The sequence below is a fragment of the Manis javanica genome, chromosome 1 (assembly GCF_040802235.1).
Source record: "Manis javanica isolate MJ-LG chromosome 1, MJ_LKY, whole genome shotgun sequence".
In the NCBI taxonomy this organism is placed as follows: domain Eukaryota; kingdom Metazoa; phylum Chordata; class Mammalia; order Pholidota; family Manidae; genus Manis; species Manis javanica.
This window is the reverse complement of record NC_133156.1, coordinates 231,093,660-231,670,375: the sequence shown is the minus strand read 5'-3', so window position 1 is coordinate 231,670,375 and position 576,716 is coordinate 231,093,660. Positions and strand designations below refer to the sequence as shown.

At 41.6% G+C, this 576,716-nt stretch overlaps 2 protein-coding genes and 1 long non-coding RNA gene across 5 annotated transcripts; 1 reads left to right on the top strand and 2 right to left on the bottom strand.

The window, feature by feature from the left end:
• Positions 1–88,444: 88,444 nt before the first annotated feature.
• LOC140850403 (uncharacterized) lies at positions 88,445–92,598 on the bottom strand. Its single transcript, XR_012133204.1, has 3 exons — positions 92,263–92,598; positions 91,007–91,190; positions 88,445–89,855 (listed from the first exon to the last, which is right to left on the bottom strand). It is a non-coding gene; the product is annotated as an uncharacterized lncRNA (long non-coding RNA).
• A 30,004-nt stretch (positions 92,599–122,602) lies between these two features.
• Positions 122,603–453,648, bottom strand: NBAS (NBAS subunit of NRZ tethering complex). Of its 2 annotated transcripts, none has more exons than XM_037026472.2 (52): positions 453,445–453,646; positions 451,142–451,196; positions 449,642–449,678; positions 447,098–447,175; positions 446,749–446,796; positions 443,650–443,693; positions 429,902–430,035; positions 427,919–428,052; positions 426,400–426,498; positions 402,453–402,591; positions 396,363–396,431; positions 387,913–388,041; positions 372,169–372,232; positions 371,096–371,289; positions 369,716–369,973; positions 368,887–369,012; positions 365,559–365,710; positions 364,162–364,299; positions 363,833–363,911; positions 355,967–356,071; positions 355,475–355,611; positions 325,044–325,127; positions 319,540–319,693; positions 310,505–310,690; positions 308,889–309,062; positions 303,015–303,148; positions 300,705–300,767; positions 298,547–298,669; positions 293,624–293,726; positions 289,905–290,134; positions 287,391–287,503; positions 280,791–280,904; positions 274,076–274,189; positions 271,757–271,914; positions 270,927–271,016; positions 253,920–254,084; positions 251,035–251,148; positions 250,599–250,695; positions 229,312–229,388; positions 228,804–228,941; positions 216,806–217,035; positions 212,993–213,103; positions 204,637–204,887; positions 203,559–203,893; positions 181,890–182,108; positions 179,553–179,755; positions 177,459–177,548; positions 160,039–160,234; positions 143,587–143,726; positions 139,989–140,133; positions 134,525–134,653; positions 122,603–122,995 (listed from the first exon to the last, which is right to left on the bottom strand). In XM_037026472.2, the coding sequence occupies exons 1-52, from the start codon at positions 453,559–453,561 to the stop codon at positions 122,726–122,728; spliced, it is 7,086 nt and encodes a 2,361-aa protein (XP_036882367.2). In that variant the 5' UTR covers positions 453,562–453,646; the 3' UTR covers positions 122,603–122,725. The 2 variants fall into 2 exon arrangements, with proteins under 2 accessions (XP_036882367.2, XP_073072462.1); XM_073216361.1 differs by lacking the exon at positions 122,603–122,995 and adding an exon at positions 133,097–133,242 and having other exon boundaries at positions 453,445–453,648.
• Positions 453,649–470,987: 17,339 nt separating this feature from the next.
• Positions 470,988–508,259, top strand: DDX1 (DEAD-box helicase 1). Of its 2 annotated transcripts, XM_073216353.1 has the most exons (26): positions 470,988–471,141; positions 473,563–473,614; positions 473,895–473,958; positions 474,909–474,938; positions 475,520–475,616; positions 477,391–477,438; positions 479,098–479,181; positions 479,416–479,499; positions 479,864–479,940; positions 480,460–480,532; positions 482,166–482,242; positions 482,354–482,468; positions 483,185–483,323; positions 488,412–488,472; positions 492,272–492,370; positions 496,446–496,535; positions 497,225–497,413; positions 498,073–498,124; positions 499,801–499,947; positions 503,512–503,603; positions 504,843–504,915; positions 505,064–505,136; positions 505,219–505,261; positions 506,006–506,101; positions 506,399–506,519; positions 507,171–508,259. In XM_073216353.1, the coding sequence occupies exons 1-26, from the start codon at positions 471,126–471,128 to the stop codon at positions 507,299–507,301; spliced, it is 2,223 nt and encodes a 740-aa protein (XP_073072454.1). In that variant the 5' UTR covers positions 470,988–471,125; the 3' UTR covers positions 507,302–508,259. The 2 variants fall into 2 exon arrangements, with proteins under 2 accessions (XP_073072454.1, XP_073072451.1); XM_073216350.1 differs by lacking the exon at positions 473,895–473,958 and having other exon boundaries at positions 471,126–471,141.
• Positions 508,260–576,716: the final 68,457 nt, after the last annotated feature.

Below are 576,716 nucleotides of genomic sequence, written 5' to 3'. Positions count from 1 at the left end.
AGAAAATTGAAGTGATGGTCCCCAGGCCACCTAACTAGTTACTTAGAACTTACATCCATGCTGATGCACATTTGGCTCTTGGTTCCAAGTTCTCCCTAATGTACCAATAGCCGTGGGGATGTTAAACTACCATAAAGAATGACCTCTGGTTAGTGACAAGTGTCACAGATGCCGGCAAGTAAAAACTTTGGCCCTGGTTTCCCAAAAGCTTGTCAATATAGACAAGAAACTGTGCATAACTGCTCTCTTAAGCAGTATGCAGCCATGCAAAACACACTTGGCGATCTATCCCCAAAGAAATTCGACAGGGCAGACATCAAGGACTCACTTCCACACTCACAAGCAAGTGCGCCGTCAGCCTCATGTGTTCCCTTGGCGTAGTGAACACCCATTAGAAAAAGATTTCCCTGACTCTTCGTAAAGGCTACTAAAATATAGTCTCCAATATGCAGCCAAAGATTCCCAAACTTGAACTACTAAGGACAGGAATCATTCCATGGCCCTCCCTGGAAGTCTAGGTGGTTGTTATGCTGAGTAGGCTCAATAAATAATGCAGGACAGCATTGTTGAGGCCCAAGCAGTGAAGGGTTAAGATGTCTCCTCATGTGCATGAGGGCCAGATGTCCGTGCCCAGGCAGCAGTCTGCACCACAGGAGAAGAACCCCCAAATGGTGAAACTTGAACTTCTATAGGAACTACTGACACATCTTCCCATTTTCCCTTCCAGAGAGAGACTGAGAGAGAGAGAATTAAAGAGGAATCTTCTTTTACTCTGAAATGCAAATCAATTTCTATTGAATAGAAGACCTAAAATATTCAGGAGGACCAAGAAATCCAGGGAGGGTTGTGTTCCAACACTAATCAGCCTGGCAACGCATTGCAAACCCAGGAACTGTATTTTTGGACCAGGTGACATGAGATGATGGGCGCCTTTCTCCAGCCTAAAAAAAAGAATGAAAGACCCTTGATTTTGGAATCTTCTGACTTGGAGGAGTCCTCCTCCATGTGAGCTACTGGATCCAGCACACTCTGTGGCACCTCCATGAGAGAAAGTGGGGCAGCAGGAAACCTCCTCCCCTGACACCCTCTAGATCTCAGGGATACTGTCTGCCTGGCCCAATAACCGAAATGCAATAGACCAGTGTGAAAGCAAATTCAACCAAGTCCAACTAGGCAGCCAACTCTTCTCACACTGGAACCCGCCTTTACATGCTAACCTAGCTCACCCTTACTTCCCAGTGTTAACGCTAACCCTGTGTTCTATGGTGAACCACAATTGTACAAGGAACTTTCGCGTCCACCATCTTATCTGATATTCACAACAATTGTGTAAAGCTGGTAGAGCACGAGTTAGAACTATCCCTGTTTTATAGACAAAAAACAAAATGTATCTCCAAAAGAACAAATAATCAGCCAGATTGCACATAGTTAGTACATGGAAGAAACAGAATTGAAACCCATTTCCTGCATGCAGATTCTATGGTTCTTCACTAATACGACACTGCCTCCAACATATCTATGCTAGACCAATATAACCCTGAGATGTTAAAAATCTAATAAACAACTTTGGGTCCTTTTATGGGTCCTTCAAAACATTAACTGACAAAGATGATTATTTTCCAAAGTGTTGGCTTGTTTTATTATCATTGCTGTTGTTTTAAATATCTTTAAAAATACAATAGTTTTGGTATTATGATACTTGAACATCTTACCTTGACATAAGAATAAAAGGATTGGGTCACATTTTATCTTTCTTTCATAATCAAGGAATTCATCGGTTAATTAATAATGTCAGTTGCTATGCCAGAGTATTCCTAAACTTTGCTCCTAGGTATGCAAGATTGAAAGTTATTTCTATACATAATAATTTATACACACATGCAAAAATGACAACCTTAGTTTCTGAGAATCAGATACAAACTCTCTTCTTTTCCTGCAATAAGTAGCTGTTTTTCAATTGTTTTGCATGTTCTTTGTCCACGTTCTTTAAATGCACCTGACTTTTAGTCATTTTGCACAGGATTTTATGCATGTACAGGAAAGTATTTCATGCAAAAAGCTTCAGCCTTGGAATGCTCTAAGTTTGTCCATCAACTGTGATTATGCACATAAAAGAATGTACTTTCTGTATTCCAGTAATCTGCAGAATAGTCTGGTACAGTTTAATGAAATGGTAATGATTTTATTAATATACCAAGCAATGTCTAATTCCTTTCAAGGAACATAAGACAATTTACATTCACTCTGAATGCACAATAAGTAAATAGCCTAATTGGCAATAGATTAAATGTGTTCTCTATAATCAGAGTCCTGATATAGACATTGTTGCAATGTCATTAGAGATTATTGTAAAGGAACATGAATTGAAGTATAATGTTGAAATGGCAGAAAATTTGTTTTGTTCTTTTTTCTTGTTATAATTAAACACAAGCCAAATAAGCCAAAATTCATGGACTTACTCATCAAAAATTTTGTATTCACAGCTGCCTATATATGATCTTTGTTTAAAGGTCAAGTACTTCTTCATATCCCTTCATTCATTTTCTTTTAGGATATGTTTGGTAGACAGAGGAAAAGGGGCTACAGTCAGAGAGATAGAACCAGAATTATACAGAAACATGGAAATCAAGAGGGATTGTTAAGGCAGTGATAGGCTCTGAGGACTTCTGTGGCAAGCAAATCATAAATACATCATGTTATTTTAACCTCATACAGGCACAGAGACCAGTGAGAGACCAAGGTATAGTGAATCATCGCCCATGCTGAGTGCCTGGAAGAGGCCGCACAAAGGGGCTTGAACGCAGGAAATGGAGCAACATCACAGCCCCTCAGCCCTGCCACATGGCAGGGTCTGCACTGTTACGCAGTATTGACTGAATTAATTCTGCCTGACAGAAGCCTTTAGAGAGGAAAGGACACGTGGCTTAGGCCTTGCAGGATGCATAGCAGACATCCAGTCTGGCTGGGAGGGCGAGCTAATTTAAGCATTCCCCCTCTTTGGCCCTGACTGAAGGGACAGACTTCTTAGAATGAGCAGATCCAGGTCCACAGGCATAGGACACACAGTGGCTCAGCCCCTCAGTGCTGCTACCTGACATAAAGCTCTAGACAGCACACAGCAGGTCGCAAACACCAAATAGCAAAGAGCTGTAGGCTCGTCTTCCAACAGAGGTCATCTTAAAGCTCTCTCAGGTCATGGAGAAGAGAAGCTTCTAGTGAGGGGAACTGGATCAAGTCCCAAGTTAGTCACCCATCACCCGAGTAATCCTGAGGGTTCAGGCTTCCCAGGAGCAAACCGAAACGGAGAACCGTGAGCAGATGGTCTGTGGGGGCTGCTCCAGGGACTGTCACCCGAGCAGAGTGAGGAGAGAGGACAGGACAGAGGGGGACGGTGACCCAAGGCGCATGGGACTCAGCTGGGAGGCACCAGGAGCTGCCACAGGGGTGGGCGTCTCGGTCCAAAGGGGTGGTGAGGGCAATGCCTCCGACAGCCACCGCAGGCCTGCTACATAAGCGGGGGGCAGCCAGCGCTCAAGTCCATGTCCCCCCGCTTACTTGGCCTGTCCTATCACACTTACAATATGCATCTCACACTTTCAACCTACCCTCAAAGGGGAACTCGTTATTTCTTCTGCTACCAAACATTCCTCATGCAGTTTTCCTATCCATCAAATGACTACTTTACTCATCAATTTGCTAAAACAAAAAAAACTTAAAATTCATCCTTGAGTTCCATCTTCATCTTTCGATTCCCTCCATGTCCAATCCATCAGAAGATCTTACCAACTGGGATTCCCAAGACGCGCCCCAGGCCTCTGCCCTCCCCCAGTCTCTACCACTACTTCGGGTCCCAGCCAGTATCACCGCTCGCCTGGGCCACGTATAACTGCTCTCCCTGCTTCTTCTCATAAGACCTAGAGGGATATTTTTAATACTGTTAGAATGCCTTTGATTTTTGAAATCTTTTATTTAATTTTGTGTACACAAACATATATGCATATAATTTTATGTAAATGAGATTATCTATATACTTTTATAAATTAGCCTTTTTTTTGTTCTTTTTTTTGCACCATCTCCACCTCCATCAGCCTCCCTGGGATTCCCCAAACATCATAGCCCATGTTGACAAGCTGTGTTTATCTATGTCTGTGCCCACATTATTTTTCATGTTATTTCAATCCTGCAGAGATACATATGTACATATGCATACATTGGTACGCATGTGGAATTGATTTTTGTCAGTTTGATTTACAAAGTGGGACCCTCACTTGTATATTTCATGGCACTCTGCTTTTTTTCACCTAACAGTACTTAGTGGGAAGTCCATCAAGTCAACTGAGTAGCTAATTCACTCTTTTAAGGACTACATAACATACTGTTGCTATAGTATATACCATATATATCTTAACTGTGGACCACAATTTATTCAGTTATTCCCTGATTGGTGACTATTCAGCAATCTGTTTCCAGTTTCATTTTGTCTTGATTTTGGTTTTGCTTCCCCACTATGAATAATGCCACATAAATCGTCCTTATTTATGAGTCTTTACATATTGGGAATTTAATCTCTGTTAGAAAGGTCACCAGGAGTGGGTCAAAGGATATATGTATTTTAATAGATGGTGTCCACTGCTTTATAAGAACGCTTTAAACTCAAATCTCCAAGTTAAAATTGAAAGTACCATTTCCTCTTATATCACCAAATATTGGTTCTATATTTTGCTTTAATTTTGCCAGTCAGTGGATGTAAAATTATATCTCATTGTGAGTTTTAATTTCCATTTCTTTAACTGACAGTTAATTTAAACATCACTTAAATGTTTACCGGCCACTGGTATTTGCTTTTCTCTAAACTGACAATTTGTGCTTTTTGCTTGTTTTCTTAATGGTTGTTTGCCTCCTTGTCAAATTGTTAGAAGTCTTTGGATAATAAAATATTCATGCATTTTCATTATATGCAATAAGAATATTAGCAAAGTATATCTTTGGTAATTGACTTTATTTGTGGAGTTTTTTTAAATATACAAAACTTTAATTTACATATATTCTAATATGCCTTCCCATTCTTACAGCTTCTGGGTTTGCAGGTAATTAAGAGGGTATTTTATTCCCAACTCCTTACTTGTACATGTAGTTTTCTAGATTTGTCTGCATGTAGCTCTTTAATTTATCTGGAATGCATTTTTATATATGGCATAGGATAAAATATGGCTGACATTGGGTGTCTCATTTTATTTTCTTTCAGGTGAATAGCTGGTTGTGCCAGCACCAGTTATTACTTATTAAGTCTCACATGTGAAATGGACACATTTTCAATGGGCATATTCTCTATTCTGTGTCCCGTTAATGCACCGGCCTATTCGTAAGTGAGCCCCACACTGGCCTGTTTACAGTGGCTCTAAGGTACAGTGTCTCACATGGCAGATCCCCACTCCCCAGTCTTTCTCAGTCTTCTTTGGCATAGTCTCTCTCAGGCTCTTATTCTTACACAATAAGCCTTATGACCATCTCCTCATCCTCCTCAAATGGGCACTCTAACTGACATGGCATTCCCATTCAATACTCACTTAGAAATTCACAAGTTTGTGATGGGAAGTAATGTATACTTTTGCGATTAGGTTGACTTACACCTTAAATAAGATTACTATGGTTTTCTTCATTTAGATTTACTGCCTTTATTGTTTTTGCTCCCAATACTTTATATTTTTCAGTATTATAGATGAATTTTTATCCACATTGAATGAGAGAAATAGTATTAATTTTTGTAGACAGCTCCTATATTCAGCCACCTGACAGATATAATTATAGTCATTTTACTAGAGTCTCTTGAGTGTGCAAACATAAAATAAAATAAGCTCAACTATAAAAATTTATTTCTTCTTCCCAAATATTTGCAGGTGTTATTTTATTTTATTGTGTTTTTGTATTCACTAAAACCTCTCTGACTAGCAGGGACTAGAAGGCAAGCTATATAGTTCCTGAAATTTTTTTTGCATTTAGAAGAGTTTACTACCAATTTTACCACTAATATTACCACTGTTGAGTCTTTATCATATATAAATAGTTTACTTTGTTTCCATTTTTTGAGTTGCTATTAGGAATTGCTGCTAACTTTATCAAATGCCTTCTCAGCATTTATTATTATGACCACACCGATTTTCTCCTTCAGTTTGTTGATATAGTGGATAATGTTTACATATCACATTATTCTTTGATATGCTGCTGGTATCCACTGGCATTTATTTAGAATTTTTACATTTATACTCATGAGTGCAGTTGTTTTATAGTTCTTTGGAATAGATCAATTATCACAGAAGAAACCTGAAAGATGATTAAAGGACTACTCTTGAAAAGTTCATCAGGAATTTATGTGCTCATAGCTGTGTTTTTTCTAACATTTAAGTAATAGATAATTGCATTGTTTCTAACCTAGTGATTTTCAAACTTTGGTATGAATGAGAATCACCTCGGTAACATGGTGAAAAAAAAACCCAAGGCCCACATCTTGCCTTATTTCAACAAGTCTAGGTCCCTGTATTCTTTATCAGCTTTTCAGGGGATTCTGACACATACCAATATTTGAGAACTACTGTCCTAATTTGCTTAGAAGGGTCTCAATTCATTGTATGAAGCCAAAAATACTTTAATACCAAAATAAGATAGAGCTAGGGCATTTTTATCTTTTTAAAACATAAATCAGATTGTGCCAATTTCCTGCTTAAAACTTTGAACCATTTTCCATTGCCCTGGAAGAAAACCCAGATTCCATACCCTGGCCTGGACACCCTGCGTAACTTGGCATGCCATATTCCTTCGGCATCACCTTTGCTTTCCAGGTCACAGATTTTCTGTCCTCAAACGCAGAAAGTTTGGTCCACTCTAGGGCTTCCAAGGTCCCCTCCACCTGAATACTCTTCCTCCAGATGTTGACAGCCTCACTCTTTCTTGACAGTCTAAGATCAGCCTGAGGACAAGCACGTGTCTCCCGACCTACAGTCCTAAAAGTAGGTCCTTATCACTAGCTGATGTTTTCTTGTTTTAATTGATACACAGTCTAATGTTAGTTTCAAGCATACACCACAGTGGCTCAACAGTTAGTTACCCATATTATCAAATCCTTGATGTTCTCTTTTTTTTAATATATCTGTCCATTTGTTCATTTTTCTCTCTCTCTCTCCACTAGAATGTAACCTCCAGGGCAGCAAGGAGCTCATCTATCTCAGTTACCACTAAATTTCCAACTCCTGGAATAATTCCCGACACGTTGAATGAATTTATTCCACTATTGGTCTGCAGGCTTTAGGAAGATACAGGTTTGTGTCCGGTTCCTATCTGTAGCCCCAGAGCCTGGCACAACACATGTGCTCAGGACACATTTACCGAAAATGAGTGCTTGTTGATTCTTACTCAGCTCCAAAAGGATTCATAATAAAGTGTTGCTGATTTTCAAAGACTGCTTTTAAGGCTTGTCGAGAACTGAAAACCTCTCTAAGAAATAGGTAGTGAGACTGGCCGGAGGAGGAAGGCCCCACCAGAAGGGTCCAGCTACAAACTCCTATCAAAGTGCTTTCTCCCAAGGGTGTGACTACCTTTAGAACCATAATTGAATTATAAATCTTATACTGACATAAACTGAAAATGGTCGTCTGGTACAGGCTCTCTGCCTTCAGCCTGGTTCACCACCATTAGCCTTGCTTTATAGATGCAGCTTGTTAGTAACAAAAGAAAATAGAGACCTTGGGATTAGGAAGGGGGAAAATGAGGTAAAATACAGAAGTTGAATGAGAGTAATTTCAGGAACTCTTAGGAGAAATAATGGAATTTAAAGAAACTCTAACAGGGCCTTGGAAGCTCACTCCTATGTGTGTTGTGATGAGACGTACATCAAGAGGGCTCACAGCATCTGGTCAAAATATCTGGTGTGTGTGAGTGTTCTTGTGTGTCATCTGGGCACATGGCACAGAGTGGGGTGCGAGGTGGGAAAGCAGAGTCAGGGAGAAAGGAGGACGATGACTATAATGAATCGCACTGTACTAAATCCTGGTATTGGCCAAGACAGTGGACTTCAAGTGCTCTTATCACAATAAAAGGTAATTACATGAGGAAATGATATGTAATTAGCTTGACTGTAGTAATCATTTCGCTATGTATGTGTACACCTAATCAGCATGCTGTATATCTTGAATATATATCATTTTCTTTTTAATTAGTTAATTAATTAAAATAAAGAAAGATGGAGGGCGCAGGACTTGGCATTTACAAAGGCCACCCACAAATAAGTGTCACCCTGAGTAAAAGGAGGGATTTTCCATCTGCTTCTACTCTGAGTTTCAAAGGTATCAGATGAAGAAGATCAGAGAGGTCAGTGACTCCACTAAGACCAAACAGCCAAGGAGGGAGGGGGAGCAGGCAGAGCCCAGACCTGTCTCCCAGCCTGTCTCTGCCACTGACTGCCCGAGAGGCTCTGGCCAGCACCCTGCGCAATATTATCTGTCAAGTAAAGGTGAGGGAGCGATATGGGAAGGGCAAAGAGGGGGGCAGGAAGATAAGGGTGCAAGTGCTAGATGCTTCCAACTCAGGATCTCACGTCGAATATGTACGGTGTTCTCTCAAATGAGAGCTGAGAATTTAAGAAGGAGGTTGCTTAAAAGGATCCATTCTTCAAAAACTATTAGTAAGTTAGTCTTCTGCAAGGCAGTATTTCAGCATGAAAAAAAATTCAGGTTTGGACCTTCCACAGCTCACCAGGGAGGAAATTCTTCATCATGCCACTTCTGCTTTTAATTAATTTAAGCACCTGTCTGTTGTCTTTAGAAAATCATCTTCTGCGAAAGAGGGGAAGTTGATATTTATAAGTGCAATTTATTTTCCCCCAAAAAATCACATGGAAGGTCTCAACAGTGAGAAAGAGCAGGCCGTATTCTGGAAGAGCTGGTTCAGGGTGATGGATAGCCAGGGGACAGACAAAAGAAGGGAAAGCATGGAGGGGTCATATTCTGTGGTGTGCAGTGACACACAGGGTCAAAGCACGGGAGCCTTCTAAGCAGGGGGTGACCAGGAGAGCTCTGAGCAGGGTAACCCAACTAAGGAAGTATTTGAGGCCCACACTATAACATAGTCTAAATGCTGATGAATTGCCCAGGTGTGGGGGTTCCTCCACCCCACCCTGGCCTCGGTGATGGAGCCATTTCCAGCTGCCACTGCCAAGAAGGTGGAGCAGGCGTGAGAACCCCTCTCTCTGCCAGGGTGGGAGGGAGGGAAGGAGCCATGCTGCGTGTGGGGTCCGGACAGGACTTCAGAGCAGGCTGACCTTTTCCTCCTCTGCATCTCTGGTGCTCAGCGATTGATACGGCTCTCAGCATTCATGCTCTCAAAGGGCTTCTCAGCCAAAGCGCTACTGACATTGTGGGTCACATGACTCAGTTGTGGGGCTGCTCTGTGCATTCTAGGACGTTTAGCTGCACCCTTGGCCTCTACCTACTGGACGCCGACCACACCCTGACTCCTCCCAGCTAGGACGACCACAAATGTCTCCGGACACGGCCAGTGTCTCTCAGTCGAAAACGACTGCTAGAGATTGTCTGTGTCACACTGGCCTCTCCAGGTACCATATGCCTTGGGGACAGGGACCATGACATGTTCTCCTTTGTCTCCCACTGTCTCTAAAACCTAGTTTGGGTCTCAGATCTCCTGCTAAGCCTCCACTCCATTATTTGATTACAAATATAAAAAGAGAATGTATATTCTCAAAATTTTTCTAAATAATCTATAGATTCTACAATGATAGACCAGTCACTGGCAGTCAAAAAGTATAAAGAATCTCATGCTTAGAATTTATGATAATTGACATGAGATTGAACTCCAAGGGTTATTACAAACCAGTAGTCTCATATCCTTATATGCCAGCTAGTCACTAAATAAGTATGCAAGCTTGGGAAAATTGTTTAGCATCTCTGAGCCTCACTGTTTGCATTTTCAGGTGAATTAAGGAACATAATCTGGAAGGTTCCACAGTCTGTCAGCCAACTCACAGTCAAGCTACGCAACATTCTCAGTGGATATTATGTGGAACTCCTTCAATCTCAGTTTTGGCTGAGGCCCCAAGACAGTGAAAGCTAACCATGCCCACAGTGCCCACTGATGCAGAAGACGCTTGGCTAACCACCTACTTCCAGCCTACACCTGAGGCTGAATGAAAGATGCAGGAAAAGTGGAGGGAGGATTCTGGAGTGGCTGTCAGTGTTCCACAGTCCTATCTCCTTAACAAACCCCAAGCACATGAAAGGGTCTCTAAGACCATGAAGACAGCTTGCCCCACATCCCAGAAGGTGGTACACAACTCATGCCTGAGAAATCCAAAAGGCAAGGGCCTGTGGCTGACTCCTGCCTGGGGGGCTCCTTAACAGTAAGAGAGGCTGCTACCCTGAGCCAGCACGTGTGTGCAGAAATCCCTGTGGCAAAAGATGTATGACTAGATGGGGGCCTGCTGGCCAGGGAGTAGTCTAGATCCTGAGCAGGGAGATCTCTTAAATGCCTAAGACCTCAGCCCCAAGAATCTAGATGTGCGCCACTGGGCTGCACACAGGCTTCGAGTGACCAGTCAGAGAAGGGGGCCCAAGGACAGAGGTGGCTCCACAGTGCACGGTCTGACCCTGCTGTGGAGAAAAGGCGTTGGCTTCTTTCCTGACCACACCGCCCATGTCCCACGCGTGACACTGTGTACCCAGCCACTACTCTTTGCCTGGATTCCAGCCTGAATCACTAGCAAAGTGCCACTGCAATGTACATCCTCTGCATTCGTAACAGCTTCTACACTGTAGGCTACGTCCTGCTCATCTCAAATACTCTAAACTCATTAATGCCAATGAACTGTGCCCTGATCATTTTTTTCTGTTTGTTTTACATAAGTAATGCATGAATACATATACCTGTTAAAAATTCAGGGAAAGCTGATTGAGCGCAATACCGTAGGTCCCTGTACAACCAGCCGTTCCTCCTGGGAAAACACTATTCCCAGTTGGGTTGGTTCCATCCAGCTTTTCCATTTTCATAGACACATACAGAAACAGAAGTTTTGTTTTGTTTTTAGCATAAACGATACATTGTTCTATAATTTAGTTTTTCACTTCATATTATTACTGTAGGATCTTTCCATGTCAGCATGTATACTCTAAATCACTCTTTAAAATAAAAAATGATTTATAATATTCATTGTATGGTTGCACCACAGATTGCTTTCCTCTGCTGATGAATATTTAGGATTTTCCCCCCAGTTTTTCACTTTTATAAACAATGCTGCAGTGAAAACTCTTGTAAATGTTTCATAATTTACATATGTAAATGTTTCCTTAGGGTAAATAGTGAGAGATTGGATTGCTGGATTAAAAGTGCATGCATATTTTGAATTTAGGTAGAAATGAAATTTCTCTCCAAGAATTCAGTGTATACTCCCATGAACTATTAATGTGGAAAACTGCATTTTCTGTACCTTTTCTGACACTTGATAGTGCCAATATTCTAAATTTTTCCAATACACTGCCTTTTCCTAGTGAGATCTCATTTTTGTTTTTATTTGAATGTCCTTGATTACCAGTGACCTTGGGTCCTATTCATGTTTGCACCCCTACTGCCTTGCAGAGTCACTGGTATGAAATAAATGCTGGCAAATATTTGTATAAGTTTTCCAAATACAATAGCAAGAGCAAAAACCATTTACTAGGTAATGTGCTAGGAGGTGTATTGGGTACTTTACATGCATTTCCTTATTAATTCCCTCAAGTGTTCTCTGAAATAATTATTTTTCCTTCCCATTTTATAATGAAGAAAATGAAGTTCTGCAAAGTTTAGTAAATTCCTCAAGGTCACAGAGATAATAAGACAACACACATTCTAGCCCAGGTCTGACACCAGAAACTGAGTCACATTCTACGTCATTAACCCCCAAATCTTCACTGGGAGCCTACCCTGTGCAAGAAGCTGCAGGGGGCCTCAGATAACTGATGCTGCGCCCACTCCAAGCAGACTGGGAGGATTCGGCAGAAGTGCAGGGCGTCAGCACACGGTGCTCCTTACCACGCTACTCTGTGACTTTCTCTCCACTGCATAACCGGCACTCACTCCAGCTGTCTAGGAAGACAGGGTAGGGCTCACCTGAACACTAAACACCCCTGTCTTGCTGGTTCCTGACTGAGTCTCAGAGAGGTTGTTCGTTGCCCAAGAACAGACAGCTGGGAGTGGCAGGGGATGCCAAGGATCCGAGCAGGGGCCCAAGTAGGAAAAACAATTGGCGTGACTGAGGGAGGTCCCTGTAGACTGGCAAACAAGAAAGGTTCTGGAAGAACAGAACTTCACAGGGATGTAGAATACAAGAAAGGTGAGGGGGACACAAAGAATCAATTTGATGCCTCCAAGTATCAACACCAAAGGGACAGAAATACTAGTACTTCTCTGGAATTCAGATTCATAAAGACACTTTGTTCTCCTCTGTGGCAAGAACTGCAATCGCTCTCCTTCCTCCACTGCCTCGAACGTCTCTGGAACCCTGCAGAGACCTTGCACTCAGGAGCCCTCGTGCTAAAAGGCTAGCATTTGGGCTAGGTGGGCTGCCTGGGCTCTGGGCCTGCACAGCTGTTCCTCTCTGTGACGGAACCAACCACAGCCTCCTTAATGGCCAGCCCCACGTTGGCCTGTCATGCCATTTCAGACTTCCATGGGAGTAGGAAGCAAATCTGCTTCTTTCCCGCACCTCCCGTCCCACCCTGCCCTGTCTCCACCTACCAGGCCGGCTCTGCTCTACCAGCACACTCACAGCACTGCACAGTTTACAAACCTTCTCTCTCGCCGGAAGTGGGTGTTGCTCATCTAAGACCTGGAACTTCTGCAGTTCGAGGGGCCCTCTGCTAGAAAAATAAGAACAAATAAAGATAAGACTAGAATGAGTAATTATGTGAAATTGGATATGTTATTCCAAATTGCAAATTTTAAAGAGCAAACAATAAATATCACAGGATCTACAAAACAACATAGTCTTCTTATTTCCAGCATCTGACAGATACCCCTCTGTAATCTTTTTTTCTACATGTTGTGGCTGCATATTCTTTGATCCTCTTTTCATATGACAATGATTTGCCAGGCCAACTTATATAAAGACAACAGACACGATGGCAAACTGTGTGGCTGCTGCAGGTCTTTGTTCTACAAATACAGGTCTGATGAGAAATTGCACTTTACATGATTCCCAACAATACAGCAAAAGTATAGTAATTAATAATCATATATGTTATTGACTATATTCTCAACAGGAGAGAACTTCCATGTGACCACTGGGAGAGAATCAAACATCCCACTTAGTTTCACAATCTCATGATTAACCAGCTTCTGGCTCCATACGTTTCATACCTGGTTTCTCCTGCCCTCCACACCCAGGTCTGATGCCTGGTGCCATGGGACATGTTCATACTGCAATACCATCTCTGACCCTATGTCTTTGTGTCCTGATACCCACTGAGTCAGCACAGTGGCACTTGGAAGCCTACTGGAAGCCCTGTTCTCCCAGGACAAGCAGCAGGAATTTAGCCCTGAAAGGGACTAGGACATAGGAATATGTCTCACTGAGCCCAGGCAAATACATTCTCCAAATCAAGTCTTCCTTGGCCAGTCTCAGAAAGGTCCACGGCCACTTCACACTGCCCAACCCAAGCGGAAGTGTGTCAGAGCAGGAAGCACAATAAGATGAGACAATAGTCTTAACCAATTATAGATATAATGTCCTACTTCTGAAAATTTTACAAAAAGTTCTGATGGTGTGAACATATGGTGATGGCCCTGAGGTTCATCTTCACTGGGCTCCTGGTAAAATCCACATCTGCTCTGGCTCCTGGGCCCATAGGAGACACTGTGAGAGCCTTTGTAGCAGGGACTGACCTCTGCAGAAATAAAAATAGTGGACACAGAAGACCTAACTCTGAATACAGACGCTCACTCTGACTGGCCAGGTGTCTTTGGACTAGTGACTTATCTTTGCTGAAACTTAGTTTCCTAATCTGTAAAATGGAAACAAATAATAGCAGTCTCAGAAGGCCATGTTGAAGATTAAACAAGATAAAGTAATAAAAGCCCTTAGCACACAGTCAGCACATTATGAGTGTTGCAGTAGCTTACTGAACAAACACATTGAAAACTGGGACGAGTGGAAGGTGAGTCTCAGCCTGTTCTGCTAACAACCTCTTGGGTGCCTTCAGCTCAGATATATTTATGATTCAAAATTCCCATAGAAATAACCCAGGGAAGGATTTAAAGAAATAGTTACATATGATTTTCTACAGGCTAATCTGTGGTTCCGGGTGGGTCAAAGAAGATTAAGGGCTCCTGGAAATTCAAAAGCTGATTACTTCAAATTCCATCCTAGGAGTCAAGGGGGATAGAGACCAGCTCAATATTCCGAGCACAGCCAGAACTTTACAGATGAGCATCTCAGGGAAAGCTAATGTAAGGTGAAGGGTTTCCAGAAAGCTGCGATTTTAAAACAAGTCCACTGAAGCAGAGAGGAGCTGGGTGCACACCCAGTTGGCCCCCTCTCGGAGCCTGCAGCCAGGTCCCTGCCCCAGATCAGATGCCCCCATCACTGCTGGAAACCAAGCCCTCCCAGCAGCCTCTGGGAGCCAGCAGAACTTAGAAAGGGCTGCCCTGGAAGCTGATCATCTCCTGACTTCGTAACAGCCTCTCCTGCCCCTCCTCCTCTCTGCTCAAGGTGAGGAGGTGAGCATGTGTCTGCACTTAATGGGGAACAAATTAAATGACAGCCTAAATCTTGTATCAGGTCAGGTGGGTGGTGATGTGAGCGATGCCTCTTCAAGGTTTTCCATCTTCTCTGTCCCTGGAGAGAAGGCAGGCAGCTCTGCAGAGCGGTGAGCACGGAGTCGGGAAGGGATCAACCAGCTGGAGCACATCACGCCATGCTGCCCTGCAGGCTGACCCAGCCCAAGGCCTTTCCAAGGCTTTCTGGAGCTTGAAGCACCTGCAAGGAGCGGGATTCCAAAAGCCAGGGAGGCCCGGGCCATCACGGAGCACTTTCCCCACTCACCAGCACTCTCTGCCAGCGCAGACTGTGGGCCAGCTCCGTGTCACGCATATTCTTTATCTCATTTAATCCTCACCACGGCCCCAAAAGGTGTAATTACAGGTGGAAAAACTGAGGCTCAAAGACATTGCAGTGACTCGCCCCAGGTCCCACAGAGCCCAGATTCACAAGCAGGTAGGGATCGCTGATTAGTCCGAGGTTTCTGGTTAATTTGTTTGTTAAAGGAAATCACTGTGGAGTCTTGAACATGTGCTCCTGTGTGACCTTGAGCCCTAAAAATAAGAGGGTAAGACGGGCAGCCATTCCGGGCTCCAAGGAAGAAATCAGAACAAAAATAATCAGAAATCTGTTCAGAACCAGCAAAGACCAACTTCACGTGAACTTGTGAGGCCAAACTCAGCGAACAAATCTGCACTCCTGACAACCAGCCCATCCTGAACGCACACACACGCCTGGGGCTTGCTGAAACCCACCCCTCGCGCTTCCTTGACAGCCTCGGAGTTTTTGCCTTAGCGAGCCCACCCCCCACCCCTGGCCTTGGTTCTGGGGACTGTGCACAAGGGCTGCTCCCCTCGGACGTCCCTCTGTGCCCATCAGTCCCGCTGGCTGCCGTCCCTGGTTCTGCCTTGACAGCGAATGTAAAGGCCTCCATCCCCTGGTGCCTAATCCCTCTGATAGCAAGGCTGCCTCTGCTTTCTTTGCATGGAGGTAAATTCAGTTTAGCTCTCACAGGTCTCAAAAGTCACTGTCTCCCTTTCATCAGTTTATTTTCCTTGAGCTACTGCCGAATGAAGTTTTCCTCTACAGATTTACTCTCCTGCAACCGAACCTACACACGCCTGGCAGATAAAGTAAACCAAAGGTTAGCTTTGATCATGTCAGCACGTCCCCAAACCCTTCCACCGCAGCCTCCCTTGAATCAGGCAGAATCCTCATTCCTGTCTGAACAGCACCCCTCCCTCCAGCCAGGCTGAGCTGCCTCAAGTTCCTTGAGCAGAGAGCGTATCTTGCATTGTTGGGAGGCTGGTCCATACCTATCTGTTCACCTTGACGATGCTCCAGTCCTGGCGAGAACAGAGAGGCCTTTCTGGAGGAAGGTAGAGCTGAGTCTCCAGGGCCGAGTTTCAGGGACTTTCCCAGGAATCAGAGAAGTGGGCAGGTATCCACGTGGACAGCTGGCCTGTCTCCGGAGGGCATCAGGAGTCTCAGACAGGGCAAATGACAGTGCAAACCCTGGATGCAGGCACACGCTTGCCCTTCCCCCCCTGCTCCCTCCACCTGTGCCTTCCTCCATCAAAGCCTCTACAACAAAAGCAGCCATAGGGCGGGAGGGCCACAGGGATGCTGTGACAGTACTCCTCAGGAGGCAGAGGAATCCCCAGAGAGGGAGTGGCTGCTGAAAGGGGAATAAGCCAGGCTGAATCCCAGGGTGGCCTGGAAGGAAGGTGGGTCTGGGACAGAAGAGTAACCTAGGGGCTAAGACGTGGGAGGGGCACCCAGTTCTGGCAAGCAGCTCAGGAACAGCCAAGGGAAGTGGTCTTTGAACAACAGACGAAGGAACAAATGAATGCTGAACAAATGCAAAAAGCCTCTGTGGCCCACAGCAGCCGTAGTTCCGCAGAAGTGAGCACCCGCATCTGGGTTCCATGCCATCTGTACAGGGAGAAGCACAGAGTACCCTGCTCTGCCAACAACGATGTTCCAATTTTTTTCTTTCTTTTTTTTTTTTCCTCTTCGATACTAAATGGAAATAAGGCATAGGAAGGGGGCACCATTTTCAGGGTTGAGAGCACGCATTCCAAAGTAGGCTCTGGAACAGACGTTATTTTAGGGAGTGGAAGTGAAGTGAGAAATGAAGGTGATTTGTGTTTGTGCTTCACGTGTTTCTCTATTTGCTTTAAACATAGAAATATTTAATAGCACATGCAGCTTCTAAATCCTCCTGGTATTTCTGCAGCTGCGAATTGCTGGAGGCCTCCCATAAAAACTTAGTCCAAACTGGTTTCTTTTGTAAGAAAGGGAGAAACAAAGAGGGAGGCAAACCTGGGAGACTGGTGGCCTTGTCCTTAGTTCCTGTCTCTCTATAAACGTGTAATTGGCATCCTATGAGCCAGAGAAGGCAAAGGGGTGTCAAGAATAGTTTGAACCAAAGAAGTGACAATGTCCCCAGCTGGCTGGAGCCAGTAGTGCAGCAATAATGACCATAATTTAGTTTTTTTTCTACTTATACTACACAGGTTGTTAATTGGAATAGAAGAAAGAAAATGACTGAGGGAAGGAAGTGGAGAAACCAAATTACTCCAGGAAATCAGGAAGTAAGTGAAATGAACAATCATCAGGCTAAAATAACAGCCACGGAGCACACGTTTTCTGCGGAGATTTACAGGAAGCCCAGTGGCACTGGTCTCATTTGCCTCTTCTGAGGGGTGATCCAGGATGAGACCCACGAACTGACACTAGTGAAAGCCCAGACCTGCCTGTTTTCCTCAAGACAGGAGCTCGGCAGGGCTGTGCACTCGCCATACCCACACCTCCCTACAAGAAATCATCCCAAACCAGGTCCAAGGAAGCCTGGCCTCCTGCCCCATAGCGGTCAAATCAATACATGGAAAAGATTCTAGAATCTTCCCATGTCAATTAGTATTTAAATTTGCAAAACCATAACCCTTGACTTAAACCAGAAGCCAGCAAAGATTTTCAGTAAGGGGCCAGGTGGGAAACATCTTAGGGCCGCACAATGCCTCACACTCAGCTCTGCCACTGTTCTGTGAAAGCTGCCAAGACAACACATGACAAATGGATGCGTCTGTGTTCCAACAAAACTTTATATATATACAGAAACAGGCAGCAAGAAAGATTCTGTCCCCAGGCCATAGTTTGTCAACCCCTGAATTCACTGCTTTACAAACTGATGGCATTCTTGCTCACGTCGTCACTGGCTCATCTCAGTACCTGTGAGGTGGCAGAGTTGGGATACATAGGCTCATCGAACAGACGAGGAGCTGGCATCACAGAAACAAACATGCCGCGTGAGGTCACAGTCTGCAGGCAGCAAACCTGGGACGTCACCTCCCAGTGTGCTGCGGGCCCCTGCACCTCTGATTGGGCTCCCATTCTGGGGCATCTGACTCCGTGGGCCTCTGGCTGAGCTGTGTGTCTGCAGAAGCGCCAGTGTGCTGCCCAGCTGGCCAGCTTTGTCATGTGAAGCACCATCTCCCTCTCTCTCGAATTTCTTTGCTAGGATAGCCATGATGAGATAGAAGCTTTGCAAATTCCCCAAGACTTAGAAACCCTGGGTTCTGAGCCTAGTTCCGCTGGGGACACTCTACTGACAGGCGAGCCCACCCTCCAGGGCTCAGTTCCATGTAACCTCCTGAGGACGCCCCTGACCCCACCCTGAGCCTGGCTGCCTGGGCTCCTGTTCATACTCTGTGATTATAAAAAAAACCTACAGCATAAAATCTTCCTCTGTCCATTGTCTGAAAACCTGGGCAGGTGGACAGAGATCCTCTTGTTAACCTTTCTCTTCCTAGCATACTGGGAATATTCCAGGCTAAGTACCTGGCACAGAGCAGATGAGCAGCAAAAGATGTTGGAGTGGATGAGTGAGTGAGTGACTCAGTGAATGAAGTTCACCGATGAGGACACAGATTCTCCCACAGACTTTTTCTAATAAAAGGTTAAGACTGAATAGAACGAAAAAGTGAAAACTTTCCTTTGCTGCTACATAAAATCTAGACAATTTCCCAGTTGTTTCCTGTTGGCATTCCAAATAACGAAACTAGCATTCTGTAAGATTCCCCGCTAATATGCTGATGCTGCATAATTTGCAGGTAAGAGGGGAAAAAGGTGTTTGCATGGTTGAGTTCTCCACATTGATGAAGAATCAGTGACAACCGACTTAACAATACATTTCTGGCTCAGAACCCCCACCGTCCAATTATTTCAGCTACAGCCAAGCCTATTGTCAGTGCGCAGACAGAAGAATGAACAGCAAAACTATATTAATGAGGTTTCTCATAAGAGAAAAATAAATGCAATCTGCGGCCAAACATCCTAACAAGGGGCTCAGCAGAGTATAGAATTAAGATTTCACAAAATAAGTAGAGAGGCAAGGTTCATTTCTAGTGTGGCCATGGAGAATCTGGAGAAAAAAGTTAACCTCTGAGCTGGAACACCAGGCCTTTTGTCCTGACTCAGCTCACCAGCCAATGACTCTACTTAAGACTCAGTTTCTTCATCTGCACAGGGGAGGTGATGATCTATACCCTACCTTCCTCACCGAGGTGAGAATAACCTCATTTTCTAAATGGTAAGTAACTATAAAGAGTCAAGGAGTTCCCTACCATCCATGCTTTCACTCAATCTAGTGATTCTTTTCACTAAGATGCTCCCCATCTAAGATAAAGTGGACTCAGGTTTGTTGTCAACATTCAGCCTTCTCTTTGACATGAGACCTAAATGCATCTGCAAGCACCAAAACATTACTGGGGACAGGCTAGCACGTGACAGTGAAATGCCACATGCAAACAGCAGCTCTCTAAAGGATGGTGTACCAGAATCAGATTTCAAAGGGAAGAGTCCATTCTACCCAGTCAGCAAAGACTGCTCAATTTTTAAATATGATCTTCTCCCAAAATAAACATCAAAATCTCAATCATGTATTTTCCAACTTTCCCAAAGCATTCCAATTATACATATGGATCCCAGGAAATACTAACTGACCAGAGCATTGGGTCAGGGCCTGTGCAGGGAGCTGAAAACCCAGTATGACCCAATCCTGAGCCCACAGGCTAACAGTGAACAGTCAGGGAAATAAGTATTCCAGGACAGTGAGAGAGCAGCTAATGGTGAGTCTGAACAAAATGCTGAGGAAGCACAGAGAGGGAACCCATTCTGCGGGCCATCTGTGGCCCATCATTTTCTAACCAGAACCACAAGGACATGGCTGTCCACTGGAGTGGATCCCACTGCTTGTCATCTTGTTATCTGAGAGCATGGATAAGTGCTTCCCACTCAAAAACACCTTCCCAACGTCAGATGCAAAAGCCTGCAATCCATTACAGGGTTCCAGTTAAAGGCACCGCTATTTCTAGATTTTTCAAATTCCTGCTTGACCTCAGTGCTAGGGAAGAAGGGTGACAGTTTCACTGGGCCCTATACCCTCTGTGCCGGGCACGGCCCTACACCATTCCTAGGGCATTATCTCAGTTAATCCTCATTGCACCACAATGAGACAGTTATAGTAAACCAGTTACAGTTATTTGCTGATGTTCAGAAAGGGTGAGGAGCGTTTCCAGGGTGGCAGAGCCAGCAAACCCCGGGTCCTGCAAGGCAAGCCTGAGTCGGTCCAAGCTGCGTGCCAGCTCAAGCATCCAGCCCTTCTCAGCACGGCATGAAGAGTCTGGAATGGCCTCTGTGTCATGTCCGTGTTGGGTTCTGACGATGGCTCTGCTTCTTGAGAGTGTGTTGCTTTTTCTTGCCTTTCATACACCTTTTTGTTGAAAGCAAGACATGGTGTGCAGGACAGGAGAGACGGAGGCAAATGGTTTCTATGTCTAGACACGCACATACCTTTCCTTTGGCAAGGCCTCTCGTGTGAGCGTTTGCATTCAATCTAGTCAGATGCTGGGCTGGGTTGGAGATTTATTGCTGCTATAGTTACCCTCCATATACCACCATCCTCAAACCTACAGAGGTAGCTTGTGTCGGGGCTCATCCGTGTGAAGCTGAATTTGGTTCTTCCCTTTGTGCTGTGGTCGGAAAGGGTCTCTTCCATGTTCTTATTCCTCTCCTGTCCCTCTCCCAACGGAACTGTACTCTTTGTTACTGAAATCTCCTTAGGTTGGTGTTGGGCACGAGGGTGAGCAGGTACCATCTCTGTGATTCTCATTAGGGCTGACCCCAGGCCTGGCCGCGATCCCTGGGTTCCTGGAGTGTGGCTTTGCAGGGGCCCCTGCCGCCACCTCCCTTCTGCAGCTGGGGACTCAGCACTTTAGCACTTTCCTTCTCCCAGGAGAGTGGTCCTCCCACACCCTGCTCCAGCTGCTGCCCTGAGCATTCACCAGGCCCATGGACAGCAGAGCGGCCCTGCCCAAGGCCCAGGTCAGGGCTATAGGCCAGTAGTGAAGATGGAGGGAAGGGCAGGGCAGAGTTTCCCGTCCCTCCCACATGGCTGCTGTTTCCTCACTAGGATCATCTATGAGTCCCTCACAGAATGGATGGAGTTCATAGGGTACACGGGAGGAGGAGTCTTCATGTGGGTACAGGCCCCCGACTCCAGCAGCCCCGTGACTTCCCTCGGCCCCATTAGTCTGCACCCAGGCTTCACCAGTTTGTCAGCTCCTGTCAGGTTGTGCCTGCCCCAGCTGAGCACGTGCTCACAGCTTCTCACGTCTTCTCAGGCACTGTCATTCGCTCCTTAGATTTTCCATGATTGTTACCTCTGTGACCTCAGCTCTCTGATGGTTTCAATAACAGACGTGAATTTGAAATAAGTCCAGCTCATTTTCATTGCAAGGGTGGTAGCGATATTCTTTCTGGCTCTTGATATCTCAGGGTGGAAGCCAGATTCAGTATCTTTTTACAGCTAATTTTTATTTTGATTCTTAAGGCTTACTTTGAATGAGCTAGAAACTTATTTCAAGTGGAATGCCTTATTCTAATTCACAGAAATCTTAAAACTTTTTAGAAAACTTTAAAAACTATCATCATAAAGCATAACTCAGAGAAATCTCTTTTAACCAGAACGCACATAATTACAGAATTTGGAAGGATTGTCACTTAGACCCAACAAACACATACTCAGAACATACCGGTATCCTTAAGGCTCCTGAAGCAATTAAATCGAGAATAATTTGAAGGCAGACAGAAAGAGAGCTTCCTTTCTGGAATAACAAAAAGCTGCTGCTACTGCATAGAAATGGAGAAATCATTCTATTTTATTTTTAATTTATTTTGTTTTTTGCCACTTTAATACTGATGGTGATTTTATTTTTAGTTCACTTTTTAATTACTCATGCAGAAGAGGAGAGACAGAGTCAGTCCAAGGCAGGGAAGGAGAGTCAGTCTAGCCGACTCTAGGCTAATCATGATCTGGGAAGTGCTGAGCAGTGGTGGACTTACTCCATGCTAGGGTGCTAGCTAAGGGTCACCGAAGAGGTCACCGGGCCTTGAAAGGCCAAGTTTGGAGAGGTGATATGAGGAAGGAAGGGCTAAGGCGCAGAGTAACTGTGTCAAGGGGTCCCAGAGAGGCCGGCTGAGTGTCAGTAGGTGTGGGCAGGGGAGCAGCAAGAGAAAGTGGGGCTGCTGGTGGGGGCGCTGAGTGCTGGGCTCCCTGTTTCCGAGCCCAGCAACTCAGCCCTGCCCTGTACGCATCTCTTCATTCCACATATATCCCGAGTCTTGTACTGAGTCTGCCCACTACACTCGCTCTTCCTCAACAAGCTCTGTCCAGGGCAATTGCAGGTGATGAGAAGGTGCTGCGATCAATGCACAGGGGAGAGAAGGGAGCGCTGGGGGCCATGGAGGAGAGGCTCCCCACCCAGCCGGGGGACCGGTGGGGCCAAGAAGCCATCTTGAAAGAGATAATAGCTGAGCTGAATCTCTAAGAAAGAGCAGCAATTGGCCAGGTAAAGGGCTTTACAGGCAGAGAAGGAAGCTTTAAGTGAGGAGAAGATGCCATCTTTAAGGGATTGTAAACTGCTCAGCACAGCTGAGCATTTCTCCAAACCTGGGGTGCTGCCTGGTACACGGTCCATCCAGGACTCAACACCTGCAGCTACAGCCCTGCCACCCGCACCTGTGGCTCCCAGATGCCAGGCCCCTGCCTGCCAGCCGAGATCTCTGGTGTCCCCTGCTCTCAGCAGTACCAGGCTAGAGTCACCTGCAGGGCCATGCCCACCCCCCCTACCAGGCTTCCCTCATGCCTCCTCCTACTTGGGCTGCCTCCTCTCATCTCATTTGCCCTTGTCCTCTCTGGAGCCTTATCTTTGGGGAGCATCCCAGCTGCAGTTAGTGCTCAGCTCTGTGAACCAAACCAAAATGCAGTGGAGTCTCTCCACTCTGCAGCTGGTCCACTGGTGTGGCCCCTCTGGGTCTCGACCAGGAAGGAGGAGTCTGCTGGCCATGGGGACCTCCTCGGGGCCTAGAAGCAACCCTCCTCCCCACATGTCAGCACCATGGGCTTATGGGTCTTCAGAAGTGCTGACCCACCCCGTCCCCAACACACCCCAAAGAGGAAACAGTCCCTTCCTGATCCCCACTACATTTTATATATACTTCTTTAAAAACAAAAAAACCTCTTTCTTTCTTTTTTTAACTAGACTTAATCTCTGCTTTAGGTCCACAATTTTTTATCCAAAACCTTTAGGGCTTCAAAATTCAAAGTTTTCCAGATTTTAGAACAGAGTGCACATAATGTCTATCATGTAACCTGAAAGGTGTTAGCCAGCCCCCCACCATCAGACATTAACGATTCTGCAGCAAAGCACACAAATATGAAGGCACACAGGACACGGAATAAAGATGACTCAGCACAGACCAGAAACAAAATCAGGACTGCAGCGAAGGGTGGAAGCTGCAGCAGCTGTGTGGGTCTCAGCAGCCCGGGATGGGGCACCCAGCCCCCTGGGGCCCTGGAATGGGCTACAAGCCAGTGTGAAAGGGAAGGGTTTGTGCGATCACAGCTGGCAGGGTGGCTACTGGGCAGACCCTAGCCTGGGGTCTGGAACCCAGGTTGCACCAGGACTCCGTCTTCCATGCCTACTCCGGCAAGTTCTGTAACCTGACCCTCGGTGCTGTGTCTGTAAACAGAGATGATGATACTGACCCCGGGCTCACAGGGTGAATGAGACAAAGGATGGCTGAAGGAGGTGCGGAGGGCTAGAAATCTAAGGAACATGTGTGCTGAGGGGGCTGGACCTGCCCAGCTCTGGTTTTCCACCACTCGGTCATGTTAGTAAGAGTCTACTTGTCTGAATTCTCCCCTACCTGGTAAGCCCAAGGCATGCTGAGATTTTTTCTTTATGTATCCAGTACCTAGAGACAGTCTTGCAAATAATGGGGTTTCAATAAATGTCTGTTGAATGAATCCAGGGTCTCAGTAAGTGTCTGTTGAATGAACGCATGATAGAATGAAATGCTGAGAATGCACACAATGATTATTTGGAGGCTGATCAATGAACATATCCCCTGTCCTCCTGTCCCTGGGACAGTGGCCTCTGTTCAGTTGTCCTCCAAGCAGCCCCCGTTGGCCAGTCACAGCCACTGTGACAGCAGCTGCAGAACCAGCCCAGCATCGATTAGCAGTGTGAACAGGACCAAGTGGGGAAAAGTGTGCTGAATGCAGAGCCACCCTGGGATTCCACAGAGGTGCGAGGGAAGAGGCCAGTTGTAGGCTGCTGGCAGGCGCTCAGGATTCTGGGCTGGGCACTCCTGGTTGTAAAATTCCAGGTCTGCCACTTGCCAGCTGCAGTCCTGGGGCAAGAGACCTAACCCTGCAAGGGCCTCAATTTCCTCTTTTGAATGAAAATTATAATAAAACCTGCCTCCCGAGTTGTACATATGAAAAGCACAAAGTAAGCAGCAAGAAAGAAGCTATTATTATTTGCCACTGCAGACAATTGCTCTGCAGAGTGACATGCCGTCCTATCCCACCACCACGGTTAGGTTAATTGCTTTAATATGCGCTGCGATTAAAACACTTATATTTGTCTCGGGTGTTTCCTCATATATCACTTGATACCATCCTGAATGTCACTATGGGGCTTTGCTCACATCAGTGATTGACAGACGGTAGGCACCAGTTAAGGAGCTACCAGCCACTTTTATTTTGTCCTGCTTGCCTCCTTCTAGAAACACTCCTATCCTACCTTCTCAGCATGTTCAAGCCCACTTTTTCAGAAGCCAATTAAAATGGGATCTTTCCTATGAAAACTTTGTCCCCCAGATGTCGATGCCCTCTCGTCCTCTTGTGCCTCCTCTAAGGTCCTGACCCCTGTGTTAGGGTGACAACAGGCTTCTCTCATCTGCCTTCCTGACTTGCAGCAAAGGTCAGGTTTTACGCACCTGGCTCCCCGCAACTAAGTGATGCCGTTAGATTAAGTCACGAGGAAAAAGAGAAGTGCCTGTAATGAGCTGGGAAAAGCAAGCTGTGAATCCAGCACCGCCTCTTCCGTGGGTCACTTGGTACCAAGACCACAGCCATGTGCTTGCCTGCGGCCAGGGTTTTCCAGCTGAGGCGTGATGGCTCAGATGGTACCAGAGACTTTCCACAAACTCCAAGACATGGAGAATGTTGACGCACTCAGATCCCCAATCCTGTACTTCTAAATACCCTTTCCTCAGCTCTGCCCGAGAACACACGGCGGCAGAGGCTGGCATCACAGGGCTCTCCTCTTCCCTCCCATTTCATGGCCATCCTTCCTCACCAGTACAAAAGAAGGGGGTGCCTCTCACCCCGTGAAATCTTCCCCTGCTGTGCTGTTTGAAAGCACAGAACAAGGAGACGTGGCTGCTGGCGGCGTCCAGGGTCACCTGGAAGCTGCACCAGAAGCCACCTGATCAATTTCACACAGACTAACTTCCAATAACATTTACTTCTTACATCTAGTTCATAAATATAAAGATGTGCAATATATATTGTACCTCCAGGGGGAAAATCCTGGGGCAAAAAACCTCTAAAACTGAAATCAGTCAAAGGGAGAAACAGAGTTAAGAAACCCTTTAATTTGTTACAAGCTGTTGTCCCTGTCTCTCTCTTGACCCGGCTGCAGCAGAGGAGAGCTCCGTCCAACCTTTCCAGTCCAGATACACCCTTACACGCCCTTGTAATTACCTATTGATATGTAGATACTACCTCCACCCCTTGGAAACACCTATTGATATTGATATGCAGATGCACTAAAGCCAGGCGAGAGATTCTGGAATTATTGTAATTTTACCCACATATATATATATATATATTAAAAATAATTGCAATAGTAATCCAATACAGAACAAAATAACAAACATTCAAGGACCTTAATTATGGGAATTTAAGAACTGCATTTCAAATTATGTACATATTTTTGTTGCAGGGATGTATGATAGTGTGGTTAATAAAAGATTTTTGGGTATAAAAATATACTATATATATATTCATTTAAAGCTCTGAAAGAGAAGGGAATGGAAATACAGTGTCAAGGAGGAAAAGGAACAATGTAAATCTACAGTTCTTAAAATACAATTTACTCATGTGTTGTATATTTTTTTAATGGATAATGGTGAGTATAAAATCACTACAGTTTTTATATTCCAAAAAAAGACATGAAGAGAAGGGAGGGAACACTTTTATTATGAAACATCAATAGTTTACAGTAAACCAGAAAGTATGTCACTTGCAGCTCTTTCTTAAGTATGATATTGAGATATGTACATTGATTTTAAGATTATTTTGGAGTATGCCATGCTTGTCTCATCTAGACTCCTACATTTTAATAAATACAATCTGTTGGAATCTGAGAAAGAAAAGGTGAAATAAGGAAATACGAACTGCCATAGAATTGGAGGTGTGCTCTCCCCAAATCGGTATGTTGAAGCCTAGCCGGCAATGTGCTGGTGCTGGGGGACAGGTCTTTGGTGGGTGACTGGGTCATGGGGGTGGAGCCCTCATAAAGGGGATCAGTGTCCTCCGGAAGGAGCGGGTCCCTGGTCCCTCCCACCAGGTGAGGACACAGCAGGGAGAAGACAGCTGCCTATGAATCAGGACACAGTTCCTCACCAGGCACTGAATCTGCCAGTGCCTTCATCCTGGACTTCCAGCCTCCAGAACGGCGAGAAATAAATATTTGTTACTTAGGCCACCCAGTCTATGGTATTCTGTCATAGGAGCCCAAACAGACTGAGACCTGAAGCATGAAATAGAAAGTCAAAGAAATTAATACGGCGTCTGTGGGGACAGGGCGGGAGGGAACTCAGGCCCAGACACTCACCCTAGCTCTGCCTCCAAGTCACCATGTCTCCTTGAAGTCTCTTCCCTACTCTGAGCCTTGCCTCCCCCACCCCCACCCCCACAGAATGGGACAGGTGGACAAGAAGTTCCCTAAGGCTCTTTACAGGTTTAAAATCTTCATCACCTGATTTCCGAGAAAGCACTGCAGCTCAGAGAGGGAACCCACAACTGACTTAGTCTGAGCCAAACTCCTTGGGAAAAATGCCCTTTGCCGCGCGTGCCCTGGGGCAATCGGGAGGAAGGGGCCTCCGCCTGCCTCAAGCCTCCACCTGCTGCACTCGTTCGCCTCCAGACCAGTTACAGGAGAGAAGGAACAGAAAGCGTAGGCGTCTCATCTTCTGAGTCCAGCTTCAGATCGGAAGCAGCAGCTGAGGCAGCTTTACTTCTCTCCTCAATTAAAAAAAAAAAGCTAGCTGCCAGATTGTGGGGGCACTCTGATGGGGAGGAGGCATGGTGTCCCCAAACCAGCCAAGATAACGGTGTCCTGGAGGTCAATCCCCCAACAGTGGGCTCCTTAATTCAGTGCTTGCACTTTTTAGAAGTGGTCTGAGTGGTTGGACTGAGTTACATACGAGGGAGCCTCTACACTGAGTTCTCTCCACACCTTCTCTGCCTGTCACGTCAGCGATCTGTGAGATAGGTACTGTGAGCCATTTCATAGGTAAGGAAACTTTTGCCCAGAGGGCATAGGTCAGATGCCTGAGGGTATCAGCTAAAGTTACTGGGCAGGGCTGGGGCCTCATCTGGTGGTTCCTGAGACTTGAGTTTCAGTGCAATTGCACCGCAGTCCACCCACATGGCTTAGGGAAGCCACAGACACTCCCAGAGCCCTGGTTTCCCCCAGAAACCAGGAAAGGAAGCTGCAACTGTCCACGCTATTCTTACTCTGGAGTGAGAGGATAGCATAAATGGGAGCTTTTGTTCTCACAGCCACCCTTTGGAGTAGGACTATTCTCATGCCCACTTACCAGGTGAGGAAACTGAGGCTCAGGGCACAGAAACAGCTTGCATGTACAGAGTAAAACAGCATAACCTGAACCCAAGTCTGCAAAGCTGTTATATCGGTTAAGGGAATCATCAGCATCTCATGTCTTTCAGACTGACATAGACACAGGCTTGTGAGCCCTCTTCCAAGACACCTCCAGATTGATCCAGCTGAGTGTGACACGCCATGCTCCCAAACAGGTCTTCCAGAGCACCCTTTAAACAACACTTTGAAGCAGCCCTTTCCACATTGTGTGTTGTGTTGAATACTAGTGTTTTTAGAAAATGTTAATAGAGAATCCAAATGCAAAAGTAAAGAAAATGTTTTAGAGGTCATATAAATCTAGGACTGGGACCCTTGAAGATTCAGAATGTCCATTAAGATGTTAAAAGGCTTCTAAAGCCCTGCAGCAATGGGATTTGCTTAACTGTTCAGCTAAGCTTCTGGCTTGGCTGCGTCATTCATTACGTCATCACTGGGTAAAGGACATTCATCCACTGCAGGGTGGATGTGATCTGGGCACTGCTTGAAACAAAAATGGTGTAGGATGAGAAAAAAAGGAAGCCCAGTATAAGTCATGGAAATCTGTCCCAATACCTTAGGGGTGAGCAGAGGAAAGACCAGCCAAAACCCGCAGCAGAACCCAGCGGATACGATGGAAGGAAATCCAACAGGTAGTGGAGGTTTGGAAGCCAAGGAGGAGTGAGTTCTAAGAAAGAAGACGTGACCCGCAGGGCCACCTGCCGGGGAAAGACAGGGAGAGTCAGCCTGACGCCAGAGAGAGAGGGGCTGGACGCCATTCTTCCTCCTTCCATCATCCCGCTCCTCTGCCCTTCCTGAACAATGCAGCCCTGATGGCGCTGGGTGGGGTGAGGCGGAGGCGGGGTGGTGGAAGAGCTCCAGGGCCCCGGTGAGGGGAGCGGGAGCCAGAGAAGGGGGGCGACAGGGAAGGTGAGGGACGGTGACCAAGGGCGGCAAGTCAGGGTCTAAGCCTGGGCAGCAGCGCCTCCCCGTGGGTGCTGGAGCTCCCGGGGGGAGGGGAGGGGTGAAAGGCCCTGGGGGTAGTGGGGGGATAGCAAGGGAGGTAGGGTGGTTACATTCAGGGGGAGATGAAACAAGAAAATGCTTTTCCACCATGGGAGTCAGATCTCTCACTTTTAGAGAAGGGGAGTTACAAATATGGAAAGGAAGAAAAGGAGAATGAACTTTTTTCTGTTAAACTGGAATTATACCTATTCGGTGAATTTATGGTTTTCAATATCCAGAATGTCCAAAAACGTAGATGCAGTTTTAAGCTTTAATATCTTAAGAATATAAATGTTGCAAACTTACAAAAACAAACCATTTGAAAAAATAATTATTTACTTTTCTTTTGCAGGAATTTTCTTTGTGAATTTTGAATGATAAAGTTCTTTTCTCGGTCCTTCTGAAATGGAAAACACCGAGCAAAACTTTAAAAACTTATTGTAATTGGGGGGAAAATATCTTCCCAGCCCAGGGCAAAATACCTTTGAAAGCAAAATCAGTCAGAGAGAAATAAAGTGGGAGAAACCCGTTTATTGCTTACAAGCAGTCGGCCACTACTGGGTGCCTGCGTCTCTTCAGACAGGCTACAAAAAGACACCCACGCAACCTCTCTGGTCCAGATATGCCCTCCGTCCCCTGTGTAATTACCTATTGATGTGGAAATGCACTACTTCTCTCCACCCCTTGAAAACACCTATTGATATGGAGATGTACTAAAGCCAGGCAAAATATTACAATTTTACCCACACTTATTCTAATTTTCAAAACCAAGGAAATATAAAAGAGATTTAAAATTGAACTTTCCATCAATAACTTTTTTAAGCTTATGGTATGCACGCTTCTGATGTTACTAAAGCTTAAAATGGTGCTGACATTATGGCACACCATATATATATGCCTGATTTTGGGGTAGCACTCTTCCTAAATCCCCTCAGTGACACCTAGGGAGTGGGCATGTGTGTGTGTGTATATATACAAATACATATACTACACACATTTATAACTATATTTGTTATCAAGATATAAATGTCCTACCCAGCAGCAATGAACACCTACATCTTGGTTTATAAATGCCATTTTCCCCCGAAAGGAACACTGCATACAGAGATGTTGGGAGAAGTTGCCCTTGGAAGAATGAGCATCCTTCTGTCGTATTCCTGCCAAAGAGGCACAACCTGAATCCAATCGTGAAGAAACATTAGACAAGCCTGAACTGAGAGACAGTCAACAAAATAACTGGCCTGAAATCTTCAAAAGTGTCAAGAAAACCTGAGGAACTGTTCCAGACTGCAGGACACCAAGGAGGCCTGACAAGCAGGTCCATCAGGCAGCTCAAAGTGAATGCACTTGCTCTAAAGATATCGTCGGGGCAGCTGGTACAACTTAAATGGGATGGAGGGCTGAGGATAGGAAGCATTGGTGTTCATGTCATGTGTGTATACGTGGTCATGCAGAAGGTTGTTCTTGGCTGTAGGAGACACACCCTAAAGCAACTGGGTGTGATGGGCACCAGGTCAGCAACCCGCTGTCACACGGTTCAGGAAGATGGCGGTGTTTTGCACTTCACTTACAACTTTTCTGTAAGTTTAAGACTGATTTAAAGGTTTTTTTTTTTCCCATTACAATTAAAAGGAAATATTGATTCTTAAGAGACTCCATTTCTCCACCTGGCAAATGGAAGTGCCAGGACTTGGTGAGGCTTACTGAGAGAACAATAATGTGCACGCATTTTCCCTTGTTACCCAGGAAAACACTTGGCAGACCTAAGACACTAACTATGGAACAGCTGCAGGGGACCGGGGAGCGTAGCTAAGCCCTGGGAGGGGGCTGGGTGAGCCCAAGGCAAGAAGGAAGACCAGCAAACCAGTTCGGGAACAGGGTAGACCTCATGGTATTTGAAAGCAACGGACTAAAGACCCTGCTCTCATCTGCCCTTTGGCTGACTTGGCAAGCCCAGCCTGGCAGGACGGCCTCAGGCCCACGCAGCAGGCCCCCCAGGGGCCTAACCTGAAGGCCTGTCTGTTCTGCTTTGCTCCTTCCCTTCAGCTTTCCACACGCAGGGCCCTTCTCAGCAAGGACCAGTGGCTTCCTATGAAAACCTCACACACCAAGTTAAAAAAAATCACTGATGGGTTGCTCAGCGTTTGGGCAAAACTGAAGAGAGACTGTTGGTATACCCTTTGGTATAGTTAAATTGAGATCATGTGAGCAGGTTCATGCTTCTCAGCGGAGGGGGTGGGGACAGTCTTGCCCCCTACAGAACATGGCACTATCTGGATTCATTTTGAATGTTACACTGAGGAGCAGGGCATGGGGGACAGAGTATGGTGGGTGGAGGCCCGGGGTGCTGCCAAATACCCTGTAATGTGTGGGACAGCCCTGCACCCCCCAAAGAATGACCCTATCAATAGTGTGAAGTTTGAGAAACCCTAGAATCTATTATTTAACAAGAAACATACAAGTTAAAAAAAAAACTTTGCTGCTTTGAATAAAAAAAAAAATGCCCCACAGATCATTGACTGGGCAGCTGTGGATGTTTTCACAAGCAAAGCCATACATGGGACAGAGGGTTTAAATTCCTAATTCTCAAAACCCACATGACAACACAGAGCCCTTAGTGCACACGCAGCTTATTCTAATCTAGGTCATCGTGGCTGGGAGGAAAGGTTAAGTTCCTGAGGTAGAAAAGGCAAAGCAGTAATAGAGGTGGCAACGCTAGGGGTCCGAGGCCAGAATTTAAGTTTGGTTCTAGTGATGACTACTTTCCCAACTGGCCAGGAACCTCTGCCCTTTCCTCACGTCTAAAAAGTGACTGATATCCTCACGTTGTCATCCAGGACACCCCTGATTCTGTTGATCCACATGCTGCACGCAGGGGACACGTAAAAACAGACCTGAAAGGCCAGTATCCATCCCAAGCGGCGCTGGGATTCCTTAGAATTCCTCTGGACTCCTTCACTCTTGCTCTTTAAAATTCCTGTTCCCAAGTCCTTGTTTCAAACATCACTGCAAATGTCTGCTTCCTGCCCATGTGTGTGAGCAATGTTCTGTCTCCCACTGGCCTCTGAGCTCCCATGTCTCATATGCTTTCCGTTTGGTCCATTTTGCAGCTTCCCCCTAATTTTCCGATCCCTGACTCTTGCAAAATCTCTCCCCACAGTGGGGGCAATGCTGGTTTCATTATGATATCTTGCTGAGGGACATGTGTCACTGTGAGATGATGAATATGGAAAGAATGTGTAAACTTGAATGTGCTCCATGGATAGAGGGAAATTGTTCCAACTCTCACATCCTTAGAGCCTGACACCAAACCCTGCCCACCACTGGTGATCAGTAAATGCTCCGTTGTCGCGCGCCCCGTCCTCGCCGGCAAGAACAGCACGCAACAACAGCAGGATTCTTCTGCAGAAAGCTTTATTCTTCAGCTCTTTGTGAAACAAATGAGTTGGGCAGGACCCAGAGGGGAAGGAGAGGCTTGCTTATATAGTTCTCATGCTCTGACCCGGTTGGTGCGGCTCCATACGCCTTATTAGCATAACAATTTGGTGGGTCTCATTGGTCCTTATGCCAAGGCGCAATTAGCATGTGGTTTAGTGGTGTGGGATGTTTTGTCACTAGGAAGTTCGGGGCCTTCCGGCTGCCCTGCATTGGGCGCTATTTTCTGAGCACGGCTGCCAACATCTCCCCCTTTTTTGTCTAACAGAAGCTCAAGGCGGAACTTGCCAGCAGAGGCAGAGACAGAGGCCTGACCTCCATCATACTTCCTGATGCCCCCTTTTTGGAGAGGGGTTCTGGGCATCTACCCCTATGCAGTCAGGCATGCCTCTCAGAGGGGTCCAAGACCTCTTGCAGTGCTTTGCCTCGCATCCTCTGGCTGGCGTTGGGACCGCTTGGTACAAAGGGTTTTTGGACCTTTTTTCTCAACCCTCTTGCACCATGAGCTTCTTAGAGAAAGCTGTGATTAAGCAATGAGGTACTCGGGCCTGGTGCAGTGCCACATGGGCTCAGGGTGCAAGAGCTACCTCAAGCTAAAGCCTAGCTTCTTTCTTAAGCATGTTGAGCCACACTTGGGGAGAGGCGCCAACGTCTATCGCCATTAGGGCTTGAGCAAGGATCACCTTGTCCTGCTTATGTTGGTTACAGAGTCTGCATAACAACCAGAGTAGGAGCATGAGACCTCCAAGCATGAACACGCCCATCCCAGCCATGCCCGCCCACTCCTTGACGTGGGAGAGAGCTCTGAGGAACCAGGAAGAGAGTCCTTCTGCTATGGAGATATCTAGATGGGTGGAGTTGATGTGGATTATTTCTCGCCGCAGTTCTTCTAGTGCCCCATCGAAGTCTTGGGACCTGTTTCCTGAAAGATACTGGGACAGGTCTCGTGACAGATTAGCTGCCCGTGTAAAATTTTCATATTGAATGCTAGTAATGCAGAGAGCACGATATTTCCGCTCGCATCCCAATTGGGCCATTTGCCAGAGCACTTCCATTCTATGTACTGCCCCATACTAGAAAAGCACGCCTTAGTTACATATTGCCAGTCTGCGGGTGTCATTGCTGTCTCTGTTAGTCTTTCAATCTGTGCTATGGTGTAGTTAGCACTGACTCCATAAGCCCGAACGGATTCCGCTAACTCCTTAACTTGTTTATGGCTCAGGGGCTAGTGAGAGCGTACGCCATTATCCTCAAATACAGGAAACATTTGTCTAATTGCCTGAAGAGTATCTGGGTGGCAAAAAGAGAGTGCGCCGCTCACGTAAGGTGGCAGGGCAACGGGCGTCGGGGGACACCCTGCTTTCATTTTTCCCTTGGTCCGCTTTTCGACTTTGCTGGTTCCCTTACTTCTGCACTCTGCGGTTTTATTTTCTTCCCCTTCCTCTGCGGACGTTAATTCCTCCTCAGATTCCCTACTGGAGAGTTGGAGGTCCCTCAACTCTTTCCAGGGGTATTTACTATTTTCTCCGAGGCGATCGTCACTCACTTCTCGGGGCTCTTTCACTTTTGCCCTAGGCGGGCTTTCTCCCTCACTCTGGGGTTTCTTTACTTTCGTTTTTGTGGCCTTTTTTCGGCCGCGAGCTCGCTCTGTCTCCCGTTCCGTTTCTGACATGCTCTCCTAAAAAGCGCGTCTCTCGGAACTTACCCCTCCGGGTTTTCTTCTGTCCTGCAGTTCTGAATCCTCTCCAGATGTCTGAAGGGTCCTCCCTGTGCCGGTGATGTTCTGGTTCCCGGGTTTCGGCACCACTTGTCGCGCGCCCTGTCCTCGCCGGCAAGAACAGCACGCAACAACAGCAGGATTCTTCTGCAGAAAGCTTTATTCTTCAGCTCTTTGTGAAACAAATGAGTTGGGCAGGACCCAGAGGGGAAGGAGAGGCTTGCTTATATAGTTCTCATGCTCTGACCCGGTTGGTGCGGCTCCATACGCCTTATTAGCATAACAATTTGGTGGGTCTCATTGGTCCTTATGCCAAGGCGCAATTAGCATGTGGTTTAGTGGTGTGGGATGTTTTGTCACTAGGAAGTTCGGGGCCTTCCGGCTGCCCTGCATTGGGCGCTATTTTCTGAGCGCGGCTGCCAACACTCCGTGTTGTTGATGAAGCTCCCGGGTGTGGGATGAAGGGGTAGGGAGAAGTATGAAATGCAATGCCTATCCTCACAAAGCTTTCCCACAGTAAGGAAGAAAGACAGAAGCCTCCAGAACCAGCAGAGATTCCTATCAGGAAATGGCCCCGTGTGGGAGGGACCCACCCAGAGGGACCCACCCCCTCACCTCAAGCACCAGGCGTCCTGACACACCCAGCAGAATCCTCCCTGGGCACTGACCTGGTTAGATCTGACTTGGGGTATTGAGTTTCCATTTCTCACAATAATATATGCATCTAGAAGTCATTCAGAGGAAGCCATCAGGACTGAGACACATCTAGACCTTTTCCTGTAAGAACAGTCTAAGGAAATCAGAGATGGTGGTCCTAGAGAAGAAAGGAGTTGGGCTGAAAACTTATTCTGTGTTGCTCTGGGGGCCTGAAATAGGAGATGGAAGGGGAGATTTCAGCTCAACATACAGAAGACCTTTCCAGTAATTAGCCCAAAACAAGAAGGCTGAGCCACAGGAAAGTGTGTGCTTTCAAGCGTGAACTGTGATGATGGGAAGGAAGGCAGAGTGGCTGGACAGCAGCTCCGTGCAGAAGGCTGGTCATCTCACACGTCAAACAAATGCCTAACCAAGAGTAAGTCCCCAGGGTCCCACACCTGCTGAAGCCTTATTGGGCCCCTGTTCCATCATCTATAAGAAGATAATCATACCTGAAAGCACCCAAGTGAAACAAAACGTTCCAGCTTGCTTCGAAAATGCATGCTGCACCAAAAGGGGTGTAGCTTTGGGTTGCAAACCTCCCACCCTCTTTGTCATGTTCTTGGGAGCACAGCTCTTCCCCACCAGTGTCCCCACACAGTTCAAGTCTCAGTGTCACCATCTGTGCATAAATGCGATGGCCCTCCAGTGAGAGCGGCACAGAGAGAGCTGTGAGTTTAATGAACTCGACAGACTACATTGGGCTCTCTGTGTGAGGATCACATGTTATTAGAAAACGGGGAGACAGGCAGGGCCTGCGGAGCCCCTGTATGCTCCTCTGATTCCAGCATTCACAGGGCAGGCCGAGTCCTTCCTGGGCCAGGGGGCTGCGGGCATCCCAGGCTCTGGGGCCGGCTGATGGGCGAGGGAGCACACATCCAGCTGGGGCAGTGGGACTAGGGATGGAACTTCAAACTGAGGAATCCCAGGTCTGCCCCTTTTTCAGTGGGCTTTTGAGACCATTATCAAAACTTCTCAGAGCCTCACTGTTTTCAGCTGTAAAATGGGGGAGACTATCATAATCCGTATCTCGGAGGATTGAATGAGATAATGCTGGGTGCAGGCTCAGTGACAGATGGGGGACACACACCCGCTCTCCTGATTTTTGCAGAAAACAAAAATGGTGTAACTGTCCAACATGATGCGGGCATCTAAAAATATAAGAAATCAGCTACATAATTTATGATGTAAACTAGGCTCAATTATTCTGTAACAAGTATTAAAAAATCGCAATGTTTAGGTCTAAACAGAAAATAAAAGAGAGGCTTCTGAGAGAGGTGGAAAAGGATGATCCAGGGCTTGGGAAGAGAGGGTAAAACTGTTCCCGGAGGATTTGGGACAGAAACACAGAACTCACTCCCCTGGTGTAAAACGCCACCCTCACGCACATACTTGCACATGCATTCATACCCATTTGAGCTCCACCAGGTCTAAGACATTTACGGAGAAGCAGCCTAGTCTGGGGAGAAGGGCCAAAGGTTTCAATCCAAACCGCATCCTGGGCTTGGGATTTTCTTACTACATTTATGTCCTTGGGAATACTTCTAGTTTTCCAATCCTTATTGTTGGCAGCCGCGCCCATAAGATGGCGCTGGCCGGAAGGCCCAACACTGCCTAGTTTCAAAACACCTCACCCACTAAACCACATGCTAATTGCGCCTTGGCATAAGGACCAATGAGAATCACCAAGCTGTCATGCTAATAAGGCATGTGAAGCTACACCAACCAGATCAGAGCATGGGAGCTATATAAGCAGGCCTCTCCTTCCTCTCGGGGTCCGGCCCGACATTCTATGTCACAAAAGAGCTGAAGAATAAAGCTTTCTGCAGAAGAATCCTGCTGTTGTTGCGTGCTGTTCTTGCCGGCGAGAACGGGGCGCGCGACAAGTGGTGCCGAAACCCGGGAACCAGAACATCACCGGCACAGGGAGGACCCTTCAGACATCTGGAGAGGATTCAGAACTGCAGGTCAGAAGAAAGTCCGGAGAGGTAAGTTCCGAGAGGCCCCTGCTTTTTCGGGTGGTGGCTAATGGTTCTCTGTAGATAAAGAGGCACCATGGGGAATGCACCGTCATTAGTCACGGCACTGCAGACAGCTCTCAAGGAGCGAAACTTGAAGGTCTCCAGCAAGGTCTTAGGATCTTTTGTTAAGGAGATAGATCGTGTGGCTCCCTGGTTCATTTGTTCAGGGTCCCTCTCAATCCCGAGCTGGGACAAACTGGGGAAAGCTCTTGATAGGGAGGAGGAGGAAGGTAGCCTGAGGGGAGGCACCAGGCCCCTCTGGAAACTGATTAGAGCTTGTCTGCAAGATGAGAGATGTGAAAAGGTAATAAAAGAAGGTCAGAGAGCATTGACAGATATCCAAGAGAGCATGTCAGAAACGGAACGAGAAACAGAGAGCGCGCGCGGCCGAAAAAAGGCCACAAAAACAAAGGTAAAGAGACCTCAGAGTGAGGGAGAAAGCCCGCCTAGGGCAAAAGCGAAAGAGCCCCGAGAAGCGAGTGACGATCGCCTCGGAGAAAATAGTAAATACCCCTGGAAAGAGTTGAGGGACCTCCAACTCTCCAATAGGGAATCTGAGGAGGAATTAACGTCTGCAGAGGAAGGGGAAGAAGATAAAACCACAGAGTGTAGAAATAAGGGAACCAGCAAAGTAGGAAAGCGGACCAAAGAAAAAGCGAAAGTATGGTGTCCCCCGACACCTATAGCCCCGCCGCCTTACGGGAACGGCGCACTTTCGTTCTGTCACCCAGATACTCTCCAGGCAATCAGACAAATGTTTCCTGTCTTTGAAGATGATGGCGTACGTTCCCATCAACCCTTGAGTCATAAACAAGTTAAGGACCTGGCGGAGTCTGTCCGAGCTTACGGGGTTAGTGCTAACTACACCATAGCACAAGTAGAGAGATTAACCGAAACAGCCATGACACCCGCAGACTGGCAATACGTAACGAAAGCGTGCCTAGCCAGTATGGGACAATATATAGAAAGGAAGGCGTTGTGGCATGACATCAGTATGTCCCAAGCACGCGCAAATGCAGCCGAGGGACCTCCCGCGGCTCATTGGACTTACGATATGTTGACAGGCCAGGGGCAGTGGGCGGCGAATCAGACAGCTTTCCCTCCGCAGCTTTACGCGCAAATAAACACATGCGCCGCCAAGGCGTGGAAAGCCCTTACAAATAAAGGAGAAGTATCGGGGAATTTAACAAAGATCATCCAGGGGCCGACTGAACCATTTTCTGACTTTGTTGCTCGTATGATGGAGGCCGCAAGCAGGATATTTGGGGATCAGGAACAGGCCATGCCCCTAGTAGAACAGTTGGTGTTTGAGCAATGCACCAAGGAATGTAGGCAGGCTATTACACCATGGAAACAGAAGGGGTTGAGTGCCTGGCTGAAAGCCTGTCGAGAGATAGGAGGGCCGCTTACAAACGCGGGCCTGGCCGCAGCCATATTACAGAGCCACAAACAAGCCAGGAGCACTAATAAAAATATCAAATGCTTTCAATGCGGGAAATTAGGACGTATAAAGAGAGAGTGTAGGAGCCCAGCTGCAGAACAAACAACCCAGAAGACCCCCGGATTGTGCCCTAAGTGTAAGAAAGGCAGGCATTGAACCAATGAGTGCCGGTCTATTAAAGACATAGATGGGAAACCCTTAGAGTTGCCAAAAAATGCCCAGAGGGGCCCCCGTCACCAGGGCCCGCAAATATATGGGGCAGCCAGCACGCAAGTGTCCTTCGGGAGCAACCAGGCCCCCCGAAGAGAGCCACTCCGGGTTCCGCAGGATTGGACATCCGTGCCACCACCAGAATAGTGTTAACTCCACAGATGGGGGTCCAACCCATCCCCTCAGACTTTAAGGGACCCCTACCACCCAACACTGTTGGGTTACTTCTGGGGCGCTCCTCTACCGCATTGAAAGGCCTGGTAGTTCATCCCGGAGTCATAGATCAAGATTATGAAGGACAGGTGAAAATCATGTGTTCAGCCCCCAGAGGAATCTATCCCATATCCCCGGGAGACCGTATTGCCCAACTGTTAGTATTACCTAGTTTGCATGCTCTATACCCCGCTGCTGGTGGGGAGAGAGGGGAGAAGGGCTTTAGTTCATCCAATTAGAACTCAGCATTTATAGTATTGGATTTAGCAGACAGACCAAAATTAACCCTTCAAATAGAGGGAAAGAGCTTTGAGGGAATCCTAGACACTGGAGCAGACAAAAGTATTATCTCTGCAACCTGGTGGCCCTCCAAGTGGCCTGTGACCCAATCCTCTCACTCATTACAAGGTTTAGGATATGAGTCAAGTCCTTCAATTAGTGCCAGACCATTGAAATGGCGAGCCCCTGAAGGACAAGAGGGTACAGTCACCCCTTATGTACTCCCTCTACCGGTCAATTTATGGGGGAGGGATGTCATGAGAGACTTAGGCCTCAAACTCATTAATGAATACTCCACCCCCGCCCAAGGCATGATGATGGACATGGGATACATCCCTGGCAAGGGGCTGGGGAAACACCAACAGGGACACATAGAGCCCATCCTGCCCAAAGTAAAGAATGACCGTCACGGCCTGGGTTTTTCATAGGGGCCATTGAAGATGCCATGCCCATACCTTGGCTCACAGAGGAGGCCCTATGGGTTCCTCAGTGGCCCCTATCCTCTGAAAAATTAGAAGCAGCTCATTGCTTAGTGCAAGAGCAGCTCCAAGTGGGACACCTAGAACCCTCTGTGTCCCCATGGAACACACCCATATTTGTAATCAGGAAAAAGTCAGGATCATGGAGGTTGCTTCATGATCTGAGAGCAGTAAATGCTCAAATGAGAATGCTTGGACCCGTACAACGGGGACTGCCACTCCTCTCTGCCTTACCCAAAGAATGGAAAGTGCTCATAATAGATATTAAAGATTGTTTCTTTTCTATACCTCTAAGCTCCAAGGACAGGGAAAGATTTGCTTTTACTTTGCCAGCTATTAACCATGAACAACCCGATGCCAGATTTCAGTGGAAGGTCCTCCCTCAAGGAATGGCAAATAGCCCCACCATATGTCAACTGTACGTTCAGCGAGCGCTAGACCCAATTCGTAAGACCTATCCCACGCTAAAGATCATCCATTACATGGATGACATCCTTCTTTGCTCCCCACAACCAGCAGAAATAGAAGAAGCATATATAGATCTCACTAGATCCCTAGAAAATTGGAGACTGAATATAGCAAGCGAGAAGGTCCAAAAATCTAGTGTTAGCAAATTCCTAGGAGCAACCATTTACACAGATGTAATTTGCCCCCAAAAGCTTGAGATAAGACATAATCAATTGCGAAATTTGAATGACTTCCAAAAACTCCTAGGGGATATTAATTGGTTGCGCCCATACTTAAAGATACCCACCACTGAATTGACTCCACTATTTAAAACCCTAGAAGGAAACCCACAACTAACGTCACCGCGCTCCCTCACACCTGAGGCATTACAAGCCATTCACAAAGTAGAACAGGCTTTGATGACAGCACAATTAAATAGAGTGCAATCGAATGAACCCTTTGAGTTGTGTGTGCTTCCCACCCCGGAGCTGCCAACAGCAGTCTTATGGCAGCACGGCCCACTGATCTGGATCCATCCCCAAGCCTCTCAGGCTAGGACAATAGAGTACTATCCAGCAGCCGTGGCCAAACTTGCTTTGAGAGGAGTAAAAACCTCCATGACACATTTCGGAGAGGCTCCAGCTAAAATTATAACCCCTTACAGCGTAGAACAGATACAAGTATTATGTGCTATGAACGATGATTGGGCCATACTTGCTTACAGTTTCTCAGGAACCTTTGATAATCATTTCCCTAAACATCCCCTCATCAACTTCGCCAAAAATCATCTCCTAGTATTCCCTCGGGTCACTAGCCTAACCCCGCTGCCTCATGGAAAAACAGTTTACACGGACGGGTCTAAGACAGGCACAGGTGCCTATGTCCATGATGGCAAAGTTGTGACAAAAGGCTACACGCCTGACACTCCACAAATAGTGGAATGTCGCATAGTCTTAGAGGTCCTACAAATCTTTCCTGAACCTTTAAATATTGTGTCTGACTCCTGTTATGTAGTTAATGCAGTCAAATCTCTAGAAGTGGCCGGGCTAATTAAAGCGTCCAGCCCAGTAGCCACCTTATTCAAACAGATACAATCAGCACTACTTCATAGGCAATCTCCTTTGTATATAACTCATATCAGAGCACATTCAGGCCTTCCCGGGCCTATGACCCAAGGCAACCACCTGGCAGACCTCACAACCAGAAATATAGCTTTTCCCCTGCTAGACCCTATCACCGCAGCTTCAAAATTCCATGCACAATTTCATGTCACTGCCGAAACACTGCGCAAGCGATTTAGCATAACCAGGGCCGAAGCTAGGAACATTGTCCTTAGCTGCCAACACTGCTGCAGCTTCCTTCCCACACCTCATGTTGGGATCAACCCCAGAGGTATTAGGCCTTTACAAGTTTGGCAAATGGATGTGACGCATATTTCGTCTTTTGGGAAACTGAAATATGTACATGTATCCGTGGATACTTGTTCAGGAGTCATCTTTGCCTCCCCATTGTCAGGAGAGAAAGCTTCCCATGTCATCCAGCACTGCCTTGAGGCTTGGAGCGCATGGGGGTTACCACAGATTCTGAAAACAGACAATGGCCCAGCCTATACCTCTACAAAATTTGCTCAATTTTGTCATCACATGGGGATAAAACATATCACTGGCCTTCCCTACAACCCACAGGGTCAAGGGATTGTGGAACGCACGAACCTCACGCTCAAATCCTATTTACTTAAACAAAAAGGGGGAATTGAAGATATACCCCCCACACCAAAAACTGCCATAGCCCTAGCACTTTTCACTATAAATTTTTTGAATCTGGATGCTCAGGGCCACACAGCAGCGGATCGCCATAATCAGTGGCCAAAAGACCCACAAGAACTAGTAAAATGGAAGGATGTGTTATCTAACCAATGGAAGGGCCCGGATCCAATCATAATCAGATCCAGGGGAGCTGTGTGTGTTTTCCCCCAGGGTGAAGAAAACCCCTTCTGGATCCCGGAGCGCCTAACGAGGAAAGTCCTCAGCAAAGGAGATGACTTCGCTGTACCTCCTGACCCTGCTCCTGACACTGGAGGCCCCGACTCAGGGAGTATTGAGATGGGGAATCCTGTCTGCCTTTCCTAAACCTATGCCTGTCCGCTTCAATGCGGCTGTTTTTCCGCGCTTTTTCACTACCAATTCTAGTATGAATCTACCCTATTTAGCTAAAGACACCCTAGTAGCCCCCCTGGGAGAAAACCGATCTTTCACGACCAATGGATCTATATGTTTCACTGTCCCACTAAACACGACTGAGGAGACCGGCAGGAAGAATACGTGCATCACATTAAGAAGAAAAACATACGGGTGGTTCTTTACAGATACCCGTAAAGTCCTTTGGATTAATGGCACTTTTCCTACGAAATGTAATGGCACGTACAGTCCGCCTCCCCAGCCCAGGTATGCCCCTCATTGTGTAGGTGAATACAAGGGAGAAAAGTGGCCCTGGACCGACTGTCAATCTGCTGTAACAGCGTGGGCCACAGAGAGACAGGAGTTCACCATTTCCCCAGATATGGAGGGACGGCCAGCCCGGGAAAGCTGGTGGGAGAGCGAAATACTCACAGGCCCGTTCCACCAGCAACCAAACAGGAATCCGTTCCACAAGTGGATGCTGTGCGGAATCAATGGCTCGTGCACTGATATCTCCCCTTTTTCTGCCCTCCTGGGCGGGGAGGTTGGAGCTTCCAACTATTCCTACTGTGGCAATATCAGCCACCCAACTACCCCTGCACCGGGAGGATCTCCTTCGACATCGGCTCCTAAGGTGACGTTGGAATGCGGACTGTCTTTCCAAAATTATGGCAGAGGCATAGTGAACCTCACCCAGAGTCAGACCCATAAGTCCCCATTTCCACCTTCTCCTGTATGTGTATATCCCCCTTTTTTGTTCATCCTATCCAATAGTAGCTTTGACTCCTGCTCCAATGAAACCTGCTTTCTGTCTCAGTGTTGGGATGCGCATAACTTTACCAATGCTTTAGTAGTCCGCATCCCCCGTTGGGTCCCTGTTCCTGTAGACGCCCCTAATACCATGACTCTGTTTCGAGAAAAGCGCGATTTCGGCGTTACAGCCGCCATAGTGCTCCTGATTTCCGCGACCGCGGTCGCAGCCACCGCCACTGGTATAGCTTTAGACACCTCCATCAAATCGGCTACAGAGCTCAATAACCTTGCAGCCTCAGTAGCTTCTGCCCTGGACCAACAGTCCACACTTGATGGCAAACTGAAAGGAGGAATAATGATCCTCAATCAACGCATAGATCTCGTGGAGGAACAAATAGAGGTGCTCTGGCAAATGGCCCAATTGGGATGTGAGCGGAAATATCGTGCCCTCTGCATCACTAGCATTCAATATAAAAATTTTACACGGGCAGCTAATCTGTCACGAGACCTGTCCCAGTATCTTTCAGGAAACTGGTCCCAAGACTTCGATGGGGCACTAGAAGAACTGCGGCGAGAAATTATCCACATCAACTCCACCCGTCTAGATATCTCCGTGGCGGAAGGACTCTCTTCCTGGTTCCTCAGAGCTCTCTCCCACGTCAAGGAGTGGGCGGAAATGGCTGGGATGGGCGTGTTCCTGCTTGGGGGTCTCATGCTCCTGCTCTGGTTGTTGTGTAGACTCCGCAATCAACACAAAAGGGACAAGGTGATCCTTGCTCAAGCCCTAATGGCAGTGGACGATGGCGCCTCTCCCCAAGTGTGGCTCAACATGCTCAAAAAGGAAGCTCAGCTTTAGCTTGAGGTAGCTCCTGCACCCTGAGCCCATGTGGCACTGCACCAGGCCCGAGTACCTCATTGCTTAATCACAGCTTTCTCTAAGAAGCTCATGGTGCAAGAGGGTTGAGAAAAAAGGTCCAAACCCTTTGTACCAAGCGGTCCCAACGCCAGCCAGAGGATGCGAGGCAAAGCACTGCAAGAGGTCTTGGACCCCTCTGAGAGGCATGCCTGACTGCATAGGGGCAGATGCCCAGAACCCCTCTCCAAAAAGGGGGCATCAAGAAGTATGATAGAGGTCAGGCCTCTGTCTCCGCCTCTGCTGGCAAGTTCCGCTTTAAGCTTCTATAAAACAAAAAAGGGGGAGATGTTGGCAGCCGCGCCCATAAGATGGCGCTGGCCGGAAGGCCCAACACTGCCTAGTTTCAAAACACCTCACCCACTAAACCACATGCTAATTGCGCCTTGGCATAAGGACCAATGAGAATCACCAAGCTGTCATGCTAATAAGGCATGTGAAGCTACACCAACCAGATCAGAGCATGGGAGCTATATAAGCAGGCCTCTCCTTCCTCTCGGGGTCCGGCCCGACATTCTATGTCACAAAAGAGCTGAAGAATAAAGCTTTCTGCAGAAGAATCCTGCTGTTGTTGCGTGCTGTTCTTGCCGGCGAGAACGGGGCGCGCGACACTTATAATAACTAATTTTGAAAGTTGTGAAGATTAAATTAAATCATATATGGAAATTGGCTAACCTAGTGTTAGGTACATAGTGAATATTTGATAAATGGTAGTTTTAAGTGGTAGCCCATATCTGTATTAATGTATATGATTGGAATAAAATGTGTATTGGCAGAGATGAGGCCCACTTGGGCTGCCATCCCAGTGCCATGTGGGGCATGGTGGCTGGGATAAGACCCCACAGGTCCTGCTCTTAGTCCTGTGCTCCATCCACCTGCTTGGTGGTGAGGGCAGCCCCAAGAGAAATCCACCAAGTGGGAGAAGCCAGCTCCAGCCGGGAGCCCGGAGTGCTGGGGAGGCTGCCTGCCAACTCCCCCCAGGTATGTGGATGGTGACAACACAGGAGGGAATGATTTCAATGTTTGTTTATGGAAACCATTTGTTCACAAAATTCCTTTTTGTGTATATCGCTGAAACCCTCAGTTAGTAATTCCCCATCTGTGGTTTCACAGGGGAAGATAAGCAAACCTTAAAGAACAGTGTCACATGATTAAGCCTGCAGAAATACAGGTTAAGTCGGGAGGGCCTGGCAGAAAGAGAGGAAAGCCTGGGGCCCAGCAGGAAGGGAGACAGTGACCATCAGCCCCTGTGAGATGAACAGCTGAGAGCCCAGAAAGCACCCTCCAGACCCTGAAAAGGAGAGTGTAAGGTTCACGGGCTCAAATTTAGATGGACCACACACAGCTGTGTTAACACTGCTGCCACCCATACTGACAGACTAGGTCCTGGGATTCTCTGCAGAAGAGTAAAGCTACATGACAGTGGCTGGCATCTTCGAGCATTTCCCCAAGACCCAGGCTTTGCATTCTCACCTGCCACAGCTTTGGCCCAGAATGGATGTCTTAGCCATTGAGCTTGAAGGGTACCTCTCAGAGAATCATCTATTATCCTGAGTTATCTCTACACAGAAAATGGACTCAGTCAAACCGCACCAAGTGATGAGAACCCTGGGCTGCCAACTGGGCTATTTATACTGGATGACAGATATTTGGAAACCCATCTCAGAATCTAACCCAGCATGATCTTTTTATGTGCAATTATCCCCCAGTCTGGCATGAAATTCAAATAGATGTTTAGAAATGCTCGAACCTCCGGATGAAGGCTGTAATTAATGTATCAATGATTTTCTTCTAAAGGGCATGCAATCAAAAAGAGCAGCCAGCATATTAGAGCAATTAATGGAAACCATACAGAGGAGTGAGGACAATGGGTTTGCCTTCTGGTTTCAAACATTTTCAAGATTTGGACATTGCTGGGTCAAAATTTGTTGCGACTGGAACCCAAACTCTTATAAACACGAATGGCTTACAAAGGGCATCACGCTTGTAGAGTGAACTTTGCAGAAAGTACAATACAAAAGACAAGGTCCTGCCACATGGAACTTAAAATGTGAATAATATTTAAACTAAACAGCAGGTGGAAGCTAAGTGGTCAATCAAAACAATAGACGGGAAGGGACACTAAGCATAAACACAGAGAGCTGCTGAAGGGATCTTCCTGAAAATGGGGCCAAGGTTTCCTGTAAACAGCACCCGATACCCAACACCGGGGCCCTGAACCACGCCTCTTCACTGTGCCCCACAAACCAACTTCAGGTGGCTCGGCTGTGCTGCAAACTTCCCTGTCTAGCATATAATGGATCCCACATTACTCCAAAATCACCCTTCTGCAGTGTGGAAAACTCCATGACAAATCCTTGTCTGTGTACTGTCATCCCTCAGCTTCATGACTGGCAGAGTGGATGCCTAGGCAATGCTTGAGGAATTTCCTTAGCTTGAGAGCTACTTCTCACATCTACCTAATTTTTAGGTAGGATCTCCTCTTCGGGTTTCTAGAAATCTGAGTGCCCCTTTCAAGGCTCGCTATATGTTGCCTCCTCCCAGAAGCCTTCCTTAACCACTACAGCCCATGGTAGCCCAACCCTCCTCTGAGCTCCCAAATTGCTCACCAGCCCTATATATTTTTTTTCTTTATTAGGGTTTCACATGGAAAACATTGTGGTTACTACATTCACCCATATGATCAAGTCCCCCCCACACCCCATTGTAGTAACTACCCATCAGCATAGTAAGATACCACACAGTCACTATTTGTCTTCCCTGTGCTACACTGTCTTCCCTGTGACCCACACACACACCATGTGTGCCAATCATAATACCTCTCAATCCCCTGCTCTCTCCCTCACCACCCACCCTCCCCCATCCCTCCCCCTTGGTAACCTCTAGTCCCTTCTTGGAGTCTGTGAGTCTGCTGCTGTTTTATTCCTTCAGTTTTGCTTCTATGTTATACTCCACAAATGAGGGAAATCATTTGGTACTTGTCTTTCTCCACCTGGCTTAGTTCACTGAGCATAATACCCTCTAACTCCATCCATGTTGTTGCAAATGACAGGATTTGTTTTCTTCTTATGGATGAATAATATTCCATTGTGTATATGTACCACCTCTTCTTTATACAGTCATCTACTGATTAACACTTAGGTTGCTTCCATGTCTTGGCTATTGTAAATAGTGCTACAAAAAACATAGGGTGCATGTGTCTTTTTGAATCTGAGATCTTGTTTTGTGTGTTTCTTTGGGTAAATTATTAGGAGTGGAATTCCATGGTTTACATGGTATTTCTATTTTTAGTTTTTTGAGGAACCTCCATATTGCTTTCCACAATAGCTAAACGAATTTACATTCCCACCAGCAGTGTAGGAGGGTTCCCCTTTCTCTGCATCCTCACCAGCATTTGTTCCATGTCTTTTGGATGTTGGCCATTCTAACTGGTGTTAGGTGATATTTCATTGTGGTTTTAATTTGATTTCCTGATGATTAGCTATGTGGAGCATCTTTTCATGTGCCTGTTGGTCATCTCAATTTCTTCTTTAGAGAAGTGTCTCTTTAGATCCTCTACCCATTTTTTAATTGGGTTATTTGCTTTTTGGGTGTTGAGGCATGTGAGTTTTTTATATATTTTGGATGTTAAGCCCTTCTCGGATACATCATTTACAAGTATAGTCTCCCATACTGTAGGATGACTTTTTGTTCTACTGATGGTATCCTTTGCTGTACAGAGCTTTTTAGTTTGATGTAGTCCCATTTGTTTATTTTTGATTTTATTTCCCTTGCCCAAGGAGATGCATTCAGGAAAAAGTTGCTCATGTTTATATACAAGAAATTTTTGCCTATGTTTTCTTCTAAGAGATTCATGGTTTCATGACTTACATTCAGGTCTTTGATCCATTTTGAGTTTACTTTCGTGTATGGAGCTAGACAATAATCCAGTTTCATTATCTTACATGTAGCTGTTAATATCTTTGCACCTGTCTCTGTACAATAATTTGCTAGTGTTAGTCAAAATTTCAACAGGATATTTTTAGAACAAGATATGTGATTTTATAGTTCATTGGAAAGAAAACACTTAAAAAAGTCCAGGAAAATTCAAAAAATCTCTGCTTGAGAATGAGAAGACTAACACTAGATACTAAAATATTTTATAAAGCTATAACAATCAAAATGATTTGGTTTTGGTTCAGGAATAGGCAGAGCAACAGAACAGCTCAACATTTGTTGAAGAGGCTGTCATTTCCCCATTGTATATCCCCGGCTCCTTTATTGCATATTAATTGACCATATATGCTTGGGTTTATATCTGGGCTCTCTATTCTGTTCCATTGATCTATGGGTCTGTTCTTGTGCCAGTACCAAATTGTCTTGATTACTGTGGTTTTGTAGGAGAGCTTGAAGTTGGGGAGTATAATCCCCTAAGCTTTATTCTTCCTTCTCAGGATTGCTTTGGCTATCTGGGATCTTTTGAGGTTCCATATGAACTTTAGAACTATTTGTTCTAGTTCATTTAAGAATGCTGTTGGTATTTTGATAGGGATTGCATTGAATCTATAGATTGCTTTAGGCAGGATGGCCATTTTGACAATATTAATTCTTCTTATCCATGAGCATGGCATGTACTTCCATTTATTGGTGTCTTCTTTAATTTCTCTCATGAGTGTCTTTGGAGGATATTCAGAAATGTCTGGGGACTTTTTTTGCTTGTCATGACTGCTTATCATCCACTGGTATTTAATGGGTGGGGACCAGGGGGGATATATATCCTTCAGTGGCCAAGACAGCCCCCTATGACAAAGCATACCCAGTCCAAAACATCAGCAGCGCTGAGGCTGAGAAACCCTGCTTCAAACCATAGCAGATTATGGGTGTGCTCCTCAAAAACAGTCAGACAGAACAGGATGCCATGTGCCTTCCAGTAACACTAGACGGACGACATGAATTTCTCCTGGGTATTTAAGGAGACTCATTTCTTTCCAAGTGAGCAATGAGCATCTATTATCCTTGGGCTGCTGAAGGAAGGAAGATACTCCACACTTACACAGTGTTTAGTCAGCGGCAGTAAGGGGAAGAGCAGCAGGAAAGCAATGAAAACATTACCAAGGGGAAAGGGAAGTGTATCCATTAAATCTTTGCCATCCAAGAGTTTGTGAAGTAAATAAACATGCAAATGAGGATGATAACCACACAAATGAATGATCTGAATTTTTCTGCATTCTTTCTCCTGATAGATCTCTAGGAGGGATTATGTTTCAAAGAGTTATTTGTTTTAAGGCTCTGGAGATAGCTCTCATTACTTTCTGGAAGTTTTACCAGATGAAACTCCCACTAGCAGTGTACTCGACTTCCTGCCTCAGGGCTCTTGACAACACTTGTTATCATATCTTTAATCTTTGTTTATTTTAACAGGTTAAACAAATACCTTGTTGCTTTAATTCTCTTCAGTAAAGCTAAGCTTGCTTGATTTGTTTACTGGCCATTTGTATTTGTTCTTCAGTAAATTTCCTGCTCAGGTCTTTGCTCATTATGCTCATTAGAATTCTAGCGTTTTCTTATTGATTAGTGTGAATTTTTTATCTTTTAACTGTATGAGTCCTTTGCCATATTACTGAAAATATTTTTTAATTTCTCACGCATCTTAATTTTTTATGAAGTTTTGCTAGAATTTAGGATTCTTAAAAATTTTTATTGAGTCAAATCCAGTTGATTCTTTTTAATTTTCTCTATAGGGATGGAGTACCTCTCTATATAATCAGGTCAATATTTTCCTATTTCAAACCTAATTTTGTATTTATAGTTTTATAAACATATAATTACACAAATATTTAAGCAGTCTCAATATGACATGGAAAGGAAAATGATAAATATAATGCCTAATGAGGAGTCGCAGAGAATTGAAAATACTGTGAGACTGACTGTCCTTATCTGAAAGTGAGTATATCCCTCCCATTTATTCATGACTTATTTTATGTATTTAGTAGAACTTTTTAATTAAAAAAGAAGTATCAACATCAAAGACATACAAAAAAGTATAAAGAATAATATAACAAACTCTCCTGTATCTTAGCTTTAGGAAATAAAACAGTATCAATAGAGGTGAAGGCACCTGAGTCTACCCCTTGGCTGTATCCTCTCCTTTCCCCACTGTAAGATAATCACATCTTGAATTTGTATTTACCATTTCCATGTATTTCTTTTCACTTTTATACTTAAATGTGTATTACTAAGCAAAATATGCATTTTCATGTTAAATACACACACACACACAGATACATGCATATATTGTATAACATTGTTTTCTTCTGTGACTCACTCTTTTTTACTTAATAAATGCTTGGGAGAGTCATCAATATTGATGCAGATAACACTAGCTCATTCTTTTCCCTGATGCATTTTATGTGTTTTAATATATCAACTTATTAACAGACATTCAGGCTTCCACTTTTTCCCCCTTTACACACTGTGCTGCTGTTAATATCTTTGCACCTGTCTCTGTACAATAATTTGCTAGTGTTAGTCAAAATTTCAACAGGATATTTTTAGAACAAGATATGTGACTTTATAGTTCATTAGAAAGAAAACACTTAAAAAAGTCCAGGAAAATCCAAAAAATCTCTGCTTGAGAATGAGAAGACTAATACTAGATACTAAAATATTTTATAAAGCTATAACAATCAAAATGATTTGGTTTTGGTTCAGGAATAGGCAAAGCAACAGAATAGCTTAAATAACTCAAAAATAAATCTGAAACCATATGACAACTTGAGCAGTGTTAAAGAAGGTATTTCAAACCAATGATTAAACAGAAAGATGATTAATCAGCAGTTGTAGGACAATTGGCCAGACATTTGATAAAACTAGACTAGATTCCTTTCTTACTCCTGTTTAAAATTAATTCCAAATGGATTAAAGATATTCACACAAAAAGGAAGGAAGGAAGGAAAAAACATACAGGAAAGAAAATGTGTTTTTACAACCTCAGAATGAAGAAAATCTTGTTAAGCAAACTATGATAAAAAGAAGTCATACATAAAAATATTAACAAATTAGATTTGGTAAAAATAAAGAACTTTAAAGTAGCCATGGGAGGGGGGAATCTGTAAGGTCAAAAGACAATCTGTGTGGGGTAAGGACTGCAGTTCATACAACAGATACAAGATGAATTTTCTTAATAGGTGAAGAGCTCTTACAAACTGCTTTGGAAACCTTAAGCCCACAACAAAAATTCAAGTAACAGATTTCAAGCAGTGCGTTCCACACACACACACATACACTAAAGTGAAAATATAAAGACGATCAATGGAACCACAGTGAAAGAAATCCAATATGCTCTTTTTTACCTATGAGAATGGAAAGGATTTAAAGGATGCACAATACCCAGTGTTGGTGAGGGTGTAGCAAAAAGCTGATGGTGGAACCTAAGTTTGGGTAATTTGATAGAATCTATATACATTTAAAAAACACATTCTTCCAACCAGTGATTCTACCTTTAAACAAATTTTGTTGATAAACTGATGCAACTACACAGAACTATTTATCTACAATAGTATTTATTGCACCATTGTTGGTAATGGCAAAATACCTAATCTATACCGAAATGGTTTTTGGTAGGTAGCTACGTAACTATTCATAGCAAACCTCTGCAGTTAAGTATTATGGAGTTATTTTTTAAATGACAATATTTCCATGATACATTGTTAAATTTTAAAAAAAGGCAAGTTGCAGAACAGCATGTGTGCTGGACAGAGCGCCACTCTCTGCTCTCCTGCACCCTGCCCTGCATCTGCCGCGGGGATGCCCCAGAGGGTACAGAGGCCAAGGGGTTTTCTCCTGGCTTCCTCACAGCAGGCTGCCTCAGGCTGGCTGTGGGTCCCCTCCCCCCACCAAGAGCGGCTTTCTGTGCCAGCACCTTCCTTCTCCTCATTCCTGTCCCTGCTCCCTCCCGCTGCTCCCTCGGCCTCAGGGACAGCCACAGCTGTGCTGCTCCAGCCCCTTTCCTGCTCTATCCTTTTGTGGTTCCCCACAGAACCAACCACCTCTTTGTAACTAATCCCTTTGCAACTGCTGAACTCTCTTCAAATTATCCTAATTTGAGTGCCATTTGTTTCCTATTGGGACCCTGATAGGCTATGTATACTATGATGCCATTTATGTTCCCAAAACTGTCATACACACACACATGTACAGAAAATGTAGAAGAATGCACTGAAAACCAATGCTAACAATTACCTCTGCAGAGTGGAGCTGATCGGTAAAAATCAGGAACAATTGTACTTTGTATAATTTGTGCTAATTGAGTTTTTTCAAATAAAACAGGCACCTATTAAACAAACACACAATATATAGAGATTCAAAGCAGGAGAATTACAAATCTGCCACTCTTTCCTCAGCCTAAGTTCTCTGATGTGGGGTGACTCTGAACAGCAGACGGGCCTCATCACACAAAGCCCGTGTGTTCTAATAACCACCTCACCAGACACGTGGGCCCGTGGTGCTGAAAGCCACCTACAGTCTCTCCCTTCCATTCCACGCCAACAGCAAAAGTTGAAAAATAAGCGTGTTTGCTTAATTTTTTGAGGTTCGGTTTGGAATACCCAGGAGTCTCATCATGGTATATTTAAAACATCAAAAAAAGAAATCTGTTGGGCAAAATAGGTTATAGAATTTCTCAGAATCAAGGGAGAACAATGCAGGCCAATGCGCCTTCTCTCTCCTGACGATGTGCCATCTCAGCCAAGCTAGTGTGGAGGGGACGGACACTTAGAAAATACAAGGAAGATGAGTTGATACAAAATTTTTGTGAAAATGTTTCTCCTGGTGTTCAATTTGGAAAGACTGAGACTTTACGTGAAATGTGCGATGAGGAAGAGAGGGGCTGGGGCCTGGTGGCAGAGACACCAGCTGCTTTCCAATAACAGAGACTGATTCTAGGTTGTCCAGTAAGCCAGCATCCCGTCTGAAGTCACCTCCATGCCTGAGGCCATTTCCATTTCACCGTGGGACCAGGATCCCAGGTACCATCATCACTGTTGGCCAAGTTCACAACTGACTTACCCCAGTGGTGTTCCTTCAAAGTGTCCCTCACCATAAAGCAGGCTAGCAGGACATTCCTGGCTGCCCATCTGAACTGAGTCAGAAGGCCAATGATTGTGTCCACAGTTGTGCATTTGGGTGTCTCCGCTGGGATAGTCGCTATTCATCAAGGAGCTGAGTGATATTTCACAAATGCTTGGAGCTTTCAACAGGCACTACCGGATTATTGCATCATAATTCAAGCAAGCAAGAATGAAACTAAACAACCTTATTTATGCTACACAGTCAAATTATAAATTACACAGAGAAATTTCTAAATTTTTCAGTCACGATATTTTTTTCAGTGGCAATGTTTCTCTTTTCTATACATTGTTTCAAAGTTTTCCCCACTAGGATCCTAATGTTCCTCCTGGATGCAGTCCAGCCATTCAGTTCATAAACTTCTTTGGTTTGTGTCAGTCATTTGCCAGCCCCTGGGATTTGGTGACAGACCAGCACTACCCCTCTCCGAGCAGGGCTCACCGCTCAGTTGGGAACACAGAAAACCAGGTAAACCAATGCAGCCTGCTGTGTTTCATGTGATTGTGGGGCTGCTGATAGAGTACTGAAGTGTGTGGAGTGCATTCAAAAGGAGAAGAGAGAAGGGAGAGCTTCATGGAGGAATACCTGGATAGTGGTTTTGAAGGTTGCATAGGAATTTTCAAGATGTACAAGAGAAAAGGCATTTTGGACACAGGGCCAAGCATATGCAAAGGCCCTGAGATACAGATGGCCTTGCTGAGGCTTCGTACTCAGAGTCAAGTGGTATTCCTTAACACAGAACTGAATTTTATCCTGCAGATAATAGGGAGCCCTGAAAGGGTTCAAAAAGGGGTATAACAAGGTCAGGTGGGCAATTTTCTCCAGGGCCTGGGATGGGAACTGGCCTAGCAGGTGTACTACAAAATACTATTCTAAGCAATAAGCAAAAGCTGCCATAACACATTCTCCATAAGAGCGCCTTCTTTCACTGCTTGCAATAAATAACACTTTGTGTCATATCATTCTCTCTTCTAGAGAGTTCTAAGAAACTTGTTGACTTGGCCTCTTTAATCTTTTCCGACATCCCTGAGAGACAGAGCCGGGAAAATAACACTTCCATTTAGCACCCATAAAGACTTTTCAAGCCTTGTGTGAATTATGCTCAAGGCGGGCTTTGATCTCTCAATTTCACTCACTCTCTTCTAGGGAAGGGGACCCAATCCCTGCACCTTCTGAGTAGAGACAGGATTTGAAGACCCTAGCTCTGAGCTGCAGACTGCCAGGCTATATGGAAACTTTTCCAAAGAATGGGCTTTTCCTTGTAAAAAATATGGACCACACAGAAAAAAAAACATGCACACAGACAGGAACACGAGTAGGTATTCCATCCAGAGATGATGATTTTGACATTTGGGTGTATTTCCTTCTGGCCTTCCTGGCCACATAACAGAATCAGGATCAAAGAGAATACACAATTTTGTATACTGGTAAGTTTCAGTCCATGGAGGGTGGAGTGAAACATGAGAAAATGTGCATCACATAAGGAGCAAAAAGAGGAAAATGTACTGTAACGTGTTAGGAAGCCCCAGCTCTGCCCACAAGGGAAGGTCATTTCCAGTTATTTTTTTCAATCTCCTCTCAAACAGGAAAAGGACAACAAAATGTGAAGTTATAGTTGGACTGATAAGGTGACCTTGGAATCCCCTCCAAATCCTGGATAATCAGACTATGAAACTGTAACACGATGAAGCACTAGATTAATCTCAGAGGCATCAGAGGAAATGTGAGATTTAGAACCAGATCACGATGAAATCAGAAACCTAGTTTAGCCACTAACTAGTCGTGCAGCCTTAATCAAAACATGTAATCTCTCTAAGCCTCAGTTTCCTCATCTGTAAAACAGGAATGGTATTTCCTCCCTCACGACATTGGGAATTTAAGAGAGATGATTCTTAAGCATGCAGCAGGTGCCTATAAAGATGCTCATCGTCACCAGCATCACTGTCACTTTCAGGTCCCTAAGAAGTGAAGCAGAAGCCACCAATCCTTTCTGAGGCCACTGATGGAGCCATCAGGATCTAGCACCTTCATTGCCCCTCTCCACACACATCCCCAAGGCCAAAGGACCCCTGTGAGCCCACTCGAACCCAGACCTCTCACCACCACTCCTGCAATGACCTGGAAGGGGCAGAACCTGAATTATGGCATGCTCGATTTCTGAAGTGCTTTGTCATTCAGAAAGGGCTCTAATTCCTGTCGTATCTGATGTGTCCAATCTACTCTTAGGGAGCTCTCGGCAGATGCCCCCATTCTCCTGGGCCTGGTCCCCCCTGTGCTGCAGCTCCCCTCTTGTTCGGCCAACCCTCTCACAGGGAGCTCTTAGAGGGCAGAGCTGTGTCTCGGTCATCTCTGTAGCGCTATTCCCAGTTCCAAGGGCCAGGCACAAAGTCATAGCCAATAAATACTTATGGAAAGGGTGATGTTTACAATAATTCAAACTTTATGGCATGATTCCTTAGAGCTGTTGTATTAGCAAAGCAGCTCTGTTCTTTCTGCTGCTTGACTTTGATATGGAATAAAGAACAGAGGACCCCAGTCCCCCACTAGAGGCCCATGGAAGATGATGGGCCAAGGGGAACAAGCCAGACCCTCACCCCAGGAGACAGGCCCTTAGCTCCAGGAGTCAGTCCCACCACGTGTGGACCCTGCAGCAATGCCCCGGCCAAGCAGGCAAATGGGTCTCCTTCAGCACTGGAGATGAGGCGGGCTCTTAGCTGGAGGAAGATGGCCCTTTCTTCTCCAGAAGACCTGGCCCATCATGATCTTAAGCCCAAATGGTTCATGTGCACCTTAAGATAACTTACTAGATCTGAGCTGAATGAGAATAAGAATCACCACAGTGATTCAACCACAGAGCAGTGACAAGGCACTCGTGTGCCTATCACACCCCCTGCTCCTCTCCAGAAACAATGACATTCTCACAACTGATACAAAGCTCTTCCCAATTTGGGCACCAAAAAATGTGAAAGATGGTCTGGTTACCTCTTACTGCAGAGCAAATTACTCCAAACTCAGTGGGTTATGAACAAAGGCAGCCATTTTATTACGTCTCACGATTTTATGGGTCAAGAATTTGGGCAAAGCTCAGAACTGGGTAAGTCTCCTGCTCCATATGGCATCAGCTGAAGCCACTCTGTGGAATTCAGCTGGTGGATGGGCTGGACTGGAGGACCAGATGGCTTCCCTCCCATGCCTGGCACCCTGGTGGGGATGGCTGGGGGGCTGGACACAGCTGGACTGAGAGTCATCATGTGGCCTTTCCAGCACGATGGCCTCAGAGCAGTCAGCCTTCTTGCATGGTGGCTCAGAGCTCTCGGAAAGAGTACAAAGGGTGAGGAAGAATAAGCTTCCAATTTCTCAAGACAGTTCACAGCATTACTTCCATCCTGTTCTATTGTCATGAGGTCCACTCAGATTCGAAGGGTTGATATAAATCCCACCTCTTGGTGGGAAAGCCAGCGAATAAGCAGGGACACCTTTATCCCTTCATATAGAAAAGGACTGTCACACAAGATGAGGACTGAGGGGGTCCAGAGCAACCTAGATAGAGAGGCCCTCACATGCCATACTTATTTACTAACTTCTTACAGTATTGTAAGAACCGTCCAGCACACCCAGACCCAACTCAAGCCATCCGCAACCCACTGGATTTCCTGACACCCACGCCCTCTTCAGACCCATGACCTCCTCACCTTAAGGCACCACCTTGAGTCCCATTCTGGAGAGAGCTGCCATGCCCCCACCAGGCTTCCTCCCTGGGGAGGTGTGCTAGGGGCCCAGAGACCACTCCTTCCTCCCCATCCTGTGTAGCTATAGTCAGGGGCCTTCCCCTCATGAACCAGAGCCCAAACCATCCCACTTGGCCTGCTAGGTGACTGCCCTCGGCTCCCTGCATCAACACGGGCATGGCTGTGGCCTAGGTGTCAGGGAGCCCAAACTATCTGGGACCTTGGCTGTAACCTGGAAGGCTGGCCGCGTCGGTCCACTTGGGGAGGTCACCTTTGACAGGCAGCATAATGCTGCGGTTAAGGGCATAGTGTGGGATCAGACATATCTGGGCTTGAATCACAATGTCCCCTCACCAGATGTGCAACCCTCAGAGAGGATTTTTAACCCCTTAGCCTCTATGTCCCATCTGAGATGAAGATAATGATATCTCACAGGGGGATTGCAATAATTAAATAAAACAAGACCATTTAACATAGAGTCTGGTCCCCCCTCAAAGCGGTAGCTATGAATAAAATGACGGGAGTAGTGGTGGTGGTGGTGATATTATCAGACCAACTTACATGGTTCGGACCCAGCATCACCCACGACGCTGACCCCCCAAGTCTTCACGGCCAGTTCTGTTTGCCCTCCCAGTGGTCTGTATGCTGGCCTTTACCTCCTCTGCCATTCGACCACCAACACATTCATCAACAAATGCTGTTGGGGGCGGGGCACTGTGCAGGGGGCTGGGGGACCGTGGCGATGTGGCTGCTGCCCTGATAGATCTTCCAGCATCACTAGCTCGTTCCATGTTGTGAATCAGGTGAGCACTGACTGCTCGAGCCACAAATACCACAGCCAGAAGGTCATGCCAACTCCCTCTGGGCCTTTAATGCAGCTCCACTCTGCTCTGTCCCCAGCTCCTGACCCACTTTGGCTCCGGGCACCCCTCCTGGGTTATGCTCTTACATTGCACTCCCTCCGCTACCAGCAACCCTGAGTGGGGACCCCGCAGAACAAAGCCCAGGCCCCTGGGAACCAGGTTTGTGTCAGCCCCCCACCAGGCAGCACACTGGACCCAACAGCCACGTCCCTGAGTCAGAGAGAGCTATAAAAACCACCACTGCAGCGGCAATTTCTTCACCAGCCCAAAGCGCCCTGCCTATGCTTCCCGTTGCCTGTCCGCACAGATGCACCTGCCAGAAGCCTTCGCCACGACGGAGGACTGGCGTGGGGGACTGGGATGCAGAGCCCCGGCAAGGACTCCCCAGGTCAGTTAGTAAGCAGCGCAGGCAGGATTCACACCCAGGGCTGTGTAAGAACCACAGACAAGAGCCCCAACATGACGGAGGCTACGCAGAAAGTCACTGGGCGGCACGGCCCCCACTGCTGAGGAGCCACCTGCCCATCAAAACGTCTTCACTCACAGGCACCGCCGATGGTGGGCATGCAGCTATTTAACAGGAAAGCCGCCGGGTGAAGACTGGAGCAGCGTGTGGAGTGGAACAGAGGGAGACTACGGACACCACCAGGGAGGGGGGACCAGAACTTCCCCAGGTGCCACCCCCACCCCCACCCCTGCCCGTGGGACCTGTGAACGCTGCCTCCCTCCCTAGACCTGTGGGCCCTGTGCAGGTGAGTGGGCCTCTGTTTCCAGCCCTCCGGAGGCCCATTGCCCAGGGCAGGGCCAGCATTCTTCCCTGCCGACCTCCCGGGTGTGCAGCCCTGTGCAGGCACAGCGTGGGCGCCCAGAAGTGATGGCTGAGTACACAGCAACAGCCTTTTAACACTTTTAAAATAAAAGCTGGGTTTTGTTCTTTTTTTCCCCCCAGGTTTGTTTGGAAGGAACAAAATGTCCTAGTCGATTCCACATGGAATATGTACCTCCTTCAGCACCATTTGCAAAAGTACTCTAAAATTGAAAATTGTCGTGGGCTAAAATCGACTGCCCTCGCCCACATTTTTTTATTCTGTCTCAGAATAATGCTGTGATGAGGAACAGATGAGAGAGACAGGTAGAGCCTGCTGATACCACCGTAACATACAGACTCACTGAACCATTTCATCCATCACAACAAAACCACAGTTCTTCCCAGTGGATGTGGATCTATCTGGGGAGAGGGGGGACTTCCTGAGCCCCAGAGGAGACTGCTCAGCCTGTGTATGAACCATGGGGGTAGGAGAGCCGGGCTTTGGGGCTATAACGCTCAGCAGGGCAGTGTCAGCACTGCACTAACCTGCTGTGCAACTTGGAACAAGTGGCTTATATCTCCGAGCCTGTTTTAACCTCTGTGAATGGGAACAAAAATGCAGACAGTAGGTTTGTTGGTCAGACTGAACAAGAAAACGTATATAAAATACCTAGAATAGTAAATAGTATATGGTAAGCACTCAACAATTGCTGTTATTTTTATCATAGAAGCAATGCTCAATAAATTATATCTACCACTCATCAATTAATTAATCCATCATTCAAGTGGTTTATTCTCAGAAAAGCCAGGATTAGAATTAGCCCAGAGGGTCTGAGATGACCTCTATCTTACTAGCTCTAAATTATCTACTGGAAGTCCCCACGCTTCCTCAGTTCTGGTTCCTTAAGGCAAAACACAGATTCCAACGCTCATTAAATCGTGCAATCTTCCAATTCTGGTCTCAGGGAAAGCTGAATCACATTCTCCCACACAACAAGGGAAGGATTTCTTAAGGAGGAGTGTGTGCTCACCACTCATCTTTCCCTCCCGTTCTCTCTTCCTGTTCCAAGGTCTGAGATGTCGGTTCATTCAAGGTGAAGATGAAACTGTAGAACATTTAGACAACGTAAAACAGAGCAAATGATCTTCAAGTACTATAAATTATTTTAACATTGTTCACTATGTAAAAATCTCTTGTTTTGCTTACTGTCAAGGTTAATTTGATGTGTCAACTTGACTGGGCTACAGGATACCTATAGATATTTCGTCAAAAATTATTCTGGTTCTGAGAGAGAGTTTTTGGATGAGATTAGCATTTAAATCCAAAGATTGAGTAAAGCAGATTGCTCTCCCCTGTGTGGGTGGGTCTCACCCAATCAGTTGAAGGCTGGAATAGAACAAAAGGGCTGAGTAAGAGGAAACTCCTGCCTGATGAGTTTTGAATGGGGATATCATTTTCTTCCTGCCTTCAGCCTCAAACTGAAATGAAAACTCTGCTCATCCTAGGTCTCAAGCCTGCCAGCCTTTAAACTGGAATTAAACCATCAGCTCTCCTATTGTTCCTGTTTCTCTAGAAAATTCTAATACAGTCACTAGATACTTTTCTTGTCTGTTCATTAGAAGAGGTATTTTAGTAACATCTAGGCAATATTGGTGGCATAGTAGGAAGTAGAGAAGATGCACTGCAGGTTTTTGAATGTGATATATGTGATGGGGCTCCCTTCTTCTCTAGTCTGCCCTTCACCCCTTCTTAGTCAGACTAAGGAGGTTTGGCTGCAGACATTACAGATAAGGAAGACAAGTGACCAGCCTAGCTCGTCCCTACAGCAGTACTGCCTAGGGAACAGTACTGCCTAGAGGAAGGAAAACAGTCAAGGCCCTCAAAGAATGCATCAGCTGGTCATTTCTGAGGCATCAAAAAAGACAACCTTGACAGTCAGATGCCTCTCAGCCTGGGGAGGATGCTGGCATGCCCTGGGTTAAGGACTGCTCACCAGCCAGCAGCGAGATGAAGGGAATGCCAGCTGGAGCGACACCAAGGACACCTAGGACAGAAGCTGTGCTGTGCAGAGCTGGTATGCACTGGTGTGTGCGATGCTTGTGCCCTTGGCTTCCCTTTCACTCAGTCACACATTCATTCCCTCCTTTTTTTAGTTATACAACAAGTATTTACTGAGCCCCACTGGTCCTGAGCTCTTGCAGCAAGGGTTCAAAATACCAACTCTGTGGTTAATTAGGTTGCACCAGAGTCAGAAACAAAGCACACAGAGAGGGGAATCCTTAAGAACAGGCAGCACATGCCCAGAAACAGTGAGCAAGTCAAGCACAGAGAGGTGAGAGGAGAAAGGACAAACGCTGGGAAGACGTCAGTGGGGCAGCGCTGTGCCTACGTGGGCACCCAGAGGAGGAGAGGTGGCGTGGGTCAGTGGCGCAGGACAGGGAAAGCCTGCTTGGGGAGGATGCGGGTGGAGAGTCAGTTTCCTTCAAAGGTGAGCAGCAGAAGGCTGTCATGCTGCTTGTTTGGAGCCAAAAGGGAAAGAGCCAAAGAATCTGAACGTGATATCAGACTTCACAGGGACAAAGAATTTCTGAGCATGTCAGAGGGGCTGTGTTTTAGAAAAATCCATCTGAAGGGACAAATTTGAACCCAATTCCTATTTTTCTGGACTTTTCTTTATAAGTTATTTCTGTTTCTCTGCTAAGGCCCCGATACTGAACATGAAATACCTTTAAGAGTAGAGAAAAAGGAGACAAAAGACAATTATTTACTCTCCCATGGCAGAGTCTCGAGTATGTTTTATCTTTCTGACTAGATGGAAAGTTTCTTGAGACCCGCGGCCAGGGCTCCCTGAGGAGCTCCTGCTGGTCTGTGTCCTGCAGGCCTTCCCTTGGCATTTCTGCCAAACTGTTGGGATGGGAGACGAGATAACCAGATTCAAGTCAATAGGTAGACCTATCGACAGGTCCATACAGAACTGCGCTGGATTCACACAGCCAGCGCCAGACATGCACAGCGCCAAGGTGTCTGTCTGTCCACAGCCCCATCCCCGCAGCCTCCTGGCTGGTCTGAAAGGTGGAGACTAGCTCCACAGAAACACTGCCCCTCCGTTCTCTCCACAATATTCCAAGCTCCTGGAGGGGCTGGTCCCACTATGTCAAATTACAGATGGCTTTGGAGTGCTTCATGAATTTTAGAATTCATCAAGATCAAAGAAATGTAAATGCTTTTTAATATATACCCAAAATTACTATTTTTAAATTCCTAATTATCCAAAAATCACAAAATATGAGAGCTGAGAGGGACTCTGGACCCTCTCTATCCAATTTCTCTTTTAACACATGGGAAAATTGAGCCCTGGCAAAGACTAAAGACTCAAGACTTGCCCAGAATGGAGTTTCAGCGCTGCGGCAGAGCCTGGGGCATGGCTCAGATGCCCACTTGATGGCAGGCCCAGAGTTAGAGGAGGTGGGGTACAGGAAAGGGTTGCACCAGAATGAGAAGGGCTGCAGGGGTGCCCTGGGAGTAGCCTGACACCGACGCATTTACACCGACGTTTATACTGCTGACATCCCCACTGCTTATTTGGAAAAGCCACAGGAAGCAAGAAGGTTCTCACCTGGAAGCTCTGTGACCCTAGACAAAGGCATTTCAGTTTTCACACTCTAGCCTCATGTAGTCTGCACCGTGAGATTCTGCGGGCGTGTCCTCATTGGCCGTCTCATCCTGCACAGAATCCTCTAGATGCCATAGCATCCAGCTAAGTCCTTTGGAGGCCCTGAGCTCCAAAAAGATCATACTATTCGGCTCCCCATCCTTACCCACATCTGTAATTCAAAACACACTCCAACCCTAACACAAACAAAACTTAAGCCAAGATAAAGTCAGAATAGTCTTTTCCTAGATTTCTATGGTTGGAACATTCTAGCTAAGCCCATGGAATCAGAACTATTTGTACCTTTTTGGTGCTCTGCTGTTTGTTTTATAGTGTCCCAAGGTGTCAGTTGGGCAATTAGAGCAATAGCCTTGCAGAAATAGGGACTCGGAGAGGAAAATAGGCCTGGGCCACCTTGTGACATGGACACACACCACGAGAGCTCCCTTACAGGCCATTTAGCTCAATAATAGTCACCTTCTTTAAGATGGGGAAACCGAGGCACTGGTCACAGGAGCAAGGTGTGAACTTGATCCCAGAAACTTCAGATACACCATGTTGCTTCTCTATTTTGATTGCTCATCAATAAAATGGCTACCCAACCTCTGATTTTAAAGATCACCGAGTAAAGAAAAGCACATTTTCTTTTCTGTGGTGCCTCCCACAGGAACTCCTGGAACATATCCTTGAATTGCACAGCTGGTAGTGAGTGGATGTGCACACATTTCAAAACACTTACCTAAGATGATTTCAGGAGCCCGGGATGATTAATTGTGCACCCTTGGCAAAGTAAGAAATGCACGTGTTCATTAATTAGGTATGCAAAACACAATGAGCATTGGGCTGGAAACAAAGGAAGAGACTTGGAGAATTCAGGGTAAAGATTCATAAATTAGCTCCCAAAGAAATGAATGAGCCCTTCTGTTTTGTATCCCTGCATTTCATTCTACAAACACATTACAAGTCTCTGTTTTCCTTCTGGCCTTTCAACCATGTCTTGAATTCTCTGTTTCTGCAGTGATGTCCTCCCCCACCTGGCTCAATGCTCCCTGTCTATGGACTCAGTCAGAACTTTCTCCAATGTGTCCAATTCATGGATAATCAGTCTGAACTAAAAACATAATTTGCTCAGGGTAATTGACTCTACATGAAGTTGGCTTTAAAAAAAAAATAAAAAAGGAAGAATGTCTACTTTGGGCTGCCCAGATTTGCATAGGACATGGCTATTTCTCAAGTCAAATTGAAATCATAGGAGGTCTAGTCCCCTTTAGATCTGGTGGGTCACCTCTGGTAATTCTAATTGTAGAGGAAGAAGCAAGACAAATCCCATAAGCATAGCACAGTATTTTTACCCAAAGTACAGAGTTTAAATTTAAAATTTATTCTAAAATGTTTCTGGGGGTTAAACTCACTCAAACATAGCCAAGTGTTTATTCCTGGTGCCAGAGACACTCAAGACCGTCCACGAGCTGGCCCAGCCACCTCCACTCTCTTAATTACTGCTAGGAATCCAAGAAATGAAACTGAAATAAGAAGGTTCTCTTGCATTTCTGCCCAGCAAATGTTGACAAACATGTTCAAGATATACTTTTATACATTCGTATGTGAAGTATAAATTGGTGCAAACTTTCTGGGAAGCTAGTTGGCCATAACACCTTGACCCAGTAAATTCTCTTCCAGAGTCGATGCTAGATTAATCAGCAATACTGATAAAGATTTTCTATAAGGTGATGCATCACAGTGTTATTTACACAAATAAAAAAGTTGAAAAAAATTAAATGTCCAACATTAGAGAATTGGTTAAATAAAATACGTTATAATCACAGGTTAAACATTATGAAGCCATTTAAAATGGGGGTGGGGGTGGGGGGATGTAGGAAGATGTGGTCAAAGGGTACAAAGTTTCAGATATGTAGGATGAATAAATCTATCTAAATAAATCTGGAGATCTAATGTACATCATGGGAAGATAATTAATACTACAGGATATACTTGAAATTGGCTAAAAGGATATTTGTTTTTAAACTGAAGTATAATTGACATACAATATTATAGTGGCTTTAGGTGTACATAAGAAGATAAACCTTGAATTAAATCTTAATACACACACACACGAATGGCAACTATGTGAGAGGATGGAAATATTAATATTTTGATTGTGGTACTCATTTCACAGCATATAGATATATCAGAATACCACATGGTAAACTTTAAATACATAGAATTTTTATTTGCCACTTATACTTCTATGGGGCTGGAAAAAATAAAAATAAAATGGTGTTTAAAACAATAATTAAAGACATGGGGGAAAAGCTCACCATATGAGCAGTCAAATCAGGCTTTTTTTCTTCTTTATAGGTTAAAGACTGTGATTTCTCAATTTATTACAATAAAAATGTATTGCTTCTATAATACACGATGTTTTTAAAAAGAAAAAAGGGATGATTTTCACAGAACTTTAGAAAAGTAAAGTTATTTAATTAGAATCCATTTTAAAAGTAAGCCTGCTTCTTGGTACTAAATTAAGAGATGTAGAAAGTGAGCTTTGTTAATATTTAATAACAGTTTCAGGAAGATATACAATCTGTGGGACCTTCATCTCTAGCCAAACTGAAAAATCAACTTCACATTTGATGGATCTCATTTTAAAACAAACAGAAGAAAGCTGCCATAAAGTAAGGCTCATAAAAAAGTCATTTGCCTAGACCCCCCCATTCATGTCCAGTCCGGCCCTTGATGGCCAGGAAGGTAACTGTTTGGAAAGAACATATTCCCCTCTCTGGTAATCAAAATGCATCTTCCCCTCCATCTGCCTCATAATGAGAAGTCATAATCTTCTTTTTATGACATCATCATAAAAGACATCAATAGAACAAAAAGAAATACACTGCTCCTGGTAATAATATTGTTGGTTATAGAAATTGTAAAATGTTGCCATATAGGTGTGATCCACTTTAATTAAGGCTTGTCAAAGAATACATTTTCAAAACATCTAAATCACAGATTGCAAAGCCCTTGAACTTGCTGTCTTAGAAAAAAAAAAATGCACCGCAGGGCTTAAGGCTGCAGCTGAATCAGTTTTCTTATTAAGAGGTTTCATGGCTCAGGACACTTAGAAGCTAAGCCAAGACTCTCACTTTAAGTTCAGCCTGGCATCAAGGACTAAGGGATTTTTTTGAGCTTGGAATTTGGGAACTGATGGGCCCAGGCTTCCCTCAGCGGGCTGAATGAACCCTTCCGTGCCCCCACTGGCCCCCTCTGCAGTGCCGCCCTCAGTCTGCCCCAGATGGACCCCAATCTAAGCAGAGATGGAGCATGAGAGCCAGTGGTCTGCCATCACATACTCCAGGTTCCAGGAAGTTTCCTAAAGGGGACTGAGGCGATCCAGCCAAATTCAAAGGAGGAAATCCCAATCTCCTTTTCATATTATCTCAGCCTTTTTATTTAAATTCTTTCTCAAAATTATAAAAGTTAACATGTGTGCCCCATAATTTAAAAATTTACTTAAAGCTACAGTAAAAAGCAGTCTTGCCCCCAGCCTGTGTGGCTCACCCCCGTAAGGCAGCCAATGGAGACAGTCTGGCTCGGACCCTTCCACACTTTCCTCCATGCTCATAAAACATAGTTAGGGGATGTCGTCGTTTGTTTTTATTAAAACGCAGGCATTTCAAACACAGTACTCTGTGACTTGTCTCACTTAGGCCTCCAGGTCAATAGCTGGAGATCCAGGAAGTGGCATTTTCCACCTGCCAGCGCGCATCTTCCGCGCACTTACCCTGTGCCGGGGGGTCACAGAGGTGAGCTGCACACGGGAAATCCACGGGGCCCCCACCATGAAGGAGTGCTCAGTCTGGTGGGGGACAAACAGACACACCACCCCAAGAAGCCCCAGAGGAGGATGTGAGCCAAAGATCCCACCATGTGTGCCCCAGGAGGTGGTGGGGAGGGGGGCTCCACAAAGTAGCCTTGGAGCTGGGACCAGAAGGATGAACGGGTCTCATCCTCAGGACGGGACAGGAGGGGCGCTCCAGCACCCAGCCACAGACAAGGCTCGGGGGCATTAAAGGAAACACTGAAATGTCTGGTGCGTGTAGAGTTGAGGGTTTTGACGGGGAGTGGGGGCAGCGACAGACAGCAATGGGTATCTAAGCTGGAGTTAGACTAGGAAGGGCCTTTCATGGCTGACCAAGGGGTGCCCTTTCTCCACTCTAAGTAATGGGGAGCCACTGAACTTTTGGACAAAGGGGCCATACTCTGATTTAGCCAATGAGAAATATTGGTAGCCAATGGAAGGCAGGAGGAGGGGGGACCTAGGTATCCCCTTCAATCTCTGCTTCCTGTGGCATCTCAGAATGGAACTGTGTCTCCTCCAAGGTCTCAATGCCTACCTGCCATTGCCTAGAACTGCTCCTGCCCCTGCCCTGCAGTCGCCACTTTTAGGCTCCGGTGACAGCCCGCACCCCCGGAACTGCTGATGATCTCTGGGGGGGCCCCCCGTCCTTGGCTTGGCCCTGGCTCCCTGGCTTTTCTTCACTGTGCAATCAAGTTCCTGCTAGAAATTCTGTTAAAATCCTAGGAGTGGTTTCTGTTTTGTGCTGGACCCTGACTGATACACAGTAGTTCTAGTTTACCAGGATATTACGAGACCATTAAGGTTTTTAGGGAAGTGAAGAAATGTATGTTATAATACAGAAAAAATAGCAAAACACCCAAGTCTACAATATTACTTCAACTATGTTTCCAAAATTAGGATTTTTTTTAAAGACCACAATGTAAAAATATTTATAGTAGTCACTGATTTAGAATGATTTTTTTTCTCCTTTTAACTTCTCCATATGTTCGTAACTTTCAACACTGAACATGTTTCAAAGTTTACCTTTTAAAGCTGTCACCTGCCAGCCTGAGTCTGACTAGGAACAGGGCATATCACCCCTGCCCACCTGCTTCGCCTACAGAGTGTGGACAGGCTGCAGGAGCCACGGATCTGTCCCTTAAACGTCTCCACCACCTCCCAGTGACCTGAAGGCGGGAGTGCAGGGCCTTCCCAGTGCCCCTAACAGCCCTCTCATTCCCCATGAATGTGGCCCCTGTCAGTCAGTCCCACACAGCTCACCTTGGTGTCCACAGCACAGTGTAAGTGCTCGGGAGATGCACGCAGCCGGGGGTAAATGCTCAGGGTCTGTCCCTGCGGTCTCTGTCCTGGTTCTGGGGAACAGTCCTTCATGGCACGGGCATATCGTCTTCTCCTGAGAGTGTGACATCTCCACGATGGGGTGGGGGGCTTCTTCCCATGTAACTGCTGTTCTCCATCCCTACGGACACCAGAAGACAGAGGGATCCTGCATCTGACAGGCCTGTGGGACACCGCAGGAGCCTGCTCACGCCTGCCCGGGAGGAGGAGCAGGGAAGGAGTGCCCAGGCTGCCCTGGCCCAGCACAAGCATGTGCCACTGGCAGCGCCCAGGGTCTGGGCTGGGGACATGGCGTCAGGCTGCCAAGCGGGCCACCAGACACAGAGCTATGGCCCGCACTTCGACATCCACCACTTCTGTCAGTTCAGCCATTCCTGAGAGCCTTTGTTTAAAAAACAAAAACCAAAAGAGCAGCTCAGCTGCAACACACAAGCCTGAACAGTTGTTCTTAACCAGATTTTCCAAGCCCTGTGTTCATTACTTTGTTTTTTCAACAAGATGCAGCTTTGCTCCCTCATTTGCCAGCTGATCAAATGCAGACAAAGGCAAATTAGGTCATTAACATCCCTCTTGCTGGGAGTCAAGGCCACGTCTGACATCCAGGCCCAGCCTCTTGGGATGCCAATGCCATATTAGTGGCCTCGCAATGAAGCCATTCTGTGGGCTGCAGAAAGGTTCTATGAAAGATAAGTAAGAAATGAGAAAACACAGCAAGATCTCTGATACTGGATGCTCAGAAACAGTCCTTCAGGACATAAACCCTTTCTCCGAAGGCCCTCACAGGGCTTCACAGACACCTGCCGAGTCTCCTTGTGGAATCTTATGGATCTGAGCCCCACAGACAAGAAGATGCCATGCCACCAGGCACCTGCAACTCTGGAGCAGTCATCAGCATGGGGAGGGAGCAGAGAAGAGGCTGTGTGTGCATGGGTGGGTCTGAGGCTTTGTCCCTGAGCTCTCTGTCCTGGTTCTAGTAAGTGGTCAGCCACTTTACCCACAATAAAAACGATGTTTATGACCTGCCTAGAATTTTATTCACTACCATCCCAACACAGAGGAAATCAATGAAGTTATCTTCACTGAGAATGAGGCATGGAAGAAGAGGTGGAAGGAAGGAAGGTGCAATGTTCTGAAGCAGAGCCTGAAGCAAGGATTTGGGTGAAATCTGAATTTTCAGCCACTATTCTAAAGATAGGCTATGTATCCTAACTCTACATGCCTTTGGCTTTAAAAGTACAAAGCATCCAGAATATTGAATTTAAGAAAATCCCTCATTCTTCCCGCCACAGCAACATGGCTGAAAGTACACACACATGCAATAACACAATATGGCAATAAATTCGATTCATTCTTTGTCTTAAATGCATTTGGAAGACACACAGATTATTTTGTGGGAAAATTAGAATACATTATATAGTATCAATGTTGCCAGGCAGCTGGGTTAAAATGCAGATGTTTCAAACAGGTCCCATTTTATGAGTTTGGGTTTGAAGTGACTTATTCCAGTGCCTTGTTGAGTTGTGCATTTTGTGCACTGCACACTCCAGAAGGCACCATGCACATTGTAGCCTATATGATATGCACCCCTGACATTGTGCAGTGCACATTCTGGGGGCCCTGATGCAGTGACATGTGGCATGTGAAGAACTACTTTATATGAGCCATGAAATGAAAGTTGTATTTGAGAACATACAGTCTCCACAATTTATTCTGTAATAGTAACTGTGTTTTATAGAAACCAGTAGAAACATAACCACTAGAACTAAAAAAAAGATCCTAGAGTGAGGTTACAGAGAGAGCACCACACATGGAATTCATTTAAAGCATCATTAATCAGGTTATCACAACAAAGAAATACAAGCTAGAGGTGCACACAGTGTCACAGAGTGCCATTGATGTGATTATATAGAAGGGAAAAAGGATGTTTGAATAGTCAAACTTCACAGACCTTCTTAATGATACAAGGTATGAACATGAACCTCTTTTGGAACACACAATGTACTTGCAATTGTTATTGAACTAGAAGATGGGCTATGCATTTATTTTCTTTACAAAGAGACAGGATACCAAATTTGGTGACCTTCTCAGTGATGATTAAGTGGCTCTCAGCAGTGTCGCAGGTAGATATTTTTTAAAAAAATAAACACATTTAATCTGACCCTTCAAGGCAAAGAGTGAGTGATGAAGGAGCTGCTTCCCTAAAGAAATTCGGGTGTAGAAGAACATTTTTGAAAACACTTCCATCACTATGTGATTTTCTTGCCAATATACCAGGTTATCAACTACCATAACATTCATGCGTGCACACTTCCACAGAAGTCCCCAGCCTGCTCACAGACTTCAAAACGAAGTTTCAATGGGTTTTGGACCCATTTGTTTAAAAAGGTAAAAATGAAGTATCTTCCAAGTAGTTTGCAAGAACAACTGCCTGATATCAGGATGGTGCAAATTTACTGGCCCAATTTCAACACAAACCTTTGCATAATTGGTGGATGGACCTGAAAAATGAGAGTCATGATTTAGTAAACACAGCCGGCAATGCCCCTCCTCCATCTGGGTCGACACCTCTTTGTGACGAATCCTTTTCAACTCTGACAGCAATGAAAACTGAATATTTTTTAAGAACTGAACTTAGAACTTGGATACCTTGCTCTATCATCTAGTGTTAACGTTTCAAAAATAATGAAGCATATCCAACCTTAATGCTTACTTTAAAATATTACTACAATTCCAGGGGAAGCCAACCAGAAAAAGGATTTGTAGTATAATTTGGAACATTATCAAATGTCGTATTTACCTCAAACCTTTAAGTGTTCTATTTTTATGTGTATTACATAAAATCATACATCTATAAATTAATTTTCTATTTACATTTATATAAATACACATATAAAATCATAGTATAGTAATATATACTTAATCATACATATGTGGTACAGTAATAGATACATATAAATTATAGGAAAATGTACACATACTAAAAAAGTGTTAGTATTCTCATCCCATCTGAATGTGGGGTAGGACAGGGACAGGTATGGGTTTTTTAAAGGGGTGACATTTGATCTGAGCCTTACAGCATGAAGGCCCTAAATCATGACCGCCACTAAATCATGGATGGAGAAACAAATTGGTAAATTAATATTTATCCAATCTTAATATTCATTCAGAATCAGATGCAGGTGGGCTTAGAGCAAAGAGAAGAATATTGTCCTTTTTACCACAGGTGGAATTCTTGCAGAAACCATTTTTCTGCAAGATGATAGAAGAGTGGAAATAGAGGTAGTCCAAGCGTGAACCTCAGCCATCAGGGCCTGACCCAAGGATGCTGAGTAGAAGAGCCGCCTCTGAGGGTGGGCAGCTGTCCTGCCTCACCATGTCTCATGCTCTGACAAGGCAACTTGCCTTCAAGACCCAGCATGAATGTCCCTCCACGATGCTTTCTCTGAGCCATGAGTTTCAGATGAGCCCCACGTCTCTTCAACCACCTCTGTCGGCAGCACAAGTAGGTCTTAAGTGCCGGTTAGGGCAGTTCTGAGGGAGGAGGGTCCTGGGTATCATAAGCACCGCCACTCAAGATGACATTCGGAATCATGAGAGAAGACAAGTTGAAACGGAGAAGGCGGTAATCAGCGTCAATGCAGGAGGAGACAGGAGGAGCCACGGTGAGGAAGGAGGTGATCCAGGCAGGCAGCCCAGGCCTGTGTTCCTGAGCAGAGGACACTCCCCTCCCACGCCGGAGCTCCCGTCCCCACCGCTCAGGGCTTTGGGGCTCAGGGATCAAGCTGCATGTTCACTTCACAGTATGTGAGAGAAGTCCGGTGCTGGGCCAGGCTGGGCACTCACCTCCTGACAGTGCAGTTCTTTCTGCTCTTATGTGAAGTTCCCCAGCCCAAGGTGAGCTTCTACGGGGCAGATGTCCAACTCACATCGGCAACTCCATGCTGTCTGGAATATAGGCTCTCGCAGGCTCAATGAAGAGAGAGTCCATTATGAAGCCAAGGGACTTGAAATGATCTTCCAAGCTAGATAATTGCTTGTAGCTACCCAAGGACGGCTCTCTGTCCTCCTCCCCCCAACCCCACCACGACTGATTTTTGTCTTCACAGCCGACTAATTTGGATTACATGTAAATAGCAAGGGAATAATGGAGTGATGCGCTCCGAAGTGTCGTCCTTGCATCTGCCTTTATCTGGTCCTCCACTCTAGCCAGATAATTCATGGGCCTTGCACCAAAGTTCGGCCAGGCTGTTTGGGGGAGGAGTCCTCTCTGTCAGGGTTTGCAGCTTTGGGAGGTCACATGAGGAACACTGAGGCGGGAGAGCGAGAGAGAGGAGGGGAGGAGGGAAACCGCTTGCCCGGCAGCCTGTCGACAGAAACACCCTGCTCACTGGTGAGGAAGCAAATAAGTTATTTGCAAATCAGCAAATGAGGCCGCTGCCAACACAGCCATGCCTATACGCCTCCTTCTGAATCTGCAGTCCTGCTGAGTCTGAAATGTCCTCTCTGTCCCCTCCCACATGTTGGGATGGTTAATTTTGTGTGTCCACTTGACTGCACCACAGGGTGCTCTTATTAAACATTATATCTGGGTGTTCCTGTGAGGGTGTTTCCAGATGAGATTAGCATTTGAATCAGTGCACTCTGTAAAGCAGGTGGTGTAGATTGCCCTCCGCACTGTGGTGGGCATTATGTAACCTGCTGGGGGACTAAGAGAACTAAAAGGCAGAGGACGGGAGGTCTCATTCCCTCCCTGCCCCTCTGCTTGAGCTGGGACTCCAGTCTCCTCCTACTCTTGGACTGGGATTTTACCACTGGAGCCCCCAGTTCTCAGGCCTTGGGCTAGAATTAACACCCCTGCTTTTCCTGGGTCACTAGATTGCTGACAGCAGATTGTGGAACTTCTCAGCCTCCATCAACTCATGAGCCAATTCCTCATACTAAATATATGTATATATATCCTATTGGCTGTTTCTCTGGAAGACCCTGATACATATGTCAAGCTTCCTTCTGAAGGGCCTTGCTGATGCCTCACCCAAAGTGAGGTTCTTGTTCAATAGCATCCTTATCACCTGAGGAACATACTACAAGCTGGATTCCCAAACCTACTGATTTTCTGGCAAATGATTCTTAGATACATTAAGGTTTGAGTTTCATTCTATTCATTCAAAAAGCACACATTAGGTACTTACTCTTTGCCCTGCACTGTCCTAGGTTTTTTCTAAATGTCTTCACTTTGTAAAACAGTCCATTTATCTTACCCACTATTATGCTCTAAGTTCCTTAGGAGGAAGGACAGTGTCTTACAGACCTTTAATATTTTGAGATACCTGGCACAGAGAAGCTGCTCAATAAATGTTTTTAGATTAAATGAATAATCAAACTAATGTTTTTATATTCCCAGAGAAGCTATATATTTTTTTCACCTGAGGTTTTTTTTTTTTTAAGAGTTTAATGCAGGGAGCCTGGTACAGGTCCCAGAACTGAAGGAGGAGAAGCAATATGGCCTGATCAGAGCAGGACTGTCACCTATATCGTTTGCATAACTTACTGTGTTACATGACCAAAAGGAAAGTTAGCCATTTTGAGGACCATATAAATCTATTATATCAAACTGATGAGCATCTCAAGATCCCAAATGCTGTTCTTTCATAAAGCAGCTGTCCTTCCCTGGCTCCTCCAGTGTACACTTGTAAGAAACTGACTTTTGGATGAAATGTAGGACTTGTACTTATGTCTTCATTCAAGAATCATTTATTGTCCATCTAACCTGTATTCAGGTTTCTTCTACTCTGCAGATACAGAAATAAAAGAGTCTTTGATTTCCAGGAGCAAATAATGTTTTGTATTAGATTGAAAAGTCTCAATGTGGGGTAAAATTGCAGTATTTCTAGATCCCCCACCTGGCCTTAGGCCATTTACACATCAGTAGGTGTTTCTTCCCACAGCCTCTGGGGACAAGGGGTGGAGAGAGGCTGTTCTCCCCTGATGCATAATTGGTCTGGTGCCTGTCCGTCACTGGGGATCTACCCATAGAGTTCCTCCTGGAACTGGCAGGCAGGGAAGCGGGCACACAATGGCCAGAGGAGTTGGGGCACCAAGCGGGCTCTTGCTAGCGGGGACAGGGATGGGGTGGGGAAGGAGAGAGCACAGCTCCAAGCCTCACTGTAAACAATAAATGGGTTTCTCCCAATCTAGCCTTTCCTTAGACTGATTTTGGTAACACGGATTTATTTACCCCAGTCCAGGAACATCACTTCCCCCACCTTCGCCCCCCACCCCCATCCCAGAGCTACACCCAACATAGCAAAAGCCTCTCCATACTGTACTGATTCAGTCGCCCAGTGTTTATGGCCCCTCCCAGCTCACTGCCATTAGAGAGTCAGGATGTCCTCTATGGCTACGTCAGAGACATTCTTTAAAAACTGTTGAATAGTTCAGGACCAAGGACAGAACTCTGGTGCTTGCAAACAAAAATTCATATTAAGGTTAATGCAAATGTTTAATAAGTCTCTACCTTGTATCAAAACCTTTGCAAGATACTAGGAATTCAGAGATTAATCAGGCACAACCGCAGTACTCTAAGACCTCCCCAGTCATGTGCACATGTGTACAGAGCAATGTGACAACAACCATTCGGCCATGTCCATATCATTTTTCTCCGTAGTCCTCCAAGATCTTTGGAGGTTTGTCTTTCATGTCTAAGTCATGCACACAGAAAAGGCTGAGACTTGTTTGGAATAGAAAACGGCAAAACATTTCAGAGTTTATGATTACCTTTTGCCTTGGGCTACATCCGTCCAAATTGAATTTACTTGAGCAACGGGATAGCTATTACAGAGGCACTCTTTCAGCACTGTAATCTAATGAGATGGCTTTGGATACTATTAAAAGTTAAATCAGTCGATAAATGAAATATTAAAATCACCAGAGAATTGGTCCAACATACAAAATATTAGCACTGCAAGCTCTAAATCAAGCATAGAACATGAATTTAGCCAAAGCCATTAAAACAAGATGGGTGTGAATTTTGGATCTCTTGCCTGAGGAGAGTTTTTCAAATGCTCAGTTCTTCCTCTTGGTGGAGCCTTGGTGTGAAGGAGCTCAGTACAGGACACCTGACACTAGAAACTCTCTGGGAAGCTAATGGGACAAGTGCTGTATCTACGGATCATCTTCCTCCCCGGCTAGACCAAGTGTCCTCGAGGTGGGGCCTGGGCCTCTCAGCTCTGCATGCCCAGCTCTTTGCACAGGGCCTGCCACAGCTCACATACTTGGCAAATGCTAATTTCCTTCTCTCTCTCTATTTATTTCTCAAGCTCTTTCCCTCCCTTTCTCTCTCCAGGTCCCAGAAGGTCCTAAACTTCCCTGTCAAAGTTGTATGCATTTCTGAAGGCCCAGCTCAAACCCCTTCTCTTCCAAGAACTTTCTCTGATCCCTTGTATATTTGTGAGAAACTGACTTCTGAGTGGAATGTAGGACTTGTACTTATGTCTTCATTCAAGAATCATTTATTGTCCAGCTAACCTGTACTTAACTCTCTTCTACTCTGGAGATACAGAAATAAAAGCCTTCATTTTCCAGGAACAAATAATGTCACAGGATCATTTACCTGCTACATTTTGTATTAGATTGAGAAGTCTCCATGTGGGGTAAAACTGCAATATTTCCAGAATCCCCTGCCTGGCCTTAGTCCATCTACATATCAATAGGTCAGAATCATTTGTCTCCTCCCCACTTAATCCCTTCTTCTATGACTTGATGTATCAACATGTGTTAGACCATTTTTTCCAGTCTGCCTTGAATTACAGTAACCTGTACAAATGTGTACCGCCGTCATTGTTTTAGGTATTCCCAGACTGAGACCCTGAGATAAAGCTTCAGGCTCAAATGGTTTATTTGGCAGGTAAAGGGAACATTAGAATGGGAGCAGGCTAGTGATACAGGACAGTGAGGTGGTCAATAAAAAGTGTGGTATTAAGCCATTTACCAGTAGGTGACTGATGTCTCATCCCAAGGGAAAACTGAGAAATGGTATAAAACACACACCTCAGAACTATCTACCTGGGGAGCAAGAGAGCTGAGGTATTTACACACCAGTTTTCAGAAGCACTTATTCGAGGGCTGCTCCCAAACACTGCTCCCAGCACATCCAACCTGCCACATGCAGGGAGAGCATTCTACTGTTATTCCAGGGGCACAATTCAGGCACAGGGTATGCTGTGTGCCCTGCCCACCAAAAGTCATATGCTAAAGCCCTGATCTCTACTGTGACTATATTTGGAGATAGAGCTTTTAGGAGATAACTAAGTTTAAAAAGAAGTTGTAAGGGTGGGGTCCAATAGGATCGGTGGCCTTAAAAGGAGAGAAATTGACAGATCTCTCTCCACGGTGCTTACCAAGGAAAGGTCTTATGAGGACACAGCATGAATGCGGCCATCTGCAAGCCAGGAAGCGAGCCCTCATTAGAAAATGAATTGGCAGGAACTTCAGTCTTGGACTTCCTAGACTCCAGAACTGTGAGAAAATTAAGTTCTGTTGTATAATCCACCCAGTCTACAGTATTCAGTTATAGCCCAGATGAACTGAGACAAAAGCAGTAACTGGAAGGTCAGAGGAACATGGGGGAGCCACTAAAAACATCTTTTCTGTCCCACTCACAAGACAGAGTCCAGGGGCAGAGACCACCCAATGCTGTCTTCCCTGAGCACCGACCAAAGAGACAGGAGAAGCCGAAGATTTCTTGTGCATGTATGACATGCCAGGCACTGTGCCACACATTTTTAAAAATCTACTTTCCTAAGGTGTCATTTACAATAAAATGCATGCATTCTAAGCACACAGCTTGGTGAATTTTTGGCAAATGTGTATGCCCATGTAATTATCCCCACAATCAAGATATGGAAACATTTCTATTGCCAAAGATTCCCTTGTGTCTCTCCCCAGCCAACCCCCATCCCTGCCCCTAGCCCCAGGTTATACCATTGGTCTTCTTTCTATCACTATTGATCAGCTTCATCTTTCCCAGAGTTTCATATAGAGTCATACTGTATGCAATCCTTTGTGTCTGGCTGCTTTTCTCTCAGCAAAATGTTTTTGAGGATCATTCATAATGATGCATGTATCAGGAGTTCATTTTTTTATTACTGAGTAGAATTTCATTGTATGAACAGACCATAATTTGTTTATTCATTTGCCCATTGATAGACTTTTGGGTTGTTTCCAGCTGAAACTTTTACTAACAAAACTCATCAATATTTGTATATATAAATCTTTGTGTAACACATGCTTTTAGTTCTCCTGAGTGATTTCTGAGAAGTTGAATTGCTGGGTCATATGGTAAGTGTATGTTTAGCTTTATATGAAATTGTATGCCAGGCATTTTCAATATATCTCACTTAATGTTTTGATCACTCAAAAATGAGGATGCAATCATTCTTACCTTTTGAGTACATTGGGGCTCAAGAAGTTAAGTAAATGATATATCTAAGCTCATACAGCTTGGAAGGAAGAATACAGTTTAGCCCAAAATCTTATGTCCTTTTCATGACACTATCTTGCTTTCCTATATTGATGCAAGAAGGACATGATGTTGAATCCAAAAAGTAGATAAAGAGGTACTGACATTCTTCCAATCTCTAAGTGTATCTGGTCCAGGAAAGGTTGAGTGACCACAGTGGAGTGCATTCCCAGGGAGTAGGAGGAAAGGTGGCTACAGAGGTAGGGGCCTGGCTATGCCTGCCCGAGGGCAAAGTGCAGAGGCGGTAATACTCATCACAAAAGCTACTGAAAGGAAACAACAAGCTTATAGCTACTATATGCTCACAGCTTTGAAATCCATACATGTCAGACTGAAAAGACTGAAAATACAACCAATAGATAATGAACATGAAGGAGCCAGTCATCTCTTTCCACTCAGTGTCTGAGAAAGGCTTCTTAAGTCAACATTTAGGCATCCAAGGAGGTTAGGATAGAACAGCGTATCAACCCGCACGCTGACCGGAGCAATCCAACCCATTAAAACCTAGTAAACACCCCTCCACCCAGGCTTCAGAACTCGCAAGCAGGAGAATCAATTTGCTGGAACAAGGAAATAAAAGAAACAGTTGAGGTTAAGTTCAAATCTTTAGAAGAACTCTTAAGGGAGGAATTGGCCTGCATGACAAATCTGTTACTGCTAAAGATGCAAACTTTGGCTAATGTCCAGAAATAGAGACTATTAAAAATACATTAGAAGAGTCATGTTTACATTTCTACAGTCAACTAAAAACCCCTACTCATATAAAATGGGGTCCCCACTGTATATTATAGTCTTTAGTACCTGTCAGTAAGTGATAATGTGTTTGAATTTCACAGAATTATAGTTCTTGGAAAAGTACAGACTATTCCTTGAGTTCATGGCTGGTATATGGGATTAAAACAAGAGTAGCAGCAACGATGACAACAGCTGGGAGTCGACGTCTTAGTTCTGAGCCAGACCCGCTGCCGGATGTCATCCCTCTAGGTCTCCGCCTTGCCGTGCATAACGGGGGCTAATAATCTCTCTGCTTTTCACCTTGGGTGATGCGCTAGTGAAGAACCATGCCTGAGAGTGCTTTGGAAATAACAGGTGCTATGTGAATATGAGGATTTTCTTTTTAAAACATTGAAGTAGTTTAAATGTTAAATGGTCTTCTGTTTATGTTAATTGTGAACATGTATTTATGGCTAATGGAACACACATGCTTAAATTTCTTTCCCTTTCAAAAGGCCATTAGAATGACAATAAAAAAAGTTTTAATGTGTGAATCTACAGAGACAAAGGGACTAGTGATGAATGACATTGGAAATAAGAGAGGTCAGTTAATTGCTGAACTGGAAGAGAGGCTAAGGCAAGCTGCACCCAAGAGCTGCAGAGATGAGTGTCTATAGGAAGCCACCTGGGAGCCCAGGCCAAGGGGCCACGAGATCCTCTGAAGGCAGATGAGAGCATGGAAGGAAGGCAGAAGTCTGTGTAGAGAGGGATGCTGCCACTGCCCCACTCTAAGAAGGCTTCCCGACCAGACATTAGACTCTGGACCAGATGCATAAACCCCAGTGGAGTGGTATTCCAGACAGCTCATTGGGGTATTGGAAGAAAATACCAGAACTTCTATTTATACTTTTTCCTTAAAAATGAATAAAAATAAGCGCTAGTAACATTTAATACACTGATCAGGAATACTACACGTAATCATACGTAAATGCACAAAGATGGACAGCGAGAACAAAGACAATATTGGTTCAAAAGAAATTGAACCAGAGAAGTGACAGCCTATTGGCCAGTGTAGGGGAGAAAGGCTGTGAGCAGGGGCACTGGTGAGCACTTACATACTGGAGAGTGGACCTCTGACCCTTTTCTTTCTGTTCCTAGACAGGAAATTCGAGGGTCCTTCTCTGGGGAATGTGATCAGCTGGAGAAAGCAGACGTAGTCATTCGCACAGCCAGGGCAGCCCCATGAAAGCCACGCTAGCAACGGTTCCACCCTTTCCCCAACACCAGCACACAGAGAAAACATCTCACTTTCAAATCCACTCTTAAATATGAACAGATCACATGAGATACATGGGAATTTGAGAAAAGCTGCTAGCATGAAAGACAGGGACCAACATAGAGAATTTGAAGGAAGAAATAGATTATGTTGGCAGCAGGAAAATCCATAAGAAACAAAAATACGATTCATTATCCCAGAATAGTTTTCAGGGGGAGAAAAAAAATATGTATGAGAGATACGAACATATTATTTGAATGCAGTCATAGTAATAAATACTGAGACTATAGTTTATTGGGAAATCACTATACTGGAAGAATGGAGGGGGGCAAAGCAAGTGGGTACTAGACTGTAAGAAGGCTAAGTTCCTATCGGCTGTAATTAGACGTCGATTGGTGATGTCTTAAAATGACAAACCATGAACTATCCATGAAATACAGTATGGATTCTGGGAAGATATCCATATCTGGTAGTGAGATCACTGTGTTTTTTAAATCCCTCCAAATCACTTCTCTAAAAACACAGAGTCCAAAAAAAAAACAAAAAACCCCATATAGGACCTCTACAACAAAACTAGGAGATAAGGCATCTGCATGAACCCCTAGTACTGAGGGGATGAAGACACACCTCCGGTACAAGACTTGCCTGCTGTCAGCATCTGTGCAAAGACAGCAGTGGGGACCTGAGAACTGTAAAAGGATCAACACGGCCATCAGAAAGCTCGCTGCAGCGGCTCAGACTGAGGGGGGCTTCCACCCTCCGCCAGGAAGTGAGAGCAGGGCCCCCCATGGTCTGCAGAGGATGAAGCAGTGGACCCTGGGAGTCTCACTGAGCTTTTGTTCCACAGAGAAGTGCCACCCTGGGGAAAACCACTGGCAACAGAACCCACATTGAGAAGGTCCTGGACAACAAAGAGAAAGGAAATAGAATAAGACCCAGATGGGAATGGGAGAGGAGACCAAAGCCAGAAATGCTTAGAAAGTAATAAGTGTACTTTCACAGAACAATTGAAGAGGGAATTCTCAAGCCATAAATTAGAGAAACTCTCCCAAACCAGGCCAACCTTCTAATAGTACAAGAAAATGAATTTCCCATAAAACATGATTGTTAGAAGGCATCAAGGTTAAATGCAATACAAAGTCATTAGGAAAAAAACAGAAATATAGAATGACATCCTAAGGATAACGAAAGCACACCAGAAAGGCATACATAAATATCTGAGTGATGAAACTATGAAAAAAAGGCAAAGAAATGATGGCCGTCCAGTGAGGGTGGCAAACAGTCTGGGCGAGACCACAGCAGTGTTTGGGCAGGGTGGGGGCATGGCCTCTGGGGGGCCTCAGCTTCCCCTGCTTGACAGGAAAGGTGGTTACAAGGGGCTCCTCTTCCAATCGTTTGATATGCTGCACATTGGTTTCACATAGTTTTCTGTATTTCTGTTACCCTTAAAAAACGTAAAGGAAAACAACCAGAAGTTAACCATGTTGGGATTCAGGAATGTGGTAACAAACACCAGGAGTAGCTCAAAGGGTTGGCAGTTGCTGTCTTTGGGAGGAATGGAGCCAGGAATCGCGTGCATATGCTTTCAAGGCCTATAATGTAAGTGTTGTAGTACTAATGGCTTTTTATTTATCCATTGTCTGCTGCTATGAAAAGGAAACATTCTTAAATTAGAAAGTATATATTCCCATTTGGGTCTGTCTTAGTGAACCGTATACTCCAATGCCCAGCCCCCTGCCAGAAACTCAGGACATATACCCACTAAGTAGACCTCTAGTGAATAAGCACTTGATTCCATTCCAGAGTCAGAGACACCCAGCATCTAAACCCACTTCTGCCACTGGGTATACCTTGGCAAAATGGTTTCAATCCCTGAAAGCACCTGTAACATGGGAACTTTATCCAAGAAGTTAGGGGCTAAAATACATACTAGCTGGGTCTAGAGCTTAGGTTTGATCATTTAGGCAAGTTTACTTCATAAATGGTATTGTGGGGGATGATTTGATTACATTTAATTAAGTGGAATAGGATACGTTAAAGTGCCCAGCACTTTGTAGATCTGAAAAAAAAATGTATATGGTCTCACTGAGTGATAAAAGTAGCCATTGAGGGGACCCTGCTGGCTGCCCTTGCGCTAAGTCACAATCCACATGCAGGTAGTTGAGGGCCAACGTCTAATCTCCACTCCTTCATGATGTTTAAAAAGCAGTTTAATAACATCTTCTTACACAGTAACACCATGCATCTAGAAAACAAACCACGTTTTCACAACCAAAGGCTGGGAGGGTAAAAGCCAGAGAGTTGCAGGATAGGGTGGTGTGTGGTCAGCTCAATTCTCCTTAAAAAGGGTCAGCTGCCTTTGGGTTTTTCTGAGGTCGCTGGAAGGGTCGTTCTGCTCTTCACTGCCAGGAGTGCCAATGCCAGGAAGGGCTCAAAGGGACTTTTCTTCTGAGAGGGTATAAGTCAGCTTGGGGGGCCACAGCGGAATACCATAGGAGGGGTGGCTTGAGGGATGGAAATCCACTGCTCACAGTTCCGGAGGCTGGGAAGTCCAAGGTCAGGGTGCTGACCAGCTCAGCTCCTGGTGCCAGCTCTCTTCCGGGCTGGCAGACAGCCGCCTTCTCTCTGCATCACCACAGGGCCCTTCCTCTGAGTGCGCAGAGGGAGAGAGACCTCTGGGGTTTTAACTCTTCTTATAAAGTTAGCAGCTCTTTGAGATCAGGGCCCCACCCTTACAATATCCTTTAACCTCCACACCTCCTCATAGGCCCTATCTCCAAACACAGTTACACTGGGGATTCGGTCTCTAATATGAATTTGGGGGTAGTACATTCAGTTCATGACAAAGGGCATCAGCAGTGACAATAGGTATTGATAACCTACATGTGTGCAGCACTTCACAGTTAACAAAATACTTCCACATCCCATTTCATTTGAACCTCTTAGTAGTCGATAAGCAGTAACAGGATTATTACACCACATCTGCAGATGAAAAAGGCTCAGGAGTCTTTAAAAGATGCAATTAAACCAGCTGCCTTTTACAACTTCTTAATACATATATAGGTTGGAATTTTTTACAAAAGAAAAAAATCACATTAAATATGTATCTCAGACTCATCTTACATTCTAGCAAAGAAGATCAGGACAAGCTGAGTGATTTGCTTTTTCTCTCATCACTTCTCTTTTGCTTTTATTTTTCTTTTCCCCATCTGATGCGAACGAGACTCAATCTTCACTGCAATGCTCTACAAATGCGACCCAGGACAGGAAGTCATGACCCTCTGCAGTATCTGTCAGCCATCACATGTTAAATGTGGCTGTCTGGAGCCAAACAGGGTTGGTTTATGCCCAGCCTGATGGAGCTGGGAGGTCTGGGGAGAGAAGCTGGGCATAAACGAGGGCAATGGAACCTGCTCAGAATGGCTCTGCACTCAGCACCAGGCCAGCCGCCCTGGCAGGCAGGAAGCCAAGCCCTGGGAACTCCAGGTCAATGTAAGAATGCGCCTCGGTTTGACTTCCCTCCTGTTGGGGGCCCAGCTCTTTCCTCTGCATCTGACGGCTGGGCTGGGCCTCCCTGGCTTCCCTAAGGAAGCCCTTGCAAAGTGTGCTCCTCAGAAGCCTGGGCTTGAAACTTTCCCTGGAGAAGAAAAGGAGGATCTCCTAAGAAGCCTGGAGTACTTGTCTGAGCCGAGCGAGCCTCACACACTCACTGCGGGCCTTGGTACGCGGATGCGTGGACATGCTATCAGAACAGCAGCAGAGTGGCTTCTCCTAAACTCATTGCTGGGGCTGCCTTTCATGGTAGGAGCACAGCTTCTGTCCCCCCTGGTGTCACCAGGAACACAGGATGGGAAACAGCCCTGGGGACACACACCGGGCACTGCCTCCTTGCTGCCTCTCCTCCAGGGGCCCGCCCTTGGCCTGGCCCCCACCTACCCCAGCCCACAAAGGGAGAGCCCTCGGCCACCAGGCCTTTCACTGCTGGCTGTGGGCATTCTGCTCTGCACCAGGAAGCCCTTCCAGCAGCCGGGACCGGGCTGCATGGGAGGAGGAGCAGGATGGCAGAGCTCTGCTCTCAGACTCCCCTCTGGGCTTAACAGAAACGGACTTTATTAACAGGAAAAGAGAAGCAGTTGGTTGCTGACTTGCCCTAGACATTGCTGCCACTGCTCTCACGCTCAGAAAGCCTGTCTCGCCTGCCAGCAGAGCAGGGCGGCCTTGCAGGGCCTGAACGAGGCAGAGACTATTGATCACCAAGTCTTCCATTACTGCTGGTTCTCTGGCCTGCGACAGTCATTCATCAGGAATTTTAGGGACAGTGGAGGCCAGCTCGAGTTTATCAATGAGGTTCACTGCGGAAACTGTTGAGAAAGTCTCCGTGTAGGTGAGACACAGGCCTGCAGGTTTATTCTCAACCATCATCATCACTGAGGGACACGGACAGGTGGTGGCTGGTCTCCAAAGACACCCCATGAGCCACTGCTCCCATATACAGTTCACAGCCTTGTTTGGCGCCCTCCCTGCCACACCATGTTGTGTCTGGGCTGGCAACTGTGATTCGGATTAACCCACAGAAGGTGGCAAGACAGATGCTCTGCCAGCTCCAGCCCCCTGAAGAACCTGACGGCTTTGCTCCTGTGATCTGGTTGGGGGTGGGGGTGCTGTAGTGCCATGCACGGAGGCTGGCTGCCCCGCTGGAGAGAATACCTGGAGTCTCTGCACGGGCGGCCATGGGGACCACACAGAGACACTGTGTCCAGGCCACCCCAGCTGTCCAGACTTCCCCAGCCCAGGCGCCAGCAATGAAGGAGCTGCCTGGGTTGCTCTGGTCCTGGCAGACATCACATAGGACAGAGTGAGCCATCCCCACCCTGCCCAACCCGGGGCCCCGACCCGCAGAATCCTGAGCAATAACAAACACGGTTGCTTTCAGGCTCTACATTCTGGGGTGGTTTGTTAAGCAGCAGTAACTAAAACTGAGAGGAACTAGGGGTACCCACGGTTTGTAGTCAGGGTTCCAAGAAAACATAGACAAAGTGTGAGGTATGCTAGCTGTGGGTCCCCTTTCTTTAAAATAACTAACATAGGCAGAGTGGCTTTGACCCCAGCTAAGCCCCGACCCACTGCTGAACCTTGAGCCAGTTAGCTGACCTCTCTGGGCCTTCATTTCCACCTTAGTCAACGGGGATGATAATAGTATTCACTTCAGACCGTGGTTTCAGGATTAACTGCGTTAATGTTTGTAGAATAGAGCAGTGCTGGGCACAGTATATGTTCTGTATTTGTTAAATAGGCAGCACCTGAGAGCTTCCTTGGCAACTGCTGTATTCTACTTGCCTCCAGGTATGCCCTCTTTTTGCAGGGCCACAGCACCTGCCCTCCAGCCTTGGAGCACTGGCTTTTTATTGGGATAAGGCGGGGACCCCTTTAAACAGTGTGAGGAGGATGTAGGGTCTAGTGAAGCTTCCCTAAAATTATCCCTTTCCTGGGAGTCTGCTGGGGTCCAGACTCAACCTGCAGAGTGGAGGGTGCCCAAATCCAGAGAAAGCGCAATTAGCCAAAAAGAGCTTTAATTGAGGGGAACCCTGCCCCATGAGGTTCCTCCTTGTCCTGCTTGTTTATGCTGAAGGTTAAGTGCAGGCTTCCACCAGCCACGGGGCACAGGTGTACAGCTGGGCCCTGGGGCATTCCGGTGGATGAAGTTTGAGAGCCCAGGACAAGGCTCCAGTACTACCCTCTGTGGAAGGTAGGCAAGCAAGAATGCATTTTCACCCCAAAGTAATGTCCTACACTATGGTTGGGTTCTTAGAAATCCACAAGAATATGATAAGTATGAGACAGCTGACAAGTATTAGGCACTTAGATGAGCGACTCAGCTTAAATACTCCACGGGCACTATCTCCATTCTTGCCCATGATAATCCTCTGGAAAAAGACTGTTTTACAGATGAGGAACCCAAAACCTAGGTTAAATAATTTGTCTCCAGGCTCAAAGCTAGTATCAGAGCTGTTACTCAAATTCACTTTAAAAGTCATTATCTTACCCACTATGCTACAGTATTATTGGTAATACAAATAATAGTAATATCAATAGTAAAAACTACTGGGATTTTAGGAATCCATTTCTATATGGTATCTGGTCACTCTGAAAATAAGTGCATTTGGCTGTGGTAAGGGCTGGGACGCAGGGAACAGAGGGGCCCTGCTCGCAAACACGGGCTGCCCTCACAGACGCCCTCCGCAGAACCCTCAGTAGCCGCCAAACTGAGCCCTTGCCGGGTCCTGGGTGCTTCATAACCTTCCACCATTCATCCACACCCCTCTGCAAACAGGAATCACTGCCCCTTTCGTAGATGAGAAAACTAACAGAAGATCACTGGCCAGGAAGTGTTGGAGCTGAGACAGGAAGGCAGGGCATCTGTGATTCCCAAGCCCACCAGTCTCCTCCTCTACCAGTCACCATGGGGAAGAGCATGGGGCACAGCTGCTTCCAGAGGTTCTGATGACCAAAAATGCTTAAAAACAAATGTGGGGAAACGTGGGAGGACAGAATTCCCCAAATGACCCCAACTCAGTGCCTCTTAAAATCTGAACACATCAGCTTTACACCAGGGAAATCACGGCAGCTGAGCAGAGGTTAACAACCAACATGTTTCTTCTTCCATTTTACTGATTGAGTGCCTGGTCCACGCCAGGGTGTTGGTGGGCACACACTCCTTCGCATTTAATCCCCACAACCCACCTGTAATGTGGATATTTTTACCCCCACTTTACAGCCAAAGAAACTGATGTTCAGAGAGAGAAATGTACTCGTGCCTGTGCCACTCCAGAGCCGTGTCCTTCCCGGGTGTATCGGAGGGACAAGAAAGGCTGATGCTCACACGACATTCGGAGCTGCGTTGTCACTGTTCAGCTAAGGGCAGTGAGGCCCATGAGGGGTGTGGCTCCTGGAGACTCTGCAGACTTGAGGTGGAGAACTAAGGGTTTGACAGCAAAGCGTTCCCTCTGCATCACCCTCCCCAAGGGCCGGCACCCTGACTCACTCCCCTGTGGCACTCTACCCTCCCTGCGCACTGCCCAGAAAAAGGCAGAAACCAGGGAAAGAGAAGGAAGCAGGGGTGCTGGGGGGGAAGGTGTGTAACCAAGTGGCCAAAAGTCGCCCGCAAGGGGCACGGGCTGCCCCAGCTTCCTTCCTCCCCTCAGGCTGCTAAGGTGAGGCTCTATCTCCACTCTGGCATCTCTGGGACTGAGCATTTTTTCTGCGTGTGACCTTTTCCCCAGGAGGATGCCTTTTGTCACTCTCCAATGGCCTCTTCACAGCTTCTCTCAACCTCTTTTATTCTTTTTTGGCTTTGAGGACATCTATGTTTCACTCATTCTTTTTTGGCTTTAGGACATGTATGTTTCAGCCAATGATTTTGCTCAATATCTAACTCATCTTCTGTCTTGAAAGAAAGCCAAAAGGGGATGAGATAAAATCATGGGTGGATTTCCAGTCAGCCCATATGTGAACCAGTGTGAGAGGAGTATCTTCCTGTGGGCACTCTCTGTTTTTAGTGGAATTGCATCTGGGACAGTGGCCTGGTGTGATGTCCTAAAGAACAGGCACAATATATCTCTCATCTCTCAGTGCATTTAAGCCAACATGCTTAGATCTTTTCTATAGCTGGCACCTGAGGCCCACTGCTATTTCCATGACCAAGAACAGCCCGGCTGTAAGCCCAGGTGATGGTAGTGGGGCCGGCCCTGTAATGCATGCAGATTGGCCACAGCTCCACTACAGAGGAGGGAGAGAGACGATATTCCCTCAGCACTGTCAGCAAAGGTGGGAAGGCAGCGGAAGGCTCGGCGTGCACTTCAAACTCCAGGACAAACATTTTTAACAAGGATCTGAGGATACAATGAAGGCATTCCAAGAACAGGAATGGGGGGAAATATCACATCTTCATTTTCATTCATCTCTCACAGAAATTTAGCATTTGTTTTCACGGTGAAGGCAACAGACCCCGCAGCATAAATGGTACTATAACTTTGTCACCAACATATCTGCAGATACTTTTATATGCTACAGTTGTTCCAGATACATCAAAATGTTATGCCCATTGCTACTTCAAACCTATGAAAGTCATTATATCTATACCAGATCATGTTAATAAAGGTAACAGAATGCATATAGTACCGAGTCACAAATTGGAGGCTTAAAAGTATATATATCAACATAATAAAACATTACGTATCTTTCACTTTTTTATAATCCTGTGTGTTTTATTTTTTGTTAAGAAACATTCCTTTGAGCAGGGGGTCCACAGGCCTCATCAGCCGGCCAAAGCAATGCTTAAGACCGTGGGGGGGTGGGGATGGGGGCTCCTCCGCCCAGGCCCCTGGAGGTGGGGAAAGAAAAAGGAGGAGAGAAAAGAGGAGCAGGACTGGAAATGGTACCTAAGGAAACCAGAGGACCAAGAAAGAAAAACAGAGCTTTCCAAAATGATCCTAAGAACACAGCAAACAATAAGCGAATAAGACTGAGTAAATGAAGCAGAGATTTAAAAGAATCTGAAGACAAATGTAAAACCCTCAAATATCTATAAACACTGAAATGCCTAAAGAATGGCTCCCCACCAAAGGTGCAGAGAGGCCCCGCTTCTGAGCCAGGGTCTCCAGAAGCCCCTTGGCCTGAGCCTGCTGAGGCCAAGGCCAGGATAAGGGAAGTTCTGGGCTCTCCAGTGGTTCCTACAGTGGAATGACGAGACCCAAGTGCCTTCTCTCTGGCTGAAAGCAGTTAAGAATGCCATCTGGGTGATGAGGCTCCTGCCGCCGGCTCCAGCTCAATACTTGTGTGGCAGAAGCGCTTCCCCAGGGACTTCCCTCAGGACCCGTGCAGAGCCAGCACCCCGCTGAGGCAGCCTGGGGGTCTGGCCCCGAGCATGGAGCCATCCTGACTGTTGGACTGCGTCTTCTCATTTTCCCCTTTGGTTATTATGTCAGATCAGATAGAAACCTTCTAACACTGATTCAGCTAGGGGGCCAATGGGACCACCACCCCTGTTTCCTGCTTTCTAGCATCTTCTCCATTGCTTTCACTAAGAAGGGCTCCTCCCAAAGCAGACCCTGACACTAGGTGAAGGACAGAGGAGTGGGGGAAGGTGGCCACATAGGGCTGTGTCATCCCGCCAGCTCTCTCTGAGGGGAGTAGTGCGTGATCTCTGGGGGAACTCTGGGAGCCCGAGAAAGACACAACTCAGAGCTACCCCACCGAAGGAGCCAGGGAGCTGAGGCACTGAAATGCATGGTTCATGCATGGTGACAAAGGGTGGTGGTGATAAATTCTCTGGCAGCAGCAAAAGGAAATCCTCCAGCCTAGAAAGGCATGTGCCAGTGGGAGTTAGCTGGTCAGTACTGAGAAAGGACAGCGATAGGATACGGCCGGGCACCGGTAGCCTTGCTGCAGACCTCAGATCTCCTGGGTTTCCACAGGCATGCCACAAACTCCACCATTACCCTATCACGTAGGACTGGTATCGCTAGCTCCGAGTTACAAAAGAGAAAATAGAGGCTCCTGCCTCTCTGCCAAGTTCAAACAAGCAGTAAAATGCAAAGCTGAGAATTGATCACAGACTTGCCTGGCTCAAAGACAGGGTTTTCCACTACACAATACTCCCTCTAACATCTCAGAAGGCACTGGGGCAGGGCTGGCTTCCCGGGCGTGAGACACATGCACTCACACAGGGCTGTGGGCTCAGAAAGGACCCTTGGTTTAGTACTCTGCAATTACACCATCTTGAAACGTACTAATTTTTGAAGTAGTGCATTTGACTAGAGATTTTCATTTTGCATTGGACCACAAACTACATAGCAGGTCCTGACTTCCTTAAGAAATGCATCTCAAACTCTTAGCCACTTGAAATCTGACCAACTCTACAGAACTAATTAAAATATCCCTGCCCCTTGGATAATTTTCCTCCTCAAAATTACCCCAAGAATTAACAGGTGATAATGGTTTAACAGCACACTCCCAGCAACAAAGATGGCCAAATTATTTCTCAAATTATTTCTCAACAGCTCCGGCTGCTGCTTTCATCCTCTCACTTCCTCCCTGTGTAGGAGCACAGCAGTTAATGACCTGCAATAAATCCAAGAAGCTGTGACTTGAAAGCTGCTGAGGCCCAGCTAGGAAACAGATCTATATTTTCTTTGAGAGGTGGTATCCAGGTTACCTGGGTCCAGCAAGGATTCCTGCATATTAAGGCTGTTTTTCTTTTAAGATGCCCATCGACATTGCTACCACCTCACCCAGGGACTTGTATTTCTTCCTTTAATCACCTGCACCTACCCTTTTATCTAACCTTTCCAGATGGCTTGCTCTTTAAAGTGCGATGGCTGGATTATCAGACAAAGGAGATGGGACACCGTAAATGTGGTGCTGAAGGGGAACTGCCCCAAAGTCGGAAGATGTGGTCCCCCTAAGACCATGTTGAGTCACGTGCTGGAGCTGCAGCCATGCAACAGCCTGTGGCATCGGGTCACCGCCCCTCCGCACCAATGTGCATACGCTAGCAAAGTTTGGTGATTACAGGATTCCTGAGGCCACTAAGGCTGCCCAGAAACCTCTACAGCTGCAGTTCCCCATTCGGCTAAACCCGCTATACTTAACAGACAGATCTATATGATACAAGCCAAGTTTGCATTACTCTCCCGTCTGCCTGGAAAAGTGCATAAACCAGCTTTTTCTCCCTTCCAGCAGCACCCCTGCAGAGCATCAAAGGGCATTCCTAAGGGAAAACAGGCCCACAATCCCTTAGCCTCAGTTCCAATATCAAAAAAGCTCAGAAAACAGAGTTTTTCTCAACTTATTTGTTCAAAACCCGTGCTGGACTTAACTGAAGCTAAGTATTATCTTTAATTGTACCAAAATATTGTTGTGTTTGGCTCCCCAGGACGTGCTGTGATGGTTGTATGGTAGGAAGTAGATGCCCTCCAACGCCCTTCTGAGCCCCGAGACAGGGCAAATCCCACAGCACATTTACTCCCGGGGCTGGGGCTGAGGGGCTGCGCTCTGTTCCTTCCCCGTACGCCGACCACAGGACACTCACGGTTCAGGACGTCTGAGCAGGCAGGCTCTCATCCAAGAGGCTGGGAAGCTGAGAAGAGATGAGACACACTGTGGGTTCCAAACCTGGGGAGTCCCCCGCTGAAACCCCAAACCAGCCCTGTGCGCAGAGGCGGGGAGAGATGGGAGAAAGCGGCAGCCACCCCAGGTGGGTGGGCGGCAGGTTTAATTAGCAGGGGAACTTATATAGAGGCTTGTCTGTAGCACACGCAAGACAAGGAGATTCTGAACAATTCAGAGGCCGTAACGGGGGGCAGACCTGTGTACCATCCACGTGGTCTCAACACACTCGCGCTCTCAAGTCTACGTACCCCAACCAGCTCCAGCTATGGGAAAGGTGGGCGAACAGAATCTCTGTTTCAGGGATGAGGTGGGGGGGGGGAGGGCAAGGAGCCTCCGATAGCCCAGAAGATCCAGCCAGAGGATTAACGGGGTGGGGGAATGGGGGTCACATCCTCTTGATGACCTCCCCCAACACATACACAGATAGTCATTGTATGAAGTAGAACACGATCAATTTTGGTTGAGGGAAATCTGGAGTGCCTCGTGGGGGAGATACAATGGAACTAGAAGATGGCCTGGAAGGGAGAAGTCGCCCCCTATGGGTAAGGAACCGGGCCCGGGAGCTGGAGGGGAAATGTGGAATCTGGGAGCTCAGTTTTATGAGAGTGGGAGGTCTAAGAGAGAGCGGGAAAAAAAGCCACAAACAAGCTACCGCAGAGAGAGCTTTGAGTCCACAGGGAGGCAAAGCTCAGAGATGCCACCTGGGCTGTTTTCGGGAAGTTAAATTCTAGCACGGCTGCTAAGAGCCCAGAGCAGGTGCCTGGGCAAGAGACCCAGCAGGAATCCAGTGCGCAGGTAGTGAAGAGGCCGACTGGGTGGGACTGTTGGAGTCAGCAGGAGCTCAGACTGAGAGAGGCCGCAGACAAGGGCCGGGGAAGGTGGGCAAGCCCAGTCCTCAGCACAGAGCCAGGCATTTGAGCAGGAGCTGGGTGGGTCCGGGGCCCCCAGGCATGGGCCTCTCACATGCACTGCCTTTCCCCCAGCCGCCTTCAGCCTCAGTACCATCAGCAGAGCTGTTCTTCATTTGTATTTCTCTTCTAACCTACCCAGGGAGGCTTAATTATTTAAATCTCAATTAATCCCTGTAAGGGTGCTTGCATGAGAAGTTTGTTTAATTACCTCCTTTAAACTCCCTGTTGCACAGGCCTTATCTGGCTTATTGATTACTCCGCCACCAAGCTTCTCCCTCAGAACCGACAGCTGGGGTAGCTCAGAGATGCTTTAGGAGAAGATTGCATGGGTCCCTGTGCTCCTCCTTTCGCTGTTCAGGCTGCATCACATGGAGGACGGGACCCAGGACGGCCTGTCGGGAAAGGAGGCGCCAGAGTCTCATCATCAAAGGCTTCCACCTCCTCTGCCCACCAGCATCCCTGCCCAGAGCCCATGCGAGGCACATCAAGTCCTCAGGCTGGCCAGATACCAGGTTTTCTCTGTTGCAGTGCTTAAGCAGCTTCCCACCCTCCCAGCCACACTGCCTACCCTGTGCCTGCTCAGATCCCTCCCCTCTTCCAGGGACCCATTCAAGCCCCACCTACTCTAAAACCCCTTTCCTGCCCAACATTCCCAGGTCAACATTCCCAGAGCCTTGCTCAGTGCCCAGTTTGTTGGGCAAATTTCACCAGGCAAAACTGACCCCTGTCTCCTTTGAGCTCTTGTTGTGAACTGAATGTTTGTGTCCCCCTGAAATTCATGTTTAAATTCTGATCCCCTATCTGATGGTATTAGGAGGTGGGGCCTTTGGGAGGTAATTAGGACACGAGGGTGGAGCCCTCCTGAAGGGGATTAGTGCCCTTATGCGAAGAGGCCGGAGTCAGCTCACTCCCTTTCTGTCATCTGAGGACACCGCAAGAAGAGGGCTGCCTGTAAACCAAGAAAAGGGCCCTCACCAAGCACCCAGCCATGCTGGCACCCTGATTGTGGACTTCCCACCCCCACAGCTGTGAGGAATAAATGTCTGTTGTTGAAGCCTTGCAGCTGATGGCCTTTGGCTCTAGCAATTTGAGCTAAAACAGCTCTCATGGGTTTTTCTATAAACTCACCCATTCTTTGAATGCATTTACTTTGGGCATTGACCATTCCATTCATCAGGTCTACACGTCCCTTAAGAGCAGGAGCATGTATGTCCTCACCTCACCACACACAGCAAGTGCCCAGACATTTCTGTGTGTGTGTATGGCTCACACATGTAACACAGCATAGCATACATGTAATAATGGGCACACACATCACATAAAGGCATTCTGCACATTCGTGTGTCATGCAACCATCACCATTATCTAGTTTCAGAACATTTTATCACCTCAAAAGGAAACCTCATAACCATTAAGGAGTCACACCCCATTCTCTCCTCTCCCCAAGGCCTGCCAACCACTGACCTGCTTTCCATCTCTGTGGATTTGCCTATTCTGGATGTTTCCTGTGAACACAGTCACACAGTATGTGGCCTCCTGAGAGTGTCTTCTTTCACTTGGCATCATGTTCTCAAGGTCCATCCACGTAGTAGCATCAGAATGTCATTCATTTTTATGGCTTGATAATATCCCATTGTATGGATGTACCAGCTTTCATTTATTCATTCATCAGTTGATGGACATTTGGGGTCAGACATGCCTTCTGCTTTTGAGCATTTGCTTCTGGTTGGGCTCACTAGCTTCAGGAACATTCCCCCTTTCCACAGTATGTGGCACAGATGGCCAGTGGGCAGGAACTGCATCTCTGAAAGTAAGAAGGCAGCCCCCGCAGAGCACCTTACAGTCAATAAAGCACCTGAACAGAGCCTGTTCATATCACTTTCCAACAACCCCTTGGGGCAGGTCCCGTGTCCTCGGTTATACAGATGAGAAAACAACACTTTAATGGGGGAGTGAATCGTGCAGGGCCACAACCCTCCTAAACTGGACAGGAGAGACTCCAACCCTTATCCTCTGCCTCTTAACTCTTTCCTCAATGCCATGCTGCCTTTCTGACCTGGAACAGTGAGCACACAGGGGTCATCTCTTCCTCACATCTTTCCTAACCCATTCCCCTCACCTCACAGGAGGACAAGAAGAAAATACTAGAACATTTATGTATATTTACCTTTTATCTTGTCCTTTTAAACTTACATTTTTATTATGTTTATTTTGTTTGATAGTGGACACAATACATTCTCAGTATACCACATACACAATTTATAATTAATAAAATACATATATTAGGAGTACACTGAAAACCTTTTTATACTAAAGGGTGTTCAAACAAGGACCCCACTGCACTAAAATATGAGCTGCTTCCATCCTGACTGTAATGAATCTCGGGATTCACAACATGTGTAGTGCCTGCCACAGAATCTCTGAGCAGTAGTCATTTCTTCAGGTGTTCAACACATATATTTTAAAAAATTCTTTTTTAATGAGTGTCTTCCAAAGCCCTTTCCAGTTTCCTCATATGCAGTTTTCTTAAATCAAGCTGAAATCTGACTTCTTATCTTTAAATTAGTACAGCAGATGGCATTGCCTTTCTCCTCCTGTGCCCTCCACTCCTGAGGAGCCACTCGATGAACCACTTCTTGCTGCCTTTGGAATCCAAAGAACTGGATTCAAGTCAAGTCTCTGTCTCACCCTATCTCTGGGACTCTGAGTATACTACTTTACTCTCTGAGCCTCAGTTTCCCCATGTTGTCCATTTCACAGTTTGCAATGAAGATCAAATAAGAAGATGCATATGAATGTTTTTGGAAAATCACAAACTATTGCATATGAAAAGCATGATTTATTTTCTTTAACTATGTAAAGTATGAGTTAAATAATGTTGACATCAAAAATCAGCTATTCCCCTTTGGTAGTTACCCAGAGGAGTTGAGAACATGTCCACATGAAATCTGCACATAGATGTTTATAGCAGCTTTATTCATAATTGTCAAAATTTGGAACCAATCAAGATGTCATCCAGCAGGTATATGCGTAAATAGTGGCACATCCAGGCAATGCGATATTATTCAGCACTACAAGTGAGCTGCTAAGCCATGAAAAGACATGGAGGACACTTAAATGTATATTATTAAGTAAAGATGCGAATCTGAAATAGCTACGTACTAAATGATTCCAACTATATGACATTCTGGAAAAGGCGAACTATAGAGATAATTAAAAGATGAGCGTTTGCCAGGGGTTGGAGGTAGGGATGGACAGAGAGCGCAGAGGATTTTTAGGGCACTGGAATAACTCCATACAATACTATAATGATGGAGCTGTGTCATCAGGCATTTGCCCAAACCCACAGAATGTACACCACCAGAGTGACCCTAATGAAAACTGTGGACTTGAGGCGATGATAGTGCAATAATGTAGGTTCGTCGATGGTAACAAATGCCCCCCTCTTGTGGGAGGCTGGTAATGTGCCAGGCAAGGGGTTTGTGGGAAATCTCTGTACTTTCTGCTCAGTTGTGCTGTGAACCTAAAACTGCTCTATAAAAATCAAGTCCATTACAAAAAGTCAGCAACGCCACACTTTTAATAAGAGTTCTTTTTTTGATGTAATTTTAAGAAAAAGAGAAGATAAAAGGTTATACACACTTAATAATTGGAAGGAAATTATCTAATTGTAACCATAGTTGCCCCTGGGTGGTGAAGCTCTGGATTTTTAAAAATTATCTTTTATAGTTTGTTACATTTTCTAAACCATTTTCCATAAGAAAACACATTATACTTTCACAAAAAGAAGTTACCCCAAAAGTCAACCACGTTTTTCTGAAGAAACATTATCCATCATGTGTTTTGAAATTGAAATATATTTCAATTCAAGTGTGCCTCCTCAATCAGCTCAAAAGATGTTAAGGCCTACTGTATGCACACTCCCTTATTCCGGTATTCACGGGTGTAAAAATAAGAACAAGAAACATATCCTGCCCTGGAGAAGTTCACAGCCTAGTGGAGAATTCAGACAAGGCAGAACCTTATAGGTCCATTGACACACATGGTGAGGCTTCCAAGGAGGAGGAAAGAAATCCACTTGGGATGACACAGTGGGGTGGGCAGTGAACTCAGGAAGGCTTCATGCAGGAGGTGGTATGCGGGATGGCCTTAAGAGATGGGAAACATCTGAATATTCAGAGTTGTGAGGAGTCTATCCAGATGGAAAGAACAGCATTAACCAAGGTGTCAAGCTGGGAAAACAGGCTGCATGTATAAACAAGTTGGCTGTCTAATAATTAGGCTGGACAACAGCATATATGGCCAGCAGCTTTGAGAGATAAGGTTAGAAAATTAGTCTGACTATAATGTGAAGGTGGTAAATGCTACAAGGAGCAGCTGTGGTTAGCTCCTAAGGCAATGGGGAGCTCCTAGAAGGTCTGAAGACATAGGACAAGCAGATTTACATGTAACAAGTTATAAAACAGTATGGCGGGGATAATCCCCTTTTCTGGCAGAAATAGTGTGTGTGTCTAAGTATTGGCTAAATTTTAAAAATCAGCACATATAACTTTCACAACTGAGAGTGAAACAATGAAGTTATTTCCATTTTCAGGGGGGAAATATTTCTGTTTGAATGGCCACTCTTTCAACATAGAGGGTGGATTGGAAGCTACAAGCCATCAGGCTTGTCAACAAACCTGGGTGTGATTTGAGCAATTCTTTCAGGGGATGGAGAGAAAAATCACCTGCACACACACCCCTTCTCTATCAGGCACATACCCACACATCAGTCTCATTCTCTCTGTTATCGACTAAACGTTTGTTTCCCCTGGAATTCATATGTTGAAATCCTAATCCCCAAAGGTGATAGTACTAGGAGGGGCTTTGGGGAGGTAGTTTAGGTCAGGTGGGTGGAACCCTTAGAAATGGGGTCAATGTCCTTATAAAAGGGACCCTAGAGAACAACTGGGTCCTCTTTTCCGCCATGTGAGGACATGGGAGACTTCTCCAGTCTGAAGCCCAGGAGAGGGCTCTCACTAGATCCTACCCAGGGCTGGCGCCCTGATCTCAGACTTCCAGCCTCCAGATCTGTGAGAAATGAATTTCTGTTATTTATAAGCCACCCATTTTATGGTATTTTGTTACAGCAGCTCAAACTGGCTGAGATTTGCTCACTGTCTCTCACATATACACACACATGTGCACACACAGACCTCTAAGTTCTAAGAAAAGAACTTCCTAGAAGGTCAATATTCAGGTGATCTCAGAAACAGGAGCACCAAGAATGGAAGCATCCTTGCTTCTCATGGGAACAGACACCTTTGCAAAGCAGACAGATGGAAATGGAAATGACATATTACCTGTTGGGCTCTACCCTAACATGGGGGCTCAGTACTGGGGGCTGTTCTGGTCTCCCTTCCAGTCCCCCATCCCAAATTCATATTCAGGCTACTTAGATCATTTGCTTCTTTATGGCCTTTATATCTACCCCTTTTTCTAACAGTCTATTTAAAGCTGGAAAATGAACCTCATTTTTTTTCCAAACGTAATTTGAGAAAATTTGCATGATCCACGCAGTAGCGAGTGGGTCCTGAATTATGTATGATCCCCTCTAATGGGCCAGAGCTTGTTTGGAAAGTGTGATCTTATAAACTACTGGGTTTGCTTTTTATGGCAAATTGAACACTATTCCCCCCCTTCTTGCTTTACATATTCTCCTAATTAGGGAAGATAAAATAGATTTTAGACCTGAAAAAAGTTATTTCTTTCCAAGAGCCCACATTTATATGGAAAATTAAGCTCATCTCACTCAGCTGCACCCTGTAATTTGGAGCTGTTGTCAGCATAATCATGAAAGATCTCCCCATCGGGAGCGCTTATGCAATCGAGAGCCTCAGGTGGCATTTTCAGGTTAAAGAGACAACACTGTGATTTGCGTCTTCAGGTGGGCTCAGAAAGTCCCAGACAGGACTTGGATTTCGCTCAGGGTGATTGAAAGGTGGTTGACATTTCGCTTATCTATTCCTCGGGAAGCAGACTGACTTGAAATTAATGGTCACTGTGACCCCTGTTAAAAGCAGGCAGCTAGTGGCTTCATGGTGAGGTCCTGGCCAGAAGGTGGCTCATGGGTGGCACCTGGTCATTCAGCAGTGACAGAGCCCCACACCAGGGGCCCAGGGCCAGGACTGCAGTGGCCTTTCCTGCCCTTCTTTATGGGTATGCAGAGGGGTGAGAAATCGGGGGTTAGGGTGGAGGGTGTGAAGAGGCATGAGCAGTGGGGAGGGGGGTGCAGGGTCTCCAGTCATCCAGCAAGTAGGAAGCATCCCATCCTGGAGAGAAGCCTCTGCTTTCTGCTCTCACTCCAGGCGGGAAGAAAACCCATCTTTCAAAGCGACTTTAATCCTGCCTCCCATCACTACAGGCTATGGAGACACCCCCCCACCTCCCCCCGCACCCCCCCACCTCCCCCCCGCACCCCCCCACCCCACCCCCCACCCCCCCCCACCCCCCCCCCACCCCCCCCCCCCCCCCCCCCCCCCCAAGGGAGACCACACACAGGCTATGCAGGTTCCTGAGAGAAAGCCCCAGAGCCAAAAGGCAGGGTCAAGGTGCAGTGTCAGCGACCCCACCCTTTCTGGGTCTGGAACAAGGGCCTGAATGGGAGAAGGACCCGCCCAAGGGCCCTGGGTCAGGGTGGCTCCTCCCTGGACCCCACACCCGCCTCCGCCTCATCTCCAGCTTGGGTGAGCCCTCTTGTCAGGGAAGCTGTTGGGGGGAGTGAAGGTCTCCTCCTTCAGGAGTGACCCCACAGCCACCCAGAGATGTGAACCCCAACAAGACAGTCACGTCAGAACAGAGTGGTATTGTTACGGAGAAAACTGGAAAACCTGGACTGGATTACTGACGGAAGAACCAAGCAGCACTCGGAGGCCTTGGAGTGTTGAGGTTTGTTTCACACTGGCGGGCTCAGAGGGGAGTCATCTCCCAAGGTCTGAGCCCTGAGCACAAGGAAGGCGAGCGCTTTATATTATTTTGACATGTGGCATTTTGGCATGTGCAGGGCAGAAGAGGAGCCCGGAGGAGGGGAGGAGGGAGCTGGGGGTGCTCTGCTGACTTTGCCAAATGAAGTGAGGAAAAAAGCATTTTTTTAGCTTTGTGGACCATAGGGTCTCTGCTGCAACTACTCCAGTGTACGGTTGGGGCATGGCAGCAGCCATAGACAACACGTAAGAGTCAGTGTGGCTCTGCTCCAATAAAATTTTACTTATAAAAAGCGGTGAGGCCATGGATATACAATGGGGAAATGACAGCCTCTTCAACCAATGGTGTTGGCAAAACTGGACAGCTACGTGTAAGAGAATGAAACTAGATTATTGTCTAACTCCATACACAAAAGCAAACTTGAAATGGATCAAAGACCTGAATGTAAGACATGAAACCATAAAACTCTTGGAAGAAAACACAGGCAAAACTCTCTTGAATATAAACATGAGCAACTTTTTCCTGAACACATCGCCTTGCACAAGGCAAACAAAAGCAAAAATGAACAATGGTCCTACATCAACTAAAAAGCTTCTGTACAGCAAAGACACCATTAGTAGAACAAAAAGACATCCTACAGTATGGGAGAATATACTCGTAAACAACATATCCAATAAGAGGTTAACATCTAAAATATATAAAGAGCTCACACACCTCAATACCCCCCCAAAAAAATAACCCAATTAGGGCAGAGGATCCGAACAGACACTTCTCCAAAGAAGAAATCCAGATAACCAAAAGGCACATGAAAAGATGCTTCATATCGCTAATCAGCACGGAAATGCAAATTAAAGCCACAATGAGGTATCACCTCACACCAGTTAGGATGGATTACCAACATCCAAAAGACAAGGAACAACAAATGCTGGAGAGGATGCAGAGAAAGGGGAAGCCTTCTACCCTGCTGGTGGGCATGTAAATTAGTTCAACCATTGTGGAAAGCAGTATGGAGGTTCTTCAAAAAACTAAAAATAGAAATATCATTTGACCCAGGAATTCACTCCTAGATATTTACCCAAAAGAAACAAGATCCCTGATTCAAAAGGATACATGCACCCCTATGTTTATTGCAGCACTGTTTACAATAGCCAATATATCGAAGCAACCTAAGTGTCCATCAGTAGAAGAATGGATAAAGAAGATGTGGTACATATACACAATGGAACATCATTCATCCATAAAAAGAAAAAAATCCTACCATTTGCAACAACATGGATGGCGCTAGAGGGTAACCCAGGCAGAGAAAGACAAGTACCAAATTATTTCAGTCACTTGTGGAGTGTAACAACAAAGCAAAACTGAAGGAACAAAACAGCAGCAGACTCACAGGCTCCAAGAAGGGACTAGTGGTAACCAAAGAGAAGGGGTGGGGGAGGAAGGGTTGGGAGCCAGGGAGGGAGAAGGGAATTAAGGGGCACTATAATTAGCACACACAATATAGGTGGGTCACAGGGAAGGCAGTACAGCACAGAGAGGACATATAATGGCTCTACAGCATCTTACTACGTTGATGGACAGTGACTGCAATGGGGTGGAGGGGGACTTGGTAATACAGGTGAATGTTGAAACCACAATATTGCTCATGTGAGACCTCCATAAGATTGTATATTAATACCTTAAAAAAAAAAGAGGCGACGGGCCAGATCTGGCCTACAAGTTATAATTTGCCAACCCCTGGTCTAGACATCCTGCATGTCTCAGTGTTAACTACCATGATATTGAGCATATTACTGATCTATTCAAGTTGCTTATGGCTGCTTCTCTAGTAAAGATGAGATAATATCTTCCTGTCTTTCTGTGAAAGTCTGCTAAAAACTACTGTGAGTAAGAACACCTCCCCCAGGCCAAGCAACTCTTGGCACCAAAGCCCATTCCTTCCTCATGCAGAGCCAAGACGCCTTGGGAGATGTGGGAAAAATGCAAAAATTTCTTAGAATGCAGCTCTGGCTCAGCAATTTACAATTCCAAGCAGAAGTTTTCTGAATAAAGCACCTGCATTCAGTTTACTGGCTCATTCAGTTTTCTCCCAGAGCAATGGGAGGAAGGTCTTAACTTCACATTTATGTAACTAACAAGCCTCTCAAGAGATTTCTGAACAAAAAGTATCATCTTTGCCCAGAGAAATTCGCTTCTATCCCTGTGAGGTAGAAATGTGTTTATAGCTACTCATCAGGATTCCAAAATAAGTCTTAGGACTCAGGGTCTGCCACCACCACCCAATAAATGGGAATCACAAAATCGTATGACCAGTGCATGTATAAGGGAAGGGCAGGGCCCCAGGGCAGAGCAGCGGCTAGAGACCTGGCCCAGATTCGGGTCTGGAAGAAGTCACACCTGAGCCAAGACGGGAGGGTGGGTAGCATTTATTCAGGCCTGGAATGAAAGAAGGGAAGAAAAGTTAAGGTGGGGGAACCAGCAGATGCTATTTCTCTCTTTGAGGAGAATAGGAGAAAAAGGGCCAGGACCTTCTAGAATCTGAAGGAGGTTCAGTGAGGCTTGTGGGAGAAGCCAGGAAGGGTTCTGGAAAGGTAAATAGGGTCCAGATGATGCAAGGTGGTGAAGGTCAAGTTAAAACGTCTGGAAAGAGGCCCTGAAGACTTCTAAACAGAAGGGTGATGTAATCAGATTTGCCTATGGGAAGACCAACATTTAGAATTAACGGAGCATTCCACTCTGCACCAGGACGTGTGCTCTGTGCTTTCCAAACACTGTCCCATTTCTCCGGGAACAGCCTGGCGTAATGACGAAGCACAGAAGCCAGAGCAGACTCCGAGGGTGCACACAACCTGAGTGAGCTCTCGGCTCCTGGTTGTCCTTGAAACTCAGAGCTCAGCCCACAGACCTCTGTGCCTTCTGAAAAACAATTAATAAATAAGTGGCGCAAAAAGCAAAAAAGACAATAACCAATATTCAGACAATGCTCATTTCATGGCTAATTTCTCCAGACTCAGAATGTATCACTTTTGAACTGTTGCTGAAATGGATTCAATCAAATAATAAGAGAATTTAGAAGCCATGATGAATAAAGTGCAGGATAATTAAGACACATTAGTTAGCTCAGTGTGAAACAAAGAAGCCACTCAAGGAATTCACCTTTCCCTTGGAGGAAAAGGAGAAAAAGAAGATTGTATTTTGTTTTCTCCTTCTTGCCTTTGAGATGTCAAACTTATTTTTCACATCTTAATTTTTCTGCTGATTTTTTTGTTTGTTCTTGGAGGGCAGGCAGTGGACAGTGTTTTTGCTCAAGTGCTCTTGCATGGATTTCGTGAAAGACACCAGAGTCAGCTGCGAGATGATGAAGGATGCTTTGCCTCTTTCGGGAGGCCTCAGCCACAGCATGACAGTGACCCCAGCGGTGCCACTCCAATTTACTTTTTTCCTCAGAAATGTCACAAACACAGGCCATTATCGTTGTTTTAAAAAGTAAGAAGCATTTTAAAACTACCAGAGAGCCAGTATACAGCTGACTAGCATGCTTGGACACACAGTCAAGAATGGAGAAGTGTGAGGGTGCTGAAAACACAAATTTCACTAATTTTCCTTGCCCCTCTGCCTTGATATCCCAGAAGCTCAGACCTTACCCCTGTGTTCAATCACTGTAAAAATGATTTTAAGATAGTAAACATGACTTTACTGTGAGTTGCTGTTTTTTTCTTTTCTGCCAATATCTGTGATTTTTGGTCTTCCGCGATGTGCATGTGCAGTATATGAAAAGCCACCTCACATCTTCCATGGAATTAGGAATAAGGTATTTTTGAGACAAGAAAATCAGGCTGTCTGCTGCAGTCACCATTTGTTGGCCTCATTCGGGAATCTGACACAGAAGAGAAACCACACACCCTGGCACACTGAGCAGAGAGCCCTTCGCCTCTCCAAACAGTCCACCCAAGGGCAGAAGGTGCGAGGAAGCGCCGAGGGGAGCACCTGCAGCTCTTCTCCCAGAGCAGCTCCCGGACACCACCAAGCCTGCTTCCTTCAGCACGGGTTGGACTAGCGTGCGGCAGCTTGTATTTTACAAAGACAGCCATGTTAGCATCTCCCATCCCACCTGCTCTTCTTATAATGTGCCTTTGACATTTTCCTACAGAGAGGTGGGCTCTATCCCCTCTCCCCGCCACGAATCTGGGCAGCTCTGTGTCTACCATGGAATTGACACTATGTGACTTCTGAGACTAGGTCATACAGGTGACAGGACTCCTGCCCAGGTCATTTGGCCACCCAGCCACCATGCTGGGAGGAAGCCCAAGCAGCCACACGGAGAGACCAAATGAAGTCCCTCACCAACAGTCCCCACTGAGTTCCTGCCAAAGCCCAACCTCAACCCTGAGAGAAGTGAGAGATGAGATTTTAGATAATTCTCCCTTCCAGCTGCCAGGTCACCCAGCCTTCCATCTGCCCAGCTGGGACCCCGGACAGCCTGGAACAGAGACAAACCTCCCTGAGATCATCTTTCTAAATTCCTCACCCCAGGGTCCATGAGCGTAATACAGAGATGGCTGTTTGCCAGCACTCTTTGGGTGCTGAGCGATCAACAGAGGAAGTGAGCACAGTGGGAGGGGAAGGGGACACCACATTTCCTAGGCTGATGGGGTGTCACCATTTAGTGACTTTAAACATGGTGTTTAACCTTTATGGGGCTTCAGCTCTTCACTTCCAAGTGGCAATAATAGCTACTTCACAGGGTCTCATTCAGACTTATATAAAATGTTGTCCAGAAAAGCATTTGTTTAATATAAAGAAACGCCATTCAAATAGGAAGAATTATTATTTTTAAATTTCAGAAATGTCTTCAGTGAGCCAATGGCGAATTCACCAGGAATCCTCCTTTATCCCAGGTGATAATGCTAAGTGGGCTCCGCAGGGCAGATGTTGCTGTCCCTTAACTTTTAACTGTGACTTAAAGGTAATCATGAGATTGTAGGAAAAAAAGTGAAAATGTATATGAAATGCATTTAGTTTATATTCCTACTAAATAGGTTGTTTTGAACATTAAATGGTATGATATACTCATATTAACGTTGAATAAAACATTTCTCAGGGAAGCCCTCTACTCTTCACTTATAGCCAGGCTTATACCACCCAGGAAGGAAACTGAGAAATTCTGCCCCAGAGGAAATGCACAGGGTCCAGCATTTAGTAAGTGTTCAATAAACGTGATCTATGAAATGGTCTTATTTCTGTGCCAAACATTTCTTTTAGAGGAAATCACTCTCCTGGGGTTTTTCTGGATGAATTGGCTTTCTCTCTTTCCCACTCCTTCCTTCTTCTCTCCTTTCTTTTTCTCCCTCTCCCTCTATAAAGTCTCTATAATTCTGTTTTGAGTTGGAACAAGTCCTTATTGTGAGCTTTTCTCTCTTCAAACCTAGCACCTGTTTGTGGAGGATCTTCTCTGAGCTCAGCACCTTCTCACTGGTTCACTTAATCCTAGCGACTAATGAGGTAGCAATTGTTGCTCCATTTTACAGATGAGAACAGTGAGGCTCAGAGAGACTGATAGTCTCATTCAGGATAGACCCTCAGAGTGGCGGAGCACGGAGGTGGCCCAGCTTCCTGACCCTTCTGCTCTGCCTGGGTTGAGGGCACTTTCCCTTAAATCTGTTTCTAACTACATATTCTAACAGCTTGAAATGATATCATTCTGTTTTAAGCAATTTCAATTAACCCACAAAATGAAGTGGGGGGAAAGTATTTGCAAGTTGGTTTTATGAAGGCTACACTCATTTTGATACAGAAGAAAGAGATTTTGTGTATAATGTTGACTACAGTTGATCAGCAAAACCTGTTTTTATATAATAGGGACCATTTGTATTATCATGCCTGGTGGAAAGGCAAGAACTCAAAACCAGTGCTGCCTTTACCCAACTGCACCCTTTCCCACCAAGAAAGGGGAAGTGGTGCCAGAGGAGTTCGTGTGCAATGTGACCAAGCTGGGCACCATAGAAACCCAGATGTTATTACATCTGCATGCATGGGTATTTTTTTTTCTCTCTCTCTTCTTGGAAAGAGAAATAATGAGCTCTTGAAATTCAAACTCCCATTGACTCTGAAGTCATGAACATATTTAGAAACAGTGTGAAGCTGTGACATTTACAGTCACTAAATTCATGTCAGAGAATAAATCCGGAATCACCTCCAATCACTGAATATGGAATACCCATTCATCTCCAACCACGTGGGGCACATACGCTTCAGTAATGATAATATTCAGAAAATGCCAGGAGGTGCATACGCTGGAGGTACCCACCCTTAGCAATCCAGTCTTTAGATGCTTGCAACTGTGCCCAAAAGCAGGCCCCAGACACACAGCAGCGGGAAGGGCAGACTAGAACAAGGAGAGCAACACAGCCCTGCTGTTTGTCAGCTTCCACCCGGCAGGCCCCTTCGGCGTTGCCTAGAGGTCCAGGTGTGTGGGCCAAGCTCTGCAAAAAGAAGGCCATATCTGGGCACAGGCAGGCACAGTGCTCAGGCAGAAATGCATCCCCATTAAAACCAAATATGGTTCCTGCAGATGACGTCAGGAGGGCTTAGATGCTACAGTCACAGAAGGACAATGTATTAAAGAGCTAAAAACGCTTGCTTCGGCAAGGCTGACAGGCAGACACTGGAGGGGCACTTCACTGGCCCTCCACCATTTGGAAGAGTGGCTGCCAGCTCTGCCGACTGGCACCCTTGGTGTGTTAATCACTCTGCTGGCTAAATGCGGCTTAACTCATGCTGCTCCGCCCCAATCTCTGGGGTGGCTAGTCTCAGGTTGCCGGCTGTAGAGGCTCCTGTCTTTTTCCTCTCAAGTTCCATCCCTCTCTGTCTGAAAAGGGTGATGGCCGAGGAGGTGAGGAGCATGCCATGGGTTGAAATACACAGCCGCTCTCCAGACAGCTGCCTGACATCTTTGTTTTACTTTTTGAACTTCCACCTGGCACACAGATGAGAACAAAGAAAATGTTAGAACGTTAAAAGAATCATTTCTTCATTTTCCTAGTAGGTTTTACATAGAGGTTGAGAAAAGGTACCCAGGGATTTATCCTGTCCCCCTCAGCAAGTCATTTTTGAGCACCAGTTCTCAGGAGGAAACAAGCTGTTCCATCAATTATTCACTATTTTTACTTCATCAGCATGTTGAAATGTGTACATGGTTTCCTGCTTTCCAAGTGTGTCTTGTCACCCTAAACAGGATGGAAGCTTCTGGAAGCCCACTGTTGTCACCCAGCCCTTTGTGCCTCCCACAGGGCTTGACCACGTGCTCAGCACCTTCTAGAATTCCTACCTCGTTTAGGCCACACCCGCTGTGTGGTCAGCTTCTACCCTCATCTCAGAGATGGGAACCCTGAGCCTCAGGGAGCCTGTGGTCACACAGCAAACGTGTGTCTGTGGTGTGGGGGGTGGGCTGGCCCTTGTCTAACTCTGAACCCCAACTGCTCGCTGCGTTCATACCGCAGGACAGGAGGTAAAGTTTCAACCCTGAGGCCCTCATAGTTTGATGGGAGAGTCAACTGAACGCCAGGAGGCAGATGAAAGTTGGGACGAGCCCCGACAAGCACACTAGGGAAACGCTAGGAGCTAAGGTCACTGGATGAACACGTCATCCCGGGGCCCGTCCTGCCCTGCAGGACCGTGTCTGCCCTCCTGCAGCCCTTCCCTGTTTGCAGTGGTGGTCACAACCCTCCGGCTGCCCGTGGTCACACGGTTGCCCCTTCCCGGGCTTGGCCCCAGGGCCCTCCCGTGGCCGCTGTCCTACACGCGTGCACATGCACATGGGTGACAAGGCAAGGAGCAGCCCACGAACCGTGCAGCATGGCGGCCTCCCAGGAGCAGCCCTCACCCCAGCTCTTCTCTGCCCCCGCATCGCTACCTTCACAAACATTCCTGAGCCACACACACCAAGGTGATTTCAAAAACACATCCCACAAAAGCCTGTCACAGACAAGTGTCAAAAATGTTGCATTCCCACACTCCTTAAAACCTCCTGACCTAATTAAAGAAAATTTTAAAAAATCTGTTTACTCAAGGAGTAACTTCTACATTTGACTTGTTTTTCCTACTACTAACAACAGTATGGTCCCATTTATGATGCCCACACCGGGTAACGGCTCCAGGTGAGGTGCTGTGCAGGGACCACGCCTGGCCCTCCAGAGCCCAGCGAAGGCGGGCACGTCCGCACGCCCCACTGGAAGCTGCTTTCACATGACACGTCACAGCAGCGCATGGCTGCCGGCTTGGCCTTGCGTATTCATCACCTAGAAAGGCTGCAGAGCAGGAGAATGTGTGGGACTTTGCAGGCAGCCAGCTCTGGGTCTGCATCTGGATTTTGCCACTCGGAACCAGTCCCCTCTTTTACATCCCAGGAGGTCACGTTGGTTCATGCAATTTTTTTTTCATCGTGTTAGAGTTTGAAGTGATGGGGGAAGCATGTCACAACTGGAGAGAAGGCCAGAGAAAGGCATGAAGGCCTTCAGCCAAAAGCTGACAATCTGCAGGGGTGCCTCTCTCTCTCTCTCTTGCAACAGGGCTGGCTCAGAGGCTTCTAGAACTGCTCAACTCTCCACCAAATTAAGCTACCTGCTGAAGCTGTGAGTGGAGATAATCCCTTTAGTAAAACAGCAAATTAATGAAGGAGGCTACACCTCAACCAGGTCTTTAATTTGGATAAAAAAAAGGTCTCCAGAACCTAATCTCAGTGGAGGATGTACACACCCCACGTTCAAGAAGGCTAAGAATGGACTGCTTGTGTTGCTGGGTGACGATACAAGGGATGTTGCAGCTATATACTCAGCTGGTGTTTGCATGACTCATTTTTATGGTTTGTCAGCTCTCCAGTCACTCGCTGTAGATTTTGAGTGGTCTGCATTTAACCCTAATTTCCTATAAGCCTGGCAACTTGTATTATGCAATTTTGAAGAACCCAAGGACTTTTAGAGCTACATATATGCTACCATAACAAAAATGCATAATGTGTATATGTGAGTGTGTGTCTCTGTGTGTGTGTGGTTCCGTGCCTAGTGTATAGTAAGTGATTTGTAAGTGCAAGCTTTTGTTAGGAATTCATCTTCACTCTGCGTGTGGCATTTCAGATGAGACTTGGTGCCGAAAGGACTCAGACCGGCTGAGGTTGGTGGTCATGCTGCTGAAACAGGCCCATCTGGTGCCAGCCACCTGCCGTGCAAACAGGAGTGGCTGCCTCCTGGGCCAGCCTCTGTCTGGGCTCTGGTAGACCAGAGAGGGCCCTGGGCCTGGCGCCTGCCTTCTTCCAACTCCTGTCAGCTGCCACTCCTGCCAGGAAAGCAGGATGGACTCAAGCCCTTGCCCCTCAACATGCAGCCCCCTACCAGGAGAATCAGCAGCATCCTGGCAACTTCTAGAAATGCAAACCCTCAGGGCTGACCTGTGGATCAGAAATTCTGGGGATAGAGCCCAGCCACCTGACTTTGCATGAGCCCTCCAGGGAATTCTGACACACGCTGACGTGTGTGTGTCTGATCTAAACACAAGGGGGCACTCTGGGACTCCCTAAGCTGGAGGAATCACTCATGCAACACATTTTTATTAACCATCTGTGATAAACTAGATACTAAGTACTGGAAAGAAATGAAACACACAAACCTCCCTGCCATCTTGGATTGGTAGAAGATAAGGGTGAAGATCTCAAACTCAGACACCAGACCGCCTGGTCTGACTCTCAGACATGCCACTCACTAGCTGTGTGACATGAGGCAAATTACTTAAACACTCTGTGCTTCCATTTCCCCACTGGTGCACTGAGACAATCAATGATGGTAGCCATTTCCTAGACTTGCAGTGAGGATTCAATGGGTGCTGGTGTTTAAAGCCCAGGGTAGAACTTATTACATGCTTACAATGTTAAACATAATATATATTCAAGTATGGCCACAGAGGTCATGTTGAGTCAAACTGATTTCCAAATAAAGCATGATGCCCATCTTTTGTGAGACTGGGGAGACCTTAGTGATGATATGTGGAGGAAGGCTGGCTCCTGAAAGAGGTGACTTAAAAAAGTAAGTAAATACAAGCCTGCTGGGTGGAAGCAGTCTATGTGCTGCTCCTGAGGAGGGCCTGAGAAGTGGCTGTGCGAGAGGGGGGTCCACAGGTGAGTGAGGGTCCTCATGCTTCCATTCTCCTCAGTGACGTGGGCTGGCTGGGAGAGCGCCTGGGCACCCCGCATGTGAGCCGCAGCTGTGGGGGACCCAGGGAATGGAGTAAGGGGAGCACAGCACAGAGCACAGAGCCAGCGGGCAGAGTGGTCCCCTCCCCATGCGCCAGGCCCTGCAGGCAGCCCACTGCAGTGTCGGGAGGGAGCCCGTGGGACTAGAAGGTGAGGGGTCGCAGACACAGCTGTGTGCTGTGGGCCCCCGCCAGAGGGTACGCGACTGTGTGGGGGAGCCTGCGTCCTCTGGGCTGCTGGCCGCCCTGCTCCCCTAGATGGGGAGGGCCTGCTGAGGCTGTCAGTACTGTCTGCTGGCATTGCACACGTTTAGGAGCTGCGAAGGCTCACAGGGAGGCTTGAGGATCTAAAGACCAGCCGTAGGAACACAAAGAAGCTGACTGTCCTGATCACCCGAGGAGCAGAGGAGACAGGCAGCAAGTCCCTGGGGGGCACCCAGGAAAGGGAACGTTTCTCTGAATGGAGGCTTTGCAGTCTGCTTCCTGCACAGATGTTCTCCGGGGCTGACCAAGCTGTTTTCCAGGAAACAAGCTCGGAGAGAAAAGGCTGGATGACAAAGGCCCCTCCAGCTCTGGCCTGTGGCGGAGCAGCTCCTCGGACCGCACACATCTAAGACAGTCGCCCCTTTCTGCTCAGCAAAGGCAGCTCCAAGGTCCGCCTGTGCTCATCACCCCTGTTTCTTTAGCCCACAGATCCAAGCGGTGCCTGGGACGTTGCAGAGACAGAATTAGCGCATCACTTCATGAGTGAATGGGGAACAAATCATTCATCTCCTGGGTCTCCCGTTGAGTTTAAATGTAAGACAGCAGGCTCAGATTAGGAGAAACCTGGCAGATTTGACTTGGAGTCTGGAGCTAAGTACTGATTTTTGAGAAAGAAGGAAAAATGGCAGAGGCGAAGGTGTGTGTTTCCAGACTCCTGGTGCCCAGTCTCCCCCGGGGGTGGGAGGGGTGCCAAGAACCCTCAAATGTGCTCTCTGCATCCCCTGGGAAGCAGACTGGGGAGACGAGGCTACGTGAGACAGCCAGAAAGCAGGATCATGGCCCCAGCCGTGAGTGCAGCCCGAGGCCCTTGCTGCGTGGCTGTTGCTCTTTACATGGTGCCATGTGCCCAAGGGGACCCAAAAGGCAGTCGGAGACAGGCCCTGCCCCTGGGGAGGCCCCCCAGTAGGGGACAGACAGTTGTCAGTGACTACAAGGTCCCTGCAGTGAAACTTAGGTTAGGAGGAGGTAAGGGGCTAGACTCTAAACCCCGTCTCAGGTGTTAAGACAAACTCCCAGGAGGAGGTGAAGCATGAACTGAATTCAGGATTAGAAAAACAGAGTCAAAAAAGTGAGGGGCGTTCTAGGCCCAGGCAGAGCCTTGTGAGTGTGGGCCTGGGGACTGCTCAGTGGGGTGGCTGCGGGGATCAGTGGGGGCTTAACAGATAGGGGGACTCACCCAAGCCTTGAAGGCTAGACAGGGTTGGTCCAGGGGGATGACGGCGGAGGGCCCCGAGCTGGCATCACGACTGGAAGGAAGCCTCTCCCAAGAGCTCCTGCTTGAATGCCAGGCCAGGGCCTGCGGCACCCTGGGGGTGCGGGTGGGGTCAGTGACTGAGGCCTCAGCCCGTACCCCCTCACACCGCACTGCAGCCGCGACTAGGTTGGAAGAAGTCTGAAATTCTGCCTCATTGTGGGTGAGAAATGAACAGAAAAGAAGGAATTAAAAATAATAGAACCTGTAGCTTAGAGAGGTGAGATTTATTTCTTAATCTAAATTCATAGCAAACAGATAAGATGACTAATGGAGAATCCATTGTTTATCCTCCCATTTTAGAACAGAGAAAACCACCTTTGACCCAAATCTTCATTGCCCATCAGTCCAGTTTCCTGGGCACGGAAGTAACTGGCACCAAACATCCTGGCCAGCAGCTGGGATGGCTGTTTGTCTGGGTGGAATCAGGTCAGCAAGGTTTGCCCCAAACCTCACGTGCTCCAGGAGGCCTCTAGGGCTCCCTCGTCAGTTAGAGTCACAAACTTCAACCCCTGGTTCCAAGACTCTTCATCAGGTATTGCCGGAGGGGGACCCGGGACCCAGGCCCTCTCAGAGCAAAGCCCTTCAAGTTCATTGCACACGGCCCAGGGCAGGACTCACGTCAATCATCTGTAAGATGAAGACGGAATTTACCTTCCTTCACCCAGCCAGCGGAGGGGGGCAGTGGGAGCCCGGAAGGCATGCACGTGGCACAGGGCAAAGGACAACAGAGCAGGAGTCAGGAAGGTTCAAGGTCCAGCTCCTCCAGCTCACAAAGTGCGGACCCTTGGGGAGTCGGGTGACCTCTCAGAGCCTCCGTTTCCTCCAAACTCTTACCAGAAGATAAAAGCTCTGTATTCAGTGAGATGAAAGAGTGTCAGAATCTGGAACTCTCCCAGGATTACAGAGCACAAGGAGATTCTTCCACAGATGTTAACTTCACGCAGACTAAAGACAGTGAGCTGGGCTCACGGAACAGAAGAGGGTCTCAACCAACAGGCGCCTCCACGGAGCCGCATCAGCACCCCGACACCCAAACCCCTTTAGGAGAAACTGTCTCCTGAACAGACCACAGCAGACCACCTGCTCCAGAGGCTCCTGGAGAGAATCTCGGAGAAGAGATGTGCAGTGTGAGTGAGCGTGTAGCTGAGCCGAAATAATCATGTATGAAATAAACACGCGTCAGAGAGAAGGTCCCCGAGTCCCGCCCTCCGGGCCTCCCATGGCCCCCAGGACCCGACCCTTTTCCAGCAGCCCTTTGCTGAAGCACATGGAGGCATGTCTGTGTCCCTTCCGCCTGGCCTAATACAGGGCCTGTGAGTTGTATTTGTAGCAAGAAGAGCATTGCCTCCCAAGCAGGGGGCCAGTGGGCACAGGGTGGAGAGGCCCCTCCCTTCCCCGCAGCATCTCCAGTGAGGACCATCTCTACAGACGCAAGGGTAGATGGGATGGAAGGCGGGGCTGAGGTCCAAGGCGAGACAGGGCACAAGAAACACGGGTAACTGGAGCCTAGGCTCATGTAGATTCTACATCAAAATGCTGAAGGAATTTCCGGGGGTTTTCAGAGCCACTTCATATAAAAAAAATGTAGAGAATGATTTCCCAAAGTGAGGGCAGGCAAAAATTCAGCTACTACAGCCCAGCGAGCAACATATCAGTTCTTGGCAGAAACCTATCAATGGGGATGAAATATATATATATTTCATTAAGGATGAACTGCATGGTGCAGTTTGAGGGGGCCATCCACGATGTGGAACTGTCCTTTTTGAAGGCTGTGCAGGAGACCAAACACGTTCTGGTTGCTCTTGCAGGAGAACCAAGTCCCATGAGGGGGTTTTATATGGAGTCAGATTTCACCTCGACTTTCAGTCAACACCGTCCAACTACACAATGATATTCTCTGACAGTGAGCTCCCCATCACCAGAAGTATTAACCAACATTCACATTAACATCCGCCAGCATTGCTCTGGAGGTGAACAGTATTGGGGTGTGGAGTGAGAAGGCTCAAAGTCAAGGATTTATGTGGCCAATCATCACCCAGATGACCTTGGGAAATTCTCTTCACCTTTTTACCTCATGGCCACCTTCTGTGTAAAATGAGGATAATTCTTTATAGAGAGGTTTTGAGTTACAGAAATTTTGTAAGTCATAAACCAAATGAGATAATGTCCATAAAAGCATTTTATAAACTAAAAAAATGCTGTACTAATGTATGTTATCATTAAGATTTTAGGAGCTTGGAAATAAAGGGCTCTTGAGGCTAGTAGCATTTTGTACAGATTGCAGTATTTGATGCTGGCACTCTGCAGCCTGGAAAGAAATAAAGTGCTGGGAAGCGTATCATGCCAGTTCTGGCATGCAGCACACAGATTATTACTCAAACTCATTTAGTTGTAATGATTATTTTAAAGCATCCAGGCCGGCTAGTGTATCAGCTTGCAAGTTGGCATATTTTTATTTTGGTTTATTTCAAGTTTGTAAAATGATATATTGGGTACTCTTCAGCTCCAGAGACAGTCAATGAAATTCCCCACCTAATTAAAGAAGTTGACACGTGGAAATGAGTTTCATGACATTGCATCTCACTCATCTCGGGCCCTAGAGCAAGACTGCTGGGCACCCACCGCCCTCTGTGGGGTGAGCTGGAGAGGGTTGCTGTCCTCTTTTTTCCTTGCTGGGGCTGCATAGACATGTGTTTTGGGGGCTGTTTCTCAGCGGTGACTTCCAGCAACCTGCCTTAGAGTTCTGCAGAGAGTTCTAGCTGGAAGAGGTTGTTCCTGGTCTATGGGGGCATGAATTCAACTAATTCTCATTTGCTGTGAACCTTCTACCTTCTTGTATGATTCAATTCAATGAGAATTTGTTGCGTAACTACTCCACTCAGCAAAGCCTTTGCTGGTCTTGTGAATAAGCCCGGAGCCCAACCCTGCCCAACACAGCACCCGCCAGCCTGAAAAGCCGCTGGAACCATGTCACCTGCAGGCCCTCCATTCATTCTGTCGGTTCCCTCGGTCTCCAGCACTTCACCCATGGATGCAATGAAGGTGTCAGACCTGGGATACAGCTGGATTTTCCAGTGACCCAGTCTATCCCATGATAGGGCCAAGGAGAGCTCTGAAGCAAAGGCTGTTGCTCAGCCACTGGGGACCTCCACACTAAAAGGGGTGTTCAATTGGGTGACTCCTAAGGGCATTTCCAGTGCTCTAAGATACCACAAATTTGCTGAAGGATAATTACATTTCTAAAATATTAGACTCTATATAACGTCTATATAACAAAAGCACCAGCCTTTGGACTCTGTCATTGAATGTCCCTGGGCAAGCATTTGCTTTGTCTGATACTCCACTTTCCACCTATAAATAAGGGTAAAAATATCTACTTCTCATATGAATTTCAGTTTCAGAGAAAAATGTTATGTTGAGCCCTTACAAGCTTGACTAGCACATAGTAGGGGCTCATTAAAGGTTTATTAGTTCACTTCCCCTATATCTCTGATAAGAGCTTTGAATTTTCTTCAGGAAAGTAGGGACTCATTTATCAGAAGGTCTGAAGGGTAATGTGATGGGAAAGAGGAGAGATGCAAGGACTGCAGTCCGGGGAGAGTTCCTGGTTTCCATCAAATCCACCTCCGTGGGGGTGCCCAACATAACCGCCCTGGCAGCTGAGGACGTTTCCCTCCCGACCTTCCATCTGATCTCCCCAGGGGACTGGGGCAGGTTCCTATGGCTTAGAGGTGAACTGGACGCCTCTCTTCTGAATCTGGGAGCACAGGTGTCCTACCAGGGCTTCAGAAAGCAGAGCCACTCACTGCCAAATTAAGCTGTGTTCCGGACACTGCCTTTTATGGCACAGTATTCGCCAGGCTCTGCATTTTCTAGAAGTAGTAAATCTTCCTTCTTCTTCCTTCAGAAGTAATTGCCATACATGTATAAAACTGACTGTTGAAAAAGTTTCAGCCCATTTCTCTGTTCCCTTTCCACTGAGTAAGCATTCCTACAGATCTCGGCTTGGTTGCCCAGATGGTCTATGAGAAGAAATCAGCAAGTCATCACTGGGCATTTCTTGGTGCCAAGACACACAGAAGGTTTCTGTTTCACAATGGAGAGGTAGGCATCTCGAACAAGGCAGAACCCAAGGTAATAAAAGCTCCTTTTATCTCATATTCTCTTTCACAGTGGTGGATTTTATTCTGAATCTCGCTAGATGCTTGACAAGAATAAAAAGCAACCATTTCCTGCCTTCTGAATTCTTTTTATTCCCTTGAACGGAGTCAGCCTAGGTAAGAGAAGGCTTTTCTCCAGGGGAGCAGACCAGAATAGAGCTGTGGGGCCCCAGACGCCCCCATTCCAGCACCTTGCTAAAGGCTGGTGGGGTGATGGGACCTCTGATGGGACCTCTCCGATAGGGCAGGCGGACAGGCCACCAGCCACAGGGTATGCGGTCGGTTTGACGAAGCTTGTTCCTGCTTTCTTCTGGTTGTCTGTCTGGGGGAGGGGAGGACAGAGGAACAGAACAGAAAGGGGCGCAGGGATCCCGGTGGAAAATGCTGAGGCCCTGCCGCACCTATGCTGCTAGTGAGCTGGGTGACCCTGGGCGTGTCACTGACGGTGTCTTCACCTCTATTTCCTCATCTGTACAACAAGGATATTTGTATTTACCTCACACAGCTTTTCTGAGACTCTGAGGTTGGGAACGTGCCTTGTCGAGTGTGGAAAGTGCAGGAAGGGGAGAATGGGATGACCCTGCTCTTGGCGCTCTGTGCATGGGGAGTGGGAGCAGCACCGCGGGAGTCCAGGACGCTGTCAGCACCTCGTCGCCTGCCCTCCAGGTCCTCCCTCCGCCGAGGGGCCTGAGCAACAGCACGGACTTCGGTGCCTCTGAGCCCTCGGGAGAGACCAGCTCCGGGCCTCTACTGGACCGAGACCTGACTTTGATGGCGATTAGCCTTTCCTCGCACACTCTCCGGCACACTCTCCGGGGTGCACAACCGCAGCAGACAGCAGGCGCTCAGCAGCCCCAGGGCAGAGAAGGGCTGCGGATCCTGTTGCCATGGCAACCCCTGCAGGTGTTCTGGAAAGGCCCCACCAGATCCTGCATTGGGGCTGCCTTTCTCTCCCTGTCGGCAAGTCTGAATGTGAGAAAGGCCACGGGTGGGTGAGAGGCCTCCTAATGCCAGCAGCAGCCACAAAGGCCTGGCCTGGCCATGCAGCCCACACAGGGCACCTGTCTCAGCATGGCACACGCTGGGCCTGAGGACGCTGTGTCTGCTCAGGGACCTCCTGCCTCCTGCCCTCCTTCAGGTCCCTGTGCCCCGGGGCTAACTATCTGCAGGGCTCTGCCGGGAGTCCCCAGCTCTTTCCTGTGTCTGCCTGGAACAGGACCGACCTGCCGGTGGGAGGGCACAGGAAAGGCTGTCCTTCCCCTTGGGTGGATGGTGAGCTCGGCCACGTGGAGGAGGCCCGTCGCAGGAACAGACAGTGAAACAGGCAGGCAGAGAACCTCTGTTTCTCAGTTGGGAAAGAATAAGAGAGGGACTCCTGTAGGTGTTTGAGCCCCTTGACCGAGCGTTCTGAGAGGCCCTCTGCCCCAGCCCTTCCTGTGGTTGGTATGAGAGTGAAGGACTGCCCTTCCTTCTGTTCTGAGCTGCTCTCTGTCCACACGGTCCACCTCCCTCCCACCTCCCACACCGAGGCCATGGGGAGCTGGGCCTGATGCGCTGGTGGTCACTGCACCCACCTCGGGGATCTCCAGGCTCCTGCTCCTGGGACCTGGCAGCCTCCAAGATACAGCATCAGGGACAAGGGACAAGGAGCGAGGAGATCCGGCCTGGGCCTGGGGGTGGGGAACGCCTTCCCGCATCGCCAAACACCCTGCAGGCAGCCACAAGCCACAGGGAATGCCAGGGCCATCACCACTGCTGGGGAAGCAGGAGTGAGACTGAGGTGTGCGGAGCGCTGGCACTCACAAGCCAGGGGACTCAACCTCTCTGTGCCTCAGTTTCCTCATCTCTGAGCTGGGTACTATTGTAAGAGGCTGGAAAATCTTGGCATCTCTGCCTTCATACTGCATCTGTCTCCTGTGCTGCCTTAACTGTCGGGTCAAAGGGCTGCTGCTCAGTTTATCTGTTTCTCAGTTGGGAAAGAATAAGAGATGGACTCCTGTAGGTGTTTGAGCCCCTTGACTGAGCGTCCTGTACTTGCGCTGGTTAAACATCAAAAGGAATTTTGCTCACAGCTTAAGACTGATGCAAACAGCCCCTTACCTGAACCCTGCCTCCCCCAGGAGATAAGGATTTGTGGGGACATCACAACCAGACACATGTCAGCAGGAGTCAGCCAGCCAAGGCGAAGGCCAGGGAGCTTCAGGTGAGGTCCAGGTGGCTGTGGTGACCTTCACCTCCTGACCTCAGTCTCCCCCTGCTTCCCCTTCCCTGATAGCAAAGAAGCTTGACATCACCCCTAGGTTAAGACGGTTCTTTCGGACAGTCATTAATTTAGTTCATCTCTTCAATTGGTCAGAAAAAGTCAACCCTATTACATACCATGTTGAAATACATTTGGTAAATTCAATATATAACCATTTCTGATTTAAAGAAAAAAAGCAACCACCTTTGATTTCTTAAAAGGGTTCTTCTAGGAGTAGGAGAGTACTTCCTTAATATGATGGGGGTAAAACCCAAATGGCCCCCAGCCAGCGGCGACTGTGTCCACTGGGGCCACAGGAGCAGGAAGGCCCTGAGCCCCCACTTGGCCCTCATGTGGCCGGCAGGCTGTCCCGTCAGCCTCATTGATCCCACCCTCTGCCCCTCTTCCTCAGACCGGCAGGTCAGGGACCACCCTTTCAATGGAGGCGTGAAGGCCCAGGTCTCCTGAGGAATCTGTCCAGCAAGCCGGAACTGCAGCGCTGGCGCCCCTAGGTGTGTACATCTACCCCCGTCCCCCGCCCCTCTGTTCTCCTTCCCTGGAGGGAACCCCTGTGCTTACGCCCTGCGTGGCTCACAGCTCAGCCCTCTTCCTTGGTTTTGATCCTGGCTTCACAAGGGCATATGCCATCCAGGGCCCAGAAAGCTTCCCTGTGCAGAGCTGGTCCTGGAACCACCCTACAGCTTGGCACAGATGAAGAGCGGGAACGAGATGTTACGATACGGAGCACGCCTCAACAAATCCCATTCATTGTAAGTGTTTACACACAATGGGACAGTACTCAGCACACACACACTCATGCTGCTTGGGAGTAGAAACAGAACAGCGGTTTGAGCCTCAGAAGCCACATGGTTCTGATCTCAGTTCTGCCACCTATTGGCTGTGGGATTTGGGGCTGTTTGACCTTTGCCCCTCACTGTGCACTGTAAAACGCACTAACAAGCAGTAACATCTAGCAATGAGGTTATCATGATTACCTTTAAATGATGTTGCTTATTACATAAGAAATGGCCACCAACCCAGACATGCCGTAAAAGGCTTTGGTCATCACGCTAAGGCCCTTATCTTGTAGACCACTGGAGGGCTCGAGGTTGGCAGATGACAAGGTCAGGTGTCTGTTTTAGAAAGATGCCTCTGGTGGCTGCAGGGAGGGACCCTGGAATAGAGACTGAAGGTCAGGAGGCCGGGTTTGAGGAGTAGTGTGGGATCTCGGTGAGGGTGGAGCCCCGTGCCCACCAGAGAGAGCAGCCAAGAGCGGCGGTCAGGGACTTGCCCCGACACACTGTAGATGAAGGTGGTGTGAGAGAGGGAGGCTCAGTGGTGCTCAAGTGAGCATCTTGGCAAGATCCCTGAACACCAGAAGTGCCCCATGTCTGAGGAACTGCCTCCTTGAGGCTGGGAGGGGACACGTCACACTCACAAAAGATGGAACTTCCACACAACTAAAGATGCCACTCTGGGGACAAGCTGCCTTGAGAGACGACCTTCAGGTAGAGTTTGGAGGACCTGCCCAAGGCCCTGGAGCAAAATGTCCCAATGGAAGGGGGTGGGCGGAGGCCAGAACAAGTGGCCTCCAAGGATCGCTCCAGATCTGCGTGGCTCTGACCTCCTGCTCCCCAATAAGGGACCAAACCCTTCCCATCTACTGTTCAGGGAGTGTTTGGAGGGAGAAACTGTGGCACACTGAGTGAGCTCTGACAGAAGTTTTTAAGTATGGGGAAAGCTGAGCTTTCTTCCAACTATGTGGGGTTACCTGGAATGGGAAGGTATTTTTTCCTAAATGGGACATCCCTCTTCTAGGTCAGGATGATAAAAGCTTCCACTTTAATAAGAAGTTAACACAAAACGTTAACTTCTCTTCTGCCTAACAGACCCTGGATACATTTTGGGCTCTCTCTTCTACACAAGGAAACAACTGGTTGCTGACCCTCTGGCTGTGGTCAACCTCCTTTACCAACGTGCACGGCCACGCACCGTAGGCACATAAAGCCAGAATTCCCAAGGAGTGTGAAGATGTGTATGGAATCAGACTGACCTGAGTTCAAATCCTGATCCTGCTCTTAGGAGACCTTAGGCAAGTCAGTGAACCCCTGTGAGTGTTTCTCATTCATAAATGGGGGACAGTATCTACTTTACCTGCTAGAGTGTTTCACGGCTACCTGTTAACGTGTATAAAAGACCTTGCAAATATGGAGATCCTCAACAAATTGTACCTCATTTGTATCGACAGTACCAGCAAAGGAGTTGTAAAGCAACTGGTTAAAGCAAAGGAGTTGTAAAGAATGGACTACAAGCAAATTCACCAAATCATGGGAGGATGCCTTTCCCCACAGCCTGGGAAGAAGCTGTAAACAGCAGGATTGGCTTGGATGCAGGGGACTGACAGAAGCAAGCATGGTGGGAGAGGCTGAGGTGCAGCCAGTAATGGAGAGAGCCTCAGGTATCCGGAAGAGAAAGTCAACCTTTCACCTAAGAGGGAAAGACCCAGAATGTGTGTGGTGCTCCTGTCCCAGAGACGAGGTAGCTTCCACTCCTAAGCCTGGGCCCTTGAGCCCTTGGCCCGCAGCTCAGTCACAGGATGAGGGGCGTGAAGTGGCAGGTCCACGCAGCTCGGTCGTGGCGACTCTCGTCAGGTGCTGGGATGCCCACTTAGTCTCCTGGTTTGAAAACTGAGTGGCTGCCTGCCTTCTCCCCAAAGGACAGCATCCCGGGCATCCAGATGGGCCCAGCTCAGTCAGACATAGAGGGGGGTCCTTGGCAATTCAAGTGCCAAAGAGTGCATGGAGGGGGTGGGCCAGGGGAGGAACCAGAGGCGTTAAAGGCGCCTCCCTGACCCCACCTGTGCAGCGGGTCAGCCCTCACGATCCAGCTGCTCCACAGCTCTCCTCTCCTCCAGCCCCCCTCCAAGGCCCCGGGGAGGCACGCCCCTGCTGAATTTGTGCCTTCCAAAATGCAGAGGTATAGACAGGAACAGTGCAGACACACAACATCTCACCCCCAATCATGTGATGCGCCCCCCCCCCCCCCGGGCTCATGGCCGTGAGCAGGATGCAATGCGACAGCTCTCCCGTTTGCAGTGCTGGCCTCCAGTCTGAGAGCTTGGGCTTTCCTGGGACAGGAACCACACCCTGCTTCTCACACCCCCGCTGCCGGAGAGGAAACAACCCAATGGGTGGTGCTCCCCCAAGAGGCTTCCTTTTCTTCAAGTCCTGGAACACCCATTAATCTATGGTTGTACTTTCCCATTTGATAAGCCATCTTCAGTTTAAAAAGAGTTAAGAATTAGTAAGAAGAGGTACGAAATCCCAGCTGTTGGAGCTCAGTACAGAGCTCCAGTTAACCAGAGAAAAAAGCAGCCTGTCTTTAAAGAACCGGGCAAAGCTGCATTTGAACGCTGTCCTGCTACATTTATCATGATGAGTTTTCTTTCCATGAAGATTTAAGATGCAGTTTTCAAGGTGAGGGGAGAAAGGAGCATACTGCGGGCGCTGCCTGCAGACCCGAGGGGCCCAGCGGGCTCGGAACCACCTCAGCTCCAGGCCCTACTTTAGCTGCAGGTTAAGTAAGTGCTGGGCCTTTTCATTCCCCCCTCCAGTTGCTCCCCTTTTTTTTGCAGGCAGCTCTGCGCACGCTCTCGAGGAGGCTGGGGGAGGAGAGCTGGCGTCGGCAGGTCACCCCCCGACCAGGGACTGCGCCCACCCGTCCAGAGCAGGATCGGCACGGAGGGAGGCCAGGCTCGGGGCCTGGCGCTTCCCTTGTTTGCTTCTGAATGAAAGGCAAGTGGACAGAGACACGGCCAACAAGAGATGAGAAGCCAAAGATATGAATGTGGTTCCCTGACTGGCTATGGTTTGGCATCCCTGGGGGCCTCACCCCTCAATATTCTGATTCAGCCGGTTCAGGTTAGGGTGGGGGACTTGGCGTCGGTATGTTTAAAGTTCTCCTCAGGTGGTTCTACTAGGCAGTCACGGTCCCAATGAGCTTCAAGATGGATGCTAACACTTCCCGGGTCCTCCTTTAATGAGCTGCCCTCATTTTCATGAGCTGGGTGATGTCATAGGAAGTGTCTATAGAAAATGTTAGTGATGGTCAAAACTACGTGCACCTTCTGGGAAATGTGGGGCGCCAGGGCAGGTTTGGAAGAAGGCACCTACGTGTTCTGTAAGAAAGGGGGGTTAGGACTTGTCAGCACTAGAGCCCTTAACCAGAGAAGGTGAAGTATGTCCTCCCCGCCCCCAGCTTCAGAAGGTGGGGACATCCAGTAGATGGTTGGAAAGAGTGAAAGGACATTTCTTAGCCCCCTTCTGTCATGATATTATCAGAGCTGTGGTGGGTCACGTCAATACAGCGTGTGGCCACGGCCCAGGCTCTCAGACATGGGAGACCACATCGCTGTCCCGTTATTCACTGACTTTGTGTCCTGGGGCAGATTACTATCCTCTCCGTACCTCCTCTCCTTGTGAGGTTACCATGAGGATTAAATGCGTTAATGCACTTAAAGCTTGGGGTGTTTTGGGGGGAGAATTTCTTCAGCTGAAACAGCCCAGCACCATCAACAGAGAGTCCCCTTGCAGCACGGGGACCCAGCAAGGCACAGGGCACCCTGGGTGGCATCGATGAGGCATTAATTTGGTGAACTGCAAATACCTAGAAGGCATTATTAGTCCTACTTACACATGAGAAAATGAGGTTCAGAGAGATGAAGCAGCTTATCTGAGGGTCTCAGTGTTCACACCCAGGCCATCTCTGTACTCTGCTCGCCCACAGATCCACTTTCCAGGCAAACAAAACTATCACATCTGAGTGTGAGTGAGGGCCAGGCAGCCCTTTTTCATCCTGCATTGTCCCCAGAGAGAAAGGTCTGGGATAACTGTCAGGAGCTTTTTACAATAAAACCACATACCTTCTTTATCTAAGATTTATGGTTAACATTCCAAATACCAATACAAAGATCACTTCAGTCTTCTGGAGTATTTATGCAACTGGCATTAATCTGGAATGAATTCCTTTATTTCTTGCTCTTTTTCTTTTCCCCATAGAAACTGTTCAAACCTAGCAAATTTGTTTTCTGGTAAGTGAGGTCAGGAGTCAGATCAGAGCAAGGCAGTTTATCTGAGGGAACCCCTTCCTCATCGTCTCTGCAGAGTAGATGGCTGGGGACATGAGACCCACAATTCACTGCTGTTCTTGAGTAAGTCACGTCAGCCCAGGGCCTGTTCATGAATCTACACAGTCAGGGTGTACTGATGTCTAAGGCCTGTCACTGTAATCTGAAGGAAAACATTTCTGGATGAATTCCAGTAAAATGGGCCATGTTGTCTCAGAATACTGCTCATTTTGTTTTCAATCACCTAAAATGATGGAAATTCGCTGTAAGGTTAGAGAAAAATCAAGTTCCCAGCAGACCTGCTTCCTGCTGCCTTAACGCCACCTGGTCCTGCCGGTGACCTCAGAGTCTGCAGAAGGCCTGTGTGGCCTCATGGGCCTCTCTAGACTGATGTTACCTAACCGCGGGGGGAAGTGCTGACCGCTTTCCTCAAGTATTTCAGAGGCTTGTGCAAGCCTTCCCTAGATTCCAGGTGCTGCTGAAGGTCTGGGCAAGGACTAGCCCCGGGAGGCCACTGGTCCGCAATCAGGGCAGTGAGCCATCACGCTGACAAAGCTTCCAGTGATGGTGAAACGTCTTCCTGCCTGAGGAGCTGTAGCTTCACCCACGGGAACAGAGGTGCAGTGAAGCCAGTGGTGGTGATGGTAGACTGTGAGGTGACATTATCCTCAGGGGCGTCCCAACCAGGTGTGACCCCACACCCAGAGAACAGGAGGGTGACTGTGGGGGCCAGGCTGCCCACTGTGCCCAGCATCAGAGCCACGATGAGCCACGGACTCCCCACCCACTGGCCTTGACAGCAATATGGAGACTGACCAGCGGTGGCCGTTTCAAATTATTTAAACTCATTAAAAATTATTCCTTATAAGAAAGGATTGCCCTCTGTGATACCATCTCATCTATCTAGACTAAACCTTCCTGCTCACCCTCTCTCTGCCCCTCCCTCTGTACATGCTGGCTCTGTTAGCCCACCTACCTGGTTAGACAGGTTTTACAGACATGCAAATCTGTCACCCTTAATAGCACTCCGGTAAATTCAGAAGCCCCTGATGGAGTGGGCAGCACTCACATGCTGGTATTGATCATCTGGCTGTGTCCTTGGAATCCCAACTCAAAACACTAGGGAGTGGGTGGGAGAGGTAACAACTGTTGGGCCCCCATATGCAGCTGACGGACCTCACACACGCCTCGCCTAACACTCAACAACCTGTGAGATGAACAGCACAGCCCTGATCTCATACCTGACAGACTAAGGTTCAGACAGGTGGAGTATATTGCCCAAAGTCTCAAAACTAACCCAAGACTTGAATTCAGGTCCTTTCATCCTTCGACATCTGCTCTGACCACCAAGTCTGCCACACACTCCCCCTTTCTAATGCAACCCTACCCACCACCCCATTCGGCTGTCTGAATTGTAGTTTCAGAGACTTTTAACTGTATTCTATCCAGAAAAGGCAGTCAAAAAAAACAGAGGAAGAGTCAAGTCTTAGTAAGAAAGTATGTTAACCAGTCACTCAAAGCAAGGGGAAAAAAAAAAGGCCAAACACGGCAGTCTGTCATCCTTTACAGATAGCTTTATTTGCAATTTGTTGGAACCACCGAGAACCGTCAACAGGTACACGCTGCCCCTGGGGCTGCACTGGGCTCCGGCTGGCCCTTCCCAGCAGCGCGGAGAGACGCCATCACAGCCAGGGCCGGCCCACACAGAGAGCGGCGCTGAAAGTTCTCAGGGCCCGATGCGTCCCCCTCGCGGCCAGAAGGAGCGAGCCGGCTTCGGCTCTGTGGCCAGCCTCCTGCAGGTGTCTGGCCAGCTCCTCCGCATCCCAGAGCTGGGGGCTGGCCAGGAGGTGCTCAATGAGGTGAGGGTAGAAGGGGGTGGAGACGCACTTCACCAACAGCCTGGCATCCAGGAGCAGAGAAAGGAGTTCTGGGTCACAATTTGAATCATTCACCTTCAAGAAATAAGACAGGCAAAACATGAGCGTGGCCTCGCTTCGTTCTCGCCAGCAGCCCACGCTCTGCCCTGGCATGCGCTCTCACCATAAACACTGCACCGGGTGAACAGGGCCTGCTCCGCAAAGCGTACACAGGGCGTGAGTGTCCGAGGTTGCACACACAGGGCGCCAGACGTGGTCTCCTTTTAACATAAGACACAAGCGTGTCCCAAAAACCCCTCGAATCACTGCCACAGCTACCACAGGCTGACGCCAGAAATTGCACAGAACGCTGTGCGCGTCTTCCTTCAAGTCCTCCCAATTCAATCCCATGACGTCAGGAGTCCTTTACCTCTTGATTTTACAGATTAGGAAACTGAGGTGTGAGAACTTTAACATTGTGCTAAGTCATGGAGCCAGAATCTGAATTCAGGTCAGGCTTGACTTCAAAGCCAGGGCTTTTGACAACCACATTTACCAGTCCAGTTGCGCTTCACAGAGGTTCGTTTTCTTTAACCCTGAACCTCTCTTGTATGTAGATTGACATGAAAAACTCTTCAAAACAAGAGAGCCTCCTTTCTACTTCACTCAGAGAATATATCTGTCAACCCCACTGATATACAGAGCATAACCAACAGGAGGTGTTGAAGCTGTTCTTGCAGAAGCCTCTAGAAAGCTTGGTACCAAGCTTACCTTTTTAAAACACATTTTTATACGGCTTTGGAGACCAACATTACATGGCCCGTGCTTTAAGGCTCTTACAGCTTGCATGTTTCCTCCGTGTTTTCCCTGTATGTATGTCTTCCCACAGTTTTGACATTTAGCTTATTTTTTTCTATTTTATTGTCCATATTTTTGTAAGGATCAATTCAACATTTTTTACACTTCAAAACCCAGAGCTTCTCATTTACATTGGGGTGTCACAAAACAGCTGCACAACGGGTTCTCTGTGCACTCTCAACTTTGGTTGTAGAAACCTCAATGTGGTATTTCAAAACCAATTAACTAATGTTTAGACCAGCTATACTATGTAAGTGTACACCATGTGCTCTTCCTGCGTGTTCTGTGACAAGGAGGAAAGGCTACTGAAGATGAGAAGGTCAGATGTGTCTACTCCTGCAAGAACTAAAACATAATTTCAGGGAATAAGTTATTTCCCACTATCAGCACCTATCTTTCCTATAACCTTGCGATCCTTCAAAACCAACATAAACGACAGCTCCAGTGTCATCTTCCTGGTGACATTTTCTCTAGATGTCTCATATATTACATGCCTCTTCAGGTTATAATTTGTACATCTGTCTCCCCTGCCAGGCTAGGAGCTTCTTAGGGGCACAGAGGTTTTATCATCCTTCTACTTGAGCATCAAGTTGAATCAGCATTTGTTACGTAGCTGAAGAGCCTACACTCCTGCACTTTTGAGAAACTGCACAAGGACATGACAAGGACATTATCTCTGCATCGATCTGACTGGAACTGGACGCTAGCACTCAGAAAGAGTCTCTGCAAGGCCTGGGCATCTTTTCCTTGGCCTCTTATTTCATCAACATTTGTACACACAGCTCAGTGCCCCTGGGCTCGGGAAGAAAGCAGGCTGACCTCAATTGAGCATTTTTGTTTCATGTTTGCGTTTGGAGGGTAGATGGTAAGGAAATTAACTGTCATGCAGGCCCAGCTTTTCTGCTGAGAGGAGCACGCCAGCTCTCAGTCTGCTGCGGGGTGTGTGCTGCGGGGGTCCACGTGCCTTCTTCCCTTCCGCCTTCCCTCCTCTTTGCTCCAGGGCTGGAAACGAGACTCCTGCCCTCACTGTAACAGTCCCCACCATTCACTGAGTACTCCCCCTGCAGCAGTGAGCACTTTAAGCAACTTCTTAAGCCTTAAAACATCAGTTTAAGACAGCGTGATCTCATTTGAAGAAACTGGGGTTCAGTGGGGTGAAAGTCATGTGTCAAGTGTCCTGGCTGTTAAATGGTGAGCCGGCCTAGGAACCCTCACCTCTGCCCGGTTCACCTGTTTACTGGCTGTCCCTCCAAAGCATGGGCTCCTCCAGAGCAGCGGCCTTGTCCTCTTTGTTCAGTCCTGCGTCCCCTGTGCCCAGAACAGTGCTGGCCAGGTGCTAGCTCAGCAAAACTGGTGGAACTAATACATGAATGAATAACTCCAAAGCGGGTATCCTTTCACTGCACACTGCTGCCTCCATGCGTGTGTACACACACACACACACACACACGGCACCTGAGTTACTGTGCGTGCTATTTCGGTTCAGCCTTAAATATATAGATCCCTTCCACCTGACCCTCCAGGAGGGAACGGAGTGTGTGCCAGGATGCCAGAGGCAAATGTTTGATAAAGCACACGGATAAAAAGGCTCAGAATCCACACGCTGCAGGGTAATACTTTCTTTGCTTCCTTGAGTAAGGCTTCAAGGCTAGAACACCTTTATTATTCTGTTTACTCACTAACCCTCCCTTTGCAGGCCCGAAGGACTCCCAGAAAGGCAGTGATGGATTTTTCCAGCCCAAGGAGGAGATGGCAGTTCTGTCACCGCGGACAGCTGCCGCCTCTCCCACCCCCGTCTCTCTCCAGGGCGCGACATCCTTAAAGTGGGTCTCCTGCCCGTGGGCCCAGCCTCTCAGACGGCTGCAAGACCTGACAGGGTGGGAACAGGGGACAGGCGGACAGTTACAGGGCAGGTGTCTACCCCCAAAAAGCCATCTCCCACGCTGGCTGGGAAAGCCTAGGGCAGGAGCCAGGGAGATGAACAGAGCATTTCCCCTCAGCCCTGGCTCACGCACAGGCCCCCCTGAAGAAAGGCTGAGCTGGGGACTGTGTGGCCAGGAGAGGTTTCGGGGGGATTTCTGGTTTGACATCTCATAGACAAATACTGAGAAAATGAAAATGCCTGACTTCATCTCCTTTCTCTGAATTTCCACCTGGTTCTGGCTCTTTGCAAGGGGTACAGAATGGCCAGAGTATAATTTATAATTGCCATGGCTGAGAAAAAATACCGCACAATTATTTTGTGCATATTTACGCTGAGACAGAGAACGAAAGAATACAGGAAGAAGCGGGCTCCGTGAGGACCTGTGCTCACAACTGCATCTTAAAGAAGAGGAGTCTTCCGGAAATAGATCGCGCAGGGTCATCAGGGGTCAGCCCGAGTCCCCCCCTCAGTGCGGCCAGAGCGCTGGGCGTCCCAAAGCCTCCCCAGGCTCTTGGGCACTACTGTCACGTTGCTGAGTTGCCACACTAATTTGTTGGGCATCAACTTTTCTTCATTTTTCTTGTTTCTGACTAAAATTCTAACTTAAGATACTAAACTTTGGTATGACCTGATACAGAAGCCTGGTATTGTCTTACCACCCATTACTCATTCTAACCTACTTTTTTTTTTTTGAAATAAGGAAAAACTTAGTGGAAATAGTTTGAAAAATGGAAGAAATCATCTATATCCGAATCACAAGAAAATTTTATCCTTTCTTCCTGCAGATACTTTCCAATCAATCATACTGCATTTGTATTTTACTTTTCTACGTTAAGAATTCTTAAAAATGTTTTTTTAGTTTTCATTTTTTATAAATTGTACTGGCTAAGAAATAATCTACTGAGTGGAGCTAACAGTTATTTAACTCCCACTATAAATATCTCAGGTATATTTGTTTGATATTCTTCAAACACTACAAATGAATGTTTTTATGCATATACTGAATTTGACTTATTTTCTCAGAATAAGTTACCAGAGAGGCATTACTAGGGTGTTATGGAATGAACTGTGTCCCCCACTCCCAAATTCAAATGTCAAAGTCCTAACCCCAGGACCTCAGAATGTGACAGTACTTGGAGACAGGGCCTTTGAAAAGGTAATAAAGTTTAATTATCAGTCCTATGGTGACCCCTACTCCAGTCTGCCTGGCTTATAAGAATCTGATCTTTGTAAGAGATGACGACATACACAAAAACCAAGGGCAGCCACGCAAGGACATGGGGAAGAGACGGCCGTCTGTAAGTCGAGGAGGGAGGCCTCAGAAGGAACCACACCTGCTGACACCGTGATCTTGGGCTTCCCACCTCCTGAGCTGAGAAAATAAACATAAAATAAACAGCCCCAGTCTGTGGTATATGTCAAGGCAGCCTGAGCAGGCTAATACAGAGAGAGAGTGTCTGAGACCTTTTTCAGTTGTAGAGGTGAATCCAAGTACAGCCACACAGTGATGTCAACTCCCCAGTTTGCACGGGAGGTATCAGTGGTGTGTGAGTTTCACTGCCAACCTCATGGCTTTGCGCAGTTACTATTTTGAAAAGAAAGCCACTTGCTAATTGAGGCGGTATGTAATGGTACCTTCATGGATGCTTTAATTTGAATGTACTCATTTGCAAGGATTTTTTTTCCATTTATTTCCTATCATTTTTATTTTTTCTTGTGAGAAGGATTAAATCCTTCACTCATTTACTAGAGTTGTAACTTTGTCCTTTCATATGTGAAGGAGTTACTCCTATAACTTAAATATTATCCCTGATTTTAGTTGCAACAAACATTCTGGTCTGCTGTTTGCAGTTCTGTTTTGGTTACTTGTTTTATAGAAATTTTACATTTTTATGTTGTCAGGAAACGATCTGTTCCTTTATGATTCTTTCTGTTGCTTTAAAGCTTAGAAATTATAATTCTTTAAAGGATCTGATCTTTACATAAATTTTATTTCCTTTTAAAAATATATGACTTTTTAATTGATCAAGAATTACTTTGGTATATGGTCTGTGGAAAATGACACTTCCCTGATGGCTTGACTGGTACTTTAAGAGCTTGAGGAAGAAAATACATCGCCATTGTTGGGCCCAGCTGGACGTTTGAAATAAATCTGAAGACAAGTCAGAATAGATGATTTAAATCCTCTCTTCAAATAATTTTTGAATCAGAGTGAGGCAATCTGGTCTTGTGAAAAGATGACAAACTTTTGGGTTGGAAACCTATTTCCAATCAGGGTTTCTTCATTAAACAACTATGTGACCTTGTTAAGGCCAATTTCCCTGGGCCCGTTTCCACATCTGACATACAGACTATCTGCAGAAGTTAAGGTGACCTATGCTTTGAAGTATGCAGCACAATGCCAGTGCAGAGTTCAAATTAAAAAAACGGCGGTTACTAGAGTCAAACCAGAAATAAAGCATTTTCTAGAAGGGGAAGGGCTTACATAGATCATAAAATGAGTAAAATGCTTGCCAACTCTGTCAATGTTGTTATTGTTTTTTTGGTCAATAATTAATTTTTGAGAATAAATGAAACTTTGCAGATCTTGGGAAAGAAATCCATTAAAGCACAAAGCACTATTGTTTTCCAAGCCATTAAAATGTTATCTGCTTAATTCCTGCTTCAACAACAGGTAATGAACCTTCTCTGAGTTAAGATCCTTGATTTTATGGATCTGTACGAAGCTAAGAGTAATTAAGAGCAATGAGGTAAGATGAAATTCCAGTAGTGTAATGTACACAGGATCTCATTTCAATTACTTTAAAGATTATTTACTGTTATTTCACTGTTTACTTCAGGAAAGGATATTTGTCTCATTTTTACATATGCCGTTACTGATAAAATTACTAAGGATACCAACTACAAGGGCAGAAAAATAAAAGGGAAAAACAAGTGTATACTTGGAATGAGAAAAATGCTCCAGGTGATTTTTTTATATTCCACGCTTATTGAGGGATGGGCAGACTCCACTCCTCAGCATGCCACCAGTCCTACTCCTGGCATGGGATTTAATAGTATAGCTCTTCTGACACCAAAGTTAAGATAAATCATCTGACTTACAATCCAAAAGCAGGAGAGAATCTTTGAAAATCCAAGCACGATCACCTGCACAACTGTGAGCAAGTGTTGCTTTTGGGGCCCCAGAGTTCGGCCAGCTCCACGCTTTGCACTTTCCACTCCCTACTTTTTAAAATTCTTTGTGTTATCATTTAATCGGTCAATCTCACCCTAAAATACTTCCTTTGAACACAGGCATGTTTTATTTTGTCTTTACAATACCCCACCTGCTCCTCACTCCTGCGCACGATGGGTGCCGGACACGTCTGCTTACACTGAGTCGGTCATCCGACTGTCAGTGCTGCCGAGAAACCAAGCAGGCTGACCTACAGGGAGGGAGCAGCCTGTCACCAAGGCACCCAGCTGGGCCTTCGGAGAGACACGCGGCTGCAGAGCTTCCTCATCCAAAAGACCCCCAAGGCTGAGGACGAACGAGGAGGGTGACAGTAACATTTGTACGTATGTTTAGGTTAAAATGATATTCAGGAATAGTAGATATGGTCGAAATTCTGAGGAAAAGTGCCAGGGACTGAAAGCGCCAACAGAACTGGGCCGGTGAAAGGAGGTGAGCGTGACGCCGGTGGGGGGGCACCTGTAGGACGCGCAGACTGCGCTCGTGGGGGGCTCCCGCGGCCACAACCGAAGGACTGTGCGGATACCCAACGAGCTGCTGGGACCCCAGCCCGACCCCCCCCCCCCCCCCCCGTTATCACAGCCCACTGAGGCCAGCAAGTGGGCACGCCCAGCGAGGGCTCGGCAAAGGCAATACTCAGGGAGAAACTCCGGGGTGGAGCGGACGGTCACTAGGGAAGCCCGATCTGGCACCTGGGTAAAGGGGGAACAGAGGAAGGAAGGTTCTTGGTTGTATTAAATGTTAGTCCAAACAGCGTTTCTGAGAATCTCTAAGGCTCTCTCTCAACCTAGACACTGTAATGTTGGTAGGCTCCAGTGCCTTCGTGGCAAGGTTACAGGATGGGTCACATTTATGTAACACGGGAAGGACTGTTGTGGGGAGGCAATGAGCTCTGAGCAACTCCACAGGGTGAGATTCAGAACAGTATGTTCAGGTTAAAGGGTACAGCCCTCATTCTGGGGGTGCTCCCTCACATGGGGTCTATCAGAAAATGGCACAGAGCACCCAGGGGGTGGTGGGCTCTCCACCCCCAGCAGCAGCACTAGACCACGGCCTAAAAAGAGAAGCCCTATCCTGGGCAAGTTGTTAGACTAGCTCAGCTCCCATCTTTTTCAATGCTAACATGACATGATTCAAAATGCTTCAGCAATTTCATTTCTCAGTAGAGACATAACCCTTTTTCCAATACTATATAGCCTGCCCAGGTACATTAAAGGACTCAGTATGGTTGCGTATACAGACTTTGAACACTGGATCGGGGCTTAAATTTCAGCTCTGACTGCTTAGTAGCTGTACAACCTCTCAGTCTCAGTGTTTTCATCTGTGAAACTAGAACGGTATCTTCTCACAGGTTATCGAGAAGATAAGTGAGGATGTGCCAATTATAATACCTGGCAAAAAAGTTGGTACTTGAACAATGGTAGTTCATATTAGCATCAGAGAGAAAACCTTAATTAGGTGCTAAAGGTCTTAGACACTTCCTCTATAACCCCATTTTTAACAGGCACTATAGTCTGAGGGTGGGGAATAGGGGCAGAGGCACCGAGCAGTACTAAAGAGGAAGAAGCCATGGAGAGCAGAGGCCACCACGATCCTGGAATTATGCAGCAGGGAATTTTTCAGTATACAGAACCGTTATAAATATGTATCTGCTTACTTTGATGAAATGAGTCAAGACTTCTACCCTGTAGAAAATAATCCAGAGATGAGATTCAAACACATCAGCAAGAATAGCCTTCTGGAGAGAATCCGGCTTTGAAGGCGACCTCTAAGTTTGAGGGTGATGGAGACGGTAATCTAGCAACCTGTACAGATGGTCCCCGATTACCATGCTTCAACTTACAATCTTTCAACTGCACAGTGGTGTGAAAGGAATATGTATTCAATGGAAACCATACTTTATGCTTTGAATTTGGATCTTTTCTCGGGCTGGTGATATAGGGGATGGTTTTCTCTCCTGGCTGGGCAGCAGCGGCTTCCAGTCAGTCACCGGATCACAAGGGTCAACAACTGACACAGACAACCCTACTGTACCTGGAAGCCATGCTGCTTTTCACTTTCAGTACAGTAGTCAATACAGTACCTGAGATCTTCAACACCTTATTATAAAACAGGCTTTATGTTAGATGATTTTGCCCAGTGCAGGATAATGTAAGTGTTCTGAGCATGTTGAAGGTAGGTGAGGCTGAGCTATGTCTGGCAGGTTGCGTGTATTAATGAATTTTCGACTTAGGATGTTTTTCAACTCACCATGGGTTTATCAGGAAGTAACCCCATCATAAGTCAAGGAAGATCTACACCATACACTGGCTTGAACTATTCATCAACAATATAATCCCTAAGAACTTTTTATTTCTTCAGGAAAGAGGCTGTGGGCCTCTGTAAAAGGGTACACGGTAAACAGCAGTTTTGCAATTTCAGAAAAGCTTAGAGAAGGAAGTGAGTACACTGTTGGAGGGAAGGCCAGTACAATCTCTGACATTAGCACTTAAGCATCATCCTTTCAAGTGAACACCTCTAAAGCTGTCAGGATCTTACAGGAACAGCAAAATAACGCATGCTAGCAGTGAGCAAGTGGGGGTGCTTCTCCACCAGGACTCATACGCTCTGTGGCAGCACTGCCTGTCACAGGAGGCCACCCCCCCCTTGCTGGAGGGTTATTTTTCCTTTTTAATGTCAACAGGAGCTACTGTCAACCACCAATAAAGGCAGAACTGAAGTTATCAATGAACTCAAACCCCCTACTAATGGACAGAGTGAATGGCAAAAACAAACAAATAAAAAATGTTTTCTGTTTTTTACGGCAATACCAAGTATGATTTAAAAATCGCTGGGAGTCCTTCAAGAAGGCCTACTGAAACTTTACCTTTAGAAAAGTGTGCCTTTAATGGTGCTGGGAGAGCAAAAATCAATTATAGTAATTTCTTATTCATTTATATAGCATTCCTGAAATGACAAAAGTACAGCGATGAAGACTGCAGCTAAAAGGGTAGCGCGAGGACCCTCGGCTGGAGCCACCCTGCATCTTGGCGGTGTTGGTGGTGAGACAAACGCATGCCTGACAATACTGCAGAGAGCTTCACACACTGGTACCTACACAGATGAGGGCACACAAAACTGCTGAAATCCAAGTAAGGTCAAGACTGTATCAGTGTCAATATCCTGCTTGTACTACTATACTATAGTTATGCCAAGATGTTACCACTGGAGGAGGCTGGCGAAGAGTGTAAGAGATCCCTGTGTTTTATTACCTACAATTAAATGTGCCTTTAAAATTACCTCAATAGAAAAAGTTAGTATATATTTAAAAACTGAAAAACTCTGCAAATTTTTTAGCTTTTTGGAGGATGCAAAAGGTCTGAAGATACTCAGCATTTCCATGAACACATTTTAAGGTCACAGGTGGGATAGCCTATTGTGAATATTCAACTTATTGCAGAGAAAGTACAAGTCAGTCTCATTACTGAATCCCTAACAGTAAGGATCTCAGTGGCAGATAAGCAACACGTGTCTCTGGCTTTGACTTTAGCATCTGAAGGCCACAGAGGTTTTGGTGTTAACATCACAACCCCACAGAGAGCAGGGCTGTTTCAAAACCATTAGAATTTTAGCACAATGCTACACAGCAAACATGCAGATGAAACCAGAAACAGACTGGTGGTTGCCAGAAGGAGGGAGGGTTGGGGGAAATGGGAGAAGTTGGTGAAGAGGATCACGAGGTACAGTAATAAAATATATTAGTCACAGGGATAAAAAATACAGCATAGGGAATATAGCTCATAATATGGCTGATCTCCCAACAGAAGGGGTTTAGTAAGACCATATAACACAAATTCATTGTAACACAATCCTGAGCTATCTAATCCTAGTATCTTTGGTGGCAGATGGTAACTACACTTATCCTGGTATTTTGTAACATATATAGATATTGAATCACTATGTTGTACATCTGAACTAATAAAATATTATGTCAACTAAATTTCAATAAAAATTTTTAATTAGAGAAAGAAAGTATTATAGAGGTAAATTATTGCCACTTAAAAATGACTTGGGTGTTGCAATGTTAGCATCTGGTTTTTTATTTTGAAAGTCAGTGTGGGTGTGTGTTGGGGGGTGTGATAAAAAGCTAGTTTGGGAGCCCCAATTCTGACAGATGCATTTGAGACGGAATCTTTAAACCAAAAATTGATATACTTGCCAATGGAATGCAGGGGTGCATCAGGAGAGCGCTACGCAGGGTGGACATGGAAAGGCAACGCACAAACCATCACTGTTTCATTTTCAAAGAGGACCAAGGCAAATGGTAGTGGGGACACCTGAGCAGAGATACTAAGACACAGCACAATGGTGGTGAGGAAAATAAAGGCACTGAAAATATGAGCCTAATTTACTTTAGTTTCCCCTTCCTCCTGAGTTCTTGGATTTACAATAAAAACAAAGGCTAAGAAAAAATTCTCACTGTAATTCTTAGTTTCTTGTAAATTCCCAACATAATCCAACTTTAATCTTAGCACAGAGAGGAAGGCCACCAACAGACAAGTCCCTACTTGCGTCTTGTTTCTTATTATGACCGATTATCAGTGATAATGAAGGGTATTCACAAAATCTTTACAGGAGCCTTACATTATTTTAAAAATACATTTGAATGAGTAAAGGCATTAGATTTTTCTCATTTTGTTCATTTTGACTGTTTCCAAAATGCAATTTGTTCTACTTTCTGTAACCATATGAGTAACTTTTATATCCTTTGTCATTAATAGAGTTTTATATCAATGACATTACTTTCACAAATCTCTTCACTATCTTGTGTGGCAAGCATGTACCTCGACTCTTAAGATTCTCTTCACCTCTCTAGTCCCTAGCAGACAGACTCGTAGATTTTTACTTAAAAAAAAAAGTATACACACACACACTACACACAGGACATAAATACTTCAAATGAAAGAATGATCTCCCTACAGTAGGGTAATAACGCGAACTCATTATAACACAACCCCGAGCTATCTAATCCTAAAGTGTAAAATTTAAAAAGGAAAGTGAAAGTTTTTTCCTTAATCCTGGTAACAAGACAATCAGCCTTGAGGGAGACTCTCAAATACATCATTCCCCAAGCCACGGCCCTGCTCAGAGGTGCTTTAGGTTGCCAGAGGAAATAATAGCTTGAGATTTCACATGGACCCAGTGAACACTGCTTGCAGTCACATTCTCACCATTCATTTGTAGATAACCAAACACAGCCAAGCACAGAAAACCTGCCCATGCTCGGGGTTCCTTCTGCCCAAATTTCCTGTGCCAATGACTAGCCCACTAGTCCTAGGCTGCTTGACATTTTCTTATAAAGAGACTAATAACAGCTTCTCTACAAAAACCACTTCTTTCATTGTTTGGATTTGAAATCTTAGCAACTAAACACAAAGTCTGGCTCATGGGAGGAGTTTTGTAAATATTTGTAACAAAACAGTACCTACTACTTAGGCAAAACAGAACTAGCTATTAAGGTCAGAGAATATTGCGGATAAAATAGTCTTAAATCATGGTCATTACTTAGGCGAATGGCAATACTAACTCATTTCTATGAAACATAAAAAGGGGGAGAGGCCCCTGGGAATACCTTAGTAATCGCGGCGATTTGCTCCAGGGCCACGGTGCGAAGAGGCTCGTTCTGGCTCCCGAGGAGCAGCTTCAGGGACTGGAGCAGGAGGCCCTGGTCAAGCAGCAGCGAGCTCAGCTCCTTCACACACTGAAACCACAAGCGCAGGTCTGTGAGGGGGAGAGTGAGGCACTTCGCGTCCCTGGCACTCCTCCGGCTGCGTCTCTCCACACCTTGCTCCCCGAGTGTGTCTGTGTGCGTGTACGGCCGCCTGGATTCAGCGTTCAGCACCTGCTTCACTCACCGTACAGCACACTGCAGAGGTCTGTCCAAGCCATCATTCAGGATGACACTGCCTTTACCGGCTGCATGATGGCCCACTGCGCGGATCCAGGGCTGTAATTTATCCTCCTAAACTCTCAGAGTCCTAGTTTTCTCACAAGTAATATGGAAGTAATTATACCTTCATTTTGATGAGTGTGTGTGTGTGTGTGTGTGTGTGTGTGTGAATAAGTTTTAATGAATGATGTACAATGCTCAGCATATACTATGTGCTTACCAACGGATATCAGCAATTTAAATAGGTAAAAACCTATCTATAATGTAAAGGTGAAGTGAATGCCTGATATACTTAAAATATTCCATCTTCATGAAAACTACCCGTGGTCCAGAAAATGAAAATGTATTTGGATCTCCACAGATATATTTGAATTTTGATTCTCTGACCTTTATTATATTGGCTGAACTTGCCATGAGAGAGCAAGATTTTATATAACAAATAATAATCCTTCCTGGCAAAACTATGAAAGCACAGAAAATAAACTTGCAAGCTATGCCTCCCAGGTCAGTTAGGTGTCCCCTCGGTGTCCTGACTTTTGCTGTAACATAAAGAACAGAACCCCTGAGCCAGGGGCCAATGAGTGCAACCTCCTTATTTAAAGCAACGGATGTTTTTGAAAGAACTGAGGACCACTGCCCTCCACAGGGCTGATCTTTCTTTTGTGCTCCTACAACAGTAGCATATCAGAGCAGAAAATCTCAAGTTTATGATATTTTCATAATCCCTTTACATTATCACAAAGTATAGATTAAGTAAGGATGACACAAAGAAGGGCCTATTTAAAGCTTAGGATGAAGGTCTCTTTGGAATTCCACTCCCTGCAGTTTTCTTTACCTTTCACCCAGCATGTCTCTGCTGGAATCAGCAAGGCCTTCAGATTTCAGACTGGAAAACTGTGCTATACAAACTCGTGTGAAAATTATATCAGTAGGGTAATAGTTCTATAAAATGTGTACTTCAAACATTATGTATTCTAATTCCAAAAAGTGTTCTGTGTGCCTTAAAGCATATATGACACACAGAGGAGTCTCACCCAGCATCTGAGCCAAGAGAAATACAGATTTCTAATCTGGCTCCCAAAGTCTGAAGAAAATACTTGGGAGGATGAAATACAAACTCCCACACACGACAACCTAGGCAGCTGCCACAGGCCACTTCCCCTGGCGTGCCACTGCGATGAGTCCCCTCCGGCGCGCTCCTTAGAGCGTGCTGCCCGGGACACCTTCCTGCCACGATGGGATGTTCTCCGTCTGCACCGCCCCACGTGGCAGCCACACCCACACCCACACACAGCTGATGAGTACACGAGATGTGGCTAGTGAAATGAGGAACTGCATTTTAAATTTTATTCAATTTTACTTGTTTTAATTTTAATGAGCACACGTGTCCAGTGGCTACTGTACCAGACAGTGAAGCTGCAGAGTGGGGGATCTCTCAGACCTTGTGGTCTTGCACACAATGTAACTGCTGCTGTTTGTCTGATTGACCCCTATTTGTTCTTTATGTCTCAGCTTAAAAAGGCACAGGAAACCCCATCTCCTATGAAGGGGCCTCTCATTTCCCGGCTTGGGCATGCCTATATTCAGGCTACACTGTAAATATTCACTACACCATCTGTCATCTTGCATTGTTGTGACTATTCATTTGTCTATCTGTTTCATTTAGGGAACAAGAATATTTTTGCCTTCTCTGTATTTCCAACTTGCTTGGCATATGCTATAAAAACATTTGTATATAATTCTCTCTCCTAGTACTCATATTCGCTTATTCAATACATTTTCAGTAACTGGTAAACAGGTATTTATCAGCGATTTATAATATTTAGACCAAGTGTATCACTTGGCTGACCTTTAGTTAGCTTTGATGAGAAATTTTATTGAAATAACCTGTTGGGTAAACATAATGGATAGATGTCCCATGGCCAGGCAAGGGCCTCTAAGAGTGGAGATCACTATATATGAGCTACTGAGCACTTTTTATCTCTTAGCTAACAGTTACTGGCTAAATACTCCATTTAAATACTATACTGTGTTCACTGGGTATTATCTCGTGTTGCAAGAGGTCAGTTTGTTAGATTTATAAAGGGATTTTAGGAGCTACAAGAGAGGTCAGAGTAGCAAAGAAAAATCACAGAACACCTCACACAGCACCTTCACAGCTCATGAAGGAATGAAGGTAATGAAGGTAAAATGCAGGCATGCTGTATGTAGGAGATCACTATATGTAAAGGAAAAGTTCCTGTAAGTGCCCTGTCATCGACAATTAGGCAAACATGTTTCACAGACCATGAAGTGGGCAACCAAAGGCAGTGGCTTAAAAAAAGTGAGCCACACTAATTTACCTCCACAGTGATAAACATCATGGAGCTCTGAAATCAGACAGTGTCATTTCCAAATTCGGTAAAATAAACTTAAAACATCCCATTTTGTAGTAAAAATGTCCCTTCCTTTTTAACAATTTTAATTCCCATTGAGCACATATAGGGATCAATAAAAACAGTACATAGCATTTGCAAAGTTCCTTTAATCATGGCATGCTACGAAAAAAAAATCTATAAATGTACCCAATTGAAAGACAAACTGAGGCAGCATTAAGGAAAATGAGGAAAAATCACTGTGGCAATAGAACACATTTGATAATCATAATTCTTCAGCTTGTCATATTGGAACAGAGAAGTGATAATGACCTATTTCAAAATGGGGTTCAATCCGGTACCTCTTCTCCACCCCCCACAAATTATAAACTGTGAAAAGTAGTGAATTATGTGCTAAGGAGGAAGCAGTAAACAGGCTCAGCTTGGTGACCCTGTGGAACTGACAGAACCGAATCCCCACTGAGATCACCCCATCTAACCTGTGTCAGGGACCAGAAAACAGAGGTCCAGAGAGTCTGGTGCTTTTCTCATGGTCACAGGTTACGGGGTGGCCCAGTTCTGGGACAGGACAGTTTCGTGCCTCACTAGGGTCCCACTGCCGCCCAGTGTCTGATGTTGCCCGGCTTGCAGGTGCTCCTGGTGCAGAAGGAGGGAAGGCCCGTAAACCCCTCTCCACGGCATAGTGTGAGCAGCGCACTGATGCACACAGGCTAAGGCACTCTGCGACGCATTCTCCTTTCCTTAAAACACACAGGAACCACTGACCAGATGTTTCTGAGATCAGTGTATTCGTCTATTTGTCAAACTACCTCAACAGGGCTACATGGAAACCTATTAGGGAAATGGATCTTTACAGCTATTTAACTTCTCCTCATTAAACCACCAAATCTTTCTTTTTAATTAGAAACACCAAGCATAACTTATCACACATTAGTTAATAAAAGAACGTACCTTTCCCTCTGCATCCTCACCGGTTTCCCTAAGCTTTAAACATGATGCTGACAGGACTCACTGCTCTGGACACTCACTCAGATACATCTCCCACCCATTTCCAAGTGGCCAAAAGATAATCCATGTAGCTGTTATTGAACCCTGATTACCGAGCCAGTGGTATGATGCCATGTTCTCAGTTAACTTACATTTCTTGTCTTAATACTAATTACAGTAAAGCCAACCTAGGGAGGATATTTTAAAAAAAACAAACTTCTCTGGGTAATGATAGAGATCCGAACACTCATTACATCTAAAACACTGATAATCCAGATCTTAGACGCTACAGGCCATTGTTGAACGAAGTACATTAGAAAAGAGAAAAAAATAATAGAACTTACATAACTACATAAGACAGACATTCAATATACATAGACCCCCAGTGTAGTAAGCATGGCTCATTTGGAAATAGCTGTTTTTTAAGCATTCAAGCACAGATCCTTCGGTTAAGGGCCAGATCTACCATCTATTACCTGAGTGATTTGGGGCAAGACCCTTGACCTTAGAGCTCCACTTCATCAGCTATCAAATAGAGATCAAGAAACCTCCTTAGAGGTGGTGGTGAAGGTTAAATGACACTAGTCCTATCTAACAATGCTTGATCTTAGCTTATGTTAAGGCAAAGATGAACCTCATGTTATTTATATATAACTTACCTGGCAGGAGCAATGAACTGTGTTGAGCCCCTACTCTATGCAGTATGTTGAATCCCGCCGTGCATGAAACCGAGATGGTACAGCCATGATTCCCACCCTCCAGGTGTTTATAACATAGAGCAGATCCTAGGTAAGTAGCCGACAGAAGCAAATCACATACCAATGGAGTAAAGGGAAGTTATTTTTGGTGTTGGTAGTTAAAATATTTTACAGAAGAATTTTGTCATTCTGGTAGTTAGAAGACCTCTTTAAATAGGGGCAGTACTTTAGAATTCAACCCAAAGACAATTAGTCCCTCATTCAGAAACAATTCATTAAATGTATATTCATAGTGAGAGTATTTTTCTTGAGTGATTACAAAGAGGACCTAAAGAATCGTATCTACAATTTTATTTTCAAGTTTATCTCCTATGTGGTAGAAACTTGAAGAACAACTAATTAATTTAGTGCCCTTATCTAAATGCTTTAATTTAAGACACATAAATTGCTCAAGCAATCCACTGAGGTCAGACCCACAGCAGGGAGCTGTAGTCAATATGTGCTTATTTTAGAATGTACAGATTTATAATTATATTAAACAAATACCTCTGTGGCAGTTGAACTACAGGATCAAATAGAAAAAAGAGTCAAAATGGAGGTGGTTGAGTTTTTATCCTGTTTAGAGAGGATGAATATCGTGGTTAAGCAATCTGATTACAATGACATAAGAGTTTACAGTCCGAGTGGTTGGTTACCTATGAGCAGAGTGCTAAAGCTCAGACTATGTTACCAACTGTCCTGGTCCAGACAGATGAGCTACCTGAGTTACAGTGACCCCTGGAACATGAACCCAAATTAGACATAAAAGGGCATCCCAAAGGACTGAAAACTGGGTCATACACCGGGACCTGAAACATGAGTATTGCTTCAGAGCTCCAGCGAAGAGAAAACTACCTCAAAGCATCCTTCCAGCATTGCTTTTCTCCATCTGATACAAACTGGGTTTTTAACTACCAATAATGTAAGCTAAATGTTCCTCAAGGACAGTCACTGATACTGCTTCTAATAAAGAGTTTGGCTGAGGAGAGGGACACCCCGGGACACCCCCACACCATCCCTGGAAAGTCACTTGAAATACCCACTCACCTCTGCAGGAAGCCTCTCCTCGGTGTTATACAAAGAGCGACAGATTTTCAAAACTTCATTCCCCAGTCTTTCCTTGTTCTCCACTGTACACCTGGTTAGCATCACCGTGGCTAGTCTCACCCACGGATTACTGGTCACACTGGCTCTGAGGGAGCAAATGCAGGGCGCTGGAAATGACTAAAGCTGTAACAGTTGTGACAAGACATTTTAATATAGAAAAGAAATATCACTTATCGAAGTAAGACGCTTTTGGCAAATTGCAATCCTAATCTAGATGTGTTACTTCCAGTCTACGCGATAGAAAAGGTAACGTCTTATGGAGAAAGAAGAGCTGTGGCACCAAGCCCCCGGCTGCAGGGGGCGGTAGAGCCACACTGGGCGCCGAGCGCCGGGCGCTGTGAAGCCAGGGCACTTCCCGCTCCCGTTCTGTTCTGTGACGTCCTCCTTGGCTGACCGAGAGGAGCTCCTTCCACACTCTCTCCTAGTCCTATGGCACTGGGGAAGCCACCTAACCTTTCTAGGCCTTGTTTATTTTCATTGTGAAAAGGCAATTTAATGTTTTCCTTGCAGGATGGCTGTATTTAATGAATGAAGTTTTTAATTGTGCAGTATCCCTCCTGATAGTAGGCACACCTCACTACCTAAACACTGGCTTTGTTTCTCACATGGTTATGATTATGATTATGATTCTGGGGTCACGGCAGGACTAAACGGCAATAAGGACAGTAGGACAGTACACAGCAGAGGTCGGCTTGGGAGCACAGACTAATGAAGCAACTCGCAGGCGGCACAGAGATTACACTCCGTGCTTCAGATAGTTCTCATTTCTGAAACATAAAAGCATGCAAAAATTTCCCCTATTTCCTTTCTCCAGCTACCACCACGTTTCATAAAAACATCACAACTTAACATTTCAGTAGACAACTTGAAGGTATATTGATTCCATGGCCCAGAAACAGGGTACTAATTTTACTTACAACACTTTACAATAATTTTACTATTTATTAATAGTCTGTTTTCTCATGAGCATAACTCTAGATTCTAGACACTGAACACCTAAGGATGGTCCTTCCCTTGAAAGAATGTCATCCATTGTCCCCTGAGGAAAGTGTCCAATGCAACAATGACAAAGGGACTCACAACGCTAGCCTTCGGCCAAGTCTTTGTGACTCAGCTCCAAGTACGGGCCAGGAACACTGCTTATTCCGGGGTGCAAACAAAACTGAGTGTCTGCTTGGCTGGGGGGTCCGCTTACCCTGCTCAACGCCTCATCCTCTGCTTTCCTCCTGCCAAGTCTGCATTCAGCTCCCCTGCTTTCCTCTAACAGGCTGCCTGGCGAAACACTGCTCTGCAGCACCAGCCGTGGCCCAATGGGCAACGGGGCTTTGAAAGCAATCACCAAAATGTACTGTTCACCAGCAGGCATGATTCACTGGATGAAAAGTAGGAACCCTCCTTAAGCACAACTCTATTGTACCTTCCATGCATTTTCCTATAAGGGACTAAAACTAACTTGTTTCCAGTAAATTAGCAGTCATGTGGATCAAGCGAATTTCTTAGTTTTTAACTTCATGGTGTCAACTGGCGACATTCACTCATTATCACACTCCCCTCCCCTCCCCTCCTGCCTCTCCATCTCCCCAGAATTTTTTTTTTCTTGGTGGTTATTTTGGAAGTGCTGAAGTCATACACTGCATACACCGGATTGCGTCAGGGAGGGGACGTATTCAAAAGAACCTGTTTCTCAAGTACCCCATCAGATGTTTTCCTGCAGTAGATCACCGATTTGAGCCAGGAAATAAGCAGAAACAGAACTTTATTTGACATAACCTCTGGTTATTCCTTTGCTGGAGGAGACATGGATGGTAAGAGGGGTTAGGTAAACTGATAATGCTTTGTTCTTATTCTAATGATTTTACAAAGGAGATTTGTAAAACATAGGTTAGCAATTTACAAGTTTCATTTCATATATTATTACAAAAGAATATGTCTAAAAATTGAACACTTTTGTCTCAAAATGTATTAAATGGTTTAAATACAGAGAATGTTTCAAGTGAAGCTGATTTTGTTTTCTGTGGTCAAGTGATTTGAAATGAGTCAGCATTCTAAAATTGATAAAAGAAACTGTAAAGCCACAGTTAAACTACTTAAAGGTATCACATTTTGAGTTTAAAAAATTTTCTTTAGACTGAGAGATTCATTTTGAGAGTATGAAGAAATCTATAATTCAACCCTAATGATTTTCTAAAAAAAGTAAAGCCTCACCGATAACGAATTAACAGGTCCCATATCTATACCACATTATCACCACTAGGAGTTGTTTGGAAACAGATTCCCAGGCTTGCAGAGGAGTCTGGGACTCGGCAAGTCAGGCACGGGACTCTGTGTTTAACAAGCACCCGTATGTTCTGAGCTCTGCCGAGATAGCTGGGAACCAAATGGAAATGCTGCTTCAATGCCCTGTACAAGAAACACTGAAGGTTTTATGCTGTGAGAGCCTGTACTGCAGTTTCAAATAGTGAAGGTTAAGAACCTGTTCTTGAAAGCTACGTGTCAGCATGTCATCTCTGCCACAAATGACAGCACTCGAAGGAGCTTTTTTTTTTTTTTTCCTTTCTGAAAACACTTGGTTAAAAAGCAAACAAAATAAAAACACCACTCTCCTTGGTTTGTCTCAGAGATTCTCATCTCAGGGTTAAGGTAAAAAGTCTTCTGCAGATATTCTTTAGCAGCCCTGAGCTGCTCACAGAACAACTTATTTTCTGGAAAACAGCTTTAAGTTCGGAGGTGCAGAGACATGCCCCGGCCTGCTGTGCGCAAGTGCTGGCCGAGTGTGCGAAGGACCAGATGAGAGCTGGGGGCAGGCAGCATGTGGGACAGAGGCACAGCTTCTCCTATTTTTTGCCAACAAGGAGCAGCAGTTCATGACAGAGGGCATATGTGCTTAGAGGAAATCCGGCCATGTCTTCCACAGCGATCCCTGGCTGACAGCACAAGGATAGTAGGGCTACTCCAGGCAGCGATGAGTGGCAGCTGCAAGCTCCGCATGACGTACAGGAAACAGGAGCTCTGAAGGTGCCAGTAGCTGGTCAGAATTCTGCCTTTTCCACTTAACAGCAATGTGATGACTAAAGTTACTTAACTTCTGAGCTTCAATTCCCTCAACTACACGATTAGATAACATCACCTTCCTGTGTAGGTTTGTTCTGTGAATTGATAATATATGTAAACTGCACATAACATTGTGTTCTCAATGAATGGGGATTATCCACTTATGCCATACGGAATCTCAGGTTAGTATTGTAAGCTGTGTTAAAAGAGAGCCAAAAGACGTCCAGCTGAAAATATTGCAATGGAATTACTGTGTTGACACCAGATTCAGATGTTATTATCAAGCATTGTCTGATGTTTCTGAGTAAAATATTTCGGTTAGGGGCAAGAAGAAACGAAAGAAACTGAAATATTTCACAAACAATTTTAACTTCCACTACAGGTTAATATTGATTTGATATACTTCTTTTATGGCCTCTTTTGAAGGTATTGACTTTTTGAAACTAAAGTCCAGACCAAAGAAAAGGAATTTTATGTCAACACTTACACATATTCATGTTTCACAGGCGGCCAAGCTTGCAAGAGCAAAACCAGGTGCTGAAACTCCACCTCCTGGTGACTGGATTCCAGGAGTTCCATGAAGAGAGCATGGCGGGTCTCCTCATTCTCAATGTCAGTTATGTCTACCTGCAAGTGCAAATATACGTTTGAAACTGGTGACAAAGGCTACCGAATTGGTTTATAAAAAATCTAAATTTGATTATTTATTTTTATTTATTTTTATTTTGCTATCATTAATGTATAATTACATGAACAACATTATGGTTACTAGACTCCTCCTATTATCAAGTACCCCCCACATACCCCATTACAGTCACTGCCCATCAGCAGAGTAAGATGCTATAGAGTCACTATTTGTCTTCTCTGTGTTGTACTGCCTTCCCTGTGCTCCACCCACTACATTATATATGCTAATCGTAATGCCCCCTATTCCCCTTCTCCCTCCCTTCCCACCCACCCTCCCCAGTCCCTTTCCCTTTGGTAACTGCTAGTCCATTCTTGGGTTCTGTGAATCTGCTGCTGTTTTGTTCCTTCAGTTTTTGCTCTGTTCTTATACTCCACAGATGAGTGAAATCATTTTGATAAAGCAGTCTTGTGAAAATTTTTACATGTTGAAGGATGATTCAACACTCCCAGCACACCCCACAAACCTTCAAAAGCTCTATGCCTTACCCAATTTCAAAAATTTGTATTAAAACTGTTCAGAACCAATCATAAGAAGGTTCTTAATGTTCGTTAACAAAATTAATGAAAACAGGTACATTCCCACAGAGCTGCCTTATTGGCACTCGATATGTTTTGTTAAAACACTGAATTGTTTTATGTGAAATTATAATAGTTCACCATAGTCAACATTAGCTGAATATTTTTAGATTATCCTAAATGCATTTCTAATTTTCATTTTAGTATTACTGCCAAATCTTCAGATTGCCTAAAATATTTCTTTAAAGTTTTTAATTTTTTATTTCTTGATGTTATTTTTTGTCATAGTATTTTCTTGCTATAAATCAAAATAAAGTAAAATATCTCTTATTCACATCTCATTTCTAATGCAAACAAGTCCCAGTCAAATAAAGAATACTAATTTTTCCTCTCATTAAATGACGCAATCTTTTACACTGAAGCAGTCCTAAAACAAATCGTATCTCCAATACCTCCAGGAATAAAAATGCTACTTTAAATTAAAATGAAATTTTAAATACAAAAGTAAGCCAAATGCTGGTTCTCGTTATCTAGCCTCTTTTAACACGGATTTTTTATATTTGAGTACACAAGACTCAGATGTGTTTCCTTGAAAGGATAATGAGGACGGTTACCTATGTATTTCTAAATTGTACTAATGCATGTTTCCAAAACATATGATTTAATGGCCCTTCTGGCTCAGATCCCAAGTAGCCATCCAATAAAGTCATACCATGAATTCTGCATTTTCACCAAAGCTGGTATGTACAATGAAATGATTGGTAATTACTATGGGAAGTGTTGCTCACAAAGTGACCCATCAGATCTTTCAGAACCTGCCATAAAGCCCCACATCATTCTTCTGTGGAATAATAACCCCAAACCATTTTGTAGTTTTTGAAATAATTTCGTAAATCAGTAAGTCAGTTGGCCCTTACAGGGTTTTCTGTGGAGAACAGCACAGGTATTTTTAACCCCATCTTAACCTCATCACTATTAACCTTACAGATGAGGAAATGGGCTGATCTGTCCTGGTAGGTAACGTGGCTAGCAAGTGACACAGCCAATAAATATACAAATATAGTCAAATCAGGATGTTCTGAAACCAGAGGATTCAGTAAGCTAGATGAACTCTGAATTATTTAAATCGGTGGTCTAGTTGGGAAATTGGCAATATTTTCTCACCTATTTATATAAAAATGTTTAAAAAATAATTTCAAACTCAAGACCTCTCTCCAGTTACCTGACCTGCCCTCAGCTCCTCTCAGTCTTGGGGCCTTTTTGTGTCTTTCATCGCATACACACCCACCTCACGAACTCGGATCTGTTTCCTCTGCCCGGCACATTCTTTCTCCAGGTATTCGTGTGGCTCATTCTCTCATTTCCCTCAAGTTCCTCAGTCACCTTGTCAGAGAACGCACTGGGAAGCTGCCCTGCGTGAACCAGCAGTCCCCACCCTCTCCATCTCTCTCACCTTGTTTCATTTTCCTTTCTGGCACTTACATGTACGTGACATGTTAGGTACTTATTTGTTTATTGCCCTTCTTCTTCCATAAGAATGGAAGCTCCTTGGAAACACTGGTTTATTCCCACCACTTAAAATAATTCCTGATACAGTGTAAATGCACAGTACCTACTGAGTGAATGAACAAGCTAAGGAATAGGTATTGAATGAATGAAGGTAATTCGCCATTTATAAAATATTTTAGCACAGAATGACATTAAATCTTCATGGAGCTTCCATCAATTTTTGGCTGTTTTCTACTGGGGGTAGAAGGTTTAGATGCTGCTGAGAAGGAAATTACTGAAAACCACCCACAGAAAGCATGTTTATTGACATTTTGTCTTGACCAATGATGCCTTGCGGCAAGCTATGTGATTTCAATAAAGTCCTTCTCTTCAAGGCTCATATTACTCATCAGAAAAATGGGCTCCAAAAATCCCATAAGTCTCAATAGTTCTGTGGAGGCGCCTGGAGGTCTGCAGTGGGGAAAATGTTATAAATGACTACTCTTTTTGTTCAGTCAGAACCTGGACTTTACAGAGTTTATTTGTAGAACAACGTTTTGTGTTTTAAAATTTGTGGAACACGTTTTGCGTTTTAAAAATATTTAAAATATTGAATGACATGTCTCTAATCTTCCTAGAAGTGTCAATATTCCACTTTCTGGTCTATAATTAACTGCAGTATAATTATTAACAAGCAGTTGCTCTCCTACATGAGATGCAGAGTCTATATGGGTTATTTGACACATGGAAAGGAAAAGATTAGGCGAAAGTGATTTATGTTTTCAGTATCATTTAGATTTCTTTCTTTTCAGAAACTGTAACAACTTATAAATTTTTAGGACATGAACCATCACAAGGGAAGAAAAGAGTATCTTAAAGCTTCCCAATTTGGTGGAAGACATGAACCTGAACATTCAAGAAGCTGGGCTACCCCCTAACAGGGTAAACCCAAAAAAGTTATGATGGCAAGGGGCATCATGATTAAACACTTGAAAACTAAAGATGAGGAAAAATCTTGAAAACAACCAGGGAGAAGAACACATTACCTACAGTGAAAACAACAATTTGAATACCAGTGGATTTCTCATCTGAAACCATAGGGGCCAGAAAAAAGAGGCACCACATTTTCCAAGAACTGTCAACTGCAAGTTCTATATACAGCAAAGTGATCTTTTAGGAGAAAAAGGGGAAATAACATTCTTAGATATGAAAAACTAAAAAACATTGTCACTAATAGCTCTCATTTTAAAGACTGGCTAAAGGAAGTTTTTCAAATAAGGGAAATGATATAAGAAGGGTCTTTGGAGCATGGGAAGGAAAAATGAAGAGTAGAAAGAGCAGAAATATTGGTAAATACAATAGCCTACCTTTTTCATAGTTTTCCAAATTATATTTGTTGATTAGAACAAAGATTATAACACCAACTGATACTCAAGACAAAGACATTTAAAAGTGGGAAGGTAGAGACCCAAATGGAAATGTTATTTCCACATTACACTCCAAGGCAAGGATGTGCACTCCTACCCACTCTTATTCAGCATCTTACTGGAAGTCCTAGCCACTGAAATAAAGCAAGAAAAAGAAATAAAAGGCACACACATTGGAAAGAAAAAAATAAAATTATCTTTTCAGATAACATGATTGTCTACATAGAAAATCCCAAGAAATTTATTAATAAAAAACCAAAAAACCCAAACTTAGAATTAATGAATGAGTCTGCAAAGTCACAAAATAAAAATGTCAACATACAAAAAAATCATATTGCTATATACTAACAATGAACATGTGAAAAGTAACAATAAAAATATCATAGCATTATAATTGTTTCAAAGAAAATGAAACAGGTATATGTGCAGGATCCATATCCTAAAAATTATAAAATGACGACAGAAAATCTAAATACATGAAGAGATCAAAAATTTCTTTGATCAAATAAGTGATCAAAAATCTATCTCAAAAAAGATCCAAATGAAGAGATACACTGTGTTCATCAATGGGAAGACTCTACATAGTAAAAACATCAGTTCTGCCTGAACGGACTTTGGGCTTAATGCAATACCTACCAAAATTCCAGCAAGCTTTTTTTTGTAGATTTAGATAAACTTCTATGTTATAATTGTATATGGAAAAACACATGCCCTAGAATAGGTAAACAATCTTTAAAAAGAATGAGGTGGGAGGAATAACTGTACTTGATATTAAGGCTTATTATCTAGCTGCAGTAAGAAAGGTGGTATGATATTGGTAGAGGATAGACACAAAGATCAATGGTACAGACTGGAGAGCACAGAAATGCATACGCCCAGCTGATTTTTGAGCAAGGGCAAAAGCCTGTCAATGGAGGACAGACAGCATTTCCAACAAAATGTTGCTGAAGGAAGTGGACATCCACGAGAGAAGTAGGAAGGGAAAATGGGAGGCGGGGAGAGAGGGAGACGAAGAAAGAAGAAAGAAACCTCAACCTAAACCACACACCATATACCAAAATTACTCAAAGTATGTAAGATAGTCAAGTTATTAAACGTAAAATGTAAAACTATGAAGCTTTAGGGAAAAAAAATCTGAGAAAATCTTTGGGACCAAGGGCTAGGCAAAGTGCCTCTGCTCACAAGACTTGCTTGAAATGTGAGAAGCCCACAGAGAACTGTCTCTCCACAGCTTTCTGGGATGTTCAGAACTCATCCCATTGGGGAAGAGTCCGAGGCCAACCTGTCTTAATGTCAAACTCTGGTTTTTAGAAAAGAGTATTAAATAAAGGTTCCCAAACATGGTTTTCTAGATGATGAGTTACTCCTTCTTCTTCCTTGAAAAGCAGTATTTAGTTTAAAATTTAAGAAAATGAATACATACTGTATTTTAAAAAGTCAGTTTCCATAATTAGACTTGTATTTACTGGGTCTCAATACCATTGACTTATGAGTTATTTTTATATATACTATTATATGTATTCTCTTATCATTTATTTTAGCCCTATTTATGAATTCTAGTCATTTTCAGTATTTTTCTTGGTTTTTCTAGAAATTAGAATGATGTAATCTATAAATAATGGTAATTTTGACTTTTTAAAAGTTACATCGCTTATTTCTGCCTCTTGTCTTACATTGACTAGGATCCTAAAAAATAATGGGGATTCTGGGCACTCTTGTTTTGTTCTTAATTTTCCTAATGAAAATGCCTCCAAATTTTCAGTGTTAAAAAATCAGCCAAAATGAAATTCTAGTGCTCAGCAGAGAATATGGAACATAGCAAACAATCAATACATAGATGCTATAATAAAAATATTATCTATACTTCCTTTCTGTAAGATGGTCTTGACTAAACATATTTTCATAACACAACTAATCATGTTGCTCTTTAATAGTTAAAAAAATAAGTTGAAGAAAATTACTGTCATAAATCTGGAAAAAATATTAGGGAGGAAAGTAGTGCTCTGAGATGAAAAAGGTTAAAGCGAATGGGGGCTTTACAGAGGCTTACAGAAATTCTGAGTAATGTTCATTAGTATTACTATCATGGGAATTTAAATTTCCTAAAAATTCTGAAAACAAGGCACCTGGGCTGAGCACGAATGCGGACCTAGGAAAGAATTAGATACTCTTTTCTAGGAGGCAGTGGAGTTCACATTAAAGATACAGTCCCAGCATCTACATATATTTCATAAAAGTATGACAAGTACAGAGAACTGAAGTAAGGGCCCAAACAGCCACAACATGAAATGACTACAGAACATATTTTAACACAGAGGAAGAAATACTTGCAGGTGGCTATCAAATGCTCCAATATGCCTCACTGAGGAGACTGTAAATGATCAAAGGCAGTTTGATGAAAGATGCGGCTTTCAAAATAGTGCCGATAAAGTCAAAGTACCACATAAATATATTCATTGTGGAGACATTACTAGACTTTCTTACGGCTTAATTTCTTCTGTAAGATGAAGATAACACATTTATATGACGGTTGTGATATTAAACAAGAGAATGTGACTAAAACAGCAAGGACTGGCACATGCTAGGCATGCTATTATCTAAATAAAATGCATATGAAAAAGCAGAAAGCTGGATGTATGCTATTTCTTGTAATAAGAATTATGTCTAAAGATGAGACACGACAGAAAAAATTGTAAGGAAATATGGCTGTTTTAGGATAATGGAATCATGTGCAACTTTTATCTCTTTTTAAAAATCTCATTTATTTGTGCAATGGATGTAGTATTTGAAATGACTCTTAAGCATACATCCACAGATGAGTGAAAACAAATAGCAACTTCTCTCAAAGTTTTTTTTTCTACACTTTCTTTTGTCCTTTTTCCCAGTGAAAAAGAAAGTAACATATACATCTTCTAACATCTCTGTTCCTTCCCAGGTAGCCGTTTAGCACTAAGTAACAGGATTTTAAAGGGGAAGTTTCAAATGTGACAAACTTAAGACTACCTCTTTTCCTTTTATCTCTGAAAATGATGTTTCTCTTTTTTGAATTAGGTGACTTTAGCCCTTGTTATAAGTCAGTTTGTCAAGTAGCTGTAGCCTCCTTACCAGAGTCACTGTCTTTAAAAAAAGTGGACTGAGTCACCTATTCTCACACGAGAACAGCTTTAGCCTTAAATTTCTCTGTGGCTGCTGAAAGTGAACATAACTATCTTAAACTGAGGCACCTCTCTGAAATCTGCAACCTGCTACAGGCATTGACGGTACATTATTCTATCTCCGGGTATTTGTGAATACAAAATCCATACTAGTGCACGTAAAAGTACCTTATTAATAGAAAATAATCACCAGCACATAGAGGATTATTACTGATAGTAGTAATATCAGTCACCATATTCCTACTTCCATTGGAGGTGAGCTGTTAGCTTCTAAAGGACTCATGATGACATCAGAGTTAAAGCTGCAAAGTAACTGCAATTCCTTTCATGAACACAACAAAGTCAGACTGAGCCATCTCCGTGTGCAGGGCTTTGAAATGTAAAACAAACAAGCAAAAATCCCAATTTCATTAGATACACAAAAATATACAAAGGTGACAGAGTTGACCTCTAGAATGATCCCTGTCTTGTTAAAGACTCCTTTTATAAGGTTTTAGGTGGCCAACACAGCCTGTGTGTCCAAAGGATCTAACCAAGATCTCTGGCGACAGGACATCAGATTTTTAGAAGACCAAAAAAGTCCTAGGCTGTTGGGCTAGCTGGTGGACTTGCCCTAAGCTGTTAGACTACCTCATCCATCTAAGCAGTATTTAGACTAGCGCCTGGCACACAGTACATACTCAATAAAAGTATTACGGGTTTTAAATATTACGATTAGACAAGAAAATATAAATAGCACATAAATTACAATCATGTCCATTTCTGAGTATTTATGGGTTTTATTAAATAGAAAATACAAAATTGTGGTAATTGCACTATGGTTTAAATATTAAAAGTAAGGTAACTATTTCCTGGGGGTTTTCTATGGCAGAGAACTAAAGAACAGATGTAGCTATTGACAGAATTTGAAGTGCTCAATCTTGCACTGCTTGTTCTAAAGGCAAAATATGTTGAGACAGCCTGAGGGTTCACATGACCTTCCCAAGTCCATGCGAAGGGGAGAAGATCCACCATAAGAAGGGTGTCCTGACAAGGAATAAAGAAATGAGCAATAATTCATTCCAACCTTTGCCTCTAGGTCTGGTGATGACCGTACACTTCTAGCCTCTGCTTCCCTCTTAAGGCGCTCATATCAGGAAAATGAGCGCCTATTTGTGAACTGCTCAAGAAAAAATGGCACCCAATTGCCATAAAAAGTCTCTCGTAGGATATAACAAAGATGCCCTTTGGATGGGTAGAACTCAATCAAAGAACAATAATTTAGGTTCCCAAGGGGTTTCTAGATGTTCAGAAGTTGTATGCGTGGATGCATAAACACATATAAACAGAGAGAGGCTAGCAACTACAATTCTGAGCCATGTTTTACAGTATACTATGTGTTTTAATATATCTTTAAGCACAGAAATTACACAATAAAACATTCCATAATCATTCCCCATAAATGCTGTTGCAACTTGAATACATAATACATGTTTTCACATCGCCAAATATCTTACGAAACATTTTAAAAATGAGACATATAAGGGAAATACTGTGTTAATAAGAAGAGGAAAGATTCTGCCTTACAATTTTCTCTCAGACAAAAAACCAGTCATGCCATATGAGCCCCTATGTGTGGTTAAAGAGCTGCTACTGAAGCTAACTTTTAAAGGCCAGGTTTTGTTTCCTAGCTAATGTTGATGAAGTATTAATAAAATAATTCATGGAGTTGGAAATGTTTTCACTGTAGTGTATCATTCAGACTCAGGTTTGAATGTTGTCCCTGCCACAAATAGCTTTGTGACCATGCATCTCTATCAGCCTTAGTGTTTTCATATGCAAAAATAAGGTAATAATACTTAACCTATCAGGTTACTTTGAGAATAACAGGCCATAACCGAATATAATACAATATAATACACATAAAGACATGCACACCATTATAGGTATCTAACACTGAATTAACAATGCGCTACTACTACTAGTAGTTCTTGTTCTACCACATTTAAGAGATACTGTATAGATTTCTTAACTACTGTGGCCTATTTCCTCATGTGTTGAATATGGCCTTACCTCATGGATGGTAAGATCACCTACGTCAGAGGGTTATTATGAGGTTTAAATGATACTATATACATACAAAGCCTAATGCTCAGTCCACAGAAGGTCCTAAAAACATAAAAAATAATAGTACATGTAGTATCTTCTCAGTTAAGTGAAAACAGTTTTCTGATGTAACTTCAGAGATTTTATTTTGACTATACTTTTTAAAATTCCAGTTATACGTTATCCAGTGACACTTCTGCATAGCAGAAGAAAATGGTGGCCACCAAATTAAGAATGCCTATGTAATCCCTCAAACAAAAAGAATAACAAATAAAACTATATAAAACCCATACATTCAGCACAATTAAGGGCCAAGAATGTCCAAACTTCAAAATATAAGAACTAAGTAAGAAAAAACACCAAACTTGAGAGAATGACCTCTGGATTTACACTCCATGTAGATGTTTCACATATTCAAAAAGTAGACACATAATTGAAATACACAAGAACAGGGCAAACCATACAAACAGAAATAAAATGAACGTAACTGGAAGTGAATAAGAGTATGTGCGTGTGTGCGCTTGAGCATGCGCATGTGTGAGAAAGAGAAATAACCTTGAAAAAATAGTATTTTTGAGTACTATTACTCTGAAGCTAAAGACAAAAAGAGCTCTATACAAATGTCCCAGTTAGTAAGGGGGCTGACATTTCCAAAACTACTTCATATGTATCCTAGGGATAATAAATAAATATGTTGTGGATAATGAGTCAAGTTTCTCACTGACAAAGAAAGGAGTTTACAATTAAGAGCCTAGAATGAACTGTGCGGAATTTGAAGTATCACTAGGAACTCATGGTTTTTAAAGTAACAGATGTCGGTGTGTGTTCTGTTCCCTTAGAAGATCTGGAAGTTATAATACTACAATATCATCAAGTACCTCTAGCACCCAAGCTTGGCTTCTAAATACCATTCTTGATTTTTAAAAATCAAGGCTCTTCAAAGTCAATGACTGAATCAAGAGCTGGGCAGGGAGAGTTCACACACCTCATGGTTCAAAAAGTGATGGGCCCATGTCAAAAGATAGGGAATAAAAACTGAAGGGAACCCCCAATAGCCAAATCTGGGATAATTTCAGCAAAAAATAAAAATGATGATAGCAATGGATTATAGCCATAGAGCAAAATTAGAATCTTTGAGCTTGAAATTATATGAATAAATACACATAAAGAGAGAAGAATAAATGATAGGATAAAAAAACTCCATTTGGCCAACACCACAGTGATAATTATCTCAAGCAATAATCATCAATGCATGCCAAAATTAGTGGGTGAAAGTATGAGGAGAAAAACAATGTTTACACAATCTTGAAGAACCTCTTCACTAGATACTTATTAAATTACAAACACGAAAATGATAATTTTATGGAGAAGAAATATGGTTGACAACACCTCAGTCAAATGATCAAAGTTAGGAGCCATGGAACAAATCAACACCATGTACCTCCTGATACTTTGAACAAAAGACACAACATCACTTCTGTGGTATTCTAACCAAAAATGAAAAACTTCAACACAGGAATGAAAATCAGACGAAGTCAAATTCAGTGACATTTTACAAAGTCATTGGTCAGTACTTTTTAAAAACGTCAAGTCATAAAGAGGCAGGGGAGGGGGATGAATGAGGAGCTGTTCCGGATTGAAGGGCACTAGGAGACCTGACACGCGAATGCGATGTGTGACCTGGACCGGACGTAGTTCAGAAAAAGACATCAGTGGTACAACTGACAAAACTTAAATAATACAAAAGTTAGATAATGGTATTTTATCAGTGTTAGTTGTGGTTATCTGAGATATAAGTTTCTGGTAAATTTTCAGGAAGATATAAAAGTCTTTGTATAATTTACGCTTTCTTTTTTGGTGAATCTGAAATTATTTCAAAATGAAAGTTAAAAAAGAAAAGTTACTCCCAGCTACATCATATCCCCACCATTCTCCAAAATTCAAACACTTGTGTTTTTCTCCCCTTTTCCTTAAGCCCTTCTCTCTGATCCTCAAAAGGAAGGAAAAGATGAGGCTGTGAGGCGGCATGTCGGAGCACGGATGCCGAGGTGGTCACCCCTGCGGGGAAAAGGCACTGCAGGTAATTCTCCCATCACAAAACGAAGCCCAACTGGCAGCTGAGCTGGCTCCAGGAGAAGGGTGCCCTGGGGTGGAATCAAAGCAATCCCCATCCAGTGACATCTACTGAACCCCGGTTACTTGCAAGGAAGCAGCACTGTTAACATCTGAGGCTATGGAGTCCAGTTCCCTGTTCGTGCAGAGATCCTAAAACAAAGATCTGAGCACGGTGCTTCTCTCTTCCATGGGGCTGTAGCACCATGTAGGTAAAAACCCGAGCAGGTGACTGGGCGCTCTCCAAGTCGGCCTGCTTCTTTCCAGTTTCATTTCTTCCCTCACACCATACACCCTCAGTGCAAGAGTCACCTGCTCAGGGCAGACTTTCCTCACGGCCTCCAAATGGATGGCTACATGCCCTCCCTCTAACCCGACACACTGGGCAGACATCTACCACAGCACCTCCACATTCAGACAACTCAAGCCTGTGTGTGCACCTACGTTCCCCACTGAACTGGAGTCCTCACACCCACATGGTCCATCTACCTGGACTGTAGTTAGAGCTTGACATGCATCATTCCACTCCAACATTCATGTCTTATTTCCCTTTTATACACAAGGGAACCACAGGTTGGGAGAGGTTTACTAACTTCCAAGGTCACAGAGCTAGTGATTGGTGAAACTGGGATTTGAATGCAGGTCTGTGTGGTAAAGAGCACAGTGAATGGTGCATAATCTATGCTTGAAGGATCGATGATGACTATGTCACATCTTGTTCTGTTTGAACAGTTATTGGGCATGGCACTTTTCAGAATGTTTTAACTGAGCAGCAGTTAACATATACAGTGCTATGTATTGAGACAGTGAAAAATGCTAAAAGATAAAGCAATGCTTTCCCTAGTTGAAATCTTCATTTCTCATACCCACTTACATGCAATCCAGGTAAAGTAAGAGTGGAAAGAAAAAAATGATCCAATCATGCATTATGCAGTCCAATGTTACCCAATGTTACTGCAGAATACACTCCCCTGGCACGTGGGAAGAAGTGTGTTACAGAATCAAGAACACAGGCTTTGGGGTCAGACAGAACTGGTTTGAACCCGAGTTCTATCATTCACAAGCTGGGTAACCTTATAGGTCATATGACCTTATTGAGAACACAGAGGATGGTAACTAGTTGCAAAGCTGTTCTACAGATTAAATGCAGGAATGTGCACTTAGTATACATTCCACATTCCTTTCTTCTTCCCCCAATGATGCCTGTGGCAAGATGACAAATCTTTAAAGGGAAGAACCCATTATTCATGAAGAGTCTCTAAATATCTGCAGAATCCAGCAATATGGAGTATTTAAGGTAAATCCGAGGAAGTAACTTCTGTGTACTGTACATCTATGCTCTCTTCTATAAACTGTGACTACTGAGCTGGGGTACTTTTGAAAGTCTTCTCTAATTCTAGGAATCTATGAATTCATGGCTATTAGGACACATCATATGTGAGGATGCATATATGTTAAGCATCAAATATTAATCTACATTAGATTAAACAAATCATTTATGGCAATGAGTCTTAGCTTTTAAGGCATGTAAGGTAACAGTAACTTCTTTGTAAGCAGCTAAATGCAGCTTTGCAAACTGAATTCTTCTACTGTTCTTTGCCTGCACTGTCTGCTACAGAAGTGCACATTTTGTTAATGTTTGGGCAAATGACACTAAATGGCCTCTGACCAGAAGGGTTAATATGTACTTGCATGTCCCAAAGTAGGCAAAATCTATGAATTTGTAATGAGGTCAGAAATTATCTTTATCTAATTCTTTCTGGTGATCATTTACAACCACAAATTCAGACAGGCTGAAATTTTAAAAGGTGAAACTCTTAGCCACATGGTCTTTTTTACATAAAAACAGGAAAAAAAAAACACCTGAGGTGATGGGATATGCAATTTTTAAAGGAAAAGCATATTTTGACCCATATTTTTCATGCCCCAGTTAACTAGAAAAATCACAAAACCTGAAAAACTCACATAAATTGTACCAAGGATATTAGCACAATACATTCACCTCCCCACCTCCATCCTACCACCCCAACCCCCCACCCCCACCCCCACCAAGGTCCTCCGTGCTGGGGCACATTTCTGGAACGGAAAGGAAGGACTCTCACGCTGTTGAAAATGAAGGCCTCTGAATTTCTAATCCTGTTAACTAATCATTAGAAAACTAGAAAACGCTGTCTCTCTGAGAACCAGTGAGGTGGTAGGCTCCACCGACTCTGTTTAATTTTGCAGGAGCTGGCTGGCTTCCCAGCAACACACTGATTTGTGGGGCCACTACTCTGGGCACCTCGAGGATAATTAAATATTAAGTTCCTCTTTGATGTATGCAAAGTCTGCCTAAGAGGATTACTAGCCACAGCAAAGGAAACAGTCCCACATTTTCTGGTAATTGACCATTGCAGTATCATTACCTATTCTTCTCTTTACTCTGTAAGAATCTGTCTCTAGTCTTAATATTACCTTTGAGAATGGAGCAGAAAGTAGGGAGAATGAAAATGAGAGCCTGTGCAATCACCAGTTTGGGGTCTTGTAGATGTTTGGAATGTGGAGATAAAGAAGACTGTTTAATGTGTGTGAGAGAAATGACAAAGGTGAGCAGACCTTTACCTCCTCCAGTTCAAAGTTCCATGTTACACACTAAATAGCCAAGGCTCAGAATTTACGAATTTTCTCCAAGATTATGAAACAGCAGTCGAAGGAGGGTGGAAACACTTGCCTGTGATTTTTCTAATGCCCTGATTTTCCTACTGCTACTGTGGAAGCTAACACAGTTTTCTGAAAACAATAATGAAGACAACCTCACATTTAATCTGTGGGCCCAGTTTGGTAACATCCCGGAAGTTGCTGCTGTTTCCATCAGAAGTCATTTTTCTGTATTCATTTCCATGTGGCAAGCAGCTATTTACAACTATAAGACAGAATTTCCCACCAAAGTCACTTGTCCTCCCATATACATTTGAATCGGCAATGCCAGGGTGACAAAGAATATTTAAATTTTATAGGAGAAGGACACCCCCACTGATTCATCTTTTGGAGAAGACTACAGGGAACAGCATAATTAAGCACTAGAATAGTCTACTTATTTCCACTGCCAAATACTTTAAGAAACACGGACTATTATCTTCTAAGAAAAGGGAAACTGTTTGTACACAAAATAAAAGTAAGAGAGGAGAACAGAAAAAGAATGAGAGGACATGGTATGACTTTTACAGAGCCTGGAGACTTCTGGGAGAGACGTGTTCTAGAGGCCTTCAGAGTGTGCAGCACCAGGGGAGACACTGGTAAGGTGAGGAGCTACGTATGGACTTTGCAAATGAGAGAGAAAACTGGAACTCAGTGAAATAAAGTCAACTCGCTTTAGAGCAGTGCATGGAGACGGAACCTTAACAAAGGCTAAGCTCTTTTAATTCTGTTTTTGGAAAAAATTAAGCTATAAAGAAATTAGCATCTCAGAAATACTCAGAAATCATTGAAATCATTCAAGCTGCAATTTACTGAGTAATTGGAACACTGAGAAAAGCTTCAAAGAAGAAAAAATGGTTATACTTATGCTATTTCTGAAGTATTTAGGCCCAAATATCAAAGTGTATGTTCTCGTGTGTCAACATGACAGGTAAGATGGATTTTTCCCCTTTCCTGGCTTCCACATTGTTTTGTAATATTTTCGGTGTATAGATCTGACATAACGTGAAGCGCGGCTCCAGCCAGAGAAACCAGCCTTCTCAACCTACCAGGCCAGCCACTGAGGCAAATGTAACTGTGCAAGAGTCAGAACTGGAAAAACGGAGGTTCTGTCTGAAAAGTACGTAAGAGTAGGAACATTTATTTGTTTCAGGATGAGTTAGAACCAGAGGTTCCTCATGTCAAAAATAACATGACCTAACTGGAGCTCACCTAAGGGTGCTGCAGGAGCCTTGGTCTGCTGCAAACAAGCACACGCCCTATCGTGTACCACGCCAGGGACCTGGGACAGGGGTTACAGCCTGTTGGTCTGTGTTCACAGACTGCTCTGTAAGACGACTGTGGGTTCTCAATCAAGTTCAAGGCAAAATGTTAGAACTAAATATGCTGGTAAGGTCATGGTGTTTCAGAGAGAGTATTCCTCCGATATTAGTGACTGTAATACATTACAGCAATTTGGCAAGATTATTTTCACACATACATCTTTTTTTGAATCTCAAATTCCCTAACTCTGAAGAACCCCAGATAATAATATGTATCTAATTCTCTCATAGAGGAAATAAGTATAAACTAGTAATTATGATTATGCTCTGAGATATGTCTCAAGATATTTTTAATATTTGATACATTAAAAAAATTTACTGTTCTTTAATTTTTGGTAATAAAAACTTTTGGTAACGCAAACTTCAATATGTTCATCAGTGCACCTATTTAGTAGTTAAATATGTACAGGAAAGTTTATTTTAATTTTTCTATATGTTTGAGTATACATATGCATGGTTGAAGACGTCTCATCTAACGTGTTTTTCTCTTCATAGAATTTAGTGAGGTTTCTCACTATTAAATGTAGTAATAAGGATCTAAATATATATTATAAAGCAAAGCTTTAAAATCAGAAGGCAAATCGAGTTGGAGTCAGACTTCCAGGAAACCCTTTTGCAGATGAGATTATCAGGGAAGTCTTACTTTCTAACTTTTTTTGCATATGGTCTATTCTGCATCCTAAAGCACTTGACTGAGGTATGGACTCTTAGATCCTATGTCTTTAAGAAGCATCAGTTTAGAATTTAAACTAAATTTAACAGTCACCATATTTCTTTTATTAAGGAATTAACATTCTTATTTACTCAGTCAACAAGTATTTAAGCTCTAAGTGCAGGCACAGCAGACTGAAGGGAATGGTAAGTATATCCTCCAAGGCTTATAGGTTTTCACCTTAGCAGGGAGAAAAAACTAACAGTAACAATTACATAATTAAAGTTCAAATGTGTAAGATTCAAGTTTCCATTAAGTTTGAAGTAGTCAGAGACAACGGACTGAGCGAGCCTTAATGGATGGAATGCAGAAAACAAAGATCTTATGCGTCAGTTACATTATGTCTGTCTAGGTAGAGAAGGGAGGGCATTGAGTGCCCAGGCAAAGCAGGCGGGAAATGAATTCACTAAACTGCACACTGCATTTCCATTTAGGTCTGCACTTCTCCAGGGAAAGGATGAGACACCATAATTAACTGACACTGTGAGAAACCTGACTATATCCTATGAAGAGAAAAATGATGCACACATTAGGTGAGACATCTTCGACCATGCATATGTATATTCAAACATAGAGAAGAATCAAAATGACATTTCCTGTACATATTTAACTACTAAATAGGTGCACTGATGAACATATTGAGAAGTCTGTATTACCACGTTGATTATTCACCTGAAGGCAGTTACAGTAATCAAGAAATGGCCTCTTAATTATTGCTAATAGAGAAAATGCTCAATACCCAGTCAGAAGTTCCCTTACCTGTCTCTGGGGCCAAGTGGCTTTGAGAATGGCTTCTGTCCTAAAGAACACAAGAAGCTTGCTGTCCTCCTCAGTCAGGTGAAATGACTGCCCCAAAATCTGCAGCACACGAAGGCGGGGCCCCACGGGCCAGGCGTCATCAGCACAGAACGGCCGCAGCCACTCCAGCAGGTCCTCAGGGGAAACCAGCTCTTCCCTACATGGCAAAATCAAGGGTTGGATAGAAACTACTAAGTCGTTTTTTTTTTTTTAATTCCAGTAATCAAATATGGTGAGTGACCGAAACACTTGTTTGTTGGGTGACTTCCTGTTGAGAGGTTTAGGTTTTAAATGGCTTTAAACAAACCAGATTAGGTATTTCAGAATTATGTAAAATGAATATAACTTCTAAACAGTATCATACTAAGATGAATTATATAAAGCAGATTAAAAAATGTTGTTAGCTATTCTATTTCTTAAGCAAAGTTTAATAAGTATGGTTTATTTCTATTGATACCAACAGTGCCAGGCATCCCTCTAGTAATTTTATATGAACTATTACTAGTTGACTTAACTATACAAAGTAGATACAAATTCCTTTTTAAACATTTTCCAGTTTTGTTGATATAATTAACACATAACATTTTATTAATTTAAAGAATACTTGACTTGATATACGCATATATTGCAAAATGGTTTCCACAGAAAGCTGAGTTAACATGTACCACCTGAGAGTTATAAACAATTTTTTTCTTGAGAACTTTAAAGATCTACTGTTGGCAGCTGAAATGTAATACAGTTTTGTTAACTATAGTCATTATGCTGTGTATGTAAATTCCACTTTATAGCTGAGGAAATAGGCTTCATGGAAGCGATACGCTCACAAACATCAATAATAGTGTAACATGACCCCAGAGTCCATGTGCTACTTTTCTCTGTGATAGAATTTCAATATGTAGTTAGAGTATCAAATGCTATACTACCCTAAAGATAAAATATGAATGAGTGGGTTACTTAAAAAACTGAAAAGGATTCAGAGAAGGGGACCTCTGCACAACTTGCTGTCCACTACTGGAATCTCTTTTCTTGTAATGCCAAATGGACCACCTCAGGAAAACAAACTCACTTGATCATGGTATCGATGATTGGTTGACTACTGATTTGTTTAATACGTTACTCAGATAGAAGTAACACTTCCATATGGCCCTGGAGATCCACACTAAAGCACTGAATTATACACGTTTTCTTATAACCAGATCCTTACCAGGCTTCCAGCAATAAATCACCTAGACCAAGTCCCAACTTCCATGACCTAAGATGACCACGATATTTTAAACTTCTGAGAAGACTAAGATACACCGAGCATTTCTGTTAGTATGATTCTGTAATATACTCGTCAGTGCAGTTTCATGGCAATTCAAATTTTAAAAAATTCATTATTTGTACTTAGGAATTTTAAAAATTACAAAATTATGTGGATAACTGGCTTGAGTAAATGTAGCTATGACTGTCCCCAATATGTATTAGAAATGGCAAAACCGGGGTGCAAAGCAGCAGAATAGAACAGATGTTTCCCGGAACTCTACTATGTTCAAAGTGAGCAGACAGTATTGTTCAGTGGGAAAAGCATTTTGTTGGAAAGCAATGGACCTATTAATCCTGACCCCATCTTTTACTAACAACTCTTGATAAAAATCATGAATGTCATCATTCCTATTTTATACTTAAGTAGACAACGGTCCTGAAAGTGTATCTCTTGATGTCTGTGAAATCAAGACACTATATGTGAAGCGCCCGGCACATTATACGGCACAGAGGAAGTATGTAATAGTAACTATCATCTACATGATATCATTATTATTATCAGCATTGTCAAAGCACTGGTTTGTACCTGATGACACAGATGAAAAAATTATATATCTTTACCTTCAAAGAACTAATAATACAATGGAACAGAAAAACTTTAAAAGTGACTATTCTCTGAATTATTAATAAAAAAATTGAACAACTGTTTTGGAGGAAAAGTAAGCAGAGTCAGTGAAGGCTTCAAGTAGGATGTAGCATCTGAACAGGATCATAAAGGACAAATGGGATGCATGTAAATGGAAAGGTAGGAAAATATAATCCAGATAAGTACAGCAAGAAAACTAGCCAAGGATTTCGAAGGACATGGTGTATTCAGGGAGTGATTAAAAGCACAGATGTCTGGCTGGCAAATCAGAGGAACTCTAAAGGATGGGACAGGTCCTCACCTGGATAATCAAAAGCTTACAAACTACGTTGAAAAGGTGGCGCATTGAAAGCACAGGCTTTGGAGCTAGAGGCCCAGACTCAGCTTCCAGATTTAAGACTTCCAGACAGTGTTACATGGATCAAGAAGTCACTTAATGGTTCAGAGCCTCAGTTTCCTTATTGGTAAGTTGGAAATGGAAAACAACCACTTAACCATGAAGTTTTTGATAATTAAACACATAAAATGAAATAATAAATTTAAAGCATGATACAATACCTGGCACATAACTAAATACTTCAGTTTGCAGCAACATTATTGAGGACATCTGGCCTTATTTTGGATGGAATGGGAGTGATGAAGGATTTCTGAGCAGTGAAATATCATAATCATGTTAGTGGGTAGAGAACTGTGCAGGCTGGGACAGACTCAGGCACTTTTGGTGAGGCCTGCAATAGTTAAGTATAATTCAGGAGAAAAGATATTTAAAGCACATTTTTGGCCTTGAGTTCAAGCCAATTGCACATAATATGAAGCTGACTTTTTTCCCCTCTTACCCAAGTGCCAAGTGGGAGTTGGATAGAATGAGCTAGAATGGGAAGACGCTGAAGTCATGAAGACCAGTTGGAAGTTGTAACAATAACCCAAGACCTGAACATGTTGAACAAGCAAGGAAACAATAAAAATAATAATTTAGGAAAGCTTAGTATGTGCCTTGAATTTTATCACTTCATCATAGCTATCTTTTTCATGTATTCTGTTATTGTCTTCAATTTATAGATGAGGAAACCACAGAGAGGTTTAATAACATGTCTGAGACACACAGTAGCAGTGGAACCAATTTTGAATGTGGACTATCTTACTGTCTTGTCAATTACTACACAATGATGCTGGACCAAATGGGGGTATATTCCAGAACACTGTGGCAGTATATCAAAATTATTTACAGATACCTACATGATACAGAAAGATTATTGTAATGTTTTCAAGTCATTAAATTGAGTTCGATTCCTTTTACATCAGAACTTACTGTGCAGTTGATAACATTTGGCATTTTGGGGGAATCTGCTCTAACTTTTGGCTGACATTTTAAATACATAGTAAAATTATGGAAACTCATTCCTAAAACAAAAACGCTGTGTTCTAGGAAAGCCGTCTTCTAGATCTGCTTCTCTGTATATCAATGTGAGTATTGGTATTCAGTAAGACTACATAGAAATGAAAGGCAGTTCTGTTAGAAAAATTGTCAAGGACTTTGACTAGACATTATCTCCTAAAGTTTCTAGCTGCAAAATAGTTCACATTAAAAAAAAAAAGTTCACATTTTGATTTCGAGTTTTTAAAATTGGCATTCAGTCTCATGATTCAAAAAATTCATGCATATATACAGAGAAAAACAGCAAGAATTCTGTTAAAATGTTAATAATTGGTGAGTCAAGGGGAAGATTATATAGGAATTTTTTCTATCCTTGCAACTTTTCTCTTGAATTTGGTATTTTTCAAGATTAACTGATGGGTGAAAAATAACCAATTATAACTTTTATAATGTAAAAAGCCAGAATGGGAAGAAGGAAAATGATTCCATCTTTATAGTATTTTATGAAAAAGCAAGGAGAGGATTTAAAGAGCTTAGGAATAAAAAGAGAACATTTCAAAACATTTTTACTTTATTATAAAAGTTACACAATGATTTTTAAAAGTTATAAAATAGATAAAAAGGGCAAAATCTCTCAGATTTACTGTAAATATACAGAGATTTACTTTCACCTTTTTCCCTTTAATGAGATTTTCTGGGGGTGGGGCATTATTTTATTGCCCAGAGTAATTTAGTACATTATTTTTTTAATTAGTATAGGAAACACAATATTCATACAGTTTTGGTCCAAAAGGAGTTATGTTGAGAAAACTGGACATGCAAGAGAATGAAACTGGATTATTGTCTAAATCCACACACAAAAGTAAACTTAAAATAGATGAAAGACCTGAATGTAAGACATAAAACCATAAAACTCTTAGAAGAACACAGGGAAAAAATGGCTTGAACATAAGCATGAGCGATTTTTTTCCTGGATACATCTCCTTGAGCAAGGAAAACAAAATAAAAAATGAACAAGTGGGACTACATCAAACTAAAAAGCTTCTGTCCAGTAAATGAGACCATCAGCAGAACAGAAAGGCAATTTACAGTATGGAAGAATATATTTGTAAATGATTCATCTGATAAGGGGCTAACATCCAAAATATATAAAGAAGTTATATGCCTCAACACCCAAAAAAATGAATAAACTGGTTAAAAAATGGGTGCAGGACCTGAACAGACATTTCTCCAAAGAAGAAATACAAATAGCCAACAGGCACATGAAAAGATGCTCCACATTGCTAATCATCAGGGGAATGCAAATCAAACCCACAATGAGATATCATACCACACCAGTTCGAATGGCTACTATCCAAAAGACAAGAAATAACAAGTGCTGGAGAGGATGTGGAGAAATGGGGACCCTCCTACACTGTTGGTGGGAATGTCAATTGGTGCAGCCACTGTGGAAAGCAGTATGGAGGTTCCTCAAAAACAACAAAAATAGAAATAACCATTTGACCCAATAAGTCCACTTCTAGGAATTTACCCAAAGAAAACAAAACCCCTGATTCAAGAAGATATACAAACCCCTGTGTCAACCACTGCATTATTTACAACAGTCAAGATATGGAAGTAGTCTAAGTGTCCAGCAATGGATGAATAAAGAATTGTACATATACACAATGGAATATTATTTAGCCATAAAAAAAACCTGCCATTTATAGTAACATGGATGGATGTAGAGGGTAGTATGCTCAGTGAATAAGCCAGGCAGAGAAAGACAAATACTATATGCTTTCACTTATTTGTGGAATATAAAAACAAAGCAGAACAGAATGAACAAAACAGCAGAAGAGTCATAGACACTAAGAAGTGACTAGTGGTTACTATGGGGTATGGGCTGGGGTGGGTGGGGGAGCACAAGGGAGATAAAGGGGCACAAAAATTCTCAATCATAATATAAGTTGGTCAGAGGGACAGTAATAAAGCATGGAGAATATAGTTAATGATTCTGCAATATCTTCCTATGTTGACAGATAGTATCCGCACTAGTAGGGGGGTGGGGATTTAATAATACGGGATTGTATATTTGAAACCAATATAAGATTGTATATCAATGAGACTTCAATAAAAAAAGATAAGGAGTCATCTGAAATACGTAAGTAGCTCTATTAACAGAAAATAACAGTAGTAACAGTAATAAAAATACATTCACTGAGTGATTAATTTGAGAAAGTGATGTTCTATTACATAATGCAGCATGAGAGGATATTCACAGAAGTACAAAGGAATGGAAGAGCAATGTCCACAAAGCAAAGGCAATTACTGAATCAAAGAAAAAAGATTTTGAGAATATTAATAAGCTAATCCTTGATAAGAGTTTTCAGTTCTGCACACCCTACACATTCAAAGACAACCTAACTTTAAACTTAAATGGTTAAGATACATTAAGAGATAGTAAATATGAAGAGCAATTTATAGATCATGATGGACTAAAATAAAATTTTTCTTCTTTGAGAGTGGAGGGGAGAAAGATGGCATTCAAACAAGAAAAACACAGATCTTTGTGATTTCCTGTAAATATAAATGTTACAGAATTGAATGCCTGAAGAAACCATAAGCTCTCTTTGTCCAATCTTCTATACTGAAATTATAAACTAGAAGCCAAATTTTTGTGTAAGCTTGCATGGTATATGCCAGTGTTTTAAATGTTACAAATTTTACATACAATCAGGGTTTTCCAGATCTTTTTCCCCCCAGTTTAATCAGGATATAACTGACATTTGACACTATGTAAGTTTAAGGTGAACAGCACAATAATGTGACTTCCCTGTAGAATGAAATGACCACCCATCACCTCATTTAGAAACAAACAAACAAAAAAATACAACAAAAATATTTCTTCCGTGTGATGAGAAATCTTAGGATCTACTCTTAACCAGTTCTGCTTTCTTTAAAAGCTGGAAGACAAGAACACACGGGCAGCTGCCTCCTTTAGATGAGGCCCGAGTGAGCTCGAGTTGCCTCAGCCTCCACCACTTCCAACCTTCCCTTAAGTCCAGTCCACCTTGCTCGTGTCCATTACCTGCACGGCCTCAGTCGGAAATGTTTGCAAACTCTGATGTGTGAGATGCTTGGCTGGAATAAAGAGGGAGGGAAGGGCAAGCAAGTAAATGTGAGCCGACAGTAAGAGACCAACATACTCATTCTATGTCGGCCCCTTCACTCCCTTAGGACTTGATCGCACTCTGCATACCCTTTCCTCACTACATCTGGGGCTGGGGGGAGTGGACAGCTCCCAGGATAATGTCTATTTACTAACTTATATAAAACACCTGGGCACCTGGCAAGGAATGACACAGAACTGCAAATAAATAATGTGTTATGTGTTAACGGCATTATAGGAGGAAGAAAACTGAAAATGTGAGTTTTTCAAATAATTATAATCAAGTTATATTGTAACAAAAATTCCCTTACATGCAATAATTCTGGTAATGCACACAGTTCCAATCTCAAAACTTTTGATAAAAAATAATGACCTGTGGCTCTCAAATGCATGCCAACCCAAAACACCTTTCCAAGGTTCACTCACCAATAAAAACACATCGCGAACCTGCTGGTGGCCGTAGCTCTCAGCACAACTCAGTGTCACTGCACACAATGCCTGCACACTGGGGGTGCTCAGAGAACATCTGATGATTTGTTTTGCCTTAGAGAGCACAAAGACTAAGAAGAAATCGTGTTCAATTTGCTGGAGTGGGCTTTTTTTTCCTTTTTTTTTTTTGGTCTCTTCTGTGCTTTAAAAATGTTGTGAAATCCTTAGGTAATATCAAAGAGCTCAATGGAGTCTGAATGCTCTAACACTGTTCAATATACATGAAGCTTTAAGACAACCGAAGCTGGCACTATGATTAAGCAGCAATTTAAACAAATAACTCTTACAATATGCAATAGTTTTGAAGAAAATCTTTCTTCCTTTTTGAATAGTACACAGAGGAATTCCTCATTAATTATCTGTTTTCCGAGTAGATTGATTTCTGTACATCCTTTTGAGAATCACTAATACACTGGTTGCTGCTTGTGGGGCATTCCTGTTAGGAAATTTTTTAAAGATATATGAAGTCAATGAGTAGAAAAGAAAAGAGGCCAAGGCAGAGAGAAGCTGGTAATTGGAAAAGGTGAGAAGACTGAGGGAGATACTAATGCCTTAAGACTTTGTTACTCAAATTCAGTCCATGGACTAGGAAACATGTGGAAGCTGGTTAGAGACCAGAATTTCAGGCCCACCCACAGCTACTCAAGTAAAACCTGTAGTTTAATAAGATCACCACGAAATTCCTGTGCACAGTGATGTCCGTGAAGCACTCCTTGCTGCTGGTTCATTCATGTCAGAGGGAGATGAAATTCGGTGAGAGAGACCATGTGTGTCCTTACCTGGTGACCCTGGACAAATTACAAAACCTGTCTAAGCTTCATTTCCTAATCTGTGAAATGAAGAGAATAATAATAATATGATGGAGCTGTCTGAGGACTAAGTGGGCTGCTGAACCACCATTTCAAAGGTCTTGCATAGATTCATGGGCGTTCGTTTTTTGTTAAATGCATATTGGTATGTTTATTAATTCCAGGTTTAATGAACACACTATTTTAGAACATTATCATTTTAGTTACTGATATTTTTTTAAAACCTATTTTTCTTAAAGCAAATGAATAAACTCTTAACACATAGTAGAAATGCAGATATTCTCAAAATATGGTATCGCAGACATACACAATGGCAGGAAACACACACATTCAAAATAAATTTAATGTGCACAAGCCTCTGAATAATCAATTACCTTAATCTCCTCTTAAACTGTAGATGCTATAAATGGTTTTGACACTATTTCAAACCCTTAAAATACATAACTCTGATGTCTGGAGGTAAGAATGTGCTTAAACTGAAAACGAAGGCTGGCTGTTCGGGAGGCTGCGCGCTCTGGTTTTACGTGGTTTGCACTTAGCACAGGAGAGAGAAGCAGAAAGGGGGCCTCATGGGTGAGGCAGAGGAACTGCAGTTAAAAGGCAAACAGCTTCTGTTCCAACATAAAAAGTCAAAGGACTAGTGATGGCATAAACTGCCTAAAAACTAAGCAGAAGCCACTTGGTGGCCATTCATGCACATGCTCAAATTCTTATTTTTCTCTGCAATCTCCCTGCCAGGAACATTACAGGATGGTGTGCACCGGCCTTAAAGCATGTCGATATGTATGTGTGTGGCAGCTGACAGTGTGTGTGAAGGGAGGTGATTTACTATCTAAACAGATGTCAGAAAGGGCAGTGGAAGTTCAAGTTACAGGGCTGGGAACGAGGGAGGGTGAGGGACACACAGACCTGGCACGGCCTCCGAAAGGTTAGGCGGTCACGTCAGGCCAAGGAATGAGTGACCTGAGAGGGTTACTTGACAAAGGTCTGAATCTCCCTCCATGTCACCTGGCAAAGAGACAGTCACCTATATGTCTGTTTCAGGCACACAGGGATGGAAATCGATGCCAAGTATCCGTTTTAACTGTGTGGATTTGAAAAATACCCGCCAACAATAAAGATTATGACTTTATCTTCTTTCCTCTTTTTCCTTCTTAAGCAGAGAAAAAAAAAAAAGTCACTGAAATTTTTCAGTCTTTATTTATTCTGTGTTTCTGGAAAAAATGTAAGATCTTGTTCTGTTCTTCCATTCCCCAATGTCTTCCTCTTTGGAATCGAAGGTTAAAAAAACAGTTTGTATTCAAGAGACCCAAGTTGGATTTTCTGTGTATTTGGCTAGACATTCACTAAGAAAAACAATGCCTTCTAATCTTCTTGAGGCATCCCCAGTGAGACAGGACAGAGGGACCCCACTGGAAAAGGCTTAAAGCAGTTCCTGCTAAAATGCCTTTCATTGTGTGGGGCCAGGATCCAGGGCAGCATTACTAGAAAGCAGCTAAGCTGCTGACAGCTGCTCACTGGGCAGCTGCCAGGTGAGAACGGCCTGTCAAGTGGTGACTGGAAAGGCAGCAGCTACACGCATCCTCGAGGAGGCAGCTCGTGTTTCCCGTGAAGCATCTCAGCCTGCTCTGCAGTGCTTCTGGCAATTTCCTCAGCCTGGAGTGCCATTACCCACCTTGTCCTTCTTACAGACTCACATTTCATAGACCAGGTCTGTGGAAAAAATTGCAGTATTTCCAGAATCTCTTGCCTGGCCTTAGGGCATCTCCACATCAACAGCTATTTCCAACAGGTGGAGAGTCCATCTCCATATCAATAGATGACTACAAAAACACAAGAGAGGAATTTTGGGGGTTCTGAGCCAGGATGGGGAGAAACACAGGTGAGTGGAACTAGATGACTTCTTATAAGCAATAAATGAGTTTCTCCTACTTAAATTTTTCTCTTGGACTGTTACAGGTTTCAAAGATTGATTTGCTCTAGGCTGGGAACACATTTCCCCCCACTCCTGGTGATAGTCAGCAGGACCTCTGAACCCCAAATCTGTCTTCATGGGTGCAATGCTTGGGTGGGCTGTCGGTAGAGACGGGGTGATAAGAGGAAGACCCCTGTGGATGGTGTGTGGAGGGGGGGCACCCTGTGGATGGTGCAGCTTTACCTGGGAAGCTCCATCCGTAGGGCTGCCCCTCAGGGAGCACCTACAGGGCATTTGGTTTAGGGTAAAGCACCTCCTAGAGGGGTGGGACAGTCCCCAGAATTGAGGAAGAGTGGAGACACCAGAAGCTGCGGAATTAGCCCTCCATGAGACAGAACACAGCTTAGAGGCCCTGAGTGGCTGTGTGGTGGCCAGGATTGTGTGTTTTTTGTTTCTCGAGATGCTGGAAAGCGTTACTGAGGAGAGATACACACATTGGTGTCACTTGGAGGAGCTGGGCGATGACCTCTGCGATGCCCTTAAGAGAGACAGTTACTGATAAGTGAGTCGTGCTCCTGGAAGATACACTAGCAGCAAGGTGGGAGGCAGCAGGAGAATCTGTGTTGCAGGAGGCAGTGGGGGACAGGGAGGAAGAGGTGGTGCCTTCAGCCCAGAAAATGGTAGAGAAGGTAGCAGGGGAGGATGGGGGGCGGGGCCGAGGGTGGACTGTTGCCAAGGCCACCGCCCAAGGCACCAGCATCTCCGGGATTAAAGGCCTGCCTGGTTGTAATTAAGAAAATAGAAACACAGCAACAGCAGGTTCCTCGTTGGGGGGTGGGGGAGGAGGAGCCCCTCCCCAGGGTGTGGAGCACTCCGTGCTCCCCTCCTATACCCAGGATGAGCAGGTAGATATAAGCCTCAGGTTTGGGCAGAAGCCGTAGGAACATCTGCCTACGTGGCTTTTGCATCTCTGGGATATAGGGATGGAAAACACTGTTATGTTAGGTTCTGAAATGGGCAGACTGGCTTCCCTGATGACTCACCCCTTCCGCTGGGAGCAGTTGCAAAGTGCCCACCACGCCCCAGGGAATCGAATGCTTCTGGACTGGCTGACAGCAGCCATCAGGGCACTTTGGCCTAATCAGGGTGATTTACCATACTTACCCACTAGCTGGAAAATGTATGCAGAACGCCAGCATGTGTTACAGGAGCTGGGCATGAAAAATGTCATCTGTAATTTGGACTCCCGGGACCCCAATGAGGAGCTGTTCACCGTAGCAATGAGAAATCTGGTGCTCCATACATCTCCCCCATCTCTCTTTGGGTCCCTAGTGACTGCTCTTGCCCCCCACTTAGGGGAACCCATAAGTGAGCCTACTCGTAATTTAGCAGATCTGGGGGAGGTTGAAACAATAAGAGCAAGGAAGGAAATATGAGCTACGACTGAAAGGAGAGGTGCATAGGGCCCCTTGAAGGTCTGGAGGACCCAGAAGTGGGCTGATTTGATAAAGTCCAGGGTAATGAAAGAAAAGCTTGATGGGCAACACAATAGGATCTCATTAGAACTGTGGCACCAATTAAAGCCAGAGCAACAGTTCCAGCCGCTGAGGTCCAGGACATGGAAGCCAGAGGCAAAGCCCCATGTCTGACCTGTGTCCCTGCAAGACGTCCTGGGGACAGTACTCAGTTTCCACCTGGGCCCTCACCCCCACAGGAGGATGATTGCGCATCACGGTTTGACTGAGGCGTTTGACAAGGCCCACACCTTGGGGGACGTGGTGAGTACCGGAGGCCACATGTACGATTAGCAATTCATTGGTCCCCTGTGAATGTATGTGTCCTGGTGCTGGTGGGCACAGGAGCTGAATGTTCTCTGATTTATGGCAATCCTGGGTGTTTTCCCGGGACTCCTGCTGTGATAGGTGGCTATCAGGGTAAGGCAGTTAGGGTGAAGAAAGCCCAAATCCCACTGGGGACAGAGTGTTTACCCGTAAAGGAGCATACTGTATATATTTCTCCCATCTCTGGAGGAAGTGGATATCCTGCAGGGCCTGTGCTTACAGACCACTGCAGGTGAGACTGAGAATATGTGTGGTAAAGGCAGTTCTAAGGGGACATGCTAACCACCCGCCTGTACCTCCATGGGTGGCAAATGCTAAGCAGTATAAATTGCTTGGGGGGCACAGGGAAACTAGAGAAACCCTACAGGAGTTGGAGAAGGTGGGCATCATAAAGCCCACTCATAGTCCTTTTAATTCCCCAGTATGGCCAGTGAAAATGCCAGATGGCTCCTGGCGTATGACCATGGATTAAAGAGAACTGAATAAAGCCACACCCCTTTTCATGCTGCTGTCCCCTCTACAGCAGCCCTATGGACACCCTCAGTCATGAACTAGGGACATGTCATCATGTTGCAGATCTTACTAACGCTTTCTTCTCTACTGACACAGCACTGGGAAGTCAGGAACAGTTTGTCTTCATGTGGGAAAGCCGGGAGTGGACATTCATTGTCCTTCTACAGGGATACCTTCACAGTCCCACCATTTGTCATGGACTTGCAGTCCAGGACTTGGCCACATGGAAGAAACTACAAACAGTGCAGCTATATCACTACATTGAAGATATTATGCTCACATCTGATTTTCCTGCAGATTTAGAAGGGGCAGTTCCTAGACTGCTGCAACATCTACAGGAAAAAGGATGGGCTGTGAACAGCACCAAGGTTCAGGGACCTGATTAGTCAGTAAAGTTCTTGGGGTTGTCTGGTTGGGGAAAACTAGTTATCCCAGAAGTAGTCATAGTCAAGGTCCAGGCTTTCCCCACCCCTACCACTGTCACAATAATACAAGAGATTGGAGGTCTCTTGGCTTACTGGAGAGTGTTTATTCCACACTTGGCACAAATTCTGAAGCCCTTATACAGGCTGGTACAAAAGGGCAATCAATAGGTGGGACTGGGATGAAACATGTGCAGCTGCTTTCTCTGCTGCTAAGCGAACAGTCAAGGCCATGCAGGCCTTGAGTGAAACAGACTCATCAAGGCCCTGTGAGCTAGATGTTCACATAACCAAAGATGGTTATGGATGGGGCTTTGGCAGTGGCTTGAACGGACCCGCCAACCTACTGAATTCTGGTTGCAACTGTGGAAAGGAGCAGAGGTCCAGTACACCTTGACAAAGAAACAACTGGCTGCTGTGTACCATGCCTTGCTTGGTAAGGAGCTTCACTGGAACAGCTCTGATCAAGGTAATAACCAACTATCCCATTATGGGGTGGGTGTAAGACTAGACCCAAAGGCCATGGACTGAAGTGACACAGACTATCCTATACTAGTCAAATGGGGTGCATATTTACAGCACTGTAATGCCCTCTCCACTCGCAGTGGAAAACTCTACCATTTATTGGGGCCAGTGACATATACTAGTGAAAAGCAAGAACTTCCTTTTCAGTCATTGGTAGTCAAGAGTCCTTATCAAGGGGGAAAAGCCCCTATACCTGAAGATGCTTGGAATACAGATGGCTCCAGTCATGGGCAGCCCCCTAAGTGGAGGGCTGTGGCTTTCCATCCTAAGACTGAGATGATACGGATGGAGGACAGAGAGGGGAAGAGCAGCCAATGGGCTGAGTTGTGGGCAATATGGCTTGTGACCACCCAGGAGCCCTGCCCTATAGCTGTCTGCACTGACAGCTGGGCCGTCTATTGGGGCTTGACCCTGTGGCTACCGACATGGTACCATGCCAACTGGATGCTGGTCACTACCCCTTTGGGGACAAGAGCTATAGCAAGACCTATAGGCCTCTGGTCAGACTAAGGCAGGTACCGTATATCATGTGACTGGCCACTTGCCTTTGGCATCCCCAGGGAATGATGAAGCAGACACATTGGCCCAGGTGCGCTGGCTAGAAGGAAAACCCGCCTCTGATATAGCCTAATGGTTACATCAGCATTTGCTGCACACAGGGCAAAAGACAATGTGAGCTGTAGCTTGTTAGTGGGGCTTACGGTTGACCTCTGAAGAAGTCAGCAGAGCCCAGAAGGAGTGCCTTGTGTGCTCTAAGAGGGACTTAGACTGAGTTCCACATCAACATGGGACAATAGTAAAGGGGCTGATACCCCTTGTCAGGTGGCAGATGGACTATATTGGGCCTGTGCCATATCAGAAGGATCTTGGTATGCCATGACTTGTGTGGATACAGCTACTAGCCTATTGGTTGCAGAGCAGCAAACCACCAGGAGGGGCCTAGAGCATCTCTTTGCAGCTTACGGCTGGCTGCAGGTGACTGAGAGTGATTAAGGCAACCACTTCACTGGACATACATTACAAGAATGGGCGCAGCAATTAGGAATAAAGTGGAAGTTTACTGTACCATATAACCCTACCAGGGCAGACGTGATAGAGAGATACAACAGTTTGTTGAAATCTGGCCTGAAGTTGGACAATAGACTATGGGGCTGCTCAGTTTGCTTATAGACAGTGCTATGGCATTTGAATGAGAAGACCCAAAAAGGAGCCTTGAGCCCTGTAGACATGCTAACAGACATCGCTGTCTCTCCTATACGAGCACATGTGCAAACCAAAGAGGAGTTACTGGAGCCAGGATATGGCCAGCAGAGCAACATCCTGCTGCCTGCCCCCACTGCATTAAACCCTGGAGACTGCTGAGTGGACATGGCCCTGCACATTTCAACACATGGACCAGCAATGGCTGGCCCTTCTGACACCTTCGGGTAAAGGCCTGGAAGCTGGCCTCCTGTGTGTTCCTGGAGTAACAGCAGAACAGCCCCCAAAGATCACAGTAATGTACCCAAAACTTCCAGGAGGTAAGAGCATCTTATGGGGAAGTACAGTGCATGTACCTCCTCTAACCCTATCTATTGTCCCATCTGTAACTCCCACAGGGAGGGGTGAAAGTCTGGTAAACTCGACCAGGATTAGATCCCATTCCTGCCACTGTCCTATCACAGGACCACCCTCTTGTGTGCATTTTACCTGATGGACAAGATTTGCCTATGCTGGTGTCATTAAAACACGCATCTTATTATCCTTAAGGTTATTTTCTTCTATAGTCCCTGTGGCCTGGACCCACCCCCTGGCTGCAGCTTCAGTGTAACTGCACTGAGCTCCCTACCAGTTCAGCTACTGGCCTCCCGTGGAATGCGCAAGCTATGGACTTAACCTGTATAGGACTTTGAACCTTGCTGAATCCTCTGGCTTAATGATTATCATGATTTTATTGCTGCTGTTATTATTATTATTATTATTATTATTATTATTATTATTATTATTAGTCTGGTTACAGTGCTCCAGTTTTCTCACACACGGGTCATTGCAGAAGATGGGGCAGGAGTAAACTGTGAGGTAAGATTTCTGAAGGGGTGGGTTGTGGAAAAAATTGTAGTATTTCCAGAATCTCTCGCCTGGCCTTAGTGCATCTCCATATCAATAAGTGTTTCCAAGGGGTGGAGAGAAGTAGTCCACACCCATATCAATATGTGATTACAAGGTGGGTGGAGAGGAGAGCATGCCCGTGGACCGGAGGTATTTTTTTTGGGTTACTCCGTGACAGGAGGGGAAGAGACACAGGTGGGTGGCAGTAGACAACCTCTTGTAAGCAATAAATAGGGTTTTCCCACTTTATTTTTTCCCTTTGGCTGATTTCGGCTTCAAAGGTTTATCTGCCCCGGGTCAGGAACACATTTTCCCTGCGGAGTTATAAGGCTCAATGTCAGCCCTTCCCCAGGCACAACCAGCCATGCCCTGCACCCAGCTTTCTGTGCAGCATCCACCACCGTATAGCACAGCAACTAGGCTGTAGGCAAGCTAGTGTCCCCGGCAAGAGCCCCGGCTCCTTGCAGTTGGAGGTTATTCCTTCCCCATATCAACTTCTTCCTGACTCAGCACAGAGTATGGCAGAAAGTAAACACGCGTCATAATTACATTTCTTTTCAGCATAAGAGGCCTAAATTAGCCACTGTACCTGAACATTAACTAGAAGGTAGTATGCATATAAAAATTCTATTTTTGAGTGAAGAGGAGTTTTCTCAAATGTTTCTTCATTATTACCGTATCATACTGTCCATTAAAAAAACAAGTAGGGGTGAGGCCTTACGTAGCTGACGTGGATATTAGAGAGATGAAAGATCTTTGTAAACTCTGGGAAATATGTAACTGTCAATTTGCTGTTGCTATTTTTATCACTACCACTGCACCAGAATGAAAAATTATAGAAGTGGCATTAGAGACATACACCTTTCTAGACTTAGAAAGCCTGTATACTTTTAGTCCTCAGATAGGACAGGGCTAATATGTATCAGCTTTTTAAAAAATAATATATTCCTTCTAGGAATTTTCACACTTAATTCAGTTAACCTCTTGGAGATGTGAATCCCCTTTCCTGAGAAATTCAAAGCAGGGTCCTCACTGGCCTCCCGTGGAAGCAGGCAGGGAGAGACCATGCTGTCCACGGCAAACAGGCTGTGGAGAGAGGGTGTGTCCTGCCGCAACGACAAGGTAAGAGGACAGCAGCAGAGACTGTGTTTCCAGATGCAAAGCCTCTTTCGTTAGGCTGAGTCCCCAGCTCTTCCTTCAGAAGCGACTAAAATGCTGCTTCGTCTGGCAGCTTCACAGATGCCGCCACTGAAAGCACTTCTGCTGGTGAACACGCAGCTGTGAGTGATGCAGAGCCTGGGGCTGAGGGTGGTGCCACCCAGACCCTGCGCCTGGCCTGCTCTGCTCTCTGCGCAAAAACGCACACACATGAATGGGTAACGACCCAAAACGGTAGCCGAACAGTGGGAATCACCAATTTGGCCCAGAAGGCTTTGGGAGGTGTTGTTTACTTCAGTCTGCCTGCAGCTGGGGCAAAACTGAAGAAACAAGAGTCTAGAGCTCTGGAAAGTGTGAAGCTGCTAGAGAACTTATTCTCCTCCATCAGAAGGGACTGAAATTAATGAAGCTCTTGCAGAAAATCCAGGACTTGTCAACAAATCTTATTATGGAAATGATTGGCTGATCAAGACGACACGGAATAATCCTTCGGAACTACATGAACTAACGAGTGAAGATGCAAGTGAAAACACATAAAACTACTGGGGACTGTAAATGGAACCCCTCAGTTAACCAGCGTGAAACAGTTCAATCTAGCATGGTCATCTTAAATTAGTGGTGGATAGAAAATTTTAATCAGCAACTTCTAGCAGTGCCAATGGAAAAAGAACCTACCTGCAACAATGCTGCTGAAGAAAATGCCCCTAAACTTGTCATGCTGGCAGATGAACCCAGTACGCACCTTTCCCACAATACCTTGTGGGTTTCAGGCTAGACTACAGTTAAGTACTCAGAGTTGCTAAAATCATCTGTTGTGAAAACTAGGTATAAAAATTCTTAACTCAAGGATAACATTGTCATCTTATTAAGCCTGATACAACTTGCTTATATCCATCCCTGGATTGGGGTCAAAATACTCACTGATCTTTCCATTGGGAATACCTGGCAGTTTTTGTTATATATTATATATATGGAATATGTATATATGGAATACCTGGAGAAAAGTTTTTGTTATATATTATCAGATGAAGAACAATACTATCTGAATTTTGCAATGTACTGTATTTGCTGGTGGTATTTTTATATAGTGAAGCAACAGCCTTGCAGGAAAATAAAAAGTTTAATAAAACTTCAACATCTTCAAAAAAATTATTTCTAAGACTCTGAGAATGCCACAGAGATAGACAAACTGTTCTAGTCTTACCCTTTGTCCACACTGGCATAGACTGCTGCTACAACACCTTCAAGGACCTGGAGTGGGTCCCCTGGTCCACCGAGGTCAGCACTGCCTCCCCTGTGAACGGAGAGAGAAGTGACTGAGAACAAGATGGCTCAGAAATAAAACCAGCATTTACACCCTGATGCACCCCTCTAGCCTTTGGCCAGGACACTGCCAGCTCTTAGCCATTGGTGATACATGCAGTCTGCAGAGGTACCACATCCAATCTTATATGCTGAGGACATGGAAATAAAATGCTAACTGTCCTTAAGGAGCTTGGAGGTCTACTATGTGACTGTTTCCCTATCAGCAAAATCTACTTGCATTCTGTCATTCAAAAATCATTCAAAGGACATTAAACACATGAGCTGATTTTAGCATTAAATTTATAATAATCATCTAAATTATCCACAGGATTAAAAAGAACCCTAATACTTACATGATACTTACTAGGTACTAGGTACTGCTAAGTGCTTTACATACATTCTGCCATTTAACAACTCCGACAGCCCACTGGACTGTTATACAGGTAACTATCATTATGCCCATGTTACAAATGTGGATGTGTGGAACTCCAGTGAGTTCTGAAAATGCACCAGAGGAAAAAGAAGTTGTCTATGAGTTTTCTGAATAATTTATCTGATTTAAATCATCTGCTGGATTCAGTTATTTTCATGCCTTTGTTATTTTATGTCTACTAAATTTTACTAACTTTCTAAAAGGTAAATGTTACAGATGTTGTCAATAGCAATTTATTTTCCTTTGGAAAAGAGGTAGCTAAACTCCTGAAGTTCTCTTTCTTTCCATTGCCAAAAGATCTAATTCACATTTACCGAACACCTTTTGAGTGATAAGTATAACACTTATTCAGAACCAAATCTCTAGTAGTAGAACAGGGTGCAAGGAAGGAGAAAGAAGTACAATTTGTGTCAGTTTTATAAATGTAAAAAAATCACATATTAATAAAATGTGCAATTTTTCAGAAATAAGTGAAATTCACCAAAGCACAAATATTTTTCAAAATATTTGCTTTTGTGAGCTCTACATAAATCTTGATTTAAGAAAACAATATAAAGATAACTGTGAATCAAAAGGTACAAGATGTGGCAAGCAAGTATCCATCATCATTTGAAAGAGCAAAGTGGCTCTTACAACCACCCCCAACAGCAAAGCAGAGTAAGCTAGTAATTGAACAAAGCTTTATTAATATGACATGTTATTTCTACAAACTTAAATTTTATTTCTCTCTCTGTAAAATTACTAGTTACTTCAGAGCATGAAGGTGAAAACTGTAGGAGGGGTAATTAAACCGATAAAGGCTCATTTGATTTCAGTTCAGCTGCTGAAAACTGACATGCATTTCATCAGAAAGTTCCTCAAGAGCAATACAGAATTGCAAAGAATGCTTAAAAGGAGAATAAATTGAACACAACTAAATCTTTTAGCCTAATTGCATTATTCACAGAAAGCACTCGATGCCATATTCTCTTCTTAGCTTGACTTTCCTCTTTTTCCTGATCTTCCCAGACGCATTCGTACAGAGACACCAGCATATCACCACAAAGCTAGGATTCCTCAATTAATTGCAGGTAAGTAATGTCCTAAGACACTTAACAGATGTGTAACTTCTTCACTGTATGACCCACCTTGTGTACTCCGAACTAAACTCGTGGGAACCATTTTCCCACTGACACAAAGAAGGCGAATTAGAAAAAGTGAGCTCTGAAAACTCACACCGAAGCCACACGTCTAACACTCAGCGACCCACTTCACTTGCCACTTTGGCCTTTCCCTTATTTCAGAGATAATTTGATGGGAGAGACATTCTAACCAGAAGGTACCTGTTTCTTGATATTTTACACACAACACCAATAATGAAACATTTTCATGGTTCTTCATTCTCAAGATATCTTATGACTTTGAGAAATCTTATAATCCTCCAACTTTCATGAAGTACTTCATAGTTTATAAAATGCTTCTACATACATGATATTTTACTTTCATAACAACTGTGAAATAAGCAGTATTATTGGCAAAATAACCCTTCAAGTTTTCCTGGATGACTATTTTCTAGCTTACCTCAGGGCAGAAACTATTTTCATTACTGCGCTTTGCACGACATCCTTGGGTGAGATGCCAACTGGGCCCACAGCCACCTGTAGCAGCTGCTCAATCATTCTTAAAGGCTGACCATCTAAGCACATGGACACAGCTTGATTGTGAAGTTTCCCTTTTTCTGATCGGGACAGATCATAGAGGTGACTGTATTTCTGCAGCATTTCCTGCAAAGACGTGGTATTCAATACCTCAGTATCACATAGAAATTAAATGGGTCTGTGTGTACATATGTCGAAGATTCACAAACCAAATACACTATGACCACTACCACCACCACATGAAGAATATGTCGTGGTTAGTAAGAGCCTGGGCTTGAGCACAAATCCTTAGTTTAACATTTATTAGATTAGTTAGTGGGATGTAGTGATCTCAAATTTCATTATCTGTAAAATTGTATGTTAAAAATGAGACAACAGGTTCTTGCAAACATTAACTGAGATTATAAGTTTGGTAAGTGTTCAAGGTGGGAGTTTGGCACAAGATTTTGTTTTATTTTTCTCTCCATTGTGAAACTTCTATTTTTAAAAATGCCTCAGAATTAGGCAGGTCTATTACTAGTATCCCTAGTGAGACAAGGGGGAAATGAAGCTCCACAGTATGCACTAACCGTAGTATATGTATTTCACCAGGCATGTAATTAAAGAAGTTAAAATCAAGGCCTGAACTTAAAAGGGAGAAATGTCTGAGGCTGAAGGTTATTTCCAGCACTTGCTACAAAAGGTGCCTTAATAAATAATGTTTAATTTAGGAACCAGAACGGTATCCTACAAGGGACATTCTCTGTTCTGACAGAATGACATTCGCAAATAGCCATTTGGCACCTTTAAATCATGCCCTCATTAAAACAAATGGCTGTTTTTGTTACAAACCGTCTGGCCGTGCACACTATTCTGGTCATTGAAAGACAACGCTGACTCCGGACAGAAAAGACAACGCTCTGGATCTGAATATAGTATGTCCAATTAAAAAAATAAGTCAGACAAGTATTTAAAAACTTCTTATACTGATAAGTATAAATCATTTTTACTTAAAGATTCAAAGTTTACCCTAGTTCCTGTAATTACGGATTATAGCATTGTAAATGTCAGCAGGACAAAAATCAGGATTAGTAAAGCCAATTTGCTCCCTGCAAAGGCTTCTATAATTGCTCATACTATTATTTAGTGTTATTCATTAGACCAGCTAATAGGCACTGAAAAATACAAAATGAAATAAAACTGCTATCCAACTTTGAATTCTTCCCATTTTTTTTTTCCATGAGGGGTTTGCATTTATGTGTCTCATAGAAGTGTGGAAGTCTTCCATTTGTTAATTACCTGAACTCCTCTACACTGACTGGTCTTTTTTAGTCATGATTTTGTTTTTTACAAGCCAAGAATAAAGTTCCATAAATATGTAAGGTCTAAGAAAAATAGAAGACGAGGTCAGTGGCTACTCATGGATTCATTTACCATAGCATTCAAGGGGCAAATGGGTTTTTATTTATGTATCTAGACACGGCTTTCATCTATGTGAAACCTATTTACTTATGGGTTTGCCAACTCTTCAGTAATGATAAAGAACATCTAAGAATCCCACAGCTGTGTTCTGTGTGCCAGACAGAACAAAAGCTCTGGCGGCCACAGAGGGCTCCCCCAGGCAACGCTCCCACTCCCAGCCCGACCTCATGGTGCGCAGGGGCGCTGACCCTCACGAGTGCTTTCTGAGACACCCTGAGGGTCCCCAGTAGAAACCAGCTTGGAACAATTTTACTCATCAAAAAATTCATATCAGTAATAGCTATTTTGGAAATAAGCAACATTAAAACAGGATGAGTATGTTGCGTAATTTTTAAAAACTGTTGAAGCAGGCATGGGTGGCTATTCCTGAATTTTTCTGAAAAGAAGGGGGAAAAAATCTATCATTATTCAGTTGGAGAACAAAGTACACAGCAGCTTGAAGCAGAGCCAGCAAACCACCACCCGATTTCTCAGCTCTAGTGACCAACCCTCGTCCCCGGTGCCCGTCCCGGCTCCCCTAGGCCCCTCTTCCCCACCCCTCCCACCTCTCACCTCCTTCAGCAGGGTATCAATGGCAGTTCGGGGCCTAACATCCATTCTAAAGAAGTGAACACAAACTGACAATCAAGAAATAATGAAGAGATTGAAAGGATAAAGCCTTGAGGCCCATTTTCAAGAATATCTGCAAGACTGAAAACCCTATCAAACCACTAGCTTATACAGCTTTAAAGGATAAATGAAAGAATATTCTGATATTGTCTGAGTGGGCAAGCATAGAGACAAAGTTTCATTCCACTACCTGCTCACTATTCTTCAGAGAAATGATGAAGGTGTGGTTGAGGGTTTCCAGGTGAGCAAGTGATTTCTCCAGATGATTCAAGGCATCTGCATAGGTAATTTCAGAATCACTGGCTTCCTGAAGGTCTTCTTTGGAATTTCTTTTCCTTGGCTTCTCAATAAAATCTCTAACTGTCCTAATAGCCTTTGTAGTCATCTCTTTACGTGTTTCCACAGGTAGCTTTAGGAAAAAAAAAAAAAAGAAGATATTGAATAACAGTGAGACAAACCAGTCATACATTATTATAGGTGGCATCTTTAATAAGGTATTATTAGTAAGGCAGAGAAAAAAAATCAAAATTTTAATAAATACAACTTTAAGAAATAGGACATTTATGATACCAGTTTTTTCTGTGAAGAAAAGAAAAACAGCATGGTGCCATCTGCACTATCAAAGTAGTAAATATAGATTTTTTTTTGAGATGCTAATATCAAAAGCAGGTGTTTTTATATTCAAAAAGATTACTGGTTTTAGTGCAAAAATGAGTCATTTCTACAATTATAATTTGCCATTCTGATCATTTATTATAAAGAAGTTAATTCAAAAGAAGAAAATAGTATAAGCATCAACATTTTAACTGGCACAAGACTATGAAAATAAAACCTCAAAAGCCATCAATAATTACCTGATAAGAGAGATGGTAACTAGCTTATGATAAATCACTAAACAGATGATGTAGTTACTAAACTTAGAATTATAAAAACAGTGTAGCAATTTGGAAAGTACTTACAAAATGTTAAATTTCAGGCATCTGCAATCATACAACTGTCTATATATATATCATGCTTCCATTAAAATCTTAACTACACCTGCAAATATAGATGAAGATAAAATATATATATACACAAATATTAGTGACTATTATGTTAAGGTGTTTGGATTATGAGTAATTTTGTCCTCAACTTTCTAACTTTTAGGCAATAAAGTAGTCACTCATTCATTCCATACATTCAATCCTGGTGTGGGACAGCAATTGTGTTAGTATGTGGGGGTGATATCTTTCTAAAATATTATGCTCACTTGGCTCAAGAATACAGAATTGAGCGTAAATTTAACTCATTTTGATGGATGCACGACACACCTCTAGCCATACTGGGGCCTTTTTAGGCTATGCTGACATGAATTGCTTTGGATCCTGGATTTTAGTCTCCTGTCAACTACTCAAACACATTTTTACTATATACTTACATGGACTGAGTCAATTTTAAAAATAAAAAGTAAAAACAAAGAATCCTAGAACAAAATTTTATCTTTCCTGGTATTTCTCAAAATTGGTCACCATATGTCAAGTTATGCTGAAAAACAGGCATCGGAGTCAATCCACGGCACCAGTGACCATACTGAGAGGCTGGCCTCCCAATCCTTTCCTACCTGTTCCCTCCAAGTCACTCTACAGAGAATTAAGAATGCTGACACCTCCTTAATCCCACACAAATGTTGGTAAAAGGTAACTTTAGAAAGTACTATTTCCATTGAATTGTAACTACGTGTGCTATGCAAATACAGCTTCAAAACAAGGTCTGCACCCCCCCACTTCTTGCCAGATTGCTTACTCCAAGCACCCACAGTATAAAAAAAATCAGAAATCACCACTGATTGGCAAGTGTTACATTACTGTATCTTCTTCCCCAAATAAATTGTGTGACTGAGAAATACAACATAGTAGAACTTGATTTAGTTCAGCAGACCTCCCTACATTCCCCGTTAGGAGGACGGAAGAACTGAGCCCCAGGGAGGTGACGTGGTATGCTCGGGTTCATCAAGAGAGTGACGAGAGAAGCCCACATTCAGACCCCTGGGCTCCCAGCCAGCAGCCCCCTTCCAGCGAGCACCACACAGCTTCCACTTGGTCATTTCTGCCTCCCACAGGCTCTGACAGTGAATGATAAGAGTACATGTGGACTGAACGCTGAACAAACGTACCATCTGGCCAAATACTTACTCTCTCCTAGCCTACCGTGGGGTGCAGATGAGTTTCAACAACAGACTGGCCAGAGAGCAGGGCAGGGCCGGCATGTGCAGGAAGCAGGACCCCGGGAGAAACAGCAGGTCTGTATGCCCTTGGAGAGGCCCAGAAGTAATCCGTGGTCCAAGGTTTAACCTGCCATTAGGAACCACCCCTGGAACGATTGACAAGCTAGAAGAACACTAAACTCAGAAAACCTGTGTTTAGTTTTTTACCACCTTGGTGACAGGCCAACTTGATAACCAGCTGTAAGCTTTAGTTCCTTCATCTGTAAAATGTGGAAAATGTCATCTACTATACAATGTTAATGTAAGAAATTAGGTAATTTGTAAAACAATCAGCCAAATGCCTTCCCACAGTAAGTGCTCAATAAATGGAAGCTGAACTTTTAATTTGACCAGCTGATAGAATACACAGGCCATCTTCCATCTGTTAGTGTTTTATCTCCCTAGTGAATCCGTCACGTAATCCCTTCCAGAAAAGCCTTTTTGTAGGCTCCGCAAATTCCTCAGCGTAGTACTCATGGACTTGCACAAACTGGACATGGGCTCACCCTCCAACCTTACGGCGTAACTGTAACCCGCACCCCGGGTTCCAGACATACAGCCTTTCATCATTCCCCCGTGTCACTCTGTACCTTGCTGTCTCAGTGAAATGCTCTTTCTCTCTTCTTTGTGAGGCAAATTCCCAGTTATGTTTCAATACCAAGATAAGAAGACATACTGGTATCCTTTGTTTCTTCAGCCTCTACGGCCAGTCCACCACCAAGTCAGTCTTCTGCTCCAACAGCCAAGTGCATAATTCACCACCTAACATAAGTGTAGACTGTCGTCTTTTCAGCATTACTGAGTTTAGGCCTCACCCTGAACTCTAGGCTTTCATAGACCTTGCTATTCGCCAAAAGAAGTGAGTGAATTTTTCTGGAGGTTAAAGTACTTTTTTCCCCTTATGTTTAATGATTCAAAATAACTAAATAACCTAACACTTACTAAGAAAATAGAGTATAAGCAAATGCAACCCCAAGTTCCCTAATCACAACCCTAAGCTCTTGAGAGCCACGACCTCTATAAGCCAGAATAATACCATAAAAGATGTATGGGCCTTTATTTTACCATTTTACTAAACTGGATGTTTAAGCTTTTACCTCTTTACTTAGTAAAAACAGGTTTATTGCTGAAAGACAATAGGGTGAGATTAAGAAACATGTTTATTACTTATACCTAGTAGAGTTATTAACTTTAAACTCTTCTATGATACAAGGAACAAAAAGAGGAAAAAAAGACAAAATATAGCAGAGTGAAAAACAGCAGCTTCCCCACTATCCTTAGTAGCCACAAAGTATTTTTAATATTAACCTTTTTTGAAGCCCATGGCATTAAAGCATCATTCATATACATCATCACTATAGTAACTAATCCAAGATTTTGTAAAACTATTCCTTGACAGCAATTAGTAATTGCTATTTTTTAAAAAATGTGGATTTTGTAAAATAAAGCAGCTAAAGTGTTCTCTCACTCCATGAATAGGTGCTGAGCACCTATTTTGCAGGCCCTATGGAAAAAATGAGATAAAAACGTGAACCAGACTCAAAGAAATCACTTTTAGTATGGGAGACAGGCTGATAGGAAAGGAAAAAAAAATCAGGAGTCATCCATGACTTCCCCACACCTTACTGGGTCTACCTTCAAAATAGATCCAGGCCTCACCCACTTCCCACCACCGTCACAGTCACCACTTCACTCCAAGCCACCATGACTTCTCACACTTCGCAATGGTTCATTCTTACTGGTCTCCCAGTGCGGCAGAGAGCGGTGCTCACAAACCACAAGCATGCCGTGGACTCCAGTGCATTTGCCAATCCCCTTGTAGTCAATAATGAAACTGAGCAGACATGACATGTGTCATTTCTGAGCTAAGGCAATAAATAACCACAGGTATCATTATCCAGTCTCCCTTCTCTCCCAGCCATGGCAGTTGAAGAGGACGCTGGTCCCACCTGGTACCAGTGCAGAACGGTAGAGCTTCCTTCAGCCTGGATCCTTAGTGACTCTGTGGAATGGGGCCCTCTGTAATCTTACGGGATTAGGAGCATGAGGGAATATTAACCTTTGTTGTGTTAAGCCCCACTGTGATTCTGGGGCTAACTGGTTACTCCAGCATTACCCAACAGCAAAGTGATATTTCAAAAACATAAAACTGATCACATCACTTCTCTGTTCAAATCCATTTTATGGCCTCTCAGGGGTAATAAAAGACCAGAGAGAAAATATGCCAGGTATTGCAGGTTACTGTCTCTGCTACTCACTCTTTCATTTGCTTGGTTGGTTTTTATAACCCTTTATAAAGATGTAAAAATCAGTCTTGGCTAAGGGCTTCACAAAACAGGGAGTGGGCTGAATCTGACCTGTTAGCCATAGTTTACTGACCCCCAAACCACAATATTAAAAAGCTGTAGTTGGAAAGACAAACTGAGCATAAATTGTTAAGTGGTCTTGAGTGCCAGTCTAGCTGCAGGATCTGAACTACAGGAACTCAGAAGACCCTGAAGACAACCTGAATACTGAGGACAATTAAATGGAAATGTCATATTCAATCCCCATTTAAAAACACACTCTAGGAGAAATCTTATTTCAAAGAAAAATATGAAACCACAGGTATCTGATAAAAAATGTCCTCCTTTCTCAAGCCTCCTTTGCCCGCACTCCCAGATTCAGAGTCCAGAGTCCCCTCCTCTGGAAGCGCCCCTGACATTATCCCCTCCCTGCGTTACAAACCACACCGGTCTTCTAAGGCACACTGAGCTTCCCCACACCAAACCCGGCCACGCGGTGGGGCTAGTCATCCGGCTGTGCCTGACCAAACAGTGGAATCCGTCAAGGTAGAAACTGTGCTTTTCAAATCTCTATATTCCTAGCACCTAAATCAATGCCTAGCACATTGCAGACAAACAGAGCATAGCTGTTAAATTACTAAACAACTCTGATCAACATACAACAAGGGGGGAAAGAACCTTTAAGAGTACAATGACATGAGACGTTCTCAACATGTCCTTAGAAACTATGGTCCAGAATGCTCCAAAAGGCTCCAATTTATCAGTGACTCAGCAGTACCCTATTTCTGTAACAAGGACCCTAGGAGACTAAAATTGAAAAGGGACATTTTAAACTTGAAATGAAAAAAATTGGGACCAGATATATGCCACCAGGATGATGCCAGGCCTGCTGGTCATGAGTCATACAGGAAGAGACACAAGGACAGAAAACCAATGACGATTTTCAGTTTATTCATTCACTATACATCCAGCAATTGCACACAGTACATCTGCCTTGGGCTGGGTGCTGGTGACACTGACCAAGTTAGATCAGGCCCCTATCCCTGCGTATGTCAAAGTGCAGTTGGAAACACACAGAGAGAAGCACAAAGCAGCAGTAGCATTACAGAATGGCAGTAGGGTAAACACAAGATGCTATGGGAAGGCCTTAGAAGGGGCACTTGACCCAAAAGGAGTCAGGAAAGGTTTGCTAAAGGGGATGATTCCTAGGGAGAGTCCTCAGGAGTGAGAGGCATGAAGACAGGAGGGGAAGAATCCCAAGAGGTTACCAGGTCAAAGGAGAAAGTGGAGAAGCCGGGAGTGAATCAGCGTGGCTAGAATGCAGACAGCAAGTAAAGGCCTGATGAGATGAGGAAGAACCGAAGCGGTGGCTACTCCACGGGGGCCTGGACAGCAGGCTGCTGGGGCCGTTCTTCATCACCGCCACGCCTGGGAAGGCAGAAAGGCCGGGTCTGAAGCAGATGAGTGACACAATCAGTACTGTGGTTTGCAGGCAATGGCTTGATTCAAAATGCAGCAGGACAGCTCTCCTCATATGCAGGTACCTTAAGGCTCATAAATCTTGAAAAACAGATACTTCTTTTTCTTTTTAAAATGAACACAGCATGACTTTGAAGATAAGGCTTTTAGGAAATGGGAGGTGACTTAAAACCCAGTTGCTACCTACAAAGTCAGGGGAAAAAAATTCAGGGTTTGCATATGTTTGCATAGCTAATAGCAAGTATATAAAATAGTAGGGAAATCTTATATAAAATAAGAGCCAAATTATTTTAATCATGTCTTTAACACTAAACTCTAGAGATGGCAAAAAATTGCTTGGACTAAAAGGACAGATGCACGTCTTCTCCTTTGGGGCTCCTACTTCTCTTCCTCTTTCTTTTCAAGCACAAACACTTCAACACTCACCACACGCTAGGCCTGGTCTTGGCAGGGGGGATACAAACATAAATCAAGACACAATCTCTACCTCTGAAGAACGTACACAAAAATATTTATAAAAGGTAATAATAATATAAACTAAGTATATGGGTGCACCAAGAAAAAGGTCTCTCTTAGGCAAGAGAGTCTCTACAAGGAAGGCAACACCTGAACCAAGCCCTGAGAGATGAGCAAGAATTCATGGGGAGATGGGGGCGGGGTGGATTTCAGGCAGAGAGCAGCGTAAGGACCTTCCGAAGGCTGTTAGAAAACAGAATGTTCTACAGCCCTGGCTCTCCTCTTTGTCTACCCTCCAGACGCCTGAAGAGTATAATACACTCTCAGCAAAAACAGGAGCTCACAACCTCAAGGAGCCTGGGGGACTGGAGCGATGGGTGCAGAGCAGCTAAGCCAGCAGTATAGTTGGGAAAAGAGGAAGAATCATTTCTTAAAAAAGATCAAAATGTCCCAAAAGATTGATGCCCCATAGCTCTTCTCACTCCCTCCGCCAAGGAAAGCTAGATGGTCTTCCTCCTCCAGTCTCACCCCCGTGCCATGCCTGGCGAACCACTGTTCTAGGGGAAGGAAAGCCCTTGGTGGTGTACACAGAAGGTCTGGTGTGTTCAGGCAAGAGACTGACCTGCGGAGGAGGAGAGCTGTGAAGGAGGCCTGGGGTCCCCTCGGGTGCCACGCTGGGAAGCTTACACATTTCCCTTGAAGCCAGTGGTCTGCACACTAGGGTAGCTGTGCCACCAATATACAAAGCACTCTCAAGGGGTATACAGATGCAGGCAACTTTAAGGCAATCCGTTTCTAATTCTCACTCACTCCAACTATTCTTCCTAAAACTGATCTTGAGAACATTCTGGGGGTCAAGGCATCAAGCCTATTCTATTTCTCAGCTCCCATTCCCCTTCTAACACAAAACATGCCTCACATTCTTCCTGAACCTGACTGATACATCGTCCTGGGGTCTAAAAAGCTCCAGAACACCAAAGGGACAATTCAGATTAATGGTGTGTGACAGGATTTCAATGAATAGATAAGAAATTTTTTCCTGTGTATCGCAAGGTTTCCAATTCTTTCAAGAAAATTTATGAAGGATCTAATACAGTTGTCAGTTGATAAATCATTAAAAATCATTTTTGACAATAGATCAAAAATGTGATTTTGGGCACATAATTCGGAGAGCACTCAAAGAATGAGTGGCACCTGACAAAACTCCTTCCCCACCCACTGTGGACAAGGTTCTAAAATATTCATATCTATAAAAATGTAAGGTAGAAAGAATTGATGTTGAATGCAATCTAGCCATCAGTAAGTCATTCAAAGGCACACAAACTAATGAAAAAAATGTTTAAAGCCCTACCCATCTCATTAAGAGGTACATTTAACTACATTTTTTATGATTAACTTACTTATCAAAAACTACCACTTCTATGCTGCTCTGATCAAATGTATACTACAATCATTGAGACAACTCAATACAGAATTTTTAAAAAACTCTTAGAGCTCTCTGGTCACAAGAAAAACTTAAAATGTTAATTTTTTATATGATTATTTTTGATGCATAGAAACAAGACTTTCAAGCATAAAAACACTGCATTGTGATAAAATTACATGAATGTGAACTGTAAAAACTCTCAGCACAAAAGGACACTGTCTGAAGTCCTTCACTAAGACACCTGACCAAACTCTAGCATGACATCTAGCAGCTTAATGCCATCTCTGGGGTGCCTACAGTTCCTCTTCAAATGCCTTTCTCAGAAAACTTGATGCTGCCAAGTAGAATCTGCTGTTTGTTCCAGCCAAAACCTGGTGGTAGGCTGAAGGCCCCTGAGAACCTCTCTTAGAGCAGTTACTTTAGAAAGCTTACAATTATAACCCTTTTGCTGCTCCTCTGAGATGTAAGTCTTCTACCACCCAGAACTGCCTCCTAAAGGACCTGGAAGCTGAGTCTCTGAAATCCAAACATTCAAGGAAATAGCCCTCGCTCCCAATTCTGTGGGAGGGTAAGAGCCTAACAGCAGCAGGCAGCACAGGCCCTATCCTTTATTGATTGGACTGCACACATGGTTTCTTGGCCAATTTTCAATCTCTTACTAAATTATCACCTCAGTCAATTTGAAATAATTTTCTAAGCATGAACAGAGAATGAGTTTTCAGGTTATCAGTCCAGCCAACAATCACAATCATCCCAAATGGGCTTTTGCAGGCAAATTTTTCAGGCAAGGGAGAGAGTGGACAATGAGATTTTGGGAGCAGGCTTATATGTGAATCCTGACTTCGTCATTTCTAGCTCTTAAGACACTAGAGCAGTTATTTAACTTGCTGGAGCTTTGATTTTCTTCTCTGTTTAATAGTGATAAAAGTACTTACTTACAAGGCTGGAAAGACAACTTACAGAGTAACATTACAATAAATAAATTCTCTTCGTTCTTTTTCAGATCTATTTGGAAGCCTGGATGTGAAGAGGTAAGTGGAGGAAACTGGTTAATGCACACCAGTACTCATGTGCAGCCTGGATGACTATGATAGACTTTTGGAAGGAAACATGAGTTCCCTGTTATAGGATGACAATGACAAACACTTAAGGGCCAATTCTTGGACTTCTAGACCACAGCATTCAAAGTGAATGCTATATCCACAATCCTCCTTTGAGGAAGCAGGCAGAGGGGCCTGTTGAAAATAGGTTACCGGCTTGGCCGCAAATCCCTTCATCATCTGACCACAGCTGATGGGACCAGGGACTAGTACTGTGGCCAAAGGCAGGCAATGCCTGTGCAGTGGCTCATAGCAGTACACAACCAAATAGATGTATACGTGTGATAGAGAATGTGTGTGTGTGTGTGTGTGTGTGTGTGTGTGTGTGTGTGTCCGGGGGGACGAGGAGGGCCGGAAGGAGCAGGTTCGCACCTTCATGTCATGACCTATCATGAAGCTTTGACCACTGAGATGGTTTCCTTTCACTCATTCTCTGCTGAATCTTATTGTTCTAACACCCCATTAACTGAAGTAACCAGACTTTCAGAACTGGGGGGGAGGGGGGGGCGGGGCGCTCTTTACAGCCTGAGAGAACCAAATGATCACATAATTCTAAAACATGGAGCACACTGGTACATTTGCCCTACGAAACACAAAGCCCTTTGGCCCTATCTTCCAAGTAAATCCAGAGCCTGACCATTTTTCACCACTTGCACTGCACCACCCTGATCCGAAGCACCCTCATCTTTTACTTGGAGAGCGTTACCTTCGAGGGAGCTGCCTTGCTTCCACCACCAAGTCCTGCGGTATCTTCCGTGTAGCAGCAGAGCGCTCCTGTTAAATTGCCGGGGCCAATCACAACTCTCCAACGGCTTCTCACTGTAGCGAGCCCCACTCTCCCGTGACCTCTGTGGCCAGACCTCATCTCCTGTTGCTCTCCGTTCTCATTCCACGTCACCCCCCACTGGCCTCCCTGTGTTCCTCAAGCACTCCCAGCATGCTCCCCGTCGGGACTTCTCACTCTCCGGTCATCCTACCTTTGACGACCAGCTGTTGCTGCGTGACTTCCCTGAGGTCTCTGCTCAAATACTGCCTCCTTAGTGAGGGCTCCTTGGACCATCTTGTCTTAAACTGCAGCTGACTGCCGCATTGTGCTCCTGAGTCCCTCCCGGGTTCACTTCGCCCTTGTGTTTATGAGCGTTTCACATGTCTTGGCTTAATCATTTTTGTTGACTGTCCAGTTTCCACCTTTCCCTAATGCATGGATGGTCCCTAAGGTCAGAGATGTTGGTTTTTTCTGTGTAATGCTATATACCCAGCACTGGGAACAGTTCCTGACACACAGAGGAACTGATACTGATTCTCCACTGTTGAACAGCAAATTACCTAAATTTGGAATATAAAACATTTGTTATACCATAATTTCTATATATCATGAATCTGGTATGGCTTAGGTCGGTGCCTCTGGATTATGGTCTCTCATGAGGTTGCAATCAAACCCCTGGCCAAGACTGTGTTTTTATCTGCTAAGCTGGCTGGGTGGCAGGTGGAGAGCCACTTCCATATTCATTCACGTGGTTATTAGCAGCCTTGGTCTCTTACCTCATGGCAGCTACATTCCCCAAGAGTGACCCAAGAGAGAATGAAAGCACCCAAAAGGAAGCCACAGTCTTTCTGCCACCTAATTTTGGAAGTGGCATCCCATCATTCTTGCTGTGTTCTATTCATTAGAGGGAAATCAATAAATTCAGCCCATGCTCTAGGGGATCCTGCAAGGGGTTCAATGATGGAATGTCAGGGATCACTGAGGGCCATCTGAGAGGCTGTCTTCCCCAACACTCAGTAAGTATTTGTCCACTGAATGAGCCAGTTAAACAATGAGGCATATGTGAAAAAAAGAAGAGCCAAGCCAAGTGGGAAAATCAGGTTGACTGCTCTAGGAACTTACAGATCTTTTTTTTACTTTTCCCAAATGGGGAAATGGCAAGTAAGACAAATAATTAACTTTGGAAGTACAGAAGCCCTTTAAACATTTAGCAGGAGCGCCTTTCCTTTCTTTAGAGTCTTTTACCAGAAAGTCTTTTTGTCAGGACCATGTATATTTATATATGAGTAAGTTATGTTATATTTATACAAGTTTCAAAACTTGTATCCTTTAAAACTCAAAACTCTATCCTTTATTCTATTTGTTCCCATTTATTCTATGCCTTTGACAGTCATACCAAGGAAAAATAATTCCTTTTTTTAGATTTCTTCTTCTATGCTTATCTCCTAAGCTCCTGGCTTTCTGCATTTTTGTCAAGATAGGATATGCTTATCAAACTAAACTTTCACCTTGAAAAACAGAAGAAAACAGTTCCTTAAAAGCAAAGGCATTCAAGAACAGGAATGGAAAAATAATGTTTACGGCTATATTAATACACTCAGGCTAGCTGATAGATGAAAGTAGTATACATTGCACATTTAAAAATCTTGAAATAATCATCATTAGGTATAATTTTTAATAAATATATGCCTGAAACATAGAAGGCATTCAAAAAATATTATGTCTTCCTTTTACAACACAGCATTTATTAATGCCTTTAAGTAGTACTTCTTACAGTGGATTTGAAATACATGCACACATTAGTCCCACAACTGTGAACTTCTCAAAAGCAAGTAACTTGTAGTCTTTTATTTGTTTGCAGTACCTAGAACAATGGCAATGGAAAGGTGCTCAAATAAACATTTTCTGAAGGTAACAGAATGACTACAAATCATCAGTTCAGATTCAAGGGCATGAAATTATGACTACACCAAAACCAGAGATCAATGGGCAAAATACTTATGAGATTAAGAAAAAAAATTATGAATTATCATTGTCGTCTTGCAACACTGAGTAAACATTCTGATACTTTCATAGTCAAGTTCAGTGTGATTATAAAGTAGCAATAATCTACACCATAAAATTTAGGGGGGGAGGGTAGTATATGAATATGCCACTATATAAATACAGTTAATTGAACTTTGACAAATGAACGAAAGAAATATAAGAGTAAAAATAGCCTTTTCAACAAATGGTGCTGAACAACTGGACATCAACATGTGAAAAAATGATTCTAGACACAGACCTTACACCCTTCACAACTATTAAATCAAAATGGATGATAGATCTAAATATAAAACACAAAGCTATATCTGAGATTACACAATTGAGAATGAAAGACATGCCACAGACTGGAATATTATAAAAGACATATTTGATAGAAGACTGTTATAAAACATTTACAAACAAGTTTAAACAATAAAAAAAAATACCAACCAATTAAAAAATGGGTCAAACACCTTAACAGACACCTCACCAAAGATGTCATACAGATGACAAATAAACATATAAAAAGATGCTCATTATCTATCCTCAGGGAAATGCAAATTAAAACAACAAAATACCACTACATATCTACGAGAATTATTAGAGCAATCAAAATCTGGAACAATGACAACATCAAATGCTGGTGAGGATGTGGAGCAACAGGAACTCTCATTCACTGATGGGGGGAATGCAGAATGGTACAACTGTATTGGAAGACAGTTTAGGCTGTTTCTTACAAAACTAAACATACTCTTCCCATATAATCCAACAATCATGCTCCTTGGTATTTATCCAAAGGAGTTGAAGCTGGGTCTACATAAAAACCCACACATGAATACTTAACAGCCACTTGGCTCATAGTAGCTAAAACCTGGAATTGATCAAGATGTCCTTTAATAAGTGCATGGATAAACTCCAAATAATGAAATATTATTCAGCAGTAAAAACAAATGAACTATCAATCTGTGAAAGACACAGAGGAACCTGAAATGCACATCCCTGAGAAGCTAATCTGAAAAGACAACATAGAATACAATTTCTGGAAATGCAAAAACAGACGGTAAAAAGATCAGCAGCTGCCAGGGATTGGGGGTAAAAGGTGAGTTGGCAGTACCCAGATTTTTAGGACAATGAAAATACTCTGATATAGAATAATGACAGATATATGGGTACATGGCATTAGACCTTTGTCACACCTATTGTATGTCCAACAGAGTGAACCCTAAGGAAAAATATGGACTTTGGGTGATTATGATGTGTCTATACAGGTTCATCATTTGTAATAAATGTACTTTCTGGTAAGAGACAGTGATAATGGGGGAAACTGTGTTTATATAGGGGTAGGGGATATATGGGAAATCTCTGTACTTTCCTCTCCATACATTCATGCGACCACTGAGCACTGGAAATGTGACTCAGTTGAACTGATGTGTGCTTGAAATATGGATCTCAAGGATCATAACAACAAAAAAGTATTTTAATATTTACATTGATCACATATTGGAATGATAATATTTAGGATAATTTCACCTATTTTGTGTTATTGATCTGGCTATTAGATATTTCAAATTCCCCATGTAGCTCATACATAGTTCTTCTAAAGATAATCTTAATATATGAGTATGTCACTTTCCACTTAGGAACAGGAACATCAGAAATGCAGAGTCTTCTAACACAAATATGGATTAGATATATATCCTTTCAATTCAAAAAATTAAGATAATCAAAAGTTCTTCATTCACTGATGTAATATACACTCCAATAATTATAAAGCTCAATGTGCAGATATAATGGTATGTGTGCATACATATATATATATGCACAAACACACATACATACCAGTAATTAGGTGATTAGAAACAGATGCATGTAATTTGGCTTTAAAGTCAAAATGTTTTATCATGAATAAATAAAAAAATCTATTTACTTACAGATAAAAATAGGTAAGGATTATAACAGTAGATTTCAGCTTTGAATTAAATATTTTTCAATGATTTTTACTAGTTTTCCATTTTGGTTTCAACTTCAGTCCTTTTATAAAACCTTAATAATAAGCCCTATAAAGTCTCTTAAAACCTTATAAAATACACAAATATAGGTAGACAGAATTATGTTTCCCAGAGTTGCCTACATCCTAATCCTTGGAATGTGTGTATGTCACCTTTCATGGCAAAGAGCCTCTGCAGATGTGATTAATGGTATGGACCCTGAGGTGGGAGATTATCCTGGACTGTAACAGACTCGACAATCTCATCACATGAATGCCTCAAAAGTAACCCTTACTGGCTTTAGTCAGAGAGATGATGTACAGACAGATGGTCAGAGATATGTAATGATGCTGGCTTTGAACATGGAGAAAAGGGGCCTTGAACCAAGGAATGAGGACAGCCTCTAGACACTGGAGAAGGGAAAACAAACAAACAAAAAAAAGTTTCTCCCCTACAGCCTCCAGAAAGCAATGTAGACTTATCTACACCTTGGCTTTACTCTGCAAAACACCTGACTTCTCATCTATAGATAGCTAAGATGATAAATTTGTTTTGTTATAGGTTTGTGGTGATTAGTTAAAACAGCATGAGAAAACTCGTACACAGAAATTTTTTTAGTGAGGAAAATACACTATGTTGAAGAAAAGCTGATTAGAATTGAAACACATGGAATCCAGGTTATTTGAGGAATAAAAAAGAAATGGGAATGAAAAGCCTTGGGGGCTACATGGCATAATTTATTCCATTACCCAAAGAGCAGTCAGGGTAAGGCTCTATTTCTTTGTTGTAACAAAAAGGAGGAGAGATCAAAGAGGCAAATGTGGACTGCATACAAAAGAAAAAGAAACAAGCACACCCAATAAATAGGCCGCTACAGAAAACAGTGGCTCTTGTCTAAGAAAAGGATTATCACTTGCTGAAGACCTCTAACACTGAGCAGATAAGACTAGGACTGGACTTCTGGCTCAGCCACTAACTTGCTTCTGATCTGGAACAAATTCATTAACCTCTAACCTTCATTTTACTTATTTCTAAATGAGATATAATACCTGTTGTCATAATTGCTAGACATAAAGTATCAAGCCAGTGCCTGGTGTGTAAAAGTAATATGCGGTAGCTATTACGATTATCACACAGCACAGAGATTTCTGTAGATAACTTTTAAGGTCTTAGAATTTATTATTAGCTAGCCATTCTTTTGGCTGTGTGTGGGAGGAACCTTGCTACTCGTTCCGAGTTCCTGCCCACAAAGCAGGAAGTTTGCCTGTGGGCCCCAAGAAAGTGTGTTCTGCTTCTCTCTTCACCCTTTTTCACTCCTTGGGAGAGGGGAGTGACATCTGGTGACGCGGGGAGGAGAAATTAATTATGGGTACTAGTCCTTTCCCGCTCTTTTTGAGATATGCCTGACCATGAGGTGAGCGCATCTTTCTTCTGCTCTTGTCCTTCCAGTGCCCTGTTGGTGGTTCCTGAGACGCATGCCTGTCTAGTACATTCATGAGACCTCTGAGCTTTGGAAATGTGACTCATCTGAACTGACACATGCTTGAAATAAGGATTTCAAAGAGCATAACAAAAAAGTATCTCAATATTTTTTGCATTGATCACATACTGAAATGATAATATTTAGGATAATTCCTCCTTTTTAATTAATATGGCTACCAGATATTTCAAATTCCACATGCGACTCACCTCATAGTTCTATTGAGCAGCAATGATGTAGAGGCCACCTCTCCGGACCCCACGAATCGAAATCCAGTTGGGAGGCAGCCCTTCTGAGACAGCAAGTATGGTCTGCAGATCTAACCATGTGTCTGGCAGAGCTGTCTAAAGATGTGAGCCAGGGGGCACTATGAGCCAACGTGGAGAATCAAGCCACATTTGCTACCCCAATTCTGCCAAAGACAAAGCTATTTCCATCTGATTCTTCTATCTCTTCCCTCATCATAACTTGGGAAGATGGGATGTTATATATTGCTCTTACTCCATCAAACCCCAAGGATATGATAGAAATAATTCTATCCTCATTGGAGTAGCACAAACATAAAAGGGATGAGTGCCAAGTAAAGTTGTAAGTCCTAAGGGGCACAGATCTCAAAAACATCTATATTGATTCCACTTGAGAGATCTACTGAGGGTTGTATTCAATTAAAACAAATGCAAAAAGAGTGGCAAACTTCCCCAGGAAACAGGTTTCTGAGATTCCAGAAAATGGAAATTAAGAAGACAGAGTGACTAGAGACAGGTACATGTAAAATCAATCAGTCTCAGAGGGGAGACAGCATGAATGCATGTACTTTCCTTCCTCCATAGCCAACACACGCCATAGTTAACATCTTGATAGACTTTCTCAACCAATCCCTGGACAACTGGCCTGACCTGATATTCTGGCAAAGGTAACCCCAGTAAGGTTTTCTCGGTCTGCTCTCCTTCCCTGCACACCACTGAGCCATTGCTTGGCACTCATCCCTGAATTTTATGTTTGTGCTACTCCCACAGGGATGGAATTATTTCTATCATATCCTTGGGGTTTGATGGAGTAAGAGCAATATATAACATCCCATCTTCCCAAGTTATGATGAGGGAAGAGATAGAAGAATCAGATGGAAACAGCTTTGTCTTTGGCAGAACTGGGTATCAAAGACAGCTGTGGTTTCAGAAAAAAACAAGCTGACAGTGGTTCTCAAAGTGTGGTCCACAAACTACAGGAGTCCAAGACTCTTTCAACTGGTGTGCAAAGTCAAACTTATTTTTATGATATTTATCTTTTTTTACTGTGTTGATATTTGTACAATGGTGAAAAGGTAATGATGGATAAAACTGTGTGGACTTAGCACAAATCAAGGGAGTGGCACCATACTTTACTAGGAGTCACTGTTCTTCATTGGCATTTTCACTTAAGAATGTGCTCAAAAAAGAAGTTATTAATTTTATTAAATCCCAATCATTGATGGCACATGCTTTAATATTCTGTGTGAAGAACTTAGATATATACATAAAGCACTTTGCTGTATACCAAAGAATAAAGAAAAAGCATCTGTGTGATTGCTTGAATCATGGACTGAAGTAGCTGCTTTCCACGTCCATCTCCCATTTTTGCTTGAAGAATAACTAAGAGACAAACTATGGTTATTCAGACTTGGATATCCGGCAGACATGTTTTCCAAAATGAACAAAGTAAGCCTGTCACTTCAAGGAAAACAATTCACAGTGTTTGTTGCCAAAGATAAAATCTGAGCTTTCAAGCAAAAAATTAGAATTTTGGAAAACTTGTATCTACTACTGTGAGCTTGACAGCTTCTTAATACTTCAAGACTCATCTGCTGAGATGGATGTCCATATGATTGTGCCTTTGTTGACACTGGATAATGCAAAGCATCGACATTTGCATGACCTGCATAATTCAGTGGACTACTAGTTTCCAAATTCCTAATGAATTATGTTACAAACCATACATAAGTAAAAGATCCATTCAAAGTGCAATCTAGACCAATGGTTTTAGTGTAAGAGAGTACAAAAAGTTCAACAATATGGCTTCAGATTTCACAATGCAACTCATCTTAAAATATTTATCGCTTGTTAAGTTTCAGTGTAGTATCAAAGAATATCCAAAATTATGGGCTATTGAAGCAGTTCTCCCTCTTGCCAATGTCATATCTGCATAAGGTTGGACTCTTCATTTACTTCAAACAATATAACAGAGACCAAATATAGAAACAAACAGGAGAATACAGCTGTGTTCTATTATGCCAAACATGTATATGTAAAATAATGTCACTCATATTTTTCTTTTGGAAATATATTTTTCATTAAAATACTCATGTTTATGAATGAAATGAAGTAAATATATCTAAAATTTCTTGGTTTTAATTTCTAATACGCTAAGTATCAATGAATGTAATCTTAATAAACAGAAGTTATTTAAGGTTTTCAATGATTTTTTAAAATGTTAAGGCATCCAGTGATCAAAAGATTTAGGAATCATCAATTTATGATAGTACTTATTTAAACAATCACTTAAGAAGTACCTACTTTATACTGTGCAAGGAACTGGAAAATTAGATATAAAAGGCACCATTCTTACCCTTAAAGAATTTCTAATTTCATGTAAGGTGTAATTCCCAATTATAATATTTTTACTATAAATTAAAAACTTCATTTTAAGTGTCTTACAGGAATGTCTTTTACATCCTAATGATGCCAACAGCAACTAATCCTGCATATGGCACACAGCTAATGCCTAATTACTTAATGACTCAATCTGAGCCTACATAATATTTGATTTATACATCAGAAAGTCATATATCATGCCATACAATTGAGTAATACATATTTTTGGAATATTTTTACATAGGTTTCACACACTAATTGCTCAATATGGTGAAAATCATGTGTCATCCCTATTTAAAAGATAATAGCACTGTGAAGACCCTGAAGTTATAGTTAAAATGCTGCCTTTTAATTGAGACTTAAACTTATAAGAATACATTTTTTTAGGTCATATCATGTTTTTTCAGATACAATTATTCTTCCGGATTTCTATGTCAAATAATCTGGATAACAGGATAAGAGAAGAGACAGTAGCTTATTTCAAGAATCTGAATAGTCATGGTATGAAAAGAGAGATTCTTATGCTGTTTCCATAGCTCCAGAATGAAGAACCAGAAAGTGGGAACCATAAGAAGCCTGAAGATAGATAGAAAGATTAGGGAAGTAGCTTAATTATCAATAGAAATGATGCCTGATGATCAGAGTCAGACTGAAGTATAGGTTCTCCAACATTCTTCTGCTCTAACTGAAGGAGACTGCATGCTTCCAGCAGAACAAAGCGCGGGAGCTGGAACAGCAGGTGCACGTAGGGTGGGGTGAGGGTGGTAGAAGCCCAGCCAATTACAGATTGAGAGCACCTCTTCTGATTCTATGATCATCTGGGGCTTTTAAAGAAGGATCCTGGCAAACTTCTGGGTAGCATTTCATAACTGAGAAGGACTGTGTTCCATGTCCTATAATTATGGATGCAGCCATACGAGCAACTGAAAGCGAGCAGAAAGCATAAAACACGGAGGCCGAGATGACGTGTAAGCCTCATCCAACCACATCACGTCTGAAGCAAGCAAATAATGTTTTGACCGTCATTTCTCCTTCTTTCACCATTTTCCTGAATTTCTGACCCACTAAATTGCTCTCTGTCCCTTCCACAAAAACGTTTCTAATTGTTGAAGTGGAAAAGCAAGAAGAACTCTAACCCGATTCCACCAAAATGCACTTGAAGTATTTGCATTCTTTTCCCTTCTACATATTCATCTCCTCAAGTGTCATGCAAATTCAGTTTCTGCATACATGGTAACATTTTGTGATTTCCATGAAGTCTACTAATGCAAATGGTAACCGAATAACTATTACCGTGGTGGGAAAGAGCCTTCTCTAGTTCATCATGGAAGAGGCACTAAATTCGGGCTTTAGGGACATTCCTGTCTGAATTCTAGTATCTGAACAATTGCTTACCATCCCAGTTACGCGCTCTAGAATTAGTTCATTAGTTCTTTCTAAAAGTTTGGTTTTTGAATTAAATGTGGTTACATATTTGAAAACTGCACACTATATATATGAGTAGTATACACTTATTTTACATTTTTAACATCATGTACAAGCTGTGGGAACATCTGGTGTTTTGCGAAGTTGGCCAAATCCAATGGCATTTCCTTTTCCAAATGTGTCCTCTCACATGTGCAGGTTGTATTTCAACTTGAATTTTATACTCTTCTTTCTACAATGGCATTATATGATTTCAAAATGCACTCTATATGAACTTTACACTTTTCCTCTCTGAATGAAAAAGTAAAAGCTTCCAATTAATAAAATGAGGAAAAATATAAATCTAGGCTAAAGATGTAAAACTAATTTTAAATGTATTTGTCTCACTTTTCTATAGCTTATCTGTATCAATGGCAAACCACCTCTTGAGATAGTTTACAATAAAAGACGATCTTATTGAGGATTATACCACTTTGAGAAAGAAATGTCAAAATTAAGTAATATTGAGTCAGCTATGCATCTTTTCCTCAGGAAAAATACACATATATGCACTAACTACATTTTCAGGTAGTTGGAGGACATCTTAAAGTTGTAAGAAGGAAAACAGCTAAGACTGAGTGGACTCTACATCCAAGACAAGCTTAAACATGAGTAAATAATTGCTGTCGGAAAGTCTAGAACTCTTCGTCCACTTCCATATTACATGCTCACAATTAGCATATGGCCTTGGCTGGCCATGCTAGATTTCGATCTTGCCCTCATATAAAATATTTAAAAACTCCCACAGCCTGGGGGAGGGAAACAGCCGTAAAGTGAAGGCCCCTCCATGTCCTGGTGGGTGCGTTTGCTTGTCTGGTGACTACAGCCCATTCACAGCTCCCAACTCTGGAGCCATATCCTTGGATTTCAACACCCGGCTTGGTTCCGGTCTCTGCCCTCAGATACATACTTCCTGCATGGCTAACACTGGACTCGGAAACTCTCATTCTTAGAGATCTGAAACCACTGTTTGCTGAGGTCTTGTCTCTTCCCATACTTTGCTGGGTTCCTGCCTGCCCTTCCTTATTTAGACTCAGCCTTGCACTGGACACATCCCATGACAGCTGCTCCACCTGGACTAAAATGTGTGGGGATTTCTGGTCCCATTTTTCTCCCTCATTTCCTTAAAATCCCAGGTCTCTTGATTCAAACTGCTTTTTTTTTCACAGAACAGTTCAGTGGTTAAGCAAAGGCCCTGGAATAAGCCTCTATGAGTTCAAATTGTGGCTCCTCTCTTACCAAATTAACTTTGTTGAACCTCAGCATACCCACCTACTAATAACGGGGCAATAATATTATCTACTTCAAGATTACTCAGCCACATCCTCTGCCCCAAGGAGGCAGAAGTCTAACAGCAATTCCTGAGGGTAACCCACAGAGCTGGTTAAGTGTCAGGTTCAAAGTTCAAGCCAGATTGAAATTACTCCAAACTTGCACTCTTTCAAATCATCACACCACCTGCCTTTAAAATCATCCTTATTTTCTCCCTTGAAAACAATAAAAATGATTATCTCTTTCTTTATAGAAGTGGTTATAAAATTTAAAACCAAGTTATTAGCTGAAATATTTGAGTTACAATAATAAGGAAATGAAATCTTCGGCTACCTACAACTATTAATACAGTTAACACTAGCATTCTCCATAGGTGTCTGAATCTCTACCTGTGCCAACCTCTAAATAAATGACTTGAATTATTCTTACCCTTTATACTCAAATTTCAAGATAATAATAGTTACAATAAAAATACCTGGGAGAGGATACCAGGCAGACTTGCCAGTTTGGGGGACAGAGAAGGCAGCAGTAAAGACGGGCAACAGAGAAAAAAGCTCCAAGGCCGTGCAGCTCAGCAGCTGAGGCCGGAGGCAGGAGCATCTCTAGGAGAGGCAATGCCCTGGGTCCAAGCAGTGGAAGTTCGCATCTGCTGGGCAGTGGTGTCTGGGGGAGAAGGTGAGACAGCAAGAAGGCAAGGAGGACCCACATTCTCTGCTCTAAGTAAACGCATACACTGCTGAAGTGCAAAGGGCAAGAATCACAGTCCAGGGAAGGAGCTTACAACTGAGCAGGGAGGAGACACTGGCGAGTGTGCTGGAGACGCCCATGGATTATTCCATCACCAAGTCAAACACTATGTGGTATTCATGTGAAAGTTTTTAAAGGCTCAATTTAACCACAGCTAAGTGGTTAGCCTGGCTCTGAATGCAGCTAGCTAATGTGGGCTGGGCACTGAAGGTTCTGTCCACTGTCAACTGAAGAGGATGAAATATTTACTGTAAAATGAAATACTATGAGAAAATTTACATTTTGCACATGTAACACATAAATTAGAACAGTCAAGTCTTAGACTCCTTGTATATCTGTGACAGAGGAAAATGATTTCCCAATTAAAACCTCATGTTTAACAAAAAACCAGAAGGCAGAACATGTAAGTAGTCCTCAATTTAAGAAAAAAATCTACAGAATATAAGAGCAATTTTCATTTCTTCTATAGCATTCAATCTCCTTTAACTATCTTTTTGGTTACCTTGGTCACAGCTTTAGGAGAAAACGTAACAGCATCCACCACCGTGATGAGGTCATTTGGATGGAGGCGATCAAAGTACTTGACGCAGGCATCGTACGCACAAAGCCACTCTGGTGAGGACGCCGGGACTTGTTTAATGAGGTGAGGATCTCCAGTCCAGAACAACTTCTGTAACCAGACGGTGTACAGAGAGCTTGGGGAAAGCATTTGTCCGTCCTTTTCAGGGATTTGGGGAACAAGTTTGGAAATAGATAAGATATTTTGACTTGAAAGAACTGGCTCCAGTGCTTTAAGAGGATTCATGTTTTCATCTGTCAGCTTTTTGTAATTAAGACCTAATGGAAAAAGAAAGGAAAATAGAGTAGCTCATTCCTAGGTAAACATACAGGTTCAAACGCAAAATCCTCTGTACTGTCCGAAGGAAAAAGTGATCAACCAACTTATTTATAGCAGACAGTTTGTCGATTAGATCAGAAGATCTGAGTTCTAGTCCCAGCCTGCAACTTAACTGTGCAAACCTAGACAGTCACTCAGCTTTGCGTGCTTCAGTGTCCTTGTGTGTACCCTAGAGAGGGCAGTATCTCCTTGCATCTTCAAATGCTTCCATGGCACCTATGCTTTCTTTGGTGAGTGCACCAAACTGCATTATATTCATTTGCTATTTATCTGGGATCTCATCAACTCCTTGAAGGCAGGGATTGACTCTTATTCTTTTCCTGTGTTTAATTTGGTTACTCAGTAAGCCACAGATAAACTGAAGTAAATTCTCACAATTGCTATTAATATCAAATGAACATAGATTTGAAAGTGCCTTGTACAGGAGAAAGTACCATACAGATCTAAGAGGTGTTAATGTGTTTTGTAAGTCACTACATGCCTTTCAATAGGCTTCTTAGTTCTCTCATATTTAATTCCTTCAACAGCAGGTGAAGGAGTTGGAAAGATAACTAAAGTCGATTAACATCAAAATTCTGTGATTTCAGATCTCTGTTAGCCATAATATACAAACATGACTGTGTACAGAAAATTAATCCCGAGATTTAAAGAATGAGTTCAAGCAGGAAAATGATCATCTTACCTGATGCAACTACTTTAAATTTCTTCAGCAGCCGAATGTGGGTTTCTGGTTTAATGGTATATTTTCTAAACTCAGCACAGCCAAAGCTTTCCAGAAGAGTGAAATAATATATCAGCCTTTCATGATCAAAGCCACCAATCGTGGGGTAAATGTACTTGACCATGTGCTGGTGAAAGCCTTCAGGATCAGTCTTCAAAGTCTCAAAGAGATGAAGGGCTTGGGCTCGATTTTCAATTTCTTCTATGGACAAACTGAAATTAAGAGACAGACTATGTTAAGATTTGGTTCCTTTATTAAATAATGTACGTGTGTGCGTTTTACCCAGGAAGAAAGACTACTTCTCACAAGTCTCTTCTTCCTGCCTTATCAAAGATGGCAAACCACCAGGATGCAGGTAGTTTATATAAACGGAAGCAAACATGTTCAGCAAGTACTATTGTCCCATGCGATTTTCACATTGGCTCAGGTGGGTCTACAGCTACCCCAGGACGTAAGCATCACCTCTCCTTCCTGCAAGTGGGGAATTGCCCAATGCTTAAAAGCTAGGAAATGAACTTAGATCTGTCAGTGTCCACTACGCATTTATTCATGTCACAAGAAAAATTTTAAATCCAAGCTTCACTGAAGAAATGTAAACCACCTTATTATTTGAGGAATTTAGGAAATGGTGAGGGCATGAATTTTAATCCCCAACGTTTGGGCATGAATTTTAATCTAAGAGCCTTGAATTTATATTCTACAGACCCAAATTTGATAGTGTGTTCAAATAAAATTAAAATAGGACAGATCCTTACTCTCTTACTTGGATTTCTGTAGTAATGAATATGCCATTTGAATAAAGCATGTATGCTAATACTTTCATCTTAGATGTCCTTATGATGTAATTTTTAAAAAGCTATTTTAAGGTTAAACTGTTGAAAAAAAATTTTGAAGGAGCCTCGTTTGGTTGATTGGTTTGCATCTTTTCAGGGGAAGGAGAGTGCTGAATTTTGGTCTTGCGCTTCTCCGTGGACAGAATACAGTGCCTCCAGTCCTGTGTAATACCGATGCCCCTTAAAGGAGGAATTTCAAACCTTCTAATTTCAAGAGCCCTCAGGCAGACCTCTGCCCTAACAGAAATGCCCAGTGTCCAGGGCTCTTGGCAGGAGCAATGCAAGTGTCTGGGGCAGTAAGTGAGGCTTCTGGCAGTATCCAAGTTAGATTGCACATAGTTTAAAAGGAACTCCTCTGAAATACAATACTTTACTTATTGGAATTCCCACTTCTAGAAATGCCAAGACATGGTTTTGTGTTACATACATAAAATTAATACAAATTATGTTTCAGAAGTTTCATGAGGAGGTGATAATATTTGGGATAATAGCAGTAATCTATAAAGTCAAAATATCAAGTAATTTCAAAACACTCCTTTCACTTTAAGAGAAATCCCATTTTCCTATTAAGACACAATTGAAACATTTACAAAAATACCCATATCTATAAAAATGTCTCTGGTCTATAAAAGCTTTCTTTAATTCCACCTCTGAGTGGTTCTTCTATCCTGATACTCATAACATGCTGAAGTGTTTATCACCTTGTCTGCCTTCCTCCCCAGATTATGTACTACTTGATGGGAAAGATAATACTAGATCTTCTACACCTTTAGTTTCTCAGTACTCAGCGCCAGCAAGCAGAAAAAGGAAACATTCCACCCATGTCTTATGCATAGATGAACAAGAACTTAGATGTCCTCTATGGACAAGGCTCAGCCCAGGGGAGGGTGTCAAGATTTATAACAGAGTGCTTTTACTCAGTAGTTGAAAATCTAGTTGAGTTATAATTACTTAGAATTAAACAATGCAAAATAATGGTATGGGCTGACAAAGGGCATGTGACTGTATTCCAATTAAGAGTGAGGTCACTAAAGCTGTAACTTGAGAGAGGGCAGATGTCAGGGATAACAGAAGGCTTAGTGAAAGAAATAGGTGAGCGTGGCATTGTAGAAAGGAATGAAACAAAAATAATATGAACAGAAGTATCAAGACCAAGTACAAAGTCTGTATAAGAAACACAGAGTACAGATGGATGGATGGTTGGAAAATACTGATACTATCCCTATTCAAAGTATGCAATGTCATCCTTGAAAAATACTATACACACAGTGGTATATGAAAGTGACTTGAGGAACCTCAGGTGTTCTTTCATAATTTGCAAAATAAAGTCTGAAAACAGTATACTGAAAACATAAATAAGAAAATATGTAATTTTACTAAGATACCTACTGACATAATGATTTATAGGCAGAACAACATGCTTAGTGGCAGAGGGAAAACAAACTTGCATTTTACACTGACTACTATGTGACAAGGGAAATCTAGGAAATTACCAATTTATAGATGAGAAACTGCCCTCACAGAAGTTAAATGATCTTCCTAACACCAGGCGTCCACAACTGTCCGGACTCCCTGCGCTCTGTCCACCTTATCACAAAGCAGCCAGCGTCTGATGAAGGTCAAGCACCCTCATAACAACCGTTTCAAAAACAGGATTCTTTCTATAACATGGACATTAGTTCTCTCTCCCAGTGGCAATAACCTGAAAGAGTTCTCTTAACATACTGCATTCCTAACACCCTGACAGAGTATTCAAGACAGACTCACCTACAGAATGGACAGTGACTAAAGCATTGACAGTTTTAGCTCATTCGTGTTGACTTGCTTCTGAACACTGTCTCTCCATCAACAGTACTTTTCACCTTGCCCACCCACTTATTCTTCTGTGCCCACAATTCAGTTTGTCAAATGTGTAATTTCACATAATTATCTTGTCAAGACAGATACCGAAATACCTTTACTGGCTCAAGATAAATACCAAAACCTCCCTCTCTTCAGTAAATCACAATGTGCTAAGATCTTTTATAGATGCCAGTAATCAATAACCACTTTAATAGTTATTATTGAAAGAAGCTGTTATGGTTCCATTGGAATAAGAAATGAAATCTCTACTTAGAAAACAATTCCAAAGGATCCACATTCAAGAGAGTAAGAAAAAATACTATGAAAGCTGTGGATTTTTCACTAATCAAAGTAATGACTACCTTTATGGTTAAGTGCTTTTTCTTGAACCAAGTTTCAGTTATAAAGCAGCTTATATTTATATATAGTATATAATTAATTTTCAGAGACTAACTCGAGGAAGAAACTAGCCTTAATTGTATTCAATGCACAAAAGGAGTAAGTTATTATTACTAATCCCATGATTAAGGTATTCCATAATGGCTTCGAGTTGTCAGTCACCAAAAAATGTAACTCAAGAACAGCACGTATGGAAAGGACTGTGCAGGAAAACAAATTTATTTAAACACAGTTTTCTTTACTCAGTGTGAGACTGAGTGATGATAATTTCATTCACTGACTGAAAGGACTGCTCAGAAGAGGAGAAGGTAAGAAGGAGAGTTGGGGTGGGGAAAGGAGAGGCCACCAGGAAAGGCTGAAGAGACAGAGGGATGAGGACAGGTTCACACAGTTCAGACACAGTAACTTGTAGGCATTTCTGCCAAAGACTAATCCTAAATTTAGAGATACACGAAACCAAATTAAGTGCCATGATCACAGGTGAACAGGGCTCCACCACTGATTCATGTGGAAAGAGACAAATCTGTGAACGTTAGAAGTACTCCAACCTGTGGGAAACAATCCAAATACTTACCACACAAATGTGTCACAATGAACTTGACGTGGCTAACTTGATCTGCAGTGCTGCCTGACAGCTGAGTATGTGATTACACAGGGAAAATGGGATCAAAATAATCATTGCATTTTTCAGTTTGCCAACATTTTGGCCAAGTGTCTTTGCAAACGAAAAAATGGACTTTAACTTTTCAAGGGCACCTACACAGCTGATGAGAGGATAAACAATGAGTACATCAGAATTTATTTCTCATCATATGAATGCTGAGTAAATTCTCTTGCGCTATGTTTTATGTGAACAGAGGGGAGATGTGGAAGGCCATGTGAACAGGCTTTATCTCTCCCTAAGGACAACTCTGACCCCTTATGGCTTTCAGTTTCTCACAAAATGTTCTGACTGGTTTATATAGTCTCATATTATTACCTAACAAAAAATATTTTAAAAGAAACCATAATACAGATACAGTAATAGGCATATTTACTGAGCACTTTTTTATATTAAGTACTATGTCATCTCATTTAATTCTCACAAAGCAGATATGTTATAATTGATATCCATATTAACTTGAAAAATAATTGTTCAAAAATCAGATGTGCAATGTTATGCTAACAGTGGTCATAGGATGGGTTCCGTACATCTGGTCTGTTTCCAGAATTAACAATAGCAGCAGTCACCCCCCCACCCCCAAGCACTTACTTCATGTCAGGTATTTTGTATGATTACAAAATGGAAAAAGAATACTCACTTTGCAGAAGAGGAAACTTAAGCATAGCTGGATAAAAGAACTTGTCTACCTACTAAGAATACATTAATACGAAGTTACAAAGTCAGGGTTTGAATCCAGACTTGCATGATTCAAAGCCTAAGCACTTTACACAAGATGGAAACAGGAAAATGCATTTTCTTTTGCTTAACATTTTGTGCCAGTCTCAGGAGCTTTCGACTAGCAGGGAAAGTGGCCTTAAGGATCACAACATGGATAAAAGGATGCAGATATATGGAAGGAATTGCTTCCACTTTGGTTATGGTAGTAGTTCTCCCATTTCTAGGATTGGTAGATTTCTTACACACAATGCAAATCTTAGTCTTAGTAAAAAATCCCCTTAGGCCAAAATAAAGATCAAAACCAAATGTAGGGCTCAATTTCAACAAATGTGTAAGAACTACGACCTGAATATCTATATTCAAACTTCCTACTTTAATGGATTTTTCCTGGTCTTGAATTTTTATTTATCCTAATTTTCAATGTTATGACATACTTTTAATAGACAGTGACCTTAAATCCCTCTCCATACACTAACTGGTCTCACAATAACCCTTCAACTAAGCTAAGCTTCTGTAAGGGAGAAGGAGATGGAACAGGTGAGGATTTAGAATTTACAACATGTCAACCTGTACACAAACCTGTGAGGAACAGCAACCCTCATAAATAGATTCTGTGTATCTTCTGCACTTAATCAATGCACTTCTGTATATTGTTCAGCACTTAAGCCTATGCTTGGAACACAAAGATACTATAAAAATAACAGCAATAATTAACGAACACATGTGATCCTATTCTATCAGCTAGAAGCATCCTCTGCTGTTTCAAAATGATCCTGTGTCCAATACTTAAAATACTCATGAATCAGCAGAGCTGAGAAGCACAGTAACAGGGATAATTGCAATAATATTACAGAGCCACCAGGCACCTACTTCCCACAGACTTTCTCTAATCTTTACAACCTGACAAGGTACGGATAATGGTCCCGAAAACTGAGAAAACAGTGACTGAAGAGGATTAATACCCTTGTTCAAGGCTACACAGCTGGGGTCATGGGGAGCAGGTTTGGATCTTAAACGTGCCTGACTCCAAAACCTGTGCCTTCACACGAGGCCACGCAGATGCTGGGAGTCCGCGCTGTCCATAAGCACTGCCATAGTGCCCGGGGGCAGCCCAGAGGGGAAGACAGCCTCTAAGGTCACAATGAGCAGAAAAATGAGCGCTGAGCTTGGGGAGTCCACCAGGTCCCAGCAGAGCCGAGAGGCGGAGGGAGTGTCTGCCAGCTGGAAATGACTCTAGACACACATGGCCACTCAAGGACATCACTGGTTTAACCCTACTAAGAAAAAGAAAAAAATACGAGGAAAAATAAGGGAAAAAGGGAGACCAGCAGCTTAAGTATAGGTGTTTTATGACAATTATCTCTTTCTTACAGGAGTGAAATCCCAGGAATAATTGCTATCAGGACCGATCCTCTCAGAAACTTTATTAGGCTTTATATTTTACCATGCAGTAATTTTTATTACGCCTTACTTGGCACTAAGGAAAATGAGTTTCCTTTAAGGCTACACAGTTTCAGAAAACTGAATTATCTTGTGTAGGAACTCACGAGAGAGAGAAAGAGTTAGAATTTACCTAGTGGTCACAAGCACAGAAGGCTTGTGCTATACTGCATGCCACCTCTCCCACACCTGCCATCCGTACGTGTGCGGAGACGGGGAACACCACCGAATTCAACCAGGAGGGAAGGAGAATGTGATACTATAGGGAAACCAACTTTGGGGGACAATGACTTCTTAAAGGAAGAGTAAACAAAACTCCAAGGCAAAGAACATTATTTTTCTGTTCTGTAACTTTGACCTATTAGCTTCCCACTGGCATTGGCTCAATAAGTAAATGTTGGGCAATTTGAATTAATGAGGCTGACTGATCAGTAAGTTTGACTGAACAGTAAGGCAAAAGATAATATTTTAAGTAAAGAACAGAGAGCACCAAACACCACTTGCTAAATCAGTATTAGGTGTTTTGTCACCCTTAAGTAATGCCTGGAGGTAATGGCTTCCTGCCTTTGTAACTGCTGGCATCTGCATAATCACATTGCTGTCAGGGGTAATGACAGGCTGTGAGGGGTCTTGCCCCTTACCAGATTGCCTGATAATTTACAATATATTCAGAGACCAACGGAACATCCTGTTTGTACAGGTATATCCTTCTATATAACTTTAAGGAAAGGAAAAAGATACTTAATAAAATGTCAAGATCTTTTTATGTCAATATGAATAAGAGACATTTATTGAACATCATACTGTGCCCCAGAGTGGTGAAGTCAGTGCAGTATTTATCACAGTAACACTATTACCCAGGTAGTACTTAAAACGGAGATGCACTGATACAAGTTAAAGGTGCTAGATCATAAGCATGTCTTGACTGCTCAGTAGGATCTGACTCCATTCAATCCTCCCTCCGCTTCTGTAGACTCTCTCCTGCGCTTCTCTAGCACAAGACTCCCCACTCTCCCTCCTCCCTCTCTGCTGCTCCCTTGGTCCCTTTTATTGGCAGCTCTTCCTCTACCATTAACCCTGGAAGGTTCTCAAGGTCTGCTCCAAGTTATTCTCCTTTCCCCTTGCATATTCCTTCCAAAGCGTACCCACAAACAGCTTATTTACCATCTATGTGCCTCTGACTCCAAGTCAGTATTTCCGGTTCCACCTTCTCTTTTGCAGTCCAGAGTTCCACTGTCTACTTGGCATCTCCATGCGTGTAACTTCACTATTCCCTGGCCTTTCCCTCATCCCCCCCCGGAAAACACTTCGTCCGTAACTAGTGTTACCTGTTCTGCCGAAATGATGTCATTAACCTGCAGACCAGGCAACTTCCTGGAGGTGAATCTCGACATCCCCTTCACTCACCTTCATATCTAGTTTACTCTCATTAAGCAATTAATTTAATCTTACTTAGCCTTCTAGATATCTCTGAAACCCATTCTCCCCACTCCTTCTGTACTTTCAAAACCATACTCCAAGCCAGGGTCACCTGTCACAGTTTATTACTGTAACAGCTCCCTAACTGGCCTATACGTCTGCACAGGCCTCCCTCAAATCTTTTCCCAACATGGTAGCCAAAGGGATCTTACCAAAATGCAAATCTGGTATTACTTCCACCCCTTTACCAAAACATTTGAATAGCTTCTTATTACTCTTAAGAAAAAGCCCCCAGCCTCGATAGGGCCTGCACAGCCTGCTGCCGGGCCCAGGCCCCTCCCACGCTGCGCTCCCTGACCCTCATGGACTCACCCACACTCTCCATCTGCCAGACCCTCACACTCTGTGCTCCTTCCTGTCAGAGGGCTTTTGCACTTGAACTTTTTTGTCTCCCTGGAAAATGGTTTCCCTTCTCCTTGTAGCATAATTAATTTTGACTCAAAATTTAGGTCTCAGCTCTAGCATTACTTTTTCAGGAAACTCTTCCCCAGCTGTGCCAAGTCTCCTACTTGGGCTCTCTTACATGGTACCTGCCGCAGTTTTAATTTCACAGTTGCTTATATAAAATTATTCGTGTATAATTATTCGATTATAAGCTGTTTCCCACACTAGACTGTAAGTTCCAAGATAGCTGGGATGTCTGCTTTTGCTCACAATTGTAAGTCTAATATTCTCTGTAGTACACAATTCTCAATAGAAACCTTTGAATAAATGAATGAATAAAGCATCTAACTCAGGATATTACTACGGAAAAATAAAAACAAATAGATTATAGACAGAATATCAGTGTGTCAGAAGTATAAAAAGAGAAGGTACAAAGATATTGGTCTACTATAACTCAGAAGGAAAAGTGAAGTTGTACTTTACCACTTCAAGATTCTTCTAAAATAGACTCTGAAAAGATAGACATGGAAATAAACTTACACATGAATTGTGTGCTTACCCACTGTCCGTGAACAGGAACTCCAAATGGGTCATAAAAACTTCCCAACGGGAGACACAGTAACGCCGTGCCAGAGAAAGGGCAATGCTATAGACGTTCTCCTCAAGTGTTCTTCAAGAATGTCCGTCAGCCACAGGGAAGGGAGAGAAGAGAAACACAATACCTTAATTAGCACAGAAAGTGTTCATTAATACTGCCCTCTGAGAGGGATGTGGGCAGCATAGTCCTCAACAGACATTTCACAGTAATTCAGGAAAAGTACTTTCAAGGAATTTTAATGTTCATGTTTCTCTGAGGTGCACAATTGACCAAAGAATTATCTAGACCAGTGGTTCTCAGGTGAGGGTGATTTGGCCCCTCAGTGGACATTTGGCAATGTGCAGACACATTTTTGATGGTCACAGTGAAAGAGGGGGTGACCGCTAACGGCATCTAGGGGGTGGAAGTCAGAGACCCCACTGAGCAGCCTACAGCGTACAGAACAGCACTTCCACAACACAGGTCTCTCCAGTCCCAAATGTACCAAGGTTGAAAAACTTCTGGTCTAGACACCAGAGCCTACAATCAAAGAATAATGCAAAGGAAATAGCCCATGGGTAGTTATTTGAGAAATCGGTCGCTCAACAAATTTTTATTTTCTACATAATGCCAGGTACTGTGCTACCTACTTGGGATATAAAACAAACAAGATATTTCTTGAGGAACTCACAGCCTAGTGGAGGATATGAAATGCAAACTGGCAATTAAACCCAGTGACAGGAATGCTGAAAGAGAAGACTCCACAGTAGTGGGAGGAGGGAGGTCAGAGGGCGAGCGATCCATGCTGGAGACAGGACGGCAGATGAGCAATGACTACACAGAGGGAGTGAGGGGGAGAGAGACAGACGGGCTTCTGAGAGAGAAGGTGGAAAGGGGTTTCACAGCTGGGAAAGTATGGCATCATCAGGCCTGCTAGGGGACCTGTGACACATCCTACACACAACAGGGAGCCAGGGGAAGGTAAACCAGGAAGTGATGTCACTAGATTTCCAAATTTCAACACGTATAAGGAATTCTGGTCCAGAACACCCACATTAGGGCCATTTTGGAAGACTGCTACAGAACTATCTCCCAGAAAGAAACACCAGCACGGAATTCTCAGTTGGAAGACTGGTGGGCCAAACCGCAGAAGCAGGGATGAAGTATGTTATTACTAAGCAATACTGCTAAGACTATATTTACCCCAGCTAAGGAAACCAGGACATTTACAGGCTGGATTAGCCAGGGGTTCATTTTCTGTAAAGATCCAGACAGTAAATCTTTGAGGCTTTGCTGCCATACAGTCTCTAGCAGATTCTTCTTTTTGTTTTTTTAATCTTGTTTTTCTACAAACCTTTGAAGATATAAAAACCATTTTGTGCTCTATGGACTGCAGAAAAGAGGCCAAGGACTGAATTAAGTTTGCCAATGTGTGGATTATTAGGTGATTCTTAATTGAACATTATTTCATAAATTATCTATTATGATATAAAGAATTCCTTGAAAATAGGGACTATTAGCAATGCATCCTTTCTATTACGGTGGTCTGGCCCAGTGCCTGACACCAGGTTTGCGCTGAGTACTAGTGTTTTTATCACTTGATAAGGTGGGACAAAACCAAATTACGTCACACCCTCTTCAAACTTACCCTACCCACTGAGAATGTTATTATCTAAGATACAAAGATAATAAAGGACAGATATAATGCACTTACAGAAAACTGACATTAAAAGGAGATACGGTTATTAAGAAAGGAAAGAATGTCACATTGTATAAAACTGAAGGTAGAGCTGCAAAATAGGAGGCGGCAGGTCCTTCAAGGCTTCTTTTATGTAAAACACTGAAATCTCTTCTCCAAATCAGAACTGCTAGCTCAGAATACCCATGGACACTGTGAGACACTTTTAAACAAGCCATCTAAAGACAACTGTATATTTTTCTAAGCAACAGACTGTGAAGAAGATTCTATTATGTATTTATCAAAAGCATGTATTTATCCTCTAGAACAATAAAGGACAGATATAATGCATATGTAAGCTGGATACTTAAAAAAGAAAATGATGGATAAAACTCTAGCAAAATGAATGGATGATGTAAGACATGCCTTACCTTGTAAACTTTTATTCTGCCTCATGACCCTCTCCCTAAGAAACCATGAGCCTGGTGCCCAGGATTACCAAATGCCCAAAGGAAGAGCCCACTGGGCTTAAACACTGGAAGCCAGGCTCGACTCCTGGCTGTGTGACCTTGAACGGCTCTTCAAAGCTCTCTGGCTCTCAGACTTCTCTTCCAAAAGTGAGGAGGTTGGAGTAAATGATCTCTTCAGTCACTTTCAAATTAGACATGAAATGATTCAATGAAATGTTGAACCTCCAGGAGAACAGAGCAGACGAGAGAAAACATTTCATACTCCTCTTCTTAAAGGTCTCCTACTATAGGTTTTCCTACTAATCTTTCTCTGATCTCTCTTCCCCTGCCTTACTCTAAAGAGAATTTGGGCTTTAGTTTACTAAGAAAGAAGCCCAGACTAATATAAAATTATTACAGAGGGCCAAGGCTACTTTGCCATTTTTTAAAGATTTTATCAATAATGAAAACCAGTATATACCACTACCATAAACAGGACTATCTCAGTTATTTTAAATATCTCATCAGGAGAGAGGAACAGCTATTAATTGTAAGCACAGTTTAACCTTAGTGTCAAAGACCAACAGCCTAGACTGAATTGCATGCTAATGCTTCCATGAAAATAATCAAGCAATGCAGGGGAGGGTCCATGGGGGTGTGTGAAGAAGTGATGGCTTTCGTATGTGACAGATCAAGGTTAGAATCACAGCTGTGATCGTTAGCACCCATGTAAAAGCTGAGCCACTTAACACTCCTGAGTCTCAAATAAAATGTTTTATGAGGATTAAAAGATGTTTATAAAATAAAGTCTATAGAGCATCTAACATAGCCCCTTACCCATGGTAAGCACTCCGAAACTGATGTTAAAAACAAAACACCTCTACTTAATAACCATGTGGGTGGACATACTTTCCCACTCTCTGACACGTAAGTAAGTCTCATGTGATCTGAACTCATTTGAACTAAGACAAAAAATGGAGATTGGCATTAAGCCGATGAGAATTCTATACCTAGAAAGGAACTCTTCCCGTTGGTCCTTGAACTGTACTGCCATCTCACACAAGGGCTTACTTTTCTCTTGAAAGGGGGAAGGGATAAAGGAAAAAAATGGCAGCTGCTAATGGCCTCCAAGGAGAGAGACTGCTGGAGTCTTCTAGAGCTCTTCGTTCTCCAGAAACCCAGGACAGATAAACCTGAACCCACACCACTGGGTTTCTCCTCTGGTATCAGGTCAACTGTATCTAATTTTTAACATACTTAAGAAATTAGACAACCATACAGTTTGGAAAGGGCGATTTCTAGCCACGAATAAAGGCAATTTTGTTTACAAGTTTCTATAATAAGCTTCACGCTTTTCACCCTTGACCATATATTATCACCTCTAACATGGTAATAATCTTGGCACCAGGCTGTCAAAGTCACTGGAAACTTCTTTAAAAAGGTAATTTCTGTCCTATTAAATCTGCAGGCTCAAAATGTCGCCTGCATCTATTGATCCATCCGGAAAGACAAAAGCATCCCCCACACGAGGGGAAGAAGTGGGGGAAATGCCTGTTCACAACAACCATGAATATGAATTTTCAAAGGACTGCGATTAATAGTCCTGATAATCCAACTTGTTTTACATTTTTTAAATCCATCTGTTTACGAGACAAACAGATCTCTTACTCGGCCAGACCAAGGATAGTCTCCCTTTTATACTGGTCATCTGCAGTAAAGCGCTGCACATCCACACCCTTCCCAAGGCCCTGAAGGGTCTGGGCCTGGCTGAGATCCAGGAGGCGCTCATTGTAGTAGTGTAACTGCTGGGTCAGTGAGACGAGGTCCTCGGGCCAGGCTGCATGTCCAGATCGAGTCACATGCCTGGTGACCATCTTGATTAGCTCTTTAGGATCAGCCTGTGAGAGACAAAAGGAATGAGAGAGAGAAAAAAAGAGTAACAAGATGACTGCCAGCCATACCTACTGGCACCTGTTTGGCCCTTGGCACTGCTGCCATTTAAGCAAGGTTCACAACCACCCAGAAATGTCAGCTGTCCAGGTGGTATATTTTGCAGTCCACACAGACAGAGAACTGAGTCTAGAGCATGCTTATGGACTTCTGCTGTTTTTCTCCACCTTAAAAGTCTCCACTCACTTAGTAAATATGCTTGCTTTTTCAACTGCCACCATCCTACATCAGATTTGTTCCCCAATTACCTTACATTTATAATAATTCACCCTGGAAGTAATTTTCATCATCATTGCCCCTGGAAAAATTTTTGTACCACCTAAGTGTTCTCAACAACAAAGCTGTAGTTTAATAATGCCATTATAAATGCCTACATGGCTAAGCAGAAGAGTGCTTTCTCCACGGATAAGTCAGGAAAGAGCCCACCCCAGTTCCTGAAATAAAAAACACTTCTTGGAGCATAAAAAAGCATTCAACCACGTTTTACTCTGCTCAGTTCAGGGCTCAATGGGACATTGTCTTACAATTCTTAGCAGTTTTCCTAACAATAAAATTATTCAAATACAATAAAACAGCTGACAAGAAAGGCAAATAAATGATTAACTGGCCACATTTATTTATATTAAAGTTGGTCTAGGTGTCAGCGAAGTGACAGCGGCTCAGCCACGGTTTTGGAATTACTTAACAGGGAGCCTAATACTTGAACAACAGAAACTCAGTCACTCCCAATTTCTGCAAAGACATGGTATATACTTTCTTAATCAAATTAGGAAAACATTCCAGAATCTACCTTTGGTTCTCAGAAACATACCTAATTATAGTAAGCTGTCAGCATTTCTCATGCATAAGCCATTATTCTAAGCTACACAGGAGATTTATCACTGTCGAGTCTGTATTTCCAAACCTAGCCTGACATTCTCTCTCTTGATCCTATTAAGGAACAGACTGGGAGTACTGATAAAAACCAATTACAGAAATCTTCTTGAATTCTAGGAGGAGGATTTGAGAAAACTTCAACATTATAGTTAATTTTTCCCATACCTCTGTATATACAGTCTTATCAAAAACCATGAACATGTGTCCCAAGCCAAAAGACCTGGGTTTGAAAACTCTCCAAAGCTATGAGACCATTTTTCACTCATTCAATACTTTTTGTGCACCTATTATGTACCACATGATGTACTAAAAAGACGTGACCCTTTCCTCCAGAAATGCAGTCTGTTAGGAGTGACAACCAAGCAAGCAATTGTAAAACTGTGTGATACAGGTAAGTACAGGGTGCTGTTGGAATACAGAGGATGAGACTTGGGCAAGGAAGTCTTCTTGGAAGAGTTAAGGTCTAGGCTAACTAGCTACTCAGGCATTAGTAGTAAAAAGGCCAGGAAAAAAAACAGACAAACTCCAGCGAAGGGTAGAGTATGTGCTGAGGCCTATGTGGCTAGGACCTGATGGAAAGATGGAGTCAGTAACTGCAATCAGAAGTGATGTGGAAATCAGCTGTTCCCAGCAATGGATTTAGGCAGAGGGCACTGCATGCCTCAGCTCCTAGTGCCTCTACAGCTGACATTTAACCCAAACCCCTTCTTTTGACTGTGAAGTCCTCATCACCCCCATGGGCTCAACGCCCCCTGAAGTTATCTGGTCTAGCGATGTTGCTCAGAGGCCAGCCAGCTTATCTGCGCCAGCTCCGCACTGTGGGTGTGTACAATCGTCGTCCACTCTTACACCTCATCTGGTGAGCAATTTTCCACCTTGGAGTAGAGAAAGCAAGAGCTATATCCAAAGATGAGGGTTTCAGGGGGGGCAGAACTCCTCTGCAGCTGTTCTTTCATGGAGCCTCTTGCAGCTGGTTCGCACTCCACTGGCAAACACATGTTCACTGAACAATGAAAGTGGTTTTTTTTTTTCATATATATTCTGACCTTGTGGTTTCAGACTACAGCCCTCAGCTTCAAGTTGCCCAATGCACTTCGAAGGAGAGGATGTACCCATCCAGACTATATCTGTGTGACTTCAGGCCCTTCTCTTCCAGGCTGATGTTTCCAACCCCTACTCATGGAATCAACCACCTTCATTCTCTCATGGGTTTCTCATAGCCTTTGCTCCACATTCCCTTTTTACTTTTTGTTTTCTGGCATTTCAAGGATTTGAGAAAGTAGCCTAGGTATTTTTCACTTGACCTCAATTATATAAGGACTCCTCATTTCTACTTTCCTTGTAGTCTAGTATGATGTGTAAAGCAAATCCCAAAACCTGGTAGAGAACAGAGCTCTGAAATGGTAGCACACAGCCATCATGAGCATAGTTCCTAGTACTATCATTTATCTAGCTTTTCTTTATCCTACATAGTTTCAAGTCTTCACATACAACCTTCATTTTCATATGTGTCAAAAAGATTCAATTGTTTCTTTTTGCCAGTGAAGAAAATGGCATAATAAAATAAGTGCCAATGAAGAAAATGACATAGTAAAATAAGCGAACACACCCATGAGTTACTAGCTGGATAACCCTTGGGCAGCTTAACTGTGAACTTAACTGACTCATCTGCAAAACGGCAATGATATATAGCTTACATCGTTGTGCAAAGCCTAAGCGATAATATATGAATTAAACAGACCAAGGTCTAGCATGAATCAGGTGCTCCAAAAATGAAAGGAATTATGGAATTTACTCTAAGGTATATACCAGCCACACTTGGATTGTACCTCAATTCACTTTACATTGTCTTTTCTTATATTAAACAGCTTCTGGAGGGCAGCGACTACGCGTGCTTCATGAATCTGTCTCTTCCAGAGCACAGAATCTCTTGCACAAATCAGGTGTGGGGTAAGAGGCAGACACGCCGACCAGTAGCAGCAGTGCCTGACAGGAAGTCGCACCAGTTTGTGTTCCAGCGCCCTCCCTGAGTAGAGATGCAGCTCTGACGCAGCAGAGGGCAGATCGCTTCACAGCTGTCTCTTCACCAATGAAAGAGTCAGCAAGCACACTTTCCTCATGGTTTGTTGTGAGGCACAAATAAAATGAAGTGTTTTAAAGTACTTCTCTCCATCATTACTTGAAAGCTGCCTGGACCCAGAGCTTGCTCTCAAGGAGCTAAAAACTGGTGACTGACCAAGATGTACACATAACAGCTCACAGAAGGCATCTGAATATAAACACCAGTACAGAAGCACAGACCAAGAACGCCTGCAACATCACAGAGGGAGCAGTTGGTTCCCTCTCCTGACTCTTCTGGGGCTCAGTTTCTTCAGATGTAAAACAAAAGTAGCACCACCAGACGATCACCTTTTCAAGGCTGAAATCCTATGAATGTATATGAGATTCAATCATGAAAATAAAATAAATCCTTGTAATTCCCCCCAGGTGTGGAGCTGGGGAGTTCTCCATCTCATTTCATTTATGCCTTCACTAAATATTCAGATTTCTTTGTTATAACCAACAAATTACAGTCAACAGATTCCTACACAATTTAAACAACTTTAATCTCTTCTCCTTTACTAAATGGAAATTGTCTAACCCCTCTGTGAATAATTTTTATTCATATTCTTTGACATCAAGTGTGTTCACTTTTCTAAGAAATCTTTAGGAACACCTAATATTAGTCTTCAGTATGGAACAGGCATAGTGCTGAACATACATGAACTGAACCTCATTTAATACTAACAATCCTGTGGGACTGGGGTCTACTGGTATCACATGTTTTACTGATGTGTAAGGTGACTAACTTCACTGAGGCAATCTGCAGTAAGTGCAGGGCAGTATATGACTCCCAAGCATAATGCCTCCCAATAGCCATTCTTTTATATGGCTTCACTGCAAATCTTCCTGGTATGTGGGGACAGGTATCTCTTAGAATTATAAGGATCTTGATGAGAATGGTGTATACCCAGCTGCTATCAAATGTAAATAAGGATTAGCAATACTCCTTTAACAAATGACCAACTTTCAATGATGGATTTAACGCATCTTGTATTACATCCAGATTGACTTTTTTTCACACACACCCATTTTCCTTCTCATCCCTTTTACACACACACACACACACACACACACCACCCCCACCCCCAACTGGTTATCTGATTTGAGCTGTACTTCCAAACCTGTTGTTTTTTCTTCTCTAGTGATAAAAGAGTCTACGTTGTGAGTTCAATCCCTTGATATCAATTTATCTTCTAAAATTCTGTCCAAATAAGGTGGTAAATGGGGCATTCTATTAATCCCTTGATGACAGGTTTCTAAGTGACTTTAAGTTTATGGATCAAATATTTGTTAAGGGTAGAGGAAGATTTGCAGTACTTTATTATGTAAAACATAATACTGATGGTAAGTGACAACTCACAAAAGCTTCCAAGAAAAAAGAAAATAGGTTATGGGGAAAAAGCAGGAATTTACATCAAGGAACCGGGATCACTGGTTCTTCCCTCCTGAGCTTCCAGTTTTCCACTAGGAAAACTGCAGCAGCGTCTTCTCTACAGTCCTCATAAAGACTCAGTGAGCCTAGCTGGATCAGCATGTTGTAAGTTTCAGCCTCTATGCAAATTATCCTATCAGTATCACTGCTACTTTCTATCTCTCCCACAAGGAACTTCACTCCTCATGATTACTTCCAACACTCTATTTAAATTTGAATAACAATTCTTCCATTTCTCACAAAGTACTCCAAAGCCTCCCCTCCTCACCCCAACTCTTCATCCTATACACTCCCTCACCCCACAAGTGTGTGGCACTGAAGTTTCTAATGCACTTTCACATTTCATTTGACCCTCATACCCACCCAGCGTCATGCGCAATACACGACTGTTGCTGTTTTCTAAACGCTAATCTGCTCTCGGGCATCCTCAGCTGCCTCTTGTCATGTGGAGGTGTGGGGAGACTCCTGGCTCCGTGTACCCCCACCTCATCCGGCTCATTATCCCTGTGCTGCAGGCCTCCATGGATGTTCTATTCCAACCTCACACCTAAAATCACCAAACTTTTTGTAGAGTATATGCAAACCTCTCCCTCTTTTTCCTACCTAAGTTCAGCAATGTGATTCATGGGCATGAAAACCTTTAGCCTAAGGAACTTTGGAAGACTTTACAGATAGCTTCAAAATTTTCCACACTTGTTATTCAAAGGGATATTGCAAACATAGTAATATAAAAAGCCATAAAAAATTTAAAAAGGAAAGTATGGAGAGTTAAAGTATTCTAAATTTTTCCCAAAATCTGGCAATGAGGTCTGATACAACATCAGTTTTTTTTAAAGAACATGGTCAAGTTCCCATAAAAACAAAATATACATAAATATTCATGACAGCAGAATGCTCAATCTACCGCTTACTAGTAGAGGTAATAAATCCATTCTGGTTTAATAGTCTCCATTTCTAGGTAATATTGTTTGGAAAGTTTTAAGCAGGTGGTATGTTTCCCCTCTAGGGTTGTTATTTGCTTAAGATAATTTTCTACTTAGTATTTTCAATTAGTAGCTTAAAAAACCACATTTCAGAAACAGTCTACCATAAAGCTTTGAATTTCATCTCCTGCTGGGTTTTGCTTCTCTAGCATATAAAACCAAAGGACATGTTTCCATTTTTAACTGATTGTATCTTCTGAAACATTTTATAAAGAATGCAAGAAAGACCACACTTCAAGATGCACTACAATCATGAAAAAGATTATATATAAATGAAAAAAAAAATCAAGATAAAGAACAATGTATATAGCTTACTCACATTTATATAAAAATCTGTTACCTAAATATGTATATCCATATACAATTTCTGGAAAGAAAAGTTGAACACTGACTTTTATTGTATACCATTTTCCCCATTTGAGTTTATTTGGCCATGTGTGTACTATTTTTTAGACATAAAAACAAGTTAATTAGGACAAATAATAGAAGAGAGAATTCCCTCCAGCTGACCATTTTATGATCATCATTGTGTATCAACTAAAAAGAAAAATGAAAGCAAGATGGGCTGCTTCAGAGATCGCCGAGGAAAGCTGCCGAGTCCCGGGAGCCTGGCTCGCTCAGGACGGTGCTTCCCATCATGATGTACAGGCCTTTTATCAGAAATAACCCTGCAAATTATATCAATACTTTTATCCACCTAGTAATCCACCTAAATTATCATTCCTGCAGCTCAGAATTCCAAGGGGGTAGAAGAGAAAATGTGAATAGACTGTGGAGATAGAAACAAGTTGAACTGACAAGTGAGTGAAAGCTCAGTTTCACTGTGTTATTATGTGTAGGCAACAAATAGAACCACTTTGATTTCAATTTCCACAATGATTCATCAGGAGTCTTGTCATATTTAATTCCAAACTCAGCAGTGCTCTTTTATGCAGAGAAGATGCCAAGAAGACTCAAATAATGAGACACTCGGTAGTCAATGGAAAACTTACATGTACTTTAAACACCCAGTTACTGTGCCCACCCAGGATTCTTTCAAATCCAAGTAAGTCAGGACACATAACTGCACCACTGAAGCCTGAAGGGTCTTCTAACCCATTGTAATTGAAGTGATTCCTCAATTCATTCAGTCACTGAGTAGCTACAGTGGGTAAGGTCCTGGGGATTCAGTGATACACAGGATTCCTGTCCTCAAATGAGAACACCACATGGAAAGGAAATGGATGAGCATCTGTTACAATGCCCTAAAATAATGGCTTAATGGGGTGTCCATCCTAGAGCAGTGAGACACAGGGGAGGCTGACAGGGGAGGAAGAGAATGTTTCGCACAGGAGGTTGTGAGCTCAGATGTACCTGTCGATGCAGGGAAGATGGAGGCACTTCAGGCAGGGGAATTACATCTGCACAGGCACAGAGGTGTGAAAAAGGATGTTGAATTCAGATAAACAAATTCTGAACGACCAGAACATAACCTTCAAAAGAGTCAGGATGATGGCCGGTGGTGTAGGGAAGAGCCAGCCAGGTCACTGGGGGTCTTCCCTGTCATACACAGGACTTGCGATTTTACCCAGCAGCCAGTGTGGGGCACATAACACCCTGCTGGGGACAACCCGTCAGATCTGCATGTCAAAAGCCACTCAGGTTCAACACAGTGGGGTGGCTTCTTCTGCAACAAGGCTTGATCAGGTAAATAAAAAGCAGGTGAAGCCTGGAATCAGGAGCTCTATGTGACAGGATGTCACTTTCTACCACGGCAACCCTGAACAAGTGACAGAGGCCTTACCTGAGCCTCGTCTCCTGCAGGTCCTCCTCCACAAACGGGTTGCTCAGAGGATCGAAGGGCTGAGTGAATGTGAAAGGCACCTGGAGATGGCCAGCACCTGTTCAGGGTCAGTGTGACCTTCCTGCGGTCCGCTGCCAACTCCCATAAACGAGCCCCTAAGCTGACTGTTGGGGTCAGACCCCTTCCTGACACTTTCTTAGCCAGACAGAAGAGACCCTGGTCACAGACTGCATTTCTATCCTTTTCCTCTGGAGGCAGGCAACTCCTCTATGCCTTGAATTTTATACAGTAAAATTTCAATGCTGTCTCAAACATTTTGTGAAAAAAATACCACAGTACATTTCACTGCCTTTGTGACTGTCATTCCGTCTGGGATGCCCTCCCCCACGCTCTTCACGGTGCTGTCCCCGTCTGAGGTCGCCTGACCAATTCAGGCCTTTTCTGAGCCTGTTTAAACTGGAGTCTTTACACGCACACACATATTTATCCTTCTTGCTTTTTGTTTCATAGCTCTTATCACCATCTAACACAGCATAATATATTTTATTTACTTATTTTATGGTAGCATTTCCTCAATAAAGTTAAGTCTGAAAAGGGTAAGTGTTATTTTTTTCACTAGTTTCTCGAGGCCCTGGAACACTACCTGACAAAGTCATCATCTAATAAACATATGGTGAACACACACACACAATTCAGTCATTTCATAGGCACTGAAGAACTACTCAATAATTTTCAGTAATTTACACAGTGAACATTTTTTTTTACTACTCTTTATATTCCAGGTCCTGCTCTAAGCATTGGGAAAACCAATTAATACCACACAGACACTGGCCTCAAATAGCTTATTATCTAGTGAGATGAAAAACACACAAACGGAGAACTGAGTGTAAGCACTATGACTCGGGTAAGCGTAGGGCGGTTCAGATGTAGGTGGAGGAGTGGCGGGGGCTGGGCAGCAACCATGCCTGGGTGAGGTCAACAGCTGACGGTGTGGGAAGCACTGCCAGCACAGAGTGCGTGTCCAAACACATGGCGACAGGTGGCGCACAGGGTGTCCGAGAAGTGTAAGTAGCTTGGCATGGCCGGAACACTGGAAGAGGAAGCTGGAAAAGCAGACAAGGCCAGACGTGGGGGACGCGCAGCCCAGGGCGGGAAGTACAGACCCAGGCAGGGGGAGGGAATGTGCAGACCTGGAGCGGCAGGCGGGGCTGCAGGCATGCAGGATGCGCAGACTGTGGGGGGCGGGTATGTGCAGAGCGGGGAGAATGTGCAGACTCGAGGCAGGGAGCATGCAGACCAGGAGCGGGACATGCAGACCAGCAGGTAGCAATGTGCAAACCTCAATAGGGCAGCACGAAAGCACTAAAGGATTGATTTTAGGCAGAAGACAGGATGAACACTCCTCTTTGTTTTAGAAAGACGACTCAGATGTTTGGAAACAGACGCAACAGTAATGAAAATGAAGACAGAGTGAGAAGAGGCTGGGATAGCAGTCTGGGCGAAGACCTGAGCAAGACTGAATTAATCTGAGGACGGCAGGTAGAGAGGAGACCCACTGGAGAGGCGGAACTCTCCCACTCCCTCGTAACACACCTATCTGCAACAATTGCAGAATGTCTGCATCTTGATGGAAAAGAAAATCCTGAAAACCCCCCAAGTCTTCATTTCACCTTTCAGACTAACAACCAAATGCTTTCCAGAGTCGCCAAGAAGTCCCTGGGGAATTAGCTGGCTCAGGACCTCACTACGTGCTGTCTCGGTGCTACAGGAGGCACATCTGTTTCGGTCTGGAGCAGCTGAGAGGTTAGACATCATGTGCTGAGGCGACACTCCAGGCCGCATGGTCCTGACCGGCTTCTATCCCCACTAGGATATGCTGCTGCTTCCTGAAGCCATAGCCCTGGACAGCAGTTGCCTTCTGCTGGTGGGCTCAGAAAGGGAATGGGAGAGGTGCCAGGAGCCATGCCGCAGGGCGGGTGAGGCCAAAGGTGAGGGTGAGACGGGAGAGCTCCACATCTTCAAAGAAAAGGACAGTTTGATAGAAGAGTGACAGGAACAAGACCAAGAGCTTACAGGTAGTGACAGTGGGTTGATACAGGTAAGGAAGAGATAGAAATTGGGGTGAAAAGTTAAGAAGGGCAAGAATCAAGTCTCACTATTCCTAACATTGCAATGCCGAGCTCTATGTCCTTCCAGTAGGCACTCAATAAATGCTGTACCTGTGAAAAGATATATAGAAGTCTTGAAAATACAACACAGTCTCTACCAAGTGAAAAGAACTGTTGGGAACACAGAACAAACAAGATGGACACACCTTTACTTCCAACCCTTATTCACTGCTTCGCATGCTGTGGAACTCTTAAATGGGGTTTCTTAAAGTGTGACTGCAGTATCTGAAGTAGGAAACACTGACTACCAGATAGGATGGAATTTAATGGTTTTCTCCTAACTTACCTCTCTCACAAAACAGTACATGATGCGGGACTTTTAATTTTTGCTACAAAGTAACTTATAATGAAGAATAGGAAAAAAAAATTTTGTACTAGAATTTTCCTCCAAAAGTACTACTTTAATTAAGGTCCTCAGGAAACCAAACTTGAAGATCAGGCCGAAATGTGGCTCTTCAGCAAGCACACCGGCTTTCTTGAGAGTTCTAACACGCAGTCAGTCTGTATGTCTTGCACCGGCTTTCAGTCCTCTTATCTGCAGCTCCTCTAATCCACACTCACATAACTGCCTTAATATGGATTTATAGTAACTGGTGAGTCCACCGCGTTCAGGCGGCCAGATTCATCTCATCCCGATGCTTGGTTACTCTACGGCACACAGGAGGTGCTCCGGGGGTGGGGCAGTGATGGGCCCGTTGACTGAGTGGCCTTTCAGGCCTTTGTATTCATGAGGTGTGGAGAACATGGCTAGGCCACCCTGTGGCCTTAATATAGATCACATACATGGGAATAAAAGAGGGAAAGCCCATTTCGCACCTGGTTCCCATTTCAATGGCATCCACCTAGAAACCTCAGGAAGTACATTTTGAGGACACAGCTGACTATGTTCATAACAAGGCACAGGGCTTTCGGTCAGAGTAAAGCTTTGTTGTGTTTCAGCATGGAGTTTTGGGGCAAATCATTTAGTACTTGTGTACATACATAGCACTAATGGGAAGGTGAGGGTATTTAGAGGCAGACACCAGCAAACGCAACATGAACACACTTTGCCAGTGACCCAGTTGATTGTAAGACATCAAGGACACTGTTCCAGAAATAACCAGCCACATTTCCACCTGCATATCACTTCATTCCCTGAATTTATAACATAGTAGGTCAATTTCTCATTTCACATGAAAAAAAAGGAAAATTACTAGAGCACAGAATAAAGCAATAGTACAAAGTGGCAGTAGCTATCAAAAACAAGCAAGCAAAAAATCAATTCAAAATTCCCCAAATAAAGTAATACCTTATATCAGCTAGCTAAAAAGAAGAAAACATTCCTCTTTCTCAGCCAAATGTCATAATAAAACTGCCCAAGAACAAGACACATCTAATAATGATGAGGCCCGTGGAGATTAACCTGTGTTGTGGACTGTTCCCACAACCCTTCCCCTTCTTAAATAAAAATTGATGAATGAAAGCCATAGACTTTGCTATGAATGGAATGTTTTCGCACACTTACAGGTTCTGAGATACGTTTTGGATGAATGAGGCAGCTAGAACTTTGATACACATGTGAAATTCTTTCTTTATAATCTGCTTTGGGTTGGGGAAGGCAGAATCCTGACTCAATAAAATCTGAACTTTGGATTTGTACACAAGGTGGATTTTAAAGTCTGATCTATTTGCTTATCTACTCAAAGCAGTAACTGCTTTAAAATGATCCAGTACAAGAACTAGCTAATTTCCCAATGCTGATAATTAAAACTGGTATATACGAGTACACCTGGACGGCCTTGATTTTTCTAGTGGCATCTGTACTACTTTTGTGTCCACAAAAGGCGGCACATGTAATTTGAGACCACACTTACGGTGCTTTCACTCAGAAATTCACAATAAAGTGATATACAAGTTGTCTGAAGTTTGGTGGCAAGTAGGCATGTTTCCATATTTCATCTGTACAACTACTACCCTCATATCACTGGCTTAGAAAATAAATAAAAGTGCAGCGCTGCTCAAAGAATTGTATTGCCTACTGTCCTAAATTAGACAAAGCCATCTTCCTTTTGGGCAGTGAATTAAAAAGCCAGGTCTCCAGTTCTTCTCTCCTACTGATTTTAGACTTTCCTAAGAACTTTGTAAAACAGAGTAAATGACAGAAAAGTTAGGGGAAGAATGGGCATTCACAATAAATATTAGAAACTCCACTGCTTACTAATGCCTAGAAAAGCAACTCTCTCTAACTCAGAAAAGAGAAGGGCTGTCAGCCACTAGAATGCATTCTGGATCAAAGTGGACCAGTCCCTCCAAAGAGGTAAACCTGTGTTTTAATTATTTTAGAAAAGCTCTAACTCTGCTGTTTAGTTAAGTAGAAATGGTGAGGACTCACCCTGTAGAGTGGATGGTACTTGTCACTGAAACACGGAGCCAACCGGGCATAGATCTGCAGGCTGTAGTAATATGCTGCCAGCTGGAGAGACAAAGCCGAGTGGGACTGCTTTTCAAAGCACTTGTTGGCATCTAACACCTAGAAGAACACATGGCAAGACAGACTCGGTTGAAAGGAAATTAGCACCATCATCATAAACTATTACATTTCTCGTCATTGCTATAGAATTTTTGTTCAAAGTTATCATCGTATCAACTCAACCTCAACTTAATAGGACTACATTCAAATTCAGAAGACACTATAAGGACCTCATAAAAGCAGACCTCAAAACGAACATTTCAGCTAACACTGTAGAATTTACTCTCTGAACACAGACCACAGTCCTTTAAGCATGCAAGAACGATCAGAAGGAAGTAAAACATAAACATTTTACTGATAAAAACCCCCAACACAGATTTTCACTTTACACATTTTTAAAGCACTTCTTTCTTGATAAGGGTAAACATACCTGTGGTAAGGCAAGAAGATAAGCAAGAGCCAAGGTCATGTCATTTGGTAAAGCATCACCTGCTAGCTGCAAGAGAACTGAATGCAGGAAAAAAACGGCATTATTTTACTTGAGGATCCATATGACATTCCCAGAAACTAAGTGCCACATTTTTAGTCATAAATGATTTCAACAGATAATTAGCTTCAGAGGACTCATTAAGACCCTTTAGGCAAGTCTATTCAAGACCACCTAAATACAGATCACATGAAACCATGTTAAATACTAACCTTACCTTAACTGACAAATGACACTGTTTTTACTTAAACATGAGCAAATCCTGTTAGTGCAGGTACAAGATCTAAGTGCAAGTAGATCATAAGGATGATTTCTTACAGCTAATCTTTTGGTTTTAAAGACCCATGGCATGCTGGGAAATTGTTTGTCAGTAACAAGTAAAGTGGAAAATGGCCATATGAGTACTAAAGATCAGAGAATCAAAATAGCTCTGTAAGTGCAAATTTAGGATAAATCTGTTTTTCTACAATGATGATAATATGGGTTTTTCTCCTTCCAACAACTCCTCTTCATCACATTCCACAAAAAGAAAATCACTCGTACTTTGATTACACAGTATATTAAAATATCCCACCTATTAACTTTTCCACAAAATTTTTTAATATAAGCAACAGCCTATCAATGCCATGGCTTTAATAAAAGAGATCACTGCCAATAAAGTCTGTGTTTATACCCAGTTTGTACTAATAAGGAGGTATTCCATTTACTTAGGGTCTTAGCAATAAATACCAAGTAGTCATATATGTAATCACAGTGTAAATCCTTTATTTTTCAAGAACACAGACTCCCATGATCTGTACTAATGAAGGAGAACAATGTGTGAATAATGCAAAGTAAATGGTATTTGACTTTGAAAATACACCATATAATTTTTTTTCCAGAAGACTTACCCTCCTCATTGTGTCTTAGTTGGTCTAAAATCTAAGTCATTTGTATAATCTGAGCTTAGCTGACAGTCTGGGCAGTGGGGATGGTGGTATGAGTGAAGTGTCAGAAGCTGACCCAGATCTCAAAATCTCCTGTGGATTATTCTGGGGGAAAAACTAAGCTTTCTCCACTGTGGCTCCAATACTCATTTTCTCTGTATTCTCCAAACCTTATGAACAAATTTGGACCATCAATCAGCCTTAGGACTCTCAAGGAATCGTACTGTTTTACAGATGTTTTCTTATCAAAACCTTTCAAGGCCCATTTCCAAATTCCTTCCTTCATTCATTATCAGTGAGAATCTTCTCTGAACCAGACATTGCCCTAAGAATGCTGATTCCCTGTCCTTTGGGAATAAACACACTAGGAGAACAGAGAGTCTAAAAATAATTTAAAATTATAGTGCAAAGGGCCTAAACCAATTTTGTAAAAACAACTATGAGCAAAGAAGTGTAAGATTGGTGAATGTATTCTAGAACACTATCAAAACTGAAGGATAAAGGGATAAAGCCATACAGTTTGGACACCAAAAGATTAAGAAAAAGCATGTGACTTTATTCAGCTAAAAATCTGGACTATTTGAGAACGACTTACTCAGAGTCTAGAAATTGCATTTGTATCACACACATGACTCAAGGTTTGCCACTTTGACTTATGTCTGTCTCATATTTTCTACCACTGGATACCTGCCTAATAGTATTTTAGGACCCTTACTTAGGAGGAAAAGAAATTTTAATAGTTTCACATACTAGTAATTTTTCTCTGTTAATTTTCTTCCTCACACAGTTTGTTATGAGGTGACCTCACCTAGCTTTTTTTTATCCCCATTTTAATTTTCGACGGGTATATCCCTTTTTTATGCACAAAAAGAGGCCAGTTTTCAAACAAGCATATCTGAACCCACTATCAAAATAATTCCTCATTTCAGGTGTGTGGCTATTGCTCCAGTTATTGAGGGACCTTCCTTCTCGAAGTTGTTGGGGTCAATCTGAGGCCTACCTGGAAAAAGCAGTCCCATTATTATCTTCCAGTCAGATCTAAATTTTTATCATATCATTGACTCAATCTTTCACTCCAGTTAACGTTGCCTTAAGCCATTTCTAAAAATCAAAGTACCCTCAAGGGGTGAAAAGAGGTTACCACTGAAGATACTCTGAAGAATACGTCACAGACCCAGAAGGAAATTCCAAAACAAAAACAACCCAACAAAACCAGAAACAATACAGAGGAGCAAGCACAGCACAGAGGAAACACGTGCACAGTCCCCGGGGAGATGGCCTTCAAGGACATCTTCGTAGGAATACACATATTCTAGGGTGACTTTTTTAAACGGTTGTGTTATTTCATAGATACAAGAGGATCACTCACATTTTTGGAACATATTGGAACGTATTGAATATAAAGCTTAGAGCAGACAAAAAAAACAGGTAATTTTCATGAGTTCAAAATCGTGACAAAAATCACCCTCAGGGAGGAGTCTAAAGGATCACATGGTTATTTTTACCAAGCTGTGAAAATAATCACCTAAAATACATATGTCTGTCCCAAGTGAATAATATCCACATAGATTTTACTTTATATACAAATGTATTAACCTTTTTTTTCCTGTGTTTTATGATGTTTTGACATCTTGGGGTCTTGGTAATCCTAGAGAGATTGCTCTTCCCAGGGAAAACTAATTCCTAAAGAGAGCAAACCATTTGCCTTTGAGCACGCCTTTGATACCCAACAGACCAACCCAGAGCCAACACTTTGAACCACCTCTGCTCTCTGCCTTTTACACTCCAGAGGCAATATTCCTCTGCCCTAATCACCCCAGGGCCAGGTATGGGACCCCAGGGATTACCCCATAGCCCGGAGTCTGCCCAAGGTATGCGCACTATCCATCTCAAGCTTGTTCAGGCTGGCCTACCACCCTCTCACCTCTTCCTATCCACAAAAAGCACAATAAAGGCTTTTGCCCATGCTTTGCCCTTACACCTCTGCCTCCAGACTGACCCAAGGGCTTCCCCACGTAGCCCTGAGCAGTGAGATGTGCCTCCCGTTTCTAGGGGCCTGTGAGTATACACTTCATTCTTCATGACAGTCATTCCCATGTCTAGGTATCTTACCTGGATTAAACTAAAATCCTACATAGATTTTAGAACTAAAACAACATCTATAAACTACAATAAGTCGCTGGCTTACAAAGTGTAATGAATGATATAGTGGGAAGGAAACTATCTTCAGAACCAGAAAGTTCTGGAATCAAAACTCACAACTAACAATTCACTGCATGACTGTGTCCCACAATTCACAGTATTTTGGGCTTTCAGGAAGTTAGATTGTACATATTATCACATATTATACGATAGCCTCAGCATGGTCTGAGAGCACCCAATGATCAAAGACATTAATATTTCTGCTGCAAAACATCTGAATACTCACACTAAGTGGAATAAGCAAAGACTATATACAGTTCAGGCCAGACTATAGTCAGTTTAGTTCAGGTTTTGGTGTCTAAAACATACAAAAAGTCCTTTTTGTTTTCAAAGAATTTTGGATTTTAGATCTGAGCCTTAATTTTCCTTACATGTATGTTAGTATTAAATGAGATAAAGTATGTAAAGTCCATAGTGTCTCTTTAGCATTCAGAAACACCAGGAAGTTCCCTTAACCTGTCTATGCACTACAAACTTAGTTATTTTCTTCAACTAGGATTGTTTTGATTCCCCCGAAAAATAATAAATAGACCCTTCCATTAATAACTGTCATAGTGGTAACAGAATTACTTCCATTTTCTATAAAACACAACTATTAGTGAATTGACAGCTGCATTTAAGCATGTAGAGCAATCTTAGTGGGAAGAAAACAGCAAACCTAAACAGAAACCCCTGAATATCTGATGCACATCTACCATCCTTACTGTTAAGTCAGCTTCATCTCACTCAACACTCAACACTTATTTGACTTAGTTATTATCTCACAATCTCTCTATGGAAGAAGTTAGCTTCTCAATTAACAAGAGGGAATTTAGAATCACCAAAAGCTCCCTTTTCTACTTGCCCTCTGCCAACAAATAAATAAATCATCCCAGTGTTGGGAGAAAAATGTTCCTCCCTTGAGAATTGTCCATCCTAACAAATTCTCCAGCCCCTCCTTCCTTTCACTGCTAAACTTCGAGAACACTCTGTCCCTACACTGCACGCACTGCCCTGGCACTCATCTTTCCTCAAATCCCTAAAAATTGGCTTGCATCCTGTGTCCCAAATGATACACCAAAGGTCTACCAAACCCAAAGCCTCCACTCAAATCTCACTGCAGCACCACCAGCACTGCTAGGCAGCCCCTCCTTTGGCTTCAGGGTCCCTGGGTGCCCCAGCGTTTTTCTTTCAATGATCCTCCTCTGCCTGTATGCCACCAGATCCTCTTCTCATCGATTGCTTAATGTAGGTATTCAGTGAGGTCATTTCACCACTATCTGTTAATCCCACTTCACATTTACTCCCAGGAAGAACTCAACTACATTCTTAATTTCTACGGATGCCTTAGTATATTTTCCATATATATTAGAATATATTTCCCAACACAGTAGTTAAATATTAATTTTAATTAAGTGGTATCATGTCTCTCTCCAGCTTACACACACACACAACCACTTCAATGGTTTCCCATTCCCTAAAGAATGAAGTTTACAGTTCTTTATTTGGCATACAAGGTCTCCATTAATATGAACCAAGCTTAATTTGTGGTTTTAATTGCCATCATCCCTACCCTGCACAGCAGCCAAATTAGTCTGACACTCAAATTGCTCAGACTGCAAACTCTCTGCCTGTGCTCATGCCATTCCTCTACATAATAATTATTATAAAACAAAAACACCTATAATTTTTAAAATATCTGCTCTGATGAACCAGATATGAGAAAGATGATTTGCAGGAAGTGCCTTAGCTCTAAGTTTCACAAAAGCAGCAGCTACGATCTTGTTTTCATGTAAGCTTGGAAATCTTATGTAAAATCACCTACTCAGAAAGGAAGGTAATTTATAAACACAGTGTTATGTCTGTGCTGCCTCACTATTTTTGTGTTGAAACTCTAACTCCCAGGGTGATGGCCTTTGGAAGGTAATTAGGGTGGGATGAGGTCATGAGGGGCAGGTCTCCAGGGTGGGATTAGTGCCCTTATAAGTGGAGCTGCCAGAGATGCACCCTCTCCCTCTCTCCCCGCCATGCGATGACACCGTGCGAGATCAGCCCTCTGCAAGCCAAGAAGAGGGCCCGCACCAGACCCTGACTATGTAGGCACCCGCATCTCAGATTTCCAGGCTCCAGAACTGTGAGAATATAGATTTCTGCTGTTTAACCCATCCAGTCTATGCTGTTTTGTTGTAGTACCTGAGCTAATACAGACAGGAAATAGGAGATCCAAAATAAGATCTCTCCCCCCATCAGATATACCAGTCTATTGACAGTCTTAAGCTATTACAATGAACATATGCCACATTTTTTATGAATGTGAATGCATTCATAGGATAAATTCCCAGAAGCACAATTATTAGGTCAAACAATACCTGCAACTGTGATCTCCACAGCTATTGCCAAACTGCCACATTTTTTGGGTTTTTTTTCATTCTCACTTCAAACCAAGTCATCATTGCATTAGCTCTACGAGGGCTGCTGTTTAGCTGGCACAGTTCACCCATCTGAACATCCATTTAGCCCATGTCTCCAGGGGCTTCTTGACATCTATTTCAATTATCCAAAATGAAGACCTCATAAAGTTGGGAGACATCACAGGGTGAGCTTTCATTCATAAGAGTTGAGTCCTCAAAGTTAATCCTAAGAAAAAGGGACTTGGTTTTCTTCTTTCCCTGGGGTCCTAGGACTCAATTTCAGCCCTGTTGTCACCTGATGAACCCAGTGAAATCCAAAATAATAATCCTATTTAAATTCCTCTCTGATAGGGTTATTCTTATTGGTAGAGTTCCCATGCAAATGAAAACTACAAGCTCTGGATAAAACTTAAAAAACAAGTATCAGACAGCACTGAAGAGATACCAAAGACAGACAGAAATTGGAAGATAGTTGCCATTTGGAATGAATGGCACGAGTGAGTTTCCCATTTTTACAGCTTCTATCCTGAGGGCAGGTTCCTGTCTGTTACCTACCAGAAAGGTAAAATTCAGACAAAAAATCTGAAGTCTTAAAGAACCAGTGCCCAGAAAGACCACAGCAGCTAGTAAATCAAGAGATCTGGCAATTTCTTATAAAACTAAACAAATGAATAATCTCTGATCCAGAAATTCTACCCTTAGATACTTACCCAGGAGAAATAAAAACGTACCTTCACAAAAGAAAAAGAACATTTGTACCAAAGAGATCACGGAAGCTTTTGCATACAGCCATAAGCTGGAAAAAGTCCAAGTGTCCCTTAACAGGAAAATGGGTAAACTGTGATATACAATGTAATAGCATATTCAGTAATTAAAAAGAAAACCTGCTGACAGAGACAACACAGATGAAGCTCAGAAACTTTCATTTTAAATTTGACACAAAGGATATATACTGTATGATACCATTAATGGCTCCACTGAATGAATTCTAGGAATAGTCAAAACCAATTTACAGTGGGGGAAAATGAGATGGTCAGTTGCCTGCTCAAGAGTGTGGGGTGGGTGTCTGCAGGAGAGAGGAATGACCTTTCTGGGGTGATTGTGATGTTCGATCTCCTGACAAGAGTGAGTTATGCAGGTACTTGAGATTTTTGTATTGCATTGTTTGTAAATTTTATCTCATAAAAAAGAAACATTAGGTCTAGTTAAAGATATGCACAGGGCAGTGGCAAAGGGTGAAATGTGCTGATGCCTGCAACTTTGAAATGCATCAAAAAATAAGTAGGATTTGGTGGATGGGCGGAGAGGTGGAGAGAGATTTATACCATGTATAGTAAAATGTTAATTGTAGAATCTATATGGGGGGTTTGCTATAGAATCCGCTCAACTTTTCTATGCATTTGAAATTTTACTTAATAAAATATTAGAGCAAGAAGAAAAAATCCTGACACCTGTGTGAAATGCTTTTGCACCCTGTCAGTTATTTCTTTCCCATGTGGGGTTTCCTGAACAGAACTTCTGGACGAGTCATATACAATGCCTCTTCTCCAGAACACAGGCAGCTGAGTTTCTCGCCACGCAAGCCCTATGACCTCCTAGCTGCTCCAAGACTGGAAAAATCACCATCACCAGCATCAAGTATACCACCATCCTATATGTCCCCAGGTTGAAAGGAAAGGGACCCAAACTCTTCCCCAATGCATAACACAATAGTTGGTGAAGTTATCTCAAGGTATCTTTTTCTTCCACAGCCAGATCACAGACCATTAATCTCTACAACCCAAATGCTTAGCCCAGAGCCCCTCCTGACTGACAACTGGATTGTTAAAGGAAACTGATGGAGGAGTGGTGGAATTATATCTGTCCCCAGCTCCACCCCTGGGCATCAAAACTTTCTCGGCAGCCCTGACACAAGGATTCTAGCAAAACAGAACTCAAAACCCACATACAGGAAGTTTCTCAGTCTTTGAATCTGCAAGCCAGTCATCTGAAGCAACATCTGACACAATTATCGGTGAGGATCTGAAGAAGACTGGTTGCATGGGGACTCACGGGGGTCCGCCAGATGTCATGCTGGCTACAGACTGACACACAGAGACTTTACATCACATTAATACATATTTAAAAAAAAAAAGACCTGCCCTACATTTAACACTGTGTAGAAACTTAATTTGCAATGCTCATTCTCAAACCTTGACTACAATGCATTTTCTAAACAAATTACATGGCCAAAATCAGATGAAATCTATGCCTAAGCCCCCAAGCACTAATTCTGTATAAAATTAAGTGCCTCTGGAAAGCTCTCTCTAATACATTTAATTTCAGGATTAAATTCACAAGGGAAAGCTGCCCACATTATTGATTTAGAAATTATTAGCCATTAAATCATTCATTTAGGTAAATAAATAATGATCCACTTTCTTCCACTGGTCTCCATAAAAACCTTTTGACAAACTTTATTAAAAAATTCTGAAGTCAGATCTTGTTGGGAAGTTTAACTTGCATTATGCCCTACTTCTGAACCAAAGTCAAGAGGTACATTTTTATGATTTTTAATTTGGATCATTTAACCATTACCAATCCTCAGTTCTGCTAAGTTTCTGACAAATATGTGATATTATAAAGAGGCCAAAAAGATCTGTTTCAGGTATATCATCACCTAGTTATAGCAAATGTAATACAGTGTTTATGAAAATGCTTCATAAACTATAAACTCAAATGTAAATTAAAGAGTATTATTATTAAAAACACCTTTATATTTTCAAAAGTTCCATTCTTAATATACACAGGAGACGGTCTAAAATGCTTTCTCCACTCAATTCAACACTATTTGAAATTTTTTTTTCAATATTTCAATAGACTTGAATTCTTTCCCTAGGTGGAATATTTAAATATGAATGTCAGAAAAGACAAATTTGAAGAAACACTGGGACAGAAAGAAAATCCCTAAAGTCCCACTAAAATCTCACACTCAACTAAGAATAGCACCATGCCCCTGAGAACTTAGAATTCAGTTTCACCGAGCACACAGCCTCACTGCCTGCCCCAGTGACTGCTACAGATACACTGCACTTACCTCACCATGATGAAGAGACACTGATTTTGGACCTATCGCATAGAATCCCCTCACAGCCTTGTACAAGTACGAGAAATAGATACGGCACTCAGGGTTTGACCTTGGAAGTTGAAGAGACCAAACCCAGACATAAAGGATGTAGGTGGTCTTTTCCAGGATACCAGCTCAGAGAGCAAGTAGGCTACAGTTTGAAGAATAGACATATGACAGTTGGAGAGAATCTAAAATCTTAAGTGAAACTTCTAAAGGATCTTAATCATGGTATCACAATTGAATCACCTGAGGAACTCTAAAAAATATTTCATGCATGAGCCCTACTCAGAGATTCTGAAATAAATGGTCCAGAGTAGATCCCAGGCTTCAGCATTTCCCTCAGTGACATTAATGTGAAACCCAGATAGGCCTTGAAAACAAGGGAAGTCATAATTGGATCAACTCAAGTACAAGATGACAGCAAGAGTGTCACTGCAGGCCAGGGGACTCCATCACTGTCATGAGAGGGCAGCAGCCCAGTGATGGGACATCAAAGCAGTTATGCCCACCTTACAGATACAGAGACAGGAATAAAGAAAAACTAACACTCTTCTGCTTGAAACTCCTCCAGCTATAAACAGAGGGTTCATGTAAAATGTAAAAAAAGGCCTTGCCTTTTTCCCAGCCTCTGCTGCCTCATTTCTTCACTGGTTGCCCACATAACACTATTCTTTCCAGCTATTGTAAGCGTAACTTACAAATCCCTGAAAAATCATGATGTTTGTCACCTTGGCTTCTGTGAATTTTATTCCCTCTTCCTAAAATATCCCTTTTCTCTCTCCCCCTTTTTTCATCTATATTACTCTTATTCATCCTTCAAAACCCAGATCAAATATCACCCACTCCAGGCAGCCTCTTCAAACCACTTTTCCACCAGCTGTCACACATCTCCAACCGCAGTGCCTTCTGCCTTTGCCTGACAGAGCCCGTGTCACACACAAGTTTGTCTGTCTCCTCACCTCGACTGTAAGCCCTCTAAAGGTAGAGATCATGTCTTCTTCAACTTTTTATTTCAAGTATTAAAGCAGTACTTAGCACACAGGTGGCTCATCGAGGACCATTCCTTCAATGAACAATGTACACACGATGAGACAGGAAACAGGAGGTGGTTCCCCGGATTCATCAGCAAGTGTGCTTCCCCTGCTTCCTACAGCTCCTCAAGAAACCTTTTTGTTTTGTGTTTCAAGATCATTTTGATGCCTCATTATTTAGTTACCAACTACTGCAGATGGTCAAGTACTCTAAGGACCCTGTGAAAAGGGGAGGCCTAATAACCCAGAAATCCATGCTCTGCAAGTTCCTCACACTTTCTCCAAACACAGCTCTGTAAAATAGGAGAAGCCTCAATAAACTGATATATCAGTTTAAGAGTGTCTACTTCAAAGAGGCATCATCTCTACTTTTTTTGATTTGGGGTGTACTAAACAGCCTTACTTACAGACACTGGTAAAATCTGGAAAGTACTGCCTACTGCAATGATCACAAAAAGCTGAACCTGAATGAAGTTTGACCAACCATCAGATATGTAATCCAGAAAAAATTATTTCATGTCTCTGAAACATGGTTCTTGATCTGCAAAAGGGACTGCCAATAAAGATCAGGTGACTTGTTATGAAGATTAATTAAGATGTTATATTCATAGCATTTGATATAGGAACTACCTTAGAGCAGACAAAGCAAATGCTGACAACAGATGTCTTTGCAATTGAAAATAAAATTTTAAACAATTTCAAAAAAAAAAAAACAGTAAGTAATAATGAATAATTAAAATGGGGAATAGCAATGCAACTATACTCTGTATACTCAGTATCATTTTGAAGATGTGCCATTAATTTAATAATAGTTTTTTTTGGTGGGGGGAGAAATGTAAATGTATTCATCAACTGTGAGATACATCCTGATTTCAGAAATGAGAAGACATAGAAAAATGGTATACTTAGCAAAAACCTCTAGTATTAAAGAAGACTGCACAGTGGATAGGAAGGGGGTACTTGTTTCCACTAATCCCAACAACATGTAAATATTAATTGAAAGAAAGAATTATATAAAAATTAGTTATAATATCAGGTTTCTTGGAAAATGGCAGTTCCATTCCCCATATATATTTTACCAAATTTTATTCCACACGCATAGTTAAAATTATGTTAACAGAGGGGCCAAGATGGCAGCGTCAGTAGAGCAGTGGAAATCTCCTCCCAAAATCATATATATTTTTGAAAATACAACAAATACAACTATTCCTGAAAGGTGGAGACGAGGAGACACAGGACAGCAGCCAGACCACATCCACACCCATGAGAACCCAGCGCCTGGTGAAAGGGGTAAGATACAAGCCACGGCCCAGCGGGACCCGAGCACCCGTCATCCCAGCCCCCGGAGGGAGGACAGGAGTCAGAGCAGGGAGGGAGAGGGATCCCAGGACTGCTAAACAGCCAGCCCTAGCCACCCGCACCAGAGCACAGACACAGTGCTTGCGTGGGGTGCTGGAAACTAGGGAAGCAGGACAGTAAGACCTGTGAGTGGGTCCCGCAGCCAGCGCCCCTGGGACAAAAGAAAAGCAGGTGCTTTTTGAAAGTCTTAAAGGGACAGGGACCCCACCGCTGGATGGAAGTGCCCCAGCACACTCAGCCCAGCAGAGCTGGGAATCCCGGGGAACCCTGGGTGCCCTAACCCCCTGGGCAGCAGCACAGCTCTGAGGACCCTCATTGTGATAAACAGCCTCCCACTTGGTCCCCCTCCAGCGCGGTCCCTCCAGCGCGGCCCCGCCACAGCGGAGCAGCAGCCTGAGGCCAAACACACCCACAGCAGCAGGGCAGAGCTTCTTCCACAGCAGCCGGGCAAGAATCAGAGACCCCATCTGCACACAGCTGCCCAGTACAAGCCGTTAGGGTTGCCATTCTTCCAGGAGAGGAAGGCCACAAACTAGCAAGAAGGGACGTTCTCCCAGTCAACACACATGCCAGCTCCCCACAACTACCTCTATCACCATGAAAAAGCAGAATTTGATCCACATCAAAATCACAGAGACAACCTCTGACAAGGAGCTTGGAGAGTTAGACCTAACCAATTTTCCTGAAAAAGAATTCAAAATAAAGGTCATAAGCATGAAGATGGAGCTGCAGAGAAAAATACAGTAGCTAACGGACAAAGTAGGGAGGGAGAATACAGAAATATAACAATCTCTGGAAGAATTTAAAAGCAGAATGGACGAGATACAGGAGGCCATTGATGGAATAGAAACCAGAGAACGGGAACACATAGAAGCTGACGCAGAGAGAGAGATAAAAGGATCTCCAGGAATGAAACAATATTAAGAGAACTGTGTGAACAATCCAAAAGGAACAATATCCGCATTATAGGGGAACCAGAAGAAGAAGAGAGAGAAAAAGGGACAGAAAGTGTATTTGAAGAAATAATTGCTGAAAACTTCCCCAAACTGGGGGAGGAAATAGTTGCTCAGACTACGGAGGCACACAGAACTCCCAAGAGACAGGACCCAAAGAGGACAACACCAAGACACATAATAATTAAAATGGCGAAGATCAAGGACAAGGACACCCAATACAGGAGCACCAATATATGTGAAACAAATACTAACAGAATTAAAGGAGGAAAAAGAATGCAATGCATTCATTTTGGGAGACTTTAACACACCACTCACTCCAAAGGACAGATCCACCAGACAGAAAATAAGTAAGGACACAGAGGCACTGAACAACACACTAGAACAGATGGACCTAATAGACATCTACAGAACTCTACACCCAAAAGCAACAGAATACACATTCTTCTCAAGTGCACATGGAACATTCTCCAGAATAGACCACATACTAGGCCACAAAAAGAGCCTCAGTAAATTCCAAAAGATTGAAATCCTACCAACCAACTTCTCAGACCACAAAGGTATAAAACTAGAAATAAATTGTACGAAGAAAGCAAAAAGGCTCACAAACACATGGAGGCTTACAACATGCTCCTAAATAATCAATGGATCAATGAACAAATTAAAATGGAGATCCAGCAATATATGGAAACAAATGACAACAACAACACAAAGCCACAACTTCTGTGGGACGCAGCATAAGCAGTCTTAAGAGGAACGTATATAGCAATCCAGGCATATTTAAAGAAGGAGGAACAATTCCAAATGAATAGTCTAAAGTCACAATTACTGAAATTGGAAAAAGAAGAATAAATGAGGCCTAAAGTCAGCAGAAGGAGGGACATAATAAAGATCAGAGAAGAAATAAATAAAATTGAGAAGAATAAAACAATAGAAAAAAAATCAATGAAACCAAGAGCTGGTTCTTTGAGAAAATAAACAAGATAAGCCTCTAGCCAGACTTACTAAGAGAAAAAGAGAGTCAACACACATCAACAGAATCAGAAATGAGAAAGGAAAAATCACGATGGACCCCACAGAAATACAAAGAATTATTAGAGAATACTATGAAAACCTATATGCTAACAAGCTGGGAAACCTAGGAGAAATGGACAACTTCCTAGAAAAATACAACCTTCCAAGACTGACCCAGAAAGAAACAGAAAATCTAAACAGACCAATTTCCAGCAACAAAATTGAAGCAGTAATCAAAAAACTACCCAAGAACAAAACCCCCGGGCCAGATAGATTTACCTCGGAATTTTATCAGACATACAGAGAAGACATAATACCCATTCTCCTTAAAGTTTTCCAAAAAATAGAAGAGGAGGGAATACTCCCAAACTCATTCTATGAAGCTGATATCACCCTAATGCCAAAACCAGGCAAAGACCCCACCAAAAAAGAAAATTACAGACCAATATCCCTGATGAATGTAGATGCAAAAATACTCAACAAAATATTAGCAAACAAAATTCAAAAATACATCAAAAGTATCGTATACCTTGACCAAGTGGGATTCATCCCAGGGATGCAGGGATGGTACAACATTCGAAAATCCATCAGCATCATCCACCACATCAACAAAAAGAAGGACAAAAACCACATGATCATCTCCATAGATGCTGAAAAAGCATTTGACAAAATTTAACATCTATTCATGATAAAATCTCTCAACAAAATGGGTATAGAGGGCAAGTACCTCAACATAATGAAGGCCATATATGATAAACCCACAGCCAACAACATACTGAACAGCGAGAAGCTGAAAGCTTTTCCTCTGAGATCGGGAACAAGACAGGGAGGCCCACTCTCCACACTGTTATTCAACATAGTACTGGAGGTCCTAGCCACAGCAATTAGGCAAAACAAAGAAATACAAGGAATCTAAATTCTTAAAGAAGTTAAACTGTCACTGCTTGCAGATGACGTGATATTGTACATAAAAAAACCCTAAAGACTCCACTCCAAAACTACTAGAACTAAAATCGGAATTCAGCAAAGTTGCAGGATACAAAATTAACACACAGATTTCTGTGGCTTTCCTATACACTAACAATGAACTAATAGAAAGAGAAATCAGGAAAACCATCCCAATCAGAGCTGCATCAAAAAGAATAAAATACCTAGGATTAAACCTAACCAAGGAAGTCAAAGACCTATACCCTGACAACTATAAGACACTCTTAAGAGAAATTAAAGAGGTCCCCAACAAATGGAAACTCATCCCATGCTCTTGGCTAGGAAGAATTAATATCATCAAAATGGCCATCCTGCCCAAAGGAATATACAGATTTGATGCAATCCCTATCGAATTAGCAACAACATTCTTCAATGAACTGGAACAAATAGCTCAAAAATTAATATGGAAACACCAAAGACCCCAAATAGCCAAAGCAATCCTGAGAAGGAAGAATCAAGTACAGGGAGGGGGGCATCTTCCTCCCCAACTTCAAGCTCTACTACAAAGCCACAGTAATCAAGACAGTTTGGGACTGGCACAAGAACAGAGCCACAGACCAGTGGAACAGATTAGAGACTCCAGACATTAACCCAAACACATATGGTCAATTAATATATGATAAAGGATCCATGGACATACAATAGAGAAATGACAGTCTCTTCAACAGATGGTGTTTGCAAAACTGGACAGCTACATGTAAGAGAATGGAACTGGATCACTGTCTAACCCTGTACACAAAAGTAAATTCAAAATGTATCAAAGACCTGAATGTACGTCATGAAACCATAAAGTCTTAGGAAAAAACATAGGCAAAAATCTCTTGGACATAAACATGAGCAACTTCTTCATGAACATATCACCCCAGGCAAGGGAAAAAAAAGCAAAAATGAACAAGTGGGACTATATCAAGCTGAAAAGCTTCTGTACAGCAAAGGACACCATCAATACAACAAAAAGATATCCTACTGTATGGGAGAATATATTCATAAATGACAGATCCATAAAGGGTTGACATCCAAAATATATAAAGAGCTCATGCACCTCAACAAACAGAAAGCAAATAATCCAATTAAAAAATGGGCAGAGGAACTGAACAGACAGTTCTCCAAAGAAGAAATTCAGATGGCCAACAGACACATGAGAAGATGCTCCACATCACTAGTCATCAGAGAAATGCAAATTAAAACCACAATGAGATATCACCTCACACCAGTAAGGATGGCCACCATCCAAAAGACAAACAATAAATGTTGGCGAGGTTGCAGAGAAAGGGGAACCCTCCTACACTGCTGGTGGGAATGTAACCATTATGGAAAGCAGTATGGAGGTTCCTCAAAAAGGTCAAAATAGAGATACCATTTGACCCGGGAATTCCACTTCTAGAATTTACCCTAAGAATACAGCAGCCCAGTTTGAAAAAGACAGACGCACCCCTATGTTTATCACAGCACTATTTACAATACACAAGACAGTACTGCCTACTGCTACTGGCAGTTAGAAATAAGCAGTAAAATGTAAATGGATATTATGGATAGGAAAGCCAAGAAAAGGTTTTTTTCCCCTCCCCACAACCTCTTTCCCTCCTTACTGATGTATAGAATTTCTAAAATTTAGCTGGAATTCCAGCCACGTGTAAATCATGTGGTATTCACTAAAGAAGGCAGAGCAGAGAAAGAGAATTCAAAGAAAATACTCAAGTAAACTACATTGGAACCTTGAAAAGTAAAGAGGCTAAGGAGAAAAAAAGTACAGATGGCAAGGTTGTCCTTGGTAAATTTATATACATTCAACTCTTTAAAAAAAAAATTCTACATGGAGGAGGCTGGGAAAAAGATGGCAGCATGAGAAGTGAGGCAGAAAACTCCTCCAAAAGCCACTCCTTCTGTGATCCGGAAGAACCCAAATCCTCCCCAACCCCAGCTCACAGGAGGGAGTGAAAGCCTAGGACAGCTAAACACCTACACCTGGAGATCTGCTCCAGGAGCACAAGCCCACATTATATGGTGCTCTGGAGATTACAGGGGTTGGAAAGCAAAGACAGGCAGGATACATGGAAAAACTGAGATTCCAGCTGCTTGTGGAGAACAAGTACCCAAAATTGGCTGCTCTAAGACAAAAGAAAGGCAGGCGCTTTGAAAGAGTTCCCAACACTGAGAGGGCTGCTAAAGGGACGAGGATTACAGAGCTTGCTGCAAAGGAGAAGGATAGGTGGACATAATCTTCCTGGCACACTCAGGTCAGCTGACTGGGAACTTTCAGGAGCTTCAGGTGCTCCATGCCTCTGGCTAGCAATGCAGCGCCAAAGGTCCACTGAGGTATGCAGTGGGCCACTCCTTCCTACCTGCCGGTACCTGTTCACAAAACTGCAGCACATGCCATTACAACAGGCCAGCCAGAGGGCAGCCCCGCCTACAGCAACTACACAGGTGTAATGCAGAGCCTGCTCCCTGCACGTTCAGCACACTGGGCCTGGCAGTGAAGGTGGGAACTGCAGGTGTGAAGAAAGAAAAAGCTCTTTCCTTTCAGGCAGGTACTGGCACCATGTGCCTACAACCCTTGCCATTGCTCCAGGGGCTGGGCAGCTCAAGAGAGGAGACCTTCTGGGTACTAAAGGGTGCTGCCTACACAAAGTTATTATTCCATATAATTCATTACAAGTATGAAGCGGCAAAAGAACCCTGTTCAAACTAAAACCCTACAAAAAACACAAAAAGGGCTCGATGAAACTGAAATCACCATTCTTCTTGATAAAGATTTCAAAATAAAAATCATAAACATGCTGATGGAGCTACAGAAAAATATTCAAGATCTCAGGGATGACTTCAAGAAACAGAAACCTTGAAAAACAGTATCTGAAATGAAGCATACAGTGGTGGGATTTAAAAGCAGTTTAGAAGAGGTAGAGGAGAAGGTCAATGGAACAGAAAATAGAGAACAGGTATAAAAAGAAGTTGAGGCACAGAGAGAAAAAAGGATCTCTAGAATGAAACAATAATTAGACAACTTTGTGACCAATCCAAACAGAACAACATTTGCATTATAGAAGTCTCAGAAGGAGAGAGAGAAAAAGGGATAGAAAAAGTCTTTGAGGAAATAATTGCTGAAAACTTCCCAAATATGGGGAAGGAAATAGTCACTCGGCTCATGGAAGTGAAGGATCTCCCCAAACAAGGGACCTAAGGAAGACAACACCAAGACATATAATAGTTAAAAAGGCAAAGATCATGGACAGGGACAGAGTATTAAAAGCAGTCAGAGACAGAGAAAAAAATCAGATACAAAGGAAAACCCATCTATCATCAGACTTCTCAGCAAAAACTTTACAGGACAGAAGAAAGTGGCATGATATATTCAAAGCAATGAAACAGAAAGGCCTCAAACCAAGAATATTCTGTCTGGCAAGACTATCATTTAAATTTGAAGCAAGGATTAAACAATTTCCAGATAAGCAAAAATTGAGGGAATTTACCTCCCACAAATCATCTCTACAGTGTATTTTGGAAGAACTGCTATAGATGGAAGTGCTCCTAAGGGTAAATAGCTGTCACCAGAGTAAATAAAACCACAGTAAAGGAAGTAGAACATTACTAAGCAAATACAAAATTAAATCAACTACCAACAAAGTCAAGGGATACATAAAGAGTACAGAATATGCACCAAATATGTAAAGAGTGGAGGAGGAAGAAAAAAAGGGAGAAAAAGAAAAGAACCTTTAGATTGAGTTTGAAACAACATAATAAGTGAGTTAAGTCAGACTGTTAGAAGGTAAAAAAAACTGCCCCTGAATCTTTGATAACCACAAATCTAAAGGCTGCAATGGGAGTAAATACATATCTGTCGATAACCACCCTAAATGTAAATGAACTGAATGCACCAATCAAAGGACACAGAGTTACAGAATGGATAAAAAAATTAGACCCATCCATATGCTGCCTACAAGAGACTCACTTCAAGCCAATAAACATACACAGACTAAAAGTGCAGGAATGGAAAAGATATATCATGCAACTAACAAGGAGAAAATAGCAGGAGTTGCAGTACTTGTATGAGACAAAATAGACTTCAAAATAAAGAACATAACAAGAGACAAAGAAGGACATGACATAATGATAAAGAGGTCAGTCCAACAAGAAGATATAACCATTATAAATATCTATGCACCCAACATAGGAGCACCCAAATATGTGAAACAAATACCAGCAGAATGAAAGGGGGAAATAGAATACAAAGTATTCATTTTAGGAGACTTCAACACACCAGTCACTCCAAAGGATAGGTCAACCAGACAGAAAATAGGTAAGGAGACTAGCACTGAACAACACATTAGAACAGATGGACCTAACAGACATTTGCAGAACATGCCACCTAAAAGCAGCAGGATACACATTCTTCTCAAGTGCACATGGAACATTTTCCAGAAGAGATTACATATTGAGCCACAAAAAGAGCCTCAGTAAATTCAGAAGAATTGAAACTGTACCAACCAGTTTCTCAGCCCACAAAGGTATGAAACTAGAAATTAATTATACAAAGAAAATGAAAAAGTCCACAAACATATGGAGGCTTAACAACATGCTCCTAAACAATCAATGGATCAATGACCAAATAAAAACAGAGATCAAGCAATATATGGAGACAAATGACAACAATAACTCAACACTGCAAAATATGTAGGATGCAGCAAAGACCATGCTAAGAGGGAAGTATACTGCACAAAGAAATAAATGGTGTCTAAATTGGTAAGAAAGAAGTTAAACTGTCATTGTTTGCAGATGATACGATATTGTACATAAAAAACCCTAAAGAATCCACTCCAAAACAACTAGAATAACTGAATTCAGGAAACTTGTAGAGTACAAAATTAATACACATAAATCTGTTGCATTCCTATATACTAACAATGAACTAGCATAAAGAGAAATCAGAAAAACAATTCCATTCATAATTGCTTCAGAAAGAATAAAAAACCTAGGAATAAACCTAACCAAGGAGGTGCAAGACCTATACCCAGATAATAACTACAAGACACTCACGAGAGAACTGAAGAAGAAAGACACCAATAAATGGAAATACATCTCCTGCTCATGAATAGGAAGAATTAATATTGTCAAAATGGCCACCCTGCCTAAATCAATCTACACATTCAATGCAATCCCTGTCAAAATATCAGCAGCATTCTTCAACAAACTAGAACAAGTAGTTCTAAAATTCATATGGAAGCATAAAAGACTCTGAATAGCCAAAGCAATTCTGAGAAGGAAGAATAAAGCTGGGGGATTATGCTCCCCAACTTTAAGCTCTATTACAAAGCCACAGTATTCAAGGCAATTTGCTACTGGCCTAAGAGCAGACCCATAGATCACTGGAATAGAATAGACAGCCCAGCTATAAAGCCACAAATATATGGCCAATTAATATGTGATAAAGTAGCCATGGATATACAATGAGGAAATGACATTCTCTTCAACAGCTGGTGTTGGCAAATCTGGACAGATCCACGTAACAGAATGAAACTGGATTACATCTAATGCCATACACAAAAGTAAACTCAAAATGGATCAAAGACCTGAATGTAAGTCATGAAACCATAAAACTCTTAGAAGAAAACATATAAAAAATCTCTTGAATATAAACATGAGCAACTTTTTCCTGAATGCTCCTCCTCAGGCAAGTGAAACAAAAGCAAAAATGAACAAATCGGACTACGTCAAACTGAAAAGCTTCTTTACAGCAAAGGACACCAATCAGTAAAACAAAAAGGTATCCTACAGTATGGGAGAATATATTCGTAAATGATATCTGATAAGGGGTTAACATCCAAAATATATAGACTTCACATGCTTCTACACCCAGAAAGCAAATAACTTGATTAAAAAATAGGAGCAGGATCTAAAAAGACACTTCTCTGAAGAGGAAATTCAGATGGCCAACAGGCACATGAAAAGATGCTCCACATTGTTAATTATCAAGGAAATGCAAATTAAAATCACAATGAGGTATCACCTCACACCAGCTGATGGCCAGCATCCAAAAGATAAGGAACAACAAATGCTAGAGAGGAGGCAGAGAAAGGGGAACCCTTCTACATTGCTGGTGGGAATGTAAATTAATTCACCCATTGTGGAAAGCAATATGGAGGTTTCTCAAAAAACTAAACATAAAAATACCATTTGACCCAGGAATTCCACTCCTGGGAATTTAGCCAAAGAAAACAAGATCATAGACTCAAAAAGACATATGTACCCCTATATTTATCATGGTACTATTTATAATAGCCAAGATATGGAAGCCACCTAAGTGTCCATCAATAAGTAAACGGATAAAGATGATGTACATATACACAATGGCATATTGTTCAGTCATAAGAAGAAAACAGATCCTACTATTTGCCAGAACATGGATGGAGCCAGAGGGTATTATGCTTAGTGAAATAAGCCAGACAGAGAAAGAAAAGTACCAAATGATTTCCCTCATTTGTGGAGTATAACCACAAAGCAAAACTGAAGGAACAAAACAGCAGCAGACTCACAGAACCCAAGAAGGGACTAGGGGTTACAAACAGAAGAGGGTTGGGAGGGTGGGTGTGGAAGGAGGGATAAGGGGATTAAGGAGTATTTTGATTAGCACACATAATATAGGGAGGGTGTCACGGGGAAGGCAATATAGCATAGAGAAAACAAGTAGTGACTCTATAGCATCTTGCTACACTGATGGACAGTGACAGCAATGGGATGTGGAGGGGGGACTTGATAATATGGATGAACATAGTAACCACATTTTTGCTCATGTGAAACCTTCATAAGATTATATGTCAATGATACCTTAATAAAAAAATAAATAAATAAAATAAAAAAAATTCTACATGCCACTACACAGAAAATTCTTATGATTAAACATACATCTACAGTCTATGAGGTAAATATTTAAGAGTTCTGAATTAAAAATAAAAACAGAAATAAGTATGTATTTGAGCACTTTATACCATTCACTGTAAGAATCGCTTTACATAATTGCAACTTAAAGGTAAGAATTGTATCCTATCTTTTTAAATCCTCGATATTAGTAAGTATCTGAAAAACATAACGTTCTCAATAAAGGATTTTAATAAATGAATAAATGAATGACAGCATCCGTTAAGCTTCTCAAAATTACTGAGAAATTTAGTAGTTTTTCCTCTTGTTCATCGTACATTTATACTTATTGTTCTCCTAATACAAGTTACATACACGCTGTCAAGGAACTAGAACCCTCTTCATACCTTCAGTTGTTGGAAATACTTCTTCTCCTTCAGTTTTAGTCTCTGCGAGTTTCCCAGTTCTCAGCAATACTTCTGCAAAGCTTTCTGCTGGGACATTCTGACAGGTGTTACAGGTTACTTTAGGCTAGATAAAAGCAGCAGCTGCACCATTTAGTAAGCTACCTTTTTTTTCTATGAAGATACTCTTAACAATTATAGGAGTTTATATTTTATGGTGGTAAACTTCTGATTTACTAAAGCATATTGTTTTATGTAAAATTTTAAACAAATTTTAATCTCATAATGTTGCAATATGAAAGAAATCACATAAAACCAATAAACATGAGTGAAAATGAAGCCAAAGAAGTACATTTTCAGGGAAATATGTTTTGTTTACCCTAAAATGCCCACAACAGCATGACAGCTAAGTCTATTTTGGAGGCCTGCTGTTCCTTACCTCTGTGACAAAGGGATCAGAGAGCACAGATTCATAAAAAGGATGACAGCCTTGTTTTTCTAGATCTTCATTGGCTATGGTTCCAATTCGATAAGCACCACCAAATTCTTGTCCCTAATTAGAACAAAGTAAAGAGCAGTGGATAAAAAAGAGAGCAGGCGGGGGGAAGCATGGGTTTCAGGAGAAACTCATCAACGTGCATTGTGTCATCTAAAGACAGTGTGTCCAAGTGACAGACACCCAGCAGAAAACCTGAGAATAAGTGCTGTATGAGCAGCACTTCAACCTCACCTCACCTGCAATGGCTTTTGATCTTCCTGGTCACACTGACATCAATGACTCAGAAATACTGAAGCAACTGGTGTTATACACATGGTGAGTTTCCTATCTATACTGCAGTCAGAGTAGCCGTCCTAAAACATCATTTTGCACATATTGCTCCCCTGCTCACAAAACCTTTCATAGCTTTGAACAATGCAAAGACCTAATAGTATCAAGTCTAAACTGTAAAATAACATGTAAAGCTATTAAATGTCAAAAAACGCTACAGGCCACCTCTTCACCCTGACCAAAGCAATCTACTTTACGCATCTTACTGGCCTCTGTGCCTTTCTTCCACTGTGAAGGTCCTGTCCGTGCTGACTGCCTAGTGAGATCCCACCTCTCCTCCTAGGCCCACCTCAGACCTCGCCTGCTGAAACCTTACCAGATTAAGAACATAGAATTGTGTCCCTTCCATTACCCCCACCTCCTCCAGAACCGCAATTCATAGGAATGTCTGAATGACTCATCATCAGCATTCCTCCGAAGCAAGTACTTGTATCCCTAGGATGGGTAATTATCTTTGTTTGCTTTCCTCAAATAGATTATAAACCTCCTTAAAGCGTGAACCAAGTAAATGATATTCATCCATTCCTCCAAAGTTTACTGAGCACTTACTTTATGCTGAGCACAAGCTAGGGAAACAATGAAGCTGCTGCTACAAATGACAATAAATTACAACTCTTCTTAACAAAAACTATATACATATTAGGCACAGGGTTAAACACTTTATCTAAGACCTACACCCTGAACAAGTTCAACAGGTAAATCAGAAAAGTGACCACAATCATAACCCAGAGTGACACGTGCAACAATAAGAGAGGTACAGACTTACTCCCCAGTCAAGCACGTAGCATCCAAGTCATCGGTATCTTCACTGACTCAACTATCTTCATCTGCTTATCTCATCCTTAGTTCTCCTCTTTGCTGCACATTCCACATCCAGACATCAGCAGGTCCACAAAATGCATCTCCAAACCAACCACCTCCCGCTTCCTTTGAGGCTGTCCTAGTGCAAACCACCAGCCTTCCACCCGGAGTGCTGGAGTAGAGCTCACTCTGCTTTTACTCCTGACTCACTCCAGCCCTCTACACAGCAGTTAAATGATCCGACTAAAAGTAAAGCTGGACCACCCAACTGCACTGCCTACATCCTCTGGTAGCTTTCCATTTTACTCAGAATAAAACCTACGGTCCTCATCACGATCTAGATAAAATTCAGTACGGCTGGCCTCTTCACCACGTCTCTGATCCTAGCCCACTGTTCACTCTGCTCACACCACATCAGCCTCCTTTGTGTTCTACCAAGACGTCCAGCCCCTCCCCTTGCAAAGGGCTTTGCACTTGTTCTATTCGTCTCAATTTGTTTTCTGTTCAAAGGGATTCCTCTTGTGAGAAACTAACTTCCGCATCTAAATCAGAACTTACTGCCCCCAGTATCACTCCCCATCCCCTCACACTGAGTCGTCTTCACAGTGCTCATTTTCACCTGCCTGGAGTAACCGTACAAATACTTCATGTGCTGGGTTCCTTTTCTCCCCCACTGAAATACAGGTTCCACAGGGGAAGGAATTAGACTGAAGTGCTTTGCCATTCTATTCTCAGTGACTGGTACAGTATCTGACACACAGAAAATACGGTAAATATCTGCAGAATGAATGAATGAATGAGAGCGACACCCAGTGAGTGTATTGGGTAATCTTATAAACACACCCCTCTTTGTTCTCCAGTGTCAGACTGAAGAACCATGGCTTGATAATGCCGAGAAGATACCAGGGGAACGAGGGTCAAAGTTTCCCAGAAAGGAAGCTCAATTACACTCATGCTCGTCCTGACCTCTACTTATAGGATCAAAGAATCTGTTAAATTTTTCTCTTTACCCAGAGCCCCTATTGAAGACTTGTGCCATCCCCAACCCCCACTCCCCATCCCAATACTCATATGTTGAAATTCTAAGCTCCAGTGGATGATATGGGCCCTTCAGTAGGTGAGGAGACGTGGAGGCAGAGCCCACATGAATAGGATTAGCTTCCTTAGGGCCTCCTCTGCCAAGTGAGAAAAACAAGATGGCTGTCTATAAACCAGAAAGCAGACCCTCCCAGACACACTGAATCTGAGGGCACCTTTATCTTGGACTTCCCAGCCTCCTGAATGGTAAGAAATAAATGTTTAAATGTTTAAGCCACCCAAGTCTATAGTATTTTTGTTAAAGCAATCTGGAAAAACTTAACTCCCACACTGGCATCTAGCCCTTTTCCTTGACTACTGGCCTGTAGAAATACAGCAAAAGCGAAAGCATTGTTATAACCATAATACAAACTTCAGTTATGACACAGAAACCAAACTGTCTAAATCTATTATCTGTGTTCTTTCCAAGTACTCCATAGTAATATACTACATTCTATAAATAATTTCCTATCTGATGGGAGGTCTAGATTTCTTAAAAGATTATTTTAGTAATCTAGAGAAGACAAAGCTGTTAACAAGTCAAAACAACTGAAAAGCAGTGCCAATGAACTGGTGTAACTGTTCATCGATTTTACAGAGAGAGAGGCATTGCTTACTTGCAGGGGTCGAAGGTAAGTCAAAGACGTCTTCCACCACTGACCGTCCGTGACAGCGTGCAGCACAGCCCTGGTGGTGGTCGTGGTGCTCGACAGCACTTTCATGGTTGTAGCGGTGGTCCAGCGGAACAGGTCAGCTGAGCTTCGGCCCGGAACACTTCCTTCCTATGTTTTAAAAGAAAATAACCTATGTTATTTTAACCCTATGTTAAAAAAGAAAATGGCAAGAGTTAAAATGTGCATTGTCCTAGGAACAGAGAGTAAAAATGTGACTACTTGAAATGATCAGACCTGAAGACAAATAAATTTAAAAATCCATCTTGGCTTATAACAGATAAATGTAAAGCAAAGTATTATGGGCATATTGCATCTCCTCGAATCATTTACAGAAGAAAATCTGGTAACGGAGAAAACATCACTGTGCATTAGTCAAATACTCCCTTTCAGAAACATTTATGTCGTAAATAATGGGTTCTTAATTTTCTACCAATGTAATACCTTACCAATGAGAAACTCTTGTTTGTTTCTTTGACAAGACTTTTAAAGATTTATTATTTAAATTAAGAAATAAATTATTGATTTGAACAGTGCTACTGTGACCTAGACAAAGGTAGAGAATCCAGATGATCCACCCATAAATGTTGAAAAGTATTTTGTTTTTCATCTAAAAAAGTGGAGGATTAAATAACATTTAGGTTTATAACACAGAAACCTCCTTGCTGATCTTTAGGCAATCAGCTAAATCCTAACTCTACATTTACTAATTTGATAACACCACGTGGAGAAACATGCCAATACATCAACATTCTTTTAAACAGAAATGACAGCAACCACAATTGCTTTTGGTCAAAGAAAAATACTTGTTCTACAAAAATAAAGTCCTTGGTTTAGTGTCTGCCTGATTATTCCTAATCGTCTATCCAGTTAAATGAAAGAAACACTAAGGCCTTGTCTTCTAATTTCAAGAGCTTTCTTGCTACTAGAAGAATTGCTTAATTTGACTATTTAGGTCTACAACACAACATTCATAAACACAATATTTAAGTAATAAAAAAATGATAAATCATGTAACAAATACTTAGGATATTTGTTACTCAGCAATTACCATGACATCATCATATAACAAATACTTAGGATAAATGCACTGTTTTAGACCAACCTGACAGTTGCCATATGTAGTAGGTAAAATTATGCACCCATTAAAGACATCCATGTCCTATTCCCTGGAACTTGTGGATATGTTACATTACATGGCAATTGGGCTTTGCAGATGTGATTGCAGACCTGGAGGTGAGATTACCTTGAATTATGAGTGGGACTAACCTAACATAAAGCAGAGAACATATCCCAGCTAGGATCAGAGAGAATTAGAAAGATGCCGTGGGGGAAGGGGTAGGACAGATCTGAGGAATGAGGGGACCAGCCCATTGTTGCAGTCTTTGAAGATGGAAGAAGGGGCCACAAGCCAGGGAATGTGGGTGACATCCTGAAGTTGAGAAAAGCCCTTAGGTGACAATCTAGCAAGGCACTGAGGACCTCAGTCCTACAACCACAAGGGATTAAGTTCTGTCAATATGAGTAAGCATGGAAACAAACTATCCCTCAAGAGCCTTCAGAGAAGAACACAGCCCTGTAGGCACTTGGTTTTGGCCATGTGAGAATAAGCAGGGACCCATCCAAGTCTGCCCAATTTCTGTCCTTTGGGAATTATAAAATGATCCATCTGCACTGTTTTAAACTGTCAAATTTGTGGTAGTATGTTTTAGCAACAATAGAAAACAAAAACATGTTAGGATACTGAATTTCTAGAAAACCATTGTGAATATGTTCTTGCTTCTATAGGGAAATGTATTTAAACTATATTAACCAATGCTTACAATTTACTCAGTTTGCTTAGGGTTTCCCATTTAAACATGTGAGTAAATGTGTCTTAACCCTAAAAGAAATGGTAATTGAGTGACACAGCAGAGGTGCTAATGCCGCTAAGGCAACCCAGCCTCGATCTAGCAAGCCACGTTGCACAGCTTAAATTTACACAAGGTAGTATATGTCAAACATATCTAAAAAATAAAAAAAAGTTTTAGAAATTGTGCTTCCTGTGGGATTTTGGGCCATTGACAAAAAATACAAACCATTAGCTCAGTACAATATTATACATACTATAATTATGAAAGTAACAATTTTTAGAAAAAAATGAATGATATTTTAACCAAAGAAAAAAAATCATGTTAAATTGCCATTATACTTACAAGGGCAACCAGGCTAACAATAACTGTTTGGGATGTAGGTGCCAATAAAAACCAGCACTTCTCCTGAGTTCCAGACTGTGGCAGATGCTACAGGGGGGCTCACTACACTCCATGCTGACCCCCTTACAGACAGACGGTCTCAACTCTCGCTACAAGTTGTAAAGTTAAAAACTACACCTCCCAGACTCCAGATAGTTGGCTTTCCACACAGATCCTGGTTTTCGTCAAATGAATGCACGAAAAGGATCTGGGGGGTAGAACTACAGTAGAGACCATCCTTCTGGTATTTCCGCAATTTTCTAAGGGCAAGCAATAAATTTAACTCTCTCCTCCTTCTTTCCTTCTCTCTCCCCTCTGACCTTCCCCATCTCTACCTTTTTATAGTCCTAGTTGCCTTTTTGCAGCAGTGACAAAAGAACAAAAGTTCTGCAATAGTGTAGATACTCTTAGAAATACACCTAAAGCCTGCTCTTCCAGTCCTTTCAGTAATTTTCTAAGTTCCCCATTTAAAAAAATCCCCCTCTGCTAATAATAGAATGTTTTCTGTTACAACTGAACTGTGAATGATTTTTTAAAATTAATAAAAACTATAAGCAGGAATCAGATCAGCAGTATCATCTTATTCTGGAGTGGAAAACACGGCTTAAACCTACAGTCATAATCAGGATAAAAATCTTCCTGCTAGTCTACCTCTTGAAATGACTTCTCCCAGGCCGAGTTGAGTCTACAGAGCAGACACATCTAACAAAAATCACCCTATCAGCACGGCACTGGGAAACTGAGTGGAACAAACTTCCAGAACTGCCCTGAACCTGTACTGTCTTACATGGTAGCCATCAGTCATGTAGGCTACTGCACACTGGAATGTGGCTATTCCAAACTGAGAGGTGCTATAAAAGTAAACATGATGGATTTTTAAACACTTGGTGCCAAACATAATAAATGAACAAAATAACCCACATGTGCTTCGTCTCCACCAACAAAGGCTACAGCAGAATGCACCCTTTCTATTGACAGACATAACCAAGAGGGAACCTAGCGGGCTAAGCCTTTCATTCTCAGTTCCTTCTCTCGATTTCAGCAGTTATGCACCCTCCCTTCTCAGTGTGTTTTAAGGGGCATGGGGTGGTGGGAGGGGACAGAATGAAAGATCACTAACTACTACTTCTGAAAAGACAAGGTAGAAAGCCCTACAGGGGAGAAAAACAATTCTCCCTTCAAGATAAATAATGATGACAGCTGCCGCATCTTGAATGCTTGCTATGTGGCAGGAGTTCACCAAGTGCTTTCTACGTATACTGTGTGCAAAAACTGAAAGGGATCACAAAAAACAAAAACTGTTGTTTTAAAGGTAGTATTACTAAAATTCTTTGCTTTCCTTAATTTCTTTGCTATTTGAGGAATGGCAGTGGGGCCTCATTTCTTCTCTACTTCAATAACATACACAGCTGACTCGTCATGTCTGACTCCACTCAACAGGACAGCACCAAGCCGATTGCAGCTCCCACACTCTAGAAGCCTCTCCTTTCCAGTAAGGCTACCACCGCGGTGGCCAAGGAGCTTTTGATGTTACACAGCGGTGCAGATGTCACCTTCAACTCTTGCGTTATGGGGGTAGTGCCTCTTTCTGTCGGACTGCTCATCACTGTGCAGGTAACCCACATTCCCCCGCTCCCCCTGGGGGATGAGCAGCACCCAAGGACTTTAGAGCAGCACAAAGAACACCACCATCAGATGTGTTTTAGAAATATTATTCCTGGCACTGGAATCCAGTCAGGTGATTGGTGCACTAGTCCAAGCTTAGAACAATCGGGAACTGAAATTAAGACACGGATGCTAGCAATACATGAGGTTACCATATAGAATTCTTCCACCTGAATAATTTATTAAATACAAATGTTTTTATTCTTAATTCTTCTAAAGATGAAAGGGCCTGGGGTAGGTCGGATAAGGAGAGAAACTCAGATTCTGAATCCAACCATCTAAGAAAGAGTTCATGGTCACCAAGCTGGATCTTAGTGAAGAACTAAAGACACAAACACACACACGAACGAACACAAGCAAACTTTAATGGTCTGCTAAGCAAGGTGAGGTGAGAAGCAGTGCAACTGAAAATGAGCAATACAAAGTGCTGAGGAAAAACAGAGGACCAGGTTCACAAAGAGGAATAAGAAAGATCTACACGTTACTTACAAGAGTAACACCTAGGAGTCTTGTTTACAATTTACAATAATCCTAATGGCTAGCATTTATTAAAAGCCAACAAATATAAATTTCTTATGTGAAGTGTGTCTCAGACATGAGCTAGCTACTTCAGATGGTCACCCCTGTGCTTTACAACAGCCCTGCAGAGCAAGTATCAGAACACACTGGCCACAGAAGTAGAGCACACATCAAACAAGTGGGGTGTGCTTCCCACGGTCAGCTGGGCTGGGGGGTGTCTCCTCTCTTCTTACCCAGGTCTGGCTATCAAAATGCACAGTCCATTTGTTATCTTCAGGGTTTGGACATAAGTATCTCACACACACACACACACACACACACACACACACACACACACACACCTATTTGTATTTATTAAAGGTCATTTGTTCTTCTGCATTGTAAAACTACTACACTCTCACTAAAGATGGTTTGAAAAATTCAAAAGAATAGGTAAAAAAAAAAAAAAGGATATTTCATCACAGTTCCAAGATGCAAATACTGCCAGCATGTATTTTCCCTGCCTGTCTGTAATCTCCGCTAAGATTAAAAAAATAATTTTTATGTAAGTATAAGATGTATTTAAAAATGTGCCCACCTTAGTTTGATAGATTTTAACACACCCACATAATCCGCACTAAGACTAAGAACATGCGACCACCCAAATCCCAGATACCTCTTGTGCTCACTTCCCACCACCGACAAGACCAGCACTATTCCCACCTCCAGAGGCACAAATTAATTTTGCCCATTTTTATTTTATATGAGTGAACTTATGCTCTCCTTTGTCTTATCTCTTTCACTGAACATACATTCATTCATGTTCTTGCAAGCGACTGAAGACTGTCCAACTTGCTGTTAGTGTAAATGCTGTCACACTGCTAATGAAATAGCATAATGTGGCTAAATCAGAATTTATTTATCCCTTCTTCTATTGGCAAGCATTTTAGTACTCTCTAATTTGCAGCTAATAGCAGTAATACTGCCCTGAACATGCTAATACTTATCTTTTGCTGAATATATGCATTTCTGGGTATATACCTAGCAACGAAATTACTAACACATAGAGTTATGCATATGTCCACACTTAATAGTGCCAAAGATTTTCTAAATTGGTTATAGTAATTTATACCCTAAACAAGTACAAGAGTCCTGGTTGCTCCACATACATGCCAATATGTTTAACTAAATGTCTTTTTCCTTTTCGCAACACTAGTGAGTATATAATGGTATCTGTTGGCAGTTTTAATTTTCATCTCTCAATTGACTAATGAAGTTGAACACATTTTCATGTTTTCACTGGCCATATGAGTGTCCTCATTTCTGAAGTGTCGTTTCAAATCTTTTGCCAGTCCTTCTGTTGGGTGTCTTTCTTACTCATTGGTAAGAGTTCTATGTTCTGCAAACACATCCCTTATTAGATACATGAATTAGGAACATTTTCTACTAGTCTACAGTTTATTTTTTCATTGCTTTAATGGTGTCCTTTAATACCAAGATCTTAAATTTTAAATTAGTCCAACTAATTTTCACTTTATGCTTAGTTTTTTTTATACTATATTTAAGAAATCTTTGCCTACTCTAAGATCACAAAGATGTTCTTTTACATTTTCCTTGCCATGCAGTATTTTTGCTGTAAATAAAATCTTAAGACAGTGTACTTAGTAGCCCTCTTCTATGCACTCATATCATCATATGCCTGATTTTAATGCACCTACCATACTCTAGTAGATATGACTGTTTTCTTGTCTTCCTAACTAGAAAATAGCTTTTCAAGACAGGGACTCTGTTGACTCATTATTCTATCCTCAGAATATGTGGAAATCCCTACTCTATAGGTTTGAATCTGTAGATATGCGTAAGAAGTCCGGTTTTATTGCACTATTTAAAGCCTAATATGTTGTATCTACAGTAGCTAAGTGTTATTCATATAAGATTTCATGTCACAATTTCAATTCCTGTTCATCTTTAGAAATTTCTTAATTGAGAAGGCATTTGAATGATTTGAGTGTCATCAACTAATCCAAGTACAGAATTAAAAATATAAACATGGTATGGCATTTAAAAAGACTGCAACTTCATTCAGAGGAAAATCAAATCAACTGAAAGATATTAAAAAATGCAGGCTATAAAACAATCAATTCTATTTTACAAAATGAAGCTAAATTTTACTTCTGTTCATATATGGATAGATAACTCAACATAGGAAACCTAAAACATATGAAACTTAAAAGTTTGTTTCAGAAGATAAATGAAATTCACATGCTCAGAAATGTATGTGATAAAAGTATTTTCTATAGGAGATTCCCCTAATGAGCCATTTAACTTGGGGGGCAGTCTCCCAAGATTATAGTAACCAGAGTCATTAATGAGGAAAATAGTTTTCTTTCAACTTCACGTAATGGGAAAAGAAAAAAGACATTAGGCAAAATTTATTCCTGAAGTGCATTTTTTATATTCATAGCTGCACACTGATTTAGTCTTATAACAGCAGGAACAGATTAATTTCCAAAAACCAAATCAACAACTCCTAGCATAAAATTTAACATGAAATCTCATTAATGTTAGGTGTGTTACACAGCTCAAAGGTTACCTTACCAAGCACAAAGAATATTTTTCAAATGCTACAACAGACACCATTACCAAACAGGTTCACAAGAACAAGGACAGTTCAAAACACTAAGCTTGGCTTACAGAAACAATTCTTGTTCAATTACTATAATGAATAATCTTAATAGGAGCTGCTTTCTCTGGTGCTGGTAATACAAAGGTTAATTTCTGAGGCCCCATTTTGTCTACTGCAAACTGAGTTGGGGGTACACATAAACTAGGTGAAGATTACAAACTAAACTCAATCACTCTCTCTTCTCCTCCAACATATATTTAAACAGTTCAAAGTACTCCTCTGTACCTAACACTGATAGCAAATTTCACCCTGAACTCAAAATATGAAGTATGCCATCTTTGACAGTAATACAGTAACAGTAGGGGACTTCAATACCCCACTTACATCAACGGACAGATCAGACAGAAACACCAATAAGAAAACAACGCCTTTGAACAACACATTGGACCAGACGGACTTAAAAGATACATACAGGCCATTCCATCCCCAAACAGCAGAACACAACATTCTTTTCAAGTACACTTGGGACATTCTCCAGGATAGAGTACATGTTAGGCCACAAAGCAAGTTTCAATAAACTTTAGAAGACTGGCATGAAAAAAAATCAATTCTAAGAAAAAAAACCTTGAAAAAATATAAACATGGAGGCTAAACAGCATTCTATTAAACAACCAATGGATCAGTGAAGAAATCAAAGAGAAAGTTAAAAAATAGTTGGAGAATAATGAAAAGAAACACAATAGTCCAAAATCCTTAGGATGCAGCAAAAACAATTCTAAGAGGGAAGTTTATAGCATCACAGGCCTACCTCACGAAACAAGAAAATTCTCAAATAAACAATATATCTCTACAGCTAAAGGAACCAGAAAAGGAGCAAAACCCAAAGTTAAAATAAGGAAGGAAATAATAAAGAGCAGACTGGAAATAAATGAAATAGAGACTAAAAGAAAATACAAAACAGCAATGAAACTAAGAGCTGGTTCTTTGAAAAGATAAACAAAATTGAAAAAACTTTAGTAGACTCATCAGAAAAAGAGAGGACTCAAAATAACAAATGAAAGAGAAGTTAAAACTGACACCACAGAAATATAAAGTTATAAGAAATTAGTATGAAAAATTATATGTCAACAAACTGGACAACTTAAAAGAACTGGATGAATTCCTAGAAACATGCTATCTCCCAAGACTGACCCAGGAAGAAACAGAAAATCGGAGCAGATCAATTACTAGGAATGGAACTGACCCAGTAATCAAAAAACTCTCAACAGACAAAAGTCTGGGACCAGAGAGCTTTATAGGAGACGTTTACCAAACATTTCAAGAAGCGTTAATACCTATCCTTCTCAAACCATTCCAAAAAATTGAAGAGGAAGGAAAGTTTCCAAATTCATTCTACAAGGCCAGCATCAGCCGGATACCAAAACCAGACAAAAACACACACAAAACAGGAGATTACAAACCAATATCCCTGATGAACAGAAATGCAAAAATGAAATATTAGCAAACCAAATCAAAACAGAAATAGATTCATAAATACAAAGAACAAACTGGTGATTGCCAAAAGGAGTGGGGTGGTGGATGGGCAAAATAGGTGAAAGGAATAAAAGGCACAAACTTACAATTATAAAATAAGTCACAGTGGTAAAAAGCACAGTATAGGGAATATAGTCAAATTTTTTAAAAAAAGAAATGATGCTACATTTAGAAGTATCTGTCAGAGGAGCAGCGGAAAAACACCCCATGCAGTACATCAGTCTGATGTGTGACTCTGCTTCAGTTCATCTGCTAATTACCAGGCCAGTTACTTACATGTCCCCCCCTCTGGGAGTCATGGGCTCCTACACATTTCAGATGGAAGTTATAAATCCGTTCTCCAGAGAACTGAATGCACATGCATGTGCACACATATCAACACATAAAGTAACAGAAACACACACACCCCAAATTTGGCACACTATTTCAGGGGCTTTAGCAACCAAATACTTCTTGGATCTCAGGATGCTTGGACCCAGATTAAGAGAAAATTAGAGGTATAGAAGTTATATTTTTATCTTTTTTCCATGCCTTCTTTTTAAGTCAGTTTTGATAAATTATTTGGGTTTCCAAGTGTATCCACAACATAAATTTACTGAGCACGTGTTTCTGGCATGCCTACTGTGTTTAAGACCCAGGGCTAGGTAACAAGGTCACCATGCTGATTATGTTATGTACCTTGCTCTCAAAGAATTCATAATATGTCAGGAAAGAAAGGCAAATAGTTATTGGTAAAGTAAGGCAAATTGCTCTAACAACTTATCAAATTGGACCCATTCAAATATTCCTCTGGTGTAATAACTGCCCATCATGTCCACATCTTATACCTTCATCCTCATTTTACTCATTCATTCTTCAATATTTATGACATCATTATAACAGTAACAGACACTATTCTAAATGTTGAAAATATAGCAAAGAACAAAACATAGTTCTTGCCACAAAGAGTTGACATGTCAAGAGGAGGTAAGCAAAAAATAAATATACAGCATCTCAGAGAAGTGTATCAGCTAAATGATCAGAGCTAGGGAGAAAAATAAAGTGGTGCACTGTGAGAGGGGAGAGGGGGCAGTGGGTACAGACACAGTGATGGTGTACCCAGAAACGAGGGACGTTTTCACTGCACAGACATCTGAGCAGAAACCTGAAGAAGTGAGAGGACAAGCCATCAGATATTTGGGAGAACAACATTGCGGGTAGAATACAGTAGGTACACAAAGGCCCAAAGGCAGAAGTTGCTAGGAATGTTCAAAGAATGGCAAGAAGGCCAATATGCCTGGAGTCTGCTGAGCTGCGTGAATGCTGTGTGGGGAGAGGACTGTGGAAGCGGGGGAGGTAAAGGCAAACAGACAGTAGGGAAGACAGATCATGGGTGTCCTTTGTTGGAGCGTAAACAGTTTTTACTCTGAGGAGTCCGGCCTGATCTGCCATATTTTTAAAGAGCTGCTCTGGCTGCCCTGTTGAGCCCAGCAGGGGAAAGGGCAGAAGCCGGCAGCCCAGTACAACACTACTGTTAACTTGGGTGACACACGCTGGTAATTCGGACCAGTGTGGTAACAGCGGCAATGCTACACTACGGTCCAAGTCCAAGTCCACTGGGAAAGCGGAGCCAAGAGGATTTCTTCATAAGTTTGCATGTGTTATATAGGACAAAGAAGAATCAGGACCAACAGCACAGTTTATGGCCTAAACAACTAGACAGATGGAGCTGCCACTCCCTGACACAAGAAAAACCCCAGAAAGAACACTTTTGTTAGTGGGGTTGAAATCAGTGATTCAATTTTAATATAATGAGATTAGGACGTCTATAAGAAATAGAAGTATAGATGTTCGGTTAGGTCTTGAACTCAGAAGGTGAGAGCTAGAGCTACAAAGCACAGAATTGTGTGCACAAAGTCGGTACTAAAGTCATGATAATGGGTGAGAGCATCTAGGAAATGAGTGCAGATGGAGAAGAGCTTAAAAACTGATGCCTGGGGAATCCAACATTTGGTTGGAGGGTTGAGGAAGAACCAGAAAGGACGATGAGAATTAGCAGCTAGGGAGGCGTGAACAAGACAAATGGTTTGTCCCCAAAATAGTGACAGGTATGAGTCCAATGCTACTGATAGGTCAAATAAGACAAAAACTCGAGATTTGTCCCATGGATTCAGCAACAAGAGGTCACTGCAAATCCAAAAATGCTGTTCTGGTGAAACAATGAAGAGAAAATCCTCACAGGAAGTAGTCAAAATATAACAGAGGAAAAGAAGGCGTGGCCAGTGTTAAGAGGAAAGCAAAGGAGTATAGGAAAGCCCCTCAGAGCAGCACACGAGACCATACAGGGTACGTGATCAGAGCACGATGCCGCCTTAGAAATAAAAGCAAACTGCTAAACCCTGCACATTTCACTGTGACTAAGACAACTTAAATGTATTATTTTTGGAAAATAATATTTTGCAAATGTATTTCAGTAGCAAATCTAGATAAAAAGTAAAAAAATATTCCTTATTACTAAAAAAGCTGTGCTAAAACTTAAAGAAAACAAAACAAATATATTAGAAACGCACAGGCCCTATAAAGAAAGTGCAGGATAAAAGGTGGAAGGAAATCTGAATTCTAACCGTGGTGCTAAAAGAGGAGGCAGCTAATTTAAACCTTTGTGAGAAATGGAAATCTGTGATACAGATTCACCAGCCCATCAAAATGGTGTGACTCACTCCTGACCACCAAGCTCTCAACTTGGCCAACCCGTTACCGTACAAGCATGCCAACAAGCAGAGCAGCTCCTCCGGTAGGATCTTCCTGAGAGAAAATACAGTACTGACTGAAATGCCGGAGCGGGTCTTCTGAACTGCGCTGGCTGAACCGTGTTTTCATCCAGTTCCCTGACGTCATGATCGCCATGGACTCATCTCTCATGGCAAAGCCAGCACCGACACAAAGTTACAGAGGAGAAACCACAATGGGAAAGTTTCTACCTCAGGAGCCCATGTCTAGCCCTTTATCCCAGGGCAACACCAGCATGATGATGCCAAGGCACGTACACAAGCAGCTCGGGGCAGTTCAATCTAAAAGGGAGGAAAAGTACACGCAATCTAAATGTCCAAAAACAAAGAAAAATAAATAAATCATGGTACCTGCATCAAATGACCATCATCCCACCATTATATAAATGGTCTGCAATGACAGGAGCAGCTGTCCATGACACAACATTACATGAAAAAAGCAAGCTTCAGGGCAATCTATGCAGTATGAATCCATTTTAGTCTAAAAGACAAAATAATAATTTTCCAGGAGACAGAGCTGTACAGAAATTCTGCCTACACTCAGAAAAGGTCTGGAAGGATATATATAAACTTAAAACTGTTTACTTCTGAGCAGTTAAGATTCATGGATCGGGTGGAGAAAAAGAACTGAGAGAAGAAAGAGAATTTATATTTTAACTTATTATTAATATTTTTTTTATATTTTAAAAAATCAGAAAGTTACCAGAAATTTCCAAGGACTTCTTGTGAAAAGTTAATAAACATTAATATTTCAACATAGATTTTTTTCCATATTTGATTTTTTTTCCCACTTACAAGAAATAAAACACATCAGATAATGTTGATTATCTAAGCCCCTATGGATTAGATAAATGGATTGTTAAAATAAACCCCTGTACTATTTTTTTGATTTAAAAATATCAAAACTATAAAACTCATAGGAAGAAGCTTAGCGGTAAATCCTCACAACTTTAAGTTAGGCACACATTTCTTAGACACAATAGCAAAAGCACACACTGTAAAAGAGAGTATTTCTGGACTTCAGCAACATTAAGAACTTTTGTAATTCAAAGCCACCATTAAGAAAGTAAAAAGTCAGGTTATATTCTAAGAGAAAAATACTTTTAAATCATGCATCCAATAAAGGATTTGTACCTGGAATTAAAAAAAAAAACTTTTAGAGCTCAATAAGACAAATAATCCAGTTTAAAAATAAGCAAAATATTTATAGCCATTTCACCAAGGAAAGTACAGGAGTGGCCAATAAGCACATTCAAAGAAGCTCACTGTCATTAGTTATTCGGAAAGCACATGTCAAATTAAGGAGATTCTACACACATCCACAAGAATGGCCTTAGTCCAAAGCCCGTCAATAACAAGTGTCAGTGAGGATGTGACGGAGCTGCCGCCTTTGCACTTCCTGGTGGGAAGGTAAAACTGCCACTTTGGAAAACAATTTGGCAGTTTCTTCAAATGTTAAACACACATATACCATACGAGGCAGGAGTTCCACTCCTAGGTACCTACACGAGAAACCAAAACCCATTTTCATAAAAAGATTTGCCCACTGAAGTTCGCAGCAACATTATTTCATGGTAACTAAGAAACGGAAACAACATAAATGTCCATTAGCTGGTGAATGGAAAAAGAAAAGGTTCCATATTAGAATACAATTGCCACTTTGCTCACTTTTATTTAAATATTTCTAAACAATCCTTTCCTAGGTTCAAAATAGCTCTATGCTTAGCTCGTGCCCCAGCTCCAAACATTAATTAGTCCAGTTGCATAAAATCTGTAGCCACTTAAAATCTTCACAAGTTTTCCCACAGTGAAAATGATTTTTTAATGGAAACCTTGTATATAATCCATTTCCAACTCTAATTAGATTTATCTGGGGAAAACACCATTGGCTAAATGATGTAACTAGTACTAGCTAAACAAAATGTTAATATGCTCTAAGTGATGGAATACTGTTATATCTAAAAAACATAACCAACATTAATAAGAAACTAGAAAACTGTAATTTTGGTAGTTATTAACAAATTACACATTTTGTTCTATTTATAAACAAATATTTTGTTCACAGGGACAACAGCCAATATCTTCAAACTTGTCGTAAAGCAAATTCTACTGCACAGCAATTCCATCTTTCCTTTGCTGGATATATAAACAAAAACCATTATGTTCACAACTGAGTAATGAAAGTCTTGAGCATTAAGCAGATTACACAGTCAGCTCTCATTTATGAGTTATGATTTAATGTGGTCATTATATCAACTGTGAATGGGTAACACACAGCATCCTGTAGCTCAGCACTCCATTTTATCTAATATTATAGTAGCTATAATAATTCTGAAATGTGCTTCGCGAATCAAAGCCATAGTGCTCACTCAGGGTTTGGACTAGCACTTCAGGAGACCGAGATCCCTTACAACTGGCTGGAAGAGGACAAAGGAAGACAGGAAAGCTTTTAAGGAGCTTAAAGAAAAAAAGCAAAAGGCGGGACTGGGGGTGTCAGCCAATCGTTCTCGAGGAGCTCCTGTGCCCCAAGTGGAACACGGAAGGGCTGCTGGTGGTCTCCTTCACCGACTCGACAGACTCCCACCGACTCGACAGACTCCCACCGACTCGACAGACTCCAGCGGAGACGCTGCTCCCACTTGCAGAGATACACCATGTCCTACTCCTAAGAAGCCACTTAGGGGGCAGGCTGACACTTTCTCATCCATCAGAGGAGGACAAAACAGGAGAACCAAAGGCACAAAGGCTTTTTATGGATATTAAAAGGAAGGATGGGGATTCAGAATAAGCTCACACACCTGAACTCAGAAACACTTGAAATCCTGTACCAGAGAAATGACACATCCCTTACAGTGGCCAAAACATAACATGATCTCAACAGCCAGCACAGGATACACATAAGAGTTAAATGGGAAAGTGCTTATATTTTCAGGCTTAATCTACTTTCTAAATAATTTTTAACTAAAAACTAATCTTTACGCAGTGGGAGTTTTCAACTGCACTTTATTAAACATTCCCCAGGCACTCGCTATATGACAATCACCCTACGGAGAGTATGAAGGAAAAGGACATGCCTCCAGCTACCACACAATGCCAAACCGTACCACACAAGTGCCAACACAGTGACCTGTGAGCGTGTGGGGACAGAGGACGAGGACAGGCAGAGGATTCAAGAAACACTCCACAAAGACAATGATTCTTCAGATGGGGCAAGAGGTATGAGCAGAGCATGGGATACAAAGGGCAGTTAGAAAACTAACTCGACATCGCCAAAGGTGTGGAAAAGCCTACTCAGAGGATCATGCTAAGTTCAGCAAGACTGGCACACAGTACACACATGCCTGGAAGACACGAGGTGAGGCTGGAGCCGGGGACATGGCTGGACAAGTGGGGAAGTATCAGAGGTTCAAAAGACACAAAACTTGGGATAAAGAAGATCTCATTAAAAGTAGATCTTTAACTGGCCCTTGAAAGATAGTAAGTTTGCCAATTCCTCTTTATAGAACACTTAGTAACTGCTGGCCAATGTAGGAACTGCCCTGAACCCCATGGAGACAACACCACAGAATTTCACGGGCTTTCATATCCAGTGAGAAAATCCAAAAAGTAACTAATTGGTACAAGTCCAAACACACCAAAGGACAAATGTCCCCACACCACTGCAGGCCCCTAGAAAATGCGCTGGCACCTACCCAGAGGGAGCCCAAGAAAAAAAGTCCACTGTATGCTACACTGAACAGGAGACAACAACCTCCACTGAGGGTCTGACCTTCTAGAACAGGGATGCTCAATTCTGGTAAGCCAGTGACCTCATATGGCTATTTAAATTTAACTGAATTAAAATTAAATTTAAAAATTCATCCCTTAGTTACACAGCCATTCAGTGCAATGAATAGCTAGATGTAACGAGTGGCTACCATTCCGGGCAGTAGAGATACAGGGCATCTCCCTGACGACAGAACATTCAACAGCTCAGTGCTGGGCTGGAGTCACTATTACAGAAGGAATAGGAGACAACTGCCTTAAGAGCAGAACAATCACATTACAGACAACTCTGAGATCCTCAGATCACTTAGTACTGAATACTGTATATTCAGTACATGTTTGTCAAACTGATACAGGAGAAAGACTTATGGAAATGAGATAGCTAAATATATTCTGTGGGGCAAAAGTTAAATATCTTTGCCCTAACTCCATCAATAGATTCCACCATGGAAGCTCTGAATCAGACTTCTAAAAGTAATTAGACAGTAGACAACTACAAATGAATGTAGAAAAACAGATACAGCAAATTAAAAAAGAAAAAAAAAGATTAGATACAGCTCCCCACAACAGATATGTTCCAAATAGTTACTAGAAAAATGAGCGACATTTCACACTTTGAAAGTGAAGTTTACTGTTGAAAAGAATCCTATGGAAAACCAATCCGTAAAGATTATCATCTCTTAAATTATCTAATTAAAATATAAAAAACTGAGCTACTTTCTTTAATCTAAAATAATGACAATTTTATGTTACTAGAAACAGTCATGAAGGATTATATTCCATAGAGCAAACACTGACCAACACAAGAGAGCTGTCAGGTACACATACTACTACTTTTCTCTCCAGGATGACCTACCATGAGACACATACCTACTTAATGGTTCAATTTTATTCATAAGAATCTTAATAAGTAAATGGAAAAAGATAAAAAGCCAATAAGGAAATAGGCAGGAGAACGAACAGGTAGCTCACAAGAAAGGATCTCTCCTAGGATAATTCCATCTCATTAGTAATCAGAAAAATGCAAATCAGAATCCCAAATAAACATCACTAAACACTTAAAAATGCCAAGGTGCTGGAGTAAAGTAAATGGCCATCCCAAACACAGCTGATAAGGGTGCAATCAGAAAAAACACTCTGGAAAATCATTTGGATTATCAACTGAGGAGGAACATATACTTTTCTGCTAGCTCACACTTCCAGGACTAGGCATGTGGGCATCACAGAGAAAGGTATGCATGTGTGCATTAAAGACACGTACAAAATGATGATGCATTATTTTTAGTAGCCAAAACTGAAAAGAAACCAATGCCAATCAACAGCAGAATGGATAAACTGTAATGCATGCACACTGCAATTAATTTCCACATAGCAATAACAATGAGAAAACTACACTACATGTAATAGCATGGATGAATCTCATAAACATAATGTGAAGCGTAACTATTTCCATAAAGTACAAAAACAGGTAAAATGAAACTACCGTGTTGGAAGGGATGTGATAGTTATCAGAATTATTTAAAACAACAAAAACACTAAATCTGATATGAGGATAAGAAAGGAGAGTGGTGATCTCTGGAAAGACAGAGAAGCATTAGAAGTTACTGGGCACGGTTGTCAAGGATTGGTGGAAGGGTGGTCATGTGCTATTTCTTTACCTGCATGGTTGATATCTGTGTGGTTATTGTGTGATAATTTATTGAGGTGGATATTTTTGTATTGTGTATTTTTATATATAAATGTTAATTTCACAAAGAGGTTGAAAAGAAAGAGTTCCATATACACACCTCACACACAACGTCAGGCGGCCCATTTCATTCCTTAGAGAGCTGCCTTTCAAATTCTCCCCCCACCGCTAACTTACCTCGTGTAGCGCTTTACTAATTAACGGTGAAACACTGATACTCTCCCCTCCTTCTGGATGCATCTGGAAATTCACTCTTTGATACAGAATCTGAAAAAGTAACATGATACATTATCAAGGATTTATGCTTATAAATTTTCCTCTCTTCACAGTGAAGTCTGGACATTTAAAAAGTATACTTTTGAGGAAAAAAGTTGCTATTTCATAATGAATAGTTTTTGGTAACAGGCTTACTTTAGGACTTCATGGATACAACAAGGATAAAACATTTTCAGAAGTGGGAACTGACCTGTGAAATACCTGATGTACAATGTAATGAATGACTATAACATGAAAATGTGAATTTCAGAATCTCTTCCTATCCTAACAGGGTTTTGCAGCAAAAGCACTATCTTCCCTCATGCTGACCTATACTGTGAATTTTAGGAAACTGAGCATCACCCCAACCAAAGCCCAATCGCTTGCTGCTTCCAAAGGACCTCTAAGGATTGTGTCATCAATGATTTCAACTGATACGGTTGTAAGTATATTCTACTTGACCTTTTCTTATATGTTTTATTTTTGACAATACTAAACTTTCTCTCTTATATTCAGTAATCTGTTTCCTGATATTACTGTTTTTCCCATATCCACCTTGTACCATTTCTTCCATACTGTAAGTAAAGCCACTATTTTATATCTTAATAGCTTCAGATTCTTTTTAAGAGACAAGCTATTTTCCTTTCAAAGTATCCTATTATTAAAAGACAAAAGACCACAAATCTCAGATCCATACACCCAACAAAGTGCACTTCATACAGTTCAGTATTTACTTTATTGGGAGTACTTACTTCTGTCTGCAGAGAGCTGCTAGCTGCCAAAAGAGGTTCAATGCTGCTAGGGGGGCAATGGGTCAAAGCAAAAGCCATGAGCTCTTGCCGAGTGGCCAAGTCCCCATAACTTTCCGATTGTCCTAACTGGCTACAAACATCCCAACTTTTCGAATAACCTGCAAAATAGGCAAGAGAAAACAAACTGATTTTCACAAGAAGAAAAATCTCCACTCTAACATGAGAAATTCAATGGTTTTCTGCTCAGTCTTGTGTTCCAAAGCAAAGTCATAGTCACTGGTGATGCATAGTTTTACACAAGCAGAAACACATAAGGATCTAAGGTAGAAAAGATTTATTAGGCTGGTCTGTTATCCAAGAAGTTCAGCACTACTGTAGACGTTCTGATAAACTGCTTTATTTTAGATTCCCTGACAATGACTACAAGTAATCCCCTGAGCTTTGATGTGGAGTAAAAAGCTAGATTCGGAATTCAAAGACTTGAGGGTGTGGCCTAACCCCTTTTTGGCATGTATGAGTCTCGGGGAGTTGCAAGTATCACACTTCCTTTACTATTTCAAAGGAACAATAATAATGATGCCTTCTTCATTGGGTTGTTGAAAGGATTACAAAACATTTGTATTTAAAAACACTTTGTAAATTGCAAATGCCTAGAAAAAAGAATGACAGATGGCTGCACAGAATCATTCATTTCATAGAAGACACTGAAGGACAGTGCCAAGAACACAGTCAGCCCCTGACTCCCAGCAGACATCATTTTCTCCACACAATTTTATACTATGAATTCTTCTACACTTGTATTCTTATTTGAAGGAGTTCCAGTTTGAAAGTAGGGTTTTGGTTTTCCTTAAATAGAAAGGTTTCAACCCAGAGTAATTTCTCTAAATATATAAAATAAAAATTAATCCAGATGCCACTCTTACAGGATAAAATTATTACAAAGCTCTTTAAGAAAACTATTTCAGAGTAATGTGACATTTTTTTCCAGAAAAACATAATTATTCTGAACTTAGTGTTATAGTATGAAACACAGCTTTTATGAAACGAATTTTATAATGCTGAGATTATAAATCATTGAATTTGTGCCCAGTTTTGAACATTTGCATAGAGGTACTAACAGATTCTCTCCCTGACCAAACCTCAGTCAGGCAGCTCTGCAGCCTATTTCTGGCAGGCCTACACCTCGGCTTGTCCTTGCTGAGCCCATACAGCCATTTTACCAATAATCCTGCTAAGTCAGGTGGCAGAGAACATCCCACACTTGATAACTGGTCATTCTTGACATCTGATCAAATTCCTCATCCCTCACTCTTGATACACAATCACCCTGTCCTGCCTTCAGCAAGAATCCTGTCGTTTTAGCAGGAATCCCACCAACTGCCATGTCTCATTGTAGTAATCTTCCACCCACTGACCCCTCTTCTCTGCTCCTTGGCTATCAATCCCCAGCTGTCCTTTATTTGGAACTGAGCCCTGTCTCTCTCCCCCTACTGCTTTAACATACATTACATATATGTTAAACATATAGTTTTAACATACATTACAAAAATCCCAAATAAAGTCATCATTACTGTTTTTAATGAGTCTCAAAATAGTATTTTCTTCAACAGTCCACATGTAATAAGGATGAAAACCCAAAGTACACAGCTCTCTGAGCTGTCATGAAGTGAAGCACTGCACTTTTAATCACTCATTATGAATGCAGACAGTGGGTAAAAAGATGTACTTGGGCAGTGGGTACAAAGTAATAATTGGGCACAGCTACAAGAAGATGATTTAGTGCAGAGAGCCCGTGATAAGACTGCATCGCTTCCTACCCTACTGGAGAATGTGCTCTTTAATAAAAAGATTATTCCACAAAAAAATCTGAATTCAGAGACCTGAATTTGAACTTCAATATGAGAAATTCCCGGGTTACAAACTACTTCCCAATTTCTCAACATTATTTTGAAAATCATGTTATCCTTCAAAAAAAAATTAAATAGAAATATTTACTGTATAGTCACAAATTACAGATACACTAAAAAATTTAAATTTTCTTTTCTATAAATAATACCTCAAAAGGCATTAAAACAATAGGGAAAGGAAAACAACCAAAATCTCGGACAAAATATGAGTCCTGAGCCATTAAAGTATTTATATTAATATGTAAGCACATGGCATACTCACTCATCAGTGTTCACAATATGTTTCCCAAGTCTTATGAGCAAAATGTGGCTGGCTTACCAATCAGGCCAATTGATTTCAGAAAAGCCCTTTTCCATTATTCATCATGTAAAAAGGACATGAGCAAAGTGGTAAGTAAGCAGTCTACTTCACCTGTGGCCATCAGCTCCTGACAATGGGCACTGGCTGCTTTGTAGTCATGGCAACGAAGTGCTTGCTCAACTAGAAGGATGAGAACCTGTCCACGCCTTTCTTCTGCATCTTCACCTGTGAGCACAAGCAAATGACTTGATAATGGCAGCATCAGCTGATAAAAGACCTCATTAACACTGTCTTCTGAATTAATTCAAAAATTAAAAGTAGCGAATAAGCTTATTTTTAAAAGATTATAGACAAAAGGTCACAGCAACTTTGACTTTCCAATCTATTTGTTAATCCTGGAATTAGCTCTCAGTTTCCTAAGAAACCAGTGATTAGTATTAGCCCCAGAGCAACCATTCCAACCTAAGCAGAGAGGGAAAATTTTAAGCTTTTTGCTATTTCTTTTTTTGTAGTTTGCCCTTTAATGTTCTGTTTCTAATTATAATAAATAAAATTATAAGGGGGGGGGGAACTTAAACAGAAAGTACAATGAATATAGTTTGCTGATGGTATTTATCTTATTATAATGTCTACATTGTAAGAACACATTAAAATACAGTTTATGTTAACACAAAGACCTTATTTCCCAAGAAAGTTCTTAGCTGTCTGTCTTGTCGATGGGTTTCACCTCCGGGCAAGTTCACCATGGATTCAATGTGACCATAGAACATTTTTGAGGTAAAAGGGTTATACCCACCTTTATTCCCACGGTGGCAGGTCCATCACTAAAATCCCGTTCACTAAGAACCAGTCTGCATGGGCAAGCCGGTCTCTGCCTCTGGGCCTCTCTGCCCCTGCAGCCATCCCAGTCTCTGTCCTCGGCACTGCCACCACTCCAGCCTCTGCTCTCCCGCAACCATGCAGCCGTGCCACTGTGTCGCCCAAAGCCCTGGGCGGGGCTCTTTATACAGAGTCAGTAGCAGCACATTGCCCACCTGTGTGCAGTGAGCTAGCCAACCAGGGCCAGGGGAGAATCCTGGCCACAGGAACTTTCAATTTATCCACACTCCACCCCTCCAGGATTCTCTCCTCTCAATCTATGTGCCCTCAATCCTCTGCAATGGTCCCTGTGCAAGGAAGCTGGAACACTATAACCAAACTTCATAATCTACTGACAATAAACAAATAACAAAAATGAAATAACCCTCAAGCCTGAGGAAATCCATTGCCACCAAGAGGTCATCCTGGCTGTATTCAAACCAGTTCTCCTCAAATGAGTTAACCAAGAGGACCGTGGGTGGGCCTTACAATACCCACCTTCCCCAGCCTCCCAACAGAAAGCCTTGCAGACACACAGGCCGATCTCGTTGCTTTGTCTCTGCCTCTGCTTCGTCCTCAGTGGCCGGAACGGCTGCTCCGGTCTCAGTTGTTGCCACAGCTCCGGTCATCCAGCTTCTTCCGTCTGCTCCTGCCTTTTCAAACCAACCCACATCTGGGTCCCATGACCTTCACGGGGCCCTTTAAATGCTTCCTTCGAGAAGCAGACCGTGTTTCCTTTTGTGCTGGAGCCTGAGGCAGAGCCCAGAGTGCCCCACAGCCTGGGGAGGGGGCTGCGCCTCTCCTGGAGGAACCTGCAGTTGTCGAGTCCTCTGGGCTTTTCACCAGCTTTCACCCAGGTGGGGTCTCAACCCAGGAGGGCTGATGCCTCCGGCACAAGGCAACGGCAGGACCTCCACCCCCACCTGTTCGTCAGACCTCCGCTCCTCCATTTCTGGGGCTGACGGCCCCACCCCATCCTTCCCCTGCCCCACAGCCCCTTGCAGTCTGCGCTCCCGTGCCGCTGCTTCTCGGGCTGCTGCTCCTTCCCCTGCCCCACTGCACCCAGCAGCCTTCATGCTCTCGGCAGCCTTCATGCTCTCTCGTGCCGCTGCTTCTCGGGCCTCTGCTCCTTCTTGTGCTGCCTCCTCTCGGCCCTTTGCTATTTCCACAGCACTTTGTAGTGACACCACCCCAGTCAGTAACGAATTTGCTTTCGCCTGGGGTGGACCCCAGTCCGTCACCCATTCCCAGTCCCACATGTCCACAGGGGGACACTCGAATGTCTCCCCATCCATAGGAGCAGCTGCTGAAACACTCCTTCCATGAGGTCAGTCTGTTCTTTTCCTTGGTCAAGAATAAATCCTGCTGACTACCCTCAATTGTCTTGCCAATGGGCTTTAGCCCCGGGCCCAGGCAAGTCCACTAAGGATTCAATGAGACAGAGGAATGATAACGGAACATTCCTGGGTTGAAAGAGTTTATACCCAACTTTACTTCCATGGTGGCAGGGCCATCACTAAAATCCCATTCACTCAGAGCGAGTCTGCATGCGGCAAGCCAGTCTCTGCCTCTGGGCCTCTCTGCCCGCACAGCCGTCCTCTGGGCCTCTGTCCTCGGCACTGCCACCACTCCAGCCTCTGCTCTGCTCTCCTGCGGTCTTGCAGCCTTGCCACCATGTCGCCCAGAGCACTGGGCAGAGTTCTTTATATAGAGTGAATAGCAACATATTGCCCACACATGTGTAGTGAGCTGGCCAACCAGGGCCAGGAGAGAAACCTGGCCACAGGAACCTTTATTTTATCCACACTGTCACTTGCTTCTATGACATCTCCACACTTCCCTTTAATAAAATATATAGTTTAAGTGTCCCTCCTACATGTCCCTGTACTTTTCATTCTCTGAGCACTACATCCTCTACCAGAACTTGAGCTTTGAGGACAAGGGTTGCTTCCTTGCTGAATTCTCAGGTCCTGGAACCAAGTTGTGCATGTAACTGGGGCTCAAAAAATACAGATACTCAATGAAATAAGTAAAGATCTATCTAGAATGTCATTTTCAATTGCAAGACAAATACTCAAAAATTATAATACAAATCAATTTGTATACATAGGGTAAAAAGAAAAAAAATGAAAAACATTCTATATTTTAATGAGGCAATGAAACCTTAAAATTGTTTTCAATATATCCAGAAAGAAAAGAAAGTACGTTCATGGCCCCTGCATGTTTAAGCTATAATATGGTTTTGAAGAAAAAGTAATATATATACAGAACAAGGTGAATGAAAGGTTTAAAATATGCCCCTATCAAACTTCTTTCTGTGCATCACACATTTAAATAAAATTCAAGGCAAATACTGGCCCCAGCTAGTCTAAAAGAGTCTTAAGAAAAAGGGAAGATACAGCACTAAGATTCCCTGTTATTATTATCAGAACAGCACAATCATGTTTTAGTTAACACTAATACATAATACGAGAAATGGAACAATATGTAAAAGTTTTCAATAATAAATGTATATATCACATTTAATATATAACCTATTTCTTAGATAATACTCATGAAATGTTTGCATTTATTCAGAATATCTAAACCAAAAATGAAAGGGCCAGATACGATTTTTTTATTTTTTCATGTGACAGCTTGGCTGGGTTGTGAAGATATTTTTCAGTAACTGAAGTCCCCTACTCGGCTAATTTTAAGAGTCCACTGAATACCGTCCCCCAACATCAAAAAAGGTGGAAACAAAGGATAAGAGTAAAGGATTCAAAGTGAGGAACTTCTTAACAGCAAAATAGTCAATGAAATGTTTAACTTATTTTGTTCCTCTTTCCTCACATTGAAAATGAGATTCATAGCTCTGCTGTAAGGGGCACAGTAAGAAGTAATGTAGAAAAGTATAAAAGCATAAAGTGAGAATTATTATTGTTAATGTCAACTTTTATATGAAAATGGGTTCAATAAGTCACCTTTAAGTCCAAAGTTCAAATATTCAACTGCTTTTAATTCTAGGAAGTTGCATTCTGAGCGAGTAGTTAAAGGGAAAAACAATTAAAAATAGGCCTGAAAGATTTAGAAAAGTTTACAATCAAAATAAAACAAAATGAAATAAATTCTTAACAGCCAAGAGTATGAGCAAGTAAGATATCTATGAAAGAAAATGATTCAGATATTCAGTCTGAAGAAGACTATGGCGGCATGACAAATCTCTGAGGATGTGAAATGTGATTTAAACCGTCCACGAATTCTTTGGTACGCCCTTCTAAAGACGGAGCCCCTTTGATGGGGGCTGGTTAGTGATTTATTTCTGAAAGGATAAAGTGGAAATGAGTTGGGTGACTTCCAAGACTAGGTCATAAAAGGCACTACTGCTTCCTGCTCACTCTCTCGTGGATCAGCCACTTACAGAGAAACTAGCTACCATGTTGAGAAGAACTTAAAAAGGCCTGAGAGGTCCATGTGGCAAAGGAACTGACGCTTCTCACCACCAGTCAGGAGGAGCTGAGGCCTCTTCCAACAGCGCAGTGAGCGAGCCGCTCTGAAGCAGACCATCCAGGCCCAGTCAGGTCTGCAGGCAGAGCCCATACATACTCCCCTTAAACCCGGAAGGGCCTGTGGGACCACCTCTGCGACTAAAACACAGCGGTAATGAAGCTGCCCCAAATCCATCAATCTTCGGCTGGTTGCTTCTGGGACACACTGACTCTGGGAGCCTTCAGTCACCCTACATGATAAGGAGGCGGAGTACACTGAGGCCACCACGTGAAAAGACCACCAGGAGAAACCACATAGAGAACAGAGCCCTGGCTACTCCACCTCCCAATTAGCTCAGTCTTCCCAGCCCAGGTGCCAGATCTTAAGGTCAGACCATCCCTAGCCAATATCCAACTGCAACTTCATAGAAGACTGAACATTCCTGGCTGGACCCCGCCAACCTCCAGAACGGGGAGAGATGTAAGTTAATGCTCCTTGACTTAAGCCACTGAGTTTTGGGGTGGTTTGTCAAGCAGCAGTAGAACACGCTCTATGCTTCAGATGAAAGTTCCAGCTTTGTGATCCCTTCCTTAATAACCTGCCCCCAGCAGAACATGAGCACAGCCTTTCTTCCAAGCTCTCTGATGTCTGTGTACAGAAGCCGGGCACTACCACCGCATCCCGTGTGGCAGTGCGATCATTTGCTTCCTCAGGCCTCCAAGATTTCAGCTTCCAGGAGGGCAGCAGCTGTAACAGAACTTTGTGTCCAAAGTACCCAGCACAGAGATACCGCTTCACCTCTCCACACACCTGTTCCCTCCGTCAAGTGTGGTCAGCAAGAGGCGGTTGTGCTTGGTGAAGGAGCTAATATGTAAAAAGCATGTCAAAGAGTGTCAAAGAATGCTGGCCCACAGTAGTCACTGATACGTGTTAGAATTTTTATTAGGTGCACTCAGGTAGCTCACAATTAAAATATGTTGAACGAAATGTAGATACTAGTCTTACGATGCTGTGCTGAAGGTATAATATAGATTCCACATTAAAGTTTGTGCCATAAGGTGCCCAAGTTTAAATGGTTCCAAATATTAGAAAGAAATTAGTCACAATAAAGAAAAGAGGTCTAAATACCATGTTTTCTATATAAATATGCTCAGCTGGGACTGACGAGTAACATTCACTACATCAAAAATTCACATAGTTGGCCAGAATCACTGATAATCCTATTTCTATGTCAATATGACACAAGGACAAAAATGGAAATTAATATTAGTAGGTTCATGGAAAATGCAGACAGCATCTCTCAGCTGCCTCATTAGTTTCTAAGAACTGGATTCTTACACTATCGATTCCTCCCTGACGATCAGAGTGCTTCAAAGTCTACAAAGTGCTTTTACAATGCATTACCTCATTCGGGGCTCTAATAATCCGCCAGGGTGAAGCAAGAGGGTGTCATTCCTATTTTACAAATGCAGAAACTAGAGCTAACATTTTAGCAAGTACATGGGACAGTAAGAACTGAACCAGTCTTCTGACCACTTCCTCCCCAGTAATTCAAGAGACCTAGCAATGGAGGACGGACCACAATCCCAGTGTCAGCATCTTTCCAGGCTGTGGCAAGTCCAAAGGTAAAGATGCTAATGCCATGCTTTCAGATAGACAAAAAAAAAGACAACTGACACATGAAAATTTACTTCAACTATCAACCTTAAGAATAAGAGTCATATATATTAAAATCTTAAAACACAAATGTGTCCCCTAAATATACTAAACATACGTATTTTTAAAAGTCCAAATATAAAGATAAATCCCCTTTACTTTTGAGCCTATACTATGTGTTTTAGATAAGAACAACTTCAAACCACTACTAATGAAACATTTGGTCAAGAACTGTTCTTATAGAGATCAGCATAAGTCAAAAATACAAAAGAAAATTTAAACATTCTGGTAAGCAGAACAGCTTCAGAGAAACATGAAATGTAGTCAGAAGGGCTTGCCTTGAAAGCCTGGGTCTGCATTTAACCCTGCTAAAGTAAGAGAATTAACTTCTCTAATCCTCGATTTCCCTTGTGAAATGGGAAAAAATACCACTTAACAGAAGATGAAATAAGATCACATTTGTGAAAGAAAACCCCACCAAATAGTATATGCACAAATTTTTCTAAGAAATTGTTCAGGTTCAAAAATATTACACCAAACCCGGACACTGAAGGTAAACTAGCAGGGCTGGCTTGTTCTATATTTAAGCTTTCTGGTTATAAATGGCAACCCTGACTTCTACTCCTGACCTCACAACCACTTCAGGCACCCCAAAGAAGCCGGTCCTCATTTAAAGGAGAGATGGTCCCAGCAGGTCAGTATATGTACGCATCTTGTAGAAAAGATATATCCTTGCCCAAAAGCAGCCCTTCTGACATCTGCAAGTATATATTCTGATGTTCACATAGGAAGATATCAAGAATAAATATAAACCATATTCTGAAGAGCAGCATTCAAAACTTACCTGCTACTCCCAGCAACTCAGAAAGGCCCAGAAGCTTGGCGGATTGTTTGTAGCACGTAGGGGACTGGCAAATACACTCCTTGATAAGACTGATCCGGTCAGAGCACAATCGCACTACCAAAGACAGACAAGAGACTTGTAATCAGGGACATCACAAGAGAGTATCATGATGATCCGAATTTAAGACAACCAAACTAAAGGAGAACTATGTTAGCCTCCAGAACCATAAAAAATAAGATTTTTTTTTAAAAAAGGAAAATCATTGTTGCTTCTGAGTAAGTAATGTACAACATGGATCTTTTCTTTGTCACCAAACTTCTGAAATGGAAAATGGACTGGCATTCGGAAGCTAGGAAAAACTGTCACTTTTTCAAGTGCCATGTCAGGCCAGGGAAAATTATACACAGGGCAGCATTTGTCTTTGAAAACGTCACATTCTTTCATTTACGCCTGTCCCTCCATTCACCTTGCCCGACAATATCCATTCCAAGGTCCAAGCATCTCCATTGTATCTCCACCTCATCACTCTGGTTTGAAGGGCAGGAGTTTTTGAGGTGCTCACTGTTCCAATTTATTAACTTTTCTCCAAAAACAGGCCCATTCCTCTCATCTAAGCTAGATGTTAGGAAAATAAAACTTGTCTTATCATACCAATTCACACTATGAGGTAATTAAGAACACTTAAGGGGAAAAAAAAATTTAGTTAAGAGTATTATTATTATTATGTATATGCTAGGGTATTTATTTAGGGGAGATGTGTCAACCTTTAAGAAGCATGGCACTACTGGGAGGCTAGGCTCCAATAAATTGAACAATAACAACAATAGTGACAACAGCTGACAGTGAGTGAGTATGACCTATGTTCCAGAAACTGGAGATGCTTTAATGTGTCATAAACCCGACAAGGCCAAGGCAGGTCCTATTATCCTCAGGGGAGAACAGGAGGCGCAGAAAGGTCAAGTACATTGGCCAAGGTCACTGGAAAAGTGATGCGGCCTCCTAAGTATTTTTCACAACTTTATTCCTTTATCCATTGCTAAATCCATCGCTATATCCCATACACCCTGTGGTCACCCAAAACCTCTTATAGGTATGCAGGAGAGGGCCCAGTGGCTGAAGAGCAAAAGGAGAAATGGAGTTTTTCTCTAAAATGGGCAACTTTTTTCTAAGTTTTTATTGTGATTTCTTTCAAACTTACAGAAAAGTTTCAAGAATGGTACAAAGAACTCCATGCTTTTTGCCAAGATTAACTAATTGTTAATAAGTTGCTCCATTTGCACATGCATGTGTACAATCGTGTGTCCTCCTTCCCTCTACACACACATATACACACACACATCTATTTTTTTCTGAACCACTTGAGAATCTGTTGCAAAATATTTTAGCTTGTTTTGGGCTATTGTTAAGATGACTATTTATGCACCTGCCCGTAGGGTGATTCTGTTGTGCACTTTACCATAAAACAAAAGGTAGAGGTAGACTTCAGTTATTTAACTTCTCAAAAACGCTAGCCAATATCTATACCTGGGTATATAACTTCTGCAGATTGTATTATTGTTCCCAGGATCCTGCAATTATTCATATGTCAGATTTTCACCTTTCTAACATTAGGCTTGGCCATATGACTCCTCTAGGCAAAGAAAGGTGAGGGAAAGTGACATATGCCACTTCTCAGCAAATGCTTGAACGTCATCACGGGATTCCACTGCTCATCTTTTCCCTCCACAATGAGAATCCCATGTTTCAGAGCAGTGCTGCAGAAATAACTGGAGCAAGAACTTGTTGTCACACACCACAGATATTTAGTTTTTTGCTATAGCCATCTAGCACACACTAACTGATACAGTACACTTGTGGGGAAAGTGGACAAGAACATGGTGTCTATCAGGTTCCCTTGCACAGGATATCTGGAGAAGCTTGTACTGCGCCTGACAGTAAACATATGCTTGCTGGGACTGTGCCGGCTTTGTTCCAGAGCCCTAATCAGAAGGCTGCCCAGAAGGCTCTGCAGCTACTTCCACTCCCCGAAAGGCGCATTCACAGTCCCATCTGTGCCTCAGTTATTCTTTGGCCTGCCCAAATCTTAGTTCAACCTCCCAGTGAAAATCACCTGCACTGACAATACTTCAAACATTTCCTTAATTCTATCAAAAAAACGGGTTTTTTACTCAATATATGCTGCTCTTTCATAGCTTTTTCTCCAAGTAAGTATTTTTTTAAAAAATTTATGGAACATCAGTACTTTAATATTTCAAATTCAGGAACTGTGAGAAAGGTACTTTCTGCATGTTTCTAATGTGATTTTTAAAACACCTGTCATAGACATTATTGTCACTCTACATATGTAAAAACCTGGTGATTTCACAGATGTTTTAAAATGGCATTATTTGATGAATTCTTGTATTCGTCTTTGAGAAGCTCTAGCTTCAGCAATTCTAGTAAGCTGATTTCCTTGCTATTACCTATCACTCTTTTTCTAGCTTGATATAATCAAGGTGGAAAACTGAAATTACACGTGGCAAAAACTCATCATTTTCTCTAAAGTTCCATTAATGGAACATTAAAGTTTGGTCTCTGCTTCCTTCCCTGAAACATGCTAATATTTCAAATACATCAAATAATTTGGAGAGCAAGATTCTAATTGAGTACAATTGCCATGTCCAAATAACTTCCTTATTTTTGAGCCTCTGCATATCACTATACCAGCTCTTTTTTACTGTTTATTTATTGTAGGACATGCTAAATTGTATTTCAAAATGTGATTTCTCAGTTAAATAAATTCAAGTCTTAGATATTTTTATGTATGAAGAGAATGGGTCTTCAACTCCTAAAATTCCTTCTCAAAACAGAATGAACATGAAAAGGATATGCATGCATGTATCTTTTAATAACAGGATACCTCATTTTCCTGTAGATCTCACAATATATCTCAAATGTTAAAAAAACAAAACACAGACATACACATTCACACATACATACAAATCTCAGACATAAGCATTTATTGATCAGCTACGCACAAGCCAAACACTCTTACAAGGCAAGAAAAATGCATGATACCCAGCAAGCCACAGATGCAGTATGAATTTCAGTCACTCATGAATGGCATCAAAGGTGTGCAATAGAGTTACTTGTGACATTACTGAAGTGCAAATCTGAACTATGAAGGTGAAGAAGGTGATAATATGCAAACATTGGTCACTTAGCTTATGAGTCAAAGCACCAGTCAGTTTCATTCTCGAACAGTTTTCTACTTTCACACCTCTCCATCAATAGAGTATTGTCTACTGTTTACAAACACTGGCTCTTGAGCCAGACAACCTAGGTGTCAGTTCTAGCTCCACGTCTAACTAGCTGGGTGACCCTAAGCAAGCTATTTAACCTCCCTGTATGGAAATTGGAAAGAACAGTCACTACCTCATAGGGTATTTTTCGGAATTAATGATACACATGTACCGAGAACATAAAAATCACTCAGTAAATGTTGGTTATTATTATTACTGCTAGTGACATATTCACAGAAATGCTTCTGAAATATGGGATCCTCTAATGCAGAATTCCCAACGTCAGGATATAACTCTTAGGCTATGTAGGGCATATTTTATTACTACCTCCATCTGAGGAAGGTTAAATTCAAAAACGTTAAGTTGCCGCAGGTTACGCAGCTCCAAGCGGCTGAATCAGAATTTAAACTCATATATGACACTAGGTGTGACTTGTTATCAGTGTGTCAGTCCCTCAAAGTCAGGCAGTGTGCCTTATTCCCTTCATTATTTCAGCTCCTGGAGCAGACTAAGAGGCTAGATTAATGTTTTTTGAATGGAAAGAAAGGGAAGTGGAAAAAGGAGACTGGAGAGACGGTTGAGGGGGGAGGGAAAATGAATGAAAAGAAAGGAGGAGGCATCATGAGAAGGCAGGTAAGACCAGGCTGATTCCACCGCCATTTAAAAGTGCCTGAGGGAAACAATAAAACCAGCAGCTGGTACTCACAGAGCTCTGACTGTATTAGCCCGGCACTGTGAACTATGGGGTTGAATCTTTATGAGTCATTCCATAAGATGCTAAGTAGTAGCATCTTCATTTTATAAATGAGAAAACTTGGATACAAAAGAGGTGAAGACACTTGTCCCGTTACCCTGCAGTAAGTGGCAAAACTGGCTCCAGGCTGGGTTTAGCCATAATGCTGTAAATCGGGAAAACTGACTTGTGCTATTTTAGAAAGAAAATGGGGGAAAACTGAATTCTGCTCATTTGAATATTATGAGTATTTTATACAAACACCCAAATTAAGGGGGAAAACACAAATATATACACACAAACACTTCATAGGACACTCTACACAGGAATCATTTTTAAATGATATTTCTGTTCATGTTTCCTATTAACTCATTAATTATACTTTAGCTAGTACCAACAGCCTTCACCTGAGGAGAAACATCAACCCCTGGTGTACAGATAAAGAAGGCTTTGAAACAAAGCAAAGTGACAAAATGAACTATGTACACTGACTAAAATAAAATTACCTGCACCATAAATGTTTAAATACCACGTTACTTGGTCCAACAGTACTAATGAATATAAAAGCAACTTAAACCTAAATTGTATCTGCGGCATAAAAACAACAAATAGTACACAAAGGCAACATTCCCTCTCCACATCCAGGAGATTTTCTGACATTCTAAATAGGACATTCCAAATTAAAATATCAAGCTGGAAAGCTGTCAAGACATGAAAGTAATTATCTTTCTTAAAAGACTCTTCAGTCAGGAAATTTCTCAGAAGCAACAGCAAGATGGGTTTGGTTGCAGATATTCAAACCCATCAGCTGAAGTGCAGTATTACCAGCAAAAGTACCACTAATTGGGCACCACAGAAAATCAGAGCTTAATTTAATATTTCAAGCTTCAATATTGGGGGACTGCAAGAAAAATTTTTTGTATTACATCAATCTGCTTGGATTTAATAATTAAAATACACACACACATATGATCAGTACACATAGTGCGGGGGGGTCATGGGGAAGACAGTGTAGCAGAGAGAAGACAAGTAGCAACTCTGTGGCATCTTACTATACTGATGGACAGGGACTGCAATGGGGTATGGGGGAAGACTCGACAGTATGGGTGAATGTAGTAACCACATTGTTTTTCATGTGAAACCTTCATAAGAGTGTATATCAATGACACCTTAATAAAAATAAAAGATAAAAAAGTAAAATAAAATAAAAATACACATACACACATGTACACACAGTCAAAGCCACAGTGAGATGAAGCTCATGAACAAGAGGCATAGGAAAGGCAAAAGTCTGACAGTGCTCTGGACTCTCCTGTGACCGAAAAATTCAACTGAAAACAAGTGTTCTGGGTGAAGTAGTTAGTGACTTAAGACATTTAAGAATAAACTGAAAATGTTTTTTAGTAACTGATTAATCTTCACAATTTTAAGCTTTGAGCTAAAAATTACATGAATGGTACAACTGAATGAAATTTTCTAGCAATTTAACAATGCTAAATATACTTGCTTAAGATGCTGCAGGATATTTATAACCATGTACAAATTATTTCCGAACAATGATATTCAAGGTAATAGTAATACTATCTTTATCAAGTCTAATAAATATATCTGACAAGCAGAATCCACATGAAAACAGGAGACTGTCTCTATCAGCTTATATTCCCTAAGATCCATGTGCATAAAACCCTACAGGGGACAAAGACATGAAGGAATCTGTATGCCATCACTGTCTGAAGGTACTAAAAGCTAAAAAAAGAAGAGAAAAAATTCTGATGAAAATACAATAAAAACTAGAGAGAGAAAAGAACTCAGCTATACATCCCCTACCCCCAGTTCTAAACATTTCCAGAGTTAAAAACAAGGTAAGAGATTAGATGGAAGCCAGCCAAGCATACTGCAATGACCAAGATGCTTGCTTCTTTTAAGGCACTGAGGCTGAGGTTTGAAACAACAGAACATCTACCTCCCACTTGTCAGGTACAGTTCAGGACACAAGAGATGCACACTGTCCTCACGGCACAAAAGACACCATGACAAGTGACTGTAACAGCACACTTGCTTTGTGTGGTACTTAACCTTTTACATTTAGGTAAAAGAGCCTGCACAATGTCGAGATATCACTGGAAATTAAACTCTACACAAGACCTTCCCATATTCGCCTCTTTGAAAAAAATATCAACACTAAAGTATATTCTGCAGCAAACATAAAATTATCACTTACAGCTACTTAGAAATCTATGTAACTGAAGTAAAATGTATACCAAACTGATGTAAATCTGAAATTCTCATCCATAATTCCCAATTTCTATCTTTATTTTTATCCAACAGCCTCAGTGCTGCTACTAATATTATTTCTTTTAATGTTATCATTGTGAATTTAAAAGTTTATGATAAACTGTGGCATTTATCTTTTTCTTTTGGGCTTCCACTGAAGATTTCATTTGAAAAATGGGACAAAGGGCTGGATCTATTATTGCTAATGGATTACATGACCAAGGTACTCTTCAGTTTAAAAAACTAAAAATGAATGCTAGTAAATTAATGCAAAGTAAGTTACTAACAGTGTAACACTAAGCAGATCCTCACCTTGCAAAGGCAGAATCTTTACCCCAAACTCCTCAAGACATCCAAGGGCCTGGATGAGATCCAGTTCCTCTTGAATGGCGGCGGGTCTATCTGTTATCAGCTGTAAACAGCACCTGGGAGAAATAAGGTAAACTTTTAAAACAAAGTAACACACATTTGGCTACACTGCCTTTCTATATTTGACAACATGAGATCCAACACATCTTTATCAAAAACCTACTACATTACAGGCTTTCTGCTAGATCCTTCCTGTTATCTTACTCAATCCTCACAGTAAACCTGTGAGATAGGCAAATGCCATCACCTGCTTTGTAAGGAAGCCAAAATTTAAGTCCAGAGGGGTAACATGCTTACCCAGGGTTGCAATGATAGTAAATGACCACATCAGCGTATGAAACCAGATATGCTGACTCTGTATTTAAGTACTATTTTTACTGTCGGCTCCAAAAGTAATAATCATATTAGAAATGATTAAAAAAACAGAGTTCAGATCATTTCCAGTTATTCTTCTAGGAAAAACAAATGTCTTGATTCAGTGATAGTTTTATCTCCCAAAGGTAAAAAGAATAATAACCTAAGAAACTGTACACCAATTTTTGACCAAAAAGGAAGAATCAGATAGTAATGCAGTTCTGAGATATATATATAGCAGAAAGTGATTTGCTAATCTAAAAATCTGTGGAAACTATGGAGCATTTTAAGCAGTTTTTTTAAAAAAACAGAAAAAGTGTACTTAATCAGTATTTTAATTACTGAATAAACTCACTGTCTAAAAGGTACATGTAGAGGAACCTTAAGACACAAGACTAAAAAGACAGGAAGCAATCAGGCCATGACAGGATACTGAATGCTAAAATCATGATCATCAGATGAAGGCACCTAAGCCCCAGCGTGTACCTATACGACAAAATCATCAATGTAGGCCTAGCTTCCTCTCACAAGATTGTAGGATTTAAATTGGATGGGCACTAACATATACTGCTCATTCAAGTGTAAAAGCATATTAATTTATTTGCAATATCTACCAAAATTCTAACTGCACTGGCCTGTGAACCCAGGAGTTCTGCTTCTAGTAATCTACACTACAAATAGGCTCACACATGTCCACACATAATACTCACAACCACTGTGCTTTCAAAAATAAAATACACTAAATCAGGGACTAATTAAATGAAGTTTAACAAGGAAATAGTCTACAACCATCAGAAAAGCAAGAATCAAACCTATATGTGCTTACATGGAAAAGCCTTCACTATAAATCATAAGTGAAAAAAGATACAAAAAGGTATGTACAAGTGTACAAGTAGTAAGCACTTATTTGTGATTAAGAAAGATTTGCAATTTGGTGCCACATTAAATACATATGACAGCTTTTTAAATTTAAGTCTGACCTTGTGGGAGAAAAAGAGATGGAATAAAAGGGAAACACAGAAAGAATGGTTTTTAAAATGATCTCTGAGAACATCTGCCAAAAAGATTTAGGTCAAACACAACTCCCAGTTTCAAAGGCTATTCTATTTGATATTTTCATCATCTGAAATAGAAATACAACCCCCTGGGAGAGAAGAAAAAATGTACTAAAACAACTTTGTCAAGTCCAATAACATGGTTTAAAAAAACATGATTCACTCTGTGAGAAGCTAGGGAAAAAAAAGTTACCTTTAAGTTTTGCTTAAACTGTAAACTACTAGTCATCTGCAGGAGGGAAATAAATTTGAATACCAACCACAATCATGACATCAAATAAGTTCCAGAAAGGCCTAAAATTTCAGTGTAAAAATAAAACCATCAAAGTGGTAAAAAGGAGTATGAAAAACTATCTTAATGGTCTTGGGAATTAAAGGTCTTTCAAATGATGACACAGAAGATAAAAACTATAAAAGATTATAATGATCAAAAATTTTTTAAATTCTGTATAACTATTTAAAAAATAAATCATGTATGAGAAAAACTTAGCAACACAGTTAAAACATTTAAGGCAGGCAAAGGACCAGTGTCTCCTATGAAAAAAAATCTCATAATAATCAATAGTAAAACAATGAATACTGTATTTCCAGTACAACAAGCTGAGAGAGAAACTGAATTCATGATCTGGAAATTTCTACCTAAAAGGGACTTTTGGGCTTTGTAGTTACCAGGCCCCTATCCCAAAACAGAGAGGAAACCACATAAAGGATACAGACATCACCTAAATGTTTATACTAAAAATTTCCAGAACTTGAATATGCGGGCTATCACCTGCTTCTCTTCCAACAAAAAGAAGTACAAACTTAGAGATAATCAGCCAGAATAACTGTAGAAAAACATGCTGGAGAAAAAGGGCCATAAGGAAATTGATGAATATTCATACTATAATGAAGTTTTCTTTCTATAATTCGAGCAATAAATAACTGTGCCCATACAGTAGAGTTAGTAGGTACTTGCAGTAATACATTTTGTAAAGAATAAAAGCAACAGCATAGTTTGTGTTCTGACTTCCCTGCCTCCCTCTTAACGGAAAATGAGTTACCCTACCTGGCCAGATCCATACAGCTGTCAGTGAGGTTAGTAGAAGAATTGAAGTACTCTCTGCTGGCAGCCAAAACCAAGTCAATACTTTTTTCATAACTGACCCTGTACTGGGTCTTTCCTTTATGGGATACACTAGCTGGTGGATTTATTGAACAAGCACTGCAGTGCATCATCTGCCCAGCCAGGTGGATATTTTCAAGGCGACTGGAACACAGAAGGCTTTCTGTAAATATCTGGGATAAAGAAGAAACTGGAATCAGTGCTTAAAGAGAGGATTCAGTTCTCAACAGAATGAAGGCCCTGATATCCAAATGAAATGTTAAAAATACATCTGTCCTAGAGGTAGTGGTTGCACAATGTTGAGAATGTACTAAATCTAAATGACAATGAAGTACACGTGTAAATGGTTAACTTCATGATATGTGAATTTCAACCTCAATAAAAAAATCCACTTTTAAGATGAAGAAATACTTTAACTGAACAAACCCAATATTAAGCATAATATTTTTAATGTAATGAATACTTGATAAAATATCTGAAGTTCATATTCATTAAAAACAGAATCCCTTAGATATAATGTCTCACACTCAATAGGTCCTACTATGTTTAAATGATTAATAACATTTTAATTTTTTTAAAAGAAAGTCTTTGAATATGACATGCATAATTCATGACTGTTTAAAGCATCTGAATTTAGTCTTACAAACTAAATAGCCAAGCTACAAATGTTACACTTTTACCTATTCATTAAAATTACGATATACCATGTAATTTTTGCCATCTGCAAACTAAAAACTATTAAAATAAAACAGGAGCCACTGATGGAAGGTATTCATGGAAATATCACTGTATTCTACTGGCAACTAATAGCATTAATTGACATAAAATTTATTCTATAATTGAGATTATTTGTTTATTACTTATACTAACTCTAGAAAAGTCTTAAACAGATCTTTTTAAACCTACAATAATAAAGTCAGTATGTAATTAGAACAAGAACTCCCCAAGAACATTCTTCCCTATTATGCCAGTGGATAAGTATAGCACAAAAACACAAAAATAGAAGAGATTAAAAAATCATTTCATGGAGGAGCAAGAGTTCCCTTATAATTAAGACAACTATCGGATTTTCCTAGGATCCCCTTTGTGGGGAAAATGGAAGTTCCTATGGGCAGGATCCTCACCTGACCCTAACCTACTTGATGCTGTCATTGGCTTACTACTAGGCTAACGCTTCCACACCCATAGGCAATGAGCTGTTATTGACTAAGTCACTATATTAAAAGCTCCAGCCAGTGCTCCATGTGAAGGCAGAGACAGAGGTGGATTACGGGCCTGTAGACTGCTGGATGCAGATGTGATCCCAATGCTCAACCTACCACTGGAAGGACAAAGCCAAGTATAAACGCTTTTACCCCAAGAACGTTCCATTGTCATTTCTCAGTCTCACTAAATTCATAATTAACTTGGCAGGGGCTGAAACCCTCAGGCAAGACCGTCTTATTTTCACTTATTTCTACACTACTGGAGAAGGAATTTTTAGATAAGCCTTTGTTGAAATGACTGATAAGGATAGAATTATTGTGTATGAGGGATCTACTACAAAATACCTACTGTGACAGAAAGCAGACCATCAGTGAGTGACCCCCATCACATCTACCTGACAGGTGAAAAGGTCTTATGCAGTGACCCGAATGACTGAGATGTAATGGTTTCCCTGTTCCTTTAGTTTATTCAAGTAAACTTACAGAGTCAATGCCCAATATTGAAAAATACAATTCACTCACTTTAAAAATTAAAAGGTTTTGCTAAAGTGAACAACATAGATTTCTGCTCTTCAGGCATTAGAAAAATCAATTCAAAATTGAGATTTCAAATTATTTTCCAAGGACAGAAAAACCTAACATAATGGCCAAAAACCAGTAAGACAATACAGGATAATTTAAAAGGTATGAAAATAGTATTTGAAAATGTGAGCTTGCCAAATCTGTATAACCTTCCCTAGAACTGTTTCAAGGCTCTTACAATATGCTTTCAATGTTGCATCAAAAGAGAGACTAATGGCCAGCAGTCATTAAAATATCAAAGTCTAATAAAAAGGTGTTAATATATAACAAAAATTTTAATTTTAACAATATATAACAACATTGAGTTGTTATGATAGATTATACTGGAGCTAATCCAAGTGTAATGTAATTATTGACAATTTTTCAATCAGAATCAGAAATAGGAAGATAACAAAAATAATGCTACTCAACTTAAAAACACTATTTCACACATATTAATGACAGTTAGGTTTTAGAACCTTGTGCATACAGATCATTTTCTCCTGAAAGTGGATTTCAAGTTGCCCTTTAGATACAAAGGGGAAGCTCCTGGCAGTTTTATGTGGTCTGAGGCTGTAATCATAAATGTGAACTTTAGATTCATTCAGCATTTTAAAACCTTAAGTTCAAATATAAAACAATTCACATTTTTAACAGTCTGTGTTAGTATTCTTTTGTTAGAATCACCATGAATTAAAATACCAACCAATTTCACAAAGTAGAGACCTAATTTTATACTCATTTTATCAATGGGTCATGCTTTGTGATGTTAGAGCAGTATATCACACATATTCTATATGATGTATTTTTTGACAGGAAAATTCAAATGGAAGCACTCTTTTAGACTGTAATTCATTAAAAATGGGTTAGTTGGATCAACTTTCCATAAGGACCATGAGTAATTTGGTGGTAATATACATTCCTTCCAAAATAATAATTAAATCCCAGTGGCTTATACTTTGTCAATTAACAACCATTTCTTAAGTATCCTTTACATCCAGATATTATAACATGTATTAGGGGATGTGAGGATGAACATGATAAAATAATGTATCCTAGAAGCTCATGACCAATGGAAAAAAAGAAAAACTCATAGAAACAGTAACTGCATTTGAAAGAAAGTGTGTGATGGAGGCAAGTTCCACAAAGGAAGGGATCCTAGAGGGCATAATCAGTGAACTGAGTTATGAAAATTATCAGCAACTTTCAAATAAAAGAATAAGGAATATATCCAGGCAAAGTCACAGAAACATGAAACAGCATAGTGCGTGGAGGGAACCATAACAGCCTGATGGAACTACCAGAGCTCAGGGTACATGGTGGAGAGGTGCAAAGGTGAGAGTCGACAGGGAAGCTGGAATCTGCTGTGGCTTTCTACACCATGCTCAGAAGTATGGATACTTTCTGATTCCTGACATGAAACAAGGAGCAAATGGTAACAAGTGAGGCATCACAACAAGGTCTGTTTCAGAATAATACTCTAAAGCAGTGTGAATTAGATATGGAAGTAGGGCGATAAAAGTTAGGAGGATTATTGCAATTTAGCAGAAATGAAGATAGAACAGATTGAAAGCCCTTTCTCAGGAACATTAAATAAGTTTCAGTGACCACCACATCTATGGAGTGAGAAGAGGCAAGCATGATTCAGAGCTTCCTAGCTCAGGATTAACCCTCTAAAAATGGTACTGCAATGAACAAAAACAGGGAAGACAGGACGTTAAGGCATGGAACTGCTCAGACTTTAAAGCACTCCACAGTTACCAGTTACTACGAAATAATATTACTTACAATGGAGCATATGGTCATCATAAGCTTTGTGTCCAATAAGCAAACTATAATAACCAAAATTTCTAGATTAAAAAAACAATGTGTGTATGTAGAGTTATGTGGAGTTACCTCATAGCAAGCATCAGAACCCAGACGTGTGTAAACATTCCGCTGCATGGTCAACATGTCTTGCAGCAACATTCTCCAGTCAGACTCACTGACGGGAGGCTGCCTGGGGAAAAAAAAGACAGAGAGAAAAATAATTCATGAAATCTTTCTCCTCAATTGGCCAAAAGTAAAAAAACAGCTAGTACCACCATATGTCACATAGCTCCCAAATGATCAATAAGAATGTATTTCACTTGAACTTCCAGGAAAAACCTTCAGTTAAGCTGGGTGGCTGTGTACCAATGCTAGACATGCGGCCAGAGCCTTTGCCACTGGCTGCCTGGAGACAAGAGTAGAAGAGCATCGAATGCGCGTGACAAAACTAAACATGCTGGAGTCTCTAAGGTGAAATAAAGCACAGCAGATAAAGCACTTGTGACGGAGCAGAAAAGGCGATCAAGTCTGTCATCATCACTCTGCAATCACCATCCGGGGAGTTTAACGTTAACCACACACCGACCCAGAAGGCAATGAGAGGCCACACCTGGCATCAGTGTAGAGGCGGGGAGCCCCAGCTCACAGGCAGGGCAGCGTCAGTTGTTACCCTCAGTGGGAGCCCGAGTGCTGCAGCCCCGGCGCAAGGAGACTGCTGTATAGTTACAGGAGTTGCCCTCTCTGGCTTAGCAAGAAGCTTCATGCCCCTCAAGAGCTAATGCAACAACATCTTAGGCATGGTTTTCAGGGCCCCCTCAAGGACATGCCAGTGACCATACTCAGGAAAGCCCAAAGCACAAAAGCATAAAACCCCTGTCAGGTTTTCTGGTTCATTTACAGCTTTTCCAAGTTAGAATTCATTTACCAATCAGGGATCAATTTTACACAAGCAGTGAGGCCCACACAATCTAACTGATCAAATACCATTTTATGATGGTATCCAGGGTTACAGAGTTAGAGAATTAATGGTTCAGATACTCCTGCAGCAGGGGAAAGGGTTTTGTTAACAGTTTCACCACTGGTCCCATATTAGCTGCACAACAGTGAATATTTATTATTCCTGAATTTCAGTTTCTTCACTTAGAACCCATATCAGAGAGTGATAAGGAATAGATGAAATTACTTTAGATAAAACACAGACACTAAAGCAAGATGTTCCTAAGTATAAAAACAAGTTCAATTACCTGCACACATGTGAATAAATTTCTTAATTTCAGTTAGCTACAGATTTCCTTTTGCTGAAGATTAACTTAAACTAGAATATATTAAAAGATACTCCCCTCATTTTATTGGTATAAAACAGTATCAATAAATGTAGTTTGGTTTTATTTTTGTCAAATACCAACTAGACAGTTTCTTTTCCAAGCATCTTTTTTTTTTTATGCATTAAAACAGGGCAAACAGACTGTATATAATTGTACTGGTATAGAAAAAAAATACATATTTGGGATCATTCCTGTGAAAATTCTAGTCTTCAAGAATTTTTTTCACCGAAAATTTTTAATAAGCATATACTGCATTTGCTTATTTTATATTTAGTATACAAAATGAACAATTATTCTATCCCATATACAATAAAGCATAAGAGAATATTTTTCCCAGCAGACAGAAAAAACAAACTGATACATTTGCAAGTCTTCCAGGACAATTTGTGAATGTTTCCATTAGTTAGACTTTGGTGAACTTTATCAGTGAGCTTTAAAACTTGGAGGACTCTTCCAGATTTGGCTTGCAGGCAGAGAAGTAGCAAAATGTGTGCTGAAGAGAGTGCCCACTTTGCACCAGCTTTATGAAATCAGACCGAGGCATCGTCTAGCTGAACTGACGTTCTCGCAGCCCAGCTGTCTTTTCAGAGGCAGCAACAGCGGGACAGATGGTATTAATGTTGCCTCACACCTGGCTAGCCAGAAATACAGGTTCTAATTAAAATAAATTATAAGAGATTACTTAATATGGCCCTTTCGGAATATATTCGGTAAATAAGAATCAAAAGTAGAACTTGAAAGCACTGTACAAGAGGTTCTCAAATTAACAGACAGATTCCTAAACATGGTGCACTAGCTACTACAGCTTGGAAGAGAGGTTTTTTTTTTTCCAGGGAGAAACAGTATTGCATTCAAGATGGTAAAACCTGATTTGTGACAGATTCACTTAAAGTGGACTACTGTGAAAAAAGAAACCATATTCTCTTACATATTTGTAGAACACTATGAGTAGAAATTAAGAACCTCAGTAGTATTTGATGGACTCCATAGGGAGACAGTGGGTAATCTAGCAGTAATAGCATGTCTTTTTTACTGAAGAGCAGGTGCTAGCATAGAGTCAGCATGATCAGAAATATTGACCATTTGTTTATAGCTGTAAAGAAACCTTAAGACTTAAGTTGTCAAAACCTTCTAGATTATTCATTTAGTAATTGCTGACAGGACTATTGATATGTAAAGTCCCATATTAGCTGTATGATGACTATCACATTTGCCCTGGAGAAGCTTATGATCTCAAAGGAAACATAAGGCACATGTGTCAGTAAGTACAGCACCCTGTTCAGAGACAGAGATGGGGGAGAGACAGATAGAGAATGCTAGGGGATTTCCTAGGAAGCAGAATTCCTTGAGCAAGCCAGTACTGATTGCGTTACATTAGCAAGTTACTGAAGTCAACAAGGGCTCAGTATTGCTGGAATCACTGGGGAGATGTAGTTTATTCATCTACCATTTCATGGTTCTTACTGTTTGAATGCAGATCTGATGGGTGTTAACTCCCTTACAATCCCAGCGTAACTAAGCAGCACCTGGCATCTTTGCTTTCTCCAGCTCAGATCTAGATAGGAAGTCCCAATTCATATGCTGCTTATAAGAAATGCACTTCAAATAGAAAAGCAAAATTAATTAAAAGTAAAAAGTTTACCAGGCTAAATAAAAACAAGATACATCATGCTAACATCAATAAAAAGAGAAAGAATAAATCAAAAAAGGCATAAATATTGGAAAGAAGTAAAGCTGTCTCTATTTGTAGACAGCATGATCTTATATAGAGAAAAAGCTACGGGATCTGCAAAAAAATCTACCCAAGCTAATAAATAAGTCTAACAAAGTTGGATACAAGATCAACATATCAAAATTCAATTGTCCTTCTACATACTATGGATGAACAACCTAAAATGAAATTAAGAAAACTTCATTTACAGTAACATCAAAAAGAATAAAATACTTAGGAATAAATTTAACAAGTTCAAGACTTGTACACTGAAAACTACAAAAACCATTAAAAGAAATTAGAAGATTTAGGTAAATGAAAAGACATCATGTGTTCACTGGTTAGAAGACTTAATATTAAGATAGCAATATGCCCCAAATTAATCTATTGATTCAATGTAATCCCTACAAAAATCCAAAAGGATTTTGTAGAAACTTACAAGCTAATTCTAAAATTCATTATGAAAAGGCCAAAGCCTTAGAATAAATAAAACAACTTTGGAAAAGCAAAAAAAATTAGGAGTCTAATATTACCTAATTTAAAGACTAACTATAAATCTATAATAATCAATACAATATGGTATTAGAAGACAGACAAATAGATCAATGGAACAAAGAATCTACAAACAGCCTCTTGTATATATACATAAAACTGATTTTCAACAAAGATGTAAGCTGAATTCAGTACAGAAAAGATAGTCTTTTCTTTGTGCTAAACTATTTAAATATGGAAAAAAAATTGATCCATGTCTTGAATAATCAACAAAAATGAGCTCTCTAGTCATAAAATGTAAAACTATAAAATTTTGCTAGAAAAGGTAGCAGGAAATCTTTGTGGCAAAAGTTTCTTAATATGACATGAAAAGCACAATAAAAAAAAAACAAATTTACCTGGTAAGTTAGACTTCATTAAAATTTTTAAAGTATGCTATGCTCTTCAAAGACACAGGTAAAAGATAAGGTGCAGAAAAAAAATCTTTGCAAAGCATATATTTGATAAAGAACTTACATCCTGAATGTATGAGAAAACTCTTAAATCAGTAAGAAGAAAATAAACAGCCCAAATTTTAAAATGATCAAAGAAGATATGTAGATGGCAAATAAGCACATAAAAATATTCTCAATATTATTACGTTGGAGAAAACCATTAAAATGAAAATTAGATACCTCTACATACTTATTAAAATAACTTAAAAAGACTGACGATACCAAGTACCGACAAGGATGTATAGCAACTGGAACTCTCCTACAAGACTGGCTAGAAAGTAAGTTGGTAAAGATGCTAAACAAAACAAAACAAACTGCCAAACACCAAATTTAACCATCCACTTACCATATAATGCTGCCAATCCACTCATTTATTTGTCCAAAAGACATGAAACCGTATTTTCATACAAAGACTGGTACATGAGTACTCATAGATTTGTAAAAGCCAAAACTCAAAACAACCCAAATGTTCATCAACAGATGAATAAAGTCTGATAAATTCATACAATGGAATACTACTCAGCAAAGGAAATGGAATAAATTATTGATTTACAACATGGATGAATCACAAAACACTTATGCTGGGTGAAAGAAGCCAAACACCAACTAAGAAGTGTGTATGCGTGATTCCACTGGCATAAAATTCTAGGAAATGCAAAGTAATACACAGGGACCAAAAATAGATCAGCATAAAATTCTAGGAAATGCAAAGTAATACACAGGGACCAAAAATAGATCAGTAATAGCCTGAGGAGACAATAGGGGTTTGACAGGGAGAAGAAAGGAGGAGATTATTAAGGGGCAAGAGAAAGCTTTTAGGGTGATGTATATGTTTCATCAGTATATACATATATCAGAACATCAAATTCTACCCCTAAAATATGTGGAATTTATTGTTAGTCAATTAGAACTCAATGAAGTCAAAAAAAGAAAAAAAGCAGTATTTATTTTTAATCATATACAAGTATCAATTTTGTTTATTACTCACTTGCGACCAGTGTGTCTGGTCAATCTAACCATCAGCTTGCGTGCCTCTTCTGAGCTAGACTGAGTGTTTTTAACAAATGAAACTGGTTTCTCAAGTCCATGTTTCTCCAAAAGCTCTGATACACTATAAATGAGAGAAGAATTTAAGTCTTGCTACTAACAAAAAAAGTCTAAGAATCCTACACATAAAAGTAGCGCTTAGGTGTTCAGTATTTAAAAAAAAAAAAAAGAAAAAGCAACACATAGAATGACCCAATTTTACATATTACATTAATACTCAGCAAAAAAAATAACCTGACAATTATATATCTAATGTTATATCCCATACTTTTATTGCAATATGCTTGGAAGTAACATTTTTAAAAAGCATGATATACATCTTTTTGTCAAAATCTTTTTTTACAATTTTCCTGTACTCTGAAGGCATCAAGACAGTGAAATAAGCCAAATCTATTATTTCAATACCCAGCTTTAACTCTCAACAATCCTACTGAGTATTTTGTCATAGGTAAGGATGTTAGAAAAGCAAAGAACTTTAGAGTTAAAGAATCACAGAAACATCATAAGCTTCAATCTTCTTCGAGAACCTACTCTACAAAAATATAAAATATGCCACGAATTTTTTTTCACATGAATCTTCTTGAGACAGCCCATTCCATAATCATCAATACACCTGGTCTGTCATCAAATCTCACATTTATAAATTACTACTGGGGGTTTGTAGAGTGGCTGGATAGAATTCAACAACTCTTCATAAAGATCGGCTTCATGGGTCATGTTACCTGACATTAAATACACTAAACATTTTTCAACTATTAGCGGCTATGAACTGGAACACGAATAGAAAGTTCTTAATTTAAAAGGTCAGTAACGTAAGCTCAACAGTGAAGGACCTGGGTATCATCCAGAAATCTACAGGGTGTCCCTGTTTCCTTGAAGGACTAAGAGCATAATGTGACCATCAGAACCACCCATGGTTATACCAGGACATATGGCGAAATAAATTGTGTGTATTTCATTGTGTCTCTGAGATAAGTCTTCCAATTTCCTTAGGGAAACAAAGGAAACCGTGCAGATTTGTAAGGAATGAATCCATACAGACTTAACCCCCTAAGCTTTAGTCAAACTATGTTCAGTTTTTCAGTAGGAAAGATACAAGCCAATCCATAATAGGAAAAGCTTGATTTATTAAGCATTTTTCAAGGAAAAAAAAAAAAAACGGTATAACTTCCAGAACACAGAGTAATAAGCAGCAGGTAGGTAATAATAAAGAGGTCCTGAAGAAACAGTTAATTTTTATTAAATTCACATACATATATGGTACACAAAAATATTGTTTACTTAAATACAGCTTGAAATATTTTTACACTGAAGTCCCTTAAATTGAATTCATAAAACTTATAATTAGTATACTCAAAATTATTATACTTTATTATTCATATTACCATTATAAAGTGATGTTATTACCTATAATCTCTATAATTATATATAAGAACAAAGCTTATTATTCCTAAAATTTTAATATAAGTATTTAAAAATTACACATGTGCATACTCATACACACATATAAAAAGAAATACTAGTAAATATTAGACTTCCAATGGTAAATTAAGAAATTTCAGTCTCCAAAAGAGACAGGTGTTTCATTTTTGACAATAAAAAATATTACTACAGAGTTACTTGAAGGCTCTAGTGTAGTTTGATATAATCCAGATATTCAACCAAATTTAATGTAACCAAAAAATGAAAGCCATTTGTATTTAAATAAATATTGTTTGCTGATAGATGCAATAACCGTTGCAGAAACTAACATTTTTGTGTACCTACTATGTGTGAGGCACTTTAAATGTTTAACATTAATTTCATAATCTCATGAGTTAGATATTATAGATGAGAAAACCCTAGGATCAAAGATCAGACAGGCAGCAAGTAGCAGTGCCTAGATTTGAACACTGGCCTACTAGTCTCAGAGTCCATGTTCTTCTTATTCTATGATTGTGCTAAAATAAGCTAGTAGTACATTTGTTAGTAAGAAAATTCCAGCCAGGAGAGCCAAATATGAAGTCAAACTGGAAATAACTACTAGGCATATTCAAGTGCTATTTCTTGGATAGACTTCCTTAATCAGCATAGACCCAAGAGACTGTCATTTTTCTCACCTGAGAACTTGTTCCAATTGGTCTACCATGTCATGAAGAGCTGTTGTTACCTCTGTTTTATGACTAAAGTATTAAAAGAAAAAAATTAAGTTTTAGTAGCAGCTTTTTACAAAAAATACAAAACTCAATCAAGTGAAAAAAGATACTATATTTTCCTTACAATTAATATGTAACAATATTACACTGTCCAGGCAAAATTTCAGTCTTATTTCCTGAACTCATCCATTGCCTTTCAAGAGGAAAGAGATTAAGATAAAAAATACTGGAGTAAAACAATATTCTCTATTACAGATTAGCAAGATGTACACAATTATTTTCTATAGAACTTTTAGTTCAGTTCTGCTAAAATGAAAAAAATAGTTACAAATCAATTGCCTTTTTTTTTAAAGAAGAGGTAAAGGATAGAATATTTTTTAAAAGAACATTCATTTCTGTTCTTTTAAAAAATAAAACAGATAGGAAGCATGGACCTGCATGTTGGCTTTCTTCTGGGCCTGTTTATACCACTTGTGACCCCCTAAGATGTTTCCATTCGTATTTCATATACTCAGGAGACCTTTTCCATGCCATCATTCCCCCTGTATCCACTTCAGGGAGAAGCACAGTTATCATATAGATAAGTCCTGCCAGGTAGGAAATAAAATGCAAACTATTTCTAAGGAAGCAACTGGACAGGGAACTAGGAAAAATGTTAACATGAAAAAGATCACAGACTAATATAAATGTGGCTGATGGAATTCAATATTCCAACACACGCATGCGCAAGTGGACCCAAGTCCTCTTCCACCCTGTACAACTCTGTGTCCCACACGTCAAGGAAACACTCTCAACCAAGAACCACTGCACCATACACTCTCAGGCGCCTTCCAACCAGTGGTCCAACTGAATGATCAGGATCTACAAACTACCCCATATTTCTGTAACATAACAGACAGAATCGAAAATTATCCTACAAAAAAAAAAATCAAAACTGAAACAAGACTGACAATGTAGACAGACACTCACACATAAGGCAACCTCCCAAACGCTCCTATAATGAGAAGGCTTCAACAAGGCTTTCAATCAGCTTTTTAGTGTCTTAGATACATATTCATTCTTTAAAAACTTAAAAATAGAACTACCATGTGATCCAGCAATTCCACTTCTGGGTATATACAGTCAAAGGAAATGAAATCACTATGTAAAAGAGGTACCTGCACCCCATTGTTCACTGCAGCATGCACACACACACACACACACACACACTAGCCAAGACACGGCAACAACCTAAGTCCATCAGCAGATGGTGAATCAAGAAAAGGCACGGTGTGTCTATATACCCGGATGTGTGTTGTACCATAATAAATCTATTACACAGACACACTGGAATACTAATCAGACACAAAAGAAGGAAATCCTACCATTTACAACAGCATGAATGGACCTTGAGGGTATTGTGCTAAGTGAAATAAGTCAGAAAGAGAAAGACAAACACTGCATGATGGTCTCACTTATATGTGGAATGAACAAAAACCAAAAAACACTCATAGAAAAAAAAGATGAGATTTGTGGTTACCAAAAGCAAGGGTGCTGGGGGGGAACTGGATGAAGGGAGTCAAAAGGCACAAACTTCCAGTTATAAGATAAGTAACTCCTGGGGATGTAATGTACAACATGATGACCAGAGTTAACACTGCTATATGTTGTATCTGAAAGTTGCTAAGACTGTGAATTGTAAAAGATCTCATCACAAGAAAAAAACATTTTTCTGTTCTTTGTCTCTTTATGAGAATGGTGGATGTTAACTGAAGTTACTGTGGTAATCATTTCACAGTATATATAAGTCAAGTTGTCATGTCATATACCTTAAACTTATACATGCTGTATGTCAATTATATCTCAAAAAAACTGAAAAAAAATAAAACTATGTATATTCACACATTACTACTTAAAAGGATTATTATAGGAAAGGACCAAGAACAATTCATAGAAGAAATACAACTAGCCCACAAATATGAAAAATGCTTAATAAGAAACATAACTTAAAGACATACCAATATCTATCCACTTAAAAATATTTTTTATAGTGCTGGTATTTTTGTTTGTTTTTTTTAATGGATAATTAGTCATCAAGGTTTACAAAATGATAATGACTTTGAGAAAAACAAAAGTTTATCTCTAGGCAACAGGTTTGCAGATGATTTCATTTTCTTCTTTCTATTTTTTTATACTTCAAAAATTCTCTACAACAACATTCAGGGAAGCAAAATTTTCCTTTTAACTGTTAGAGTAAAAATACACAATAGCATTATCAGCACACTGGATTCTTACCCATATCCTCTTTGTGGCAGACACTCTAATATGTCATAGCAAAGAGAGAGTTGGTCATTCCGTTCACAGTTATAAATGCACTCCAGTGCTACTGTCATAAGTTGGTCCTGATCAGGAATAATTTTTTGTTGCAGCTAGAGAAAACAAAGCATGTTGTACTGAGTATCAAAAGATCTATAGTCAATTTTTCTACATTCCAGTACCACTGTCAATAGAATATTAAATGGTGCAATTAATAAGCTGTAAAAACAAATCTTGATTTTTCTTTAGTTTACAGACTTTTGAGGTCTTCAATAACTCTAAATGAAATCACATTTTAATCACAGAATCAGCTAGAAAAGATAATTTGTACCCATAAGCTTTGCATCTGCTGAAAACAGATTCTTCAATTTATGACCCATTCAAGATAAACAAGATAGAAAAAAACAGGGAATTAAAAAGCCAATTCATTCAAAGCAGCAATTCTAACCCTAGAGCCAAATTTTATGTGTTTCCATTACAAAAATAGATAAAATTCCTTAACTAATATTCAGAGATGATAGAACCTACTACTTTTCAGTATGCATTATATATTATTAGTCATTTAACTAAACTACTGACATCCTATTCAAAAGAAGTATGGTAATGCAATAATCTTTAAATCACAGAATATACTCCATATCTCTGAAGCAAGTCACTTTCTAGGTTGGATATACCACTTTCCATCACAAACCACAGATTCCAATCTTTACAGTATTTTCTGGCATATAAAAATAACACATGTGGCAATCCTGAGAAAGAAGAAGAAAGTGGCAGGGATCTCACTCCCCAACTTCAAGCTCTACTACAAAGCCATAGTAATCAAGACAATTTGGTACTGGCACAAGAACAGAGCCACAGACCAGTGGAACAGATTAGAGACTCCAGACATTAACCCAAACATATATGGTCAATTAATATTCGATAAAGGAACCATGGACATACAATGGGGAAATGACAGTCTATTCAACAGATGGTGCTGGCAGAACTGGACAGCTACATGTAAGAGAATGAAACTGGATCACTGTCTAACCCCATACACAAAAGTAAATTCAAAATGGATCAAAGACCTGAATGTAAGTCATGAAACCATAAAACTCTTAGAAAAAAACATAGGCAAAAATCTCTTGGATGTGAACATTAGCGACTTCTTCATGAACATATCTCCCCAGGCAAGGAAAACAAAAGCAAAAATGAACAAGTGGGACTATATCAAGCTGAAAAGCTTCTGTACAGCAAAGGACACCATCAATACAACAAAAAGGTACCCTACAGTATGGGAGAATATTTTCGTAAATGACAGATCCGATAAAGGCTTGACATCCAAAATATATAAAGAGCTCACACACCTCAACAAACAAAAAGCAAATAATCCAATTTAAAAAATGGGCAGAGGAGCTGAACAGACAGTTCTCCAAAGAAGAAATTCAGATGGCCAACAGACACATGAAAAGATGCTCCACATCGCTAGTTATCAGAGAAATGCAAATTAAAACGACAATGAGATATCACCTCACACCAGTAAGGATGGCCACCATCCAAAAGACAAACAACAACAAATGTTGGAGAGGTTGCAGAGAAAGGGGAACCCTCCCACACTGCTGGTGGGAATGTAAATTAGTTCAACCATTGTGGAAAGCAATATGGAGGTTCCTCAAAATGCTCAAAATAGAAATACCATTTGACCCAGGAATTCCACTTCTAGGAATTTACCCTAAGGATGCAGCACCCCAGTTTGAAAAAAACAGATGCACCCCTATGTTTATCGCAGCACTATTTACAATAGCGAAGAAACGGAAGCAACCTAAGTGTCCACAAATAGATGAATGGATAAAGAAGATGTGGTACATATACACAATGGAATATTATTCAGCCATAAGAAGGAAACAAATCCTACCATTTGCAACAACATGGATGGAGCTAGAGGGTATTATGCTCAGTGAAATAAGCCAGGCGGACAAAGACAAGTACCAAATGATTTCACTCATCTGTGGAGTATAAGAACAAAAGAAAAACTGAAGGAACAAAACAGCAGCAGAATCACAGAACCCAAGAATGGACTAACAGGTACCAAAGGGAAAGAAACTGGGGAGAATGGGAGGATAGGGAGAGATAGAGGTGGGGAAGAAGAAAGGGGTTATTATGATTAGCATGTATAATGTGGGGGGTGGGGGAAAGGGGAGGGCTTTGCAACACAGAGAAGACAAGTAGTGATTCTACAACATCTTACTATGCTGATGGACAGTGACGGTAATGGGGTTTGTGGGGGGGACTTGGGGTAGGGGAGAGCCTAGTAAACATAATGTTCTTCAAAAAACTTAAAAATTAAAAAAAAAATAAAATAAAATAACAGATGTGTGCCTTATTTTTCTCATCTATACAACTGGAATATTTACATCTTCATAATAACATTACTGTGAAGATTAAGCAAATATATACATGTAGAATGCTTACAGTAACATCATAGAAACCAAAAAGTTTCAAACTATTTTTTAGAGCCCTTTCAACAAAATAATTTCTGTAATAAAGATCTACTGGTTTTCAACATTTTAGTAGAAATTCACAAAACAGAAAAGTGATGGAGAGAAGCTGCCAAACAAAGCCATTTTCTCAGTAGAAAAATCACATCAATGGATGCAAGGAAGGAATATGCAAGGCCACCAGGGAAATAAAGTTTTCTAAAGTAGTGGGATTAAAGGAATCAATATACATTTCTTCAATGTGTTAAGAAAAAAATAAACCATTAATTTGATATCAACATTTGACAAAGAGTCATCCAAGGTTGCAAAGTGACAAACTAGTGAAATAGGGACAAGCAGAGCACAATGAAAGTATTATTAAATTGAAATAGCTAATTCTTCCTGGTTTCCTACTGTGTGCCAGCTCCTGTTTCTAAATGCTTTACCTGCATTAGTTTATAAATCCTCAAACCATCCAGCAAGGTTAGTACTAGTATTATTTCAATTTCACATAAAGGGAAAACTCAGGCACTGAAAGGACAAATAACTTGCTCAAGGCCCAGAGCCGGCCGTGGGCAGGTGAGGATTCAAGCGCAGGCAACTGGATACAGAGCTCAGCTCAGCAATGTAAGTTGTAAACCTGCAGAATTTCACACACTGGAAAAATGAAAGACTGAGAAAAAAACATGGTAATGGACTCATTTGTGGTAGGAAAGCATGGCAGGAAGGTGAAAAGCTGAAACCAGTTTCATCCAAGGAACTATTTGGGAAACCAACTAAAGCAGAAGCCAATGTCCCTGATGTTTTCCTTGATCTCCTCTGCCTCCTATCTTTCCCTCCGAGGCATTAAAGCGTCACTTCAAAGTGTCAATGTTCTAGAGTCCATATTTGATTGTGTAAGTTTAAAATCTGTTGAAAACCCTTCAATAGTCCTTCAGTGTGGAAGGTAAAGAATAGACTTCTGGCCTTCCACTCAAGCTTCTTCATGGCCCGGTGCCAACCCACCTTTCTGGTCACATGAACCATTACCTTTCTCCACAAAGTTTAACTTCACTGAAGTTAAATCACTTGCCTTCATCTAAACATGTTATTCATCTGATTATGTCTCCTTGCCTTATTCTACTCCTACGTGGAATGCGTTCTCGTGAACTTAGTCTTGCCTTATCTAAAATTTCCCTAAAAATCCAGTTATATCTCCAACTGGCTTTCACTTCAATTGGACTTTCCCAGATTTCCAGTCTCTTGCATATGCTTGGTAAATGCTGGTCCAATGAACAAATCCTCATACTACTCTCACATAAATCTTTTTCTTGTCTGTATTCCTATGCTATTTTTTGTTACCTTTTTATGCCATTCAGCGTATCTTTCTTAATACGATCCACTGTGCACATGAATCAAAATGGTCAAATTTTTGAGACATTTTTCATTCTTGCCCTGTTAGACTCCCTACAAAATGTTGAACTTTATATGCGTAAGACACATCTTTTCTTATTTCCACTATTCCTGTCTTACTATCTCAAGGGTAACTACAGAAGACAAAGAGAACGTAGCAGGAACAGGACGGAGAGACAAACATATGAACAAATAATCACATCGCTGCGTGACATGGGTTATTAAAGAGGCGGGGCCAAGACTGCTGTAGCACAGATAAGCCATGGAAGGTTTCACAGCAGAAGGAATCTTTGAGAGCTGGATCTGAAGGGTGGGTAGATATTTGTTAAGTGAGGGAAAGGGAGGCTGACCATTCCAAACAAAGGAAACAGCCTATAAAAACACAGAGGCATGAAAGAACCTGACAGGGTGAAGAGGTTGGGAGGTGAGTGTAGGGGGACGGACTAGAGCACTCGGGGAGGGGAGGAGGCAGACCACGAGGAGCCTTCCTAGCCACCCAGAGCTCTCATCATTTCCCTGGAGGCGCCAGTAAGCCACCGGAGGTTTCCCACAGGTCAGGACACGACCACATCTGTGCTGTGGAAACGCACCGCTGACGGAACACAGAGGGCGGCTGGGAAACGCGGGGCCCGGCAACGCCGCTCCCTGCCTCTGCTTCGCTGTGGTCCTATTTCCACAAAGCCAAATGGCTATAGGTTTTATTCAAAAGACACATGCTAAACTGCCAAGTAAAAGCAACAGAAAGCTGAGGAGATACAAAGGATTTACAAGACTCTGTAAGAAACAAGTATCACAAACAAGATTACTGGAAAGAATTCAAAACCACCTCTTTCTTCCTCATTAAACATTGATAGTCAATCCATTCTGCTTCTCACATAGCATTTTGCTGTCAAAAGCACCCCCCACCTTGGCTCACAGTAAACTGCCCAAAATTTAAAATCAGAAATTTAAGTGACAACTGCACACAGGATGGTAAATTTTCAATTACCAATGAACAGATGTATTTCTGACAGACAACCCTTCCAGAAACCAAAAAAACATGTAAGATTAACTACACAATGCTTTCCACTTTATCTTGATTATCCTCGTCTGTGACCACGCGTCTCAGAAGCCTTCAGATCGCTAGCCAGGCCCAGGGCAAGGAGACGCGCTGTGCTGGAATTTGGGGTTGCAAGGAGCCTGAAAGGGCCCCGAGTGACTACCCCATCCCGCCTACGACCCCCCCAGTGGAGGGAGACCCACTCTCTCACGCAAAAGAGTATATTTGATCTATGGCTAAATTAAGAGGTTATCTGCAAAAGGTAGGCTGCATTTAACAAAATGACTTTCCACCAGCAAATCTGAACAATAGGTTGAATCCTACAGAAATACAGAGATATAAATATGAGGCTTAAGCAAATAAAAGAGTTAAGAATAATTGTAAGCACTCCTTGAGAGACCCTAAGGATTTTCATAAATATTCTGAAGGTCCTCAAGGGCAGAAATCTTTTTTTCTATTGGTGTTACAGTAAAGCAATAATGGTTAAGAATATAACTGTGAAATTAGAGTACTTACGTTTGAACTCCTTACTGTATGACCCTGGGCAACTGCCTAATCACACATTATCATGATTTTCTTTTCCTATAATATTAGTATAATAAACATATCTACTTCATAGGATTTTTGTAAGCATTAAATGAGTTAACACTTGTAAAGTGCCTGCCTACAGTAAAAATTCAATACCTACCAACTTTAGTCTTTTTGGTACTACTAGTTTTCCAAAATATAATAGACAATCAAAGTTTGGAATAAACTGATCAAAAATAAACATAATTTATAAACTTCCAAAAATGTTATAAACTTTGATGGGTGTGTTGAAACATTTTTAAGGAATAAAACAATAACCATTTTCTCTTTTATTTAAAGGGAAATTACTTGCAAGTCTATTTTAAAAACTCGATCAATAAGACCTAATTCTGCAGGGGAAAAAGTGAAGAGATTTTTAAGAAGTTAGTTTCTACTTACATCTGGTTTGGAATGCTGAAATATCTTCAAGGGAAATTTTAAGTCCCCTTTAGCTAAAGTTACCAAATATTCTTTTAATAATTCATTAGCCACACCAGGAGATTGTTTCTCACACCGATGAAGAAAGGGAACCATCCATTGGTAGGCACTCGTCACATACTTGTCCTCAGAACACTGAAAATATAATTAACCAAAAACAAACACATAAATGCCTGATTATCCTAGACAACAAGTTCTAAAGCTCACAGAAAATCAGTCTAACGTTAAACCGTGAAAACCTAGCAGTTTCTACGACAGACTCCAGTTCGGTCCCCACAGGCAGGCGATGCAGGACCATCACCTTGTGCTGGGGGCTTGACGAGCCGATGGCAGTGACAGCACCGAGGCCCCTCCATGCAAGGCCATGATCACTCTGGGGCCCCACACAGCCTGAGCCCAGCTCAGCAAGGCAATCACACTACTACCACCACCACGTCATGAGGGCTTCCAGGCCAAAGAGAGATTCTATCCCACAAGTGTGTGGAGGGGTAGGGGGTGTGAACAGTCAGAAAGAGACCACAGACTGAGAAAAACTGTGAAACAGAAAAAAGTGGAGACAGAGACAGATGAGCATAAAGAAGCTCTTAGAAAGGAGGCACTTGAGGAGAGTTTCACCTTTTAAAATCCCAGAACCACTCTCCCTTTTCTTCTTCGTGTTTTGCCCCTTTACATGCACCTTCATAAAACCAAGTATAATTTTACTCATTATTTCTGAAATTATACTTTTATTAGTTACCTCCAGGGGATACACCTGCATCTCTTAAGAGGTTTCTTCCATATAACACAAATCAATTTTCACTGGGTACTGCAATCTCAGGAAAACAAATGAATACAGAAGAGAAAGGGGAGGTGGTGCAAGATGGAGAGAAAGTGGGGATTGAGAAGAGGGAGGAGGGTGATGAGAGGGAACAAGAAATGAGGGTGGAAAAGAAGTAGTTGGACAAAGACGAGTCAAGGAAGAAGAGAGCACATCGGGCAGCCGGGCCCCCACCCTTACCAGCCCCTTTCAGCCAGTCTGTCCAAGAGCATCAGCTGCAGCCAGCACCCCGACACCCATCCTTCTGGGCTGCAAGGTGACTCTCTGATCAGTGGGCTCAGGGGAGAGCTGGTCCTAACTTTGGGGTGTGTACTTTCTTCCCAGGGTAACCCAAGAATCATCTAAGAATGGCTGGGCAAATTCCCCCAAGCATAAACCCTGATGCCAAGATGTTTTCTTCACACAACACTCAGCTTTTTGTTAAGCCCTTGAAATATCTAAGTAGTTGGAAATTTTAAAACGGTGAAAGACTAGAAACATGATCATTAGGATGACTGCCTAGGTTAGAAATATGCCCGGCAGAAGAGAAAAAAGAGGTGATACAGGGATGAGTGTGAACAAACAGCAATCTCGGTACAAAAACAGCCACAACAGTTCTGGATGCCTTCGATAAATGAGCCATAAGTATGATTTTTTTTTTAATCAAAAAGCTTTCTGTTATGACTAACTTCTCAGGTTTGGAGGACATTTCGTATTTGGTTCTGAGGCACACCTTAGTCAAAGTACACAGGGAATGCTTAAAATTAAAAATAAAACCTACACTGTTCATCAGTAATCTTAGTTTTTCAATGTCTTTCATCTGCTGGAGTTCTTTCAAGGTTAGTGTCAAGTCACAGCCTGCTTCATAAACCAACGCTTCCAGAGTAACCAAATTATCACACAGAACCAGCAAACCAGGAATATTCCGCTCCATTCCAAGTCGAATCAGTGAGAGCGCACAGTCAATCTAAAATGGAAAAGTGACAGTAAGTCTCTGAGTATTGTATCTTACATATGTTCTAAGTAAAATCTTCCAGTATGGAATCTAATTCTTACAATCACTTTATATAAAATCACACCATCAGTAACACGTTTTATTGACTACAAAAACATTGGAGCTCTTTACCAGATCAAACTGTTTCAAAAGAATCAAAACATCAGTAAGAAATACTGAAGATAAATAAAAGAAAGACAACCATCTGAAATTCACAGAACATTACAGTTTAAGAGCAGTTTTACATATATTTGTCTATTTAATTCTCACAACATTAACAAGCAGGAAAAAAGCATGCCTGTAGCTAATTAGAAATACTGACAAATTAATCCTATTTTCACTACATCATTCTGCCCCAAAAAGAAAGTTTTGCTTTTATATATTCCTGTTCAGCACCTATTCTTCCACAGTGCCCCTTTTTAAAAGGCATTCAAAAAATAATTGCTAAATGATTAACTCTGGTAGACATTTTCTCTGACTCTATTCAAGTATTGAGACTTCACTTAGACCAAAATGAAGAATGACTTTCCTATGAATGTTCAGTACACAGCAATCTAACTCCTATCTCTTGATCAGGTTTATGAAGTCACATTTTCTGACTGATGGCAAAAATCATCTAACGTGGCCTTACCCCACGGTGTCTCATACTACACTTTACTTAGAGCACTGCAACTAGACTAACAATTATTTATTGATGACCTACTATAAATTGAGCATATTCAAGTTGTTGAGAATATAAAACTGAGTAAGATGAGGTAGGTCTCTTCCTTCAAAGATCTGTCCATCTCGCAGGAAACACAAGCTGGTAAATAAAAGACTGAAATAGAGTAAGGATGATTGGGACGATGGGAATCTCAAAGAACAGGGTGCTCACCCAACCTGAGTGTCACAAAGGTTCCCAAAAGGGGGAACACATGAAATGTGCTTTAAAGAATCAGTGGACATTAGCAGGTGAAGAAGGAAGAAGGGCGGGGTAGCACAGAAGGCAGAGATGAATAATGGTTTGTGAAAGTATGATCAGTTCCTCAAGACCAAAAAGAAGTTACCAAACGAGGCAACGAGAAACACGGCTGGAGTAGTGGGGAGTGGCCGAATAATAAAGAACGTTGTTTGCTATGCTAAGGAAATTGCAGTTTATAATGAAATACAAATACCACCAAAGGATTTTCAAATGAGGCATGTCATAAATAGATTTATACACTTTGGAAAGAATACTCTGTTCTTATGGAATGAGGAATGAAATAAGAGCGATGTATTATGAATGGACCAGACTGAAAATAGGCAGACAAGCCAGGAGAACTGCAGACCCTCTACAAGTGACTAAGAGTGACATCCTGCATAAAGCAATATTTAAGGGACAAACCAAAGAACTGGAGCCACACAGAGGGGCCTAACATGAATGGCTAAGATAAGGAAATAGAAAAACAGGAATAGTGGTACACAAGCCTAAGAAGACGAGATTGCAGGGAGAGGACGCAGCAGTGTCAAGGGACGACGCTGCGCACTAACCAGCGAAGGGGACGTTAACGGGCACACTGGGGGCCTCACCAGTGCCGCCCAGTACAGTGGTCTGGGATGGTGGGGGGCAGCCAGACTCCACAGACTGAGGAGTAAACACACATTGAGGAAGTGATTACAAACAGCAGAGTGACTGTTTTCCAGCTGAGCTGTGATGGGAGGTGGCCACAACAGAAGCCAGGGAGATTCTGATGCTCACCATTTTTTTTTTAAATAAAATAGGAGTGATTTGAACTTTATGTCAAAAAAAGGGCAGTGGGAGAGTGAATAGACACAGCAGAGGTTGAAGATACAGGAGAGAGAGAATAGATGACTTCACCGAACACTCCTGAGCAATGGGAGTGTGGACTCCAGGGCACAGGTACAGAAAGAAAGTAGCTAGAAGGCAGCACAGACCTCTTCCTCAGGGAAAAGCTGGAAAGAGTAAAGGCAAATGGAAGTGATTTCTCAAATGCTCATGAAACACAAGGTAAAAACACTTTCTGTGAATGATGAGGAGGTAGTGGGGAGTAAAGAGAGGGAAAGGGAGCAGCCATGTAATTAAAAACACATAAATATTTTTAAAACCAATATTAAAGGATGACACTTCATGGTAAAAACCTGAAAGCCCTTCTAAGGCCCAGGGATTGACAGGTAAAGATGAAGGAAAAAGAAGAAATGCATCTTGAATTGGGAATAAATGTAAGGGGGGAAACTATAGGTAGGTAAGTCATGAAGCCAAACAGGAGTGATCTGGTAATACTCCAACAGATAAATGTTTTCTACCTAATGCATAGTCATAGGAAATACTGTTCATGTCTGAAAAGATACATCTGTCTGTGCAACAATTCAGGTGAATTTTCAGAAAGCATACAGAAAATGATGCATAAAACACAACTTGGTAAGATCAGGAACAAGACAAGGATGCCCACTCTCACCACTTTTACATAACATACTACTGAAGGTCCTAGCCATGGTAGTCAGACATCAAAAACAAATAAAAGGCATCAATATTGGTAAGGAAAAAGTTCAACTGTCCCTGTTTGCAAAGGACATGATATTGTACATAAAAACCTAAAGAATCCACCCCAAGAATAGTAGAATAACTGAATTCAGCAAAGTTGCAGGATACAAAATTAATACACAGAAATCTGTTGCATTCCTATACACTAATGATGAACTAGCAGAAAGAGAAATCAGAAAAACAATTCCATTCACAATTGCATCAAAAAGAATAATATACCTAGGAATAAACCTAACCAAAGAGATAAAAGACCTATACCCTGAAAACTATAAGACACTCAGGAGAGAAATTTAAGGTGATATCAATAAATGGAAATACATCTCATGCTCATGGATAGGAAAATTTAATATTGTCAAAATGGCCATCTTACTTAAAGCATTCCACAGATTCAATGCAATCTCTATCAAAATACCAACAGCATTCTTCAATGAACTAAAGCAAACAGTCCTAATATTTATAGAGAACCACAAAAGACCCTGAATAGCCAAAGCAATCCTGATAAGGAAGAACAAAGCTGGGGGGATTACTCTCCCTAACTTCAAGCTCTACTACAAAGCCACAGTAATCAAAATAATTTGGTACAGGCACAAGAATAGATCCATGCATCAATGGCAGAGAATAGAGAGCCCAGATATAAACCCACATATATACGGCCAATTAATATACGATAAAGGAGCAATGGATATACAGTGGGGGAATGACAGCCTCTTTAACAACTGGTGCTGGAAAAACTGGACAGCTACATGCAAGAGAATGAAACTGGATTATTGTCTAACTCCATACACAAAAGTAAACCCAAAATGGATCAAAGATCTGAATGTAAGTCATGAAACCATAAAACTTATAGAAGAAAACACAGGCAAAACTCTCTTGAATACAAACAAGAGCAACTTTTTCCTGAACACATCTCAGGCAAGGGAAATAAAAGCAAAAATGAACAAATGGCACTACATCAAACTAAAAAGCTTCTGTACAGCAAAGGACACCATCAGCAGAACATAAAGGCATCCTATGGTATGGGAGAATATATTCATAAATGACCTATCAGATAAGGGGTTAACATCCAAAATATATAAAGAGCTCACATACCTCAACACCCAAAAAGCAAATAACCCGATTAAAAAATGGGCAGAGAATATGAACAGACACTTCTCCAAAGAAGAAATCCAGATGGCTAACAGGCACATGAAAAGATGCTCCACATCGCTAATTATCAGGGAAATGCAAATTAAAACCACAATGAGATATCACGTCACACCAGTTAGGATGACTAATATCGAAAAGACAAGGAACAACAAATACTGGTGAGGATGCAGAAAAAGGGGAACCCTCCTACACTGTTGGTGGGAATGTAAATTAGTTCAACCACTGTGGAAAGCAATATGGAGGTTCCTCATAAAACTAAAAGTAGAAATACCATTTGACCCAGGAATTCCACTCCTAAGAATTTACCCAAAGGAAACAAGATCCCTGACTGAAAAAGACATATGCACCTCTATGTTTTTGCAGCACTACTTAACAATAGCCAAGATATGGAAGCAACCTAAGTGTCTATCAGTAGATAAATGGATAAAGAAAATGTGGTATATATACACAATGCAGTAATAGTCGGCCATAAGAAGAAAACAAATCCTTCCATTTGCAACAACATGGATGGAGCTAGAGGGTATTATGCTCAGTGAAATAAACCAGGCAGAGAAAGACAAGTACCAAATGATTTCACTCATTTGTGGAGTATAATAACTGAAAGAATAAAAAACAGCAGCAGACTCACAGACTCCAAGAAGGGACTAGCAGTTATCAAAGGGAAGGGGCTGAGGAGGGTGGGTGGAAAGGGAGGGAGAAAGGGATTAAGGGGCATTATAATTAGCACACGCAATATAGGTAGGTGACGGGAAAGGCAGTATATCCCAGAGAAGACAAGTAATGACTCTAGCATCTTACTACATTGAGGAACAGTGATTGCAATGGGGTGGCAGGGGACTTGATAATATAGATGAATGTTGAAACCACAATGTTGCTCATATAAAACCTTCGTAAGATTCTATATTAATGATAGCTTAATTGAGAAAAAAAATTTTGGTGCTATAGTTTGAACACATAGCACATTAGCAATTTGTAATATCCTCACCAATTTTATGATCCAGCTTCATCTATTATCAACCTAAACTTTGTTGCTTTTCCAAATACTTACTGAAGTAAAAATTTTTTCAAATCAAAGTTTTGACACATTAAATCAAAATAGGCTCTAACACAACTTAAGAATTATACCATGTATCCCAAGTCTTTAATAGGTATATGTCACCACTCTACCCATTTTTCTAAACCAACAAACAAGTTCTATTAATGGCATCTGCAGGTACTAAGGAAAAAGAAGTTTCACATCAATTAAATCTCTAAAAATGAAAAGGATAACACTATGCTAGATATCACTTTGATTGTAGCATAAGCCACATGAAGTGTCAATACATCAAATGAAGCTAAAGAACAACATGTCTATTGGAAATGTTTTTAAATAGAGATGAAGAATACAAGGCAGCTAAAGAAAGCACCTCAAGCTTGCTTTTCTTTATAATTATACCTAATTACTAAAAAAAAGACTTCAACATGTCTGTCTAGGAATAATTGCTAGACTATTAAAAAAACTTAAATTTCAGAAAGCACTATAGTTTTTTTAGCACTTTTTTAGAGTTTAGGTTAACAGCAAAAATGTGCAGAAAGTACAGCAATTTCCCAAAAAACCCATTCCCACATACATACAACTTCTCACATCACCAACATCCTCCACCAGAGTGATATGCTTGTTGCAATCAACACACCTATACTGACACATCATAATCACCCAGTGTCTACAGTGCACAGCGGGGTCCGTTCACTCTGGGTGTTGTACATCTATGGTTTTGGACAAATGTGTCCATCATTATGGGACCACACGGAGTAGTTTCACTGCCTCAAAACTCCTCTGTGCTCCGCCTATTCATCCCTTCCTCCACCCATCAAACTGGCAACGAGTGACGTTCTCACTGTCTCCTTAGTTTGCCTCCCCCAGAATGTCACATAGCTGGAATCATACAGGCAGGACACAGCCTTTCAGACGGGCTGCTTTCTCTCAGTAATTTGCATTTAAGGTACCTCCATGTCTTTTCGTGGCTCAGTAGGTCCTGTCTTTTTAGCACTGAATAAATAGTCCATTGTGTGGTTTTACCAATGTTTATCTATCCATTGGCCTACTAAGAGACATCTTGGTTCACTGATGGTAACAAATGTAACATTCAAATGCAAGGTGTTACAACAGGGATAACTGGAGGGTAGTGAAGAGGTGAGAGAGACTACATAGAAACTCTACTTTCTACTTAATTTTTCTATAAACCTAAAACTCATCTAAAAATACAGTAAAATAAATAAATTAATAAACAAGTATAAAAAAACGGTAATGTATTTCACATTCCAGTGTGGCTCTTTTTCTTTTTGTTACTGTTGGGTTTTTTTTGTTGTTTAAAGCTGAATAATGATTGAAACTTGGATTTCAAAATATTTAAACACTATAAATTGGGGAGTTCTTACTGATTTTGGATATGCATGAGGCTGGATGCCTAGCACTTTGTACAGAGACATGAGAAATTTCTGAATTCTCATTACTAGCTCAAATGACAGAACTACCTAGAAATCAGGGCTTTTTTAAGTACATATAAATACATACATACACACACTTTGCTCCTTATTCTTGAAAAGCTGTATCTAGTTCAACTAGGAAACCACAAAGTGCTTAGACAAAACTAGTCCAAATAGAATCCTTTATCTGGTTAGCAAGAGACACTATTTAATCACATGCATTTGTAAAACTCTTGTTACTCATATGCCACCACTGGAATCTTAAAACATGTCTAGATACATTTTATACAACCTAAACTTACCTGTACAACAACCTGCCACACTGGCTCAACCAGGAGTTTTCCATCAGTTATTACCAATTGAGTTTCTCCTGTATTAAAAATAATGTCTTTGCTTAGGGTGACCAATTTGAACTGGTCATTTCCAGATGCAAGATACTAATCTAAGGCCACAGTTGTCAGTGAGAGCAGAACTGTCCGCCAGGGGGCGTTCTAGAAATCTGAGAAGGCATTTCTGCCCATGGCAAGAATCAGTGGCAGCTACTGACACTAAGTGGGGGAAGGAATGCTGGATGCCTCACTGTGTACAGGGCAGTTCCACACAACCAGCTTGTCCTGATTCCTGCCAATCTTTCAAACATCCTGAAAAACCCAGTAACAATTGTCAGTCTAGATCTCAAGTTCGTTTAACATTACACACAATTCTTTTTTGTATGGCTTAATTTACACAGAATTCTCCTGGAATGCAGCTACTACATAATCAAGAGAAGATTTTACTTTGTTATGTTAAGAATTTTTACCATGAGTTGTTCACATCCCAGACAGCAGTTTGTGCTATTTAACCCAACAATAAACATACCTTAATCTGCAATTTCAGCTATTTTATTCAAAGTGATTTCTCACTGACTCTACTTCCTAATGTTGCAGTTACGACCAAACATTTACATATTTAACTTATCTTATATATTGCAGTTAAGTTCTTACAGTACGTTTTTGGAAATTATTTCTGTAAATAAGATATATCTGTGATTTTCATATCAGGATAAGGAAGCTTTACAGAATGTTTGCTACAAGAAAGATACTGGGGATCTAAGAATTGAGAACCACTTTTTTTAGATTAATACATCTTGTTCTCAAGTATTATGATTTGTGTAATTGTTCATTTTTATTTGCACTCTGTAATATCATACCTGGCATTTGTCTGTTCTGTCACTGTGCGTCCCTAAGCAAGTTGTCACTTCCCTCTTTGTGGACCTTAGCTTATCTATTAGTAACACAGAATTAAACTAGATAATCTCCAGAGATTCTTTTTACTCTATATCTTAGGATTCTAAACATTTTCAAATTCCTTTGCTCCTTTATCGATATTTAAAAGCCCAGAAAGTCAATCATAAATATTTTTGGCCATCGCTCAGTAAGTTTGGTCTACAACATTCCTGTCAGTTCCATCAAATAATTCATCTTCAATTCTATGAACACCAAAAATAGGAAGCAGGTTAAGTAGAAATTCAAGAAAGCTATCAAATGGAGGTATGGCCAAATACAGTATGTGGAAATTTAAACAAAGGGGTACATATTCCTTCCAGCAGTACTGCTGCTCATCAGACCCCTCATAATCACTGCTGTCAAATAAAAACTTGAGGGTGGTATAGGTAGGTGGTCCATAACCAAGACTGTAAGTAGAAAGCAAGCCATCCACTGGCCAGACCCTGAATGAGATATCCAAGTACACTCTGCCATTTTTGGCTCTGAATTGCCAACTTCTGTTCTCTCAGATGAAGACAACTATTGTTTACACAGCAAAACACTCAATTAGCACAATTTGTAATGTTCTCCCTTGTATATTTTCCTTGCTCTCATTGACTCTGGTGACCTCGTGATAAAACCAAGGTACATAAAAGGTAAAAAAAAGATAAATAGCAGGTCCACAGTCACAAGGTTTGTTAGTGGAAGAGTCAAGATTAGTGTTCAGATATCCTAAGCTTCTGCACAATCCTCACCTCTCTCTTCCACCCCCATTTCTGATGCAGTTGTTATGCATATTATGTACATATGTGTGTGTGTTTCCTGTATGTACGTGCACACTTACAAGATAAATGGGACATTTTTTTTGGATGCTTAATTTATTTTCCTATTAGTTCTCCCAATTTCCCACTTAGAACGGACAAAAAATCAAAAGAACTATGCCACAAATCAATCAAAGGCACACAGGAACTAGGGGAAATTAGGCTAGGACTTAAGGAAAACATTTGAAACAAAACCTCAAACAGGGTTCCTGAAAGCAAAGTAACGGTCAACTCAATTACTGCAATAATACAGAAGACTAATCAAGCATTTGTAGGTTGACACAATCTTTTACATTAATATGGTATTAAGCCTATTAAAAATATATGGAAAATCTGAGATAGTATGTACTCTATTTTGCAGCTTACATTTTAATGAAAAATTTAGAACAACTTATCTTGTATGTATTTGTTCTTTAAGAATCCCCAGCCCCCCAAAAAAGCCAGAAAAAGCTTCTAAGGCAAAGGATAAATCAACAAAGGTAGTAAGAAATATTCATTTGATCCTTTGCAAACTGTACACATGCTCTCTGGCACCACTGTCAGCAGCCACTACATGCACTGAATCCTAAGGCCCCAAAACAGCACCGTGGCAGCCCTGGGCAGCGGCTGTCATTTTCCACTCACCTGTCGAGCATGATGCTCTATTTCCTCTGCTCTGGTCTGATACCAGTCCATCACCTTCTCCACTGCCAGCTGAGGTGTCCTGTACCTCAGTAACTCAGGCTGTGCAGCATATAAGAATTCACTTTCTTCTTGGAGACTTGGCTCCACCACTAGTCTGCAAAGCAAAAAAGGAACAATAAGTAATGATTAGAATGAAAGAAACAGGGACAGAGACCGGGAAAGAGTGGTTACAGAGAGAGGGATATGTGTGTGGGGGTGGGTGTATTTGTGTGTATGTTTCCTATATGTATGTGCACTTATAAGACAAATGGGACATTTTGGGGATGCTTATTTTCCTGTTAGTTATCCCAGTTAAAAAAATCAAACTCAACAAATCAAAATAACTATGCCACAAATAAATCAAATAAGGATTAGCAAAATCAAAATCATCCTGGGAAGCTGTTACAAAATGCACATGGCTGACTGCTTACCACAGACCTCCTAAATCATAATTACCTTTGATGGTCAGCCATGCCTAGTTTAGGAAAATCACTCTCAAGTGATTCCAAATCAAATATAAATTAAGAAACCTTGTTTTCCATATCATATTGATAAAAATGAAGGAAATGTAATCAAAATGAAGGAAAGCCTTATTTATAAAGGAAAGCCTTATTTATAAAAGAAAGCCTTATTTATGTTGATAATGTACGTTTAATAACTGTCAGCAGCATAGAAGTGCACTGACATTAGCAAAATATGAAACTATACCCCTCACCAGCAGAAGTGAAAAAGACACATTTAGAGTAATGCACACAGGACTAACATAGTAGGGATCACCAACTAGGAGTTCTTCTAGGGTGATCCTGGCCAACTGCATTCGACAGTTAAGGACCAAAAAAGGAAAAAAAAATAAGATACTTCAGAGAGACATGGGGAAATGCTGTGTTCCACTAGGGACATTCATCAAAGTAAGCTGGCAGTAAATGACAGGTGCTGTAACTGTTATGAATATTCAAAATACAAGGACACAAAGAACACTTTCATTTCTATTTATGGGTATTATTTTTACTGGAATTAGTATAATATATGTGTAATATATCATATATATTATTATAACATATGTAATATATGACCAGACCCAAGCACATAAATACTGGACTTTTAAGTCAGATGTCTTAGGTAACCTACCGTGCTTGTCATTGGTAACCCTTTACTTAATTAGTCTCACAATTGACATGATGTTCTGTCCAGTGATTTTCCACATCATTGCCACAAAAAGTCACATGACTTCCTTTAAAGCTCTCATTCCAGCAGGGAAAAATACCCATGAGAACTGAGTTCCTCTCATATTTTTTTCAGTCCTTACCTTATTTCCTCCTCAGAACTTAATCGCTGTGCTTCCAGAACCGTGCCCCTCCCACTGCAGCCCAGCACACTGCCTGACCTTGCACATCTTTCCCACTGTCCCTTTTCAGTCCTCTTTACTGCAATCTCCTGCCCCAGCCAGCCATTCATGACTAGCCCTTCCAAAGGCTTAGTCCAGCTCTCTCTTCTCACTCTACATTCTCTCTAGGTCTTGCCTTCGACTCTACTATATAAATTACCAAAATGTGATACCTACCATATTAGCCTCCTAACCCAGACTTCACTTAGAAGCTCCAAAACTTTCCTGCTATTTGCTCTCAGCTATTTCACAGGCACTTCAAATGCAACATCAAAACTAAATTCATGGTATCTTCAAGTAACAGTTTTAAAACAGAAACCTAATTACATCATCCCATGCCTACTAGCCTCATTTTGGTGCCAAGCTCACTTGTGTCCTATATACTTCAACAATACTTGTCCTACTTTCAGACCTTGAAGGGGGCCTTGCCTCGAGCCTTCCAACATGTCCTTCCTGCTTAGAACACCTGCTCCTCGCATTTCCAAATTCCCCTCCACTGAGCTGGATCCTGTTCACCCTTCCAATCTCAGATTCTACATCACCTCCCCAGGAAAATCTTCCTTGCCCTCTACCAAGGTAAGGTCTCCCTATTATTGGCCCCCAGGCCCCCTGCACTTCTCCTTCCTAGCACTCAGCACATTAGTAATTTACAGCAGCACCATCTCTCCTGCTGGATTACATACTTCATAAGTACAGCATCTGCTTTTCTTCAATATTCTTGACTCTAACAGGGGACAGACACTAATTAAATAAGCAACAGGATATGCCTGTACTACTGAAAATTTCTATCATCTTCAAAAGCATCTTGTCCTCCATCAAACTTTTTCCTGGCTTTTCATTTTGATAGTTTTAGGAGTTCCATCACAGCAAACTTTGCTTACAGTTCAGTTTGCTGTGGTTTGTGGGAGCAGAAATGCCAATCATTCCTTTTAACTACTTGGTAGGACCATAAAAAGGCCCAGGCTTAGGAGAAAGGAAAAGTATCAGATGAGTGGGTCAGGTGCTCTGCCAGGGCTACTCTGTCAAAAACACCATCTTAAACAGAGAGAACCTGTTGTCAACAAGATCAGCAAATCTTTCCTACCACCATATCCATGGCATCAACCTCCCACCTTCTTCAATATATCTACTTCTTCATCCTCTCATTACAATTGGTGCGTGAGGACTGCTAGTTAAACATGGCTGATAAATACCAAGCCATTAAGCTCTACTTTCTTCTGAAAATCCAAAATGACAGTAAAAGATCTTTAAAAGGGAGTGAGGGGGTGGGGGAGCCATGTATAACATAAACCCTCAAGGAGGAGTGGGGTACACAGAATAAAAAGAAACTAAGCCATTATCTTCCATTCTAGGAAGCCAACAGGTAATGGCCAGAACTGAAAAGTCAACAAGTAGCTGTATCATTGCTACTCCAAAGACATGGAGTAAACATCAAAACAATCATCTAAAAGAATTAAAAGTAGTTGTTGCTGGAAAGCAGGATATGGGGGAAGAGGAACAAAGGGCTGTGAGTTTTGATTTTTTTTTAACAAGCTTTGAAGAAAATCTTAACTCTATTTGCAAATAAATACAACTTTGATAAAAAATTAAAATTAAAATTAATTTTTAAAAAGAGAATAATAGCAAAAACACAGGACATTCGATTGCTATTACACTAAAACCTACTGGAGTGAAAAAGGTAACTAAATGTTACGTATTTTATTAACTCAGATATCAACTCAGGTATCAAAAATGCCAGATACAAAGGAAACCACCAACATAAAAGGCACTTCCAAATTTCACTGGCAGTGATCACATTACTGGTCAGGGCTTTTATTTATCATTTATCAGATAGACTGTTACATACACACATTTTCAATAATCCAAAAGCATGAAAAGACTCATATCAGATAAAAAGCCAGCAATCCCATACACAGTGCCCGCTGCCACCATCCTCTACACCGTGCTCAAGTCTTTCAGCCGTCTTCCTGACCTCTCCTCCACGTATCTGAACAATGTGTGTTTGTGACAGTTTCCTGATTTATCTCCTTAAGATTTAGCTGGCGTAGCCACAACCATCTACTTCCCCTATGCCTTTTCCTCCCATTACGGATATATATCACAATTTGGATTAATGACTAATCATATCATATGATTATGTGACGGTGCCTTCTGCTGAGCCAGGCGGCCCACCACTAGGATAACTTTTCCTCTTCTTGAACACTCTGTTTCCTAGAGTTAACAACTTCCTATTGTCCTCCCATCCCTCCCATTACTTAGATGTATCCATTGCAATCTTTTCCATATTCTCTAAAGATTTATTAATAGCAAAACATAAAAGTATTTTCCAAATGGCCAAATACATCAAATAATATATCAGTTCTATTTTTAAATTTTACCAAGAAACCCAGCTTAGTCTGTGTTGGCTATGTGCCCACCCAGGGCCTTCCGTCCACTACTGCGTCTGCTAGAACCCTTTTCTGAATCCAATGACTTTTTTCTTTCCCTTCAATTTACTCCCTCATTTTAATAAAACACACCCTATAATGGCTTCCTGAAATGAGAATGTACATGGTTGTTAATTTTATAAGATACCTGATTGATGATTTTAATTAGATATAAAAGTCTAGATGGAAAGTATTATAGCCTTCAATAGTTTGAAAGGATTGCTCCATTGTCTTCCAGCTTCTAGTCTTCTCCTGGAGATGTCTGAGACCAATATTCTTTTTATGTGACATGTTTTTCTCTCTGGAAGACTTCATCCGTGATACTCTAGAAAGCCTTGGTGACATGCTTTAGTACAGTGGACATTTCAATCTGAAAATTCATTAAGCTTCAGTTCTAAGTAATAGGCTCAAATTATTTCTTATAATTTAACACTCTATTATCTATGTCATCTCTTTTTAGAATGCCTGTAATCTGAATAGTAAACTTGTTTTTAATCTTTGCTCTCTTTTTATTCTAATCTCTAGAAAAGTCTTTGCTTTTATCTTCTATCTTCTACCTAAATTTTTATGTACTACTTATTATTTTTTGATTTTCCAAAGTTCTCCTAGTTCTCCATTCCTGTTTTATAAAATCCTATTGCTATTTCACAAATGCAGTATCTTCTCTTATCTCCTGGACAAATTAATTACAGTTTTGAAGTTTTCTTTGGCATGATCTCTGCCATGTTCTCTCTCAGTTTGTTTGCCTTTCCTGTCCAACTGGTCTGCCTGCTGGAGTCAATCCTCAGATGTCCAGGGAGCTGTACAAGTGGGGAAAGACCTTTTCATTTGTTGGCTTCACTGTGACCCGGTAGTGCGTTAATCTTTTAGGAACATCTCTCAGTACCTAGAGGCCTCTTTTCAGAGGCTATTCCATTTCTTTAGAAAAGAAATCTCTAAACTTCTACTTGGAAAACATGCCTGCATTCTGGAAGCAGGGAGGGGAAAGGGAAGCAAAAGTTCAACACTCAGGACAAAAATTTTCACTAAATGCCCAGATTTTCAACCCCACCATTCCACCATTACCCTGTGCTGTGCCCAATGTCCAGGAATCTAGAGGCTTTCTGGATCAGTCTACAGGCTCAATTCGTAAGTCAAAAAAAATAAACCTCTGATCTCATATGGGAAAATATGGGAAGACAAACAGTGCAGGCTTATACACCTGCCTTTGAGAAGTGAGGGATAAAGAGATTCAAACGCTCCTCACATGGACATTCAGCCCCACCCTCATCTCCCGCCCTCTTCTGCAGTAGTGGATGCCTCCACATTCTCAGGCTTTCCCAGGTTACGTCTTATTAAAACGAAAATTAGAACTGAATCAAGAACAAAACTGCACGCATACCATAACAACAACTATGAAAAATACATCTGTACACATCAAAGACTGAAAGGGGGTACCTCAAAATGCTGTATAAGGATCATAATTTAGAATATTTCCTTTTTAGCATTTAATATTGTTACATTAAAAAATGTTTAACATAACTGAGCAAACTCAAACTCTCTAAATCAGGGACAACCATCAAGTAAGTTACCTTGCCCCACCCACCACTTCCGCAGAGCCAGCTATTTATCCATCCCACACAGAAATGAAGACCCCTCCCCCTGGTCATTCTTACCTGCACTCCAACTCCTCGCACCAATCTTTATCTCGGTGTTTATGTTCATGCCAAGGAATGATCATCAAGGAGTCACCATTATAACTTAAAAAAAAAAAAGACATAAGCATTTAAAATAGATATTATTTCAATGACTGGCTACACAAGGAACATGATGCAAAAAATATCTCTAGAACTTTAAATGTCCAAGATTCCTGTTTATGGTATGTTAAGTGGTACATGACACATACTGCATACAATATTTAAATAGAAAATACCAAATTGCCAATTTTTCTATTATAAAATGTTTCAAAGAGAAAGGAAGAATTCAAAACAAAAAATTTGGCAAAGAACTAAAGTATGACATGGTGTGTATTCATTCACACATTCTAAAACATTTATCATGAGCCTACATTTTATGTTAATACCAACATAAATGTTCCCTTGTCCTCGAAAAGCTTATAATCTAACTTCCTGTGATCAACAGAAATGTTGTATAATGTGTTATTCAATACAGTAACCACTAGCTACATGCACATTATTAAGCACTTAAAATGTGGCTACTGATACTAAGAAACACAACTTTAACTGTATTTAATTTTAATAAATTTTTAGGTACCTACATGTGGATAGTGGTTACCATACTAAACAGGAAAGGCCTAAAGAGTAGGTAATAGTAAGGTGAAGAAATGATTTTGTAGGTTAAAAATATCACTGAATGATCAAAAGGTATAAATTTCTAGTTGTAAGTCAAATAGTGCTAAGGATGTGATGTACACACGATGGCTATAGTTAACACCACTGTACAATACATAGGAAAGTCGTTAAAAGAATAAATTCTAAGAGTTCTAATCACAAGGACAAATTTCTTTTTCATTTATTTTATCTTGTATCTATATGATATGATGGAGTGAACTGAACTTATCATGAAAGTCATTCCACAATATATGTAAATCAAACCTTAAACTTATACAGTGATGTATGTCAATTTCTCAACAAAACTGGGAAAAAGATATCATTAAAAGATTACAGCATGAGAATCTAAAAGACAACAGCAACAGGCAAAAAAGATAAGGCCTGACTGGATGGAATTAAGTATAAATTACAAGGAAAAGTGAGGTAAAGACAGCATAGTGTGTTAATATCGCAGAGCAATGTCCTATGAATCAGGAGGCAAGGGAAATAGTCACACATCTGCCTTTCAATTAATCAGCTCAGCAGTCTTTGGCATGTGACTTTCTACAGTGAAGCACTTCAGATATTATCTTCAAGGACCAATTAACTCTAATACCAATAAAACCACGAGACCAACTGAAACATTCTGAATTAAGAATAAAGACACAAAAATGTTTTAATAAATTTCAATTACTTTGCTTTTATAGTTCAATAAAACATTTTCTGTCATATTTCTGATTATCAATAGTAGCACTCATCTAAAATTTATCATAACCCCAGATAAAGGATTATACTTTCTTATATCATGTTTTGCACATTTCTTATCTTACTAGGTTATGAAACATGCCTTGTACAAGAAACACTACATAAATGTTTGAAAATAATGTCAGTGAAGAGATTAGTCCTTGTGTAAAAGATGATAGGAGACCACTAGACCGATGGTTTAAAAGTAGAAAAGGGATGTTAAAAGGTCTGGAAATGGGTAGTGCTGATACATCAATGAATGATTATTATTATTGGTGCAAACTATCCAAAATTCCTTATGAGACAATAAGTAATTATTGTAACATATTTTAAAAACACAGTATTCTATCCACTTTTTGGCTAGCAAGTCATATCCAACGAACTACATACCAGATGTACATTTTTCAAGCATTTGAGTTCACATTTTAAAAATTTCTGAATTACACAGGTGATTCAGAATAGATGACACAATCACACTATTTTATTTGTCACAAATAAAAAAGTGTTATTTTCTTCCATGTAAATAAATAACATTTTAGCCTAGAGCACTGTTAAAGTAAAAAAAGATAACAGATAGCTCAATAAAATGTTTTCTCTCATACTTGTGGTGATGATAATAATGATGACGCTAATGCTCACTCCTCCACCAGAAGATTAACAGCAGTGAACTCAGGAACAAGGAAGGAGAATAAACCTAGCAAGCTATTTACTGCCTTCTCTAATTAAAGCAGACATAGGTCCTTAAAGTACACAAAATACCCTCTAAAAAAGAATTTTAGACATTACAAGGGTTATTGCTAAATGATTATAATGGTGTGGGACCTTCAGCAAAATAATATCAATTCAGTATTTAAAGACTAGAAAGTTGCCAAACTTTGTTGAACTTCATTGAACAGAAATGAGGAAGAACACATACCTGTTTTTATCAAAATACATCTTAAAGACAAGTCTGGTCAGAGGCCCACTACAAAGGGTAAGCCTGAAGAGTCCTGGGTTAACAAAGTATTTCTGCTGCGTTTTCAAGGCAAAGCACAATTAACTGTTTCTAAATGAGCTGATCGTCACTCACGTGATAGTACTGCCAGCTGGGTGTCAGCCATGATCTGCAAGAAGATTGGTCTTTAACATTTATTGATATCATACTATGGACCAGACAGGATGAAATGCTTTGAACATGTAATACCTCATTGAGTCCTGGCCATCTAATACAGTAAGGGATATTATCTTCCTGATATTATAAGAAAACTGAGGTCTAAGTTAACTTGCCCATCCTCATAAAACTAATAAATGACAGAGCCAGAATCCCAAGCTTCACTTCTAGTTAGCATACTACCCTGCTTCTTGAAAGGACACAGGGCTTCAGCGTAGCACCCTATCACAAATCCATCCCCATTTCCACTATTCCCCTGCTTCATACAGTAAGAGCCACCAGGTTACATATGTGTGTATTAAGTAGAGGGTAATTTGAGTCTCTCCAAAAATTTAATTCAGACAACCCAGTAATGACCATTTACATGCATATTTAAGCTAAGATATAAAATCGATCTCAACAGCAGCAGATAACTATTATCATGAAACTAACTTCTACCAAATACGGCTTGCTCTTAGTTTTGATTGTCAACATTTACATAAAAACAAAAAACAAAACTTTCTTGCTGCTAGTTTCATACAGGATATTTCTACAAAGCAAATTATTTTTATACAAATTTGGGGAGTTTAAAATGCTTGCTGTAAAAACACCATAAGTCCTCTATCATGCTTCAAATTACAGCATTTAAGGAACAACAAAATCTCCTTCCCAGCCACAATATAAATTCCTTGAGGGCAGAATTTTTGTTTGTTTTGTCCATTTCCATGTCCTCAATACCTAAATTAGTGCCTGGCACTTCGCAGACTCTATAATAATGTGCCAACTGAATTAATTAATTGACAGCACAAGATTTTTTTTTTTAAGTGATCTCATAAGTATCACAAAAATTCAAACTTGGATTAGGGCAATGAAAGGGAATAGTTCATTAAAAAAACAGTGGTGCATTTATATAGAATCTGAAGATCTGACAGTGAGAACAAGAATGCTTTCCTACTACTTATTTTTAAAAGGATGGAAGGGCAGGATCTACTAGTATCATATATACCCATAATCTTGGTAGTTGGACATGTCAGGTTATACGTAAGAGGAGAGAATAAATTTCCAAATACATACTTCCCTAAATCTCACCATTCTTTACACTTCAAAATAATTGATTACTTCTGTCATTACCTTTTTAAAAATTCCCAAATTTTAGATACTTCTTCTTTCATAAAGAGAATGAGAGAATGTGTGACAACATTCAGGGAAAGCTTTCTTCATTAATACTGCTCATAACAGAAATATCAGTCATGTAAATTAATCACTAAATGGGTTAAATAAAGTTGTGGTTCAAAAATCCTAGAAAACATACTGCTTGCTTCTAAAGATGTGTAGAAGCTTTGCAAAGCTTAATCTTTGAATCTAAAGTTTTATAAACACAAAACATTCACATATACTTCATTTCATCTTCTTCTTCTACTGTTTCTACTTTCCTTGGTAAGTCTTCAAATTTAAATGCATCATCCCCACTAAGAAAAGGATGTACATGGTAAACTTAAATTATCTCTTTGCAAAATAATAGCCCTTTTGCTTAATTTTAGTACTCTTTATATTAGAACCCTGTTCATTGTTTTATTCCAAACAATAAACTTTGCCAGTTTCATTTGAAGGTAATATTTATCTGTCAGCAGGGAAGAATGAATATAACAAATTCTATTATGTTCAACTATTCTCTCACTAAATATAAATTTATTTCAAAGAAATTTTTATCACGAATAAACTTACAGGAAGTTATTTAATTCATGTTCTATGCCTTGGAAACAGAAAGCTAAACAGACCATCTATTGCTACTAACTGCCACCTTGTATGCACTAGTTTTAAGATGTAGGGTTATGTTTATTTCTATTATTTAGTAAAGAAGAAAATGTTCTGGAAAATAAAGGACAAAAAATAATAGTAACTTAGGCCTACATGTATAGCTACACTGTGGTACCATCACTGAACAAGTCAAACTGATCTTAAACTTACTACAAAACCAATCAAAAGCTAATTACCTCTCAATGCCAAGTTGGAAAAACTCTCGCTAAAGGTATCATTCAGAGTTCTCTTCTGGACCAAAGGGATTAAATTTCATTAATAAATGACTTAGAAAATAGAGCAGAGACTAATAGGATATCTGGAAACTTAACCACTATTCTCTGAAGTTAGCAATGTGTAAGAGACAAGACTAAAAAACCACCACTCTAGAATTTGGATTCCGTTTTCACACTAGCTTCATCTCTGAGACCCACTGCTCATCTATTCAGTATATACAGTGATATTACCTACCCAAAATAAAGATGAGATTAGAGCAAGTATTTTCTTGAATTCTCATAGTAATTAGGAGTATGCTCCTAGACATCTAACCCCTGTGTTAGAACTAAGATTCTAACCTGCATAGCTATGTAACCCTGATCAAATTATTCCATCTGCCTGTGACTCAATTTCCTCATTAGTGAAATATGGAGAATAATGGCATTCACTTATATGGATTTGACGAAGACAAATTAGTTAGTGCATATAAAGCCTTTAGAATAGTACCTGACACGTAGTATATGTTCAACCATCATAAAAAACAGCATTATTATTAACACCAGCAAGGTTTTTCATGGGTGGTGAAATACAGGATATATGTTACTGGTTGTCATTTCAAGATCTACTTTATGATAAATAGCAATACCCTATTAATAATCATATCAATGATTATATTAACAAGTACTTAACAACTACAATAAGCTACAGTGACACCATCCTGAGTAGATGGCACCTGATCAGTGCAATAAACATTAATAAGAAAATGTGATGAGTTGATTTATGAAATAGAGTAAGTAATAATTTCCACAATACATCCTCTCTCTTCCAAACACTTAAAACCAACTTTGAAAGTAAAATTTTAACCATGAGTAAAGGATGATTTCATTATTTCTGAGGAGAACTAGGTTGTAAAAATCATTAAAGTTTAAGGGAAACCCACAATCTTCCATGAAGAACCAAGGAAGAATTTTCCAGACAAATTAGTTAAATAACTGAGAAAGGCTGTTACACAAAGATGTCTGTTTTCAACAAAACAAGGGGAGGCAGAGGACAAGAGACATCAATGAAACGAAAACTGCTCCCCTACACTACCACTATCGCCTGCCAGACGGACCCTAACTTTGGATTGGACCCTAATTAGGCAAATGACCCTAATTTTGAAAGACAGACACTGAAGGTCCGCAGAACCATGAAGAATACCTCTGCTTGCTACAAGGAAAGTTACTGGGAAGAAAAAGCTTCCTCAAGTACAATTCCAACGGCTCTGCACTAACAAGAATAAGCTCGAATGGAGAACTTAAAAAATTCCCTAAAAAAACATTCATGTAATAATTTTTACAATTATCATTTGGTATTATACACATCAATATTTATAAATGCGTGTTATTTATTTTTGTGATGATTTTCATATTTATAATATTGCACCTTTGGAAAATGGGCTTAAAATAAAACTGGTGAGTTACAAATTTCATTTATAATAATAAAATAGAGTACAGACTCAGGGCTGTCAGTATTTCATTGAGGGAGAATGCATATTAAATATGATGATACTGAAAGACCTGAGGTCTAGAGTCAACTAAGGATTGATGAGGGCTGTCCTCTGACTGCAGAGGCCCAAAACCACATGTCCACAACCACCAAAAGGGAAGTGACCGATATCCAGTTAATTTCACTCCCCATTCTCTGCTACTAAGACTGACACAGAACCAGTAGAGAGAACAGCCAAGTCCTTGTTTCTCATTACTTAAAACAAGACCCTGACAACTCTCCTTTCGTCTATTAATTAAACCAGAAAAATCCCCAGGACAAAGATTAAAGTATATGATATCTGAATTTATCAACTACAAAACTCGTGAAATAAAACAAAATCTTCATGAATTGTATCAATACACACTATAAACCCTGACCCTATATAAGGCTGTAAGGGGACTGAACAAAAGGATTAGAGAGGAAAGAATATTTTTTTCTCTTTTATTCATATCACCAAATAAAACAACACAATTAATGCATACTCAGATCTCAAGCCACAGGACTGATTTCCCCACTGCCATACTTCAAAATTCTTGCATATTCCTGCCTCTAGACTTGCAGTGAATGGATATTTCACACACTATCTATAAAACTATCCAACTTAGCCCAACCTATGTGGCTGACACACAGTGCTTACTATGTGTGAGCACAAATATAAAGTTCTAAGCAATATATATATGCATCTCATACATAAATTCAGCAGTCCTGAAAGATAGACAGTATTATCTTTCCCATTTCACAACAGAAGAGCCAGAGCAGAGAAACGTTATCTGAAGTTAACAGCTACGGTGCTGGGACTGGAGCCCGGATGTTCTGGTTCCAGAGCCTGTGCTCTCAGACACTGTGATATCCTACCTATCTGAATCCCACTTTTTCCAGCTCACGTTCCCACTTCTCAGAGATGTTTCTATAGCCATTCAAGGACAGAATATTTTCTTCCTGTTCCAAATCCACACTACTAATAACAGGACACTTCAGTTGGCATTTACTCTTGGTGGTATATTCTCATGTTTTCCTGGAGTTCTTACCTGTTATTTTCTTAAGTTCCTAGTAAATGTTTTGTCTCCCAACTAGAAGTAAATATTCTTTTTTTTGTAAATACCTATTTGCGTCCATCACAGCTCCTTGTAGTAGTACATGCAGAACAATAAAATTTGAATAATAATTTTAACTACAATCATAAAATGGATCATCTCATTTAATCCTCAAACACCCCATAAATCACATATCACCATTATAAATATGCAGGTAGGTAAACTACATATGCTCAAAAATCATCATAGTCTTATTGAGCGAATAAATAATCAGTGTGAACAGGTCCGTTGATACTCTTACTACTACAGCCAGAGCCCTCAAAAACAAATAAGAAATAAACTCTTGAGAGCTAGAAAAATTTAATCAGGATATAAAACTTAGTCTGAACAGTAAGAAATAAAAAATTCCATTTAAGAGGAAGACTACATAATTAAGACTGCAGATAACTCAATGTGTTCATCTTGCTGCGAAGGTTATTTATTTACATGTCTTTCAGAGTAGGGACACTTCATACCCTCAGTACCTAACTTACAGAAGAATTTCAGAAAAGTGATTTAATCAAGTAATTAACAAACTTCTTAAAGAAAGGAAGCATGGTATTACTCTAACTTTTGAAGAACGAAAAAACAGAAGAATTTCAGAAAAGTGATTTAATCAAGTAATTAACAAACTTCTTAAAGAAAGGAAGCATGGTATTACTCTAACTTTTGAAGAACTCTTCAAAGAAAAAAAAACTTATACTTCAGAAACCTAGTTATATAATAAAAGTAGGTGAAGAAAAATGTAGATACAGGTATTTTTAAAGAAAAATTTTAGAATTATAAATTCAGCACTTTAACTTCATCTAAATGGACAGAAAGGGATTATGAACCATGGCTTGCATATTTATAGTGCTATTTTTAAGTGTGTCAATCAACACCCAGGTTCATTAAAGGGGGAAAAAAAATGAAACCTTCTATGATGTACCCAATTCAAGCTTACCTACCTTTCTCCCATAATAATAAACTTCATGTGTATTCCTGGTCCTGCTAGCATCGCACTGAATTATAGACATTCCCCAACTTACAATGATTTGACTTATGATTTTTTGACTTCACAATGGTGCAAAAGTGATACACCATCAGTAGAAACTATTCTTCAAGTTTTTCATTTGGATCTTTCCCCAGGCTAATCATATGCAGTACAATCCTGTCTTGTGACACTGAGGAGCGGCAGCAAGCCACAGGTCCCAAGTTAGCCACATGCCATATGAAGGGAAATAACCACTACAATTGAGACCCTCTGTACCCAGACAACCATCCTGTTTTTCACTTTCAGTACAGTATCAATAAATTATAAGATATTCAATACTTTATTATAAAACAGACTTTGTGTTAGATGATTTTGCCCAACTCTAGGCTAATAATGTAAGTGTTCTGAGAATGTTTAAGATGGACTCAGCTAAGCTATGATGTTCCATTTCTTAGATGAATTAAATGCATTTTCAATGTGAAATTGTTTTCAATTTATGATTGTGAAGTCAAGGAAGATCTGTACAATTATTTATTTGTGCCTTTCTCCTTTACTAACCTATAAGCTCCTTCAAAGCTTTAGTCATTTTTATATCCTTAGTTCAATACCTGGCATTCATTTAAACCTCACTAAATGTTTACTGGATGAATGGATGGGCATTTGAACTAACTAAAGGATCGAGGCATGAATATGAATAAATAAATGAAAAAACAAAAACTACCCCCAAACCACAGGAGTATTTACAGCTCAAGATCAATATGCTCTCCCTGTAGCTAAAGACTTAAACAGTGTACCTGAGGTTTACTCAAGTGTTTCTTATTCAAAATTTCTAAAATGCACTGTACAACTCCTTATCTTACACCCGTGCCATCAGCAACACTGCAAAACTATACACTGCACAGGACTCTTTGCCTAGGAGTATGAGCACAAGCAGAGAGAGATGTGGAGTGTCATAAGCTTCTAATAAAGAAGCACAAAAGATGGTTTTCTCTGAGATACTGCTGTACAAATCTATTTAGTCTTTTCATCTCTAGTCCCCTAAATCAAATCCAAATTACACTGAAGGCTGACATGCAATCACAACTGAAGAAATGAAAACCCCAGAAATGAAAAGGGAGAGGCTCTGATGTCAATTCCATGGGCTGTGGTTGGGAAGACAGTGGTCAAGGTATCTGCGGTGCAAGTAATTCTAACACATCTCTACTGCTAATGAAGTTCAAAGTTAAATTAGAGATTGTAGGATGAGAAAGCAAGCATAAATTGAAAAACTTGAAGGAAATGGCCTCATTTTCTATATAGATTCTTAACTACATTTTGAACACTCATTCACAAAATCAGACACAGGAAGTATAGGGAGCAGTGAGGAAACTGATCCTAAAATAAAAACAGGCTCCAGATTATCCACAAAGAAGAAACAGTATCAAATGAATACCCCTACACCTGCATTGCTAGATCACTTTCTGTAATCTTCAGCTTAAGGAAACCCATTACACATTAATTTAATCCATTATAAATTCATAAATCCATTTAGATCAACTGTCTAGAGAAGCAAGGTACCTGGCAAAACTCATGTGATTAAATAAATCAATACATTATGAAAAAACAAAAACTACCCCCAAACCACAGGAGTATTTACAGCTCAAGATCAATATGCTCTCCCTGTAGCTAAAGACTTAAACAGTGTACCTGAGGTTTACTCAAGTGTTTCTTATTCAAAATTTCTAAAATGCACTGTACAACTCCTTATCTTACACCCGTGCCATCAGCAACACTGCAAAACTATACACTGCACAGGACTCTTTGCCTAGGAGTATGAGCACAAGCAGAGAGAGATGTGGAGTGTCATTATGGAAAAAGATATAGTATGCCCCATAATAACCGGGCTAAGATCTCAACGGAGGAGATGAACAAACCTAAATGACTGGCATCCAATAAAAAATACCAAGTATGCAAAAGAGCAGGAAATTACGGCCTACAACCAGAGAATAATCAATTTCTTAAACCACACCAACAAACACACACCAATATCATAATGAGACATAATAAAAATGACTCAAATCTAACACCTAGGAATAAAAACATCAGAAGCTGAGAAATAAAAAACACACTGATAACATTAATAGCAGACACTGCAAAGATCAGTAAACTTATAAAGATGTAGTAACAGAACTTATTCAAAATGAAACATGGGGAAATAAAAGACTGAAAAATATGAACTGTAAGACACGATCAAGTGGTTAGCGTACATGGCAGAGGAGTCCCAGAAAAGACGTATGCACTAGAAGGGGAAAGAGAAAAAATATTTGAAGAAATAAGACATGAATTTCCTAAATTTAGTGTAGATCCAAGAAAGTCAGTAAACACAATCAGAATAAACATGAAGAAAACCACATTCAAGGCACTTCAAAACCAAAAAACTCCAAACTAGTTTGTAAAGAAAATCTTAAAAGCATCCAAAGAAAAGACACATGGTGTAAAGAGAAACAATAAAAATGACAGCAGACTTCTAATGGAAGAAAACTGAAGACGACAGTGGAGCAAAACCTCTGAAGTACTAAAAGAATAAAACTGTCAGACTAGAATTGTATACTTGGCAAAAGTATTTTCCAAAACAAAGGCAAAATAAAATCTTCTTCAGGCATGCAAAAACAGAGAATACATCACCAGCAGACTAGCATTACAGGAAATGTTAAAGAAAGTCTTCCAGATAGAACAAAATTGATACCAGATAGAAATCTGGAACTACAGAAAGCAATGAAGAGCAATGGAAATGGAAAATATATGTATAAATATAGAAAGCAGTTTTAGTTTTTAAAAAACTACCAATTAGAGGGCGGGAGCCAAGATGGCGGCGTGAGTAGAGCAGTGGAAATCTCCTCCCAAAAACACATAGAGCTATGAAAATATAACAAAGAAAAATCTTCCTAAAATAGAGACCACAGGACACAGGACAACATCCAGACCACATCCACACCTGCAAGAACCCAGCGCCTTGTGAAGGGGGTAAGATACAAGCCCCAGCCCGGCGGGACCCGAGCGCCCCTCCCCCCGGCTCCCGGCGGGTGGAGAGAAACCGGAGCAGTTTTTTTTTTTTGGCGAGCGCTTTTTGGAAGCCTTAGAGGGACGGGCCCCCGTTGCTGGGGAGGCAGGGTGGCGGGACCGGTGAGGAGGTGCCTGGGAACAGCGCCGGAGGACAAAGAATATCCCGCGTTTCTCCCTGCGAGACCTGGGGGCGGGTGCCTGAGACCGGTGCCTGAGGACGGAGGAGGTCGCGCGTTTTTCCCCTTTTTTTTTTTCTCTTTTTGGCAAGCGCTTTTTGGAAGCCTTGAAGGGACGGGGACCCCAGTGCTAGGGAGGCACGGTGGCGGGTCTGGTGAGCGGGTGGCTGGGACCGGCGCCTGAGGACAAAGAATATCCCCCGTTTTTCCCTGCGGGACCGGTGGGCGGGTGCCTGAGACCGGCACTTGAGGACAGAGGAAATCGCGCGTTTTTCCCCTTTTTTTTTTTCTCTTTTCTGCGAGTGCTTTTTGGAAGCCTAAAAGGGACAGGGACCCCGGTGCTAGGGAGGCAGGGCGGCGGGACTGGTGAGCGGGTGCCTGGGACCGGCACCTGAGGACAAAGAATATCCCGCATTTTTCCCTGTGGGACCGGTGGGTGGGTGCCTGAGACCAGCACCTGAGGACGGAAGAAATCGCGCGTTTTTCCCCTTTTTTATCTCTCTTTTTGCCAAGTACTTTTTGGAAGCCTTGAAGGGACAGGGACCCCGGTGCTAGGGAGGCAGGGCGGCAGGACTGGTGAGCGGGTGCGTGGGACCAGTGCCTGAGGACAAAGAATATTGAGCGTTCCTTCCCTGCGGGACCGGTGGGTGGGTGCTTTTTGGAAGCCTTGAAAGGACAGGGACCCTGGTGCTAGGGAGACAGGGCAGCAGGACCAGTGCGCGGGTGCCTGGGACCGGCACCTGAGGAAAAAAAAAAAAAATCGCGTGTTTTTTCTTTTTTTTTTTCCTTTCTGTTCCCTCTCTCATTGTTGCTGTTGTTGTTTTGGTTTGGAGAGTGCTTTTTGGAAATCTTAAAGGGGCAGGACAGGTCACTTAGACCAGAAGCAGGGAATCTGGGGATCTCTGGGCACTCTAACCCCCTGGGCAGCAGGGAGCACAGAGGCCCCTTACGGAGATAAATAGTCTCCTGGCTGCTCCCCCTCTAACGGGGCTCCACCATTTTGGAGGAACAGCCCCAGCCAGGCCAAGCCCACAGCAACAGTGGAGATAAACCCCAAAGCAACTGGGCAGGAAGCAGAAGCCCTGTCTGCGCACAGCTGCCCAGCACAAGCCACTAGAGGTCGCTATTCTCCCAGGAAAAGGCTACAAACCAACAAGAAGGGAAGCTCTTCCAGCGGTCACTTGTACCAGCTCTGCAGACTATCTCTATCACCATGAAAAGGCAAAACTACAGGCAGACAAAGATCACAGAGACAACACCTGAGAAGGAGACAGACCTAACTAGTCCTCCTGAAAAAGAATTCAAAATAAAAATCATGAACATGCTGACAGAGATGCAGAAAAAAATGCAAGAGCAATGGGATGAGATGCAGAGAAAAATGCAAGAGCAGTGGGATGAGATGCAGAGAAAAATGCAAGAGCAGTGGGATGAAGTCCGGAAGGAGATCACAGATGTCAGGAAAGAGATCACAGAAGTGAAACAATCCCTGGAAGGATTTATAAGCAGAATGGATAAGATGCAAGAGGCCATTGAAGGAATAGAAGCCAGAGAACAGGAACGTATAGAAGCTGACATAGAGAGAGATAAAAGGATCTCCAGGAATGAAACAACACTAAGAGAAATATGTGACCAATACAAAAGGAAAAACATTCGTATTATAGGGATACCAGAAGAGGAAGAAAGAGGAAAAGGGATAGAAAGGGTCTTTGAAGAAATAATTGCTGAAAACTTCCCCAAACTGGGGGAGGAAATAATCGAACAGACCATGGAATTATACAGAACCCCCAACAGAAAGGATCCAAGGAGGACAACACCAAGACACATAATAATTAAAATGGCAAGGATCAAGGACAAGGAAAGAGTTTTAAAGGCAGCTAGAGAGAAAAAGGTCACCTATAAAGGAAAACCAATCAGGCTAACATCAGACTTCTCAACAGAAACCCTACAGGCCAGAAGAGAATGGCATGATATACTTAATGCAATGAAACAGAAGGGCCTTGAACCAAGGATACTGTATCCAGCACGACTATCATTTAAATATGATGGTGGGATCAAACAATTCCCAGACAAGCAAAAGCTGAGGGAATTTGCTTCCCACAAACCACCTCTACAGGGCATCCTACAGGGACTGCTCTAGATGGGAGCACCCCTAAAAAGAGCACAGAACAAAACACACAACATATGAAGAAGGGAGGAGGAGGAATAAGAAGGGAGAGAAGAAAAGACTCTCCAGACAGTGTATATAACAGCTCAATAAGCGAGCTAAGTTAGGCAGTAAGATACTAAAGAAGCTAACCTTGAACCTTTGGTAACCACGAATCTAAAGCCTGCAATGGCAATAAGTACATATCTTTCAATAGTCACCCTAAATGTAAATGGACTTAATGCACCAATCAAAAGACATAGAGTAATAGAATGGATAAAAAAGCAAGACCCATCTATATGCTGCTTACAAGAAACTCACCTTAAACCCAAAGATAAGCATAGACTAAAAGTCAAGGGATGGAAAAACATATTTCAGGCAAACAACAGTGAGAAGAAAGCAGGGGTTGCAGTACTAATATCAGACAAAATAGACTTCAAAACAAAGAAAGTAACAAGAGATAAAGAAGGCCACTACATAATGATAAAGGGCTGAGTCCAACAAGAGGATATAACCATTCTAAATATATATGCACCCAATACAGGAGCACCAGCATATGTGAAGCAAATACTAACAGAACTAAAGAGGGAAATAGACTGCAATGCATTCATTGTAGGAGACTTCAACACACCACTCACCCCAAAGGATAGATCCACCGGGCAGAAAATAAGTAAAGACACACAGGCACTGAACAACACACTAGAACAGATGGACCTAATAGACATCTATAGAACTTTACATCCAAAAGCAACAGGATATACATTCTTCTCAAGTGCACATGGAACATTCTCTAGAATAGACCACATACTAGCTCACAAAAAGAGCCTCAGTAAATTCCACAATATTGAAATTCTACCAACCAATTTTTCAGACCACAAAGGTATGAAAGTAGAAATAAATTCTACAAAGAAAACAAAAAGGCTCACAAACACATGGAGGCTTAACAACATGCTACTAAATAATCAATGGATCAATGAACAAATCAAAATAGAGATCAAGGAATATATAGAAACAAATGACAACAACAACACTAAGCCCCAACTTCTGTGGGATGCAGCGAAAGCAGTCTTAAGAGGAAAGTATATAGCAATCCAGGCACACTTGAAGAAGGAAGAACAATCCCAAATGAATAGTCTAACATCACAATTATTAAAACTGGAAAAAGAAGAACAAATGAGGCCTAAAGTCAGCAGAAGGAGGGACATAATAAAGATCAGAGAAGAAATAAACAAAATTGAGAAGAATAAAACAATAGCAAAAATCAACGAAACCAAGAGCTGGTTCTTTGAGAAAATAAACAAAATAGATAAGCCTCTAGCCCAACTTATTAAGAGAAAAAGAGAGTCAACACAAATCAACATAATCAGAAACGAGAATGGAAAAATCACGACAGACTCCACAGAAATACAAAGAATTATTAAAGACTACTATGAAAACCTATATGCCAACAAGCTGGAAAACCTAGAAGAAATGGACAACTTCCTAGAAAAATACAACCTCCCAAGACTGACCAAGGAAGAAACACAAAAGTTAAACAAACCAATTACAAGCAAAGAAATTGAAACAGTAATCAAAAAACTACCCAAGAACAAAACCCCGGGGCCGGACGGATTTACCTCGGAATTTTATCAGACACACAGAGAAGACATAATACCCATTCTCCTTAAAGTGTTCCACAAAATAGAAGAAGAGGGAATACTCCCAAACTCATTCTATGAAGCCAACATCACCCTAATACCAAAACCAGGCAAAGACCCCACCAAAAAAGAAAATTACAGACCAATATCCCTGATGAACGTAGATGCAAAAATACTCAATAAAATATTAGCAAACAGAATTCAACAGTATATCAAAAGGATCATACACCATGACCAAGTGGGGTTCATCCCAGGGATGCAAGGATGGTACAACATTCGAAAATCCATCAACATCATCCACCACATCAACAAAAAGAAAGACAAAAACCACATGATCATCTCCATAGATGCTGAAAAAGCATTTGACAAAATTCAACATCCATTCATGATAAAAACTCTCAGCAAAATGGGAATAGAGGGCAAGTACCTCAACATAATAAAGGCCATATATGATAAACCCACAGCCAGCATTATACTGAACAGCGAGAAGCTGAAAGCATTTCCACTGAGATCGGGAACCAGACAGGGATGCCCACTCTCCCCACTGTTATTTAACATAGTACTGGAGGTCCTAGCCACGGCAATCAGACAAAACAAAGAAATACAAGGAATCCAGATTGGTAAAGAAGAAGTTAAACTGTCACTATTTGCAGATGATATGATACTGTACATAAAAAACCCTAAAGACTCCACTCCAAAACTACTAGAACTGATATCGGAATACAGCAAAGTTGCAGGATACAAAATCAACACACAGAAATCTGTAGCTTTCCTATACACTAACAACCAATCAATAGAAAGAGAAATCAGGAAAACAATTCCATTCACCATTGCATCAAAAAGAATAAAATACCTAGGAATAAACCTAACCAAGGAAGTGAAAGACTTATACTCTGAAAACTACAAGTCACTCTTAAGAGAAATTAAAGGGGACACTAATAAATGGAAACTCATCCCATGCTCATGGCTAGGAAGAATTAATATCGTCAAAATGGCCATCCTGCCGAAAGCAATATACAAATTTGATGCAATCCCTCTCAAATTACCAGCAACATTCTTCAATGAATTGGAACAAATAATTCAAAAATTCATATGGAAACACCAAAGACCCCGAATAGCCAAAGCAATCCTGAAAAAGAAGAATAAAGTAGGGGGGATCTCACTCCCCAACTTCAAGCTCTACTACAAAGCCATAGTAATCAAGACAATTTGGTACTGGCACAAGAACAGAGCCACAGACCAGTGGAACAGATTAGAGACCCCAGAAATTAACCCAAACATATATGGTCAATTAATATTTGATAAAGGAGCCATGGACATACAATGGCAAAATGACAGTCTCTTCAACAGATGGTGCTGGCAAAACTGGACAGCTACATGTAGGAGAATGAAACTGGACCATTGTCTAACCCCATATACAAAGGTAAACTCAAAATGGATCAAAGACCTGAATGTAAGTCACGAAACCATTAAACTCTTGGAAAAAAACATAGGCAAAAACCTCTTAGACATAATCATGAGTGATCTCTTCTTGAACATATCTCCCCGGGCAAGGAAAACAACAGCAAAAATGAGCAAGTGGGACTACATTAAGCTGAAAAGCTTCTGTACAGCGAAAGACACCATCAATAGAACAAAAAGGAACCCTACAGTATGGGAGAATATATTTGAAAATGACAGATCTGATAAAGGCTTGACGTCCAGAATATATAAAGAGCTCACACGCCTCAACAAACAAAAAACAAATAACCCAATTAAAAAATGGGCAGAGGAACTGAACAGACAGTTCTCCAAAAAAGAAATACAGATGGCCAAGAGACACATGAAAAGATGCTCCACATCGCTAATTATCAGAGAAATGCAAATTAAAACTACAATGAGGTATCACCTCACACCAGTAAGGATAGCTGCCATCCAAAAGACAAACAACAACAAATGTTGGCGAGGCTGTGGAGAAAGGGGAACCCTCCTACACTGCTGGTGGGAATGTAAATTAGTTCAACCATTGTGGAAAGCAGTATGGAGGTGCATCAAAATGCTCAAAACAGACCTACCATTTGACCCAGGAATTCCACTCCTAGGAATTTACCCTAAGAACGCAGCAATCAAGTTTGAGAAAGACAGATGCACTCCTATGTTTATCGCAGCACTATTTACAATAGCCAAGAATTGGAAGCAACCTAAATGTCCATCTGTAGATGAATGGATAAAGAAGATGTGGTACATATACACAATGGAATACTACTCAGCCATAAGAAGTGGAAAAATCCAACCATTTGCAGCAACATGGATGGAGCTGGAGAGTATTATGCTCAGTGAAATAAGCCAAGCGGAGAAAGAGAAATACCAAATGATTTCACTCATCTGAGGAGTATAGGAACAAAGGAAAAACTGAAGGAACAAAACAGCAGCAGAATTACAGAACCCAAAAATGGACTAACAGGTACCAAAGGGAAAGGAACTGGGGAGGATGGGTGGGCAGGGAGGGATAAGGGGGGGGAAGAAGAAGGGGGGTATTAAGATTAGCATGCATGGGGGGGAGGGAGAAAGGGGAGGGTGGGCTGCACAACACAGAGAGGACAAGTAGTGACTCTACAACATTTTGCTAAGCTGATGGACAGTAACCGTAATGTGGTTGTTAGGGGGGACCTGATATAGGGGAGAGCATAGTAAACATAGTATTCTTCAGGTAAGTGTAGATTAAAAATTTAAAAAAAAAAAAAAGAAAGAAAGAAAGAAAAGGGGGATTACTCCTTAACAGGATAAAACTATTGGTAAATCAAAGATCAACGCATGCTTTAAATATCCTTAATGTTGATCACTTAAAGGGTGTCAGATGATCAGCTATGGAGGTACTCTTTTCTGATAATATTCCTTTCTCTTAATTAAAAAAAAAAAAAAAAAAGCAGTTACTGTGTGCTGACCTCCAATGAGTTCTGCACAGTGGTATAGAGGGCATGTCAAAGTGTGGGCAAAGGGTCTGTTTGTTTCTACGCAGAAGATCAAGGCCTAGCTTGGATACCCAGAAAATGAACTAAGATACGATATGAGGAGGAGCTTCCGGCATCAGCACTCTCTGGAGGACTCGTGCCGGGGGATGATCATCAAAAAGCCTCCACAGGGATCCGGACGATGCTGCGGTTGTGGCTGCATCCAGCCCACCATCTCCTGGACTTGCCATGAGAAGGAGGAGGGAGATGTCTAGGCTGGCATGTGCATACAGTGAGACAACGAATTTGACTGGATCTGTACTGTTGGAACTCAACCAGGAGTTGGGAGGGGTGCAAGTTGTAGCACCCCAAAATCTCATGACTATAGACTATCTATGGTTAAAAGAACATATGGGATGTGAACAGATCCCAGAAATGGGCTGCTTTAATTTGTCTGATGGTTCAAGTACAGTTGGAAAATATCCATCATATCATAGATAAATTTTCACAAATGCCTAGGGTGCCTAAATGGTTTTCTTGGCTTCACTGGAGATGGCTGGTGATTATAGATTTGCTTTGTTTATGTCACCGTATTCCTATTATGTCAATATGTGTGTGCAAATTAGTTAGTAGTTTAAAACCTATACATACTTAAGGTACTATACAAGAAGATATGTCAAAGAAATAATCAATCCTCCCAAGTTTCCTTCATATGCTACATCTATAGCTTTTCTTCTTCCTTCCTAATTACAAACTTTAAATAGAATTCGTGCCTCATATCGAATTTACCGAGTATCATAATTCCTCCAGGTGGTAAAGATACCTCGAGACAAGTGCTGGGCATAGAAGCCACAGGGCATAAATCTGCAAAGAAGTAAAAAGCTAACCTTTGCAAACAATATGGCTTCTCTCTCACTTACCAACTTTACATTTCCCTGTATGGCCCCGGAAGATGACTGGTTAGCCAGAGACGGGTAAGATTCCTCAAGGGAGGAACAACCTAAGACAGGCACAGTCGCAGGGGGGCCATCAGGTGAGAATTTGGGGATCAACAGAGGTGAGGCTCAGAACCTCACCCCCCCTGCTTTGAGAGAAATCTTCTGCATCCGTGGATGTCTTGCTGCCCTTGTCTAGCCTGGATTAATACTTAGTCCATAGGCACACACCTGATCATCTGATCATCTACATTTGCCTTCTTACAGCACTAAACTATGTTTTCTACCTTTATCTTGCATCTACCTACCACTTCAGCATTTTATTAAAAATAAAAATAATAATAATAATAGGAGAAATGTGGGATCAACATATAAATCAAGTACAAAAATCAAATGAATATTCATATTTGACCTGATGGTTTATAGGTCATATTGCATGATCAAAACCGAAAGTTTCTGTGATGACTGCCCTTGTACTGTTCACCATGTAAGAATTTATTCACTCTGTAAGAATTCGTTCACCATGTAAGAACTTGTTCGTTATGCTTCAGAAGATTGGAGACTGACGAGAATTAGGCTTGAGATGGATTAATGATTGTACATTGAGCATTGACCCCCCTATACTGAATTTTATTGTTGTTAACAACCATTTGATCAATAAATATGAGAGATGCCCTCTCAAAAAAAAAAAAAAAAAAAAAAAAAAATCAAATTGTTAAACTATGACCACGGATTGTCTACTTTTGTAAATAAAGCTTTATTAGAACCAGGGCCAGCATTAGGATGAGGCAGTGGCCCAAGTGCAAGGTCAGATTTTGTCTTTAAAATATTTGTATTTCACCCATTGTGGATTTCTTTTTTTTAATTAATTTTGATTCTTTAAAATATTGCATTAAAATACTGTTTTATGTGAAAAAAAAAAAAAAAAAAAAACTACCAATTAAAGCAAAAATGATAAAAATGTATTGCAGAGTTCCTAACATATAAATGTATGACAACAATAATATAAAAGCCAGAAGGGAGAAAATGTAAAAATAACCAATATAAGATTTTTACATTATACAGGAATTGCTATTATGTGAAGGTAGACTGTCAGAAGGTAAAGAGGTGTACTGTAAACACTACAGCAACCACTAAAAAGAGGTATAATTAATAATCCAATGAGGGAGATTAAATGGAATTATAAAAATATCCAATTCAAATGAAGGCAGGAAATGAGAAAATGGGAAATAATGAATAAATAGAACACACAGTAAATGAATACCAGAATGTTAGCTTTAAACTGAACTATCCTGAGCCATGCATTAAATTCAAATGGTCTAAGCATGCCAGTCAGAAGGCAGAAATTGTGAGATAAAACAGCAAAGCTCACTATATTCTGTCCGTAAGAAACATACTTTATATATAAAAAGCCAAGATGTTGATGTACATCCAGCATTAGAAAAGTAAGAGAGGCATTTAAATTGAAGGACATCAGACATGTTATCTTGACACTTAAGAAGGATTCTTTATGCTTTTCCAGAGTTTAGGTAAAATAGTCCTCTTACACCACTCCACTTGTTTAACAGACAAAACTAGGCTGTGGTGCTAGAAGTCAGGGCAGTGGTTCTCTTGGGTGACGTGACTAGGGTAAAAGGGCACACGGATGCTGATGATGTCTGTTTCTTAATCTTGTTCATTTTGTGAAAACTGGTCAAACTGTACATGTATGATTTGTTCGTTTTCCTGTGTCTATGATTTAACAAAAAGTAAAGCTGAAAAACTAATTTCATCTGAGGTAATGTTCACCAAGAAACTTTTTGGTTAGTGATCTGGAATCTCAGACCTGACACCATTCAGGGTCGCTGTCCCAGGTAAGAAATCAAAGCATCCGTGTCATCAGGGAGGAATACTCCCCGTTGTAATCCTGCATTGTGTTCATTCATCAGTCTTTTGGGAGCCTAGTTACCGCACCTGAATCCAAACAATAACCATAATATAACATTCTTGCCAACATGTATCAAAAAACGAGCGCTGCTGCTGTAGGAATCTCTCTGTTACCACGGCGACTGCTGTAACAAATACCAAGTGTATACTAGGAACTGTGCTAGATGATCTGTCTCCTAAATTACTTAAGCATCATAATACCCCTGCAATTTCCCCATGTTGCACTTGAAGAAACTTAAGTTGAGAGAATCTAAGTGACTTCCCATGTAACACAGCTAGCAGGTTTCAGGACCAGGACATACACCCACGTTTCTGACCAAAAGCCTCTGGTATTTCCAGTGTACCATACTAATGCTTCTCCCCATCAAATGTGTGTCCATACCCTGTCATGTGTTTCCAACATTTATTTATGTCATGGAATTTTTCACATTTACTACATATAGTACCTAAATTTTCAGGATTAAAAAAGTGGGTATACACTGAGATGAAAATATTTCTTAAAATAACTCATATGCTTTGAATACAAAATATGAACTTGATATTGAACAGAAATTTTCTTATTACAAATACAATATTCAACATGCTTGGCTCTAGAAAAATTGGGAAAAGTGCCTCACAGGGTTATTTACATGTTAATTAAATATAGTGTAATAGAGAGTCACTGCTGTGACAGACAAGTATTTACATATTAATTAAATCTTGACTGGGAAAGACATTGTGTGATCAAAAGAATTATAGGGCCTATTTCCCTGAGGTAATTCAATCATTCAGAAGATGTTATAATCTACTTAAGGGTCACATGTTCTGAAATTATTGGTCAAGGTATTTAAAGTTTAGAAGAAAATGAATAATGAAAGAAAAATCTCATCTCCATGAAAAGAGCATTATGTGGTACCACTAGGTAATGCAGAACATAGTAACAGATTTTTAAGGGAAAGCATTAGTTTCAAGAAGTAAGTACCCTATCAAAAATGTTTTAATTTCAAATAAAATCTGAAACTTTAAACTGTATTAAGTCACATTTAAAATATGTGATAATAGTTAGATACACTAAAATGATAATGCAATTAAAATTATTTTTTTAAATAATTCCCTATTTCAGAGCATATTTCACTAATGCCTCTCAATTGTTTTGCTACAAAATCAGGATAATTAATCTCTTTTCTCCTCTCATAAGCTTGCTGTGAGAATCATATGTAAAACGTAAAACTAGTTTGTAAATTTAAAACAAAATGTTCCATACTCAGTCATGAACAGAAAATTAATCAAAAACTCAGTATACCTTCATTTCTTTAGCACTTCTCAGAGTACCAAATACATAGCAAGTATCAGTACCAACCTACTTGCAAGGCCTATGAAAACTACTCTGATCCTCCTTAATCAAAGAAATTGCCCTAAATCCATTTTGTTACGTTAAACAAAAAGAGATAGAAACTAACCAAGTCAAGATCTAACATGCCCACAGAGCCAGGAGACAGTGAGACCAGTCATCCCATGACCAGGCTCAGACCTTGCTCCCTGACGTGGGAACTATTGGGCCTTTCTTTTCATATCCCAATTTGTCAAGCCCTCAGTATACTTCCTTCTACAGACAGTCACCAGAAGAAGGCCAAATGCTTATTCCAAGCCTAAAATATTGTTTTGCTCACAGCAGTTCAGGCATAAACTGCCCGTATTAGGAACTGAATTTTGCTTGGGTAACTAATACGCTTTTCAATTTTAAAGGGAAAATAAACACTTTTATTTTTCTCTTGAGAATCAAAAAAGTGAATGCAATGACCCAATCTTTCCATAATTATTTTATCATATAAGCTACAGTTTAGGTGTTATTTCATTACAACCAAAACAATCATGGTAGGAATAGGATGCCCAAGAAAATTGCTTTTTAATTATTTCAAAGAGCAAGGAAATATTTGTAAGCAAGACTAGACTACTTAAAAATAAGTAAAAAGACTCATATGGTTTATTGTAAATCTCTGCATTAATTCATTTCCAACAAATTACGTGGGAACACCTTTTGTACTCTGTGACTATGATACAGGTGAACACTGAGTTGGTGCAACAACTTAAAATTCAGTGTTTGTTCAGATAACTTTTTCCTACTCAAACTTCCCAACATAAAAAACAAACATAACTTTCAAGACCTAGATGAAACTTAGTTCTTTCTGGAAGGGTTCTTGATTTACCTCCTTTGTAAGAGAAAGTAATCTCTCCCATTTCTAAATCTATTTATACTTTTATGAAACAGTTTAATATTATGGTAGTTATATCTTTACCTAACCTGTCTGACATTCCCTACTAGATTCTGATTTATCATCTGTGGACAGGGATCACATTTGCTTCACATCACAAAATTTCATATGACTCATCCTTCTTTTTTAAACTATTCTTTCAATGAAAATGACACAATATTAGAAATTTAGAAATGAGTGAGTTTTTAAATCATTGTCAAAGGTGGTCTTGATTAGTTATAAGTTTCACTAAAAAAAAGGTTAGAATTCAAAAATCAACATCTGCTTTGTAAGAAACATGAATATGTTTATTATGGGAGAAAGGCTTTCAGAATATCCTTAAAATTATGAAACTAAGCCACCAGTAATTGATTCTTATGTTGTTTTCTGTTGCCTTTGAAGGAAAAAGAAAAAAAACAATCAACCAAACAAAAACTGACCCTCTTGAACTGAAAGCTGTCCAGAGTTATCTCTGACTTCAATGAAAAGTTCAAATTATTTAATTTCTGAAAAAAGTCATAAGCTAATGCAAAATATTTATCATGGTAAGCATTTAGTAATGTATATAACTGTCGAATCACTATGTTGTACCTCTGAAACCAATATTACATATCAACTAGATTTCAATTAAAAAAAATTTTTTTAAATGACCAATTTGAAACTAAAGTTGTAAAAAGTAAACCTCTATTTTCCGTTGTAAAGAATGGGAAGTCATTTGATCTTTCTAAAGGTAAATTCTTTAGTAACAATTTAAAAGTTATAAGGTATATCAATTTGATCTATATCAAATTTTCCTACTGGGGATTTTAATAAAATGTATATTGATGTTTTTTGCTATATGACATAAATTTTATGTTGTAATAACAGAAAAAGTCTCAATGCTTGGCTATTCAATTCCAAGATTTAGAAAACAAAGTATTAGAAGAGACATTAGAAGTCCCCTTCAGTTGGGATCAACAGAAGATGAAAACAGTTTCCATAAGGAGTCAGGCAGAAATGGTGATGTAACCCCCCTGTCATCCTTTACTTGAAGAAATACTTTTGCAGCATAAACAGAAATATAACTCACGGATGGCAAACCACTCTAAATCTTATTTAATTGTAATATTAACTTCACTAAAAGTATAGCAGGCCTTGAGGACATTATGCTAAATAAAATAAGCCAGTCACAAAAAGACAAATACTGTAAGAGTCCACTTAAATGAGACACCTAGAGTAGGCGAATTCATACAGACAGAAAGCAGAATGCATGTTGGCAGGGGTTGTAAGGGAGAGAAAAATGGGGAGTCACTTAATGGGTGGACTTTCAGTTTCACAAGATGAGTTCTGGAAATTGGCTGCACAACAAAGTGAATGTACTTAATATTACTGAACTATACACTGAATAGTGTTAAAATGGTAAATTTGGTACATGCTTTCCACAATTAAAAAAATATTTTTAATAAAATAAAAAGTATATCATGGCCAAATGGTCTGAATGGTCCCTACATGTAACACAGTCAAAAATACACAAAGCCAGAAATATGATTTACAAATGCACAGAAGAATAGGATCTCAGGAGAATACAACGGTCAACCACCTCCATTTCAACCTGAAAAGTCAAAGACAGGTATCCTTTACAGATTTCACTTCAAAAAGGATTCTGACTGCATTTTATCTACTTTGCCACACCAATCCCTTCTATTTTCTAAATTTCTTCACATAACTACCATTTATTCATTCAACAGTTATTTAAACTACTACTGCATGCATCACTATATTAATAGCACTTTATTATGAAATAGGTGCTATAAATAAGTCATAAACTTGCCACAGGATGCCAGCAATCTCAAAACAGAAAAGCATATTCTCCACATTGTTCACCCAGAGGCATTCTAGTTTTGGGGTGAGAAACTATGACTTAGTAAGGAGAAAAAGATTTAAAATTTATTTACCCAATGACACTTTCCAGTGAAAAATGGGAATGGGAGAAGTTCCTGGTAACTCCAGATCTTCTGTTGCATTCGGGTGGGGCAGAGAGCCCCAGAGGGATAAAGGGAGGAGGACAGTAGGAATGTCTAGGGTTAGCAAGGGAGGAAAACGCCAGGGGCAAACACATGAGTTAAAGTACACACAGCACAGAGGTCCTGGCGCTGCAGATCGCAGGGAGGACTGCTTCTGCCAACTGGTTTGTCAGACAATTTATCATACTGCTTTGAAAGGCTGTTATTAAATGAGGACAGGTCAAAGTGCTTTTCATGCTCTAAGAAAATAGCAGTTTCTGAACAGCCAGGTATACACTGACATAGGATGGACATGCATGTGACAAAATAACTAGTGACTTAAAATTTTTCACTTAACTACTTTTTATTTTTAGACTTCCTGATATATCACATGAATTGCTATAGAACTAAAGGTAGACAATGATTAGAAGTCAACAAATATTTCATACAATCACAAATTCAGGGGAAAAAAATGTAACATTTAAAACATTTTCCTTGTTCACAGAAGTACAGATCATCTGCATGTTACAGCAAGCATGCTTTTCATAGTCAAACTTTCAATCAACTCATCTAACTAAACTTAGATATTTACAAGCAAACAAACTGCCAAGTTACCATAGTAACAGATTTTCTAGGATGATGACAATGAGGTGTGTTGGATATTCTATTTCCACCAAAAAGTGTTGCCACTTATACTATAGAATATTCTGGATATTGTACTATCCCAAAACACACTAAATAATTTAATCTTTCCTTGTTGATTCTCAAAATAATCCAGGAATATTAATAGAAGTATCAGTTTTCATTGTCTAGCAAATATATGCATCAAAGAAATTTGTTAACTGACAGATATTGAACAACAGAGTTTATTTCAATATATTAAAAGTAAATGAAATCTAAATGTAATGTGGTATTCTGAATGGGATACTAGAAAAGATAAAAGGACATTAGAAAAAGTGGTTAAAACCAAATCTGTAGTTCAATTAAAAGTACTGTACAGTCAGTTCTGCTATGTTTTGGAAATGCAGATTTGTTCCAATGAGTTGGCATATTAGGGAAAACTTGATCACACACAATTTTTGCATTTGCTGACACACAATTCACCCGAGAGAAACATTAGGTGAGCACAGAAAACTGCACCCAACTGAACCAAACCAAATTGCCAAACACCACGAGCAACCACAGTTTCGGGGTGTGAAGGAGCCGCCTGTCCACACCTGGGGTCCCAACTTCCCAGCACACCTCTAATCACCCTCTTCCTCTGCCCCCCAGTAACATACAAGCTGCAATCTTCCTCACCCACTTTTACAAGCAAAGTAGTTTTCAGGTCTTTTTCAAGTTAAGTGCCATGTTTTATTTTAGTATTTGTGTGTTTCTTATCTGTAACACATGCAAAATTATGTTATGATTTTTATTAGGTTCTAACTGTCCCACCAAACACAGTTTTTGAGTGCTGGACCCCTCATCCCACTTCTCCCACAAGCCCTGCGGTTTCTGCTGCACAGATCTGCCTAGTGTGGTGATTCTTGGGGATATGTATGCTGCATGCAGCAGAACTGACACTGGGTAATGATTTCTTAGTTTTGACAAATATGCTATGATTATGTAAGAAAGAAAGGGAAACTAATAAAGACAGTAAGAAATGCCACCCTTGTGTTCTCAAAGTCACAGAATATAAAGTGTAAACATTTGATAGCAATGACAACCTAAAGATAGGTAGTTAGTAAGCTGTGTATCACCTATGACAGAAAATGTAATTTCAAAGTATTACAAAACTTGGTCACATTTCATCAATGTCAAATACACAATTTAATAATGACAGTAGTATAAAACACAAAAATAGCACATACCATAGAAGTTTCCCAGAAATCATAACCATCACATTTGGTTCAATCAAAATTGGTTAATCGAACTTTGGTTAAATGCCAAGGAAAAAGTTCTGCCTATGGGATCTCAAAACAGTAGGTAAAAAATCACCTTGTTGGTGTAATTTACCATTGCCTTCCAAAATACTATGCACTATGAACTTTAAAAGATAAAACCCCACTTACCCTTCCATGTACATTCATTTATTCAAAACAACTCACTGAGTTGTTTTGTTTGTACCACTCACTCTTCCAAGTACTAAGGCTACATTAGTGAACAAGACACAAGGTCCTTCCCTTACGGATTTTTTCATTCAACAAGTCTTTAGTGAATGCCTACAATGTGACAGGTACTATTCTAAGTCAGAGGGTAAGGAAGGGAAGAAAACATGCAAAAATCCCCATCCTATTGGAACCGGCATTTTAGAAGAGGGAACATACAATAAACAAGATAAATACATAGACAGCAAACTAAGGTAGATAGTGATAAATGCTAGGAAGAAAATAAAGCAGGAAAAGAGGTTTTAAATTATAAATTTAATGGTAAATTGTAAAAATTATAAGTAGGATGGTCAAGGAGGATCAGATAGAGTGCAAAAGGCAAATTGCCATATGCTATATCAGAGGTTAAGTGCTACTAAGAGAAAAAAAATGGGTAAGGGCAAACAGTGGGAGGGCTGAAGGCTATTTGAGAAAGAATGGTCAGGGAAGGCCTTTGAGAAGAGGGAACTCTGGCATAGGGATTCTGAAGACGGAAGAGGCCCAGGTACAGGAAGATCAGAGAGAAGGGCGCACCAGGCGGGGGGCACACTAGCCTCAAAAGCCTATGGTGGGGGCAAGCATGGCATATTCACCAGACAGCACGCAACTGCCCTAACACAAGCCAAAGGGCGGGCAGGGTCACCAGCCATTGTGCCTTTTGGAGGTCATGCATTTAGAGTTTAGTGACTTGTTTCAGATCAATTCAGCAAATTATTAAAAATCCATTATTATTTTGCGAAATGCAAGTCAAAGGGAGGAAGAAAAGATAAAGCAGGATGAAACACAGACACTGCCCCTGAGCAACACACATTCTCATAGCAAAACTCGGAGTGTACCAGACAGCAAAGGAGTAAGTGGCGAGATCATTTTACCAGTTTCCAAACACTGCAACTGAGAAAAGACGGGAAAGCAGAAAAGGCTGGAGATTTATCAAGAATTTTTTCAGCTCTAATTTCTTCCTCAGTTGGAAGGCATGACCTCGTAAGGAGGAATTTCAGTCGGTTCATAAAGCATACCTGATAACTCGTGAAGAGGAACTCTGTTTTACTCATTTTGAAATCCCTACCATCGTTCCAGGCACATGGAAGGTGCTCAGCCTGGGTTCAGTGGAGAAAAGCATTCATGTCCTAACAAATCAGACACTGTGACCTAATGGTTCTAAGTAATTTGAAAATAAATACCAAGTATTCAAAGAATACATTTCCTAAAAAAGGAAATAATTTCTATAAATATGTATCTTACTGATCAACATTAGAGTAAAACATTGAATAAACAAGTACAGACCTTAACTATGGGCTAAAATACAGACTCTTTAAGACCATGAGAGCCTTGGTGAAACACTCCCCCAGGGCACCTCCTGTAACAAGTGAAAGTATCCCCTCCAGCACTCCCGCAGGACATCCTTTAATCCCTTTGTCAACAGGGCACAAGACAGATCTAACTTAACTGATCGACTGCTAAGCATTCTTAGAGAACCCACATACATACAAGCACCACCCTAGGACCTGCGGATCCAAAAATAAAGAAGAGATGGTCTTGGCCTCTTAGAGTTAGTTAGCTTCAGGCTTAACATTGGTTTTCTGACGAAGGGAACAAGAGGGAGAAAGACAGAAATAAAAATGACTTAGTAAAATAGAATGTAAAAAGTAGTATACTACAAGAAGGAACAAAGAATTATGAGAACATAAGGAAAGAAGCAAGTTACGGAAAACCTCCTAGAAGAGGCTATACCTGAAGCAATTGTGGTTTTGCTTTGCAGTCACGTATTAGAAGGAGTTAGAGATGTTACTGTTGAAATTTACTGTTCTTTCCTATGCTTTCTAACTAAAGCAGAAATATACTCAAAGAAAAAAACGATTAAAAAAAGAAATCTATTTTCTCAATGTGTTTAATGACTCATAAGAAACCAGTCTTTCCACACTGTAAGCAGCATATTCTAAAACCATTATTCCAGATAATCTTCTAATTGCCCTCTGCTGTAATATAGTATACCTAAAGTATTTATCATAATTTAAATCATTATGGCAGGCCCCATAAAGGGACTGCAAGTCACTCAAAGATAATATTCATTGGATATTGTAAAACTGTTTTGCAAACCAATTCTGAAATTTCAGAAAATCAAATGTCTAAGCAATCACCACAAGACAATAACAATAAATGCACTCAAATCTAAGGAGATATGACCCTTAAGAAAAACTGTGTGACAGTGGCCCTTTTCTCTATACTAACAATTCACCGTAGAAACTCATTTCATTCAGATTAGATCAATTTTACAAAGTCATTTCATTCAGATTAGATCTATTTTACAAAGAAGCTAGAAACAAGAAAAGATACTCTGAAATGTTTACGAATACATATTAACAAAATATATTTTACATATCACTATAAAGAGCTAAAAGAAATTATTTGAAAATGAAAAAGACATTCCAAGCTTTTTCTTTTTGGTCACTTTTACCATAACAAAGACTTACTTTTTAGTACTAAAAGTAGTGCAAAATGAGTTTAAAACGTGAATTTTAACACTCCTATCTACAACTCTAAATAAATAGAGGTTCAAACCCTGGCTGTACTATATGGAATTTAACATACCACTAAATTTAGCTTTCTATAATAACAGGGATAATACAGAAGTGTTGGGAGATCAGATATGAGAATATGCCAAATCACAAAGTAAATCATACTCTATAAATTATGGTTGTCATCATTAATACCTAAGCCTACAAATGTGATACTGGGTGGAGGCAGACAAGGGTGGAATGGGGAAGCAGGACACCCGGAATTCCAGGAAGAGCCCTTAACATTGTTAAGCGGCCTGTAGCTAAAGTGTGTAACAATTTCAATCAAAAGTGTCATAATCCTTTACAGTTTATAAGCAGATTTTATACGTATCAATTCACCTGTTATTAAAACTATACAATGTGAATAAGCAAGATTGGGACTGCCAACTCATTTTAAAGATGAGTAAGCTCAAATTCTGAAGGGGTAAATCATGAAGTTCAGGTAATACTGTTACGACAGACATTATTTTGACTTCAAGATCATTTAAAAGTTAGAAATAATTTTATCATCAGAAAAAAGTTTAAATAGATAAGACATAAAAATTTTTTTAATTTAGGTTATTCAGCATGAAACAAAAAATTGTTGTTATTCACAGAAAAGGTGAAATGCTGTTAACATAGTCACTTACCAAGCCTCGGGCAGCAGAACAGAATATTCATGTGGAGAAGTGGTCTCTGGGAAGTTGGAGAGAATTGCAAGGCGGTGAGGAAGCAGGTGTGATCCATGATAAGTGAAAAGAATCTCTAGGGCTGGTACATTACTTTCCTGTACAAAAGGCAAGGGGTAAGTTTTCAGTGTAAACTTTGACTTTGTAGGACAACATTCAAAAATTTTAAATTACCTTTTATATGCAGTTCTGATATAAAGTACTTTGCAACATTCCTGATTCTTCCTAGTGTGTAGCATATTTCTCAATCTAATGCTATAAAAAGCATTTTTAAAACTCAGAATGATTAATAAAAGTTCTTAAAAATATGATTCTGTTTTACTATATCTATTAACATTACCACACAAACAAAAGGAAATGATTTTATATGCATGCAATAACATTAATTGCATGGTGAAAAGATTAAGAAAGTATAAACACTATAATTATTTTATTTGCAAAAGAAGAAATTACCCGAGCATAGGTTCTTGCTGAAAGAACAATATTCTGATTTCTGAACTTCTTAAAGAATTCAGCATCATATCTCTGTTCAGATGCATGAGGCACTCCTAGGATTTCCTGAGGGGAAACAGTTATTCAATGAAACAGCTTTTAAATATGGGTGACAAGAAAATATTAAAAACCTTTACAACTCTGCCTCCCTAAATAAATAAGGGAAATAATCAAACTATCAATGATAATTAAAGCACTTCTCTGTATTCTTCCCTTTATTTTGAAAATGGCTACATTTACAAATGCTAGTAATTAAAAAGAATTCCAGAAGTAAGTGAAAAAGGCAGTAAAAACTACATTAATTACAGCAGGACAACAAAAATCCACCACTTGGTAAAAACAAATAAGCAATATTTACACATGGCTACCACATCTGTATGAGAACTTATAGATTAACTTTACTGCTGCTGGAATGATCCATGTAAAACACAGACTAACCCACTCATTCATTCAACAAATATTTATTGAATGTCTACTACTTGCCAGGGGCACTATGACAGGTAGTGGTGATACAATAACCAACCACTTTCCCTGCTCTCCACGTACTTTAAAAATCAGGGAAGGCAAACAAGCAAATAGGAACAGATAAAGGGAAACACAAAGGACAGGTGCCAATGCTGGGTCTGGGAGGACAGGAAGCCTTCACTGAAGTTGAAACATAAAAACAAACAGAAGGGGGAAGGAAAAAAAGATGGCGATGTGAGAAGTGAGGCAGAAACCTCCTTCCATAATCACATAAAACAGAAAAATACACCAAATACAACTAATTCTGAAAAACTGACCCCAAAACAGCAGAACAGACCTCCTAGATATGGGGAAAAGAGAAGATCTCACCAAAAAGAGTAAAATAGCAAAGCAGCGATCTGGCAGAACCCAAGCCCTCTGCCCACTCCAGCCCACAGGCAGGAGACAGACACACGGAGCAGGGAGAGAGTAGAAACCCAGGACTCCTAAAAACCCACCCCTGGAGATCTACTCCAGGAGCAGGAACACACATTACATGGTGCTCTGGAGATTAGTGGGGTTAGAGAGCAAAGATGGGTGGAATACTCAGAGACTGAGATTCCAGCTGCTTGTGGCAAAGAGGTACGCACAACTGGCCCCCCTGGGACAAAAGAAAGAAAGGCAGGTAGTTTGAAAGACTGCCCAGCAGCAAGAGGGGCACTACAGGGACAAAGATTACACAGAGTTTGATGCTCAGGAAAAAGGTTAGGTGGACAAAACCATCCTGGTATGCTGAGCCCAGCAGATTGGGAACTCTCAGGAGCTTCAGACACTCCATCTATCTTGGCTGGCAACAAAGCCCCAAGGACCCCCACTGCGGTATGTAGCAGCATATGAAGACAACAGAAAACAACAGCAACTCAACAGCCTAAAACCTGTGGGATCCAGTGAAGGCAGTTCTAAGAGGAAAGTATTACAGCAATACAAGCTTACCTCAAAAATCAAGAACCATCCCAAATGAACAGTCTAAACTCACAATTAATGAAATTAGAAAAAGAAGAACAAATGAGGCCCAAGGTCAGTACAAAGAGGGACATAATAAAGATCAGAGCAGAAATAATTAAAATAGAGAAGAAGGAAACAACAGAAAGAATCAATGAAGCCAGGAGCTTTTTCTTTGAGAAAATAAACAAAATAGATAAATCCCTAAACAGACTTATCAAGAAATAGAGAAAGTGTACACACACACAAAATCATAAATGAGAAAGGAAAAATCACTATGGACACTGCATAAATACAAAGAATTATTAGAGAATATTATGAAAACCTATATTCCAAAAATTGGATAATGCAGAAAAAATAGACAACTTTCTAGAATAATACAACCTTCCAAGACTGACCCAGGAAGAAACAGAAAATCTGAACAGACCAATAACTGGCACTAAAATTGAGCTGGCAATCAAAAAACTACCTAAGAATGAAACCCATGGCCCAGATGGCTTCACGGCTGAATGTTATCAACATTTAAAGAAAAGTTAATACCCACCATCCTTAAAGTTTTCTAAAAAGTAGAAGAGGAGGGAATACTTCCAAACTCATTATATGAGGCCAGCATCACTCTAATGCCAAAACCAGACAATGACACCATAAGAAAATTACATTATTCCTGGCAAACATAGATGCAAGAATCATCAACAAAATATTAGCAAACTGAATTCAAAAATACATTAAAAAAATTATCCATCATGACCATGTGGGATTTATTCCGGGGATGTAAGGATGATACAGTATTTGAAAATGAACATCATACACCACATCAACAAAAAGGACAAAAATCACAAGAACAGACCCATAGACCAGTGGAACAGAATAGAGAGCCCAGATATAAACCCAAACATATATGGTCAATTAATATATGATAAAGGGGCCATGGATATACAATGGGGAAATGACAGTCTCTTCAACAGCTGGTGTTGGCAAAACTGGACAGCTACATGTAAGAGAATGAAACTGTAGTACGGTCTAACTCCATACACAAAAGTAAACTCAAAATGGATCAAAGACCTGAATGTAAGTCATGAAACCATAAAACTCATAGAAGAAACAGGCAAAACTCTCTTGAATATAAACATGAGCATCTTTTTCCTGAACACATCTCAGGCAAGGGAAACAAAAGCAAAAATGAACAAATGGGACTATATCAAACTAAAAAGCTTGTGTACAGCATAGGATACCATCAGCAGAACAAAAAATGCATCCTACAGTCTGGGAGAACATATTTGTAAATGACTTATCTGATAAGGGGTTAACATTCAAAATATATAAAGAGCTCACACACCTCAACACCCAAAAAACAAATAACCCAATTAATAAATGGGCAGAGAATCTGAACAGACACTTCTCCAAAGAAGAAATAAACCCACACATACATGGCCAATTAATACATGATAAAGGAGCAATGGATATACAATGGGGAAATAACAGCCTCTTCAACACTGATGTTGGCAAAACTGGACACAGAACAGACATATGCACCCCTATGTTTATCACAGCAGTATTTACAACAGCCAAGATCTGGATAAGTGTCAATCAGTAGATAAATGGATAAAGAAGAGGTGGTATATATACACAATGAAATATTATTTCAGCCATAAAAAGAAAACAAATCCTACCATTTGCAACAACATGGAAGGAGTTAAGAGGGTATTATGCTCAGTGAAATAAGCCAGGTGGAAAAAGACAAATACCAAATGATTTCACCTGTTTTTGGAGTATAAAAACAACGCAAAACTGAAGGAACAAAACAGCAGCAGACTCACAGACTCCAGGAAGGGACTAGCAGTTGTCAAAAGGAAGGGTTGGGGAGGGAGGGTGGGTGGGAGAGAGGGAGAAGGGGATTAAGAGGCACTATAATTCACAAGCACAATATAAGTAGGTTCTGGAGAAGTCAATACAGCACAGAGAGGATAAGTAATGACTCTATAGTATCTTACTATGCTGATAGACAATGACTGCAATTGTGCAGGGCTGGGGGAGTGGTGAAGACTTGGTAATATGGGTGAATGTTGAAAACAATGTTGTTCATGTGAAACCTTCATAAGATTATAGATTAATGATACTTTAATTTAAAAAAACAAAACAAATAGGAGTTAGCCATGACAACTACAGGTGTGTTTCTCTCCACCACAGCATATGAATTAGGGCTCATGTCCTCCTGTTATGTTTAATGCTGAACTCCAGATACCTATTCTACTGCCTTTGACATAGTAAAGAATGAATAAATGTTTGTTGACTGATTTATTGAAATAGGGAAGAGAGAAGAATGAGGCAGCTTGTAGGAGGTGAGAGAGAGTGGGTGGGAAGTTGAGAAGCTCCCTTGCAAGCATGCACATCTAAATGCGGGCCAGCAGGTGTACAGGTCAGGGGGTCTGCAATAACACAAGAGTTAGCTATATGACACAGAGTTAGTAACAGAGAAGTGAATATTAATTGAAGGGAGATTAAGAAGAATGAAAGTAACCTTGAGGAACACCATTATTTAAAGGATTAGCATGGAAAAAGGGATCTTTATCTGAAATGTAGATGGAAGAGCAGCCAGAGAAAGAAAAAAAAAAATAGTGCATACTCATGGGAACCAGAAAGCAAGCATTTCAGAAATGTTCTTAGTTCCTGGACTCCACATCCACAGCAATCACTTCCTTTATTTCATCTAGTTACACATCCTATCACCACACCCTGGACCATTATCGTCACCAAGAAGGCATTCTCTGGGACATCTCAATGTCAGGTACCGGGCTCGCGCCCAACTACTCCTATTCTCCCCACATTCCAAGTTCGTAGCCTTCCAACAATTCCTCAATCTCACTGAGGCATCCAATCCAGACCCTACTTCTTTCACCTTCTATCTTTCCTCAGAGCCTCTCACCCCTTGTAACCAGCTTAAAGTCCCCGGCCCACCATTCTGAAGCGATTTCTTCAATCTTTTGTTTTCCCTTTATCCCACTCACCTGTGAAAATCTCACCTCTAGTCAAACCCAACTATGAACCCTGATTACAAGTTACCGGACGTCACTGAAGAAGTATCAAAAAACCGAGCTCACAGTTCTCATGTTAATTTCATTATCTGGACAATGTTTGGATCCTGATTCGAATGACCCAAATGTAAAAAAAACATTCGTGAGGCAACCTAGAAAGTCTGAACATGAAGTGGAAATCAGAAGATATTAGGGAAATATTACTAATTTTCTTAGAAATAATAGTGTTTCTGTGGTTATTTTTTTAAGTCTCTGTCAATTATAGATACATACTTAAGTATTTGTAGGTAAAATGATAATATGCCTACGATTTGCTCTAAAATACCTAAGTGAAACAAAAGGCAGGAGTAGGAAGGTAGAGAATAAATGACATAAAATCGGCAGATGGCTGAAGCTGGGCCATGAGGACATTCAGATTTTTTATAATAAAAAGCTTAAAAATTGATCAGTTCAAGACAACAAAGTTCAAATAAACACTAATGCTGTCGCTCATGCTACTACATTTCCCTACAAAGTTTTCTTTCCTATTCTGTTAGGAACTTTTCCACAACTCTTTCATTCTTTCCAGACCTCCAACACCCTGTACCCTTGCCCCCCATTCTCAGCTGAAAACCTTGTTTCATATATATTTTTCACTGTTAGATACCAAGTCCCTCCTACTATTTTCCAACCTACTAAAACTATATATCTAGCTGTATCCATACCAGTATTATTTTCCTTCCTTCCATTACAACAGAAAAACATATCTATAAATATATAGCACAGTAATAAAGCTCCTAAAAGATCCTCAAAACTCCACTTGTGATCTGGATCCCATCTCCTCCCTTTCTATAATCACGCCATTATTTCCTCTTTTCTGTTCAACTCCTCCTCATCTTCTACTTGTTCATTTCCATTAGATACAAACAATGTTTCTTCTACCTTCTATTAAAAACATAATTCTTAAATCTCATATAATCTGTACCACCTTCTTCTCTGCTCCCCGTCACAATAAAACTTCCTTAACAGCTGCCCAAAGCCACTGCTTCCACTTATCCAATTCGCATTCTTTCCTAAACTCATTCAACCTCTGACAATTCAATTCAGCTCCTTACACAGCTCCTTTCCAAATACGGCCAGAAACTATTCTAACACTCGCTCCTGCCTATATTTTGTGTACCCACCCAGCCTCCCTACAGTCCAGCTGTCCTGACTAGCTCACTGTCAGGGACACACCACCTTCTTTTACACCACTAGGCCTCTCTTCATACACTGTGCTGGTTATCAGGATTGGCTACTGAATCTGACACCTAGTTACGAGTTCTTGCTTCCTATTTATTCAGACAAACTACCTTCTCTAAGCCTCAGTTTTCATAAATTTTGTTTATGAATAAAATTGAGAGGACAATAGTGCCTGCTTCAAAGGACTGCTAATAAATCATCTCGATTAAGTATGTATGACATTGGCTGACAAATAGTAAATCCTCAACAAACATGTTAGTGTCTCTTAAGATACTCTCTTATCTATCGACTCCTTCACCAAATATTTACTGAGCTCCTCAATGAGCCAGGTATGATTTTGAAATCTGGGGACAAAGCTGCAAACAAGACAAAACCCTTATGCATTGATGGAGCTTCCATTCTTGTGTCCCCCTCATGGCACTCCCTAGCCCCCCTAATCTGCTTTCCTTCTTTTTAAGGACTAGCTGAAATACAACTTCCTCTGTGGAGCCTTCTCAGACAACCTCAGGAAAATGTAATGTTTTTCTCCATTATGCACCCTCATCAATTCTTCTTATCTCCATTATCATCACTTATTGCCTACAGAATGAGGACTCCCATGAAAACTGTTCCTTGTTCTGGCATAATACCTGGCATAAAGCAGATACTTTTGTAAAATTTAAATGAATCCATTTTTATCTAATTTATCAGAAAATTAATAAAATAAGGTAGGCCCTGATTAAAATGCAATGCCTATCTTTACCACTATCTAGCAGGTTAGCCATTATATCTGAATATCTTCATTTTTAAGTTTTAATAGCCAAATTCACCAACTTCATCTACTTTTCAAAAGCTTAGCTAAATTCCAAAAAAAAAGTGGGCTCAACGAACACTTTAAACACCACTATTACCATGTAATAATAAATGCACTTTTACTGTCAAACGGAAAATGGCAATTCAATTAACTAAAGGATAATGAAAGAAAATTAACTGGACAAACTCTAAACATTCTATGGAACCTCTTTTTGAGATCTCATCAGTAAAACTTAGTAAAATGAAGGCTAATAATGTAAAATAAACGATCTCTTACTGACTTCTGCAGTTCACAATATGCTTTTATGTATTACCTCAAAATACCACAGAACTTCAGACATAGTAAAAGGATATGCTTTGAAGTAATATGACCATCCAACAGTCAAACTGGTTGTACCTACAGATAAAACTATTAGGAATTTTCTATAGCTTGTCTGTATGAAATGACAGATCACTATCATGTTTTCTAGCAACAACAAAAATAACCCTCTTTAGTCACTAGTATTTTGTTATGAAAACATTTCTACTAGGCTAGCAGGTACGGAGTCAAACGCGATTGGATTTGCCTGCGGGCATTAGGAGTACTAAACACCTGTTATTCTGGGGTAGGCATGATACTATGAGACGTGATGTTTACTGACTGCCTACTGTGTGCCAGTACCAGGAGCCAAGAGAGGACACCCACAGAAGGGAGGTGTAACACAGATTCAGGAAGGAACCTGCAAGCCAAGTCAAACTTTAAAGGTTAGAAATTTATATTAAATCTTGGTGAACTTCAGCTTGAGGGTCATGTGAAAAAGCAATGAAACTATGTATCTTTACTGAAATGTTTCTCACATCTTTAATAATATCTAAACTGTGCTACTAAAATGCCCAACATGAGGACAACAGCTGTGCATGTGTCCCTGAAGAAACAAATACGAAGTATACTTTTTTAAGTTGAAATACCTAATTTTGGCCACGATTAGGATCAAATTTCAACCAACTAAATTCAACCCACTAACAAATTATTAAAATAATACTAGTCAGAAATCTTTATATTAGGATTATTAAAACCCAGTGCATACTGAAATCTCATACTGGAGATGCCATCACCTTAAAATCGAAGTGTTAAATAAATTTAAGTACAAAAGATCATAAATGAAAGAAACATAGACACTCTGAAATGGATAAGGCATTTCTGTTCCCTAAACCAACAAAACAACCTCTGGCCTTCCACGAGCCACTGGCACACAAGAGCACTTGCTTCTGTAACAAATAAATTTTTCCCAAGTAAATAATTTTAAAGAGCAAAAATATCAGATATTAGGGCAGTGGTCTGATAAAAACTACTCACCTCATATGTTGCCAGCCGATCTAAGTACGTTAATAACTTCAGTCTACAGCGGCAAAGTTCCTTCTGTTCCAGTGTTAACCTGTGTTTGGGCAACTGTATTAGGCCACCTACATTTACACAGATACACATTTCTCTAAGAACTAAAATAGAATAAAAATAATCAACATTCTATGGAGCCCAAAACTCATGGGAAAATACACAAAAGCACAAGGGTAAGTTAATACTAAATGCATTTAAGTTGCTGAAATAACTCAGAAAAATTAGTCCTAGTAAAGAACACACTTAAATGACGAGTTATTTTTTTAAATTACTAGTAGTAAGTCATTTACTTTGAAAAGTTCACTAATTTAAGTAGTTTTTGCCTCTTCTTGAGTTCCTTCTTTTTATGCTCAGCAGGCTCTTCATCAGGTGGTGAAAGATCCTCATAGGAGATACTGTCTATGTCGATGTCACCAGGTAATGTAAATCTATAAGAAAAAACCCAAATCTAAATTTTTTTAAATTTCACATACTGAAATGCTTTCCTCTTTCATTTTATTATTCAGGTGATTTCCACAGAAACAACCCATGATTTCGAAGAAAGCTTTTGCTACTATGAGCAAAGTGAGTCACTCATTATACCCACAAGATGAGCAAAGTCATCTGTATTCATCACATAGAGAAATTTTAAAAATCAAGAAAATGAAAACTACTTAGGGAAACATATGATGTTATATTCACCCAATGTGAAACAGCTTATGAAGAAAATGTCCAGAGTTTACTATTTGAATCACTTCTGTTTAAGGTTTTTAAAATGGTAGTAAAAGTGTCAGTCTCATTTGCATTTTTTTTATTTATCAAGTATTTTAGCACATGTCTAACCTGCAGATAAGGGAGGAGACGTGATGAGATATCAAGACCTGAAAGGATCAGCCAGGGGACTTGAGGCTTAAGAACGCAAGAGTGGTGCTGAGAGTGCACCGCTCTTATTTATTGATCAAATGGTTGTTAACAACAATAAAACTCTGTATAGGGGACTGAATGCACAATCATTAATCAACTCCAAGCCTACCTTTCAACAGTCTCCAGTCTTCTGAAGCATAATGAACAAGTTCTTAGATAGTGAACAAGTTCTTACATGGTGAACAATGCAAGGGCAGTCATATCACAGAAACTGTTTCTGTTTTGATCACGAATCATGAACTATAGACTGATGAACTATAAACAATCAAGTCAGATATGATTATTCATTTGGTTTTTATACTTGATTTATATGTGAATCCCACAAGCACATTTATATCTCAAGGTTCCAAAAGTCTGATAGCAATAGCTCTTATCAAATAACTTTATTATTATGATTATTAACAAACATATATACGGTGCTTAAAAGTTTATGAGATGATTTCACAAGATACATAATTTAATCACTCAAAGTAATTTTCTGATGATAAAGAAGATGCATGAAAAAAGAAGGTGGTTCACCTGACTAATAGGCACACCCAGGTATATGTCTTAAGCCTAAAGCTTAGAAACAGCCAACATCCAATAAATATTTGTAGAATTTGCTCTTAGCATCAAGGTATATAAGTAAACATATTCAACTTAAAAGCTGTAAACTCAGGTAAGGGAGCACTGGCCAAAAGCAACTGCTTCATTACAGAATAATCTAAATAAAGAACAGTTTACCCTTTCCAATCTCAGCCTAAAGTCCCCTTCACTCTTGAATCCGTATCTTCCTGTTACCAACCTGCCATCATCTGCTCCCTTCCCTATTGCTAACAGAGCCTCCAGGTCTGTGCCTTTTAATCCATATTGAAGCAGTTCCTTTGCAGCATCCACATTTTCAGGAACTCTTTCCAAACACTCGTGAAGAACCCAGGATCGTTTCTTTATTTTACTCTGTATACAAAGAAAATAAAGAACAGAGGCATTGAAGAACTCAGGACATCTGACAGCACCTATACCTGCCTTCTAGCATTATAAAGCTGTACCTGAGGGAGTATAGCTACCTAAGACCTTTGCCACAGGTAGTTGCCAGAAAAGCTCAACTAAAAAAGCTAATTCCCTAAAGGTGATTAGAATTAGATGCAGGGAATGTGATTCCAACCGCTTTCTTTTCTTCTAATGAGACAAGGCTGAAACACAAAGCTCAGGACTCTTTTTTGGAAACATAAAAAGATTTTGCCAGACTTCTATAGCTGCTCTTTAGTTTGCATATGGGCTGTGTAAGAGAGTAGAAAATAAGCATAAAGGCAAGGTAAGATAAATCCTATTGTAACAAGCATGATTTTCTTTGAAACAAAATCTGTTAGGCATAGGACATCAAGATTCTGTGTCTGCTTGACCATGAATCACATGTACCACAAAGTGCAGGTGACAATTTAATCATAAAAAGTCATGGTATGCTATTCTTTGGAAAGACCAAGGGTGTAGTCCTCCCTCCCAAATGCTTCCTCTGACTCCATTCAAATTCCTTGACTTTCCCTTTTCCTAGAAAGGACAACTGTGATTACAAATTTGAAGCCAGATTTGACTCATGCCCTACATTCCTTTTCATATTCCACCGTATCAATTCTTTCTTCAAATGTCTCTTAGCTCATTTCTCCCCCTTCTACTTTTATGGCCTCCATGTCAGTCCATGTCACTAACTCCTAATGCCGGGGCCCTGCAGAAATCCCTTGACCTTAGCAGGGTTCCCCCCAACCACCCTCCTTCCAGCCAGGTTCATTGTCTACACCATCTTCTTCTGCACCTCCAGTCAACAGTCCACAGCAGTTCCCCAGGACCCTAAACAAACAAGCTTAACTCATCACAGGCTTTCAATATTCTCCCCAACTGAAATCAGTGTAACTTTCTAATTGTATTTCCCAGTGTTCACTGTTGTCAAATATCAGATCCAGCACACTGGCTTAATTACAGAGTTTGTTTACTCATCCAACAAATATCCGCCTATGTGCCAGGCACAGAACTAGTCAGAAAGACAGAGCAATGAATTAGACTTAGTTCCTGGCCTCATGAGCCATACTCATTTTCCTTTTATTTGCTTATAACATTTGTCCCATTAAGAATGCCTTACAGTCTTCTAACTGAAGAAGGCCTACTTGGAATCCTCAAACCTGCTCAAAATATCTTCACTATATAAAGCCTTCCATAACCACTGGGTCTACAATGACTGCTACCTTCTCTGGGTTCCCAGCATTCATCTGGAATCTTCTGGTATGGTTACTTGTGTTTTAGGCACGAAACTTGTCTTTTCAGTAGGATTATAAACTCCCTTAAAGCAAAGGCCATGTTTATGCTGCTCCTGTACCCCTTCACTGTCTTTCACTTAGTGCTTTTACTCTTAACTGCCTGTTCATTTAACTGAATTAAGTATCTCCCCCAATAAAAAATGTACTTGCTTTGTTTCTCCTAACACCTTTCAACTCCTTCAGGATTAAAATTGTCCTTTACTGCCTTCCAGAGAAGCCATAAATGAAAACAGGTGAATTCATGAGTTCACTGTCCTGAGTGACAAAAGAAGGGGGAAAAATAATACAGGTCTGGTGTTCTGCTATTCGAAAGATAATACAAGCAACTTTTTCTTCTTTTATTTCATAACCTCTCATGCTCACTCATTTCTGATGTCAATCTTGTAAAAAAAGTTTATCTTCCTGTTTGGAAGCATCAACTTCTTACATACAAGATTTTCAGATTACCTTTTTGTGTACTTTTAATTACTCATGTACATAAATATTTAGGGAAAACAATTATCATGACATTTCCCAACATTTCTTACAAATCTTCCTAAGTGCAAAGGTATTTTCCTTTCTGAATGTCAGAGGAGAAGTTATATCCTCTTAAAACATGCAATAAGTTCTACTACTTGCTCACAAAGGTGCCAAGGGTCCAAATATACAGGCTATATAACAACTTTAACTGTGGTAGCAGGGAGCTATTGAAGGAACTAAACAAAAAAAAAGGGTATTTGGCAAGCTTGATATGTCAGTGACCTGTCGCCTCAGCTTCCCAAATCCTCCTCACAGCCAGCTGTGGGACAGACAGCATTCCCCATTTGCAGCTGACACCTTATTAAGCCTCGTGGGTACAGGGCACTGGAGGGCCACAGCAGAGGAAATGGCTCTGATTTCTAGTCCTAATGTGCTCTGGTTCTTTTCTTACTCCTATGGCTTGGCAGCCAGAAATGCATGCTGCGGACATCCAGTGGCATTTACCCTACCCCTTCTCCACCGAGGACTACTTCCCATTAAATTTCAATCGTCCTCGTGAGCAGGTTTCCTTTCGGTGAACCCCCCAGGCATTGGAGGAGGAAACTTTCCAGATTATGGCCACCTGCACTCTAGCGGGAGTCTTGTCTTTTCTTTTCGGTCCCAGCCACAGTTCCTTCGCACTGGCCTTGAGCAGCATACATGCTGGCGAGTTTTCTGACCCTAACCTCAGCTCACTGGCACACCTCAGAACAGCATCCAGTTTGTCTGCGCACATCCCACCTGTTCCTGCCTGCCAACCTTGGCAACTAAGGCCCAGCCCTGACCCCAGACAACCCAGAGAACTTTTCCATCCTATGTGCTACAACCACTCCTTGTCCAATGAGGTCTGAGCCCCGGCCCAGGGGAGACCTCCCTTCCAAGTGTGTTCCCGACTTGGGTATGCTCCTTCAGCCTTACAGTATTCCTTAGAGTTCTCTTTAAACTTTTACAGTTAATCTCCCATTATGAGAAAACTATTCTCCATATTAAAACTTTTCCTGTTCAAATTACCATGTAGTTTCTGGCTCCTGACGGTACCCTGACTGATATAAGTGAAAAAAGGTAACTGAGGTAGAGAAGGAGAAAGGATTACGCCAAACTCAGGTAGGTGGCGGGTTTATCAGCGAATATGTGTTCATATGTCTTCAATACCAAAGTCCAGCTGCAGGGTCAATGCAACCAAATAAGAAGAAAATTTCTCCAGGTTGAGTAAAACACACTTCATCAGCTCTAGAGAAATCAGCAATGTAACTACATGAAATCCTATAACCAAAAAATATTCTCTACATTTGAATTTTGCCATGTTACCAAAATATGTAAGCATACCAAGTAATTCTGGATCGAAGCAATGTTGACGGCAGACTTCCTCCACTGCCTCTGGTACACCAGATCGGCGTCTAGGCCATAGGTCTGCGCCAGACACAGGGCTTCCTCGAACTCTTCACTTTCAATCTTTGGACAAAGAAATGGGAACACGAATGTTACATTACTGAACTGTCCACAGTGTCACTCTGATGATGTAATGAACTGTGATAAGCCTTCCACCCACAAAGCATGTTCTGCGTCCCTAATTATCCTCATGGGCACCGTGGCAGAAGCCCCTAGGGGCAGACAGATCAAGTATTTCTTTCACAATTTAACAGAAAGCTGAGAGACAGAGGTGAAATGCCCACATTTATAGAGTAAAATGATGGTAAAACCAGGAAGAGCAGTACTGAGAGCCTGACTCCGAGTCATGATACTGTACGAACAGCACAAACAGCTAAATACTCGGGGTTGATCAAATCTACTTTCCCAAGCAAACCCCTGACCAGGAAGTAGGTTTGCACGTCTTCCCTCATCACCTGTAGTCGGAGTGAACAGACGTACTTAAACACATACAGGTGAGAGTCACACGAAAGGTAGAAAAACCCAGGCTAAGCCACAAAGCGGACGGCCGATCTAAGTGGGAACACACCTTCTGTCCACTATTTCTGCTTTGATTACTCAGGCACAAAGAGCAGCATTATTTTCAAAAGCTTTATAATACTGGTATTTTTAGCATTTCAATGATGTAACAAACCCTCTTTAAATTTCTTTATTAAAAAGTTAGTTATTTCACAATAAAATAAAGTCGTGATGCCTGCAAACTTTGGCAGCAGTAAGACACTCTCACCTTTCTCTGATACAGCTCCTCGGGAGTCGTGGAGCGCAGACTCACAAGGCGGTAGTTCTTCGTAATGGTTCGGGGGCGTTTCCGTGGAGGTGCAAACCGCTCCATCTCCGTCACGAGGTACAGACCCTGTTTTATGACCCCAAAGTAGCGGGCCTGGGCAGATAGCTCCTGATCAGAATCAGAGTCCTCCTCTCCGTCTTCGTCTTCTCCACTTCTTGTCTCCAAACGAGATCGTTTGGGGGCAAGTTTAATCTCACACTAAAGTGAAAAACAAGACATTGACTTCACAATGAGGAACTAAAGACAAGTTTTAGGGTTAGGGAGAAAAATTTTAATTCTACTCTGGTTTGATTCATTACAACAGCGATGTAATTAAGGCAGGAATGGAATTCAAAGGAGCCCAACTACAAACATCATACACACCAACAGCTCCAGGAATAGGCACTACATTATTGGCTCCGAATCTCCAAAACAAAAGCTTGTTTTAATAATAGGTCATTAATATGACCTCATAAAGATATGCTTGGTAGTCATTTCAGGGAAATAAAGAAATTAATGTTAATTTTGTCACTTTTGACATTTTCATACTTGCTGTGGAAAAATATGATAATTTTTTAAACCTCTTTAGAAATGAACATGCAAGTATTTATTTGTTTTTCCAAGAATAGCTCTCTTGCCCTCCCCTTTTCAGGAATGTCTATCAGCTTCACAAAGTTCTTAGTCTGAAAACCTGCCTGTTAAAGATAACTTTCATTCCAGACTTAACAGAACTGGCTTAGGTTGTAAGCCATGGTTCTCTGTAAATAATATCTCTAGATTTGGTAACAAACTTTGAGATAATAAATACTTGTTAATCTGCATTGAAGGAAAGCCACTGAAGCTCATTACTCTTGGAAGACTTAAAATATGAATTTTTAATGACGAAAACATAACTTTAAAGTATTAACCCCTATTTTCAAGTTTTTTGTCATGATAAGCAGTTTTCTTACTAAAAGAACAAACTTTTTAAGTTGTCACAATTCATGGTAATAGGCTAAAGACTCAATTCTTAGGTACTATATATCTTAGACAACACTTTTCCATTTTAAAATGACTAATCTAGGAAAAAGGAAAATAATCTATCGTCATTAAAGAAAAAAAATACACAGAACAAAAGACTTAAGTTTTATTCATTCTTTAACAATGCAAGGTTTTTTTAACTGACTAAAAAATAGACTTTTTTTAACACTACTCAATCACTGATTCCAATCACAGATTTGTATTTAAAGACAAAATTAGATAATGAGATCTAACTAAAATTTTAAAACTAGATATTTAGATTTTTGGTGAAATACATGTGTATTTTAAGCATACTGGCTGCTCTGAAAGGAAAAGCATTACCTCCAAACTTAAAAATCCCCCATCGTGGGTAGCAGTGACTTGAGGTGATGGTTCAAACCATTCACAAGATTTTCCCAGTAAATTCTTCAAAGTTTTCACTGACGAAACAGTCAAAGCACCAGAGCAGCGAGCCAAAATGACCGCACTGTCTGCCCACCAATTTACATCTATCAGTGGATAAAAAGACTCTTTATCTAAAGGGGGAAAAATGAATCAACACAAATGAATCTGTCAGTGTGGTTTAAATGCAACACATTTAGTCTAATAATCATTTTTAAACTGTATTTGGGCCTTACAGGTGTATTAATAATAAAAAATAAATTATAAATCAACACTCAAACTTTTACAAAATGGTCATTTATTCAATAAACATCTGAATGCTAACAATTCGCCAGTCTAAATCCAAAGTTCCAGTGTTGCAGAGGGAAATATGTTAAGGTCTTTTCTTTCAAAGAAGTAAGACTATACAGATATATGTCAACAATTTCAACATAATAAGGTAGGTGTGTACAAAGTGTACATATTATTAAGATTATAAAAGGCTTTAGAAAATATTCATACATCACTTTTCAAACAATATGAGAGAATTATACTCATTTAAAAATTAATCCAGATATATAATGGTTTTCAATGTTGATTACCTCTTAAACTCTGAAGGGGATCAGGATATGCCACCCCGGAAGATGCCACTTTGACATAAGAACTATTTTAAATGAAAGAATTTGAGAAACTCAGTTCTTTTCCTTCGTCTTGTCATTTCTCTAACAACTTACTGTTCTTTTGCTAAGATACTGTATCAACCCAATTTCTACCTAAGCCTTGGAGTTACTCATCTCTGGGTACTCCCTGTATAAGTGAAACATAGATGCTAATAAACTTGTTTCTCTCATTTATCTGTTTTCTGTCAATCCAATTTTATAGGGCCCCAGCCAGAGAACCTGGAGAGTAAAAAGAAAAAGATATTTTCTTCCTCCACAGATCAGCTAAAGAGCACCTTTATCTATATTAGAGGAGTTTCTTAAGGTTCTTTTTTTTCTTTTTTTAAGGTTCTTGTCATATTTCATACAACTCACCTTTGATTTTTTTCCTCTTCTCAGTAGATAGTCTCCAATCAGGATTACAGTCATCATAGCCTGGCTAAATATGAAAAATATGCACATGACTTCCTGAGTCAACAATGTGAGAAAATTTTGAGAATGTATCAAGAACTATGGATTTTTTTAAATAACAAATATATTGAAATTATGCATTCCTTTGATCTTAGTTTTATCTAGCTGAAACCTACTCTTCACCATAACCTTGAAAAGCAATTGTTCATACACTTAAAATGTGTACATGCCACACACTGTGACTCAAATTAATGAAAAAATCTTGAGCATAAGAACAGTAAGTTAGCAAGTACTCAATTAATAAAAATGAAACCAAGGTACACTAGCAATGCCCTCTACACAGACCCACACTTACACCTTACACACAGGGAGGAGAAGAGCAATGCTGATGTGAATAAACACTGGCCTGAGCACAAGTCCTGCCCCTCCCATGCAAGCTGAGCAACCCCTCCTCCGGCCTTGACTTCTACAACCTGAGACTGGACTCCACGACCTCCATTATCTCCAGTTCTAGCTTTCTATGGCTAAAAATTGACTGAGTAAAAAAATACAACCATGCAATCCTCAAACTAAATCCATTTCTATTCTAATCTCATGGAACACAATGCCATGCCCACCTTTGAGAACATAACGATACATCAATAACTCTCAAATATAAAACAACTGAGATTAGGCTACTTCCACATCCCTTCCTGGCTCACTATTAATTACTTAATCTTCAGAATTACAGGAGTATGGGAAAAAAATCATTTGGGTGTTTATCTGAAATCTTAAGCCTAAAAAACTTATGCTATACTTTGGTCAAAATGTGCTTTTTCATCTAAATATAATGGAATAAACATATATGTTTTATTAACAATTTCTCAGTGGCTAATACTTTATTAAAATCGGTATTTTTTCCATGTCCTGAAAGAACTTTCTGCTCACCACTACTATGACAAATCATTCAGAGCAGTTCCTGAGTACAGAAGATAAAATTCTTTAAACTTTATCAGGAAAAATGTTACCATAAAAGGCTATTTTATATACTAAAGGAAGATTTTAGTATATTGACTGTCCTGGTCTACTTAATCATAAAAAAAGATAAGTTTCGAAGATTTAGACTACAATAAAGTGTGTATTACTGAAAGTAGTCAATAAATTGAAACTTTATATGAGCCTTTATAAGGCACTTTGGGAGGTTCCAGTGTCTTTGCGTCACCAGTTGTACGCGCTCCCACAGTACCACATTTGCACCATCATTTGTTGTATGAGCACATGTGTGCCTCCTTTCTCACAGTCCAGATCACACAGGGAGTATGGAATGATACTGTAAAACTTTAAGCCCCACCAACAACAATTATGATTCCTCCCTGGATAAATTTAAGGACATACAGGTCACAATGAAACTTAACAAGAAATCTTCAGCAAAATTTTGAAATCATTTCCCTGGCATAAGTTTGAGAATTCAAAGTGTGCCTGTCTTCATTTAAGTAAATGATAAGAAAGAGCACCATGAACAAGCAATACAAGCTACTAGAGCCAGTCCCCAGACACTCTGGGTAGACGGTTCCTTCCATGTAGATTGCTTAAACAAATGGGTGTGTCTTACGAATTCAAGTTTAAACACAAGGGGAACATGTGTTCTTCAGCCTCCAGAACACTGTCAGAGCATGCTCATATTCCCAAATCCATCAGAGTGCCCACCTATGGGTCAGTAGCTAACTGCTGACTGAGTGAATGAATTAATCCATCTTTTAAATCACTGTACTCTAATTAGAATGTCTAAGTTATAGGAAAACTAGATGACAGAGTACCAGTATTCCTAGAGCCCCTCAAAGTGTGGCTTCTTCTGCTAACTTAGTGAGTGAATACCATGCACTTACACTGTGAGAGAAGAAAAATCAGACATTACCCCAAACTCAAGTAGACTGAGAGCTAAGAAATGGATATAAATGACTATAACCCAAACTCAAACTGGGTAACAGCTCAAAAAGAGGTACAGATAAAAGTGTAAGGGCTCTTCAAAGGATCAAGAGATCATTCTGGATATGGGCTTGAGAGGTGCAAAGAAAGCCTTGCGGTACTGTACTTTCAGGAATGCCTGGATGTGGAAAATGGGTACGGGACAACATTCCAGTCCAAGAACACAATGAGAACAAAAGTACACAAGAAGGAAAATACTGCTTCTTCAGGAAAAATAATTATTCAAGTCAGTTTAAATCAAGTATAGGACATCAGTTATAAGAATCTGACATTTTTATTTGTCAGTGAAGTCTTTTGGGGGTAAGGAGTTCATGACGTCATTTAACGATTTAAACATAAACAGAGTAGCATTTAGTACCTTCACAAGTTTCTGCAACCTCTACCTCGTTTCAAAACATTTCTTATCACTCCAAAATAAAACACTTATCCATTAAGCAATTACATTCTCCCCTCCCCCCAGCCAAGAACTATCTACTTTCTGCCTCAGTGATTTGACTGTTCTGAATATTTCATATAAATGGAACTCATACAATATGTAACATTTTGGGTCTGGCTTTTTTCATTTGGCATAATGTTCTCAAGGCTCATCCACAGTCACACACGTCAGTACTTCATTCCCTTCTGTGGCTGAATAATGTTCTAGTATAGCTACGCACTGCAATTTCTTTATGAACCCCTCTATTAATGGGCATTTGAATTGTTTCCACCTCCTGGCTATTATGAATACTGCTCCTATGAACATGTATATAAATGTGTTTTAAGTACTTATTTCAAAATCTTTTCTGCATATATCTAACCATCTACATTTTTGCCTATGCAGTACATAGCAGATTCACTCTAGGTATGTGGACTACATGTATAACTTCACAATATAGGGGAGTTCGATTAAATTATCTGTTCACTATGTAGAAGAAATAAGTGCAAAATTCCAATCTTAACTGTGCTCCAGACAGAGGTGGCATGCCAGATAAGCAATCTGACAGCCGGGCCCTCACTTTTCTTTTTTCTTTTTTTTTTAAGAACTGATTTTTTAGGGTCTTAATACATTGTTTTAATGAAATAATTACTTTGTAGTCTCTGGCTCTGAACATCCATTTCTATGAAGTGATTTGCAGATGTAAGGAACTTATCCAAACTACAAAATTATTGGATGTAGACATTAGGCCATGAGCTTCGTGCCTCTCTAAGACAGCTCAGTAAAAGTAAATAACTAGCTAAACCTGAGGTGACTGTCTCTTGTTTTGGGGATCTTTAATGTTGATTGAGCCGTGAAATCACAGAGTGGAACATCAGCATTTGGAGAAAATCCTAAAAAGTCCAACTGTCTACCTAGTAAGAGATTTACTCAATGACTTTCCTGTTAGGTGTCTGTTCAGCATGTCTTAGAAATATGGTAATGTGGAGCTCACGACACTCACCCTCTTCATAATTTGAAAACTCTAATAGTGCCTACTGAATCAAAATCTTTTTTTCCTTTCTGCTCATTGGCCTTCATTTGGTCTTCCAAAGCTAACAGAATAAGTATTCTACTTATATGCAGTAAGTTATAACAACAAAACACCTGGTGTTTATTGGCTGCACTTAGGTGTTTAACCCTTTGATAAGGACATTATTTTTTTCAATAAAGTATTATTGATATACAATTTTAAGGTTTCAAATGAACAACCTTGTGGTTTCAACATTCATCTATATTATCAAATCACCCCAACCCCACCCCATTGCAATCACTGTCCATCAGTGTAGTAAGATGCTATAGCATCACTTGCCTTCTCTGTGCTGTACTGCCTTCCCCATGACCTAACAATATTGTGATTGTATATTATAAAGCCCCTTAAACCCCATCTCGCTGCCCACCCACCCTCCCCAACCCCTTCCCTTTGGTAATGGAGAGTACCTTCTTGGAGTCTGTGACTATGCTGCTGTTTTGTTCCTTCAGTTTTGCTTTCATGTTATGCTCCACAGATGAGTGAAATCACATGGTACTTGCCTAACCTCATCCCTGGGTAACTGCTAGTCCCTTCTTGGAGTCTGTGAGTCTGGTGCTGCTTTATTCTTTCAGTTTTGCTTTCTTTTTATACTCCACAAATGGGTGAAATCATTTGGTACTTGTCTTTCTCCACCTGGCTTATCTCACTGAGCATAACGTCCTCTAGTTGCATCCATGTTGTTGCAAATAGTAGGTTTTCTTTTTATGGCTGAATAATATTCCAGTGTGTATATGTACTAACTCTTATTTATCCACTCATCTATTGATGGACACTTAGGTGGATTCCATTTCTTGACTATTGTAAATGGTGCCACGATAAACATAGTGGTGCACATGTCTTTTTGAATCAGGAATCTTGTTTTCTTTGGGTAAATTCCTAAGAGTGGAATTACTGGGTCAAATGGTATTTCTTTTTAAGTTTTATGAGGAACCTCCATATTGTTTTCCAGTACGGTTGAATTAACTTACATTCCCACCAGCAGCGTAGGAGGGTCGCCCTTTATCTGCATCCTCGCCAGCATTTGTTGTTCCTCATCTATTGGATGCTGGCCATCCTAACTTGTGTGAGGTGACATCTCATTTTGGTTTTAATTTGGTTTTCCCTGATAATTGGTAATGTGGAGCATTTTTCATGTGTCTGTTGGCCATCTGAATTTCTTCTTTGGAGAAGTGTCTGTTCGGATTCTCCACCCATTTTTTAATCAAGTTATTCGTTTTTTTGGTGCTGAGGCATGTGAGCTCTTTATATTTGGATGTTAACACCTTACTGGAAAAGTCATTAACAAATATACTCTCTCATATTGTAGGATGCCTTTTTGTTCTGCTGATAGTGTCCTTTGCTATACAAAAGCTTTTTAGTTTGATGTAGTCCCATTTGTTCATTTTTGCTTTTGTTTCCCTTTCCCAATGAGATGTGTTCAGAAAAAAATCGCTATGCTTATATTCAAGAGATTTTTCCTGTGTTTTCTGAGTTTTATGGTTTCATAACTTATATTCAGGTCTTTGATCCATTTCGAGTTTACTTTTTTGTATTAACAATAATGCAGTTTCATTATCTTATATATAGCTGTCAAGTTTTTCTAACACCAGTTGTTGAAGAGGCTGTTATATCCCCATTGTATATCCATAGCTCCTTTATCATGTGTCAGATGGCAATGTATGTGTGGGTTTATATCTGGGCTCTCTATTCTGTTCCATTGATCTATGAGTCTATTCTTCTACAAGTAACAAATTGTTTTGATTACTGTGGCTTTGTAGTAGAGCTTGAAGTTAGGGAATGTAATCCCCCCAGCTTTGTTCTTCCTTCTCAGAATTGCTTTGGCTATTCAGGGTCTTTTGTGGTTCCATAGAAATTTCAGAACTATTTGTTCCAGTTCAGTGAAGAATGCTGTTGACATTTTGATAGGGATTGTATTGAATCTGCAGACTTCTTTAGGCAGCATGGCCATTTTGACAATATTAATTATTCCTATGCATGAACATGGAATGTGTTTCCATTTATTGGTGTTTTCTTTCTCTCATGAGTGTCTTGTAATTTTCAGAGTATAGGTTTTCACCTTCTTGGTTAGGTTTATGCCTAGGTATTTCATTCTTTCTGATGAAACTGTAAGTGGAGGTGTTTTCCTGATTTCTCCTTCTGCTAGTTTACTGTTAACATATAGAATGCAACAGATTTCTGTGTCTTAATTTTGTATCCTGCAACTTTGCTGAGTTCACTTATTAGTTCTAGGTGGAGTCTTTAGATTTTTTATGTACAATACCATGTCTGTGCAAACAGTGACAGTTTACCTTCTTCCTTACCAATTTGGATACCTTTTATTTCTTTGTGTTGTCTGATTGCTGTGGCTAGGACCTCCATCAGGTACTATATTGACCGAAAGTGGTGAGAGTGGGCATCCTTGTATTCTTCTCAATATTAGAGGAAAAGCTTTCAGCTTTTTGCTGTTACGTATGATATTGGCTGTGGGTTTGTAACATATGGCCTTTATTATATTGAGGTACTTACCCTCTATACCCATTTTGTTGAGTTTTTATCATGAATGGATGCTGACATCTATCAAAAGCTTTTCAGCATCTATTGACATGTTCATGTGATTTTTTTCCTTTCTGTTGATGTGGTGTATTATGTTGATTTTTGAATGCTGTATCATCTTTGCATACCTGGGAATAATTCCCACATGGTTATGATGGATGATCATTTTGATGTATTTTTAAATTCAGGTTGCTAATATTTTGTTGATGATTTTTGCATCTATGTTCACCAGGGATAATGGTAATTTTCTTTTCTTATGGTGTCAGTCTGTTTTTGGCATTAGAGTGATGCTAGCCTCACTGAATCAGTTCAGAAGCATTCGCTCCTCTTCTACTTTTTGGAGAACTTTAAGGAAGATGGGTATTAGCTCTTCTTTAAATGTTTGAGAAAATTCAGCAGTGAAGCCATCTGGTATATGCACTTTGTTCTCAGGCAGTTTTCTGATTACCAGTTCAATTTCATTGCTGGGAATTGGTCTTTTCAGATTTTCTGTTTCTTCCCGGGTCAGTCTTAGAAGCTTATATTTTTCTAGAAAGTTGTCCATTTCTTCTAGGTTATCCAAGTTGGCATATAACTTTTCATAGTATTTTTAATAATTATTTGTATTTCCATGGTTTCCATAGTGATTTTTCCTTTCTCATTTCTGATTTTATGTGTGCACACTCTTTTTTTCTTGATAAGTCCGGCTAGGGGTTTATCTATTTTCTTTATTTTCTCAAAGAACTAGCTCCTGGTTTTATAGATTCTATTGTTTTATTGTTCTGGTTTTATTTATTTCTGCTCTGATCTTTATTTTGTCCCTCCTACTGACTTTGGCCCTCAGTTGTTCTTCTTTATCTAGTTTCATTAATTGTGAGCTTAGAGTGTTCATTTGGGATTGTTCTTCTCTCTTGAGGTAAGCCTGTATTGCAATATACTTCCCTCTTAAAAATGCCTTTGCTGCATCCCACAGATTTTGTGGTGTTAAATTATTGTTCTCATTTGTCTCCATATATTGCTTGATCTCTGTTTTTATTTGGTCACGGATCCATTGATTATTTAGGAGCATGTTGTTAAGCTTCCATGTATTTGTGGGCTTTTTTTTATTCTTTACATAATTTATATATCTCATTTCATACCTTTGTGGTCTGAGAAGCTGGTTGGTAAAATTTCAATCCTTCTGAATTTACTGAGGCTCCTTTTGTGGCCTAGTTTGTGATTCTGGAAAATGTTCCACATACGATTGATAAAAATGTGTACTTGCTGCTTTTCCATGGAGTGTTCTGGTGACATCAATTAGGTCCATCTGTTCCAATGAATTGTTCAGTGCTTCTGTCTCCTTACTTATTTTCCTTCTGGTTGATCTGTCTTTTGGTGTGAGTGGTGTGTTATAGTCTTTTAAGGTGAATGCATTACATTCCATTTCCCCCCTTAAATTCTGTATTTGTTTCATATATTTAGGTGCTCCTATTTTGGGTGCATATTTATAAGGGTTATATCCTCTTGTTGGACTGACCCCTTTATCATTGTGTGATGTCCTTCATTGTCTCTTATTACTTTCTTTGTTTTGAAGTCTATTTTATCTGATAAAAATACTGCTACTCCTCTGCCCTTTTTCTCCCTATTATTTGCATGAAATATCTTTTTCCATCCCTTCACTTTTAGTCAGTGTATGTCTTTGGGTTTGAGGTGAGTCTCTTGTAGGCAGCATATAGATGAGTCTTGTTTTTTTATCCATTCAGTGACTCTATGTCTTTTGATTGGTGCATTCAGTCCACTTACATTTCGTGTGATTATCGATAGATATGTACTTACTGCCACTGTAGGCTTTAGATGTGTGGTTACTAAAGGTTCAAGGGCAGCTTCCTTACTATCTAGCAGTCTGTCTTAAATCACTTATTACTATATTTCAAACACAATCTAATGATCTTTTTTTTTTCCCCTTCTTCCTCTTCCATTCCTTATATAACAGGTGTCACATTCTGTACTCTTTGTGTGTCCCTTGACTAACTTTGTTAGTAGTTGTTTTAATTTTGTATTTCCTTAACAATTAATTGGTCTACTTCCTTTACTGTGGGTTTATTTTCTCTGGTGACAGATATTTAGTCTTGGAAGCACCTCCCTCTAGAGCAGTGCCTTTAAGATACACTGTAGAGACGGTTTGGTGATAGTGAATTCCCTCAACTTTTGCTTATCTAGAAATTGTTTAATCCCTGCTTCAAATTTAAATGATAATCTTGTCAGGTAAAGTATTCTTGGTTGGAGGCCCTTCTGATTCATTACATTAAATATATCATGCCACTCTGTGGGGAATGGAAATGTGAGTGACAGGGCTATTCACAATGCATGGCTTGCTGAGATATAGAGATTTCCAGAAGGCACCACAAGATTCTGGAATTCCGAGGTCTGCATAAAGATTTTGTCATTGGAATGCAGTGAGAGTCACCCGCTCCTGTGTTTTCCACGAGACTGAGGGTGTTTCACACAAATGCTGCTTTTGCATAGTATAGCAAGGTTAACCAAGACCTCTGCTTTGTGCCCTTAATAATCAACATACGAAGCCTTTGACTGTATAAACGATCTAAGACTGATTACATCCTGTGGCTTTCTGCACTCGCGATCTGCACCTGATTTAATCGAGATGTAAAGGTTAGTGAGCACAAAACAAACATGAGAGCAAGCTGAGGAAACAGGTCTTTGCCTCTGAGTGTTGGCACCTCACCTTCTCTCTTTCAGTGAAGTGTGGAGTAATCTTCCATCCGTCATCTCAGGGATTGCTGGCCATTCCTGGCACCGCTGGCCTGTAAGGTTTATGCTGAGAAGTTGGCTGATAGCCTGATGGCTACATGATCTTTTTTCTTTCTCTGGGTGCTTTCAAAACTCTCTTCTTGTCCTTGATCTTTGCCATTTTCGTTATTATATGTCTTGGTAGTGTCTTCCTAGTGTTCCTGGGTGTCGGGAGAACTCTGCGCTTCGATGACCTGCGTGACTATTTCCTTCCCCACACTGGAGAGGTTTTGAGCAATGATTTCCTCAAGGAGACTTTCCATCCTTTTGTCTCTCCTCTTCTTTTGGTACCCCTATAATGCCGATATTGTTCCGTTTCGAATGGTCACACAACTCTCATTATTCCTTCATTCCCAGAAATCCTTTTTTCTCTCTGCACCTCAGCTTTTTTTCCTGTTCTCTAATTTCTATTTCATTCATGATCTCCTCTAAGTCATCTAACATACTTTGAAATCCCTCCATGGTATATTTCATTTCAGATACTGTATTTTTCAATGTTTCTATCTCCTTCTTGAAGTCTTCCCTGAGGTCTTGAATATTTTTCTGTAGCTCCATAAGCATGCTTATGACTTTTTATTTTGAAATCTTCAACAAAAAGATTGGTGATTTCATTTTCACTGAGCCCTCTTTCTGGCATTTTTTCTGGTAATTTTGTTTGGACTAAATTCCTTTGCCTCTACATTTTTTTAGTGTTTCCTATGGAATAATTACTTTGTGTAGGCGGCACCCTCCAGTGCCCAGAAACTCTATTCTCTGGAGCTACTGTGGACCTGCAGCACTGGAGGGGGTCGCAGGTGAGCAAAACCAGCATCTGTAGGAAGAAAGATCTTCGCTGGGAGGGTTTCCTGCCTTCCTGGCTGTTAACACCTGCCTCCACTCCAGATACAGTGGGTTGTGCATGCTGGGATGAGCCTCTGTGCTGTACACCTGGAACTGCCATGGGCAGGGCCACTCTCTGGCTGGCCTGGCGCAATGGCAGGCGCAGCAGGTGAGCAGGATCAGCACCTGCCAGGAGGATGGAGCAGCAGGCTACATACTGCAGTAGGGTGCCTCAGGGCTCCATTGCCAGCCAGAGGTATGGAGTGTCTGAAGCTCCTGAGAGTTCCCAATCTGCTGGGTTCGGCATGCTGGGAAGGTTTTGTTCACCTGCCCTTTCTCCTGAGCAGCAAGCTCTGTGTAACCTTTACCCCTTTAGCACCCCTCCTGCTGCTGGGAAGTCCTTCAAACTGCCCAGCTTTCTTTTGTCCCAGGGGGGCCAGTTGTACCTGTTCTCCATAAGCGGCTAGACTCGCAGTCTCTCTGAGTATTATGCCCATCTTTGCTTCCCAACTCCTCTAATGTCCAGAGCACCATGTAATGCTCCTGGAACAGGTCTCCAGGGCTGGGTGTTCGGCAGTCCTGGGCTTCTACTCCCTCCCCGCTCCGTGTCTCTTCCCCCCACCTGTGGGCTGGGGTAGTGGAGGAGGGGTCTGGGTCCTGATAGATTACAGCTTTGCTACTTTACCCTTTTCTGCGAGGTCTTCTCCTTTTCCCTAGATGTAGGCATTCCGTTCTGCAGTCTTCAAGTCACTTTTTCAGGATCAGTTGTATTGGGTGTATTCTTGTGTTTAATGTGATTATGGGAGGCAGTTTCCGCCTCACTTCTCACACCAGCATCTTTTCCCCCCTCCCCTCACCACTTTCCAAGCTAACATTCCCTCCACTTCCTCACCATCCTTCAACCCTGAGGACTATCTGTGAGGAGAACCAAGACCTCACCATGCCTTGTGACATCTGATCCACACTCTTGCCGGCTGGCGTTTTGAGGGCAGGATCACCAAGATCCCACGACCCCCCATGAAAGCAAACCAGGGAAGTCACTTCCGGTACTATGTTGATCTATTCTGAGAGGCCACCTCCAGGCCACTCCTCTCTGTGTGCCACGCTCCTGTATATCTGAAAACAGCTTCAAGGGCCCTCACTTAATAGTGTATAAGTGACCTGGAGGAGGAGATTCCAAAGAATAGATTTTGTACAAAAAGGCTACTGCAATATTTTCTTCAGATTTAAGGATTTTAAATTTTTTTCTTTACAGCTAGAAGCCAAATATAACCAAGCCCCTGCCTCCAAAAGCATAAAAGCAATCTTTCTAATGTTTATTCATTCCATATTTATTACTATTTAGCATGCCAACCTCTATGTTATACCCCAAAGGAAAAATGTTCAGTGCCTATTCTCAAGTGGCTCATAGCCTAGTGAAGTTGTAAAAGCAGGTATGGATTATATCAAAATTAATTATATGAACTATCATTTTCCCACTTATCCTTCATTGATTCATCCATTTAAAAAATTTATCCAGTATCTACTATGTCAAAGAGAAAGTGAAATTAAAATGGAAAAGGTAAATTTTATGTCTACTACGTCTATAGAAGTACAAAGAAGTAAGTAATAAACTTCTTCAGAGAAAAATGAGATGTAAATATATAAACACAACATATGGGAAATGTTTGAAATGAAAATCACGTTAGCAACTTTACTATATTCCAGACATGAGCAAAACTTAATAGTCACAGATTTCTAGCCAGATGGATTTTCATATTGACAATGAAAGCCAAAGTATTTAATCAACTCAAAACTGGATAAAAGTAAATCAGAACAGGCACTTCCATACAACTATCTTTAATCATTAGATTTTATAGGGAAAATAATCACACAAAGCATATTGTGAAAACTAATAAGGTAGTGAATTATATGAAGAAAGGCCCAGATGAGCTGAATTCACAATTTGGTAGAAGAGTTTAAGTTTATATAGGGCAACACTAACACTAGTGTCTCTTCAGGCAATATTTTATTTAAATTATAAACTGACTATTTATTACCATATAATCTAATTTAAACTAATTGGGTTGTCCTTTCATTTCCTAGAGCAGCCATAAAAAGAGGCAAAGCCCACCCTAACTGGCTGACCCAAGGCCACCTGACTGCTGACGGACAAATGAGAAAAGAGCAGCTGTTTAAGTATTTTTCAGCCAGCAATGAGTACAAAGAATGACACAAATATATTTAGTAAGAGGCACTATCACACGTCTCACTTACTAGTATTTTCACATTTCCAGTGTCACTACACAATAAACAGCATAGTCCCGGGTGTGTCACTCACATAAACTGCATGAGTTCTCTCTCCCTTGTTTTCCATTAATATCACAGCCAGTTCCTGATTTGCCCAGATAACAGTCAGTATTACTAAATGTAAGAACTGTAAGATACTTTGAAAAAAAGTATTATTAACCTAAGAACTCAGAGGACCTAAGTCATAAAGGAATCTTGATTCTAACATTTAGTGATCTAAGTTAACTTCTTTTAGCATGATTCCCATCTATTAAAATGAGTATAAAAACATTTGTTACTTAATAAGCTTGTAGTGAAACAAAGAGCAGGTGAAAATCTCTCTGGATAGCTAAGCCCTACCAGACGAACGTTACTTATTCCCAACAGTCCTGCCCCCACCTCCAACCCCGGCACCACCAACTGGATTATGTGCCTTTCTTTGAGCGTGTCTTTTTATAACATTCAGATGTTATTTTATTGATTTGTCTACAATCTAGCAAGACTGTGACCGCTGTTAAGGGCAAGGACTGTGACTTACTGCATTTTCTACTCTAGCACTCAGTAGAGATTCAACCAACTGCTGAACTTTATCATTGTATGATTATTATGAATATAGTAAAACAGCACACTCTTAATAGTACTGTTACATACAAGCTTTACAGCACTTACTCTAGTACACTAGACTTTAATGACATTCATTTATTAAAGCCCAAATCTGAAGTGCTCAATCCAAAGGGATTAATCCCCAGGTTACAGGTGAAAGACTTGAGCAGAGTATAGTTGTTCAAACTCCTTTTGGTGGATAGAGTTAACATCCTATCAGTAAAGTAGATATCCACTGTAAAGTTGAAGGTTTACCAATGAGAGGCAATCTCAACTATCGATTCTAGTACTTACTACACACCAACTAGCTTCAGAGTTAACATATGTAAGAGGCTGAAGAAATATGTATTACTTTCACTAGAAAAAGGATTTGTCTCTGTTCTTTTAAAAACCATCAAAAAAAGCCTAATAAAATATATAATAAATAGGGTTTTTTCTCTACCTTTTTAAAAATGTGTTTAAAAATAAATAAATAGCCATGGAAAGAGTATGGATATCAGAATCAGAGAGACATGAAATCAAATCTCAGCTATATAAATTTATCAAAAGAAACTAGGGTATTCTGTGAAAATGTGAGAGCCTCATAGGAGTTTATTTATGACGGAATGAAGTTTCCAGAAGAAAAGCAGAAGAGTTTAAAGGTCAGCCGAAGCAGGCAGCAGGGGGGTGGGGGGGGCTCAGGAAGCAAGCGGGGAGCAGCACGGCCATCAGACAAGAGAAGGTGGCAGGTAAACAAAGGAGTTTGCATTTTGACCCTAACTTTAGAATATTAAAGAAAGGAATGAGTAAAATTAAATGCTGTATTCCACTGTGGACACAAATTTGTTTTCAGGCTAAAATTAGCAGGGATCTCAGAGCACAGAGTCTTCCCAGGTGCCCAGCAGCAGCAAGAAAAGGGAGGGGCTGGCAGCCACCTGCCCACGACAGGATGAACTCTGGAAAGAGGCAGCAGGCCGAGCAGCAGCAGGAGTGGCAGTCCAAGTGTCAGGGCCGGAGAGTGTCGCCGCACCGCTGTCCATGCAGCAGAGGATTGCACTACCTACAACATGGCCTTGGTAATAGCGACCGGGTCCATGGTTTTCAGTTTTGTGAGGCCAAAAACCTATTTCTTTTTCTGTTCAAGGGAAATAATTTATACCAATCATATCAAAACACTCATTTGTTTGGGGGACACTGGCTCAGAACCACAGGAGGTGAGATGGAAGCCACTGAGGCACCCCTGAAACATGAGGCAATAACAATTCCTGATGAGCTGTCCTTCTAAACACTCAGGGTATTTTCGTTCAAAAGATTCTCACTAGGACCGCTAGAGACAAACTCCTGGCCTTAACGCAGGTTTTGCCACTGCCCACCTCTTTGTCATTTCCAAATTCCCTTCCCTTCCTGTCCCATTACTTTTCCGAAGGCCTATGCCAAATTACTGAGATACTCATACTTACTCATTTCCTAGCTTCGTGATTTTTTAAATAATTTTTAAATCCCTTCAATGGAATCACTATAAAATCTAATTAACAGATAACACTGAGCAAAAAAGTAATGAATTATAATGTTGACTGGCAACTAATTACAAAAAGTATCTAACCAGTCAAAAAGTTGAGTGTATGCCAATAAGTACTACAAGAGATGCAATTCACCATTGCAGGTCAAGAAAAAAGGGTGGCCACAATTTCAGTGAACAAATAGCATTCTAGTGGATTTCGTCTGAATCGCCCTTATACTACATGTATGACATTCTAGGATACTCACAAAATGAAGGATTAATGTGCTTCAGAACTTGATCAGTATTTCTCTAAGTAAATGAAAATCACTTATGAAACAAAGCTGGGGTGGGGGAGAATGCCTTTAGCATTCAATTTTCACCATTTAAGAAACCTGCCCAAATGTAAAATGTCCCGTGACTGAACATTAGGATCTTCCCAAATGACAAAAGCTGAATATTTTATCAGTATCCCTTGATAACCATGAAAAATACACAGTACTTTCTGGATCAATTATCTGACATGCCTAGATATGTACGTTAAACAAACAGTTTTTAGAACTGATTCACTCTGCCTTCTAGAGTGAAGATTTAATTCAAGTTAACTGTAAGCTTAGAGGAGAGAGAAAAAATGTCCCTCGTAATTAGCTACTGAGGTTGAGGTAGAGATGTGGAGGCCAAACTAAATTCAAGGTTAGTAGGAACTAGGTCAGGGGGAGATCTTCCTAAACTTGTGTATAAGTCAAAAAAACAATGAAGAACAGCCAAAACAAATTTAAGTCTGTGAAAAGAGTAAAAACTGTAGGGCCACTTTTTCTTTTCTTTTGCTATTCTGAAAATAACAAAATGCTGTTTGCTCGCTAATGATTCAGTTTAACTGAACTGAAATTAAATTAAAAAGAATTCTGAAAAAAAAAGATGTCAATCCATTCAGATCATTCACAGAACATGCTGTAATCTCAGAATTACAAAACTATCCACCGAAGCTAGGGACAAGATATTACTTTAGGAAAAGAGGAATGGGAACGTGGGAGAAAACTAATCCTAAAAGTGCTGAAATGCAAAACAATCACCAAAGGAGTAAGATTTATAACAAAAGCTATACATAATTGACAGGACTTTTCTTTATATGTTCACTCTGTCACAACATATGGCATTTTTAATGAAGAAACCTTCCTTGACCATTGTGATTTTAAATTATAACAGATGTTTAAGTTATAATCATATAATTGTAATTATATATACATAAATTATAATAGATGTTGATTCTGTCACTAAACAACTAAATCATTTAATTCTTAAAATCTGTCATTTAAGAAATTTAACTAAAAAATTAATAGTTCTTTATTTCTCTGTACGTTCACTTTGTACATTTTAAGTGAAAAGATAAATCCCTTTAAGCTTTAAGCCCAATATTACCAGCGTTGCAAGATTTGGTAAGAATTGTAACCTTTTTAGGATACTGACCCACCAAAACCTTGATCATGTTAGTTGATTGTGCTGAAAAATTAACATCTCCATTTTGACTTTTTGGAATGAGAAAAAGGGGAAAATGGGAGTTTTTTAGACACATAACACTCAGTATACAGTGTATTGCACATAAAATTAAGATCGGTACACAAATTCTTAATTTGCACTACTATATTGATACCGCAATTTAACTAAAGCTTTGGAATGATGAAAATAAATAGCTGTGTACAATAAAATATCAACAAAATTAAATTAGTAATATCAGTGTTCATCCTTAAGCAAGAAAGTCATTCTAAGAATAATCATAATCAAGACACGTACCTGCTCATTTTGATTCCACTCCCCTTGCTGCTTCAGAGATGGAATGGCCCAGATGCTTAGTTTCCCTGAGAAATGAATGGCTGCAAGGAGGGTCCCATCTGGAGAAAGGCTCATCTTAAATATCCCATCCTATACAACAATTACACCACATTAATGCCAGAGCAAAGGACTTCCAGCTGAGTAGAAATAACTTCCCAAATTTAATAACACTCTTGTGGGGTACAATGTCACAAATGATCTCCCAACTAAGGGTTCCAACAGCTTCATAACACTACATGCTTCAGCATATAGAAACACAACTGTCACCACCCTTATGGAGGTTTTAAAATCTATTTTATAGTGTCATAATTTACATATAATCTAAAACCTTAATACATGAGCATTATAAAAATATTCTTTTATAACACACATCAATCACCATGAGTTCTAAATAACTTTTATTGGTTGATGTTTGACTAGATTGTGAATTTCTTGAATTTTGGGTCCACATATTTACCAGACCCTATATATACATAATGTCTGGAATATTCTATACATCATATATAGGCCACAAATTCATGCTGCGGAAGAAATGGAAAGGCAGAAGGAGGAAGACAGAGAAAAAAATCCAAGTGTGATGGGAACAGACAAGGAGGAAAATGAATACTTTAAGGAACATTATCAAAGTTTAGTATTTCCCAAATTTGCTGGCAAATTATCCAATTTCGGGAATCGAATTATTGCCACCGAGAAACTTTGTAATATACTGGTTTTACATGACCAACCTTGTCTTTCAAGTACTATTTGTCCAAATAATCTCTCAGTCCTTTCCCTGAGAAATACCTGGTTTGATCAGTTACCAGAGGAGAGAAACCATACAAGCAGAAATATCACCTGCCTACAATCTACAGTCAAATCAGAAGAATCAAACATTTGATTCTATTTCCCATTTAGGCATTTATTAAGGACAGGGTCTAAAGTAGTTTACCCACAAAGAATAAAACAGACTCCAAAATGGCAGCAATTTTCCTACCACCATATTTCTCCTGAACATTTAGAAAATTTGGCAACACAGGGCCCCCCATCCCCAAATGGCAATAATCAGGCAGAGCTAGAAAGCATATGCACCCTCTGAAGGGTCACAAGCTTTCCAGTCGGCTAAAGCTCCCACCATTCTCTATTATGCCCCAAAATTAAGGCCAAATATAAGCTACAGAACTGAAAACTAAACATGACTATACTAGAAAATCAGAATTTACATCTGGCTCAACTCACATTATCCACCTGCTTCTGTAGACAGAGTTTAAGTGCTTAGGTCTAAAATGACATATTAGCCATGAACAACAGAACAATTTCAGGAAGTAAGGAACACTGCGGATGAGTGGATAGATGAAAAGTTTAGCGACCTCTAATCTCATGAGGACTAAAATCACTTTAACTGGACATAAACCATCTATCTCAGAATGCCAGAACTAAAGGTAAGATTAAAATACTAACGTCTGCAAAGAGATGCAATAAAAGCAAAAGCACTTCAAGTGACACTTTAACTCTTCCCACGTCCCTTCCTCTGTGAAGGAGATGGGGCAGGAGTGGAAGATGAATGAGCTGGCATCTTTCTTTCACAACTCTGAAGCCACTAAGCCCCAGGTTTTGCATAAAGTGGGCCATATAAGCACAGATTTTTATTAGCTAAAAGACCTCTCTGCCCATATGTCAGAGTTTATAGAGCAAGAGACGGAAGACCTGAAGGGTTAAGAAACTTGTCCAAAATCCCCCAAGTTTGGACAGCAGAACCTGGATTGAACACAATCTTCCATCCCAATCCACGTCACAGACATAGTCCTCTATAGGAATTATAGTCAAGTATACTTTCTGTTTCCTCACCTAAATAATGAGTCATGTGTAATCTACATGGTAACCTCTCAGGCATTACAAATGCTTCATTAAACAACTCCATTAAAAGTGTTCTGAAAGTTTATGATTCTCTTTTACAAAAAACAAACAGAAAGATGTATGAATGTGAATTTAACAATAGCATTGTGACCAGGAAAATAATGAATAATGCTGAATTTCCTGTTTTAATCCCTCCATCCTCCTTTCCTTCTTTCTTCCCTTTCAGACAATTAAACAATAAACATATTAACTAAAAGGGTACTACTTGCTTTTAACATGGTGGGTGCTTGACACTCTTACTTTCATCTGATAGTATGGTATCTACACTGCAAACTTACCGTTCCTTTGTTTAAACATTTTATAGTAGAAATTTGCCCTCTATCACCCAAAAGTAGAAATTATAGTATGATATCCATGGACCCAACAAACAGCTTGCACAAATGTCAATTCAAGTCTGTTTCATGATTCCTCCTCCAAACACCACAATGCCCTCAGACATTTTTTCTCTGGAGCATTTTAAAGCAAATTCCAGACATTATATGCACATACATGAAGTATATGCTTTTTTGAGGTCCCAAGTTATATGTTTAATTTTCACATATGCATAGTGAGAAGACACAAAAAGGACTGAACAGTGGCCAATGATAGACAAGTCGCCTCTGTTACTTTAGAAACAAGGTTCGTTCCTTCTGAAATAAAAACTCTGCTTTTAATTTACCAAAACATTTCTGAGTGTTTATAGCACACAGGTTATTTCTGACCCAAGAAATAATTTATTATCCTGACAGTAAACTGTGACACAATATCTAAAGCCACAGTTAGAAAATCCATGCTAACTTCTGCAAACAGAGTCTACAGTATTTAGAAGTCTGAACACCTCTCTGTTGGCAAGGGAGAGAGTTACAGAGTGTAGGCTTTGGAAAGAAGAAGAAATGGCTTTTCCGTATGTCACAATAAAAGAAAATCTCAAACACACCGAGATTCTAGAACCATAATTCCTCATATTGTATTATTGCTCAGCATAAGTGTATAATGATCTTGTTTTCTTCTCTTCAGTACTTTAGAATTAAGTACTTCTAAAGGCAATAAAATTTAGGTGTAGCTGTCATTTTCACTTTGATGAAAATGTATCTGTGAAATCTCTTTCATATTCTTAGCTATGAATGTCATTTTTACTTTAATCATTACAACAGCTAGAATGTTGGTTAAGAATATGTAATTTGACAGTGAGAAGCAGAAAAATGTTTCCTCTAAAAGCAGGAATAAGACACTTTATTCAACATGGTACTGGAGATCCTAGCCAGAGCAATTAGACAACAAATAAAAGATGTACAAATTAGAAAGGAAGAAGTAAAATGGACTCTGTTTACAGATGACATAATACATAGAAAACCTTAAGAACTCCATCAAAAAACTGTTGGAATAAACAAATTCAGTAAAGTTGCAGGATACAACACTCAGTTGCCGAAATTCCAGTGGTATTTTTCATGGATATGGAAAAAACAATCCTTTTTGTTTGTTTAGTATCACAAAAGACTCCAAATAGCCAAAACAATCTTGAGAAAGAACAAAGATAGAGACACCACACTTTCCAGTTTCAAAGTATGTCACAAAGCTATAGTAATGAAAACACCATAGTTCTGGCACAAAACAGGCACAGAGATCAATGGAACAGAATAGAGAGCCCAGAAATAAATCCATGCATATTGTACCAATCAGTTTACAACAAAGGAGCCAAGAATACACATGGGGAAAGGATATTCTCTTCAGTAAATGGTGCTGAGAAACTGGACAGCCACATGCAAAAAGGGCTGGAACTGAACCCTAACTTATGCTATATATGAAAACCAACTCGAAATTATTAAAGACTTGAACATAAGACCTGAAACTACAAAACTTCCATAAGAAAACTTAGGGGCAAGTTCCTGGACATTGGTCTTGGCAATAATTTTTCTGGATATCACAACAAAAGCAAAGACTAAAAAGTAAGGCTACATCAAACTGAAAACCTTCTGCACAGCAACGGAAACCAACAACATGAAAAGACAACCTATGGGATGGAAGAAAACATTTGCAAACCACCTTATCTAATAAGAGTTAATATCCGAAATATACAAGGAACTCATACAACTTACTGGCAAAAAAAAAACCCAATTAAAAAATGAGTAATGGATCTGAATACACATTTTTCCGAAGATATATAAATGGCCAACAGATGCATGCAAAGGTGCTCAACATCATTAATCATCAGAGAAATGCAAATCAAGCCACAATGAGTTACCACCTCACACCTGTTAGGATGACTATTAGCAAAAAGAAGAAAGGTAAAATGCACATGCACACGTGCACATGCACACACACATACACGATTATTATTCAGCCTTAAGAAAAAGAAGGAAATCCTGTCATTTGAATTAGGCTGAGTGAAATAAGCAAAAAAGATAAATACAGTATGAGGTCATTTATATGTGGAATCTTTGAAAAAAAAAAAAAAAGTCAAACTCATAGAAACAGTAGAAAAGTGGTTGCCTACCAGAGGCTGGGAAGTAGGAAGGGTTGATTAAGGGTACAAACTTTCAGTATAAGGTGAAGAAGTTCTGAGGATCTAACATAACATGGTGACTATAGTTAATACACTCTCCTGTGTAACTGAAATTTGTTGAGAGACTACGACTGTAATTTCCACACACATACACACACACACACAAAAGGTAAATATGTGAGGTGATGGATGTGTTAATTAACATGATAGAGGAAAATACTTTCACAATACTTATGTATATCAAATCATATTATATAATTTAAATATCTTACAGTTACACCCCAATAAAGGTAAGAAAAAGAAAACAGTGAATATCACTTGCTACCTGCTTCAGTCTATTCCATGAGTATCCATTGAAAGGGTGTCTAGCTAAATAATTACTTGGTAAGTTAGTATGACTGGGTAGGCAGCATGGGCATAGGAAGATGGCTGACTAAGAGCTCTTTGCACAGTAGACTGTCTTCTTACATCAGTAATTCCTTATGGCCCTTTTAATTGACCACATTTTCAATTCTATTTACCTCCCTATCTCAATTCTCTTCCCAAGACCTTTCAAAAGATACTTTCCTTTTACTTCATTGAATATTTTGCAATGTGATAATACCAAAATACTACTAAAATTAATAATGTAAACTTTAACTTCCACCTCTACTTCTCATTTATATTAAACCACTAGCTCAAATGTAATTAAATTAATTAAAGCCTTCTACTGGCAGCAATAGAGTAGGAATTGTGTCTTCTCTCAAGTATTACAAAAGTTTTAATTGTTCTAAGATATTTTTAAATGTTAAATATTGTATCTTTGTACTGAAATCAGTTTCAACTGCCCCCACTTTCTTCAACTGCCTATCATCCACACAGCACAATTAAAAATGAATGATTTCTATTTTATTATACCTTTCAGACATATAAGTACTGAAAGTAAATGAAGTCTTGAACTCTAGTACTTACATTCAAAATGTTCTGAATTACTACATATTTTTAAAGAAAAAAAAACAGCTCAGTAAAAGGTGACACCATAAGCCCTGCTCACCCAACAATTCCTTCCTGAATATTACATATTCGATAATACATAACATGCCAGGTCTGTTTCGCATGCTTAAGATCCAGCAGTAAAAAGAAACATAAATCTCTGACCTCAAAGACTTTAGAGACCTTCCAGCCCACTGTGGTTCTGACCCACCAAAGGTAAACAGAAATCTGTTTTCAAACCAAAAGACAATCATCCTGGAAAGTGTGGTTGATAACCTGAGATGAGAAAAAAGCCTTTGGAAAACATTTTTCTAAGCTAATATCCTTTATGAAAGAACATAAATAATTTCATTATTGATATACTCTTTGAAAGACAGTATTATGCCAGACAACCAGTAGTTGGTAATTTTGAATCTATAACTTTTGGGTATACTATACCACAATTTAAAAAGAACCCATAAATTATTAGCTCTATGGTATCAGATATAAAGAAATCGACAAATCAGAGCAGCCTCCACTAACACTTACTGAGTGCCCCTAAAGTAACAGTCACTGCCGTAGCTGTTTAATATACATTCCCTCCAATACTGTCCAAGCAGTGCTGCTGCTTTATAGTCTCACCAGTGAATAGAACAAAATGACCTTAATATCAACCATATAGGTACTATGTAGGAAAGCATATCCCTTTTTTAAAAATATCAGCAGTTAAGAGATACACATTTTTAAAAGAAATATAATTGCTGCCAAACTGAGTAGTAAGAGAGATCTTTCTGAGATAAGTAATTTGTAACCTGACCTACTTTTAAGTACGACACACCTTGGCTTCTTTTTCTTCAATTGTCCAAATAAGGGCTTAGACAAGAGTCAACAAGAGTTAGTGAAAAAAAGCACTGGATCATGAGCCAACTCAAGACCAAACTCATCTCTGGCACTGTCTAGGTGAGTGAGTTTGATGAGCCATTTCTCTTGAGACTTTAATTCCTTCATCAATAAAACAGGCATCATGATGCCAGTACTTCAAGCCTTCTGTGAGATCACGTGAAAATACTTGTAAACTAGAATGTGTTCACAATAATAAAAAATTAATAGATAGTCTCTGTGAAGGCAACTCTAAAGTTATGGTACTAAAAAAAAAAAACAATCTATGGCCCATAATTATTTGTAGGCTTGGAACTACCAGGTACAAGTAACATAACATACATAGTAACTGGATACTTACTGGAAGCCATTGATTTTAGAAAGTCTTTTTAAAAAGTCCAAACAATTAAGAATTCTAGTGCAATATGTCATGAAGAAAGGCGGAAATATAAGGAAATCTGTTACTTGCTTGTCCCTCCTTCTGCTCAATCACAAAGGATACTGATAAGAATGAGAAACATCTGACATGTACAGAATATGGTACAGAGGAGATTCATGAATATCAAACCCCAAGTAATTCTGGTTCTAAATATATTACAACTATATCGGTCCAAAAATATATTACAACTATATTGGTTTTTGGAACACAAAAGAACAGGAGGCTATGAATCCTACACCTCAGCAAACTGGAGCATCCCAGCCAAGTTCTCAAGGCTTCCAGGACTTTGCCCCAGGCTGGGTATGGCCAGACTTCCCATTTCTGGCTCTTCTCTACCTTAAGGGTACTTCACGTTGCACCACAGAGGAGGTAATACTGTACTGCTTACAACTGCTTCTATGCCTCCCCCATTGCACTAAGCTCTCCTTGAGGAAGTGCACTGCATTTTATCCGTCTCCTTACTCTCAGCTCCAACACCGTGTCTGGCTCAAAGTGAGTGCTCGCTGACTGAAAGAATAAATAAATGCTGGATTGCCACATCATTGCTTTCAACTGAATTTTACTAAAAAAACACAGTGAACCCTTTAAAAAATTTGTTAAAAGTAGTTGTTATTTAAACAGTATTAAGGAAAATGAGAAAAGGGCACAGGAAATAAAACAAAGAGACGCTCGCCTGCACTAATATGGTAACAGAAAGACCAACAGAGGCAACATAGTAAATTAGAAAGAACAAAATTCATGGCAGAGGCCAAATCATTTGATCTTGCATGTTTCTTCATCTGCCAAATGAACATAAAACTCCACAAAATGACTGAAGAGAATCTAACTGGAAGACAGTGTAAACAATACAAGGGATTAAAAATGAAAATGACTGTCCAGACTTTCTAAAGAGCAGTGTTACCACTCATGTCTACAGAATGCCAAACCAACCCAGAATACGTGATTTAATTGAAGTCAACAGCAGAGAAATAACTAGAACTCAACATTTTAAATATAATAAAAAGACAAATGCAGCAACAGAATGCTCATTATATTTCTTACAATTTTTATATTTCTTATAATTTTCCTTGGTTTAATAAAGAAATTGAAGAAAAAAAAAACCAGAAAAGTTGTTTGATTTTCCCCAAAACAGGAAAGGTATGATTTGATGCCCCCATGTCAGACTCATGAGCACCATGCAGAGAGGGAATGTCACCATCTCCCGCAGAGGCGATTCCTAAGGGCAGCACCTCCACTCAGGATGCAAGTGTCAGCCAGCCCTGCTGGGGACCTGTGCCTCTCGTACCAGGAGCAAGACCGTCCACAGGTGGCACTTGAAACCCAGTATCAATATGGCTTATTTTGTTTTGAAGCATTAATAATCTCATATTTAGGGAGAAATTTTTTTAAATTTTAAAACAAACCAAAAAGGATATGTTATGGACAAAGATACAAAATTCACAAGTAAGATTAATTAAGAAACTTCAAAGATACATAATACTCCCAGGAGACTTTCTTGGGCTATATCCCTAGACACACACTAGGACTAGGTTCATACTTTAATTTTTTTTTTATTTTCTTTATTGAGATAAAAATGACCTATAGTAAAATACACAGATCTTTAATGAATGGCTCCATGAATTCCTACTATTACATGTGCCCACACAGCATAAAATTGAGAACACATCCAGATGAAGATCTGTTCCATTCAAGGTTCATTCAACTTTGCTCTTAAAAAGTACTCTGGTGAACATATTTGAGAAGCACAAAGTTAAAATTGTGAGTTACCTGTTCTTGTCCCGGGCGACTATAAAACTTGACACTTAACATCCTTAATAATCCCAGTGTCTTTGGCACCTACAAAATAAATGCAAACGCACATCATACAGAGAGGGATTAGAATACTTTCTCATTGTATGAAATCCTTTGACCGTGAAATCAGAATTACAGCAAATCTTGTATTTTAAGAAATGGTTAAGAAATTATCAATAAATCTCAGGGATTTTGGTGAGACCTTGATCTGTTTTTATTTGAAAAAGAAAAAGAAAATCTACCAAGTAGTAAATCTTACCAAATATACCATGATCAAATGCTTTCTAAAAACATGCATAACAAGTATAGAACATCTATGTAAATTAGAATTTACTATAAGCTCTTCTCTAATTGGGTGCCTGGGTTACCATTTCATCCTGTCCATCTCCATGGAAAAGATAAAAATTTCAAAGAAAAATTCCATTCATTAAGCACTTGATCTTACACTTGAAAAACACCAGGGGAAAAAAAAAATCATCATTTAGAAACCAGTTTTTGAAATAATGTAACACAAGACTATTTTTGTCTTTAAAGAAATACACTTCAAAAAGTAAGATGGGGATGTAGGTGTGATTTTAAAAACAGAAAATAACCAGTGGTGTTGAGAATTTGGAACCATACTACTTTGCTGCAGGGAACATTAACGGGTACAGACGCTGTGGAAACAGTTGGGTGGTTCCTCAAAAAGTTAAACATAGAATTATCATATGACCCAGCAATTCCACCCTAAGTATATATTCAAAAGAATGGAAAATAGATATTCAAACAATACCTGTACAGGAATGTTTGGTGCACTATTATTCACAAAAGCTAAAAAGTGAAAATAACTCAAACATCCATGAACTGAACAATGGATAAATGAAGTATAATACAGAAATCCTTGGAGATATTGCAGATTCAATTCCAGGGCACTGTGATAAGTGAGTATCACAATAAAGTGAGTCAAATGAGTTTTTTTGTTTCTTAGGGCTTATGAAAGCTATGTTTACACTGTATTATAGTCTATTAAATGTGCAATAGCATTATATCTAAAAAAAAGTGCATACCTTAATTTAAAAGTTTATTTGTAAAAAATTCTAATCATATGAGCTTCCAGTGAATCATAATCAGCAATCACAGACACTAGAATATAATAATGAAAAAGTTTGAAATATTGAATTACCAAAATGTGACACAGAAACTCTAAATGAGCAAATGCTATTGGAAAAATGACGCCAACAAACTTGCTCAATGCAGGGTTGCCACAAACCTTCAATTTGCATTAAATGCAGTGTCTGCAGAGCTCAATAAAACGAGGTATGCCTGACTATTCCTATTGTGGAATTTCACTCAGTCATAAAAATGAAAGAAATATGTATGCCTGCTACAACTTGGACGAATCTCAAAAATATGCTAAATGAAAGAAGCCAGATATGAAAAGCCATGTATTTATGATTCTATTTAAATGAAACACTCAAAATGGGTAAATCTACAGAAACAAAAACAGACTAGTGGTTGTCAGGAGCTGGGGGGAGGGGAGAATCAGAAGTGTATGGTATGGTGCAAGGCTTCCTTCTGGGGTGATGAAAATGTCCTGGAACTGGACAGAGGTGATGGCAAGCAAAAACAGACTGAAAGAAGGCTCAGGGCTTGGGGAGGGCAGACAAGGGAAGCTAGCAAATGGGTCAAGGGGCTATCTAAAACCACCATGTCAAAATTACAATTCAAGAAAACTTTCCAGAGATAGAAAAAGATCTGAATACATACATTGAAAGAGCAAGCAGGTGGGAAAATTAACTCAAAATAATCAATTCCAAAAAATATCCCAGGAAAGCTATTAGATTTCAAAGATAAGGAAAATCCCCAAGGCCTCCTAGCAAAATGGTCAAACAACATACAAAGGAGAAATAATTCAACTTTATCAGACTTTTCAAATTCCACAATAGTGCTTTTTTAAAAAATTCAATGAAACAAAGGGTAAACCAAGATCTTATATCCAGACATGTTCTTTTTCAACAATCCAGGCTGTGGAAAAACAATTCTGAGCATAAAACTAATTAAAGAACTCTTCATCTATGGGTCCTTCTCATAACTTCTACCAGAGGATAATCCATCCAAACAAGAGATGACTGAGAAAATTTCAACAGAAGTGACAGTGAGCATTTGGAAATATATAAATGGACATGTAAGACTAAAGTAGGTGAGCAAGGAAAGAAACTAATGTGTTATTTTTTCTTTGTTGAAACACATATTTACAAAACTAAAATGGGAGAAGAAAAGGGAAAAGAGAAAAACTGAGTTTTGTATGGGCAATAAGTAGGAATTACGGAATTCCAATAAAACTGAGAAACTGGTAAAATATTGGGAGGCATTGGTAACAAGATTATTTCAGTGAAATGATGGAAGCAAATCCTCACGTGAATTCAAGAGAGATCAGAAAGAGGAATTGGAAACAAGTACAGACAACTCTTGAACATGGTGAAGAAAGGGAAACAAATGGGGTGGTAGTAGGATTTAGTGGGGTCTAAATCCCCCTAAAATTAAAGAGTTTTTACGATTAGAAAACTAAAAGCATGCTGTATGCTGATAAATCTAATAGACAGCAAAATGCATGATGTAGAAAAACATCCTTCAGTAAGTCAGAGTGTGAGATTTGGTGGACAAATATTGGCTTGGCCTTAGCTGCTACAAGGACAGTCTGTCTGTGCTAACAAAAGATGGTATATAGGCACATATGCAGCAAGTGGTATGACCCTGTGGAAATACTATTCTGATTACTTCTATTGTTCAGGGAAATAGGAATTCTCAGGAAACAGGACTCCAAAATGCCTGTATTCTTTCTGCCAACAACATTGCATACTGAAAAAGCAGCAACATCAATAACAAAAAATAGTTTTGTCCATTTTTATATATTTTTTCTGAAATTTTTATCCAAAAAATACAAATAGATAATAATAATTAACATTATAGATCATTCTATGGCTTACCAAGTGTCTTCACATTATTATATCATTTGATCCTGGCAAAAGCCTTAACACACAAGTTTCAGTGATGAGCTAGAATTCCAATCCCAGCCTTCTGACTCCGGAGCCTGGGTTCTTTCCTTTATCCCAGATACTGAACTCTAACCTGCTTTGCGTGACAGCTTATTGCCCTTACTTGTGGACACAGCTACACCCTCCAATACGGTAAACTGCTTGAGGGCTGCTACCTTCATATTCCTAACACTTGGAGCAGTGATTCAATGTTGAACAAATGGATAAATAAAACTATCGTATATAAGAGACACTGACATTAATTTGGAAACTTTGGTCAGTGCACATATTGAATTTTGCATAGTCTCTTTTACGATCTAGCAGCCCAGTGAGAGACTGGAATGTACGTGTCAGCAGCTTTTTTTGGTCAGTATCCACCCCAACAGAACAGCAACCTTAAGTCAACAGTAAGAGAAGGTTCAATGAAGATGATACCTGGCACCTGAAAAAGGAACTAATCCTGTAATTCAAATTACTCTGAAGTAGGGAAAGGTTATGTAGGAAGACTGTAAATTTAGCTGCAAGACACACTTAAAAGCCACTAACATAATTAAAGTACACTCGAAGCATTTCAAGGAATTAATCGTACAGTACAGCATTCAATTTGAAATCCAATATTGTTCCCTACTTTGTCAGAGCATGAGCAATTATCTTTTAAGAGACTCCAATACCAAAACTGCAGGTCAGAGGGGGAAGGACCACATAGAGCAGAGCATTCCGACACTGGAGTTCGCGGCAATGAAACCACAGAGAATTCACAGCAGCCACGGCGCGAAGAGGCGTCCTGGCACACGGCGGTGCTCCGTGACTTGCCCTCCGCAGAGCGCTCTCACGATACCCTTGGCCACCCTGCACTGAGGCCCACCTCCAGTTTGCCTTCCTGGTCTTTCCTTGTAGCCTTCACAACCTACACACTTTTTCTTTCATTCTCCTCAACCTTTAATTTTGACACATTTTATAGCTACTGGAAAGCTAAAACCATCACACAATGAAACACCAGGACACTTTTCACCTGGGTTCACCAATTATTAACATTTGGCCACGTTTGCTTTACCTGTGTGTACACATACAGTTTTTACAATTATTTTTTGACTGAACCATTTAAAAAAAAAGCTGCAGACATAACACTTAAATTCTAGTGATAAAACTTTCTAACTCTTCACAAGATGTGCCCTGAATTATCTCACATATAAAACTAGAAGTTATGTATGAATTAGAGAGAGAGAAAAAATTTTTAATTCCTGAAAATATAAAATAATATGTCCAGTAAGTGTTAGTAATCCCTACCTCACCTTTTTTTAAATAAATTATGGGATAATCACCATGGATACATTTGGCCATGTCACTGCCATGTACGTTATTTCACATGGTGCGTGGGAGAAGGTGCCAAACAGGAATTAGAAGGTCCAGGTCCACCCCGTTCCCCTATTTTGAGTTGTTAAGATCTCAGAGGGTTTTAGGCTCCTAATCTGTGAAGTGTGGTCAATAATATTCAAAATGGACTGCTCACTGGGTCCTGCAGAGAGAAGAAATGGGCACCAGAATGGGTAGATGGACAACGAATGGAAGGAAAAGCACAAAGCATGGTACTCCATGACCAAGTGACCTACACGTATAAACCAGTAAACTGAGCTTATTTTTATAAAAACTACTTTGTTCGGTTAAACTCACAGTTAATGTTTCAGCATATGCTAAAGCTAAAGAAAAACAATTAATGAAAGCGCACTATAATTGCTAGACCTCTTTGCAAAGTGCTTCCTCACTAGTTCCTTTTCAACTTCGAAACCTTTAACCATTCATTGTTTTAGATGATCATTTGAAATCAGTATATTTTAAGACACAAATAATTAGACAAATGCACTCATTGTAGGAATAAATAGCATAACACATTCACTTATGTTGTGCTTCATTTTAGTTTCTTGGTTTCTTCCTTTACTCAAAAAATATGAATGCCCACGACATTGCTGAACACAGGGTGTATAATTTAATCGAAGTTTATACAAATAACCAAGATACATGCTATCACAGGGAAGTCAATATGACATATTAGCACTCACTAATAACTAGTTTTCTCACCTTTCTGGCACACAAAAAAATACTTCTCAGGTTCCTTGAAGACAGGAGGGGCCACATAGTTATAATAACTGTACTGTGAGAAGTAGCATTGGTTCTGTTTTCAAAGTTCCACCTTTTAGCCCTCCCTTCCTCCTCCCAAGGCCATAAACTGAGACAGTGGGACTTCAGCACATCACCAGCCTCTGTGGATGCCTTAATCATCACTTGGAATGAGCTGTCCGGGGAAGTCAAGGTACTAACAGCAGGCTTTGCCACAACAATATATTTGTAGGTCATAGCCCAAGAAAATATTAGAATTTCTCATCTGTTTGTCTGTGTGACTGTTTTTATTATCACAACAGAGTCTAGCCTATTCTGACTATTACGGCATAAAGGAGCGCCTGACACAAAATAGAAACTCAATTACAGGATGAATGAAGGAATGTTTGGATGAATTGTCCATAGAAATATGTAAGAAAACGGGAGGGAGTCTACCACAGTACTGAAAAACTTGAACAGGGGGAAGTTCTGCCACAGTTTGTACTCAAATTATTCTGCCACTTGCTAGCTGTGTGACCCAGGGCAAGTTACTTAACTACACTTCACTCTCCTCATCAATTAGACTCTGGCCAGTAACAATACCTGCCTCAAAGGGTTAGTGAGAATTAAATGAGCTACTGAACATGACAGCACTCACAGTAGATACCAGCATATAAAAAATGCTTAATAAATGTTGATGTTTAAATAAGCAAAAGAAAGTAACCGGATCACTATTAGGTTGTTTTTCTAATATCTGCAAATACTGTTACTAAAAATGAGACCAAGTTAAACACAATATGTTTTAGATAAATTTGATATTTGCAAAGAAGTACTGAAATTTCACTGGCATTAAATCACTTTCCTCATTTAAGGCAAATTATTCCCTCCTCTGCATTTTATAAAGGGCTCGTCTGCCTGAGATCTATTAGCAAAGTGAAATGCCAAAGTTAGTACTTACCTCAGTGACCCTGTCTCCACTGTTAGGAACCTGTTTATAATAAGGTGATCCTGAAAGAATTCTCCAGGCAGAAAGGCCATAGCTAGAAGCTTTTGATACGCCCACTTCAGCAGTTTCACATCCACCAACCAGTAAAAGTCTAAAAAGAGAGAAAAATCAAAAGAATTGATAAAATGCAAGTATGAACAAGATGACATTAAAACAAAGAGCAGAAAAAGTCACCCAGACAAAGAAAACTAAGGTAAAATTACTATATGCTAAAATTAGAAGTTAAATATTTTAGAAGAAATAACCAAAAGAAAATCATACGGTTTTTCAGCTCACATTTCATTTTCATTTATACAAAGATAAGGATTAAATATTCAAGAAGCTGAAACCCAGATGGGAACTTAGAAAGAGAAAAAAATGTTTTAAAAGTTGACCACTGCATATCAAAGAAACTCTGTCAACACCAATGAACTTTATTTACAGACATGTTGCCTCACCCAGATAGCCATGTATTAATAACAGCGGTGCCTCAGATGCCCTCGCACAATTACAAAGGTCAGAAAGGAACAAAAGGTGGGAGTGCTGTGGGTGGACAGAACTACACAGCAGTAACTACACTGAAACAAAACTGTTCAGTACTTCAGCCACACCTTATGGCTGGTTCACTTTTCTGTCTGTTATACTTCATTAGTAGGCAGAGGTGATTTTACAAGGCAAACAGCCTGACATATGCTAAAAGTTAAAAGACTATGTGACTTTTATACAAACTAAGCTGATCAGTAATGGAAACCAAACAGCCATGATTCTTTTTACTGAAGTATGGTTGACATATAACATTATGTTTTCAGGTGTACAGTGTAAAGATTCAATATTTTTACATATTGCAAAATGATCACAATAAGTCTAGTTAATATCCATCACCATACATAGGTACAATTTTTTTTTCTTGTGATGAGAACTTTTAAGATCTACTCTCTTAGCAACTTTGATTTAATGCAATATGGTATTATTTACTAAAGTCACAGAAATATGATTTTTAAAGTTATATTCAATAAATCTGGCAGGGAACTATATAACAGATTATCATAATAATCTGTCTAAAGGAAGAAAATGTTTGAAAGCAAAAGTTCTGATGTATTTAAGGGAACACTACAATGACCAGTGAATTTTTATTGTCCCCAATGACAATAAGGCAATAAAGTAACAGAAGAGAGAAGCCCTGTACTTTTCAATGTCTCCATTTTTTTTTAAAGGCTCTTCCCTATGCACTGGGAACCCCTTGCTGCTTAACAGGGGGAAAAAAGACATAAAACAGGTTTCACTGGTTGTGTCCACACAATGCTCCCTGTCAACCTACCAATGTCCCAAATAACAGAAAACAACATCAAGCTCCCTTTTCATCAAAACACAACTATCTGTCATCCCAGGTTCTCATTTTGTCAAAGAGGGGATGCACATCATCACACAAATTAGTATCTATCTACCTTTTTCTAGACCACCTCATAGAAAAACCAAAACTTTAAAAGTTTTAATTTCTGCATGATAATTAAAAGGTGAAAGAAAACAAGATTTTATAAGGTTCTTTAAAGTTGGCATGTCAAGACTGACTCAGCCTTATGGTTATGACAACCAACGTTAGCTTTTAAATGTTCTATAATCATAACTACCCCATGATGTAACACCATGAGCTCTCAATAACGCCCCCTCTAGACCAGGAGAAGTGTATACCCAAGGGTCAAAAAGAACTCTGTTAGTGCAGAAAGCAACTCCAGTCCCCTGTTAATTCTTCACACCTGGTGTGGCAGGCAGACTGGCCCCCAAAAGATGTCCACATGCTAATCTCTGGACCCACTGAACATGTTAAGGTAAATGGAGTTAAGGTTGCTAATCATCTAATCTTAAAATGGGGAGATTATCCTAGATTCTGCAGGTGGCACAGTGTAACCCCAGGGTCCTTAAAAGCAAAAGAGGGAGGCAGGAGAGCCGGTGTCGGAGTGATGCGATGCGAGAAAGACCCCACCAGCCACCGCGGGCTTTGAAGGTGGGAAGGGCCAAGCGCCTAGGGAGCCTGCAGCCTCTAGCGGCTGGAAAAGGCAGGAAAACGGACTCCCCGCTGGAGCCCCCCTGGCGGAGCACAGTCCTGCCAGCACCTGGGTGATGGCTCCGTGAGACCTCTTTCAGACTTCTCACCTCCAGAACTACAAGATAATAAATTTGTTTTAAGCCAAGTTTGTGTGAATCTTTCAGAACAACCAAAGAAAACTAATATACACCTTGTTTCTTTCCCAGCCCCAGAACTCAGATGGCCTGTCAGACTCCAAATTCTACCAACTCCTCTTATTTGACCATTTTTTTCTAACATGTGTTTCTGAACTAAGCTAACATCAACAACAAAAACTCATTTGTACTATGCATTCCCAAATGTAAAAGTATCAACTGTATAAAATCTTCTAGATTTAGCTATAGAGCTTAGCCTAAGTCCAAATCTCAAAACTCATAAATGAACTTTATTCACAGAAACACAATTTGAGTCTTCCCTCAAAAGTCTTTTCCTACCCCCTTTACACAGAACTCTAACAAGTTTACATCACAGCAAACTGCAAGCAACAAATTCTGAGTAAATTACCTGTACCAAACTACCTGGCTGTTTCTACCCTAGGCAAAAACACTTTAGACAACACTTCCAAGGTGCTATCTTAAAATGAGAAATCTAAAAAATCTAGGCAGTAAGAAACTACAGAATAAATTACATAGTTTCTTCAGAAGACACACATATACACTCACAACAAAAGAGCAAGGGAGAGGGAGAGAGTAGAGAACAGATCAACAGATTAAAAAAGAACCCAGTCTGGATAGTTGAAGATATTGACAAATTATTGTTAATTATCTTTGGATGTGATGATGGTTTCACATTCGACTTTTTAGTCCTTATTTTAAAGAAATACACACTGAAATATTTACAGATGAAATTATATGCTGCCCAGGATTTACTTAAAAATAATCTAAAATAGGTGGGTAGAGTAATGGGTAAGCAGAGACAACAGGAGACAAGCCATGGGTTGATTATTGAAACTGAATCACAAAGGGAGTCTATACACTAGTCTATGAGCACACTTCAAATTTTCCACAGGATTTTTTTTTCCAAAAGTCAATTTGTTAGGAAAAAAATCCTCTGAAGAGAAACAAAGCAAGTAATTTTGAATACTTAAATTTCTGAATTTAATCAGTTTTTTCAAACAAAACATGTGATTCATAAAACATACCTTTAAAAATCAGTAATGTGCAGTTAAAATTAAAACACTGTTTGAGAATTCAATAAATCCCCAGAAGGCTAGGATAAAGTAGGTCCCGGTAACAAAATTTTTCCTCTGCTCAATTATAGATTAGCACTATAATTCTCTTTTCAAGGGACTGAGCATTAGCTTACACTAATATGTCTGAAAGGGAAAGATGTCAGGTCTAATTTTCAGATTAAAAAATGTATGTATAAAACTTCATGTTGCCTGACTACTAAAGGAGATACAGAGCTAACTGAGATTTTAAATTTCTTATCTCTTCCATTCCATGAATTCTAATAAGTAGCATGGCCAAGCAGATCGAGTTGGCTACAACATAAGCTCCATTAAGAGCAAAATTCAGTACCTGCTTCCAAACAACCTTCCCATTTATTCCAGACTGAAGAGTAAGTAGAAAAAGAGGCAGAATGATAGAATTGATCACATATTGCTCCCACCAGATGGGCTGGCAGCTTTGGAACACCGATACTACAGCTACGAGAATGCACATGTGTGCTTATATGTGCTTAAAGGTGGGGTGAACTGAGATGACTTCATCAGTGTCTTCAACCAACTGAGCAACTGGCAGCCATCATGTGTCAGGCAATGCGCAGGGTGCTGAGTATTCAGACACAAACAAGGTCTGTTCTCAGCAATTCAAACAGCTCTCTCGCTAATTAAGGGAAAATGAAAAGGAGAAACATTCAGGAGCCTGGACTTAAGTGGTGAGAAAGATGACAGCTGTATCGGAAGATGATAACCCAGTCCACACCCACCCAAAAGGATGACTTCAGTTATATGGGCCAAGGGCTATTAGCCCCGATTCAAGATGGTAATGTGGTCTTTCACTTCATTGTTTTACAGGACTCACAATGTTGACTAGAGCTAATCTACAAGAAATAAAGAGAAAAGAAAAGCAGGTTGACAATGATGCCTGGCCTGGTAAATACATTTTCCACCATGATCACAGGATTAGTATAGTCCTCCTGGGCAACAACAGCCTAAGAGAAAAGGAACAGAGGTTCCACGGCTAAAAACCACGTAACCTGAATAAAAACTGCAGTGGAAAGATAGGAGCAAAGTCTGAGGCCCAGCACAGTTTACTCAATACACGTTTCCTGAGTAAGCAAGTGAATTTGAAACCCCACCTTTCTCCTTAAGTAGAACAGAGTAACAGGTGCTATGGGGACCCCTCTTCCCCCGACCACATTCTTGCTCAGTTTCAGCACTAAGATCTGAGGAGATGAGACAGGGAGGGAAGGGGTCATGACAACAAGGGTAGAGAGAGAAAAGTGGGGTTGGGGGAGTTGGGGGTGGAGAGAACGCCACAAACCATTAAAAACAGTACTAGACAATGCTGAAAATTTGGTACAAAAAAGCACCAGGAAACATCAAAATGTGAAAAATATGTTATATAAGGAGAGAGAAATACCACATTCTTTGATGGACTCTCAATACCTTAAGATGCCAATTCTTCTTAAATCAATCCATAACTTGAATGCAATTTCAAATAAAATCCCATCAGAATTTTTCATGGAACTGAACAAACTGATGTAATGGAACTAGACAAATAAAAAATTCACGTGGGAGAGCAGAGTTCGAAGAGCCAACTCAATTCACACTGATAATCTTTCTCTTCTAAGTTGTGCTTTGTGCATCATGACCTATCAATACTTTCCTACCCTGGTGTTATTAAGATGTTCTCTTTCAAATTTAACCATATTAAAATCTAAAACTTCTAACCATAAAGTTAAAAGACAAATCACACACCACTATAAATAACACATAAAACAGAGTATTCGCAGACAGAATTTATAAAGATCTCTCACAACTAGCCCCACAGAAAAATGGACAAAGAATAAGCAAGTCATAAAAGGAGAAATGCAAAAGCAAATAATGCAAAGAAAAACAACACAGATTTACACCAACCACCCTCTAGAATATTTAAGGATACAACAGTTCTTAACTACTGGTGAGAACACAAATTGGAGCGTTATTTTGGACAATAGGACAACACCTAATAACTGCACACACTCGACAATCCCACCACCTGTGTTCTAAAGAAACTCTGGAGATAAATTCTTGCACAGGTATATTCATCTCCTAGGAAAAGAATATTTCACATAGTACTATTTATAATACAGGAAGATTAGAAGTTATTTTCAGTATTTTTAATGGATGGATAAATAAGTCAATGAATTGTTTAGGGCAACATACAGAGTGTAAAAACATAGAAATATATATACTGGAAGGTCACACACCAAAATCATGTGAGCAATTGCCTCTAGAAAGGGGAGGTGAGAAAGGAATGAAGTAGGAAGTTTTGTTTGAACTATTGTTCCTCTTTCATTAATAAATGTGGGTAAAAAAGTAAGGAAGTAAAGATAATCTTAATATTTATTAATTCTGAGTACTACTTAGGTGTCCATTATATCACTCTCTATATGTTTTTTTTACTTAAAAAGAGAGGCATCAGAATAAGTATCCCAAGTTATGCACATAAATTTTTCTAATTAAAGAAATCCAGGAGAAAAAATTCAGTGACTTGGCTTTAACACTTAGCATCAACCCTCAAGTCTAGTCAAATTCTGAAAATGAAATGAGAATATAATTTGCTTTGTGACATTTTGAGGTTGTTTATACATTAATGGTTATATCCTTAAGCATTCATTCTGTGATGTACTACTAAAAGGATTGTTAGATTTTCGCAGCAATTAAGTCCACAGACAATGCTGTACTAAATAATTTACATCATTATTTTCTGTGGCATTAAGTTCCTCCACCCAGAATATTTACTACACACAGTGGTAACTATTACCTCCTTAAATATACAGGGTATTTAGCTCTTAAGTGCTTAAGAGTCACACTTTGAAGCAAATAATTGTTCTTAAATTATTCTAGAAAAAAAGCAAAACAATTTCTTCAGTAAAACTTAAATTTTTTAGACTAAAGCACATGATGTGTGGGAGTTAAAATTTTACTTCTTAGCAAAAACGAACTTTCCGAATAATCTTCAACCTCAACATTTTGTACTCAGGGGTCTAGGTATCAGAAGCATTAGGTTCAAATACCTTTGCAACAAAGTCACTGTGTAATCTTAAGAAACTCCCTATATCCCATCACTACTTATTAAATGAAACTGCTAAGCAATAACAAACAAGGAACGTGCTAAGCAACTGAAACACCTTAACAAACCAGTTAAAGTCCCTCTTGGACTCATTCTGTGTGGCTCGGTTAACTCTCCCAGTTCCTCAGTATCAACCAGGTGTGGTGCTTACGGGCTGCATTCTGTGGCGACCTTTCTTTCCTTAGATGGCCTTGGACATGTTCATAAGCAGCAATTGAAACGAGCACGGTCTACTCCAGGGGAGAGGACAAGTCAACGCAGCCCACTGCACAAGATGTCTTCACCAACCTTTGGATTAGGTACAAAACAGCCTAAAAGAGATCAATTCATCTCCGGAGGAAGAGGCCAAGCAAGGCTTCATGGGATAACAGCAGCAGCAGGTTTATCCTTTAAACAATTTCCCAGACAGGAAAATAAAAGGATCAGGTACAAAGCATTCTAAGCTATACACAAGTTTGCTTGGCTTAGATGTACACATGAAGTATACAAAGAGCACAGAGACAAGTTCATAAATGGTATGTTCAAGAGAACAAAAAGAAATGCAGGGAATGCTTCTAGCCTATTATAAGGCAGGCAGGAGAAGCAGGGCAGAAAGTTCAAAGGGATCCTTAACAATATAAAATTCCTGGGTACTTAGCTCCTTTACCTTCTTGAACAGTTACTTAAATCATGCCTAAATTACTAAACTATGAGTCACTTAGGCACAGAGCTCGTGTCTGCATCCTTCACAGTGTTTGCCACCGTTGTTTTACTCAAGAAATATCTGCATGCACACAATGTGCAAAGAACTACAGGCAGAGAGATGAATAAGACACAGTCCTTGTCCTTGGCTTAACCTCCCCAACTTCAGTTCTCCCACCTGAGAAATGAAGGGGATGAGCCACATGATGGATGAGCTCGATTCCAGCTCTGACATTCTAAGAGTCTAAAACTCAAAGCAGGACCATAGATCGGACAACAAAAATAAACTGACTGATGGAGCAAACAACTCAAGGAGGAGTGAATTAACTGAGCCGAAGTAAAGGCAAGGTTCAGAGCAGAACAAAGAGCAGAAATACAGGGGTGGTCACAGCCATCTGAGGAAAGGAGGGTAGGACAGAAAACAGCCCCTAAGCACAACGCCATCTGTGACACTGATGACCTGGGAGAGCTCAACCAGACACTACAAATTATTTCCAAGAATCATAAATGGTTTATTAGGAAGGTTCTTCAATCCAATAATTGGAAGAATCTGCCATCTAGTGGCCTAAAACTCCTGAAAGCTGAGGAAGGAAACTTTAAAGAACAGATGGGGAGACACTTGTATAGACTGTCCAATGACCAATGGGCTTGCAGCATACAACCAGACCGGGAGAAAAAAAAGAGGAAAGAAAGAAAAAAACTGCATGTCTCAAAATGTATAAGTACTTACAGGGACAATAGCGCAGCATGGAGGATACAGTTAATGATTCTGTAAGGTCTGACTTAATACATTGATGGATAGTAACCGCACTAGACGTGGTAAGGATTTAATAATATGGGTAACTGTTAAATCCCTATGTTGGATATTCAAAACCAACCCAGGATCATATATCAATGATACTTTAATGAAAAAAAAAAAAGAAAGAAAACCTTTGAAAAGAAAAAAAAAAATTATAAGTGCTTAAAACCATGCCCAGCAAAGTAAGGGCTCAAAAATTGTTACCTATGACTTCAAGGCTAGAAGCCATCCTTCTCTTAAGATAATTTGAAATGTTCCTAATTTTAACTTATTTCAGTGTATCTTAACATTTTTTACTACAAAAATCTTATTCAGTATTTTAAATGTTACTTATCTTTATTTATTATATAAAGAGTCTATAGCAAGAAAACAAACATAATCCTGACTCTTTACGTACTGACTCTTTACATCAGTGGTTCTCAAACATGTGAGGTTCTAAGAACAGATTGCTGGACCACTCCTCCAAGATCCGATTCAGTAGGTCTAGATGGAGCCTGAGATTCTGCACTTTGAACAATCTCTCCTAGTGATTTTGATGCTGCTGGTACAGTGACCACACTTTGAGAATGCAAAGCTCTACATCAGGCTTGAATCTATCATTTGAGCTCTGGAGGACATAGTTCACTGTAAGTCAAACCATGAAGCATCACACTATTTAGTCACCACATCACAGAAAACGTATTATTTCAAATGGTTAGTTGTTCAAAACAAAATATGAGAATTTTTCCTGAATGGAGAAAGCACTGTAAGAGGCTGCTTAGTTCAGGAATAAAATCATTTTCCTGACAACTTGATAATTATGCATTTAAATGTATTTAAAATTGAATGATATCTGGTTGTAAATTCCTTAAAATACAATTTATAATTCAGAAAAAGAGGTACAGGAGAATCTATTATGTTCAACACTCTTTATTATACCTTCTAAGCAGAACTGGACCCATTGTCAGATAGACGGTTGGATAGCACAGAAAGAGGTCAGCAAACACTTTCTGTAAAGAGCCAGATAATAAATATTTGAAGCTCTGTAGGCCATCTTTCACAATTTCTCACTCTGTCATAGTATAAAAAAGCACAAACTATTTTTTTTTAAGTGTGGCTACATTCTAACAAAAATTTTTATGGACACTAAAATTTGAATGTTATATCATTGCCATGGGGCATAAAATACTCTTCTGATTTTTTTTCAACCACTTTTCAAAAGTATAATCTATTGTTGGTTCACAGGCCTTACAAAAACAGGCCAGATTTGTCCCAAAGGCCACAGTTTGCCAACTTACTGAGAAAAGCTTACTGAGTACGGCTATCAGGGGACATCAGTTTACCACATGATAGTCATGTGACCTCAGGAAAGTTTCTTAACCTCTTAGAGCTTCGTTTTCTCCATCAACACAAGAGCAGTTATGATCTACCTTATAGAACTGGGAAGACTGAGATTCAGTAAGTATCTGGTAATAAGTAAAGATTTAATAAAGTTAGTTTTCTTAATTATAATCTCAACTTCAAGTTAGATCAATTCAATATCAATTTAGGGAGGGCCTAAAACTTGCAAGATACTGTGGTAGCAGTCAGGGTAGGAAATACTGTATAGGGAAACCAAATTTTCCTTGCCCTAAAGGAATTTACTATCTTGTGGCCTGAGACTATTTCATCTAAGAAAGGATTGAAAAACCTGTTTCAGGCCTTCCATTCCTACCATTGTTGAATTTTAATTCTACCAAGTCAGGCTTTCATTCATTTACTTAACAAATATTTAGGAGCATTCTACGCACCAGGCCCTGTTCTAAGTGCTGAAAAACAGAGCCACAAAAACACAGATAAAGTTCCTGCCCTCATGGAATCTACAGTCCACTGCTTTGGTATTGCTTTTTCTCTTTTTTATATGTTTTGACAAAGTCAAGTAAATGTTAACAATTGGACCAAAATTCACTGACAGGTATTCTATGCAGCACTGCAATGAGCATGGATGGCACAGGGTAAGTCAGGGTTCCTGCCCTTCGCGGGACCACAGTCTAGTACTATCTGTTAAAAAAAAATAATGTTTTCTTCAACATCAAGATGGAGTCTAAAGGGTCAGACCAACCGAAGACTGGGAGAGGACATTCCAGGCAGAGAAAAAATCAAGAAGCACAAATGACTTCAAAGAACAAAGACATTTTGAGAAATGCAAGAATTGACATATGTCTAGAGTTATCTAGAGCAGGGTTCAGCAGCCTCTATACTAAATCCAGCCCACCACCTATTTTTGTAAATAAACTTTACTGGAACACAGATTTATACATTGTCTATGGCTGCTTTCACACAACAGAGGGGTTGAATAGTTACAACATAGACCACTGGTCCTTGATCAGAAAAGTGTGACCGTTGGTCTAGAGCAAAGAAACATGAGGAGGTGTGACAAAAGGCCAAACTACAAAAGGCTCATAACTAAACTAAGGAGTTATATCTCTACCCGATGGTTAAAGAAAACTAGAGAAGGATTTTTCAGTAAACAGCCAGACTTGTACTCCTTGCTGGAAATACGATAGAAAAAAAAAAAAAATAGAAGAGGATTAGACAGGAAACAGGTACCATACTTGATAGTAAACTGGTAAGATGTGATGAGTGTCTGAACTACAAGGATGGCAACAAAATAGAGAAGAGAAGATAATCTGAGATGTATTAGACATTAAGAATTATCAACAAGTCTTAAAGTTTCATAAGAATGAGTTAAGAGAGTTACCTAAAGTGAATCTCAGGTTTTGGCCTGGTGGAAAAGTGATATATCGAAATTCAAGAAAACAGGAAAAAATGCAGTTATTGAGGTCAAAGAAAAAAAGAAACCGCAATTATTAAAACAGTTTGAATACAGTAAGTATAAGGTGCTTATGAGCTACCTATCCAGTACATGGTTTGCAGGCAGGTAGATTATAATAGCTCTGGAGCCCAGGAGTGACCTGTGGGATACAGATTTTGGAGACAACATAACACATATACATTTAAGTGGTTAAATGAGATTGTTCAAATTTGTCTATATAGAAAGAAGAAAGAAGATATGGAGTAGGTAAGGGGAAAAATGGCCAAAGGATTCTACTAAAAATCTACTAGAATTAATAATCAAGTTCAGTTGAAGGTTGTAGGCTACAAGATCAACATACATAAATCAATTTATTTTTATATACTGGCAATGAATGCTCTGGAAAAAAAATTCAAGTAGGAAGTATTTTCCAAATTTCAGACACTGGTATACCTCCTTCAAATGATTTTTGGCCTCAAAAACTATTATTTACAACAACTTTTTCTTTACTCATTTAAAGTTAACACACTTTCCTTTATAATTTTACTTTGTTGTAAAGACTATTCTGTCACATCGTGGATTTTTTGCACAATTTAAAATTGAGTGAAAAAGATTTGTGCATGTACTACCTAAAAATCATCACGCATATACCTGCCACACTTTGGGAGACACAGAGTAAGTGGAATAAAAAATAACAACTAAAATGGAATAATTTCCAGGCTGTCAAGATGACAATGGTGATCCCTAACTGTCATATGGGATACAAGATGACAGACACAGGTTTTGGAAACTCCTGAATTAATGGGCTCATGTGGATTGTGGCCCTTGTTACTTGTCCCAGGCTAAACTGGGGAGCACTGCTCTGGTGTGGGATGTTGGTGATGGGAAAGCACTGGGCTAAGATGTGGAAAACTGCCTCTCTCTGAGTATCAACTCTTGCTGCATTAACTTGTGTTTTACTTATTTTTGTCTTCCCTACACCCACTAATGCTTTACCAATTTGACTGGAATGGATAGGCTTCCAAGGAATGTTTACATCAATAGAGTAACACACACACACACACACACACACACACACACACACACACACACACACTTCACAATGGATAGGCTTCCAAGGAATGTTTACATCAATAGAGTAACACACACACACACACACACACACACACACACACACACACACACACACACACACACACACACTTCACAATGGATAGGCTTCCAAGGAATGTTTACATCAATAGAGTAACACACACACACACACACACACACACACACACACACACACACACACACACACACTTCACAAGGTTAGAGAAGAAAAACACCCAGCTCTGCACTTCCACATCTGTGGTGGGGAGAGGGGTAACCAGAGTCCCCTAACGCCTTTTCACAAAACAGATGCTAGGATCTCATACCATCAAGCTTTGAGAGTACAGCCTAGGTATGCCTTTTTTTTTTTTAATTCTCAACTGCCCATACCCTGTTAGTCTAGCAAACAGAGTGCCAATAAAAATACTAATAAATTAGATTTCTCAGATGTCCTTGCTCCCATTTCCTTCCCTCAACCCACAACTGATGCCAATGATCATCATCTGAAGTCATAATTTCCTTCTAATGCTTAGGATGGATTTAAGCAACTCTACCGAAAAAGCACAGTATGTTCAGCATCTACCCACCTCGTTGGTCCATTCCATGTCCACCCTGCATCCTGATTTCAGGACTGTCCAGATTCTGAACCCATATTCTCACCTTCTACTCCAATTTCAGTAGTTTAATTTTTGAAGTATTTCTCAAACTTCTCCCAGGGAAAACATTACTGTCTTTGAACCTTAGCTCCCCACCCCCTCAAACCCTGCTAAGTGTTGCCTGCCAGGTATCCCTGGCAATGGGTCTTTCCATAATGCCTGCTACCAAACTCCCTACCACAATTTCCCTGCTAATGATACTAGTAGCCTATACCAGATCTCCTTGGTACTTGAGCAGTTTACTAAGGTACCATCTACTCTGTGCTGAGGTGCAGTGCCAGCAAAATGTGGTCCAGAAAGAATGACTTGCCGTAAGGTTACGCAGGTAATAGGCAACACAACCATGAACAAAATTCAGATATCCTGTCTCCAGACCCAGTATACATTTAATTACATCAAAAATATATTTTTTAATGTTCTGTTTGCCAATAAAACATAATTAAGCATCACTCTTTCATTCCTGTAACATAAGCTAAAGGTAATTCAATAGTCAGCTCTCCTCTCCCAAAAGGAATTCAAAATAGCTAGTAGCATCACACCAAGTATAAGCAATTCAATTTGACCCAAGTTACTTCTTAAAACTACATTTCCACAGATCTTTGCAGAGCGATTGTGAAGTAGTTCTTATAACCAGAAGGGAAAAAAATAGCATAACCAAAGCAAAAAATATTTGCTTAAAACTGATGAGTCCACTGACATATAAAGTTATCATTTCAAGTTAAACTACAATCAGAACACTCTGAAAGTGAGATTTATTTGTTCATTAATTTCACAGCTAAACAGATTCAAAACTTTATACAGGTCTTCAAGGCCCATTTAAATGTAAATTGTAGCATAATGAGAATGAGCCCTTCCTATCAAAGAATCTCCAAACACAGGAACGATGGATGGGTCAAAGCTGATTTCCAAATAATTGTTTTCAATGCTAAGCCAAAAAAAGTCAAACTGAAAAACCACTGCCTTTTACATAAACAGGCAGCTGGAGGCTGCTAAGGACCAATCTACCTCACAGAGTCACACATGTCTACCTACACCTAGCATATTTGGGATGAAAACAGATCACAGGATACAACCAAGACTCTACACTTCCTTGCCTACCCAAAAAAATGCTTGTGAAACAGAAAAAAATAAGTCTGTGAAGCTCAGTGGTCCCTTAATTCACATCTAAGGGCTATCATAACCTTGACCAGGACAATGTAGCTTTCTCTACAGACAACACGACCTCTTCATTTTGCTTAAAAAAAAACCTAACCTGAATCTACAGAAAAAAAAATTTTCTCTCACTGCAGGAATGAGAAATTGAGAGGCAAAATGAAAAACTCCTTAATATAAGGTCAACTCGATTACTGACACTCATACTTTCCAGGTACCAGGATGCACATTAATCTCTCAAGTGCGAATAACCCTACATTATCAAAGGCCACATGCACTCTCTGCCTGCAGCAGGAGATAATCAGCAATGATCATGACTACAGTACTCATTCCTTTTCTAGAAGCAATCCTCCATAAAATTAATAACCTTATCTAGTTAGGGTTTATAAAAAAATTTCTTAATGCAATTTATACCTAACTGCTCCTCTAGCTGTCGATACAGCATGTCTTTTCACATATCAAAGCCCTGATTCTCACAGAACACATATGAACCCAGAGAGAAACCAGAGAAAAAGGCAATTTTGTGGCAATGTAAAGGCTGTGAAAGTCCACTGATTAGCTTCCAAAAACATCTCGCAGATCTAGATGGAACTTAACACCTCAAAGGAACACAAAATTTGTCCAAGCCCTTGGGAAACCTTTAAAGGCAGGAACTCCCAACACTATCCTCAAATTTAAATACTGTGGACATTTCCCTAGACAAAGCTGAAGAAGGGCCTGTGGCCCCTCTGCATACTCCACTGTGCCCTTCCCATTCTATGTCCAAGACGGTTTTCTTCATTTTGAGGCAGTGAAGTTATCATCATCATGTCATCTGAGAGCTGATTCATACAACGAACTTATGATCCTCCACTAAATATTAGCATTTTTCTGGAATGCTCCCTTTATCCCATGAGTGGAAAGGATTCATGTATTTAAAATGCTTAGGGTTTTGTTTAGGGAAACTCAGAAACCCAGATGGGATGACCAAGTCAGCATATATAAAGCACAGTCCTTTAATGCTTCAGCATATGATTCCATACAGGTATTCCTCAGTCTTCCCTAAAATGAACAGCTTTCTAAAGACTATGTCCTATACCATCTTCTGAGTCTCCCCCAGAATTGTAGCAGTCCCTCTCAGGGCACACTTAGGAGAATGGAATTATCTAGCTGCTCTTCAGCCAGAGTAGCTTATTCTCTAACTATAATCTACTTTAAGGCAACCTGATGCCATAGCTTGTTATTCCCTGTAAATGCTGTCTCAAGGTCTTTTCGTAGAACCTGCATTTAGCCTAAAAGACAGTTAACTAAGAGGGAAAAAAAAGTTTTTTAATCTCCAAATGCTTAGATTCTCCCTTTGCACAAACACAACATACATTATCAATTACAGTTCTTCCCTAGAGACTTTATGACACATAAATATCTTTCTTAACATAAAGAAAAAAGTGTTCAAATGAAAGCTTTAAAGGGTCTTTCTTACTCATTCTTTATTAGTTTTACTGAGGTTTGGTTTACACTCCATAAAACACACAGACATGAGAGATCTTCCAGGGTAATGGAAAAAGTCTAAAACTGATTACAGTAGAGGCTGCACAACTCTATACATGTACTAAAAAACACTAAATTATACACTTAACATCAGTATCAAAGAGTTATCAAGGATTCTGAGTGCATGGCTTCTTAAAGAAACCCAAGAAAGAGGCATGCTTTCTATCTTTTATCTTTGTTGAGATGTAAATTTGGGTCTAGACTAATTATCGCTGTGTAGTCACCAAAGAACTGTTGGAGATTCAAAGTTGAATAAGCCAGATTTCCTTCGTAGACATTTACAATGAAATCAGGAACAAAACCTTAAAGAAAAAGCTATATACACACTGTTGAAAGCAAAAAGTGTCACTTAAATATATACACACAGATAAAGTGTCGTATTCCAACTTCATTCACATTAAGTGAATGCCTTTATTTGTGAATATATGACTCCCAAAATAGTCTGTATACTAGGGTAGGCGTTACATCTGAATCCCCACGACCCGTAATCAGAGGTTAATGCTGTCCCCCTAAGAATGCAAAAGAGGTAAGAAATTCTTCTTTGCAGGAATCAGGATGCAATCTAAACCAAAATTAACGAAGAGAACATGAAGAACTGAGAAGAGAAGGCAAGGAGGGGTCGGGGTAGGCGGAGCAGAACAGGAATGTGAGAGTCTGGGCGGGACACCACGCATGCGGCAGGCTGAGTGAGGGTGTGTAAAAAAGGAAACAGTCGAAATCAGCAAATACACAGAGCTTATCCCAAAGCTTCTCCATTTTCTCTCAAATTACCACCTCAATTTTGTCAACAGTGCTCACAGCATCAGGCAGAACAAGGAATTCCGTAAAACCGTGAGTTTGTATATGACCAATTTTCCCAACTCCACTCTAGCTGTTTTACTTCACATTCAATAAAATCCTTGTAGATGATAAATACCATAGGCTCACATTAGTAGAGCAACCAAATATAAATAAAATGTGATGAATACTTCAGCTTTTCATGTAAAAGAGCCACATAATGGAGAATATAAACAACCAAGCAATATTTCTGTCATGTAAAACAGGACATTGACACTGCTTGTTTATAACAATTTTCATTCAGAAACCTTATAGCAGTCAACTTGGAGATGGATGACTGCATTAAGAACTGTACATGACGCTTATTCAGAACCAAGAAGAGGCCCTCCTGTGATTTGAAAATGTATGTAACTTTGTAAAAGTTTTATTTAGAGACCAACCCCTAAAAAATACCTTCAGTTTGCTTAGATCCTGAGCCACGAAGTGAAAGCCCTAAAACTAGTAAATGTAATCTGATTTATGACAAGTCGTTACCATGTGTGACTTCCTCTGGACACTGTTCACACTGTCACTTTGTCTGGAATACACACCATGCCCAGACTGTAACCATTCTCCACAGCAAGTACAAGTGCCACCTACCATACTTCCCTGATCCTTCATGGAAGCAGTACCCCCTTAATCTTGATCCCACATCACTGTATCTGCATCCTTTTAAGGCTTACTTCGAGCTTGCATTCCAGTTTTTATATATAAATGTACAGTGCTCCCCTTTTATCCACAGTTTCTCCTTCTGCAGTTTCAGTGACCTGCAGGTAACCACAGTCCAGAAGCAGATGATGCTCCTTTGACATGTTCTCAGAAAGCCCATAGTATCTTCACGTTACGTCACAATGCCTATGTCATTCACCTCACTTCATCTCATTACGCAGGCATTTTATCAACTTATACCATCACGAGAAAAAGAAAAGCGAGTACAGAGAGAGAGAGCACATTCACAGAATTTTATCACAATATATTGTTATAATCGTTCTACTTTATTACTCTTATTAATCTCTTAATGTGCCTAATTTATAAAGTAAACTTTATCACAGGAATATATGTGTGGGAAAAGGCATAGTACATTTCGGGTTCAATACTATCCACAGTTTTAGGCATCCCCTGGGGGTCTTGGAACATATCCGCCATGGATAAGGGGAAACTACCATATACATATACACACATACAATATACACCCAACTTAAATACAGAAAAAGGTGTATTAGGATTTAGAAATATGTATTAGATATATATACATGCATATATGCATATAATGTATGCATATTATTTCCCATTCAAGAATAAGGGACCTTTAGGTCAGGACTGTTCTCTGTCTTCTCATCTTCCCCAACACCAAACACAGTGTGTCACACAGCAAGCCATAATAAATAAGAAAGATTTTTGTTTATTATTATATAAATAATATAAAGTAGTAAATAAAGCAGGCCAGCTAAAGATCGATTTTCTACCTCATCAATCTTCCTAATACAATTCCTTTAACAAAACATATATACTTTAAGGAAAAATAGGTTAATTTTTTTTAATGTACATATGTGGTGAGAAAGTAAGGCACGAGTACCTATGTTTTAAAACAACAAAATCAAGTTGAATAAATCAAAGAGACACCTTAAAAGAGCCAAGAACATAACATCATTTAAACATAAAACATGGTATCAAAGAAGATAAAAGCAAAGAAATAGGTCACCCTCCACAGAAATCACACCAGAAATCAGAGTGTCATGGATGCAAAACATACACAGTGTAGACTTGGCAAAATTCACAACAAAGAAAGGAGCATGTTGAAGCAAAACACCCTCTACTCCCTTTCTACTTGCAAAATTCAAATTCAAGACTTACATAAAGCAATGCGGGGCGAATACAGTATCTGAAACGTAGACAAATAATGAAAGGTCACACTTCATACATATAAGAAGCTGCCCCCAAAAAACGCAATTTTCTTATTCTTGTAATGTGTTTATTTTAAAATAAAAAATATATTGATTTAATTTGCAGCATGTACAATTACATTTAATTTTATAAAATGTAAAGACCTCCAACGTTACATGCAATGAATAACTCCATCAAAATAACACAAAGGCCCACTGCACTTCAGATTATTTATAGTATAGAGCATATTATTTTACAAATTTAAGATTTTGTTAATTGACTAGACTTGAAACTGATTTTCAAATTTAAGGATATATTAACTGATTCTTCAAGGCAGGAGTCAAACAAATCAAAACAAAGAAATTAACAGTATTATATTTATTCACTACTATCAGTTCCTGAATACCTACTATGTATTTTACCCTCAAACTAACTAGTGACTCATTGAATACTCATTTCAATTCCCTTTTCTCCCTTCTGAAGAGAGATTCTTTTTTGTTGTTTTTTTGTTTGGGTATCAATATAAAATTACATGAGAAACACTGCGGTTACTAGATTCCCCCCATTATCAAGTCCCCACCACATACCCATTACAGTCACTGTCCATCAGCGTAGTAAGATGCTATAGAATCACTACTTGTCTTCTCTGTGCTATACTGCCTTCCCCGTGCCCCCCTCACTACATTATGTGTACTGATCATAATGCCCCTTATTCCCTTTCTCCCTCCCTTCCCACTGACCCTCCCCAGTCCCTTTCCCTTTGGTAACCGTTATTCCATTCTTGGGTTCTGTGAGTCTGCTGCTGTTTTGTTCCTTCAGTTTTTACTTTGTTCTTATACTTGACAGATGGGTGAAATCGTCTGGTACTTGTCTTTCTCTGCCTGGCTTATATCACTGAGCATAATGCCCTCTAGCTCCATCCATGTTGTTGCAAATGGTAGGATTTCTTTTCTTCTTATGGCTGAATAATATTCTATTGTGTATATGCACCATATCTTCTTTATCCATTCATCTACTAATGGATAGTTAGGTTGCTTCCATTTCTTGGCTATTGTAAATAGCTCTGCGATAAACATAGGGGTGCATATGTCTTTTTGAAACTGGGATCCTGCATTCTTAGGGTAAATTCCTAGGAGTGGAATTCCTGGGTCAAATGGTATTTCTATTTTGAGTTTTTTGAGGAACGTCCATATTGCTTTCCACAATGGCTGAACTAGTTTACATTCCCACTAGCAGTGTAGGAGGGTTCCCCTTTCTCCACATCCTCGCCAGCATTTGTTGTTCCTAGTCTTTTCTATGTTGGCCATCCTAACTGGTGTGAGGTGGTATCTCACTGTGGTTTTAATTTGCATTTCCCTCATAATTACTGATGTGGAGCATCTTTTCATGTGCCTGTTGGCCATCTGAATTTCTTCTTTTGAGAAGTGTCTGTTCAGATCCCCCACCCATTTTTAATAGGGTTATTTGCTTTTTGGGTGTTGAGGTGTGTGAGTTCTTTATATATTTTGGATGTTAACCTCCTGTCAGATATGTCATTTACAAATATACTCTCCCATACTGTAGGATGCCTTTTTCTTCTGCTGATGGTGTCCTTTGCTGTACAGAAGCTTTTTGCATGATGTAGTCCATTTGTTCATATTTGATTTTGTTTCCTTTGCCCAAGGAGATGCATTCAGGAAAAAGTTGCTCATGTTTATATTCAAGAGATTTTTGCCTGTGTTTTTTCTTCTAAGAGTTTTATGGTTTCATGACTTACATTCAGGTCTTTGATTCATTTTGAGTTTACTTTTGTGTAGGGGTTAGACAATAACCCATTTTCATTCTCTTGCATGTAGCTGTGTCCAGTTTTGCTAACACCAGTTATTGAAGAGGCTGTCATTTCCCCATTGTATATCCATGGCTCCTCTATTATACATTAATTGACCATATATGGTTGGGTTTATATCAGGGCTCTGTATTCTGTTCCACTGGTCTATGGGTCTGTTCTTGTGCCAGTATCAAATTGTCTTGATTACTGTGGCTTTGTAGTAGTAGAGCTTGAAGTCAGGGAGCATAATCCCCCCTACTTTATTCTTACTTCTCAGGATTGCTTTGGCTATTCAAGATCTTTTGTGGTTCCATATGAATTTTAGAACTATTTGTTCTAGTTTGTTGAAGAATGCTGTTGGTATTTTGATAGGGATTGCATTGAATCTGTAGATTGCTTTAGGCAGGATGGCCATTTTGACAATATTAATTCTTCCTATCCATGAGCATGGGATGTGTTTCCATTTTTTGGTATCCTCTTTAATTTCTCTCATGAGTATCTTGTAGTTTTCAGAATATAGGTGTTTCACCTCCTTCTTTAGATTTATTTCTAGGTATTTTATTTTTTTTGATGCAATTGTGAATGGAATTGTTTTCCTGATTTCTCTTTCTGCTAGGTCATCATTAGTTTATAGGAATGCAACATATTTCTGTGTATTGATTTTGTATCATGCAACTTTGCTGAATTCAGATATTAGATCTAGTAAGAGAGATTCTTAAGTGCAAAGAACTTCTAAAAGTTAAAAATTTAACAAATGAAAGAAAAACACAAAACTTGTTTAAAACAGAGATGAGGCACAGAACATTTTCTAGTAAAGTAGAAAATACATCAGAAGTAATTAGGCAGAACAGATATTTTTCTTTAAAATAGAATCATATATATCATTAATTCACTTAAAAAAAGATCTCAAAATGCTTCAAAAAACTTAGCTCATTTTTTTATTCCTCAGAAAAAAAAATAGTCTTTTACTTCTCTTTTTCAACTAAAACCAAGGTGGGGCAAAAAAGAGAATGAGAAAATTAAAAATGAGCTCAGGAGACTCAACATCTAGATAACAGACTTTCCAGAGAGAAAAAAGAAAAGAGGGGGGAAAGAAAAGAGTCAAAGAAATAATTCAATGAATTTTCCTAAAAGTGAACAACTAAATTGAAGGGCCAATATTGTAGATATTTAAAAAAAACAAAAAAGACTACTCCAAGACAATAATACAATCAAATTTCAGAATACTGGGGGGAAAAAAATATAATCTTCCCCTACAGAGAAAAAGGAGACAAAAAAGTATAGAGAGAAACAAAGACTAGTTTTTATACTACGGTAACATTAGAATTCTTAAAAGCAACACTGTTAAGTTAGAAGGCAATGGAGCATTATCTTCAAAATTCTAAATGAAAATTACTTCCAGTCTATAATTCTATCTAGGCAAATTATCAATTAAGCATGAAGATAGAATAAAGCCATTTTCAGACATGCAAGACCTAAAAGAAATATACTTCCGATAAACTCTTCCTCAGGAAGTTACAGAAATTTACCAAAACAATGAAATAAACCAGGGAAAAAAACTCTAAACCCTGTTGGGATCCAAACAGGTAACACAACAAAAGAGGAATATGAAGGTGATCCTCTGATGATGGCGAAGTCACAGCCCAAGAAAACGGCGCTGTGCAGCTCCAAATCCAAATTGGAGCAGTTCAGAAAGTTCTAAAGCTTGAAGATGAAACCTACAGAGTATCTAATGCATATGATGTACTAAAAGGAGACTTACAGTAACGTGGGTGAGTTTAGGGTTAAATTTGTAATAAAAACTAAAATTTACATGTATAAAAAATAAAATTTAAAAAACTTGGCAAAAAAAAATTAACTACAAGAATAAATATATACAGGTAAAAAGTTACCAGGTAGGTCTTACTATAGCCTAAAAAGCCCCTACATGTTTTAGCACTTACCATTATCTCTTTGATAGCAGCATCTTACTCTACTTCTCAATCTGCCTCAGTCAAACTCAACTCCTTTCTGTTTCTAGAAAATCCCCAGAAAACTGCTACCTCATTTTGCTTTGGATATTCCCTCTGCATAGAACACTCTTCTCCCAGATGTCCAAATAATACCCTCATCTCTTGAAAGTCTTTGTGCAAATGTCACTTTCTCAATAGGGTAACCTGGCTACCTACTCTACTTATAATTATAACCTGTACCCTACTCTCCACCCTGCCTCTCTGTCCTCCATCCCCCACTTTTCCCCCCAGAGCACTTATCAATTCCCCAAATACTTTATGTTCATTGTTGTCTGTTACCCCCTCTAGAAGTAAGTTCCATCACGTGTATTGCAAGCACCCAGAGCAGTACATGGCACAAAGAAATAAATGTTTATTGAATGAACAAATAATGAATAAATAAGAATGGAAAGCAATTATGCAATATTACAAAAGATTCTTGTCTGACTTGTGAATAGTATCTGCATAATAATAACAATACTCATCCTATAAAATCATGATCTAAATGTAATGGCAGAACAACAGAAGGCGAAGTGTGTCTGTGCGATGCACTGTGTAAGAAAAGCAGATACCATCCATAAAGGTATATCAACAGTTAATGTGTAAAACAGGAAATCAAGAAACAACACAAGCACTTTACTTGTATGAATGAGAACAAAGGAATCAACTAAAATAGCCAAAAGTGGTTATCTATGGAAGGAAATTGGGTGGGAGAGTCCAGTTTTTTAAGCCATTTAATACCTGAAACTATGTCCACATAAATCATAAAAAAAAAGTCACATGTTGAAATAAGAAGATACACACATCATGCATGTAATTGTCCCAGAATTAATGCCATCATATAAAGAATGACAAGACCAAGCACCCAATAAAAAGATATGACATAAAAAAGAATTTCCTAGAAATACACATTAAATCCACAGTAAGATATTTTTTATAGCAACCAGATCAGCAACTAGCTAGTTTGACCTCATTAAGAATGCTAACAAAAACGTGAAATGAGAAACTTCCATACAGTGTTGATGAGACTGTAAATTGGTAGAACCACTTTGGAAAACATTTGCATTATTTAGTAAAGTTGAAGATGTACTTACCTGACAATTGAGCAACTCCACTCCTACTTATAGATCCTACAGAAACTCTTGTACAGACGTGTCAGAATACACAATAATTTTTGCCAAAGTACTATTTTTAATAACCAAAAACCAAACCAAACAAAACTGGGAAACCAAATTTTCATTTACAGGAGAATGAATAAATTTGCTGCAAGAGATTCATAAAATGAAATCTAACAGTAGCTGAAAATGAACAAACTAGGGAAACATGCACCAAACAATAAGTCTCAAAGCAACACTTGTCTTCTGTGTGAGTCCATTTATATATGGCCAAACAGCAGAACTAAATATGAGTAAGTGGTAAAACTATGAAGAAAACAACAAGAGAGTGATAAACACAAAACTGAATACAGATGTTATCTCCTGGGGAAAAGGGGATGGAGTCATGGAGGAGCATGAAGGGGATGTCAGTGTGTGTACGTGTATGTGTGGGTGTGTGTTCTTCTGTAGTGTAAATATTTCATAATAATAAAATAATGAACAAACAAGGACAGACCTACGACTGAACAGAATACAAAACCTGCATAGATTCTCAGTTAAAAAGCCTTAAGTACACTGAGGTCAGAAAGGTTAAGGACCTGGAAACAGACACATAGTAAGTCTCAAAACTGAGAACTCAAGCTGGGCTTGTCTGACACACAGTATGTATTTTTCTCATTTAAAGACTAAAAAGTTAGCTTAGCTAATTTATAAAACATACATTAAATTCACTCTCATATAACAAAATTAAAGGGGAGGAACCACTGGAATTAGAAAATGCCGAAAACATTCCATGTGGATGGCAAATATAAAGAGAAGTAGCATTTTTGAAGAATGGGAGATAGAGACAGGGGCAGGAAACAAGTGGGCAACAATGTCTGCAGCCCCAGCCTGCAGAGATGCAAAGGAGAGGGAAGTAATGTCCATGGAGGCCCTTCCATGCAAGGGCACTTTATGTGCAGTATTTACGAGTTCTCTCACCCCTAACGCCGACAGTTAGGTACTACACTCATTTTACATGCGCAAAAAAACAAGATGCAGAGAGTTAAGGGAGAAGAAGAAATCCCTCAGTGAATATTGCCATTGCCCCAGCTGGCTCAAAGCTCTGTCAGCAGGACAAACGAGCAGGAAGGGGACTACAACAATCCTACAGACATCCAAGGTGAACTACGCACTAGAAAGGAAACCAAGGAGCCAAAAGGAGAATCAGTTTCTTCTCTGTGAAACTGTGCCAAAATTTCTACACCTAACTAGCACTCCACCAAATATGAGAACAGTGGCTTACCTGTGACCAGGATGGTAAATAGCCGTGTTGATTCCATGTGGATAATGACCACTGAAGCTAAAACAGTGACTCTCTTGATAGCTCTGATTTGTTCCCACACTAAATTTAAGAAGTTAAATAAAAAAGATACCATTAAACCACAGTGAAATACCACTACATACCCACTAAAATGTCTGTAATTTAAAAAGACACCATCAAACACTGCTCAGGATGTAAAACACCCAGAACTCTGATATGTTATTAGTGGGAATATGAAGAGACATAAAACCTTTGGAAAAAGGTCAGGCAGTTTCTTATAAAAATGAACTGTATCTATCCTATGATTCAGCAAGTCCACTCAAAAATACTAACCTAAGAGAAATGAAAATGTATATCCATAAAGACTTGTATATAAACAGTCATAGCAGCTTTATTCACAATAGCCCAAAACTAGAAACTCAGAAGTCCATCAGTATACAAATAGATAAACAAATCATGAATGTTATAGACTATTTCCCACTTTCAAAACTCTAATTAAAACACTAACACGATGTGATGGTGTTGGAAGAGGGGTCTTTTATTCAGTAATAAAGATGGAGCCCTCATATACAGGATATTAGTGCCCTTAAGGAAGAGGCCAGAGAGCTAGCTCTCTCTTCCCACCATGTGAGGATAACAGTTGGCAGGCTGCAAGCCAGGAGAAGGCTCTCACCAAAACCCAACCTGGCATGCTGGCATGCTGAACTCAGACTTCTAGCCTCCAGAACTGTGAGAAATAAATTTCTATTGTTGACAAGCCACCCAGTTTATGGTATTCTGTTATAGCAACCCAACCTAAGACACATGAAATATTCACACAATGAAAAACTAATCAGCAATAAAATAAATAACTACTGATACATGTAAAAATTCAGATGAATCTAAAAATGTGCCAAATGAAGATCAGTCAAAAGAATACATACTATGAGTCCATTAAAGTGAATTATTGGAACAGGCAAAACTAATCTATGATGGCAAAATTATAAACAGTAGTTGCTCAAGGGCTGAGTATGACGGAAGTTTACTGGGAAGGGGCATGGGGGAACTTTCTAGTATCATGGTAATGTGCTGTATCTTGACAGGGGTTTGAATTGCACAAGCTTATGCATTTGCCATAACTCACCAGCTGGTATACTTGAGATCTGGACAATTTCGTTGTATACAAACTTTACCTCAAAAGAAAAACTATAAGCAAATACTGAATCTTAACTAATGAGCTTTAATAATGCACATGTTAAAGTATTTAAGTATTGACTACTGAAATTCATTAAAAAATAAGACTGATGGTGAGAGGGATGGAGAGAAATATGATACAGCAAGTATAATAAAATGCTAATTATAGAACTTAAGTAGAGGTATATGAGTTATCAGTATATAATTCTTTCTCTTATATTTGCAATTTTTAATAAAATGCTGAAAGAAAAATAACACCAAAATCTTACCCTAAAACAGAGGAAAATATTATTTCAAATAGGACTTTCCAAGTAAAGTGTATTTTTACCTTACAAGGTAACTTCTAAGTTCTCCCCGGTAATTGACGACTAGGAGTTCTGCAGACCACTGGGCACTTGCTTTATATTCTAAAAATATCAGCCCAGCAATGGCACAGCTCAAGTCACCTGCTAAGCTAGATGCCTGCAGAAGAAAGGGAAATTAAGTTACTAAAAAGGTACTAGATCAAAGTGCACACATGTAGTAGACCAAAGTTCATACACACATATGTAACTGGAGGGTGGCTTAGTCACTGGCCCTTCCAGGTGCACTTTAAGATAGCTGCAGAATTGATCTATACAAGGAAGATCCATGCAACTCAGACTACCTACAACCAGACACCCAAGTCTAAACCAGCCAGGACCACCCCAGACTGGAACCACAGCAGCCTCTTCAGGTGAGATATTCACCTAGAAAAATGAGTTTATGTTCAGGCTGTACTTCCATGGGGGGGGGGGGGGGGGAGTAATGCCACCATTCAGCCTCCAAGAATTCTAAAATATGGAATTCAAATACAAGCTTTTAAATGTTAATTTCTACAACTAGCAGTAACCAATATTACAAAAAGTCTCCAATTATTTTCCATTTGCATAATAGCAACTTGAAGGAAGGACACTTAAAACGCTCACTCAATGCCAACTTTTTCCAACAACCAAGTATCAGGCTATATTGCCAAAGATGTGAAAGCAAGTCTCCTGGGAAAGCGCCCTTAACATAGTTATCACCCTCAACGCCTCCTCACTGTCTAGAACCAAACAATGCAATAAAATATTGTAGCCACATGCAGTTACTGACCACTTGATAAGTGGCTAGTCTGAAATGAGGTGTGTAAAAAGACATACTCCATTCTAAAGACTTAGTACCAAAGAACTAAAGTAAAAATATCTCATTAATTTTTACATTAATTACATGTTGAAATAACATTAAGGATATACTGGATGAAGTAAAATAAATTTCACCTGTTTCTTTTAACTCTTCTCAGTGCAGCTACTAGAAACTTTAAAATTAAATATGTGACCACATAAAGAGTTCTCTTTACATTCCCATCAGACAGTGCTTGTCTAGAAAAACGTAAACTTTGGTTGGAACTTGTTAGATTGGATCCCAGGGACTTTTGTATTATAAGCCCAACATACTTTAAATGTTTCCATTCATTATTTCTGAACAAAAGTCATTCTGTACTTGGTTTTCATCTCATCTCATTCAACTTCCCATTAGAATCTGCTGAAAAAGGTGTAAATAATATTAATACCCAGGGCCAGCTCAGATCACTAAATCGGAATTTAAATGGGTGAAGCCTGGGCAATCTAGTAATATTTTTCTTATCTTTACTAAGCTTCAAAGGTTTCTCCGATGCAGCCAGAGTTAGAACCACTGTTCTACTTGCCCCCTATCTTGTTCATTCAAGGAAGGATAAAAAGTAAAAAGCACTTGATTCCTAAAGGAGACAGACACTTATTAGTTGGATTGCCATGGGAAAAGTCTAACTACCTCACGACTTCTGTTTTCTCAACTGTAAACTGAGGATAATGGTTGCCCGACCTACTCAAAGGATTGCTGTGAATAAGAAGATGAATCAGTCATTAATAAAGGATGAAGACAAGTCATTACTACCTGTGGTCTTCTATTCTCCACTCTCCCTTTCAATATCTATTCCCTTTAGGGTAACAAATTCTAACTCCTCTTGAAGCTGTTTGTGTTGCAGCAGTCCACTCACTTCTGTCCCTTACTGAAAGTTTACAACTTTCTGTGCCTATATTTAGTATTTACTTACTACCATATTTTAACAATGGTGGATTCCATCTAGATACTGCATTACAGAATACAATAAATATTTCATGTATCATTATCTAACTAGGTTCTGAGCATCTTAAGTTCACAACTTATTCAGATTTATATTTATATTTCCCCTTTCTTCACAGCCGTTCCCTCAAGTACCCATATATGAAAGGCATTCAAAGAAAACTGTCATCAGTTTAAGGTATGTACCTACCATGGTGATGACAAAGAGCTCACTTCCCATGAGATCAAACACCCTCACGGTTCCCGTGCTTTCCGCATAGGCCAGCAGGGTACAATCATAACTCCACGCCACACGTCTCCACTGGGGCTTCGGGTCTTTTGGAACTAGAATAAAAAGTGAAGAAGTTCTTTAAAACATGTATTATAAAGATAGTTAACACTTACCTTTACTGCAACTAAACTTGGTTGTCAACTATATTACATCATCTCTAAGGATCTCCAATGCTTCAGTTCAACAGAAAAGAATAATTCTCAAAAACCCACTTCAAGTAAGAGTAGGAAACCCAAACAAGCTCTGAGCCACTTACTTGAAAAGCAAAGCCTACTGGCCAGTGGTCCGCTGAAGGCTGAGCATGCCCTAGTCTTCAAAAGGCTCAGCAATAAAGTACCTCAAAATACTTATATTAAGAGAGATCAAAAGCAAAGAGAATGGGCAGAAAATAATTCCAATTCAATGAGTCAGCTCCTCTAGAAGCAAAAAAATGAAAACTTTAACTGAGATCTTTTAAATATATCAAAAAAGATGCCAAGGACATATGTATAAAATATAAAGCAGGTGAATCAAGAACTGTTCTTAGTCAACCACACAATTAAAAGGTTTTGATAATCAATGCCTTAATAATCCAACACCTGTACTTCTGGATTTTTCAGCACAACAAGAGAAAGGAAGGCTCTCCAGGGCAAAAGGAAGAGGGGCTGTGAAACTCTAACCTGTGTTAGGTTTTGTTCGCCTCAGTTTCCCCTTATTAGGATCCCAGAACTGAAGAGACAGACAGGAACCAGTGCCTTCCCTTTATCAACAAGAATTCCAAATGATCAGGGGACTCGCTTGACCATGAGCCAAGAGCAGAACGAAGCCCAGAACCTACGCATCCGCTTTCCCACATAGTGCACATTTCACCACGACACACTGCCTCTGTCACAGCTTGGCCTCGGCCTCAGGACTGCTTCGGAAATGATTCCGAGACGACCTCCTTCTCTATTCCTCTACTAATATTCCAGTTCAGGCTTCATCAGCTTTTTTTTTTTTTTTTGAGAGGGCATCTCTCATATTTATTGATCAAATGGTTGTTAACAACAATAAAATTCTGTATAGGGGACTCAATGCACAATCATTAATCCACCCCAAGCCTAATTCTCGTCAGTCTCCAATCTTCTGAAGCATAATGAACAAGTTCTTACATGGAGAACAAATTCTTACATAGTGAATAAGTTCTTACATGGTGAACAGTACAAGGGCAGTCATCACAGAAACTTTCAGTTTTGATCACACATTATGAACTATAAACAATCAGGTCAAATATGAATATTCATTTGATTTTTATACTTGATTTATATGTGAATCCCACATTTCTCCCTTATTATTATTATTTTTTTTTTTTTAATAAAATGCTGAAGTGGTAGGTAGATGCAAGATAAAGGTAGAAAACATACTTTAGTGCTGTAAGAGAGCAAATGTAGATGATCAGGTGTGTGCCTGTAGACTATGTGTTAATCCAAGCTAGACAAGGGCAATAAAACAACCATGGATGCAGAAGATTTCTCTCAAAACAGAGGGGGTAAGGTTCTAAGCCTCACCTCTGTTGATCCTCAATTTCTCACCTGATGGCCCCCCTGCAACTGTGCCTGTCTTAGGTTGTTCCTTCCTTGAGGAATCTTACCCGTCTCTGGCTAACCAGTCATCTTCCGGGGCCATACAGGGAAATGTAAAGTTGGTAAGTGAGAGAGAGGCAATATTGTTTGAAAAGGTTAGCTTTTTTACTTCTTTGCAGATTTATGCCCTGTGGCTTTTATGCCCAGTATTTGTCTTGAGGTATCTTTACCGCTTGGAAGAATTATGATACTCGGTAAATTCGATACGAGGCTCAAATTCTATTTAAGGGTTGTAATTAGGAAGGAAGAAGAAAAGCTATAGGAGTAGCAGACAAAGATAACATGGGAAGATTGATTATTTCTTTGACATATCTTCTTGTAGAGTAACTTAAGCATATATAGGTTTTAAACTACTAATTAAATTGCATACACACATTAACATAATAGGAATACACTTACATAACCAAAGCATACCTATAATTACCAGCCATCTCCAGTGAAACCAAGAAAACCAGTTAGGCACCTTAGGCATTTGTGAAAACTTATCTATGATATGGTGGATATTGTCCAACTGAACTTGAACAGTCTGAGAGAAATCAGACAAATTAAAACAACCCATTCCTGGGGACTGTTCCATCAGCTCTTTCTTAAGACAACCTCCAAACTGGTCTTCCCACCCTTTCAGTCTCTTCCCCTCTATGAGTTCAGCAACTCCAAAACTTCCTGAATCCTAAAGATGAACCAAACATGTACTTCTGCTGCTTTAAAATCCGTGATACTTCCCAACGGAAGTACTTGCATTGGAAGTAGAGAACTCTCTACATACAATGAAAGGCCCTTCCAAATGGTCCTGTCACAGCTTTCCAGTTTCACCTCCGGCCATTTCCTCCATCATACATCTAACAACCCACCAAAAATGAAACCATGTGGCAAATAAGCAAGCCACGCACACTCAAGTCTCTGTGTCTTTCATACACATTGCTGCCTCTACTAGAATGTTTGTTTCCAGTATTACCCAAAGGGTTCTTGTAACAACCTGTGGTAACAAACTGTTACCTCCTCCTTCCATGACACTCTTCAAAACTGCTCTCCTCTCTGTGCCCCTAAACATGCTGTATAAAAGTCTTCCATAGCACTTATCACATCCCATTATGTTGTTCACATAACTATTTTCCCACAAGTCTCTGAGTTCCTTTAAATCAGAGACAATGTCTTATTCAACAACACCATCCAAGGACCTGGAATAGAAAGTGATTAATGTCTCACTAATAAGTGAAGCCTAAGCCTCTCAGAAAAATCCATATTAATGGCAAGGTAACAGAAAGGGTTTGCCATCCCTCAAAGACTACCAAACAATTAAACTTGAAACATATAACTGAAGGCTTCTCTCCACTAAACAAAAGTACTATAGAATTCGGACTTCCCTTTTATCTCTGTAATATATGTAATAGACTCTTCTCATATACAGAACATGTATCAGATGTCAATGAGTTTCTTCATTTTGACTATTTATCAACAAGTAAATAGCATGCAAAAAAATCCAAGACAGGCCCTTGAACATAAGAGGGTCTAGTGGACTTTCATAAAGCCTAATGAGACACTGCATAAACTCTAGAAATCTTTTAAAAATGAGAATAAAATGAAGAAAGTTCTGTCAGAAAGCTTAAAAAAAAAAACCAAACTTCGAAGCAAACAGGTACAGAATAATACAAGAATACAAGACCCGCATATATGAAGATGGTACATAAACACCAGCCAGCATTTAATGCTCTGAAAAACATTCATGTGCTAGGGAAACACACTAATATTTTTCTATTATTTATGTTTTACCTATGGAAACAGGTTTTCCCTCTTATTTGATAAGAAAAATGGATTTATATACTACTGCATTCTGTATCTGTCTGACTTAAGTTCCACCGAAGGGGATTTGTTTTTACTATTACTTCTAGTTATAACCAGTAGTTCCAGAAAACTCATCATGTGTTTTGACCCAGATAAAGATAGGTTTTCATTAAATTACAAGATTAGTTTTACATTGTTATGTGAAATCTTAAGACCTAATCACCAGATTTTTCCAGCTGCCAGTGTGGTTTTAGAGAAGAATGAACAGTACAGATTTTTACAAAGCAAATGTCAGTACAGCTGTCTGAAAAGTATTCATAAAGGCTGATGGTAAAGTTAACCAGCAGTTTGACAACCGCCGCGTTCAGAGTCAAACTGTTCACACCCGCTCACACCTCACACCCGCCGGAGCCCCTGCACCTGCCCGGCTGCCGAGCTCATTCCCGCTGCAGAGCTTCCTCGGTGCCGTTTCCTCTGCCTGGAACACTGCTCCTGTTCCCTCCCTGCCTCCTTGTCGTATTTCAGGTCTCCTTGGGACGCATTCTCTGACTACCCTGAATAGCCTCGAGACCCCACTATTCTCCACCGTTCCAGTGATTCCATTTCCTTCACAAGTCTTATCCCAAATAATTACTATCCATTTGTCTCTTATCCCAAGTGATATTACATATTCGTCTACTTTTCGTCTGATTATTTAACTATAAATTCCAAAATGTCAGGCCCTGTGTCCATTTTGTTCATAAGTTTATCAGTGCTTCGTACTCTGGTGGTACGTACATTCATAGGCACCCAAGTGCTAACAGAGTACACTTTAATCTAATGCTCATTTACCCAAGTAAGAACTGCAATGAGAAGAGACTTAAAAGTAAGGCACTGGGTTCTAGTCTCAGTGCTGCCATAAGATGACTGACTGGGTGTGACCCTGGAGAGGTCACGAAGGTGAAGTTGCCTCATTCGCAAAATGAAGAGTTGAATGTTGAATAAACGATCTCTCGCATACATTCCTTGACTTCTAATCAATAACTAGTGAGCAAGAACTAGTGGGGCTACAAAGACATACAAAGAAGCTAAATATTTAAATGCCTGAAATAAGAGTGTCTGCAGAAAACTTCAGGAAAATTTTACGATCCCAAATAAGAGTCTACCCATGTTAAGAAACCCTGCAAGTTCCTTAAAAGAAAAATGACAAATGCAGTTCCCAAAAGAAAAAGAAGCTCCATGAGAAAAAACGACACATAACAAATAGAAAAGACAAATCCATTGGGTAAAAATATTTGCAACATGTGTGACAAAGGGTTAATATTCATACTGTGTAGAAATACAACAAACCATAGAAAAAGTCAAGTAATCTGAGAATAATATAGCCAAAAGGATACAATTTAACAATTAACACAAGTACAGCCACTTAACATGTGCCCTACCTGATAACCAAAGTATGCACATTGAAAATGAAATGCTTTTCCCCCTTCATCTGTGAACCTGATGAATATTTAAAAAATAAGTAACATGTGGTGCTAACAATGCAGAAAATAATAAATGGCTTCAATCATACCTTTTTTGTGGTTGTGTAAATAGGTATAATTTTCTGGAAGGAATATGGCAGCAGCTATCACATTTTGAATGCTACACCCACAGACAAACAGATGTCCTTTCCAGCACTGCTAGAGCGAGTAGGAGACAAGGATGGGTTAAGACAAGGAGGATGAAAACACGCCACCATAAACAACCTGAATTTCTATCAAAAAAGGAATAGATAAATAAAATGTGGTTCACATGCTTACAACAGAACACTATGGCTACACTTAAAAGACTGAAATATGTCTACACACAAAGCCTGGGCAAGATATCCTCAGGACAGTTAGTGGCAGAGCAAGCTGGAGAACTGTATAGGATGGCCTCACTTTGTTTAAGAAAAAAAAGATCAATGAATGTACACAGAGTTCATCTAAGTTTATAAGGTTTTATATTGAATCATTAACATAAGTTCTTATAAAGAATGCAAATTAAGATGATTTTTTTACATTGTCTAATTCTATATTCCCTGAATTTTAAAAAGTGTGTGCTTCTTTTATAATTAAAGAAAAAAAACTGTAACTAGTTTCAAACTAGGTCTCTCACCATACAAGAAAAGTAGGTTAAAGAACGGTTTTCAGACATTATACTGCAGGCAGCCCGGTCTGTGGTCACCGGGAGAGGGGCTCAGTGAGGTGAGCCCCAGGACTGCCCTTGCTGTCTGCCAGTCAGTACTTTCTGGACCCCGGCGCAGAAAGATGGACCACAAACGGGACATGAAGTGTCACTGAACCGAGGAGATAAAAGAGTGCAGCTACCAAGCTGACTAGGACTCGCCACAGAGCATTCCGGAGGGAAGCAAGTGAGGCAGAAAAGGGGCTTTTAAAGTCCAAACACAAAGCTACACACACAAATACACACACACACAATATTCGACAAGGCCAAGGAGAAGCATCGCCAGGAAAAACCAGCAGAGCCTGCAGAGGATTTGGAGATGTTTGAATTTCCCCGGCCACAGTGGGGAGACTTCCGTGGACACTCTGAACACTCGGAAGAGACTCCAGAAAGGCCTCTCCTTAAAGCAGGCCTGATCCAAACAGAGGTAAAAGCTATTCAAAAACATACCTCAGAGCACTTAAAATAAGCCCTAAAAAAATTAAGCTGACCCACAAATTAATTACTTCCCAGAATAAAACTGAATACTCTATTAGAGAAGACAACAAGTATCAGACACTCAATGAGGCACCCATGCAAGATGCTGAACATATGATCTAAAGTTACATACATGAAGCAGGAAAATATAACCCATAAGCATGAAAAAACTGTGCCAAAAGAAATATTCCCCCCAAAAAAATACAGATTGAGGAATAAGTAAACAAGGACTTCAAGGCAGCTATTATTTGAGGGATTCAAAGGAAAACATATTTGGGGATTCCAAGAAAAACATAAACATAGAGAATAAATAAATAGGGAATCAACAGAATCTGATGGAAACTATAAAATATCAAACAATTTTAGAAATAAAAAATATCTGAAAAGAAAAATTCATTGCATGGACTTAAAAGCAAATTAAATGCTGAAGGGTAGAAAAAAATCTAAGCTTCTGCCTTAAAGACTTATTAGCAAAACAAAGTATCCAAAGAATGGAGAAAAATTGAGAAATAGGACATCAGTGACCAGTAGAACAACCACCATTAATCTATCACACGTATACTTAGAGTGCCAGAAGGGAGAAAAAGGAGACTCCATTACAAAAATTTTAATTTAAAATAATGTCCGTCAATTTTGCAAATTTGATGAAGTCCAAATCTACTGATCTAAGGAGGCTCAATGAAACTAAAGCAAGATAAACTGGAAAAAAAAAGGCACATGATGAAATTTCTGAAAATCAATGACAAAGAGAAAAATCTTAAAAGCAGCCAGAAAAATAAGGACACATTACATACAGGGAAACAACAACAGCAATGACTGATTTCTCATCAAAAACAAAACAGTGTAATGACATCTTTAAAGAGCTGAAAGAAAAACAAAGGTTAACCTTTATCGATTCCATGTCCAGACGAAATGTTTCACAAAACTTAGGCAGAAATCAAAGATGGTTTCAAGGCAAACACTGAGAGAATTTGTAATCAACAGACTTACGTTACAAGGAATATTAAATAAGTTCAACAAGTTGAAGAACAGAATGGAAAGAATCAAATGGAAACTCAGTTTTACAGAAAGAAAAGCGATAAAAATGGAAAATAGAGTTAACATAAAAGATTTGTCCTTCCCCTTGTCTAGCTTGGATTAGCACATAGTCTACAGGCACACACCTGATCATCTACATTTGCTCTCTTACAACACTAAACTGTTTTCTACCTTTTTCTTGCATCTACCTACCACTTCAGCATTTTATTAAAAATAATAATAATAATAATAATAATAATAATAATAATAAAGGGAGAAATGTGGGATCCACATATAAATCAAGTATAAAAATCAAACGAATATTCATATTTGACCTGATTGTTTATAGTCCATATGCGTGATCAAAACCGAAAGTTTCTGTGATGACTGCCCTTGTACTGTTCACCATGTAAGAACTTATTCACTATGTAAGAATTTGTTCACCATGTAAAAACAAAAAAACAAAAAAAAATCATGTGGCACCATTAAAAAAAAAAAAAAGATTTGTCCTTGTTTTCTAGTTTCTTAAAAAGTACTTGAAAAAAATAATTTATTCTATATGTTATATCTCCATACTATATTGTAAGGGTTGTAAAGAAACTGACAGAAGTACAAAGGAGTAGGAAGGAATGGGTCTATACTATATAACAATTTTTAAATGGACACTGCAAACCCTAGAGCAAATGTTGAAAGAGAAGTAAGACAGAGGATGAATAGAAAAACAAATACCAAGAAGATAAAATTAAACCTAACAGATTCAATGATTGCATTAAATGCAAATATTATAAACACTCCAATTAAATGACAGAAACTGTGACTGGAAAGAAGCACCATTCAAGTACATGTTTCCTGTAAAAGGTGTACATTAAATACAGATGCATGGATTAAATATAAAAAGAGAGAAAAATGTCATGCAAATGCTAATCATGAAAAACCTAGACTATGTTAACATTAGACAAAACAGACCGTGGGATATCAGTATTGGTCATTTCATCACAGTAAAGGAGTCATTTCATCAAGATGACAAAATATATGCAGGCACCTAAAAACTAGAACACCTAAATACAATAAAGGCAAAATAAATATGTAATTATAATTGTAAATACCAATCCTCCTCTCTAATTGACATAATTAGAGAGAAAAACTGGTTAAGGATATAAAAATTTGAACAATGCTAATACCCAACTCAATGTAATTAACATTTATAAAACCTATACCAAATAACTGTACCATATGCAAGATTAACTTTTTTTAAAAGAAGACAGACCATATTCTGGACCATAAATCAAGCCTCAATAAATTTAAAAGGTTAAAATCATGTTCTGTATGTTCTCTTACCATAACAGAATTAAATATCAGTGACAAAAAGACACTCATTAGAACAGGCATAAATGATTACAGAAGAAACAAGAAAAGTCAATTATCTGGACTTCCACCTTCCATTCAGAAAAAAAAGAACAAAATTAAATCTGACTAGGTAGAAGGAAGGAAATAAAGTAAAAGCTATAATTTTTAAAAAAGGCAAAAGCAATAGAAAGAGAAATCAAAACCTAAAATTTTTTATTGAAGAAAGTAAGTAAATCGATAAAACTCTGGCCTAACTGACAAACACAAAAGAGAACACAAATTATCAATACGAAGAACAATAGAGGGAATGTCAGTACATATCCAACAGATATTAAAATTAAAGGACTTCTAAACAACTTTACACCAATATATTCTACAATTAAGAGAAAAATTTCATGAAAAACAAACTAGGTAAGAGCAAATTGAAATTTTAAAAAATGTTACAACTATTTTAAAATTTTAATTAGGAATTACAAAAACTCCAAGTTTCACTGAATTCCACCAAATATTTCAGGAAAAAAAAATCCCAATTCTACAGAAACTTCAGGAGAAAACAAAAAGGAATACTTAAAGACTCATAATTTGAGATGAGTACTACTCCTATACCAAACCAGAGAGATGTTACAAAAAAGAAAAAATCTATAAACCAATACCCCACAAATACACATGCAATAACCTGCTACCTATGTTAAACGCAATTATCTGCACGAAGGCCTAGTGATGGTTTTACCTTGCTTGTGGAATCAAGTGTAATGAGTTCCTCACTGTTCAGATATCCGATTTATAGACACTTTCTGGATGACCTGGGTCATTGGGAGACCTATGTTCTAACAGCTAGGATATAAACCAGTAAAAAAGATCAAAAAGATATTTCGGGAAGTTCCCCTTAAACTTCAACCTAAAAGACTTAACAACACATCTTTAAATGAAGAAAGATTAAACATTTTACTTTCAGAGAACATACCTATCATAACAGGTACTTAACAGAAACATGTTTGAAAGAACAGATTATAAAATGTTAATAGTACTTATCTCTGGATGGTGTACTTATGTGTATTTTCTAATTTCCATCCATTCTTAGTTTCTAAAGTTTTTACTAAGAATGTGTATTTTTTTTCAAACAAGAAAAAAAAAATTTTCTCTAAAACTACAAAACGGGGGAATAGTCATATAATCCAAGGCTCCTGCATCACAGTTCTAGAACGAAGTTTAATTTCACAGTCTGGGTGCTTCAAACAGTCTATGCATCTCAACCTTTTTCACATCAAGACAACACGGAAATCATGTCTGGCACCTGAGGGTAAATGGGTGAGGTTGCTGAAACGGAGAGGCAGCCAGTCCGAGCCTGAGCTATGACGGGGTTCACCAAGCCACTGGAGCACTGATGGGCTCACTACACCTACAACAGGTGAGCTATTGCTTAGCAACAGGAAGTTCTAGCTTATGGTACCTCAAAATCAGAATGAGAAAATCACCTAATTAACATAGTATAACTCTAAAAAAGTCTAATTCCACATGCCATTTCTAGTTTACTATCCAAGATAGAAAGAAAAGACCGAATTACAACAGTAACATATGGCCTAGCAAACAGAGCCAAAACAAGCTGCAGTCCAGACTTAAAACATTCTCAAACGGCATATACTTTATAAAACAATAATTGAAAAATATCAAAGTGGAACCAAATAGTTCATATTTTACTTTGCAGACTCTGTAATATGTAGTTTCAAAAATACATTAACAATCTGGCTCTTTTTCTCCAGGCATACACAGGAAATATAATTTGGCATATGAGAGTTATTCCCATAAAGATGAGTCAGATAATAAGCAAATGATCATTACCTCACATAATATGAAATGGAAAGAAATCATTAATGCAGCATTAAGGTCATAAATTCACACATTTAGAAGCCAACAAAATAAAATACTAGTTCTCAAGGCATTATCTTACTATGCTGCCACATTAAATGTACATGCTAAAAACTAACAAATACTGTAATTTGTGTGAAATACAGAAGGGCTAAGCTTCCCATTTTCAAGGTAACTGGTGGATTTCTCAGTTTACTTACTGGCTAAGAGGTGTCTGATGTCAGGGTTCAAAAGGGCCTTGCATGTCTGAATCGCTCCAACATTCTGAACATGCTTCTCAGAAGCCCACTGCAGGCTCCCCGAGCGCTCACCCAACTGAAGGGCAGCACTGGGCAAAAGGCAGCTGGACTTCCCCAAATTATTCTAGGAGCTTCCTGACCCTAAGCCAGCAAAGGTTTGATCTACTCTAATAAGTGCTGGCAAGGAAATTATTATAGGATGGAAATCTATAGGAAATAAATCCAGAACATACTAGAACCCCAAACTTTAGAAACAGACAAACACTGCTCTCCTTCTATTATTCTGAAGATGATGCTAAGCAAACGGGGCTTCTTATCTACCCCTTTTGTTCCCTCCATGGTATATAAATACACAGCTGTGTACATTAGGAACAAAAACCATGATATCATGACAATGTCCATAAACATATTTATATATTTTTATGTAATATAAAATAGTATTTGGGGAATATTGATAATGATGCCATACAAAATAGTTAATAATAATGTAGTTATCTTTGTATAGTGACATACATTTTACTGAGCATTTTGTAATGTATGTAATTGTCGAATCACCAGGTTGAACCCCTGAAATGAATAGTTCATCACCTTCACTTCAATTAAAAAAAAAAAACTTGAGTAAGACAAGAGCCCTGTCTTCAAAGAATTTATAGTCTAATTGCAACAGATGAGCGGATCAACAATTATAAGAAAGTGGACTAGGATAAGTGTGGTGCTAAAAAGACAAACAAGTCCAGGGAAGCATTAGGAAAGATATACAAATGATGGGGAAGAGGGCAGGGAAGGAAAATTTCCCGAAAGAGCTCCTGCTGGAACGAAAATCTGGAGGACCAGTTAATTGAAGGTGGGAGCTTCCAGGCAAAAGGAACTATCTGTACCAAGACAAGAAAAGCCTGACAGGTCTGGGAAACTGCAAGCTGCTTTGTGCCTGAACTCAGGACATGTGGCAGGGGGCTCTCACAGGGCAGACAGGCAGCCTGGGAAACGTCCCGGTGGCTGAACTAGAAAAAGTGAACTGTATTCTAGAGTCAACGGTGAAAATAAAGCTTTTTGGGCAGAAAAACAGTACTAGGACCAACAGTGGCAATAATAACTTAATGTCTCCTAATCATAATGTCTAACACATACTACGTTGTCGAATCACCATGTTGAACCCCTGAAACAAATATTGTTTATCAAGGAACATACAGCTTTATGTATATTCGCTAATATAATTTTTCTACAACCCAATCTATAAAAATATGCCCATATTACAGATATCTGAGGCTCAAAGAGGTTACGTAACTTGTCCAAGGTTACATCTAGGAAGCAGTGGAGCCAGATTTGAAGGGTCAACCTGATAGAATTCTCATTTAAGAATGAGGTATTTGACAAGTGGTGCCAAGTGTGGATTACGAAAGGCATACAGAAGAAAACCTTGCCAGGAGACTATTGTAAGAAACCAAGTAAAATGTGCTAAGAACCTGAACTAGGGCTGGAATGGTTCAAGTGCAGAAGTGGAGACAAGAGCCATTTTAACAGATTCCCAAGACTTGGGAAGTTAAAGGTGATGCTGCTCCACTGGATCACTCACTACAACTGCAATGAATTCTCTCTTTTCGCCGGATGACGATAAACCCTTAGATCTAGGTAGCCAATAACCTATTCCTCATCGTATACTTAGTACCTAGGATAGCGCCTGGCCCATAGTGGCAGCTCAATAAATATTTGCCAAAGAAAGAAGAGAGAAGGAAGAAAAAGAGAAAATGTCTAAATTTCTGGCTCATCCACTGGTTATGCAGGGAACAGAGCAGAACAACAAATTATAAGAAGGGAAGACAAGTTTACACAGCTATGTAGGAAGTTTTACATTTGCTTTTAAGTTACAATATATACACTATGTGTAAAGATAACTCTATAGGAACCCTATTACCACCTTATTCACTAGTATATGCAAAACTGTATAAGAATAATGATTCTGAGGTACTAATAGAATATCACATTCATGTGAGAACTCAAAACATTTTTAAAACATTGGACCTTTAATCATCTGAACACACCTGAACAGCTGAGAAGGAGAATGACAAGAAGGTAACAGGCCCCAGACCACTAACGGTACATTTGCCAAGGAACTTAGACCAGCACTTCCACAGGGAGCTGAGGGAATCCTCTGTATTGCCACCGTTTTGTAGATTTCACACCTATCGAAGCCCTTTCCTCCTTGCTCTCTTTCCTGCCATTTATTTTACCCTAATGCTACTTTAAGATAAAAATAGGTACACCATGTTCTCCCAATCAAATGAGAGAATGCATGTGAAGCACTAAGTACAATGCCCGGCACACAGGAAGGACGTTACAAATGCTTGTCAATGACCACAATCATCATCGGGTTCCTACAACTGCCACACTCTTCAACTACCACAAGCTCAGGAGGACAGAACTCCAAGTCTTAGAAACAAAACAGGAAACAGATGCATTTACCAAACAAACAGCACCCTCCTCAGTCTCCTCCTGTAAGGGCCCCCCGCCTTTCTGCTCAGGCAGATCAAAACACTCCCCTGTCCTAACCGCTCCTCCCTCTTGACAGTGTTGAGAAAAAATGGCTTTGGCAAAGCAACCTTATCTCACACCCTGGGTTAAACTCTCACTGTTCTCTGTAGTTTTCCTTTATCAGATTTGTCAAAGTTTGTAATTATTATTTGAGTTTGTAATTATACATGCCTCCTAAGGTAAGGGACTGTGCCTCTGTGCACACACACATACCCCTAGAACCCAGCAAAATGGTTCGTATATGGAAATGACACTCATTAAATTTGTGGTAAATATATCAAACAATGGCCAAATACCAGACCTTTTTTTAACCAGTGTGTATCTAACCAACTCTTGACTTATACCTATTTTTTCTGCACTGAATTCAAAATAGATTATAAACACTTACAAATACTTTATCCTGAAACTGGCTTAGACTTTAAAAACAGTTTCAATTTCAAATCTCTCCAAAATGTACATCTTAAAGCAAAATATTTAAGATAGAGAAATCAGCTAAGATGTTTTAAAATGATTTAATAAAGCCATAATAATTCTTAATATTTAATATCTATTCTGACTTAAGAATATTGTGAGCTGTTGTAGATTTCAAGCTTCATTTTTTAAAGATTTTGGAAAGTCTTACCTTGACATTTCCCAATAATAGAAGTAAAATCATCTTTTGCAGACCTGCAAAATGTGTGTAAAATTAGGACAATACTTTTACCATAATAGCACTACTGTGTAGTACTAAAAACACAGCAAACACTATTGACTAAACTTCTCTACACAACACTAAGTAATTCCTTCTCTTACAGACAAGGTTTTGTGCTTCAAAAAGGGACCTTTCATTGGTGACAAACAGTATTTTCTTCCAGTTTTATTTCATAAAAAATGGAGCTACACCAAGAATATAGTGATACAAGCCTAAGTCAGTTTAAAAATGGTCATTTAAGACAACAGAGATGCCTGGCCCCCATCCCCAAAGGTTGATTCAGTAAATCTGGGATGGGGTCCAGGCAACAGTATTCAAAGCTTCCCAGATTGGTCCTGGTAGAACCACTATCTTATACATATTACGAAGTGTGATCACTCAAGTGAAAAGTCTTGTTTTAATAAACCAAATCATTTAATAAGCCACCATACTTAGGTCAGTGAACTATTTAAGGTCTGTGATCTAGAAATACACACCAAAGTAGTATAATTATATGTTCAAAAAAATGAAAATTGGTAAATCTTCTAGAAAATAACTTAGTCACGATTATCCAGAACTTTAATGTCCAAAGTATTTGATCCAACAACTTCTATAAAGTTATCCCTGGTAAATAATTACAGATATACACAGATACCAGGAAATGAATGCAGCTAAATTTCGTGAAAGAGAAAATACACCCAGTATTAAGAGATTTTTGGATTTTGCTATATGCACTCAGTATTATGCAACTAATATACTGTGAACATCTTTGCATATCACATGTAGTAATTTTCAACAGTTATCTGGAAAAAATGTAGTACATAGAATATACACCATTATTCTACCAAATATACATGAATATGTTACACACACAGAGAAATTTCAAAGAACACATACCAAAATGTTACTAGTAGACAACTCGGGATAGAATTACAGGTAACCTGTACCTTTAAATACTTAACTCTATTTTTAAGTATTTGTAAAACTTGTTTTAAAAGTAATGGTTAGTCATTTTAAAGACTTTAACATTTTTAGGCACTTATTAAACTATTATGTTATATGATGACAAAAGCCAATTATAACAGAAATAAATTTCTTCAAGAAATTGGACTGCTCAGCCTCCAAGTAGAATAGAGCAGAAAAGAACATGATCTTTAAAGTGAAGATGACCTGATTTCAGCTCTACCTGCGTAACCTGGACAACATATTCATTTTCCTTTCAATAAAACAGGCTGTGTAATAGCAACTTCACAACTTAAGGGCAGGGTTGAGATATTATATATAAATTACATGACCTAGACCTAAGAATGTCCACTGCTTTCATCCTTAATATAATCACAAATAATAATTACTTTTTTCTAAGAAGGGGAGGGAGACATAAATTTGATTTTGTCAAAACTTCACAGAATGTATTCACTTAAGATAATTAAGCAAAGTTGGGGAAGGGTGTCTTTCTTATAAGAATCCCTTATTTTAATGCTTTTTGTTGTGTTCTATGATGGTTTCTAATTAGTACCCATATTTGTAATAAGAAATCATTACTTCACTACTTAGGAAAAGAGGAAACACACATCAGCCACTTACAATCCATAACTGCTCCCAAATTACAAATTAAAGTAGCAATTCACAAGTCATTTTTTATCCATGCAAGCCCACACACAAACAGGGTAAGCACGCCATACTGGAGCATGTGATCACTTGCCACCTACTACCAAAAGCAAGTTGGGGAACAGCAGCCCTAGTACTATTTCGTAAAAGGCAGAGCTGTCTTAAAACTAAAGGGTATTTCAGCTTTTCATTTATTTTCCTCAAAACTCATTTCCTATTTATAACTGCTTCTCAATATCAACTAATGATACTAGATTTTTCATATGCTAATCCAAGCAGCAAATATTTACTGAATACTAGGTGCCTACACTGTTACTACTGGAGCTAACCTTGCATTGCATGTGTAGGGAAGACACATATGGAATAAGGAGAAAAAATGTCTTAAAAATCAGGCACAGCCACTATCCATAGGGTTTTCTTTGGGGACCCACCTTGCCCTTTTTCTTTGCTGACCATTCCACATCTTTGCTCAAACACTTCTTTTCAGATGACTACAAAGTAAGCATGTGTCTATGTTCCTTCAACAAAACCAACTAAGTGCCAACTCTGAGCAAGTCAGTGGGCCATGCCTTGTAATGCCATCCCAGCATCCTATCCCACTTGCAAATACCCTACTTACTCAAACATAAACTAAGCACCTGTTATGTTCAAGGAAATATAAACTGCTTGGAAAAGAGGATAGCCCCTGCCTCCAAAGAACACACAGCATAACTAGAGCTGCAGACTACAGATCTTATTCACACTGTTTTAGGTAAATGGTACTTCCTGGAATTGTGCAAAGTAATGGCTCTACTATACTGCAGGAAGTCCACGTGTAAACATATCAGCAAATACTGCTCAACCACATGATCAAAGTCTGATATTGCTAACTTCCAAAAAGATAAACTAGCTTTCCTGTCTTAGTGACTAGTGTTGCTATTTCTTTTCCAACAGACATACTACTTAAAGTATAAAGAAAGCCCAGCTTAGAGAAGTCTTACAGATGTACGGTATGTAATACCACTGAATGTCTCAGGAGGACAGAGTATCAGTGGTCTCATGTAATATAACACCTTGGTCTTTTCAGACCCATATTCCATATACAGCTTAATGCCAACAGAGCAAAGCAGGCACTACTTTTTATTCTTTCCTGAGCATTTGTTTAGCTGACTTGGCAGTAACTAGTCAAAGAAGATTGATTTCCCAGAGTTCCAGAAGATATACTTTCTCTACTGAGACAGTGAAATTTCCCAGGAGATAGAAGGATGATATGGGGTTACAGTGTGCCACTGTGAGAACGTATCCTTCATCCTTCAGTTGGCATGAATCAGTGTCTGACACCTCACAAAACAGAGTTCACAGTAAAATCCCTTTAAATATGCCCCTTTAAAAGTCTTAGTTCCCGTAAATCATGTAAAATTTTTTTCAAGGGAAATTTTAATTATGAATAATATTAACAATTACCTGATCTCCACACACTGATCTTGAACAGCAGCCAAAAGTTTTCCATTGCTTTCATGGCAAGAAAGAAAAAAAATTTGATATGAGTATTTATAGTAGTCTCCAAAATAGATAAAGTTAAAATCATTTAAAAATTTTTTTGGTTACCAAACTTTGACCTTACAATTAGATGAGTATATAGGTATAAAGCATACAAAATGATTCAACACCTTTAAACAATACTAATCATAAATGACAATGGAATTTATTTACAATAAGAATCAAGACTGCAAGCCTTAAAGAGACCCCAAAATTAATATAAAATACATTCATTAATCCAGGTGGAGATTATATGAATTTTATACATCCCTACCTTGCCAGTACCAAACGCCAGTTTATCTCCTTATTAACCAAGCGAACAAGTCCATCAGGGAGCAAAAACGGTGCAGGGCTGAAATCACAACACATTAGCTAATCATAAAATGATTAAAATCTAATCATAAAAACCACATATAAGTAGGTAAACATTATAAATTGCACATAGATCTATGGCAAGAAATAGGGAATTTTTTTCCATTAGAATACAAAATTGGGATGTTGGCAAACAAAACCAAAAGTTACCTGTTGGGGAGATCTGAAATTTGACCACATTCATTTCTCTATCTCTAGAAAAACATGCTGGTGTGTTCAAAAGTATACATTTTATGTCCTTTCTAAAGATATCAAGGGAGCAGTAACATAGCAGAGCGTCCTTACACATTCCTGCTCTACACACCTAGAAATCCTCACTCGCCTCTAAAAAATTCTAATGTACAGCTAAACCCACAAGGAAGAAAAATCTTGAAGCCCTAAGTTGAAAGTTAGTTGGGTACAAGGAGGGGGACAAGAACTCAAAACAGGAGGTAACAGCTGGGAGAGAAAATGAGCTGTGGGCCACAGAAGGGTCAGGATCTGGAAGTGAGGCTCCTGTGACAGCCAGGACCCTCCACCCATAAAAGGAGAACTAGACAAACTCATGATGGGCCCAGGGACTTGCAGGAACCTTAACCTCTGCCTAGAATTCTGGTCTGCGGGGGATGGGAATGAAATCCATGAAAAAATTAAAACCCAAAGCCACGACTATATGCAAGATTGAACAGCAATTTCACTTTGCTCATGTGGCTCAAGAATCCCCAAGCCTAAACTCACAATGACATCACTCACAAAAGACAGGAAGTAATAATTCACCATAAGCGAGTCGACAGACACACAAGTTAGAGGAGTGACACGTGAAGAAAGCAAGAAAAGATGGGGAAGAATAAATAAGACAATTCAATGTAAAAAAAAACATTATGGAAATTAAAAAGCAAAACAAGTTAAAATATTAGCAATACATTGCAGGATATGTTCACTTTTTAAATATTATTTAATACCATGAGACAGTTACAGAAAAATTATAAAGATATGAAACATGAATGTGAATAACTGCATGAGGAGGACCATTTCCTCTGGAGGGGAAAGGAAAGGATGCGGATGAGGAAGGGCAGCACCAGGCAGCATGGGGGGGCCTTAAGCTGTAACATTCTGCAGGAGGACAGACGGCTAATGAAGCCACTAACAGCAGCAACCGCTTTAATTCAGATGCAGATGATGTCATAACAGGTTTGTTATATTATTGTCTATGTCCTTAGACTGTTTATAATATTTCACAATCAAAACAAAAACTTTAAAAGAAAAAGCCATTCAAAACAAAGATTGGTCCCATAACTTTTAGATTTAATAAAAAACTCAAGAGCAAAAATCGAACTACAATCTTTAGAGAGTTAACATATCATGGGGAAGACCTGATAATCACCTCATGGTGTATTTACAATCTGTACCCCGATCAACATGGCCAATGCAAGGGAAGGGACTTCTTAGGGACCTCCCGATGCCTGATCTTAAGGTACAAAGCCTGTAGCAGGAGCTCTTGTTCAGTCTTCCTTCTCAGTAAGTAACGAAAGTACGGACTGTCAAGCCACAAACTAAACAGACGTATTTTCTGCCCAGCTTATCCTACAGTGTTTAGAACTAGTAAGTTGCAGTGCATGAGCTCTGGAAAAACAGCCTACGTCTTGTACTCCCCTCTCCTACTTCCACCTCTCCAGCCTCTCTCTCTCTCTCCCTCCTTCTCTCCCCGACCACCCCGCCATCTCTATCTGTATCACACACACACACACATACACATTAAAAGCAGAAAAACACTGGAGTTAATACTAGACAAGAGTCAAAGGTCTCTTTTACAGAACTGTTATCTCTGGAGCTTTTAAGATTAGATGTCCTTAAGGACAAAGCAATCTGTGGTAAATAATTCTATAAAACAATTCCTAAACACATACCTAAAGGCAAAACTATACCCTTCATCAGAATCATCACTTTCCTGTTCCTTTTAAGGTTGAAAATTACCACCATGCCTGAAAACATACTTAACACTCAAAAGAATCAAAAAGCACCCAAGAACTGTAACCTAAACCTTCTCTGATGGACAGAAAAAGAATACTGACAAGAATTGACACAACAGTGAGAAAAAACGTTTTTTTAAAAGATACTCAAGCAAGAGATCCACCATGTGGGCATTCAAGATAAGGTTAAGCGCACTCATCAGAGAAGGGAGAAGTTGTCACGAGGCATTCTTAACAAGGACCAAAGCGACAAACATTACCCTCAGTCTACTTAGATGACAAACATTAACCGCAGTCTACTTAGATAATAGTCGACTGAGATGATCCCGTCAGGGTATGTCAAATGCTTGAAATGTCTATTTTATAAACTGTGTTCACTGAATATCAACATACATATATCACAATCTGGGATTCAACCCTGAAAACTTGAATCATAAACAGGATCACAATGTCTGTATTTGATGTTCAGCTATTTCTCTGAAGAAGTGACAACTCACCTGTACCAGATGTACTGATGTAAAAATAATAAACGATCTGTAATAAAAAGAAATAACAGAGCCAAATATGAATCAGCTATTCTTTAGAAATAATTTTAAAATTAAGATTTATTCACGATGAATCTAAAATATACTGTAGACTGTGCCATTACAAAACACAACTCTTAAGAGACTATAATGTAATATATACAACTTTTACAACATGATACATGTATTTGTTTACATTAAATCCCAAGTAAGTGTTTTCAAGACTTTAAAGTATAACTTTTTGACTGTTAGTATAAAGTGGTTTGAGATACTAAATTTCACTTAAGAGGATTTAATAAAACCATAGGGTATTAGTCATAGTAATCAACTTTAAAACCAAAGTGTTTGTATAAAAATTAGGATACCCTTTTAAACGTTACAGGGAAGATTTAAAATATAGTAATACCTAAAATGGGGACGTCCAAAGGAAATGAATTATCCAACACTACTGACAAACAATGTTTTACTTCTTTTAAAAATGTGTATGAATGCCTGAGCATGTGTATGTAATTAGGTGTATCATCAATGAAAAAAGGTCTGAAGGACAACAGATTACCTCTGGGTGGTAAAATGAGGAAAATTCATTTATTCTAATTTGTGATTACCTATATCCCCTAAATTTTCTACAATGAATTTTATTATTTGCATACATTTTCTAAGTTTTAAAATTTCAAAAAGCATTTATGATAATAAAAACTGAAAATGGTAGGGCTTCTTATATCCGGAAATAAATTTTACATTTACCAGAATATAAAATTGTAGTTAATTCCAAGCACTCAACTCCTTTGAAACTCAACCTTCTCTTTATAAGTAGCTCAAATTCAATGGTATACTAAGAATGGGCTTTGGAGCCAGAAAGACATGCATTCAAAATCCAAACGAATGACCTTGGACAAGTTTCCTCATCTAAACAAAACTTTCCTCACACCTACTTTGGTGGTCTAGTAAAGGATTATATCAATGAAGGAACATAAAGTCCTCTCAGCACCAGCTTAATGCTGCTCAGTACTTTCTCAGATCCTGCAAACTCATATATAAAGTCTATCAGAAGTTAAATGAATGCCCTAAATTTGTAATTTGAGTAACTGTGACCAGGTGTATCTGAAACATCATGTAAACCACTTAAAACTGTCACTGCCTTTTCACCTTCAATATCCAGTTTCTCAGACTCATAGGGGGTTTGACTGTTTTCATTTCTTCTAGAACTCACCCATAATGGTTAAACTCAGGCCATGCTTAGCTCTAAGCTGCATTAAAAATGTGTGTGTACTTGTATATATTTATATACATAAGCATATGTACATACCATATACCAAAATCAGACAGGTACAGTACTCATTTTTATGAGGCTCTATGTTAGAAATCTAAAGAACATTTTAAAATCCCTGAACTTTCTAAAATAGCACAGTTATGAAATGGGAAAAAATTCTGTCAACTATATTATACATAGGAAAATAAATAAGCTGTACTTACCTCTAATTGCTTTTGTAATGATAAAGGACGCACCATGTTTTCGGTTACCTCTGGGCTACAATTGGGGGGAAAAGAAAACTTACATCTGAGAATTTTCTGGTATTCATAAAGTTGTACTTCTTTGTAATACAGAGTACTGGGTACACCTTACCAGTACTTAGAAAACTACTATAGACAGAAACAAAACAAGTAGGAGCAAGGCCAGGAACAGTGGGAATAAAAGTGAGCATGGCAGAGTTACAGGCAGTTGTAAGGATGAATTTTGCAGAGGAGGGCAAGGATTTGGGGCTGGACACTGTTTCCAAAACAAATTACCAGCTCAAAGAGAAATCAAGGGCAAAGACCATACTAGTTGCCAGTTCAGCACAGTCTACTTGGTGGGCTACAGAGGCCTAAAATAAGTTTTGTTTCCAGGAAAAGTGGTCAAATAGATTAACAAATACATGTGTCTAGGCAAATTTACTGAGTATTTGTTGTATATCCACATAGAAAATGTTATGAACACACACTGATGTTTAATTGCTACATCAAATAGTTCCTTAAGTATAACTATAAACACCGTGTAAGCTAAACAATACTAGGCACACGTATGTGCTGTTAAGAAAGGTACAATGGTCATACAGTAAATGCAGACAGATACGGTTTAAGCACAGAAAGGTTCTTTCATTCAACAAACATGAACTGATCATCCATGTAAGACAAAATTTGGTCCTGGGAGGAATATGAAGATGAATCAGATGCAGCGGACCTCCAAGAGCTTGTAATTAACAGCTGAAATCAGCAGAACAAAATCCAAAGCATCAAAAAAAAGTGCTACAAGGTTTCACGATAAGTTGATGCTATGCTTATTTTATTAAAGTATTGATATATAATCTTATGTTGATTTCAAATACACAACACAGTGGTTGAACAGTTACCCATAGTATTAAATCATCTGGCCTCTCGTGCAGTTACTTATCAATGTAGCAAGAAGTTGCAGGATCATTGACTATATTCTCCATGCTGCACTACCTTCCCCATGACCAACTTACATTGTTATTGCAAATTACTGTGCTGCCATGCTTATTTTTTAAGCAATTTCTGTTAAGCATTCTGAAACATTTTGGTAATTAAACAGAGAGTACTAAGGAGTGGAAGTGATCTTCATCCAAACAATTGCTGCACCAACAGATTCCTAGCTGTGTAACCTACAAAATATTCACATTGTTCAAGATAAACAAACTAAATATCTGAAAAACAAGAATATATGCAGATATCTCCCAGCCTACAAAATACATTATTCAAGACAAGCAGAAACTGTAGCGGGACAGAGGTTTTAAAAAAAACAAAAACTTTATAAAAGAATGAGTAGTTTCTCCAGTAAACACTCAGAAAAAATGTTACAAAAAATTCACATGGCTGAACTCCCTGATGGTTAATGAAAGTGCTTTCACGCTGCTGCATCCTCTGATTCTAAAACAATGACTGGCACATATTAGACAATCAATGAACCCCTACTGAATAAATATGTGTTCCTGGTTCCTACTCTTCCCCCTGTGCTTGGCAAGTTTTCTCTAGGAACAACTTAAAACCCTAAGGTCCTGTTCAGGTTACCCACGCGGGGAAGCCCTTCTCTAGCAGGGAACCCCACCCTGGGTCAGCAGCAACTCAACTCTTGACTTTCACGGCATTTTGCTCACACCGCTATTACAGCAAACACGCCAGGTGGTGAAAAATGCTTCCTCCTCACTAATCTCCCCTCTAGACTGCAACCACCACAAACAGTGAACACCTCAGTACGCCCAGCGCCCGCAACAGTATCTGGAACACGGACACAATCTTACTAGATGCTTGTTTATTGAAATACAAAGTAGCTGCTGCAATTCACCCCCAAGTGGGAGTAAAGGTGGGAAGCCGCGCTTCCTGGCAGCCCCACGTTGAGATGACTTCTGGGTCCTGGGAAGCGCTGCCAGTGCAGGTAAGATGAGCCCCGGCCACCCCTCGCCTTCCGGGGAGGGACCCTCGCGTCCAACGCTGTGCCTTCCCTCCAAGAACCGGCAGTGAAACTAAGAACCAGGGCAGGAAACTACGTGCGCCTGAGCCCGAGGTGCTGCCGCCGACAACCGAATTCGGAGTCCAGGAGGAATGTCAGGAGCCCCACTAAGGGCCCCAGACCCCGACCCGCCCGCGAGGCCGTTGCCACAGCGACCGCACGCGGCTCCCCCGCCCACCGGCTCCACTCCCCTACGTGGCACCTGCTACGTGGCCCTGCGCGGAGAGCGCCCGCGCCGAGCTGCCCGCGAGTCTGGAGGGGCCTGGCCCACCTGCACTTCTGTCTCCGGGGGCCACTCGGTGTTGACCAACAAATCATAGAGAATCGTCTCCTCCTCGCCCTCCGCAGTGCCGGGAATCCCGGCCAGCGCGGACTCGGAGGCCGCCATGTTCGCCCCGGACCCGAGCCCCTACGGCAGCCCGCAAAGGACAAGCGTCCTCGGCCCGGGCCGCCTTTGACTCGCGGGGAAAGGGGTGGGGTTACGTAGGCGCGGAAAGGAAATGCTCGTTTAACCCTTGCAGGAGTAGGAAGCACTATGACTTACTGTCTGAGGTGTGACTTTGCAGGTCCTGGTCCCGGTGCACTCCTTGTTTTGTTAAATCTATCTCCCTGAGATGCTGCCATTCGTTTGTGTCTTCGTTTCCTAACGCATAGAGGGTGCAAACGGTGGTTTTTATCCAAAAAGTTATACAATAAAACAGATTAAGCAACGGAATACTACTATAGAACAGGAAAGGTAAGGAAGGCCAGAGAGTCTGGAGCAGTTTCCTGGGGGAAGCGGAGCTTATCCTGGGTGTTTAACAACAGATAGACTTTGAATCAAGTGCAGAAAGTTTATGAAGAGCATCTCAAGTAAGGGGAAATGGGGTGAGCAAAGACAGGCCGAAATACATAGTTGAAAGAGCAGGCCACTGAATAGAACTGAAGTCAAAATAGGATGTGGGGGCAATAAGGTTGACATAATAGGCTGAGGACCCACTTTGGACTGAGCTAAATGCCAGCCTCACTTGTTCATTTGTTCATTCGTGCATTCAACAAGTGCCTCTATGTAGGAAGCCCCATCCTGTAAGCAAAGCCTGTTGTAACCTAAATGAATATACAGTGCACAAGGAATTAGCACTATGTCACATTCAAAAGAAACACAAATAGTGCAGATTTCTTGCAGGAACTGTATTACATAATACCAAGATGTATCAGATAGCGATGCAATTAAAAGCATCAGCTGGGAGGTCTAATGCTCCCATTTCTCTCAGTTAACCTTAAAGCAAGCCCTGCATCACCTGCCTGCTTCCCCTTAGTCTCACCTCATCTCCTACTCCTTGCCCTGCGACATACACAATACCTTCTGTCACACTGGCCTGCTGTTTCTGAACAAAACACACATCCACTTCAAGGACTTTGCATGGGTTTTTCCCTCTGTTCGGAAGCCTTTCTCCCAGATATTTATCAACCTCTCCCTCATCTCTAAGTTTTTGTTTGAATGTCACCTTCCCTCTGAAGCCTACCCTGACTTCTCATTTTCAAATTTGCAACCACTTTCCCTGAACTCCAGTTGCCCCTTATCTTCTCCATTTTTCCCCAATGTGCTATATTATCACTCAAAATGCTACATAATTTATGTTTTATTATATTTGTATTTTATGTCCCCATTCACTAAAATGTAGGCTTTGCCAGGTAAGTGTGCTCTATTATGCACATATAGATGCTAAAACAGACAAACTCAGCTTTTCACTTTATGTAGGGAAAAACCCAGTTCTCCCCTACTATAGGTTTTCTCCCCATATGTCTCCTTTTACTACTCACACAAACTGCATCCCTTCTGACATTTCTGGTCACCAAATATGTGGAGGTTTGTCCACACACCAACAAGCAATTCTCAGACACCAACTCATTTCTGGCACTATCTACCTGGAGAGAGCATCGGATCCCAGAGGTTAAGGGCTCAGTCCCACAAAACCGACCCACTTCCAACACACAAACACACACACAAACACACATTAGATGCCAGTCAGCTGTGCTTCTGACCAACAGGCTGAAGATCAGAGATTCCAAAGACAACCCCACCACCACCTCCTTGAGTTTAATTAGTTTGCCAGAACTGCTCACAGAACTCAGAGAAACACTTATGTTTACCAGTTTACTAAAGGGTATGTTAAAGGATACAGATGAGTAGCCAGATGAGAGATGCATAGGGTGAGCAGGCCCAGGAGATGAAGAAATACACAGGCGCTCCTGACCCAAAAAAGTTGAGTGCATCACCCTCCTGGTGTGGATGTATTCTCCAGCCTGGAAGCTCTCTGAAACCCTTACTATTGGGAATTTTATCAAGGCTTCCTCACATAGGTATGATCAGTCATTAACTTCATTTCCAGCCCCTCTCCCCTCTCCGGCCTGGCCCTCTGGTGACCAGCTGCCATCCAGTGCTCTTATCCCTTAGGAATTCATAAGGGCTTTAGAAGCCCTGTGTCAGGATGGGGTCAAAGACAAATATTAGAATAAGAGATGCTCCTAGTATTCTTGTCACTTGGGAAATTATAAGGATTTTAGGAGCTTTATGCCAGGAACCACGAGCAGAGGCTAATATATATATTTTTTTCTGATCTCACAGATGTTATATACATCCCTGCTATATCCTTTTTATAACAGTGCCTGACACAGGACAAGACAAAATACATATTATTTGTTAAATAAGTGAATAAATTCCCCCAAAAAAATCTTTGTTATGCATTGCTTCCCCCCAAGTACTTCTCTTCACAGCAGTTGTGTCTTTTTGTCAAACCCTCAATTGGAAACACCAGACATCTCTTCTCCCCATCCCACTAGGGCTGACAAGTTGCTCAGCTCCCAATCACACTTCTCACATTGCCTGCACAGAGGTAGAAACGTCATTCACTTGGCATACAGGGTGAGAGTGGCCCCTCAACTTCCACGGGGCCCAGTACTGCCCTCTCCCATTTCCCACCGAGTTTCCTCGGCTCTCTGTTCCTCTTCGCTGTCTCACCCTTTCTCAGATAGAAACTGAGATTGCTACTTCAGGTCTCTCTTCACTGCCTCCACCTGATCAGCACGACCACAGGCAGGAGGCAACTGGCTAAGCTGAGGAAGGATGCTGCCTTCTTAGGTGTGCAAAGCTGGTACGCGAAGGGGTAACAGCAAATACATGACTAAGAAACTGGTTTTTTTCTCTTACCATCATCACACTGCATTAACTGTTTTGTCCATCCTCGCCCTGATCCCATTTGCCATAGTTTCTACGACAGAACAGGAAATTTGCTGCCATGCCTCACTGACCTCTGGGAGCCTATATTCTGAAGAAACAAAAAGCACAGGCTGAAGCTATACTATGTATTTGGAAGCGTCTGAACATTTAACTTGGAGAAGTTCCTGCAAGGAAAATTCTAGCAGAGATCCTCTGAGCAAAAGCACAGGTTATAAAGCCACCTTCACTACTATTTAAAATCCAAAAGAATTCCTGGGAGGGGAAGAATGTCAGTTTACCAATAAAAGCGAAGAACGTGTAAGAATACCTATGTCCTGAGAAGAGTTCCAAACGGAGGATATCAGGCATCTACAGAATACTGGGGACATTGGAGCTGGAAAAGGAAGAGATGATCAAATTTCAAATCAAAGTTCAGCTGAGTCAAAGGATTAGGATGATTGCAAACAGATTGGGTGGCTGAAGCCAAATTGCTAATTGATCTTATTTACAGTAACTATATAGTTAATTGTCCAAACTAAGATACTTTTGAGAATGAAAGGATGATCTGAGTAATTATGCCAGGAAACCAGGCAGGAAAACAGGACTGTTCTGGGCAAGCTGAGATGTTAGGAACAGTAATCCTAAACAGGAGACTGGTTGGTTTAATGAAGAGCCCTTGGGCATTTTGTAAGGACAGCGTCTTTCCATCATAATACTCTTCTTTCCTCCTTTGTGCTCACAGTGACAGCTTCATTTCCGTCTGCCCAGGCCAGTTGCTCTTGGGGAATTGTTTTAACTGCTCTGCCTTCACTCAAGTCATGTAATTCTAGTGGGGCTGCCAGTCGCCAAACTCTGCCTCCGTGACCCAAGTATGCCCACTCGGGAGCTCCATTCCCAAGCATTGAGTAGAGAACTCTTCCCTATTCTTGCTGTTGTTTCTTAAGATGGAAGTAGGGGGGAAAGTACATTCCTTTTTGGATTACAGGGTTTGAAGAATACAAATTGGGCATTGTCGGTGGCCATCTTATTTACTATATAGAGAAAGTCTGTCTGCATGGCAAGAGAATAAAATGAACACACTGAGAAAAACAGGAGAGAGACAGACGTCACTGATATTAGCATGCCTGAAAAAGTGGCATCTGTGAGCCTTCATCTGCCCAGTTAAGCAAGCCAGTGCCTTCACCTTAAGCTAAGTTCAACTCATTGAAACAACTCCTCTCTTGACATTTCTACCACTGTATTTTGCAGGTTTACCTAATTTAGAATCTGTATTTAGTATATGGGTCTCTGAAATGTCTTAGATTCCAACAGAGCCAAAATCCAAACACAGTTCTTCAAGTCTTGATCTTGTGTTCTTTTCACATCATAGCACATCACAGAGCATGTAGATGGGACGCGCAGACAGCTGCAGGTGGAAATTAACTGTTGGGATGACCAGAAGTACCAAGATGCAGAATGGGGGTGCAACCTGCCCTGGGGTAGGGGGCAGGGGTTATGGCATTAAATACATGAGTCTGGTGACCATGTACTGCCAGTGTTATTGAACCTACTTCTTAATTTAGGTGACGGTCCAGGTCTGGTTTGAAGATATTTTTAGTCATGAATAAGTCATCTAAAAAGAAAAATTATGTTTTCCAAATAACCAACACAAATGGTATTTCTGTGAGCTGCTTAAGGAAATGAGACTGAAATAAAAACTGGGGCAATTCCAACATAGGCATCATCATAATAATGGCTACATTTTGTGTCTCTGCTCTGCCCCAAGCACTGTGCAAGGACTTCATTGTACCTTCTCTCTGCTCCTCTCTACAGTGCTGCAAAGAAAGGGTTAATAGCCCTCTTTATAAGAACACTGAGGCTCTGAATCATACTCACCCTAACAAGTCACACACTGATAATAGTGAAGCTGAAATTGAAACACAATTTTTGTCTAATGTTCAAATTACTAATAGAGAAGGTACTGTGATATGTACAACTTTAAAGAAAAGTAATCTGATGTTTTTAGAAGCCTTTGATGAGGGGAAGGAAAAAAAACACAAAATTAATCCCATTTCTTCTGTCCTCCCAGTATGTCAAGTATGCTTCAACTGAACTAAAATGTAATTTTTCACTTTGCTGATGGCCATAGACATCTGTACCTTAGAACCTGCAAATTTTCCTTAACATCTCAAACAAAGGAATCACTTTTCTCCTTTTAATTCTTCCAATTAGAGCTATCATTAACTGATAGGTTCATTTTGTAGGAACTCAGCTTTTTAGCTTCTATTAGCTAAAAAGCCCATTAAGCTAAAGCCATGAATGATTATACATTTAGTTATCTATTACAGACCAAGGAGATTGGCTCATCATATGAAGTTGCTTCCATCTTAAATGTGAAATCACACAATAAAATTGAATTTGAACTACCTGCTACCTGCTGTAGGTGTCAGACATTTGTGTTAGATTGAATTTAAATGTCAGAATTTAAATGCTACCTGCTGTAGGTGTCAGACATTTGTGTTAGATTGAATGGTAAACTAGCTCTTTGTGAAGAGAAAAAATTTTAATCATAATTATGAAATAATATTGAGAACAACTCAAGACATTCTATTTCTTCCAGAAATCCTGGAGAACCCCAGCCGACCCATCTATAAATATTCTAAGACTGCTGTAATATCTCTTAGCAGCTAAATAGACATTATCATAAAGGTATGCATTGTATTAGCTGAGAAAAAACCATCAGCCCCTTACTTAAAGCTCATTTACTACAAAGTTCACACAGGACATCCCCCCCCACCCCATTTTCCTCCTCACAAATCATACGGAACAACAATCTGGGGAACAGGGCTCACCAGAGGCACACACAGTGACAAACACAAAAATGAGCAGCAAGTGTAAAGGGCAAATAAATAAATTGGTTAAAAGAATACATTGATAACCAATTATTGACGTACTATCAAGAATAGCTCTTTAATTCAGTTTAAAAACAAAAATAGATAATCTGTAATAAACTTGGAAGCATCAAAAAATAAGATGGATTAATAGACTGAGGATGAATAAAAGGAATGTAATAACAAGTGTGGAAACACCAACATAGAGTCTCAGTGGGTACATGAGTGTTCAGTATAAAATTCTTCCAACTTTTCTGTAAATGAAAACTTTCCTAACAGAATATTGGAAAAAGGTAAACCTACCATGTTAGCACAAACAAGGGATAAGGGAGGAGAAAGTCCAATGAATAGTGGGATAAAGTCCCTTCTAATCTGGAAGCAGGATTGAGATACTAAATAAACTCAGCTTTAGATAGAAAAATACATTGGTAATTATATATTTTCTTAGAAAGTAATATGACATGTATCTTCCAAGCCACAGAATGGAATAAAGGAAATAAAGAAAACATATCAGTTTGAGACAGCCAAGGACAGAATAAAACAAATGTAAACCAGGATAAAGAGAAAATTCTCCCATTGAATAACTTGGTACAATAGTCATCAAGCCAGTACAACACTCACGCATTCATATATGCATTACATGTACACAAAGTGCACACACACACACACACACACACATCATCACACCATTCATTCTATCTTCCAATCTTGCCTTGTCTTATAAAGAGTAATTTAATAAGTTCAAAATAGAGTTTCTTCCCTGCTCCTTTCATTTGTGTTAGTCACTTACAGGAAATTCTCAGGCATCACATCTTCAAATATCTTCAAAGACCCATGGTAGACTTTTGCTGCCCCCACCGGTCACCACCGCCCTCTCACATCTTATGTCTCTTTTGTTTCTATGTTCAGCGTGACTTTCAGAACTCCCTTCTGATTCACTAGTTCACTTTTCAGCTTGGTCTGTGTTTAACCTCTCCATCGAGTTTTCATATTATTTACAGAGGTTCTTTTTGAAAAAAATCAAGTATGCTAGTCATTTTGTTAATTCTACTTATGCTTCAATTCCTGCTTTTAGAAACACATCAAACAAAATTTTTGTTCTCTGCCTGATATTTTTAACACTTAAAGACCTTTTCTGTCCTACGGACTCTTGTTCACAGTGGCTCGTTCCTTTATGTAGTTGGAGGGGGTGCCCTCTTGCTCACTCATACACTTTGGAACCCTGTCTGTGAGCAGGTTTCAAGGCCTGGAGTTGGGGGGTGTCTTCCCTCTAGGAAGACTGGCCTTCACTTTAGCAAGGCACCTGTGAGCCTTGGGTCAACTTGAAATTAAGATTCTCACTTATTTCAGATGTTACAAATAATATAAATGCAGGCCCCAGACTTAAAGTGGGTCAGGCTGTGGTCACAAAATCTCAAAGGAGACTTGTATATTCACTGAGATTCCAGGTTAAGCAGACAAGCTGATTTATGTCTGCCTTTGTTTAATGAGATTTTATTTTCATTGTGTAGCTTTTGATGGGACCTAATGTTTTGTAGGGTGATCAGTGACCCAACCCCCCTCCCTTTACAGGCCCAAGGCTGTGACCCCCTCCCACCCCACCTCTATCGTCAGCCCCAGAAATCAAAGCTTGGTCCCTGACCAGCTGTTGACTTCGCTGCTCGCTTCTTCCACGGATCCTCCTGCCTGTGGCCAGGACTCAGCGTTTCCTTTACTTTTGACAAACTCACCCATGTATTTTGAAAGTTGTGGGGTTTTTTAATATATTTGAGCTAGCACTCTTGGTGTTTGTGGAAGACTTTCAGGATGTATTGTCTGACAAATTGCCTGACATAAAACACTCTGGACCTCAGAGAAGGAAACACTTGGGGGATGCACTGTCCCAGCTTTGCCACAAACAGCCCTGCCTCTCAGACCCCAGGCCCCAGACAGCGGATCAATAATGGTGCCGGAGGAAGACAACTGGCAGCATCCCGAAGGAAAGGACTTGTTTACCAACATTTACAAGACACCTCTGCAGCTCCCCAGAAATATTTGGTATGGGACTGAAGGGTCTGTGTCACCAGCTGGGAGGAAGGCCGGTGAAGTTTCAGTGTTTCATGTAACACTGATGATTACCATTCATGTCCACAGACTGGGGACACCTGGGGGTCTCAAGTAACACCAATAATTCAAAAATTCAAAAGGCAACTGCAAAACCAAAATCCTGTCATTCTTTGTGGACAGCAACAATGACTTTTTAATCTCTATAAACCACCAGGTAGGCCCTGAATACATTTTTATTGACTGCATGAATTATTCAAGGTTTTAATGGCACTTTTACAGATTAACCCTTTTCGTTTAAAAGAGAGATTCCAACTTTTAAAAATCATTTATTTTCTCCACCAAAATAATACAGGCTCAAGGAAAAATTCCCTTAGTAAACAGACTGTCCCTGAGCTATGATTTTTTTTTCTACTGTTGTAGTAAAATTATGGTCAAGTCCTTCAGTTTATCCTTGAACTTCCTCTAATGAAATACTGTAATAGAAATGTTAACCAATAGGACAAGGTTTCAATGTAGCTGATGAGGATTAATAATGTGTTTTGATAGGGCAAAGTACTAACTGAAAATGTAGACGCACATTACGATCAGACGGTCTCTGAAAAAGCGAAATTAAACACCAAGGATTAAGAACCATTTGTGGTGGAATTATTAAATGTCTCTCAATTTTAATGATGTTAGCTCTTCAGTGGAATTTCACGCAGTCAGTAAACTGTTTCCTGATGAAGTCCTGATCATTGCAGTTTTCTCTTTAGGTAAAAATGTGTGTAGACCCAATGTTCAACTCTTAAAGTTTTTAAAGTTTAAATTGTTACATTCTGATACAGACATGCTATTGATGATTTAAAAAGCTTTGCAAGCAAATTAAGTCCTGAAGGAATTAACTAAGAGAAAAATGAAAGGCATTTAAGAAGAGATACAAATCTTTACCAAACTTAGTTCACCAAGTAAGAAAATAGTATGTTAAAGTGAAACGTACTGGTTTGCTAGAAAGTGCTCTAGAATTTACACTGAACCTAGAGGTAAGACTCAGCACCTTTGCAGTGAGTGCAGCTTTACAGGAGGTCCCTTCTCCTGCCCCCATGGATCGTGACTTGGACAATCTCCCAGTTCCTTCTCCTGCCTCTGGCGTAGCCTAGCATTAGGAAGACCTTATTTCCAATCACAGCTCTGTCACTCACTAGTTCTACTATGCCTTACACAAATATTTAATCTATCTGTACCTTGGTTTCCCAATCTAATAAGGGACTTAGGGGACCTAAATAAAATAAGGCTTAGTTCTGACAAAGATTCTCTCCGTGACTAACTCTGCACAGGCTCTTCTGAGTCCTCTTTTCGGCTAGGCCGCAACCTTAGCCTATTAAAAACTATAGATTCTCAGCACAAATGATGTTGTCCACCCCCACACTGAGAGAGTTAAACACTAGCAGAGTATCCAATAACTCAAGATGCATCCCTAAGGTGGTCCTAGCTCCCTTAAGGTGCCTATGTGAGGAAGCTCAAGTCACCCAAAAGAATATACTATTCGTTCCAGCCAGCACCTGATATTGGCTCCTGACCACCATTTTCTTATTTACTAAACATAAGCTAACAATTGCGAATCCTTCCTCGGTTCCTTTGAGATGTATACAAGGAGTATACGTATCCCCTACAACCCAGGCCTGTCTTTCTCAAGGACCTGAGAGGCTTTCCTTTGAAATGTAATCCTCAGGAAGGGTAGGGCCTCAGTCTCCAGTCTCTGTGGGATGATAAAATCCTAACTTGGATAACTGCCAGCTGACTGACACAGCTAGCCAAGTCCACATTTACACTCACACTGACCAAAGGACCGAGCCTTGGACATCTTCCACTTTCCCGACTGCACTCAGCCCCCACTGGCCCCTCTCCCGGTTCTCTCGGATTCCTGGGCTGCCAAGAAGCACAGGCTGCCTTTCCCGCAGTGAAGGGGCCCTGGAGGAGGAGAGAGCACAGTGGAGAGAGAGAAGCTACACAGAGGAGCACAGAAGCCCCCCCACTTCCTCTCTGGAAGCAGCCCCGGCCTCTCAAAAGCCCTCTGGGAGGGCAGTCCAGGAATCTGCCTTCAAAACACCAGTCATCTTCCTCTTGACTTTTGTTCTCTTTAGATTTAGTATCAGTTAATATCAGGATGTTCTGCCTCGTCATTACATGCTGTCCAACAGCCTATGTGTTATGCCCAGATCCCTGTTTGTTTGGACGGAACTTTTCAGCACCACATTATAAGGTATTGTTTAAGTCAGTCCTGACGGCTTGATTGTCCTTGAATAGTGACAGGTCTCTGCCCATCTAGGATGGGATCTTGGACCGTGAGACATAATCAAGGGGCACATCTGGACACCACCATCTCTGTGGACTTTCAGGCCTGTGGGGCCATTGCCCATAGTGAAGAGATGAGGTTCCTCTCTTGATCAAAACTACACCCTTTATCCATCTTAATTCCTTCTTCCTTCTCTGAAACTGGGCTTAATCTTTGGACATCCATTTTTTCCACCACATTCCAGCCTTTACTGAGTTACCTCTCCTCAGCTGGTAGCCATGCTCGGGGTTCTTTCATGTTTAAAAAGTAAAGCCATCCCTTCACCCCACATCCATTCCTAATTTTCACCCAACTTTCCTTCACCTCATCCAAACCTCACAGTAGTGGTCTATGTTCGGTACAAGTACTCACTTCCTGTTTAGCTCTTAGCCTAGTACAACCTGGCTTCCAGTTCCACACCTACACTAAGCTGAACAAGCATTTCTGGGCAATCAGAACACGCTACCCCAAAATATGCTACTTTGATAAAAGGATTATTTTGAGCTAAAGACAACTGAAAAGGAGCAGATACAAGGAAAGTTCTGCCCTTCCCGTGTGTGTCCAAAAGCAGGACATAAATGTGCAAAGGTGTCCCCCCTCTCCTCTCTACCAGGGAGTACAGGAGTTAATGACCAGAGACAACTCTAGACCCTGGTCAGCCCAGAGGATAACCAGAGGAATCTACTTAACAACGTTCGCATTATCAACAATTCCTGGTTCTCCTATCTGACAGCCCACCCTATAAATTTTGAGCTTGCCAGCCTCCATAATCACAAGTCAAATTTCTTAAGAAAAATCTCTTTCTCTGTATATACATATCCTATTGGTTCTGTTTCCCTGAAGAATTCTAACTAACACATGGCCATAATGATTTATACCCTGTCCCTATGCACATTTCTTACAATGAAATGTTGACACTCCTTTTTCAAGTGGTGGGATCTATGTCTCCCTTGAGCCTGGGCAGACCTTTGTAACTGCCTCAATTAATAGAATGGTGGGTCGGGGGAGTGACACAGCTTGACCTCTGAAGCTCGGTCATTAAAGACCCACAAGGTCCTTCGGATGCCACCTTTGGAATATAACCACCACGTTATGACACAGTACAGGCCACACGGAGAGGCCACAATTGACCAGTAGCCCCAGCTAGGGTCTCAGTGACATGATCATCAACTATGTTCATGTGAGTGAAGAAATCTTCAGGTGATTCCAACTCCTAGCCTTTGAGTTTTATAGTCGAGACACTAGGTATTGAGGAAGAGAAATTAGCCATTTCTACCATGCCCTGTACAGCTTCCCCACCCACAGAATCTTTGAGCATAGGAGGTGGATGTTTCATGCCACTACCTTCGGGGTAATTTGTTATGCAGCCACAGTAACTAGAACATCACTATTCAGAGCTACACTTGAAGCCGCCTTCATGAATTCCCAGTCTTATTATTGTAACATCCAAGGAGCTTATGACCAGGCAGTCTAAATTTCCATATTCAGAATTATTTTCTCCAGGCATTTTGAAGAATGCTTGACCATCCTTTTTGTCACCACCATCTTTTAATATAGCAAGTTGTCTTGCTTCAGCCTGTATTAAATAAAAATCACAGACCTTGTTAACAAGAAAGCCTGTGATCAGTTTCACAGACAGTGAAGCAAGGACCTCGGAGGAGGCTGAGAAAGCAAGCCTGAGGCCTGGGCAGGTGCACAGCGGCTCACTTTCACGGGGCACGGACCTGGGGGCTTCTGGCAGAGTCAGGGCAGCTGCATTCAGAACACTGGCCTGGTGCACAGTCTGTTCTTAAACACCCACAACCTCCAGGCCATATTCTTTTGCTCAGACTTCAAGTGTGGTGCCATTTGCCCAAGATCCATCAGCATCATTCACAGGGTCTGATAAGCACTCAAGATGGCAGGCAAGCAAGAGAGAGAGAGAGAGAGTGCCATTCATGCCTGCTGGCCAGTCAGCACCCAGCCGTAAATCATGCCCCTGCCTGGCTTGCTTATAATGGGACCGACACAGTTAGTGAGAACTCTTTGTCTGCTTTACAGTCCCTCTGAACCTCGTCCAGGTTGTCCTTTGTCTCCCTCTCCCCGTATATCTGGAGTGATGGACTTTATGGCCACTTCTTCAGGGGACAGAGAATTATAGATCTCTGGATTTATGTCTGTTTGGGGGGAGCCGCTCTCATCCCTGCACCATAAGGTGAATGCTGGGGCAGCGAGAATGATGTTGTATTCTAATAGATCCGGGCCAGTTTCCGACAGCTTATTTTGACAAAAGCATAAAATTCAACAGTTGTTGCTCAGCAGAGAAGCTGGAGGAAATTCAGGGGGAAGAAAAGAGGATGTTTAAACGTGAGCATCCCTCCAAACTACTCTCTGAGTCAGGTAAATTGAGAAAAGCAGGGTAAGCTAAGCCAGCAAATTAAATGACAACAATGGCGGGTCTAGAACGAACATGATTTATCCCAGAGGATGCTGTAGGAACATACTTTTTCCTGGTATTGAGGGATTAACACCCACTACTTGAGCAAATGAGGGGGTGTTAGGGAGATGTGGTAGGCAGCCTCTGAGATGGCTCCAAAATGACCCTTATCTACTGGTCCTCACATCTTTGTGTGTTTCCACATTGAATAGCCCTCTGTGACCAATAAGATATTTGCAGAAGTTGCAGTGTGTGACATTGAGGTTAGGCCATAAAACATACCACTCACTCTGGCTTTGTTTTCTAGGATTGCTTGTTTTGGTGCCAAGGGACTGGGGCAGGGGTGCCAGCAGCCACGTCAGGGGAACATTCTGGCAGCTGAAGAAGAGGTCCATGTGGAGGACAGAGAGGCCTCTGCTACCTGCCACACAGTCCTGAGAATAGCTGAGCCCCTCTCCCTGCCTTCAGGTGATGCAATCTCAGCGAGCAGCTTCACTACAAAGGAAACAGCGACTCCTAGTGGAAGTGAGCAGCCAGCCTTTTACTGAATTTCGGTTCCACAGAAGCTGTGAGCGACGATAAAAGTTTACTGTTTTAAGTCGCTAGATTCCATGGGCAACTTGTTTTGTAGTAAGAGATAATTGATGGGGATATACAAATTAGGATTAGGTTTAGTTGTGTGGAACAGAAAACCAGAAACAGAGAAAAGAGATGTTACTTCTCTCTCACATAGGAAATCTAATAGAGTTATAGTTTTAGTTAGAAGGGTGCTCCTTGGTGTCTCAGACTCAAGCTACTTCTCTCTTACTCTGTCATCCTCAGTATATGACTCTCATCTCATGGTCTGATGCAGCTGCTCAAGCACCAGCCATCACATCCCCATTCCAGCCAACAGGAAGGAGAAAGAGCAAGAAGGATGTACTGCCTCCCTTAAGGACACTTCCGTGTTTGTGCTACTGCCTAGAATGCAGACATATGGCCATATCTAAGTCCCAAAGGAAAAGGAAAATGGAGTCCTTTTTCTGAGCACTCATGTCCAGCTAAGAGTCAGAAATTTAAGAAAAAAAGAGAAATAAACACTGGGGCAAAGTAGCAGTATTTGCTAGCTGGGGTTTGGCATTAAGCAGGATTTGCCCCAAGGTGCAAGCACAGCTGAACTTGAATAATAATTAGGAGTTTGTGAAGAAGGTAGGCATGGTGTAACAGCCAGCTGCAAAGTCTTTGCCATTCACTGTATGAGGAGGCAGAGCCTATTTCCCCACCTCCCCAAGCAGGGCTGGTCACGTCACATGTGTTGACCAATAAATGTTGACAGAGGTGACACTGTGCCACTTCCAAGGCTGGCTTAAGAGCTATGCAGCTTCTGCTTTCTATTTTTGGAACACGCTCTTTTGGAACCCAGGTGCCATGTGGGAAGTCTATCTTCCCTGGGATTAATCCTGCTGTGAGAAGACCCAAGTTGGTCATGTGGAGAGAGCAAAACCGTGTATAGGAGCTGGAGCACCACACATGGGAGTGAAATCTTCTCAGACCTTCCAGCCCAGCCTGGGTCCCCGCCGAAGGCAGCTGAGCAAATGACCACAGGTAATGCCCCATGGAGCAGAAGGGTCAGCCGGCTAAGCCCTGCCTCAATTTCCGACTTAAAGAATCATGAGCAAATAAGCTGCTTGTCTATTAGTTTTGGGGTAAGTGTTATGCAACAATAGATAACTGAAACTAATAAGGGAGATAATTAATAGATAACAAACTATTCTTGGGAGAGGAAAAACGTAAGAAAACACAAAGTGGTGAGAGGCAATCTGCTATATGCTAGGAATTCTCCTTAGTTTGATATGCTGGATGGTAAATGACCCCAGGTAATGAATTGGAAGTAAGCAGGACACTGGACATGGAGGGTGTGCTGTATGCCATCCTAAGGAGGGTGAATTCAGGAGCCTTACCAAATAAGAGTTGTATCAAAGGGGAGAGGGATTCCTAATGGAAGGTTGGGCCTGCTCCCAGAAGGATTCAGGATTCAGAGCAAGTATTTCTGAGTCCTCTTTTCTCCTAACATATAGATCTGAGGGCAAACTTCCAGGACAGCATTTGAGGAGGGAGAAGAAGCCTGCAGTTTCTTGAATGCAGTGATGGGTGGATTGGTATCATCATTGTACTGTGTACAATGTATCATCATTCCTCATTGTACTGTGAGGAAGGACTTGGGGGTTCATGTAATGAAGATACTGTATTTTCTACTCAATTTCTTTTCATTAAAGCAACTTTGTTTCTTTTTTTGCTTCCTTCTTGGTGGCTAGATCCTTAGGAATTAGGCAGCTTGCTTTATCTTTGTCAGGAGCTGGATGGTGATGGGAGGGGCTGGGTATCAGAAAGAGAAAGTAAAGAAGGAAACAAACTTGATTTGACTTATACACCCTAGGCTGGATTCAGGGTCACTTCCTCCATTCTATATGGCACATTTTATCATAATTTCTGGTTGTGAGGAAATGACCATATATTTAAGGATTCTTTTTGAAGTGCCTTCATGACCCAGGCCAAATGTCCCCTCCTCCTTGTAGCCACAATAGATTGCTTACCGTTCAATTGTAGAACACTTGAAAAATTTTTCTGAATGGGTCATTACATCAAAATTCATACCAATGACTGTTTCATCTCCTTTCTTTTCTGTACCTGTTAGGAATGTGTTGGGCTGCAAGCAAGAGAGAATTAACTGTGGCTTAATTACTTAAGGCATTTTCAAACCACAAGAAAGCTAGAGGTAGACAGACCCAGGCTGGTAAACTTAGATCACCATCGTCATTGTGGATAGAAGGAGAGTTCCTGTGGCCAGGATTCTCCCCTGGCCCTGGTTGACTAGCTCACTGCACACCTGTGGGCAATACATGGCTGTTGACTCTATATAAAGAGCTTAACCCAGTGCTCGGGGCATGACACGGTGGCAGGGCTGCAGGAGAGCAGAGCAGAGGCTGGAGTGGTGGCAGCGCCGAGGACAGAGGCCCAGAGGACGGCTGTGTGGGACGGCTGTGCAGAAAGGCCCGGAGAACGGCTGTGCGGGGCGGCTGTGCGGACAGAGGGGCCCAGAGGCAGAGACCGGCTTCCTGCATGCAGAGTAAATGGGATTTTAGTGACTGACCTGCCACCTGGAAATAAACTTGGGTATAACCCTTTCATTCCAAGAATGTTTTGCTGTCAATTTCTTTGATCACACTGAATCCATAGTGAACTTGCCCCGGGCTGAAACCCACTGGCAAGACACTCTTTCACTCAGGGGTACTTTTTGTGGGTACCTTGGAGCTTGTTCCGCTGGTATCCTCCTGGCGCAACTCATAGAAGGCAGGTGATCTCTCTCCTCACCTTGGAAGGCATGAATACAACAGGGTTCTCTGGGAGTCTGTGTGATGTGACATTCAGCTTCTCCAGGTAGTTCTCTTAAGCACATTCCCTTTGAAAATGGCTTCACATCCACTTTGCCACAGGTCCAGTTAGCCCTTGAGGGAAAAATTTACACGTGTTTGCCCCAGCTTGTCAGAGGGTGGTCTGCTCCCTCAGCCTTCTCCGTCTGGTTCCCCGCTCTGCTGCCTCAGGGCTTTCTAGCACTGGCTTCTCACAGCAAGCCTTATGCTTCCCAAACCCCAGAGATCAAAAGTTCTCTGAGTAGTCCCTGGAAAGCACTGCCTCCCTTAAGAGAAGAAAAAATGCCGCAGTGCTTCAATCTCGAAAGAACTCTATTCCCTTAATGTGCACCTTTGATCCTCTTACATATTTAAGGTGGGGATTGGCTAAAGGCATAGAAGTCAGGTTTCAGATGTCCCTTTACAAGTCCTGTGTAATATGTGATCTCATGCTTGTCTTAATGTGGGGTGCATGGCATCTATTCAGAACTGTTACATTGCACAACTCTCAGGGGCATCATTTATACAAATTTTTTAGAAATATAATGAGTATATAGAAAATATTGTGAGTGGTGTCCCCTGGAAGTGTGAAGCTGAAGGCCTGAATGTATTGTCCTTGGCTGTCAGGTGAATTCTGTTACAGGTAATAGTAATAGTGGAGCTAAAACTTACATATTGTTACCATGTGCTATGCAGTGCTTTAGGTGCTTTACCTGTTTTATTTAGTCTTCGTAACAATCCTACAAGACGGGTACTATTATTCATGGCTGTTTCATAGATGAGTAAATTGAAGCCCAGACTTGTTAAAGTTACACAGCTAGCAAGGGGCAGGGCCAGAAATCAAACCCAGAGAGTAGGGCTCCTCAAGTTGAACTTGTAATTGCATCCCACACATTTTGCCAGAGGGGCTTACTTTACTCCATCTCCTTCTGTGGCAATCTAGATGGTACAGCCTGGGCCCTGGAGCTGGGCAGACGTGGCTCAGGGTCCACGCTGCCATTCGGTGGCTCTGTAGCTTTAGATAAGTTACTTTACTTTCCCTGAATCTTAGTGTCCTCATTTAAAGATTACAACACACAAGGACAGGTTGTTGGAGGAATTGATATTCATTTACTGTTCCTACTTCCCTGCAAAGAGAAAGGGGTCAGAACCTCATAAAGGTCAAATAAATGTGAAGTTATGGATAACTACATCCTTGGAAGGGAGGTTGGGAGACCGAAATCGTTACTTAACTTCAGTCAAAAATATCAGTAAATGCCTGTAGGGTGCAGGCGTTGTAGCATTGGTTTTTCTGGGCAATGAATGAATGGTCTAGGCGCGCCGAGGAAGGACGAGGTGCCGAGGGGAGGGGCGGGAGGGCGTAGTTCTGCTGTCAGCTCCTCCGGGGCCACTGTGGGACCCTCCTCACGTAACGTCTGCCTCATTCTCTGGGGCAAAGGGCTCCTGATGACGCAGAGCATGCTCTAGGTAAATGGTAACAATTAGTACGGCTAATTCGGACCCGTCCCAGCGGCGCAAGGAAGGCAAGTTCCCGCTGGACCTGGGCCGCGCTCGGGCGTCGCGGGGCGGTCTCTTCTTGCGCAGGAACCGTTCTCCCGGCGCCGGGGCCCTGCCCGGACTCGGATAACTGCAGGCCGACGACCGGAAGCGCGCGCGGCCAGAGCAGCGTGGCGGTGCAGAGGGAGGAGAGCGAGAGCGGCGGGGCGGCGGACGGAGCGAAAATGGCGGCTTTCTCGGGTGCGTATGCAGCTGGGGCGGGGGCGGGCGGCTCGACCCATCCGCGGCCGCTGGGCGGCTGCCGGGGAGGCCCTGGGGCGGGGGCGGGTTGGAGCCCCGCGGCTCCGGAGGGAGATACCCGGGGAGGTCCCCTGGGTCCCCGCACCGCGTGGGGACCGGGGGCGGCCGCCGGAGGCCCGGTCCGTGCGCCCCGGCGGGGCGGAGAGCGCCTTTCTGTCCGGGTGCAGGCAGGGGCTCTCCCCCTGCGCCTGCTGTGTGTTCGCCGGCCCCCGCCTGGCCCGCGGCTGCGGAAACACTGCGGCGGCGTCGCCGCAGCAGCTCCGGGAGCACCTCTTTGACGTGGCAGTGGCTCGGCCACCTTTTTCTGCTCCCGCCTGCCGGGGGCTTGGCAGTTACGAGCCGCAGGGCGTGGGAAGGGGTCGGTTGCTACAGACCATGCTGCCTCTCCATTTTTTTCAGGCCCTTCCAGAGCTAAAAGTGCAAGGCACAGACCTGGTAATTTCTTGAAACTGTTACATCGACATAAACGTTAAATATTGAAGCTGAAAGGAATACATTCCCATCCGCGTACACACTAGCCAGCATCAATTTTGAGAAATGTTACTTGTTGTATGATACTCTTTATTCCAAACGGGACTTGGAAGTGGTTTATCTAACCTAGTAGTTGTTTTTCCATCCTTTATCATCCTCCGTTTATGTGTACAGTTTAATGAAGCTGCAATAAGCTTTATATATGCTAAACATGGTAAATTTATATAGTAATAAACGTTATCAAGTGAGGCCTTTATCTTTTAATGTTCTTAACCTATTGAGAGGACTTCAGATATAACACAGTATTGTACTTCAGTTTTTTCCGCTAAGAACATTAGGAATTCCGAATCTTTAGTAATGTAAGAGTGTTTCTGATTGTTTCAGTTGCATCTCATAATAGGAAGCAAGGGGAAATAACTTAGAGTGGCAGCTTTTTTCCTCTTCCCAGTTCTCTCCTAAAACAAGATTTTAGAGCAAAAACGTGTATAGAGTTCAGTTTTTTCATTTTGTAGGTTCACTTCTTTGGGAGCACAATTTCAGGAATGCTAGCATAAGGGCAAGAGTCTGTGATACGAAATAGACAGAAGTAGAATTAAAGAACAAGAATACTCCCTTATGTGTTATAAAAGTTATAAAGAAAACATGGTTTCAAAGCAAACATTCAGAGAACATAAGAATGGAGAAAGAATTATTTGGAATTTGTTGAAAGCAGTCTGGTTGCTGCTTGCAATCAAATGGTTTCATCAAGAGCTTCAGCGTTCATCCCTTTTTTCAAGCATTTTGCAGTTTAGAAGAGAATATAGCTAGACTCTAATGGGAGCAATTCTTAGAAAACTGCGTGACTAGACAACTTTAGATCTTGATTAGTTTTTCAATCTGTGAATTTTCCTGGGGAGGCTTAGAGGTAGAACCTTCCTTTTTGAGAAAGATTTTTATGCTTTCCCATGTCATCAATGTTTATATTAACTATTTTACTTAATAAAATATTAGTGTTTTCTCTGTTGTGTTAATTGCTTGTATGATTCTTCTCACCCGATGCAAAGGAAAAACTACTTTTGTAGTGGATATATTGCATTTGTATATTTGTTTTACACCTTTTCACAAACAGTTAAAAGAAATACAAAATTTCCAAATTCGTTATATTTGGGGCTTGGGAGTATTTGAGTATTGTGAATTCTTACTAGGAATATATACTTTTGTAATGAAAGCTACATTTTTATAAATGCAGACTTGAAACAAAAATCATTTCTTATTTGGAAAGGTGTAAGTAAACCGACTGACTGCATCTTGAATGACTCCCCACCACAGTTCATTTAAGAAATGACAAAATCCAATCAGAAATTGCCCCATCTCTTCATTTAGGACTGTCTTTAAAATTATTTAAATATGTGAACAGTTAAGAACAGTAAGTCTTCAGCTGACATTTCCAGTTACCCCCAGGTTTTTTCTTCTGCCCCTCTTTTTCCCTGTTAACCAGAGTTTTGATTCTGTCTGCCAGTAAATGAGCGGCATCCATGTTACCTCTAGATGAAACAGTCACGATGTTGGTCTGGAACCCTCTAACTGGCAGATTTTTCACTAGTCATAGGAAGGAAACAATGTGACTGCTATGTATCAAGTGACAAGTATGTGAGAGATACGTTACATACTATTATCTATAATCTTCCTGTATCCCTACAAGTAGGTAATAGGAGCCTTCTTTTCTACGGAGAAAACAGGTTTAAACTTGCCCAAGGTCACATGCCAGTAAGTGAGAGCTTGGACAGTGCCGCACTCAGAAGGTGCTGTATAAACTGAGCTGTGCATCAAAGCTTTTTCTCTGTTCTTTTTTTAAAACTAGTATGATTTGAGTTTAGGATGTGTGGTTTCAAAATTAATTTTTATTTTCAGAGATGGGCGTTATGCCTGAGATTGCGCAAGCTGTGGAGGAGATGGATTGGCTGTAAGTACCTAAAGCTTAAATGTACCTGTGACAACAGTGTTTTGTAATTGACACGTGTTAGGTATTTTCCAAAATAATTTGGGGTTTATTTGGAAAAGTTAAATTGTGATTCTTTACAGGAAGTTTCCTTTTTAAACTTTGATAAAATTTAGCTGAAAAAGAATGGTAGTATTTACCAAATAAAATGTTTTTTTAGGATTATAGTTTAACATGGCTTCATTAGTGTAGGTCGTTTTTTTTTTTTTTTCTAACTAAATTCTTCAAAATATGGTTCTTTTAGTCTCCCAACTGATATCCAGGCAGAATCTATTCCACTGATCCTAGGAGGAGGTGATGTACTGATGGTATGTTTAAATTTGGTGAGGTGGTGGGGAGCCGGGGATACACAATTCTGAGGCTGTTTGTGACATGTTTTAGAGGCCCAGAGGCTTAAAAATTATATTTTCACCAAATTAATTTTATTTGTTCACATTTAGGATACATATACTGAATCCAGAGTAACTAGATAGAAATTGTGGGGAACACAAAGGTGAATAAGGTGCAGTCTTTGCCCTTGAGAAGCTTAAATCCAGTAGCATGGTGAGACATGTATACAGATGAATACCATACAAGAGTGAATGGCACCTGCGTAAGAGATGCAGAGTACCACAGGGTTCAAATGGGGGTCCAAGTCATGCTGCTCGAGGGATCATAAGGGGCTCTGCTTGGAGGAAGTAGATTTGGGGCAAGGTAGGATGGAAGAGGAAAGCTGTCTAGGCAGAAACAGTGAGAAATGCAGGATCTGATCTTAGAGTAGTTGAACTAGATGATAGCATAAAATACATGAATGGGGTGAGTTGGTATAACTTAAGATAAATGGGAAGTATACAGTGGGTCAGATTGTTTGAGCTGATAAGTGCCATGTTAAAGAACTGGTATTTGTTGGCAGTGGGGATCATTGGATAATTTCAAGTAGGGATGTGTTGCATGTTTAGGATTGTGTTTATAAAGAATAAATTGGTAGCAGCTTGTATAGTTCTGTGAGACTAGGCACTGCTAGGATACTTTTGTAGTAATCTGGCTTAGAATCATGGCTTGGATTTGAATGATAGCAATGGGAAAAAAAGGAGAACAGATTGGTGAAGGAATGGGAGGGTAGTGCAAGATTGGCAATAGTTGACTGAGAAATCCTGAGGCACTGTGAAAATGAAGCTGGCTAGTCAAATATTAACGATTTCCATGTGGTCTCATGATAATTTGACTTCTTTAATTGACACTTAACCTGTAAAATCAACTTTTTATTTTTTTCATTTAGGCTGCAGAAACAGGAAGTGGAAAAACTGGTGTAAGTAATACATTTAAATTGACTTACTTTATAAGAGTTGATTTTTAAAGCAACTTCAAGCAGTAGTTTTTTGAAAGATGGAATAAAGCAACTTTTTCCAAAATGTAAGGTATTCTTTGCTTGCCACTAAGAGGGATATTTTTGTTGTCAGCTGAGTCTAAAATATGATCTGTAAGAGTATGGCTTTAAGAATATAGTTTTAAACTGGTCTTGGAGACAGAGTTACAGTGTCTTTAATGTTTATATAAGCATGTCTGAATTTCAGTGCAACAGCTCCAGTAATAAAGAGATTGCAAATAGAGTTTGGTCTCCTGTTGACCTAGACTAAAGAAAAATGTCAGACTGGATGATATTTTTCCATTGTAGGATCATTCTGCAGGTACCCGTTGCTTATTGCTCTGGGCTGTCAGCTAGCTCCTGTTTCCTTGATTTAGTCAGTTCTCTTATCTTACTGGTATTTTGTGTTTGGGCAAATGATATTCAAGCAGCAATGTGGAGTAAGCTTAATTGTGTAATGTACATGCATAACTTTTGTTACTTATTGCTGAATGCTAATGTAGGGAACCATTATCTTTTAATAGGCTTTCAGTATTCCAGTTATCCAGATAGTTTATGAAACTCTGAAAGACCAACAGGAAGGCAAAAAAGGAAAAACAACAATTAAAACTGGTGCTTCAGGTAATTTTTACATATTAATATTTTCCTCTTCATATAGATTAGTCTCATCCCTGGCATTTGCAGAGGTGAGGTTTAAGTGTGCCTGTTAATTATCAACATCTTGGGGGGTAGGTATTGGCATTTGTACCCTGGAAACCAGGGATGCTAAATGTCATTTATAGCATAAACAGTGAAAGATTGTCCCTCCTGAAATATTAATAATGCTGTCTTTGAGAAAACACTTGCATTTTGTAAGTTTTAGTTATTTTAATGTTATTCTTAATTTGATACCTTTTTATGCTTAATGTTAAAAATAAATTGGTACAATCTTTTATGAAGGTATTAAAGAAGGATTTTACAAATAATTGGAGTAAAAGCCCGTGATGGTGGGAATTAATGCCTTCCACAGGGAAAAGAGGCATGTGTTTTCCATTTAAGATACGAAAGAAAGAGTCTAGGAAGTTAAAATGTAAAGTGTAAACTTTAAGGTCAGTTTCTTACTTTCAGTCTTGTCTACATGGGGATTGGTTCTTTACTAGGGTTTCTGGTCCCGTTTGGACCATGGACAGTCTCACATCAGTTTCCTTATCTTTATGTTGCTTTTATTAAATGGTCTCGGAATTCCATTCTGTCTTGAATAGTCTATGGTTTTGTTATATTTTAACAAAATTTTTTCACATTTTAAGTTTTGTTTCATGATAAACAGGATTGTAACAAAATTACAAGCTTAAATGGAGTGAACTTGGCATGTCAACATTTTCTCAGTAGTTTGAAGGTAATAGTGTTGCATAGTCCATAAAGTTAACTCATTTGTAAATGAATTGTGAGATAGATAACCAATATAAACTATTGGTCTATTCAAAAATACTTTGATAACTTGTAAAACTATAAAGTATCATTTATGAGAGAGATGATAAAAGAATCTTTCCAAAGGAGAATAACTAAAATAGTGGTCCCAAAAATCGTGTCCTATGAGGAATAAAGAAACCAGATACTTAAATGTATAGAACAAGTAAAAAGGAGAAGGGATACTGAAGAGAAAAAAATTATTCTATAAAGTAGAACCAGGACTAATTAGAAATAATCTTAGATAAAGACCTCTGTTTAGCTTAAATAACTCCTAGTAGCTAGAATGAACCCACAGTGGAAGAGAGAACCTCAAGAGAAAGTTACTTCTCCATCATTCAAAGTATTTAAGCAGATGGTTAGATACCATTTGACCAGAAATAATCCAGAAAAGATTTCTGTCTTGGGAGGAAAGTTGGGCTTGAAAACATTAGAATTCTTTCTAGCCATTATGATTCTTTGATTATCTACAGACTATTGCAGTGTTTCAGAAAATGAAAATGTAAGCCCCATTAAAGTGAGGAGGAAAAACTTTGTGATTTTTGAATGTGATATTGAATTATTTAAGATAAAGGAGTTGCCTTTTTTTTAATACTGATAAAATGATAGACACGGATATGTTGGTCAGTTGTTTACATTATGACTGAAGTCAACCTGTTTTGTTACCAAACCTTCATTTTATCAATGCCCTCACAGTTATGACAAAGATCAGTGCCAACTAATTCAAAGTGCACTGGAGCAAGTGAGGGGAAAAGGCTGTAGCCCCAGATGGGCCAGGAATTATTATCTTTGACATGTTTCAGTTTTGCAGCAACACTTCTACTTGTATATTCCATGTAATGTGTAAAATTCAGCAGAATTAAAGTATCACAGAAAATGTGCAATAGTTTATTTTTTATAGTATATTTTTAACACAGTATGTTTGTGAGTAACCTCTTGATTTGTTTAGTGCTCAACAAATGGCAGATGAATCCATATGACAGAGGATCTGCTTTTGGTAAGTGGATTGATTTTAGCCAGGCATTTTTAAGTTAGAAACTTATTTTAAATAATACCTGAGAATATAAAGAAAATTATGAAAAAGAGTAGTAAATGAAGATTTAGTTTACCAAATATGAGAATATAGTCACTACAGTTGAATAGTACTGACATAGGAGTAGAAAAACAAGCCAGTGGAATATAATGGAAATAAATAAATACATAGGAAAAAAGGTATTTCTTTTCAGTGGGAAAGGATAATTTATTCAGTAAGGGTATTGTCACAGTTGATGATCCATCTGGAGCAATATAAAGTTGACTTACATCATAATTACAAACAAGTTCTATGTGTATTTATGACTTAAATATGTATACATTAAAAATTTAAATGCAGAAGACTACATGTACAGTTCAGAGATGGAAGAATTTTCCTAACCCAAATAGGAGACTCAGAAAGTGTAAAAGAAAAGGTATAGGTATATTTGTATGAAATAAAAGAAATTATATATATACATATGGAAAAGATACCACAAAAAAGTTGATAGACAGAAAATAAATACAGAAAGAATACTTGCAATGTTGATGAAAGATGAAGAATTCTTATAAACTGGTAAGGGGTTCTTATGTAGATAGCAGATGAAGTATTAACTTGTATGGTAAGAAAGAGATAAAGAACCAATCAGGGTAAAGGATATGAACAGCTCACAGAAGAGCAAATCTAAGTGGCAATAAACATGCAAAAATGAAGTTTACAGGTAGTCGAGAAATGGACATGAAAGTTACAGTGATACGTTATTTTATACCCATTTGATTGGCAAGAATACAAAAGAGTGATAACTGATTTGACGTATTGCCTTTCTGGAAAGCACTTTGACATTACCTATTCCTGCAAGGCCTGACCTATTGGAATGAAAGTGCCAGGTGCAAGGATGCACACACAGAGCTGCTTGATGCCGCACCCTTTGTAATGAGTAAATCTACCAACAAAGTGAATGCTGTCTTGGAGAATGGTTAAAAGGCGAAGGCATATCCGAGGACTGTGACGAAGAGTGAGGCAGAACTGGTGTTGAGTTTGACATTTTCACGAGGTATTGAAGAGTAAGAAAAACAAGTTCAGAGAATGTAGAATGGGCAAAAACAGACATAGAGGGATCACGCCCAAAGCAAACAAAAAACCCCAAACTGCCACTCTCCGCTATCTGATACTTAATGCACATAAAAGTTTTTATCTACATATGCATAAAGAATTTTAAATACAAAAATTTTAAGGAGTTGCCATTGCTGAAGAACTTTTTAAAAAGATCAAAGTTTTACATGATGTCATACCCACATGAGTAAGAATTAATACTTTGAATAAATAATTTCTGATAAGTGAAGTAAAATGTGTGATAAGGTCTTTTTTTTTTTAGAAGTTCTATGTTCAGGTGCTGAATATGGGTTGCAAATCTGAACCAGGACGAAAGTTAGAGTTTCCTTCCAGTATGAAAGCCAAATGCTTTACTTAAAACCAGTAAGCACCAGTAACACTGACTGACTGTGATGTATAATGTACAACTTCATCTTTAGAGTTCAAATATAAGTGAAGGAATAATAGGTGAGACTGAACAGTACTTACTTCAGAATGCGTGATTTATGTCATCTGTGCTGACATAGTTTTCTGCGTTTTTCTCATGTCCAGCAATTGGGTCAGATGGTCTTTGCTGTCAAAGCAGAGAAGTAAAGGAATGGCACGGCTGTAGAGCTACTAAAGGATTAACGAAAGGTATTTATACAGCATTTGTACTTGCATAAACTTTTGAGGTAATATATTAATATGTGAACTTCCTTAAAATAGCTTTAAATCAAGGATCTGAAAAGATTTTTAATATCACAAGAAGATTCTACAGTTCTTCGAAACACACAGATTGTATTTCAGAAACAAAGGGGAGTGGCTACATGGTAAATGAACCATACATGTGTAATTTATATAAATCTCAGAAGTATTGTGCCCTTGTAGGAAAGCACTACTTTGAAGTCTCCTGTCATGACCAAGGGTTATGCAGAGTTGGGTGGTCCTCCATGCAGGCTTCCTTAGACCTAGGTAAGTGTTTCTAAAATAACTGAATTTACTGATTTACATATTTGTGGGTTGTGATCATTTTATTGTAATGGGGAGCAAAATAATAAACTTTACAGACAATGTTTATATTTTGGAAACATGGAAATAGTAATATTTACCTATACCTCACCATGTTCCAAAAAGGATTTGAAATACCAAAAATACATGTTACAAGAGTATAAAATCAGAAGGAGTACGATTAGCAATATGAGTGAAGTCTAAGTAGAGTCAGCACCACATGGTACTTCTGGATGCTCCTAGTTCTTGCTAATATGTAAACTTCTTTACAGCGCTTTAAATTTTATATTTACTCTCACTGCATGAGTAAAATACGTTTTAAACCTAGGTACTGACAAGTTTGGATTCGGCTTTGGTGGAACAGGAAAAAAATCCCATAATAAACAGTTTGATAATTATGGAGAGGTAAGTTACGTCATTGACTTCGTCATAGCATTAGTAAGTTTTCTCACATGCTTGATCACTCGTAACAAGACTGAGGGTAGAGAAGTGATTCCCAAATTCAGGTGGATTTTTCTCACTTTCCACAGAACATTTCACATTTGGACTTCACTGAAGAAATGTTACAAATGGAATATTTTTCTTGTGTGCCATTTATTACCTCCAAAATGTATTTATCTTCTGTTTTCACCCCATTTTGATTCTGGCTTTGACTGTAGTACATACGTTATTTGCACTTCTTATTTTTAATCATGGTGGATCTCAGTATACTTGTTCTGGGAGCCTAAACACCGTGCTGATTCTAAAAAGCCTGTCAGACGCTTCTACTGCTAGTATATATGATAGGCTATATTAGGTGTTTTTAGACCTGACCTTAGAGCTTCAAGGAGTTTTGTGAAACACTAACACACACATTTGATGCAGCTATATTTGAACTTTACTATTGGCTTTCTATTAATAGCACTTGACTTTCTGGTTTTCTAGGAATTCACTATGCATGATACTATTGGATGTTACCTAGACATAGATAAAGGGCATATCAAATTCTCCAAAAATGGTAAGTTTTCTGTGGATATCTTAGAAGATACATGATACCAATATTTGTGATTTTTACAGTTCCCTCACCCTTGCCTTCAGTCATCTCTCCCCTCCTTGCCCTTTTTTTGTTTGTTTGTTTGCTTTTAGCAAATACTGAGCATTTGCTCTGTGGCAGGCACACTGGTAGATGCTGGAGACGCAGCAGAAAGTGGAGGAAACAAACGCGTTACGTTGTGTTGGGCTTACCTCCTGGTAGGAAAGACAAATACATGTGTGTTAGGTGAGAACAGTGCACTGAAGGAGAGTGTGATCTGCCTGGAGAATGAGCTGCCTGGGCATGTGCTGTTTCATGTATGATGACCAGAGAATCATCCTGATAAGAAATCCAAAAGAACTGGGTGGTGCGCCATGCGGATGTCTTAGAAGAGTATTTCAGGCAGAGTTAACAGTAAATGTGGAGGCCCTGAGAGGAAAGCACATTTGAGGTGTTTGAGTAACAGTGAGGAGGCCGACGGGTCTGGAGTACCCTGAACATGGGCGAGAGTGGTAGAATGTTAAGCCATTGAGGTAGTGAGGCCAGGCCATATAGGGCCGCATAGGTCATGATACAAACTATTCTGAGTGAGATTGGAAGCCATTAGGGTTTTGAGTAAAGAATTGCCATCTGTCTTTAGCAGTGTTGTTATGGCTGCTGTGTTGAAAATGCGGGTGGGTGGGAGGGGGGGGCGTGGTGGCAGTAGGCAGGGAGCCAGTTGGATGCCAGGAGTTCTATTTGGGGCATGTTAAGTCTGAGATACTTATCAGACATCTCAGTGGTGAACTCAAATAAGTAGTTCAGTGTGCAAGTCAGGAGTTGAGGGGAGAGATCAGGATTGGGAGTCAGCGCCTTACAGATGATAGTTAAAGCTGGAAGACTGGATGAGATTACCTAGGGAATGAAAGTGGATAATAACGAGGCCTGGGGATTTCTTACGGTTGGAAGTCAGCAAACTGAGAATGCAGCAGAGGTGAATGAGGAGGGAAGCCAGGGGAGAAGAACCACGAGAGATTGTCCTGCAGTCCAGGTGAAGGAAGGGTCTGAGGAGGAGAGAACGACCCAGCTCTGACCAGCGCTGCCAAGGGGTCCTGCCTAGAAAGGGAGGGATAAGAGTTAACCACTGGATTTGCCACGTGGCGATCATTAGTGAGCCTGACAAAGAGCTGTTCTGGTGGGGCGAGGGGTGAGTCGGGGGAGCCTGACTGGGAATCAGTTCAGTGGAGGGTGGGAGGGACTGAAGTGGATACAGTGAGAATGGGAGTCACGGGAGTCTTACTACAAAAGGGAGAAGAAAAACAGAAGGCATATGGAAGACGACGAGGGGTTCAGGAGGTCTGTGTTTAATATGGGAGCTAGTGTTTGTATGCCATGGAATGTCTAGGTGAAGCGTCTAATGGAAGTGATCCAGTAGGAAGGGAATAATTAAAAATGTAGAGGAGGAGAGGGGACGGTTACAAGAGTAAAGTAAAAAAGTGAAGAGGTTGGCATTAGGCAGCACAGTTTTTCCCTGGTAACAGGAAGGAAAGCAGGAATGCAGGTAGGTGGGTAGATTTAATGGCGTGAAATGTAGGAGGTCTTTTCTGATAGTTTTACTCCCTCTCTCACTTTTTTAAAGGAAAAGACCTTGGTCTGGCTTTTGAAATACCACCGCATATGAAGAACCAAGCCCTCTTTCCTGCCTGTGTTTTAAAGGTAACGAAAACATTTTGCCGTAATTATAAGCTACTTTGATCTGCATTATTTTATATTAATTAGTTTGCTGTTCAGTTAAGAATTTTCATGTTTTCCTTTGTTCATTGCTAGAATGCCGAACTAAAATTTAACTTCGGCGAAGAAGACTTCAAGTTTCCACCAAAAGATGGTTTTGTTGCTCTTTCCAAGGCATCAGATGGTTACGTTGTCAAATCACAGCACACAGGTATTACACCTGGGAGGGTAAGAATTTTAGGGTTGGGGTATTGATGAAAGCTCTAGTAGCAGACTTCTCATACTGAGTGAGTTACAGGTGATCCCCCTGCTGATTCAGTCACATATCTTCACTCGACACATCCATAAGTTTCAGTTCCAAAATCTAATTCATAAACTCTTTTAAGAATTTGGTTTTAGTTTAGGGATTTCGGGGAACCTGATCATGATGAAGATATCTAGTATTTATAAAATGTGTGCTTATTACGTGCCGTGGCACTGTGTTAAGTGCTTTATTGGATTATTTGGTCTTCACAACCTGTAAGGTAGTACTCTTCCCACTTTACAGACAAAGAACTTGAGGAGTAGACACTTGAAGTAACTTGTCCAAAATCACAGAGCAAGTAAGTGGTAGAACTGAAGTCTGACTCCAGAGCTCATATTCTTTCTTACCTAGTGTACTTCCTAATCTGTTTCAGTTATTTAAAGTAAGTACATTTCATAGCTTGTTTACTTTATCACTCAACATATAATCAATTGCAATTATTGCAAGTAGATTTAAAGAAACCTTAGTTCATTTTAGGAATCTTTGTTTTGTTTTGCTTGACTATCTTCTATACCTTTTGACAATTGTTACTTAAAATTTTGCTGGTGGAATATTTGTGTGCACATTTTACAAATAAAGGTATTTTGAGATATGATTGTTCTGATCTTTTTAATTCTCCTAAGGTAATGCACAGGTGTCACAAACAAAGTTCCTCCCCAATGCTCCAAAAGCTCTCATCGTTGAGCCCTCCCGAGAGTTAGCTGAACAAACTTTGAATAACGTCAAGCAGTTTAAGAAATACATTGATAATCCTAAATTAAGGTAAAAGCTTCCTTTTGTGCTCGAATGTCTATTGTCTACAGGTTTGTGGTGTTGTGGAAGAAGAAGGTAGAAAAAATGAGGTTGAAATTCAGTATGTAGACTTAAGCACATGTGTAAGTGTGTAAATATATATAACTTTATAGTAGCAATTAGTTTCTGTATAAAACTCCTGTTTACGTGATAAGTTTGATTAAATAAACAGTAAATTGAGATTTTTTTTTCCTATGTCTCTTACATGAAGAGTTGTGGTTTGTAAAACAGTATCAGAGGAAAAATTAATTTTTTTAAAGGAAGCATTTCATTCAGGTTTAGATTCATCCTTTCATTTATACAGAAAATGCATTACTCTGTTTCTAGAATGTTGGTACACTTAATTTGGCATGGTTAATTCTAACCTGTCTCACAGTGGGGACCTTCCATTTGGTCACTTAGGCTGGTCACTATCTAGTTAGAGTTTCTGCTGTTAGAGGCAAACCTTAAGTTAAGTGATCTTGTGGAACTTCTTGCTCAGTAGCAATCCCTTTTAACTTGAGGAAAGCCATCCCATACCAATAAATTACTGCCAGTTGATTTACCACTTGAGTTTTATTGATTTTTGTTTTGACCTTTTTTATTAAAACATAATTCACACACCATAAAATTTACCATTTGAAGCATATAATTCAGTGATTTTTTAATACAGTCACAAGGTTATGCGGCCGTCACTGCTATCTAATTTCAGAAACTATAAATTACTGACATGCAGCCCTATCTTTTTAGCAGGTTTTCTAGGTTCATCCACTCTGGTCTGTAGCATTTATTGCTGAAAAGTATTCTGTTATATTCATATATCACATTTTTGTTTATCCGTTTATTAGTTGATGGACATTCTACTTTTTGGCTACTGTGCTGTGAATATTAGTGTACACGTTTTCTTGGAGACATACATTTTCATTTCTCCTGGATTTATAACTAGGAGTGAAATGGCTGGATCATATAGTAGCTTCAAGTTCTACATTTTCAGGAATCACCTAAGTGTTTTCCAAAGTGGTAACACCATTTTACATTCCTACTAGTAATGTATGAAGGTTCTGATTTCTCCATCCTCACCAACATTATTATCTGTCTTTTTGATTATAGTCTATCCTAACGGGTGTGAAGTGGTATCTTGGGGCTTTGATTTGCATTTCCCTAATAGCTAATGATATTGAACATTTTTTAGGTTGCCTATTGGTCATTTATAATATATCCAAGTTCTTTGCCTCTTTTTCAATTTGGTTATTTGTCTTTATTGCTGATTCATAAGAGTTCTTTATATATTCTGACAAACATATGTAAGACTATCTATTATGTATATGATTTGCAAATATTTTTTCTCATTCTCTGAGCTGTCTTTTCACTCTCCTGATAGTGTCCTCTAAAGTACAAGAGTTTTTAGTTTTGATGAAATCCAATTTATCCATTTTTTTCATTTTTTTCTTTTGTTTTTGGTGTGTATAAGGAGACTGCCTAACCAAAGGTGAAAATTTACTGCTGTGTTTTCTTCTAAGGGTTTTTATATTTGGCCTTATTTAGGCCTGTGATTAATTTTGAGTTAATCTTTGTGTATGATACAAAGAAGAGGAATAACTTTATTCTTTTGCATGTGCATATCTGTTTGGTCCAGCACCGTTTGTTGAAAAGCCTATTCTTTCCTCCCATTGAATTGTGTTAGCATAACTCAATCTTTTAACTTAAACAGCTTTGATTTTTTTTTTTTAAGTATTTGGAATGAGAAAAATTCAAACAGCACAGAAGGATATTCTGGTAAAAGTAACTCTTCTTCCACCCCATCCCCAGTTTTTAGTTATCCTATGCAGAGACAACATTTTAAAACTGATATTTGTATATTCTTTCAGACATTTTATACACATACAACCACTTATGTTTAAAAAAGTAGATTGAAGCCAGATTTTGGAGCACCTGGAATTATCAGGAGATGTAAATGAGGACCGACGTTATCTGTGTTCAAGCTACAGCACTCTCCTCAATTGTTGTGCTGTGCTTTCACATTTCATGCAGCTACTGGAATTGAAGTGCTTGTTTCTGTCCTTCGGCTTTGTTGTAGATTCTTTCTCAGTTACTCATCCAACCTTAATTTCCATGCACCTACTAGGAATGGATACAAACCAATAAGTTTTAGTATTTTTTTATTTTGTTATCATTAATCTACAACTACATGAGTAACATTATGGTTACTAGACTCCCCCTATCATAAAGACCCCACCACATTCCCCATTACAGTCACTGTCCATTAGTGTAGTAAGATGCTATAGAATCACTACTTGTCTTCTCTGTATTGTACCGCCCTCCCTGTGCCCCCCAACTACACTATGTCTGCTAATTGTAATGCCCATTTTTCACCCTTATCCCTCCCTTCCCACCCATCCTCCCCAGTCCCTTTCCCTTTGGTAACTATTAGTCCATTCTTGGGTTCTGGGAGTTTGCTGCTATTTTTTTCCTTCAGTTTTTTCTTTGTTCTTATACTCCACATATGAGTGAAATCATTTGATACTTGTCTTTTTCCACCTGGCTTATTTCACTGAGCATAATACCCTCTAGCTCCATCCATGTTGTTGCAAATGGTAGGATTTGTTTTCTTCTTATGTCTGAATAATATTCCATTGTGTATATGTACCACCTCTTCTTTATCCATTCATCTATTCATGGACACTTAGGTTGCTTCCATTTCTTGGCTATTGTAAATAGTGCTGCGATAAACATAGGGGTGCATATGTCTTTTTCAAGCTGGGCTGCTGCATTCTTAGGGTAAATTCCTAGGAGTGGAATTCTTGGGTCAAATGGTATTTCTATTTTGAGTTTTTTAAGGAATCTCCATACTGCTTTCCACAATGGTTGAACTAATTTACATTCCCACCAGCAGTGTAGGAGGGTTCCCCTTTCTCCACAACCTCGCCAACATTTGTTGTTTGCCTTTTGGATGGTGGCGATCCTCACTGGTTTGAGGTGATATCTCAATGTGCTTTTAATTTGCATTTCATGTACCTGTTGGCCATCTGAATTCCTTCTTTGGAGAAGTATCTGTTCAGATCCTCTGCATGTTTTTTAATTGGAATATTTGCTTTTTGTTTGTTGAGATGCGTGAGCTTTTTATATATTTTGGATGTCAACCCTTTATCGATATGTCATTTATGAATATATTCTCCCATACTGTAGGATGCCTTTTTGTTCTGTTGATGGTGTCCTTTGCTGTACAGAAGCTTTCCAGCTTGATATAGTCCCACTTGTGCATTTTTACTTTTGTTTCCCTTGCCCAGGGAGGTAAGTTCATGAAGTTCATGAAGAAGTTGCTCATGTTTATGTCCCGGAGATTTTTGCCCATGTTTTTTTCTGAGAGTTTTATGGTTTCATGACTTACATTCAGGTCTTTGTTGCATTTCAAATTTACTTTTGTGTATGGGGTTAGACAATAATCCAGTTTCATTTTCTTAAATGTAGCTGTCCAGTTCTGCCAATACCAGCTGTTGAAGAGGCTGTTGTTTCCCCATTGTATGTCCATGGCTCCTTTATCATATATTAGTTGACCATTTATGTTTGGGCTAATGTCTGGAGTCTCTGTTCTGTTTCACTGGTCTGTGGATCTGTTCTTGTGCCAGTACCAAATTGTCTTGATTACAGTGGCTTTGTAGTAGAACCTGAAGTTGGGAAGTGAGATAACCCCCCCACCCCCACCCCTGCTTTATTCTTCCTTCTCAGGATTGCTTTGCCTATTTGGAGTCTTTTGTGGTTCCATGTTAATTTTAGAACTATTTGTTCCAGTTCATTGAAGAATGCTGTTGGTATTTTGATAGGGATTGCATTGAATCTGTATATTGCTTTGGACAGGATGGCCATTTTGATAATATTAGTTCTTCCTATCCATGAGCATGGGAGGAGTTTGCATTTGTTAATGTCCTCTTTAATTTCTCTTAAGAGTGTCGTGTAGTTTTCAGGGTATAGGTCTTTTACTTCTTTGGTTAGGTTTATTCCTAGGTATGTTATTCTTTTTGATGCAGTTGTGAATGGAATTGTTTTCCTGATTTCTCTTTCTGCAAGTTCATCGTTAGTGTATAGGAAAGCAACAGGTTTCTATGTATTAATTTTGTATCCTGCAACTTTGCTGAACTCACATATTAGTTCTAGTAGTTTTGGAGTAGAGTCTTTAGGTTTTTTTATGTACAATATCATATCATCTGCAAATAGTGACAGTTTGACTTCTTTACCAATCAGGATGCCTTTTATTTCTTTGTTTTGTCTGATTGCCGTGGCTAGGATCTCCAGTACCGTGTTGAATAAAAATGGGGAGAGTGGGCATCCCTGTCTTGTTCCTGATATTACGTGAAAAGCTTTCAGCTTCTCACTGTTAAGTATGATGTTGGCTGTGGGTTTGTCATATATGGCCATTATTATGTTGAGGTACTTGCCCTCTATACCCATTTTGTTGAGAGTTTGTATCATGAATGGATGTTGAATTTTGTCAAATGCTTTTTCAAGCATCTGTGGAGATGATCATGTGGTTTTTGTCCTTCTTTTTGTTGACATGGTGAATGATGTTGATGGATTTTCGAATGTTGTACCATCCTTGCATCCCTGGGATGAATCCCACTTGATCATGGTGTATGATCCTCTTGATGTATTTTTTAATTCAGTTTGCTAATATTTTGTTGAATACTTTTGCATCTATGTTCATCAGGGAGATTGGTTTATAATTTTCTTTTTTTGTGGGGTCTTTGCCTGGCTTTGGTATTAGAGTGATGCTGGCTTCATAGAATGAGTTTGGAAGTATTCCCCCCTCTTCTATTTTTTGGAAAATTTTAAGGATAATGGGTATTATGTCTTTTCTATATGTTTGATAAAATAGCCGTGAATCCATCTGGCCTGGGGGTTTTGTTCTTGGGTAGATTTTTGGTTACTGATTCAATTTCGTTGCTGGTAATTGGTCTGTTTAGATTTTCTGTTTCTGCCTTGGTCAGTCTTGGAAGGTTGTATTTTTCTAGAAAGTTGTCCATTTCTTCTAGGTTATCCAAGTTTTAGTATTTTAATGCTTTATTATTCTGTTATTTATTTCAGGGAGCTTCTGATAATTGGAGGTGTTGCAGCACGGGATCAGCTCTCTGTTTTGGATAATGGGGTAAGTTCACTTTTTCATTTTTAAAAATTAACATTAACAAGCACAGTCGCAGGGGGGCCATCAGGTGAGAAATTGGGGATCAACAGAGGTGAGGCTTAGAACCTCACCCCCCTGTTTTGAGAGAAATCTTCTGCATCCGTAGATGTTTTGTTGCCCTTGTCTAGCTTGGATTAACACTTAGTCTGTAGGCACACACCTGATCATCTACATTTGCCCTCTTACAGCACTAAATTATGTTATCTACCTTTATCTTGCATCTACCTACCACTTCAGCATTTTATTAAAAATAATAATAATAATAAGGGAGAAATGTGGGATTCACATATAAATGAAGTATAAAAATCAAGTGAATAATCATATTTGACTTGATTGTTTATAGTTCATGATGCGTGATCAAAACCGAAAGTTTCCGTTCACCATGTAAGAACTTACTCACTATGTAAGAACTTGTTCACCATGTAAGAACTTGTTTGTTATGCTTCAGAAGATTGGAGACTGTTGAGAATTAGGCTTGGGGTTAATTAATGATTGTGCATTGTGTCCCCTATACAGAATTTTATTGTTGTTAACAACCATTTGATCAATAAATATGAGAGATGCCCTCTCAAAGAAAAAAAAAGTTTAAATTCATTTTGCATTGTGGCTCAATACATACATGTCTTTTGTTGTAAACCCAGACAAGTTTCACAAATTAATTCTGATCTTACTATATGCAGTGTATTCTGACATTTGTTATTGTGTTATTTTCTATTTTATTCTGTTCTTTTAAATTAAAAGACTGCTAGTTGCCACTCAGTGAAAAAAAAAATTAACATTATGGGTTGTGGCAGTATAGTTCACTGTCTTTCAAGAAAAATGAGACTGAAATTAGATCAAGGACAAAAGAGTGCTATCTGTTCAAAAACATCTTACAAGTTTGCCTTTTTTTCCCTCAGAAGTCACAGTAGTCTCTTCCAAGCCCCGTATACAAAATTCCAGCATACATGAATTTTTTTTGTTCACCTTCTGAACATCTGAGAATTTCCTTTTTGCTTTTATGAATTAAGAGTCATTTCTTTTGGGGGTAATGGACAAAAAAGAAGCCAGAATTAAGAATAGAAATGAAGATAAATTGGATTTCAGAGAATGTAGAAGTTTTGTCACTGATCCTTGGGAAGGATGAAGGATAATAAGACAGTGATTCCAGTAGGAGGGAGATGAGTTTGGACATCTGGCTAATGGCAGATCCTAGGGGCTCCATCATGCAATTACACAGAACAAAGCTGAGACTGTGATCTTCATTATTGGGAGAAAAGTTTGGGAAAATCTTAACTGTCCTCATTAATTCTGTGAGCTAAATACAGGTATGACTTCATAAAATACTTTATGTATTTCATATATATAAAAGTAACTTTCTCCTTACAAATTTCTATTTCCTTTACTAAATATTTTATCATTTAATCTAAGCCACCTGATGCTTAGTCATGGTGAGCAAACATGTCCACCCTCCTGTTCTATTGTGTCCCTGGTAATGAAATTTTATACTGCATGGTTTAGATTTGACCTGGTATGACATATTAAGAGCAAGGATTCCTATTACTGTATTTGTTTATACTATTCTAAGATAGTAATATTGCTTGGATATGTTCTTATTTGATATATTGTATTTTAGTGATTTTAAGAGAGATTTAATATGTTTTTTTCCCAGTCTTGTTTCCTCAAACCCAAATCTATTTTCCTCATAAGCTGTTAAGTTTCTTAACTCATATTTTCCAGCTACAGAGCTTTTAGAGAACTGTATCTGCTTTTGTCAGTCATACCTAAAATTTGGTACTGGCTGAAGCCAATGGCAAAGTAAAGGTGATGTTATTCTGTAGCTTTCTTGGCAGGGTTCAGGTTTGTTCTACTCTGGGGCCCTGATACTCTCTTCTTTCCATCGGATATTCCCTATTTCTGTTATCTCCCTCCATCCTCTGGCACAGCCTTAGCTCTGTGTTATGTCTTATGCTGGGGCAGAAGTCAGCTTTTGAAATGAGAGAGTAGAGCTAGTTAATTTTTTGATACTTTAAAGTTACACAGTTATGCAACATGTGCAATTAAGGCCTGAAGGAGTAGTTAGTGCTATTACACAGGTCATATAAGTGTTTCTCTCAGGTTTTTCCAATTTAATTCACTTTTTTTTTTTAAGCCTGAGAAACCTGTCTGTTTTCATGCTGACATTACCTCCTGAAATTGAGGAGGGAGGGCACTCACATGGTAGGTTAGAATCCTGTAGTAAAGAGATGTTACGCTTAGATCCAGAATGGTGTTTTAGTCATTGCTGTTTACATCACCTGTCATGGTGCTTCCCACATTGCTGATTCTTAATACATAGAACAGATTGTATCTTCATGTTCTTGGATAATATTCTCTTGTTTGAACTGAGATTTGCTTATAGTTACTAATACAAATGAAACAATAGCTTCAGAAATGTCTGCTTACTTTTCAGGGGACTATAATGCCTTGTATTGGATCAGATTAAGAGTCCAGCACAGTATGCTACTCTTTCAGGGGGTGAGATAATTGGGTTACACATTTGTTAGGAGAAAGTTCAGTTTTTAGTCTGCAGTGGAGAAAAAAAAAAAAAAAAATTAAGTAAAAAAAGAATAAAAGTGAGTTTTGCCTGTTGTCAAAGAGAAGTTTCAAATTACCTAATTTATTGAATTATGTTGTATAACACCTTATTTGTGCTCAGACACATATATCCATACATACAAAGATATTTTACCTTTATTGACTACTTTCTAGAAATGCACCAGCCCTTGTTAATTGTGTTGCATACATTTTCTTACTCAGTACTCAAAATAACTGAGATTAAGTAACTTGCCCAAGATCTTATAGGTCATAGGGTAGAGCTTGCTTTAAAGCCCACGTTCCTAATCACTACACCCTGTTGGCTTGATTAAAAGATGTGTGTGTTCGTCTGTGTGTGAATGGAAAAATTTTCATTATTTGTACTGACATGGTGTTTTATTAGACTATTCTCTGTATGTTTGAAAGTTTTTACAATAAAAAGTTAAATATAACTTGTTCTCATTTGAGTTAGTCCTTTCCTCGTATTTGGACTTTAAGTTTGAATCCCAGTTGGGGACTTATTAGCTGTGTCATCTAAATTTCTATGACTTTAGTATTTCAAAGTTACATTTCCTCATTTAAAAATAGTAGTAATAATAGTAGTGCTTTTCTTAATGGTAACATCAGATGACAGTACTTGTAAAAGATGAGCACAGTGCCTGTTCATTATAAGCACTTGACAAATAGTAATATTGTTTCCCTGGATAGAGTGAGATGTCATTATTAACACATTTATCGAGCACCTGGCACACAAAGCATCAAGTACTTTATGTATCTCATCTCTTAATTATCACAACCATCTTTCAAATCAGAAGGTATTTACCATTTCAAAAATGAGAATCAAACTAGAAGAGATTGAGTAAATTGAGGTCTCACAGCTGGTGACAGCAGAACTGGAATTTGAATCCTGGTTAAATTTCAGAGTTCTCATAAATTCATCTTGTCACTTGGAAAATACAAATTTTATATACTAGACTATACAACCAGCTCAGGGTGTCAGAATCGGTTGCCAAAATCTTCACATTAATTTCAAACCAAATGTAGGAGTTGCATTATATGGTGTTACCTGTAACTTCTGTTTTGCAAATTTAGAGTTCACTGACTACTTCAGTACACGTTTTGTAAGCAGATCATTGTTGTTTGCTATTTTAAGGTGTTAATAACAGTTCATCAGTTTTCATTAGGTGCTGCTTTTGATATTTTTCAGGTAGATATAGTCGTTGGAACTCCAGGAAGACTAGATGATTTGGTGTCAACTGGAAAGCTGAACTTATCTCAAGTTAGATTCCTGGTCCTGGATGAAGCTGTATGTTGAAATGCAGTCATGCTTTTAAAATATGTTTACTTATGTGTTTGCAAACACATTAATGTAAAGCAATGAGGAAAAAAATACAATTCAGTCATGATACCAATACCTAGAGATAATCATTATACCAGCTTGGTATATTTTCGTTCACTCCTTGTGTTTATGTATATTATTATAGTAGTTGAAATCAAGCTATCTGGAATATGGGAAATCTTCTTCTTTTTTTAATAAGTATTTCATGGCATTATTTGTAAACAATTTTTAAAGTCTGTCTGATGGTCTTACTGTATGGATACTTTGTGATTTACTAAACCTCTCTTGTAGCCAAGTGTAGGTTTGTTTTTTTACTCCATACAGCTATCTTTGTAAATAAATTTTTTTCACATTATGGATTATTTCCTTATGTCATAGTTGGCAAAATATGGGCTGTATGAAAGGACATTAATGTGTTTAAGGCTCTTCAGACATACTTCTAGATTACTTTCAAGATGGGTTGAAGTAGTATTTTAGCACTGAGGGTTTTTCTTACTGTTTTTTCATATTAAAATCATACGCTTCAGGACGTGGTAGGAGCTGTTAACTCTCCTATTCATTCTAGAATACTATAGTATAGTTTCTGGTGTGTTTATTGTCAGCTTTTTCATATTTAATCACATGGAATTGAAATTTGAATTTATGACTTGTTTTTAAATATCCAATAGAAAATAATCATTTTGAAAATATGGGGCTATGTATGTGCATGAGTTTAGATTCTGTATTTAACCTTTTGTATTTGATTTAGAAATGAAAGATTTATGTGGGACGCAACAAAGGCTGTGCTAAGAGGGAAGTATATTGCAATACAGGTCTACTTCAGAAAAGAAGAACAATCCCATGTGAACAGTCTAAACTCAAAATTAACGAAACCAGAAAAAGAAGAACAAGTGAGGCCCAAAGTCAGTAGAAAGACATAATAAAGATTAGAACAGAAGTAAATAAAATTGAGAGAATAAAACAATACAAAGAATCAATGAAAGCAGGAGCTGGTTCTTCAAGAAAATAAATAAAAAAGATAAACCTCTACCCAGACTTATCAAGAAAAAAGGAGAGTATACACACATAAACAGAATCAGAAATGAGAAAGGAAAAATCACTACCAACACCACAGAAATACAAAGAATTATGAGAGAATACAATGAAAAATTATATAGTAACGAACTGGGTAATCTAGAAGAAATGGACAACTTTCTAGATACAACCTTCCAAGGCTGACCCAGGAAGAAACAGAAAATCTGAATAGACCAATTACCAGCAACAAAATTGAATTGGTAATAAAAAAACTACCTAAGAACAAAACTCCTGGATGAGATGGTTTCACTGATGAATTTTTTCAAACATTTAGTGAAGACCTAATACCAATCCTCCTTAAACTTTTCCAAAAAGTAGAAGAGGAGGGAATACTCCCAAACTCATTCTACAAGGCTAGCATCATACTAATACCAAAATCCGGCAAAGACCCCACAGAAAAAGAAAATTACAGACCAATATCCCTGATGAAATAGATGCAGAAATACTCAACAAAATATTAGCAAACTAAATTCAAAAATATATCAAAAAGAACATCCATCATGATTGAGTAGGATTTATTCCAGGGATGCAAGGATGGTACAACATTTGAAAATCCATCAACATCATCCATCACATCAACAAAAAGAAAGACAAAAACCACATGATCATTTCCATAGATGCTGAAAAAGCATTGACAAAATTCAACATCCATTCATGATAAAAACTCACAACAAAATGGATATAGAGGGCAAGTACTTCAACATAATAAAGGCTGTATATGACAAACCCACAGCCAGCATCATACTTAACAATGGGAAGTAGAAAGCTTTTCCTTTAAGATCAGGAACAAGACAGGGATGCCCACTCTCCCCACTTTTATTCAACATAGTTCTGGAGGTCCCAGCCATGGCAATCAAACAACACAAAGAAATAAAAGGTATCCAGATTGGCAAGGAAGAAGTTAAGCTGTTGCAGATGATATGATATTGCATATAAAAAACCCTTAAGAATCCACTCCAAAACTACCAGATCTAATATCTGAATTCAGCAAAGTTGTGGGATACAAAATTAATACACAGAAATCTGTTGCATGCCTATACAGTAACGATGAACTATCAGAAAGAGAAATCAGGAAAACAATTTCATTCACAGTTACATCAAAAAATAAAATACCTAGAAATAAACCTAACGAAGGAAATGAAAGACCTATACTCTGAAAACTACAAGACACTCGAGAGAAATTAAAGAAGATACCAATAAGTGGAAACACATCCTGTGCTCATGGATAGGAAGAAAATATTGTCAAAATGTCCATATTGCTAAAGCAATCTATAGATACAGTGCAATCCCTATCAAAATACCAATGGCATTCTTCAACGAACTAGAGCAAATAGTTCTAATATTCATATGGAACCATAAAAGACCCCGAATAGCCAAAGCAATCCTGAGAAGGAAGAATAAAGCGGAGGGGATTGCACTTCTTGACTTCAAGCTCTACTACAAAGCCACAGTAATCAAGACAATTTGGTACCGGCATGAGAACAGACGCATAGATCAATGGAACAGCCTAGAGAGCCCAGATATAAACCCAAGCATATACGGTCAATTAATATACGATAAAGGAGCCATGGATATACAATGGGGAAATGACAGCCTCTTCAACAGCTGGTGTTGGCAAAATGGACAGCTACATGCAAGAGAATGAAACTGGATTATTGTCTAACCCCATACACAAAAGTAAATTTGTAATGGGTCAAAGACCTGAATGTAAGTCATGAAACCATGAAAGTCTCAGAAAAAAACATAGGCAAAAATCTCTTGAATATAAACATGAGCAACTTTTTCCTGAACGTATCTACTCAAGCAAGGGAAGCAAAATTAAAAATGAACAAACAGGACTACATCATGTTGAAAAGCTTCTGTACAGCAAAGGACACCATCAGCAGAATAAAAAGGCATCCTACAGTATGGGAAAATAGGTTTGTAAATGACATCTGACAAGAGGTTAACATCCAAAATATAAAGAACTCACATGCCTCAACACTCAAAAAGCAAATAACCCTATTAAAAAATGGGCAGTGGATCTGGACAGACACTTCTCCAAAGAAGAAATTCAGATGGCCAACAGGCACATGGAAAGATGCTCCACATCACTAAGTATGAGGGAAATGCAAATTAAAACCACAATGAGATATCAACTCAAATCAGTTAGGATGGCCAACACAGAAAAGACTAGGAACAACAAATGCTGGTGAGGATGCAGAGAAAGGGGAACCCTCCTGCATTGGTGGTGGGAATGTAAATTAGTTTAACCATTGTGGAAAGCAGTATGGAGGTTCCTCACAAAACTAAAAATAGAAATACCATTTGACCCCGGAAACTCCACTCCTACGAATTTACCCAAAGAAAACAACTTCTCAAATTCAAAAAGACATATGCATCTCTACGTTTATTGCAGCGCTATTTACAATAGCCAAGATTTGGAAGCAACCTAGGTGTCCATCAGTAGATGAATGGATAAAGAAGAAGTGATACATATACACAATGGAATACTATTCAACCATAAGAAATAAACAAATCCTACCATTTGCAACAACATGGATGGAGCTAGAGGGTATTATGCTCAGTGAAATAAGTCAGGCAGAAAAAGACAAGTGCCAAATGATTTCACTCATCTGTGGAGTATAACAATGAAGCAAAACTGAAGGAACAAAATAGCAGCAGACTCACAGACTCCAAGAAGGAACTAGGGGTTACCAAGGGGGAGGGGTGAGGAAGGTGTTGGGGGGGGTCCCGGGGCAGACAGTAGCTCAAAGAAGACAACAAGGGACTCTGTGGCGTCTTACTACACTGACAGACAGTGACTGCAATGGGGTATGGGGGGGACTTGATAATGAGGGTGAATGTACTAACCACATTGTTTTTCTTGTGAAACCTTCATAAGAGTGTATATCTATGATACCTTGATAAAAAAAAAAAGATTTAGATAATGATTAAAAAAACATGCTTTTCTCTGCTTCTCATGCAGGATGGGCTGCTTTCTCAAGGTTATTCTGATTTTATAAATAGGATTCACAGTCAGATCCCTCAGATTACCTCTGATGGAAAAAGACTTCAGGTATAAAATAACTAATGCATCTTAAATGTAGAGAATTGTTATGTATCAATGTTTTTTTTGTTTTATATTTATGTTTTGTTTTAGTGTCCATTTTCTCATTAACTGCTGTATAAAACATTTTCTTCATTACCTGATTAAATAGTGTACACAAAAGAAACAGGTATTAAAAACTTGTTTTTAGAAATAGAAGAGAAAGGAATTTGAGGAAATTACTTAGGTGTTATAAAAGATGCTAAGTAAAAATTCTTAGTTTTTTTTTCTACTTAACATTTAGAGTTTCATTTTCTAGTCTCTGAGTATTGCTTTCTCTTTGAAGGAACAGTATAGTGAGCTGTTTAAAATAGTTGTTTTCTTAGTAATTATTTCCTGAATTATTTCTCATTGTAGGAAGAATCCTAGAGTTAAAGGCATGTAAGAGAAGGGATAACTAGTAACTTATGATTTTAGATCTTCCGAAACCTTTACATCCTAGTTTTTGTAGGACTTTGTGGAGCAGATGGCATTATTTCTGTGGCAATGAGTGGCCTTAAGCTCAGAGCAAGAACCTGCCCAGTTATGTACTAGTTGCTTCAGAGTCAGGCATTGAGTTTGTTCGTAGGTTCCAGGTTTAGCACACTTTGTGCCCCACATCAGCATTCATACGGTAGAATTTAAAATGTGTATCAGAATTTTGATTTTTCTTTTTCTAGGTGATTGTTTGCTCTGCTACATTGCATTCATTTGATGTAAAGAAGCTGTCTGAGAAGATAATGCATTTTCCCACATGGGTTGACTTAAAAGGAGAAGATTCTGTTCCAGATACTGTACACCATGTTGTTGTCCCAGTGAATCCGAAAGCAGACAGGCTCTGGGAAAGGCTTGGAAAAAATCACATTAGAGTATGTACTTTATAATGCTAACATTTGTGTAGAATAAAGTTTTGAGGAACCAGCTTCCCCTTGGGCTTTTAGTGATGCTTAAAGCAACCAGATGTTGTACCTTAGAAATGGAAGTCTAGCACAATGACTAGAAAAGTTTAGGCCCTTAAGGCTCAGAATATGTGATGGGCTTATATTTTATCTTTCTCTCTATAAAGAAAATGACTTTTGTGATCATCTTCCTTGATATAATTTTTATAAACAACAGGATTACCTGTATGTATAGATCTAATTTCAGATACAATGATCTCCATTTTTTAGTAGTATTTTAATGTCCTTTTGATGTTCCTTACTTTCTTAAAAATTGATTTCATCTGTCCATCTTGTCATTTTCCCACTGTTATTAGATTTACCTCTGTATAGTAAGGGTATGTTTATTATAAATAATATTCTGAAAGCTACCTTTGCATTTTTATTACATTTAAAATTTATTACCCTTACACCTACAGTTAATAAAAGGTCTTTCTCACTCTGAAGAGTGGTTTTGCCTACAGGTTATGAACACATGCCTGAAATGCAGTCTGAGTTTAGATACAATTTTCCCTTTAAAAAAATAAAGGACACCTGTTCTGAATCATTAACCACTCCCCATCCCATTTTTATTCCTTTCCTTTTGATAGACTGATGACGTACATGCAAAAGATAACACAAGACCTGGTGCTAACAGTCCAGGTAAGTTAAAGGAATCAATAAAATGTGTTGAAAGATTTTGAAAACAAATTGGTTATTGAATTGATGCCCTGTCTGCTTGCAAAGTTAGAACAGTAAATCTGAAAATAAAAGCAACAAAAATACTAAAGAAATGGGGTAAAAGCTGATACCAGTCAACTTAGAGGGATACTAATCACTGAATTTTAGATGTTAATCTCCTGGCATCTAAGCCACAAATATTTTGGAATATAGAATTCTCATTGATCAAAGGAAACCAGCAAATTTCTCTGGTGACAGCTTTCATATAGGCCCTGAATTCCAGGAAAAATGTCATAAAGATTCTTCATATCAGGGGATCGGGTAACAAAGGAAAGTGTCTTTAGCTACAACTCGGTGAAAGATAGACAAGTGACCAAATAGTTTACTGATGGTTTTTGTGTGTAGTAAAATATACATAACATAAAATTGACCCTTTTGACCATCTTTAAGTGTGTACTTCAGGGTCATTAAGTCCAGTCCTACTATGCAACCATCAGCACCATCTGTCTCCAGAACTTTTTATCTTCCCAAATGGAAACTATATCATTAAATATTTATCAGTGTGTAAAAAGTCTAACATTACCTTCTGTTTCAATGAAGATACTTCTATGCAGAGCTGAGATGGTTTATTTCAGGTACATAGTATTTCAAAGATAAATAAAGGTACATCGTGATTCACGAATAGTGCTTAGAGAACCTAGCATAGATCTTAAACACATTAGACCGCATGTCAGATCATGTCTCAAGGGGATCCTTTGCAAGGGTTAGACTGCATTTGGTTCATGGCTAGATTCATTGGGGGGTTTTGAACAAGTATCTGAAAGGTGAATGATCTGAAATTTTGATTAAATAGAGTTCCTTTGACCTCAGTTTTATGTGCAGCTTCAAATTTAGAAGGTATATGCTCAACCAGCCTTATTGAAGGGGAGCAGAGACACTGCTAGTTTAAAATAATGTTTAATTCCACTGGTTGGGAATGCACTTTGTAAAACAAATTTTTGTGGCTTCACGTATTTTTCCTTGTAAAAGTTTTGCTTAGTTTGCACCACAACTAGAGATGACCAGAGAGACCTGTGGGTTACAGAATTAAAATTTTGCATTAGATGTTGAAGAGTTATTATAGCCCAGTTTCACCCTGAAAAATAGAGACTTGGGGATGGTGAATGAGAAATTACTAACAAGGTTTGATAAACGATTTTTGCACCATAGAGTGAAGTACAAACTTTTTGGTGGTAGGTTTGATTTAGAAAGTACAGTAATAATTTTTCAAGGGGTTAAAAATAATTGAGTAAGCCTTAATTGAGCAATTATGGAAGTAAATACAAGGCAGAGTATGATTAGTTCTCCATGAGAGGTAAGAACAAAGTTTTGTCATGAGTGTTATCTTTCTGTTTATTTGGGTGTGTGTATACGTGTTGTCCCTCATAACACATATGGATATAGGTGTTTTGGTACTCTATAAACTGGCATAAAAAACATTAAGAGAAACAAAAATGAGTGAGTGGATTATCTCACCATTTTGTCTTCTAATTTTTTGTTCTTATCTTTAATACTTTAGATGAGTCAAGCAGTAAGTCTACAACTTAATTATGTGTATTCATGACAATTCGGATTAAAATTCTGTTCGTTTATTTTTGTTTGTTATTGTGGTATTCAAGAAATGTGGTCTGAAGCTATTAAAATCCTGAAAGGGGAGTACGCTGTTCGGGCTATCAAGGAACACAAGATGGATCAAGCAATTATTTTCTGTAGAACCAAAATCGACTGTGATAACTTGGAGCAGTATTTTATGCAACAAGGAGGAGGTAACATTTCCTCACTTAATAGATTTATTTCCTCACTAAATAGATTTATTCCTCACAATTGTGTTTATTTCTGCATTTAATAGATTGCTAGTCTCATGTTGATGCAGTCTGCAATGCGTGCACAGAATTTGAAACAGTGATAGTGTATTTCTAAGTATCAGTGCTTAATCTAGTACTTTTCCATGTGATATGCCCTCGGGTAAACAATGAGATAGGTTTCCACATAGGTACAGTTTCAGTATATAGTGAACATGAACCAGCATTCTAAGGCTCTTGTATCATTTGAAAGAAGGGTAAAGTGATTGATTAATGTTAACATATCAAGTGTGATGATTCAATAGTAGAATGTTTATCTTCTCTAATTGTGTATGTAAATGAGGAGAAAAATCTTAATCCAAAAAAGGCTTATAAAGAAAGAAGAAAAAAATTGAGAAAAAGCAGTACAGTTAGAAATTACAGAGTAAGAACGGTTGGGGGAAAATCTGAATATGTGGGTAAACACTGCAATATGTATCAGTGGACTGAAGTCGTCCGGTTAAATGGCATAGATGGTTAGACTGAATGAAATCCAGGTATATGCTGTTTACAAGAAACGTACCTAAAACCTGAGGATGTGGAAAGATAAAAAGACTGAAACAATATTTATATGTACCAGCTAAAATATCAAAAGAAAGTTGGTCTAGCTGTTTTAGTAAGAGATGACAGTAGACTTTAATGCAAAAATATTAAAATAGTCACTATTTAATATTCAATCTATAATGAAGATGTAATAATTCTGTTTTTTTATAACATCAAATTTATGAACCAACATGAAGAAATGCTCAACATAATTAGTCATTAGGGGAATGTAAGGTAAAAATAACCATGTAATACTGCTGTACATTCATTAGAGTGACTAGATTAAAAATGCACCACCAGATTTGGGCTAGGATGTGGAACAACTGAAACACTCCTGCACTGTTGGCGTATAGCCACTTTACTAAAAGGTCTTCACAGTTTTTGTAAAATTAAACATTGCTGTCTATGGCCTAGCAATTTAACTCTTCATTATTTACCCAAGATAAGTGAGGACATATATTATTAAAAGATGTGTGCAAGAGTGGTCACACAGCTTTACTCATAATGGCCGCAAACCAAAAATACACTAAGTGGCCATCAGTGGCAGAATGGTTAAACAAACTGTGAACTATTCAGTGGAATAACTACTCAGCAATGAAGAGAAATGGACTACTGGCAGGTGCACAACTGTGGAGAATGTCAAGCACTGTGCTGACTGAAAGAATTCTTACACAAGCGTGTATGCTGTATGATTGCATTTATATTACATTCCCAATGAGTCAAAACTAATCATGATGTGGAAAAAAAACCCAAAACAGTGGTTGTCTCCAGGAGGGTGGGAGTGGGGATTGACCAGGAAAGGGCATGAAGGTACTTTGTGGGGTGATATTCATGTTCTGTATCTTGTTGGGGCTTTGGGCTACATACAGGTCTGCATTTGTCAAAACTCAGCAAATGTACACTTAAGATTTATGAACTCCCTTGTTTGTAACTTTTACCTGGAAAGGAAAACAAAACAAAAGAAAACAAAAAACGTGAACAAATACTGCACTCTAGTTAGTGATAATGCATGCTCAACTGTCTACTGGTATCTGTGGTTTGCGTTGAAGTCCATCAAAAATATAAAAATAAGTTGATAGAGGAATAAAGGGTTAGACATATGTGGTAAGGCAAGTATAGTAAATGTTAATGGTAGAATTTAGGTGTGAGCACATAGCTGTCCACTATTACAGTTCTTGCGGTTTTGCTTTATGTTTGAAAATATAGTAAATGTTGGGAAAATACATAAAGTAAAACTTGACCCATATACAAGGTAACAGATGAATCCCATTCTCACAGTGGGGAAGACTTTAACGTATCTCTTGTTAAAATTGATGTACATCAAGGAATGAGAAAACTCAAAAGGATATGGAAAATTTGAACTCATCGTCGCATAAAGAACACATGGTTCACTACAGTGAAGAGTTCAGTAATATTTTTCTCTCAGTCCTGGCAAACAGACTTACTTGGTGGTTTCAGTTCTAGTGACTGTTTTGTAATAAGAATTTCTTCCTGTCCTTGTTGGTTTTGAAGGAGGATTTGATGATGTGGCTAGGAATGCTGTTGATCAAACAGTAATATGCCTTAGTTTCCTTTTATCTTCCCAAAGTCTTTTGGTTACCTTTACCTAGAAAACCAGTTTTCCAAACTGTTACCGAAACCACAACCCAACATACACCAGATGCTAGGGGTTTAAAGCAGGGGAATGAAGCATCCCCCCACGCCTGCTCCGGACACTGTTGCCGGGAGTAGGCATGCGTATGTGATACTCTCCCAAACCACTTGAATCTGAATGCAGGAGGACCTCAGCTGCAAGCCTCTGGAAGTTCTGGCTAGCTGTTATTTCTCCTTTTTTTCTCCTAATCAGTTTTTGCTAGTCATTTTGGACAGAATGTATTGTTTCCTTGAGTTTCTGAAGTACAGTTGACCCTTGAATAATGTCAGGATTGGGGCACTGACCCCTCCATGTGATAGAAGGTCCACATAAAACTTTTGACTCCCCAGAAACTTAACTGCTAGTACTCTGCTGTTGACCAGAAGCCGTACTGACAACAAAAACAGTCGATTAACACATTTTGTATGTTATATGTATTATATACTGTATTCTGAGAATAAAGTAAGCTAGAGAAAAGATGTCTTTTCAAGTTGCCGCCAATCTCCAAAAAGTTTTCCAGTATTTTTATTGAAAAAAGTCCACATATAAGTGAACCCACTCATTTCAAACCCATGTTGTTTGAGAGTCACCTGTGTATTTTATTAAATCGTATATACGATGGAGAGTAAAGTGGTATAATTTGTTTTTCTGGGCATTCTCACAGTGGTGCCTACAGATTCTGTTGAGTTCTAGAAGGCTGTTTGCCCTTTGTCTCAAGACTGTACAGCTTTTGTTATTGTATGTACTTGGAGGTTTTTTTAGGATTGGCTACCACCACCCCTGCTTCTAGAGCAGCACCTCTTCATCCTTCCAGTTTGCTATTTCTATTCTGCTTTAGCCGGGAAACCAGATAACTAAGCTGCTTAGAATACTTTGAGAAGAGCAGGCTTGTGGGCATGGCCTACTAGGAAGGGTGTGAACTTCCTAACGTCTGTTTTGGTTCTTCCAAGAAAGATATCTTCTGTCTACTTTTCGGTTCTCTGTTTTATATGGAATAGGTGAATTTCTTGGTGTGCTCATGTTTTCCTCTTACTAATGCATTTTAGTTGACAAACTGTTTTATCTACTCTTACAGATTGGAAAAGGTAACTTAAAATGTCCTTCAAAGCAAATCAGTTTTAATGCTCATGGAGTTCATTTTAATGGCATTTTACCTCTGACAGAAATTGTATTAACCGTGGTTTATGGCAAGTTGACGTATAGATTTCTACAGAATTATAGAATTTCTACAGTACCACTCTAGTTAATCTGTTTTTTGACATAGTCTTAGGCTAATGTTTTCCAAGGTTAACTGTGTAATGTGCTTTTCACAGGACCTGATAAAAAAGGACACCAGTTCTCATGTGTTTGTCTTCATGGTGACAGAAAGCCTCATGAAAGGAAGCAAAATTTGGAAAGATTTAAGGTACTGATGTTTAGTTGACTGCATTTCCTTAATGCTTAATTGTATCTAGCTTTAATCAGTTCCAGTTAATATTATTAAAGCAGTTCTTGTTCCAGAATTTTCAAAATATTTCTACCCTATTGGTATATGCCCATCGTGGCAGGGCTTAGTTATCCTAACAGTCAGATGTCTCTGTCTAAATTATGTGTTCTCTATCAGCTCAACACTAGTGTAATAATTTTCAAATTAAGGAAAGTTTTAGTTAAATTCCTTCAGATAGATATTTTTAAAAGAGGCATCATTTGATAGTCTACCTATAGAGACTTTAATTTGTAGATTAATTTAAGACAGGTGTCAGACTGTGGTTTTGTGGAATTAGACATATCCTGAATTGTTTGGGGCAGAGTGGTTCAGTTATGTGCTTGCAGCACATGAAGAGGTTATAGACTGTTGGTGTAAGTAGGTAGGACTTGAGCCATTCAGAACCCACGGTCAGTTGCACCCACTCACAAGCATCTTCATCTGTTAGCACAGTTGTCTAACCCAGGGTATAGTGCAGACATTATTTTCTCTCAGACCCATAATATGAAAAAAGGTGGAAGTATTGGGTTTAGGAACTTTGGTTTATGTTTCCCTGCTGAGCGTAATCGATGTGGGTGTTAAAACATATCACGTGGCCTCATTTCAGCATGCGTGCTGCCAGTCTCTGTCCTGGGCATTGAACTGGACCAAAAGTCAGTATGCCATCTCCTCCTCCAGCTCTTTAACTTTGTTGTGTCTTAGGGCACAGATGACATCTGAGCACTATTTGGTATTTCCTTGGTAAGAGCACCAGGGCCCACTCTTTTCTTTAGGATTTTGTCTGTTGTCACAGAAAGTGTAACCTCAAGGTAAAATATCTAGTATTCTGGGAAAAGATAATGCTTATGTTTTTATACTTGTTCAGTTTTATTTTTCTTTTGAATTACCAGTATCAGTATTTCTAAAGAAAAGCCAAATTTTAGCAGTGGTTTAATATCTTCTTTAATATGTAAGAAGAGAAAAGCAAAAATGAATTATTCACCTTAAATGTCATATTTCAGCAGATCATTACTTAAAAGTTCAAGATGTGATTTGGTGAATTATGAATATCTAGACTTCTACTATAATAGTAATATATTAGTTATTAGAGGTCTCATTTAGTAGAAAGGTAGTATTTGTGTTTATTTTTTTAGAATATATACTAATAAATTCCTTTTCTCTCCTTTCTGTTCTCATTAGAAAGGGGATGTAAGATTCTTGATTTGCACGGATGTAGCTGCCAGAGGAATTGATATCCATGGTGTTCCTTATGGTAAAAAGAAAGTTTCTATGCCTCCAATTTCAATTTTATGAAATTTAAGCTGTGTAATATGTTTGAAAAATATAAAACACTGAACATCTAATACGTTTGAAAATTTTAGCAACTGATGGCAAGTAGTAATGATTTTTTTTATTTATAGTTATAAATGTCACCTTGCCTGATGAAAAGCAAAACTATGTACATCGAATTGGCAGAGTGGGAAGAGCTGAAAGGTACTGGTGTAATGTTTTTTCCCCCTTTTTAAGCTTCTGTTCTTCAGGAATAAATTCTCATAAAGACTTAACAATCTTTCAGGATGGGTCTGGCCATTTCCCTCGTGGCAACAGAAAAAGAAAAGGTAATCTTTTCAGTGCTGTATTATATTCATTGTTTGCATTGTTATTTTAGATGTTGGAAATAAAAGCAGTTTGATTTTTCCATTTACATTTAATTCAGTTGTATATGGAATGTAAGTGAATTTCTTAATGGCATCTTTTTCTCTATATTCATTGAATGGAGAAAGAGTAGGATGCAGTTTAGAAAGGCAAAATGTAATTTTCCCTAATCATTAATATAATTGTTTCTACCAAAAAGTATTTAAACCCTTCCTGGCATCATACTATTAGAAGACTTTTTCTGTGAGTGGAGTAACTTAACTATTTTGATATAATTTGATACAAATTTACAGAAAAGTCGCAAGACTAAGAAACTCCACAAACTTTGTCCAAACTAGTTGTTCGTTTTGCTTTTTGCCATTTGTGTTATCTTATAAAAAAATACTTGAACTTTATTTTTGAGGCCTGTCTTAAAGTAGCATTCTCCAATATTTACTTTTGCTTCCTTGTTTTTATCTGAGAATTCCTTTCTATAATTGATACCCAATTTAGAAAAAAAATCTTTTTTGGATTATTTTCCAAAAGAATTCTTTCAGAAAACCTAGTTAATGAGTTACGTGAGTGGTGGTAGTAATTGGATGACATACCTACAATCTGTTTTTCTTGTGCCTTGAGGACAGAACATACTAAAAAACCAATTGAGAATAAAGATGCATAGCATGTTTCAATCTCCATACATATCAGTGTTTTTTCCTTCTTTAATATAGGTTTGGTACCATGTATGTAGCAGCCGTGGAAAAGGTTGTTACAACACAAGACTCAAGGAAGATGGTGGCTGTACCATATGGTACAATGAGATGCAGGTAAGACTCACAAAAATTTATTATGATTGGTAAAAATAGACTGTGTTTATCTACAATCGTTATATCTCAGCTTTTATCTGTCACTTATGAGGAAAAGTAGTAATTGATTATAATGTTAGCTGTTATTTATAAATTGTTAACTTGTGAGTTCATCTCTTCAGAAATCTAACTTCCATTCATTCCATTCCCACTAAGTATTATATAGCCTTTTGGTTTCATGTAGTGCTGTTGTAACGCAACTCTATTGAAATGAAGTTTTTATTTGAAAATACTTTTGATTTCTTCTGCCTTTCTTAGTTGCTGTCTGAGATAGAAGAACATCTGAACTGTACCATTTCTCAGGTTGAGCCAGATATAAAGGTACCAGTGGATGAATTTGATGGAAAAGTTACCTATGGGCAAAGAAGGGCTGCTGGTGGTAAGCTTTGAATTACTTTACTTTTATTTTAAATATGAATGTCCTTTTTGAGCTTCACTTTAAGAAGAGAGTAATTTTACTTCATTATGTTAGGTTTATATTTTAGCATATTAATCATTACCCCCTTATTACTCAAGTACTCTATCCATACCTGTCTTGTAGTGTTTTTTTATTATGTGGTCTACATGTGAATGAAGGACAGCGGCTTAGCTGTTTTTCTTGTGGTAATAGTGTCTTAAGAGTAGTTGAGAGTTTATGGAATTATTAGGCAACAAGAGTATAATGGTAATTTTGAACAAAGAATCAGAAGCCTTTGCTTTAATTCAAGTAGTAACCCAGCATTGTACTTCCATTGCCTGGAATGTTCTTAGCTTATTGCTGAAAGTTTCAGTCTAAACTAGTGCTTTTCAAACCATGGAAGGGGATGGGGGAAGGGTTGGAAGGGTTACTGGGACATCTATTAGGCCTAATCATTCGTTTTATTGAGTTAATATTTTTAAAACTCAAGAGTTTTGGGGGATAACTTACCCAGTAGTACATTTTTATTGCTAGAAGCAATGTTTAAACTGATATAATTGAGCCAGAGTATTGCTGACAGGTTATTTCAAGCATGTTATTTATATTACTTTTTAATTTGTGTGTGTGATGCAGGTGGAAACTATAAAGGCCATGTGGATATTTTGGCACCTACAGTTCAAGAATTGGCTGCCCTTGAAAAGGAGGCGCAGACATCTTTCCTGCATCTTGGCTACCTTCCTAACCAGCTGTTCAGAACCTTCTGATCCTTACATACACTGAATAAGATTTGAGTAATAAAAGTCTGTAGTCTTAAAACTCTAAAACAATTACACTGCTTCCGAGCAGCAGTATTTGCAGTAACTTAAGCTAACTCTTGCATGTCAAGAAACATTAGGCTTAGGAATTCTTCATAAAATGACAACCTAATGAAAATAATAAATATGATGACTATATTTTCATGAAGGTTTATGTCTTACTTTAAAGTTATTTGATAGTTGTCTTTTTCTAAAACAGCTCTGAGTTTATGCAGTGAAGTTAATGGGTATGTGATTTGTCAGAGGACCTATGAGGAACCACTAGTGAGTATATTCTGAGTGGGGTTTTTCCTAGGAAGTGGTCCTACGTGGCCCCGATCTTGAGGTGGCTGCCTAGGTGTATATTGAAGCCGGAGGAGAGCTGTAACATGAAAGAAAACTGGATGATCCCCGGGTAGAACAGCTTGGTCAGTGGGAAGCCTGGGCTTCCTTAGAGTTGGAACAGGCTTCGTGCCTGAGGATCAACGGCTCATTCGGTGACAGTGGCAGTGAAGATGTATGTCTGAAGGTTTACCTTTTCGAGAACCTTTCTTTTCAGATGATACAAACCTATGAAGGTAAAACTATTCTGCTTTCCCTCTGAGTCTTAAAATTAAATGCATTTCTTAGAAATATGTTTTCTTGAACCCTCTTGCCTAAAATACCAGAAGAAAAAGGGAAAATTTAAATAGCTACAATTGAATTGTTAGTTTGTGCCATTTGACTCTTAGTTTATAAAATAGTTTTTTCAGGGGAAATGATTCTGCCCTAGAGATCCCTTTAGAGTATAAGCTGTCATGAGTTCTTGTATGATGCTCTGCTAACCTTTTAGTACTGAAGTTTTTTCTTTGAACAAAATCTTGAGTGAAACTTAATATGTAAATTGTGGGAAAATCATTACCATTAAAATCATTGCCCTGTATATTGAGTCATAGTTTGTGTGAAATGATTATGAGTGTCGCGACCCTTCAGGGACCGAAGCAACACGCCCAAGGTCTTGATTCTTCTTTAGGCTTTATTGTCTAATCTCTCATGGTGGTTACAGCGGTTGTCGGGAAGCTCCTCTCCCTCCCGGCGGGCTCCCTTATATTCAGTCACCCAACCAATCCTGGACAGTATCATGCGTGACCTTTAAGCGGATAGGTGTCACGTGCCACTCTAAGCGGGCAGCACGAGCTGTGCACGGGTACGGAAGTCTGCTGGGCCAATCCCCAACAGGGGAGAGGGGAAAGGGTGGTGAGCAGGAAGCAGGCGCCATCTTTAGGGCGTTGTCCAGCTAGAGTGGGGCTCAGCCTCGGGCGTAGGCCGGGCCCCCACAATGAGGATTCCATTCCCTCACATCTTACCCACTTTCCTCGGTGTTGTCTTGGAACTACCATAACCAAGTTCAAGGCTGTGTGATGACAGCTCTTTGCAGTGTTTATGCACAATAGTCACTACTTTCGAAATGCTTTTTTAATTAGCATACTGATGAAGAGAAGACTGAGGTTCAGATCATATTGGATCTGGAAGAGGTCTTCTGATCTTGTTCGTGCCCCCATTTCTTAGCTGAATTTAGAGGAATACATGCTCACACGGCCTGGTTTGTGTGACTGGAACCAGAACCTGGTTTTCCTAGTTGGAGCTTTTACTCCTGTCTCTCTCTGGAAGATGATCTGCAGGTCCAAATGGGTAGGCCGGAGAGCAATGGTGGCTAGAATGAGGAGACTGTGGGAGGAATTCTTTGGTTTTCCTCTTCAAATTACTGTTCAACTGCAATAACCCAGGAAACAGTTTCTGGAGCTATGTGTGACCAGACCAGCGGAGGGGATGCCCGGAGACCTGACTTACCCTCTCTTTCTGCTCACACCACCATTAATTCTTTCCTTTACCCTTAGTCCCTGTTTCTGGATGCACATTCCTTCAGGCCTCTGGATTAATGTTAACGATGGGAATAGTTGTTTGAGTCTGATTAAGATGGTCACCGAGCCATGAAAAATGCTAACTGCCCCCTTCTTCCTTTCAGAAATAGAATCTCCTGAGTATTGGTTGGTACTAGAATGCCTAACTAAAGTTTATCTTGGGTTCTGGTCTGTGGGGTATGAGTTGAATTGATGTGTGCAATTCTGGGTCTCGTCCTTCCACCTGCCCTTTCCCTCCATCAGGCTAGGACGTGGGTGTGGTATTAGTGAGCAGGTATCCACCGTTAGAAGTGTCATGCTCTGGGAACGGCAGGTGACCGAGACAGCAGGCACCTGGAGGGCCCTGGAGAAGAACTGCCCACCCTCTGGCTGCCTATTGCAGCAACTTGATCTTCTCCACCATGTGTCAGGGTCTCCACCCCAGCTACCCCAGAATACTGGAGGCTCTTGAAAGTCCATAAAGTGGTGAATATTAACCACCAAATGTTAGTATTTCTGACTCACACCTTCAACTTTGTCCACCATGTGTATAAGATGTTATGTGTGCACTCACAGATCTCCTGCATCTAACTCTTGTCAGTTCCCCCACTGCCTGACTTCAACGCATAGTAGATGTGCCTGAGGGCCTAGGAGTCTTGGCTCATTCCTCATTATCTGTCTAGCCTTTCATTTGCTAGTGATTCTCTTGGAAGCTGCCTTCAGGCTTTGATTGCTGGAGTTATATTTTCATAGTGACTGGTTTTGTGTTCAGGGATTTTTTTTGTTATTTCAAATTTTAATAGGCTTAAGTAAGCTTCTCTAATTCAGTTATGTATTCACTATATTGCTGGAAAAAGACTGAAGCCTTTTACTAAGACAGACTCACCTGAGAGACCATAGAAAACTGAAATAAAAGGTCCAAATGCTTTCATTGCCTGGCGATGTTTGCCTTAAGAAAACCAATTCTTAAGGACTCTAACAAGTGGCAGTAGCCATAAGATCTCCCAAACCTTTCTGTATTTAATTTTTAATGTATATCTTCCTATTATAACAAAAATGGAAACCAGATCATACTAATCCCCACCTCTCTGTACTTTCTACTTATATTCCCATTCTCAGAGAAAGTCACTAAATAACATTTTAGTTCATTTATTTTTTTTTGTAAAGTTTTTGGTGTACAGTTTAGATCTTACTGTATATATAATCTTAGGTCTTCATTTAACATAAATATTTCTTTTGTTATACATACTTTAATGGCTGCATAATCTGACCGTCCTGCACTTTCTGTAACTTGTACTCTGACTGCTCATGAACGCTGAGGGGAACTGAAGAGGGTGTGAAGCTCAGAAAAGGCAAGCTTAGCTCTGAACCCGGCTCTGACCCCTGCCAGCAGATGACAGGAGACATGTCCTAGCCTCTCTAAGCTTTTGTTTCTTTGTTTCTAAAAGTGGTGAAAATAATTTCTGTTATTAAGGATTATGATAAGCATTCAGCAAAAGTCCAGCAAGTAAGAGGCTCCTGTGCCATGTTTAATAGTATTAATACTGTTTACATTTTTCCTGGGTTACACATAGTGCTGCTGTGAACATCTTTGTTCTCTTTTGGATTCTTTTCATCTACTGGATTCCTAGAAACTGGATTATTGAAGTAAAATGAATAAACCTTATGAACATTTTTTAGGGTCCTTATGAGATTGCCTTCTGAAAGGTTTGTACTGTTTGACATTCACACTAACAACAGAAAGAATTCTGTACAATTTGTTTTACAAACTGAAGTAGTACTTGCTGCATGTCAGCTTGTTTCTGCACCGTCTCTCGTCGGTGTGCGCGCTGGTGCTGGTAAGCAGAGGTCACCGTCCATCTTACATGCACCGTCTTTGCACATGATTCCTTACCCCCATGCTCACCCCAAGTCCCGCCCGCCACCGTCATTCTACAGACAAGGATCCAGACTTCTAAGAAATAAGGTGCAAGGCTTCTTTCTTTTTCATTTCCTTCTTTTTTTTTTTTTTTAAGTAGAAGTGTATGTGGCAATGACAGTATGACCCAGATGGAAAAAAAAATCGGCTCCCAGCTGATTGTAAATGGACAAGCCACTTAGTCACATTTCTTCATATTCTGACTCAAAGGAACTCTGCACAATTTATTGCAGCTTAAGTAGAATATGACAAATGTAGAGGTAATTATGAAGTGGTATCTGGGGTAGGTTCCCTTATATAGTAATTTTATTATTTTCCAATAAATGCTGACATCTACCAGGGATTTTTTTTCCAAGTGACCTTATTTGGAGGAAAAAAAACATTTGTTAGAAGGGAAAAAATGTAGTGGAACAGGAAGGAAAGGGAGGGATAGTATTTTGCTACTCCAAAGTCATTGATAGAGGATTCCTTTGGAGGGAGGAGAGGAAGGGGAATTTTTGCTGTTGTTTTCCATTCTATTGCTTTAAATAATCACCTTTCACTCAAAATCATCTAAAACTCTAGGTTTTCTGACAGAGAAATTCCACTCTTGCTGGTCAAAAGTGTTGGCATTTGAAAGAATCTGGAGTCAGATAGGCCTGGATCACATCTTGGCAGTTGTTACTGACCTCTAATTAGCTAAACCACATGCAGAGATCATTAGGTCTAAGGCAGGACCCAGGAATCTGCATTTTAACAGATTTCTAACAAGATCGTGATGTAGATCAACCTTAAATCACAGATCAAGGAACTGTTCCAGGGAAGTGGCTGATGGAGCTTTGCTCCCCACTGCAGCCTTTCACCCTAAATCTGGCAAGGCGAGTCGGAGGGCTGAGAGGAAGACGCCTGCGGCATTAGCATCTGCCTGCCAGTGCCTTTGCATCAGAAGTGAGCATCTCGGTTCCTTCCCTGAAGTTAGTGGTTCTCAGCTCTGGCTGCTCCTGGGGATTGCCCAAGAAGCTCTAAAAGAAATACCAAGATCTTCACTGCCCTTCTAGAAATTAGGATTTCATTGTTCTGGAGTGGGGCCTGGATGTCCAAGGCTATGCTATGCTGCCCAAGTTGAGAGCTGCTGCTTCAAATGGAACCTGACTCCAGATGTCTCTTAATCCTGTTGCCAATTATTGTGTGCCCTCTGCACGTGTCTGAAGGTTAAATATAGTTTAGGTTCAAGCTGAAACCCTCGCGGTCGTACTGTGCATTGGAGGTCATTGTAGAGAACAACGTTCATTAAAATGGTAGTATAGATCATTTTTGAGAAACTAATCAGATTATCTTAAAAATAAATTTTGAGGCCAGATGAATTTCCCTTCAAAATAGTTACTTTGGGGATTCAGACAAATCTTTTAAGGATGTTTCAATTTTCCAAAACCCTTTGTTTTTAGACATTGCTACTTTGTTGAAAATACTCCCACCGTGTTAGAGCCACTTTGTAGGTCTCTGGAAGTCATTGGTTCAACCCATCATTTTACCTCAAATCTTATTCCCCAGCTTCATAACTCATCCTGTTCATTAAAAGAAGCTCTGGTGGACTGTTAACCTGTGTAGTTGCTTAAATCCCAATCAAAGGATAAATATTTGCTACTGCCAAATTAGGACTTTGAAGAAGCAGCCATGGGTTGGCTCTCTGCCAGCAATAATTGGATGTTAAGGGCTTTCCGTTATTTTGTGGTGGGTCAGGGTCTTGGGAAAGAGAGTCCCATTCTGATGGGAAGTTCTGATCAGAATAAGAATTGCCAGGATGGAGGTTGGAGTCCAAAGAGATGGCCTCTAGGAATGGTTCTACTGAGTGTGGGAATAACGGGTGTCTACTGAGTTTTGGTTTAACTTTTCTACATTGTGATTCCTTGAAATCCTCAGATGTTTGCTACCTGGTGTTAGCAATTAGGTATGCTAGTGTGACATGGGCTTCAAAGGGAGGCCTCTGTCTGGGTTTAGGCAAAGTGATGTTGGAGGGTGTGGGGATTGGCTAGGACCCTGTTCTGTGGGGGAACTGTTGGATGGAGGGCATCTAAACCAAAGGTCAGGAAGGTGGTAATCAGGCTTGGTGGCAGGTCTGGCATGTAGTCCTACGAATTCTTAGACATATTTGAGACAGAATTGGCTAATCTGCAGTCACACAGGCTGGAAACTGGAGTATTTTGTTTGCCTCTTAAAGGCTGGCAATTTGGAGACACTGGACTATGCACAGATCATTAAATACTGTTCACAGAAAATATTGATGTTGCTCCTGGTGGTTGTAGTAACAAACTTCCATCTGTAAATTGTTACTTATTTTCCCACTGTTAGTTCACAACACAGCACCAGGAGATTGTGAAATAATACATGCAGTAGGGCCTACCTAGTGGGTCTACCTTTGTTGAGTCTGTGGTTTATGATTTCCCAGTTACAGACACCAGGTGGCGGTAATGTCACACTGAATACCCAGGAATTGCTTAAAAACTTACGCTAGTATATTTTTACCACTTGGGGTCACTTAAGGATTACCTGACTTCCTTTCTTCTGCTCAGCAAAATCACAGATTCAGAGGACTTCTTTCCCTTTATATCTGTCAGAATCTGTGGTCTTTTTCTCTGGATCCCAAAGGCCCAAAAATGTCATTGGGATTTTTTTCCCGTGTGTTGGTCCCACATGATTTGTGCTCCAGTGGTTTTTCCTGTCACAAAGTACCTACTGGATCACGGTGCCAGCCGTCTCCTGGGCCCAGGATTTGGGAGTTCCATGTACAAAGAACATCCACACATGTGTGAATTACATTCATGCTAACTGCCATTCTCATTACCGTCTCCAGAATGCAGAATGCTTTTCGTCAGTCATTCCGTTTGATTGTGGCTGTCACTAGAAGCCTGGATCTGAATGAAGTGAGGTCGGGTATCATGTTAACACCCACTCATCTTTCTGCCACTTACCAACTGATCTTAGCATTGCCCTGTGAGAGCATGGTGGAGATTTGTGGAATAATTCCCAGGCCTTTGCCTGCCTGTGGGTGGGTATGGTTGGGGGGTGAGGGCAGGGTGTGTGGGCTTAGCCCAAACAATGAGCCTAGTCACTTCAGAAAGTAGCTCACGGCTATCTATTTGAAAAGCCAAAATGAGGATCGGACACCCAAAATGCCAGTTTCCCTGATGACCAAGTAACTTCACAGTATTGTAAACTAAAAGGTAACTGACTGGAGAAAATGAGCAGGTACACGATCTGCCCTTTGCAGCCTACTGTTTTCCAAAGAATACCATTCGTGGGGTAGAAGCCGGAGGAGCGATTCGAAGCAGCAGTAGGAACTTCTTCTACCTTTTCGATTCATGGTCGGTCCGTGTCAGCTCCTGTTGAAGACCTGCACTGAGCCTTCACTGTCTTAAGTTGAAAGTAATGTGGGCACCGAAGGCCCTCTGAAATTTGGTCCCGGCCTTCCTATTCTTGTTTCCCTTACTACTCAATTCATCTTGAACCTGTTCTCCTCACCCCACTCTGTGTATAATGACAGCTAACATTAGGTGGCCTTTCACTGTGTACCACTTACTGTTCTGAGTGTTTACTCATCTTAACTCAATCCTCATATCAACCTCAGAAGGTAGGTCATATTTGTGTTTCCATTTCACAGATGAGAAAACAGGCACTAAGAGTACATTACATTTTTAAATATCAACCATGAGCCACATATTTTATATTCACCTTCGGGTCAAAGCCAATGTTCTCTCTCGCTCTCTCTTTTTTTTTTTTGCAGGTAAGGAACCCAGGGCCCAGAGAGGTTAAGTCCAAGTCCATCCAGTTGAGTCTGTCAGATCCCAAAGCCTATGCTCTTCCATTCTATGTGCCTCCTCTAGGAAGCCTTCTAGCACATTACTCTTTGTCTTGCCCTTATACTTTAGATAGCTTCTAATTTTTAAAAACTATTTCATGAGTATTTTTACCCCCCATGTTTTCAGGTGAATCAAAAGTCCTTCTAGTGAAGGGTTTCTGGGCTACACTTCTTTTCCTCTCCCCGCAGTATATGTAGTGTGCATACTACAGGTAGTATTGATTAGCTTATTTTTCATGCAATGGGGGGAGTCTCAGTTCACCTGACAGCAACAATTCTGTGGAGACTGAGATCCCAAACAAAAAGGCACCTAATGGCCCATAACCCTGAGCAGGAATCATTTTGTGCTCTCCTCTGAGAAAGGATGGAAGACTAGGACCACTTTCAATAGGAAAATACAGTCTTTTAGCTTCCTCAAGAAAATCAACCAAAATATAAGCATAATTTTGAACATATGGGGCCCAAAGCTCCAATTTCCTATGGCTGAGATTGCAGTGTTATGGTGGACCAATACTTGCACAGGAATATGTGAATTCATCACGGTTATTTTTGCAGCATTGAAATTGGCAAGCTCCCAAGTCAAGAACTTTCTGCTTTTACAGTTCTCAGTTATTTGAGGCTGGATGACTCACTTTGTGTAACCTCTTGTTTTCCTCCTTTTCTCCCCAGGGGCCCCCTCCCACCTGAGACTGGTGGGGCAGGGAGAGTTATGAAACTCCAGCCACTATTGGCTACTTCTTTTCAGTTTGGTTAATGATCCTTCCTTTATTATAGCATTTATATTCCTAGGTTTAATTTATCTACTTACATGTTAGCGTTTCTTCCTAGATAGGGTAGGTCCTTTACAGCTGGTCTGATTTCAGTATTAGCACTTGGGGTATAGGGTCTGGCCCCCAGAAGATGACTTAGTACACATGTTGAATGGGAAGGATGATGGATGGATGGATGGATGGATTGTCAGAAGTTTCTGGGAAACAATTTTAGACATCAGCTAGTGAAATAAGGATGAGAAGTTTGCATTTATTAACTCCTTAGTTTTTATTTTTCAGACAGGAGATCTTTATATCCTAAATGTAAGTCCACAAAGGTAGACAGACCTCATCTTTCTCTTTCAGAAGGGTTTATGTTTTTCAGACTGAAGCTGTGCTGCCTTAACTCAGAACTACCAGGTCACTTGAGGAAATCCTCACACCGCTGTCCTGTCTTCTCAAGTCACCTTGAGACGGCCTCTGCTGTGAGCAGGCTGTGCCACCTCACTCTGCGGTCTCTGTCTCTACAGCCCTGCAAGGCAGGAATAATTTTCCTCTAAGGAAACAGAGTTTCAAAGAGGTGAGGTAACAATTCACCACTAATAGTTGGAAACTTCAGTACCCTACTTGTCAACGGATAGAACAGTTAGACAGAATGAATGAGGAGTTAGATGACTTGAACAACTGTAAACTGACCAGACCTAACTTTTCTAGAACACCCCAAAAGAACACCCATATTCTCCAAGGTAGACCATATGGTAGTCTATAAAACAAGTTTCAATACATTTAAAAAGATTGGAATTACATAAAATATGTTCTTGAAGCACAGTGGAATGAAACTAGAAATCCATAATAGAACAAACTTTGGGAAATTCACAAATATGTAGAAATGAAACAATGTACTCCTGAACAACCAGTGAGTCAAAGAGGACATCAAAGGGGAAAGTAGAAAACACTCCGCGATGAAGGAAAATGGAAACATAACATAGAAACTCTTATGAGGTGTAGGTAAAGCAGTGCTTGGAGGGAAATTTATAGCTGTGAGTGACTGTATTAAAGAGGAAGAGAGATGTCAGTAACCTAACTTCCCACTCTAAGGCACTGGGGAAGAAAAAAAGATTAAACCTAAACCAAGCAGAAGGAAAGAAATAAAAATTAGAGTGGAAATTAGTGAAATAGAAAATAGAAGAACAATAGAGAAAATCAACAGAACCAAAGCTGATTTTTTCAAAAAGATCAACAAATTGGACAAACCTTAGCTAAAAAGAGGTGAGGTAATTTTTCCAGTGTGACTCCAACAGTAAATGGCCGAGCCGGGATTCCAAGCTAGGACTGTGATGCCAAAGCTGGGTTGGGGGTCTGGCTCCCACCTGGAATGGGAGCGTGTCAAGGACCAGGCACTTGCCTCACTCATCTGTGAGCCCCTGTGCTTTGCTCTCTGCCTGGCTGGCACACACAGGGGCTCAGGAAATGTTTGCTGAACTAAAATGGAAAGTAAACCGCCTCCCCACCCTTAGTCAACCATCTGTGTGAGATGATAAATTATGCTTCCAATGCAGATCGGGCTGAATTGCACTATTTCTGATGAGAAATGCTGAAAACAGCAAACTGCTTGTCCTTAAAAATAAACCCTTCAGCTTCAGGGATTTGGCCCAGAAATGTTAACATGTTAAGCTCAAGCCCCAAGACCAAGTTCATTTCCCTGGAGCCAGGGGTGATGGGGCTTCTGATTAGAGTGAGAAACTCCAGCACCTTGGCCTGGCCCCTGGGTGTAGCGTGCTTGGCTGCCCGTCTCTCATCCTGGTTACCACTCGGGTGAGGGCTGGCACGGCGAGGAGGGAGCAGCTGATCCCAGAAAGCCCCAGGCACTGATCTTGTCCCCAGACTGGTAGGCTAGAAACTCAGGGTCAGCAATGGCACCCCAGCTGAGCCAGACCAGGCTCCCTGTGGAATCTAGCTCTCTGACATTTTGTAAGGGGTGAAGTGTAAAGAATGTTGACTTTAATTAACCCAAATGCATCTTGATATGTCCCAAAAGGCTGTGGGAGAAGGTGATCCCAAGTAATCACATGCCAGAATGCTGCCCCATGTTCAGGCTGGAGTGACAAGGCTACCTGTCCTGGGGGCAGGGGAGGAGGTGGAGCGCCTTCACAAATGACACACCTTGGCCAGACAACTGTCATGTGACAAAGGCAGGAAGCAGGCTATCTGCCCATTCTTCAGAAGGACAAGGTGAGGCCGCGAGAAGTTACCCAAGGACTCCCAGTGGGTAGGGAAATGAATCCATTTCTCGGACCTTGGTCATGATTTCTGACATACCCTGCTTCTTAGGAGCCTGCTTGAGGAGCTCTGTATTTATGAGTTTCTTAAAAAGGATGTGTGTGGTGCTAGGTGGGAGGCAGGCGCTGTGCACATTCATGTGTGTGATTTCCCTGGCTTATATGCAACAGCCCCCTTTTTCTCTTTTCTTAATTTAAAGGTGACTCTTCTGGAAGCCCCAAATGTGGAACTGACCCTAAATTGAAAAGAAGATCTTTTTAGGGCAAGAGCTTTGTTCTTGTGAATTTTCTGCCTCACCAACCATGGGGAATGTGAGCTGGGGGAAAAGTCTGCTAAAGAAACTGCGCATTCATTTCAAGGGGCCGAGGAGCCGTTTTGAAGGAGAAAAGTCTCCCCATTCTCTGGGCCTTTTGATTCACTCTGGCTCTGTGGCAGGAAGACGTGGAGGAATTACTCTGATCACCCAGAGGCCTCCCACCTGCTGTTGACGGGGGACGGGAGCAGAATTAAACATAGGGAAATAGGAGCTTTAATTCCAACTCTACAATTAACCTCTAATTTCCATACCATGAATCAGTAAGCTAATACCTTTCTGTTTTTTCATTAGCCAAACTCGAGGCCACATCTCTGCATAAGAGGCTGGAAGTGCAAGTTTTCTCTCTTCCTTCTCTCTCCCTGCCTCCTTCCCTTCTCTTCCTTTGCTTCTCTCCCTCCCTCTCTCTCCCTGCCTTCCCTGCCTCCTTCCTTCCTTTTTAGCTGGGCATATTGGGGTTCTGTGTCTAAGACAGAGTGGAAACTGGATTTTGAGGAGGCATATAATACCCCCTGCAGCATATACTTTATATGTTCAATGGTGGAGTCATGTGAATCTGGGGTCCATGCACGTGATCGTCACTTTTGTTCATTTCATCAGTCATTGGCTCTTCGTGTATCTGCTTGTGCCACGCACACACAAACGATGAATACCACGTCTTTTCCTCCTAATACGTGGGAGATAGACAAGCAGACATAATGCAAGGAGAAGCCACAAATGTGATGATAGAGAACATGGGGCTCAGCGCACTGGGCCCAGCTTGAGGGGTGGTCCAGTGGAGGCTTCAAAGTAGAGGTGGCTGTGGTGAGTTTTAAAGAATGACTAGCAGTTAATATTTCAAAATAAGAATGTCAACTTATTTAAACAGGTGTGAGTCAACTAGTCCTCTATGCCAGCATGCACCACAATAATAACAATAAATCCTTGGAAATATTCTCTGAGCAAGTCCTGCTTTACTGAGATGGTATGAAGAGAAAATGAAATTTAGAGATTCATTAGTTAGGAATCTCCCAATTCTGAGGGGCAGGAAATTCAACTCAAACTGGCTTAGGTCTAAAAGGGAATGTGCCGGTCTACATAACCAAAAAGCGCAGACTGGAGTGGCCTCACACAGGACTTGATCCAGGCATGCGCATGATGGCGATGGGCTGTGTTTTCTCTGCATTCCTTGGCTGTCCTGTTCTCTGTGTTGGCTTCATTCTCAGGCTGCATGTGGTGACCCCTGACAGTCCTACACTTAGAGCCTCCAAGCCAGCCAAAGCAGAGAGCTGCTCTTGTATAAGGCCCAGATATATCATGACAACTTGAATCATATGTGCACTCATGACCAGTCACTGTGGTTTGGGTATTTGGTGTATGATTGGTCAGGCCTAGGTCATAATATGCTCACTCTCTCCCTAGAGCTCGGCCTCACTGGAAAAAGGGCATGAGAAAGGAAGATGACCCCTCAAGGGAAGTTGGAGAGCTGTGGTTGGAAGGAAGAGGTGTGGAGACTGGGTGATCAAACACCAAATACCCACTACAGACTGGTTGGGTATGTATGGCAGGTATCAGTGTGTACATTCATGGGTGAAAATGGTTAAGGTTCAAAGAGGTTAGCTCTCTAACATCCATGGCTGGTAAGCCTCAAGTTGTGATTTGAGATCTGTTTTCTTTGGCTGCAAAGCCAGTGGTCTTTGCTGGCACCTCCTCCCTCCCAACCTCCTGCAGCAGGTGCCCTTCAGTCCCACAGCTCTGTGGTTAGGTGTGGCCTGTCTGCGTTTGGCTGTTACTTGCCAGGGCAGCCAGGGCCAGCCAGCTCCTGGAGTCATAGAGACATTCGGTACTTTATTCTTGGATAAATGTATGGTCTCTGCTGGAAACCATAGTGCTGGGCGTGGGGGAAAGTTTGTTTGAACTCCATAAAGTCACAGGAGAGTCAGGAAAAGAAAAATGTGTCTGCCTTTTCAAGGACAGTGGCCATCCCCTGATGCCCTTTGAACTGTCAGCAACGACACTTGGCCTCCTTTCCCAAGTTCATTTTGAATGTAACCCTCAGCTGAGGACTGGCACAACTGGAAATTCTACCTCCTGTCTCCACATCCTGGGCTTCTGCCTTCTCACGGGTGTCCATAGATTCTATTTATAAGACAGAACGAGACAAGTGGCACTCCTGTGCTCACCTAACTGCCTGAAGGCCCAGATCAAATGGTCTCTCAAGACCCTATGAGGTCTGGTCCCTGCCCACCTCCTGTTCATTCAGTCATTCAGTAAATATTTTTTAAAAACCTACTGTGTGTCCAGTAATTTCACTTCTGGATGCATAACCAAACAAGTTGAAAGCAGGCACTCAAACAGACATAGGTACAGCAACATTATTCACAATAGCCAAAACGTGGAGACAACCCAAGTGTCCATCCCCAGATGAATGGATACACAATGTGGTGTGTACACATGGTGGGATGTTATTCAGCTGTATAAAGGAAGGGAATTATGACAACAGAGATGACACTTGCCATGCCAAGTGAAATAAGGCAGACACAAAAGGGCAAATACTGTGATTCCACTTACGTGTGTGGTACCAGCACTAGTCGAATTCATAGAGACGGCTGAATCGAGGTTGCTAGCAGCTGGGAGGAGAGGAATTGGGGATTATTGCTTAAAGGGGGCAGAGTTTCAGTTTGGAATGATGGAAAATTCTGGAGATGAATGAATGGTGGTAATGGTTATACACATTGTGAAAGTACTTAATGCCACTGAGTCATACACTTAAAAGTGTTTAAGATAAAAAGATTCCAAGATGGAAGTTTAAAAAAAACAAAGAATTACCTATTGTGATGAAATGTTCTAACATTAACAGTGTTGATGGTTGCACATACCTGTGAATGCTCTAAAAACCACTAAATTATATAGTACAAAGGGTTAACTGTAAGGTGTGTGAAATAGGTCTCAACAACACTGTAATTTAAAAACAAACTTCTGTGTGCCAGGCACTGTGCCAGGTGCTGGAGATATGGTAGAAACAGGACCCAGTTTAGAAGGAAGAGAGACAATTAAATTAGCAACATCCAGGCTTTCCAGAGAGCCCTGAGGAGGCCAGAGAGGGTGGGACAGCGTGTGCAGAGGCCGGAGGCGTGAGAGCATCTGAGGAGATGGGGCGCATCCCCACAGCTGCAGGTGGTGGTTGGAGACAGGGGACAGGGACCAGCAGAGGGGCTGGGTCCTGGAGCCTCCCAGCACCGGTCCTGATGGCATTGGGGAGAACAAGCCTTGTGTGGTGGGAACAGCCTCCACCATGGTGCCCAGTCTGGTGGCATTGCTCAGGGAAGTGACTGAAGTGGGCTTCAGAAGCTAGAGGGAGAAAAAGCTAGCCTGACCACTGCCTCAGTTTCCCCATCTGCACATTGAACAAAATCATCTGAATAGTCTCCTACTTTCCTAGGGCACTTTTTTGCCTTTGATGATGTTGGTCATACCTGTGGCCAGTCAACCCACACCCCAGGTACTCAGGCCCCAAGTTTCCTAAACTCAGAGCTGACAGACTACTGACCCCCCCTCAGCAGGGGGCTCCAAGGTGGACAGGGCCTAGCTAGTACAGTCCATTTGGCTTTGTGCTGCTGTGCTCAGGCACCCGCTGCTCCTCCTGGGGGGCAGGCACCCCTTTCCCCTTTGGGCAGAGGTCTCCTCAGGGACAGGCCCCGGGCAGGACTCACAGTGTTTCTGAGTGTGTTAGTCCCAGCCTGTCCTTAGGTGACCTTCCCACTGATTGTGGACATGTGGGGTGAAGTCCTCAGGCAAGGCCTGGAACCCTGGGAAAGGGGTTTTGTTAGAGCTCAGCTGAGGAGGAACACGGGCAGGACAAATGGGCAGAGGGCTTCTGGCATCCCAGGCCGCATGGCTCCTCAGCTGCCCTCAGAGGGAGCTCTGCCCCATTCTCCGGCTGATCCAAGCACGGGGAGTTCTGTGGCCAGCACTGGGGGCTCTGCCAGGCCACCCCACCCCCAAGAGACTCCAGCAGCCCCAGGGACCACCACAGGATGCCCTGCCAGACCAGAAACAGGATACCATGCCGGGAACCCCTGAGAGGAGACTGGGGCCAGGAAATGCTTCTTCCTGCCGCAGGGACAGCTCAGTGACCTGGAAAGGTGTGGGCCGGAATGCTTGTGTTTCCACGGTGACATCACCTCTGGCGTGGACCTGTGGCTTGGCACCTCGGACTCAATGAACATGCACGGCCCACATGGTCGGGAGGGAGACTGGCAGCTGATGCTTTTCTACATCTGAGCAGGCACATCTTGCATTGAAACATGTGGTTTCTCTGCTCAAAGAATTCATATAACCACAGAATCTTACCTCAAAGATGTAGAATAAGAGAGGGAGTCACCCCTCCACCATGCAGGTACACTCCAGCCTTCCACGTGCCATTTGCTCATCAGTTCCAGGCTTCCAGAGGTGGGAAGCTCACTCTGCGAGGCCACGATTTCACTGTGGGACTGATTCTACCTGGTGAGGTGTGCATTCCGTAACGCCCTCCTCTGTTCTTCACTTCCCCCTCCAACCCGATAAGCCTCTCTCGACTCCATGAAATCCTTTGGAAACACACCTCGCTGGGCTTTTCTCCAAAGAGCCGGTACCCCTTCAATTTTGCCTCTTTAACATGACGTCAAGAAGGCTCCTGTCCTGATCACTTTGCTCTGAATATGTGCAAATGATAAGAGATGGAGCCCAGGACCGATGCAATGTTCTAAGTAGAGTGTGGCTAGTATGGAATGAAGCAGGATCCTCACCTCCTTGGAAATGGACATTTAACCTCTGTTAATGTCGCCTCTGGTAGCCTCACATGTTGGCAGCTGTCAAGTCTTAGGAGCAGCTCAGCTGCCTCCACCCTCTCCTCCACTCCCACCCCAGCCATTAGGCCACCCTCTTCTTGGACAATAACTGGCATCTTGAGCCCAAATCTGTGGCCTACCCTATTCGCAACCACTGTGCTGGTCCCGGCACATCAGGATCCCCACAACACCAAGTCAGTCCTTCTGCCCAAATGTTTCCTTTTCACCCCGCGGAGGACAATGATTCTTCTTCGGTTTCTGACCATCTGATCTTTGGACTTGTCTTTCTGGGGAGATGCCAGCAGCTTGTTGGCTCTGAGTGGGGGCCACACTTTGCTGCAGAGCCGTCCGGGGCAGCTTCCAGCAAGGGGAGTGGGGTCCGCGCCGCCGAGGGCTCCTGGGGCCCCATCCTCCCTCTTTCCCTCCCACTTCCCAGAGCCCGGTGTCACCTTATTCCTGTACAGGACGTGAGTTTAGGCCTTTCATAGTCTCTGTTTCCCCCACTGTTTTCCTGTGTCAGCTTTGTCTCTCCCAGCTCAGTCCCACATTTATCCTGTTACCCATTCACCTCTTAAGCACCATCTTTAGGCTTGGCATCCTGCCTTTGCTTGAAGGCAGGGTGGGCCTCTGTCTTCCTTTTATTATCTCCCAGGATTTGGTACATGGAGGGAACACAGAGACATTAGTAACTCATGGTAAAGCACAGAAAGCTGAATAGCTGACCTGGCAGAGCAAGGTGGGACGGTCTGGCCCTACCTCTGGTCAGCAGGAAGCTCAGGACAGGCCTGGGTCTTGACACAAAGCCGGGCTGCTAATGAAGCCATGGACTGTCATTCAGGGCCGAGGTGCCCAACCCGGGGGTGGCAGGTAGGAGCACATGCCCCCTTTGGCTAGGCAGGTCTTCTAGTTTTCACCCTATGGCCTACAAGTGCCCCATGAGTCTCTCACCTGACACTAGGCCCTGATTGAACAGTTCCTGGTGGTCTCATGGCACCTGCTTTGCGCCCGCTGTTACGCCTTTGTTTCATCTCCCTTTTTAAAAAGACCAGCCTTCCCAGCAGTGAGCTGCCAGCTCTCCGGCTTTCCTCCAGGCTCTCCTACTCCTGTCTGTGGCTTACTTAGGCATCGAATGGCTATGGCTGCTGAGAACTCTCCCCAGGAGAGATGATGCTTTGCAGGGGGCAGCCCCTCTGCAGCCCGAGGCCGGAGGAGCTTCACTTAGGGGCCCAGGTGTGCAGCAGGCCGAACACAGAGTTAGAACCAAAACTCAGGGCTTTTGTCCCAGCTCAGGCAGCACAGTGTTTGGTGGCAGCACTCACTGGCATGCCACCACGGGGGGAAAACTCCCCTGAGCAAATGCAAATTAGTAGCTTGGGCCGATGATTACGGATAATCAGGCCATTGCCACAGGGCTAGTTTTCCAGGCCTAATAATAACAAAAATGATAGGTGCTTTTTACCGAGTGCCTTCTCAAAACCAGGGACCGTGGTCTCATTATCTTTTTTTATTTTTATTGTCCCCAGATCTCTTCAAAGTCAGCCATAGCACCTCCACTTTACATATAGGGAAATGGAGGCTCAGGGAAGTTACACAAAATGTCCTGGGGTCTCCCGAACTGTCAGTGTGGGCGGGACTTGGGGCTCATGTTCTTTCTGCCACCCCGCCCTGCTTCCCTGGGAACAATACTGAATCACCTCCTCCTCCTCCCAGCTCTGCCCCTCTGGCTGCCCACCAGGTGCGAGTCAGGCCCCAGCCCGGGCCAGGGTGGCCCCGGGCTGGGAGCCGGTGGGCTGGGGGTGGGAGGACCGCACTGATGTGCTCAGCCCTCAGGCCGGAGATCAAACTGCCCAGGGCCGAGAGCAGCTCCTGTAAATCACTCCTCAAAGAGGAGCGGTTCCAAGTGAGCAGCGAACCCGAAGATTCCCACAGACATCCAACACCACCCTGCTGTCCTCCCTGCTGCCCTCGGCGGGCCTGCATAGCCTGGGAGCCCAGACCCTGGGTCCTCACGGCCTCCACCCCTGCCTGAGGGGTCAGCTGTGGCTGCGCCTTGGACTGGGGACGCTGCAGGAATTCACCCACGCACTGCGGAGTGCTGCAGGGTGATTGCAGCAGCCTCCTGGCTGTGTGACGTGACCCTAAGTAACTACTAATGGCAGTTGTTTAACCATCATTTGTAATACAGGGACGAAAGGAATCACCTCGCGCTGCTGCTGGCGAGTGTTCAGGGAACAGTGGCTGCAGCCCTCCGCAAAGGCTTTCCCGGCCATCATCTCATTTAAACCTCACAGCCCTCCGCAAAACAACACAATCCTCTCGGCCCCTTGGGGAGTGAGGTGCCCTGATTAAGCCGCGGTTACTTGGCTGAATGGTGTCAGCTAGGGACTTGATTCTGGCTGTACCCGACTCCCCATTCTCTCTTCTCTTTCTGCTTCATGGGCTGTCTTGGCTCTAAGAGATTCATGCCTACTAACAAGCTCCTGAACAATTTTCCCTCTAAAGTAATAGCATCACTAGTGACGCCTAATACTGATTGCCTACTTGTCCTGAGAGACCAGAGACCAAATGGTTTTGCAAACATGCAGGCAGAAGTGAAGAGGGTCCTCAGGAGGGGTTCGTCGGGGCCAGCTACAGCCGAGAGCCGTCAGTGCCTCTTCTGGATCCCAGCCTTTGGGTGACACTCTGCAGCTGCTGACTTGGCAGCCAGGAGCCACAGCCTCCTTGGGGTTCGCACATCGTGCTGCGAAATCAACCCCCTCTGGGGCCTTCACACCCCCCGTCTGCTCCAGCAGCTCTGGATTCTTCAGGAACCTGAGCTGTGGCCCCTGCCCCAGGGAGGCTGGGGTCCCCAGCAGACCCCTTTTCTCCCCCAGGGCCTGCTTCTCATCTCCTAGCACCGCAGGCAGTAACCCTTAGTCCTGTGAAAGCTGAAAAGGAAGGAATGTCACATGAAAGGTGCCCGAGGAGGCCTGGCCAGTGTCAGGCCACCAAATGGCAGGTGCCAGGTGGTTAGCATTAATGGAGGACGAGGGGTGGGGGCCTGGTTCCGGAGGTTTTCTGGAGAGGGCGCCACGCTGACTCTGACCACCTTCTGGGCCTCAGTGGCTGAGGAGGCTGCGGAGTCCCTCTCCTTAGCTCTTCACCCGCCTTCTGCCAAGGTGCCAATTTCGGACCGCTTCTCATGAGCAGGTCCTAAAGATCCCCTGACCGGGCTCTGGGCTCCGGGCTTGTGGCCTCCACGCTCTTCCCCAAACACAGTCAGCCTGTCCCACTGTCCATGTGAGCCCTTTATGGCTGCCTGCGGCTCTGACTTCCTGCTCCGCCTGCCCTTGCCTCCAGCACGTGCAGCCCTCCACCCCACTGAAATGTGCACGATTCTCACGCTCCCAGGGTCTGCCAGTCTCTTCTATGTCACGTGAACATCCCTTACACGTTACATGATCTGGTGGCAGGAAAGCATGCCTGAGCGGGTCCTGACCACTGGCGGGGAGACTCCTGGGTGGACAGTGGTCCCCTACGCAGACACCGCAAGCACGGTGCTGCTCCCCTCTCTACTTGGGCAGCACTTCCCTGAATCAAGAGGAAGCCACAGAAGAAGGCGTGAGTCAGGAGTGCTGGGCAGGGTGGGAAGGGCGGAGAGGCCTGGGCACCGCTAATTCTTAGGATGTATCGGTTTCAGGCTCCCCTTGCCGTGTCCTTGAATGAATAGAGTGTTTCAGACCCAACAGATCCCTGAGTATTGATCAGGTTCATTATTGTATTTTCTCTGCTTTGAAGTGTTTTTAACATTTTTCAAAACACAAAGTAAAAAACAAAAATGATAAGCTGGCCTCAGGCTGCCTGTGCCCCCTCCTTGACAGGAAGCTCCTCTTACCCAGATTTCTTCTCCATTCCTACAAAACAGAAGCCAACCTCCACAACCTGATGTCCATGCCCTTTGGAACCTAGGACCCCTTTATTTCCCTACCCATGTCCCACTGAGACCATCACCATGCCCTCTGCTCTGGCCACCTCAGGCCATTTGCTTCTCTGTCTCAATTCACACAGCCCTTTGTGCTGGGCAGAGGCAGGCGGACAAACGATGGAAAGGCATGAGCTGGGGAGGCGTCACAGGCTGGAAACAGTCACACCCACACCCAAAAGGAAGGGGGGAGGGGGCAAGGGGCAGGTCGCCAGGGTCCGAGGATGCCACAAAATAGTTCCAGGTAAGTGAGAGACACCTCAGCCCCGTAGTTTGGACAGATCATGCCGACAGCTGCACAGAGAATGACTCTTGAGAGGGCAGAACAGAGCCTGGAGAGAGGGCAGGGACTGTACCTGGTTCAGCATGAGGTGACAAGGGAGGCACTGGGACTGTTTAGGAGGCACACAGCCTGATGCAGTGGTGGGGATGGAGGGAGGGAGAGGGCCTGGCGGCTCCTCTGTCACAGAGTCGGGGTGATGAGGAAGAACTGCCGGTGAAGAGACGCTGCATTCACTTTGCTCCAGCTACCAAACCCTTTACCGTGAGTTTCTCGGGTCACTGTGTGAAAATACAAATTCCCAGGGCCTACCACAGACCTGTGGAATCAGAGTGTTTGGGAAATAAGGCCTGGAATCTGTGTTTCAAAATGCACCTCAGCCTCAGATGATTCTTAGGACCGGATTAGTTTGGGAAGCACGACTCATGGAGGAACGGCACACTGCCTGGCTTAAGCTGAGCTTTCTCCCTGGGTCTAAGTCCCCTGGGCCTGCCCCTTCTTTGTCTTCATGTCCCCAAAACCTTGCTCAGGGCTTGACCATGGCCCGTGGGCAGCATTTGTTGAATGAATGAGCTGATCTCTAAATCAAAACGGACTGTTTCTTCTGCAGGGAGCATCAGGCATGCCTTTGACTGCTTGGGTTGGTTGGCCCAGTCCTATTGCATGATTTGCCCAAATTTGAGTCAGACCTTACTGCATCTAACATCTGCCTCTTAGCTGTGATGGTTTCATTCTGCATGGCAGCCCCATGTACTCCGCATTTTCAAATGTGAACCCCTAGAGAGACTTCTACCTTTTGGTTAAGTTGAACAACAGTGAAAAATAATTGCTCTTCTTTTTTTTAATAAGAGAGGAAATGTTACCAATGGCAAGGTCTTCAAAAGGCCACTTTGCAAACTCAAAATTTACTTGAAAGCACACGATCTTTTGCCGGAGGCCAGGCTTGGTATGTTTCTGATTACATTGGTGACCCTCACCCTGAAAACTCTTTGTAGAAGGGTCTTTTTTCTAGACAACCTACCGATGAGCAAATGATCTAACAGATTTCACACCACATAAATTTAAGCCTAATAAATGGCTTCAAATTCAGAGCTCCTAATTCTGGGTTCAGAGAGGTAGTCCCTTTAAAAAAGCAATCATGTAGACAATTAATAAACCCACATGCAGCACTGGGAATGATTGAATTCTATCCCCATCCCCTGGTCCTCTGTCCCAAAGCCCCAAGTGATTTAGCTTCAGGAAATGTAGGTTTACTTTGTTGGAGCAGAAGATGCCTGTGGTAGGGTCCACTTGGCTGCAAAGGTCTTCTGCTCTGTTCAGTACAGTAGCCACCAGCCACATGTGGCTACTTAAATTTACATGTATTATTAATTAAAATAAAAAATTCTGTTCCTTGGTGGCACTGGTCACATTTCAAGTACTCAATAGCCTCATGTTGCTATTAGCTACAAAAGTACAGCACAGGCTAGAATATTTCTGTCATTGTAGAAAGTTGTATTGGACAGCACTGGTCTTAATTCAGGCAAAACCTGTCAGGACCCAAACTGCTTCTCTTTTGTCTCAATTGTCAGTAACTGTACCTCCCCTGGGACTGTTTTATTACATTAGCCTAGGTAAACAGAGTGCAGCAAAGTTCATACTGAAGAAAAAGCTAGATTAAAAAAAAACCCAATTGTTCATGAGAAAAAAAAAAGGGAAGTTTGTTTTCAATCTGCTGATAAGCTCATCTTCTTTCAACTCCTTGTTATTTTGGGTGGCATATTTACATCTTTGGGGATGAACAATCTTGGTAATTCAAGGCCCAAAAATAAAAGCTGCTTTCTCGTCCCAGTGAGATGATTCCTCTGTCTGAATCACCCAGGTAGTTGCTCTGGCTGGTTGGCCTTCAGCTGCTAGGGGCCAGCCCACACTGGGGGCCACAAGCGGCAGTCAGAGCCTGCAGATCCCAGAGGTCTCCCACCTCATATCAGGGTGGCAAAAGCAGGAGTGGGAGACCTTATCCAAGTCCACATGCTGTCCTGCGGCACAGCCAGGACTCCTGACTCTTCCGCAGCTCGTCCTCCTTGGCAAACCATATACAGACTCTCTTTTGACCCTTACACCTTGATTTAATTAGCTATGTATGGGGAAAGACTTGCCCTTGCATGGCAGAAGGAACTGATTCAGTGCCAATCCAGGGCCTTGTGGGACCACAGTGGTCCTGGAGGACACGGCTGTAGGTCTAAATTGCTGTAGGTCGTCCCCTAAAGCTGGTGTTTTCAGGTTCTACAGTGAAATGAGCTTTGCCTCGTAAGATGAAGGATTCTGCAAACCTGAGAAGGAGGCTAAGACAGGGGACAGCCCAGAAGAATAACAAATGTCCGCTAACCTTCATCTGCAGAAGGTAACGCCCACCTTTACAATTCCATCCCAGACATCTCTTGTAAACTCAAGACTTTATATCTTACTTCCTGTTAAACATCTTTTTGGGTGATTATTTTAAAGACAGATCAAACTTAACAGGTCCCAAAATTAACCTGGTGCACACCCTTCTCAAATTTGGTCCCCCCAGTATTTAGCAGGTCAGGGGGCAGGACCATCACTGCTTGGGCTAAACGAACAGGAAGTCCTGGCATCACCTCAGCCCCTCCTCTGCCTCTCTTTCCAAGGCCCGTCCATCACCAGCCTGTGGATTTCACTTCCTGAAGATCTCCTGAGTCTGCCCACTTCTCTCCATATCCTTGCTCCCAGCTGCTGCCATCACCACACTGGCCTATTGTCAGAGGCCCTGCGTGGTGACCCAGCATCCCACCCCGATGCATCCTCCCCGCTGAAGCGGGAGTGACACCATTAAAATGAAATCTAATCGTGTCAGCTCCCTGTTTTCTTTTAATAACTTCCATTGACCTTAGGAAAAAGTCAAAGCTCCTTAACTAACTTCAAAACCTTACATGGCCTGCCCCATCCTCTCTCCAGTTCACCTCTCAGCAGTCTTCCCCTTTTCCCCCATTTCGGATACATCCCTTGGCATTTGTCAGTCTCTTACGACCCCTCGTTCTTTCTCCCACAGGCCCTCTGCTGCTCCCACTTTCTGAAGCTCTCCTCTCCCCCGCTGCCCATGAGCTCCACCCACACTGCTTGTCCCAGCTGGGGCACTGCTTCCTCAAGCGTACCTAACGTGACTTCCCTGTCAAGGCCAAGCCCCTAGGACAGGTTCTCAGAGAACCTGGTACAGCTGCAATGTGACATTTCTTTGTGTGGTAACTGGACAAACAGCTTTCTCCCCAGCCAGATGGTAAGCTCCATGCTGACAGGGCTCACGCTGGGTGCCTGCTGAAGGCCCCTGCACTCGCACAGAGTGAGCCGGGCATAAGTCATCCTGAATGATTGAATGGGTGAACGAATGAGCTACTCCACTGACGAAGTCAGACTTGGGTTTGAATCTTGGTTCCACTATGTCATTAGTTGTGAACTTGAGCGAATTATTTATTTAATCCCTCAGACTCAGTTGCCTAAAATGTGGAAGAAGAGGAACCTCATAGGAATTTATGAGGATAAACCAAATGAGTGTGATAAAGTGCCTAGGACACTGGGCAGCCCGCAATAGGCACTCAACAAAGGCTTGTGGTCACCATCCAAATGTTCTTCCCACTGAAGACAAGGCGTGCTACTCAATATCCTTTAAAGTCTTGTTTGGTTTAAATCGGCCTGTGTGTCTGTTGTTTGCAACCCTAAATCCTACATGGAATGTAGCTTTAGTCCGGATGGGCAAAATAAAAGCATCAAAGGCCAAGTTTATGTGACTGTTGCTTCCGTCTAACATTAACTCATTCGATTCACTGAGCATGTCCCCCACCTGAGGGGTGTACTGTTATTGTCCTGGTCTTACCCAGAGACACCTAGACACAGCCAGGTTAAGTAACTCATTTTAAGATCACACAGCTAATGAGCCCCAGAGCCAGGACTCACAGGAAGCTGTCCCTGCTTTTAACCCTTGCACTCTGCTCTTTTTTCTGTATTTTAGAGAATTAACCCCAAGACAAGTAAAAGGCGAAAGAACAAAACGCTTACAACATGTCACGTAAGCCACCTCATCTACCACCACCATCACCACCAAGATCCAAACTATGTAAAAGAAAAAAGAATGTACACATGCTTAGCACACACACAGAAAGAAGACAGAAAAGGAATATACTAGAACAATGGCCTCTGAGTGAGAGGATTTTGGATAGTTCAAAAATATTTTTTTTCCTTCTTTGGTTTTTCACCAATTTCCCACATTTTCAATACTATAAAACGTATTACAATTATCATCTAGAGAAACAAACACGGTATTTTTCTGAAAAGAAAAGTAAGTGAATTTCTTATTAGTAAAAAAGGGAGGAAGAAAGAAGAAAGTGGTGTTGTGATTCAAACCCAGACAGGAAAGGAAGGGAGGGAGTGTGGCATTCCTCGTGCACCCGCGGCTTTGCTCCGTGAGGCCCGTCTTTGTGGACCTGTGCTCCAGGGCTGCGTGACAGCTGAAATTCTCATTTTCAGGCAAAGCTCTCTTGGAATTTTTAGTAATAAATAACCCTGGACCACAGTTAGCCTGTTCAGTGCCCAGCTATGATAGGCAGTAGTTGAGCACCTATTCAGTGTCTGGACAAAGCCTGACTCGGGTGGAGAGGGCATCTTGGGCTCTGGCCTGAACTTGGCTGTGCCTTGCAGGACCTCTGCCCTCCTCCACGGCCCAATGGGAAATCTGCCAAAAATTGAGGTGTATCTGCTTGATCACCTTTTGAAATCTGCTGAGAGTTGCAAGGATAACAGCAAACTCTCACTGTTGTAAATGCTTTACCTAGATTAACGCACCCATGCTTTAGGACAACTCTGTACATTAGGTATTATTATCATCCTCATTGTACAGATGAGGAAAATGAGGCCCAGAGCACTTAAAGAACCTGCCCGAGGTCACACGATTGATAGGTGTAGAGCCAGGACTCAAATCCAGGCAGTCTGGCTGTCTAGTGACTTATATGTGAACCACTATGCCAAGGGACATCTCTCAGCTTCGAGTGTAGGAAAGAGCTTGGAATGGTTCAAAACATTTAAAAAAAAAAAATGCAAGCTGTTACTTTGGGACATTTTAAAGGAAGTGGCTTCTTAGTTCGGGGCACTGTTTTAGAATGGTTAGTGAATAGGAAATAGGTATAAACCTAGGAAAGGTTTCACATAAATAAAACATTTCCACCTCTCATTGGGAAAAAAAAAAAATTTCCACCAAGAGCACAGGAGATTCCCCAAAGAGGAAGAGATCCTCCTTAGGCAATAAAGTAGTGATTTTGTGATTATAGGTCCTGCTCCAGTAATCTGCCTTTCAGACAGCAGATATATCATGTCATTAGCTTTGTGGAATTGCTTGGGCCAAACAACCTGGAAACTCTCTCCCTCCCTTCACACTTGTATCTACCCATCCGTGTGTCTAGCGAGCAGAAATTTGGTGTAAGTCCCATACTCCAAAGTTGAATTAGTTCCTGTGGTGGGAATCGGATACTGTCTTCAAGCCTTCTTGGTTGAAAAGACCTGGTCACCTTTCCCCACTTACCCTTTTCACTGTGGCCAACAGATGAGTGAGGTTCTTTTCTCACGGACCTCCAGGGAAGAGGAGGATCTGGCCTCCCCCTGGGAAGCCTCATCAGCCCTTTATCAAAATGTTTAGGGCCCGTGGGAGAGCCGCAGCAGGGGCCCGCTTATCAAGGTGGGATTTATTTACTTACTGTCCAAATCATTTCACATCAGATTGGCTTGTTGCGCTCGCCACTCACCGGCTGCAGAGCGGAGGTGACAGATCACTCCATTGCTTACTTAACCAACCATAAACAGGACTTGAAAGAAGGGAATTGGCTGCATGAAGCTCATCTTTGGAGAATCTGACATGCATCAAATTGATGGCAAATTTCTGCTCATTATCTCTAAACGCCTTCCTACTTTTTTCCTTTTTTGTTCCCAAAAGCAGACGTTGCCTCAGAAAACTCACTAGTTTCACTGCAAAGAGAGCAGGGGTGTAATGTGGACCTCTGTCGGGAAGTGGCATCCATCCAGATGGCCCAGGGGCTGTTGGGGGTTTTCTTTTCCACCTATGTGGACCTACATACCAAATTTTGTGGCACTTTCAGTTGATTCAGTTTGTCAAAACCCCTTACACAGGCAGTTTATGGAGTCCCTGATTTATCTACAATTCCGCCTACAATAGGATTAAGTTATAATGAAGTTAAAATGTCTTAATGGCTATGATCTCTATGACACAGGAATAACGTGTTCCACATTTCATGGGATAATTTCAATCTGAAGTGGGTTTTTTTTTTCTTTTTTTCATTGCCCTTATTCCATTTCCTCTCCTGTAGAGGGGCGGACAGAGGAAGATTGACTACGTATGCCGAGCCAAGTGCTATGCTAGGTGTTGGGCTTTTAGAAACTACGTTATTTAATGAACTTGTCTTAGGAACTGTGCGTGGTTTACCCTATAATTACAGGTGAGGAAATGGAGGCTAGGACACGTGAGGTATTTACTTACCCCCACTGCCACGGTTAGCCTTGCAGCTGGGTTTCAAACCCAGGTCCCAGAATGTCCCCAACCTTCCCCTGCCTCTGCCGCATCTACCAGACGAAGGAACTGGCTAGTGGTTGGAGAGGTAAAGTATGGTCACCAGAGGCACATGTAGTCACCATGGGTGTGTGTGTGAGTGTGTGAGAAGTGGCTGATGTACAAGAAGCTGAAGGGTTAGATTAAGGAGAAAATGAAGATTAGGATAAAACTTGCTGAGAGGAATTACTTGGTGTATGACAAAATCTAGATGAGAAGGTAAAATAAATAACAGCAAAGCAGAAAATGGCAGGGATACCCTAATGTTTGGTTTGGGTCTCCCTGGGACCCTGTCCTGCTGGAAGGGTCTCAAAGTGAGGCCATACACACACAAGTGGCACCAAAGACTTCACACAGGCACAGCTTACCATGTTCCTAGAATCAACAGACACAACTTTAATGTCATAACGTCCCCTTTTGGAGGAAAATCAGCCCTTGTGGTTACGGACACCCACAGGCCCGTGGGTGTGTGATGTGCTTCTCTAACTGGTGGGAGCCCCAGTGGGGACTTGGGATGCTCCTCTCCTTCAGGCTCCATGGGATGCAAAGCAGAACACGTGCTGACCAGGTCCTCAGTTCGCCTGCTATATGGCATTGTTTAGAATGTCGTTTAACAACTTGCAACCTTTTCAGGGGCCCTGGGAACTCGTGCCGTTTCTCCTACATTCTTGAGTCACTGGGGTAATGGGAAGGGTCCAAATTATTCAATAGTCCAAAGAGCCAGGTTTTAAATCCCTGAAGCACATGTTCGGTGAGGCTATAAATCCCTTGGCTTCCTACTCTGTAGGATGAGGACCACAGTCCAGAACTCAGAGTGGGTGAAACTGAGAATCAGATGCCTGGGGCATGGCACCACTGCATCAGATTTTTGCAGTCTCTCACCTTTGAAAATATCATGTCAGTGTCTTATCAGAACTTGAAATCTTGAATGAAGAATGTCTCTTTGTTCCTCCACTTCCTACCAGGGACAAAGGACATAGCAAATCTTGTGGTGGTTCCTCAATAAGTTACAGAGAATTACCGTATGACCCAGCAATTCCACTCATAGGTCTGCACCAAAAAAATTGAAAACAGGTGTTCAAACAAAAACTTGTACAAGTTCATAGCAGCACGATTTACAACAGCCAAAGGGTAGAAACGACCCAAATGTCCATTGGCTGATGAATGGATAAACAAAATGTGTTGTATCTATATAATGGAATCACATTCAGCCATAAAACATAAAGACACCCTGGGATGTGCTATGACCTGGCTGAACCTTGACAGCATTATGCTCAATGAAAGTTGAAGACACCCCAGGTCACATACTGTATGACATTTGTATGGAATGTCCCAGAAGAGCCAAATCCATAGAGACAGGAAGTATGTCAGTCCTTGTCAGGGGCTGGGGGTGGTGGGCAGAGGAAAGTGGAGAGTGGGTGCCTGTGGGCACAGGTTTCCTTCTGGGGAGATGAATATAAATGATCTGGACAGAGCTAGTGATGGTCATACACTATCATGAATCTACTAAATCATCATGGATTGTATGCTTTAAAATGGTCAAAAAAAGTAAATTTTATGTTCTGTGTGTTTTGCCATAATATTTAAGAAAGGATATAGGAGTGGAGGCTCCAAATTCCAGCACAGTGTTGGCAAATGCTGGATTTTAAATCTGGGCAGAGCCTTCTCGGAGGACGCACCGCCGCAATAAGGATGCCTCGCTCATGGCTCAGCCGTGCCCTGGCGCTCGGCAGGGATCCCCACTCCCCGCGGCCCCGCACACAGTCTGTACCTGCCTGCCCACCCAGGGGCGCCTCACTGCTAGACAAAGGCCCTTTCTTTCCCTGTGGCCAGGAGGAGCTGAGGGGGCACAGTGGATGCATAAACACGGGCAGGAAGGCAGGCCGCCTGAAAGCTTCCAAAAGCCCCTTTCTGACAAATGAAAAATGTTGGTGACTTTAAGTCACGGGCCAGGCTTTTAACAACCCTCGGCGTATTTATTTAACCCAGTAAATATGTTTATTAGCGAGGCCGCCTCCTTTGTAGAGCAGGTAATGGATTCCCCATATGTTTCTGCTTTGCAGCCCGGGCAGAGCGGCCAACACCTAGCCTCCTCCGGCCTCCGAGGTGGAGGCCTTGGTGCGGCCGCTGCACCGCGTGGCCCCTCCATGTGTAATTACAGCCATTCCCAGAGAGGAGGAAATCCCCGGGCTGCGGCCTTAACTAGCCCCAACGTTATAGTACCAAAGGGCATGTCTCGGAGGGGGGAAGAGGGAGGCAATAAAGCTTTCACATTATTAACTTTTTTGTTCTGAAAAGGAGTCTGAAAAATACCATTGCACCACATTAAAGGCCTTACGTGAGAGCTGCCACCGCCTAATGAGGGGCTCAGACCCTGGGCCACATGCGAGGGCTTTGAGGGTCCCCTTTAATGGAAACTTGATGCGGTGCCAGCCCTGGGGCCACGGGCATGAGGCAGGCTGGGGTTCGGCTGAGGTTTGCACCTGACTCCAGGGACCCCAATTGGTGAGGTGCCACCCAGGGTGGGCACGGGCTGAGCCTCGGCCTCTGTGCGGGCCCTGGGGTCTCATGTGCACGAGTAGGCTCCTAACGTTATGCCTTGTGGGGGGTGACAGGAAGCAGGCTAGGGCAGTCGGAACGGCCAGCGCCCGAGCAGGTGTGGGAAGCTCTGAGCAGAGAGACCAAAGGTGTGAGGCCGGTGGGTATCGGCCCCCCAGAGAGTGCGATGAGGGGGCGGGGCCGCCGGGGAGAGCTGTGGAGTTACCAAGGGCGCCTCCTGTGGTCTTTCCCCACATCCCACCCCTAGGCCAAGGGAGGATTTTTAACCATTCCAATGTGTTTTGGAGTCTTGACAGTGGGTGATACTTCCTCCTGGGCGTTCGAGCTGCGTTCAGTGGAGGCACAGGTGCGTTATGTGGCTCTGGAAAGACATGGGGCCAAGAGCAATGACACCCAGGGCTTCTTGTAAGTCTCATGACCCTGGGTGGGCCTCTCTGCTCTCATGCTTTTAGGGCCTGACAGGACGGCCCTGAGCTCCCTCATCCACACTGCAGGGCTGTGGGGTGGGGACAGGCAGGCGTCGGCAGCCAGGTGGGAGCCTCTCCTTAGCCTCTCCTGACAAGGACTCACCTGCCACTGGGCGAGCAGCCCTGCGGGGCGAGGCCGTGGGTCTGGAGAACACTGAAGGGCTATCTGGATCCTAGAATCCTGGTGCGGGACCTTCCTCTCATCCTCTGAACTGCTGAACCCTTCTGCAGGCAGCCTGCCAGACTCAGAGAGCCTTCACTGGCTCTACTCTCTGGAAATCTGTACCTTCTCTCTGAGAGCTCCTGGGGGCAGGCAGAAGCTTTGCTGTCATCTTGCCCACCACAGTACTGACTTCATGGCCATCAAAAATAGGCCCTGATCTGCGACTCCTGGTCCAGTTGCACAGGCTAGGCACTGGCCAGTTCCTGAGAGGTGCCAGGGGTTTCACAGACTGTGGTGTCCGTGTGACCTGTGCAGTGTGAAAGCCCTGCTGCTCAGCTGAGCTCCTGGCACAGGAGAGCTGGCAGTGCTCACTGCACACTCGCTGTGCAGATGGACACCCAGGTCCAGGGAAGCTTGGCTTAGTTGGTATTTCATTCACCCTCACAATTACTAGAGCACTTTTGCACACCTTCTCCTCTGACTCTCTCTGCGGGAGCAGGCCAGCACTCAGAGTTCCATTTTACGTGAGGGTAAAGAGAGGACCACCCAGGACAAGGGACTTGCCCGCACACAGCCAGGCCTGGCAGTTGCAGGATCGGGACCTGGGTCTGCGGATGTCTTGTGCAGTGCTCCGGCCACAAGGCTGTGGGCTGCCCATGAGGCCAACCCTCTCTCCTTTGCAGGGGAAGGGTCTTCAGGCATTTCTGCATCAACCGTATCTGTGTATCCTTGGGAGGCTGCTGTGCTCATGAACCTCAAGAGGTAAGTCTGGGTTCAAGTACCAACTCTGCTAGCCAACAGCTCATGAGCAGGTTACTTCCCTATTCATTCACTCATTCATTCACTAAGTATTTACTGAGTGTCTGCTGTGTGCCAGACATGAATCTAGGCCCTAAGGAGACTGTAGTAAACAAAAAACACAAAAATCCCTACAGTAAGTGCTCAGTAACCATTAGCTCAAGCCTCCAAGTGTGACCTCCATCTGCCCATTCTCCTGGCACTTTGTGGGCATGGCATGCTGTGACCTCTCCCCAGGGGCAGGAGGAGGAGGAGGTCAAGTTCCCTCTCTGGGCAGCCTCGGCCCTCGGGAGCAAGCCTTGGGAGGCATGGGAAAACCATCCATTCATCCCTGTGCTCACATCCCCTGGCCTGGGGTGGCTGAGCACGGCCGTGCCGGAGCCGGTGATGAGGTGTTCCAGCACAAAGTGCTCTCAGCACCATGCCGGTCATGGTGAATGATTTTCCCTGACACACAGAGCATTTCCTGTACCAGGCCCCATTGTTTATTTACAGGATCATTAAAGGAAGGGAGATGCCAGTTTCCTCATATGTGAAAATGGAGGTGGGGCAGGCTTTGGAAGAGTTCTTGGTCCATAGAGAGATGATGATCATACAGTCAAAGTGTCTATGGGACTGGCCTCCAACAGTGTTCAGTATATAGGAGGCAATAAGAAAAAAATGCTACCTGTTTTTACATTTGTTCTTATTGGAAGCATCCAGTTCCATGCATGGAAAGAACATGTCTTTGCTTGCAAGAGTCAAATGCTTGCCAAACTCTGGCCCATCATTCTTTTGGAGGGGACTTTGCAGGTAAGATCTAGAATAAAAAGGTTTGGTGGTGTTAGTGTGAACTTTCTGTCTCTGCTATATGGCAAAGTCATGGCAAAACTCCAGTTATTGTCAGTCTAAAACAACCTTTGCCTCCTCCAGGAAGTATTTCTGACATTTGAAAGGGAGAAATCAGAACAGGCACACGGAGGCTTCTGGGCTGGTGTTCTCTGAGCAGCAGCTGGTTGCCTGTCTGCTTATCAAAGCCTGCATGTTGGGACAGCCAAGGGCTGGGAGATGAAAAGAATTTGTGTGTAGCAGGGAACAGGTAAATGCACAGGATGGCTTCTTAGAAACAGGCTCAAGATGAAAAAATGTTAAAGGCCAGTGCCAAGTCGCTCATGTTCAGACTGGATCTGCCCCACTTTAGGAGTGGGACAAGGAGATGCTCTGGAAACGTTAAAGGGGCTTTTGTTTTTGCTCTCAAGAACACTCAGGGGATGCTACAACTTCCTGTTGTGTCAAAGCAACAGCTAAAATTTACTGATTGTTACCCTCATTTTACAGATAAGGAGACCGAGGCTCAGAATGTTTCAGTGTGAGGCCCATGGAAGAATATCCCAGCTCTGCCCCTGATTAGGTGCAGATCACTTAGGGAAAGTTATTTATTCCCTGAGCATCAGCTTCCCCATCTGTAAAATGGGGATACTAAATCATACAGGGTGGCTGTAGAATGCCTAGAGCAGGGTCTGGCACAAACCAGACCTACGCAAGTGACGGTGGTGAGGGATGGTGATGGTAGTGGAGGTGATGATGGTACAGGCTCATCCCTGGGACAAGTGGACCCAGGCTTTGAGCCTGAGCTGGCCAGTCTTCCATTCTTGGCTCCATCTCCATACTGCCCTACACTTTAGCAAAATGTGCTGAAGAATGAATATTCAGCAGAAATACCTCAAACGAAATTGATATCCAAGTATTAAGAGGCACTTGTGTTCGGGGAGCACACCATCAGCCCGTCGGGAGGTGGGCTGGCAGGATGGCCCTTGATCAGAGCCTTAGGTCCAATTGATACTAAGAAAAGAAAAAACTTACAATATCTGAAAAGCCTCACAGTAGCTTCTCAGCTCATAGAACCTTCTACTAAGGTTAATATATATATATTTTTTGTATTTTTATTTGTGGGGGCAGGTTCCTGAATTTACTTTTCCACCTCTCTGCTGTTCTCATTCTGCTCCCTGTGCCTGAAATGTGCCTTTATGTCTGAGTCTTGCCCATCTTTCAAGACCCACATCAAGCCACACCTCCTCCGGGAAGCCTTCCCTGACTACCTGGTTCACACATATGGCCTCCTTCCCTGTGTCTGGGTGCTCACTTGGCCAGGAGTGCACAAACTATGTGAAATGTGACACCTTTACATGTGTACATAAATCCTTTTCTACAACCTAGGTCATAAGCTCCCCAGGACTGGAACTCTGCCCCATGTCCCTTTGTAGGAGGCCTGGGACCCTAAATTTGCCTTTTATTTTGCTTTTGTTGGTCGCAGCATCATACATAGTACCTGCCTCCAGTAGATATGCATTCAATCACTTTTTGCTCCATTGTGCCTGAGACCTTCTCTGTGTATGCTTGAGGGGAACAGAGATGGGGGGCCAGTTCCATGGGACGGCACATGTGGGGAGAAACATACACAAACACAAATAATTTCAATATGCTAAGTGGTGGGATAGAGGTAGGTGCTTGGGAACAGCAAATTCTGGCTGGGATAAGGAAATTGCCCCTGTAAGTCTGGATGAATTTGCTATCAGAAAAGTGAGCAAGGGTGTTCTAGGCAAAGGCAACCCCAGGTGCAAATGCATTTTGGCCCAGAGGAGCCTAAGAGAGTTGGGGAATAGTAAGCCGGAGGATGTAGTTGGAGAAGAAACTGGAAGAAACGGGTCAAATGAGAGAGGCCTCACAGCAGCACGTCTAAGAACCCTAGGTGTTGGGCCGGGTTTCCGGACTCTAGGCAGCGTGTGTGATAAGCTGTGTGTTTTAGAAGAGAGGTCAGGGGTTGCTTCCACTGCTCATCTGGTTTGATAAATGGGGAAGGCTGTTGATGACAATGATCTAAATGTTAGTGAGTGTTGAGCTGATGAACTATTCCCCAGGCAATGACAAAAGCATGTAATATGGCCAAACTCACAAGGGGCTGCGTTTGAGATGGCTATTTCTGTCCAGTCTGGGAGCAAACCCGTGTCTCTGTGCCCTTCCCTCCTCCCACAAAGCTGTTTGTCCTCGTGTGAGCCAGCAAGTCCAGTATTTTTGTGCTTGAAAACCCTGCTTTCGTCCACCCCAGGCGGCTCACAGCTTTCAGCAGAGGATTACTTAGAATAACAAGTTAATGACTGTCCTTGGATCAGGCGAGGTTTGCTGGGAGAAGCAGGCATGCACAGAGTTCATTTCACTCAAGTCTGATGGGGGTGGGTTGAGAAAACACGTTGAAAATTCCATTCTAGGAAAAACAGAAAAGAATTCTTCACCCAGTCAAAGCAACACCATTAGAAGTAACGTGTGGAAATGGTTGTCTTTTAAAAATGGAAGAGCATGGCAGGGTATCTGGGTAGCAGAAATAGCTAGGGAAATGAGCAGTGGGCTGCCGGCAGTTTTGTTCTTTGGGGGTCAGCTGATCTGGGCCTCACAGGAAACATCTTATGTGGTGCAGGGAGACAGGGGTGGGGAGAGGGGGTGGGGGGTGGGGCCCCGGAGGGGTGGCCCTGTCGGCTCTTCTCAGTCAGCACCAGGGACCACTGGCAGCCCCAGCTTCTGCTCAGCGCCCCCTCCAGGCCCAGGCCAGCCCAGCTGATGCCCTTCCAGAGGGCCTCAAGGCGTCTGTGCTCATACATCCATTCACTCAGCAAAGAGCTGGCATCCTGAGCTTTTACCAAGGAACATTAGGGGGACCAAATGACACGAAGCCTCTTTGCTAACTCTGACTCCACACGTCTGTTAAGGGCACCAAGCGTTATGAAGGAGGTACACAGAGAAACACAAGTGGGGCCCATGCCACTGACTAACAGTGTGTTCTGACCTTAGAAAGCCCGGGGCACCACTCCAGCTGGTGTGGAGGACGTGGGGAGTGCTGACCTAGACCCTGAAGGACACACAGATGGGAAGGCAGAGGGAGGGCAGGGTGGGAAAGCGGCGACATGTGCGCACCCTGAGCATCTTTGAGCCAACCCGGTTTTGCTCCCGTGGGATGTGGGACAAGTTATCAGATCCCTTCCCACTTGTGGAGACCACCACGGCAAATGTCAGAGTATTTGTACCCTAAAAAGGCTAATTATGTTTAGATATAATAAAATTGAGGCTCAGAGAGGTTAACTTGACTAAGATGAGTAAGTGGCAGAGTTGAGACTCAAACCTGTGGGTCTGACTCTCGCCCACACCTCTCTCCACTGCTCCGTGAGGAAGGGCCTCCTGGACTGAGCCTGGGGGGTAGGCTGACAGGCACAGGGGGACATGAAGCTGGGGTGCATCCAGGGGCAGCCGGAAATCTGGCCTGGAAGGCATGCTGAGGTGTTTGCTGGGGGTGCGAAAGGAAACAAGGATTGTCAGGCCCCACTGGAAAGGACCATCTGAGCCCAAGTGTGGCCCCAATGGTCTCCTGCATCCCCTGAGGTCCCCGTCCTTTCTCCCTGGCCTGACTGAGACTCTGGCTCTGAAACTAGAAGTTCCCGAGGGAGGAGGGGCAGGAACAGCCGCTGAGAGCTGTGTACAGGAAGACGGAAACAGGTAGACCGGGAAGGGTGCAAACACAGGGCTCAGCGTGTTCCCTGGCCTCCCCCCGGCCGCCTGATGTGACGCCTCAGCTTTCAGGGGTCCCGGCTCTTGAGAAGAGCTGCTGGGAGGTTCTCCCAGCCTGGAGGCTGGCGGCATCCTCTTCACAGATGGATGGTGTTTATAAAGGAGGTTCAGTGGGGCACGAGGCTTTGAAACCACAGACACCTGGGCTTGAATCACAGCTCATGCTTTTCCTGACTGTGTGATGACAGGCAAGTTGCTTAACAGCCCTGGGCCTCAAAAATGGTCACTTGTTGAACATTTTTATTGAGTCACTACTCTGCCCACACTTGCTAGGTGCTGGAGATTTTGAAGGATTAATGAGACATCAGTAACATGGATTCTTAACCAATGGTGAATCACCTTTCAGGGCACGTAGTAGAGGCTTAATACAGGCATTGCGTAGTGCTAGCCTCCTGAATGGCCCCCGATGGGCCTTGCTTCTTGCTGTTTATGTCCCCACACACTTCTTGCCTGAATCAGGACTGGTCCTGAATCAGGATAAAATGAGAGTTCCTGTGGCCAGGATTCTCACCTGGCCCTGGCTGACTAGCTCACTGCACACCTGTGGGCACTACATGGCTGTTGACTCTATATAAAGAGCTCTGCCCAGTGCTCTGGGTGTGACATGGTGGCAGAGCTGCAAGGCTACAGGAGAGCAGAGCAGAGGCTGGAGTGGTGGCAGTGCTGAGGACAGAGGCCCAGACAATGGCTGTATGGGTAGAGAGACCCAGAGGCAGAGAGCAGCTTGCTGCATGCAGATTCTCTCTGAGTGAATGGGATTTTAGTGATTGACCTGACAACGTGGAAATAAAATTGGGTATAAACCTTTCATCCCAAGAACATTTTACTGTCATTTCTTTGGTCACACTGACTCCATAGTGAACTTGTCCGAAGCTGAAACCCACTGGTAAGACAGGCCCCTTATGAGCCATAGGCCATGGAGAAAGGGATGCTACATGACCTCTAGGCCTCGTCTATCATAGCATGGCTGTCCTGCCTTGCTCTCTGAGATCACCCCCTTTGAGGAAGGCCAGCCACTGTGCTGGGAGGGTGCTCAAGTGCCCTGCCCTGTGGAGAGGCGCACATGGAGGCTGGCCAGCACCTGGCACCAGCTTGCCTGGCATGTGAGGGAGTCGCCTTGGAAGTGAGTGCCCAGCCTGGTCCAACCTTCAGGTGATGGCCGCTCTAGTCCGCACGAGAGGACTAACCCATCAGCACTCCAAAGTTCAAGCCCAAGAAACTGAGAGATAGGAAAGGACCATGGCCACAGCGTTTTGAGGTGATTTATTATACAGCAATGGATACCCAGCTCAGTACAAACCTCCCTTGGTGTGCAAGTTACTCTCCTCTCTCTCTCTCTCTTCCCCACCCTTCTTTCCCTCCCAAGGCTCCCCCCTGCCTCTCTGGCCATTTGACTTGCCAGTCCCAGTCCTGGGGTCACCCCTCCTGCCCCTTCCCTCACGCCTGCTCTCTGCTGGCTTCCTAGGCGGCTGAGAACTGTCCTCAGGACAAGCCCCCAGCCCCGTGGACGACCTCCCATGGCCAGTACACAGACTGCCTGGGGTCTGAGCGGTGCTCACTGGGGCTGCCTCTCATCGACCTGCACCTGCGTTCTCTGCCCGCTGCGCCTTCTCTACCCTCTCCTGCAGGTCTCTCATCAGCTACTTCCCAGACACAGTGGAGGCTGCCAGCCAGGCCTGGCTTGTTAACCTCCTATGTATTTCCCAGCAAGCCCATGTTTCAGACCCCACACAAATCACCCTGGGGTGCCACAGTGGCCTCCACTTGCCGGTCTACCACCTCAGCCACTTCACCTGGCAGTAAGGAGCCACACCAACCTGCCTCCTCCTTACCCCACCGTATGGTCCACGGCTTCCTGTGAGCTTCATCTCAGTTGATACATATATTCACTTGATGTTATTGTTTTGAAAGATTTTGAGAAGTGGAAAATGAGGATGGAGGAGTGCATCACAGGGATCCTGTGTTAGAGAAGTTCATCCCCTGATCAAGAAGTGCCTTCAGTACTGCATGAAGGAAGTGTGGAGGTGTGGCTATAGGCCACGGGGAGCCATCAGAGGCTTTGGAGCCAGGGGAAGAATGCACGGAGATAAACAGTCAGCGTACCAGCGGCTTTTTTCATTAATGATTATAACAAAATGCTAGGAAACAGGTCTTTAAACACCTCCTTCTGAACTTATACTAATAAAGGTCCTTCTGGGGCCTCCTTCTTGCCAAAGTCAGGGAGAACTTGGCTCGCCCTCTGGGCAACCACACCGTGCCCTGTAAAGACCATCCCAGGAGCCTGCAGGGTGTCTGATCATGTCTAAACCGTTTGGGAGAAATTGTCAAAACCACCATCAGGAGGTGGTGGACTTTGGTCCCTGGGGTGGCAGAATAAGCAAGACAGACACCAGTCTAATCCTGACTCTGCTATTACTGGGGTGACCTTGGGAAGTCCCAGGGTCTCCGTAAGTCTCGGTGACTTCATTTATAAAATGAGGATAATGATGCCTCTGCCATGGAGAACCCAGGAGACACTGTATATGACTGGAATACAGCGGCAGCCAATAAGTGCTACTTAACATCAATCCCCATACCAAAGTGACAGCTCCAGGCGGGGGAAAAAGCCCATACACACATCAAAAAAATTCCTGTAGGGAAAAAAAAGAGAGAGAAAAGACAGGAGCATTGGAGAGGAAGAAAGGAATTAGTGCTGTCAACAGCAGGTCAGTTTGTCTTAAAACCTTTCAAATTGTGGAAAGAACTGAGAAATGTATTTCCTGGGGCAGGAGGCAGGGGGCTGAGGGCGGGTGTGCCTCCGACGAGATTGTCTGCACGGTTGGCCGTGGATGCTGGATTGAGCCTGAGCCGAGCATTCCGGGGAGCAGGGGCCTGGTGTTGGGGAAGCCCTGAGAAAGAGGTGGCCCGTGGCCACGGGCTGCAGCCCCACCCAGAGCGGGCAGGGTGAGCTGGGAACAGGGCAGAGGAGGAAGAGAGATACGCTGCAGTGTGGATGAATCTCGAAGGCATCATGCCGAGTGGAAGAAGCCAGACACAAAAGCCCACATATTACATGATTCCATTTTTAGGAAATGTGCCGAACAGGCAAACCTAGAGAAACAGAAAGGAGATGAGCAGTCACCTAGGCCGGGGGACTGGGGCGGCATGGGGAGTGACTGCTACTGGGCGTGGGGTTTCTTTTTAGGGCATTGAAATGTTCAAAAATTGATTGTGGTGTTGGCTGCCTGCCTCTGTAAACACCAAGCCTGCTGAAGTGTCCACAATGTGGGGTAAGTTGTATGCTGTGGGAATCATAACTCCATAAAGCTGCTATTGAAAATGCACAAACAAACAGGAAGGAGAATCAAAGGAAAGACATGCGCGTCTTTGTGTGTTCGACTTAGAAGCACAGCAGGTTCAAGGAAAATGGCTCCAGACATGCTCCAGCCCCACCCACTCCTTTCCAAGAGACAGTGGCTGAGACCTACACTCACGGGGGCTGCTGGCTGCCTCACTGCTGGGGTGGCAGAGGGACAAGTGGAACCATATATGGACCCTCCTGTGTGCCAGGCCCTCCTGTGCGGGCGCTGTACATGGTCTCCAATGTGATGAACTAGCTCAGCCCGTACCGCCGCCTGCAGTGCTAGCCAGACCTCACGTATGAGTAACCGGGGGCATCACAGGAGGGTTCACTGGGAGAATGACTTTCAAATTCCGGTTGACTCCCTGGGTTTAAATGGCTGGATCTCCTAAGAGTTGGGGTTTTTGCTGTAGGGCAGTAAACACATCCTCAAAACCAGACGTAGGCTTCGTCCTCCTAAACTGTCTAGAGTCACCAGGTGTCAGGACTGAGATCAAATGGTGGTAAAGCCAGAATGAGAGTCCGCTGGGCTAAGGTGAAGAAGGCTAGTTGTGTAATTTCGAGCTTGACAACTAGATGGGCCTTCAGAGACACCTGGCCTGAATCTACTTTCAAATATGTGGCATGTGAAGCCCAGAGAGGGGAGGTGGCTTTCCCTCCTCTCTCTGGGGTCCCACAGAAGTCACCTCCCCTCTCTGGGGTCACACAGTAAGGAAGCAGCGGTGGACCTAAGAACCAAGCCTTTGGGACTCTCTCTCTCCAGCGCTCTTTCCATGGCATCATGTGGCCCCTCTCAGCCAGGGCAGGACTGGGGAAGGAAGCAGAAGCTGCTGGGTGTGCCTGGACGCAGCAAGGCTTCACACCCCGTCCCGGGATATCAGAGAGGCAAGGTGTGGGGAAATTGGGGGTCCTGTGGCCAGGATCCTCACTGAACTTAAACCACCTGATGATGTAACTGGCCTGTTGCTGGGCTGCCGCCTCCACACCTTCAGGCAATAAGCTATTATTGCGCTATATAGAGAGCTTGGCCCAGTGCTCTGTGCAGAGGCGCTAGTGCTCGACTTACCGCCGGAGAACAAACTGGGTAATAAACCCTTTCACCCCAAAGAACGTTTTGCTGTCAATTTCTTTGGTCATAGTGAATCCATAGCAAACTTGCCTGGGGCTGAAACCCATTGGCAAGACACAAGGCCATGCTCATGGGAAGTACAGCCCATCTGAGACCAGGGAAAGAGCTTTGAGTTGAAAACAGGTGGAGGGGAGGTATGGTGGGCAAGCCCCATGAGTCCAAGGATGCTGGGTCCCTCCAAGCTCTCTAGTCCCCAAAGGATGGTCCACTCTGTGGGACCAGGGGAGCGAGCTTCTGATAAACACCTTACCCGCACATGACCTTACACCTGCTTAGGTGGTACCTACCAGTGCTTCTGGATGATTCTGCTCAACATTCCCACTTTAGAGAAGAAAGGGGAGGCACTGTCCCACGACAGTGACCGCTTGGGTTTAGGTTGGCTCTGACCTGGGTTCTAGTCCTCATTCTGTCTCCAGCTCTCTGTGAAGTCTCAGGCAAGTTCTTTCTCTCTGCTGGCTTCAGTGTCATCATGGGTGAAATGGGAATAAGAATCAGACCCATTTTTCTGAGCAGCGAGGATTCGAGTGGACTATGTGAAATCTGTGCAGTTTAATTGTGCCTTTATGACGTGGATGTTCCTCGCGTGGGCTGCTCCCCAGCTGCAGAAGCACGTTTCCTGGCACCGTGAGGGTCTACATGCTGCCTGCACCCCAGGCCCCTGTGTCTGTAGCCAAGGTTCTCCTAGGCAAGAGCGTCTCCCCAGACAGAGAACACAAGCGCAGCCACCTGGGAAGGGCCTGGGCCCCCAGACCCTCCTGAAAGCAGCCGGGAAGAGGGAGGGCAGCCCACCTCCTGTGTCATTTCCGGTCCATGATCTCCATAGCCATTAGCACTCCTGTTCCAAATTCTAAATTAATCTGTGTTCCAAAAGCTAGAATGCTGAGGCTCAGAGAGGGAAATAATGGGCTCAAGGTCATTCAGCAGGTAGAGAGGGGCCGGGATGACACCCCAGCTCTGTCCACGCCCAAATCCCACAATCTTTCCAAAGCGGCCCAGAGCAGGGTTGCTGGGGGCGCTATTTGCCCACAGTCTGATTTTGTTCAGAGCTGGCTAGGAGCCAGGCCTCTGGGTTTACTGAAATGTTCTGAGAGTTGTTGGGGGAAATGGAGCTTTGAACTTGCCTAATATAACACGGGCTGGTTCTCAGGATCATAAACATGTTTCTGAACCTAATTAAAGAGTCTCGTGAAAAGAGGGAGAGCCGAGCGGAGACATGACAGTCCGTCTAAAATCTCCCCTTGGGCCAGAACGGGGGCTTTGCTTTTCCCGGACTCGGGGAGAACCGGCTCTCTCCGGGGGCAGAGAGTTAAGAGGCTTTAGAAAGAAGAAAAGGCTCTTTTACAGTCCTGGCTGGGGACCTGGGCTGGACCAGGGAGGGAACGTAGGAGGCATAATTGGGGCTTGTAAAACATTTCCAGACAAAATCACCTAATGCGTTTTGGAGAGTAAAAGGCAACAGTCCACATAATCCATAAATTTGGGCCGTTTTCTACAGTCAGTAGACTTGGAGGAGGGGGAGCAGGACGGGACGTGAAAGACCACCAGACCACTGATGAACGTGCCTGATGGTTGCAGGTGGGCTCTGCTCGGAGCATAGGACCCCTAAGCAGTCAGACTTTGGAGTTTGAGTCTTGCTCTGCTGCTCACTCTGTCGGTGACCTTAGGCAGGTTATTTATCCCACTGGACCTCAGTTTCCTCGTGTGGAAAATGGGGATGAAATACCACCCACCTCACAGGTTTGTTGGGAAAGTGTGACCTTATGCACAGCACTTAGAGCGGCGCCTGGCCCCCCGGAAGTGCCTGTACAAATGTTTATTGGCCTTAATCGGCAGCCCTGGGATGGGGCAACCACCTGGCTAGGGCCAAGCTGTAGTTCCTGCAGGACAGCCCACACCTGGGAGAGTTTCTAAGCTGGAGCCTCACGGTTCTTCTCCGGAGTGCTTTCTCCCATTTCTTCTCTGGTTTCCTTTCTGCCAGTACTGGTCACTCCCACCAATTTTCCACAGTCCTCATTGCCATACGCTTCATGACCCCATCCCTTTCCTCATCAAAGAGGCTCTAACAGTACCCCACTCCACAGCATAACGGAAACCTCTGGGCCCTTTAGACCCAGGTCAACCTTCCTCTTATGTACAGCCGTGTCCCCCTGTGGTTGTCCTAGGCTTCCAAATGTTTCCAATTTCCCCTCCTTCCGGGCAAATGGTATTTTGCTCCCTTATGGTTGACTGGGGGCAAACAACTGGTTTTGGCCAGTGCCTTTGAGCAGAGGTAACCCAGGTGGGAGATTTTTCCCTCTGCCACGACAGCTGGGTCAGTGGTCTAAACCAGGTGTCAACAACCTTTTTCTGTCAACATGTTAAGCTTTGTGGGCTATATGGTCTCTCGCAGATTCTCAACACTACCACTGTCATGTGAAAGCCATCACAGATAATACACAAATGAATGGACGTGACTATGTTCCATTAAAATTTTATTTGCAAAAATATGTGCAGACTGGATTTGGCCCATGGGCCATAGTTTGCAGACCTCTGTTCTAGACCAGGCTGTCCAGTAGAATTTTCTGCAATGATGGGAATATTGTATAATATCTTCACCAACCAATATGGTAGCCACTAGCCACACATGTCTATTGAAAATTTAAATAGCCTCTCATGGCTAATGACTACTCTATGGGACAGGCAGTTCTACACAGTGGCTGTGTTATCAGTCAAGCTTCTGGAGTGAAGATGGCAAGGAGGTCCATTGTTCATCATTGTACACAAGGTCTGTCCAATTCTTGATGTTATAAGCAACTGAGATTTGAGGGATGTTTGTCACTGCAGCGTAACATAATCATTTCTAGCTTACATACCCCTTACCTTTACTGCCTTGTACATTACACATATTTTGTTTGCCCTCACCTAAGCATTCCATGCATGCCCAGGCCTCAAGACCTTCACTCAAATGTTACTTTCCCTTGGTGGCTTCCTAATACTGCTCTATACCACCACCATGCAATAAGAATCACCTGTAGTTTCCTTAGGACTCTGAAAGTCTAATGTTGTCATGTGATAATTATTCTCTCTAGAGTGTGAGCTTTTGGAGGAGCCCCCATCAGATTACACCTCAATATCTTCAGTGGACCTCAATAAATGTTGGTTGAATTGAACTAAAATGCTTCAAAACCAGACCATGTTGGCCTCTCATGGTCCTGTGGCTTCTTCTGGCCCTGGGCTCAACTTTGAACCATTTGCCCTGTCTATTCTCCTGACCACAGTGTGCACCTCAGTCTCTGTAATTCAGCCATGGTAACTGGGGAGGATGAGGGGCAAGGGAGAAAACTGTTACCAATTAGGTAACAATTAGTAGCGTAAAAAAAAAAATCAACTTGACTTTTTCTGAAAAATTGACTCTACAGTGAAGAGCAATTGTGACTGCAAACACAACAGTGGCCCTCCTAATGGCTTCTGAGGCTGACCGTAGGGTCTCAGAGGTAGTACCTTGCCAGACTGGAATGTGTCGGCGAGGGTATGTCCTTCAAGGCCTTTCTCTTAAAATTTCTTTTCAACAGCTGTCAAAAATACTAATTTATTCTTTCAATCATTTTCACTCTATTTGATAAAGAACAGCAATGTTTTGGTTTTTTGAACAAATATGGAAACATCACCATCACCATTCTGTACATATATGTACCTCTTTGTAGTTAACAAAACACTTTCCACCCATGTCACCTTGAGCCTCCCAGTAACCAGGGAAGGAGACAGGGCATTATAAACCAACCAATTTTACTCGTGGAGAAACTCTAGACCAAGCAGGAAGGCCATTACCTTCAATCTCAATCAGCTGGGGCCTGAGTGGGACCCTGAACTTGGAGTCCTAGCTCTTAGGCTAGGGCTCTCTGCTCTCAGACATGTTCTAGTCTGATAGCCACAGTGACCTACCCAACAGCACTGCCATCACCTGTGCTGGCACAGATCTGTGCCATCTTTGCCTAATCATGACATCATAGGAATTCCATATCCTATCCCTCCGGGAGACCTTTAACAGAGAAACTTAGAGCAGGTGAGAATTTTCCATATTACTTTTTGAAAAACAAGGTTCAATTCATTAGCTGTCTAATACCTAAAAGTATTCCAATTATTTGGAATGAGTTTGAGAATTTTTGGTATTGCAAAGAGGGTAATAGATCTAAACTTCTTCTAGTTCTGGGAAGACATGTTTTATAAAGTTCTGCCTATCGAAGGGATCATTCTTACTCTCCCTTAAGTTTTTAGTCTGCCTAAAATAACAAAACTAAGGCTGGCTGCAGATTCTCCCCAAGTTAAACTGTGCTCCTGTAAATGGCTCACCCTGTGGTGACAGGAAGCTCCCTGGGGTCACCTCCTCCCCAGCCGGCCTCCTTTCTGTCCCCTTTCACCCTCTCCTTTGTGCCCCCAACCCGAAGAGCAAGAAGAAATGGAAAATGGTGCCATCATACCAGGATAACATTTCATTTTAGGGACTTAAGAATCCAAGGTGGTAGAAATAACAATGTACTGAATTTCTTTCAGGTCAGTGTGCAGATTATGAAATCTCTTTGTTCACTTATGGGCAATTGAACTTCTGAAATGCCTGTTGTAACTGCACTGTCCAAATAGTTCTACTAAAGATGGAAGAAACTCCTAAGTGAGCAATAAATAAATGAAAATATTCAGCTGGGGTGGAGTGCCACCTTATACACTGGCATACTGTTAATTGGGGAATAGTGTGATTATATATACTTCATATGTTATTTAAAGATAAAGGTATGAAAATGTTTCCACAGAGCAAAAAGCAGGAAATGATAGAAATGACTCTAACAGGAGAATTGCTTAATAAGTTATAGTATATCACAGCCACTAAAAAGAATAATTACGAGGATTATTCATGCCATAGCCTTCAGACCAAAAATGTTAATAACAGAGGTATGGGCAAATAGTAGAATTCAAATTGGAATATATGCTCTATGGAATTTATGAAAAATGCTGTCTCCATGTGAACCAGGACCAGAAGCAAAAATGTGAAAACGAAAATAGCATGTTAGGATTGGAGGGTGGCGCTAATATATATATTTTGTATTTTTTTTGTATTCTGACTTCCTGAGGCTACTTGTCAGTGAACCAAAAGCCAAGAAACCACCCTTGTTGTTGGCACTATGATCTTTGAATTAAATCATTGTGAACATGAATATATTAGATCTACTTCCTTAGGGTTTATTAGGTTGTTTTGGCAAAAAAAAAAAAAGTGATGATTTTTATACGTAATGAAAAGCATAGAGAATAACAAATATTTGTCCGCTACCTAATTGTATCAAATCTGAATACTGTGGTATACTTGCTTCATGTTTTAAAAAGAAGTAGATCCCTATACACAACTGAAGCCTTCTGGGTACCTGCAAGAGAACTCTTTGCTTATTTAATATCGTAATTATTTTGCTACATCATCTTTTTATATTAATCATTTTCAGAAAGATGGAGGAAGCAAGCCTTAAATAGGTTTTGGTCTCTCCATTCAGATTATGACCCAGTCTGTATACACTATATCTTTCTGTGGATGTTGCACAAAGGCCTTTACCTGTCCGATCCTTGGCTTCTTTATCTATACAATGAGGGGGAGGGGGTTATATGTAACTCGGGATTAAGGACCAAATGAATAGCATCTAGAGGTAATTATAAGAAGGAGTCTGAAGGAGAAGTAGGAAATAGGCAAGGTGGAGAAAATCTTTCCAGCATGAAGAACAGTTTTAACAAAACCCCAATAGTTCCTGAAGGCTGGGGTCTCGGCTCAGTGCAGGGAAGGAAAGAGGTCACCACTGAGATCCTGGCCCTTGATTTGCCTGCGGTGGCTTCTCAAAGTGGTGCCCACCTACCTATCTCCAAGTCCCTGGGTCCTCGTTGCTCCTTCTCTGGCCTCTCCTGGCCCCAGTATGTGCCTTGTGGGGACTCCAAGGAGCCCCCTGTGATTGTCTGTCTCTATCTCTTCCTCCCTCAGGGTGGAAAATGGGTCTGATACTGTCCCAGCGCATAGTACGGGGGAGGCCTATGTCAATGACTGTTCAATAGTAGATGACAAGGTGGGCAGAGGGTGAAGGCTGCCACCAGTACGACTCCTCGGGCCTCACCCAGAGGTGGGCACACTCCCTGGTCCGACAGGAAGGAAGAGGATTCAACAACTTGCCCCACAGATAGTCCACACATGTCCCACTGGAACCTGCTCAAAGGAGGGAAAAGAAGGGAGCAAGATCTGGGAGAGCCCCAGCTGCTTCCTTAGGTCAAGGCGATTTCCTCCCTCAGTCTGATCCCAGCTTGCCCTACGCGCCCCCTGCCGCGCGGCACCTCTCCTCAGGCTGAAGCCCCACAGGCCAATCTTGACCCTGTACGCTGTGTCTTTCTACAAAAAGTTCAGGCTCCTGGAAGCAGAAAAAGCTGCAAAATGAGGGAAGACTTCTTTGTCTTCCAGATGCCAAGCAGAGGCTGCTCACTGAGTTTGGTTCTGTGGGGCAAGAGACAGAACCCGGAGCCCAGGCTGTGGACTCAGGAGGATTATCGTGTCAACAGAACTGGACAGAGAATGCGGAACCCAGTGGTTCATATCTGGTCCAGTTACCTATTGCTGCATAATCAACTGTCCCCAAACTTAGTGGCCTAAAACAACACAATCATTAATTTTGCTCATGGATTGATTGTTTGGGTAGCACTCAGTGGGGACGGTTCATCTCTGTGCCACGTGGCATCAACTCTGACAGCTTGACTGGGGCAAACTCTGCAGGTCCTTAGAAGGCTTTTGTCTGTCTGAGAGGTTCTGAGGTACTTCCTTCTGTCTTCCTGAGCTCTTGCACAAAGACCTAATAGTTTCATTCTGGATTTATGTTTGGCCTGAGCCCCTTTTGTGGAATTGTTTGCTGTCTGGAAAGTCTTGAGAATGAAAAACATTTTGATTTTTTGAACCCAGCAAGTGCTGGCTCCTTGGGCTCGCCTCTGTCCTCTCACATTTTGTCGGAGCGAGGGCGAAGAAGCCCGATGACGCTTTCTGTATTCTGCCTGAATTCTTCTTAGCTACATCATCCAGATCATCAGATGCCTTCTATTTCCCATCTTACTGCATGTTACTGCAGGTTGCACTGGTGCAAGCAAGCTTTCTGCTATTCTATAACAAGGATCCTTTTACTTGAAGATTCTTCTGACATTCTCATGACTTACCTAGAGCATTCATTGACAGGCTTCTCAAGGCCCTTTAGTCTTTCACCAGCCTTCTCCTTGAGGCCCTTTAGCCTTGTATGCCCTGCCTGGTCCAAAAGCCAATGTCATACATTTTAGGATTTTATTATGGTAACACCTACTTCCTGGTACAAATATCTATTCTGGTTATCTAGTGCTGCATAGGAATCCATCCCATGACTCAGTGGCCTAAAACAACAACAATCACTCATTTTATTTGCTTGCTTGTATTTTGGAGAGGTGTCAGCAGGCACATCTCATCTCTGTGCCATGTAGCCTCGACTGGGGTAATTCAGCTGAATCTGGAGAAGCCACCTCCTTTGGACTCGTTCACATGTTGGCAAGTTGGAACTGATGGCGGCTTCCTTCCTCCCTCCCTGGGCCTCTACAGGGGAGATGGGGCTTCCCCACAGTGTGGTAGCCGGGTTTCCAGCTAAGGGACTGCAAAAGGAAGCCACCAGCCTCTACTGGTCAAGCAATCAGAGAGCAAGACTCAAGAGCAAGATCGCAGGGCTCGAAGTCACACCGGAGGAAGAGCATGACGCACGGGGTGCGCTGTTGTGACCGTCTGCAGAAAACACAATCTGCCGCAATATTCTTGTCCTTAGAGGTCAAAGGTCAAATTGTTGTTCAAAGCCACTGGGGAGCTGGAACTCTATCAGTTCCCAACGTAATCATTATGTTCATGATTCCTGAATATTTTTGTGCCCTAGACACGTAGCTGACTTAACCCAGGGTTGGTTGCAGAGCATACACATGGCCCCAGAGCTAAGTGGTAATAGTTATAAAAATAACATCATTTCAGGCACGCTGAACCAGCTTTCTCTCAACTCAACAAATACATGATGCTGCCTGTAGGCATTTTTTCCTGTATGAGGGTGAACCTCTCACTGGAACGCTCCCCACCTCCTACCCCTCCCTTCCACCACTTGGTCCTCTCCACTCGCTCTGATGCCCAGTTCGCTGCCTGCCTGCTAGTTTGCCCCCAGCACCTCCAGCCCTACTTATGCTTCATTTCCCCCAGTGAGTGGCCAGTGCAGCAGAGAAGTTGAGACTACACCCTCGGGGGCTGGACTCCTTGGGGTTAACTCCTGGTTTTACTGCTTATTAGGTGTGTTGCTTTGGGCAAGTTACTTAACTTCCTTGCACTCAGTTTTCTCATTTATGAGATGGATTTTATAATAAAAGCAACTTATACGATTGTCATAAGGATTGAGTCGATACATCCAGACCAGCACCTGGCATTGATTTTTGTAATCATTTCAGTTTATCTCCACAGTCTCTTTTGGATGCTAACTTGGGTTTCCTTCCATTGATGCTCTCGTGTCTCTTCCAGAGAATAGAGCTCATACTGTATCATTTTTCTTTTTCTTATTTGAAATAAGAGTGGATTTTAAAAGTAATAGTCTTTCACATTTGTTCAGTATCATTAATTGTAAGACAATTTCGTAACAGTCATCACATTTAATTTTGATACCTACCCTTGGTAGGCAGAATTCTAGGGTAGCTCTCTAAATCCCTGTCCCTGATATACACAGCCAGTGTCATCCCTGGAACTATGAGTACAATGGATTTTAATCCCATGATTAGGTTATGTTATGGCGCATATGTTACATGGCACTGTTGACCTGGAAATGATCTGAGTGAGACTGACGGAATCACATGAGCTCTTTATGACTGGGTCTAGAGGTCAGAGACAGGGCATGTCAGAGATTTGAGTGTGAGATAGATTTGACATGAGGAGGATTCACCATCGCTGGCTTGGGCAATGGGAGAGGCTGTGCAGCAGGGAATGTAAATGGTCTCTAGGGGCCACCCCTGGGTGACAGCCAGCGAGGAAATGGGAACCTCAGTCCTACAACCTCAAGCCACTGAGTTCTACCAGCAACCAGTTTAGAGGGGACCCCAGCCTCCTGATGAGAGTGTGCCAGCTGACCCCTTGATTTCAGCGTTGTGAGAGCCTGAGAAAGAGAACCCAGTCATTCTCTGTCTGGACTTCTGATCCACAAAACTGTAAGATGTTAAATGGGTGTCATTTTAAGCTGCTAAATGTGTGGTAATTTGTTGCATGGCAGTAGATAATTGTATTCGTCTCCTAAGGCTGACAAAAAAAAATCAGCACAAATTTGGTGACTTTAAGCAACTGAAATTTATTCTCTCACAGTTCTGGAGGCCAGCAGTCTGAAATCAAGGTGTTGGCAGGGTTGTGCTCCCCCCGAAGTTTCTAGAGAAGAATCTTCCCCTTTCTCTTCATTTCTGGTGGCTCCGGGTGTTCTTTGGCTTGTGAATGCACAATGTCAGTGTCTGCCCAGTGTTCCCACAGCCTTCTTCTCCCAAAGCCCAGTGCATTGCCCACTACACCACCCATGCCTCTTTCTCCCACAGCATTTAGCACAACAGTGGACAGATAATAATGCTGAGTAACTATGCATGGATTAATTGAAATTCCAAATTAGTCATGAGTAAAGTTGTACTGTGTTCAGGAAAGGATTCAGTATTGAGAGGAAAATTACCACTTTTGCAAGATCTTTCAATCTGTCTAATGAAGTTTAAGTTGGTGAATATTTCCCTTCATCGTTAAAGTGATTAAGAGTCCTTATGAAACAAGAGGTTTAGAAGCTTTCCAAAGAGATGCCTTTCCATAAGGATTTGATATAAGAGATGGAAAGGGAACCCTCCCCTGCCTGGAGTAGGCTGGGAGCAAATTGACCTGGGATATAATTGCAGCTCTGTCCCTTCCCATCCAAGTGATCCTGGGTAAGTCACTTAACCTTTCTGAGCCTCCTTTCCCAACTATGAATACAACAATATACCTATCTCACTGTGGGTTTTTAAAGACAACCTAAGATGTTAATAGGAATAATGCTCATTGAGATGGTGATTGCTAGGTTGCTTACACATTTAAACCTCAGAACCACCTGATGAGGTAGTTACTTACTCCCATTTCACAGATGAAGAAATGTAGGCACAAAATGGTAAGATCAGAAGTCAACAGCTAGCAAGTAACATAGCATAGTCAGTATTTGAACTAAAGATAGGTGGCTCCAGAAACCACCTTCTTGACTATTGCACTGTAATATCCAAACTAGTTAGGAATTCCCTCAAAAAGCAGAACTACAGCAAATGATATAAAAGGAGGCATAAAAAAAATCAGTTGACCTTATGTAACCATGGGAGCTGGTCAAGAAGTCTGGAAGGCTATGCAGGGCTTTGGGCTTGACCTCAGCAGGACCAAGGGGCATGGACATAAAGTTGGGGAGAGCAAGGCCAAACTGGAATGAGCAAGGAAAGTGGGGCATGCGCCTAGTGCTCACTGCTCCATCCTTGGGGACGTCCTTCACCATGCAGCAGGATTTGCAGAGGCTGAAGAAGTAGGAGGTACCACAGGTGCTGCTGCCCCAGCCAAATTCGCCCAGCAGAGAATATACAATGGCTGGGGTTTCACATCCACCTGCCAGACCTCCTGTAGCCCACCCTTCACAGGGAAGGGAATTCTGGGAAATGTTGTTCCAGCTCAGGTAGGCTAACAGAATGTCTAGAAACTCAAATGTGAAAGCACCAGAAGGGTTTCTCTAGGGCTTGGTGAGTATCTTTTTCTTTCCTGCCATTCTTGATGGAGGAACAATGGGTGAGTCTGCAGATCTGGAAGTGAGGTTGTGAATAAAGATCAGTACAGATGGGTCAATGATGGTGGAAGGGAGCAGTAGGGGGTCCAGCCTCCTCATAATCTCTCCATCTTACCCCCAACACCTCAATAGACCTACCATAAATATGTAGATGATGCTTCCAGGAAAGCCTTTTAGTCGCCACCCTGCTCCCAACAAGCTGTCACCCCCTACCTCTCCTAATCAGAAATTCACTAATGCCTCTGGGTGGGGGCTTGGGTAGAGCGGTGAGGTGGGGGACTCCACATCAGGAGGCTGGGTTAGGGCAGGGCGCCCTCCTCAAAGCAGCAGGGGAAGTCGCCCCGCCGATGAAGGAAACGGGAAGCTAAGCTCCCTAGATGATAGTCTAGGTCTTTGCTCCAGGGTGGTGGGCAGGGCGGGGCAGAGTCAGGTGCTGGGCTTCAAAGTCGGGAGCTCAGACGAGGTGTTCGTGAGTGCAGGAACAAGCAAAGGGTGGGGAGGGGCAGTGAGGGTCCTGCACTTGGAACCTGGGCTGCCCTTCGGAGGGGTGTGGTGTGGGGTGCACAGGCATGGTCAAGCCGGCACCAGGTCCAGGGTGTGCATTGACACCTGTACTCTTGGAGGATTGGAGACAGGACCACGCCTGGCTGAGAAGAACATCAATTCTTGCATGTTTCAGCAGACCCAGTCCCTAAGTGTTTGAAGTTTCTCTGTCACCAGTGATCACTCCATGACTCCTCCCAAGAGAAGCAGTCAGGCCCTCTTCTAAAGGTTTGTATATACCATGTCAGGTAATCCTTTCTGTAACTCTGCAGGGTTGGAATATCACGAGCATTCTGCAGAAAAGTGTTTATACAAAGTCAGAGCGGTATGTGACATGCCTGAGGCTGACCCCCAAGTGGCAAAGCTGGGACTTGAACACATGCCTATCTGAGTCCAAAACCACTGGTCTCTTCACTCCAAGAGAGATGAAGAATTGGCCGGAGATCTGGACTTTGAGGGCTTTGAGGCTTTTCCAGCTGTGAAAGTCTCTGAGATTCTTGGGAATATAAGTCCAGGTCTTAAAAAAAGAAATTGCTTTCACACAGTCAACTGGGTTTCTGAGGATCTGAGGGAAGGAGACTGAGTTGTTTCTTTAAAAATGGAGAAATCCTTTAAAGGCTATGTTCATTATGGTCTTACCTCTTTAAGCTTTTCAATCTCAAATTCAAAGCAAAATTTTAAAAATAAACTTTGACTTCTAGAAATCACTGGCAATTGCCTTTTTGTTACTTTAATTGAGCCACTTTGCAATTATTGGGGTATTTTTTTTTAATGAGCATGTTTTACTTCTCTCACATGGCCATTCTGATTTTTTTTTTTTTTTTTAGAAGAAAGACAGGTCCTCAAGAGGTTCTTTTGGCCAAAATCACAAGGAACCAAGAAGGGAACGGGTGTGATTAATGGAGCTCCCTGCTGCAAATGTGAGGGGGACATCTGTCCTCGGGCTGGAAGGCACCCTTGAGGTGCAGCGCACTGACACCCAGGAGCCCAGTATCATCTGGCTTTGTCTCTTTTGGTTCTTTGTTCTTTGTTTCCCATTTGCTCTTCAATTCATTTGAGCATTTCTGAGTTCAAAAGTAGTATGTTGGGCTACTTCTCCCTTATAACAAAAATCTCTGCCTTTGAGGACTTGGGCATGAGGACCAGAGTGAGTGTGTCCTTGTACTGGTCATGGAGGTGACGTCGACTCATTCTACAAATACTCATTTGACATAATGGGGCCCGAGGGCCTCAGTGCCGCGAGCAAGCCCGGCCCAAGTCTCTCGACTCTCGGCCCTCCTGCAGCTCACATACTATGAACGAATGGATGGAGCCATTGGTTTTGGCTACAGCTCCATGTCCCTCAACCACGTGCACACTGACTCTCGCTGTTCACAAGTGCAGGCACCCCAGGAATATAAGACCCCGCAGGGACAAGCATCACATTGATGGAGGCCCTCATCTGGGTGGGCATCACCCAGTTTTACCCATGCACCCATACCGGGCAGGACTATTCAGAGGTGAGTAAACCCTGGCTCAGAGTGGTGGAGCCCCCTGCCTAAGATCATACAGCCAGAAGGCGGTGCAGCTCCCCGAACTGGGGGCAGGTACTCCTGAAACCCTCGCTGACTCCCATGCCCCCAAGTCTCCCTCTCAGCCTGGGCAGAAGAATGCACAGGTGGACAAGCTCAAATATCTCAGCCTCTCTCTCCTCCTCCAAGGCCAACCCTTTGTGGAATACCTGGTCCCTTTGACACCAACTATTCACTTTCTTCTTCTTGAAGAAGGCTCCTTCAGGAATGCCTAATGGGGCGGGATGAGCATTTCCCACCTGCTTTCCCATCTGGAGCACGTTCTTCCCCGCCCTGGGGCTGTGGCCCTTCTCAGCTCTGATGGTGGAGGGGACCTTTGGGTAACATGCAGAGAAGAGAGAGAGTGTCTCTGAGTACCGTGCTCCGGGGTGTTGCTAGGAGATGGCCTGTCGGAGCAGGAGGCAAATGAGTGCTTGACGGGTGCTTCACCTTGAGGCCTGACAGACAAGGTTTTCCTCCGGTCCCCACCCCTGCCTTGAGGAGGATCTGACATCCTCAGGGCCAATCCACGGAGCCCAGCCACAGCCAGCCAGAAGCCAGAGGGCAAAGAAGAGGGCCTAGGAAGTGGAGGAGAAGGTGAGAGACAAGGTCTCTGGGGAGGGACAAACACATCAGGTAGAGAAGGGACGAGTCTGCATCTGGCAAAGATCGACACAGTTGCAAAGGTGTGGCTGGCCTCTGTCCCTCCCAGCCCATGGCCTTCTGAGTGCCTGCTGCTGAAAGGCAAGGTGCTCTGAACCAGGCCCTGACAAGAAAGCCTTGTTGTTGGCAGGAAAGGTTTTCTGAAACAGCTTCCATAGCAACCGAAGAGAACTGGGAGAAACAGCCAAAGAGCTTCTGGTTGCTTAGCAAATCCTGGCTGCTCAGGAAGTGGCGGTAACCACTCTGCACCTGCCTGAAGGTGGGGAGGAGGGCAGTTAGGGAGGAGTTTTGTAAATAGTCTCCTCTCCTAAGTGAGGAGCCTGAGGTCAGAGTGATCCCGAGGCTCCAGACCTGCAGCCTGCCTCCATTCTATTCTTACAACCCTGGCTCTGTCTCAAATGGGAGGGGGCCAAGCTCTGCCCACCCTGGCCCCAAAATATCCTAGGACCTGGGAGCGAGCAGCCCAGTGGCCCAGCCAGGCCTTAGGAGAATGGACCCTGGAAGCAGGCTCAGAGCTATGTGAGCAGCCTGGTCTCAGGCCCTTGGAACACGGTGCAGGCAGTGAGGAGAGGCATCGCCTCAGGGCGAGCACGCTGCCTTGGCCTGAGGGACCCCACGCTCAGGGGGAACAGAGTGCTGCAGGGGGCCAGTGGGTCCCTAGAGCCTGGGCACAGAGCGGGGCCCTGGTCCTCTGGTCGGAGGGGGGCTAGTTTGCAATCTGGCTCCCACATCCTCATTGAGCCGCAGCTTCTGGCTGATGGTTGGAATCTGGGCACCTCAGTTTCAGGACTGTAGGAGAGCATGCCATCTAGAGATGGACAGGCACACTGGGGCGGTCTTCCATGTGGCCTTCGAGGGGCCTAGCTGATGGCCTACCAAGCAGTCTCCTAGAGACAGCAGCTCCTGCCAGGGGGCCCTTCCGTCTCCTCATTTTCCAGAGAGTGGTCCTGGTTCCAGGGAGCAGGCAGGAAGCCTCTGTCCACCTCGCTTTTACTTGCCAAGGCTGCCCTGAGCCTGGCTTCCCGTGTTCCCATCTGACACAGTCTCTTTGACTTCGTGCAGGGAGGCAGCAGGGGTGGGGAGAGAAGCTGAACAGATGCTTGTTTTATTTATGACAGCACGCTGCATCCTAGAGCCCTGTGCCGGGTGAGCCCGCCGGCCCTTGACATTGACCTCGTTAGAGGGAGGAGCCGAGTCTGTGGCTCACCTCTGTATTCTTGGTCCCTTGAACAGGGAAAGCTCAGTGAGCTTTTGAGCAGTGACATTATGAGGGAAGAGGGTCCCTGGATGCAGGCCAGTGTGAGCCTTGGTCTGCAGGTTCCTGTGAGCAGCTGGGATGGAGATGGGGCGGTGGGAGGGGGAGATGGGGGCGGGAGGTGGGAGCCAAGGCCGGAAGCGACGCGCTCAGCAGTACTGATCCTTTGGTGCCCAGCAAGGAGTAAATACCTGCAATGGTCCTTTCCTTTTTCACTCTGCTCAACACCAAAGGAATCTCCACGGCTTGTAGAACTGCCAGCCCAAGGGCCAGTCCCAGGAAATGATGGCCACCAGTGGGCATTCTTGTTTAGGCCACTCCAGGGCTGCACCAGCATCAGCCCCTGTGACCCACGTGGACGGTTCCTTGTTAGCACCTAGGCCCTGCTGGTGATGCCGGGGTTCCCTCCTGGGCCACTTTGCAGGGCTGGGTGAGTCAGATTGATGGCATTTGTCAGGAAAGTCATTCATGCAAACCACTGGGAAGGTGGTTCCCATAAAGGTGGGTTTCCATGTGCGATGGAAATGAGGAAAGGCCCACAGATAGCCCGGTGAGAACAAGAGCATTGAGGCTGGCCAGAGGGCAGAGTTCAGTCGCTGGCTCTGGTCCTGCTGGCTGGCCACCTTGCCAGTGTGTCTGGCTCCTGAGGGCCAGTTTCCTCATGGGTAAAATAGGGTCGTTCACCTCTCTTCTGGGGGTCATTGTGAGGATTAGACATACAATCCATGACAAGCCTTGCACAAAGGGCCTGGGGGCCTGGCCTACTCAGCTCCATGAAAGTCACCAAGCCACACAGAAGTGGAACCTCTGGGGGCCACATCCCTACCTGCACTTTGCACAGGTGAAAGTACATCGGGCTGGTGGTGTGCATTGCAGAAGGAAGTGACAGCCAAGTGGCCTGATTTGGGGGGATGGCCCTTCTATCCTCCTAAACATTGCTCCTTGAGCCCAGAGTTCATGGTCCCCAGGACCCTCCCCGCCTGCTCCCAGCACCTTGTTTCATCGTCATAGCCAGCCTCCGGCTGTGCCGAGGGCCTCCCCACGGCACTGATGAAGGGCAGAGAGGCTGCTGACCCATCCGAGGTAACCCAGGCAGCAGAGATGGGGTTGAAACTCAGTTTCTGATGGTGTAGCCCTGATTTGCCGCAGCTCTCAAACCCAGGGAGGTGTTTCAGGTTCAGTGTAAACAGGCCTTTGAGTTACTGCTGGCCCGCTCACCCATCTCTCATCCCACGGCCTTTCTCTGCACATTAACTGTGGACTGGGCACTGCACTTGGCACCGGGGTAAACACAACAAAACAGAAGAAAAAACTCTCCGAGTTCACAGAAGTGAAGCCAGCATGCAGGACTGGGTCCAGAGGGGAAGTCACTAGTCCCATCTCACAAACGGCAAAGTTAGAATTTAAACTCCCATTGGTCTGGTCCCAAGTGGAATGCTCCTTGGTATGTGTCACCTATTAAAGGACTTGGGCTTTAATTATGGAAAGACTGGTTCCCTAACCCCAGCTTGGATGGTTCTGCTGAAGGGTCAGGGTCCTGTGGAGAGGCAGCCTTGGGGAACTGCGGCCCCAGGGCCCCTACTTGTCTGCCCACAGGCTGGCTGTATGGAAAGGTCTGTGCTACAGAGCCCCCACACTACTTTCATTTGCTATAAAAAAAAAAAACAAAAACGCTGGGAGTGGATTTAGTGGTTGTGAAATTTAAAAAGCCAAGTGCGGAGCTGGAAGCCTTTCCTTAAGCACAAAGTAATGAAGCGGCCGGCCCGCCCGCCCAGCGTGCTGCACATGGTCAGCATTAGCCGCGGCTGCAAAGCATTCCACAGCCCTGGCTGGGCCTCCCCAGGGGACAACAGTCCCCTCTCCTCCTTTGTTTTTTTTAATATTTTATTTTTCTAGAGGAGTTTTAGATTCACAGCATACTTGAGAGGTAGGTCTAGAGATTTCCCGTACATTCCCTGCCCCACACATCATAACCTGCCCCATTATCAACATCCCCAACCAGAGTGGCACCCCTACTATGATTCATAAACCTGCATTGACTCGTCATTATCACTGAAAGTCCGTGGTTTACACTAGGGTTCACGCTCAGTGTCGGACGTTCTGTGGGTTCGACCAACTGTATGAAGACATGTAGCCATCATTACAGTACTACATGGGGTGATTTCACTGCCCTAAAAATCCTCTGTGCTCTGCCTACTCACCCCTCCCTCCCCACTACCTCTGGCAATACTGATTTTTTAATTGTCTCTATAGTTTTGCCTTTTTCACACAGAGTTGTGACATAATTGGAATCCTGAAAGTCTATAGCTTTTCCAGACTGGTTTCTTTCCCTTGGTCATATACATTTAAGGTTCCTCTGTGTCTTTTCACGGCTTGATAACTCATTTATTTTCAGTGCTGAATAGTATTCCATTGCCTGGATATACCACAGTTTATTTATCTGTTTGGCTACTGGAGGACATCTTTGTTGCTTCAGAATTTTGGTAATTATGAATAAAGACATCTGTGTACAGGTTTTTGGGTGAATATGAGTTTTAGCGCCCTTGGGTAAATACCAAGGAAGATGACTGCTGGATCATATGGTGAGAGTGTTTAGTTTTGAAAGAACCTGTCAAACTGTCTTCCAAAGTCTGGACAGTAAGTGTTCCATTTTGCCATGTATGAGAGTTCCTATTGCTCCACACCCTTGCCAGCATGTAGTGTTGTCAGTTTCTGGATTTGGGCTTTTCTAATAGGTGTTTCCGTTCCTCTCCAGAGGGAAAAACCTAACAGAGGCTCCTTTCATGCCAGGAGCGTTTAGAGGATTTAGTGCATCAGATGTCATCCCTAATTGAAGTAAATTACCCCTCTACTCATTCTTTCAATACTTCATAGACGGTTTCATGTATTATCCAATCAATCTATTTACTCTTCATTCATTTCTCACATATTTACCTGCCACAGGGCAAAGACACTTTAATGAAAAAAACACCCCTGAGTGGAGGGCTCACACACTGATGTGGATACAGACACATAAATAGAGAATTGCAGTTTGGCAAAATAGGTACCACTATATGAAAATACACAAAGTAGGACTGGTACCCAGCAGAAGGCCTGGCAGGGGGAAGATCATGGCAGGCTTTAGAAAGGAGGTGACCTGGGGGAATGGGTAGGCACAGGCACAGAGCTGAGCCTGGGAGGAGCAAATAGCTTGGAGTGGTGGCAATATAGGAGAAAAGGATTAGGGGTACGTAGGAGGCCACTGACCTTAGGGAAGCTGAATTTTTACAATTTGTATAAGGGTACCAAATCACAGACAGAGTTTAAGGGTTTGGAATTTGCTGTGTAAGAAACAGGTTCCATTGACAAGTTTTCACTTTTAGTGTTTGCACGCCAGAGAGGAGAGCCGGGCAGGCCATTTCGATGGGTTTCAGCTTGCCTTGTTAGCCGTCCCTCACATGAGAGAAGCTCTCAGGGTCTAACAAGACTGTGGGCTTGGAGGGGCCTCTACCAAGGCTCAGGCACCTTCCTGAGGCTGACAGCTCCTGGTTGAGTGGTAACTTTGCTGTTCCCAGCCCCTCACCAGAATTCTCTGCTGCCTTTAGATTGCCACTCCCAAGCAGCTACAGACCTTTAGGACTCCATTTGGGAACTGGCTTCCAGGCTCAGGGGCCCCTCCCCAGTGGGGCATTGCTGGAAACATCTGCTCAGGCCAGAGAGCAAGACCTTGTGTTGCTACCTGTCATCCTTCTCTCTGCTTCTCTTTAAAACAATAATTGTTTTTGTTGTTTTTCAAGGAATACACTATGGCCCACAGAGCTGTGGAAATCTTTGGCAGGCCTGAGTCATAAGGGTGGGCCCTGAAGCCCCATGTCGCAGGAGGCCCTGGGTGCCAATCACAGGTGATGACAGCTCTGGGCAGGGTGTCCCCTTCTCTGGGCTTGAGGGAGTGTGTGTGTGTGTGCGCGTGCGTGCGCGCGAGCGCATCTGTGCATGCATGCCTGCCCATGTGTGCGGCATTTCTGGGCTTTCATTATTGGAAAGAGGGGTCCATATTTGGCCTTATCCTTTATTGCCATGTGTTTCTGGGACCATCCTCACACTGGGGCCTTTCAAGTTCAAGGCCTAGGACATTCCTTCCCTTGTTGAATTGCCCTCAAGGCCAGAGTTGCTTTGACCATTAGCTAGTATGTGCTTTGCCCAATGCCGATGAGCTTGTTATGGGCCAACAAAAATGTCTGAGGCCTGGAAATTTATTTACTCCAAAAGATACAAAGTAAACATAAATAATAAGCTTTTATTTATAGTGAATTAAATTTTTTTAAAATTATTAAAATGAATTTAACAACTATTTAATTGGAAGTTTATAAAACATAGTTAGCTACAACTCAACTCCTTCAGAATTACATATTTAATTTAGGAAATCTGAATGCTACAGACTGAATTTCTGTTCTCCCCTCCCCACAAAATTCATGCTGAAATCCTACCCCCCAAGGTGATGGTATTAAAAAATGGGGTCTTTGGGAAGGTCACAAGGTCATGAGGGTGGAATTAGTGCCCCAGAGAGCTCCCTTGTCCCTTCTGAGGAGACAACAAGAAGTTGGCCATCTATGACCCTGAAAAGAATTCTCACCAGAGCCCAGCCATGCTGGCACCCTGATCTGATACTTCTACCATCCAGAACTGTGAGAAACACTTTTCCGTTGTTCATTAGCCATTAGTCTGTGACATTTTGTTACAGCGGCCAGAATGGACTAAGGCACTAATGATCTGTGGATGTTTCTTTATTGCGAATTAAATCAAGCAATTTTTTTTTTAAAGGAGCAGGACTCCCAAAAGTCAGAGTGGCCAGGCCTATGAAATGCTTAAGATAACTAATTGTCCAGAGTGAAGGACCGGAGAGACGGGGAAGGACTGTCTTGGGCAGGACCAGGCGTCACCGTGTTGGCTGTGCCTCACTGCTTAGAACGCAGCTAGGCTTTGTCCTGCTGCTGCATTCATCACCATTATTGCCAAACACAATTGTACCATCTTAGCCTATTTCCAAATACTCACCACCCTTGCTGCCCTCACCATGGCACCACTCACTGTCACCATCATCACCAGAGTTCTACCTCTGCTTAGCTACTCATGCCCACAACTGCGGCATTTGTATTAAACCCAACTGCCACCATTACTTATCCTACTGTCTAGTACTATAGTCCCATTGTCATAACTAACACCATTGTTGCACTTAATTCTATTATTTGCTCACATTTAATTAACTCTTCCTAGCTTATGGAACTCCTTCACATTTGACCCTGCTCACACCCTGGTTGGGCATCAGGTCACAGGCTGATGTGGGTCACCTTTAGGACCTGGGGCCTCCCAGGGAGCTGTGGGGGAGGCCTCTTCAGGATATTGGTAAGGTTAAGCCACATGACATTGGCTAACCCAACCGAACTGCAGCGCATGAGTGAGGAGGCACCCTTGGCTCTTTGGTGAGCACCAACCATCTGTGTGGCAGTCAGACGTGGGGGGCATGGGGCTCTAGAAAGGCCAAAGACCATGGTGCACTCCACCATGTGGGGCCTGTGAAAGCACGCGCAAGTGAAGGCAACCCTTGGACTGTTGGGTGGGCTCCCTGCTGTGACCTGGCCGGGGCTGCATTCTCTGTGCCTCTGGGCCTCCTCGCTCACTTAAGCAAGGCCCTCAGCCATGGGTTAGAGTCCCTGTTTCAGGCAGAGAAAGCAGAAGTGACTACCTAATGTCACACAGTAAGTGACCGTCGGAACGGGCACCAGAGCCTAGGTGACCTCTCTCCTAAGCAAGGCCTTCAGATGGTAGCCATAGCCCATCAGTATCCCCTATACAAAACCCCAATTTGTCCAGGTATCAGGAGGCCATGTATAAAGGGGAAGTCAGGCCCTTCCACAGTCTCTGGAAGAGAAGATTGAGTAGCTAAGAACCAAGAATGTTAATTCCATTTCCCTGGTCAATAATTTTGTTTAAAGAATGGCCATACGATGTAATTTTAGTCAATGAGAATTATGGAAACTCTGCTATGGGGCTTCTGGGAAAGGTTTCTTCACTTTTAAAGGGGGTATAAGAAAAGGATGTGCTGCCTTCTTTGGGGCTTTGACATTGTTGTACAATGCCATGATATCTGGGTCTACTGCAGTCATCCTGTAACCCTGAGGGGACAAACCTAAGAATAAAAATCTCTCACTGTGGATGGCAGAAGAGAAAGATAGAAGGAATCTGGATCTGTGATGATGTCATCAAACTGCTGAGGTAACCAGCCTTAGAACTGCTCTACTTCTGGACTACTTAGCATGTGACATAAATTTTGTTTAATTTTTAATCTTAATTTTTGTATTTTTAAAAATTGTCAAGCCACCTTTAGTTGAATCTTTACTGTGCAGCTGAGAGCAATCAAAATGATTCAGTGACAAATATTCCATTTACTTTGGGGCTTTGCACGTGCTATTCCCATTGACAGAAATGAGAAAATTTTCTTACCCATCTGGTGAATTCCTACTTGTCCCTAAACATCAACTCAGATGCCACTGCCTGTAGGGACCCTTCCCTGAATATTACCACCTAAATCATTTATTATTTCCTTATTTCACAATAACTAGTCCATACTTGGGTTTATTACACTATATATTGTAATGTGCATGTCACCTCTTCCTTAACACCATTGTATCTTGAGGGCAGATGCAGGTTCATTTTCTGTTTCTCCAGCTCTTAGGACAGAACTTGGCACAGAAGAAACCTCTCTAAATAAGTATTCAATTGAATCGAATCAAGTGGCACAATGCACAAGAAGTTCAATTAACTATAAAGAAAGGAACAACATGAGATAGTATTAAGTTGATAAATGAAGTCCCTAAAGTGTTAATTGCTTTTTAATGACCTTCATTCAATTAAGCAGGTACTTATTTAGCCATTGATGTAGCTATCTATGTAGCCAATGGAAAACAGATGTTTTCTGAAAATCTCTCTCCCCTCCCAGAAACACTTTTAAAGACAAGATCAATGTCCTGCTTCTCCCCTTGTCCCTGAAAGGCCATTGTCTGGGGTGCTTGGAAGAGGACTCTGTGAACACTCTCAAGGAGACATGCAACGAAGCTCGGATCTGCACATGCTGTGCATGACCCTGGACAAGGAGCATCACCGGCTGCTTTCCATCCCTGGTAAAATGGGGATCAGCATTCTGCCCCAACTACCTGCCCACGGCGCCTTAAGATTCCCAGGAGGCCAAGGGCGTGAAACCTCTTCGCACACTGTCAGGCTCCCTGTGTCCTCTGTGGGAGGGTTACTAGCACCACCACAAGGCAGTGCTCAGTCCTGCCAGCTTTGTATCAAGTATATCTTTTCATTCTGATGCTTTAAATCTAGGGCCTTGCTGAGCCTAGAGGGGTTGCCCTTTCAGGGTTAGCCAATTCCTAGAGGCAGGAAAGGACTCCCAGAATGAGCTTTTTGTATGCCAATCAACCGATGCGGAGGTCACAGCCCAGCCACCCCCTTTGCCAGGCTCTCACACTCCCAGGCCACTGGCCGCCTGCCTCAGCCGCCGCGAGGGCCAGGCACCAGGCAAGGGGCAGCCTTTGGGCCCAGGGCTTGCTGGAATTATTCCAGCCAGCCAGTCCTATGGCTGGTTTGCCCGGCCTCACCCATGCCTTCTTTTGCCCATGTTTTCACCTTGCTCCCTCTGCCTGCAGACCAGCCCTGACGCTTTCCTCGTGTGGCTGCATGTGGTGGGGATGCCCCCCCGCTCTGGGCCGCTCTGAGTAGCAAACACTCCTTTCAATGGCCTCACCACACCTGGATAATACTAGACCCTAGGCTGTGGAGCAGGAAGCTGGGTGTTGTGGGCAGGATTTGCATACTGAGGCTTCTCCTGGCAGTACTGAACAGACCCTCGGTAGGGGGCATGCATTCTTTTGGCCCCTGCAGTGGCCCCGCCCATCTGAGTGGCAGGGATGAAAGCAACACTATCCCTTGCTCATGCCTCATAGACCATTTACAAATGTTGGCATGTTCACAAAGAAAGGAGCTCCAGTTGTGAATCTGAGCCTTTCGAATGTGTGATGCTGAGCCCCAGGTGTGCTATGCAGAGCCACGAGAATTCCCAGAACACCTGACCAGAGGCCTTGAGAGCATGAGGGAAGTGGATCCCAGAGTGTCTAACCTTAGTCTTCGTGCTTAGAGCCAAAGGCTGTGCTCTGGACTCTGCTGTCCCAGGAGGTGTCTGTTAAGGCCCATTTACAGCATCTAGGGAAGTGCCTGGGGAAGCAGAGAGACGGGGAGCCCTGTTCCCGCCCAGGGAGCAGGCTGACAGCCATTGCTCTCCCAGACAGAATGGGGGGTCTCTGTTCTGGAGCATCTTGCAGGGTGTTGGTGGCCTTGAAGCTCAGGGAACGTCTGCCCCAGGGGTCCTCAGGTCCAGTGCATGGGGGGTGAGAGCCGAGGCCTTGTGGGTTCCACGGGGGTGGTTGGGAAGAGGGAGTGGCGATGATGCTGTAGAATTAGTTCTTGCCCTTTGAACCTTTCCCAACCACGGCCATGGCCTCCCTGCTGCCTGGAAACTGAGGAGCAGCTGGTTTGGGAAGAGCTTAAGCAGTTTTCTAAACAAAAGGCTGAGGCAGACTCACCTTCTCCTGGACCTCTGTTGTAAATAAACACCAACCCACATGGCAGTCGGGAACCGCGACTTGGGAACTGAGCTCATCTGGGCCTCAGGACTCCCAAGCCAAATTAAAGTCACCTGGTGCTTCTTGCCATGGCTCAGCCTGGTTCCCTGAGGATGCCCCTCCAGATGCCAGCCTTGGGGGCCTCTAGGACCATTGCCTGCAGCCCTCGGGCCACTCCTCCCGCTCCCAGCGACGGTTGCTGCCCTCCTGGAACCTGTAGGAGGCACGAGTGCCAGCTCAGCCCCAGTGCCAAAGTGCATCCTTGGAGGGGAATAAACACGTTCTAATCAAAACAAAACACTTCCAAACGGGAGTTTCCTGTTGGAATTTCCTGGCAGATCCCAAGGCAGTTGTGATTATGGAAACACTGAGTTTTTTTCTTCTCAAAGGGTTGTAGAGGCCATATGAAAACGGCAGTCTTAGCTTCCCTTTTTCTGGACAGGGTTGACAACTGTGGTTCCCAGAGGAGGCAGCCTGAAACCAGATGATCCCGTCCCATGATGGTAACCCAGAGGAGATGCTCCCTTGGCAAAAGGGAGAACTTAGAAGCTGCCTGCTGACACGTTTTGGCTAATGGGCAGCATTTTCCTCCTTTAGAAATTGGGGATGCTTAGAAAACCTGCAAGCAGAAATCTGGGGGGAATCTTAAATGCACCCTCCCCTTCATCACACACCATTGGTGACCACGCCCTATGCATCTACTTGCTCACAATCCTTCCATGAGTCTCCGTCGTGTTCCAGATGCAGCCCAATGTCCTTGGCTCAGCAAGCAGGGCACTTCATGACTGCGTCTGGCTGCTGGCTGCCTCTGCATCTAAGCTCCTGCTTCCCCATCCATGCTTCAGGTCCCAAACTTGCCAGTCTGCACTTTACCATAGTGTTTCCCTGGAATAGCCTTTCCCTACACCTACTTTCTGTGTTAGCACCACAAACTGAGTACCCTAACATCGCACCATGACAGCACCACATGCTGTAGCCTAAACAACAGAAAAGTATTTTTGCATACTTCTGGGTTACAGAAGTGTAAGGTCAAGTGTCAGCAGGCCATGCTCTCCCTGAAGCCACTCGGGAAGAAGGATCCGCTCCAGGCTTCCCACCCAGCTGGTTTGCTGACAATCTCTTATGCTCCTTGTCATATAGAAGTACCCCTGCATCCAGTCTCTGCCTTCATTTTCACAGGGCATCCTTCCTGTGAATATCTTTGTCCAAATTTACCCTCTGTCTAAGGACACCAGTCATATGGGATTAGGGCCGGCCTTAATGACCTCATTTTAACTCGATTCCCTTTATAAAGATTCTATCTCCAAATAAGGTCACATTCTGAGGTACTGGGGTTAGGACTTCAATCTATGAACTGGTGGGGGATGGAGTGGGAGGGGCGATTCAACCCATAACACTTCACTTTTAAGATTTTTCTTTTCTCAGATCCCCTTAGTCCTCTTTCTGCCCCCTGGAAAAATTGGCCAACCCCCTTTGTGTCCTCACTGGATCCTGTATGAAAGACAATCAGGGGACCTAGAACTTGGCTTTTGGACTATGTGCATGTTTCTCTTACATATTAGATTGTGAGTTCCTTAAAGACAAGGAGAGCGCCTTTTTCTCTGTATCCTGAAGACCCAGCATAATGCCAAGTGCACGACAGGTGCTCAGTATTTGCTTGCTGGATAAGTGAGAACCTGAAAATGTATGGTTCTTAGTGAAGATGTGAATTGGCTCACACCTCTCCCACCAGAATTTTCTGAAAGGTCCCTAATTTGTCTATCTGGATACTGCCTGGTCTCCTTTCTGTCAACCATTCCCACTTGAGCCCACCTGGACTTTGGACCTAACAGAACTGTGAAATAATAAATGGATGTTGTTTTAAGGCACTGAGCTTGTAGAAAATTGTTATGCAGGAATAGAAAACTAATGCAAAGTGGAATAATCACTTTAATACTAATGAATTTGAAAACTGGAAGAAAGCCTGCCAACATGTTAATGGTGGTTGCCTCGGGATTGTTTTCCTGCTTATTCATTCTTTAATGTACTTTCCAAGTGTTCTATGATGTGTATCCTCTTCCACAATAAGCAAACATATTTGTCTCAGCCTTCTTTTTCTTACTAATCTAGGCTTCTCAAGGACAAAGCCTGATGGATCTTTGAGTCTTGGTCAATAGATACTTGAGTAAACAAATTCAGCTTTCCAAACTCAAATGAATTTGCATTTCTAGACATCTCTAATCCCAATAATAACTAAAAATTCGGCGTCAATATGCCCAATTGCAGGTGTGGAAGTGGAGACCCCGAGTGGCTGAGTGACTTGATCTGAGACCCAGCACTTCGTATATAAGAAGTTCTGCAGTTGAACCCAGGTTTGTTTGCGGACCACAGAGACCAACACATGCTGCTCTTTATCTTCTTTGCATTCTGCTTAACAGCATTTGCCAGTGCAGCTCTGTGTCCTGCCGAGTCAGCTGCTGGGGAGCCTAGGCAGATGGCCAGCCCTCTTTCTTGGGGCTTCAAGCCTGGTGCAGACCAGCAAGTGTAGCTCCACTTCCCAGAACCCAGACCCTTCCCTGCCTCAGCCTCCAAGGCCTGACCACAGTCACGGGGGCACCTTTCACCTCCGTGATCCCTGCCCAGGACCTGGTCAGCTTTGCCTGCAGAGGCGTGAGTTCCCCTGGTATCCTCACAAAACAGAAGCCAGTTGTGTGAGAAGGGCCCTGCCAGCTCCGGGAGGCCCTGTGCAGTGCTTGAAGAGGGCGCAGCACCGCTGCCTGACTCACCATAACGCTATGCCTGTGTTTACGGCAGATTTCAAACAATTCTTATGCTGTCGACAACCCCCCGCAAAAATGCAGCTGTGCAGCCCCTCCTTCCTGAGCTGACATCCCTGTTTAGAGAGGGACATCCGGGTTTTTCTTTTTCCTCTCTCTCCTTTAAAGTGAGATTTGAAAACAGCAGAGAGCTCTCCCAGCCCACGGCCAAAGCCGGCTTTTATCAGTGAGAGGCCCCGCAAGAACCATTTGGAGAGTCCACTTCCTGTGCAGAGAGGAAGTGGCTAGGGCTTGACCTCGGACATACTCTCATTTCCAATCATTTTCCAGCCTGGAATGCAGTGTGATTCAGTTTCCATTTATAAAGTGAAATTAGCGCCTGTTGAATGCCCTGCATGAGGGCGGGGGTAGGAGGGAGGAAATGAGAGGCCCTACAAACAATTCTCCCCTGTTTAGCTTGGAGCTGGCCCTGTGGTGGAAGGATTTCCTTATGTTCAAGGTGTCAGCAGCCTCTCTCAGGAAGGGCCCTGCTTCACTCTCTTCTGCAGCTGAAGAAAAGAGAGAAGTGCGGGAGCAGCCACGTGACGCGGCAGAGGCTTGGCTATGATGGAAACTCGTGTTTCCCAGCACTTTATTCAAGGAACTGTCACATGGATTGTCTCAGTAGATCCTCAGAACACCTCTTGGAGGGAAGCTGGGAAGGCATTAATGTCCTCATTTAACTTTCTCTGCTAAGTGTGTTAGTTCCCGGAGCTTCTGTGGGAATGGCTCAGGGGACAAGGCCAGGACAGGAAGTCCAGGGACCTGGCTGGTCCTTGTTGGGCCTCTGTGTCCTGTGTGACTCTTGGGACTTGGGTTTACCGATCTGTGACACGGGATAACAACACAAGAGTCGTGAATGTGCAGCCTAAGGTGTGAGGGGGCAGCGTTAGTTGGTAGCAGTCATTTGTTCATGAATAAATGGTTCTACAAGAGCATCCCCCTGGAACTCTGGAGGGGTCCTTAGAGTGCTGGGAACAGAGGCCAAGGGACCCACCGAGGGCTTCGTCGGCCAAGGGACTGATTGCAGGTAAAGTGAGACTGTAGGAGCTCTGAAAGCAGAGGTCAGATGACCCTACTCTGCCCTCAAAGACATGCCCCTTGAAGGGTGTGGACGGCGGTATGGGGAATGGTTCTGGGCATAGGTGAGGTGGCAAGAGGCTCAGTCATGCAGAATAGCAGAGAGAACCCTGAGGGGAAGGGTCTTCAGCAACCCCTTTCGGGGTCTGGGAAACAAGGGAGAGAGGATTTGGAAAGTTGCGTAGCTGGGTCCTGCTGAAGTCCACAGCATTAAGTAACTTTCCCAAGGCATTGCAGCTACTGAGTGGCAGATTTGGGGCTCAGAGGCCTTTATGCCAGTCCTCAAAATCTCCGATGCCATCTTCCCAAGTATGCTAAAGTGAGGGGAGCTGAAAAGATGTGCTTCTCAAGTGTATGTTCATCCCTAGACTGTGGGTGGCTGGAGTGGCACTGCGGGGACTCCTTGGGCCCCTTGCTTCCTGCCACTGATTCCATTTTTGGATGCCAGCCTGGCAGGCACATGGGACGCTGGGCCCTTTCGCTAATTGCTGAGCCAATGCCAGAGACCAAGGTAGGGGGGCCCCAGGCAGCAGCAAGAATTGCTCCCAAGTCTCGGGCCTCCTCCAGGCCTCACTCCCTGACAGGTGCCTGACTGCCGGGTGCTGATCTTTGCTTCTCCTTCCTCACAGGAGCAGCTGCTCTCAATGGGGAGAAGGGACAGCTGTGAGCTGGCAGCCAGGGGATTGGGCAGGGGATGTGTATCTGGAGGCCCAGCAGCCCTCAGCAGAGGGAGTCCGCCAGCCAACCACCTCCCTCCGCACCCAAGGAGCCCACCCTCCGCCAGGGTGCAGGGTCCCTAAGCCTCTGTGCTCAGCCCCCCTGACAGGTGCTGCTCCGCGGCATTCTCCTTCCAGGTCGCGTGGCCTGTGTTCCTTCTTTCTCTGTTTCCTTTTCTATCTTGAGAAATTCAGTGTGTCCTTGAAAATACAAGCTAGACTCCTGGTCCCTCCTGTGTCCTGGCCAACCCTTTCTCTTAAAACTTGGCACCTTCTTCCTCACTTTATTGTCATTTTGTACCTATGTCTGATCTCTTCTGCCAGGTTCAAGGTGGGGGGTGAGATCAGATCTCTCTCATTCTCTACCTATCCCATTTCTGCTTGCCTTTCAAATCGATCAAATGAAATCAGAAAAATCAAACAAAACCCCAAAAACCAACCTTGTCAGTTTGCTAATACAGCTTCTCTGAGAGTCGGGGCTGGACATAGGATCAGAGTGGAGACTTGGGGTGTACTAACTCAACACCCCCACCTGCTCCAGGGCCATCATGCTTGGGCATCCGGTGCTCACCAGCTTGGAGCTTGAATCATGGCATGTGCCACACCAGGCTTCCAGGAAACCAGAAAGCCAAGGTCCCACTTCTTCATGAGTATCTTGACTCTGTCTCTAACCCAAACATTTGTGTCTGGGCCCCATGATCCTGGCAGTAGCCATAAGTCTTTGAATGCATATGTACATGGGTACATTTCTCAAGGGAGAATCTATATGTATTTTCATCCAATTCTTAAAAGATTCTCCTTGAGGATCTTTGTTCTGGGCTCTTCTAAACCATTTTATTTGGTCTGGGTCCTTGATCTCCCTTCCACCTGTTCCATTCCAGGTTCTTGAATTTGAACTAATGGTTTGTTTTTCATGCAAGGCCAGTCCTGCTGAATTCAGAAGAAATTATTAACAAGTCACCAAGTACTATCAAATTTTCCTCCTAAATTTCTAGAAAATGCATCCAACCAGCATTTCCTGAGCTCTGTAATAGATGGCGGGGCTGGAGAGATAAATCAGCCTCTGGACAAGCTCTGGAGTGACATGCCGTCCAGTGGGGAAGGCAGACATGTAAACAATTCCGTGCCATTGACCATGATGGAGGCAGATGGACACAAGAGGGGACGGGTCAATGCTCCCGTAGGAGTAGGGAACCATAGAGAAAATACATCTTGAGCTATCTTGAAGGATAATATGAGAAAACAAGTGGACTATATAGAAGAGGAATGGCATTCCAGTAGAGGTCCATCAACATATGCCAAACCTCAGAGGTACAGAACAGTGTGGTGAATTCTAGAAATTCACAGTAGTTCCTTATAGAACATGACATGGAAGGAAAGGTGGAAAATAATGTTGGATGGAGGGCACTTAAGAGCTACTCTGGATCCTGCAGAGGTGTGGTGGCTTAGGCATGGAGGAGGCAACAGAGAGGAAGGGGTGAAGGCAGAGAGCCCACTGGGGGTGTGCAGTGGCCTTGGGGCTGGTGATGCATGGCAGGGGCGGAGGCGATGAGCATGTGTGGTGTTAAAAATGTACAGTCAGCAGGGCCTTAACACTTGATAAAGTGT

Excerpts from the sequence above, each read along its gene's own strand:
- NBAS (XM_037026472.2), bottom strand. The coding sequence starts at position 453,561 with ATGGCGGCCTCCGAGTCCGCGCTGGCCGGGATTCCCGGCACTGCGGAG. Across the intron at positions 271,017-271,756 it reads GCAGCTCTCTGCAGACAGAA|ATTCTGTATCAAAGAGTGAA; the intron begins GTAAGTACTCCC and ends TTACTTTTTCAG. Across the intron at positions 213,104-216,805 it reads ACTATCCTTGGTCTGGCCGA|AACACTTGAGGAGAACGTCT; the intron begins GTAAGAGATCTG and ends ACATTCTTGAAG.
- DDX1 (XM_073216353.1), top strand. Across the intron at positions 473,615-473,894 it reads GTGGAGGAGATGGATTGGCT|TCTCCCAACTGATATCCAGG; the intron begins GTAAGTACCTAA and ends TGGTTCTTTTAG. Across the intron at positions 474,939-475,519 it reads CAGGAAGTGGAAAAACTGGT|GCTTTCAGTATTCCAGTTAT; the intron begins GTAAGTAATACA and ends ATCTTTTAATAG.